Source organism: Jaculus jaculus, chromosome 5, assembly GCF_020740685.1.
Source record: "Jaculus jaculus isolate mJacJac1 chromosome 5, mJacJac1.mat.Y.cur, whole genome shotgun sequence".
Classification (NCBI taxonomy): Eukaryota; Metazoa; Chordata; class Mammalia; order Rodentia; family Dipodidae; genus Jaculus; species Jaculus jaculus.
Window position 1 is genome coordinate 35,526,177 of NC_059106.1, and position 576,716 is coordinate 36,102,892.

Sequence of the window (576,716 nt, forward strand, 5' to 3'; positions counted from 1 at the left end):
CTATGTTTGATTTACCAGTGTTCATATAAAATAAGATTTACAAAGTGGTGCATGCATCTGGAGCTCATTTGCAGTGGCAAGAAGCCCTATTGTGTCCATACTCATGAGCTTTCTATCTCTCAAATAAATATAATAAAAATGTTTTTAAAAATAAAAGGATATATCCTGGGTTTTGTATTCCAGGCAGGCCTCAAGCTGATAGTAATCTGCCTCAGCCTCCTGAAAGATGGGATAATAAACATTTGTCACCACACCTAGGTAACAATATTTCATTTTGTAATCGATATTCCATAACTCCATATTCCATACTTCACATTCTGTTGAAATAATATTTATAGGTAATCTAAATGTAAACTACTTCAAGAGCAATATAAAAGAAGAACAAGGACTGGAGAGATGGCTTAGCAGTTAAGGTGCTTGTATACAAAGCTGAAGGACCCAGGTTCAATTCCTCATCACTCATATGAGCCAGATGCACCACGTGGTACATGCATCTGGAGTTCACTTGAAGGGGTTGGAGGCCCTGGAGCACACATTCTCTCTCTCTCTTTTCCCCTCCTTCCCTCTTTCTCTTTCTCAAATAAATAAATAAAAATAAAATATTAAACAAGAAGAACAAGGGGAAAATTATTGACTATAACTTAGTAGCAGAGGCCAGTAAGTTAAAAAGGAGACATAAAGGGAAGAGAAAGGAAGGGAGGAGGGTACTTAATAGGTTTATATTGTATATATGTAAGTACAGTGATTGTGATGGGGAGGTAATATGATGGAGAATGGAACTTCAAAGGAGAAAGTGGGGGGGGTGAGGGAATTAACATGGGATTTTTTTATAATCATGGAAAATGCTAATAAAAATTAAAAAAAAGACTGGAGCAGTAGACAGGACAGGCAAGCCACTTGATGAGAGACCATGTATTCTATGTCTCTTCACTAAAAAAAAAAAAAAAAAAATTGAAAAGTATGGTTATGTGTTATGCTCCTGCTTTTGAGGTGATATGATATCAACACCTCGGTATAAATATAGTGTCATTACAGACAATAATTTATATAATGGTGATTTAATATACACATTTGGAATAGATTATTTTTTTATTATTTTTTTGGATAGGTATTTGCTACAGCTCAGGCTGACCTGGAATTCACTATATAGTCTCAGGGTGGCTTTCAACTCATGATGATATTCCTACATCTACCTCCTTAGTGCTAGGATTAAAGGTGTGTACCACACACACACACACAAAAAGCTATGCTTCTCAACATGTAAATGACCAGCAGGTCTGTGGTATAATGCATGAAGAAATGAACACTTGCACCTACACATAGAATCATAGTGAAACCACAGCTCTAGGGCAGCCAGGAGCCGGTATTTTGTATTGGCCACTTAACATCACAGCTTACTTCTTACTATGTGCTTTTCTCATAGAGTGGATAAGGGCTCTCTATGTTCTGGGCTTTCCCCCATCCCCTGCTTTCTCATGGTCATGAGCTCTTTATACTCTCTCCTCTTTCCTTCTCTTAATTTAATAGAATTTCTAAACCTTACCCTCTGGTCTGTGGATTTCAATTCTTTGAATTTATAAGACAGAAATTCAGGGCTGCCCTCAAATTACTGGTGTGTTGGCATACATTAGTTCATTGGCAGAGGAACCCCAATTCCTTTGAGAGAGGATTACATTCATCTTTACCTCTGGATCCAGCTTCACAGAGTACTTAAGTACTGGCTGGGGATCCCTGGGTAGCATGTGTCAGAGAAGAATGAGGAAGAATTATAAACACAGCAACCTGGCTTTTATCATGCAAAGTGAAGTCTGATCTTCGCAGGATGGGGTGCTGGGGGCACGTGGGAGAGTGCCGAGCTCAGTGGGAGGATGGAGGTGGACATGAAGAGATAAAAAGAAAGTGGAGTCTCAAAAGTGTCTTTCCAGAGCAAGAAACAAAAGGCTTATTGCTAACAGAAAAATGGATTTGATGCTCTTTTATCTTACTTCTCCAAATGCTGGGGGCTGGCACATCTGTCTGTGTGAAGACAGCATGTTTGTTTTAACAGAACACTGTACTCAAAGCCACTTGCAAGGGAAGAGTTCAGATAACTCCCATCTTCACCTGCAGCAGAAACCAAACCAGCCTCACACCTTCACTGCTGCCAAAGCATGTAGCTAATTGTGAGCGTGGAACACAAGCTAGAGCTTCTGGGGAGAGCCCAAAGTAGCAGTGAATTACAGCAGTCTGGAGAAGGGCTGATATTACAAGTCTGAATTTTGGAAAATAATGCCATTCCCCCAAAGATAAGGTGAACTGTTGGATCAGATGTGTAATGATGGCAAAGAAGAAAGCAGAATGCATTGAGAGCAGAACTCTTGTCACCACTTCCTCTGTAGTGATTTCTGGGCCTGGGAAGATGAGGTGGAATTGACCTATATCACATCTCATGGCAGACAGTTGGCTCTGTATTTATTTATTTACTTTGCTGGTGGTGTTTGTTTTTGTTTTTCAAGGTAGGGTCTCTTTCTAGTCCAGGCTGACATGGAATTCACTATGTAGTCTCAGGGTGGCCTTGAACTCACAGCAATCTTCCTACCTCTGCCTCCCAATTGCTAAGCTTAAAGGCATGCACCACCACATCCAGCACCCTCTATTTTTTTTTCTCAATTTTTATTAACATTTTCCATGATTATAAAAAATATCCCATGGTAATACCCTCCCTCCTCCCCCCACACTTTCCCTTTTGAAATTCCATTCTCCATCATATCCCTTCCCCATCTCAATCAGTCTCTTATTTTGATGTCATGATCTTTTCCTCCTCTTATGATGGTCTTGTATAGGTAGTGTCAGGCACCGTGAGGTCATGGATCTCCAGGCCATTTTATGTCTGGAGGGAGCACATTGCAAGGAGTCCTACCCTTCCTTTGGCTCTTACATTCTTTCCATCACCTCTTCTGCATTAGACCCTGAGCCTTGGAAGGTATAATTGAGATGTTACTCAGTACTCCAGTCACTTCTTTCCAGCACTATGATACCTTTTGAGTCGTCCCAAGGTCACTGCCATCTGAAAAGAGAAGATTCTCTACCCAAAGTGAGAGTAGGGTTAATATAAGGGTATGAATATTGAGAGAAGTGTTTACTGGGCAGTTTGATAAGCATAGTATATACATTTATGCAGATATCAGCAGATGTTACATGTATTGTTGAATCCAGTTCTCCCCACTATTCTCAACCATCTGTAAGACAGAACATATTTTCTAACCCAAGATGAGAGTGGTTTGAATTAAAGGGGTAAGGCTAGTTATTAGAGAAACTCATTGATGTGTACGTCCACTCTTCTTACTTAAAGAGCAGAGGAATTTCTCTCTGGAGCCTATTAGACACTGTGGTCAAACTTCATCTATGCAGAGATCCAGAGTCTACAGAGAAACAACACTAAATCAGATCCCTTTATTTTCTGCTAAGACTCATGTAATATTGCAGAAGAGGGGGCTGAAAGATCGTTCAATCCTCAGGGAGGGTGGGAATAGCCTGAGGTACTGTATGCCCTCCCCAGAGGCTGACTTCAGACCTCTTAGCCCTCACAATGAATACCAATGGCCCCACCACAAAAGACCCTCAGCCAAGTTGGGGCAGGAGTGAGGGGCCTAAGATATGAAAGGGACCTATCCAGAGAAAGACATATGTGACTCCATATTGTGAACTTACACAAGAAAGTTCAGCTTACCTGGTACCTTAGGATATGGTCTCATCTGCACTTGAACTTTATGCTTGGCTTGCTTTAACACAAGACAAGGTGTTTTTTCTCTCTATTTATGGATAAATGCAATCTTCTGTATTAACTGCTGCTCACTTGCAGTTGCAGGAGAGGGAAAATTCAGGGAGAGAGGAACACAGAAAAGTTTTTGTTGTTTTCTAAAATCAACTGAAATTAGCTCTTGGTTTTGTAAGACTATGACTACTGAACTTCTGAAGTGTAAAAGTAAACTGTAAAATCTCACGGATTTCTCTTAGAAAAGGAGCCCTAAAGTGCATCCTGGGATACATTTAGGCTCCTGAGTTGTTGATGTAGTTGCCAGCCAGCTAATAAAGATTCCTTTCCTACTCCCTGGTGTCTGTGTGGTCTTCCCTTATCTCTCAGGACACCAGGTTATTGTACTGGTGTCACACCCTGGCTATCTTAGATATCCCCTAAAAAATGCTTTTTTACTACCCCCTTCCTCACCTTTCCCCAACTGAAGAACTCTATATAATCCACTATCTGTAAGCCCAAGTTAACTGCTCCACTCTAGAGAGGCAGTCCTGGTAGCTCGTGTTTTTCTCCCGGATAAAAACTTCCATCTTTGCCTCAGAGTGGTCTCTGGGGTCTTGGTCAGCCCTGAACTAGTAACATCTAGTACTCATGACTCGGAGGAGGCTTCTGGTTGCCCTCTTGGGTGGCCAGACCTCCTTTCCCTGACCAGACCACGGAGCTGCCATTCAACCCTCTAAAGGCTTCGGACCATCTTTGTCTGACACAGGCTTTCATGCCTACCACGATTCAGCCTCACTGTTCTTCCCTTCCTCGTCTCCTCCCTCCTTCTCAGTAAGTGTCCCTCTCAGGTTGGCCTGAGCTTGGGTTTCACCCCTCCTCGTGGAAGTCATGCTGGCATACCAGGCTATACCCCAGAGCCACTAGGCACGAACCCCAAATCTCAAGAAAGACTCACTCTTGAAACCTTGTTGAGGTCTCTTGCTCTCTGATCTACCATACCCTAAGAGGGGTACCTTTTGGTTCGGTTGCACCATCTTGGGACACCCCCTCTCCCTCCTCTCCTTCTCCCTCCTGAGTTCTCACCTTCCACTATGAGCCACTTTCATCTTCCACAGCCAGCTGCTTTGGCCATGGGGAGCACAGTCGCCCTCCTTGCCCACTAACAGGCTAAAAATCCTACAGTTGCAAACTGTATGGCCTGCCCATGTGGGAGGTGCAGGCCCCGTTCACCCCAACAGGACAGGGGGTCATATTGGTGTTCTGTGTAAACCCAGCTTAAGCTCTGGTTTATTTTTCTCTCATCCTTGTTTTGCTTTTTCCCTATCTCCTTAAGAACTTTAAGCCTCTATGACTCTTGGATGACATCTAATCTTTCTGTGCAACTTTGCTTGGCCACATCCATAAGCTTGAAAATGATACTTTTGATTTCCAAATTCTCACTGATTTAAGAAAATCCTGCCAATGTATAGGCAAATGGTCTGAAATACTGTATTTTTCACTCTGCAGGGAAAGCCACCTCACCCCAACAGCTCCTCTGGTTCATCCAGCTCCCTCAGCCTCTCCTGATGTCCTGCCTGGTAACAAGGTTTGATTTTAATCTCCAGAGTCGTAAATAGAATAGAAATTTAAAATGGGAATGCATAACTTCTGAATGAAGGGGAAATGGTTGTCCAGAATCTATATGAAAAGTGCACTTGAAATAAATGTGTGTATGTATGTACATGTTTCACAGCCCTAAGGAGCAGAATGATTTCTGTTCTGAGCAGCGCCATTTCATTGTGGGGATGTTTTCCACCAAGCCCACTGTAAGAGATGACGAAGCCAATTTTTACTGTTGAGTGTCCCCAAGAAGGAACACTAAAAGTAGTTAAGATCATAGAAAAAATGCAAGATTCTTCTGCTCTTAAAGAGTTGTAAAATGTCAGGATGAAAAAGCACCCTATAACCCTGAGAGAATGCTCCCTGGAATTTGAGGGTGGGGGAAGGCTCTTTCTTAGCTTCCCTGCCTTGAAGAGCCAGGGGCTGCAATCACACTGATTCTCAGAATCCTGGCCCAAACATGATGATGACTTCTTATATAAAAAAAATTGTAACTGTTTTACATTTACTTTATCTTTCTATGCTTCTATGAAACTACTAACAAACAATAGCCTCAAGATTTATGTTTAAATTTAGAAGTACTAGATAATGAATTTGTAAAAAAAAATTCTAAAATTTCTAATAATGTTTAAATCTGCTTTCATATTTTCTTAAAAAAATGTGTTTCAGAGAAGTTATAAGAAACAAAGTTTTAAAATCTATATGTTTATTCTGGGTAAATCACATAAGTCAAACCTGATCTACTGTTTCTTTTAAAATGTTATTTCAAAAGGCCTTTTGAGGGAAAAAGTAGTCATATTAAAAATGTTATGGGGGCTGGAGAGATGGGTTAGCGGTTAAGTGCTTGCCTGTGAGGCCTAAGGACCCTGGTTCGAGGCTTGATTCCCCAGGACCCATGTTAGCCAGATGCATAATGGGGCGCATGCATCTGGGGTTTGTTTGCAGTGGCTGGAGGCCCTGGTGAGCCCATTCTTTCTCTCTATCTGCCTCTTCCTCTCTCTGGCTGTCACTCTCAAATAAATAAATAATAAAAAAAATTAAAAAAGGTTATGGTAAGAACAATAAAAGTTTTTGTTGGTAGTTATGACTGAAAAGGATGAACTGGAGAGAAAACTTTATATATTAGGTGTTAAATATTTGATATAAAAGATTGTTACAGAGTGGTTACATGGATTGTAAGGTAAAAGTATGAAGATGAAGGTATGAGTAATCTTAAAGAGGTTAAAGACAAAGTACTTAATCTGATTACGGACTTCTTGAGATATAAAATGACTATTAGCCTAGAATTTACATCAGACTAAAAAGGATGGCCCTGGCTGGTAGCAGGTTGCTATGGTATTCACGTTGTAAACTCAACTTTAACCCATTGATGTTAATCTGGTCATAATAATGGTTATAAAAGACTGAATTGTAGAGAAGTTTAGAATTTTAGACTGAAGTTTAGAGAACCCAGCCAAGTTAACTAAGTTCCTCTATTTGTCAAACTTTTAAGTAAAATTGACTCATTAATATTCTCTCCTAAGGTATCCAAAATCCTGCCTCAAAAAAAAATCTCACAACAGAACTATTTACTCTTTTTCATCCTATTTTATAAGGTAAATAGACCACATTTGAAACATTAAACAGTATTTATCTGCCACAAACTTGAAAGTTATGTTGTGAGTTAAGATGTAATTCCTCAATTCCTCTAACAATAAGTTTAATACTTTGACTTTAACTTATGTTATTACTGAACAAGTTTACTGAAGTACCACAGACAGAATTATAGTTTGGTAAGGTTTGAATAGTTATAGATTGTGTCACAAAATGTTGTGTATGTTTGGATGGATATCTTCTTTAGCTTTCAAAAGTGCTAAATCTTCTCATAAAAATATATACTATAGGGCTGGAGAGATGGCTTAGCAGGTAAGCGCTTGCCTGTGAAGCCTAAGGACCCCAGTTCGAGGCTCGGTTCCCCAGGTCCCATGTTAGCCAGATGCACAAGGGGGCGCACGCGTCTGGAGTTCATTTGCAGAGGCTGGAAGCCCTGGCGCGCCCATTCTCTCTCTCTCCCTCTATCTGTCTTTCTCTCTGTGTCTGTCGCTCTCAAATAAATAAAAAATTTAAAAAATATATTAAAAAAATTTAAAAAATATATATATACTATATAAGGGTATTCCACCTCTGATGAACATTAAAAATTATAAAATTTTGCTCTGTCACTCTCAAATAAACAAATAAATAATTATAAATTTTTATGGCTTCATATTTAAACAAAATGCTACTACATAAAATAGATTTCTTATTTATTATAAATTCTGTCAGATCTTTTGTTCATAGTTTACTCTCTGTAGCCTTAAATATGTAAACTCTACTTTTTGTTAATAACAGACTTTTCCCAGGTATCAGAATATTGTAATTTTGTTTGTACAAAGTCCATGATGTTTGATTAGCAATAAGCATGCATCATCATGCCTGGCTAAAACTCTGTAATTTTAAGATAGTTTTTGTTTTGTTCATCCTGGTTATAATCTAAGTCTTATAAAAAGTGACTTATGATTTTGTTATTAGAAAAACTGAAAATGCTCCCCATGTCTTAAGAAGATCCACTATATGCAAACAATGTTAATATAGTTTGTCTAAGCTTCATGTCACAGAAATATTTCTTTAGTTAAGCCTTAAAATTGTTCAATGGTAAAAGGTACTTATTTAAGAAAATTTTTGCCTGTCATATTATCTCTAATGCGTGTTAAAATCAGGCTTGCTTAGCTCAACAATGACCAAGTTTTATTTTATTCTTAAGCTATGTATAATCAGTCTCACTCAAAGTTTCACTTAATTAATTGACTCATTTCTGGCATCTTAAGTTCCTTGCTTATAGAAATATTGATACTTAAGACATGTTTCGTGTCCTAAAAAATAATCTTTTAAATTGCTTTTCTACTTCCAGTTTGGGGGTAATTGGTACTTACATTGGTATACAGACTAGCCAAAGTTGTTTTCAAACAGAGATGCTAAGTTTTTATACTGTCTTTTCTTTTACAAACATACAATTTCTAGATTAAATCAATTTCCTTGAAGTTATTGATAAAATATTGTTTTCAGGCCTACTAAAATATTCTGCCTGTACTTATAACTGAAAGATACTTAAAAGATAGAATGTGTATGCTTTCTATGTCCCAGATATAGCTTACACTGTCACCTGACAACTAAACTTAAATATTAATCATAATAATTTTAAACTATTGTGTCATTCTCAAACCAGATCTACTTTGCTAACCAGATACTATTCTATTTTGCTAATAAGATATGTACAGTCCCTTTGAGTGAGCAATAACCATATGTGTAAGCTAAAAAAAATTGGAAACATTGGAGTCAAATTGATAACCAATATTTTGGTTCCTGCTCCCGGGTCAAAAGGACACAGGAGATGATGGGACACTGGAACTTCTAACCTCTGGCAATTTAACTGTCTTCTTGATTGGACAGGATGTAGAGATCCATAAAAAAGTTTCAAGTCAGCGTAGTATCTGCAACAGGAGGGTCACATCGGAGGAAAATAATTCCTCCAGGCTTCCCAAAAGAGGGAGGGCCACTAGGTCAGCACTGCCTTGACTCATCCTAGCAGATGGCAATGCTGAGAGTCATAGAACTCCTCACAGGTCCCTAAAAGTCTTTCCTACATGTAGTGCCATTATTGACCTCCAAAGTATACAGTTAATTCTGGCAGCCTACATGGCCTTAATCACCCAATGAGAAAAATATAACTACAATATAAACAATGATTCAGACTAATAGGCTCCCCTGTCTGATGCTGACCAAGTCTTCTGCCTCTGCCTGTCCCGGAATGACTTCACCTACCCTGACTCCAGCTCCTCCCACTTGCCTTAGTCATAATCAGAACTATTCCTCAGACCTCCTCCTTCCTTAGCCCTTACCCTATCTCATTCAAGGATAAGTACACTGCCACCCCAATGGACACTCTCAAACTTAAACTCTCTGTGTTCCTACTCTTCCCTGATCCTAAAATGCCCCTCTGCCTCCTCTTGCCCCAAGCCCTTGATCTCTCACCTGTGAATGCTCATCCTCCCTTTACACCTGGTGTTTTGATGTTATAGCTGTTGACAAGAATAACAAGCTCCTTTATTCTCCCTTCTGTCTTCTCATGGAGTGCACAGAGCCCATCTCCCTCACCTCTTCTATAACAGGTGTCTGCCAGTGACTGCCCTAAAGCCAGCTCAATACAGGGATGGTATGAAAGAAGTTTCTGTTTCATTCAGCACCAAGTCATAACAACATGCTACACTGGTGCTATTGACCTCACCATTCTGCCACCTCTAGCCACCATGAAACTGCCTCCTCATCACCTACTCTGAAGAGACACCCATCGACCACATTATTCATCCCTACCCCCCAATAAGTACTCATTGCCCTTATGGTTAGCATGAAAAATTAACCATCTCTTATCATTAACAAAAGGCTGGAATGTTAGGTCAGGGCAAAATGGAGCCACTGAGGACAGCAGGAGGGCAACAGAGACACAAGAAAGTGGGTCATCCACATTCCTCAAGGAACCACCCAGCCATTATCCCTTCCTTGCCTGACAATGCCCCAGGTCTAGGTGTCCTGCCCCCTTATCTCTCAGGACACCAGGTTACTGGTCTGGTGTCACACCCTGGCTATCTTAGATCTCCCCCAAAGAAAACTTTACTTTCCCCTTCCTCACCTTTGCCCAACTGAAGAACGCTATATAGCCCACTATCTGTAAGCTCAAAGTTGACTACTCCACTCTTGAGAGTCAGTCCTGGTGGCTCAGGTTTCTCCCAAATAAAAGCTTCCATTTTGCCCCAGAGTTGTCTCTGTGGTCTTCGTCACTCCTGAACTTTACAAAGGCAGGTCAAGAAAGAGGGGAAAATAACATTTTAACTCCTACCTGTAGCTCAATTGTTTGCTAAATCTGCCATTTTTAACATGAGTAATTGTGTATATGTGCATGTAGGCACACAATCGTGTTTGCACACATGTATGTGGAGGAAGAAGGTTAGCGTCAAGTGTCTTATTCAACAGCTCTCTATCCTAACTTTTTGAGACATGGTCTCTCATTGAACCCAGAGCTCACTGGTTCAGACAGACAGGTTAACCAGCATGCCCCAGAGTTCCCAGTGTCTTTTCCTTCCAGTGTTGGGATTGCAGTTGTGCACTACCATACCCAGCTTTTATGTGGGTTCTAGGGATCTGAACTTAACTCCTCATACTTGCACGGAAAGCACTTTTAACAAATGAAAGGAACATTTCCCCATCCAGTGAACAGGTCTTCTTAATCAACTCAGTAGCTCTCAAATTCTTAGGCTCCACACACACTTGGTGCCAGAATTTCTGGAGGTGGAGCCCAGTAATATGCATGTTAACAGATAGATTTTCAGGAGATTCAGATGTTCTCCTAAAGCTGACAGCCTCAATGTGAACTAATACTATCTTCATAAGTAAGTTGACAGTGTTGAACTTGACTTTTCAGGCAATGAAAGAAGTAGTCCAATGAAATTAGGGAACATGTAAGAGTGAAACCATAACCAAGAACATTAGTAGTAATGGGCCTGGGTTAGCAGGGGAAACTGGACCTGCAGTGCAGTCTATAACAATGAGTTGAAGAAGAAAATCCAGAGCCAAAGAACCCAAGAGGCCCAGGGAGAGTAGCTGGAGGTGGATCAGAAAGCTTCCTTTTCTCCCATCTCTTCATTTTGATTGGTCAATGCAAATTACTTAGCCAAGAGTAATATATTAACTGCATCAAGGCAGTTAGTGGTGTTGTAATTTTGTACTGAATATGATTTTGTAAGCTCATTAATTCATGTATTTAATAGAGCTTGAAATTACATTGAGTTACCTCCAGCTCCTGGTAGGAAATGTCTCCTGGCAAAGGAAAAATAGCAGCCACTGTGGTCAGTCCACACCCATGCCCCCCATCTAGTCTGCAATGGAAACAGAAGTTCTGAGGTCATCATCATTTTTGACAATCGTACTTGCAGCTCAAGGTTTGTAATGATCACTTGTCAGTTTTTGAGTTTGTTTTGCTAGTGAGTGAGGTTTCACTTAGGAAAAGGACCATGTCTGCTGGCTTAGCTTGCTACCAAGAAAAGTAAGTTTAAAACTCCATCTGGGGGCTGAAGAGATGGCTTAGCGGTTCAGCACTTGCCTGTGAAGCCTAAGGACCCCGGTTCTAGGCTCGGTTCCCCAGGTCCCACGTTAGCCAGATGCACAAGGGGGCGCACGCGTCTGGAGTTCATTTGCAGAGGCTGGAAGCCCTGGCGCGCCCATTCTCTCTCTCTTTCTGTCTTTCTCTCTGTGTCTGTCACTCTCAAATAAATAAATAAAAAATTAAAAAAAATATTTACAAAAACTCCATCTGGAACTCTGTCTCTACTCAGATGCCATGACCCCTGAATCCTGTTCCTTGGAAGTGAAAAGTCAGGCAGTTTAGCAGAAGTTACATGAGCCTTTAGCTCATACATACTCTGCTTTCCCTGAGAGAAGTTTATTAATTCCATGGAGACTCTCTGTTGTCATATTAAAATTAAACCCAATGCCATACTTGGTTCTGGTAGTTATACCTGGTCATGAATATGAAAGAACTTGACTTTATGAAGAGTTCATGTTTATGAAGCACCCACTCTGCCCTGGATGTCTACTTCACTCAAGTCTTTTTGAAGCTTCACAAGCATACTGTCATCACTTTAAAAATATGAGGAGACAAACAACAGCCAGGACCCAGGTGAAGCCACAGAAGAATTGGCAAGTGAGCAAGAATGCTGCTTCCACAGTGAGCCTGACAACCTGTGCCAGGTTTATGGAGACAGACACTGAGGATACTCAGCACATACAAACGCAGAAACCCAGAAGGTACTGAAAACTCAACACTTAAGTAGACTTAAAACACACCCACCATGGTTCAGGGAATGTTGCGTTTTTTTGGCAGAATGGGTGGGAAGCCAGTAAGAGCTGCAGGGTGAGAAGGAATATTAAAGGCATCGACCCCGCACTCCACCGCAATGACTGACAGATGTTATCACAACTAAAACTCTACAACCCCTTGGTGAATACCAGCCATCCCACTGAGGGCCCTCTGCAAAATGAGGGCAGGGGGGAGGGAGATGATGGTAACAACATATGTTGTGCCCATCCTAAGTTTCTACTTAGTAAAAAAAGAATGTAGGGGCTGGAGGGATGGCTTAGCAGTTAAGGCATTTGCCTGCAAAGCCAAATGACCCAGGTTCTATTACCCAGGACCCGTATAAGCCAGATGCACAAGGGGGTGCATGCATCTGGAGTTCATTTGCAGTGGCTGGAGGCCCCGGAGTGCCCATTCTCTCTTTCTCTCTCTGTCTCTCTCTCTCCCACTTTCTCTAGCAAATGAATAAATAAAGAAATATAAAATATTTAAAAGAGTGTAAAATAAGGATAAAAATATGAGGAGATGATCAGCGGTCCCCCAAATATCTCACATGGGCAGAATTCAATGTGGCCTTTAACACTCTATTTATATGAAGCTATGTTAAATTTAAGTGAATTATAAGTGAGTCTTGGGCATAATTTTGTTTGTTTTTATTTTAAAATACGTTACTTGACTTATTTTAAGTAAGTAATACATACTTACTTTATAAAGCTTTACCCTATGGCTTCAATAATAATGCAAGAGTCAAATGTCTATCTCTTCAAGTTTCCTTTGCTTAGTATGTACAATACTCACAATGGCCTCATAGAGCAGGATCTTCCACTGTACAGCTAAAGAGATGAGTGAAAGCCAGTGAAACTCTCCAAGGACATACTTTTGAAAACAGTCAGGATTTGAACCCAGGCAGTCCACAAACATCCCTAGATCTTATTTTACCTCTTGTTGAAAGTTTTATTTCCTGTTGATTTCTCTCATCTTTTATATGCGTTCATTTCTAATTTGACTTCCAAAGTGCTTTATAAAAACATTCCATGTTTTCTATTCTGTTTAATTTCATCTAAGATATCCCCACTTGGCAATGAATTACTAATAAGTAAACCATTAGGGTAATGTGATTACATCTATAATTGAAGATTCACTGGAATCTATTCCTGAATCCACAATAAATAACTTGATAAGTAATTAATAGCACAATTGAGCACCAGGCTACACACTTCCACATAAAGATATCAATAAATATTTTTTTTTCAATTATTAAAGCTTGCAAGCTAAAAACATTAAAAAATTGTGTTAGAAAATCTTCCATATAGAATTCTGATGGTAACTGTTATCATTCCAATATGTACATGCCATCTTTTTCTCTTTCTTTCTATTGAGACATGATCTCTATATGTATCCAGAGCTGTCCTAGAACTCACAGTTCTCCTGCACCTGTTTCCTGAACACTGGGATTACATGCTCGCACCACCATGATCAGATGTTGTACAAATATGCATTGCTAAAATGACTTTCCAGGGTACCTTAAATCCTTGAGCTTAATTCAGTTTGTTCATTGACTCCACCTTTATTTACTCCATAAAGATCTATAGGTTTGCAAAGTTAAAGACTCCATGACAGTGCTAGACAATATAAAGGGACTCAAACACAGAATGATAATATAATGACATACCTGGATGTGATGTCACTGTCTATCTTTATAATCATTCAATCTAGTTAGTGGAATAAGTACAATTTTGGGGTGGGATTGGAAGTTTTAGCAAATAAAACTATGCAACACTCAGTTGCATTTTAATATTACATAAATAATGCTATTTTTTAGTGTAAGAATTATACTTATTTAGGTGACAGGAAATTGGAATATGTGTGTCAAAGGATACAAAATCACAGATACATATAATGAACATATTTAGAGGTTTAACATGAGACTTGAACATGATGTCAATAAAGTTGTATTAGGGGATTTTGTTAAATAAAGTTGATTTTGGCTGTTCTTATTAAAGTAAGAGTATAATTATGTATGGTGTCTAATTATGCATGGTGCATAATAATGCATAGGCGTGAAATCTGCTTTGCCATAGCAACCATTTTATTATCATTGTGTATCTATAATTGAAGATTCACTGGAGTCTATTCCTGAATTCACAACAAATAACTTGGGAAATAATTAATAGCACAATCTAGCACCAGGATACACATTGCCACATAAAGATCGTCAATAAATATTTTTTGAATTAATAAAAGTTTGCAATCTAAAAACATTAACAAATTTGAAATCTCAAATATGCACAATGACCTTTGTATCTAAGATGAGAAATACATATATTCATGATGTACAGTACTGGCATAAAGGTTTGTTTGTAGTTTACCTGCAGTTCAAATATAAATTGATGTCCTATATTTTATCTGGCAACCTTAGTTTGGGATGTTTACCATCTCATTCCCTCTTCCAGTTTGGCAAAGATACAGAATAAAATGTACATCTGCTGAGGTTTCTACCCCAGGATCTACACATCAGAGTCTCAATCACCTTAGACAAAATTAATGAAATTTTGAGATCTTTATAGGAAAGACATTTTTTTTTTTCCTACAGGAAAATTGAGTACCCTTTCAGACTTATTTCATACTTAGAGAGCAATGGTTTTTCTCACTTATGTCTGCCTGTCAGAGAAAATCTTGAGTACAGTGATATTTTTAAGATCATATTTCACTCAAGGATTTCAGAGTTCTTTATAAATAATTACATTATTAATGCTTTTGTGATGCCTGTGAAGTTGCAAGGGGCCATGCTTTATTTATAAGCACATTATGGAGGGAGAATAGTGATTTGATTAAGGTCATGGAATGAATCACTAGTGATATGGAGGAGAAAACTCAGACTCAGGTAGCCAACAGTGTAGGATATATAGACGGCCAGGGCTTCCAAATGAAATTTAGTCCTGCTTATCAAACGAGGGCAACCATATTGACATTAAACTGCTTTAGTCTTTGACATTTCTCTTTTTGCATCTGCTATTCTGCTTTGCCCCACACTCAATAAGGCGAGTCTCTTGGAAACACATGGGAGTAAGAGATGATGCTGTTTGGGTATAGTCCCAAGACAAGCTGGGTGATTTCAGGATAGGCTACATGAGAGTCCTAGAACCCGTGTTTGTTTAAATGCCACCTTTGTCATTTTTCAAGATGTGTGCTACTGAGAAAGCCTCCTAGTTTCCCAGCTTCAGGGTCCATTGTCAGCACATTCAAATTAATCTTGCTTGCTATGCTATTGTAAATATGTTTCACCAATTTGGTAGCAATCTTGAGTTCATATTTTGACCAACTAAATTATGATTAATGTTTCTTATAATTTCTTCTTGTCTCTGGTTTGAGCTTTCATAAGCACATCATATAATGGAATTAGGGATAGAAGATTTCAGAGGTTTTTGTCTCAGAGCCTTTGGAACAATATGATTTAGTAGACTGGAAGTGTTCTAAAACAGCACTAAGGGAGGGTCTTTTGAAAACCTGTCCAGGTTTATGAGCTGCTCTTAAATGAGCTTCAACCACACGAGTGGCTTCTTCGGGTACAATGCTGCTTCTCTGGACTGCCCATGCACAGTGTGCAGGTAACATGCTTATGCAAGGACATTCAAGCTACTCTAGTTAAGTCACAAGATTTTCTCTCTCTCAAAAATGTCTCATGCCATGGCATTTGTATTCAAGCTATTTCTATAAAAAGCTGGTTCCTCTCTGCCTCAGATCACCTTTGTGCATGGTGGATGACAGACAGCAACTCTGGACTTTTGAGTCACTCACCCATTTGATTTTGCCCTGGGGCAGCTTCTTTAACTTTTCTTCATGTTAATCACATCACATGAAGAGTATACATGATAAGAGCTAACTTATAAGCTTGTTATATGAATTAAATGGCAAAGTTCTAGTGTCATTTCCACTCTAGTAGTTTTCCAAGTTGAGGCTAGAAAAACTCAACCACTGTGTGTCTATTTCTGAGCATGTTTTCAAAAGGAACTACATAATCAAAGAAATATAGAAATTCATTTCTAAGAGTCATTGAAACATTCACTAGAATAGTCATATTTACAAATGTGGTTGTCTATTCTTATAAAGGAGACTATTTTGCTTAGATTTACTGGAATGTTTTATTCACTTCCTATCAATTTAGCCTGTGGAAACACATGATAATTAGGTAGAATCTCTTTTTATCTTTCTGTTTCTTTATGATCAGTCCATTAATTAATCTTTCTTCCACAATCTGAAATATTTTCTCAACTTATAGCATTATGCAAAATGAGAAAAATATACACAAAGATGTGGCAAGTTCAAATGCCCAATTCAAATGAAAACCTTGCTGTTAAACATTACTCACTCTTATGGAAATTGCTTACTAATTACTAAAAAAATGACTCATCCATCAAAAGACACAAGTTAACATGAGATTTTAATTATTACTATGAAATAATTTTTGATCTTTTCTCAATTACTTAAAAATGTTCTTTTTCCCACTTGAGGGTCCTACAAAAACAGATGAGAAGCAATTTGATTCCAAAGATATGCTTGCTGATCACTATTTTAGAAAACTGCTGCAAATGGTTGAGGGCTAGAGACCCAGTCTTATTTTGAGGGGATTTGCTCCAGATTGGGCCCCATGGAATAATTTTATGACCTTGAATGCCTTTGAGGGAGTTTAGGAGACTTTTTCAGTGTCATGTCTCTGCAGAAGATAGGAAACTGCTTAAAGATTTTATACAGGGTTACAGACTTTGCCTTTCAGACAGTAAGAAGGTTCTTGAACCACAAAGTAGATAAGGGTCAAGAGGTTATAGGGAGTGATGGAACATGTCCTTCATTAAACTATCCTTTTCTAAAAAAGAAAAAAAAACAAATATCTATTTCACTGTTTGAAATATGAATCTAAATTTAATTGTGTTGTGGATTTGTTCTAAACTCACTGCTTTCTTCTAATGTCCTTTACAAATGTTCTGTATCTCCCATGCAGAGATATAAGGGACAACTATAGTATGGCCTTATGTATCTGGAGCCTGTTTAGTGCAGAGAGGGATGCTCTGCAATGTTTTGACCCAGAACACTACCCATATGTTTCCTTTGGGAGCCCATATCTCAGTCCATAAGGTGGTTCCAAATGAATATTGGAGACTCTTTTACTCAAGGCAGCTACATCAGTTGCAATGATGATGAACAATCTCACAGCCAGCCCTGCTGAGCAAAGAGAGAAAATACACAGAAACAATTTTTTATCTGAGTGAGATGAATCCAAATTTCGCATGTAAGATTAAAATCAACTGAAGGAGATGCCATGGGATATTGACCTTTGTTCCCATAGTATGCACTGTAAGAGCATGGCTGGGGCTGGGAACTGAGTTCCAAAAGGCCTCTTCTGTGGACTCAGCCAAGCCACTCAGATTGTCCCTGGGTAATTCCCTCTGTGTGAAGTAAGGACTCTGATGCACGCTTGATTTTATTAAGATGAAGAGTAGTCATTTGCATGTGTTGGATCTGGAACATGGTATACTGAACTCAATAATGTACGTAAGAGTATTATTTTAGGAAGAGTATCTGTTGTGGTTTGAATGTAAAATTTACATCACAGATGTGAACACTTGATATGACATACATAATAAGTTAATCTATATTGACATAGTGCTGTTTTTTTCAAGTTTTATAAGAGGTAATCATTTACATGTTAGTTAGTTTCTCCAGCCTTTTCTTCCAATGACTAGAGAATTTCAGCAGCCCAACTTTGTCTGATGGAAGCAGAGAAGGGCCCATCAGATGAAACAGTAGGAAGAAGTCACAAGGCAAGTACTCATGAGGGACAACAGGTTGTGTTGAGTCAATGCACACAAGAGACCTACTCATTTGACAAGAGGAAAATGTAACGTCAATATGAGCATGTGCAGCTCAGCTTCTCATGTACATTCACCAGGACTCTTGGTTATTTAATAAAACCTATGGGACCAATCATACAACTGTCTTAAAATTATCTAAAAAAGAAAAAACTAATAAAAGAAAGGATAAATGATTCATTTCACTCTCCACAGTTAGTAAGGTAAGAACAATTAAAAATCATGCAGCATGGTGCCATGTCCTTTAGGACAATAATAAACATCTTACTATTGGAAGCTTCATAATTTGTCCTTCAGAATAGGAATGCATAAAGTAGTATGTCTCTGTGTCATTTTTTAAATTTTTTATTTATTTATTTATTTGAGAGTGACAGACAGAGAGAAAGACAGATAGAGGGAGAGAGAGAGAATGGGCGCGCCAGGGCTTCCAGCCTCTGCAAACGAACTCCAGATGCGTGCGCCCCCTTATGCATCTGGCTAACGTGGGTCCTGGGGAACCAAGCCTCGAACCGGGGTCCTTAGGCTTCACAGGCAAGCGCTTAACCGCTAAGCCATCTCTCCAGCCCTCTCTGTGTCTTAATATTCAAAACATAGTTAACACTTCCTGCTTTGGACATAGAAGCTAGAGAATAAGGGACCACCAAATTTCTTTCTTGAGACTGACAGTATTCACTAATACAACAAATCTCTGAGAGACCTGCAGTTTAAAGAAACCACTAAAATTTACCAGTTAAGAAAATAAAACTTCTTCATAAACCCTACTACTTTATTTTCCTTCAAACATATATCAAGAGCTCTTGATATGGGATCCCTTAATTCTACCTCAGTAACTGTTAGTGACAGGGTCATTCTCAAATTAAGACCTAGAGATGATTCTGGCAAAGTTCCTTCTCCAGAAAGACTGAGCACACTAATTAGTTTTGTGGCATCTGGTCATGCCTTCATTAACTTCAGTTCTTTCTTGGCACAGTCTCCAACATAGTTCTAATGCAGATGTCATCTTTCCCTTCATATTAATCTACCTAAGAAACTTTAATAAGTAGGCTTATGTTATCATTGTAAAATAATTCCTGTCACACAAACACTGTCCCAAGCACTTCTTATATGAAGCTGTAAGAAGTGGTTACCTGCAATATTTCATATTTGGCATGTTTAAAAACATCCCAATTGACACTTCTGAACAAAGAAAAGCAGGGTTCCATGTAAGTCTTCACCTCTCCAAGTCTCAGGGAACATCATGGAAAGAAGGACAGAATAATTAAAGAAGTAGAGGAAGGCGTGCAGTGTTGTAGACAGCAGGGCTCACAGCAGCTATGCTTACCTATGTAATACCTTCACAAGAGTCTATCTACCAACATGTTTCATGGAAAGGGGAGGAGTTCATGGTGCCCTGCCTTTCTTTGAGTATTTACTTATAGGCAGGGGAAGAGGAGACATTTTCTTCAGTAATGCAGCTTCTGATAAGTCACTCATGTTCCTGTAATGAACCCCAATGAAATCTGTACACACACACACACACACACACACACACACCAGAAATAGAGGCTTAGCTGGGTAAAGGAAGGGGATCAGAGGGGAAAGGAGATGATTAAAATAGTGTAACAGGGGCAAGCGAATATGACCAAAGTGTGTATACATATGTGAAAATGTCATGTTGAAATCCATGATTATGTGGAATTAATATATGCTACTAACAAAACCTAAAAGGAAATCCTAGGTCGGCTTGTTCTGTAACTACAAAGCACTGCCTTTGCAGAGGTGCTAAACTAAGTCAGCAGTCCCCTCTGCAGCTTCATCTCTTCATGACAGCAGCAGCACGTCAGACCCAGAGTGTGGCCCGTGACTCTACCCTACTGTGCATTCTGACCTTCCCTCACCTCACCTACATGCAGACTGACAGGTCAGACCTCCTGTGCCCCCTGGGCATTCATACAAACAAGAACCATCTGTCCTGCCATTACCTACATGGACAATATTTATAAGCTTTACTAGAATCAGTTTCCAGGACTGTGCTTACCAGAGACTGGGCAGGAGAGAGAACAAGGAGGTGAAGAGAGCTATTTGGTGGGTGCAAAGCTACAGTTAGATAGCCAGAATAGTTTCTGATAATTTATTACATGGTAGGTATTAATTACACAGGCAATAATAATGTCATATATCTTTCATGGTGAGGGTAGAGGGAAATTCTCAAGGTCTTACCACAAAGAAATGGTGGGTTTGAGCCAGGCATGGCTGGTGCATGCCTTTAATTCCAGCACTTGGGAGGCAGAGGTAGGAGAATCACCATGAATTTGAGGCCACCCTGAGACTACATAGTGAAGACATAGTGAATCCCAGGTCAGCCTGGGCCAGAGCAAAAACCTACTACCTCGAAAAACCAAAAAAAAAAAAAAAAAAAAAAAAAAAAAAAAGAAAAGAAAAAAGAAACGGTAGGTTTGAGGTGATGGATGTGCTACTTACTCAGATTTTTCCACTGCATAATATATGTGTTTCATAGGAGTACTTTGTTTCCCATAAGTGTATGTAATTATTGTGACTTGATTAAAATTTTAAAAAGTATCTAATGACAGGCCATATAACATGCATATATGTATATATATATGTATGTAAGAAGAGAAAAATCCCACAAGGAAACATAGATAATCATTCACAGCAATGGTTTCAGAATACTGACTTGGGTCTTGGACAGATCTTCATAGCTCAGTGCCCCAAGTTATTCATCTGTAAAATGGACTTTGACATCTGATTGTACTTTGAGCCTTATTGATTGTGCTAGAAAACTTCTTATCAACAACTATAGCCACTTTTGGCCAAAGACTTGAAGGCAATTTAACAATAATGGTGGTAATTAATAGAAACTATGCTTCAATAATCAAAGAAGGAAGACAAAATAGGGAGATAAAACCATAGGTGGAGGTAGCTCAAGGAAGTAGACATGTGAGCCAAAGACTTCTGTAATTTTTAGAGACAGGCTTTTAATGTGGTTCAGAGCAACTCCTCTGTGATGCTTGGATGCAAAAGGTGCTTGTGGTGGGATGTGGAGAACGTTCCTCATGTAAGCTTGACCTATGAGACTGCACATGTACCCACCACAGGGATGTGATCAGCGGGACACCCCATCTGTGTGCAGGGCTCTCCCAAACTCTGTTCTTTGTAACCATATCAATAAACATGGGCATCCTTCTTCATGGCATGTATACAATTGATAGGCAAGAAACAAGAAATTTTAAGAAAGTCCCCTGTAGTGACTCCCAGCCAATAGAAGTCATGGATATTTTTAGTCATAACTATTATTCAGAGTATGGATCACTTACTTTGGTACTCTGCCTCCAAAATCATTATTATGTGCTTATGGTTCAGGCAACTGTATAAAGGGCAATCCCTGGCTTCCCAGTGGCTCGACTTGACCATATAGTGGTTAGTACTCTGCCTTGTGAAAGGGCAGTTCCTACCAACAAAAAGGTTCTGATCTGCATAAAACCAAATTGTTTGTTTTGAAACACTATCATCCATGGTATAGATGTTACATTTGGGTGGATTTCACAGCCTTGGATATTCATTATTAACCAGGCTCTGAATGATCTGTACTTCCCTGCTCCTTCTCACAGTAGGGTAGGAACAGTGGAAAGTACATTCTACCAACTGGATGTTTGCTCTGTTACCTGCCTATTCTCAGTATGCTCATCAATAAGAAGAAAAAAAAAAAACAACCAGCAATTTCTAACTTGTATACACAGTGACAGGTAAAATGGAGTCCGTTTTATTCATTGACAGAATATTTATTGGGTATCTACTATTTCAAGAACAAAGCTACATATCAAATCAGAAATGGAACATTACCGTTATTATATAGTGTTAAACATACAAGAAATCTTCAGAAGTTTTAAGCAGCTTAATTGCTGTTAGTGCTCAGAGAAAATGCATATTTTTTAACTGAAAAGGAAAGAAACATGGAGCTGGGGAGGTGGCTCAGTGGATATTGTGCCTGTCATGTAAGCACATGGAACTGAGTTCAGATCTTCAGCTATCATGTACGTGCCAGCATTTGGGAGGCTGAGGTAGGAGGATCACTGTGAGTTTGAGGCCAGCCTGAAACTAAAGCCAGGTCAAAAATCTCAAAATAGTAGTAGTAGTAGTAGTAGTAGTAGTAGTAGTAGTAGTGGTAGTGGTAATGAGGAGAGCAACTAAGGAAGAAAACTGGCATCAACCAACTTCTGGCCTTCACAGGCATGCACACTCACACACATGTGTGCCCCCCACATAAACATGCATCTATATGCATGCATACCAGACATGCCCTTGCAAATGGAAAGAAATAATAAGGGATGTTAGATTTAAGCATAGAGGAAAGGTTAAATTGATAGTTCAGACTAATATTTCTCACCTGCTTACAAAAAATAGAAGGTTGTGTGACAAAGTATACATAGATATAATTTGATTGAACTATGAGAATCTGCAAGTGGGAAGCTTTCATGATTTCATTTCATAGGATGAGATATCTGAATGCACATGTATTCTTTAAAGGAGTTCAGGTAGCATTGTTCTATCTTATCTGATATGTACAAAAATCATATCATCTAACAACTATCTAAGTTTGTTAGAAATGATATAAGCTCTTGAAATGTCAATTATGAAATATAAATTTTTAAATTTATTTTGAGAGACAGAAAGAGAGAGTGGGAGAGAGAGAGAATGGGTGCGCCAGGGCTTTCAGCCACTATGAACCAACTCCAGCTGTATGCACTCCCTTGTGTGCATCTGCAACATTGTGTACTTGTCTTTCTGTGTGTCTGGCTGTGAGGAACCTGGAGATTTGAACATGAGTTCTTAGGCTTCATAGACAAGTGCCCTAACCACTGAGACATCTCTCTAGCCCTAGAATTTTTAGTTTATAGAAAATGTAGTATCAAGTACCAAAGGATTTTTCTCTCTGAGTCACTATAATTGCCCAGTGATTTCCTCTGTGCATAAAAACTTTAAAGAAATTTCCTGTCTTCCTTTTGTGAGAATCAGCCTGGTACCAGGCAGGCAGTTTGTGGAGATGTTATATAGTGAGATGAGCCACACTCACCATGTTGGGTGCACAGCTTGTGTAGGCCTCAAATCACATCAGAGTGTGTGTGTCCCTGAGGGGTATCACTAGAATCCATACCAATGTAGTCTATGTGTGAGATTAATTAGACAATTAGCAAGGCAGAATTTTCCTAGTTAAACAAGGGAAGCTATCACTAAGACTTTTTTCAGAGATAAGGACAATTACATTTTGAAGGCTAGGTGAAACCAGCATAGAGGAAAGGCACCATGGGAATGTTGTCCATGAAGAGGCCAAGGTAGAATGAACAATCCTGTGATGGTGGGAGGAGGTACTTGTACAAACAGCTGGTTAAAGCAGCTGACTGAATCTGATGTTCTGCAAGTGAGGACTCAGATGTGAGGCTGGCAAAGCAATGGGTGCCTGCCCTCACAGGACTGTGGATATTAGAGTGAGAAATGTAAGCTCTCTCCTTCAGGCAACTGAAAACCATTGAAGAATTTTGAGAAAATTATTGGAATAATCAGAAAGAATAATTTTCGAAAGGATTAGTAGTACAGTGCAAGGACTTTTTTTCCATTAAAGTAGAAATCAGTAATATATGGCTATTACTGATTAAAGTAAAATTTCAGATAAAGTAAATGAAATCACCTCTAATTAAACTACACACAGGCAGTGAATACTAATGCTCTGCTGTGCTTCAGTCTAATTCATCCCATTCATCTAGAGTGAATGTATTATAAAACACAATTACATTCACTATAAATACAATTTAAAAAAAATATTTTCTATTTAGAGCATATGGACTCTCAGTTAATGAACAGGTTTAAAGATTATCATGCATCTTTGGTTTTAACTCCATAGAGATTTTACACGTGCAGACATGCACGCACACACACACAAACACACACATAGACACGTACAACATGATTTTAATTATACAATATAAATATAAACAGTATAAATAAAAGCTTTCATTTCTACACAATTTACAATAAAATAATAAAAGCAAAGAGAAGGTGTGTGATGCAATAAATACATTCAGAATCATCAGTATTGGCTAAAGATGAAGGGAAAGAAACTCAAATAATATTTATTTTGAAAAGTGAAAATATTTAAGCCATAATTGAAATGTAGAAAATACAGCACATAAAAATAGATGTAAACAAGAGTTTCTATCAACTTGGAAAGTGTAATAAGTGACAAAAGCTCAAAATTTACATATTTCTAAAGATATTAGAGACCACAAAATAAAGTTCAAGAGTGTTTTACAAACAAGTATCATCAAAATTCAAGGGAGGATTGATTCCTGAACCTAAGAATTATTTTCACAAAAAAGTGATTAGTAAACAGCTTCTCTTTAAAGTAAGTTCAACAGACTGGGTATTTTTTCATAAGAGAGAGGGAAGAATTGGTGCACCAGGGCCTCCAGCCACTGTAACTGAACACCAGACACATGCGCCATCTTGTGCGCACGTGTGACCTTGTGAGCTTGTGTCACCTTCCGCATCTGGCTAATGTGGAACCTGGAGAGTCAAACCTGGGTCCTTAGGCTTCACAGGCAAGTGTCTTAACAGCTAAGCCATCCCTCCATCCCAACCAACCTTTTTAATTGACAAAAGGAAATATGTAACAAAATTAATGAAAGTAAATTTCATTGAAACCAAATAGAATAAGAGGACAAAAACATAAACCTAAGATTAAGTTTTTCTTTTTTTTTGAGCAAAAAGTATATTGTTGAGAATAGTGAGCTAGGCTAATAGAAAGTACTTTTCGCCCTTCATTTATGCAAGCGTGTTTAATCCTTAAGTGCTGATGTGAGTGAGGTCTCACTACAAGTGCACAGCAAGGATCCCTCAGCCACAAGGAGATTAGACAGCAGTGCTCATATATCCACCTACTCACAAAAGGACCAGACTGCGAATTCCCTGGTCTGCTCAAAGCACTCTGTCTTCAAATACTCTCCACCTTGTGCTTTTTTCATCTCCATGTTGAGTAAAATGTGACAAATAAAGCAATAGGTTTTAAAGGAACACAGTCCAGGCTCAAATAAGATTTATCATAGGTATATAATGCATTCGAATGCAAGATAATCTATTTATGAAATATATATTATTAAGAGGTCATAGGAGAAAATATAGTCACTACATAGAGATATGCTAGTTGATGAACCTGACGGCTGGCATCATACTTACTGGTGAAAGATGAAACGTTTCCCCCCTTAAAGTTCAGAACAACTCTAGGATAGGCCCTGATGCTACTTCTATTTTACTATTTATAAAAGTATGTAGCCATGGAAATTATGCAAATAAATACATAACACCGAAATTAAAATTGGGTTTAAAAAACCCTCTCTTTTTCTGACTTGTTATTACACATAATCAGTCCTGAAATAGGAACAAGAAACAATTCAGAGCTAAAAATGAGTTCAGAAAAGATTCAGTGTATGTATGTAAATATATAATGTACAAAATATACAAAACTAAGTTGCCATTCTGTATACCAGTCTTGAAATATTTGAATGCAAGCAATAAATAAATGAATATGAATGGGATACATTTGTAGCATGGAATATTTAACCAGTCAGGAACTGAACCATTGACATGTGCTATGATATAGCTTGAACAGTATGCTAAATGAAATAAGTCAGACATGAGAAGCCACATGTAATTCCCATTCTATGAATGCTACTCGTATGACTTGTACCAAATAGGGAGATAGGAGATTCAGAAATTAGTTCCATGGGTGTCCTATGTAGGAGAAGAGTAAAATGAGGAAGAACTTGTTAGTGGCTTTGATTTTCTCTCCAGCTAGTTGAAGCTTCTCCGGTACTGGTGTTGATGGTTACACAGCCTTACACATGAACTTAAATCAATATTGCAAATTTAAGGGGTGAATCATGTAACATGAGTAGTGCATCAGTTATGAGGCCATCAAGTCAAACTGTGAAAGGAAGGTGTGATGTTGGATTGGATGCCAGAGAAAGAAAGCTACTCTAGAGGACATTGTTGTGGAAACAGGCAAACTGCAGGAAAATCTGTAAATTACACTGTAAAATTATGTCAATGTGATTGACACTTTGGAGATGGCACATTGAAATATTTACTGGGGAGTTATTCAGTCTTTCCTCCTTATTCTAAGAGAGTAAGGTAAATGTGGGAAGCTCAGCTAGTGCTGAATATAGAAGAAGGATATTAAAGCAAGTTTTGAAATTCTTGTCAATTTTATATTAAAAACAAAGCCCTCTCTATGGGGCGGAATACATTCCTGGTACTGAAAACATAATAAGAAGCCTATGGCAGGGGAGGTCATGAGCCTTAGGGGTTTAAAGCCTGCTCTTGTCTGGATAAATGCATATGTTATTCTCACCAAATTTCCCTGAAAGCACTTAACTTATGTTCATATTCATGTATTAATGCTATTCTCACTTCTGGTTAGAGAAGCTTCTCTTTTCAGATGGTGATGACCCAAAAGGCAACATAGTGCTGAGAAGGGATGGAGGAGCGTCCATCACTAAAACATCCCACACCCTCCAAGGCTTAGGATTCATTGCGGAAGGAGTGGCAGAAAGGAGCCAAAGGAAGGGTACCACTCCTTACAATGCAACTGTCCAGACAGTAAATTCATCTTGATATCCAAGACTTCACAGTGCCGGGTAATATGTACACAAGACCCTCATAATAGGCGAAAAAGATGATGACATCAAATTAAAAGAGAGACTAATGGAGAGAGGGAGGGGATATGACAGAGAGCAGAGTTATGAAGGGGAAAGAATGGGAAGGGAGGGAAATATCATGATTTGTTGTCTGCAAGTATAGATGTTGTAAATATATATATATATATATATATATTTGTATTTTTATATATATTTGTATTTATATATATATTTATATATTTATTTATTTATATAATATATATATATATATATATATATAAAAACATACTTGCAAAGTAGAAGCAATTACCATACAGCATAGAAACAGATACAGAAATAATCCAGAAGAAAGGAACCAAAGAAACAGGAGAAAGAGAGTGAGAGAATACAAAATTCACTCTAATATCAGGGTGTGACTTATTTCATTATATCAGTACAGTTTAAAATACAGATGTTGATTCTGTGATTCTAGGGTGCTGGAATGAGAATTTGATGTCAGCGATAAAAATTATTAAATGATAAAATACCATAATTAAATATTGATGCTGAGAGTATGTCTACATTTCCAGGCATTCCTTCATTTTACCTATTAATAGTGGTCATTTCTGAATCAACAAACATTAATATTCTATAAGAGAGAATTAAATGGAAATTATAGAACTGGAAAACATAGCATCTCAGATTGAAAAGGAAGACATCAATGGATACTGATATGATGAAGTCGAAATGATAGAGTCTAGAGCCAGTGAAGTAGTGGCAAAAACAGAGTGCTAAATGAATTAACAGGCTCTCATAAACCTGGGGTAGAATTAAATAAATAAAAATAAGTAAGTGGCCAATATACATACTTTATATGCACACAAATTAAAAGATAGAGCTTGGAAGTGGATTCAATTTGATTAATTGATCTAATGTATACTAGGAATTCACTTCAAATGAAGAATGTAGGTAGGTCAAAAATTTTTGATAAAAATAAAATAGCAAACATTCATTTTTAAACATGAAAGAGTGCTACATATTGATGTTAGGTAAAATATACTTCTAAGCAAAGAAAATTACTGCTATCGACAAAGAAAGGTACACATAGTGAGAAAAGTGTCAACACAGATACAAATCCTCAACTTATCTCAAAATCACATTATACCCCCACAAACACACTCAGAAAGATTTGAAAGAAGAGCCACACGCATAGTGATGCTGGAGACTTCCTGAACACCACACTCAGAACCTGATAGTCTAGGAGGCAGAAAACCACGGAAGCTCTAGAAAGGATCTAGAGACCTACAGAGAGCTTCTCCCCCCTAGCAGTGGGGCCTCATGGGACATTAAATAGACCTTAGCCTGAGCCATAAAACCACATATTTCAGTTAACCGAAAATGCAGATTTTTTTTTTACCAGAATGTTATTACACTCAAAGTAAGAGAGAGAGGGAAAACAAAAAAATCACTAAATATATGGAAATTATAGAAGATATTTATGAATTCCCAGCTATCAAAATAGAAATTTCAAAGCAAATAACATAGAAATAAATAGATAGAATTAAAATACTGCATATGAAATATGAGGAAAATTTAGAATATATGGGATTACTATGTATAACTGAAGATGAATTAGATCGTAACAAGTGATAAATTACCATTGCATAGTCTTGCTATGATAAGATTACTATTGCTACCACAATAAGATAGCAAAAAGAAAAAAGATGAAAAGAAGTCAAAGCAATCATTAGTCGAGAAATAAATAAGAGCAAAATATCAATTAAATTGAAAATGAACATAATAGACAAAAATAAATCAAACTGAACAAAAGATATATCTTAAAAATGAAATTGATAAAATTTTAGATATGCAAATGAAAATGAAAGAGAAAAAAACAAAGCAAAAATATCAGTTATAAAAGATCATTAGCACAAATTCTACAGCCATGCTCATTACTTCAACAACTTCAGAAATAAACCAGTTTCTCAAAAGGTTACTCAAAGTGCAATACAGCAGGAAGATGGACTGTACCCCCACCCTTATAATGTAAATATTCCATCAAAACCATTAGGTCCAGATAGATTCTTCATATAATTTTACCAACTGTTTAGAGGAATAACACAAAGTTTGTACAGTATCATTTAGAAATAAAAGGGGAGTAACAAATTCCAAGTCATTTTATGAAGTTGTTATGATATGTCAATGAAACAATATGGTTTTCTTCTCCTTCAAATAAATGAATGAGCATGAGAGCAATAGTTAAAACCTACTACATTGGAGAGGTCATAAGTCCTACTACTGTTATCTGGATAAAAGATACATTATGCCCACCAAACTATGCTCCAAATATTTATGTTTATGCCCATATATTAATGTTACTCTCACTTTTGGTATAGAAGCTTCTCTTTTCAGATGGCAGTGAACACTGGGGTGACTCAAAAGTCACCAAAGTGAGAAGTGACTGCAGAGTATTCAACCCTAAATGAGACAACTCTATCACACCCTCAAAAACTGTGAGGCCAATGCACAAGAGATGATGCAAAAAAAATGTAATAGCCAAAGGAACTGTAGGAGTAATTACAATACTGTCTTCAAGATATAAAGTGGCCATGGTAATGATGACCTCACAGTGACTGACTCTACCCACAAAGACCTGCATCATAGGAGGGAAAAACTGATGAATCACAATAGAAGAGAGACTAGTTAGAAAGAAGGTATTTCATGGAGGGGGTTCATAAAGGGCTGTGGGAGAGGATTATGACCATGTTATATTGCTGTACTTTGGAAGTTGTCAATAAAAAGTTATGAAAAAATTGAACAAATCAATAGTCCTCATAGGTTTGGAAATCCTCATCAAAATATTAATAAATATTGGACTGGAGAGATTACTCAGTGGTTAAAGGCACTTGTTTGCCAACCCTGACTGCCCAAGTTCAATTCCCCAATACCCATGTAAAGGTAGATGTGCCACATACATCTGGAGTTGATTTGCAGTGACACGAGGCCCTGTTTTTCCCATCCCCCCCCACGCTCGCAAATAAATAATAAATAAGAAATAGTTAAAATACTAATGAATCTAGTAGTGTATAAAAATTATACACCATGGCTTTGTGGGCTTCATTCTGCTTGTCAAGGATAACTTACCATTTGAATACTTATTACTGTATCCCAATGTGTGAGTGAGCTAAAGAGAAATGTTGTAATGGTACTGATTATTGCAGGTTATTTTACACAATACAAAACCTTGTCATATAAAAACTCTGAGTAAAATGAGCCACAAAGGGAATACTGTTAACTTAGTTTAAAAAAAAAAACCTACCCTAATTCTTATGTTGTATTAAATTATATTGAACCTGAGTGATTTTTCTCAGCGATTGAGAACGGGAAAAGGACACTGTTATCACTCATACTCAACAAAGCATGATGTTCCAGGGGAAACAAAAGAAGTAGGGTTTGGTCAGAAATAAGTAAAACTATACATATTTACCAATCACATTGTTATTGCTCTCGTAGAAATGTAAATGCATCTAATAGCAGCAGAAGAAACCTCGCTGGAAGTAATGAATAAGTTCTGTGAGGTCAATGATGTCATTTTCCGTCACTCCAAAGTAAACTAAGTATAAACTGACACATCACACAGGAGCAGTCTGTGGATCCTGCCATTAGGTCTACGGATAAGAAGGCGCCTGGGACAGCTCGGGTGGTAACAAAACTCATGCATGTCTGTAGCTAGGGCTACCTCACTGCAGTTTTACAGAATGTCACTCACCATTGGGAAAACCTGAAATTTAGGCTGGCTAGGGAGCCATAACTAAATTCTATATTCTTTTTTTTAAAAAATTTTTTTATTTATTTATTTGAGAGCGACAGACAGAGAGAAAGACAGATAGAGGGAGAGAGAGAGAATGGGCGCGCCAGGGCTTCCAGCCTCTGCAAACGAACTCCAGACGCGTGCGCCCCCTTGTGCATCTGGCTAACGTGGGACCTGGGGAACCGAGCCTCGAACCGGGGTCCTTAGGCTTCACAGGCAAGCGCTTAACCGCTAAGCCATCTCTCCAGCCCCTAAATTCTATATTCTGAGAGGCTTCAGCAATTTGAGTTCTCATTTTCTGGACACTAAGAGACCAAGGTCAAGGAGTTGGAAGGGGTGGTCCTGAAGCCTCTTTCTGTGAGTTGCAAATGGCTGCTTTATCCCTCTGTCTTCTCATGGTCTTTCTTCCTTTGCTCTGTTAACCTCTACTTGTAATGACATGAGTCAGATTGGATTCAGGTCAAGACAAATGGCCTCATTAAGCCTTAACTACCTCTTTGAAGGCCTTCTATCTAAGCACACTCACACTCTGGGGCTCTGAGGGCTAGATTTCAATGTATGAATCATGGAAGTAAAATTCATCTTATTAACACTACATGAGGAATATATGCATTGATGCTGAGTTGAAGGAACAAGTTTCATACTACATAAATTCAAGAATATGAAGCATAAGCATAAACAAGGTAAGAATGTGGAGAAATATTTTAGTAGTGAACAACAGTTAAGGTAGGGGGAGGGATAAGACAGCCAATAAGAGATGGACCATGTTTTAGCATTTTTGGAGATAGTTATTCAAATATAGATTTATGGTAGAACTCAAGGTATGAACAGCATGAACCAGGGGCTCTGGAGAACTGCAAAGTCAACCAGCCAGGCAATTATTACACACCTGTGTAATAATGGACACATGCTATGGGGGTAATCAACTTCTCTCTGACTGGTCTTGAGGCATACTCTGTGGGACAGAATTCATATCTCCTACTGAGAACCAAGTCAGAAGTCTATGGTTTGGAATGTTAAAGACCCAGGATGGAAGCTCCCACTGCTCTTTGGCTAACATGAAGAAGGATGCCCATCAAAACATCTTCTAAATGTATATGCTTATCCCTCTTTGATCCATGCTACTCTCATTTTTGGTTAGAGTCTGATTTTTCTAGATGGAAGTGACCACTGGGGAGATCCATGGTCTATGAGTATGACAAGAAAAGAAAGCAACAGGAAGAATGTAGTCTCTTTTTGAAAGGGCCTGGATGCTCAAGGAGAGTCTTGTTCTTCAAAGTCTGCTTTATTCTAACCCCCTGGATTATGGAATATAATAAATGCAGGAAAGAGAGAGGGTCTGAATTTGAAACATGGTCTTGTGTTTTGGAAATGGCCATGGGCAGTGTGAAGCAGGTTTGCTGGATGCCTGCATGGATACCCAATGGAGCCGTGAGGATGAACCGTGGGCTGCAGTGGAGACCCAGTGAAAATGCCGGGACCACAAGATGGTTGCTAAAGAGAGCTGCCTGCCCTGGATGAAGTTTTACAGGACTGTGAGTAGCCTAGTGGGAGAGGCAGAATTAGAACTCCAGAGACTGTTGCTGGTTAGAATTATCATACTTGGAGACGTTTCACTGTTAGAGCCGTTGGACTTGGAGTTGCAGAGTTTGATGTTTTCTATTTAAATCTTGTATTGGTTGAATATTTCTTTGCTATGCCAAGTATGGGTTTTTGGTGGGTTGGTATTATGACTCAGTTAAAAGACCTTGGATTATGGGGACGTTTGAACATCATTAGGATTGATTTAAAAAATGGTGACTTTTAAAGTTGGACAGAATGCATCGTATTTCACATCATGGATTTTTTTTTGGGGGGGGAGTTTCAAGGTAGGGTCTCACTCTGGTCTAGGCTGACCTGGAATTCACTCTGTAGTCTCAGGGTGGCCTTGAACTCAGGGCGATCCTCCTACCTCTGCCTCCCGAGTGCTGGGATTAAAGGCGTGCGCCACCATGCCCGGCTTCATGGATGTTTTATGGGGGTCAGGAGCAGAATGTGGTAGTTTGATTTAGGTGTCCCTGATAAACTTAGGTGTTCTGAATGCTAGGTCCCAAGCTGGTGGATATTTGTGAATTCATGCCTCCTGGAGGCAGCATATTTTGGGGGATGGATGTATGAGTATTATAGCCAGTTTTACCTTGCCAGTGTTTGGAACACTCTCCTGTTGCTTTTGTCCACCCGATGTTGGCAGGGAGGTGATGTCCACTCTCTGATCATGCCATCATTTTCCCCTGACCTCTTGGAGCTTCCCCTTGAGTCCATAAGCCAAACTAAACCTTCTTTTGCCCATAAGCTGCTCTTGGTCAGGTGATTTCTGCCAGCAATGTGAACTTGACTGCAACATTTGTTTTTTTTATTTTATTTTTCCTTTTTTTGCTCTCCATCTCTCTCTCTCATAGAAAGCAAACCCACTGGTCTGAAAGGCCTGCCTGCACATCATTACAGATCTGCTACAGTCACAGATGCTATCACAGAACTGCATGCTGTGTTTCTCTTCTTGGCATGCCAGCCAGTCTTTCCCACTTGAATGCTGGTCCTCTGTTTAGCACGCTGCTCTCAGGCTTAGTACAAAGCAATACTGATAGTTGTACACTGATTAAACAGGTAAGCTTTATTCAGTAGCCTGAGTTGTTCTAGTCATGGGACAAATGAGAGTTCTTTGGGAAGTCCTGGGAGGAAAGAGTTCCACTACTGTTCTTCTCAACACTCTGGCTCATCATACTGATGGCAAGTATGACTTTGAATCTGTATTTTGAAATACTAACAGTCACTGATTTCCAATGGTTCCATGCATATTTTTTAAACTTTAAAAGAATCCCAAAATAATACATATTCACACATTCAATAGAAATCATATTGTGGATTTGTGTGCATGCGCGTGTACCTGTGCGTGGTGTATGTGCATGCATGCAAACCCAATCTGTTAAATGTAACCTATGCAAAATTATTTCTATGAAGAAAAATGAGAGCATGCATACAATAGCTTAGAATATCACCCTTGACCCCTTGTTATTGTTTAAGATTAGTGATGAGCATTTTCATTATTACCCTGTTTGCTTCTTACCCCGTGGGATTAATCATTGGAGATAGTCCTATATAAATGCATGCTCTCAGCTCCCATCTGTCTCTAGTTCTTATTAGAATCAGGGTTCTCAGCATGACCCAGATCATAAAGAGAACCCTAGGGATATCTTTTTGTTTTACTACTGATAGTAAGAACTGGTCAGCAGCCTTCTGAGCCACCTGCTCTCGGCAGTCTCTTACTTTCACCCAATCCTGAATTTTGTTCACATGAAATAAAGTAGAATCCACACTAGCAAAAAAAAAAAAAGAAAGACAAAACCTTTCCCCTTGTCCACTTTACTTTCTAAAAATGAATAGACATACTAATTCCATGGTGACATGTTGTTCTCCAGGTCTCCATGTTTATTGAATCTTTATTGATTGAAGGTAAGTGAGTAAGTGTGTTCCTTGCTAAGTCAGCAAGCATTTGTGAAAAACAAACTTTGTGGAAACCACCATTTGAGGCATTAAAAAAATAACTGAGGAACAGAAAAATAAAAGTAAAATTGTCACTCATATTAAGGCAGAAGACATAGGTTTCTCAAAATGTTCCACAAATGATTAAACAATTACAAATGTCTTACGTTCTCCAAAATTGTAAAAATGTTCAGAATAAAAAAAATTGAAGTGGAACATGTGAAAAAGTTCCATTAGTTCCATTAGTAAAATTAAAATGACAACAAATTGCTACATTCAGAGATAGGAAGTGTGTAAAAAGACTCTACGAAGGAGGACATAGCCTTCAAAACAGCAATGCACAAAAGGTATAAGGAGTGTAATGAAAAGATGCTGAACCATAAAAGGTCATTTGAATTGAAGTTTTCATGATGGCAATGGAAAATAACTTTCAAGTGTTTACTAGGCTGAATGGGAGTTCAAAGTTGTGTTTTTAGTAGATGGCTATAGCTGCTGTGTGGTGGCACGATTGACAAAGTTACCAGTGAGTCTATTTTAGAGGCTTATTACATACAACATGCTGAGTTAGACCAATAGGTGTGATACAAGATGTAAAGAAGTGGGTATTCTCTGCACACATAAAGTAATTACTACTGGTGGGATGTGAAGTGTTAAGTACAGTGGGGGGTATTCTGGATTTGCAAACTCAGTAGAGAAGATCAGTTGCTTCTGGATGGAGGCAACACTGTATAGTCCTTGGAATGTGCTGCCTGTTGTTTTTCTACAGCCTCCAGGGGGAAGATCAGAAAGGACAGTAAGCATGGGGTTGGATCCTGGGGAGGAGTCTTGGCTGCAGACATAATTTTCATCATTAAAACTATGGGAATTAAGAATTTACCTAGAGAAACTATATGGTAAGAATAAAACAACCTAAAATTGAGCTCTGTGAAAATCTACATCTAAAGACTCCATACCTGAAAAGGAACTCTGGGAAAGAGGCTGTTGGCAAAGAACAGGAGAATGAACAGCTTCTTGAAGCCAGGAGGGAAGAATGCAGTTTAAAAAAGGAACAGAGAGAGTGAGTGAGAGAGATAGAGAAAGAAAGAGAATTGTGAAGTATCTAATATTTATAGGTATATGAGAACCACAGACATTGAGCTCACAGTAGACATGGTTATAGGGATTTTGATGGTTTGCCATTAATTGGAATATAAATGCAAAGTAAAGGAATACAAACATGAAATATGAGTATAATCATCTATTCTTTTATGTGAGAGAGGGTAATGAGCATAGATTTTAATGGGGAATTGTAGTCAAGATAATATATGATTATAGATATAAATAATGGATTTTATTTAAATTCTGAAAGTGAGGAGGTACTAAGAAAATCAAAGGTGAATTTACATCACAAATTTCTGAGAAAGTGAAATCAACCAAAGGAGTGGATTTTAAATTGAGGTGAAACATATCCTTTTACCCACCATTTGCCAGAAGAGGAGAATTTAGGGATATAGGAAATTGTCCTAAAGTTTTTAGTCTGGTGTGATGGCTCATGCCTTTAATCCCAGCCTAGAACTATAGAATGAGGATTTTAATATTTTTTTTACTAAGGACATACCTAGTATGGATACATCATGTATTGTTACTATCTTTTCCCTCTTTCCTGCCCCCATTTTGCTGGAAGTCCTCCTCAGTGGAGTTGCTGGTATTCCCCATGGGGTTGTGGGTTACATGTTATGAGAGGAGATGTCAGTTATTATAGGTGGGGAGCAATGCCTCTGAGTATGATGACCCAACATGTAACTGTTACTACAATCTTTCTACCCCTCTTTTCCACAAAATTCCCTGAGCTTTGGTAGTTATGTTTTAAGTCTACTTTAGTGATGAGCTTTTTAGATGCTCTGGATTACTGCTCTGATATGTGTTGAGTATCCTCAGGATCTGTCTGCTTCACCATGGAAGCAGCACTCTTGCTTATCTCCCTCGTTCCTTAGCAGTCTCATCTGGATCTTGGCTGAAGTGAAAGGGGGGCACTTTGTCTCATTGGGTTTAGTGAGACCCTTCTGAAAAAGAAAATCGGATTATCCAATGGAGAGTGAAGTCAACATAGTTTAAATGGGATAAGCATTATTAATTTAGGGAGAATTTGATAGATGTAGCCCCACTTTTAGCCAAAGACTAGTGGGATCTTGACATTGGAGAGCATAATCTTTGTTTCCATAGGATTCTGATCTGGTTCCCAATTCTAGATATAGACTCCTTTCCACTGAGTGGATCTCTTATCCAATCAGAAAGCTATTGGTTACCCACCAAAGCTGTGTGCCACCATTTCACTGGTATGTGCATCTTGTCAGGATGGCTGGTTCTGAGTAGCTTAGACCCCTGGTTGGTCACTTTCCCACAGTAGCTCTTATAGTGCTTTCCAGCACTAGATGGGCTATTTGGGGACTGGCTACTGGATTCCAGCCAGGTCTCTTTGTGTTCTGTGTCAGCAACATACGGTGTCTTCAGCAACAGGGTCTTACCTTTTACCTCAGGTACTCTGATCAATAGCTCAATGTGAGTAGAAACCTATTTCTGGTTCTGAGAGTTATAGGCCACAGGTGGGGAAAAAATTAAGGCTAGGCTTTATCCCACTCTCTTTAGGGCAGTCCTTATTAGGTGCTCCCCCATATTCCAGTTGAGAGTAAAATCTTTTAGTCTACCTTAAAGTATAAAGGTTTATATGGTACCAGTTCATTTTGGATTTAGTTTTGTATATATTTCCCTCAACCTCCCTTTCCCTTCGCTGCAAGCCCTTCCATCCCTGTTATCTGGACCTCAAGTTGCCTATCAGGTATGCTAGCAATTCAAGCTGATCCAGAGTAAGAACAGCAGATGAGTGGGAGCATGCAGCATTTGTCTTTATGTGATTGTGTTCACTGGGTATGACCTGTTCTTAGTCCATCCATCTTCCCACATATTGCATTGTGTCGTATTTTCTTACTGCTGAGTAGAATTCCACTGTGTGAATATACCATAACTTTATTATCCATTCATCCAATATTGGGCATCTGGGTTGAATCCAGTTCTTAGTTATTATGAATTGAGCACTTATAAACATGTTTGAGCAAATATCTCTATTTCTAACATTACACCACAATTTGAAGATTTTAACAATGGATGTCTTTCAGGGTTCTCATTATAGCAAATTCTGGGATTGAAGGGCAACTAATGTCTTTCTTTGACAATTAGCATAGCTTAAGCACCAACTATGTATTTAGCATTTTAGCTGTTATTATTTTTAAGAACACTTACAGATATATTATTAATTCAAGGACATATTCAAAACATATGGAAAAGATATTCTTATTGACATCAAATGTTTGAGGTCAAAGCCATGCAAGTAAATTTGATGAGACTTTTGGTCATTCTGGAAACCCTTGGGTTTCTCCTTTCTACTCTCCCCCATTGGGCAATGACTGCATGATGACTCCAACTTCAAGCACTTGCCAACAGATTTACCTTCCTACAGCCTTTGGAAAGGCCCAAAGCATCCAGTTGTTAAAATTATTTTATTATTATTTCTATCTTTGTCAAACTCATCCATTATGATGGGTCCTATTAAAGCCTTTAGAATTTTGCCTAGGGCCATACTGATGCTGAACATTGCTAAAAGTTCAGGTAACCCTTCAAAGTATCTAGCCAATTCCTTCATTTTAAGGGAATAACAACAATAAAAGATAATGTCAGATTTATGATTTCTAGAAAGTGACTCATGTTCATCATGATAGTTAACCCAAGGTGCATGTGAAGGAGGCTAAGAAAAAGCCAACAGTGTACCCAGCACATCATAGGAAGCCAGTCACATGAGCTGAGCATCCCCAATTTTATTCATCCATAGTCTGTCTTTCTTGGACACATGTTGTGAGAATCTTTACATGCAATGAAACCTCATGTCCTCTTCTTAGTTTTCAAAAGAAGTGATTTAATTTGTGAATTGGTTTTATGCTGCTAACCATACATAATTAGATTAAGTATATGTGTATGAATTAGCAGTGTGATAGTTCAGATTGATGCGATTATGTCACTGGAGACTGAATGAGACAGAGATGGCACCAGAGGTAAAGTGAAGAATCAGAAAATGTATTCATGTCATCATGGGCTCAGAAGAATAACTTCCAAAGCCTGAGTGCTGAGTTCTGATAGCTTAGAGGTTTTATAGATAGTATGGCAGGCAGTCTGACATCAACTTCAATTCTTTATACTATTGGTGGCTTACAAGTTTCTAAGATTATATGATTATGAGGAACAAATAGAAAATCTCTTAGAAATAAAGCAATGATAAGAAGATACAACCATAGAACAGAAAGCTTTTTGTCCAGCGTATGTGTCTATGGTGGCCTAACCAGATAACACACAAGCATGATACAGCTGCAAAGGTAAGGAGGAGGCTCAGCGTCAGAGTCTCCCTAGTAAAGTTTGTTCAGTAGAAACTATGTTTTAGTGTATCATCTGGATCTGGTTTCTTTGTTAAGTTTCTTCTAGTACACTTGGATTCAATTCAGTTAGATTTTGGGGATCAATGTATGAATGAATAAAGCATGCACCCAATTTCATCTTAATTAGACTTTTCATGTGGTAGATTTTAATCATTTCAGCTCATTCACTTTGATTTCTTGGCAAGGCTTGTTGATCAGCTCTGAATTCACCCCACCTCAGTCTCACTGAGTTTCAGGAGGGCAGTGTCTCTTTCTTCCTTCTCCAATTTCTTTAGTTCCTTTCTCATTTAGTGTAAAATTAGTTGTTTTGATTTCTACCAAGTCATCCACATCTAGAGACAACTTAAGATCAGGTAGTATTTCTGATCAAACACTTAGCCAGTGTGAGTGTTGAAACTCCAGATTGAGGTTTTTCCTATCCATACACAGGTCAAACTTCAGAGCAAATGGTTAATAACTGAATTAGTAATGGGGTTCTCAGGACCCTGTAAAGCATCATGAATATCAGTGGGTATGGGGGATAATGAATGGAATACTTTTACTTATGTCTCCATTGTCTACCACTGTGCAAAATTAACACATTCAGAGAAAAAAGTACATAATCTGCTGCCTTGCTTCCAAGTCTTCATGATACTAACCAACTTTATTTCTGTCTCAAAGTAGGGAAACATATTTTTGTAGTTAATCCAAACTTCTTTCTTACATTACTGTTATGTTACCATCTTCTTCACTGGTCTCAAACCCACTTTGTCTGGGCTTCTATTTTTCTATTTAACAGCAGAATATATATTAGTAAGAATTTATGCAAATAGTTCAATGAAGCAACCAAAATTCTCCATATGAAAAGAGGAATTGAGATTGAACTGGATTCAGGCATTATTCATATATATCCATTCCTCCCAAATCTAATTGAATTAATCTTATGAATCTGAAAGGTACGCTTAGAGTTGATAGGTTTATACTTAATCTAACTCTCATTTTCACCCAAAGAAAACTGCTGGGAAACCAAGAAATGGATTTGAAAACCCATTAATCACAATTTCTGACAAAGAAATGAAAATACTATTTTGTTTAGAATTTCATGAGTATGGCAAAACATTCCAAGAACTCTATTGACATTTTCCCCTAGATTTAGCATTGCAATAGATGAATATTTCCCAGACTTCTAAAAGTGAGATGACCATCTTCAAAGCTAGAAATTATACCAAAGAGGATGAGTTCAGCACATATTGAAAATGTTATTTTTTCAAGTTACAATACAAAAAAAATCATAAAACCTCATATTTTAAGTAAGTTTCTGATTTTATGTAGAGATACATTCATGGCTATCCTAGGCCACATGTGGTCCCTGTGCCACAAATTGGGCATGCTTTGATGTAGAAAGGACTGAGAAAGAACCAATGCAATAAAAAAAAAAATGTAACTCACATGATCTAGGCCTCATCCAATTTATCTCTGGACCTTCATGTCATCTCGTACATTGCCCCAGCTTATTTCTCCTTGTCATAGCTTCTCTAGCACTTTGCATTCCTTTACCTGGTGCATGCTCAGGGGAACCTGGAGAAGGCGAAAGTGTTTACAGCCCAGGCACACCCAACCAGTGGCCCTTGGGACTCATGCAGCTGAAAAGAGCTAAGAATGATAACATTATGATGTGTGTGTGTATGTGTGTGAAATTTATGAAAATCTGTGTGTTACATTTTCACACATGTATATAATGTATTTTGATCCTATTTACCCTTATTACTCTCTTTTATCCCTCTCCTATTAACATCCTTCTTCTTCTCCATTAATCTCTGGAGATGGAATTTTTAAAGGAATATTTATAATGTCTGATATATTTACTAACAAACTTGAATTCTGACACATACAATTCTGATCATTCCTAATCCTAATTATTTGGATAAAGATCACAGCTACACCCAGTTGCTGTCTTTTTTCATAAATATACTTGTTTTCTATTTTTCTCCTTACCATTCTTAAGGTAAGTCTTATGTCTTTTCTTTTCAACTCTTTTGAAAAGAAATTCTCTTTGAGAATGAGCAGTTGTCATTGTAGTTCTTTAGAAAGCAAGTTATTGTCCACACAAACACACCACCAGCAGAGCATCATATATTTATATTACCCACTTCTAAAAAAAGATCTTATGTTACCAATGGCTATGTCTGCTTTTGACAATGGCCATGACCTTTATAACCCTGTGAAGTGTTGCTGGATAAAAGGGGATGAACAGAAGCTGGGCATAGTGGCACACACCTTTAATCCCAGCACTCAGGAGGCAGAAGTAGGAGGATCACTATGAGTTCAAGGCCACCCTTAGACTGCATAGTGAATTCCAGGTCAGTCAGAGCCAAAGTGAGACCATACCTTGAAAAATAAAAATAAATAAATAAAAATTAATAAAAATGTGTAATGAACAGTTCCAACCCAAGTAATAAACTATGAGTGGCAGTGAGCAATTTCCCAGAACATTAAGCAAATATGCTACATTGCATTCACCTCACTTCTGACTGTCACAATGCTTTTGATTTGGAGTCATGCCACATTAAAGATAAAATTAAGTAATTTTATCTATATTATATACCTAAAGTGAGGTGGATATTTATTGACTACCCAAAGTTTCAGACATTGAACCTTAAATTCCTATGCTATATATTTTTCAGTAAAGTGCTAGAAATAAACGGTATGTGAACATGTGTTGAATAGAGAAGCTGTATCCACATAGCTGCTAATACTTTTATGTTACCACAGTCCCTGGCCATAAAACCTTGCTCTGGGTTCATGCACTTGTTTTATTAATAGAAAATATAATATTATAGAGAAAAGTGAAAAAAGAGTTTTTTTTTTAAATTGAACAAAACTGAGGAGAGAGAAATTCTTAATCAATTTCCATATTGTCTGTAACAGTGCCATAACTTATAGAAATGATGAAACAGAAGCCATGAAATATACAGATGGTAGACTCTTTCTTCTCACCTTAGGACTCATGCCAATGACACATTTTAAATTCTGAAATTCTAACTCTTACGTGCTCCCCTGTGGTTCATACATGTGAGGAAATGACCAAATAACTAAAATGTGAAATTACTAGTCATGCCTCTCAACAAAAACCTTAAATACATTTTCTTTCTCATAGATATCATTTACAAATTTTTATAAACTATAGAGTAAGAAATGTCTATGTGATCCTAGCATCTAATATGCTAGTGTCAAATTTATAATAAAATGACTAGCACAGAAGTCTGTGTGAATTGAATCAAAATACATTCCATTTAAATAAATTCACAACACTAACTTATCATAAATTTCCCATTTTAACTTTCTCAGGGACAACTGCACCTTGATCTTCACAAGGAATCCCATCCAGAATATCTCCGTGGATATGAAAAGTTGGAGATGCTCCAAATCTTTTACATGAGATGGTACAGCCTTCACATATATCATTGCCTATTCTCTTGAATACTTTGAGTCATCTGTAGATTAGTTACAATGTCCAAAACTGTGCAATATAATATAAATAGTTATACTTTGTGGTTTAGAAAATAATGACTAGAAAAATTTGCACACACTCTGTAATGATGTATTATTATGAATTTTTAAATATTTTACTTATCTATTTATTTGACAGACACAAAGAGGGAGAGAGAGACAGAGAGAAAGAGAGAGAGAGAATGGGCACATCAGGGCCTCCAGCCACTGCAAATGAACTCCAGATGCATGTGACCCCTAGTGCATTTGGCTTACTTAGGTCCTGGAGAACGGAACCAGTATCCCTTGGCTTTGCAGGCAAATGCCTTAACCACTAAACAATCTCTTCAGCCTGAATATTTTTGATTTGTGAGGCTGATTGGATTTTCAGATGTGGTACCCACAGTTACTGAAAGCTGACTGCATTTATGTTATAGCACATTTTCTGGTATCTGACACATTTGGCTTAGTACTGTGCCATGACTTCCTCAAAGTCACAGAGTGAACCTACTTAACCTACTATTTGAAATGTCTCTTGAAGGGATAACAGAGATTGATTTAATAAGTTAAAATGACTTAGGAAGAACATAGAAACATATGATAGCTGGAGAGTTGGCTTAGCAGTTAAGGTGTTTGCTTGAAAAACCAAAGGACCCAGCTTCAATTCCCCAGTACCCATGTAGAGCCAGAAGCACAAGGTGGTGCATGGATCTGGAGTGCCATTGTAGTAGCTAGAGGCTCTGGCATGCCCATTTGTTCTCTCTTTCTCTGTATCTGCCTCTTTCTCTCTCTCTCCTTACAAACAAATTTTAAAAAATAAAGTCATATAAGCTTTCAAGAAAATATGGAGTCAAAATACTATACTATTAACCATGGAAATTATCTAAATTGGGTAGTTTTTTTTTTATTTTTGAGAGAGAGAAAGAGCTCACAAGCGAGCATGCCAGGGCCTTTCAGCACCTGTGAACAAACTCCACATGCGTGCTCCTCCTTATGTGCATGTGCGACATTGCATGCTTGCATCACTGCTTTTGGCTATGTGGGACCTGGAGATTCAAACATGCATTCTTGGGCTTTGCAGACAAGCACCTCAACCACTAAGCCCTCTCTCTAGCCCTAAATTGTATAGCTTTAAATGATTAAAACAATCTATTTTTTTAGTTAGATGGGTCATGTGATGTGTGTGTGTGTGTGTGTGTGTGTGTGTGTGTGTTTATGAACTTAGTGAATGATGTTTACTCTGTTGACTTACAATCAACTATATTAATCTAGGCCTTATGCAATTACTTCATAGGCATAAAATTTGAGATGATAGAAGTCAAAATTTTAAAATAAGTCAACCACAGATTTTTTTGTTTTGATATCTTTTTCTGTTATGTTTTCTACTCCTTCTCCCAAATGAACAATAATGCAGCAATCTCCAAAGTGTATTACTTGGTGGAAGCTGCAAATCTTTTTGGATTTTTCCCATTCCTGCCAGTCAACACACCCCCTGCTGACTCTCTAGTCTAACATTCATTCCATCTTAATAATGTCAATAAAAGCACAGTATCAATGTTTTCACTGCATTTTCTATGCTAATTTAGATGCAAAAGTTATGAGAACATAAACTCTAGGAATTGGATTGCAAAATGAAACAAGCATTTGTAACTAGCTCTTTGCCCTTCCACATATTTATTTCCCGAAGAACATGCCTTTGGAAAACATTAAAAGTTTTCATACAAGAGTTTGCCACAGAGAGATTCAGATATGGTCTGCCTTACTTAAGATCAGGCATGTACCGCAGATAGAATGTATGCCTACTGCTCCTAATTAACTTCTCCAAACTTAATTGTGACATACTGGCTACTCTTTGATGTTCCCTGAGAGGCAGAAGCACTACAGAAACCCTAAGGAATATTTTATAAAGTAAAAAAAAAATAGTTATATTTAAGCTTTTATAAGGAAACAAAGTGCACAAACATTTTATTAGGATTCTTTCCTTTCCTTTAGATAGCATATGGAGATTTAGGTATCATTATTCATTCTGACACTTTCAAGTGTAATTTTTTCTGTTGGTTTCTATTTTACATCCTATCCCTAGCCCCTCTCCCAATCTAGTCACTTCCCCACTTCTGTTTTCTTCGCTAACCCCTCTTTTAATATATCTCTTTATACTCACTTTTGATTATGATCCTCACTTTAAAATTTTAAGGCATATTTGACTCCATATAGTAGATACATTCTTATAGATTATAGATTATAAGTCTAGATACCCACTGACAGATGGATAGATAATGAAAATGTGATAATATTCACAATAGAATTTTAATCAACAATACATAAAATGAAATTATGAATTTTGCAGGAGATTGGAAGGACCTGGAAAGAATCATATTAAGTGAACTGACCCACAGTCAGGAAGAACAAATTTTTTAACAGGTTTCAGCATTTGTGGCACTAAGCAATGACATGGCATGCCAAGATTCTGGACTCAAAAAGAATAAGTCTGAATCCATGCAGTTCTATTTATTTACTCCATGCTTTGAAAAGGGCCAGAAGGAGTTCAGGATTCTCAACGGCCTATAAATCAAATGTAGTTAATTGCAGTAACGTCAGAATTTTGTCATATATGCTTAAAGAGGAAGCCAAGTCAGATGTCTATTTTATGTTGATATTTAATAATAATTATTCTACTTTCTTCTAGGGAACTTAGCAGCAGTGGCTTATGCATTACAGACATTTGGGTTCTATAGTAGAATTAACTCAGTATTGTGAATAAAGCTCAAGATGCTGTCTATATGCTTTTTACTATGTCATTGTCCCAGATACCTCTTGATACTACTAAATGGACTAATACTGTAACACCCTCACATACTCATGAGATACTGTCCAGGATGTGCCGAAAATCCAAGAACAATCAGATTTTCATTCATATTCCTTTCCCTTTTGCACAAGAAAAAACATCACCCTCTCTCGTGTTCTATTTGTCAGACTCAGGCCACACATCAAGCACTAACTTATCACTGTTAAAGGAGAATGGAGAGATAGCTGTGCCAGGCTTACTCACTGCATGAGTCCTTCCACAGTCTGCTAAGCAGTCACAGAATTTTGTTCTGGTCAGTAAACCATCTGTGAATGAACTAGAACCTTGAAGACAGGACCAAATAATTCATGGCCTCTAATCAGAAGATGTAGTACAAGCCTAGGCATACTCGTGTTACTCACTAGGTTAATGCTGCTTAGCTGAATTATTTTGATGTCTTAGCTAAGGAATAATGCATATTTCTCTCTAATTATTAAGTGTGTTAAGTAAATATGTGCAATTATTTTTACTCCAGGCATGAATTGCCAAACCAGATGTATGATCTGAATACATTGTGTTCTTTGGGCTAGATTTTGGTATCGAAAACTTTAGTTTGTATAAGAAATCTATCATTTTACATAAGATTCTATTAAATATAAGCAAATACCAAAGACATGAAGTACAGATGTTCACAATTACAGGTATGGAAACTGGATCTCAAAGGGACCCAGCTCCAAAAAGAAGACCTCAAGCTATAAAGCTTCAATGCCATGGCTTGGGCTTGGAGTTTAAACATATCTTATAAAACTTATCAGTTTCTCTTCATTAAGAATTATTTGGGCCTTTATTGTGTTAAGAAATTCACCAACTATGCCAAATCTCTCCAATGTTTTGATCATGAAGTGATGTTGTATATTGTCAAAGGCCTTCTCTGCATCTATCAAAATGGTCATGTGGTTTTTATGTTTAACTTTGTTTATGTGGTGTATTACATTGACAGATTTCTGTATGTTGAACCACCCCTGTGTTCCTGGGATGAATCCCACTTGGTCAAGTTGGATAATGCTTTTGATGTGTTGTTGGATTTGGTTTGCGAAGATTTTGTTCAGGATCTTTGCATCTAAGTTCATCAGGGAAATAGGCCGGTAGTTTTCTTTTCTTGAGGCATCTCTGCCTGGTTTTGGAATTAGGGTGATACTAGCTTCATAAAAGGAGTTGGGTAACTTTCCCTGTTCTCCAATTGTGTGGCACAGTTTGAGGAAGATTGGTTTGAGTTCTTCCATGAAGGTTTGATAGAATTCAGCTGAGAAGCCATCTGGTCCTGGACTCTTCTTTTGTGGGAGGTTTTTAATTATTTTTTCAATCTCCATGAGTGTGATGGGTTCATTGAGGTGATTAATCTCCTCTGAGTTTAGCTTTGATAGATGGTATACATCCAGGAATTTATCCATCTCCTCCACAATATCCAGTTTTGTGGAGTAGAGGTTTTTGAAATAAGTCCTGATGATTCTCCCAATTTTACTTATGACTGTTGTGATCTGTCCTTTGATCAGGATTTCTTTGGAAAAGTAAATTATATCACAAAGGACTTGATGAGTTTAGGCAAGAGTTTCTTCTAAAGAGAGAAATTAGTGAAAAAGATAGCCTCTCATATCTGCTTCTGCATGTAGCATGTCTGGGTCAGTACAGATATAATTGTACACTTGCCTGAGAAGGATTCCCCTTGAAGATAAATCCAGCGCAGGCTGTGGTGGTGCATTAGAAGAATCCCCTCAGCCTGTGGATGAAGTCCATAGGTATTAATGTGATTATCCACTCCTCTGAAAAAGTAGAATTCTGCCTTCATTGTCTTAGACTTGACTTTCCTGTTAAGGCAAATATACCTGACTTGGCCTGACCTGAATAACAAGCTTCATGGCTCAGGGTGAAGCAAGCCCCTTTACCACAAAGAGATGAGAAATATGATTCAGTGCCTTCTCAGAGGAAGCAAACTTTGTCAACCTCAAAACTCCAGTAGCACTATTCATACAAGGCACTGGGCATTGAGTCACCTGCTAATCTGTATTGCTACCTTAACTTTGGAATGTGTTTAATGGCAGCAATTTTCTTCCCTATGTAATACACCCTATTATTTGCACATAATATAAAGGAGGACAAAGAAAAGTAAAGTAAGAAAATGGAGTTATAAAGAAAAGGAGTTGATAGAAAAAATAAACCAACTGACATGCCAATATCTTTTTCTAAAGATATAGGTGGTAACAGAAAGTACATTTCAATCATTGAAACAGACTGTCATGTGAAAAGTCAAAATTATCCAAAAAGATTGATGTTTAAAACAGAAAAAGCAAATTGCCAATTGTGATCATATATGGATATATCACAGTTACTTGAACCAACACAATTTCAAAAGTAAAGGAAATATGGTGGGGAGTTTTTGTATGCAGTCTTGAATTCAGTAATTCTTTGTTACATTCAACATATCAGTATCTGTTTCCTCTTGGGAGTTCTTCAATAATTTAGAGATTACCAAACATCACTCCCAGGTATGCATCTCCAAAATATTGTAAAACTATAAGACAGGCCACTTGTTAAGTATCTGAATATTATATTCTACCTGATGAAAAACTTTTCTCCCTTTGCTCTATTAGAACAAAGATTTGGAGATGTTGAGGAGAAAATACAAGCAACCGTGGAGTTAAAATATAACCAATTCTTTCTTTCTTTCCTTCTCTTAAGAATTTGGATAGAGTTTCAGTTTAGGAAGTTGTCTATAATTATTGTTTTAAAATAAAAACAGGTTAGGATTTCAGTGATCTGTTTCCATGTTTCCCATTAGTAGTTTTGCTAACTGTTCATAAGTTGTGAGCCTCTTCAAAATATGATCTGCCAAAGATATGAATTATTTTATATGAACAGCATGGGAAGAAAGGGAAGATTATTTAGCCTCTCTTACCATATGACAGCTGCACCTACCAGACTAAAAAGCTTTATAGTAAAATTCCAATAGCTAAATAGCAATCTGGCTGAAACAGTTTTAATAGTGATTAATATTCTACTGTGGATACAAAGCCTGCTGCGAAAATCCCCCAGAAGATGGCATTGTTTGTAGTACAGTCTGGAAGGAACAGCTGTTTACCCCTTGCTACACTCAGGGGCACAGTATGCTTACTGAAATGCTAACAAATTTTAGACAAATGTCTGGTGGTTAAGGCTCAACACTACTCTAAGGGCAGATGTGTTTGAGAGACAAAACAAGGGATACAACTGTAAGTAGAGCTGTAATTAGGAGTAGTTTATACACTATGGGCTGTGTCCACATATGGACATCTACATACATAGTACCAATATTTACTAATGGCTTGAAGATAATTCACAGATATCATCAGTTAGATGGCACTTTCCCTTATACCTTCTAACATACTACAAGTACATCTTACTGGTAAAAATGACCCATTTTCCATTATTCTAACAGAAAATGAAGCCATCATCTCTGATAATTTTCAATGTTTTATTTAATAAAAGTGTGTTTTGAGATGTGTAAGAGCTGTAGAATGATGACTCGTGTTATCTAGGCATCAATTTTCTCTTTACAAAAAGCTACTCTTGAAATGATGGTAAAGATTTTGCCCTCTGGAGAAGTTCATGCACTTTTAGTGGAGGATGGAAAGGTATGAATTAGTATCACTATGTTACAGGATAACTGAAAATATCTTAAAAAGCTAGGTGAAATGTCTTACTATCCATAAAGTTTACTTTTAAATGAGAGATGAAATAAGAGATGGTTATAAGATTGTGTAGTTTACATTGGGGAGAGGGCTGGAGATAATTTAGCAATTATAAACAGACCATTAATGAAGGGATGCTGACACATTTAAAAATAAAACACAATAAATGCTATAAATAAAATGAAAGAAGTAGGAATTGGCCTATATGAATGCTCAATATCAATGATAAAATTGAATAAATTGCAACAGGCACTTGCCTGTGAAAATTAAGGACTCGGGTTCAATTCCCCAGAACCAGATCCACAAGGTGGCGCATTTGTCTGGAGTTTGTTTGCAGTGGATGTAGATCCTGGCATGCCCATTCTCTCTCTCTCTCTCTCTCTCAGTCTTAAATAAATAAATAAAAATTACAACAATAAAATGAAACACTTTGATACAATTTCTATATTGATTAAAGATAATCAAAGGAAGACTACATGTTGCTTAGGGATATAGGGCCATTGGTCTAATTATAATTGCACTTTCCTTCAGCATTCCAGGGATGCCAGACAGCCTCTCCCAAACAGCAAGACAAACCTCAGGATGAACGCGGAAGCTGTCTGACACTCAGCTCGGTCTTCATCTTTAGTATTTGTCGATCGGACAGCTGAAGACTAAAGGTTGTAAAGAGCCTATAGTCTGTATACTGGCCACTGGGGACGAGTCTACCAACGTTATCTCGATTGAAAACTTTGCTTGCTATTACTGTATTGATTAATGCGAAGACAGCATTGCTGTTGTTAATGTATGTCAGCTTTCAGTGGAGACAAAACGAGTTGTGTTAGAGCAAGACAGTCCTCAGATACAGACTAGAAACCAAAGAAAAGACCAGGATTTATAATTGGGGGTCTCTAGGAAGAAATCAAAGCTAACCCACCCTGACCCTCATCATCTCCACACCCATTTGTCTCGTCCTTTTTCTATTTATCGCTGGCGAAACACCTAGTCTCGGGAACCCACCGAGCACCTAGCACCCGATAGCATTTGCCAAAGAATCAAAGCTCCACCCGTCACCACGGTGACGCAGACACGGAAGATGAACCCCAGCAACAGGCCTCGGGGTGGGGGGAGCAGCCGAGGAGGACAAACTTCGAAACCGCTGAACTGGAAAGCTCGTCGTGATCAATAGCCACCCTTCCGCCTGCAATGCTGGGGAACGCTGGGGAAGCCAAATCCCGCACACCCCGCTCCCCTTGCTGCCCCCACGCGAAGGGAGGAAAGGGTGTGTGTGTAGGTCACTGCAAGCTCTCCATGGGAAGCTCTTTCCTAGCGCGCCCGTTTACTTTTAGTGTTCCTTAGGCAGCGTGCTTCCAAAACCTGACTTCAATTTCAGGTCCCTGGGATGTTGGGAAGATAAGAAGTATGTAGTATGTAGGTGAGGATGGAGGGATGGGTGGAGAAGGGAAGGCAAAAAAGATTCTTCTTCTTTTCTTCCACGTCCCGCTCTCCCCCTTACCTCTCTCCCTCAGTTAGCCCGAGCGCAGAGCAGTAGCCGGGCCGCTGGGGACCCACGCGTGGGCCGCGGACCCGCCCAGGTGGCTCCGGGGGACCGCGCAGCGCGGGGCGGGGCGGGGCTGGCCGGGGGCGGGGCCGCGCGCTCGGCCAGCCAATGAGGAGCAGCGGAGCTGTCCGCCACCTCGGTGCTGATTCCAGCTCCCGCGCAGGGCGAGGTGCATTTGACCGTCCGCAGAGCTGGCTGGGCATCTGGAATCTGCCCTGGAGTTTGAATTCGCACTTTAAAAAAAAAAAAGAAAGAAAGAAAAAGATAAAAGGAGGGGTGGGGGGTGGTTCCAGGAGGAAGAGACGGGCGAGGACTGAAAGCATCGGTTACGCGGACTGACGGTAGCATCAGCTTCAGCCTCTGACGAGCCCCCGCCTCAAATTCAGCGCAGCAACTCAACTGGGCAAAGGGGCAAAAGGATGAAGTGAAAGAGAGAGCTCCTCTCCACGGGTGCTGGAAGGGTTCAGGCGGCGTGGAGGAGAGAAGGAGAGAGAGAGAGAGAGAGAGGGAGAAAGAGAATCCGCGGTTGGCACCTTCGACTCTGGGATTCCATTGGGAGGGACGGCTCTCTCGGAAAATGGATTCTGTACCACGGCTGACCAGCGTTTTGACTTTGGTGTTCGCCAGTTTGTGGCACTTAGGATTAACAGCGACAAACTGTGAGTACCATGTGCTGGGAGCGGGAAGATGAGATGGGATGTGAGATAAGTCAGAAAGGTAACCCACAGTCCCTGTGTACTTAGTTGCTTCTGCTCTGGGCAGAGGAGAAAGGAATAAAAAATGTTATTCAGTGTGCTTCCAGCACTCCACCATCCCAAAGTTAGCGCTCTTGTAGCCAGCCCTGCTGGATCCCCTGCCCTTCTTTGGATTCACCAAGTTCCCTGAGCCTCCTGCTGGCTCCGCATTCTTAAACTCAACAAGGGCTTCTCTAAGAACCGATCCCTCCCCTCCCTGTCGCCAGCATCTTCACACAGGACAGAGATGCTCCCAGCCACTGCTGCCCTACGTGGATTGTCTATGACTGTCTCAGGCTCTCAGGAAGGGTTTTGATGCACACCCCACTCCCAAAAATCTTGCTGCGAACGTAACACAATAAGTGTGCACTAAGTACGAACTCTGTCACAGAGGTTCTGACCTAGCCAAGTGGAGAGCATTGAATTTGATAGGCAGTAAGTCTGAACACTGGGCAGCTACCACCTGCAGTATGCATTTGAAGAGTCAGTTAATCTCTAGCACGATCAGAGGTTCAAGCTCCATTTCTTGATGCTTCTCTAGACAGAAGAAGGGAAGTTTCTCCAACTCTGGCAACTCCTAAATGTGAATGAAATTAAGCCATCTGTGTTGCTTGTGAAGGTGGCTTATCAAGGTGCCTCACTTGTCTGGACTTGCTCACCTATCTGCTATGGCTACCAAGAACCTCAGAAATAGAATCCAGGTTGAAGCACTTTTATTTTATTTTATTTTATTTTATTTTGTAATATGGACTATAAATATCTGGAAAGGTCTACCTCTTTCCTCATCCCTTTGTTCCAGGAAGACTGAGAGAATCTTGTCTTAGTGTTACTTCCTCAGGGAATTCAATCCAGAAGATGTATAAAGAAGAGTTGGTACTTCTATAACAAGACAATTTGGAAGCCCACGAACTATATTTATGTATGTTGTATGAAAGGTTTGAGGAAATTAGCTAGGAAATTATTTCATAGAACATTTAGAGCCAAGAAAGAGACTACATTTTTCTCTTCTGCTATTTATACTTTCTCCTTTTTCCCTTCCCTCCTCTAAACACTTCTTCTTTTCCTCTTCTGTGAAATTATTCCCATGACGTGTAAAAAAAAAAAAAATCTAAGTGGTTTACTTAGTGAGAGGATGTTGGGTGTGCTACAGGAACCATCTGGAACACTAGGGGCCAGTGTTCTCCAAATGAAGCAAAAGTGAGATTATAAATCTCTTCCCCCTTGGCACATTCATCTACCTGGAGAGAGTGAAAACTCTGAAGGTTCAAAAAGGTGGAAGTGAGAAGTATACATAAAATAGATTGAATATCTTCCATCTGAAGATGGTTTGGGCTTCCTCAAGAAGCACTTTTCCTTAAATGTCAGGAATCCATGAAATGGCATTTTCTGTGAACTAATTGAATCATGGTTATTATTTTTTAAGAGTGTTACAAAACATATATGGACAGGATTTGACTCAAGCTTATCATCACTGAGGCAGCTAGAAAGCCATTTCTGAATGTTTAAAAAAAAAACTTTGTCATAATGAGGTTTAGTATTTTATTACTCACACTGATTTCCCACTTCCAATCACTATTGCAATTTTGAAGCAAGTGTTCTTAAGGAAAGATACTACATGTTTTTATACTATAGAGTTCTGTTAATTCAGTGAACAGATAGCAGCTATACTTCTTAACATGCTCATGGCTTTCAGAACAACTGAGACAAAATCTTGGACAGAAAATATTAGAAATCCATAATTCAGGCTGGAGAGGTGACTTAGCACTTAAAGCACTTGTCTGTGAAGCCTAAGAGCCCAGGTTCAATTTCCCAGTACCCACATGGTAATGCACATATCTGGAATTCATTTGCAGTGGCCAGAGGCCCTCGTGTGCCCATTTGCTCTCTCTCTCTCAAATAAATAAAAAAAAAACATTAAAAATAGAATTCTGCTACACTTTTACTGTTTACACTTTTCATTCATTAAAGACTGATGTTGAATTCACTATCTGTATGCAATGCGCTGCCATTTATATGCATGCTTTGAAAACTCATAGTTTTCTTTTAAAAAGTCTCATTTGAAGTTGATTTGAAGAAATGAGTTTTGAAGATTATTCTAACATTTGGAAGAGTGTATATCATGTCATTTGTGACAACAGCATTAAAATATTCCATTTTCCCAAGTTGCTTCATATTACATAGTTATAGGTGGGGACTTTGTTGAAGTAAAAATAACTACTGTTTTCCTGCTTTTCATAATGTTTTCATAATTGTTGTAGAATGTGTGTGTGCATGCATGCATGTGTGTGTGTGTGTTTATTTCATTTTCTCATAATCTGACCACAACTTGGCCACTTACCTCCATGGGAGAAAAGCAGATGCCTAGTCAATTATAAATTTTATAGGTTGATAATTAAACAAAATGAAAAAAAAGTCAGGTTCAAAGTGCCAGCTACAATTTACTTATTAGAAATATATGCTGAGAGCATAATTACCTTCCCATGACAAAATGTGAAATTTCTCCCATTACAAATTCCCACTATATTAAACAACAGCTGTATTCTTTTTGGTTTATGGGCTTAATTTTAATATAGACATAATAGGCAATCTAACTGGAAAAAAATTTCATATATAATTTTAACTCTTTTGACACAAAAACACTGGTATGACTTGACAGTTTGTTTCAAGGAAACCAGAAATTAGAAAGTCTAAAAGTTGGACTTCAAATAATGCATCAGTTAAGGGGTTATATACACATTAGGTTATCCAATCTTCCAAGGGACATAGGTTGAACAAGTTAAAAAAATAGCAATTGAGTTATGTATCTTTTTTTTTTTTTTTAATGTAGGGTCTCACTGTAAGCTCAGGCTGACCTGGAAGTCATTATGTAGTCTCAGGGTGGCCTTGAACTCTCCATGATCCTTCTACCTCTGCCTCCCGAGTGCTGGGATTAAAGGCATGCACCACCACTCTAGGCCAGATGGCCAGATATGTATCTTTTCCAACCATAACAACAGCAAAAGAATGTCTCAATAAAGACATTCTTCCAGTATTGGGCATGTTGAAAGACTTTAGCAATGGGGATAGTTGCACACAGAAAATAGTAAGAGTGCACAGAATACTAGCAGGGCTACAATTCTTTTTTTGTGTGTGGTTTACCCAATATCTATTTTTTAATTAAGAGCACACTTTGTTTGGCTACATCATGTATTGGCGTGCTCTTTTCCCTCCATTCTGCCCCATTCCACAGAGGGCCCTTCTCGGTGGAGTTGTTGATGTTCCCCATGGAGTTGTGGTTTATGAGTTGTGACAGCGGCAGTTAGTAATTGTGTGGGGGGAATACCATCCCAACTCTTGGCTCGTACAATCTTTCTGCCCCCTCTTCCACAAAATTTTCTGAGCCATGATGGGTGTGTTTTAACTCTATTTCTCAGGATCCTTTAGATTTCTGCTTTGGTATGTGTTGTCATCTGTCTCCTTCACCCTGGCACTGATTAAACCTGTTGCATAATTACCAACAGCTTTAGTTTGGACCAATATACATTGAATTGACCACAAGCACCTTACATGTTTCTTGCTGCATATGAGAGGCTCAAAGGTATGCCTTTGAGAAAGAAATAAAATTTTCTCTATGCTTTTCATCACATGAAGAATGTCTTTTGAGGTCTATAAGGAAGCCAAACACATTCAGAAGGATTTGCATGGAGAGGTGTGTTGTGCTCTGAATTATTGGAATACTACTGACAAGCCCACTCAATGAGTCATGCAAGCAGACTGTGCCGCTCTGGCTCCACAGGCTAACAGACGTGTGTGATGCTTTCTGTAGCATTTACATCTGTCAGAACTAAGGGAGCTCTGGAGTGCTCATTTGGAAGTGTCCTTAAGCTTTGCCATTGTTAAATTGGCTCAACTTTGATTGTGGGTGGTCTGTAAGAAACATTATACCATTCTCTAGAGGTCTCCAAACCAAATATAAACTGTAAATTAAACACTAGACTAGTAATTGTTCAACAGGGAACCAGACTTGTATATAACAAAAAAAAGTAGTTCCTGTTTGACTGCCCTAAGCCCCTCACCCTGTACTTTTTTTTTTGGGGGGGGGGGGCTTAGCACATACTTTTTTTAATTAACAACTTCCATGATTATAAACAATGTCCCATAGTAATTCCCTCCCTCCCCCAACTTTCCCCTTCGAAACTCCATTCTCCATCATATCCCTTCCCCCTCTCAATCAGCCTCTTTTTTATTTTGATGTCATGATTTTTTCCTCCTATTATGATGGTCTTGTATAGGTAGTATCAGGCACTGTGAGGTCATGGATATCCAGGCCATTTTGTGTCTGGGAGAAGCACATTGTAAGGAATCCTACCCTCCCTTTGGCTTTTACATTCTTTTTGCCACCTCTTCTTCAATAGACCCTAAACCTTGGAAGGTGTGATAGAGCTATTGCAATGTTGAACACTCCTGTCACTTCTTTCCAGCACCATGATGCCTTCTGAGTCATCCCAAGGTCACTGCCATCTGAAAAGAGAAGGTTCTCTACCAAAAGTGAGAGTAGCATTAATATATGGGTATGAACATTAAGAAAAGTGTTTACTGGGAAGTTTGATAAGCATAGTATATACATTTAGCCAGACAGCAGCAGACGTTACACCCCTAGGGCTCATGATTACACCTGTTTTAAGTTTTCAGTATCAGGGATGTATTCCCTCCCATGGAACAGGCCTCCAGTCCAGTTAAATGGCAGTTGGTTTCTACCATGACAGATGTGCCACTATTGCACCCATTGGCTCATTTAGCCTGGCTGGCAACATTTAAGACTTGCAGTGTCTACTGTTGAGTATCTTCACTGGTGATTTCTCTCTCTGCCATTGAACTTCATGCAGAATGGCTTATTCCAGCTTTCTGTCAGCTGGTCTACATGGAGTAGGTTATCAGATCAATTCCAGCAGGATTTCTAAGTGGCCTTGTAGCCCAAGTATGTGGAGTCTTCAGCAATAGGGTCTTACCATCTATTCCTGGTGGGAAACCAAGGGCCTTGACAATGGCCTATAATGTTTTGGGGGCCTCAGGGGCCTCCCTGGCCAACAACTCACTGGAAGGTATCCCATTCCTGGCACTGAAAAATTTCTAGCAACAATCACCCTGTTATTCTAACGAGTGGCTATTTTCTAAACTGCACTTTGCTTCCTTCTGCTCCTCTTCCAATTTTCATTCGGTGAATCACTTAATTTTGCAATGCCCACTTGTTACAGTGTGATTTCAAATGTCTGTAAATATTTTAGTTGGTGATGCAAAATTTTCAGTTTACAACACATACTCTGCTGAAATATATCCACTATATGCTCATTGTGGAGAAGGGGGGTCCAGATACCTGATAGTCCAGAAGAAAATAAAAATTTACTTAATGAAGTTTTATTGGGAAGTTGCACTGTACTAATTTGGAACCAGATACTGGCATTGTTAGTCCCCAAAAGAAGTCTCATTCATCAAAACTCTGCCACCTTTTGCCTGATGATACAATCACTTACTCATCCTAATAATTTTCATGTACTAAATAAGGAATATGGATCAAGTCATTGATAGTACACTTATTTCTAATGGGTTTTTATCTTTAACTCTGATGAAACCTACTAGTCATTTCCCTTGTGTTCTTTTGGGGTGATTATACTCCAAAATTATAAAGGAACTCTAATTAGAACAAGTGCATAATATAATTTAATTGCTGCCAGCTGCTCTGCACTGGATATCTCTCACTAACCACAAATACATTTGTTAGTTTTCTCAGCTATATATACTTTAATAGATCAAGTTTACAGATGAGTAATATTTTGTTTATAGTGCTAAACCATTTTCATCTAAAATCACAAAGCTGAACAACGAACAAATCTGGAACCATATATATCTTCAAATACTAAACTTTTGTACAGGAAAGATGTGTCTTCATTGAGTTTGGTTAGGTACTATGAGTACCTATGGGAATTAGACACAGATTCCTGAAGATAAATCCCTATAACTTATCCACAGTGCAGAAAGTATAGCCTGGGAGTTTTCCTCAAAGCCAATTCCAAGTTTTACCTTAAGAAAGAAGACAAAAAACACACCATTGTGATATAGATTTGACACAAAATAAAACACATCAATTTGTTAAAAGACAATAAGTCACAGTCCTGGATTTCCATCTAAGAATTAGTTTTCTTTCATAATTTCTGATTAAAAGTTTGATAAGAAAAGGATAAAAGCTTGACAAAGACTTAATAATGCACTGCCATGTACACATAAACATGTGATAATACTATGAAGGGAATGTCTATTGGCATCCTGTTCAGTAAGACTTTCAATGCCAAACCAAAGTGTTTTACTGAAGTAGTCCTTTTGAACACCATGATATGGCATCTGGTTCTGATGCTCTCAACCTCATCTTCAGCATCTCTCCAACATTCCTCCTTCACCTTGAACTTATTTGCATAAAATGTTCATTTAGCCTGTGGTATCTTTTGTTTTTTTTTTTTTTTTCATTTTCAATCATCTCTCATTTTTGGCTAACTTTTCTCTCCCTCTCTGAAATTGTAAACGCATACTACCACATATCATATTTTTACAAAGCTTCTGGAAATCTAACTCAGGTTATGGTTTTAAGGGAGCACTTTGCAGACTGAGCAATCTCGCTAGCCTATATTTTTGTTACATTTCAAAAAACATTTTATTGTCAATTTTAGGCATATATAAAATTAATTTTGATCATAATTCCCTCACATTACCTTCTATTGTTTCCTTTCCCCATCACCTTCTACTGAACTCCTTCTTTCTTGCCAACTTAACCATCTGTTTTTGATGTTGCACATTCGTGTGTGTGTGTGTGTGTGTGTGTGTGTGTGTGTGTGTGTCTCAATAAGTTTAATTAGGGTTGCTTGCATCACCATATATGAGGGACTGCTTACCAGAACAAGTACAACTTACTAGTGTCTATATCACTGATGAGAAATGTTTCCCACTCTCCCAAAAACCATTACCTGCCAATAATTCTTCAGGAAGGAGTGGGGGCCTTATGCTCTCCTTCATCATCCAAGGTGGAGTGTTGAGGAGCCCCATCATTGCAGGTCTTATATGGCTAGTTATAAGGTCATGTTATTATGTATAGGAGACAGCATTACACAGCACCCCTCCACATCTGTATTATTATTCTATATAGTTTTACTGGAGGATTTTATACATTTAATTGACATAATCATATTTTGTTTGAAAATATTGAATGAAATAGAACAAAACTGTTGGCAGCGAAACTAGCTGAGATGCTTACAACAATTCAGGTGTCAATTAGTAAGGATCTAAAGAAGTATGCTTGTGACTGCAGTTGACACAGATTGGAGAAATAGTAAAACCAAGCAAATTCCAGACCAGGGGTGTGTGTGCTAGTAAATATACAAAAGCACAGATTTGTGGTTAAAATACATTCTATAGTTTCTTTCATGTTTGTGAAAAATGAGAGCTGTAGATGCTAGGCATTCTGTCCTCTGAAATGAAGTTCTTTCCTGAGAATACTAAATGAGTATGTTCTCTGTGCAGAGCATTTCATATTTGCATGATAACATCTAGCACATCATGTCTGTTATTTGTAAACATCATCCCACCACATCATCTAGTCTGTAAATTGTGCTGGTGTGTTTCAGCAGAGTGAGAACTAGTCATTAAGGTATGTTAGTTAAACCTCTCAATCCTGGCTCTCATTCCCATTCTGACAGCAAGAACCAGGTATCATGAGCACTATTAGTGGCTGCTCTGAAGAAAGACAAAAAGGGAAGTTGGGTGGCCATGTTGATTTGTAATTGATCTGCCAGCATAAATTCCACACCTCTACATTTCTGGCTGCCTTTATGCATTATTCTTGGAGATTTAAAATTGTCATCTGTTTCTTGGATCAGCTGTATTGATTGAGCTTTAATGGGTGACCATAGTAATGTTGAAGACAGAAAAAAAAAAGAGCGAAGGGACATGCCAACACACTTCCTGTTATGTATCTTATATTTAAATACCTGCCACAGGAAACACAAACATCCATCTGAACACGGACCAAAGCAAATAGAAGACTGAAGAAAGTTGCAAAGTGGACAAGTGTATCATAGGTCTTACAGTCTAGACAACCACTGGCTGTCTTCCTGTCTAAAGTATGATGCACCTGTTGTACTTATCTTCATGTTGCTTGGAAAAACCACCTGACCACTGTGCAGGCATGTGTGTACATGCATAAACACACAAATGTGCAACAATTTTTAGCTACCAGTATCATTAATGAAAGCTTTCCATCACCTCTCCATGGCCAGGCTCTATCCTCTTGTAATAGAATTGTCAGTTCTCTGATTAATACCCATTGTTGCTGCTGATGTCCCAGGTTTGTATTTAGTAGAGACCCTCCTCACTAACTGCAGAATGTTCAGCACTATGTGGTATGCTAGGCTTTGTAAATTCTTCACTCTTACATATGCAGCACTAGTCACAACCATTATTACACAGAACAGCCTAGGCATTTATCAGCAGATGAATGAAGAATGGTGAAATATTTATGTATGTTTACATAATGGAATGTAATTCAATCTTGAAAACAAAGGGATCCTAGGAGATGTTATATAAAGTGAAATAAGCTTGGTGCAGAAAAAAATATAGTAATATTTTATTTATAAGGGCACCTAAAACTAGAAATCAGGCAAGGTGAAAGTAGGATGTTGTGGTTAGGGCCTAGTTGCATATGGAGGACTGAAAAGAGTTTGGTCAAAGGGCAAAGTCACTTACACAGGGGAAATCTGCTTTGGAGATCTCTTGTCTAGTATGGTGACTATAGTTTCAACATTGACTTAGGTATCAACTTTATGGATATTTACCTCTCTAAGTAAGTTGAAATGGGCATTTGGATGGAAATTAATGTCTAATTATTTCCTGAAATTGATTATGATTGCCTGGGATGATGAGAAGACTCTAAGCATGTTCTACTGCAGCTACTCTGTTTTAGTGGTGGCAACAGGAGGATTGCAAAAGTATATCTTGCATTTAGGTCTTATTTTTACAGTTCGTTGGCTAACAGAATATGAAATTAATGCATATTTAGCTTGAAATTAGCTCAAGTTCATTTACAGTAAATACAGGTTGGATCAATAAGAACTTTGATCTTCATGTTTATTTATGCCAATATATTATTATTTAAGAAACACAAAAAATTCTGACACAATTAGTTGATGAATACAAGGAATGTATTAATATATTCTTTTCATTAGCATATTGTATTATTTTCACATAGCCTTGCAATATGTGTTTTAGAAATATACATATGTTCCTTATATGTATTTGTAACAACTCTCACGTCTTTGCTTTGAGAAAGCAAAAACTTTGAGAAAGTAAATACTCATATTGACTACTTTTCTTCTTCTTGTGGTCTAATACCTGACAAAAGGTAACTTAAAGGAAGAAGGATTTGTATTGGCTCACAGTCTGACTCCACAAACTTGATCTTGGACAAGAGTAGAGATGAAGATATGGTGGCAAATTCATTGTGGTAGGCATGTGTGTCTATGAATCCCACCTCTTCACATCTTGAGAAAACAGAAAACAGAACAGATAGGACATGGGGACAGATTATGAAACTTCAAAGCCTGGCTCCTAGTGACTCACTTTCTCCAGCCAGGTTCCACTTCCTAAAGTGGTGCCATAGACTGCCAAAGCAGTGCCATCAGCTGGAGACCAGTTCAAACACATGAATCTATAGAGGACATTTCACATTTAACCAAGACTATGCTACATGGTTGTTTATTTTTTTTATCTTTCATAGATATCTTTTAATATAGCAAACACAGTTAAAAGTCCTTTAAAGCCAGGCTTGGATGTGTACACTTTTAATACCAGCACTTGTGAGGCAGGGCCAGGAGGATCACCATTAATTCGAAGTCAGTCTGAGACTACATATTGAATTCCAGATCAGCTTGGACTACAGTGAGGCCATACATCAAAATATAAACAAACAAGGGCTGGAGAAATGGCTTACTGCTTAAGCACTTGCCTGTGAAGCCTAAGGACCTGGGTTAGAGGCTCGATTTTCTAGGACCCATATTAGGCAGATGCATAAGGAGGCTCACATGTCTGGAGTTCATTTTCAGTGGTTGGAGGCACTGGCGTGCCCATTCTCTCTATCAACGTTTCTCTTTCTCTCTGTCTGTCACTCTCAAATAAATAAAAATTAAAAAATGTATAAACAAACAAAATCCTTTCAATAGAAATAGAAGATTTCAGTAGAAATCTTCCATCTTACTCATCATCATCACTACAGGATTAGTTCTGGGTGCTGAATCACAATATGTGTTCTGACTCATGTTCGAACTTAAAGATGGAGAAAGTGAGAGAATGGTCACTCCAGGGCCTCTAGCCACTGCAAGTGAAATCTGAATGCATGTGCCAGCTTGTGCTCTTGGCTTATGTGGGTTCTGGGGAATCACACCTGAGTCTTTTGGCTTTGTGGGCACCTTAACTATTAAGCAATCTCTCCTGCCTTTCACTTTTTTAAATTAATTATGAACTTTACTGAGTAAACAAGTCATGTGATTGTCACATTTCCCTTAGGTTATCCTCTTCTACCTCCTCCCCCACTACCCCATTCCACTGAGTTCCCTCCTTTATGGGGTTATTAATATTCATTGTGTGGTTTTTGTCAATGCTATATCTGAAATCTGAGGTCCAGAAGGAGACCATTTTAAACTCTCCTTTCTTCCATACACTCACATAATTTTCCTTCCTTTAATACAAATAGGCTTCCACATTTTGATCCCAGACAAACTGTACAAGGCTGTGACCTGTAATCTAACTTCTGTTGGTTCAGGTCTTTCCCACATACCACTTCTAGCCCTTTCTTCTCTAGCCTCAATGAACATTGCTTTCATCTAAAAGTGGTAAAGTCTGTACAATGTATCACATCTTAAGTCATTAATTATACATTATCATTTGTTAGCCTTTTTGTCTATTTCATTAGGAATCTGGCCAATGCAAAAAAATGCACTTGATATTAGATGAAGGCAATAATCTAAAGTTCACATGCTCTATCCAGCAATCTGATGCAGGCCCCCTTCCTGATGGATGCCTGGAGACTAGATGAGATGCTGTCACTGACTTATCCCAGGTGGTTCAGGCCAATGAGATTCTGTCTCAAAAAACAAAATTTAAAAATGAGCTTGGCACCAGAGAGCAATGACACATCCAGTGTCCTCTTGTTTCCATATGCATGTGCACATATATGCATGGGAACCTGAACCTAAATATATACATAAACACACACACACACACACACACACACACACACACACACACACACACACACGTACAGCCCTATTCAGATCTTTCTGCACATCCAACTTTTCTTTTCTTTTTTTTTTAATTGGCCAGGCCTGGTGGCACACGCCTATATTTTATTTTTTTGTTTATTTTTATTTATTTATTTGAGAGTGACAGAGAGAGAGAGAGAGAGAGAGAGACAGAGACAGAGAGACAGAGACAGAGAGAAAGAGAGAGAATGGGCGCACCAGGGCTTCCAGCCACTGCAAACGAACTCCAGACACGTGTGCCCCCTTGTGCATCTGGCTAATGTGGTCCTGGGGAATGCGGCCTCGAACCAGGGTTCGAATTAGGCTTCACAGGCAAGTGTTAACTGCTAAGCCAACTCTCCAGCCCCCAACTTTTCTTTTTGAATTCAAGCACATGTTTTAACCCCAGCTTTCTCAGTTTCACATGTCTTCATCTCATGTTGTGTCTCTTTGCTTTCTGAGACAACGTTTTAGAAAGAATCATTGATGTGGGTATGTAGGCACGTGTGGATATGGATATCCTTATGGCTATGCATAGATGATATGGCCTTTATTTTATCTCTTCTGACTCACTCTTACACTGACTGGATATGAGTGCTGAACGTCTTTCACTCAAGTTTCCAGAAAGGCAATCTGTGATCTAGGAAGAGGCAAAGGCTTCCAGCTTGGGTAGAAGTCATCCTGAAATCGCGTGAACACTGGGAAACATCACGCATCGGTTTTATGCTTCAGCACACTGTAAAGCTAGAGTAATGGTTCCTGCGGTGTAGTGAAGGTGAGAATGTAAAATAACAAACGTGTGGAACATAAAGTTTAATTTATCACTTTGGGTGTTTATAAATCTGCCATCTCAAAGAATATTCACACTAAAGGCATGTCATCTGGCTAGGAATTCACTTTATTTTCAGGGATACCTCACTCTGCTGATTTCCTCCTGCCACCCCCACTTTTGCTATTGTTATCATTTATTAATTATTTTCAGGCTCACATTTTTGACCAGAACTATGTTTTCAAAAATTCTGTTGCCTTTGTTTTTATTTATTTATTTTTATTTTTATTTTTGGGCATTCTTATCTAGACTTGGTATTAGCTAATAGTAGTTGAATGATCATTTACTAATTCTCTTTTTTGTTTATTTATTGATTTAATTTTTAAAATATTTTTTGTTTTTGTTTTTATTTATTTATTGGCAACTTCCATAATTGTAGACAATAACCCATGGTTATTCCCTTCCTCCCCCACTTTCCCCTTTGAAACTCCACTCTCCATCCAGTCCTGTTATCCAGAGCTTCATTCCTACATTTGATATCACAGTGTGATATCAGAGAAAGTCCATCTGAGCTCATTGTTCTGGATTAATTTACTGCATAGCAATGCCACCTTCCAGAAGCCATCCTTTATTCTTTCCAGGTCCTTGTTCCTATGTTTAATAGATTACAAAATGGTCATAATTCTTTTTAAAAAACTGATCCTATTTGTTTAAAATCTAAGGTAGTCTTCATTTGACAGTGTAATATCTGGAGATTAGGGCTTGCATATTTAATCTAAGGATGTTTCTCCACATCTTACCACTGTTATTAAAGTAAGCATGTCTTGTTTGATTTATGGCACCCAAGCATTATTACTGTGCTCTGGCAATTCCCCAAGGAGGCATATCGGCTATCAGTGTTCACAGATCACTTCTATGTGGCATTTTCACGTCCTGAATGTGCTTCTAACTGGAATAGATCCCAGGCAATTTTTTTACAAAATACATTTTTATTGTTATTTTATTATTAAAAATTCAAGATGCTGGAAAACAAAATTAAATGAAGACTAAATTAATATCATCAACCTAGGAACTTAGGAAAAACTCTAGATAATGTTTTAGACCATGTACTATCTCCCTGATAGCTTTCACACTGCAAAAATTACTTAAAATGCAGTTAAGTTTCTCATATATCTGTACATGTGAATTTATTTCTCTCGCTGTGTTTACTTACCACTTTGTGTGTGTGTGTATGTGTGTGTGTGTGTTTCATGCACATTTGTCTGCCTTAGTGTTTAGAGGCCATAAATTAACTTTGGGTATCTCTCAATTATTCTTATTCTTATTTTTTCAATTTTTTTGTTTTCCTTTGTTTTCTTTCTTTCTTTCTTTCTTTTTTTTTTTTTTTTTGGTTTTCAAGGTGGGGTCTCACTCTAGCCCAGACTGACCTGAAATTCACTATGTAGTCTCAGGGTGGCCTTGAACTCATGGCAATCTTTCTACCTCTGCCTCCCGAGTGCTGAGATTGAAGCCATGCTATTTTTAAAATACTTTTAATTTTTATTTATTTATTGTTAGAGAGAGAGAGAGAATGGTCATGCAAGGGTCTCTAGCCACTGCAAATGAACTCCAGGCACACACACCACTATGTGCATCTGGCTTACCTGGGATCTGGAGAATTGAACCTGGATCCTTACTTCAGTTTGTCCATCTTACTTTTTTAATTTTAAAATATTTTATTTTTATTTATTTGTCAGAGAAAGAGGAAGAGAGGGGGGGTGTGGAGAGCACCAGGGCCTCCAGCCACTGCAAACCAACTCCAGACATAAGCACCCCCTTGAGCTAACATGGGGCCTGGGAAATCGAACCTAGGTCCTTTGGCTCTTCAGTCAAATGCCTTAATTGCTAAGCCACTCCTCCAGCCTCCATCTTATTTTTTGAGACAGAGTCAGACCCTGAACCTATAGCTCACCAATTTGACTAGACAAACTATCCAGCACTCCCTGCAGATCCCTTATCTCTATCTCCTCAGCACATGGAATACAGAGGCGTACTGCTATTACTAGGTTTTAGGTGGGTGCTAGGGATCTGAACTGATGTCCTCTTGCTTGCTCAGCAACCATTTTACCCTATGAGCCATCTTACCAGTCCCAAGGAAAATTTAGTTTTATTATCAGGGATTGGATTAGTGAGATGATACAAATAAACCAATTTTATTCATTTGTGTGCTTGTTTACAACAATTATAAATATTTGGTTGTTTCATAATGTCTATGCTCCAAACACTGTCAATAATGCCACATCCCAACTTACTAACTGCAACCTGGGTGACATGCTTCTAAATAGGCCCTCCATTTCACAGGTATAGCCAAATATGTCATCAGAAGTATAACCTTGCTTGGGAAAAGATCATTAGCAGCAAGTTGTCCTTCTAAGCTAAGCTACTTGATAAACCCAGTGTAATTCCTCAATTCCAAACATCCTCTCCAATTTTCTTACATTTGTGTTGTCATAAGTAACTGAGAGGTCATTGTAATGGTCATTAAAAACTCCTAATGTATGTGTGGTTCTATGCAGGGTATGATGAACTAGGGACAGAGGCATGGATATAGGTAAGTTCTTGCTTCCATCAATGTTCACTACCAAAACCCAAACCTTCTGCTACCTACAGTAAGACCTCGGAGCCCTTCTCCTTGTTTCTTGAGCTCTGTGCCTGGGTTTATTTCTGTCCACGCTATCCTGCCTTGGGTTGGGACCGATTGGCTCTCCTGATGTTCTGCCTCCAGCTAAACAGATGGGTGAATGAGATTTATTTCCCTGATATCAGTGTTACAGAAAGTAAGAATTCTTTACTTTCTGTTTGTAGAGTAGATTCTCAGTTTGTAGCACAGCCTGGCTTCTGAGCTTTGGGATGTTAGAGTTTGATCTGGGTCTTTAGCGAGCTACTCCTTTGGGGAGCACTGCTGTGACCACTATAGTGCACAATAACATTTGGACATGGTCCTTCATTTGTTTACACAGCTTACCAAAGCTTGCAATGTAGGCTGAAGGAGCACTGATCATGGTGTCAAGTGCCCATATTTGTTGAGTTAAATTAAGCAATAGATTGTGACTCTGAAAACAAAATATTACAAGATACAAAAAATAGTAATGAAGTAAATTTCAAACAGTATCTTGATTTCTATCTTTACAACTGATTTTACTATTCATATTGCAGCATAGAAACATCAGATTCCACTTTTTTTGGAGAAAAAGAAAGAAAGAAAAAGGGAGAGAGAAAGAAAGAGAGAATGGGAGCACCAGGGCAATTAGCCACTGTGAATGAACTCCAGATGCATGCACTACTTTGTACATCTGTCTTACATGGGTCCTGAAGAACTGAACCTGGGTCTTTTGGCTTTGCAGACAACTGCCTTAACTGCTAAGCCATTTCTCCAGCCCCAGATTGTGCTTTTTATCATTATATATATATTTATTTATGTATATTTTATTTTTTACAAATATGACAGTAATTCACTCACTGAATGACAGCCTGTGGTTTACATTTAGAAATCTCTTTTGAATATTCCTCTATATCTATCAAACATTAATATGATTCTAACTATTAGTTGCATGTAGATATTTTGCATTCTTTTTTTAATTTTTTTGTTCATTTTTATTTATTGAGAGTGACACTGAGAGAGAGAGAGAGAGAAGGAAAGAGAGAGAGAGAGAGGTAGATAGGTAGAGAGAGAGAGAGAGAGAATGTGCACGCCAGGGCCTCTAGCCACTGCAAACGAACTCCAGATGTGTGTGCTTCCTTGTGCATCTGGCTAACGTGGGTCCTGGGGAACTGAGCCTCGAACCGGGGTCCTTAGGCTTCACAGGCAAGTGCTTAACTGCTAAGCCATCTCTCCAGCCCAATTTTGCAATCTTTAGTATACATCTTTAATTATACCTGCCAGATAAAATTTTAGGGAAAACATTGTTAAAGTTAATGAAAATAATTTTAGCTTACACATGTCTATGTACTTACTTATGCATTTGAATCTAATATCTCCACTTATTAATACTAGGATATTAAAGCATAAATCATAATTATGTTTTGGTGCAAGCACATTGATTTTAATTTCCCAAAGTTCATTATTGCACTGTGATAGAATTATCACAGTATGGTAATTATGTGTGTGAAGCAGTAGGTATCAGACAATGTTTACTTTTGTCACTGAATACTTTAAAATTCAGAGATGGAGATTTTCTTCAAGTGACACTGAGGTCAAAGAATAAGAAGATATGTTCAGGTATATTGTTAGAATGGCCCAGGATGCTAGGGAAGTATGAGTAGATGAGGAAAATTCACTAGTAATGCCAATGATTCTGAAGCAGCAGTGACTCGATGGTGTGGGTCTTCTGAGAAAGGCAGAGCACTCTCTCCTGATTTATCTGCTCAATGACACAAAGCTAGGGATAAGCTGACTGGTTTGAAATTGACCCTTTGTTCAGTATTTCTTATGGACATTTGTATGCATCCAACAGTTCCAAGAACTTCAAAATGTCACAGTGCTGAACACAGAAATGAAGTAGCATTTGTGTGATTCTGGTCTTAAACACAAGGACTTACTGCAAAGGTGGTGGAAATGGCAAAGAAGACAGGGTGTGAGATGTAGCCACTGGCAGGCCCACGCTTCAAACTCCGATCTCCTTTCACCAACCCATCTGCTCTTCCATCACATAATGCTGCCTCCAGGAAAACACCAGCATTCTGCTTGCAGGGGAACTCCTGGCCTGTGCTTTCCTCCACAGCTGCTAGCAGCATGGCTTTTCCTGTTCTGTACTACCCAGAATCTTATCTTAGGGGGTGCACAGAGCCTTTTCTTTTTGCATACTGAAATTTTTCTAACTCTTAATTTCTAAAGTGACAAAACAGTATGCTTATGATCTGTTTAAAATAGTGAGTTAGGGGCTAGAGAGATGGCTTAGCAGTTAAGCACTTGCCTGTGAAGCCTAAGGACCCCAGTTTGAGGCTTCGTTCCCCCAGGACCCATGTTAGCCAGATGCACAAGAGGGAGCACGCATCTGGAGTTCGTTTACAGTGGCTGGAGGCCCTGGTGCACCCATTCTTTCTCTACCTATCTATCTGCCTTTCTCTCTCTCTCTCTATTGCTCTCAAAAAATAAAAATAAAAAATGAACAAAAAAAATAGTGAGTTGGAATATATCAGTGAGTTACACAATCAGTTTAACTACTATTGACTGTGTATTAGTGTGGGTGTGTTCTCTCTATGGAAATAGGAGCAGGCATCTTTTAATTGTCTGTGCAGCAGACTCTCTTGCATGAACTTTGAACCTTATTTTCAATCCCACTTGCTACTAGCTAAGAAGCAACAACAGTGCTCCAAATTTACTTGGTGAATAAAACTACTAGAAATAGACAATGGATCCAGAGACCAGTGATTTTGGACTATAATTTACTGTTTATCTCAACTTGAAACAATGCAGTTGTGATTGCTATAGTCCATCTGCAGCAGTGATACAATCATTGATTTCCACTTCTCCTCCAGAAACAACCTAAAAAACAAGATTCTTAAATGGCAGGAAAAGGGTTGGAAGGATGGCTTAGTGATTAAAGCATTTGCCTGCAAAGCCAAAGTACCAAGGTTAGAATCCCCAGGACCTATATTAGCCAGATACACAAGGTATTGCATGCATCTGGAGTTAGTTTGCAGTGGCTGGAGGCCTTGGTGCACCCATTCTCTCCTCTCTCTCTCTCTGTCTTTCTCTTTCTCTGTCAAATAAGTAAATAAAATTTAAAAAAATAAATGACAGGGAAAGAGCTAAGGGAAGACTTTTTCCTGACTCCCAACCATGCTGGAATTCGTGGTTCAGGGTCACTGACAGATGTTGCTAGACCTCATTCAGGAATTCTGGTGATAAGCAACAATTTGTTTCCACTTGCCAATCCATAGTCAAGTTCATAAGCATAAATACTTCTGAAAATTATTAAAATGACACACCTATACTCTTATTTACATTTTTCTTTCTAAAATAATCTTTCCTCTTAAAAGTTGGATATATTTTAATGAAAATGTATAAAACATACTATGAATAACAATTATGTATTACAAGATATACTAGTTTTATTTTTTATAAATATACATTTACATGATAAAATTATAATTAACATGATTGCATCGGTTCTTAAATTACCTGACAGTGTCTATTAAAGCATCTCTTGGGAAATACTCTGCATCTATAGTTGGAAATAAACTTTCTATTTATGTCAGATAACAGGTGGGTGCTAACATTTTTCCTTTCCAAGCTACATAGTTACAAGTTCCTTAACCATTTCCTATGGGAGATGACTTCATGATTGTTCTTCCTAACAATCTTCTTTTAAATGTTCTCTTGTTTGTAAAAGTAGCTTGTAGAAAAGTGGAAGAAAGCTTTTCTAAGGTGTTAATGTCTTACTTGTTCCCATAAAATGTAAGCTACCAACTACCACTTCTTTTCCTAATCCATAGTCCAAGGGATAAGACAGTGCCTTTTGTACAGTAGAAATCAATCAACTGTAGGATGGGACATTTTTTATACCACAAAATTTTCTCTTTGTGTTTATTTGACACTGGACTTGTTAGTGGATATTGACCTTTGTATAAAGACATTGGACAAAATGTTACATGGATGAACATGGATGACTATGGATGAATCAAATATCTCACACATCACCCATTTAAATATAAAGATTGTATATCATTTGCTGTCATGCAAATAATTACTAAGTCTAAATATAAGCCATAGAGATTTAGTTCTCCCTGAGTTAATGCACATGTGTAACCACCACACTCTTCAGATTCCCAGATATTTTATATCATAGATATTATTTTTAAATGAATATTTAAAGACAAAGGAGCCATGTACTGGTGTGGTGGTGCATGCCTTTAATCCCAGCACTCAAAAGGCTAAAGTAAGAGGATTTCTGTAAAATGGAAGCCAGCTTGGGCTTCAACTGCAAATATTTTACAGACTGGGACATCTCCCTACTTATACATTCATGTTATGATGAAATCATGCAATTAAGAATTTCTCAGGGCTGGAGAGATGGCTGGGTGGTTAAAGTGCTGCCTGTGAAGCCTAAAGACCCAGGTTTGATTCCCCAAGACCCACATAAGCCAGATGCACAAGATGGTGCATACATCTGGAGTTTGCAGTGGCTGGAGGCCCTGGCTTGCCCATTCTCTTCCTCTATCTGCATCTCCCCACCCTATATAATAGATAAATCTTCTCTGATGCTAAAGATTCCCAACCGGTTTTAAAAGCAGAAGAGAAGAAAATCACATTTTGTTTGGCTACCATACACTGGGAATTGTCTAGTATCACCTCATTTCTTATTGTTACTATCTTCTGGCTTTTTAAAGGAGGCATAACAGCTCAGAAAGGTGCAAGAAATTGTCTCAGGTCACATTGAGGGAACCTGAAGAAATTGGTGTTTTCTATATACATGCTACTAACTTTCCAGCCACCTTATTCTTGACACTTTCCTTCAGTGCTCCTTCATATTTTCAGAGTAGAGACAGACTTCCAACATAATGTTGAAAATAGCTTCAGAGTGTTAGGCAAACTGCATCCAACTAATCAGAGTGGAGATTTATAAAATCAAGCTATAGAAATTGAGAATAAAATCAGAACATTATTTTTTTTTCATTTAAAAAAATTGTCTCAAGAACCTCCACACTGCTTTCCACAATGGCTGTACCAGATTATATCACCACCAACAGTATAGAAGGGCTCCTCTTTTACTGCATCCTCACCAACATTTATTTTCATTTGTTTTATTGGTGGTAGCCATTCTGACAGGAGAGAGATGTAATCTCATGGTAGTTTTAATTTGCATTTCCCTGATGGCTAAGGATGTAGAACACTTATTTAGATGTTTATATGGCATCTGTATTTCTTCTCATGAGAAGTCTCTATTTAGTTCCATAGCCCATTTTTTTATTTGGGTTGTTTGATTTTTTATTGTTCTGCTTTTTGAGTTCTTTGTATATTCTGGATATTAATCCACTGTCAGATGTATAGCTGGCAAAGATTTTCTCACATTTTATAGGTTTTATCTTTGCTTAATTCATAGTGTCTTTGCTGTATATAATCTTTGTAATTTCATGAGATCCCAGTGGTTGATTAGTGGTTTTATTTTCTGAGCAATTGGGGTTATATTCAGAAAGTCATAACCTACTGCCCTTGTAGAAAGCAGTGTGGAGTTTCTTGGGATTACCTACACAAGACCCTCACAATAGGAGAAAAAGATGATGACATCAAATTAAAAGAGACTAATGGAGAGAGGGAGGGGATATGATGGAAAGCAGAGTTTTGAAGGGGAAATCAGGGGAAAGGGAGTAAGTATAGAAGTTGTCAATAATATATATATATAAACATATATATATTTGAAAAGAGAGAATATTAAATAAAAATATCTATTATATATATTTATAGTATATAAATATATAATTTATATATATAATATAAATATATATATATATATTTAAAAAGAGAGAATATAAAATAAAAATAAAGCTTTGTAAAAAATTTTAATTGACAACTTCCATAATTATAGACAATAAACCATGGTAATTCCCTCCCCCCATTTTCCCCTTCACAATTACCCTCTCCATCATATCCCCTCCCCCTTCAACCAGTCTTTCTTTTATTTTGATGTCATCATCTTTTCCTCCTGTTATGAGGGTTTGCATAGGTGGTGTCAGGCACTGCGAGGTCATGGTTATCCAGACCATTTTGTGTCTGGAGAAGTGCATCATAATAAGTCATATCCTTCCTTTTTCTTTTAGCCACCTCTTCTGCAATGGACATTATTTGATCGACTGAGAATGTTGATGATTTGGACTCAAAAATAGAAGTTTTCAGCATAGTTTAAATGTGATAAACATTATTAATTTAGGGATAATTTGATGCATGTAACCCCTCTTTTAGCCAAAGACTAGTGAGTGCTTGACAATAGACAACATAATTTTTGTTTCCATAGGATTCTGATCTGGTTTCCAATTCCAGATATGGGTTCCCTTACACTGAGTGGATCTTTTAGCCAATCAGAAAACTATTGGTTACTCACTGAGGCTGTGTGCCACTATTGCACTAGCTTGTACATCCTGTCAACGTGTTTGATTCTTAGTAGCTTAGACCTCTGGTTGTTCATTAGCCACTTTCCCCCAGTAGCTCATGTTCCAGCACTAGACAGGCTAACTGTCTGGCTTTCTTCTAAATTCCAGCCAGAACTGTCTATGTTCTGTGTCAGCAGCATATTGTTCCTTCAGCCCAGCATGTCCCTACCTGGCCAATTCTAGCTTCAGAGAAGCTTCTGGCACCCACCACAGCTACAAAAGACAACCATGACTTCCCTATAAGCTAAGTTTCTCCCAAACTGTTATCCTCCAGACCCCTCCATAGCCCCTGAGTCAGAATTAACAGTGACAAAACAAAAAAATATTTAGTGTGTACAGGGAAAGTATGACGTATGAGTTTTCATTTGCAACTATTAAGTACACTGCTCAGGCTTTGGAACTAATCCAAGTCCCCGAGGCTACTTTTCAAAAACATTTTAAAAAGTAAATAAACCAATACATGAACTAGATGAAGAAACTGCCAGCAAAAATTGCTGAATGATACAGTAAAGAAATGTGAACCACCCTCAGGGATGATTACCTTCCAGACTCAAGCTGACTCTGCAGATAAAAGGAAAACAGAGTTAGAAGCTAAGTGGCTTGTTTACATCCCAACTCTGCCATTCACTGGCTTTCTATTCTCACCCCCAGGCAAACAGCGCAATGTTTTTGAGACTCCATTTCCTCTTTTGTACAGAGAACTAACACCAACAGATGTTGTGGAAAGTCAAGAAAGCAATGAGAAAGCTATATCCTGTCTGCTTTTCACCCCATCCTCAGCGTGTAGTTCAGACAGGAACCTGGCCTATGTTCCTACTTCAAGAATAGAGCCCCTGTTTCTGAGGACAGCTGGTCTCCACACTAATGGCCTGTCAACCCCCCACTTCTGGGAGGATCTAGCCTGAGAACCTTGCTCATTTTTCTGTTTATACTTCCAGGAATTTAGACTAAACACATTACCACCCTGCAAGGCTGTTTTCACATAAATTAGTCAAGTCAGGAAATAGTCGGAGCTAAATGGTACCTTCAAATATATTATAAATATTAAGTCTTAGTATTTTTGTTTCTTATTTCTCCACATATATGGGATTTTTAGATATCTGTTTTAACCTTTTATTTACTTATCTGGAGAGAAAGAGACAGACTGACAGAGAATGGGTATATCATGTCTAATTGCTACTGTAAATAAACTCTAGATGCATGTGCTACTCTGTGCATCTGGCTTTACATGGGTACTGGCAATCAATCCCATGCTGGCAGGCCTTACAAGGAAGCATCTTTAATGACTGAGCCATCTCCCCAGACCTCCTGGTGTCTGTCTTTTTAAGTATGTGTGTGTGTATATATATATATAAAATTTAAGTATATATATATAATGCACACATTATATATAATTTAACAATAGTAGATGTTGAAATATATTTAGTCATAATAATAAATATATATTATATTTAATATGAAGTCATATATAAAAAATGCATACATAAGAACATACATTCACAATATATATGTATATGTATGTATATATATATATATATATATATATATATATATATATATATAAATATATATAAAATATTATCCAGATGAGTAGATAGATTATAGATCTGGCTAGCAATTTATTTCTCAGATTTCCACTAATTCACATTTACTGACTAAATATCCAACATTTATGGTCTTTTTGTCATTGTTAAAGAACCATAAAAATATAATAGTGAGCTCTGTGTATCTATCACACAGCTTCAACTACCTAATCAACTTTCTTTCTTCTACATTATTTTGAAACAAGTTACTGGTATTATAAAATTTGTTCACAAATAAAATCAGTGAAATATATATTGTTTAATATTTTATTTTTATTTATTTGAGAGAATGAAGGAGAGAGGGAGAGAGAGACAGAAGGAAAATAGGTGCATCAAGGCCTCCAGCCTCTGTAAACAAACTCCAGATAGATGCACCATCTTGTGCTTCTGGTTTATGAGGGTCCTGGGAATGGGATCTGGGTCTTTTGACTTTATACAGAAGTACTTTAACTGTTAAGCCATCTCTCCAGCCCTGAATTTTATTTTTGTCTTTCATTTTTGAATTTTCATTCCTCTTTAGCATGGAAGCATGTGCCCATTCTAGGCAGAGAAGTGTTGGAGAGATTGATGGTTCACTCTTAGTTCTCTGGGAATTATCTTATGACTTCCCTACTTAGGACTGTGGTTTAACTGTACCATATTCTATTATACTTGTTCCCATGTTATTATTTTGTTTTCTGTTAATATTGCCAGATGCCTTCAACATTGTCGAATCCAATGAACACTTTTCATTGCAATTATATTTGATTTTCTTAATTTTTATACATACTTTGAGACAGATCTAAATTTACAAGTGTCCAATTTTGCTATTTTTGTTGATCTTCACTTAGTTAATTGTTTGAAAGAACAGTTCTTATGTTCAGCACATATCAAAATGCTTAGCAGTAGTTAACTGTAGAAATGAGAATGAGGAGATTGATTCTTTTGTAACACTTATAAAATAATGTCTTGCAGAGGTTAACTATGGAATGAGAATCTGGAGAAAATTGTTTTCTATTAGATCATATGACATGATGTCTGTCAGTGGTTAATTATATATGTATGAAAAGAATGGTTATCTTGTACAGTGTACAACATAATGTCTGGTAGTTATTAACTATAGGAGTGAGAATTAGTGTTACTAGCATCATTTGGTTTCCCACTTGGCTTCTATAAATTCTTGTCTTGTTCACTTCCAACCTGTTTAAACCTAGTTTTTTTCTTTATCTATTTATGAGAGAGAGAGAGAGAGAGAGAGAGAGAGAGAGAATGGGTATGCCAGGGCCACTAGCCACTGCAAATGAACTGCAGATATATGTGCCACCATGTGCATCTGGCTTATCGAACCTAGGTCCTTAGTCTCTGTAGGGAAGCATCTTAACTGATAAGACATCTCTGTAGCCCTGAACCTAGCTTTTTTATTTTGTACTTGTCTTCTCAGTCATATATGGAGTGCATCCAGTTCTAGAAGTAATATGGATGTCAGACAGTTTAACTAATTTAACTATTGAGGTATAACTTCATGAAGTTGTAATAAGTTCATAAAAGGTTTATCAGAAGTAATTACCAGTCATCTAAATGTGCTAAGGGCATAAACAATAAATTTCCATTGTTTACTTGCTTCAGTGAGTCCACACATTAATGTAACCATTCTCTAGGTTTTCACCCTGACTGTCAGGTCACTAGAAGGACCTGTGCACCTGTCTGTGTAGTCATCCCATTCAACCCTGTGTACATAGGTGAGCACTGTATCCTTTGTACTGAGCATGGGGATTCCAACTTAGGCAGGAAGGAGTATAAACAGAGAAAATTAAAGCACTGCAGGAAGACTAAGACTCCTGCTTCAAGCTTATGCATGTGAAGGTACTGGCCTCATATGAATAGTTTGACTCTGTGTTTGGCCTGGGAGAGCAGGTGAAATACTAAGGCAGATCTGGTATTCAAGAGCATAGAATAGAATTGGCAGCCAGATCATATTCACATAAAGAGAAGATAAGTACAATAATATTCATGATGACAGACAAATGCCCAACAGAAACAAAGAACCTTAGGAAAGAGATTCCCGAGAACCTGTCATAGGGAAGGCATGGTGCTAGCAATTTGAATGCGTGATTCATTGTCTTTTTTCCACCCATCTAGACAGTGGCAATGAAACTGAGGCTGTGAGAGCTTGGGTTGTTCTTGAGGTCACTCAACTACTTTGGCATTTACAAAATAGGTCGATGAGTCCCTCCCCCCCAAAAAAAGTATTCTACTCTAAGACTGTCTGCCAAGATAAATGTCTCTGTTTGTTTCATGTATTCATCATTCAAAAAACTTCTATACCTTCTACTTCATTTGCTCTTCAGAAAGGCTCTTGATAGAGAGCTCACCACCAGGAAGGGCAGCAGAGGACAGGAGCACACAGAGTGTGTGAAGAGCTCCAGTTCATTATGGATTCAAAAGTGTGGTTCCTCTGATCTCCTATGGTCTGGTCAATGAATGGACTGGAAAATGACTGTGTAATCAAAGTATGATTTGTCCATAGTGGCACCATATGAATAATGTATGCAGCATAAACTGCTGGAGGGGGCAGTGAGACAAATCTGAATCAATGCCTCTTATCTGGCTGGCAGGTGATCAAAAACAAAGAAAAACTGGGAAAATTCTATCACTTTTTGGAAAGGCCACAGAGAGTAAAGAAGGAGCACAAAAGAAGGAGAGAATCCTTTAGAGTTTAGAATGAACTTGGCTTCCTAAGACATCTGGACACCCATAATGAAAAGAGGTTTCCGTATGGGTATATATCTTAGAGTAACACTGCATGTAATAGCTGTGACTACAGAGAAGTGTGAGCCTCCCTTCTGGTTGGGTTAAGGTTGGGCAGGTATAGTTATGTTAGGATACAGTTGCAGTTACCTTCTTGTTGTTGTGACATCTAACCAGAAGCTGCATATGGAAGGAAGGAGTGTATACCAGGCTCGCAGATTCATCATACTTCCATAGCAGAGAGACAACAACCAGCACCAGCAAGCTTGAACTGATCTGAGCACGTTAGGGTTGGGTTCAAGACCCACCTCCAGGGACACACCTCCTCTAGCAGGGATCTGCCTGCAGGAGACTAAGCTTAACAAAAAATATTTGAGGTGATGGGGAAATTTATATCCAAACCATCACTGAGAAGTATAGTAAGTGGATTAAGATAGGGTAAGTATAATTAGATTAGAACACGGTAGTTATAATAGATGAGTTAGATAGGGTAGATATTGTTAGGTTAAGATAGGGTAGGTATAGCAGATACTTTTTTTTTTTCCTCTCATGACAGACTCTGCTGCTGATAATGGACAAAATATCACTTAAACCCTGGTAGCTGGTACATATGAGCTTGTAGGAGTATTTGACAACACAGGGAATATAACATTATTGCTGTCTCCAGGAACCTCTAAATCCTTGTACTCTCATCTCAGGCTCTATGATTGATGTGCATAGCTTAAAACAGACAACATAAAAAAAGACTATGACTAACGCAAAAACAGAGGGTCAGCTGCCACAAGAAATACCACAAGCTCAGCACTCTAAGGCCAATGACATAAACATTTCCATAACAACAGCATGTGTTCCCAAACCACCCAGCTCATGGTCCAGCTAGAATTGGCATTTCTTTATAGCCACAAGCAACCCTGTTTCAAAGACTGGAAGGTTAGCACAGATTCAGAGGTTTCCTCTGCATGCCTTCCTGCCTCAGCACGCATGTGTGCACACTCTTAATTAAATTCAAACAGATGCTCCTCGCCACTCTTCTAATTCAGCAGTGTTTTCTCTATAACACCTTGTACATTGTTTACAAAGTCGTCACATATTTTCTTGCCTTCTAGAAGTCTTATGTTTCACTTGCTATGTTTATATCTATAATCCTTCTGGAATTTATTTTAAGCATGATGTAATATTATAAGGTCACATTTTATTTTGATTTATTCCAATATCTCTGGACCATCAGAAAGTTCATTTTTCTGACTGCTGTTCATTATCAAATTTTATATAAGCCAAATGTTTCTATCTAGGTTGTTTTATGGGTTTCCTGTTCTATTCCATGGTGCTATCTGTTTAAAGTTAGCCTAGAATAATGTGGACCTAGTTATTATAGCATGACGATTTCTTGTAGATTAAAGAACAACTTTATCCTTCAGGAGCATCACTATTTTTACCATACAAGTTTCAAAGTAAACTTTTTTTGTAATCTAAAACAAAACCCAATTGGTATTAATGAGATTGATGTGAATTGATAGCTCAGTTTGAGACTAATGGATAACTTTATAACTGTCATGAATCAACAAGACTGCTCTAGCATCCAATATTTGTGCCTTCTGGTATATTTTAATTAATGTCTTAGAATTTTCTGTAGAAGACTAAACTAAGAAGTAATTTAATTTTAGTAACTTGACGTCAACTTCAATCTTCTAGCCTTGCTGATCTTATGAATACTTACAAGTAACAGCAGTTCCCACATAAAGAAAATAGTCACTGGCCGGCGTGGTGGCGCATGTCTTTAATCCCAGCCCTCAGGAGGCAGAGGTAGGAGGATCGCCATGAGTTCAAGGCCACCCTGAGACTACATAGTGAATTCCAGGTCAGCCTGGGCTAGAGTGAGACCCTACCTAGAAAAAAAAATAAATAAAGAAAATAGTCAGATACAACTCAGGCAGTAGTCCTCCCTCCCTATTGAGTACACATGTACTTGAGTCAGCACCAGATGGGAAATCATCAAAGGGGAGCAAGCAGAGCCGCCTATAAGGATATGAGTCTTGGTACCACAGTCTCTGGAATGAATAGATAGTCTGTTACTTTCCTTGGAAAGGGAAGAAGGACATAGCATAATGATCTTTCCTACCCATTCATTGGCCAAAGGAAAGAAAGAGAAGGAAGGGATGTCAAAGGCAAGGCCACCCATGTCATCCATCACATAGTGTTATTTCATGTTATACCTGCTTGTGGTTGTTTGAATCAGATGTCAATTCTCCCCACCAGCTTGTGGCAAATGGGGGAAGGAGGCTTGCTCTAGGGATGGTATGTTTCTGGGATTGGCTTAAAAGGTATTTTAGCTAGGTCCTCCTTTCCAGACATCAACTCACTCTCCTGTTGTTTGCCACCTGCTGTGGCAGAGGTGATGTCTAGCCACTGTTCATACCATGTTTTCCTCTGCGATCATGGAGCTTCCCCTCAAGGCTGTCACCCAGAATAAATTCTTTCTTCCCATCAGCTGCTTTTGGTTGAGTGTTTTGTCCCAGCAACAGGAAGATAATGAGAGAGAGATGAGGAGAGAGAGAGAGAGGGAAGAAGGGAGGGAGGGAGGGAAAGAGGGAGGGAGAGAGAGAGAGAGAGAGGAGAGAGCGAGAGCATGTCAGGGCCTCCAGCCACTGCAAACTAACTCCAGATGCATGCGCCCCCTTGTGCATCTGGCTTACGTGGGTCCTGGAGAGTCGAACTGGGATCCTCTGACTTTGCAGACAAGCGCCTTAACTGCTAAGCCACCTTGCCAGCCCTAGACAAATGTTCTTGAGGGATTAAAGACATACACTCAATTTTAAATGATGGATAATACTGGAAAACCTTAGAGCAAGGAAGAGTAAATCATAGAGAAAACTAATTGTACAAAGTTTAAAGAGCAAGAGAATCACAAATTCAAGGCCTTTCTAGGCACACAGTGAAGCTCTGTCTGAAAAATAGAGACAGAGAGGGGGAAGGAGAGGTAGGAAGGTGAAAAGTTTAGGGCTATATGGCCTAATGAGCTAGTTTTATAAATGAACAAATTGCTATTTGAATTGTTATTATTCTTTCTAAACAATCAACCAAATCTTCTCAAAGATAGAACCCAGACTGTTATGTAAGCCTAGAGGCTCCACGCAAGTTTCAAACCTTGGTAATACTATTGGTGGAAGCAACCTTAATATGAGCAAGAGGATTGTAGTATATTGTAAGGGAGTCATGACATTAATGTGGCATAAGCGAAACAGAGACAATAACTGAAGGGAGACACATGCTCCATCTATTCAATGACCTCAAGGAGGCCCTTGGACAGGTCATTTCCATATTGCAGCATGAGGTTCCCTTAGGAGGTCCATTGGACCTATTGCCCTTAGTGCTATGTGTTGATGGCATTTGGAGTGTAAAAGCTGTGGGTAGGGATGACAGGGATGTGCACTTGTTCCTCAGGGTCAAGGAAGCCCCTCACACATGAAGTTCAGCGTGGTCCCAACTTTGCTCACCTTCATCTCTCTGTCTGCAACTCTGTGTCTTGGCAGCATAGAAGCTTCTAGTATTTGTCCAACATCCCTACCACCCACCACCCACCCCCTCCCACACACACATTGATGCCATTTACTTTCAATTAGGTTAAAAATCTCAATAATCCTCCTCTGAGTATCTCAATTGTCTCAGGAGCCACAGACTAAACCTTAAACAATGCTTTGTCAACGCGAATCATTGACTAGGAAAGACCAAACCTTCCTCCCAGCTCGTCTACCAGCACACATGTGTACATCTTTCTCCTTGCTTTCCACACTCCTTTTCCTCCTGAAATGCTTCAGAAGCCTCCTCCTTTGCTGTGTTTTGGTTTCATCAAAGTCAGCACAGCCAGGACAATAGAGCTGCAAGAAAGCCTGCTGCGTGACTGCTGTGTCTGCACAGCCAACACAATTACTACTTATGTCTGGCTTCCAGGACGTTCATCATCATTGAGGAGATTTGAAAACCAGAAACACATGTCTTCATGGTCAAATGCTGAATTCGATTTAAAAGAAGTGTACAGATGGGACCATTATGAAGTATTTTGATTCTTGAGCTGAGCCATAGGAAGCGAGATAAGGAACTAGTTGTCTGTCCCCTTGCTTGAGCTTTCCCTGAACTATCCAACTTTCACAACCTCCTCAGATACTGATGTCTCTCCCTCCACTGAACTCTTGTTGATCTTTCTCTTATATGGACATGAACTGAGTGTTGTGGTGTATACTAAATAATTCAACACTTAACATGAATTAGATGGGGTTAAATCAAAGCACTTTTACAGAACGCCTGGCTATGAACTGTACAAGACAGATGTACAGGCCTTCTACTGTCATTCATTAGGTTAACTGGCTTTTGTGTGTTTATTTTTCCTCCTGGGCTCTATTGCAAGCTTTGACTGGAGATTCCCTGTCAGCCAAATCACTACAGAAGAGGGGATGTAAACAGCAGTGGGTTTATTAACATGAAATTACTAAGCTGCACTGAATCATGACAGACAGTCATGTTTCTTCCTGACACCATTTGCTCCTTGAAAATTTGCACTTGTCTTTGCAAAGGGAGCAATGCCAGAACTCTATCTGGCTGTATTTAGACAGCTGAGAAAAAATAATTATGTCATGATTGATAACCTTAAGTTCAAGGAAATGATATTAGGTATTGGAATGTTTGGCATGTTGTCAAGCACAGATATATATACATATACATGTATATGTATACATATATACTACATACATATACATATATATATCACACACACACACACACATATATATATATATATATATATATATATATATATATATATATATATGGTATATACATGTATATAATGATTACTTTCCTTGGCAGCCCTGGGTCAGTGGAAGCCAACAGCATTTTGCATAGAGGGCACTTGAATATTGACATCTATGCACCTTCCACAAGACTGATTTCGCTTCTTCTGAAATCCATGTCTGCATATCTATACAAATTCCTCAGTCCAATGACAAAGAAAAACTGAATAACTAGAGCAGATGAAGCTGAGTGTTTTTCAGAGGATACATTCATGAGTTAAGTCATTTTAAGGGGTAAATCTCTAAACCCACTGAAGAGTGAAGAGAATTATGGGCTTAGTGTTAAACTGATTTATGAGACATGGACAGAGGTTATAAAAACTGACCACAAGGGCTAAAGAGATAGCTTAATGGTTAAGGCATTTGCCTGCAAAGTGGATCTGAGATCCCACTTAAACCAGATGCACAAAGGTGAGGCAAGCACAAGGATGCACATGCTCACTCAGTGGAGCAAGCATTTGGAGTTTGATTGCAGAGTCCATGGCCCTGAAGCACCAATGTTTTTTCTCTCTCTCTCTTTCTCTCTCTCTCACTCACTCACTCTCACTCCCTCTTTTAAAAAAATGACCACAGGCATCTCATCTCTAGGTATTCTCTAAATTCTTGATTTGCAGTGGAACAGTGATGCACATTGTTGTTTGAAGGTTTCGTGTTGTGATTTTTGGTGATTTACAAGAAGACAAAGGGAAGGGAGGCACCACAGTAGAGCCTTTCAACAATTCCAAAATTGTACTCTCTATTAGACTATAGATGTGGTCACTTTAAGACCGGCTACTGCATGGGACCAGGGCCATGTAGAAAAACCACCCAGGCTTCGTATTGCCAGGGAAACCTAAGGCTAAATGAGTTGTAGCCTTGAGTCTTATGTATGAGCAGAGCAGCAATGCAGAACCCCTTCCTCAGAGATCTTGAAGGGTCAGAGACCTTCTCTATCTCCCACTCTCCATTGTCTCCATGGCTTCCAGCATCTACACTGAGTCACTTTCCCCTTCCTCCCAGAGAACTATACAATAAAGTGATGTGATCCCCTTTGTCCCTTGGAGTTCCAGACTCATTCTCTCCACTTCCCCTTCTTTGTCTTCAGACACTACAGAGCTGCTGCCTGTGGCATAGTGCTATGACTCTCCTAATAGAGTTTCAGTTCTACCAGGGTATTTCATTTAGTGCTGCTCTTGGGGCCATCTAGCTCTCCCTCTCTTTTATCCATCACTCACTCAAGGGTTTGTTTGTTTTCTTTATAAATAGAACCTTAATTTTACTAGATTGTACAAATTTTGGCAAGCATACTTTGCACATCTTAACTCTTCACAAATGCTAGACAACTAAATCTTGGTTGAAGATGAATGGCCAGATAATCATGTTCGATACTGTTAAAGAATCCTTAATCAAAGCCACAAAAGATATTAAAGGCTTAATGTCTCTTTATCTGTGGGCTATAGAGATTGCTCTGTGGCTAAAGGTGCTTGCTTGCAAAGCCTGATGGCATGGGTTCAATTCCCTAGTTCCCTCATTAAGCCAGACACACAAAGCTAATGGGTCTGGAGTTTATTGGCAGAGATAGGAGGCTCTGGCATGCCCATACTTACTTTCTCTCTTTCCCTTTCTCTCTTTCTCTTAAAAAAATAAATGAAATATTAGAAAATAAAATAAAATCCCTTTGTCTGAGTTTATTATTCTCCCATCTGATCTTGGAGGGAGGGTGCTCCAGCTGAACTACCTTGCATGCTAAAGGCTTTCTTTGTCTCTATTTCAATTGAGTAACCTGATACTGAAAACAACCATCCAAGTATAGTAAATTGTATACACAGAGGAACAGGAAGGTCCTTGCCATTAAATCCCAGCCTGGGACCTCATGTCCATTCTGTGTGGACTGCCCACTTGTCAAGTACAAAGCCACGAGCTATTGCTATAAGTACAGTTTAACCCACCCAGTTTTCCTCCTGATTTCTTTTCTTCTTTCTTTTTTTCTTTCTATTGACAGGGATTTGGGACTTGGAACTATAAATTGCAAATGTGTTGTCAGTCTCTATCAGGTTATTTTTCAGCTCAACCCTAAGATATGACAAGATACTTTTTTATTTTTAGTATTGAATTTGCGAGACCTAAAGTATTAATCCAAAAATGAGTGACTAAGAGGAAAAAGAAGAAACCAGACTTGTTTGTCCTTTGGCAGCCCTGATCTTCCCAAGTGCAACACTGGACAGAGCAGCACAGCTGCCCTTCCTGAGGTCAGCGACAATGGCCTGAGAAGTGTGTGTGCGACCAGCAGTCAGGCCTGACAAAGAGAAACGTGCACTCTATCTGGGGAGGGACTATGGACTGACCCTCAAGGACCATTTGCTTATCCTGAAAATCGTCATCATTTGGTTCTTACTGGACAAGAATGAAGATTTGAGCACAGCCCATCACTTACCAGTGACATAAAAGCACACCGAGCTGCCAATATTTCTCCTGATTGTGGGTGTGCTTGGCCAGTATCAACAGACACTTGTGTTGTCTTCATCACATGCAGAGCTAATGACCTGCACTGCTGTAATGAGATACTTGGGTGATGGAACTATGCTGAACTACTAGAGCTAGAATTTTCTTGTACAAATAAATAATTCTCCCATGAAATTTGCTTTAATCAATCCATATCACATAAAATACTTCCAAATGGCTCATCCAAGCTCACCATGATTCTTTGAGGCAAATAGAGCCAGTGTTATAACCCCATCTTCTAGATAAGCAAAATGGTTAATAAGGGATAATTATTACAGTTGCTTCTGGGGCTAACCAACTATCAAGCTATATTAACATTAATGATCACAATGCAATATTGCTTGTGCTAATATATTATATTACACAAAACTAAGATTTGATGAGCTTTCTTTATGTGCTAGGCACCCAGCTAAGAAACATTTCAATATTCTTACCCATGAATTGGAGATATAATTCCTTCTAACCCTTTGCATGGGGCTCTAGGATCAAGTAGAATAATGAGTCAGAGAGTGCCTTTGGCATGTTAGGTACTATTCATAGAAAGTGTGCATTTGCAACCCCCTTAGCTATGTGAAAGGATTTCTTTCCAGAGCACAGTGAATTCCCCAACCCTGACACTCAAGTGGGTTCTACTTTTCAGATAGCTCTCTACTTATATTTCTATCATTTTTATTTCTTAATAACAATGTCAATTACAGCAATAGTAATACCCATGATAGTAAAAGAATGTTTTTTCACACTTTCAAAGCCTGCTACATCCTGTAGGGGTTAAAGCAGCTGCCTCTCCCATAGGACCTTAATCACTGTGCTTTCCTGCAACTTGACCAGTATAATGTGCTAATTCTTCTTTCATCACCCAAACACATCTTGAAAATGTATGTGGCACTCAATTTTGGTTTCACTCATTTGTAGAGGCCAAAGTTGAAACATTTTCAATGTCGCACCCTGTTGCTCACTAGTGTAAACTTCTCAGGGGTCCATTCCACAGACCATTAGTGGCATAATACTGCCCTCATTCTCTTCCTGCAATGAAAGGAAGACCAAAGGGTCACAGGGATCACTGGATTATGTCCATGAAATTGAGAGGAAGTGGGCATGACTGCCGTATGTTCTACAGGCTAACCAGGTTGTAGAAATGAATAATAGTAAAATCTAGCTTACTGCTAGCCTGAATGAACTTAGGCTCCGAATGGAAACTATGAAGTCTATTAATAAAAAAGAGTTTGGAAACAACATTCATTGTACTTGGTTTTGTCGCATGAAAATGTCTTCTTCAGAAAGTCTATAAAATGGTAAAGTATGCTTGGCAGGAGATCTGGCACAATGTCATTTCCATCACATGAAATTCATGCAGTCTCCTTCCACTCAATATTACACACCATTTAATAAAAGCCCAAGTGTGCAACTGTGCATGATCTTGGCATCCTGGTATCATGTGGGTAATTGACAGGAAAAACAAAAATACCAATAATTGGCTATACTCACTAGCCCAAATTACCACTCCTCTGCTTATCAGATACATTGGCCATTACAAGCACTCTTACATAGTCTCAGAAAATACTATTCCTCAATAATCAGCTGGTCCCATCCTCCCATACACTGTATCCCCCAAAAAGCAATGTGAGACTCTATAAAGACACTGAACTTTATAAGCAAATAAATTAGGCTTCCTAATGTGATCTTTTCTATTCTTGGCATATGATCTAAGATTTTATGTCAGCCTGTTGCTTTCCTCCTTTGTATAATTAGGATAAAAATGTCTACTATACAGATTTCATGTAAAATTAAATTATCAAATTGAAAGGACAGAAGATCCATCATGGGTACTCATACTGTACTAATTCCCATTCCTTTTCCCATTAGTGAGGCCATTAGTACAAAGGAAAGGATAAGACAGCCTGAAATTCCAAAAACATTTATAATGGGTCTTTGTATAAGCTAATAATTGTCCATGGATTTTGGTTTATGTGAAATCCTATAGTCTGTGATGGTTTTGAGAATTCATGTCTGCTAAAACAAGCTTGGTTCCTAAGGCAGGTCTAGGTGAGACCTGGTGTGCATGCAGAAGTCTATGCAAGCTTTCTCCTCAGTCCTGGCCATCTCATAGCCCTTCATGCCTCACTTTCTTGCCTGTGCAGAAGGAGTTAGCTTGATTCCTTCATCTCGTCCTTGTTTCTAATTATATGCACCTGCACTGGATTAGTGAGAATAGGCTTGAAGAAAGATGTAAAAATGTGAACAAGCAACTCATGTACTCATGAGAATAATGCATGAAGGTATGTCTGTTTGTCTCTGTAACTGCTATCACTGTTTCTCTGTGGAGATGACGATATTGCCTCTCCTACTTTTTTTCTCCTTGGCAACATGAACTATACCTCTGCCTTCATCCACACCCACCATATCATTTTTCCTTTCACCTAACTGAGGGGTGGAGACACAGGTTTTATTTTTATTTTTGAGGTAGGGTCTCACTGTAGCCCAGACAGACCTGGAATTCACTATGTAGTCTCAGGGTGGCCTTGAATGGCAATCCTCCTACCTCTGCCGCCCAAGTGCTGAGATTAAATGTGTGCGCCACCACACCCAGGTTGTTCTCTCTTTTGATTTTATTTGATTTTTAGTATGATTGATTAAATTGTGAAACTTTTTGTTTACTATTTTGCGCCACTTGTCACATAAATAACATGAAGTCATTGCCTTCACCAAAGCTACGATAAGCACTTCTAAAAATAATTTTAATGAGTAGAATGGTTATCAAGGCATTGCCTTCATTTAACTAGTGTACAATATTATGGATTTCTTTGTGACCTTTTCTGCATACATACTTTGCCTATATTCATTTCCTTATTACCATCTTTTCCCCTTTCTCAGCCTGGTTCCTTTTCTCTCCCTACTTCATGTTGTATACATAGTTAAATAGATGATAGATAAATACATAGATAGATATTAATAGTGCATAAAGAAGTAGATACATATATAGATGGATGATTGATGAAGATAAATAGACAGATAGATAGATAGAAGATAGATTGATCAAGCATGTGTTAAATGATGTGATATTTATCTTTTTGATTTTTGGCTTATATAATTTAACATGATAACCTCAAGTTTCATTTAGTTTCATATAAATGATGTAATTTTGTTCTTCCTTCTATGAAATCATATTGATAGCCTTGATATTCATTTATCTTAAATTACTCTGAACTTCTGAACAATGTATTACTGTGGTGACAAATAACCTTAAATCTCCATGAAGTACAACTGTAGATTAAGAATGTAGAATTTATGCCTTTATGCCAAACAGATTATGTAGAACATGTGATTTTCACCCCTAAAGACAGTGAAATCCAGCTTTTAATTATAGCTTCCCATTTTTCCTCTGAGGATGTGACCTTGTCATATAATCGGGTGACTCTACCAAGATAGGAGCCATGTCTTTTTCAGATATAAGGTCCTGAGCTGAACCAGAGAGAGCTGAACTGAAAAGTGGCTCCAGCCCTCATGTGTTGTTACAGCCATCAGCTATATGAAGTTTGGAAATGTGAGTGACAAAAGGGGGAAAGAGTGAGAGACAGTTTATGTTATCAAGACTAAAAAAATGTATGACCAACTGTGTGTGTGTGTGTGTGTGTGTGTGTGTGTGTGTGTGTGTGTGTATTTGCATGTGTGTGAGATATAAAATTTATACTGGAAGTGACTGGCTGAAAGCAGTAGTCTTCTTCTCTATCTGTGGCTTAGATTAATTGTTACGTAAACTAGGAAGTATCTCTTCATCAGGAAAGGTCTTTCCATTACAAACACTGCGTTCTTTAATGTAATTGAAAAACTGTATTTCTACACTAGAGTACTATAGACAATATAACTTATAATGAGAAGAACTGTATGGACTTGTGGTTATGGTGACTAGAAACATCTGGTATGGGCCATGGCACAACATCATCTCAGGGCAGAAGCTGGAAGGACAATTGGAGGGTGGGATGGAAAGCAAGAAGGGAGAATTTTTTTAAAGGTAACCCATTGTAATGACAATGACTTTCTAGGATTGTGGGTAATTTTAGCAGGAACAATGCTCTGCTTCCTCCTGCCTTCTCTACACACACTGTGTTGGAAAATTATCCTTTCTTGTCTAATACTGCGTGCTATGTATTTCATCTTGAAAGTAGAATAAGTTCTTTCCACTATGTTCATGCTTTATTTTATCCTGCAAATAGACTTGGATAGTAATTATCCACTATTTGGCTCATCTATTTTAATTTGATTTTGTTTTCCTTTTGAGTCTGTGAGCCATTCAAAGGCAAAGATGGTGATACTTTACCTTGAACCATGAAAACGTAATATAACATTTTTGAGCCAGAGATTCACGTGGTGCAGACTAGTCTCAAGTTCACTATGTAACCAAACACGATTTTGTACCTCTGACCCTCCTGCTTCCACCTTTCAAGTGCTGGGTGTATAGGTGTGCAATCCCATGTTCTGTTTATGAGGTACTGGGGGTCAGACCCAGGGCTTCGTGTATGCTAGACCATCATTCTGCCAGCTGCTACATCCCCAGTCCTCCAAGTATGCCTTTGACAAAATAAATGAAATAGAAAAAGTGATAAATATAAATTCCCACGGACACCAACACACACATGCACGTGCACGTACACACACACATAGACACACAGAAAGAGAGAGAGAGAGAAAGATCCAAGACCCATAAGTACTTTCCAGGGACCATCTGGTTACCTTTCTGCCAATGAGCAGAGAGCCATCCTCATGAAAGCAGCTCTTACAGCGGGAAGCACAGTAGGCGTGTGCCCTGCCCTCCTGTGCTGGTGTCAGCCTCCTCAGGTAGAGAAACTGGAAGTCTCAGTGAAACACTCACAGGCAAGACACTTGACAAGTAAGACGGACTTTGGTGTTTCCCCATCCCATATTCTCCCAAGGGTGACCCAGAAGATCCTGTTGTAATAATCTACTCTTTTTGGTCTCTCATTAGTACCTGATGTACCTGAATCAAGTTTATTTTCAAGAATTCTGTATCCAGTCATTGCTATCAATCATTGATATAGAAGGTTTGATGTTTTGAATATTCAATGAGATTTTGAGCTTTGAATTTTATGATGGATTAAAATTTGATGCATGGCACATAGCTCGGGAACAGTTCCAGTGTTGGAGGGTTGAATGAATACCACAAGCAGTTGTACAGTGAGCTTTACATTGAGTGGTCTTTAGTGAGCCTATTCATTTTCTTCACAGAGAAACTCACCAAAAGCAGGCAGGGCAGAGTATCAGACCTGGCAACAGAACAAATGAGAAACAGAGTTACAGCAGACAGATACTTGAAACCAGAACTGGGTGCCTACAGTCTCGACAGTAGACAGGTCTGCTTTCTGCTGCAAGCTTCCATCTCAAGCTTCCATCTCAATTTGAAACCAAGATGTTAAATGCCCAGATACTTAAATGTGCCAAAATTCACTCATCATTGTGTAAAATTATTAAAATATAGATTTTTATGTTTTTTTTGTTTATTTTTATTTATTTGACAGCAACAGACAGAGAGAGAGAGAGAGAGAGAGAGAGAAGAGGATGCATGCCAGGACCTCTGGCCACTGCAAACGAACTCCAGATGTGTGCGCCCTCTTGTGCATCTGGATAATGTGGGTCTTGGAGAGTTGAGCCTCGAACCGGGGTCCTTAGGCTTCACAGGCAAGCGCTTAACCACTAAGCCATCTCTCCAGCCCAAATATAGATTTTTAAAGCCAGGTTTGTTAGAGAGATGATGAAACAGATTGTTGTTTAAGAGAGAGGGAGAAATTTGCCATAGGATGTTTAGATTTTCCAAGGCATGCTCAGTACTTTTCAATTCTAAAGAGTTTATCACCTCAGATATTTCAGTCAGGAAACCCATCTATCATCTATCATGAATTAGAAATGAAGTAGAAATGTGCACCCAGTTATTATGAATAGAGATGTTAATTTCTATAAAAAGAAATGCTTCAAAATTAACTGCCCAATATTTTGATGGTTCAAACAATTTATATTGTATCCAAATTTTAGAAGCCTTTATATATATTATAAAATCATATATAGAAAGAATGTTTCATAAAGTGATAGTGGCTTTGGCTTTAGACTTAAGTTTTTTTTTTTTTAGTTTTATTTATTTATTTGAGAGCGACAGACAGAGGGAAAGCAGGACAGAGAGAGAGAGAGAGAGAGAGAGAGAGAGAGAGAGAGAGAGAGAAAGGGAGAGGGAGAGGGAGAGGGAGAGGGAGAGAATGGGCGCATCAGGGCCTCCAGCCACTGCAAACACGCTCCAGAAGCATGTGCCACCTTGTGCATCTGGCTTACGTGGGTACTGGGGAATCGAGCCTCAAACCAGGGTCTTTAGGCTTCACAGGCAAGTGCTTAACCACTAAGCAATCTCTCCAGCCCCAAGTTTTTTTTTTAAATATGTTATTTTCATTCATTTATTTTTTAAGAGAGAGAGAGAGAATGGGCATGCCAAGCAATCCAGCCACTGCAAACAAACTCCAGACACATATGCCACCTTGTGCATCTGGCTTATGTGGGTCCTTAAAAATTGAACCTGGGTCCTTTGGCTTTGCCAGCAAGTGCCTTAACTGTTAAGCCATCTTTCTAGCTCTGGTCTTAGTTTTAAACAAAGGATAAATACTTCAAAATTGAATGGTGGAGAAGGGGCTTACAAGGTCCCACTCTTCCTTGATCTATTGACAGCTAATGGTTACTGGCAGAGGAAAGACATTTTCTTCAGTAGTATAACCACTAGCCAGTTGCCAATGCTGTTTTAAATAATCTCCACTCATGCTTATGCAAGCAACCTTAGTGAAACTCAGTGTGTTATAAAAACATAAGAAGGAGATTAAACTGGAAGTGGGATGGGTTGGGAAGATGAAAGAGTTCAGCAGGAGTGGAAGTGGGTATTGAGAAAGTTTCAAAATTGGCAAAAATAAATAAAACTTTAACAAGAAAAAAATTCAACAGTTAGAAATAAGTGGATTATATTGTTTTCTTTACAGAATTTAAAAATGAATGTACTTACTGATGAGGAAAGAAAAATTAAATTGCACTTAAAAATGACACTCTGTATTAACACTCATTGTGATGTATTGATGTCCTCATTTGGAAATACTAGCCTTGTGTATTGGATACATCCAGTCTTCACCTTGAACATCACTATGGGGTTGTGTAGGCAGGGACATGGGGCACTAGGCATGGAGAAACTATAAACATACTGAACAAGTAACATGTGTACTTCTTAATTTAACAAAAGTTTAGAAATTTCCTCCAGACTAGATGCTGTTTAAATAACTAGGGGGTGACATGACAGAGGAAAATCATTGGACAGGGTACAGAGCTTGGAGTAGGGGGCCCTGCATTTTTTTGTTGTTTATTTTGGTTTGTTTCCTTGTTTGTTTTTTGACAGTGTCTCATGCAGCCCAGGCTGGCTTAGAACTCTCTGTGTAGCTGAGACTGTGCTGAGTTATTAATTATCTTGCTTCTACCTTCCAAGTGCTGGTATTACAGGCATGCACCACTGTGTTTTAACACTTTAGGAATGTTGTGGTCCCTCTAGACATAGTCTCTTTAGTGGTTTTGCTTAAAAATTATTTTTTGAATAATTTTTTCCATTCAGAGTTGAGATTAAGAGACATGGATATAGAGTCTGGAGATAATTCACAAAAGGTAGAGGTGAAGTAGGATATATTTTAAAGCAAGGAAGCATCACAAATAAGGTTACTAAAAAAGAACATGACAGATTTTTCAGGACCATAAAAGAACAGTTAAGCCGTAATCTCAATTTCAGTTGCTAAGAACAGAGCTTTGCAAGTGTCACTCTGTTCCATAATGATAATTCTCTAGTTTCCTATTAAAGAAAAGAAAGTCATGACCCATAAACATGGAAAGAAAAATTAACCTCACCAGGCATGGTGGCACATGCCTTTAATCCCATCACTTGGGAGGCAGAGGTAGAAGGATCGCCAAGAGTTCAAGGCCACCCTGAGACTACATAGTTAATTCAGGGTCAGCCTGGACCAGAGCGAGACCCTACCTAAAAAAAAAAAAAAAAAAAAAAAAAAAGAATGAAAGAAAAATTAGCCTCACTCATCAATGTTGGTTGTGATGGAAATTACTCATGAGACTCTATACAAATTCTGGAGAGGAGTTATGCAGACTATCCCTAGGGTTAGTGTTGCTCATGGTATTCTGTGAGTGTTTAACCCAACTAAAACTACTCTTAGGCTTAAGGTTCAAAAGTCACAATTACTGGCAGTGTACTATTCTTACAAGAAATACTCCTCCAAGCAATAATCCAATCACACATGCATTTTCTGGAAAAGGGAGGAATTATATAGTGGGTTTCACAGAAAAAGTAAAGGAATGATTGAAAACTGGAAAAGAAAACAGAGATAAAATGTGGGCAGGACATGTACAGTAAAAGAAACATCAGGTATACTAAATGATGATCTAGCAGCCAGAGGAAATAAGTCCTGCTTAGAGCCTGGCTCCTGGACAGTCCAAGGGAGAAAAAGCCCTGCTTAACGCATCACTTCTGGAAGCAAACCCCACATCCTGATGTGGCTACATGAGAACTAAGTGCAGTGGGACAGGGTCTTGGTCAGCCCAGTTTCCACAGGGAATAACATAGACCCTGTGATTTTGAGAACACACGTTTACCTCTCGTAGTTCTACAGGTTGAAAATGCCTTTGCAGACTTGCCCAGAGGTATGCCTAAGAGTTGATTCCACATTGAATTAAGTTGGTCACCAAAATTAACCATATCTTTCATGTTTTGGCTCCATTGCAGACCCTAGGGTGAGGCTTCAGGATTTATATAAGCTTACCTGGTGACTTCACTGTGCATCCAAGACCAAGAGAATCAAAGTTTATGTTTAATGAATTCTGTCGACAGTGTCCTTGACAGATGGCTGTACAAGTTTCTTTGAAATTCTTCATGGGAGGGCCTCTTCAATTCTCAGAAGCAAAGCACTCCTTTTCCTGAGTACTAATTGTTCCAGTTTTTGTTTTACATTGAGCCTCCTGCCTCTGCACCTCCCATCAGTCATCGGAGCTCTGCACTTTGGAATAACGCAGATTGAGTTTATTCCATTTTCTACACGACTGCCCTTTAGCTATTCAAAGGCAGCAACAATGTCGCAACTCGACCTTCATTTTTAAACTCTAAATATTACCAGTTCCTTCAGCAACTGCAGTTCAATCTCTTCTAAACATATGTGAATTTGTCAATGACACTTTTGGTCTGTAGCATTCTCAACCATAAACAAGAGCCTGCATTTTGAAATATACAGAATACCATGTGCTAAATGAGCAGTGTGTGTGTGGGTGGGTGTGGGGGGGGTGCATTCATGCATGCATGTGATATAAGGGCTCACTTAAATTATATCTGCTTCAATGGCTTAATAAGAAAAATCAGACTGTTTATTCTTATCTCTTTTTTCAAGACAGGGTCTCATGTAGTTCAGTCTGGTTTCACTCTTACTATATAATTAAGGATGACCTTGACCTTTTGATCGTCCTGCTTCCTCTTACTGAGTGCTATTACAGAATATGCCACCATCCCTGATTTAGAATTTATCCTTTTAGCTGGGCATGGTGGAACATGCCTTTAATCCCAGCACTTGGGAAGCAGAGGTAGGAGGATAGCTGTGAATTCAAGGCCACCCTGAGACTACATAGTGAATTCCAGGTCATCCTGGGCTAGAGTGAGACCCTACTTGGGCGGGGGCGCGGGGGAGCTAGAATTTCTCTTTTGAAAACCACATTTGTCTTTCTCTGTTAGTTAATTTGTTGGAACAGCAGAACTGTCACTTTGTTCTGAAAAGCAATGCTGATATATTTTTAACGAACATAACAAGGAGGGAGAGTGGGGGAGGCCAGCACTATGGTTTGTCAACCATGCTTTTCAGAAGTGCTGAGACATAATATTCAGAAACTGAAAGTGAAACAAAATGAAAATTGACTCAATCAATTGACTCTTGAGAGAAAGGGAGTTTGACTATGTTAATTCAAGGAGAACAGGTTTTATCTCAATGACCATGTCCTCTGTAAGTACAGAGGGGAGCAGCTGGGTCTCATCTGGATGGTGGGTTGAAGAAGCATGCTCCTTTGGAGATGGTGAGCATAACTAACTGCCCCACCCTACAGAGAGCAGAACACCAGCTGCTCTGAGAAGTGATACTGAAAGAGGGCTCGTGGAGGAAGTAGTTCCATACCAGCTTTTTTGTAATGATCGCAGAAAACACAGGGTTGGTCAGTGCCTTGATCTATAATATTCCTCTTGATATTAGATGAAGATGATGAAGCTCTTGTGGTTGAATTTGAAAGAACTGTAAGGAGATAGCATGGTATTCTGGCAGAGTTGAGGCTGAAGTCACAGAGGAGAAGTAAGGACAACCTGGAATCAAGAGAGGAGGCTGGAGTCACTGTAAGTCCAGTTCTGGCCATCAGGTTGGTTCTGGAAAGGGGCTTCATGCACAGCCTTACTTCTGCCCCATGAATGAAGAAGCCATCATCACCAATTCAAAGACAAGTCTGCTATGTGGATGACATGTGTCTGTGCTGGGCTTACATGAAGACCCTAGTAAACATGGAACCTATGCCTACTTATTAAAAGTTCATGGAGGTCATGCTGGGGAGATGACTCAGCGGATAATATGCTTGCTGTATAAGCATAAGGACTTGAGTTCCATTCTGAGAACCCACATAAATTGTTGTCCATAGTTGATATGCACTGGTAATTCCAGAGCTGTGGATGCACTGACAGAATATCCCTTAAGCTCACTGGTTGGAAAGTTTAGATTAATTGGTAAACTATAGATTTAGGAAGACTGCATATCAAAAAAATAAGATAGAAGATAAGGAAGACACCTGATGTTGACCTCTGACTTCCATATGCATTTACACTCTTATACATATGAATATACACCTGCATGTGCACGTGTGCACACACACACACACACGAAAAAGAGCCCATTGATGTGGAAGTAAATCAAAGCCACATGAGTACAGAGTCATTTATCATCCATATTTACAACTTTTCTGAGGATAAAACTCAGGACCACATGTTTGTCTTTACTTCATTGACTGAGGCATTTCTCTAATCATCTCTTTACTATTTTGACATATCTAAATTTCACTGGTAATCATGAAAACACGTGTGTCAAGTACTTTCTTATTACTGGGACAAAATGCTTAAGGAGAAACAACTTAGGAGAAAAAAGGTTTATTTCAGCCTACAGTTACAAAAGGTAGTGAGCATCATAAAGAGAATACCATGGCAGGAGCAGGAAGCTGGTGTCACATCCTCACATCAGCAGGAAGGAGAGAGAGAGAGAGAGAGAGAGATTGAGAGAGAGAGAGAGAGAGAGAGAGAGAGAGAGAGAGAGAGAGAGAGAGAGAGAGAACCAAGCAGGAATGAACTATAACACCTCAAGTTCCCCTGCCCCCACTTAACACGCTTCCTCCAGCGAGGTTCCACCTCTTAAAAGTTCCACAACCTTCCCAAAACAGCACCACCAACTGGGAATTGCATATTCAAACACGTGAGTCTATGGGTATATTTTACATTCAGACCACTACAACACCCTCTTTCACACAGAACTTACTTGATATGGACCCAAACCCATTCTAACACCAGCAACAGTCTGGATCCATCATGAAAATCTTATAGCTCTGCCAAGAACAACCTCTGGATGAAATTCTGAGAAAATGAAAATTCTTTTCCTCTAAGAGGAGGTACTTGGGAATAAATAGGTCACTTTCTTCTATGAGATGGTGTTATAACATGAATTTTGGCAACTTAGAAACTAATGACATAGTGAAATAGTTACCAGGAAACAACACGGATTATTTGGTCATGTTGATGAGCCACTGAATCAAACAGTCCTGCACTCATTGACCCTTTCATTGCTGCATAAAGTTTTGTATTTCTTTTTCTGTTTAAATAGTAGTTTGGCCTTCCCTGTTTCCTATGTACTCTTCAGACAGCATTATGCATACCATGGGCATTAAACTCACAGTGATCCTCCTACCTCTCTGCCTCTCAAATGAAGGGATTAAAGGAGTTCACCACCACACTGGGCTTAGAGATATTTCTACTTCACTGATTTCATCACTTTGTCTTTCTAGTCATGTCCCGTAACAGAAATAACTGTCTTTAACACTGTCGATGTATTTGGGAGATCATGTGTCTCTTGAGATGTAAAACTCACAGTGCATAAATCTCAGAAGTAGTTTGTTGCTGGTTGATTTCATTCACTCCATGAAAGAAGAGTTGTTGCTGCATTATATCATGATTTGGAGTTTTGAAAAACATTCTTTCTTTCTGAACAGTGGTCTGCAAACTTTCTGCAAAGGGGCAAGATAGAAAGTCTATTTGGCTTTGCAGAACATACACTCTCTGTCACAACTACTTATCTCTTCTGTTAAATCAACAAATCCAGACAATATATAACTGCATGAGATCATGACTGTCCCAGTAACACTCTACTTACAAACACAGGTTCAGGCCACATTTGAACTGTGGGTCAAATTTTGCCAGCCCCAGACCTTTCTCAGTAGAAAGATCAACTTGAACTTTGTCTCAGTTCCCTCACTAACCAACTGCATGGACACTAATTAAGTTATTTATCCTTGCTGGTCCCAGTTTTTCTACTATAGAAAACAAAAGCACTGGGAAGAATGACCCTAAGTTTCTTTCTACAGTAAAGATGAGACACTCTATAATTTCCATATGGCTCTTCAGGGACCTAATATCAAAGAAAGTAAAGATGATATTTTGGATGCAAAGACTTATTTTAATTACATTGTTGAATAGTAACAAAGTGTACGCACAAATGTAGGAAAGGATTAGGAATTCTCAAGGCAGAAACTGTTTATCTAGGTTTTGAAGAATTCATGGGATAAATGCATCTGAAAGAGGAAGATAAGATGGTCTTCTGCAAAATAAAGCCTTTAAAAGAATAAACTATCCAACTATTCTGTACAGATATTGTTTATCCTTATAAGAAGTAGGGAGGATAGAGAGATAGAGAGGGAGACAGAGAGAAATAGAGAGAGGGAGTACAAGAAAGGAAAAGATAGAAAGATTGTGAACAATGAACTCACATAATTACAGAGGCTGAGAAGTCCTTATCTCTATAGACATCAGGCTAGAAATGCCAGGGAACCGATGGTACCATTTTAGGCTAGGTCATTTGAATGTGAATTAACTATTAACCAGACACTGATTAATTTTGGAAATATTTTGAAAATCCAACCATAGATTCAATTGATAATTTGGGATGATTATAAAATGTCTTATTTTATAAGCTGGAGAGATGTCTCTCTCAGAGTTTAAAATTGCTTGCTTGCAAAGCCTGATGGTCTGGCTTCGATTCCACAATAGTACCCAGATACACAAGATGGGTCATGTGTCTGGAGTTCATTTGAAGTGGCAGAAGATCCTAGAGTGCCTGCCCACTTTCTTTCCCCCCCCCCTCTCTCTCTCTCTCTCTCTTTCTCTCTCTCTCCCTCTCCCTTCCCCCATCTGACTCAAACAAGGGGGAAAGAGTGAGACTAATACTCAAAGTTGTCCTCTGATGTCTAAATGTGTGCCATGAAACTTGTATGCCTGCACTCATTCACATAAACCCATGAACGCACGCACATGTACACACACACACACACACACACACACACACACACACACACGCACTTCACATGCTCTCAAATGACGCCTGCCTGCTCCCCTTTGATACCTCATCATTATGTGCAAGATCAAGAGTATAGAAACTTGAAAGAAGATGATTAAGATGTGGCGCTCTCCAAAATCCCAGTCCCACAATATATTTTTTTCTGGTTAAATCATGAATATCAATTATCCAGACCCAGAAAATAAAGTCAAAACAGCCAGTTGTTTGGCCTGTGATGTGCCCACTTTGTTTCATCATTCCTTGTTCCTAGGGCTGGATCTATAAACAGAACACGGACTGAATTCACAGACTAATGTTTTGTTTAAATGGATGTGTCATAATCCTGATTAAAGCATATGTGGGAGATTTTATTATAATAATTACATGCAGTTCTCATTAGAGCCAGGGAGAGCCTCAATAACAGTTAACAGTCTAAAGTTTGGAGTTCTTTACACTTTCATGCATGAGGCTTTAAGGACAGGGAACCCAGGCATGAGGAGGCATGTGTGCTGCCTTCCACCTTAAGGAGGGCTTTCACAGCAGATGGTCTGAGACTGTGGGTGGCCAAGTCTGCCCTGACAGATCATTTAGGTAGTGATTTCCAGTTCCTCCCTTAGCTTGTGTCCTTACTGACTTCCATTGCACTTATGCTATGGGGCTCGGTCAGCTCCACTCTTGTGCCAATAATTCAAGCTAATAAACAAAAGCCACCGAAGTACAGAGCTTCTACCATCTCCAGTATCTGCTAACTCCTTCCTGCAATGACACACTGTCCAAATTTACAATCTGATTATTTGTATGGGAGAAGATGGTAGTGTCCCTGGGAGAGATTGCAGGTTTACAAAACCCAAATGTCTAGGATGCAGATTCAGCACACGGCTATTCTTTCACAAAATGTCCTTAAATCCCTCTCTCAACTTTTCTGAGATTGAACCTGAGGTCAAGTCCCACTGGGCTCCTGTTTGCTACTCTGCTGAGTATCCTTTTCATTTGAAAGCCAAGGCAATGGAGGAAGTCTACAACTGAGGCAATAGAGTATGGCCCTGGCCATCTCAGTTCTGTCTGCTCCACTGGCGGAACACCCACAGACTTTACCTGTTAACATGTCGGTGGTGTTTGTGAGCTTAGAAAACTTTGTTCTGTAAAGTTGGCCTCACCTCTCTATCTTTTGCAACATAGGTAATCTTAAATCAACACTAAGGATACTGGCCTTGTTGCTGGCTTTTGCTATCTCCTAAAGCTTTTATTGTAAAGTTCTAATGCTCATGAAACAATTCAATTAAAATGTTTTTGATTCTGAAGTTGAAAGGGTACTATCTGTTTATTATATTCTCACATGTATATACTCTTAAACCAGAATATATTAAACACATGGGTTTACTTGTGTGTGTGGTGGAATAGAACCCATAGCCTCGTGCCTGCTGGATAAGACTTATACCATTGAATCACACTCTTCTCCTCCATAAGTTTCTTTTTTAATGTTTTATTTATACATTTATTTGAGAGAGAGAGAGAGAGAGAAAGAATGGGCATACTAGTGCCTCCAGCTGCTAAAATGAACTCCAAACACATATACTATCTTGTGCATCTGGCTTACATGGGTCTTGGGAAATCAAACCTTTGTCTTTAAACTTTGTATGCAACCTCCTTAACCACTAAGAAATCTCTCCAGTCCTCCAAAATTCTTTTATGGTCCAGTGTAGTTTTGCTTGGTGATTTTTTTTTTTTTAATGAAAGAGAGAGTAAGAGTGACAGAACAAGAGGGAGAGAGAGAGAGAGGGAGAGAATTGGTGTGATAGGGCCTCCAGCCATACAATTGAACTCCAGATGCACACACCATCTTGTGCACACATGTGACCTTGTGCACTTGTGACACCTTGTGTGTCTGATTTATGCAGGACCTAGAGAGTTGAACATGGGTCTTTAGGCTTTGCAGGCAAGCACCTTAACTGCTAAGCCATCTCTCCCGCCCTACTCAGTGATTGTTAACGTTGCTTATCACTGGACGTTTACAAGTACAAAAATATTTAAAATAGATTCTCACTTTTTTCAACACTATATAAATACTCCTGAAACAAAAATATTTTTCTCACTTTTTTAAAAGAAGTTTAAACAGAATATAGCAGGTTTTATGTGGAGAAAATGTTTTTATTACCATATCTACTCTCTAGGCTGCTAAAAATAACTGAGGGACATTGGAGAGCAGACTATGTCTTTGTCTCTAAAGCTAGGTTGTTCCCTGGAAACCTGTCTAGATGGAGCCTCAGGGATGGATGGAAGAGTTGTGTCCCTGAAGGGTAAAATTTCTCTACCATGCCAAAGGACCAGCTCAGTAAGGTTCCAAGAAGCACAATGTAGTTTGATTGGTTAATTTGGCATGATTTTGTATCTGAGTTACATTTCCAAAAATCATACCGATTTATTAGCATCATGTGCAGACACTTCTCAAATGAGTGGTACCCTGGGACAGCAGCAAAGTTGGTACCATTAAACAATATAGCCCCATGTGAAAGGCAGGTAAAGATGTGATGCTCAGGATGTCCATCTCTAGTAGACTGTGGGGCCTTTTTATAGGAGTATATAGGGTGAACCATCCTCTTAGTAAGGTACTCTGGACTGAGAGCATGAGAGAAACGGTGTGGGGTCAGCCAGGATAGTGGTACTGAATCACAATGAATTACATCACCCTCTCCTTCAGCCTGTAGCTGGTTTCCTGCCTTGATAGTGAAAGGTATCTGAGTCATAGAGGACTGTGATGATTTCTCTAAACGAATTAGAGAAAAGAATAGGACATACTCAAATAGATAGTCTATTGCAGAGTAAAAAGACCAGTTGTAAGTCCCCACTCACAGAGGTCTGTGTCATGTCCCTTCCAGCTCTATGACCTTATATCAATTGCCCTGACTTCCTTGAGCCTTGGCCTCATCACTATTAAATAGGATGCCTGTTGCGATTTGAATCTGAAATGTCCCTGATGTATCTGAACACCTTGTTCCCAGCTGGTGGAACCTTATTGAAGGAAGTGCATCACTGAGAGTGGGCCTTGAGGTTTTGTACCCTATTTTGCTTGCTGTTCACATTCTCTGCTTCCTGGCTGTGGATGCAATGTGACCAGCTGCCTCATCTGCCTGCCACCACTCCTTCCCTGCCATCATTGACTTCTGAAACTGTAAACCCAAAATAAACTCTTTCTTCCTTAAGCTCCTTTTTTTTTTTTTTTTTTTTTTTTTTTTTTTTTTTTTTTTTTTTGGTCACAGCGATGAGAAAAGTAACCAATACAGAGTTTCCCAAGAGGTGATTGTGACTATGGTACAGAATCACAATGAATTACATCACCCTCTCCTTCAGCCTGTAGCTGGTTTCCTGCCTTGATAGTGAAGGGTATCTGAGTCATAGAGGACTGTGATGATTTCTCTAAAAGGATTAGAGAAAAGAATAGGACATACGCAAATAGATAGTCTATTGCAGAGTAAAAAGACCAGTTGTAAGTCCCCACTCACAGAGGTCTGTGTCATGTCCCTTCTGAACGATTGGCCATTCAAGAAAAGCCTTGGTCTCCACTGCCACCTCCTTAGACCCACTATGGTGGTTGATTTTTATTTCCAAGTTGCTGAGAACTATAGTAAGAATCCCCCAAGTCTGTCCTGTAACTCATATGGAAAGATGAGTATTGCTTTTTTCAAAAATAGGATAGAATTATAACAGAGCCTAAGGACCCCGGTTTGAGTCCCCAGGACCCACGTAAGACAGATGCATGAGGGAGTGCATGCATCTGGAGTTCATTTGCAGTGACCCTGGAATGCCCATTATCTCTTTCTGTCTGCTTCTCTCTCTCAAATAAATAAATAAATAAATTACTTTAAAAAAGAAAGAAAGTAAGGTTTGGCACGTGAGGGCTGATTCTGAATCACTATCAGGATTCACAGGGAAATGATGGCTCATATCACAAACAAAATATGTGAAGGGCAGCTGCAGTGGTTAGAGAACTACAACATGTTACACAGAAAGATGACATTTTTATTACTTTTGAATACATTTTGTAAGTATTATATTCATACAATATTTTTCGTGTTATAAAAGTAACACACTCACTTTAGAAGATTATAAACTACAAAAAAGTAGAAAATGTAAATCACCTGAATTTAAATTAAATTTTAGAATTTCTAATATTAATATTTTCCATATCATCATTCTATTGTTGGTTTAAACCCATGCTCTCAAGGACAGGCACACACACATACCACCCTCTACACACACACACATACACACACGTGCACACACAATCTCATGGCAAGTGGTTCCTTGAAGATATAAAGTCTCTCCAGTGAGGAGAGTATTCTCTTCCTACTTCTGGGTTTTCTGTTCTGTTTTGTTTATCGTATACATGTTTCTTCTTGTGAGTGCTCTTCAGCATCCTTTCCTGTCACCACCTCAGCTGCTGTAGATGCTCAGCAACTACCTTGTCTTACTGCTATTTTTCTTTGCACTAAACTCAGTGTTTGTGTACAAATTGACACCATCATCCAATTCAGACAGCTGCTAGGTTATACGATCAATTATTGTGTTAGGATTTCCTGCCAGCATCCTAATCCTTTCACAATGAGTGTTGCTTTCTACTAAACCTTGTTCATACCCTCGACATCAGTGTGTTGCTAGGGCTGTGAGCTGGACTGTGCACTGTAATGATGCCCTGGCTGATCTGACCAAAAGTTGGGAGGGATTGCCAGTTCCCACTTGCTGACATCTGCCACAGTAAGTTCAATGCCTTTTTAGTATTACAATCTTAGCATGTTCTGGGAAGCTACAGTTTTGACTGTGTTCCACTAGGACTGCCACATTCTCTCTGGTCTCACTTCCTCAAAAACAGTACTCATTCTCCACCACGGATTTGACCTTTTAGACGTTCGTGGTAGTCACTGACTCATTGACTGAATGTAGGGTGCTTTTATGTTTTGTTTTGGGTGTAACACATAAGCAGGCCAATTTTTAAGGTTACAACATTTCTCCTGTTAGAACTATAGCAGTTTACTTATAATCACAGGATTGCTTCCTGTGCATAACTATCCAAAATAGTAGTTGTATAAGAAAATCCTTGTGTGAAAGTTCTCTAGATATCAGAGCTCTTCAGAGAATGAAGATCGGAACAACCCTTGTGCCTGCCTCAATCCCCACAATGAGGCCACTCCTCCTGGCTCTCATCTTGAACACAGGTCCAGCCTCTAACTTTACACAGAGACAGATGGTTTACAGCACAAGATCTGTGTTACTTGCCAGAATAAGTGATAAGTCGTCTTTTTTTTCTGCTTAAAAATGGCAAAACAATGAAGGTAAAACATTTCTTAGAGTACTGACATAAATGTCGAGCCCCACAAAGCCAAGAGTGATGTCATTCAAGATGAAACTGCTACCTTTATTAACAAGAAATGCTATTCTTGAGCTACAAGTAGAAGGTGGGTATTCCAATTCAACCAAAGACAAATGTGTTTCCAATTTCCAACTATTAACTTCCAAGTCCTACAGTGTCAGCAGCAATAATAGGATTTTGATGCCTTATAAATTGGACTGACTCTTAGATCCCCAAAGCTGGTTTCATGCTGTGTGTCATGCTATCGTCTGCTAGTTTCTGCTACAGGAAGACAGAGCAATTTCAGAATGTACATTCTAAATTACCATAAAATATTTGGAGGGCTGGTTTAAAAATTCAACCTATGATCCTCTTTCTTCTTTGTCTGCCAATGTGACTTGGGTGAGTCTACAGTGAATATATGAGGTGAAAAGATCAAGTTTGGAAACATCAGGGCTATACATATGAGGGAAACATGTTTGGCTTCAGGTCGCTTATCTAGCAATTATTTTCATCAAAGAGTATACTGGTAGCTTACCAACATTGCTAAAAAATTCACAGTAGCCTTTGACAGAACTTCAAAGAAGCTACAGGACTGAGATGATTTCCAATACAGAAAACCAATTACCTGTTGCTGGGAAAGAAGCAAAGATTTTAGCCCAATGTCAGATAGGATTCTGGAGGATCCATTTTCTGCTTGACTTTTGGAAGCCTTGCTGGAATTTTGAAATAGATACTTTTTCAATCACTTAATTTCTTAATTTTCTGTCATCATCATCATCATCTAACTATAAGAGTTAATATTTTGCATATATGTTTAGATATACGTTTAGATCCAATTTTGTTCCAACAATGTAAGTTGGCAGAAACTGACATTTAAGCCTATACAAATTGAAAATACAATAATTATGTTACATGGAAATTCAAGTTGAATCTTATTATGACTCATAATAGCTGTTTCCAACAATTGATAGAAATGGTATGGAAATGTCTTATGGGAAACTTTGTAGTTATAAATGTATCAATAACTTTGGTTCCAGATTTCAGGAAATGAATGTCACCCCTCCACTGATGTCTCAACCCCCCTCTATGTGAGTCACAGGAAACCTCTCCAGGGCTAGCTCATTTCTCTCATTGTTCATATTGAATGATACCCCTTCTACTTACATGAAGCCCTGGTTTAAAAAAAAAAAAAAAACTGCCACAGGAAAAGAGCTGTTACTCATAGGTGCTATTCATTTGCACTAACAGAAGACAACTTTTCCCCCTATTTTGTGTGCTCATCTGAATATGTGAGGTGGTCCATGCATATGGATACACATGCACTATATCTGTATTCATGCTTGTGGAGGGCAGAGAACAGCCTTGGGTATTATTCTTCAGGTACCATCCACTTTTTGTGAGAGTCTTTCGTTGGCCTGGAGCTTGCCCATTAGGCTAGAGTGGCTGGCAGCAAGTCCCAGGGATTGGCTAGACTCTACGTCCCAAAGCTGGGATCACCATAGTTACCTGGCTTTTAAAATATGGATTCTGGGCTGGAGAGATGGCTTAGCGGTTAAGCGCTTGCCTGTGAAGCCTAAGGGTCCCAGTTCAAGGCTCGATTCCCCAGGACCCACCGTTAGCCAGATGCACAAGGGGGCGTACGTGTCTGGAGTTCGTTTGCAGTGGCTGGAGGCCCTGGCATGCCCATTCTCTCTCTTTCTTTCTCTCTCTCTGCCTCTTTCTCTCTGCTGCTCGTAAATAAATAAATAAAATAAACAAAAAATAATATAAAATATGGATTCTGTGGTAATTAGGTGACCCCTATAAACTCATGTGTTCTGAATGCTATGTTCCCAGATGATGGCAATCTGGGAACTCAAGCCTTGCTCCAGGAGGTGTGTAGCTAGGGTGGGCTAATGGGTCTTATAGCCAGTTTTCCCTTGCCAGTGGTTGGCACACTTTCTTACTGCTGTTGCTCACCTGATATTTGCCAGGAGATGATATCTAGCCTCTGCTCATGCCACATGAACAGCCTCTTTCATTCTCCATTCATATTAATAAAGACATTCAGTCAGCCACCCTTGACTCTTTCTCACTGAAGATGGGTAAAATGCATCCAATGCATTTAATTTAAACCACCACATTATTCTTTTCTAAAGTTTGCTTTGAAAAACAAAATACATATATTGACTTGATTATTTGTATATTCATTCAAAATCTATTTGTTAAGTAGATTTTGCCACTGCTTTTGGCCCACCTGGGTTTTTTTTTGTCTCCCTCAGCCACCATCTAGAGTCTCTGTTGTGCTGGACAGGGGAGTATGAGCAAGATGCCTCTACCAAGGAGTTTATTCTACCAGTTGCTTAATCTTCCCTTAATTAGTAGGCTGACACTCTACTTTTATGAAGGTGATCACATATTCATCCTATTTGGTATCATTGTGCATATGTGTATATTCCTGTAAATAAAATATGTGCAAAGTCCATTTGCTACGTGTTAGCCTGGACAGTCATTCTCCTATGAATCATGACAGTGTGTAAATTGGAATTCCTTGGAAGACGTGTTGAAACACAACTTGCTGAGCCTCAGGGTTTCTGACCCAGATGCTCCTGGTGAGCCTGAGAACGTGCAGGTTTAATGAGTTCCCAGGTGATGCTCATCATGCTGTTGTAGAACCCAGCCGAGACACCAGTCAGTACAGGATGTGTATTTTATATTCATCTGTACATGTTTTTGGAACACTAGTTAAATTCATGTGCATGCATTCTATCCTTATGTTCACAAGCACATTAGTGTAATATATTTTGTCCATATAGCTACTCATACATATATAAAATATAAAAAATGAGATATTAATTAATGTATGCATTGAAATAAATGTTCATTAAAGATTATCAGCCTCAATATATAATTGTATGTTTCCACAAATACACAGAAGCATGCTTCACATGGCAGTAAAGGCACATATGCTGCATATGTGTGTATTTCATCAATCTACATTTCCCTGCTATAAAAAAATGCTATTTGTCTATCAGCAAATTCCATATTTTATGTCATAGAAATTGGTGCTTCAGTGCTCCAAGCTGGGAGCAGAGATGTCTTTGTGCCACTGTGCTAAGCTTTTTTAGTGAGACTATCATTTCAATTTCCCTGGAATATCTATAAAATTTCCATATTTTCCATCTGAAAGTGGAAACTTCAGTTAGGTCCATGTACTTTTACATCTACCAGGATCCTTCAGTGAAGTCAACTTTTCATTACTTCACCTTCTTCTCTGACTCTTTAAGCTGTAGAGCAATTCTTCTGGCCCTTAAGTAGGAAAACTGATGAGAATTTGGCACAAATCCAGTGTGTGCTGCACTCCATAGGTCCTGTCTCCTCCCTCTGCTGGAAGTGTCTGTTTGCTTCAAAGGTCAACTTTGTCTTTAGGGGAAGAGGAGGACACCTGCGAGATGAGTTAGGGGCTGCACACTTGGGAATTCCAGATGTCACTGGACAGACCTTAGCTTCCTTCCACCACAACTTCCCCTTACTTGAAAGCTCTTTGGGGAAAAATGGGAGAAAGGGGAATCACGAGAGAAGAAAGGAAACATCAAGAAAAGAGATTGCTGTGTGCTCCTGGCCACTTTCCTTCACAGATGTGACCATGGGCTCTTTCTACCTCGTGCTTCTGATTTGCTGTGAATGTTATCTTGAGGGACAGCTGTCTAAGCTGCAGGATCCAGTCTCTCAGCAACACGCTCAACAGGTGTTTATTGAAGAGCCAGAATATCTGTAAAAACCTGTCAAATTCCAAAACATATACCCAGAAAGTTAGATCAGCGCTTTCCTTTTAGGGATGGAGAGTATCAGGAAGAGAATTACTTCAACATTACCTATTAAGGAACAGTAGAATAATAAATTAGAATCCCTGAACTGAGGCCTGGCGAGATAGCTCAGCAGTCAGAGCATACTATTGGTGAGCTTGTGGGCCTGAATTAGATCCCCAGCACCCATATAAAAAGCCAACCATGGTTGATGTGCCTGAAATCCCAGAGATGAGGAAGCCAGAGACAAGAGGATTGCTTGGGCTCTCTGGTTAGACAGTGTAAATGAAAAACAGGGAGCTCCAGGTTTAGTGAGAGAATCTCAGGAAAATAAGGTGGAAGATAGAGAGATAAAGGAAAACACCTGACATCTTTCTCAAGCCTCTGCACAAGTGCACATATCTGCACACCCATGTGGATATACCACACAAACCACACATACTACCAACATCAAGCACGTCAGAAAGAAAAGATTACTAAGTAGGAAAGAGTTTGTCTTACAAGCATGAAGACCTGAGTTCAATACTCAGGACCCATGTAAAAATGCTGGGTATGGTGGCTGTGCATGCCTTTAATCCGAGTGCTGATGAGGCAGAAACAAAACACGTGGGGCTTGTTGGTCTACCTACTTGGCAAGCTCAAGGCCAGCAAAGGTCCTAGACTCAAAAAAAAGGTGGATAGATCCTGAAAGGAACAACACCTGAGGTTGTCCTCCTGCCTCTAAACACACGTGCCACACATGTGCATGTGTACCTCCACACATGCACACCCACACACCCACACACACACATCCATGAGAATTCAGCAGAATACAAAGGTACCAGTAGGGACAATAAAAGCTGCCAGAGGTGGCCTATTGAGAAACTTAGGATTTGAAAGACAATGGGATATAGATAGATAGATAGATAGAGATATAGATATATAGATGTAGATATAGATAGATATGTATGTATGTGTGTATGTATGTATGTATACAATCAGGAACTTCCTTGGTGTAAAGTCTGAAGTTAATGCACATTTATTTATGCCCATACATTTTATCATGAATTTTGACCTTTGGTAAATTCACAGCTGACATTCTGGGAAATAATTGCCCAATTAGTGTCTCTGCTATAAGTTTGCCTTCTGTTTCAAGTTCTCTCATGATTAAAATTGTTTCAACAAGGGTAAGATTTTAATCAAACTGTGAGATAAGGTTAAATGCAAATAATGCAGATAGCAAGGAAATGCATTGACTCAGCAAGTAGAAGTATAAATGATCCAGGGTAGAGCAACTTTTGTGATTACGGCTTATTAGGGAGCTGGATAAGGTCACTGACATTCAGTTGGTGAGTGGCAATGAGTTCAGAAATGAGAGAACTGAGTGGACTCAGGCAAAATGAGCTGACTTTACCAGTTCTTGGGCATTTGGTGTTTTTGGTAAATTTCCATTAGAGAGAGAATGAGAAGCGAATATTAAAATGCGGACCCTTGGGCTTGAAGAATGGCTCAGCAGTTAAGCCACTTGCCTGCAAACCTAAAGATCTGGGTTCAATTCCCCAGTACCCACATAAAGTCAGATGCATTAGATGGTGCATACATCTGGCGTTCCTTTGTGGTGGCTAGAGGCTCTGGTGTGCCTACTGTCTCTGTGTATATCTGCCTGTCTCTCTTTCTCTCTCTCTCTCTCTCTCTCTCTCTGCCTCTGTCAAATAAAAATATATAAATAAATAAATTAAACAAATAGTGACCCTTGCACAAAAGCCTGACTAACTTCTCAGTTACACTAATCTATGAATTGGTTATGTGGACAGAAAGGGTCTGATGGTCTCTGGGTAGAAAATGGCAGATCCCAAAGGTCAGAGCAGCAACAGCAAAGCTTATCTATTCTAATGAATAGACCTTGGGCAGTCTGGAAATCAAAGCTTTTAACAAAAACCAGAGTGTCTCTTAGAGTTAGGCAAGTTAATTGAAGGTGTATTTATAAAAGAAAGAAAAGTGAGAAAGAAAGAATGGGAGAAAGAGCGATGAGGGAACTACAAAGATGAGAGTGAGATAGAAGTATTTCAAAACTAACCACAATTTCTGATTGCCAACTCTAGCCATGCTACACTAACCCAAGACCATGGACAATAGCATTTCAGGTAGTTTAAGACTGAGCCTTTAATTAATTCTTCTTCTTTTGTTTTTCTGAAGTAGCTAAACTGAAACTAACCAAAACACTGGGGTTGGGTGTAGTCTTAGCGTGGGCATCCTGCAGATAATTTGAAATCATAATTTTTAGTTTTAATTTTTATTGTTCAGACAGTAAATATTTGACCACTGTGAAGATATCCTTGTTAATGTTAGAGATACAGTAGGGAAAAAAGCCCCAAAGTCCTGGGACCTATAGAGTTAATATTCTAGTGGACAGTGTTAAAAAATACCTGTATGTGACATACTTCTAGGCCTTATTAGTTGAATGACTAAAGGAGCCAATGCTTATTGAATTGATTGAGGACAGAAGACCAGATGACCATATAGTGTGAGTGGTCCTCAGTCTCCTCCAAAATTCACCAGTCCTTCTTCCTTCTAACCCTCAACTTTGGTAACTCCAATATTGTGACTATCAGATTTATCTTAGAAGTTGTTGGGAGTTTTTAATGCATTTTTCTATCATCTATCAATCTGTTTTTTCATCTGTCTGTTTGTCTATCATTTATCTATTTATTTATTTACTTACTTATGCCCATTTTATAATTTAGGAAGAATCTACCAAAACAAACTTTGAGCTTTTAGTCATCCCATGATTTTTCTAAGTACCTCATGTTATCAGCATGGGCTATGATACCTAATGTCATAGGTGGTTGATGTGGAGTTTGGAGCTGCACTCTACATTTGTGACTGGTAACATTACATTACCATGGACAGCAGGCAATGTCTACACTACTGGCTTTCTCTTTTCTCTCATGCCCACTTGGTCTGTCTAGCAGCTATTCCATATTATCCTGCACCATTGAAGATGTGATGCAAAAGGTGAATTTGCCTATGTTCTAATGAAACATCACTTTCAAATACAAGGCAGAATGATGATAAGGAGTCTAATAATATGAAATATCATTAACTTATGATTCTAAACCTATATCCAATGGCACAAAAGACATGTTTTTGTATTATAGACTTAGGTTTTCTCTGTCAGTTATTTATACCTGATCAAAAGCAAGTTAAGGAAAGAAAAGGTTTACTTTTGGCCTACAGTTTTGAGGGAAAGTCTTTTGAGGCAGCGAAAGCATGGTAAGTCCTCATCAGGGAGGAACTAGAGCAAGAAGGACAAGCCAGGTCTGGGCTGTTACATATTTAGGTCTATCCCTAGAGACTCATTTCTTCCAGCAAGATTTCACCTCCTAAAGGTTCCACAGAAACCTTCCAGAGTAAGGATTCATTAATCAAACTTGAAGCTATGAGGCTTATATCGATTATTTCACATTCAAACATCATATAGTTATTCATACTTCTAAGAACTGGGTTTCTTTGCAGATTGCCACCAACTTGGCTACTGTGTTGGGTTATATCTTATGAAACATGGGCCTTGGTTTGATAATGTGTCTAGAATGTTTATACCTTGGACAGTCTTTGAGTATCCCATGCTTTTAGACAAATAGCAACATTCTTTCTTCCAGATCTCTGTGTCAGCAAGTAGGGGGTGGTGCCATGAAGTAGTAAGACAGAAAAAATGCTGAACAGTAGAGCCACCAATGTCCTAAGTACTTGTGGATTGAAATGGGTTCCTGAACCAGCTGCATCAGAGGCACTGAGGAGCTTGATACCAAATTATAATCAGCATAATACCATGTTAATTCATGCTCACATTACAACCTGAGAAGTTCTGCACCAGGGCTAGAACATTAAAGGCAAGTGTCAGGGCCAATAATCAATGACAGAAGCCAGTTAGATGTGGAACATAGTGAAGTGAGAAAAAAGTAGAGAGATGACTGTAAAAGCAGTTCTACTGATTAAAACATCTTTTGAAGACATAAGATATTACCATTAGAGAGAAAAAAGCATTAGTCCAAATATGAATAGATATCAAATATGATCACATGACTGATTTGTATAATGGTTTAGTGTTCATATAGATTAACTTTTTATGGAAAATGCATTTTGTGTAAATAGCAGGCATCCCTGTCATCCCAATACATACTATGCATCTCTAAATTATAATTGTATTTAAAGACACTTAACCCTGTCCTCAGCACAGACTGCAGTTCTAAGGAAGTCTACAGTGTGACTCAGGCCCATGCACTTGGAGGAGTCTATCTAGAACTCTCAGGCCAACACAATACATTTCACATTTCACGAGGTTTTCTGTTTTCTTTTCCAAGGCTTGACTCTCTAACCCCTTGAGATAGAACTAGAGCTGACAAAGAAGGTGAAAATCTGTTCTCCTTTTCCAAATGAAATGCTTGGCAGAAGATTTCTAGGATATATTGTCACCAGAGCTTAACTTTCCCTTGTTTAGAGGAAGAAAAGATAACATTAACTTGTCAGGACCATTCATCTGGCAAAGTAGAATGATGCAGGACTGGCAAATGGAGGAAAGAGTAGAGGCAATTGCATTTCCATTTGAAGTTATTGTGACTTGGAATGATGACTTCCTGTATGTTGCTATGGATTCAAGTTAGATGTATTTCTTCCTGGCCACTTTACATTCCCTTCACCTCCATTAATCTTTGGTCACAGTTTTGAAATATACCCCTCTGTCTTCAGCAATAAAATGAAAAATTCCCATGGTTTTAATTGCTTTCCAGTGTGTCTTTTTCTCATGTCATTTGATTGCTATGGATTTTTTTTTCCAAAAAGAAAGATATTTAGTAAACACAATGTAGTGTATTTTCTACTAGTTTTTACCTGCTCACATATAATTTGAAAGGCTGGTGAGGGAAAAACATAAAAATTAAATTCAGCTGGCCTTGATAGAGTCATAGTACAGGGGAACTCACGACACAAAGACCCTAAAAGAAGGAAGGGGCTGTCTTTCTTGGGCAGACCACGGCATATCACAGGTGTATTTGTATTCAGTGCCATGCATATGAGTGGATAATGGGAGGAGAAGTGGGACCTTCAGGACAGAATCTAATATGGAGACACAGGTGTTCCTGCCAAACTGCCACTGAACCAGCATATCTGAGAAACAATGAACATAAGGAGAAAAAAATCATCAAGAGTCTGACCATGTGGCATGAAACGTTTATCCCTGAAGAGAAGTGAACATATGACTATTCACCCTGGAAAGGACTCGGGTGACAGACCAAAGTACTGTTGCACCAGGGATATAAGCGTCACTTGTAGAACACGGGTCTCTCAAAGGCAACTCCAATGCGGCAAAGCTCATGGAAGCTGCATCATCTAGTCACAATTATTTTTACCTTTCCACATCCTTATACAGTGTAGCATCTCCCAAGATCAAGTGTAGCATGGGTGGGGAGGGCAGAAGGGAAGGAGATCAGAGAGAACAGGTGAGGGTCTTGTGACCCTCCCCTCGTCCATCTTCTAGAGAGTGTCAATAGCTCCATTACTATGATCATGATCCTGGCTAGTACTGTGTTGTTCTACTCTGCAGTTGTCATAGCTACCAGGCCAAATGATTCTTTAAGATGGCATCATGTTGTACCCAGAAGAAAGACGGCATATGACAGAGCATGAAGATATATATCCGAACAAGAACTAGAATTTTATTTCCAAGGCATAGGGAACCCACCACCTCAGGTCAATATTATTATTTTTTCTCAATGTGAGGTTCACTGTTGTCTGCATTTGGGCAATTATGAATATATCACCTGATAACATCACATGGCTTGCTACTGGAGCATATATAGAAACATACAGATATATACATTTCAGTTACATTACACTATATTTTTTAATCTATCCACAAGTAGGTGATGTGATTTATGATTTGGGAGTCATTGAAATACATGGCCATTTATCTCTTCTGTTTTGCTTGATTTAAAAACATTTTCATTATAAATACTGATTAAGTAGCTTCCCCATTCTGCAGAATAACAAAACAGTAAAGTAATGTAGAAACCTTGAAGTAATTCTTTATCTTTTTTTCCCTTTCAGTCTATTAGGGCATCATGATTCAGATACAGCATGGATGAGTTTCCTATAGTCTTCTCATCCCAGTTGTTTTACTTCAGACTTTTACTGTTTCTTAGGTACTATTGTTACAGGAGAAAGCTAGACTGGCTGGCAGTGACAGGCCAGATGCACTCAGAGGAACAGAAAGAAAACTGTTTTTTGAGCACCTGATGCTGGCCCAGTGAGGCCATCTCCAAAGGCTGAGCTGTGAGTGTAGTGGAACATTGCCTTATATCCACTGCAGTCCCTTTGTGTTCCACGTAGGATGGTTATTCTACACTGCTGGTTTACTATGTGCACATTCCACGCTTGGTGCACATTTTAATTATATGGCGGCTAGTGTGAACATACAGGACACATTCCAGACTGTGCTGACTCAGTGTACTTCGAACAGACCTGTAGTTGTCACATTTCAAAATATATTGCTAAGTACACACATCTGTGGCTGTTCTCCCTTTGTTCTGGGAGGGTTCTGGTCATAGTGGCTCAAGTTGGAAAAGTGGAGCTTTGTGGCTGTGTCATGTAGGCCACGTAGGCAGTTTGGTGCTGTTAGGGTTTAGCAAGATTACTTAATGTTAGGAACATGAAGGGCAGGGGAAGGTCCTGGTCTCAATAATATGGCCATTTGCTGCTGCAATAGCCAGACTGGACTGCAGGAGTTAGAAGCAAAGAGGGATGCATATAATCTCAGTTATCTGGCTGGCTTTCCTTCTCACTATTTCTGTGTCCCCTGCTTAGGCTATCTTGCTTTTAACCTTTGACTCTTTCAGGCACACATGGACATGCATGCATGCTACATTCTGCATGCTGAAATCAGAACAAACTTTCTACACTACAGGCTGGTGGGTTTCCCTTATCCACAGCAGTGTTTCTCTGCTCTTAAACTTAGTGTCTAAAATACAAATATTCCAGATGCTATTATAATTTCTACATTTTAAAATAATTCATGCATAACTACCATAAATAGATGTTACCCTTTTTGCAGCCTGTTGTACCACTCTGTCTCTTCTTTTCTAATATTAAGTGCAACCATGCTTCCACTTCTCAAGATTCACCAGGCTGTGTGGCACATCGCACGAGGACTGGAGCACTGTGCTGCAACAGTGTGTGATGGACACAGCACGGAGACCCTATGAAGTGCACTCTGTTAGTAGTATTGCGTAAGTGACACACGGGAAGCCATTTCTTGGTGAAGAAGGGTACTGTGGATCCTGTGACTCCTGAGCAGATGAGGAATTGCTAAACCATATGGATGATTCTAAAAGACATAGTAGAATAGTTACAAAATATGGCTTTCTGATGGCAATATCTAAAATTAGAGTGGTAAGAGACAGCTCTCTTTTTTAGAAATAAATATTTTATTTTTCTTTATTTATTTGAGAGAGGGAAAGATGTAAAGAGTAAGGGGGGCGGAGAGAATGGGCATTCCAGAACCTCCTGCCACTTCCAATGAACTCCAGATGCATGTGCCACATTGTGCATCTGGCTTATGTGGGTGCTAGGGAATCCAACTAAGGTCCTGTGTCTTTTCAGACAAGCACCTTAACTGCTAAGCCATGTCTCCAGCCTGAGACAGCTCTTTTTATCTAAAGAAGAGAAAAGAATTAAAAAGTAAAGGGAAAGCATGTGTATCCAATTAAATACCAGTTACCAGGTGCAATGGCTTGAATTAGATACCTCCCATCAACTCATGTTTTCTGAATGCTTGGTCCCTCCCAGATAATGGCAATTTGGGAGGTGGACTTTTGTTAGGGGTATGTTGCTGGGGGCAGTCTTAGGATTGTTGCAGTCAGATCCCTCTTGCTAGAGTTCAGCTCGCTTTCCTGCTACTGTTTGTCACCTGCTGTGGCATAAGTGATGTACAGCCTCCACTCATGCCATACTTTGCTCTGCCACCATGAATGAACCTTCCCCTTGCGGGCGCAATATGTTTGCCCACCCACTCATGAGGTGTGTTTAACCATCCATCATGAGATATACTTTATCCACTCATGAATGTGCTTATCTATGCACTCACCAGACGTGTTTATCCATCCATTCATTCATGAGTGGCTGGCATTGACCACACTGGCTTAAGGTTGGCATTCCCAGGGTGTCTCTAGGTAGTAAACACCAGGAGAGGAGGGTTCTTTAAAGAAAGCTGAGCAAAGCCTGGTATAAATAACTGATGCCATTGCAAGCCTGAGTGGAATCAAACTGTGAGACAGAAAGAGAAGTGAGAGTAACCAGGCATGGTAGCAGATGCCTTTAATCCCAGCACTTAGGAGGCAGAGGTAGGAGGATCTCCATGAGTTTGAGGCCACTCTGAGACTACATAGTGAATTCCAGGTCAGCCTGAGCTAGAGTGAAACCCTACCATAAAACCTGCCCACCTCCCCAAAAAAGAAAGTAAGAGTAAATTTGAGAGTTTTTTCTAAATAACAAGAAATTCATAAGCATGATAGACCTATGTCCTTTGTCCTTTCATTTAAAAAACATTTACTGAACATAAGTAAGTTCTCAGATAAGTCCTGGGATATACATGCATAGTTGAGCACCTGTGTTTTCATTCATTACATTATTGACACATGGTCTGGTTTATGTACTAGGGACAGAAGAAATATTTCTGAATTTTATTTAGTTTTGGTTTGTTTAGGTATTTTATTTTGGTGTTTGTTTCAAGTTTTAGATCTTTTAATAATAACTTTAGTGGTTAGTGTACAATATAATGGGTTTATTATGACATTTTCATGTATATATAGTATTATACTTTATTCACATATGGTTCCCTTATCCTATTAACCCTATACCCTCTTTTAAAATATTTTATTTATTTTCAAAAGACAAAGAGAGAGAGAGAGAGAGAGAGAGAGAGAGAGAGAGAGAGAGAGAGAGAGAGAGAGGGTTTGCCAGGCACTCTGTCACTGCAAACAAACTCCAGATGCATGTGCCACTTTTGTGCATCTGGCTTTAAGTATCAAACCCAGGCCATCAGGCTTTACAAATGCCTCAAACACTGAGCCATCTCTCCAGCCCATCCTACCTCCTCCTTATGGCTCCTGTGCTCTTCCAGAGACTCCCTTCAATTATTCTGCATGAGAGTCATGTGATACTTGTCATTCTTCTCCCATCTGCCCCCTGCCAGGGGTGAGGAAGAGAGGGGACTGTTTACAGGGGAGGATAGGAGATATGTAAGTAGAAGGGGTGGAATATTGTAAGAGGAGTTGGGTAAGAGGATGAAGGAGAGGAAGAGGTGGGGCACACAAATCTAAAGAAGTTGTGAAAAAGCCATGTGGAAATGAATTTCTTTGTTAGCTCACTAAAAATACAACTAAAAAAAATAGTTCAGGCAAAGGTATCCTGTAAGGGTAGAGAATGCTATGTCCAAGAGCCATAGGTTGTATTGTTTTTAATTATTATTTATTTGTATGTATGAAGGTATGGGCTCACTAGGGTATCTTGCCACTGCAAATAAATGCATTTATGGCTTTATATTGGTGTAATGGGAATTTAACTTGGGCTAACAGGCTTTGTAAGCAAGTGCCTTTAACTGCTAAGCAATCTGTTCACCTGTTATTAGTTATTACAGGAAAATGCCATTGGTGAGGGTTGAGTACCTCTTGTGTATGTTTTCATTATCCACTTCATATCTTTGTTATCCACTCATCAGATGATGGGCAGATAGACTTATTCAATTTCTTAGCAATTGTGAATAGAGCAGCAATAAACCTGGCAGAGAAATTATCTTTCTAGAAAAGTATATGCTACTTTGGGTACCTGTCCATTAGTGGTATAGTTGGGTCATATGATAGAGGTACTTTTAGCTATTTGAGATCTCCATGCTGGTTTCCATAGTGGCTACACCAGTTTACACTCCCACCACTAATGAATAAGGGTCCCTCGTTATCCACATCCACACAACATTTGTTGTCATTTGATTTTTTGATGACAGCCATTCTAACCTGGCTCACCCAGTATATTTAATTTGCATTTCCCCAGTGGATAAAGATATTGACTATTTTTTAAATATTTACTTGATATTTTTATTGTCTACTCAATTCCATGTTGCTTTTTTTTTTTTTTTGACTGGGTACCAGTGAATCTTTCAACTTCCAGATTTGCATATGAAGACAATTTACTCTGGCCATCAGGCCATGGTATAGTGCCATCTATAACTCTATTGTAGTTAAATAATAATAAAAAATCTATGCTGGCAGCCAAAAAGCTTACTTAAAGAAGAATCATCATAATGGTCAATAATAACTTCTAAGAATCTGTGTAAATTTCATATTTATGCAGAATTATTTTCTTGTACCATTGCCATTTAATTAACATAAAAGAGGATCTTTATGATTTAACTATCTAAACATGTTAACAAACAAATTATTTCCATTTCTGTAGGTAGAAAATATCAAAGTTCTTGGGTTTCCATGCAAATATTTAATCAACAAATACATTACTTTTTAAAAATTTTCTCTCATGACTTTTTATTGATCTTTCCTTTTTACTTATTTATCTTTGGGAGGAAGGTTTAGGGAATGCTTTGGAGGAAGAAAAAGTAAACCAGTGAGTAAAACACTTTTAGCTAAAATACATTTATAAAAATAATCTACTAAATATCCTGTGACAAAAACTATAAATAATGGTCAGCTGCTTTATGCAGATTTTTAAATAACTGTCCTAGAGGACACCAGCATAAGGTGACTAAACCTGAATTTTGGTACAGGCTGGCTCATGAATTGGCTGAATAATCCTGAAATTTTCTAGGCTCTGATTCTCCTCATCTATGCAGTGAAGGGATTGGGTTGAGTTCAGATGTTCCTCCAGCCTTGCAGTCCCTTAGCCTAAGTGAGAATAAGGTATTTGCTGGCAAATTTGTAAACAGCTACTGAGCAGACCTGCTGTGGGTCCCACTCCCAGGATGGACAACAGCCGGTACTTTTTTTGGAAATTACAAAGGGAAACATGGAAGCTGACCACAGATATTTGCAAATGAAACAAATGCTGAATTGTATTTGAATTGAGTTTGTACCTGAGAGCTTAGAAAAGTACTGTGCTGCTGCACACGCGCCATGGACACACACACACACACAAACACACCACGCAGTAGGAGGGAGCCAAAGTTAGAATTCATTCTCTGTAGGCACCCTGCTGTGTGCTGTGCTTCCAGGAGGCCTGCAGGAGCTGCTCAAGCAGACGGCATTTCTTCTCTTTCCTTCCTAATGTGCTGTGTGTGATGTCAAACCAACCGTCGCCAAGTCTGCCTTCCTGTGAGAAAACACGCCTTGCCCTCTCCTCCGTGCACATATGTATTTGTGCCTTCACTGTGTCCTCTTCACCTTCCCATCATTACCTGGCCCACTGTGAGCCTGTCATGACGAAGAGTTGCCCTTGACCACAATGTTGCAGTGACTTTCATGGCACAGAAATGAGATTTTTCAACTAAAGCTGTTATGATGGTTCTCAAACACAGCAGTCCTCACCTGGGTGCACAAACTTCTTCCTGGTCTCCTTCTGAGCTTCATACTTAAAAAGAAAAACCTCTCCCACCCATATGTTCTTATTCCATATTTAAACTGGTTCCATGACTGGATGGATGCAGCAGAGTTAGCTCTTTTACTTTGTAGACAACAGAAACACATCTTGTTCTCTTAAAAGGGTGATCTGTGGCACTGGGACAAGAGAAGACATCAAACTAGACCCAGAATACTCCTACTCTTCTAAGCTGCCTCAAATCATGCCACAAATGAAACAAATGCAGCTACGGTTCCCATGCGTGCAGGACCACTTCCTCTCTGCTTGGAGAAGAGGAAACATGTCCAAAAACAAATGCACTATTTGATATAGTATGCTCATATGGCCAACCTGTAACTCCTAGGGGAAGGGCAGCTTAAGAGGCCTGGTCTAGCCTGTACTCAGAGGATATTGTCAGGATACTCACACAACGGGCTCTGAAAGCTCATTGTTTTTCTTTTTTTCTAAAAGCTGGCTCCTCAGGAAGGAGAGATTGGCTGGAGAATACAGCAAAGATTGTGGACTGGAGGTGTGCAGAATGAAGTACCATTTTGATGAACTGGGCTGTGACCTTAGTGAAAAGTGCCTGTGCTTACACCATCAGTATATGATTTCTACTTTTATGTTTCATTGGTTTGTGAGCAACTTGAGATGTTCAACACACTTTTGTTCAAATCAATCCCCAGTGCCTCTCTGAGGAAAATCACAAACATGACCTTATACATATTTGGAGTGAATTAAATTAAATGGCTAGGTCATTTCAGTTTCAGCTACATCTGACACAATCTAGCAATTTACATATTTAACTAAGGACTACTATGCTAAGGAAAAAAAATAGGTCCTACAGTTATTTCCTGAGTGTCATATGACTTGTGGCAACATGGATTTTTTACAGGAACATATTTAAATCTGCTATCATACAAGAGACATGCTTGTGGAAATAAAAGTTTAGTTATTCAATAAAACCTTATAAGAAAGTGCTTAGGGGAAAATTAAGGTTAAAAGTTTAAGTATTCAAAAATGCCATCAATAACAGAAAGACTAAAAACTTAATAAGGACAACAGCACGTTGTATATGTTGAATACAGTCTTTTCCCTTGAGAAGTTTGCTTGTGCCTTTGGATGTCAGAAGGGTTGTGAGTTGTTATGATTGCTGCAAAGGGGGATGAGAAGTGGGAGGATGATTGTAATTATAGATGTGGAGGAGTGAGGCCTATAACGCAGCAGAGAATGTACGTGCCATGCCGATGTTGATGTTCACCCACTCTGCCTGGGAACACACTTGGAATATTCCTGAAGGGCTCACTCTCCTATACCCTATGCATATCTGATGTTTCATAAGCAAATTCAAGGTCTGCCTTTATGTTCCAATTGTCTCCTGACATGTGTGTGGGGGCAGTGTGTATTCACACTAGTTCTCTGAGGTGTGTGTGCAGTTCAGCTCTGTGTTTTCCTCTTGAAGTGACCACAGCCCCGGTGCCACCAAGCTTCCATGGCTGTGATTTTGATAGCCTCCCTCTCTGGTGAGGATCTGTGTCTCGTTTCTCATTGCCAAACATCTTGAGATCGTTCTCAAACATTTGTGTTTGTGAGAAAATTAAAATGCAATTTTTTAGTTGATTTTTAAACACATTTAACAAACAAGGATTTTATGCTTCTAATTTATTTTCCTGTGACTAGCTGAAATACAAACAAGCATGGAACTAAATAAATGTGTTTTTAAGTGTGTCAAACTAGTTCCTCCTGAGAGCCTCACTTCCATGAAGCTCACCTTCCAACTGACTGACAGATTTCAAATTTGTTTTAAATGGGGGTCTAGATTTCATGAAGTCATTTTTTAACGTCCACAAAATCAATTGTGTACAAACTAGAAGAAACATAGGAAAGGAATGTTGGTTCTGTGAGGTTGAGTAATTGGTTGAGTGATTGGTCCCTTCTTGTGCCTTTCTTCCTTCATAGCTCTCCAGCCCACTCTTTCAACACACCTTTGCTCAAAGACAGTTAGGTACCACTTTCCTTTGCTATGGGTGTGCAAAAGTGCTCCACTTAGTGGAAGATAGGAAGAAAGGCATTATTGTTCAGCTATTAGAGAATAAGTTTACCTAGCTGGCCTTGTATTGTTGTAACAGAATATTTGTGACAAGATCACTTTTAATAAGCAAACATTTCTTGACTCAGATTTATGGAGGGCAGGAAGTACAAAGTCAAGGTTCTAGCATCTAGCAAACCCAACTTGCTCAGTCGTCATATGACAGAAGGCAAGAGAGTAAGGAACTATAGTCCTGAAATCCAACAATAAACACAGTCATTATAGATTACTCACTTTTTAAATGTCCCACTTCTTAGTGCTGTTGCAATGTTTATTAAATTTTAGCAAAGTTGCTAATCTCAATTTCTCTCTGTTGCAGTCAGGTTTGCATTGCTGGTAGAAATCACCCAACCAAGAGCAGCTTGTGGGGGAAAAGAGGTTTATTTTGGCTTACAGGCTAGAAGGGAAGCTCCATGATGGCAGGGGGAAACGATGACATGAGCAGTGGGTGGGTATCACCCCCTGGCCAACATAAGGTGGACCATAGCAACAGGAGAGTGTGCCAAACCTTGGCTTGGAGAAACTGGCTATAACACCCATAAGCCCGCCGCCAACAATGCACTGCCTCCAGGAGGCATTAATTCCCAAATCTCCATCAGCTGGGAACCTAGCATTCAGAACACCTACGTTTATGAGGGACACCTGAATCAAACCACCACACTCTCTTTGTATAATATTTCTTGTCAATAAAAATCTGACCTCTCCCTCTTTCCCTATCATTTCAGACAACTGTAATGATCCACTAGCCTCCTTCCTCTCTCCGATGGCTTTCTCCAGCTCCTCTGACTCCATGAGTACCCCCAGCCCAGCTCAACTGAACTGGAGAATGGGTAAGAAGAGTGCTCACTTCCTGCAACCAGATGTTAGATAGGGCACACAGCACCAGAGAGAGAGGCATTCCCTGTGCTAGGGCTATATCAAAGACAGAGTCCAGAATATCTGGGAGAGTTAAAATATACTCTACAGATGTGTCCCTCACATAGTGGGTGGTCAGTGTATGCTGATTCATCTTCCTTCAATGCACAAAGTCATAGAATTCTGATTTTAAAATTTAATTTAATGTATTGGCCAGGAGTGAAGGCACATGGGACTCATGCATGTTAGCCAGACCTCTCCCACTGATCCATATCCCAATTCTGTGATCTCCAATTTAAAAAAAATAACATTTGCTTTATTTTCATATTCATTTATCACATACAAATAGCTACCAAAGCATATTATTATGATGCAGTTAAAGTGTTCATTAAAACATTTTAATAAATTTAATTTCATTAAAATTTAATATTGTTACTATTTTTTAAAATATATAAAATGATGTTAATTAAAAAGTAATCTTACCAGCTAGAGATTATTAAGTGTAAGTGCCCAGTATGCATCTTTACTACGTGGGTTGAAATAAGTGGATATTCTTGATGAGTCTTTAATGTAAAAGGATATTCACAATATTTTGTTGCATATCTAGAAGGATATTTTATATACTTTAGACATATTTGGTGTTAAGTTTTATAATGTATATATAGATATATAGACATAGTAACAGAGATTTGAATTCACTCTATTTTAAAGATGTCAAATAACTTCTAAAATTCAGATATCTGATTAGCATTATGCATTTTTTTCATGGTTGAAAAATGGGCATGCAATTTCAAAAGATCCACTGACCTTTCATAGATTACACTAACTTCTCACAATGCACCCCATTGATATGTTACACAAACTACATTAGTACATTTTTACATGTTGGCTCATGTTTGCATTCTGATGTTTTAGTTGAATGTTGTGCTAATATTTTTTTAGCTTGCAGATAACTAAATTTAACACTTATTTAACAGGGTTTTTTTGTTTATAAATTTATTGTTTATTTTGCGATACATCTTATGGGCTTTCTGTTGTGATGGATTTAATAACTTAAATGTCAGGAAGAATGGCCAACTGCTTCAGATCTCACTGCTGCAGACAGCTGCTTTTTATTTTTATTTTCACATCTCAAGAAAATTTTTCTTACTTGCCCTTCAAAAAAGTTAATGTTGGTGGGAGTCATGCTGCTGAGAGCTAGACTTCAAGAAGACATTTAAAAAAATCTTTTATTTATTTGAGAAAGAGAAAGGAGGAGAGAAAGAAAAAGTGAGAGTGGGCACACCAGGACCTACAGCAACTGCAAACAAACTCCAGATGATTGAGCCACCTTGTGTGTCTATCTGGCTTTATGTGGGCACTGGGGAATTGAGCCTGGGTCCTTTGGTTTTACAGGCAAGCACCTTAACCACTGAGGCATCTCTCCAGCCCTATTTTTGGATTTTTTTTTGCCTATACTTTTGGTGTCATGTCTAAAGTAAATCATTTAATTTACAAATTAATGAACAGTCATTGTGAGTGTACTAGGTGTCTCCCCACTCTGCTGTTTTCAACATCCATACCCTTACCTCCTTGTATTCTGTCTCAACCCCTTCAATTCCTAATTTGTTCTTTCCCCTAACTGAACACAATTTCACAGGGCTGCTTTACTTAGCCTTATCTTTTTCTCTCCTATGAGAGGATACTACGAATCTGATCCTTTCAGTGCTACCTCCAAACACCAAACCCATCTAAATATTCAAGTATCAAAGCAGCAAGCCATACACACACACATACACAGATGTACACTCTTGAAGACCAGGAATCAAGATAGGCATTCACCATTTTCCTCATTGAAGAATGAATAGCTTGAAACACTGCAGCAATAACTACATGTTAACATATGTTGTTCACTATGTTAAAATCATAGTTCACATATAAATACAAATATGCATATCAAAAATATTCTACTCTGTCTATTCATCTTCAGTTCTGTCTCAAATAAATAAACTAATTAAGAAAAGAAACAGGGAAGGTGGAAAAAGAAGCATTTTGAAGAACAGAGGGGAAAGGAAAGAATGTTAAATGAACAAGATACATACAAAACTATGTAAAGCCTGTGGTAGTCAGGATTCTCCAGAGAAAATAAACTAATAATGCGTGTGTGTGTGTGTGTGTGTGTGTGTGTGTGTGTGTGTGTGTGTGTGTTATGTATTGAGACTGAGTGAGTGAGAGAAAGAGATCACAGACATGGAGATTTATTATGGAAAACAATTCACATGGTCATGGAGGCCCAGAAAGCTCACAATATGCTTTCTTAAAAAAAAAAACAAAAAAAAAAAAACAAAAAAAAAAACATGAGCAGGAGAGACAGTTTCATAGTTAAGCACTTGCCTGTGAAGCCTAAGGACCCTGGTTCAAGGCTAGATTCCCCAGGACCCATGTTAGCCAGGTGCACAAGGGGGCACATGCGTCTGGGGTTCGTTTGCAGCCCTGGCGCGCCCATTCTCTCTCTCTCTTTCTCTGCCTCTTTCTCTCTCTGTCACTGTCAACTAAATGAATAAAAATGAACAAAAAATTTAAAAATAATTAGCACACTCAGGAGGTAGAGGTAGCAGGATTGCTGTAGTTCAAGGCCACCCTGGGAGTATATACTGAATTCTAGATTAGCCTGGGCTAGAGCAAGACCCTACTTCAAAAAACAAAAAAAACAAAAAAGGAAAAAGGAAAAGAAAAACCACTATTTGTATTTATTTGCACTTCTGTGAGGTGTGGGGGAACTTTTGTTCCAGGGTCTTACTGCTGAAAAAACAGATGCCACTTTTGTGTTTGTTACATGAGTAATAGAGAATTGAACCCGCTAGCAAATTTTTCAAGGAAGTGCCTTTAAGCACTGAACACCCTCCCAGTCCCACAATATATGTTCTATTAGCTAGAGAACCAGGAGAACCATTGTTTCAGATGGAACCCAGACCTCAAGAAAGGAGGAGAGTGATGGAGTAACTCATTCTGCGGACTGAGAATGGGGTCTGCCTAGGCAAAGCCCAGAGCCCAGAAGCTTTTAAGCCTGGGATCCTGACATCTAAGATCAAGAGAACTTACTTGTCTCAGCTCCAGAAGAGAGAACAAGCTCACCTCTGCTTTGCCTCCTTATGCTATCTGGTCTTTCAAGGAGTTGCATGGGTTACCACTCAGTTCACTAACTAAAATGTCAGTCTTTTCTGAAAACAACCTCAAAGACAGAACCAGAAATGATGCTCCTAGGTATCTAGCTGTCCTTTAACTCAGTCAGGTTGAGACTTAAAACTAATCATCCCCATGTCATGTATGAGGATAAAACTCAAAAGTTACTCTCTGTAGGACAAATATTGATAAATTACCATGTAACCTCACAGTTTCTGAGATCTAACCAGTTAGCAGGTGGTAACACTCACTATTTACATATGGCAGGGGTATTCTTATAAAACAGCCTTTCATAAAGCATATTTGTTACAAAGCCATCCAGGATGACACTGAAAAGATGTACTGTACATTCTTAGGATTTCCAAGGTTTTGTTATTAACATATTCTATTCATTCATTTGTACTCCTGTCGCAGTAATTAATAAATTCCTCCTGCATTATGGCATTGAATGTTCCAAATACTTGTCAGAGAATGTTCTTATTTTCTTGAAGACAATATTCAGGTTATAAAGCCTCTTGTTTCTATTATATTAAATCATCATCTCTAGAATTACATGTGCCCAATGGTATGTTTGCAGCTCATTGCTACTGAACTATTTCACACAGAGGAACTTTCCTGTAAGCCTGGGGGCACATTGGGTACTGGCACACACTGAAAGTAGATAGGTAGGGACATTTCACCTCCAGTGTGTTCAAGGAAGTCAAATAGACATGAGTCTGCCTGCATTAAGGAGAAAGTGAGCACCACTGGCAAATGAGCCTGGCAGACACAACGATTCTTCCAAAGTTAGAGGATAGTTTAGGAAGGCTGGGCTGGGGCAGGATGTCTGATGTGTTTTCCTGTGAGTCACAAGCTAATCTCTCTGACAAAAACAAGTACCACACTTAGAAACAGCTGCTGAGCTTCTTTTCTGTGCCAGTCAAAACCTAGGCAACCCACTGGTAGTGGAGGGAATTTACAAAATGGAACTTTTTTTCTTAATCCCATAAACCTTTCAACCTCCATCTCATCTCACACAAATGATATAAAAAGCAATAAAGTGAACTAATCACTTGAAAAATCCCAACAAGGTACATTAACCTCAGGGTCAGATGGCCGTTGACTTGCGTGGCCAAGTCATTTTATATAATCATAGATTATAATAGATCTATCTTTGTCAGACGTGACTTGTTGTGGTGAAAAAATTATGAATCTGGGCAGTTAATCAGTTAGGCTTATATATACACACTCCACAGGAAAAGCAGAGCTGGTGCTCAGCAGGAAGCCACCCAGCTCTGAGCTAGACCTTGACAATAAGGGGAAAGATTTAAGTTACTTTGATGAAAAAGTAAATAGACAGATGTCTTAGGTCCCATAAGAAAAAAAGGTTATCATTACCATCTTTTCTGCTTCTGCAAACACAGATGGAAATAATTGTATTTAACATAGGTTCCCTTGAAATTTTCATCCTTCTCCCTCACTTGAATATATCTTTTGAATGGCTTACCTATACAAGTTGAAATGGCCTGTTTCTGTCATGACAATTCTGTTACCATGGCAAATTTCCTTATGTCAAGGTATTTTTAGCTTCCTGGGCTTGTGGATGCATGAAGAGGTTGAGAGCTCTTGCCTCATGTCATCACCATGCCTGCTTAGCAACAGCATTAGGTTCCCATGTGGATTAGTTGAAACTAGGATGACCTGGGTCTGACATGATGTGTTTCAAGGGAGGGGAGGGGGATCAGGGCTGTGGATGCAGCTCAGGTATCAGATAATTTGATTAAGCATGGATTTGATCCTTAGCATCTCATAAACTGGGCCTGGTGCACACCTGTAATTCCAGCACTTGGGAGGCAGAGGGAGGTGGATCAGAAGTTCTAGGTCATCCTCAGCTACAAAGGGACTTTGAGCCCATCATGAGCTACATAAGACCCTATACCAAACCCAAACAAAACGGATCCAAGTGTGTGATATGAGAAACCAGTCGAAAGATCCCTTTAAGGTAGCCTTTTCCCTTCTTTTGTCCTGCCTTAATGTTGCTGAAGAACTTTCTTAGTGCGCTTGGAGCTCTCCAAAGAACCTGCTGAGCCACCAACCCAGTATTGAATTCTTGTATATTATTAACAAAGAACTGAAAAATGTAGACACACAGAGAAGGGTAACATAGAAACGCGCTATTATGGGAGAGAAAGTGTAGAAATAAGGGGGAAGAAAAGCAAGAAAACCAGGGAAGTTTCACATGTAGATAAGCCACGGTTCAAGTTGTTTGATAAATTAGGCATAAAATTAGGATGAGTTTCATCACCAAGTTCAAATGCAAGTGAAGAATCTTTATTGCTTTCTGGGCCTAAGAGAAGTGCTGTCACAGGAAGGGCCTACTCATGGGTGGAGAGGCCCAGAAGGGTTCAAAAAGAACTTGGAAGCTGCTTTTTATCACTATCTTGGATCAGAATGAATCAGAGTGGGATTCTAGACTCACCAGGGCAAGGTGGCGCCTATATTCTTTTGAGTCTGTGTCCTTAGCTGTGTACCACATGAAAGAAGGCTACCTGCTCCTAATGCATGTCACTAGTTGTCCCAGTGTGGCAGATAAGCAGGTCTATTTCTCTGAGGCTTCATGGTCACCCCAAACTGGAAGGTTTATTTTTTTTTCTTTCAGTTTTTCGAGGTTGGGTCTCAGTCTAGCCGAGGCTGATCTGGAATTCACTATGTAGTCTCAGGCTGGCCTCTAACTCATGGTGATCCACCTACTTCTGCTTCCTGAGTGCTGGGATTTAAGGCGTGCAGCACCATGCCCAGCTAAATAAACTGGATGTAGGAACATGTGTGTCTCTAGGAGCTTCTCAGAATAGCAAGCTCTTACTTTCTAAGCAGTACTGCTAGAATGGAGCCAATGCTTTCACACTGAGTTTTGCAAACAACACTATTTGAGAGTGTGCTTGACTCTTCTGTCCCTTCAGTGCTGACCTCCAAGTTTCCTGTGGATTTGTGTGAGGAAGTGGCTTGGGAAGATGCTAAAGTTAAAAGATTACTATGGAGGAGAAGAAGCATTAGAAACTCCAGCCTGTCTTTTTATCAATACATCCAGTATTCTAAAATACTCTCATTTAATTATGCATGTGCCACCTTTGCATCTGGTTTAAGTGGGTCCTGGGGAACTGAAACTGGGTCCTTTGGCTTTGCAGGCAAGCACCTTAATTGCTAAAACATCTCTCCAGCCCTAAAATACTCTCATTTTAAAGATGAGGAGATAGCTGGGCATGGTGGTTCATGCCTGTAATCCCAGCACTCAGGAGGCAGAGGTAGGAGGATCGCCGTGAGTTCGAAGCCACCCTGAGACTACATAGTTACTTCCAGATTCACCTGGACCAGAGTAACAGCCTACCTTAAAAAAACCAAAAACCAAAAACCAAAAACAAACAAACAAAAAAAGAGACAGACTCAGACTCAGAGGGGTTAAATCACCAGCCTGCAGACATATAGCTCATTTGGGTCATGGTTGGCTTTGAATCTAAGCCTTGCTGCCATACACTAACTAGCATCATTATTCAGTTGATCTTAAATCCTTTTAAATATATCTAAAACATTTTATTGATAATTTTCATATATATATACATTATGTATATTGATCATAATCCTCTCCACTAGCTTTCTTTTGACCCTATCCACTAAGACTGAATTCCCAAGTTCCTCTTCTAATTTGGTGTCTTTTTTTTCTGCCCTCCTTCATCATCCATGACAATATCTTGACAGGCTCAATATAATATAATCATGTCTTGTGCAGGTAACAATAGCTGCTGTAAATTCATGCATGTAATAGCCACTTCATATCCAGAAGACAGTGTTTGAAAGCACTCCTTCCTATCGTCTGGATCTTACATTTTTGTGCCCCTTTTTCCATGATGGTCCCTGAGCCTTAGAGAGGATGACAAGAGATATCTCACAACTTGTGAGCACTCTACTGTCACTTCTTCCCAGAACTTTGATGAGTTTTGTGTCTCCAAAGTAGTTGATCTGATCTGAATATTTGTGTTTTTTTTAACTTAATTTATTAGTTTTCTTTTCAGCAAATACAGGCAGTTTGGTACCATTGTTTAGGCTCATCCATGATCTACCCCCTCCCATTGGACCCTCCTTGTTGATGTAAATGGGTCGTGCATTGTGGAGTTAGCCCACAGTTATTGGAACGATAAATGTCTCTGCATATCATGACCCAACATGTGACTCTGACATTTTTTCCGCCCCCTCTTCCACAAAATTTCCCTGAGCCATGTTGGGTTCATTTTCGGTCTGCTTCAGTGCTGAGGTGTTGGGGTTCTCTGAGGCTCTGGAACTCTGATTTGGTAGGAGTTGATTTTTCTCTGTGTTGATCTCCTTCCCCTTTGTGCTGGTATCCAGTTCATCAGGAAAACATCACCCTTGCTTGTTTCACCAATTGTCCTTAGTTTCTGTCAAGCCCATTTTGAGGTATGTTGGGGCAGCTCTCTCCTTAGGATCTGCATCTATCTGAAAAAGAGAAGCAGATTCTCCAATGGAGAGCAAGTTAGCACCCGGAAAATTGAGATAACACTTACTTTTTTGATAGACAGTTTGATAGGTGTAGGCCCTCTTGTACCCCATGATTGATGGTAGCTTGATATTGGAGAGTGGGCTTATGTTTGGGTATGGTTCTGACTTGTTTCCCAGCTCCAGCTATGGGTCCTGTACCACTGAGGGGATAAGTTAGCCAAATCAAGAGCAGTTAGTTCCCCACCATGGCTGTGTGCCACTATTGCACTTATGTGGGCATTGCATCAGGTTATTTGTTGCTAATTAGGTTAGACAATGAGTTGCTTGGACAGATATTGGTCATTTCCCCCAGTCGCCCATGTAGCACCTTCTGGCACTAGACATGCTGACTGTCTGGGGACTGACTCTCTCCTGGCTTCCAGCCATGCCATTCCATTTTATGTGACAGCTGCGTATGATCTGAATATTTGTATTCTAGATATAATTGACATCTCTTTCAGAGAATTTTGATATTACATAGTCTGGCTAGTATTTTAATCCCTAAAAGACAAAATTTCTAAGAAATCCAACAAGAAGTAGATTTGTATGTGTGTACTTCTTGAAGGGCCCAACGTTTAGACTTTTGACTTCTGTGCCTGTGGGAAAAATTACCTTCCACCCAATTAAGTAAAGAAATGCTAGAAACCTCTGTGTACATGAGGACAAGCACAGATCATTGAGAAGTGAGGGGGAATTCTTCAGTTATGTAAAGGAGCATAGGCTGTGGCAGAAGGAGAGAGATCCAATGTGACAATCCCTATTTGGCAAAGTCAATTGCAAAAGAAAATGAGGAGGAGGAGAAGAGTCCCATGGACATGTGCTCATTAGGAATGATGTGTGTCACAGATTTTAGTGCATAATTTGTCATCATGGAACAGGGGAGGAAACCAGTGGCCTTCCTGATACCTAATGACCCATCATTTCCTCTGAAGACCATGTAGAAATGATCACTTTTTTCTCCCTTCCTTATTTTCTTTCTTCATCTTTTTGAGATGGGGATTGACTCTTTATCTCAGAGTAGCCTGAAACTCACTGTATAAATATGGGTTAGTTTTTAACTAGTGGTAATCCTTCTGCCTCAGTATCCTGAGTGTTGGGATTACAAGCATGAGCCACCATATCTTTATCATGTTTTCTAGAACTCCAAAGAATGGGAACTAAGTGAACAAATACCCTGAGGTCTCCACTGCTTTGCAGAGAGGAGCAAGCTTCTGCATTTCACCAGTTGGGAGCATTTAACTGAAAACATTGCTACATAAACCACAATAATGAAGAATAATAGGATTATTAAGACTTATATTTATCTACTAATTTGTAGATTATGATGGTGTTTGAAACCTGGGTCCCTATCAAAGGGATTCTATTCTGATATAGAATCACAAGAGGGAAGGATTATCTTGATTAGTTTAATTAAGGTGGGAAGACCCACCTTAATGGTAGTGGCAAAATTCCATGGGCTGGGGTCCTGACTATATATAAAGGAAAGAGTTGGCTGAGTACCAGCATTCATTATTCATTACTTCCTTGCTGTGAAATAAACTGGAACAGGTGCCTCAAGCTCCTACCACCATGTTTTCTCCACATGATGAGCTTTAATCTTAAATTGAAATCCTCTAAAACCTGTTCATCCCTTAAACAGCTTAAACAGCTATTTTGTCCATGCAATGAGAAAATAACTAATACATACAAAATACCATTCCTCACTGCCATGAAAACCCAGTGAGTTATTGAAAATAATGCAGAGTGTGAGTTGTGGCTCTGGTGAGAACTTACACAGACATAGTGGCATGATGAGTATGATAGCCAACTGTCAGTGCTCTTGAAGGGCACCCCCTTTTTGACCTTGGGTACTTTTTTCTGAAGTAGGGTCTCACTCTAGCCCAGAGTGAACTGGAACTAATTCTGTAGTCCCAGGCCTGGCCTGGATGGAGCTCACAGCTCTCCTCTGACCTCTGATTCCCAGAGTGCTAGGATTAAAGTCCTGTGTCCTCTTGTTCCCCACAACCTTATTTTTATTTTTATTTATCATGGCCATACTTAGTATTGACCCATCATGTGCTGATACCATCCTCTCCCTCATCCCTGCCCCCATTTGACTAGGGGCCCTCCTCAGTGGAGTTGTAGGTATTTCCCATGGGTTTGTACATTATGTGTTATGGGAACAGTGGTCAGTTGTTGGGGGAAGGCAATGCCTCTGGGCATGATGTCCCAACCTATTGCACTTATATACTTTCTGTCTCTCTTCCACAAAATTTTCTGAGCTGTGTTGGGTGTGTTTTAAGTACACTTCAGTGATGAGTTCTTAGGAGCCTCTGGATCTCTGCTATGGTATGTGTTGAGTGTCCTCATCGTCTGTCTCCTTCACCCTGGTGCTGATTGTTAGGCTCATCAAAGAAGCTGCATTCTTGCTCATCTCCCTAATTCCTCTGTGTTTTCGGATGGGGCTTGGCTAAAGTGCGGGGGTGGAGGGCAAGGAAGGGGATAGTTTATCTTCTGGGGTCTCGATACCTTCTGAAAAAAGAAAAACAGTTTCTCCAGCAGAGAGTGAAGTCAGAACAGGTTAAATGGGATAAACATAATTAATTTAGGGAGAATTTGATGAATGTAGCCCATCTTTTAGACAAAGACTAGTGGGGGCTTGACATTGGAGAACATAATCTTTGTCTCCATAGGATTCTGGTCTAGTTCCCAATTCCAGATATGTGTTCTATGCCACTGAGCAGATCACTTAGCCAATCAGATAGTTTTTGGTTACTCACCAAGGCTGTATGCCACTATTACATTTGTATGCACATCTTGTCAGGGTATTTGCTTCTGAGTAGCTTCGAACCTGGTTGGTTGGACCACTGTTGGCCATTTTCCCCAAGTAGCTCATGTAGTGCTTTCCAGCACTGGATAGGCTAACTGTCTGAGGTCTGACTCTCTTCTGGATTCTCTGTGCCAGGTCTCTCTATGCTCTGTGCCAGCAGCATATACCTCAGGCAGGCAATCAAATGCTTTGACAGAAGACTATCTTGTTTCAGGGACCTCATAGGTCTCTCCAATCAATAGCTCATTGTGGGTAGCAACTGCTTCCTGGTAGTGGGAGGTATAAGCCAGAGCTAAAACAATTTTAAAGTTAGGCTTCATCCCATAATCTCCAGGGCCTGAAGGGCCCTTTGTAACAGAGTAAAGAGCTTCAGTGGTATATCCACATTACCTGTATCAAAATCCCTTCTTAGCCATATATGGGCTGTATGAGCTTGGACAAGTTGCCCTGCTGTCCTTTTACATGCACAAGCACATTTAGAGTGGCTTCATCTAACCTAACTTTGTAGGAGTAGGCCTGTCCCATGATTCAGGTCTCCAGAGTATTGCTTCAGCATTTCCTCAGCCCATACTTGCCCTAGCAGGTAATACTTCAGTGCATAGTCAGGGTTCTTTAGAGGAATACACCTTACTGAATAGAGATGTATAACAAAGGGGATTATTAGATTGGCTGACATAATGTGGGATGTATACTCCAACAATAGCTGTCTGCATAGGGAAGAGGCTGTGAACCTTGTAGCTGTTCAGTCCACTAGTCTGGATTCCTCAGCAGCCCCACTCTGAAACTGAAGGCTTAGGGAATTCCTGGGGAGTCAATGATCTTCAGTCCACATTGGAAGGCTGAAGAAACTGGTTTCTGATGTCCACAAAGGATGACAGTAGCTTGGTAGATGCATGAATTGTCAAGAAGGGAAGTAGGCAGGCAATGGCAGCAGTTCTTTTCTCTCATATCTTCTTCTGCCTGGACTGTGGCCTGAAGGTACCACTCTCTCTTGAACAGGGTCTTTTTTACAGTTAATCATCTAGGAAATGGTGTCACAGACAACCCAGAGTCTGGTCTCTTGATTCCTGATCCACTCATCTTGACAATAGAAATTAATGAAACCATCCCATGTAGTACTTTCCAGCACCATGAGGGTTAGACACTGGGGAGCTGGCTTCCTTTTAAGTTTCAGCATGACCTCTCAATGTCCTAGGTTGTCAATTTGTGGTGTCTTCAGCAATAGGGTCTTACCTTTTGGCTCTGGTGGGTAATCAAGTGCTTTTTGACAGAAATGTGCCTTGTTTGTTTGGGACCTCGTAGGTCTCTCTGATGCAAACAGAAAGTTATATAGCAGGCCTAGAAGATCAAGCTATAGGAACTTTTCATATCAAAAATAGTGATGATCACTTGAAAGAATAAGATTTGGTATTGTTCCTCCCACTCCTAAGCTTCTATGTTTCCTTGATGTTTTATTTTCTTGCATGTATTTTATAAGATTCTCAGTTTATAGAAGAAAATGTTCCATACAAAAACACCATAAAAGATCATTCATCTGTCTTTTAATCCCTCAGAAAGAGCAACATTACACCTTTATTTTCTATCATGTTGCCATGTGATTGGGATGATGCAGGTTAGATCACTTTATTTTCTCCTATCAAGAAGAGTTAAGTTTCTGAAATGGGCAGCAGAGACTGGGTAGACAAGAAGAACCGCTTGGATTCATTGGAATGTAAAATATTGGGCTGGAGAGATGGATTTGTGGCTAAGGCACTTGCCTGCAAAGCCAAAGGACCTAGGTTTGATTCCCTAGGACCCAGATTAACAAAGGGGCACATGTGTCTAGAGTTCATTTGCAGCATCTGAAGACCCTGGCATGTCTATTTTATCTTCCTCTGATTCTCTGATAAATTAAAAATATTTTAAAAAGAAATATAAAATCTCCACCTCTGTCAGTTTGAAGACACTAGGATAAGGTCAGGGAGACTGGACCATTTGAACATATTGGGGAAGATGAGAAAGATGTGTCAATTCTGGAACTGACGGACTCAAATGCTATATCCCAGTGACTTTTACCCTTTCTTTTCCTTTTTCTTTCTTTTTTTTTTTTTTTAATTTTTTGAATGTTGGAAACTTTTTTTTTTTTCTATTACAGAGTAATCTCAAATAGCTTTATTTCCCTTAACTATGTTTGAATCTGTGCTCCCAATTGTTATAAACTTGCTGTACCTATTTCTTCAACTATGCTGGGGTCAGCACTGTGTATTGCTTACTATACTGTGCATGTTCTGCAATAGGCTCATCTATAGTACCAAAAAAAATTCACGGTGGAATGGCTTAAGCATAATGGCTGCCCAGTTCTTACTTGCACTGTGAGTTAGGGCAGCTGTTCAGAGCACAGGCCCTTCTGCCTTTGTGATGAGGCAGGGATCCAGGATCCTTCTTGGCTGGGGCTCAAATATCATCTAGAACCTTATTGTCAATTATCAGGAAGATGAGATAGGAATCGAAGAAGAAAGATGTGATGATTAATCTTGTTGTCAACCTGAAAAGATTTAGAAACACCATGGAAACAAATCTCTGGGTATATACTAGATAATGTTAATTGAGGTGGCACTACCTACCCTAAATGTGGGCAACCCTATTCTATCTGCTGGTGTCTTGGACTGCATGAAAAGCAGAAATTAAGCTAAACATCAGAATTCATCTTGATCTTATTTTTCATAGAGGACTGAATGTGACCAGCTGCCTCAAACTCTTGTAATTTGCTTTTCTAGTCATGGTAGACCATAACTTCCAACTGTAAAGCTGGGATAAACTCTTCCTTAAGTTGTCGGGCATTTGTTGCAATAATCAGAAAAATGACTAATACAGAAGGAAGGAGATTACATGAACACAGCATTTGAAAAGGGCCTTAACCTATGTGTCACAGGATAAAAAAATAATAAAGAAAATAGCAGGAGGCATGGAAGTATGAGGCATATTTCAAGGTAAAGTTTTCTTAGTCACATACTGTTTTGTTGTTCTATGAAATGATTCCAAATCCTGTTCCATTGTGTTCCAGGAACTGGTGGTTGGACCCCAGCAGATTCCAGTGCCCAACAGTGGCTCCAGGTGGACCTGGGGAACAGAGTGGAGATTACAGCAGTGGCCACGCAAGGAAGATATGGAAGCTCTGACTGGGTGACAAGTTACAGCCTGATGTTCAGCGACACAGGGCACAACTGGAAACAATACAAGCAAGAAGACAGTGTCTGGGTAGGGCAAAATAAATGAAATTGAGATGTGTTTATGTTAATAGAGAGTGTTTCTGTCACTTTCCTATGCCCAGATTGTGGGTGGCTTAATAACTATTGAGTTCCCATTCAGAAATAGATTATTCCAAGGTGATCAGGTTATGTGCAGTAGAGTTCAATGTGTTTCTTTATCTCAGACAACATAGATAATTGTTTGACTCGGACTCAGTTATATCATGTATAAAAGCAGAGAAGGAAAGTCTGATTGTTAGCCAGCTTGTGCTGCTCGACTAAGGATAGAGCTGCCCACTTACCTGCATGTGTATTACATGCCAGGCACTTTTAGCATCTTGAAGAAGCAACGGCTGCTCCTCAGTTACATCACTGGCCAAAGTCCCCCATTTGGGGATTTTGGCAGAGGAATCTATAGTCTTATCTGACTAAAGCCACAGTTCTGAAGAGCCTGCATCCAATGTTTGATGACATTTGAAAAGGTTAAGTATATAAATCCAGTGACAAAGTTGACCATGTTCCTGTCATTGTAAGCAATCTCCAGCTTGGAGAGATAAGGGTTTTGCTTTATGTTGTAAAACTAACAACTCTTTTTCCCTACTTCAACTCCCAAATTCTTGACCTCAGTGTGAGTAAATGGTTGTCAGACAGTTGCTAAGTAAGGAAAGGAAGGGGAGAGGCACATGGCAAAAGATATTCAAAGATGTCCTTAGAAACTCATGCTTTGGATGAAAAAATTTGTAAGCTTATGCTAGTTTTAATTGAGAAGAAAAAAATGCCCTTTTCTTCAAAATGTACATTAAAAAATGATGATTTGCCTGTGGGTAACACATTTTTCTTCTCAGAATCCCCTTGGTTGTTTCTCTTGCTGTGAATGATTATTTCTGTGTTAACCCAACATTCTTGAAAATGTTAACTGCCTCCCCATCATTTGGAATTCTGAGTGAAAACCATAGTAAAGTTAAGGTTGGTTCCAGCTGCTGAATATTGAGAACACTGTTGTTATCTACTCTGAGTAACCTGTAGTTTTAGGTTTTAATAGTCTCAGAGGGCATGGGTTTCCTATGTTGTAAAACTAATCTTGGAAAGCTATTCTACTTTGCCTCAATAATTAAGTCATTAATTTATAGGTATGCTTTGCTTTGTTTTCAGTTTGTAATTAAAAAAAAATATAGGCACACCGTTCATTCTGAGGGAACAATTTTAAAGCTTTATGGTAATTTTAGAGGGAAGTAGACTTAGTATTATTTATTTTCTCTGGCATTTACAATGAGATCTGGTTGTTTTCAGGTAGAGTTACAGTTCTGAGTTACTTCATTGGCATTTCAAAAACCTCACTCCAAGTTTCATTTTCCTCAGAACTAAATACCCATCTTTCAGCCTTCTTCTGGAAAAGGATGCATTTCAATGGACTTGGGAACAACTGGCAAAATGACCCTTCAACCCAGATGCTCCTGTAGGGTACTTGTGTTTCAAAATAATTCCAAGGTCCTTCAAGGAAGGAGTCACCCTTTAAAATATCTAGGCAGAATGGGAGCCTAATTTTCTCCCATGTATGGGACTAATCTTTAAATGGTGATTGAAAGAACTATAGAATTACCAAGGCTTTTAGAACTAGGCAGATGTGAGTAGATTGTGCCCAACCACTACCCCATTATTCCAAGCAGTCATGATATTGAGGGAGCACCATAATGCAAAACTTAATAAGATTTATTTCTAAATTTATTTAATGGAAAAACTATACTTTCTGTTTCCTCCTTTATTACCTTTGTTTCTTTCAATATTTCATATTTGTTTTACTTTCCTCATCTGAAATGTTAACTTTGTCAGACCTACTTAGCAATAATAATATTAAATCCTACTGTTCAATTTTTACATTGCTAAATATTAAAGGTAGAAATTACCTATGGCACATAATGTGAATGTGTATGTGACAAATGGTGCCTAAAATCTGACAGTATCTAGGAACAACTGTCAAATCAAGACTCACAATATTTTACAAATATGTCATAAAGTTATATGAAATCATCTTTTTAATAATCTTCATTAGTGCCTGTATCAGACTACATCGTTGAAATAAATGAATTTTTATTTTTGATTTCAAATTAAGAGTGAGACCAAGGATTCATCAGAGCAAAGCCCTACAAGCAGAGGGAAGAAAACATACAAAAGGAAATTGGACAGAGCTGTCTGCATTATTCCATTAACTTTTCAGGAAATTCCAGTAATTGAGCATATCAGTATCCCGTACTGGCTTCACTAAGGATGATGTGTGAAGAAAATAGAGAATTTCTTAAGCACATATGTATTTTCCTTTGGTCTTTTGTGGAGTTTCAATTTTTACATGTGGTGCAGTTTTCAATGCTTTCTAAAACTGATTATCAAACATAGAATATTATGCAGCTATGGCATCAATTTATCAGTACCCAAAATATTGTTTTATTTCACAAGATTGACTTGCGGACAACAACCTTAAAAAGTTACCTTTCTGATATATAAAAGCAAATCTCCATGTCTAAAATACCCTGTTGTCCTACATTTCAGATATCCTAAATATCTGAAAAATTTTTATGTGACAGTGACTGGGATGTTCATGCCTGAGGCCACTGAGCAGCTGCTCAGTGACACATCATGATTTATGAAGAAGCCACAGTTCCCCACTTCACTGACTAGTCAAGCATGATGGTGTCACAGAGACAGACTGGACAACAATTCTGAGAACCTTAGCAGAACCAAAGTCTCTTTCTTGGTCACATATGTATGACAAATACTTGAAGATAATAAAATTCTAACCCTGAGCAGCAGTGTTTAGTAAGTATAAGCTTCTTTGGAGCAAAGGAAAGTAATTAAACCCACTCAGACCAGGTTATCACTTTTTAATCACTCACTTAGAAAGATATGCCACAAGAAACACTTACTGCCCCTATTATATCCAAAGATATAACAAAGAACCCTTGTGTTCTTTGTTCTGTCTGTGCAGGTAAGTGTCCAAACATTTTACCAATCCCTGTTTGCAACCTATACGTGGAGACTTGCTTCAAAAATACAATATCCTCTATGCGCTTTGGTACTTTCCAATATTTGTCAGTCTTGCCTTTCAAAGATAACACCCATGTTTGTGGTCTCTTATTTTTTGTAATATTTTTATTTATTTATAAGAGGTTGGGGGCAACAGGGCTATCAAGAAACTCCTAATGCACAGGCACATTTGTGCATCTTAATTTATAGGGGTACTTGGGGCATCAAACATGGGCCAGTAGGCTTTGTAAGCAAATGACTTTAACCACCAAGCTATCTCCCTAACTTTGCCTCTTGTTTTTTTTGTTGTTGTTGTTATTATTTTTGTTTATTTATTTGAGAGAGACAGAGAAGGACAGAAAGAGGCAGATAGAGAGAGGGAGAGAGAATGGGCATGCCAGGGCCTCCAGCCACTGCAAACAAACTCCAGATGCATGTGCCCCCTTGTGCATCTGGCTAACGTGGGTCCTGGGGAGTCGAGCCTCAAACCGGGGGTCCTTAGGCTTCACAGGCAAGCACTTAACTGCTAAGCAATCTCTCCAGCCCTGTCTCTTGTTTTTGAATCAGCCACAATTACTATGATTGCATCAAAGTCCATTGGGATCTCTTGTCCTCTTTTCATGCCAGACTGAAGTATCTCCATTTTTTCAATCTACTATAATATTCTTGGGCAATGATAGTTGTCATGCTTTGAAGCCTTTCCTCCTTAGATTTCTGGAAAAAATAGCTGTGCCAAGAATATAGATGGGAGCCAGGCATTGCGGCACACGCCTTTAATCCCAGCACTTGGGAGGCAGAGGTAGGAGGATCGCCATGAGTTCAAGGCCACTCTGAGACTACATAGTGAATTCTAGATCATCCTGGACCAGAATGAGACCCTACCTTGAAAAACTATATACATACTGAGGACACAAAAGGGCTTTCACAAATACTCAATGGCACATATACTTTATGTACAAAATCATCCCCAGTGGTCATCACAATTCTATTTGCTACAGATTGACTTATTACTTCCCATCATCAAACCAATTGCCATTAAGTAAGTTCTTATCATATCAAGGCAAGAACAGTTAAATGGACTTGATGGCTTTCAATTCACAAAATGGACTCCATGACCAGATGTCAGAAGGGTTAACACTGATTGTCATGGCTCCCAACATTGTCACCTCTTACTGCTTTCTTGAACATGAAAGATGATGAAAACCATAGCTCTCTGTAATCTGTTTCAACACAAAAATGCACAATGTGAAAATAACACAGAGAAGTCGAGCTTAGTGATATTTATTGAGGCTTAATAAATAATGCCAGCAGATTTAAATGTATCACAATGTTCACAAAGGGACTGTGGGGATAGTTTAGTTGATAAAGTGTTTGCTACACAAGCATGAAAGCCTAAATTCAGGTCCATAGTGCCCATGCACAAAGACATATATCTGTAATCCCAGTGTCGAGGAGGCAGAGTCAGGAGGATCCCTGGAGCTTGTTGGCTAGCTGGTGTAGCCAAATCAGTGAGCTACAGGTTCAGTGGGAGACTCTTTCTCAGGAAAAGCAGTTGAGGAAGGAACCTGACATTGACTCTGGCCTCCATATTCAGAGACACACGTACGTTCACACTAGCACATGCATACATATATGTAGACACACTTATGCTACACTACATACACACACACACACACACACACACGCACACACACACACACACACACACACGCACACACACACACACACACACAATTACACAAACTGTTACTGTAACCCAAACCAAAGTCTTTCCTACTTGGAGACATCAACATCAAAATGTTAGATACCATCTGTGTCTGTCTAAAAGCTGTCTTTATGCTGTCAATAATAAAGTGCATCTACTTTATAAGATAACATGTTATTTGGTTATATCTTATAAATATTATCAAACAAACCTCTTTCAGGCACAGATTTTAAGCCAACATTCGTTACCAGCAGACTCTTCATGAAGATGCTAGCTTGTTTCGCTGACATGTTCATTGGCAGCTTTTTCAACATCATTCAATTTGTCACTTATAAGCATCCTTCACTGACACAGGTTACCTGCTCCCTATTGGTACAGTTTCAATCATCTCTTACTCACAACTTCCTAACTTCCATTCAGTTCATCACTTCCAATCTTTCTCCACAGATACAGATAAGATACTCCAAGATAGCACAGTTTTAATCATCCCTGGGTGAGAGCATGGAGACTGTCCTGTAGATGTGAATACCATAGTGATATGGGCCACCGGGGAAGAGTCATGCCCATTGGACAAACAAGGACGCTTGCAAGCTCACACCTGGCAAAGTAATGATGATAGCTCAAAAGATGGCATCCCAAAGTTGGATGAACTGGCTTGCTTCATTTGAGTGTCTGTGTCCCAGGATGCTCGATGTTGTGATGCAGCATCTTGTTTCCTGGCATCATACACAAATGGGAACACTGCTGTTTAGGAAGGATATCCATTAATTTTACCTCCGTGGAATCCAAGTGTCAAGGAACCTGGCCCATATAAAATACATAGTAAAATGATGGGGCTGGTTTACAAGCCTGATTCTGCCTATCCACCAAGGCTAAACACATGAGGCGCTGGATAATAACCATGGCCAGTGTTGAAGGCATGGCAGCAGAGAGCTGCTAAGCTCTGAAGGGACTAGAACAGATTGTAACAAGATTCAGAACATGTCTGCTCCAGTAGAGAAGTAACCTGCTGAGCTAAACCAATGAGAAAGTCAGGTCCCTTTGGACTAATCCAATAAAAGAAGCCATGTGTAAAGATGTGGTTGGCATGGAGATACGGCCTGTCTCAAATGTGGCCCATCCAGCCAACTACTTTCACAGCCCCACCCCACCCATTTGGTGACTCTGCATCTGCTGGTATGGTCAGGATTGTTTCTGAACTGGGTGACAGTTGTTCTGATATAAGGTGTGTTGTGATGATTCTATAAATCAGATCATGAGGACTAGATTTGAGAGAGATGAATACACGTAAAGCTACAAATCTCTTTCTCCTTCCTATGTGTGCACATGAACTCCCACTGTTTATTCATGTAACACCAACTTGCACATGCCCACCTCCCCTCCGACAGATGGGATTTGGATTGTCTTTAGTGCAAGTGCTTTCGTATGTGGTTGTGTCCACGGGTATGTCTGTACAGGTATGTATGGGTGCACATGTTTTTTTTTTTTAATTTTTTTTTTATTTATTTGAGAGCGACAGAGAGAGAGAGAGAGAGAGAGGCAGAGAGAGAGAGAGAGAGAGAGAGAGAGAGAGAGAGAATGGGTGCGCCAGGGCCTCCAGCCACTGCAAACGAACTCCAGATGCGTGCACCCCCTTGTGCATCTGGCTAACGTGGGTCCTGGGGAATCAAGCCTCGAACCATAGTCCTTAGGCTTCACAGGCAAGCGCTTAACCGCTAAGCCATCTCTCCAGCCCGCACATGTTTTTTTGCATGCATGTGAAGGCCAAATGACAACCTCATGTGCCATTCCTCCTCAGAAACACTGTTTCTTTTCATTTCTTTCTTTCTTTCTTTCTTTCTTTCTTTCTTTCTTTCTTTCTTTCTTTCTTTTTTTTTTTTGAGATAGGGTCTTTCTTGGCCTGGAGCTCACCAATTATGCCTGCCTGGTGGTCCAGTGAGCCCGAGGATCTGCCTATTACCAAACTCCCAGTGGTGGGATGATAAGCATGCACCACCATGCGTGGCATTTTTCCATGGATTCTGGAGATTAAACGTGGATTCTCATGCTTGCAAGGCAAGCACTTCACTGCCTGAGCTTCTTAGCCAGCCCCCTCATTTGGAACTTTTTGCAACAGCTATAGTTGCTGACCTCTTGTCTTCATAGAATTTCCATACTGCCGAGATGCAAGATATAAGTCCCAAAGAAATGAAGCAAGAGAACCAAGGGAAGTCTAAAGAGTAAAAGATTTAGGAGCTAGAGAATAAGAACAAAAGTTCAAGGCCGGCTTGGTGGCTCAGGCCTTTAATCCCAACACTCAGGAGATAGAGGTAGAAGGATTGCTGTGAGTTCAAGGCCAGCCTGGGACATCATAGTAAATTCTAGGTCAGCCTGGGCTAGATCAAGACCCTATCTTGAAAAATAAAATATAAAATTAAATTTAAAAAAGGAATGAAAGTTCAAGAATATTCTTAGAAGTATTAAACCCTCCCGCCCCCCAATTTGGAGTATTCCTCTCTGATGAGACCCTAGATAATCTTTCAAGAGAGATGCAAAGAGCGATTACATAGGATTTGAAATGGGAGATCAATGCCCAGTGCTGACCATTTTCCTTATTGTTGTTTGCATATCCAAAGGTGATTGGAGTGTATCTTATTCAAATGTACCGAGTCCAAGCACATAGGAGTTACTCAGTAAATACAGGCTTTAAATAACTATATGATATATCATTCTCAACAAATAACAGATAAGTAGGTATTATGACAAGCTACAAGGTTAACTGGTAAAAATAATTATATATAATTATTAATATATACATATAATTAATATAATATATTAACTTTAGAGATTACTAAGCATGTATATATATGTGTGTGTGTTTGTGTGTATCTATGTTTGATTATGTACATGTGCAAGTAGAGGCCAGAGGACAACTCAGTGTCATCCTCAGCAGTGCTACCCTTTATTTTTGAGAAAGCATTTCTCACTGGCCTGGAGCTCACCAGGTAGGCTGCATCGGCCATGCAGTGAGCTCCAGGTATATCTGTCTCTGCACCCCCGGTGCTGAGATTTGTAAGTGCCTACCACTATGCTTGGCTGTTTTACATGGGTTTGGTGGATCAAATCCATCTTGAACTTTGTCAAAATTTGCACATTACACCAGATGAAAGTGATATCTTAGGACGAAACTTCACTTGTAAAGTGTCACTGATGATGCTTGTGGACTATAGGAATTTGCATAACATTAGGGCAAAGAAGTCATAAGCATGGAGAGCCACATTTCCAAGGAATTCCCACAGGAATCTTGTGAAGATGAGAAGGCAGAGACCTTTGCTTTACATTAAGGAAGCATCAGCTTATTTGAGGAAAATGTGCCCTAGAAAGCCTGAATCATCAAGTGACAGAAGGACATACCCAGGTCAAAGATAGAGAGGCACTAAGTGATTCTTCTACTCAATGACAGTGTAGGTGGAAACTACAAAAGTAAAGCTTCTCCTTTTGCTCATTTATCAACTTGTGCACAAATAATATTGCCATGAGCTGAACAGTGTCCCTGCAGAATCATGTGCATCCAGAACCCCAAGATGTGTCCTATTTGGGAAGTGAGTATTTTTGATGTAAGTAGTTAATCTTGAGGTTTAGTTACACTGGCATTAGAGCTCTATATTGGATGTCTTTCTCAAAAGAGGACAAAAAGACATGATGTGAGGGTCATATAAAGAACAAGGCAGAGAAGGGAATAATGCACACACAAGGATCCCCACCTCAGCCAGGAGCCATGAGAACTAAACGGGAAGCAGGATTGTTACTTAAATAGAACTTTTGGAGAGCATGCAGCCCTCAACTGCCTTCATTTTGAATTGCTGACCTCTAGAATTAGAGAGGCTTTTGTTGTTGTTCAGAAGATCTGGTTAGTAGAAATTTGCTATGCCTGCCCCAGGAGTATAGTACACTTGTATTTGTCCTGTGTTATGACTCTCCCATGACTTGGAGTGCCTCTGTGAAAATAAAATCACTGTACATTGGTCTTAGCAGCCCAATATGAGGACATGCCAAGGTGTATGTGTGTGATTTCACTGCGGCTGCAAAGCACCAATCCTGGCGATGTGTGTTCAGGCTTCTCCATCCTTGAGCTCTCACTAATGGTAACATCACTCGAATTCTGTCATACTACCCACATACCCTTCTACCCTCACACCTCCGCATCAGGAAATTCTCCTGTTTTCAGAGTCAGTTCAAATGCAGTTTCAGAGCATCAACCATCTTTCTCCTTATTCAATTATTTCAAGTAGAATAGACCTCATGCACATGTGTGCTCTGTCTCTAATTCTTGGGTCATCTCTTAGCATATGAAAGGCCATGTGAGCTGCTCTTATTCATGAAACTGAGCAGGTTGATTTTAGAAAGAAAACGTCCCAGCCTGATTTGCTTCCATCTCTCTATTGCAAATTATACAAAGCAGATCCTCAACAGTAATTTGCTGAACATTTTCCCTGTCTCATTCCAAACTAATAAAACTGAAATATTCTCTGAACTGACTATGGCATCATCATAAATTTGACTTGAAAGATGAGCCGACTGGTAGATTTACCGGGGGTCATCTTTTACCCATAGTTCATTAAGACTCTCTTTATCTACCACAAACATAGGCAAGAGCAACAAAGAGAAGTACCCATGTGTATGGCCTGGCATGGAGGAAATACAACAATCTAGGTCATGTGATGGCTCTGTTGGCTGGCTACACATCTGGAGTGTGACAATGAATGAGCCACAGTGGAGAAGGCAGCCTCTAGTTGCCAAAGTAAAGAAGATTTCACAGTCCTTCATTAATTTGTTTCCAGCAAACAATTTTTAAGGATTAGCCACATAATGTTGTCACTGGAATACGCTCTTTGTAAATAACCAGAGATGATTATATGGGAACTTCAAAGCAGTCGTTCTTTCAGTGAATGCAATCAGGTCAGGAGTATGTGATATAGCAGTTTATGTAGTTACACTTAGACAAAAGTGCTTCACAAATACAAGAAGGCCATATATCATACCACTGGTTATCTTAGACAAAGGATATCTCTCACCTTTCAACATTGAGAGACCATGAAGTAATACTCCTTGTTTAAAATCATACATTCACACTGGAGCAACAGTGCACTGTGTTATAGGTAGATGCCGGCACTCTGGTTAGTCTGAAATACTGCAGGACAATGTAAGATGGTGACTGTGTTCTCATCATGAACACATCAAAGGAAGCCCTAAAATAATGACCTTCTAAGATTCACACATACACTCCTACAATAAGGAAAATATTCACCAGTGGTCATTGATACCAGTAATGTTCTCAACCAACATAGTTTATTGCACTTTAGGAAAGAAAATAGGTTGAATGAGACAGGTAAATGCTTTACTTTAGAAAAAAAAATGAAAAATGTTAGCTCATTTGCCAATAAAGCAAAAGCTAGAAACTGAAATTAAAACACTATCCAATGTGAAACACATGAAGGCTGTCACCTGAGGATCTGACCGTAGGTAAACAGAATGCATATGATTGGCAAGAGGGCCTTGAGAGGAGGCCAGAACTGTGTGCTGTGATGCTTAGAAGTATTGGCCACAGCAATACTTTCACTTCCCCATGCCAATGCTCCACACTCTTATTCACTCATTGCATTCCCCCTGCCTGCTATAGGGAATGCCTTTGTCACTAGGCTACTCTGTACTGGGGACCTACAGGCTGAATGCTGTCTCATTGTTACATTTCCCTGTCATAGCTGTTAAAAAAAAAAGGCTGCTTGGGTTCCAGTAGTACTCATGAATGAAGAGATGATGTTGGCTATGTTGGAGAACTGAAGTGTCTACACAATCAGGCACTGCAGACTGAAAGAGGCAGGAAAGCATGAGCAAACAGAGCTCTCGCATGCGCTGTCAACAGCCTCAATTTAGAAGGGAACAAGATGCTTACATTAAGACCTACAGAATAATGAGGGGATGGATATGATCACAATATGTTATATACATGTGTGTGAAGGCCGTAATGAAACCCACTGTATAAAATAAACAAATGAGGTAATAGTAGGAAAATGAAATAACTGAAAATAAAATGATACAGCATGTGAATAATATACTAAATTGATTGGATACACAGAAGGCTACTTGGCCATATCATCTTTGCTAACATTGTTATTGCATAAGAACTGCCTGAATTGCTCTGAAAACTAAACACATGATGCTAGAAATACTAGCAACTTATTTCTAGTGTCCCTTTATTTATAAGTTCTAGTCAGATTTCCAAACCTGCTAGGTGCTTTGCATTTCACTGAAAAGAGAGCTGGTTTTTATTTATTATTTATTTATTTATTTATTTATTTATTTATTTATTTATTTTTTCCTGTAGCATGATGTTCTTCCCAAGGACATTCAGGGAGGAGAGGTGACTATCATTCAGCAAATAGCCTAGAATGCTCATAGCAGGAGGAATTAGGAGAAAGTGTGTGGAGGAAAATCATTAGATGTATGGGGGAGAAGTGCTGCTTCCAAAGATTCTGAGTGGATAGAAGTTCTTGTTTTAAATAATTAGAGAATTAACTATGTCTTTATTTTAATCACTTTTACTACTAAAAGAACATAAGTGGTTTCGTGACCAAATTGGCTTGTTGATGCTGAAGGCCGTAAAACACGGAGAGGTCCACTGATCTCCGCCGGCATTGCTCACGTACATACAGTGTGTATGAGGGCCCCTGAGGGGACGCGGTAGTGCCAGGAAGGGCGTAAAGCACACATCCCTGGCTCTGCATCCCTCCCCATCAACATGGGCTTCCCTGTGCATTGACCTGCCTGTCATGGTTTTTCCTGCCAAATTTTCTTTTCCATGAGATGTAAAGGACAGTGTCTCCAGGATTATTAACAGATTTGAGGTAGAGCACATAAAATACTTGTAACTTAATATTTGATAAACAAATCCTGGACATTTTATTAACCATTCTGCCTTATATTAACATACCTTTACCACACACACACTTTTTTTAAAATTTCTTCATGCCAAAGTAATGCAAATTCAGGAACCATCTAAATATTCAAATTCTGGCTATTGATAAAAACATTCATGAGTACATTAATAAAATGACTTCATTTGAGCCACATGATATATGGGCCTATTCTTGGCTAGTGCTTTTGAGACAAATGTTTACTTGAACACTTTTATTTTTAAGTCAGTATTTTGCTAGCTTGAAATCTTCCTGCCTCAGCCTCCAGATCACACAGATTATAGGTATGTGTTACCACACCTATCTTAATCTACTCTTATAAATAGCAAAAAAAACAATTAGCCTCTTCTTATAAAACAACACAAAATGAATCCTTTAGCTAAAAAGGATTTGAGAAAGTGAAGAAAAACTCAAATCTATGTGGTCACATCTATCACCAGGGCCATTATCAGTACCTGGTTCCAAGACCCCAGGATGAGTATGGATATTGAGCTAACTGGCAATAGGTTAATCTTTGCATAGGCTAATCCTTGGGACATGGAAAACTGTGTACCTTGGATGAAGCTCCTAGAAAATAAAGACTCTTGCACTTGTGTGGGCATTACACCAGGTTATTTGTTGCTAATTAGGTTAGACCATGAGTTACTTGGACAGATATTGGTCATTTCCCCCAGTCGCCCATGTATCACCTTATGGCACTAGACACGTTGACTGTCTGGGGACTGACTCTCTCCTGGCTTCCAGCCATGCCATTCCATTTTACGTGTCAGCTGTGTGTGGAGTCTTCAGCAATAGGGTCTTACCACTGACCTTTGGTGGGTCATCAAGTGCTCTGAGAGAAGTCTATCATTGTTTTAGAAAACCTTTTAGGATTCTCTGATCAAAAGCTCTTTGTGGATGATAGCCCCATGCTGGTAGTGGGGGTTACAGGTCAGTGCCCACTAAGAAAATGAAGAAAAACATAACTAATATCCAAGAGTTAGAGAGGAGAGAGGGGAAGAGGGGGAGAGGGAGGGAGGGAAGATGTAGAAGATTTAGGTTAGTCTTGATCCTACCCTCTCCAGTGTCTTGTGGTTCAGGTGTTTCCTGTAAGGGTCTAGTGAAGGTTCAGCCATTTGGTCTGCCTTTTAGGAAGTAGAATTTTATGGTACCATTGCTGTTTGGGTCCAGATTAGTGTTTCCCACCCTTTCGTTGCTCTCCCCTCCCTCCCCATCCATCCTAGTGTCTAGTCCATGAGATGCTTGCTGGGTATGTAAGGTATCTTGGGTAGATTCAGGTTAGGTGTTGTAGATGAGTGAGACTATGTGTCAATTTTTTTTTCTGTGATTGGGTAAGTTCACTGAGAATGATCTGTTCCAGGTTCAACCATTTTTCCTTAAATTTCTTTGTGTCATTTTTTCCTACTGCTGTATACAATTCCATTGTGTAGATATACCACATCTTAGTTATCCATTCTTCTAGTGATGGACATCTAGGTTGATTCCAGCTTTTAAGTATTACGAATTGAGCCGCTACAAACATGGTTGAGAAAATCTCTCTGGCCTGTGGTTTGAAGACTTATCAGCTTCTCTAGTGATTTCCTGATAAACAAACAAACAACTTATGATCTGAGCTTATGTGAACTCATCTATCTTGTGCTCAGACTCACCATAGCTCTGCCTGCCTGAAAATACATAACAGCTGCCAGTATAGTCAGTTGGGGAAGCACGCTAGTACTTAGTCTGATCAAGGTGCAGTCCTGTCCATCACCATTGTCTGGGCTGTAGTTGGTCCTGCAAGGAGGTCTGACAAGCTGTCAGAATTGTGGGAAATCTCTTTATAGGAGACTAGCACCCTCTTTGGATGGCATCAGGCTCTTAGCTTTTTCCTCCTCCCAGATTTACCCATGAAAACTCCACTTATTGGGATGCATTGTCTCAATAATCTGGTAGCCAAAGGAAGAAGTTTAGGTATCTCTTTAGAATATCTACATTCCTGCCAGGACCATTATATCAGATGAGTGGTCTAACACATATGCGGTAGAGCTAGAAGGAGGGTGTGGTGGTTTGATTCAGGTGTCCCCCATCAACATATGTGTTCTGAGTGCTAGGTCCCCAGCTGGTGGAAATTTAGGAATTGGAACCTCCTGGAAGACAGTATATTATTCAGGGTGGGCTTGTGGGTGTTATAGATAGCTTCTTCTTGCCAGTGTTTGGCACACTCTCCTGATGTTGTTGTCCATCTGATGTTGGCCAAATGATGTCCACCCTCTGTTCGCATCATTGTTTTCCTCTGTCATTGTAGAGCTTCCAATGGAGTTGGTAAGTCAAAATGAACCCTTTTCTCCCCAAAGCTGCTCTTGGTTGGGTGTTTTCTGCCAGCATTGTAAAGGAGTGGGGTCATTACTGCTAGAAACCTGAGTCTGTGGCTTTTGGACTCTTGATCTGAATTGTGGAAGGAATGCAGATGTATTTGAAATATTGGCTTAAGAGACTCCTTATGATGCTGGAAGTACAGCTTCATGGACTTTTCTGGTCAGATGTGAAAGAAATGAATGCAGTATGAGCTACAGACTGACTGTGAAGTTTGGCTTATAAGGGTAAGAAAGGCTTTGTTGGTTCTGGTCTACAAGCAGTTTATGTGGGAGACTTGCTGCATTCTGCCTATTTGTGTCCTGAGAACTTGAACTGGGTTGCATTGCATAGGAATGGACTGGTGTGAGCAGATAGATAAGGCACAGAAAGAAATGAAATATTTGGGCTGCAACTGCTTCCAGTTCAGCTGCAATTGTATGAGAGATTATAGCCATTGATTGAGCCAGTAGATCTGTGTTGGGACAACAGGAAGAGTGCAGACTCTTTTGAAGGGGCCTGCATTCTGAAGAAGTGTTCTGTTCTTCAAAGTCTGCTTTATTCGCCCCAGGCTTAACAAGTTTATAAATGCAAGAAAGAGAGAGTCATTGAATTTGCAACTCCATTTTATATTATAGAAATAGCCATGAACAGTGTGAGGCAGTCTTGTTGGATTGCCTGAGGACTGATGGAGCCATGGGGATTAACCATGGGTTACAGTGGAGACCCAATGGAGATCCCAGGACCTTGGGATGTCTGCCAAGGAGAGCTTCTGCCACTGGGTGACGTTTTCACAGACTGTGGGTAGCTTAGCTAGAGGGGTGGAATCTGAAGTCCAGAGACTTGTCACTGGTTGGAATTTTCAGACTTGGAGACATGTCACTAGCTAGAGTTGTGAAAATTGACGCTAGTATTTTATGTTTTCCCTGTTTATTTTAAATCTTGTATTGGTTGTAATTTTCCTTGCTGTGCCCAGTGCCATCTTTTACAGTGTAAATGTTAAGTCTGTATCTTTTTTTGTTTGTTTGTTTTGCTTTTTTGGTATTATTGCTCAGTGAAAAGACCTTGGACTATGGGAACATTTGAACATTATTGGGATTAATAAAAACTATAGGGACTTTTAAACTTAGATTAAATGCATTGCATTTTACATCATAATTGGTATCTGTTTATGGGGATGCGGTTGGAATATGGTACTGATAATTTGATTCAGGTGTTCCCTATAAATGTATGTGTTCTGAATGCTAGATCCCCAGCTGGTGGAAATTTGGGAATTGGATCCTCCTGGAGGTGGTGTATTGTTGGGTGCAGGCTCATGGGTGTTATAGCCAGCAACCCCTTGCCAGTGTTCAACACAATCTCTTGCTGCTGTTGTCTATCTGATGTTACCCAGGAGGTGATGTCCACCCTCTGTTCAGACATCATTTTTTCCTGCTATTGTGAAGCTTCTCCTGGAGTCTATAAGCCAAAATAAACCCTCTTCTCCCAGAAGCCACTATTGGCTGGGTATTTCCTGCCAGCAACACAAAGTACACTGCAACAGTGGACTTCTTTCTCCCCTAAAATATTTCACTTACGCCGGGCATGGTGGCACACACTTTTAATCCCAGCACTCGGGAGGCAGAGGTAGGAGGATCGCTGTGAGTTTGAGGCCACCCTGAGACTCCGTAGTGAATTCCAGGTCAGCCTGGGCTAGAGTGAGACCTTACTTCGAAAAACAAAACAAAACAAACAAACAAACAAACAAAATATTTCACTTGGGAGCATGCAAATTCACATGTTTCCAGGGTACATATCCCCACTTGAATATTCTCATTTGTGCCCCCTCAATTGATCACTGCCATCCTAAGAATACAAGAAATTAGGTTGAAAAGGGAATCTTTGTGTCTGGAATGAGGGTACAAATGAAAACATGTCTGAAGTGGATTATACCAAGTTGGCAGAAGGAGGTCCTCAGACAAGGTTTTTGATACAACCAATGTAACTAATTCACAAGTGAAGTCTGCTGACATGAAATTATAACTCTGATACTGTGTGTGTGTGTGTGTGTGTGTGTGTGTGTGTGTGTGTGTGTGTGTACATCCCAGAATTTCACTCTGGTTTTCTATGTGACAGAGGGCCAGTCTGGGATATGGTGATCTATCTTCCATCCAGCAGCCTCAGCTGGACAGCACAAAGTTAATGGGGCTTTGCATTCCATTATAGCATGGTGACAGTACAAGTAATGGTGGCTGTCATTGAAGTTTTGGATCAATGCAAAGTCAAACATGCAAGTGGGTGATCCAGCAACCACAGTGAGACAACCCACAAAGTCCCAAAGTCGTGTCAGGTGGACAGATTTGTGTGCATTTCCACCCCACAGCTGATGTTTATGAGTACTGCCTGCGGGCTTCACGATCAAGTTCCAGTCACGGCCAGCTGTGTGTGGTGGTTTAAATGTGAATGCATGTCCCCCATAGACTCAGGTGTTTTATCATACTTGTTACTTGAGCCTCCAGCTACCTGATTGGTGCAGGTGTCACTGGAGGAGGACCCTGTGGTCCACCCAAAAGGTGTGTTTGGGTGCAGATCTGATTTCCAGCCCAAAGGAGTAGAGAGCAGTTTTTTGCTCTGGTCTTTTTTTTTGGTGTTGACCAGTTGTGTTGGTGGCTTGTTTGCTGAGCTTTCTTTCTCTGCTTAGATCTATGGAAGTAAATAGCTTCTTCCACCATTGATGGAACTTCCTCTGGATCTGTAAGCTTGAAATATATCCCTTCCTACCATAAACTATGTCTGGTTTGGATGTTCATCCTAGCAACATGCAACTGGCTACAACACTGTGTATCTTTGAACAATTTGTTGAATCTTGCCAAAGTTTGCTGAGGACCTGCATAGAGAAACAAATAAAATAACTGACCCAATAGAATTGGAATGGAGTTGGGCTGGGCATGGTGGTGCACACCTTTAATACTAGCACTTGGGAGGCAGAGGTAGGAGGATTGTTGTGAGTTTGAGACCAGTCTGAGACTACATAGTCAATTCCAGGTTAGCCTGGGCTAGAACAAAACCCTACTTTGAAAAAAATTATTTTAATTGAAATGGAAAGCCTTTTGCCTGAACTTCATAGTTAGGATGCTATTTTTATTCAATCATATATAATTTAATGGAAGTTTGAGGTACTTTCAGCAACAACCCAGCAATAGCGTGCCTACTAACCACTTGATATCCATAGAAATATAACTAGAAATGAACAATTTTAAAATAAAAATTGCTGGTGGGGGAGGTAGCTCAATGATTAAGTTCTTGCCTCACAAGCACAGCAACCTGACTTCAGTTCCCAGAACACACAGGAAAATACAGGATGTGACTGTACACTTTTGTAATACCAAACTGGGGGAGGTGGAGGCAGAGGATCACAGGGCTCACTGGCCAGCCAGTGTACCCTTCAGGTCAAAGAGAGACCCTGTCACAACCAAAACGTTTGTCTTTTGACTTGCAACACATCTATGCCCACACATGGGCACAAATATACACACACGCATACATACATGCAAACAACAATAAAATGACTTGGCTTTGCATTAAACTGTATGGATTAAATAAACCAGCTCATACTTATGGACACAGTATCAGTTTCTTTGAAGACTTTAGAGATAGACTTATCTCCAAAAGAAAGTTAAGTTTCATTCAGAAAAATTTGGGGGTAGACCTCAGGATGATTTATGAACAGCACTCTGATGCATAAAATCTCATTTTCTTTACTCATCTGTCAACAGATTTTCCAATGTTTGCCTTGTGTAGGACTAGGCTGTTGTATCTCCTCAGACCCTTTGGTGGGAGGGAGGAGAATTTTTACTGAAACTTTTTTCTTGGCAGATCTTGGGAGCAGTCACATTAAAGGGATTTGTGAGTCCTCCTTTAACTCTGGCACCATGCATGTGATACCCCGTCTTACCTCCCTGCACCTGGACACCTGGACCTTAATGCCGGGAACAAGAAGCTATAAACTCAAACCCATCGACCAGTTAGGATTCATGTGACAAGTGACAATGTTTTCTGTGCTAACTTGGGAATGGTTAAAAGATTTGTTTGTCTTTCCAAAAGTATACTCCCATAGAAGTTACTTATGCTTTTACGGGCTTAAGTAGAACATGGCTTTAACGCATGGTGAAGACCTATGAGGGATATTTAACGTGCCTTGGAGCTTGTGGGTTAGTCACAGTGCTCCTTGTCCATGGGATGCAGGCATCATTCTGTTCTGCCACCCCAGCTTTTCTTGGTGGAACTCCATCATTTTTAAACATCCCTTCTCCTGCAGGAAAGATGTGTGTGGCATGGGGAGGAAGGAGGCTGGTGTTAGTTCAGTTGCAATCTCAAAAACAAACCTGGAAAGTTGCAAAATGTTTTCCAACAGGACAGAAAAATCTAATCCTGGGCTGGAGAGATGGTTTAGTGGTTAAGGCACTTGCCTGCAAAGCCAAAAGACCCAGGTTCAATTCCCCAGAATCCACATAAGCCAGATGCACAAAGGAGTACACATGCCTGGAGTTAGTTTGCAGTAGCTGAAGGCCTCAGCATACCCATTCTCTCCCCCCCCTCCCACTTTCTCTCCAATAAATAAATAAAAATAGGATAGGGAAAAAAAAAGTGAGAATCAAATCCTGAACAAAATAAGAACTGGAAGGAAGAATGTTGGGAAAGAAATAATGGCTGAATTTGTGCAGTGTGAACATTTAAAGCAAAAAAATAAATAAATCCTTGACTTTGGGGTCATGGTGATCTATTTCCATTCCAAACAGAACAACCCTTTTAAGCAAGAAGGCCAGTAAACATTCGCCAGTGACCAACAACCACTGGGCAATTGGCACCTGTCAGGATTTTTTTCAGACGTTGCACATCTTCCTGCATGCGCTTTAACTGTGAGGGTTAAATGTGCATGGGGCACATCAGGAAGACTATATTATTGGCCTTTAAGGTTTCTCCTCCTGATTCTGTACCCTTTTATCAATTTTGATTAAATTAGGGGAGAGAATTTTGAAACAAAAACATAAAATCCATGTAGATTTTGAGGAGAAAGACTTATGGTTTACATGTTTAGGGAGGAATATATATTTTCCTGAGACATATCTTTGGGCTATATGAAATAGTCTGTATATAAAATTATGCTTCATGTTGGGATAATGTGGGGAAAATATTCCTTACATTCAAGAAGAAACAGTTAAGAGACTGGAAACAAAGGAATAATAACACAACTTCTTATTTCTAAGTTCTTTCTTGTTTTTTTAAAGATGAAGCATTTCATCTTTCTTTAAATGTTATTTTTATTTATTTGACAGAGAAGGAGGAAGAGAGAGAGAGATAGAGAGAGAGAACAGGCGTGCCAGGGCTTCCAGACACTGCAAATGAACTCCAGACACGTGTGCCCCCTTATGCATCTGGCTAATGTGGGTCCTGGGGAATTAAACCTGGGTCCTTTGGCTTTGCAGGCAAATGTCTTAACTGCTAAGCCATCCCTCAAACCTGAGGGTTCCTAAGTTTTGGAGGAGGGGAATGAGAACGTCTGTTGGACACATGATTGGGAAACTTTAAGCTTATGAATTCACTAACTTAGGTTTTTTTTTTTTTTGTTTGTTTTTGCATACACTGTATTAATTAATTAATTAAACCATGCACTCACCTGGCCAGTCTTGAACTCAAGGTAATTTTGTTTTCAGCCTGATGGGTTCGTGTCACCACACCTGGCTGAGTTCATTTGTTTTAAATCCCATGAACAGATACTTCCTTAGAAACCAACGAACACACAAATAAAAGGAGGATATGTGGAAAGAAAGCGGCACCCGCTCTCTCTCTTTCTATCTCTCTCACTCACTCTCTCTCTCCCCACCTCTTTGGAAGAAACAAATAAATATTTTTAACAAGACACCAAAGTGATTCAGAATATATATGAGAGGGTGTACACATGTGTAGGTATTTATGCACATGTGGAGACTGGTGGTCATTAACAGGAGTCTCCTTCAGTCACTATGCACCTTATTCTTTTTGTGAAAAGGTCTCCATCTGAACTTGAAGCTCACTGATCCTAATAGATTAGCAGTGAGCCCATGAATTTCCTGTCTGCTTCCTCAGTGCTGGGATTACAGGCATGCATGACCATACCTGACTTTAACATAGGTACTGGAGGTTCAAACTCAAGTCCTCACGTTTACATGTCAAGCACTTTAACCACTGAATGAACCATCAGCCATAATTTTATGTTTTCTCATTTGAAAATAGATTTCTGGGTTGGAAAGATGGCTTAGCAGTTAAAACACTTGCCTGAAAAGCCAAAGGATCCAGGTTTGATTTCCCAGGACCCATGTAAGCCAGATGCACAAGGGGGCACATGCATCTGGAGTTCATTTGCAGTGGCTGGAGGCCCTGGCATGCCCAATCTCTCTCTCTCTCTCTCCCTGCCTATTTCTCTCCCTATCTCTCTCTCTCAAATAAATAAAATTAAATTAAAAATTAAAAAAAAATAGTTTTCTACTTGAGAAAATCCTCTCAGCTTTGTGTTTAGCTTTTTACTGAGTGTGCCTGTGACATAGACTTACTTCTATTGTCCTTTACCTTCCGGACTTTGCTGTCGATAGCAGTCATCAAACATTAAGCTGAGAAGAAGCTTATCAGAGATATTTTTAGTTTCCCAGGTCCTCATTTGGACTTTCAGTTTCCGTTTATTTTCTTTTTGTCATATAAGATGGATTGCTATGGTTTAGGAAGTAAGTACTTTTTTTCTGGAACCAAACTTTACTTTTCACTATGTTATGCGAGTATATTGGAATGATCTGTTATAGGAACTAGCTAAAGCATTTACAACCCCAGATGTTTGACCCAGAATAAGCTCACAGAGCAGGAACTGCAGAAACCATCTGCTCTCTTATCTTCCTTTCAAGAGGAGGGCAGAAAGAAAGAGAGTAGGCTGAATTCTAGAACTTTAGAATCAGAATGATATAACTCTGGCTTCATCACTGCACAAAAAGGAGTCAGTGAATTAAATAAAATTAAATACAGCTGCTAGGCCAGTCACTGACTGCATTTCAATCAAATTGCTTCATGTCTCTGAGCCTATTTCCTTGTTTGTGAAATTAGATAGTGGCATGTACTTTAAAGGAATGTTGGAATAATTAAATTATGCACCATATGGCAAACTGTGGCCAGGAAGTAACATTGAGTAAATCATGCCTATATGCTATTCTGTTATTGTAAAATGAAATGGAGCATTATGGTGAAGATTATTGGGTTCTGGTTGAGGAAAGAAGGAGATTCAATACATAAATCTGATAAAGCAAAACAAACAACTCTCCACCAAAAAAAAAAAAAATACAAACAAAAACAAATCTCATTAAGTTTTTAATGAACAAATGCTAGATCCTGTTGTCCATTTACTCATGAATCTTGGCCCTGTCCATCAATGGGACATACTAATATACAGAAAGAAAGCTAGTTGCTTTGGTTATGATAAAAACTTAACCATGTACTTTAAGAAAGCCATTTAAATTCCTGGCTACAGATCCTTGAGAATTAAATATGGCACAAGTCTCACAGTGCCCAGATCAAGGCCTCTCACATATTAAGTGCTCAGTAAATAGTGATTCTTTATTCTTTATTCTGACTCGTAATGTAACTAGACTCGATTACTGTTGCAGTCAAGTTCGCATTGCTGGCAGAAAACACCTGACCAAGAGCAGCTTGTGGAAAAATATAGGGTTATTTTGGCTTACAGACTTGAGTGGAAGCTCCATGATGGCAGGGAAAAATAATGCATGAGTAGAGAGTGGACATCACCTCCTGCCCAATACCAGGTGGACAAGAGCAATGGGAGTATGCCTAACACTGGCAAGAGGAAGCTAGTTATAACACTCATTCAATACACTGCTTCAGGAGATGTTAATTTCCAAATTGCCATCAGGTTGGGACCGAACATTCAGAACATGTAAGGTTATGGGGACACTGGAATCAAACCACCAAAGCTGCTTTACAGAGTGATTTTATGTTCAAAGGTTCCTGTGAATGATACAGCAGAAACATTATAAGTGTGAGAGGAAGTTAAAAACAAGTAGCAGAGATGACCAGTTTGATTTCAGAACACTGGGTGAGCAGTAGAGATTGCATAGTTGGGGTGAAAGAAGTACCTCCATTAAGCTTGCACTGTTTCCTAGTGCTGTGCTGACTCGGGCCTGAGATCCGAGCTCCTTTCAGCTGTTCTTTCCTGGCCATTGTAATCACTAAAGAGAACAGTTGGATCGGAAGAGAACAGGTATAAGATGTGCTTCCAGGTTGGCTTCTGTGCTCAGTTAGAGGCCCCAGAAAAGAACACAGGACAGAGAAGGCATTGCCCTTTCCTCCTCTTACTTGTGTGGGAATGAAGGTCATCTCAGTGCTCTGGTCTCCCCAGCAAAGCCCAAAGGCACAGAATGATTTGCTTGCAAAATGGTGTCTGGTCTGTCAAAGGGGATGGTTTGTGTGTCACTGATGCTTTTCTTGTCTTAATTTTCTGTGCTACAAAATTTCTCAGAGGAAAACCCAGAACCCTTATTCAGAAAACTTTATACTCAGTGCTCCCAGAAAATATTGTAAGAGCCACAAAACCCAAAAGTATATGGAACTTCTTAAATAAAAACATCTATGACCCTTTAAAATGACTGAGTGTAAGACAGACTACAGTTCTGAACTTAACAACTACAAAGAGTCTAGGGAATAAGAAAGGCAGCAAATATTCTGTGCCTGAGGCTATTCAGTTATTTCTGTGGCATGGAATGATTTAAAAACAAGAGACTATAGCAGATAACATTTTAACTCTGATTTTACCTTAAAAGAAGTATTGATAGATCAGTGAAAAATGAAGTCAAACAAAATAGTGAGTCAGCCCATATCCCAGCTGACATTTGTACAAATATCTTTCTTGATTTATTAAACTTATGCCTGCAACAAAGGCAGAAGTACCCTTCTGCAGTCTGTACATATTCAGACAATAGGCCTCATTCAAAGAGAAGACATTTGACTCTAGACTTCCAGTATTTCAAGAGAAAACTCTTTTGCCATGTGCAGAGTTTAACTAAGTCTAAAGTTGTTGGTTTGTCATTGGTGTTGGTTTTGTTGGGGGTGATGGTGGTGGTGAGGGTGGTGGTGTTGAGACAATGTCTAATTTTGGCCAAGTTGGCTTCACTATTTAGTGGAAGATGACATTGCTCTTTATATATATATATGTCATATATATATATATATATATATATATATATATATATATATATATATGGTATAAGAACATACTTAGTATGTAAACAACACATATTGGTACCATCCTTTCCCTCATCCCTTCCCCTTTTCTAGTGAGGCCATCCTCCTTGGGGATGCAGGTCAACCCTGTGGGGATTGTGGGTCATACATTATGCAGGCAGCAGGCAGTTATGGGGGAGAAGCAATGCCTCTGGGAATAGTGTCCCAGCTTGTGGCTCTAACAATCTTTCCACACCCTCTTCCGCAAAATTTCCCAAGCCATATTGGGTACATTTTAAGTCTACTTCAGTGCTGGGCTCTTAGGAGCCTCTGGGTCTGTGCTTTGGTAGATGTTGAGTGTCCTCAGTGTCTATCTCCTTCACCCTTGTGCTGATATCAGGTTCACCGAGAAAGCAGCATTCTTGCTCATTTCCCCAGTTCCTCTGTGATTTCAGCTGGGGCCAGGGTGAAGTATGCTGGGTCATTGTTTATCTCCTCAGGTTCCACTCCCATCTGAAAAAGAGAAGCAGAATTGTACTCTGCCGAGTTGCCCTACCTCTACCTCCCAATTTCTGGGGTTACATGTGTGTATCACTACGTCTGAGTTTAAGTGGTCCTGGTGCTTAAATCCAAGGTTTTGCACATGCCAAGCCAGCACTCTGCCCGCCAGGCAATATTCTCAGATTCTAATGCTCATAATCTTATGGAAAACTATTCTTCCACATGAAAGGTTTAATCAACTCTAAATTTGATAGTAAACATGTGGTAAATATTTGCCCATCACTGTCATTCTTCTCTGAGATAGTCAGGAAATATCTGAATTTAGGAGGTTACAGTTGGATATACACATTTAAAGAGACATGCAAACAAATGACTGCAGGCAGGAGAAAGGTGGTGGGGGAAAAAAGTAAAAACAAGTTCGGGGGGAAAGAGTGGACAATGTTACAGGCTTCCGGGGCCAAAGGCTGTTCTGGTGAGAGTGAGAGAGTTGCAGTATGGGTCCCATGACAGGAACACAAAGCGGCAGGACGGGGGACTCGGACAACACAGTGGGCTGGACCACATCCTACAGGAGGAGGTGCCGATGTCACATGGGCGAAGTTGGGCTTAGCGGCCTCCAGCGACCCTCCAGCCTTGAGAGTTAATTACTAACTATTCCTTTCTCACAACACAGGCAAAATGTAAGTGCTGCTTCATGAAACATAGCCAAGGGTTGTCAAAAAGGGAGAAAAAAAAAACAACTGTTAGCTAGTAAAGAGTTTGCATTTTGACTTGGGTCTTGCTTTCCATAAATAATCAACAAGGTACATTGCCTTGCAAGGTGGGCTAGGCCTCAGTAAAAAGGATGGAAATAACATTGGTCTTTGGCAAGAAAGCATTTATTGGTTACACTTGTTATGAGAAATCTTTAGCTAAAAGAGAGAGACCAGAGGGAGCCTGTAAATTGAAACTTCTGGCATTGAACTTGCTGTATTTTCACAGTGCAAACAGCAAACAAGAGCTCTTTAAGAATCCTAAACAATCTGTATACTTATTTATGGTTCCATGAAACCTTCCTGTTTCTTTCATTTTTATATGTGTACATGCATGCTTGTATGTATGCAGGTGCATATATGTGTAGATGCCAGAGGAAAACCCAAAATGTCTTTTTAAATTTTTATTTATTTGAGAGTCAGATTGAGAGAGAGAGAGAGAGAGAGAGAGAGAATGGGCATGACAGGGCCTCCAGCCACTGCAAACAAACTCCAGACTCATGTGGCATCTTGTGCATCTGGCTTTACATGAGTCCTGGGAATTGAACTAGGGTCCTTGGGCTTTGCAGGCAAACGCCCTAACTGGTAAGCCATCCCTCCAGCCCCCAACATTTCTTGATGTGAATGAAACTCATGGGCTTAACCTTGTGAGGCAAATACTTTACTGATTTATAATAGCATGTGAATATTAAAATAAATATTTAGCCACTCAGCCTTTGGCATTATTGTAATAATTACCATTATTAACAATGTTCCCAGCTCATTAGTTATGCTTGTCTGCTAACAAGAGCAGTTCTGATGGAAAGGGACAGTTGTTCACCTTTTGTAGGCAGAGACTCAGGCAATTTAGGCCCAGGTGAGCAAATGTGAAACAATTGGTCAGTATAAGAACTGAATTTGCAGTCAGGCATGTTGGCGCACACCTTTAATCCCAGCACTTGGGAGGCAGAGGTAGGAGGATTACCATGAGTTCAAGGCCATCCTGAGACTCCATAGTGAATTCCAGGTCAGCCTGAGCTAGAGTGAGACCTTACCTTGAAAAACAAAGCAAAACAAAACAAGAAAGAAGCTGAAGGGAGTTTTAGGGTTAAGACAGCAGATTTCACACACACACACAAAGCCAATCTTTAAGTAAGATGAGATAAGATCAGCAAAGTTACTCCAAATGTTCATAGCCATCAGGTCCAATAGATCCAATGCTACATTTAAGGGGAGTACATGAAAAGTAAAAGTTCACCATAAGGAATAAAAAAAATCTACTCATTCTATTAATTCCCATCAAGGGAATAACAAGTTATTATTAAAATGAAAAATGCTATTTTAAATGTGATTAATTCATTCAACGAAAAGCTAAGCATGTACTTCTAATTTAAACATATTTATAAAACATTTACCTTTCCTAATTATTCATTATAGCCAACTTCACATGGAATGACAGAATCTTAATTCCCCATATGGCATGCAGTTCATGTAGTAATGTGTCTGTCCATAATAAAAACAAAGCCCTTGACAATCAGCAGTTTTCATATTTTCTGTTAATTGGTAGAAATTTTAAATAGACATGCCTAACACAAGAAATGGATTCTTTTGATGAATGATCAATAATTTAACACGATATAGAATGATTGCATCAGAACTAATGATTGACTCAGAACTGTGACTTCTGCCTGAAGAATGAATGGCCTTAAACAACTGTCCACGGCTGTGGAGATGTCTGTAGCTCTTCTAATCTGCTAGTTTCTTCTTCTTCCTTTTCCAAAGTTTGGCGTGAATCCTCACCCCCATTCCTCTTTTATCTAATTCTCTTACTCTTTCCCCATTTTCCTTTTCAATGGTGTTTTAAGTTCAGAATGAGGGTGCACATGCCTCTTTAAAGTACTCTAATGTAATTTACTATTGGATTAGTTGATGTTTCAGTTTTTAATGCTATATGCAATTTGAGTCTATTCATTCCTTCATTGTTATGTTTAGTACTTACTGAGAACTTGTTTGGTTTTTAATAGCTTGGCACCATTCTCTGAGAAGAACTGTAAACACAGGTGCGGGAGGTGCCATTGTTTGATTTCTACTCCTCAGACAGCAGAAGTGCTATGATTACCCCATATCCAGGGTTATTCCAGCAATCAGTGGTTTTGATCAACTATTTTTGTCAACTTTCTCACTTTCTGAAGTAGGAAGGCAGGGTCAGACATGCAGGACTTTGAAGCACAAGAAGCTTAACTACAGGATCTATAAGTCAAAAAAGATCACCCCTTAGGTTGCCCTAGACCACTCAAGGATTGTTGCAAACCCCCTCCAACAAACTGGAAAACCATAATCATAATTGGGAAATAAAACCCATTAGGGGATTCTTTAGAAACCCACTTGTTTATTGAGAAAATTATTGCCTCATGGTAACCTTTGGGATGTCATAAACCACTTTAGGATACTGCATATGGACTAAATTGTATGCATATAACAGCAGGGAGGATCATTGGGGGCACAAGCCATGAACACTAAAAACAATGTTACATAACCGAGAAATGTCTATCACCTTCATTAGTCAGAGTAAGTCCCATCCCGTCAATGAATCTCTTCTTTCCCTCTTGTAATTAAAAACTGCAGGAGGGCTGGAGAGATGGCTTAGTGGTTAAGGCATTTACCTGCGAAGCCTAAGGACCCAGGTCCTCTCCAGATCCCACATTAGACAGACGCACAAAGGTGAGGACAGTGCAAGGGCACACATTACCACTAGGTAGTACAAGCGTCTGGAGTTCAATTGCAGCGGTTGAGGCCCTGGCATGCCAAGTCTCTCTCTCTCTCCTTTCTCTCTCTGCCTCTTATATCAAAAATAAAAATAAAAATAAATATTTTTTAAAAAATTGCTAGACCTGGAAACCTGGGGGCTCTTAAGCCATGAACTTTTTGTGAGGAGCTTTTACCTTCATGATTTCTTTAATGAATCTATGTCACTGATTTGCTATGTCTTATTCTCTTCCTAGAGGCAAAAAAACATAGACATTACATCACAGAAGAACCCCTGTGGACACCTATAGTGACACTCCCCATGTTCCACTTTGGAAGACAAGTTATACTGTTCTCAATGGCAGTAGAGAGCAAGGAAAAGCCAATTTCAGCTTTTAGCACTACAGTGAAATATATTGGATTAATCGCTAAGAATATGTCTAATGAACACCTGCAATATTTAGCACTGTGGGGAGATTATGGGCTAGGTGATAATATAATAATGTAATAATTGCATTCTCAAGGACCTTTCAAGTAAGTTGAAATGGAAAAAAATGTTGCCAACAGATGATAGAAAGAAAAAAATTAAAGTGGCCCTACCTTTCTTCCACATCCCATTCTCCTTTCTTTTTGGAGGCAATGGGTTTGAAGGGCAAAATAAAAAAGGTCATGAGAATAAATATGTTTACCTTAACTAAATCAATTCAAACTATTTCTGAGCTTACTTATTTTCCAAACCTGAATCCCTTGAGCTACTTGTAGAATTCAGTGATTTTGCTAGAAGATCACTTTCCATTACCACCCTATGAAATATGTCATTGAACATGGCCTGAGTAAGAACACAGACTGATACATGATACCATGAAAAGTTGAAGGATTTTTTTTATCAAGATATATTTTTGATTTGCTTTTGCACATGGAGCTACTTAAAAGATTCTCATTGCTGCAAGGCTAGTGTTGTGTGTCAGTCAACCCCAATAAAGGGGCAGCTATTTGAGGATGCTTAAAAATGTAGACTCTCCTGAGACCAATTAGGTAAGAACAGGAGAAATATTCTTTGGCTTTATTCTTGTATGGAGGCTTCACAAAGCATCTTCAGAGTTGCTGTTCACCAAGTACAGAATGCAGATGCAACCTTTTAAGCAAGAAAGGAAAAGAAATCAAAAGCATCTCTCATGGCCCTGCTTCCCCCGGCTTAGACAAAACAGTGAGCTATTTCTCTACCGAACCCCAGCCTGCCACATATCCACAGAGCATGACGTTTGTCTGCAGGCATGGATACCTCTCCCTCCTCCAGAAATCACCATCTCTACCCTCTCCTCATTTTCCAGGGTATATCCACAATTCCTCATGCTGTAACTACAAACATCTGAGGGTGTGTGGGTTTTAAGCTTTAGGACAGAGCTCCCTGAATGCCTAGATGAATCACATGGGCAAAGGATTCTCACACACCTCTGCTCACCCTCAGGGCAAAACATATTACTAATAGCAACACAGGAGACTGTGAAACCAGATGCACTCACGTGTGAATGACAGCTCTGTGGTATAGTAGCCATGGGCTTTGTATGTTTTGTTGAACTGTGTAAAACCTTCATGTACTTATATCTAAAATGAGAATCACAGTGGCTTCCAAGTGCTCAGCATGCACTGGCCATGAGGTTGAAGATGATGGATCTACCCAGAGCTATTCAGCCTTCACTCATCTTTGGAATCCACAGTCCCGGATACTTCTCTACATCACAAGAATGTTCCAGGCAGCCTTCTCTGGCCCATGCAAATCTCTCCAGCATGTCCAGTCATAGCACCAAGCACCTCCAGAAATGCTGGCAGATAAAATTTTCTATTTATTCACGCTTGTAGTGAAAATATTTCCTAACAGCCTGTAAATACCTGCTGGGCAGGACATAACTTTTAAATGATTATTTGTCCATTCATGTGCATGTGAGTACAGTGTATGGAAATGTGTATAAACATGTCAGTATGCATGTGGATGTACATGTATAAGTAGGTACAGATGTATGCATGTGCATATGTAGAGGCCAGAGGTCAATGTCTTCCTCAGTTTCTCTCCATATTATTTTTCCTCTTTTACTAAGAATTTTATTTTATGACCATACTGCATATTGGTTATATTCCCATCAGGTTATACTCCTGTGTTCTTGCTCCCCCAATACAGGGTTTTTCATGGATTCTGCAGTTCACCAATGCAGCTAGACTCACTTGCCAGGATTTTCCTGACTCTGCTTCCCCAGCATTGGGACTTTAGGTGTGCCCTACTGTGCTCTGCTTTATGTATGTCCTAAGTTCTCCAGAAATTAAACGTTCCAGACAGTGTGGCTTTTCTGTACATGTTGCTTTTTAAATATATTACTTGTGAAGGAGTGCATATCCAATGATGTGGCTATGCTATTGCTTCCATCAGGGACTCTGAATAGTAACTTTAGGTTTAAGTCCTAGGCTGCCTTCTCTATTAAGATATGTTATATTATATTAAGATATATCCAGGTACATTTGTAATACCAATGTCAGTGCAGTTTTTCGACAGTTCCAGGATCATTTCATAAGCTAAGGCGAATGTGTCAGCTTTCCCCTGAGAATTTCTGGGATGTGAGGTGAGCCCTTGGTTCATAGAGTTATCTTAAGAAATGAATCCACCTCTTCCCTCCTATGTAATGCATACATTAAAGAGTAAGAGATGATATACACTGTGAGCCAGCTTTCACCCTGCTGACATGAATATATGACTACCTGTCTGCTCCTGTTATGCTTTATCTGCTGTAATGAAACTACCCTTGAAACAAAAAGCTGGAAATAAGTCCTTTCATTCCATAAATTGCTCCTTGGCAGGTCAGGTGTGTATTACAGCAACAAGACAGTAACTGGTACCGTAAGTGACTTGATTACTCAACAATAAAGGAGACGCCCATATCAATTCCTACAAAGCTCAGAGAACACTACGGAAGTGGAGAGCCAGAGGATGGGGAGGAGTGCAATGGAAAGCTTGCTATGTTCCAAGAATGATATGGACATTGCATTAATGAGTTCACTGTCATTAAACATAAATCACTTTGAGTGTTGTCAATCTTGTTTTTTTTTTTCTGTTGGTAGATATAGAGGAGCTATGCATGCACATATTCATTATTGAAAAACTGATAAAGAGAATATGGGAATGGGAATCCATGAGTGTGTAACATCACTATCTATGGCTACTGTTAACATGTTATGTTCTTTTCCTTCCAATTTATTAACTCTTTAAATAGAATACACATGCACACACACACACACACACACACATATATATATATTCTTTTTATCCCTTTTGGCTAGTAACATATAGGTAACTTATTCTTGCTAGTATATGCTATTATAGATATTGGTAATTATAAATCTTTTAAAAATAAGTAATTATACAAATATTTAAACCTGTCAAAAGTAATTATTCCATTTGGAAGCTACAGAGAATAAATTTAAACATTATAAATACTGGTGATTTCATAGGCCAGAGACACCTACTTGTAGTATTTTAAGATATTTCTCTCAGATATATTTTGCATGTAATTATGGCTCAATATATTTAAGTCCTAACTCCTTTCTTCTTATGAAAGAAAAGAATATTTTGTCAAATAAATACTAATCACAGGGTTTCTTACTACTTAGTATTTCATTTTGTATATCTTCAAATGACTCATAGAGGTCTAACATTTAATAGCAGCATCATTTGTGTGTGTGTGTTATTGTGTAGTACAGACTTGCACATTACAAGTGGAGGGCAAAGGTCAACCTCAGGTGTCCTATGTCAGGCTCCATCCACCTGCTTTGAGACAAGTTCTATTATTGGCTTGGAAGTCATAGAGGTCACATGATTGAGGGACCAGCAATCCCCAAGGATACACATATCTCTGCCTCCTCAGAACTGGGATTGAAAGTGTTTACTGTCATTCCTGGCTTTTTATTTATTTATTTTCCTTTCATTCATTTTTTTTTTTGAGAGAGACAGAGAAAGAGGGGGATAGAAAGGGAGAGAGAGAGAGAGAGAGCGAGCAAAAGAGGGATAGAGAGAAAGAATGGATGCACCAAGGCTTCTAGCTACAGCAAATGATCTCCAGATTGGAGATGCATGCACCATGTTATATATTTGGTTTATGTGGATTATAGGTAATCAAACCTGGCTTCTTTGCAAGCAAACCCCTTAACCACTAAGCTGTCTCTCCAGCTTATTAATTCCTGGCTTTTTAAATGCATGTTTTTATTTATTTAGCTATTTATGAAAGAGACAGAGAGAAAGAGGAAGGGAAAGAGAGAGACAGAGAGAGGGAGGGAGAGGGAGAGAGCATGGGTACACCAGGGCCTCCAGCCACTGCAAATGAACTCTTGATGCTTGTGCCACCATGTGCATCTGGTTTATATGTGTTCTAGGGAGTTGAACTTTGGTCCTTAGGCTTCACAGGCAAGTGCCTTAACCACTAAGACATCTGTCCAGCCCCAACCCTGGCTTTTTAAACATAGGTTTTAGGAACTGATCTCAAGCACTTTACCCTCTGAGCCATCTTCCACACCCCACAATATCATTCTCAAGATTCATTAAAAAAGAATAGATGCAAAATCAACTGGGTAAGGAATTTCTAAAACGTATTGAGATTCTGTTTCAGGGACCCCTTCTGCATATCCACGTGAATATGCCATGACAGTGTCATCCTGGAGCTGCTGATCTTCCAGATAAGCAGTGCTTTTTCAATAATGAATCAGAACATGCTATTCTAAAACCATTTAAATAGCAAACACACCACCAGTGTAACAAGCAAGGCACATACACCATACAGTGGTGAAGATGGGCCAGTACTGCACAAGCCTCATAGCTCTCATGTGGCCTCGCAGAGAAACATGGCAGCCAGCAGTAAGTTACCAAGCTACAGACCTCTGCCAGGCACAAGACAGTATGAAAAATATGTACAGGCTAAGCTAATGAAAAGAAATCACATTTTACATGTTTTCTCTTAGGGTGTTTTAAATCTGTTTTCCTGTTTTATATTCAATTGGGAATATTTTCTAGCAGCTTTAAAACTCTTCAAAGAATTGCTAGGTATTCAACAAATGACGACCCAAAAAAGCCTTCATTTTTTATACTTTTAGAAAATGATAATTATTGAAAAACAGGCTTATGAAAAGGAACATACTGAAAATTATCCTAACAAAAGCAAGGGAGTAGCTGAACAAATGAAACACTGAATGTATAAATAAGTACAAATTTAATTTTAAAACTCTGTGATTGTGTGCTGGATCCTCTTGACTTCTGGAAAGAGTATTTTGGTGCAGCTCATATTTTTAATTAGATAAATTCATATTCTGAATCAGAAAGGAATGAAACTGAGAAAGCCTATGATTTTATAATAAGTTTAAATCTGCCAACCTTCCAAACAAATAATAGGGGTAGTTTATCTGACAACTTTTATTGAGTGAAAATATTAATCAGGAAGAGAGGGGAATGTGAAAAGAGATAGAATAATTCATATGTAAAATAGTTTGGATTAATATTTTAAATATCCTATACAATAATTGATGATTAAGTCTCTCTTTTACTTTGTGATGTGACTGGTGATCTCAGGGTGGTTCCAGGTTCTTGGTATATAACTCAAAGAACTGAAGAAAGGTGCACACAAGTAGTTGAGCAGCAAAGAAACTTTACTAAGAAGAAAGCGATAGTAAAGATTTCAATACTCTTCAAAGGGGCAGCAGGCCACTCCAGTGCAGAGTACTGAAGGGAAACAGGAAGTGACTGTAGATTTACTTTATAGGATTTGGGGGGAACATGGATAGGCTACTACAGGCATAGTTTGGATGGTCCTGTGGTTTGATTGGCAGGTTTGATTTATAAAATGTTTTCTGTACTGCACGCATGTTCTGTCACATAATGCACTGTGTTTCTAATCATCTGTATTTCCAGTTATGCATAGAAATAAGAAGCTAAATAGTGCCTTTTTCCTGAAAGTTCATACAAAGGATACCTTGCTTGCATGCACCCAAAACCAGACTAGGCTGGGTGGTCCCCTGCTGTTCAGATCCAAGATCTATCTAAATCTGGGGGTACTTATCATAGAGAATGGTCATTGAGGGGAGCTAACAACCAGTCCATTGTGTAGAGTAGGATATAAGTGCAGCTTGGTGCAGGTGGGGGCCCCAAGTTCCCAACAGGCTGCCAGATGCATTGTTGATGAAAAGGATGTGTTGACTGATCAAACTAAGTACTGTCCTAGGTGGCTAAACTATTAACTGTGCTTTCTTGCCTCATTAAGTTTTGTCTGAATGGGCTGGAAATATAGGGCCTTTCAGAAGTATTTCATAAATTAATCAAATGCCTAAGCCAACAACTTTTAACCTACTAATTATAAAACGTGTAATTCAATTTTATGACATAATAAGGCAAGACTGAAAAGAATGATATTTTTCAGAAAAAAATGTAGTGGTGAGGTATTACAGACATAGGGAAAGCACTGACTAATGAATAATCAACAAGTATAGTTTCACTTGTTTTATTTTGGATGCTCAATCCATACATATCAAGACCTTGAAAAAATTGTTTCAATGTGATGCCTGTGATGGCTTGAATGTGAGATATTCCTCATAGGACATTGTGATGAGTACTCATTGACTAATTGTGATGCTTCTACTGTGAAATGTCACTCACAGGCTCACATATTGAATGCTTGATAACTAATTGTGATGGTTTGAAATGGACGCTGTCCCTTACAGGCTCATGTGTTGAATGCGCCGCTCCTAACTGGTTGTGTCATTTTTAGAGGTGATGACCACTTAAGAGGTTAGGTTCAGATAGAGGAAATAGATCCATTCCTTTTACCCCATCCTGTTTGCCTTGAGATGAATACAAATTCCTCTTGCTGTGGTACTCAACCTAGCTTCAGGCCCAGGAAATGCAGCTAGCTATCCATAGCTGGAAGCCTCTGAAACTGTGAGTGAAAAATAAGTATTTTTCACACTTTTAGATGTTCTTTCAAAGGGATGTGGTGGCACATGCCTTTAATCCAAGCATGTGGGAGGCAGAGGTAGGAGGATTGCTATGAGTTTGAGACTACCTTGAGACTACATAGTGAATTTCAGGTCACCCTCTGTTAGAGCAAGGCCCTAACTCAAAAAATCAATAATAATAATAGTAATAATGTTCTTTTGGGCATTTTAGTCACAGCTACAGGAAACTAACATTCTAAATATAGCTTTCATTTCTTAGAACTAATCTTATTAATAAAATTGGTATCATTTCTTTTCCGAAGGCCACCAACAAAATAAAATCATTTTGTCTATAAATATTTCAAAATATGGCTGGATTATCATGCCTGTAATCCCAAAATTCAGGATGCTAGACGGGATGATCACAAATTTGAGACCAGAATGGGTTTTGTAGTGAGACCCTGTCTAAAATTCATTTTTTAATTCTTTATGCCTGGGTATATAACCTTTCCCCACACAGAACATTTAGGTTGTTGCTCATGTCATCTCCTGTACTCATCGCTTGATAGATTCCCATCTGCAATCATGATCTATTTTAAGGTGATCCATGTACTAGAACTTACAAGTCATGTAAAAAGAATCTAAATTAAATTGCATTGAGATCTTTTGAAAGGTATCTTCTGACTATAAGGGGGTAATAAGTAAGAACAACTTAGTGTATAATTTAGAAAAATTAATTGTCTTTAGGATAGAAGCAATATTTACTTTGTAGGAAGATAGTATTCAGCAAGTTATGTGAATGGTACTTGTGAAAATTATTTAAGAATAATTCTACTTTTGTTCAATTATACTTCAAATGAAAGGCAGTTCTTGGGTTTTGCCATGCTTGAGGCTTTTTTGCATGTTATATCTTTCAAAGTATGGAGAATACAGCTATAGGATGTCACTGTGGTGAGGTACCTAGGGTAATTATAAGCCCCTGGATTTGTTCCCAGGGAGCTCCTAAGGACCGTGAATGCTGAAGCAGGCTGCAACACTCAGACATGGATCGGTGTCATAAAGCACAGTCAGTAGAGCTTTGACAAGGAGGAAAGTGTAATGGTTTGAATGCAAAACGACCCTCCTAGGCTCATGTATTTTAATGTTGAACCCCCAGCTTGTGGTGCGGCTTTAGAACACTTTGGAAACTTTACTAAGCGGAGCCTTGCTGGAAAGTCAGTCACTGTGGGTGGGCCCTGAGATTTTATAGCTTGGGTCCGCTTCCTGTTTTCTTTCATTTCCTTCCTGAGGCTGCATTGTGATCAGCACCCCATGATCCTGCTCCATACCTTCTTTGCCAAGATGGACTGTATCTGCTCAAAACTGTAAGCCAGAATGAACCCTTTCCTTCCTCCCCTTCCTTTTGCTTTAGTTGGGTACTTGGTCACAAATAATAAAGCAGATAAAAATTGATACCAAGAAGCTGGGACCATTGCTGTGATCAACCTGATCATGTGGTTCGTTGGTCTTCAGAATTTATTTGCTAAAAGAATATGGAAGAGTTTGGACGATAGCACACATAATGCTGTAAGCAGAGCTCAGAGAGCCATTGTGGTGGAAGTATGTAAGATCATAATACTGAGAAAACCATGGACAGTAGAGGCCTGGCTTAGGAGATTTGAGAATGGAATGCACACTCTACACAAAACTGAGCTAGAGGCAGTTTGTGTGATATTTGGGCAAAGAATCTGGCTTGCATCCTGCTCATGTCCTGAGAATTTGAATTAAATTGAATTTACATTTAAAGGTAATAGACTAATTCATCTAGTAGAGGAAATTTTAAGATGACTGAAGCATCGAGTTGAGTCATAGTTACTCCTCACTGCTCTGACCTGGATCTACAGAGCAAAATAAAGGAATATGAAAACTGCCATTGGACAAGAAAAGCAGCAAGTGTGCAATCTCCCACAATCAGCATGTTGCTACTGAGGATAAAGCTGTAATTATTAAAAGATTAACATGACTGGAGAGAAACCTACCATTTTACACTGGGATAATAGGAAAGGCACCGTGAGGATGAGACTCTGTCCACTTAAGTTTCTTACTTGTGAGACTACAAATTCTTTTGAAAGGAGAAAGCCTAAAGAAAGAATGCTGCCTATATGGTTCCCTGCTCAAAAACAACTGCATAAGAAAGGATTTTCATAAATTCAGCAAACAAGGTACAGGGAGACCTCTGCAGATTAGGGTCAGTGCAGCAGGCTTCCTCCTAAGCTGGCAACAGAAACTGGCAGCATCATCCACATGGTCCTGATTTGAAAGATAAAGATTCAAGGCATCATGAAACCTTCCATCATGCTGGGTGTGGTGGTGCACACTTTTAATCCCAGTATTTGGGAGGCAGACATAAGAGGATTGCTGTAAGTCCAAGGCCACCCTGAGGTTATATAGTGAACTCCAGGTCAGCCTGGGCTACGGAAAGACCCTAGGTTGGAAAGAAAAAAAAAAAAAAAAAAAAAAAAAAAAAGAAATCTTCCATCAAGGTTCCAGAGGGCTGCTGAGGCCAGGCAATGTGTGGCAGGGTCACAGTCCCTGCAAGTAGGCCCCAAAAGTGAATCTGGGAAGATGAAGCCTAAATTACAATGGAAACCTCAGGATGTTAGAGATACCAGGACCATAGGATGTCTGCCAAATAAAATGGCAGACTCAAAGTGTAGGTAGCCCAAGATATAGGCTATGTGTGTTACAGGCAGCAGAGCTGGAGAGGTGGGGCTACCTGAGCATTTTGAAGCCCAGAGGATTCTACTACACACTCAGAGAGCAGACCTGGAGGTTTTGATATTTGTACTGTTATGGTTTGCTCTTGCTTTGATCTGTTCTTTCCTTGCTATGCCCTCATTCCATCCCTTTGGGGATGGAAGTATTTACTATCTCATTATATATTAAAAATATATAATTTCCCTTTTGATTTTATAGGAGATCACAATTAAGAGATACTTTGAGTCTCAGAAGAGACTTTGGACTTTTGAACAGTGTTGTGACAGTTACAGATTTGAGAATTTTTGAAGTCGAACTAAATGCAGTCTTCATCATGAGATGGTCATGATCATATGAGAGACAAGGGCAGAATATTGTAGTTTCAATAAAAAATGACCCCCAGGCTCATATGTCTGAACATTGGACCCCAGCTGGCATCACTACTTGGGGTGGTTGTAGAACATTTGGAGGTGAGGCCTTCCTAGAGGAAGTAGCTCACTGGGATTTGACCTTGAGGGGTAATATCCTTGCCCTACTTTCTGTTTGCTCTTGTTTTCTCCAATGTGATCACTGGTCTCCTGCTTCTGCTCCATGCCACCCTCATCATGATGCATTGCATCCCCTCAAAATTGTAAGCCAAAATAAATCCTTTCCTTCTTTAAATTTGTTTTTGTAAGATATTTGGTCACAAAGATAAGTAAAGTAATTAAGATGGCAGGGTAGCTTGACAGCAGAGACAAGAAAAAGTGTAAATATATAGGAACAATATAACCTTGATATTTATGTGAGGAAAGCATGGGATATTTGAGAGGTGGTATAAGAGTTGTGATGTTTATCATAGAATGCAGAAAGCTAGAGGAGGTGATGGAGTTACCAGAGTTGTTAAGGTCAGAGCCTGGGCCCTAGCTACCCTAGAAAGCCCAGTTAAAGCAACAAATTAATAGTGAAAAGCAAAAAAAGGACATTTAGTCAAGATAGTAACAGTGAGAAGAAGAATAAAAAGTCCAATGATTGCCTCCCAAATCCATCTTGGGATCCTAATATGAGACTTGGATTAAATAGTTTAGTTTTAAATAGAAGACAAAAAGCATGTATTACCACACAGCCCTGGTCAAGGTGCCCATCATTTTCATGGTTCCCACCTCCCCATCAAGATGGTCTGAAAACTTGTCAGAACTGTGTGAGTCTCTGTTTCAGGAGACAAGCTCCCTTCTGGTTGGCACTAGACTCCCAGCCTTTTCCTTCTCCCAGCATGAAATTCCCGGATAAATTCCAATTCCTCAAGGTTCTTTGTCACAACAGTCTGATAGCTAAAGGGAGACAAAATTATTTTTGTTCTTGCCAGGATGGTCACTATGTGACAGAATGGACTGAGTGAGATTAAGCTGGGATTCAGCATATTTGTCTTGCTATTGACCAACTCATTAAATTAATTCATTTGCACTCCTGTAGGCAAGGAAGGCAATTTGTCATTATTTCACAAGGTAGATTCCCTCAATAAATATTTAGTGGTATCTTACTATCTATGTTTGGACACTAGGCTGATCCCCAGAAACAAGGTTTGGACACAACTGATAAGCATTTCATTGTAATGAAAATAAACCCAACTGTGTATTGATTTAAAGACTGCTGGGGTTGTTGTTAGATGTATATGAAGAGGTTAGGAAAGGTCTCTGAAAACATGAGGAACAGCATCTTAATTCTGAGGATATCTCAGCTACCCTAAGTAGCAGAGGAAACTATTTCAGGATGCACAATGGCACAATGGCAAGTGACTATATCCTGGAATAGCATCAAGCTTGCCACTTTTTTGAAGAACTAGATGAAAATCTGGTCCTTATGTGTGGGAGGAGAACCAGAAAGAAAAAGGTTCAAGATGAAGGTGCAGAAATAGAGGCCAAAATTCCAAGTAAGTCTTACAGAGTTGGGTTAGAATTTTATGTAAAGTGCTATTGGAAGTTTCTACAGTGAACTGGAATGATTCACACAGCCTGGTTTATTTTCTTACAATGAGAACTAAGTTAATTCATCCCATCAGTCCAGTGGTGAAGGTCATATAGGCCACATGCATTTGTAGCACAAGTGTATAGCCCCTGATTGTAATATTTGGAAATACTGTAAAACTTTTCATCAAATTTGTGAGCAGAGTCTAACATGATTCTCAGGTCCTTGTACCCTCATTCCTACCCTCCTTCTTTCCCTTTGAGTAGCTGCACATATTATCTTGGGTTACTTTTAAATTAAGAAAGATATATTCTCAGTCAGATAGGCAATAATGGGTTGAGTCATGTGTGTGGTGGACTATGACATGTGCCTGGTGTGGCAGTGCATGAGCCCCTGGGCCAGGACTCAGTTCTATTCTTGTGAGCCTGACTATATAACAGAGCCACATTAGGATCTTAGAAGTGAGTTAATTTTCCCTCTGACTTTCAGTTAAACCTCATGATTTTGGTGTATAACTGCTACAGTCACAAACTCTTTAGCTGTGATGATGAAAAATATCATACTTGCTATTGATAGTCTGAGAATCTTAATTTTCTTTGCTGAGGTAGTATGTTATCTCCAGACATAAGACATCCATACTTGCTAAATATACTATTGACCCACCCTTAATCTGTCATGCCCTTTACAGTTTGTGATCTGAAAGTACACTATTTGTCTTGTGCTTTCCTGTCACACATTCATTCTCTCATTATAACAGAAGGAAAATCACTAATGAAGTTTTTATGCCTGATATGGAATTATTGGCTACCCATTCATTTTTCATATTATTTTGAAGGATTATTTTTGATTTTTTAAAACATATTTAATTTATTAATTTGTTTATTTAAGAGAGATAAACAGGTAGATACATAGATGGGGTGGGGGAAGAAACAGAAAGAATGGGCAGGCCAGGATCTGCAGCTGCTCAAAAGAACTCCAGACACATGTAACATCTTGTGTATCTGGCTTACGTGGGTCCTGTGGAATTGAACCTGGTTCCTTTAGCTTTGCAAGCAAGTACCTTAACCACTAAGCAATCTCTCCAACCCCATTACCACCACCCCCCCACTTTTTTTACACATCTTATAAGAATATGCTGCTTTGTGATATGATTCTATACATAAGGGATCTGTGGTACTTTGAATAGATGGCCCCCAATATATTCAGCCTTTTATTAGTTTGTAGTTTAGATCTACAACAACCTAGCTGGAAGCAGTGTTACTGGGTGGATCTCAGGATCCAGCCCTAAGGTATGGTGATGGGTTTGATGAGATTCCAATCTAAAGATATGTGAAGTGCTTAGAATTCCTGAAGTGTTCTATGTGGCTTTTGGCTTATGCTTCTCTCTCTGCTTGGACCTGTGAAGGAAGGCAAGCTTCTTTTGCCATTATGTAACTTCCCTGGATCTGTAGTCATCAATAAATCTCTCTTCCTCCATAACTGTGACTGGTCTGGAAGTTCATCTCAGCAAACCTAAAGCTGTCTGTCTGCTACACGATCTACAAACTGTATTAGAAAACTGCTAGACCTGGCAAACACTTTTAGCAAAGTGGTAGGATACAATATTAATGTACAATACTTAGTAAATTTCTTCTAAACCAATGACAAACATATAGAAAAAGAAACTAGGGAAACAATCCCATTCACAGTACTCTCAAAAAATAAAAATAGAAATAAAATAGTTTGGAATAAATACAACCAAAGAAGTAAAAGACACCTAGAATTTTAAAACACTGAAGAAACAAATTGAAAAGACACTACAGGAGAGAAACATGTTTATAGATCAGAAGAATTAATATTGGGAAAACTGCCATCCTAACCAAAGAAGCCTACAAATTCAACGCAAACCCAATCAAAATTCAAACCCATTTTTTCACAGAAAGGGGGAAAAAATCCTTCCTGGACACATACCACCTACCAAAGCTAAACTCAGAGCAGATTAACCTCCTAATCAAGCCTATTACATCCATCAAGATTGAAAAGGTAATTAAAAAGCTCCCCTAAAAAGAGAGTTCAGGACCAGACAGCTTCTCAACTGAATTCTATGAAACCTTCATGGAGGAACTGAATCCATTTTTTCTCAAACTGTGCCACATAATTGGAGAAACTGGAAATCTCCCCAACAACTTTTGTGAAACTAGTATCACCCTAATATCAAAACCAGGCAGAGATGCCACAAGAAAAGAAAACTATAGGCCTATTTCCCTGATGAACATAGATGCAAAGATCCTGAACAAAATCCTCAAAAACCAAATTCAACAATAAATTAAAAGCATTATCCACCTTGATCAAGTAGGCTTCATCCCAGGAATGCAGGGTTGATTCAACATACAAAAATCTGTCAATGTAATACACCACATAAATAAGCTTAAGCACAAAAAGCACATGATCATTTCAATAAATGCAGAAAAGGCCTTCTACAAAATACAACATCACTTCACGATCAAACCACTGGAGAGAATAGGCATGGATGGTTTATATCTCAACATAATAAAGGCTATATATAAAGATCCTAAAGCCCAAATAATACTTAATGAGGAGAGACTGAAGGAATTCCCGTTGAGATCAGGAACAAGACAGGGTTGTCCACTTGCACCTCTGCTCTTCAACATAGTACTGGAAGTTGTAGCTGAAGCAATAAGACAGGAGAAAGAAATAAAAGGGATACAAATTGGAAAAGTGTGAGAGAGACATCTTACTTCATGACAGAATGTTAGTGGGACCAATATTGTGCAGGTCTTATTGAAGTAACTATAATTCATGTGAGATCATTAATGCAATGATCTTCTTATGTCTAGAAGATTCCACAGCATTCCTACCCATCCTCATCCTCTGGCTTTTGCATTCTTTCCACCTCCTCTTCCACAATATTCTGAGCCTTGGAAGGGTTGATATGGATGTCAAGACTTAATTATCTATGTATAAATAAGCACATTTATCTTATTAAAAGGAAACTAAAGTAGATTGTACCTGTAAGTGAAACTCAGCATATGTCTTGCAAAGTTGCGAAGGCATTAACAACCATTGAAGACACCATCACTCTGATAATACAAGGCCATGTCAAGTGTAGTTTCTTCCAACAGTCCTTTCAGATGTGCATCTCTTTTCTTTATTCTCTGATTTCACCTTTGTTTTTCTTGGCTCTATCATACAAATTTTACTTTTTTCAGCACCTGCATGAATCAGCTTGGGCAAGCATAGCAAGTACCACTGCCTGTGGGTTATGTCATAGCTTTGTGTTGGTATTTTTATCACAGTCTGGACAGGAAGTCCAAGATCAGGGTGTTAGCAGTTTCAGCTCCTGGGGAGGGCTGCTTCTGGGTTTTTTGATGACAGGATCCTTGCTTACTGTTTCCTCACCTGGCCTTTTCTGATTGCCTTTTGAATGCACAAAAAAGGAGACACAGAGACAGAAATAGGAGAAAGCACTCGAGCAGTTTTGGAATATTATCAGTACAGATATGGAGAGGAAAGGAAGGCAAGGAACAGCCTCATGCAAAGAAGAGACACAGGAAACTTAGGGACAATTTGGAGGCTCTAGAAACTGGGTGGGAAGTAGTTATCACAGTGTGATATCAAGTCAGCATTTGGCCATGAGCTAGAATGTAGAGGACCTTCAATTCTTGCTAAATAGCAAGCTCTTTGTCCTTGAACACATCAAATATATTTTAACCTCAAAGTACAATGTTTGAAAGAATTGGGTTGGACATATATGAGATGGGGGCAAAAATAAGGTTTTTAAGTAAGGAAGGATTTAGTACTGTGAGTCCTCATGATAAATCTTTTCAAGGTCACTCAGGGCTCTACATGGGTTGGGAAGTTTCACATGTGTGTCACAGTGCACAGTGTGCATTCTCATTGTTTTCCAGTTAACCCTGTGTCATGATCAATGTGTAGTAGTCATGCATGCTTGCTCATTGAATTCATATCACAACCAGTCCATGGGGTGAGTCGGGAACAATTGGAGAAAAATATTCCTTTCAGTTAATTACTAGGTGGAAGCTCATTAAATATATTTTGATAGTAAAGACAGAAGTTCTAGAATCTTCCTTACTGTGATAGAACTTCCTCAATGCATAATTTATACATTGTAAGATTATTTCTCAGCACACACAGGCACATGTGCATGCCTGCACACACACACAAAGCAGCAGCAATAACAGCAGAAGTAGCAAAGGCAAGCCTCTATAGATGATGTTTCTATTTCTAGAACTGCTCCAAATCCAATACTCAGCATCTGCTCTCATGTATTTCTTTCCTTCCTTTAGATGTATTTCTATAATTCTGTTGACCCCATAAAAGTACAAGAAAGTTTTTATTCTGTTATTGTATCCTTTGGATCCATGTCATAGAAGAGTTTCACTTGGGCTATTGTCTAGAGGATTCCATTTGTTTCCATGGTACTTAATCACAGTTACTGCACACACCAGAGAGTCATTTAAAATCCAGCAAAGCTGTGGGCCAGGCAGAAGTTGTGGTGATGGCTAGAGGGACACTGGCAACTCAAATCTAGACCCTTCCTTCTCTCCATTAAACTATTTATGATTTGTCTTGCCAAGGACACCAAAGTTGTATCTGCAGATGAACTCAGCCATTTACTCCTTAATGCCATCTGAAGAGTGTAGTAGACTTTAATAGCCTTTCTTTTTATTACAGCTTTGAAAGCATAACACCAATAGATCTTTTCAAACACACTACATGTGGGTGACTTGTTAAGAAAGCTAAGACAAAGATTTTCTAAGTGCTGGCATCACAAGGAGTGCTGTGATAATGTGCTTGCATGTGCAGGCCTTTGGCTGGCAACACGTGCTCTCTTATAACTTCCTCTGAAAACCTGGAAAGTGGGATTTCGGTCTAAATCCTGTGTCTAACTTTCTCGTTTATAAACGTAAAGTTTCCTGGTCCTGAGGTGTAAAAGAAACACAGCTCATATCAGAAAGGGCTTTGCCAAAGCTGGGAAGAAAAACCATTTCTCCTTGATTTTCCGAGATTGGTTTCATCCTCTGTCTGAGAGACCTGCACTTTGTCATTGGTTGTGAGTATGAAACTGAGTTGACTCAAGGCATTAGCTCAGGGGATACACAGAGACACCCATTGTGTGAATTATTTTTACATGGAGAATATACTTATGGGTCTTTACTTGACTGTGTCTTGCACTCGGTATACTTGACCAATTTGAGGCTAAGTTCTGATTTGGGTTTTGTAACTTGATATATTTTAATTATTTATTTATTTACAAGGAGAGAGAGAGAGAGAGAGAGAGAGAGAGGGAGGGAGGCATACCACGGCCTCTAGTCACTGCAAACGAACTCTAGATGCATTTGCCTCTTTGTGTATCTGTATTTGTGTGGGTAACAGGGAATTGAATCTGGGTCATTAGGTTTTGCAGATAAGTACCTTAACAGCTGAGCCATCTCTCCAGACACTGTGTTACTATTTTTGTTTATAAGTGATATGTGCTCACTTTCTACAAGACTTATAAGGCAATATAAAAATCTCCCATTGGGCCCAAGTTTGTCTGCAGTGGCTCAAGGTCATAGCACACCCATTATCTCTCTCTCTCTCTCTCTCTCTCTCTCTCTCTCCATAAATAAGGCAATAAATAAATAAATAAAAATAAAGATTTCAGGATGGGGGTGGGGGTGTGGAAAGTTGTGGGGAAAGACTGCAGAACAGAAAACTTCCCTCGTCTGCAGTCTTTCACCAGAGAATTCTAGACAGAACAACAACAACAACAACAAAGTATTTGAAGCATGGCACCATTGCATCCTGTTGGGTCACCAGATTAGAGACAAAATTAGAAAAGCTAAAGATTAGTAATTTATTTTTCTCATATTAATTTACTAAGATGGAAAATAAATAGCTGTCTATGTTGCTATGGAGGCTTTAAAATACATCCATATATTCCTTGGCAACTTTCCTTGTAGACAAAAACAGATGTGTTTGAGCTGGATGTCTGAATTCATTTTCACCATATAGAACAGTGCCTCAGTGTTAACACAGTCACTATAGTTCCTGAGGGCAACTCAGCTTCCTCGTGTATGCTTCTCTGCATCACAGATTCTAAGGTAAACCTGCTGATGTGTCCTGAAGGTACTTAAGCATCTTTCATGGGGACATTTCTCTGTGAATGTGCACATGGCAAGGAACTGAGGCTTCCTACCAAGTTCCCTAAGTGTCGTTGGAGGTGGAAGTGGGTCTTCAAGCCTTATATAACCACAGCCCTGACCAACAGTTTGAGAGCCTCCTGGCTTGTAGTGTTGAGTAAGAGTCACACATCCAAGCCTTTTCCAAATTTCTGACTTAGTAAAACTATGATGTCATAAACATTTATTGTTTTAAGTTGATGAGGTATAATTTCTTATACACAAGTGCAAAATAAACATGGCTTACTATATTTGGAAAAAAAAATAAAGATTTCACCAAGCATGGTGGTGCATGCCTTTGATCCCAGCACTCAGGAGGCAGAGGTAGTAGGATCACCATGAATTTGATATCACCCTGAAATTACATAGTGAATTCCAGGTCAGCCTGGAATAGAGTGAAACTGTACCTCAAAAAAAAAAAAAAATCTCCTACCTACATATGCATTTATATAACCATACATTCATGCCTATAAAGCCTATGTGTTTAAGAATGTATATGATGGTTGTGAAGATGGCTCAGTGATTAAAGGAGTTTGATTTCAAAGCCTGCCCACTTGGGTTCAATTTCCTAGTGTTGACATGAAGCCATATGCACAAAGTGGTGCATATGTTGGGAGTTTGTTTGTAGCAACAAGAGACCCTGGTATGCCCATTAATTCTCTCTCATAAATAAATATTATATTTTTAAAATAATGTCTTTAAGGCAGTTTACTTTATATTATAAAATGTTCCCAGTTAATGTAATAATTAAATATACATTACAGAATCTATGGCAGTTTATGTTTTTTAATATTGGGGAAAATGATTGGAATATATCTGTGTATACAAATGGCATGCAAAACATAACAGTAAAGAGATTTTTTTTTTCCTGTTTGTTTCTACTTTGCCTGAAGAAAACTTTGTATATAATATTATAGTTTGGGGTTGAAAATGAGCTCAGAGATCACCCAGCCTTGTGATTTCCAAATTTCTAGGATTCCCATTTAATTCCAACTTAATATTGTAGGAATAGAAGCATTCTTCCTCCCCTATCATAGGAGTCAAGAAGATTAGCATGAAAACTGCATAATACATTTATTTAATCACAGATTTATACATGTGAGTCTTCAGAAGTGAAGACCCAAAGACCCAGAGGAAGCAGCTTACTTTTATGCTTGTCCTTCCATGAAGAATTGACAGCCACATAGTAGTGTGAAAGAGTATTACCTAATAGCAGTGGAGAAGGGAGAGCTCACACAGTGTGGTGGTTTACATTGCAGAGTCTCAGGGTGGCATTCCTCTCTCCCACAGGTGGGGCAGGACCTGTCTCCAGTGAGGGTTCTCATGAGAAAGCAAATATGCTTGCCTTTCGCTTGGGTTCTAGTGTTAGGATACTCCATGTGGAAAAGGCTTGTGTGGTGCATGTGTTCACTTCAGAGGCAAGGGGGTGGGGGTGGCAAGAATGTGGGAGAAGGTCAGAAGGACTTGGCTCTGAGGCCTTTTTTAATTTTCTCAGTTCAAAGCGTTCATCACAGCGTACCAAGGTACTCTAATCTGGGGAATTGTGTTCTGAGCTCTAACAATCCCTGAACTTTAAATAATGTTCAGGTGGAAACTGCTTTAAATATATCACCAATTCAAGCTGAAAGGACGGATAACTCACAGAACCCATAATTACTCAGAGTATGGCTGAGTCTGTCTCAGATTCCAGGGACAATGCAAAGACTTGTGACCAGGACATAATGAGATAGTGAAATTTCTTTACGCTCCACAGCCAGGCGTAATCATTTTTAAAGGATATCTAAAATTCTATAAAGTTTAATTGCTGAAGCTATTAATGAACCAAGATAAGAGTTTGAGAAACAGCCTTGTAGTTTTACCTCAGTGAGTCAGATCCTGTCTGACAGTAGAGAACAGAATTTCATCAGATGCTGACGCAGAATCATATGAGGGTTATTGCATTATTAGTCACGGGTTATTCAGTCTGACACCTAAGAGTCCACCATGCTCTTCCCTCACCCCTCACTTCTGACCAATCTGTCCATTCTGAGTCTTCAATAACCTCCCTGTCCATTTCTCTGTAACCCCACTCTCATCACTGTAATTTCAAAATGCACTTGCCCCTTTTTATTTCGCCTTCCCATAAACCTCTCAAGTGATGGCCCCTCTTCCTGGGTGCAGTGGATCCTTCCTGTTTGCGGGTCCACACCTATGTCCTCTGCCTTATAGGGAGGGCTCCAGTTTCCTCAGTTTCCTCTGTCTTCCACCCCAGCAGCAGACTCAGTTCTTGTGATCTCAAAGGAGAATAATTTCCACAAGCCACAGTCTAGAAAAAAGTCAGGAGTGGAATCAGAGCAAATAAAGAAGTAGGGACATACTCTGTCGAAAAAGAAATGACCAAGATGGACACAAATGGCACTGTCTCTGCAGGCATAAGGCTGATGGTCCTCTTTTCTTTTTAATTTATTTGTTTATTTATTGACAACTTTATTGATATTGTGAACAATATCCTGTGGTAATTCTCTCCCCCCCCACCCACTTTCCCTTTTGGAACTCCACTGTGCCCCCATCCATGCTTCCCTCAGGATGGGCACTTCCAGGAAAGGAGAGTGTTCTTATCATAAACTCGTTTCATACAGAATCTAGTTTACATAGACGTAGAAGATGAAAATGCATATAGGGTCTTAAGTACCCCTAGAACTGGAATTTCTATAGGGGACTGGGTAAAAGTACACTGAGCATGCTCTCTGGCAAGAAAGTGCTTGGAGTGAGTTTGAACTGACCTGGCTGGAGTGTGCACCACCACCCGTTGTCCTTTATGTCCTGTTTTGAGGTCTGAGTGGCCAATCCTCCCACAGCTAACTCCCTCACTAATGCCGAGACAGTTTTGCCATACTTTAGATAGCATGTTTCTCCTTCCTCCAGGACTATGCACGGCTTGCCTGTTGAGAAGAGACATAGTGCTATTTTCACTTTTTCTCTGTACCTTTGGCATTGGGCACGCTGCCGAACATAGTTGATTCGTTGAACACATGGCATCACCTCCAATGGTTTCCTTGGTTGGATACTAGATCCTTTAAATTTTCAGTAATTTCTCCTGTTAATGAAGATACTGCTCAATTAGTCCAAAGTAGATGGAGGTCTTTGGTATGGGAATTTCTAGCATATTGAAATGCCAACAAAATATCTACAATCAATTAGTTTTCCACATAATAGAAAATGAAGTGTCCTGATCCCTATAGAAAACTTTCCTTCAAGGACTCCTCATTTGTGGTAGTGTGAAGATAGAGGGTTCCCCCAGAGCTTCATGTATTTTGAATGCTTTGTCCCCGATGAGTGGATGAGTGGTAATTTGAGGTATGGAGCCTTGCTGTAGGAGGTGTGTCTCTGGGGACAGACCTTGGGGCTGACTATCCCAGTTCTAAGCCTAGAACGGAGATGACTTCCACTCACATAGGTGACAGCTTTCTACTGTGCCATGCTTTTCTCTGTCATGATGACACTTCCTCTCAAAACTGGAAGCCTGAAATAAACCCCTTCCATGGCAAGAAGCTGCTTTTGGTCAGATATTTTGTCCCTGAAAGGAGGAGGTAACTGCTACATCACTTCATCTGTGTGAAAGAAAAACTCAGATCTAGAGGAGTAGGCATGTGATTTTTTTTTCTTCTTTTTGGAGGCTATCCCAATAGACTGGCCTTTTTATTTTTATGCAAGAGAGAGAGAGAGAGAGAGAGAGAGAGAGAGAGAGAGAGAGAGAGAGAATTGGTGTGCCAGGGCATCCAGCCACTTTAATAAAACTACAGACACAAGTGCCACCTTGTGTGCATGGGTAACCTTGCATCACCTTGTGCATCTGCCTAACGTGGGACCTGGAGAGTTGAACATGGGTCCTTAGGCTTTGCAGGCAAGTACCTAAACTGTTAAGCCATTTCTCCAGTCCTAGGTATTTAGCTTGCCTCGTGAAAGTATAACAAATGCTTCCTAGACCAAGGTTATTTGCTTCAGGTTTGCTTATTTGGGGAGTGTGTGTGTGTGTGTGTGTGTGTGTGTGTGTGTGTGTGTTGTGTGTGTGTGTTTGTGCCATATTGCTTTTTAAAAATTGGTTTCTCATTTTTTTCTTTTTTTGCCTTATGCACATCTCTTTAATACATGGATCCTTTGTGTCTCTTTTTTATCTGTATATTCTGGAGGTCAAGATGTTATATATAAGCAAGCTGCAAGACTTGTTGTGGGGTCTGTGGTATGTGGTAGGATGAACACTAATCCTCACCTCTACCCAGCGCATGCTGCCAGCTCTTCCTTCCCAGGTCTTATTAATGAACAGTGTCTCCTTCCACATCAATATCCCTGGGAGGAGGTTGAAAAATCACCCTCAGTGAAATGAACTTATGTCAAAATCTAATGCCAGGGCCTTAGAGATAGCTTTCATAGTTCATTTTCCAATCCAATGAGTATGCATTAGAAAACACACACACAGGGATTATAGTTATTATTTATCTCATCAGATGAGATCTTTCTTGCATCAGTTACCTTCTCATTTTCGGAACAAAATACTTTATAAACATCAATTTAGAGGAGGATTTGTGTGCCTTAGCCTCATTTGCACCAAGACCTTATTTATATTATAATACTAGGTATTGATTTGAGTATATGGAATTCTTACTTGAGGGCATCTTCATAGCTTTAGAAGTGACTTAGGAGGTCAGGAACACTGAATTGATCTCTGAGGTCACAGTTTTTTGCATATCTCTTTCTTTCATGAGAACTCTGGTCTTCAGATGAAGTGCCGTCTCTGGGAGGGGTCTATGACCCACTTGGCTATATGTTATTTCCCTCCCCTGTGCCTTGCACATTGACTTCTTCAATCACATAGAGGAGTCTGGGTACATACACGCATACTTCTCACAGCATCTCTCCCACCAACTAGGTTATCTAAGAAGACCAAGAACAATAAAGGACTCAGGGCTATGATTTCATGTACAGGAAGAGATGTGGACTCAGACCTTGGGAGGTGGAGCACTCAGCCTGTGGTGGAGACTTAGGTCTCATCAGTACATTGACCACATATACCTTCCACAGGCCTGTCAGACCTCAAGTAAAGGACAAGTATGTTTACTAGTTAGCCTGCTGAATTGATCCTGCCAATCCTCACCTCCTGGGGAGGTGTAAGAGTTAACTGGAGGATGATACTTATCAGGACCTTGAGGCTGAGGCAAGAAAGGATGATTTCATGCTTGCATTGGTTTATAGGGTATTCTACCCACACTTACTCCAGTGGAAAGGTAAATGAAACATTTGTGACCTGTGTAAGTGTGTTTATGTGTGCGTGTAAATATGTGATTATGTTTATGTGCTTTTGATTAAAGGGGACAAGAAAGAAGAGCTTTCAAGGGCAGAGAGAGAAAAACAGAAGCATTTGGATTAGGACCTGGATGTACAATTTCAGGAAAGATTGAATAACAAGAAAAAGATGGCAACAAAAGGGATATGTTTATTATATCGGTAGCCTTGTTTTTTGTGTAATTGATCATCTAATATGCATTTATCACTCTGATAGACAGCTAGCACATGACGTGAACCAGACAGAATTGGTCCAATTCTATGGCACACTTGATCTTCCTGACACCACTGGTCAGTTAGACTCACAGTGGCTGCTAGTCTAGCAGCAGCTCTACACTGGTCTGAAGACCCAATCCTGCCTCTTGGACAGACTGGGAGCCTAGAACACTAACACAGAGTGAACCAGGGCCAGAGTGGATAGAGGCTAGGCTGACACTGAATATCAGTAGGAATCCAGTTCTATGCTCATAGAGGTCACACCTGAATCAGGTGAGGAGAGGTTAAAAACAAGGTCAGAGCAAGGCAGCCTAAAGGGAATATAATGAAAGAGCACTTAGATTTGCAGGAAATGGAAGGAGTAACTCAGGAGGATTGACTGCAGTGTTTAAGCCTAGTGGAGGGTAATGGGGACCCTGGAGTTAGGGTATATGGGCAAAAGGTAGTGTGGTAGTTTGAATGGATATTCCCCCAATCAGTTTAGGAGTTTTATTCAAGCTATTCAAGCTTGTAACTTGGTGTAACTGTGGGCAGGTCCTACAGTCCAGCCCTAAGATGTGGGAGTGGACCCAGAATTCCAATCTAAGATATGGAAAGTACCTGCGTTCTACTTAGTGTTTCTAAAGTGTTCTTGCTTGTGTTGGTGGCAGTGGCTTTTGGTTTCTCTCTCTGCATGGACCTGTGAAAGTGAGCCAGGTTCTTCTGCCATTATGGAATTCCCCCTCTATCTGTAAACTTCAGTAAATCCCTCCATAACTGTGCCTGGTTTGAAAGTTTATCCCAGCAACTGAAGCTGACTATGGCAGGTGATTGGGTATTTAGATCTGTGCTGCTAACCGCGGGATGCTCTGTTCCATTGTGAATGAGTTTCTCTGCTCCAGGAGCTCACCAGTCTTCTGTCTAGACAACGCTGCAATAATGCAGCTGTCACAATGAAGACATAAACCTGAGAGCAGCACATCATCCCAACCAGACTGCAGATAGCCCGAATAGCTTCTAGGCAAGCACAAGGAGGAGGGGGTGTTTGTAGAACAAGCTTCTATTCCTATCAGTGATTTTGCATGCTCCTAAAGAGATAGTGATTGAAATTAAAATCTTTCAGTGAGAAAGAAATTTAGAATGGGTATGGTGGTGCATGCCTTTAATCCCAACACTTTGGAGGCAGTGGTAGGAAGATTGCCATGAGTTTGAGGCTTCCCTGATACTACATAGTGAATTCCAGGTCAGCCTAAACTGGTGTGAGACCCTATCTCAAAAAACAAAAACAACAACAACCAAAAAAAAGGGTGGTGGTGGGGGAATACACAGTGACTGAGAGCAGGACAGGTTGAAATGAATGCTAACAGGATTCATTTAGTAACAGAGTGACCTCAATACTTTTGTCACCCCTAATTGTGGTATATCGGAAGGTAGATCTTTGGGAGAGGCTGATTCCGTGAGGGAGGATCCCTTGGGAAACAGATCCATGGCCTTATCAAATGGAGATATGAGAGCTGTCTCATCATTTTTACAAGGTGAAGACACCAGGAGATGCTAACTACCAACCAGCAAGTGAAAACTCACAACACAGTGAATCCAAGGATACCTTGCACTTAGACTTCTCAGACTACAGAACTGGGAGGAAGAAATATGTGTTACTTAGATGCTGTTTCCTTTAATAATGTTTTGTTATAGCTATTAGAATGGACTCACCAAGGTGGTGGCTACTAATATGTAAAATCACTAACCAGTTCACAACCAAAGTATGAAACCCTACAAAAACTGTATTTCAGCAGTGATGTGTCAGTAACAGTGTCTTCATGAAATGATTTTTTTTTTTTTTTGGTATGGTGAAATTGGTTAAAATGCATTCAGTTAAATAAAAGAAGAAGAAGCATTTCTTCTGTAAAGTCTAACTTGGTTCTTTTGGCCTCTGCCATTTTAAAGAGATAGTGGTCAATTTGTCCCCAGAGAATACAAAGCCCTTTGCTAGGTTTTTAATCTCACAGACAAAAAGAATTTAAAAATGGATTTATAAGGAGAATCAGTGGCAAATTTTTAGAGTTTTAGAATCAAATCAATAGGTTAAACAATCTGGAGGTCTTAGCAGTTGCTGGGAAGAGAGAAGGTTATGTTTTCTGACTTGGTCAAGAAAGCAGGCGAGCTCAGCAATGGAAGTCTATGAGTAACTTCATGGTGCAGAAGGGTATATATCTAGAGAGACAGAACCAATATAATGTATATATGTTTTTAAAAAAAGAGGTTTGTGGATAGCCAGCTAAATCAGGAAGATGTGGACATCAAGCTGATTCACAGCTGGGTAATCTTTGCACAAGTTAAGCCTGAGCACAGGGAAGGCTGTGGACCTTGGGTGGAATATGTTGAAGGCAGGAGCTCACAGCTTCTCCGAAGATTTCCTGATAAAATGATCCTAAACCAAACCACTTGTAAATGTGGTCCGAGCTGATAAATACAAGTCAAGAAACTCATGTTCTATGAGGATATACATGAGTCAATGAATTTGTGATTTGTCATATGTTGGAAATTACATTCTTTCAATTCCTCTATAGCTTCCCATGGTTTTCTATTGATGGATTCTAAATAAAACTTCTGAATACAGTCAGTACAGGAACCCCCTGACACTCCTTTAAATCACATTTTAGGAGTTATGTGGTCAGTTCACGTTAATCCAAACACCACTGGAGTGTGTAGACAGAAGTTTACTGGAATGCTTTACCTCTCATGGGGGCTGGGTAGTCCAACACTGGCTGTTCTCCTGTGGGAGCAGTCTCAGTGTGGTCCTGAAGGCCTGGAAGATTCTGGGAGAGTCACTGATCTTAATTCCATATTGGAAGGCTGAAGAGCTTGAGTCTGATATCAGCAGTGGCATCAACAGAGACAGATACACCAGCAAGAACTAGCAGCAAGTGAGTAATGCTGATTTCCCCTCAGACTTCTGTATACCTGGATACCCATGGAAAGAATCCTCCACTCGGTCAGTTCTTCTTAGAAATGCCCACACAGACCCAACTACAGGGTGTATGGGATTGCTAATCAAGATTCATCACCATATTGGGCTGGGGTAATCATCAGAAATAGTGAAAATGCCTAGAGAGTTAAGGGAAAGCCAACGTGGGTTTTAGTCAGTGTCAAAAAACAGGAAGCTAGAAAGAAAAAGTTATGCTTTCTGAATAAGAACTCAGAAAACTTGCAGGTTTAACAATGATATATTGTGAATAAGTGCATGAAGGAAGGGGCTTCTGGAATAAATAAGTACTTACCTCATTAGGGGGATGGGTATTCCTCCCATTTTCTGAATAGGTCTTCAGACATATCATATTTCTTTTCACTTTTTACAGTCAAGCTGTTCTCTTGAGGTTGTTAAACAGGACTTCTTTATCTCAGGAGGTCGTTGGCTTTGCCTAGAAAAGGAAAGTTCCTGTGGGGTTTATCAGAATATTATTAATTGCTGACAAAACCATTTGTGAAGGGAGTTGCGGATGACTAACCATGACACATCAAATTTTATAAAGTGACAACTGTGACACTTCTCTATTCCTCAAGATTAGTGGGTTAGCAAGTACAGAGTAGAGGAGAGGAAGGAGGGGAGGGAGGAAAAGATTTGCAAAATATCTGTAAGGAGAATAAATGTAGATAACAAACAAGGAATGAAGAAATATAAGTGTTTTCAGGCTGTCCCATCATGGAGAGCAGTACTGGGAGACAGCCAAGGGAACATCAGTTTGGACACAGGAGAACAGATGTGACCAGTCTTTGATGAAGAATCTTCATGAGCTAATAAACTGGGCATGGTCAGCACACAGCACTGTTCATGGTCTTACCACTCTGAATGAGCAGCATGCATGGCCAGCCAGTACAGAAGGCCCTTGCTTCTGAAAGTTGTTATTAATTATAAAGTCTCTCTGGGCGTGGTGGCACACCCCTTTAATCCCAGCACTTGTGAGGCAGAGGTAGGAGGATCACCATGAGTTCGAGACTAGTGAATTCCAGGTCAGCCTGAGCTAGAGTGAGACCCTACCTCGAAACCACCCCCCCCAAAATTATAAAGTTTCCAAAGGACCCTTAAAGCATTAAGCTTGACTTTTTTCATTGTCTAGTGGTGTCTATTCATGTGCTAATGCAGATGTGTGGCAATCACAAGCAGAACCTCCTAACACATAGCAGAACCTTTTCTCACAGGTGGCCCTGGCCATGAAAACATAACCTGTACCTGACAGACAAGAGGCTGAATCATTAAAATTAGTTCATATGAGTGGTTGGTGAGATGGCTAAGTGGTTAAAGGTGTTTGTTTGCAAAGCCTGATAGCCGTTGTTTGATTCCTAAATAAAGCCATGTACACAAAGTGACACATGTATCTGGAGATTATTTACATCTGCAGGAGGCCATGACACATGCTTCCTCCCTTCTCTCTCAGGTAAATAAATTAATATTTTGGGAAATATTTTTATTAAAGGAAGATTACTAATGTATTTCAAAACTGAAGCTATTGGGACTGCTAATGTGGCTAGTGGGTAGTGTTCACCTATTATGATAAAGTCTTGGGTGCTATGTCCAGTACTGGGCATGGTAATGCACACATGTAATCTTAGCACTCAGTCAGTAGAGTCAGGAGAATCAAAATGTAAAGGTCCTCCCGGGCTAAATGGAAAGTTTGAGGCCAGCCAAAGTACATAAGACGCTGTCTCAAAAAATGAAATAAGGGGTTGGGGAGATGGCTCTGTGGTAATCACCGAGTTTGCTTGCTCCAAATACATGTGCCACTTGGTGCATCAGCTTTACATGGTTACTGGGGGACCAAAAGTGCTTGCTTGTAATGTCTAATGGCCTGGGTTTGATTCCCTATTTCACACAGAAAGTCAGATTCATAAAATAGTGCATACATCTGGATTTTGTTTGTAGGGCAAAAGGACCTGGAGAGCCCATTATTTCTCTCTTTCTGTCTCCCCTTGCAAATAAATATATTTATTTATATTTTTTTATCACAATTCTTTAAAACTATTCAATTCTTATTCTTACTCCATGGTTCCATCAAAAATCATTCTCCTCTCTCTCCCTCTCTCTCTCTCTCTCTAAATTAGTGCCTCTTCCCTCCTCACACTCAGGACAGTTATTAAAATTTTCTTCTTTCTATCACTACTTCTAAATGCTTATGAACATTGGCCCCTAGCAGGGCCTTTCCTCAAAGAAATTCCAATTGATCAGCCAACTCTGGACTCCCTATGGAGGAGAAAGAAAAGAAGGATTTATAAAGTGTCTCTAGGAGAATAAGGCTCCAGCTGAGAGGTTCTCATAGCTGAAGCAAGTATTTCTGCAATACAAGGGGGAAATTCTAGGGATGTCTAAAGTGGGAGAATTTATCTGGATCAGGTTAGAAGAAAATCCTTACAAAGAGTTGTGGTACACATCTGACTGATGCAGGGCCTTGAATTTGAGGGCCAGTCTGGGCCATGTAGTAAGATTCTGTATAGTGGTTACTCATCTGAGAATCAGTGTGACCAGTTGTCTGTGTGTGGGAGATGGAGAAGAACTTCTGGGTGGGAAACACACAAAGGGAAAGGTTAGAACTGGTACCTATATATGTTGTATTCAGAGCAATCTCCCTGTTTGAGATCTGCTTTGTTGTTTTGTTTTGGATTTGTTCTGAGACAAGGTTTTATATGTAGCTTAAACTAGTCTCAGACTTGAAATCTTCCTGCCTCAGTTTTCCAAATGCTAGTATTAATAGTCTCTTTGAGGGCAACAGAGCCTTATCTCAGGTCTTAGGTGGAGGCTTTGCTCAGGAAACTAGGTTGCCAGATTTTCAGTGGTTGTCAAAGCTCTATTGAGTCAGTGTTTTCTGATTCTTTGTCTTGAGGACTTGAAAGATGCACCTCATGGGCAATGAAGGACGAGTTTAAAAGGAGAATCTGTTCGAGAAAGCAAATTTAGAGAAAAAGCTTATTCAAACAGGAAGGAAACTTTATTGTATAGAAAAAGTGGGGAGAAGAATGCAGGCAGAGCTCTTGTATAATAGCAGACTCAAAGACAGTTTACTACCAAGTAGCTTTGTCTCAGAGTTTAAAAAGTCTTCACTGAGATAACTGTGAGATAGATGAATAATTTGAAGGTATACAGGAGGTCCTGACTGGTCCCAAGGAGACCCTACCAGTCTGAATAGAGCCCTCAAGTAGGTCTGCGGCCTTTTTCTTCCCCTTATCCCCTTTAAGTGAGCTTTGTTGACTATAATAATTGTGTTCCTAAGTTTTCTTATGGGGGCTGGCAGTTGGTGCCCCCAGGATTTTCTTCTCAGACACTTGCAGTTGGGATCCCCAGGCTTTGGACTTGACTACAGAATATTCCCACTCCCAGGAGACTCTACTGGTATTTGTCAGAACTTGTAGATATATTTTTGTTCACTTGGTCCTGTAGTCCTGCCTAATTATAGGCAAAGTAGGGGCTGCCTTGCTCCTAATTCTGTCACTGGGATTATAGATTGCACCATTATATTCAGTTTGGGGGCTTATGAAAACTATAAAGGGACAGATTTAAATGGACCAAGGAAAATAAGGAAAGGTCTTATCGGTTATGCTTGGAAGCGCAAGCCTAAAGTGTGGGTATAAAAGTATTTTCCAGGCAAGAATGGATATAAAAGTTTAAATTGAAAAAATAGGTAGTGTGAACAGAAGCACAGGAGGTGAACTCTCAGAGAGAAAAGCTTCTCCTAGAAAGGGGAAAGGAGTTCTTTTGTAGCAGTTAAGAAAAGTTACCTGGCCTTATTTCTTGGGTCATTTGAGTGGGTTTTTATTTTAATTGATAAGAGGTGGGCAGCTGACTACCTGAAGGTAGTAAATTTTATAATACCATATGTCCTCCTTGATACTGACTATTGGGAGTGAGGCACCAGGGCTCATTAGGAGTGAACCTCTAATTGTTTTTATATACTTTATTTTTTATTGACAATTTTATATAGGTATATAATGTGCTTTGTCATAGTCTTCTCCACTGCCTTCTCCTGTCTCCTTTTCCTCATCCATGTATTTTCCCTTGTGTACTTGTGTAACTTAATGAGTTTACTTAGGGTTGCCTGCATGATCAGGGGCATGGGGGGTTATTTATCAGAGCATGCATTACTTTCCAGTGGCTACAGCACTGCAGAAAATGTCTATTACTTCCCAAGCAACCAATAACTGCCAATAACTCTTCAGGGAGTGATGGGGGCCCTCGTGTCCTTCTCCATCATCCATGACAGAATGTCAACAGGCCCAATATTGTACAGTCCTTGTGCAGGCAAATACTGTTATTGTGAGGTCATGAATGCAAAGACCATGTCAGGTATAGAAGATAGCATTCCACATCACTTCTCCACATCTTTTGGCTCTTGTGTTTATTCTGTCCTCTCTTCCATAGTGTTTCTGAACCTTGTAGGGGTGATACAGGGCTCTAAATGTTTGTATAAGACATCAGAAGTCACTGAGTCAGGCTCCAGATAATTATAGTCTGGCTGTCAAGAAGTAGGTGATTTGGGGCTGGAGAGATGGCTTAACAGTTAAGTGCTTGCCTGTGAAGCCTAAGGACCCTGGTTCGAGGCTCAATTCCCCAGGACCCACGTTAGCCAGATGCACAAGGAGGAACATGCATCTGGAGTTAGTTTGCAGTGGCTGGAAGCCCTGGCATGCCCATTCTCTCTCTCTCTCTCCCTCTTTCTCTCTCTTTGTCTGTTGCTCTCAAATAAATAAATTAAATAAACACAAAAAATTTAAAAAAAAGAAGTAGGTGATTTTGCCTTTTGTTTTTGTCCTTTATCATGGGCATTAGGCCACATGTTTGTGTGCATGTGTGTGTGTGTGCGTGTGTGGGGGGGTCAGAGGTCAAAATTAGGAGTCTCCCTCAACCACTTTCCACCATTTTTTTAGATGAGTTCCCCCACTGGACCCAGGACTAAGTGATTGGGCTAGGAGAGCAATGAGTCTCAGAGATTCTCCTGTCCCTGTCTCGCCAATACTGAGATTATAGGCATGCCACCCACATAAGCCAGATGCACATGTGTCTGGAGTTCCTTTGCAGTGGCTAAAGGCCCTGCCATACCCATTCTCTTTTTCTATCTACCTCTCTCTCCCTCTCAAACAAATAAAATATTTTTTAAAAAGATGATTTTTAGTTCGAACTTTGACTTGAGATTGTCTGGGATGCTGTCTTCATGAAAGACTTTAGTGTGACTGACTGGTCTGGAGTGAGCTCTGTTCTCTACCCTCTGGAGAGTGAAGACCCTCTCCAGCCTCTGGAGTATATTTTCATTTGAGATTGTCTGAGAAGCTGGTCTAAAGTGAGGTCCTCTCCCCACCCTCTAAAGCTCCCTTGTTAAATCTAATGTTTAATCACAGTTGAGAACCATGAGATTAGATGATTTAACTAAAACCACATATAGGCTGCTTTCAATTAGATCTGGTGTCTCCTGATTGCTACCCCAAGTGCCTTTCCATTAGGCCCTGAGGCTCCAGGTTTTCCTATGCAAACATATAAAGGGATTTAAAGACTCTATAATTTAAAGTCCCTTGCTTTTCTAACATAATCAGATGGTGGATATAGCTTTCTTCTTTGCTTTCCTCAAGAATTATCTCTCTAGCACTCTGGAATACTCCAGCCAGACCCAACCACTCGGGTTCATGTAGATAGTGGCCCACCAAAGTCTTCCAGCCCATTGATTCTCCTTCTCTTTTCTAATTAAAGTATCTTTTCTTAACATTTCCACTTACTAAATCACTTTAAAAAGCACTGTTTATTTTAAATGGATAATATTACACCAGTGAAAATTACAAATGAAGAAATGGGTATTAAGGAAAGATCTACTTCTCAGTCGTGAGCCCCAGCTATGCAGCTTCTTGTCCAAGAAATAATATCATTTTCTTATGTATCTTTTCAGAATTATTTTGTCCATATGAATAATTGTGTATGTATTTCCATTTTTTGTAAAGACAATCTCTTATTTTATTCACTTATTTAAGAGAGAGAGAAAGATAGAGAGAGAGAATGGGTGTATTGAGGCCTCTAGCCACTGCAAACAAACTCCAGACACATGCATCAGTCTGTGCATCTGACTTAGATGGGTACTGAGGAATCAAATCTGGGTTGTTAGGCTTCTCAGGAAAATGCCTTAACCACTAAGCCATATATCCAGCCCTGCATTTCTATTTTTTAAACAAATAATTGCATACTTCACACCCTGGTATTTTCACTAATTAACATGTTTCAGATGCCAATCTATACACAGTCTACTTACTCATTTGTCTCTTATATTACTGTGTACTCATTCTATTCTTCTAATAAAAAATGTTGGGTTTTTTTCAAATCTTTTGTTATCAGAGAGGAGCCCCTAAGCTAATTCATTCCGTAAGTTTTCCCATAGGAAGTATGTTTCTAACAGCGTTTCTCTGAATGTGTGGGTCAGAGTGTATTTGTAAGTAATATCTATTGCTGAATTGACCTCTGCTTACCATATCTGAGGGTGCGGTTCTTTTCACATCCTTATCGACATCATACTTTATAGAATGATTTCATCAGCAGTCAGTCAGATTATTGGAAATGACTTTCACATAAAGTTTTATTTTTGTATGTCTCTCATTACAACCAGGTATTAGAAGCTAATCTTTAAAGCCATATAGTACTGCATGAATCAAACCTATCTTCTATTGCTATTCTTATTTCAATAAAGGTAGATCTAGGCAAGCCTGGGTCTATACAGCTCTTGCAGCACTGTTCATATAGGGGTAAGTCACATGCCAACCATACAACCAAATCATAAATAAAAGTTTGAAACACACATGGTTCTCTATGTGTGTCGTGTGTGTGTACATTTGGTCACACATGTATGCAGGTGCACATGCATATGTACCTGTGTGTTCAAAAGCTAGAAGGTGATTCCAGTTGTCTTCCTCAGTTGCTTTCTGCCTTATTCTTGGAGACAGGCTTTCTCATGGAGCCTGGAGTTCACTGATTCAGCTAGATTGGCAGACTGCAAGCCTCAGGGCTCCACCTCTCTGGTGCTGGGCTTATAGGCACAAGCACCCTGCCCGGCTTTTTACATGGGTGGTGAGGATCCAAACTCACACCTTCATGTTTGTATGGCAAGCTCTTTACTGACTGAGCCATCTCTCCAACCCAGTGCAGCCAAACTCTAAATACAAGTTAGAAACTCCTATAGTTGTAAAATTCTGTGCTCTCTGTGTCCTTGCCAGTGTGGAGGTACATATTTACTGTCAAATTGATCAGACCCAGAATTGAGATTACTTAGATAAGGTTAGTCTCTGGACATGATTTTGAAGGATTATCTTGATCTCAGCATCCATTGAAAGTTTAAATAAGACCGTGGCTCCTCAGTGCCAGCAGTGGCACCCTAGAGAATAGCTAGAGGCAAAGGATAGAGGTCTGGTGGCCTGCAGAGTTGTACACAACACATTCAATTTGCAAAGACCCCTAAGATCTCATCTCTTACAGCTTATATTAGTTCTCTTCTCATTGTTGGGACAAAATAACTGACCAAAATGAGTTCCAGGAATGAAGGGCTTATTTCAGCCTACAGCTTGGGTTCATCCTGGCAGGGAAGTCAGAGCAGCAGAAACTTGAGGCAGCTGGTGGCATTCAGCCCACAGCAAGGACACATAGAGTGATGAATGCTGCTGCTCAGCCAGTTCTCTCCTTTTTGTGCAGTCCAGGACCTCAGCCCATGGAGTGGTGAGTAGTCTCACCTCGATTAAAGTAATCAAGATAATTCTTCACAGGCATGCCCAGAAGGTATCCTGTTTGGATATGTGCATTTAGGAATATGAGAAAAGATGATGTCAACTCAGGAGTCACTATCAACCTCTTATTTTCTGCTTTGATGAATTTGTGTCTCCTCAGTGTCTACCACCAGGCATCTCCCTGGGTGAGGTTCTCCTGCTAGCAGTAAGAGCAGCCGGCATATTTCATCTGCTACTTCCTCAGTCATGCCTCCTGGGCCTGGGTAGGGATTATAGAGATGACTCATCTCTTGCTAGACAGTTTCTTTTCATGTCTCCCTGGCGTTCACGGTCAACGGTCATCTGTAAACCAGAAGATTCTCTAACCAAGAGTGAGAGCAGCAGGATTCAAAGGGGATAAAAATACTAACTGCAGCTTTGATGCAGGCCTGGGACATGACAGATTTGTAGGTTTCCATGTCAAATGCTCATTGCATTCTGACTCAAAGACATAGTACTAATTGGCAGCCTGGCTCCTCCATTGCAATATGTGCCTCATCCTATCACAACCGGAGTCACCTAGACTTAGAAACTCTGCTAAGTGTGGCCATGTCAGCACGGAGGCCCGCCAGGCATTCTGCATGGCTTCCAACCTCTCTGTTCAATATCTGAGCTTTCATATCATTCTTCAAGTCTGCCTCACCTTCACTGAGGCTTTGAAGCCCTAATAATTTACTGATCCTTCCTGTAAAACCAACCACCTTTACTTCAGGATTTATGGGCTTAATAACTGTATGGCAAAGATGTATAATTGTAAGAATAGGTCAATTCTGAGATTTGCAGCTCTCTGTTATCCTTCTGGTTTTACTCAAACTCATGGACAACACATCTTTATATTCCTCTTTGCCTCATGAGAAGAACAATCTTACCTACACTCAGGCCCTGGAGTCCAAACTTGTATCATAAAACCTGTTTATCACATTATACCTTTCATAGCAGGTGAAAATAAATAAGTAAATATTTTCTATTCTTCTATGTTCATAGCAACTTTGGTCAGTGTCCCTGCTTCAGAGACCAGAAGGCAGAAACTTGTAAAGATCTCATGGCTTCTTAAACTCCCACCACTGCTCAGTGGCAGCTGTCCATACTTCAATGTTTTGGGAAGTTCTGCATCCAAATCAACATTTCTGCTTCTGGGCAACATAGTAACCATCACAGATGTCCTCAGCATGTTACATTTGCATCTCTAATATGATGCTTAACCCCTATGAATCCCAGTTCCCTCTGTAGAAATGGTTGTGATGCTCATCAGGAGAATAGGTTTGTCATTGAGACTCCCTAGGGGAAGGTGATGCTGTAAATACCTCCTGGGGATTCCCTTCCTTCCCTCTTGGTAAGTCTTCCTTCAACATGGGGACCACCGTACATCTTCCTGTGTCATAGACATTTGATCTTCACAACAATCGTTTCAAATGCATTTCATGAAATAGGGAGTAGAGATTGCTGTTGTAGACAATTATCATATTGTACACACCAATGGTAAAGTGCCCTTGCATATTCTAGGAATTTTCTTTAAAGGGAAAGCCACCTTCCATGACTAAAGCTCAGATATCACCTATTCTTGGAGTTCTTTCCCTCATCTGAAACATAAGTCTACTGTCTTTACTTTGAGTTTCTTCCCTAGTTCTATCACTGGAATTAATATGTTAAGCAATTTGACTTTGAATGTCTCTGTGTGAATATAAACTCTTGGAAGTGATTTCCTACTGTTTTCACCTCAATAGTATAAATATAAATTAAATTGTATGGAATATAACAATTATTTCATTCTGCCTTGTGGCACTGGCCTGAAATCTAAGCGAATATGTATGTTGGATAGGAAGATCACAAGTTCAAGGTCTGCTTAAGTAACATTAGAAACCCTGTCTCAAAATAAAAAGCGAAAAGAAGGCAAGGGATAGAGTTAGTTCATACATATATGCGCATATGGACATACATGCATGTCATACACCTGTATACATGCAAACATAAAATAGTATTCAAAAATCATGAAGTAGGAAATTTTCTGCAGAGAAAATAGAAAACAAGAGCTGCACGTGTTAAGACCATGTTTTGTGGAGATCACATCTAGATCCTCTGCAGAAGGTGCTCTATGTACTCTGTGCAGGTGAGGGCACGTGCAAGAATAAGAGAAAGGATTTTGATAGCTAGAATTAAGGTGAGGGAATCATGGTGAGTTGTGTGAAGTCCTGAGGAAAGGGCTCTTCAATGCTTGCATGATCCAGTTGCCTCCACATGCAACCTCAGATTTTCAGATGCATGAACTGTGAAGCTACTCCCCTAGTCATAAACAGGAGGGGGGGGAGAGCGTGAGAGAGAGAGAGGGAGAGAGAGAGAGAGAGAGAGGGAGAGGGAGAGAAAGAGGGAGAGAGAGATGGGTGGGTGGGGAACCTGGGCAGCATCTGTGGAGTCCATGTGGTTACTGAGGGAAAGAGGAGCTCTGGAGATTCAGTTACTTATATCTTCTGCCTCCTCCTCCAGGGAGAGGGAGAGGGAAATCAAGTTGTATATGGAGTGGACTCTGCTAGTTATATGGATTTGGTATTCCATGTCACAACTGAGTCTCCCAGAACCATGGCTCCCCACAAGCCTTTGCTCTTAGCTGTAAGTGGAATGTGCCTTGTGGGACCTGTGAGGAGAAAAGCATCTTTTCCTCCATCCCTCTTGTGCCTATAGCTAAAACCTCTGTAGTAAGAGAGAGGATGCAGTATTACAGCCATTCAATATAACTTTTATGTGGCATAAAGTCCTCTATATAAATCTGAATACCTGATGAAGTTGTCAGCCCTGGGGCCTTTGTTTGGTCTTAGTGATGCCGAGGAGTGATTATCAGGTAAGATATGACTATAGCTAATAAACTAATCTGTTCTTCTATCCCTCTATCCTAGGGAGGACATATGAGAGTTGGAAAATCCTCAGTAGGTTTTAAAAATCTGCTTTAGAAATAAGGATGAGGGTAAGGTGAGAAAGATCTTCCTGTTTATTCTCATTTCTCAAGCTCCTGCACGTGACAACTATTCTGGGATAGCAGGTCCCGACTCTTACCAGCCAAGGGAAGTATACATGGAGTCTGACATCAGCAGTCTTGACAGAAGTGTCTCAGTTTCCCAAAAGATCAAATGGCATATGGTATTTTTGATTCAATAGCCATCACTTTCACTCCATTAGCTTTTCACAAAGCTTTGAACATGTTCTTGCCAAAGTATTCAAAAAACCACTATTCAACATGATAGTTTTATGACCCAGTCGGATGGGAAAGGGGGATACTCAATATGCAATTGATACTTTTACTTTCAACCACAGGACTTCTATATGTGAGCATATTAATATGCATCATGTGTCACATCACAGAAGACACATTAAGTGACATTTCTTATCTTTGTACAACTCTTATAACTGACATACCCTGCAAAACTTGTGGTAGATGGTAAGAATACAATTGAGTAAAAGTGAACATAGAGGTGGATTGTTAAAAGAGATAGCCAATCACACATATGATAGTATTGTGGCAAATCTCACCAGGAAGTAATATTTACACCTACCCCGTTACAGTGACAAAGATAACAGTGCAGCTCTGTCACATCAACAAAAGCCACAGAACCCAAACTTTCAAATCAGATTAAAAAGCAAATTTCTATTTATTTTTGAAGGTGTTTAATTTTCACTTCCTTAATTAAATCTAAGAATCAAGTTACCTTGTAGCTATAAGCAATCTGTTTATAATGTTGAAGTGAACCACCCTTATCAGGAAGCTAGAACGACAGACATTAGAAAGAATAGTTGTCAAGACGTTATGTGTCCAAAGATACAACTACTCCCAAGAAACTTCTAAGCTTTTCTTTTTTGTGAACTTACAAATGTGTGAAGTATAAAATTCCCTTTTATTCATGTCATTATGGTTGGAGCTTCTGTAACTGAAGATAAAGCTAAGCAATGTAACACATTCATCAAGAACTAATAATAGGATATTTATTAATAGTATGGAAAATCAGCTATGTACAATGAATTATAATCTTAATAGAAGAAATAAAGGGCATTAGAATGCATGTGAGGATGTGTCCCCTGAAGTTCTGTACATTTTATGCTTTAAGGGTAGTTTGGAAATCTGACAAGACATAGGTATTGCCCCCTTGAGGGAACAGTCACCATTCAGGTTGAGAAAAAGATGTGACAAGGCAGACAGGCCAGCAACTCAGGCACAGACGAAAGTCATCACTTGACAAAGGAGTAGCAGCGTCTGTGGTGTTATCTGGGTTTCAACCGAAAGAGAAATTATTTGGTAAATTTTTGATTTGCTAAATTTTGATTTTCTAGGCAACATCAAACCCTTTTTTGGGTTCTGAGAAGGAGAGAAAGAAGAGAGAGAATGGGCATGCTAGGGCCTCTATCCACTGCAAATGAACACCAGACATTTGCACTACCTTATGCATCTGGATTACATAGGTTCTGGGAAGTTGAACCTGGGTTCTTAGGTTTAGTAGACAAGCACCTTAACCACTAAGCAATCTCTCTAGCCCTCGACTTCAAACTCTTGATAGACATAGAAAAGGATGAAGAGGGCTATTATATCTTATCGACAATGAGTTGTTTTGTTTTGTTTTGTTTTTTATAAACTAGGAACAGCACAAGATCCATGAAAGGCTTGAGCTCCAACCATTGTAAGAATTCTAGCCCATTCAATTAAAGTGGTCACAATTCCCACAATGGATAAAAAAAGAAAAGGATATATCAAGAAACTGGGAAACGACCCAAAATAAAATTATGATTTAAAACATGATCAGACAAAACCATGAGAAATTAATCACAGGAAGGAACTAAATTATCTGAGGTGATGGCCTCAATCATGGGCTCACTGGCTCACATTTTAACCAGACATCTACAACTTGTGTAGATAAGGGATTACACAATGCAATCAAGAAATTCTTAATAATTAAGTTTTCAAAATAGCACAAAGAAAAGCAAAACTAAACATTTTCACTTAAATAGTTTTTCAGTTATATTAGTAGTAATGTTAGTTTAATTTGAAGATTCTTTATGATAAATTTGAACAACACTTTTGTAAAGTTGCTTATTATAGTAGAGTATACTTAAAGCTAAGATCCTATGATAAATAATTGGTTTGCAAAGCTCTAATGACCAGAACTATCTTACATGATATTGCTAAATATTATGTTTGTGGATAATTTATAACAACAACAATAATAACTGCATGTAAAATTATTCCCAAGATATCATGTTAGGTTAAAAAAACAGGATACATTAATACTCACGGGATGTTATCTCAATTTTGAGTTTATGCATTGTGTGCAGGTGTGTGTGCATGAATGTGTGCCAAACAGGAATGTTATTTTGGAGTTTTTTAAGTCTATTGTGATTATAAATTAAAATAATTCATCTTGGGATGGAGAGATGGCTTAGTAATAAAGGCATTTGCCTGAAAAGTCCAAGGACCCTAGTCTGATTTCCCAGTGCCCACATAAAGCCAGCTGCGCAAGGTAGCTGGAGGCCCTGGCATGCCTATTATCTTACACTCTATCTGCCTCTCTTTCTCTCTCTCTCTCTCATTCAATGTCTCTCAAATAAATAAAGTATTTTTAAAAGAATTTATCTTTACTTTAAGTAATTTATACTGTTAACCTAAAATGAACTCAAAATTAAATATTTTAGAAAATAATTATAAGAGTGCTATAATTATTTTTCTATTAGTTAATTCAGTCATGATGTTTTATATGTGCACATTATCACAACATAAAGAGGAAGAATGTATTCTCAGGACAATCGACCACAAAGTCAAGATTCCATAGATTTTTGCATGCATGTGGGTGGTGTGTTTGCAGGTGTGTTTGTGTGTTTTCATGTGTGTGAGTATGTGTGTATGGAGGTGCTTGCTTCATAAGCAAGAGGACCTGAGTTTGATCCCAGAACCTAGGTAAAAATGCAGGGCATGGTGGCATATTCCTGAAATCCCAGCACTGGGAAAATAGAGACAAGAGGATTCCAGGAACTCACCAGCTAGCCAGGTGAATATAATTGATGAACTCCAGACCTGTGAGAGACCCTGTCTCAAAAAGGGATGTTCCTTGGATGACATTGAGGGTTGTCTTCTGTCTACCGCATGCACGTGTGCACACACACCAATTCACATATGAGCATTCACACATACACAGCACTCACATATCGCATGCAAAAATTTATAAGATATTTAATAGCTCACACCAGCATAATTTCCTGGTTTGGATCCTTGGGATATGGTTATGCCAGTTGTTAGCATTAGGGAAATCTGGTGAGTGGTCTATAGGCTCTCCCTGTGCTATTCAAAGTTGTTAAAGATTATTATAAAATACATCAATTATTTTCTCATTGTTGTGACTACATTCCTGACCAGAATCTACTTATGGAAGGAGAGGGTTTAGTCCAGGTTACAGCTCCAGAGGGTAGAGTCCATCACGGCAAGGAAGGTTCGTCAGGCTGAAGTGGGAACCTGGCGTCACACTGCAGCACAGGATAACGTGGGACCTGGAGAACCGAGCCTCGAACCGGGGTCCTTAGGCTTCACAGGCAAGCGGTTAACCACTAAGCCATCTCTCCAGCCCCAGTTGGGCCCCTTTTGAGGTATGTTGGGGCAGCTCTCTCCTTCTATCTGAAAATAGAAGCAGATTCTCCAATAGAGAGTAAGTTAGCACCTGGATAATTGAGATAACATTTACTTTTTTGATAGAGAGTTTGATAGGTGTAGGCCCTCTTGTACCCCATGATTGATGGTAGCTTGATATTGGATAGTGGGCTTATGTTTGGGTATGGTTCTGACTTGTTTCCCAGCTCCAGCTATGGGTCTCGTACCACTGAGGGGATCAGTTAGCCAAATCAAGAGCAGTTGGTTCCCCACCATGTCTGTGTGCCACTACTGCACTTGTGTGGGCATCACTTCAGGTTATTTGTTGCTAATTAGGTTAGACAATGAGTTGCTTGGACAGATATTGGTCATTTCCCCCACTCGCCCATGTAGCACTTTCTGGCACTAGACACGCTGACTGTCTGGGGACCGACTCTCTCCTGGCTTCCAGCCATGCCATTCCACGTGTCAGCTGTGTATGGAGTCTTCAGCATTAGGGTCTTACCACTGGCCTTTGGTGGGTCATCAAGTACTCTGACAGAAGTCTGTCATTGTTTTGGGAAACCTTGTAGGTTTCTCTGATCAAAAGCTCATTGTGGATGGTAGCCCCAAGCTGGAAGTGGGGGTTACAGGTCAGTGTCCACTAAGAAATTGAAGAAAAACATAACTAATATGCAAGAGTTAGAGAGGAGAGAGAGAGGGGGGAGAGGGGAAGAGGGAGGGAGGGAAGATGTAGAAGATTTAGGTTAGTCTTGATCCCACACTCTCCAGTGTCTTGTGATTCAGGTGTTTCCTATAAGGGTCTAGTGAAGGTTCAGCCATTTGGTCTGTCTTTTAGGAAGTAGAATTTTATGGTACCATTGCCGTTTGGGTCCAGATTACTGTTTTCCACCCTTCGATGCCCTCCCCGCCCTCCCCATCCATCCTATTGTCTAGTCCATGAGGTGCTTACTGGGTATGTAAGGTATCTTGGGTAGATTCAGGTTAGGTGTTGTAGATGAGTGAGACTATGTGTGGGTTTTTTTTCTGTGATTGGGTAAGTTCACTGAGAATGATCTGTTTCAGGTTCAACCATTTTTCCTCAAATTTCTTTGTGTCGTTTTTTTCTTACTGCTGTATAGAATTCCATTGTGTAGATATACCACATCTTTGTTATCCATTCTTCTAATGATGGACATCTGGGTTGATTCCAGCTTTCAGCTATTATGAATTGAGCCACTACAAACATGGTTGAGCAAATCTCTCTGGCCTGTTGTTTGAAGGTTTTAGGGTAGATGCCCAGTAAGGGTATAACTGGGTCTGTTGGTATTTCTATAGTCAGCTTTTTCAACAGTCTTTTTTTTCATATTCTTCTACGGGCAGAAGTGGGAACAGAAGTTGAATTACTGGAAAGAGAGTGTTGGCTTAGAATAAAGATCTTCTTTGCAATAGCAATTTATGAAGCCCTGAGTCCCAGGTAAATGGAAGAAGTTGTGGTGGTTTGAAGTAACTGTCCCCCATACAATCATGAGTTCTGAATGCTTGGTCTTCAACTGATGGCAGTTGGGGAAGTGGAGCCTTTCTGGAACAGGTGGCTTGTTGGAGGCCACTTTAAGGTGTTAGAGCCAGCTCCTCCCTTGCTATAGTTGGACTCACTCTCCTGTTGCTGTTTTCCAACTGTTGTGGCAGAATTGATGTCCAGCCTCTGCTCATATCACATTTTCTCCTACCCCCAGGAAATTTTCCCATGAAGGCATAAGCCAAAGTAAAAACCTTTCCTCCCATCAGCTGCCTGTGGTTGGGTGCTTGGTCCCAGCAATGAGGTGAACACAACAGAAGTCTACGAAAAAGGAAACAATAAAGTTACTCTGTGCTTGGTAAGAATATCTTAGCATCTCCACAAGTGCATCTAACTTAAAATACAGGTATGTGGTGACCTCAGACTGTGCACTGTGTGTGTGCCCATGATTGTGCACATCACAAAAGGCAGGATGTGTTAGCAATGTGACTGCTATGCAAGTCAGCATTTGAGAGGGGAAGTTTATGGTTGAATAAGTTCTTTTTACCAGCATGCCATTCCATTTTAACATCCAAATTCTCCTTTATTTTTTTTTAAAAAAACTCTGGTACAAGCATCCACAAAGAGCCCAGATGGTCCACCCTGACTCTCTTAAGCATTAATGAGAATGTTTTAGAGGCCTCCACAAGTCCAGATTTATGCCTCCTGAGGACCTATGGGGAAGGGACCATTGATATATTTCTCTCAACTAATTTCTTATATTTAAATAGAAATATTCACATCTATAAACAAAGCTTTTCTAAGATTTCAGGGATGGGAGGCTGTGCTTTGTATTTAAATTAAAGTAAGATTTAGATTCTGAAGCATTAAGGTGAGACTTTTGAAGGAGCAAAAGGAAAGTCCCCTAGTGGAAAAAAGTAAGAAAATCTTTGTTAATAGCCCAACAGCTGCCTCAGAGCAGCAATGCCAAGGCTTTGGGAATAATATGAAAGAAAGGCTCCATCTTAGCACAGAGATAAATAAGAAACTAGCCATTCATATCATGGACACCTCCGTTTCTTCCAGAAGTGGAGATTTGCATCTATGAAAGAACTTAGCTTTAAAAAGTTTCCTCCTCGGTACTTATAGGTTAATGTGGGAATCACTTCATACTGAAGAGAAAGAATAGGACGTATAACAGGTGAAGAAACTGAAAAACTGTAAAGAGTAAATAATGAGGGGAGGTGGCTCAGTTGGTAAAGTGCTTGCTGCACAGGCCTGAGGACTTGAATTCAGCTCCTTAGCACTTGTGTAAGTACTAATCCAATGTTGTGACCTGCCTATAATCCTAGCACTCAGGAGAGGGAGACAGGGCATCACTGGGGCAAACTAGCTAGTGGAGGAGCTGAATCAATGAACTCTGGTTCAAGCAAGAGAAACTGTTGCAACATATAAGGTGGAAAGTGATCAAGAAAGACACCTAAATCTCACCTCTGTATGCTTCCAATCCGGTTCATTATTAATAAAACTGCTATAGATGCATATGGGGCATATTTCTGTGCATACACCAATCAGCAAGTGGCTCATTAATAATTTGTTATTAAGTGATATGTAGTCTAACCTGTGAGGTCAGGCAACACCTGGGTGCTACCATATTTATTTTTCTTATGTTTATTGTATTGTTCTTATTTAAAATGTTATGTTCTGGGCTGGGAGATAGCCCAATTAGTAAAGTGCTTGCCTTGAAAGCATGAGACTCTGAGTTCAAGCCCCGGTACTCATATATAAGAAAAGTCAAGTGCTATGGCACATGTCCTTGTAATCCCACAGTGCTGGGGTGCTGTGGGCAAGTGGATCTCTTGGGCTCACTGGCCAGCCAGTACTTGGTGAGTGCTAGGCCAGTGAAAGAACCTGTCTCAGCAAGTGTCCAGAATTCCTCAGTAAGGCGCTGGAGGTTGTCTTTTTCCTCCAAACACATGTGTACAGTTGCATGCATACCCACATACATACATGCACCAAAACCCTCACACCTATGTATGCACAAACAGCATTTTGTCATTCTCTATACAGTTTGGTTGCTTTGTAGATCCAGAACTCTTTTCTTATTGCTGACTTAATCTTTGTATTAATAAAAATGCTATAAACATTTTGTGAAGATCTCCTTATTTATGTTAGTAAGTACAGTAAGTTAGTGAGTTTCTCAACAGTAGCCATGTGGTAAGGACTGTACTTTACATACCGTCTCATGCAATCTTAGAGCAACTGTGTGTTGCATGAATGTTGCGTGTCTGAGAAGTGAGGGTAACCATCAGAGCTGGCACACAGCTGGGCTTGGGTTCACAGTCTAGCTTCTCTCCCCACAGTGCATGTCATGCTCTTCAGAATTTGCACGTGAGGAAAATGTGAGTATAATTCCTTTATATTATGGTAGAGAGAGAAAAACAGATAATTGTTATAACTCTGTGGTAATCCTATGTTCCCAGACTGACTTTATTTTGATTTCAAACAAATAAGCATATTACTCACAACACTTACCAGTTTTTTGTTCCATGGTTATGTATCATCTCCTTCCAATTTTGTAATAAATGTGGAATTAAACAGAGCTCCTAACTCTGCTCCCTTTTAAACCTCTCTTTGAGGCAAGAGGCAGCCAATCAATAGTCTCTGTTGATGCACTGGGTCCGAGCTGGTGCTCTAGTCTCTGAGGGGAGGGCAGCCATCACTTCCCAGCTTGTGTCTACAAGACACTCATGCTCTGCTGGAAAGAAAAGTAGGAAACAAGTCCTCCAAATGAGCAAATAATCTCAGGTAATGATACACGTCATACACACAGGCAACTGCTGCTCCGTGTAATGCAAATGGGGGTAACATTACCCTGGGGAAGTCGGGGAAAGGGGCTGGGATCTCTCAAAGGTGCCACATGACTGCTCAGAACAGAGAGCACTGAGTAAAGAGGGGTCTACCCGGAAGAGTACAGATATTGATGTGGAAAGCAGCTGTTTGTGTGCAGTGACAGAATAGTCCGGTGAAGCTGGGTGGCAGGAGGGGAGCACACATGGAAGTGAAAATGGCAGAGAATAAGGCAGCGTTATCTTGGAGATATCTTGTGGGAACGGGGATGAGTACTGGCTTTGAACTTCATTCAGACATAAGCAGGCGGCTCACATAATGTTGTGAATAGTGGACAAGTGTGATTCACGTTGTCTGTTACAAACACACCAGCTTTTGGGGAAGGGACAACAGGCTGAACGAGAATGGAAGAAGTGAAAATAGGAAGTCATAAGAGACAGATTTTTTCATAAGCTTGGAGCTTTTCAGGTAGGCAGTCTGGTCAGCAAACTCCAGGGATCTGCATATCTGACTTTCCAGTGCTGGCATTACAAGTACATGCTACCATAGCCAGCATTTGTTGTTGCTGTTGTTAATGTGGGTTCTGGGAAATGAGTTCAGATCCTCATGTTTTCAAGAGAAGCACTTTACCACCCAAGCCATCTCTCTAGGGCCTGATTTTCTTTCCTCAGTAATAAAATCCTATAGTTTCTGCATCCTATAGTAATATCACATTGTAGGAACAAAATTCTTAGATTTGACTTACCTCACTCACATTCATGCTTTCCTCCTTTCTAAAAAGAAAAATTATCAAGTTTCATGTTTCTCTCCACAATGGCCAATTTACATATTTTCAGCCCCACATATTTAACTCTTTCATCCGTTGTTGCCTCTTTATTATTGAGTCTCCAGATGTATAATTTTAATTTATATGTCATGATTCATATGTTATTGAATACATATGGTCAGTAGTCAAATATGCATATACATGTATCATACATATATATATATATATATATATATGGAGAGAGAGAGAGAGAAGTAGATTGGTTTCTTTTGTAGTATTATATATTCAAAGTGCACTGGACAATAGGTGTCCCAGCCACAACTAATTTAGATGGTCAAATTACATAAAATGTACCCGTGTGGCTGGAGAGGTTGCTCAGTCATTAAGGCACTTACCAACACAGTTTAATTTAATTTAATTTAGTTTGATTCCCTAGTACCCACATAAAGCCAGATGCGCAAGACACATGCATCTGGAGTTTGTTTTCAGTGGCCAGAGGCCCATTCCCTCTCTCTCTCTCTCTCTCTCTGTGTGTGTGTGTGTGTGTGTGTGTGTATGTGTGTGTCTCTGTCTTTATTTATCATCTATCTGCCTACACCTCATAAATAAAATATTTTTAAATAAAAATGACCTGTGGGCAAAAGTCACCACTTTATCTCTCTTCTCTTTCATATATAGGAAAATATATATAAAAACATGTGTGTGTGTGTGTGTGTGTGTGTGTGTGTGTGTGTGTTTTGTGGTCTGAGAAATTGATCTGAGTTGTTTTAAAGGGGTTTATTTTGATGTCCAATGTAGATAGGTACAGAAACAATATGTATACTTTGGTCAGTGTGGAAGATGCTCATCAAGTATCTACTATATATATCCTCCACATATGTTGTGTTTTAATCACTACCTGGAACAGATACAGTATTTTCAGTGCAAACACAAGGAAACCGAGAATTAGCAAAGGTAAGTAAATGTCTTTAATCCATAAGTGTATGTGATTGCAATGCTTGGATTTTAATCTAAATGTATCTAAGACTAACACATATATTCTTTATATCCTTCCTCTGATTATATAGGAAAGTAAATAAGTAGGAACATGCAAAATGAACTGTGAGCTTCTGCTTCCTCATGGTTTTTCTTCCTTTGCTATTTAACTTCTTTAGCCATGTAACCCAACCAATAACCCAGATGGGGATAATGCAGTGGCAGGTTCTTCTGTGTTCCCACCACTCCCCTGCCTTGCACACCTGTACTCCATGCCTGGACAGGTGATCTGTGGACAAGATGAAGGATCCAGAAGAGGACAGACATGCCATATGGACTCAAGGATGGGGCATGTGCCATGTATACATACATACATACATACATACATACATACATACATACATACATATATATATATATATATATATATATATATATGATTTGCAGGCTTGCCTGAATACCTCCAATGTTGTGGTAAATAAATGTACACTTCCTTCTTTAGGAAGAACAGTCATAGTCATGCAGATCTCTCAACACCAAAATAAGGGTTGCCATTCTCAAGAAGTACTTTCTGAGGACACCTGCTCAGGTGGGGCAGACTGCTTGCCCATCTCCGTTTTTTCATTGTTCTTGGTGCTAGTGTGTTCTTTTCATGCCTTTGCACATTTGGATCTCACATTCCTACCGTGCTCATCATCCAGTGCGCATCTCTGTAGTGTCAAGCATCTTGGAAGCACTGAGATTTAATGAATGACTGAGTGGTTGCATAACTCAGCTGCCTGGGGAGAGTGCACTGAGAGATATGTACTCAGTCAACCTTACACATTGGATTGTGTCTCTTGTGGAGTGATGGTAGGGCACCATCCTCTCTCACATGTTGTTCTGGAGCCAAAGTTCTGCATTCATGTGATGTCCTTTAGAATCACCTAGGGCTTGTAAACTGTCATTCTCTCCTATTGTGTGGAGGCCTTTGGAAGTAAACAAAGGAGATCTATGCCCTTCAGAGGCTTGCAAAACAGGTCTTCTCTACATGAGGCAATACCCTTGTTTGGAATTCAAAAATTAAATGCTCTTCAAATTAGATAGCCTTGGCAATCATCCAGCCCAGTTATCACCTTTCTTTTGCTCTTGTATAACTGCCCTGAAAAGACTTGAAAGTATTCCAGTGTGGTGACACTTTTCACACAATTCTCAGTATCATAGTTTATGCTTCTTGCTTTTGAAACTACATTTTTGATTTTGTGTTTTCTGTAGTAGGTCCTGTTTAAGTTTTGCTCAGAGGGAAGTCATACATGTATATTTAACAAGTGACTTACTTATTCACAAAATGGGGAATCAGACTCAGTTGCTTTTAGACAAGACACAAAACATTCCTGTCTTCTCCAAGTAGTCAAGATGTCACTACAAAGAACTTGCCTACACTTAGTTTCTTGAAAGAAAAGTAATGTAAAAAGCAGCAATCCACAAAAATGTTTTGATTATTTACAGAGAACAAGGTCAGGCTATGGTTTCTTCCAGCAAAAAGGCCATAGGCACAAATGTTCAATAAATCCCACTTTCTAGTGACAAACCACACATGAATCCCTCACCTGACCCCAGAGAGCATAGCTGCAGAGTCCAACATCTGCCTCTGCTTTTCCCTGACCATTCACTCATGACTGTGGCTTTCTCCTGCTTCCTTTGATTTCTTCTCACCTACCTGTCTGCCAAGTAGTTTGATAGATCATTCTGAAAGTTGAATGCCAACTCTCCACACAGGGTTATTTCTCTTCTTACAATGCAGGAAGGGTAACCATCTGGTACAGCATCCTCTGCTAAAAAGTTCCAATAAGGGCTGAAGACATGGACCAGTGCTTAAAGGCACTTACTTGCAGAGCACAATGCCCCAGTACCCACATAAAGCTAGATGCACAAAGTGACACACATGTCTGGAATTCATCCACAGAAGAAGGAGGCCCAAACATGTTTATACCAATTGTGTGTGCGTGTTTCCATTAAATAGACAGATGATAGATACAATGATCTATCAAACTCTACATACAGCACTGCAAGGGATCTCTTAGATACAAGGTTTCAAATCCTTCTACATTCTTCCTGAAAATAAGTTAGGTAGGTAAAAACCACAGGCAGGTTTCTAATAGTAATGACCCTAGTCCTTGTACCAACTTTCTGTTATAATTACCATGTCTTTTCTAGGACAAAAATCTTGACCAAAGAGCAGCTGATGGGAGGAATTTTTTTTTTTTTTTTATTTTGTCTTATAGTCTTGAGGTGACGCTTCATGAGGGAAGAGGAAATCATGGCATGAGCAGAGGCTAGACATCACCACTACCACAGCAAGTGGAAAACAACAGCAAGAGAGTGAGCTGAACTCAGGCAGAGTGAGCTGATTAAAGCACCCCTAACCTTGGCAATACACCTCCTCCAGCAAGGCTCTACCTCCAAACTGTCATCAGCTCGGGACCTAGCACACAAAACACTAAGTTTGGGGACATCTGAATCAAACCACTACAATCCCCAATAATTGTAAGGATGCATAGAATAAGATTCTTGGGATATTTTAGGTTTCAAGGTATTATTAACCTCCTATGTTAGTTCAATTTGCAAATATAAAATGGAAAGGAGACAGCTTGTTCATCTTTGGAATTGATGGTCATGTGAGTGAGTTCATGTGTTGTCCTCTTTACCCCATTTTTCACCCAGGTAAGCAGGCCATGCAGGCAGGAAAGGAGCTTCCTTCGCTTGCCCTCAGCAGATGGCTTCTGAACCCATAGGCGGTCAGCTGCTAGCTAGCTCACTGTCTGGCTTCTTTTCCCAATCTCATTTCTCTTGCTTGTCCTAACTCTTGTGGAGAACACTCATACAGTACAGTGGCTGCCTACATAGTCCATTCAGAGCATTCTTATTCCTATCAGAAGAGGATCTGGAAAATAGGAGCTTGGGATGACAAGTAAAAAGACCAGACATAATCATATGTCACTAAGACCATGAAAGGAGCAAGAGGAGCTTGCATACTGATGAAAGGCAGGGCAAAGTGATGTCTCCAAGCTCTGCTTTGTGTCCAGAGAATTTAAATTGAGACATAAAGATGTTTATCATGGGAACCTTTAAAAGAGCCCGTTAGCATTAGTGGTGCACTAGGATTGCTTACTGTGAAGAAATGTTAGCAGGAGAGAAGAACCATAAAAGCTGACAAGGAAAAGGTCAAAGAATCTAAAATGGTTCACCCTCAACAATTACCCCTGGTGATGGAAATAAGAGCTCTTTGCCGGCCTTTAGAAAGAAAACAGTTAAAAAAGGGCTAGACCTTTAAAGCAGTTGTCATTACAAATACCCAGAATAGGTTAGTTAAATGAAGTCTCTAGATAACTTAGTATAAAAGTTCAAACAACCAACATCACTTTAATGCAGACAGAGCTCTAATGCATTCTGACAGCCTCTCTTGAAATTAAGACTGAGGTTCTATCAAAAATGAAGGAAAGCCACAGTGAAATCTATTTATACAACCCTGTCATTGCTCAGAATCCCTACTTCCTGAATAATTTGTTTGGTGGTTTTGTGCTACGAGTGGCATTTGAATAAATCTGACTGGAGATGTGCTTTTTGCCAAAATATCATAATGAAAGAAAGGAAGGAGAGAAGGTGGGAGGGATAAGAGAAAGAAAGGAGGGAGAGAGAGGGAAGAATAAAAGAAAAGAGGAAGAGAGGGAGGGAAGGGTAGGAGAACTAAAACCGAACCCTGCTTCAGTGGTTTGTTTGTCAGTGTGGGTCTGACATGTGGTAGTCAGAATGTGAAATGTCTTTCCTCAAGCATTGGTGATTAAGTGCCTTACTTAGTCCCTGCTGCTGGAGCCTTCAGGAGATGGAGCTTTGCTAGAGGTGTGTTTCTGCTTATGGGTGTTAGGGTTGGTTAATTTAACCTACTGGGTGTTCAGAGCCAGCTTTCTGTGACATCTCTCCCTCCCTCTCTCTCTCTCTCCCTTTCTCTCTCTCTCTTGATGATATATGATATGGGTCAGCTGCCATGATAGTCTCTGCCTGGATGCAATTTCCCTTAGAAACCAGAAGTAAACCTTTCCTCCTATAAGCTGCTTCTGGTCTGATTGGGTGATTTGTTCCAGCAACAAGAAAGTAACTACTGGATGGAATAACCTGGGAATTATAAGGAAATACTTCGGGCTTAATGCCCTTAAACTTTAAATTTTTTCCTGGCTTGTGCCAGCAATTGCATCTATAAGCTGTGAATCCCAAGACACTCCTAAAAGTTGTCTAGCTGGTAAATTTGCTGTGTGAACACTTTTCACATAGTTCATCTTTCATTGCTTTTGTAATATAGAAACATTTTTGTCAGTTCCCTAATCTGAAAGCAAGCAAGGAAGAACGCTGTTAAGTAGCATGAATTTTGCTGGATTTGACTCTTTGCCAATTTACTGTTGTTTATTGTTGAGTAAGAAATATGTAGCAGCTCCACATAATGGAGTTGGTGGGATCTGTGGAGGTCACACTCCCTTTAATCTTCAAATGATGATCATCCAAGTTCTATTTCCCACTACTGTTTTACTCTTCCAGGTTCCCAAAGGAAAGACAGTCTCATAATAATCCTCAAAATGAGATAGCTGTATTTGTAGGGTGTGAAAGTGAGAATACTTGGGAATGAAGAGAAAAAAAAATTGCAGCATAGAGACATGGCATGGTGATTATTACATGCTGATTATAACATAGACATGACATGATGATTATTATATAGTAATGATCCCTGTGTAGTCCATAAGCTCCTGCCAGGCTACCTTGCCCCTCTGTCTCACCTACAGCATGACACTTGACCCACCTGACTGCCCCTACATGGTGTCTGAGAGCAGATCTGCTTATTCTGGAAGCTGGTATGGTGCTGGTGGTGGTGGGAGCAATTCCTCATCTCAGGCTCACTGCTCTGGGTGTAGCCTGTAGAGCCAGGCAGATGCATATCCCTTTGTTCCAGGTTTCATTTCATGTAGACAGGTCCCGGGCTTTGTTTTGAAAAAGAGCAATGGTCTCACTGAAGAATGGCATTTTATTTTCCACCAAACAACTTAGTGTTGATGCATTCATCATACCATTACCCTCCCAGCAGCAACATCAACACTAACAATGATAATAACATAACACATTTTGTTTTGAAGTCCATGTTGTTGACATTTTGCTCCAGGTCATGTGGACTCTAGGCAAGCCCTAAGAAAGAGGAGTCAAGAATTCTGCTCATAACTCAAAAAGCTTAAGGAACATCAATTATATCTAAGTTACTGAAGGAAGGGTTAAGATTATGTTCAAGGAATCATACTGATTTATAAAAGTACGTGGGTGACATGAATTCAGGACACACATAGATCTAACCACCATCATGAGGAGAATAGGGTCCTGATGCTCCGAGGACATGGGGTCCTGCATGGACAAGAAGAATGCCCTCAATACTGGTCTCTCCATTGGTGCTGCAGTTGACATGGCACTTGGTTAAACCATTATCTATAATCTTTGTAAGTGGTGTTTTCTGGTAAGCCCTATAGAATCTCATCATAGGGAGTAAAAAAAAAAAATGTGTGTCAGGTGAGGATGGAGTTCTAGCAGTGTATCTGGAGAACTGATATCTGATGAAGTTTGCATCAGAATTAATGTTCAAACAGGTAAATTAATAACAAGTCTGAAGACTTAACTTTGGATTACATTTTATGTAATGTCTGGGAGGATGACTGGCAGCTAAGGTCAGGATGCAAAGTCAAGGAGCAAAGTGCCCACTTGGCCATGAGCTGGCCAAGAAAGTATAGGTCATAAAGGCTATGAATGGGCCGGATGGCCTCAAGGAAGCATCAGTGTCCACTAGAAAGGCATATGCTGCTGAGACCTGGGAGTCAACAGATGTTCCTCAGGACCCATCATACCATGCGGACAGTCAGAGCAAGAGGTTCAGGCTTTTAAGGGAAAGGAATGGGCATGAGTGATTTTTGCGTGGCTCACCTGTGTGGGCCACATAAACCCATGTCTCATTTGGGGCAACATTGGGTCAACCTTTAAGTTGTTTTGTGTAGTTGTGTATACTTACTTGTGTGCATGTGTGTCTACAAGTCTACATGTGTACGCATACTCATGTATATGCTTGTGCATCTTTGTGTGTGGGAGATGTTTATTTATGTGTGCATGGAAGCCAGAGGACAACTGGTGTCATTCTTCAGGTGTCATCCACACTGTGTGTGTATCATGAGTATGTATGGCCATGGGTGCCATGGTGCACATGTGGAGGTCACAGGACCAGAGGACACCACTTTATGAGACTGAATATTTCACTAACATGACGTTTAGCAATTAGTCATCTCTGGTATTACAAACATGCACCACGCTACCATTTCTATGGAATTTACTGGGATCAAACTCAGATCCTGATGTTTGGAAAACACGTACTCTAACAACAGTTTTAATCTACAGATCTTCCTTGATTTTCTAGTCTCACAACAATACTATTAGTTAAAAAAAAAAAAAAAAAGCACTGAATCTGTCAGCTAGCTCAGCGGGAAAGTGTCAGCTGTTCAACTTGGTGCCCGGGCGAGAATAGCTCATGGACACTGCTCATCACCCCAGGAAACAGTGCATTTTGCCCATCACTGGAAGAATTATTTGTAGTAAATCAATATGGTGTCTTCTCCATGTACAAGTTGAAATACCCTGGATTTGAGCAAGTGCTACCAATGTGTTGCAGTCAGGTTCACATTGATGGTAGAAATCACCCAATCAAGAACAGCTTGTGGGAAAAAAGGTTTATTTTGGCTTATAGTTTTGAGGGGGAAGCTCCATGATAGCAAGGAAAACAAAGGCATGAGCAGAGGGTGGACATCACCTCCTGGCCAACATAAGGTGGGCCATAGCAACAGGAGAACTGCCAAACACTGGCATGGGGAAACTGGCTATAACACCCATAAACCTGCCCCCAACAATACACTGCCTCCAGGAGGAGTTAACAAATCTCCATCAGCTGGGAATCTAGCCCTCAGAACACCAAAGTTTATGGGGGCCACCTGAATCCAACACCACATTCTACCCCTGGCCCCCATAAATTAATATCCATGATGTAAAATACAATGCATTTAGTCCAACTTTTAAAAGTCCCTATACATTTTTTTCAATCCTAATGATGTTCAAACATCTCCATAGTCTAAAATCTTTTAACTGAGCCATAATACCAAAAAAGTCCCCCCCAAAACCCATAATAGCACAGAATAAACATTCACACTGCAAAAGATGGCATTGGACATAGCAAATAAATATTCAGCCAATATAAGATTTAAAACAACCAAGGCAAACATCAGACTCTGAAGCTTCAAGTCCAACAACTCCAGCCAGTGACAAATCTCCAAGTCCAATAACTCTAACCAGCAACAAGCCTGTGGAGTTCCAACTCTACCCCTCTATCCAGTCTACCCACATTCCTAGAAATCTTCATCTGGGGCAGCAGCTTTTCTTAGCAGCCATCTCATGGTCCCAGCATCTCCACTGTTTCTCCACTGCAATCCACAGTTCATCCTCATGGCTCCATCTGGTCTCCATGCAGGCAATCCTGCTTCACACTGCCCATGGCCATTTCCAAAACTTAAGACTGTGTTGCAAACTCAATGATCCTCTCTTTCCTGCATTTCTTATACTCCACAATACCAAGTAGGGTGCCAATTTGTTGATCCATGGGGAAATAAAGCAGACTGAAGAACAGGACACTCCTTGAGCATTCAGGCCCCTTCAAAAGAGTCAACATTCTTTCTGTTGCCCCGGTGCAGGTCAGCTGGCACAATCTCAAAGGTTGTAATCTCTCAATTGCAGCTGAATGGGGAGTAATTCACCCAAAATTTCTTCTTTTTGTGCCATATCCCTCTGCTCAACACCCATTTATTTCTATGTAAAGCAACCCTGCACAACTTCTCAGCACACAGGCATACCAGCAAACTTTTCACACAAACTGCCTCTAGTCCAGTCCAAATAAAGCTCTTTCTCACCCTTCATAAGCCAGACTTCACAGTCCATAGTTCTTACTGCATTCTGAAGAGGATTCATTTCCACCAATTTAGGCAAACAACAGTCCATCAGACTGTACTTACAGCACTGCAAGGCATCTCTATGGGCTAAGGTTTCAAATCCTTCCACATTCCTCTTGAAAGTAAGCTCCAAAAGGCCAACACCACACAGTCAGTTTTCTAGCAGCAACCCCACCCCTCGGTTCCACTTTACTGTTTCAGTCAGGTTCTCATTGCTGGCAGAAATCACTCAACCAAGAGCAGCTTATGGGAGGGGGGTGTATTTTGGCTTACAGGCTCAAGGGGAAGCCCCATGATGGGAGATAAAACAATGGCATGAGCAAAGGTTGTATATCAACCCCTGGCCAACATCAGGTGGACAACAGCAACAAGAGAGCATGCCAAACACTGGCAAGGGGAAATGGGCTATAACATCCATAAGCCTGCCCCTAACAATATGCTGCCTCTAGAAGGCTATAATTCCCAAATTTCTATCATTTGGGAACCTAGTAATTCTTGCATCTTCCTGTACTCTAGATGCTGTAAACCAGACAAAGGAAGCAGAGTGCCATGGGGAGATGAGCAACAGGGAACATTGCTGGGGCCCCTTTTGCCATCCATAAAGGTGCAACAAATTTTCTGTTTGTCTGTCACATTATGAGTTATCTTCCAGCCCAATTCATTAACCATCTCTTTGAGATGGTAGATACACTCTATATGGACCATATGCTGCTCACTGTTAGTGTGGAAGACTAGGACACAGACAAAAATGCAAGGTCTTAATTTTCTTTTTTAAAGTTATTTTTTATTAACAACTTCCATGATTATTATTCCATGGTAATGCCCCCCCCACTTTCCCCTTTGAAACTCCATTCTCCATCATATCCCCTCCCCCTCTCAATCAGTCTCTCTTATTTTGATGTCATGATCTTTTCCTCCTATTATGATGGTCTTGTGTAGGTAGTGTCAGGCACTGTGAGGTCATGGATATCCAGGCCATTTTGTGTCTGGAGAGATAAAGGGAAGAGAAATTAAGGGAGGGGGGGTATTTAGTTTTCTTTTTAATCTCCTAAAATCTGCTGTTTTAAGATCCTGCCCATTCACCACTCAGAAGTGGCTAGTGAATTGCATTTAACTTCTTCATTTTCTGTTCTTTAAGTGACTGTCGAAATTCCATTTCTGCACATTCCCCCAAAGGGCAGTTTGGAACATGGAAGCTTGAGTGATTTATTAACTTCAGCTTTAATTCTGCAGTTTCAATGTTCATTACCTTTTGCCTTATTAAGTGTACCTTGTAAAATAAAAGAAAATGCCTTTAGAATTAGCTCTGGGCTTCCTTAGCTTTAGTTTGTACTCCTCCCCTAGCCCTGGCCTCAGGAAGACAGTCCTTTGAATGCCATTTAGAAAATTTAACTGTTAATTTGCAAATGCCCTATGTGGGGCTACAGAGAACTAACCACTTCTTCAGACCACACTATCATGCAAAGATATTTTTCTCAACTATGCTGTCTTCTCTCTCTCTCCCTTCCTCCATTCCTCCCTCCCTCCCCTTCTCCATTTCCTCCATCTCCTTCTAGTCATTCTTCTACCTGCTGAAAAGCAGATACATTCCTCCACTATCTCCAGTAACTCCTTCCACATGCATTTTCTCTTTATCATATTTTCACTACACATGTGGAGAGTTCCCTGAGGGGGGAATCCTGGAAGCTGATCTTCTCTTCAAAGGAAAATTTTCTGCTGTGTCTGCCTGTGACCATCACAAGGAACTTGGCATTTCTTGGCCTCAAGTTCAATAACTGTTAGAAAAGAGCCAGGCATGTTGGCACATGCCTTTAATCCCAGAATTTTGGAGACAGAGGTAGGAAGATCACCATGAGTTTGAGTCTACCCTGAGACTACATAGTGAATTCCATGTCAGCCTGGGCTAGAGTAAGACCCTACCTCAAAAAAAAAAAAAAAAAAAAAACAAGAAAGAAAAAAGAAAAGCTCCTGCCCTGTGTTCCTGCACAGTGTCGAAAAAATTACATGAGTAGAGCTGGGATTAACTCAGTATTAGAATGTTTGAATAGCACAAGAGACTGACTCTGGGTGTAATACCAAACATTGGGTGATGGGGTGGGGGACAAGGAAGCAAATTAATAGTGTAAAAATCCTCAATAAACAAGTTTGTTAAGAACCACTTGCAAGATATATAATAGCAATACCAATTAGTAATACCAGTGTGTGTAGGTCAGAACAGAACCATGAGGTATTGGACCTTTCCTTTCATCTTGTATGAGTAAGAGTCTTTGGGATTCTTCTAATTTATCTCCCATTGCCATAGACATGCTGGGATCACTGATATATGTGCCCCTTTGTGTCTGGTTTTATGTGGATGCTGGGTATCCAAACTCTGGTTATTAGACTTGAGGAATAATGAGGAATAACTACCTTAACCCAATGATCTATCTTCCCAGCCACATAGTAATTATTTTAATCTCATTAAAATTGTATATGGGGGCTTGAGAGATTGCTCAGCAGTTAAGGCACTTGCCTGCAGAGCCTAACAACCTGAGTTTGATTCCCCAGGACCCACATAAAGCCAGATACACAAAGTCCCACGTGCATCTGGAGTCTGTTTACAGCAGCTGGAGACTGGTGCAACTGTTCTCTCTGTCTCTTTTCTATATCTCTTCTACAGATAAATAAATATTTTTTTAATCCCAGCACTTGGGAGGCAGAGGTAGGAGGATAGCCATGAGTTAGAGGCCACCCTGAGATTACATAGTGAATTCCAGGTCAGCCTGGCCTATAGTGGAAAAAGAAAAAGAAAAAAATAGGTATGAAGCCAAGGACACTTATAAAGAAGCAGACTCCATAGGAAGGTGTTCTTTGCCAGTTACTAAGGTTCCTACTTGTGTAGAGAAAACATGGCCAGAACTTTGACAAATTTGTAGAATGAAATATTGGAATTTAAAGTCAAGTCTTTTCCACCAACATCTTTTTTCTCACACAATGGTGAGCCACAGTAAACTAGGAAGGAAGCTTCATCCTGTTCTATGACCCAACTCATGGTACATCAGGGCCACTATCTAGATGGCATAGAATAAAAGCTAATAGGTGTCTTTGGATAGTGGACATATCAGAGATTGTTCAAGATACCCTGGATTTGAGGTGTTATGAAAATACAATCAGGCTTGATATTGGGTCTTTGAAGATGGAGCCCATTAATTAGACAGAATCCTCTAACTTTGAGTTCACTTTGTCCACTTGAGAAGCAAAAGATCTATTCAATATTTAGTGGTGACTGAACATGAACAAGCTCTATCTGTGAATTTTGTGTTTGTGTGTGTGCATATGTTGTGTACATATGTGCATATATGTTTGTATGTGAGCATGTGCACACATGCACCTGAGCATGTGGAAGCCAGAAGACAACCTTGAGGGTCATCCTCAGAAAGAACACCCGCCTATTCTTGAGAGAGGGTCTCTCATTGGCCTGGAATCCACCAATTCGGCTAGACTAACTAGCTTGCAAGTGACAGGGATCCTCCTCTCTCCGTCTCCTTAGCTCTAGAATTACAGCTGTGCATTACCATGCCTAGGGTTGTATAAGGATCCTGAGAGTTGCACTCAAGTCCTCATTGTTTGTAAGGAAGGTACTTTACTCGCTTATCTATCTTCCCCACCAATGTTTATAGATTCTTGAGGCTGAGAAGAAGGTAGATCATGACGTATAGCAGAACATGCACCTTCTCATGCTTGCTAATATCCTACCTTAAAAATCAGGAATTAGGACGGATGAGAAGGCAAAGTAGATAAAGCACATGCCTTGCAAGTGTGAGTACCTGAGTGCAGATCCCTAAAATCATACAAAGCCAGATGCTGTTGAAAGTGTGTATACCTGTAACAAAAAGGGAATCAGAGATAGAAAAGTCTCTGGGAACTCAGGTGCCAGATCTCCTGATTAATGGACTTTTTGAAAATGAGAAACCCTACCTCAAACTAAGGGGAAGGCAAAGACTAATACCTGAGGCTTCCTTTGGACTTCCACACACATGTTGTGTGCACTCCATACACACACACACACACACACAGCCCCTGCAAAGTCATGAAATGAAGAATCAATGAGATGACAAAAACAATCTGGGGGTCTTCTGTCATAATAACTGTATAATAGCAATGTGCTTAATGCAGTTGTATTATATATTTTAAATGATGTGTGAATTTTGTTCTACATATTTTGCTCTATTTTTAAAGATGATATTTAGGCATTTAAGTTCCATATGTAAAAATATCAATTCTTCTAAAATAATCATATAAATGAAAACTGTGAGTCATAATATAAATGACCAAATAGGTTATTTGTGCTGTTCTCTTGTGCATGTATTTCATTTAAACATCACAAAGAAATGGAAAAATGAACTGTATGCATATCTAATTGCAATTTTTCCCCCTGTAAAAATTAACAGTGAAATGGTTGGAGACCCAGGCAGGGATGCAAAACAAAAAAAGCAGGAGATTTGGAATAAGACAACTTTAAAATTGAACCTTAGGCCAATTTCTAACTAATTTGATCATTGGAAGGTTTCTTTTCCTTCCCCATTTCTCCATCTACACTCCTATGTTTTATCATTAAAATTATGATAACATTAAAAATATGGAAAGTGCTTACTTAGTGACTGGCCTCAAATCATGATGACAATATTTCAATGAAAGCCTTTACTTTTAAGAGGAGATGGTCAGTTATCTCCTCATCTTCAGTGGTTGTGAATGTTTTGACTACTGCAACTTCATTGTTACTATCTTTATGAAGCCTCAGGTATTATGTCTTCTGCTTGGCTCAGACTGCCTTATTCATAAAATTTAGCCAAGTATGCCTGATGGGGAGCAGAACTCCTTAAAGAATAATGTTTAGTATTTCTGAGAAATACAACACCAGACAGAGGTTTGTCAGGTCAATGTCTTTCCAGCAGCCTGGGTGGAAAGAATTTGACCACTTCTGCTGAGAGTACTTAGGCTCACCAGGTCTCCATTTCCCTACAGACATTTGTAGGAAACAGAAACACAGACAGCGTGGTGCATCACAAGCTGCTGCACTCTGTGAGAGCTCGCTTTGTTCGCTTCGTGCCACTGGAGTGGAACCCTAGAGGAAACATTGGCATGAGAGTGGAGATCTATGGATGCTCCTACAGTAAGTACCACGCATACTGTGCCACAGCGTTGTGTGTGGGTGAGCCATGCTGTCCACAGATGGATATACATTGACAATGACACTCATCTCATCCTAGTTATTCCTATATTTTAAGTAACTTACATACACATATTTGAAAATGTGAATGTCAACCTTGAAATAGAAAAATTCCACTTTTCTGTAGGGGTGAGGCAACCATGTGAGAAAACATCAATGAAGTTCAAAGATGAGAGCTCTTGCGGTTTGAGCGTCCACTTGTCCTAGAAATCAGAAATGGTTAAATTCGGGATTTTTTTTTCCAATAAGTGTGGGGATTTATTATGGAGATCTCTTACCCCACAACCACAAGAGGGAGAAATATGGCTCCCGTGGGCTGGGGAGATGGCTTAGAGGTTAAAGTACTTTCCTGTGAAGCCTAAGGACTCATGTTCAACTCTCCAGTTCTCACCTAAGCTAGACACACAAAATGACACAGGTGTGCAAGGTCATACATGTGCACAAGGGGGTACACATGTCTGGAGTTCGATTGAAGTATCTGGGGACCCTGGCACACCATTTTTTTCTCTCCCTTGCTCTTTCATATTAAAAAAAAAAATGGCCAGTCTGTGGGCTTGCCTAAAAAAGAAACAAACAAAAAAAAGCTGTCCTATTTATTCCAGAAGAGTAGGGACATTGCCATTGCCATCCAGTGTGACTCACCCATTGCACTTCGCCAGCAAATACCAAATCCATCTATGAGACTGGTAGTAGTTGATGCTGAATTTGAGAGTAGGGCTTCATCTTGCATATATCTGAGGCTATGAACATGGATAGAGCTGAAGATGGCTGGAACAGGTGAATGTTATGGATGGAAGGTTTCCATTCCTATGACTCTCCCTTGCAGTCATACAAAACGCTTCAGTCTGCATCACCATAGATTGATTTTCTGCCTTAAGCAATGACTTTTTCCTTTATGTTTTAACACCAAATGATTGGTGATTAGTGACCTCCTTCGGTGGGCACATTTTTATTTAACGTGGCTTAGTAGATTTCCGGTTAGGGACACAGGAGGGAGGCGTATGACACACTTGTCTTATGAATCATAATAACATCGAAGTAGCACTTACCTTCAGCTCACTTGAGGTGAGCTGTACAATGCATTTTCTAGTCTCGTGTCATGCACTCTGAACTGAGATTGCTGGGAATGAGGACACAAAAAAGCAAATGTTAACTGTTCTTTAGATAAGCTGTGGGCCCGGATATATCTTTTAGAGGAGACTTACTGGTACAATGACTGTAATTATCTTGAACAAGTGATAGACACTGAAATCAAGATAGTTTTCTTTTGTAAGTGGTCAGTGAGGGGTACCATCCTAAGGGAACATAGATGCCAACCTGCCCTATAAGATAAAAGTGGGGATGACAGAAGTTGTCATCCCTTAACCCTTCTATACCTCACTGCAGCCTGAAGAAACTAGATTGAGTTGCTACCCATCTCCTAAGTGATTGTACAGTCTTAATTCTGAAGGGACCATTAAACTTAGTGGTCATTGAAGGAAAAACCCTACCTCCTATATTCCTGGTAACATTAGAAAAGAAAGAGATATTTCCTCCTGACCACAGGAACAAAGTACTCTGCTCCTGGGAGTCTGTCAATCACTCACCTGGTCAAGAGACCATCTACTGATGTTGAGGGGACCTTCCTTATCTCAGAAACATTTCTGTGAACTAGACATATGGGAAAGAGACTCAGCAGTCAGGGGTGATCCACTGATCTTTCTTTCCTTCTCTTTATGCCCAGAATCAGATGTTGCTGACTTCGATGGCAGGAGCTCTCTGCTCTACAGGTTCAACCAGAAGCTCATGAGCACTCTCAAAGACATGGTCTCTCTCAAATTCAAGAGCGTGCAAGGAGATGGGGTCCTGTTCCATGGAGAAGGGCAGCGTGGGGACCGCATCATGCTGGAGCTGCAGCAGGGCAGGCTGGCTCTGTACCTCAGCTTGGGTAGGTCGGGCTCTGTCTGTGATCCTCCGTGGTGCACAGTAGAGAGCTGCTATATGGTTGGTCACATTCATGGTGGGGGGATGCTTCCAGTGAGCCAGATATGCACTGAAGTGCTGTGTGATACATTTCCTTTACCTGCACGGGAGAGAAAAAAGCAGCACTGTGTTGTCAAATTCTTATACCGGAGACGTAACTCTATAGAAGACAATATTGCTATATAGGGAGAGTTATTAGCTAATTTGTAGGTGATGATTTGTTATATATTTATCTGTTTTTTAAAGCAATTCAAGCTCTAAAGTAACTTTAAAAAGCTTAAATGCACACTTACTATAATAAGCTAGATCATAATTGAGTCTCTTGGGAATATTTATGAAAAGTGTAAAAATAAATGGATGAGAAAACATTTCATTTTTTTTTTCATTCTTAGTAGAAGAATGTGAATGGTAAAGAAGAAAGTTTAGAGGACTTTCTTTTCTCTTGTGAAATGAAACCTTGCTTTTTTGTAAAAGTGGCTTGGCTATGCCAGGGTGAGTCCCAAACTTGTAAAATGCCAGTAATTTAGATTAGAACATCTTCCTGTTTCCCTGTTGTTAGGATTTTGGTGTCCTCCTGTGAGTGGGTTTCTATCTTGGCTTGCCTCAGTGCAGGAAAAGGTATATTCATCTATTTAACTGCTTATACTAGGAACAAAGGGAGAGTGTCTCATATGTCTTTAAATGGAAGGAAGGAAGGAAGGAAGGAAGGAAGGAAGGAAGGAAGGAAGGAAGGAAGGAAGGAAGAAAGGAAGAAAGGAAGGGAAGGAAAGGAAAAAAGGTCGGAAGAATAAAAGGGAGGACGAGTAGGTTACAAAAGTCAGGGACAGAGTTCCTAAAGATGCAGAGAAAACCAAACAAGCTGTTCTATAGAGAAAAAGAAAAAAGAAAAAAAAGTAAGTAAGTAGCAGATTTATAAGAGAATATCACCCTGCTTTCTAATTAATATTTATTAATCTTAAGAGAGGGAAGAAGTTTATTTTTTAGTATTTACTATCAGATAGAAAGAAGGAAAGACATAGTAGAATGTAAGTCAAAACCTCAAATACATAGGAGAATAAATGCAATCAGAGAGGAGTATATTTTGCAATCTAGAGGAAAGAAATATCAGTCAAAATGTCTGCAGACTCACCCTGTGGTGGTTTGAATATGAAATGTCCCTTGCAGCCCCATGAATTTGTGATTAAGCCTCAAATCAATCCCTAGGTGGAGCCTTTGGGTGGTGGAGCATTGCTGGAGGGGATGTATTGCTGGGGGTGGGCCTGGGGGCTGTTTAGTTCAGCCCTGCTTGGCGTTATATAGCCAGTTCATTCAGACTACATTCACCGTGTGCTCTCTCTCGTGCTGTACTTTCCCTGCCACAATGAAGCTTTCCCTCAAAACTTTAGGCTTGAAATAAAATCCTTTTCTCCTTTACTCTGCTTCTGGTTGGGTGTTTTGTTTCAGCCACAAGAAGGTATCTGCAGCCCATCCCAGAGGGAGCAGTGTGATGCTTTATTCTGTGTCAATCCCAAGGATCTTCTTGGCCTCCATGATGACTATGGGGAAGAATGATTGAATGGATCTATTGAATCCAAGTTGAACTCATGTAACTCACATGTAACACATTAGATGGGTAAAAACTGCTTGTAGACATGTGCAGTGCTCTGTTGGTTTTTCCAAGTGATGCTGTGGTGAGTTTCTAATTGACATCTGCGTAGGTACCTATTCTATAATCATTGAGGAATTAACAGTTCTATAGTGAAATTTATCAGCAGATGCCCTTGGCTAACTTCTCAAAATAGAACATGATTTTCTGGAGAGGAGGGATCTATCACATTGTTGAAAGCTCCCAGAATGCTATTTGTATTTCTAGGAAATGTATGTGTGTAGCCCAAGCTAAGTAGAATCCCAGATTGCTAAACTATCCTTATGCTTTTCTGTCTCAAGATGCTAATGAACAAAATTGGAGGAATTCTTCTGTGCTCTTAGAAGAAACCTTAACTTGTATACTATAATAGAAACCTGTGATCATTAAAGGAGATTTTCAACACAACAATATACTGAGTAGTAAATAACAGAAATAAAACACAAAAGCATCAGAACAAAGAAGAACAAAAACATGTCAAAATTTGGACTGGAGAGATGGCTTAGTGGTTAAGGCATTTACCTGTGAAGCCTAAGGACCCAAGTTTGACTCCCCAGGTCCTATGTAAGTCAGATGCACAGGGTGGCACATGCATCTGGAGTTCGTTTGCAATGGCCAGAGGCCCTAATGTGCCCATTCTCTCCCCCACCCTCTCTCTCTCTCTGTCTCTAATAAATAAAAATAAAAACTTTAAGAAAAGATGTCACAACTCATATACAGATAATATCCTAAATACAAATTGGTTGAAAAATAAGTAAATAAAGATATAATAGCTTGAAAAATAAATAAAAATGAAGAGATCTCCAACTCCAGACATATTAAGAGATTCATGTGTTTAAATGACTCAACTGTAAATTTTATCTATCAAGCTGTGGGAAAGTAACACATGAATTACTAGCAGTCAGCCTTCATGAGGATAATTGGTCAGTGAAAATCATGTTCTTACACAGTTGTCAAAGCAGCACATCTTCAGTGTAAATCTGAACTCATCATTTCTGATTTATCAGTTCACCCATTCCTCCCATTCCTTAAACACATGGTATTAACACAGTAACCTCACACAGAGGGAGACACTTTTTTTTTTTTACATTTTGCTAAGATTGAGACAAATCCTGTGGGGTAGTAGAGATTATCTTTTTAGTGGCAAGACATGGTACCATAGGCACTCAACGGTGGCAGCTGGAAAGGTATATACTGCTATTCCCCTTTTCCTTTGCACAAACAAACTCAATGTGACCACTGTCTCTTCTTGACTGATTCCAGTTTTTTACTTCCTGCCCCATCAGCTCATGATATGCTTTATCCACTAATGACACCTCTAGAACATGTACTGTTTCTAATTATGAGCTCCTGTCTTTTCAATCTTATTCCTGTGGCCTAAGTAATAGAGTTCCTGTCATGGTTGAACTGCCTGTTTTCTGAAATCATTCCCTTAAATGCCTGGGTGTGTGCATCATTTAAGCTAGAATCTCACTCTGGAATCTGTGGCCAAAGCCTGTGTGTTACTCCTTCACAATTCCCACTTTGCTATGGGCTATGGAAGCCAGGCATGCATTACCTTTAGAAGAGCAGGCTGGCCTTGCTAGCAAACCTTATGGTACTCTAAGCTGTTCTTGGGCAGGATTCCAAGGTGTCCTTGGCTCAGACATCGTCCTATCTTCCTCCCCTTCACAGATGATGGCAAAGCTCGGCCTAGCAACAACCCACCCTTGGCCACTCTGGGCAGCCTCCTGGATGACCAGCACTGGCATTCAGTCCTTATTGAGCGGGCTGGCAAGCAGGTGAACTTTACGGTGGACAGACACATGTACCACTTCCGGACCAAGGGTGAAGCAGACACCTTGGACATCGACTATGAGGTGAGTCCACTCTCTCTTCAGGGCCTCAGGAGCAGTAAGGACATCTGTAGCAAAGCCTGAGACAGAAGGCATAGGCACAAAGGAGCTCTCACTGTGGCTAATCTCTCGCCATTTATGCTGGCTGGTCTATCAGAGGAGGAATCTCAGAAGGAACTGAGCAGTGAGGTGACGAATACCATTACCACAGGCTGGGTGACCCATGATGAATCAGTTGTAAATATTAAAATCAACAGTTCTCCCTTTGGCTGTGTGTGTGTCTATTTGTGTATGAATGAATGTATATATATATGTGTATATATACATATATATATATATATATGCATATATATATATATATACATATATATATATATATGCCTATGTGTATTTTTGTATATATGTGGACATATATTTGTTTATGTGTGTATGTGCATGTTTGCATGTGAGTGCTTCTGTGAATACATGTGTGCATGTAGACATGTATTTGTGTGTAAGTGTGTATACACAGGAATGTATGAGTGTATAAGTGCATGCATATGAGATATGTGCATGTATGAGTATGCACTTATAGATATATGTATGCATTTATACTGCATGTGTGTATTTATTTATGTGTGTGTTTGCATTATTGTGTTACGTGCTTGTATGTTTTAGCATTTGTGTACATATGTGCATGTGTGTGTGCAGGTATGCAGTGTGTATGTGCATGAATGTGTACATGCTGGTAGTTTCCTTGTGTTGTCATGTCTCTTATCTTATCTATATATAGTTATTATATATATATATATATATATGGCTTCTTTAAAAGACCCTGCAGTTAGCTGGGGTAATAAAAATATAGAGAGAATTAACAAAATTTCCAAAATTCTATGTTGAGTGTCTTACCTTCATGTCCATGCAGACTTTGGCTGATAGGCTAGGTGTGTTCTTCTTCCCTGTGCCCTCATGGAAGGGGCACTGTGGGATGCCTGTCTTCACAATACAAAGGAAGGTGCTCAGAGCTCTGCACACTGGCATCCAGAAGCCAGGCCTCTTCACTAGCTCAGCTGGTGAAGTATACAGCATGCCACTGCTGACCTCAGGCTTCTCTGGGGGCTGAGGAAGGATACAGAAAGAATATCCTACAAAGAAAATGGAGAAAGTCTTCTGCAAGGAGCCCCAGCTATGTGTGGAAAGAGGAACAGAATTAGCCTAATTGGCACTTCATGCCAAAGAGTATTATTTGTGGAGTTTAAAACAATATCACCATTATATGAAAGTTCTTTCAGTTCCAGGTGCCTTCCTGGTAAACATGCCAATTATGAAAAGTCAAGTTACATAAACTTTATTGAATAAGTTAACTATTACTTGAGATAGTTTAGAGGTATAAACACATGAATTTTTAATTATTTCACTGTATAACTACCCATTACCTGTCTAAGTGCACTTCTGGAGATTTACTCCCCTTCTGTTGGTGAGAGGAGGTACCCAGCACTGGGCTGGGGTAGCATATCTTTCCCCAAGGCCGTCTTCAGTGATACCTAGAAATGCCTAGGAAGAAGTATTTATACCTAAGATGATGACACTTGCAATAAGTCAAGGTTTTATTATTATTCTGTGGATTCTCTAGACCAAGGGTGAGCTATATCTAGTTTGAAGCACATTTTCCTATGTATTACTGTGTGAGATTAGTCTTTTCATTCTTGTGTGTGTGTGTGTGTGTATTCTACTACCAGAGCTTTTCACATGGTATGCAGACAGTCTATGAGTAAATTAGATCCCTAATCCTTTATTCAGTTGCTTTATTTTATTTTAACTTTTTATTTTTATGTCTTTTTGACTCAAGATCTATGTAGCCCAGTCTTTGGCTTCAAGCTGCTGGGCCTAGATGACATTGAACTTTCTATCTTCCTGTCTCTGCCTCCAGAATGATGGGATCACAGGCATGCACTGCCATGCTTGGTTTATGTAGTAGTAGAGATTGAACCAAACTATGGGCTTTCCACATGTAAGGCAAGCCTTCTACCAAATGAACCACATTCCAGCCCCCATTCTTTTGTGACTTTTTTTTTTTTTAAATTTTGGGGCAAAGCCTGCTAAATTACCCAGGCAGGCTTTGAACGTGAGATCCTCCTAGGCAACCAGATCTGGCTAATTTTTATATTCTTAAAAGTTTGAAAAACAGGGCTGGAGGGATGGCGTAGCAGTTAAGGCACTTGCCTGCAAAGCTAAAGAACCCAGATTCCATTCCCAGGACCCACATTAGCCAGATGCACAAGGGGGTGCACATGTCTGGAGTTCATTTGCAGTGGTTGGAGGCCCTGGCATGTCCATTCTCTCTTTCTCTCTCTCTCTCCCTCTTTCTCTATCAAATAAATAACTAATTTTTTAAAGTTTGGAAAATAATAAAGAAATGAAAAAAATGCATGACCGAGAACTTGATTACAGTTAAAAGTATATAAAAAAATCATCAGGGGCTAGAGAGATAGATTTCTCAGTGGTTAAAGAACTTGCCTACAAAGCCTAATGACCTGAGTACAATTCCCCAATATCCATGTAAATCCAGATACACACAGTGGCATGCATCTGCAGTTTACTTGCAGTGGCTGCAGTCTCCTAACATGCCTATTTTCTGTCTGTCCCACGTCTCTCTATCTCTCTGTCTGCTTGGAAAGAAATAAGAAAACAGAAAGAAAAAAAAAAGAAAGGGAGGGAAGGAGAGCAGAGAGAAAGAAAAAGAGAAGAGAAAAAGAGAGGGGGGAGGGAGGAAGGAAGGAATCAAAATAGAAGAGGGACTACTTAGAAAGAAGGTATTCGGAGGGGATCAGATTACTTCATGTTCATGTATGAAAACCACAGAAACGTTTAGAAAAAAATCCCAAAACTTCCAAAGCATCCTATATGACATGAATCAATGGACCATACCAGAATATAGAACAATGGTTATAGTGTATTTCGTCATTAGTAAATTATGTGTTTCTCATTATTTAAACAGAAGAAATATTGTGTATGTGACGCACACATGCCCCAGCACTGATATGTATGTCTGCATATGATTGTGTGTGTGTGATTGTGTGTATGTGTCCCATAAGACAGCAAGGTTGTAAACCATCAGCAGCACATACCTGAGAGTCAGAGATGAGCCTCTACAGAAACTTTAAATAACGGGATCACAGAACTGAGTAGTTATTTTCAGGATACTACTATGACAAGTTTTATGTTTTCAGGCGAGCAAGTCTAAATACTTGGTTCAGAACTCTGCCCTAGTTAGCAATCCTGGAAGCTTGTTAAGCAAAAACTATTCAGACCTCACCCAGATTCACTGAACTAGAAACTCTGGGAGGCAGTCCAGCATTCCAGACCTTGAAGCCCTCCAGACAATTCTAATGTCCCCTAATACCCAAGGAACACTGTCTCAGCTGTGGCTCTGTGGTGTGTTAGCCCAGCCTCTTATTATTTGCTTTTGATCAGATATTTTATGCCATAAATGCAAAGGAACTTCAATACCTCTCTATAGTCTCTTGTGTAAAGAAGCTGTATGAAATCTGTGTTGTTGAAATGAATGTCAGCCTTTGGGAAAATTAAACTCAATGATGTCACTCAATTTATAAAGTTGGAGCCAGTTTCTTTTTATTGAGAATATGTTTTGTATGGGCACGTCATGTGTTAGTATCATCATTTACTTTCCTCCCTGCTATCACTCCACTGAAGGCCCACCTCAGTGGGGTTGCTATTTATTCCCCATGAGATTGTGGGTTATGCATTGTGAAAGCAGAAGCCAGTCATTGAGGTGGGGGATGCCTCTGGGTAGTCCCTCCTGACCTGTGGGAGCCAGTTTCTTCATAGTATGTACAGGAGTCTTGGTGCCTTATTTAAAAAAATGCTCCTTAGGAAAGAAATACCGTGAAATATTTTATAACATTATAACATTAGCTTTAGGAGGCTCAAGATTTTTAAAGATTGTGTGACCAGGTTGCTCTGGTGTTCATTAAGAATAACACATTGAGGAACAGTGGTAAATTATACTGTAGTATACTTCACTTTAAGATGATTTATGTCTCAGGAGGAAGTTCTAGTCTTGAAGATTCACCTCAAAAAGGATGGTACAAGGTACCCGGGTGGGGGGTGAAAGTCTGTGTTCTAGTTGCTTCCCTCTCCCACTAACTTGCTACATAAAGTTGAAAGACTGAAATGCTCAATTTCACTCAGCCAAAACACAATCACGACAGCTGTTGGAACAAGGCATCTGTATCTAAGGTGCGCTCCATCTGGTCTGCCAGCAGGAAGGAGGACTGAGATCCCATCCTTGGCTCTCATGATTGGCGATCATAGCATTCTTTGCTGCTTTAAAGTCGTCTAGCAGCACTTTTTTTTTTTGTATCAAAGATTATTATCTTTGTGTGTGTTGTGTTTGTACCACGTGTTCATGTGTGAAGGCTGACATGGGCATGTATATGTGGAGGCCAGAGGACAACTACAGGTGATTTTAGGAATGCCATCTACTTGTTTTAAGACAGGGTATCTCACTGTCCTGGAGCTTACCAGTTTAGACTGTGGTACTAGGCAAGTTCTATGGATCTGTCTGTCTCCTTTCCCCCAGAGCAGGGGTTAAAGGTGCATCCCCCGTACACCCTACATTTACCTAGGTCTTGGAGATTGGCCTTAGATCCTCTTACTAACTGAGCTATCTCTCCAGCCCCTGCCAGAGCTAATTTTGCTATGTAGCCCTCTGTTCATTTATAGATTTCACCAATTTACCAATGGTTTGGCCCCAATATGTGATATCTGTTATTCCTGATCTTAGATAACTTTAAACATATTAATCAAGCAAGATGATGACTTTCTCTGAAGCAACTAGAATGATATTTGCTCCTCTAAAAAGTCTGTAGCTGCCTGCTTCTCTTCCACTCAAGGATGAGAAAGTAGGCCAGGTTTCACAGAGTCCTGTCAAAGAAATAAGAAGCAAGAAGAACACACTCCCCTAGGAATATCTCTCCAGCTCATGCCATGTAGCCCATGCTACTTCTCCAACTGCTAGAGAAAGATAACAGCAGTTTATTTTCCTTCCAACCAGGAGCAGGAAGATCATTAGAAAAGATGCTGGAGGGCATCAGTCCTTAGACATCATAATCCAAGATGTCCTTGAGCTTCGGAAAAGTCCACGGACATCCTCGTAATACAAGAAGTCATTTCTTTTACGTCCTTATGTCATAACTTCCCAACTCATTAAAAATTTTGCAAAATCCTGTGTGACCACTCCATACATGCCAGAAACACATTTTAGAAAGTAAAACAATATATATTTAAATTTTTTTCTTAATTTAGCCAGGCGTGGTGGTGCACACCTTTAATCCCAGAATTTGGGAGGCAGAGGTAGGAGGATTGCCATAAGTTCAAGACCACCATGAGAATACAGAGTGAACTCCAGGTCAGCCTGGACTAGAGTGAGACCCTACCGTGAAAACTCAAAAAACAAACAAACAAACAAACAAAAAAAAAACTTAGTTAAAAAAAAACCAAACAAACAAAGTCTCACAAGATTAAATTAAAATCTCCAGGCATGTAAAAACACAAGAGTTATTAATAATACTTTATGGAAGTTTTGATAATTATGAGATAATAGTTTTGTAAGTTGTAATGTAGGTTTTTCTAATGATGACAGATTACAAATGGCTGAAAATTTTTCATAAAATTTTATTCCTATAAAGTTAAATAAAAACTTCCATAAAACATATTTTATACATCAAAGTTCACCAGATAACTTCTAAACTACTTTAAAATATAATTTCCTTAACCTCCTACAAATGGATTTTTGACAAAAATGGTAACCTAAACCTAAGAAAATAACACAGATATATTTAAAAATATAGAAGATGAGCTAGGGAGATTGTTCAATGGTTAAAGGTACTTGCTTGCAAAGTCTACCAGCCTGGGCTTAATTCCCTAGCACCTACATAAAACCAGATGAACAAAATGGCATATGTGTCTGGAGTTCATTTGTAGCAGCAAGAGGCACCCATACTCACTAACACCCTCTCTCTCTCTGTCTCAAATAACTAAATTAACATTTTTAAAAATATATAAAACATTTACACACACACACACACACACACACACACACACACACATATATCTGTTCAAAGATTTTCACTACCAAGCATTTCAAAAGAAATAAAATTTAAATTCCAATGGCACATTTAACTCAAGTTTCAAGTACCAACACTGGTAAAATACGATATTGTCATGGGCACAAAGAAACCTCAAGTATATAGTATATTGTTAGCAATGTAATCTGCACAACACTGAAGAAAGGAAAAATATCACTCAAGATGGAGTCAAATGGTCTTGTACCTCCAAATTGTGTTTCTAGGAATTTATATTTGTTTATGAACAAATCTCTGTGACAGGGTATATACTAAGAATGGTAAAATATAGAAAATTTCCCATAACCCAGTGGATTTTATTATTACAACTTCTGATCACTCACAGGTTTATTGTGGCAATGACCCCACTCCTGTTGCCAATCTTCTGTGTCTGTTTCCCTCTTGTTGCTGGAATAAAACACCAACCAAAAGCAATGTTATTTCAGCTTACAGTCATATGGGGAAACATCATGTCAGCACACAGCATAAACAGGAAGCAGGGAAAGGAAGTAGTCCAAGTGAGTGAGGTAGGACCAAAAAGCTGGCTAATAAACCTCAAGTTTCGCCCTCAGTGCTACCCTCCTCCCTCCTTTCCCCTCCCTCCTTCCCCCTCCCTCCTTCCTTCTTTCTTTCCTTCCCTCCTTCCATTATTGGATATTCAACCTAGGACTACATACACGTAAGACAAGTATTCTACTACTCAGTTTAAGCCCCCACCAACCCCACCCCAACATTCCTATTTGATTCTATTTTTGAAACAGAATATTGCTAAATTAACTAGGTTGGCTCTGAACTCATTGTATACCTAGGCAAGTATGGAACTTTTAATCCTTCTGTCTCACCCTCCCAAGTATCTGGAGTGAAAGGACTACAGCCACAGTCCTGGGATAGCTGGTTTTATTAACATGAACTAAACATGAGAACACATTTTCTTTTTTCACATAAGTTTCCACTAGAAGGTTAATAGCATGGTTTAATTACCTACCGCTGCCAGTGGAAGGGGCTAATAAGACATTTGGACACGGGCTAAATTACTATAGCCATCAATAAAATAATAGAAAATGGGCCAGGCATGAAGCCCAAGGCAAGAGTACAGATGGAGAACCACCTGCCACAATCTAAATATTTAAAAAGTAGCAAATAAAGATAAGGATTTATTGAATAAAATGTATCCCAGTCATTAGTGTAATATGGTTCACAGCCACATTGTCCAGGTCCAAGTCCTGCCCACACTGCAAACGGCTCCCCTTGGCCACAGAAGGGCAGATGGAGGAGGATGGGGAAGAGCTGTGCAGACTTTATCTGTGGAGTCCTACAGTCCTGGGTGCTGTGGGGAAGGACATCATCTGGAATGGTGGTTGTAGTCACAGTGTCAAGTCTGGGCTCTTGGGTGCTTTGGCGAAGTTCATGGTCTGGAAGAGTGGTGGCAGCTCTACGGCCATCTTTCCTTGTCCACAAGAACTTCCCTCTGTGAGAGTGTACTGGGAGTAGACTCAGGGTCCCAGAGGAGCCCTAGTCCCTGGGTGCATGTGGGACACACTGAAGTTTGTACATGGAGGATACTGAAGTTGGGACTGACATGCAGCTCCATGTGAGATATTGCACCATCAGGACCTGACGAGTGACCAAAGAACCTGGGGGGGGGGGAACAACTTTAAATTCATTGAGACAAAACACAAAATATGTGTGAAATCAATTGGGTACCTAATACCTGTGGATTTGTGAAAAGACACTAATTTAGCTGAAGGAACCACAGTTCTGATGGGTGATTTGATTTGGACCAGAACAAACAATGAAAATCATGGTAAAAACAAACAAACAAACAAAAACTAGTCAGTAGACCAGGAAGTGTGGAACATGTTTGCAATCACAACACTTCGTGGGTGGAGGCAGAAGGATCAAGAGTTCAAGGGCATCCCAGGCTGGTCCTACAGACAACCTGACAGATATAGTACCTTGTTTCAAAACCGAAAACAAAACAAAACCAACAACATCAAAAACCAAAACAAAACAAAAACGAAAGCCAAGGATAATATGGAAACATCCTTGGCCTGTGGGAAGCTGGAAGAACCATTGTTGGCATCTGCTGCTCTTTGCCTGACCTCCATGTTTCCTTGAGGCTTGCAGCATCCTCTGAAAGAGTATGGCTTGTTCACTGGCTGTACCTGAGACAATTCCAGGCTGATAGGGTTCTGGGGCTGAGATGGGACTCTGCACTGAAGGACATGTAATTCCTGCTCTCTACTTTGTGGCTGTGAGACTTCAGTCGGGCTGCTGATCCTCTGTATGCCTTTGATGTTTTCAGCTGTGAAATGGAGCAAGTAATAGCATGCAACTTAAAGGCTGGAGAATGAACAGTGAATGTAAACTTTAATCATGGGAACTATGCCAAGATCAGTGAATCAATGAATGCTGCTGTTGCTATTACTAAAGTGAAATCTTGTTAAAGGGAGAATGCTGAGGGCTGAACTAGAGAGGACAAATCCAGGTTAGATGTGAGGGACTGGCATCAGAAGCCAGAGTCAGAGAGTGGGGAGGAATGTGAAAAATAGGACACAAATGGGGGAGGGATGAAAGTTAGACAAGAGCATCCTAGTACTCTGTAGAAAGGACAGCTATTCAGACCAGTGCCTCCTTGTTTCTGGGTCACATGTCACCCATTCTCTATCCCTAGCCAAAAGGAGAAGAAAATTCTTGTATAGTCATTCAGGAGAATGGGAATGTAGCGCAGTCAGAAGAATGCTTGCCTAGCATGCACAAAGCACTGGGTTCAATCCCCAACACCCCATAAACTGAGCATGGTGGTACATGCCTACAGTACTTGCTGTTGGAAAATAGAAACAGGAGGATCAGAAATTTAGTAATATCCTTAGCTATATAGCAACTTCAAGGCCAGACTGGGATAGATAAGACCCTATTTCAAACAAATTAAAATAAATAAATACTAAATAAATGTAAAGGACACTGAGTTAGAGAAGCAGTGTTGAAAACAAAGCTAATTATGCCCTTCAGTTTATGATTCCAAAGTCAGAACAAAAATTATGACATTCTTACCAGTGGTCTATGGGAGTTTCCAGGTTCTTGGTATTTTGCTCAAAGATATGAAGACAGGTACACAAACATACAGAAAGACACGTTATTAAGAATAAAAGCAGGGCTGGAGAGATGGCTTAGCGGTTAAGCGCTTGCCTGTGAAGCCTAAGAACCCTGGTTCGAGGCTCGGTTCCCCAGGTCCCACGTTACCCAGATGCACAAGGGGGCGCACGCGTCTGGAGTTCGTTTGCAGTGGCTGGAAGCCCTGGGGTGCCCATTCTCTCTCTCTCCCTCTATCTGTCTTTCTCTCTATGTCTGCCGCTTTCAAATAAATAAATAAAAAATGAACAAGAATAAGAGCAAAGTTGGGCTGGAGAGATGGCTTAGTGGTTAAGTGCTTGCCTGTGGAGCCTAAGGACCCCGGTTGGAGGCTCAATTCCCCAGGACCCACGTTAGCCAAATGCACAAGGAGGCGCATACATCTGGAATTTGTCTGCAGGGGCTGGAAGCCTTAGCGTGCCTATTCTCTCTCTCTCTCTGCCTCTTTCTCTGTCTGTTGCTCTCAAATACATAAATATAAATAAATTAACAAAAAAGAATAAGAGCAAAGCAAAAGTAAATATTTGAATACACTGCAAAATTGGCAGTGGAGGTCACTAGAGACCAGTGCATCAGGACATCAAGGTCATCAGGACATCAGGTCAGCAGAGCATCATGACATTAGGAAGTGTCTAAGACCTCTTTATAAGAATTTTAGAGGAGGGGCTGGCTTAGTGGTAAAACATTTGCCTGCAAAGCCTAAGGACCCAAGTTCACTTCCCCAGGACCCACACAAGCCAGATGCACAAGGTGGCATAAGCATCTGGAGTTCATTTGCAGTGACTAGAGGCCCTGGTGCACCCATTTTCTCTCTCTCAAATGCATGAAGAAAAATAATTTTTTCAAATGGGAAAGTGTGGGGGTGGGGAGGGAGGGAATTACCATGGGATATATTCTGTAAACATGGAAAATGTTAATAAAAATTTAAAAAAAAAAGATTTTTAGGCATCACTTCAAGACATAGTTTGTGGTGTTCTGATTTGACAGATTTAGGTTATATGGTTTCTCTACTGTACATGTTCCTTCCCACAACGCATCTGATTTTAGCCATATGTGCATCCAGTTACACATAGGCATAAGATGATAAAGAGTTTTTTCTCCTAAATTTCACTTAGAGGACACAGTTTACCTTAGTACCCAAAACTAGTTCAGACTGGTTGGCCCTTGCTGTTCTGATTCCCACAGCTCCCTTAGAATATATTTGAATAGGAGCTGATCTTGAATAACGGTCGCTAAAGGGAGGAAGACACTAGTTCATTGCCAGGTGCAGGGGGTTTGTGCAGCGTGGGACATACAGGTGTGGCTCACAGGTTCCCCGTGAGCTGCACTGTTTAGAAGGGTGTGTTTACTGCTCAAGACTAGCAGTATCCTGGGTGTCTACAAACTACTTCCCTATGCTTGCCTGCCTTAACATCAGGTGCACCAAAAGCATACTAAAACTGTAGTGCTAGAAAGCTCCAAAGAACATAAAGATGGAGTCACGGCCCGAGTCAGACCGTGGAGGTTATGAGTCTTTGGACTGTCTGTGAAAGATCTGGACTGCCTTCATTCTCCTCATTTGACCTATATGCTATTTCCCCCTCTTTATGAAAAAGTTCATTTAAGTCGAATCAATATTTTAAAATAAATTTCATTAAAAACTTGAGATTTCTAGCCTCATTTTAAAATTAATTTTATTTATTTTCTGGAGTACTAGAGTGTGGGAGTGGGAAGAAAGATGACTTCTTATCATTGCAAATGATGCATACACCACGTTGTGTGTCTGGCTTTACGTGGGTGCTAGAAAATTGGATTCAGGCAGGCAGCCTGCAGGCTGTGCAAGCAAAAAGACTTTAACCTTTGAACTGTTTTCCCAGCCCATCTGGCCTTATTTTTGATGGCAGAAATTCACCTACCTGGACCTCATTCCAAAGGCGCAGGTTGTACTGCCATTTCTGAAGGTCTGTGAAGTTTCTATGTGGTTCTTTACCACCTCATAGGTGTGCATTTCAGAGGTAGAACAAGGTAGTTGCCTGGGTCCTGTGCTGTGGCCCTTCCAAGACAGAATGGATTGTCAGAGAAAAATCAAGACACAGTCACATAGTTAGAGGAATTTCAAAAGTGTAAGAGTAAGGGCTGGAGAGTTGGCTGAGTAGTTAAGCACTTGTCTGTAAGCCTAAGGACCCTAGTTTGAGGCTCGATTCCCCAGGACTCTTGTTAGCCAGATGCACAAGGAGGCGCACATATCTGGAGTTCATTTGCAGTGGCTGGAGGCCCTGGCATGCCCATTCTCTCCCTCTCTCTCTCCCTCTCTCTCTTTCTCTTCCTCTTTCTGTCTCTGTTGATTTCAAATAAATAAAAATAAACAAAAAATAATTTTAAAGTGTCAGAGTAAGTCAGAAAGTGGAATCACCAGCATAAATATAGACAAAAAGTCAATAATGAAGGAATGAACGCTCCATCACCATCATCCAAGTAACACCAAAGATCAGAAGACACAAAGGCAGACGTGAGACAAAATGAGATTTAACAGTTACCTTCTCATTGCTGGGAAAACCACCCAACCAGAAGGAGCTTATGCAAGGGAAGGGTTTATTTCTGGCTTATAGTTAAGAAGGCAAGCTTTATCATGGTGGAGAAAGCATGTCATTTGGCTTACAACTTTAGAAATCCATAGAAGAGAGAGGGAGGGAGAGAGAGAGAGAGAGAGAGAGAGAGAGAGAGGAGGCAGCAAGTATAAGCTGGCTCTGAACACCCGGCAGGCTAGATTAAACAACCCCAAGGTCTATTCTCAGAAACAAATCTTTTCTAGCAAGACTCCGTCTCCCAAAGGCTCTCCAGCTGGGGACTAAGTAGACAACACCAGTCATTTAGGGGACATGTTACATTTTTGAACTAAGCTCCCTGTGCCTCCATCTCTCCATCTCTACCTCTACTTCCTCTTTATTACTGCTGCATGCCAGGCTCTCTTGCTTTTCTTTTAATTTATTATTTCTCATTGATATTCTTTTTCTTTTTGGTTTCCTTTCACTGGTGTGACTCCTTACAGCCCCTCAGGATGAGACAGTGTGCTTTGTTCATTGTTGTATTATTAATACAAAATCAGTGTCTGGAAAATGCCATTTGAGTCAAAGGCTCAAAGTAGAAACTGTTTTTGTTGTTTGTTTTTCAATGTAGGGCCCCACTCTAGCCTAGGCGGAGCTGGAATTAGTCTCAGGCTGGCTTCGAACTCACAGTGATCCTCCTACCTCACCCTTCCAAGTGTTGGAATTAAAGGTATGTGCCAACATGCCCAGCCTCAAAGTAGAAACTTTAAATCATGTTTCTTGATGACACATAAATAAAACTTTACAACAGCTGAACCTATGGATGTGTTTTTCTTTTCTTTCCATCTAGGGAAACAGAACTATTTTTTTTTATATTTTTGTTCATTTTTTATTTATTTATTTGAGAGTGACAGAGAGAGAGAAAAAAAGATAGAGGGAAAGAGAGAGAATGGGTGAGCCAGAGCTTCCAGCCTCTGCAAACGAACTCCAGACGCGTGTGCCCCCTTGTACATCTGGCTAACGTGGGACCTGGGGAACAGAGCCTCGAACCGGGGTCCATAGGCTTCACAGGCAAGCGCTTAACCGCTAAGCCATCTCTCCAGCCCAGGGAAACAGAACTATTTTTAAACAATACACTCAGTAAAATAATGTGCTAATTTATTAGAGCTAAAAATATTAAAGAAAACTACCATTCCATAGCCTTACTAGCGTATCCACCACATATATATAGCTCACTGTACTTTCTTCCAGCCTACAGTATATACACAATTTTAATACTAAAACCATATTTCCCAACCAATTATAATGTCTATACTTCTCACTCAACATTATACTCACTTCCCCTTTACCACAGGTCATATTCATAGCTAAGATTCCATTATGCAGTTTCTTTTTTTTTTTTTAATTTAATTTATTAGTTTTCTTTTCAGTAAATACAGGCAGTTTGGTACCATTATTTAGGCTCATCTGTGTCTACGCCCTCCCATTAAACCCTCCTTGTTAATGAAAATGGGTCGTGCATTGTGGAGTTAGCTCCCAGTTATTGGTATGATAAATGTCTCTGCATATCATGACACAACATGTGACTCTGATATTCTTTTCGCCCTCTCTTCTGCAAAATTTCCCTGAGCCATGTTGGGTTCATTTTTGGTCTGCTTCAGTGCTGAGGTGTTGGGGGCCTCTGAGGCTCTGGCTCTCTGATTTGGTAGGAGTTGATTTTTCTCTGCGTTGATCTCCTTCCCCTTTGTGCTGGTATCCGGTTCACAGGAAAACATTACCCTTGCTTATTTCGCCAGTTGTCCTTAGTTTCAGTCTGGCCCCTTTTGAGGTATGTTGGGGCAGCTCTCTTCTTAGGATCTGCATCTATCTGGAAAAGAGAAACAGATTCTCCAACGGAGAGTAAGTTAGCACCCGGAAAATTGAGATAACACTTACTTTTTTGATAGACAGTATGGTAGGTTTAGGCCCTCTTATATCCCGTGATTGATGGTAGCTTGATATTGTAGAGTGGGCTTGTGTTTGGGTATGGTTCTGACTTGTTTCCCAGTTCCAGCTCTGGGTCTAGTACCACTGAGTGGATCAGTTAGCCAAATCAAGAGCAATTGATTCCTCACCATGGCTGTGTACCACTATTGCACTTGTGTGAGCATCACATCCGGTTATTTGTTTCTAATTAGGTAAAACAATGTGTTGCTTGGACAGATCTTGGTCATTTCCCCCAGTCGCCCATGTAGCGCCTTCTGGCACTAGACACACTGACTGTCTGGGGACTGACTCTCTCCTGGCTTCCAGCCATGTCATTCCATTTTACGCGTCAGCTGCATATGGAGTCTTCAGCAATAGGGTCTTACCACTGGCATTTGGTGGGTCATCAAGTACTCTGACAGAAGTCTGTCATTGTTTTGGGAAACCTTGTAGGTTTCTCTGATCAAAAGCTCATTATGGATGGTAGGCCCAAGCTGGAAGTGGGGGTTACAGGTCAGTGTCCACTAAGAAATTGAGGAAAAAGATAACTAATATACAAGAGTTAGAGAGGAGAGAGATAAAGGGGAGAGGGCGAGAGGAAGGGAGGGAAGATGTAGGAGATTTAGGTCAGTTTTGATCCTACCCTCTCCAGTGTCTTGTGGTTCAGGTGTTTCCTGTAAGGGTCTAGTGAAGGTTCAGCCATTTGGTCTGTCTTTTATGAAGTAGAATTTTATGGTACCATTGTCATTTGGGTCCGGATTACTGTTTTCCACCCTTCGATGCCCTCCCCGCCCTCCCATCCATCTTATTGTCTAGTCCATGAGGTGCTTGCTGGGTATGTAAGGCATCTTGGGCAGATTCAGGTTAGGTGTTGCAGATGAGTGAGACTATGTGTCGATTTTTTTTCTGTGATTGGGTAAGTTCGCTGCGAATGATCTGTTCCAGGTTCAACCATTTTTCCTCAAATTTCTTTGTCGTTTTTTCTTACTGCTGTATAGAATTCCATTGTGTAGATATACCACATCTTTGTTATCCATTCTTCTAATGATGGACATCATTAACTACAGAGAGACAGACAGACAGAAGCAGAAAGAGAGAGAGTAAATAAGGGTATGCTAGGGCCTCCTGCCACTGCAAAAGAATGAATGTGCTTGTCCTCTTTACTTTCCTACTTCTTTGAGATTACAACTAAAGTTGACTTTTACTTTCCCACCATAAAGCTTAGCTTTGGAGGAATTCCAGTACCAGGCAAACCTGGGACCTTTTTGAAGAAAAACTTCCATGGATGTATGGAGAACCTTTATTATAATGGAGTGAACATAATTGACCTGGCTAAAAGACGAAAACATCAGATCTACACTGTGGTGAGTCCACTCATCTCCTTTATTTTGATGTTTTCTCATTGTGGGTAAATCCGGCTTTCAGTCCTCTACCAATGCACCTCTTCACACTATGTTCATCTTAAATTCTTAGACTTCTTGTCAGCATACCACCTAGCTACAGAGAGGAAGGGAGCTGACAGGAGGTGAGGCACTCTGATGTGGGTTGCTCTCCTGAGAAATGGGAATATTTAGAAACAGTCAAAAAATACCACCTTAAGGCTGTAGGTATAATTTGAAGTCTATATGGAATAATGTGGATTTCTTTATCATTTCTGGAATAAAATCAACACAGATTCAAGTAAATTATATAGCTTGAGAATTATATGTTAAATATACAAATTATATATTTTATATATAATATATTGTATAATATATATCAAATTATATAGCTTTGGAGTTATACATGTACTTACTTAATATTATTATTAATATAGGTCATTCCAAACAAGAGAGATTGTACTTTTAGGATTCCCTTAATATCATGTATAATCATGGTGAATTAAATGCCTAATTTACATTTATCTTTCCTAATAAACCCTGACTGTAATGAGTGTCTCTGTTATTATCACTGCAGTTTCAATGCCTATGAGAGCACACTGAACATGCTTAATGCTAAAAAAGATGATGATATTTCCAGCTATAAGTAAAAATTTATACATTTCTCTTTCTGTTTCTTGAACTTTGTGCTTCATGTATTTCCAGCTCTGTTTAGCACCACTATCTGTTGATAGTTAATTGGCTCTTTAGTCATTATATAATGGTACATCTTTTTTATCCTCTGGTGATTACCATTGTTCTAAAGTCTATTGTATATAATATCAACATTGCCATATGTGCTTCCCCCCACCCCCGGTGCTTGCATGCTATACTTTCTCCAGTTGTCTGAACCACTATATTTGAAGTAAGTTTCTTGCTGACAGTAAAGAGTTTGGTTATTTTTAGTCACTCTTTCAAAGTTTTGTTTGGGATTCTTGGGCAATTTACATTTATTGTAACTAATGGTATGTTCAGCTTAAATACCTATTTATATCTTGTCTTCTGTTGTTTTTTCAACTCCTCTCTTTATCCTCACATATTATGTAGTTCTTTAGCCTAATGTTCTCCCAACTGAGCTTTCTCAGTGCTTTTATATTATGGATTTCATGAATGAGTGTTAGAATTTCACTGGAATCATCAAACATTTGAGACTAACTATATTTAGCTTGTTTGTGGCTCCTTAGGTATTATATGGTATGTATAAAACTCAAAACTTACTGGTTTTAACATTTTATCAATGCAAGTGAAATGTAGAACTATTATCTCATTTTAATCTATTTATCTTTCCCTTATTTTTATATACATGTCTTAGTTATTGCTTTATTTTTCTGTATTTGGAACTATGTCAGATGATTTTAGTTTTGCTTTAACAGTTAAATTTAATTTGGAAAACTCAAGAGAAGAGTTCATTGTATTTAGCCACATTTTGTTTATTATTGTGTTTTATGTCTTCTTGATTTTTTAAAAACAAACTCTTCTCATTTCCTATGTGAATAATTTTTTTTAGCCATTCTTTTAGTGCACAAAAGAATATGATGGATTCTCTTAATTTACTTTATCTGATAATGCTTTGATATCTCCTTCACTTTAAAATACGTTTTCTTTAGATACGAGATCATACAATGATAGTTCTTTAGCACTTGAAAACTTTAGGTTAGTTCCCTTTGCTCTTAGTGACAGATCCACTGTCATCACAGTTGTTTTCCTTCTACAGGTAATGTGTCATTTCTCTCAGTGATATCACTGTTTTTAATCTTTAATTTTAGAAGTTTGGCTGTGATATGACATGGTATGAAAGGCATCAAGATTACTCTTTTCTGTGTGTTTTTTTTACACTGTTTCTTAAAGTTTGGACTTAGTATTTCACCATATTGTGGAAATTTAATCATTTTACCCCCACCTTTCTTATCTTCTTCCTGAATTCTCTCCCTAGATCTTTTGCTACCATCTGTGAAGTCATTCTGACATATGTTACACATTGTCCAAATTAAGTGACATCAATTGTTACATATTCAGTTCACCATTGCTCTTCTTCAGCCTTCTCATGGTTAGTGTACCTGCCTATTATTTTTTTTTTTGCCCATTCATTTTTAATTTCAATGTATTTTTCAGTTCTAAAGTTTTCAATTGGCTTTCCTCCTATCTCTTATTTCTTTGTTAAGATTTTGAATTTGTCATTGAGACATTCTACTATGTCACTCATCTCTTCTTACATTTAATTGTTTTTGAGGCATCTTTATTATAAAGCCTGCCTTAATTGTCAGCTAATTCCAATCTCTCATATCCATGTTGAAATTATTGGTTGTCCCTTTTGAATTCAGTTTGAGGCTTGTTCCTGGTTATACAACAGGAGATACTTCTAAGGAAAACCTGAAATTTTAGGTATTATAATGACTTTGAATCATCTACTTTGAACTGTTTCCTCTTCCTAAGCCTGGATGGAGAGGCTTTGTATCAGTGATACTGGGTTGAGATGAAATCCAGATTATTCTGTAGCCTCCATCAACACTGGAGAGTAGAAAAGCTACTTGTTACTACTAAGCATAAGAGAGTTCCATCTTCCCTCTATGGTTTTGCTTATACCTGCCTGGCAAGGATGGGAATGACAGCCTCATAGTGCTCCCCCTTTGTGACCAGCAGTGACATTGCAGCAGGAGGCTCTTGGCTGACCTTGCTTTCATTGGGCTTTGATGTGAGTCCTGACTCTCCAGGAAGCCACCTTGACTCCGCAGGGATAGCTGTGACCTTCATTACCACTTCATGGTATAGAAGTCCAGGCTCTTCATGAGGTTCACATTGTTCCCACAGGAAAAGTCCTGGTATTCTCTGAAAAGGATTAAATCCTATATTCTTAGAATTTGTCTTCTACATCTCAGACATACCTGATTGTGCTGTTGATACCATGCTAACCAAGGTTTGGGACATTGTGACAGTCAAAGTGAATGAAAGTGGTACCATAGTTATCCTTCTGTATTTGGATTAGTTAGTAAAGCCAGTTACTGTCTTGACATATTTTTTGTTTAATTATGCTATCTCTTTCCTCAACCTTTGGCTGGAAATGAAAGTTTCATAACTTTTTAATGTATTTTCTTCATGATATTAGTCTTTTCACATGAAGAAGAAATATGATTAAAAAGAAAACTCATACAACTCTCTATCATATTAACCCTTGGGTCTTTAGGTATTTGCACTTGCTTTCAGCATCTTTTCTGGTCTTAGGTTTGTTTTATATGCTATTTCCCTTGTACTTAAGTTTCATTTTGTGGGATAATTAGGAAAACTACATTGATTAATAAAATCTGAACTAGGGACTGGCTTTATTTTCAAACTATGGTAAGAGTGAGCCATCTTATCATTGATAAACTAAACACAAGTCTCCTTTCAATCTAATTTTCAACTATCTTAACAAACTATCATATTTAAATGACCTTATGCTTTATTGATTTGCTAAGCACAACCTATCTTGGTTATTTTATGTTGTGGTGTTCAAAATTAATTCATTTTTAAAAATAAATTACTATTATATTTTTTTAATAATTTTTTAATTTTTTCTTTATTTTTAGTTTTTATTTATTTGAGAGCAACAGATACAGGGAGAAAGACAGATAGAGGGAGAGAGAGAGAGAATGGGTGCACCCGGGCTTCCAGCCTCTGCAAACGAACTCCAGACACGTGCACCTCCTTGTGCATCTGGCTAACATGGGACCTGGGGAACCGAGCCTTGAACCGGGGTCCTTAGGCTTCACAGGCAGGCGCTTAACCGCTAAGCCATCTTTCCAGCCCACTATTAGATTTTGATCAGGCTTGCTAGAGGAAAATCATACTTAATTTATGGTGGTTAATATTTTCAAAGGTATTCAGCAAATTCCTGACTCCACTAGTTTGGAGCATTTAGAATGGTATTAAGGAGGAACTAGTTCCCTGACTGCTTCTGAGATACTGAGCAATGTTATTTCTCTATCTTTGGTCCATGTATGAGACTCCTGACAGTTCTCCTGCCTACTCATGTGGACTTGAGTTAGTGACCCATATCCTAATTTCCCAAGCTCTGTCTTGCTAATGATATTTTATTAAGTAGTACCTTAAATCCTTGAACTTATTCCAACCCCACCCACAATTATTTCCAAGAATTCTCTTATAGCATACCAGTGTCTTTGTTTTCATTTCTACTAACACAGGACACAGGTTTATAACCTTTGAGGATTTCACTCTTGATGAATGTCACAAGCATCAAGAGTAGCATGACTAGCCATCATGCTTGTCATCTGCAGAAACAGCTGAAATACAACTTGGCTCACTTCCACTCTTCATACTGGAGCTTAAAGTGCGAGCCTATCTTTGCCTTAGGTAGACATGGCTGAGATCCCTAAGTCATAACTTTAGAGGACACCTCCACACATTATGTCTAAAAGTATCTTTAATGCTGAGATACATTAAATTCACTGTGGTGATCTAAATGTAAAATGCACCCTCATAGACTCATGTGTTTGAATACACAATTCCCAGTTGGTTCTGCTGTTTAGGAAAGTTGTGGAACCTGTAGGAGGTAGAGTATTGCTAGAGCAATTGTGTCACTGGAGGTGACGAAGTTGAATATTCCATATTTAAAATATATTTATTTATATATTAGCTTATTTATGAGAGATAAAGAGGGAGAGAGAGAGAGAATGGGTGTGCCTGGGCCTCCAGCCAGCAAATGAACTCCAGATTCATGTACCCCCTTGTGCATCTGGCTTATGTGGGTCATGGAGAATTGAATTGGGATCCTTTGGCTTTGCAGGCAAATGCCTTAACACTAAGCCATCTCTCCAACTCTGAATAGTCCATCTTTATTTGATGTTTTCTCTCTCTGTTTCCTCTCTGCTGGTGTGATGATGTGACACTGGTGTTCTGCTCCTGCTGTGCTTTCTCCACTATGAGCATTACTACCCTTTAGAACCTTAAGCCAAACTAAACTCTTTACTTCTCTAAGCCACTTCTGTTTGGGTAGTCTGTCCGAGCAAGGAGAAAATAACTGCTATGCTGACCAAGCAGAGTAAATGAAATGTGAAATAAGGTAAAACAAGACAAGAAAGCATGAGTTTATGAATATTGGGAACATCAATCTTCTTTCAGAGAACCAGTCATAATTTAAAAAATATTTTATGATTTTTATACTATCATAGTATCTATCAAGTGGCAGTGTACTCCAGTGTACTTTATGCTTCAGAGTCTAATTGGCAGAGATGTAATCTGTAGAACAGAGAATTTAGCCCTAATGCACTCGAGGAAACCATCCCAAGAAAACAGTTTTTCTATGTGGTTAGACACTCTTACTTTTCACTTACACTGTCACAAAGTAGAAACAAAAGAAGCATATGTTAGTTTGTCTTTTAAATTGCTCCAATTTCCTTGCTTAAGTGTGAATTCAGACATATTACTATACACGCACACACACACACACACTCCTGGACTGTTCTTTGGAATTCCTTTGGAATGGAATGGTTTGCATTTTTAAATACAAAAGCACAAATTCTTTCATTTCTTTCATCAAGCTTAAAGCTTCCCCAAAGACACCCCATAAGTTATAAAAACAGCTTTGGCTGAAGTTGTTAAGTCACTGTGAAGTTGCCTAACAGTTTTTGGAAGGAACAAAGTGGAGTTTTTGTTCCTTTCCATAGTTCCCATACTGTTCCACAGCACTGATCCTTGCAAAGTTCAGTGTTTATGTGGAGGTTCAAGGAATCAACATATAAAGCAGCAAGAATTAGGCAGTGCCTGTGAATTCCAAGCTGTGATTCAAGGCTGCAGGAATTATAGGCCTGTCCTGTGTAGAACAAACCTCTCCATAGGTTGTGTACAGGCAACGTCCTGTTGCAATCTGTCATTCCCTTCTTATGGCACCTGAGACTCCCTGGAGATTCAACAGCCATTCCATGGGGATAATTCAATTTAGTGTTTATAGCAGAGTTTCACTACAGGGCAATCCTTCACACTCTGAAATGCAGTAAATCTAACAGCATAGCATAGTCATAAAAATACCTTACTATTCTCTCCCAAATCTGCCATCCTATGCTAATACCACACAGTACAATAAATAATCAAAGTAAATGACCCATTGAAGTATAGTAGGCATAATGTGGATTATTATATGCACATTAAAAGAAGCACATGGTCCTGTTAGGTTTCTGAACTTGATTAATTTCCAGCGCTACATTCCATAAGAAATGTTGCTTTCTTTGCAGCTATCATTTTCTTAAGAGTTGTTTTCTTTCTTGACTATTTTATTCATGTATACAAAGTAGTCTGATAACCCCCCCCCATTATCTTTCTTGATTATTACAGTAATTCTTTGAGACACAAGCGGATTTTCAGCCAGTTGACTGAAGTTTCACTCACCTTGTGGTAGGTTTTCACATGATTTCTTTTTTTTTTTTCTCTCAATGAAGACTCCAAGGAAGTATTATTATTTCTTTACTTGGTCTTTACTAGAAGGGAGAAAAGTACCAAATGACCAGTAAGACAAAAGTTACAGAACTGGCTTTGGCTCTAAATGCCCATGTCAAATCAGTCCTGTGTTGTTGTATTCACATAACTAAAATCCATGCATTGGATGGGCAGAGGTCAACACTAAATATATATATATATATATATATATTAGATAGATAGATAATCCCACTCCTGTGGCTGAGAATGCAAGTTAATCACCAAGTGCCTTTCCACGAGTTCTAGATGAAGCCAGATAGTCTGTGCAGTCTGGAATTCCCAGCAGCGGCAGTTCTAACACAGTGGCAGGAGTCTGAGGGCCTTCTCCCATGACTTATCCAGTTACATGGCCTCCAGAACATGACTAACAATTAGGAAACTCTTGTAACAAATAGGAAAATTACAGCACCTCCTTCAAAGTGTTTTTGTGATGATTGATCAAATCTGCTTGTAGCGTTTTTAGAACAACTTATGGTCTACAATATAGACCTACTATGCTAAGTGTAAAGTTCAGGAGTGACCCAAACCACAGAGACCACTCTGAGGCAAAGGTGGAAGCATTTATTCTGGGAAAAACCGGAGGTGCCAACACTAACTTTCAAGAGAGGAGCAGTCAGCTTTGAGATTACAGATAGTGCACTATATAGAGCTCTTCAGTTGGGAGAAGGTGTGAGGAAGGAACTCCTTTGTTCTTTACATTAGCCATAGGGTGTGAGACCAGAAGTGAACAGGTGGGAGATAAGGAGGGCAGGAAATCTGGGGCCTTGTGAGGCTAGTTCCTTGAGGAATGTGGATGACCCACTTCCTTATCTCTGTCCCTGCTTTCCTGTTGTAACTCATTTTGTCCTGACCTAACACTAAGACTATTAAGTAATACAACAATATGGAGATGATGGTGCATGCACTTCAGAGGTGGAGGCATGAGAATCAGGAGTTCAAGATCAGTTTGTGACATATTACATTTGAAGCCAGCATGGGCTATAAGAGACTCTTTCAAAAGTGAAAGAAGGGCATGGGCAATGGAACAGTCAGTAAACTGTTGCCATGCAAGCATGATCTGAGTTCAGATCCTCCACACCCGCCTAAAATGCCATGTACAGTAGTGTTGCTTGTAATCTTCTAGTCTTAGGGCTAGGGTTGTTGTAGATAGGAGGATCCCTAAGACTTGCTAGCTAGCTAGTTTAGCTAAATTTGTAAACTCTGGGATTAGCAAAAGACACTGTCTCTATATATGTTATGGATAGAGATTGAAAACTATACCTGACATCAACCTCTGGCTGCCACATACACACACACACACACACACACACACACGTGTGTGTACCTGCACATACATGTGCAGGTACACACATATGAACATGAATATTCACACTCACAACATGCACAATAAATAAATGAATAAGTATATGAATAAAAAAGAGAGAAAAGGAAGAGTAGAGATAATGAGAGGTGAAATCAACTTGGTGCTTTTCATCTGTGCAGCAGTTCCCACTACTAAGATGAGCCTATTCCTTTTTTATTTTACCCCAGTAACTGCAGCAGTGAGAGCCCCTTCCTTTGATGTGTTTCAGAGAGCTACCTTATAGGAAAGGTGCCACAGGCCTTGACTGCCAAAGGAGGGCGAACAGAAGGATGACTGATGGAGCTGGGATCAGATTAGTTTCTCGGTCCCTGGTGTATCTGTGTGAGGCAGGCATGGGGGCAGCCGTCATCATCCAAGCTTCATCTGAAAGGTACTTTATAGTCAGGGCTGAGGACAGCCAGTGATGTGCAGACAGAGGCTGTGTCACCCACGGTCTTCTGGAAAGCATGCCACAGTCAGCTTTTATTCATTTTAATTACACATCTCTTTACCTTCAGGGTCCTGAATGACTTTCACATCCAAGTACAAAAGAAAAAAAAAATAAAGAACAGCACACTTGAATACATACAAGGCTGAGCAGATCTGTGAACAGCATTGCTCACCTGGGATTTAAAAATCAATGAGGCATTTCAGAAAATGCCTTTGTCATTAGCTAAGTACTGAAGAAATCTCTCCTGGGTGTCTCGTGCGATGAAAGAGCATGAGGCAGAATCTTTGCCTCTGGCAAGATAAAGTAAGGCGGCAGTAAGTGGGGGGCTTTAGTCCCCCCTCGTCTTTCTTGGCATCTCCAGGCTCTGGCATCTGATTTCCAAGCTCTTCCTCCTGGCTGTGTGTCCTTTCTATGATTTTCCAGAAATCAAGTCCTCTGCTTCCAGTAACCCTTGCAAGCCTCCTAGGTGAATTGAAGTTTTAGTGCAAGGATGTTTTGGAATTGTTCTAATCCACTCTTAGAATATATAGAAGTTTGCTTCCCAGGTTTTTACAGGGGCCCCTTCTTTTCTAGCCATACTGCTCTCCGACTCTGACATCTAGTCCACTCACATCCACCTCTGAGCTTTTTCCTGGGTGAATCTTCCATACCCAATGAACTGCCTTTCTTTTTTATTATTATATTTATTTTTTATTAGTTGTAGACATATTCAATATGTAAATAGCACATGTTGGCACCATCCTTTCCCTCATCCATGCCCCCCATCCAAAGGGACCCTCCTCACTGGCAATGCAAGTCATCCCCATGAGGACTGTGGGTTGTACATTGTGGGGGCTGAACAGAGGCAATGTCTCTGTGCATAATGTCCCAACTTGTGGCTCTAACACTTTTCCTTCTTCCTCTTCTATGAAATTACCTGAGCCATGTTGGGTGTGTTTTAAGTCTACTTCAGTGATGGGCTCTTAGGAGCCTCTGGATCTCTGCTATGGTAGGAGTTAAGTGTCCTCAGTGTCTATCTTCTTCACCCATGTTCTGATATCAGGTTTGCCAAGAAAGCAGCACTCTTGCTCATTTCCTTAATTTCTCTATGGTTTCAGATGGGGCCCTGGTGAAGTGTGATGGGTCATTTTTCTACTCAAGTCTCACTTCTGTCTGATAAAGAGAAGCAGATTCTCAACAGAGAGTGAAGTCAGCACAAATTAAATGGGATAACCATTGTTAGTTTAGAGAGAATTTAATGGGTGTATACCCTCTTGTAGCTCTTGAATTCAGAAGCAAACAACCTGATGTGATGCTCACACACACAGGCATATTGGTGGCACAGAGTTATGGTGAGTAACCAGCTGCTCTTGGATTGGATAACAGGTGCATTCAGTGGAAAGGAACCCATATCTGGAATTAGGGAACAAGCCAGAATCATATCCAGATAATGAGTTTGCTTCCCAATATCAAGCTCCCACTAATCTTGGGCTAAGAGAGGGTCTACACCCATTAAATTCTCTCTGAACTGCCTTTCTTTATCATCTCTATCCTGAACCAGCCCCCCTCCCCCCGCCAAAAAAAAAAAAACCTAGAGCAGGCTGGGTGGCTCATACCTGTAATCTCATAGTCAGAAGGGGGAGGAATGAGAAAGTCCAAGAGTCTGAGCCCAACTTGGACAACATGCTGAGTTGCAGTTCAGTCTGGACTGTAATTGTGAGACTTTATCTCACAAAACAAAGGAGAGAAAAAATCCAATAAGGCCATAAACATACTCTTTTACCATCACTCATTGAGGATGTTCTTTGTGGCTACTTGTTTGCAACAGAGATGTGGTTAAAAATGGCAACAGAGGGCTGGAGAGATGGCGTAGCGGTTAAGCGCTTGCCTGTGAAGCCTAAGGACCCCAGTTCGAGGCTCGATTCCCCAGGTCCCACGTTAGCCAGATGCACAAGGGGGCGCACGCGTCTGGAGTTCATTTGCAGAGGCTGGAAGCCCTGGCGCGCCCATTCTCTCTCTCTCCCTCTACCTGTCTTTCTCTCTGTGTCTGTCGCTAAAAAAAAAAAAAAAAAAAATGGCAACAGAGCAAGCAAACAACTATGCAGAAGACATCGGGCAAATAGGAGTCACTGTGTTTCTGTCCATCTGCTCATCTCTACCTGAACATGCTGACATCATCTCTCCTGGAACAATCTCTACTGACTGGTTAATAGCAGCTTCTAATCTTGCTAACTTTTTTATTGACAACCTGCAAACAAACATATACAACATGAACCCAGAGCCCAGTCCTTTCCCACCACTGTTCTTTATCTCCTTCCCATATGCCCCTCACTAAATCCTTTCTTCTTTGCAATTAGTCCTTCTTCTATTTTGATGTCACAATGTTTTGCCCTCATATTATGTAGATCTTTTGAGGTGTTATCAGCCACTATGAGGTCATGAATGCAATGGCAACTTTACGATGCACTCAGACCTATCCTTTGTCTTTTAAATTGTTTCCACCACCTCTTCTGGGATGGTCCCTGAGCATTACATGATATGAAAGAAATGTCTTAGTTAGTGCTGAAGGCTGTGCTGTCACTTCTCAATGTGTTGACGAGTTTTGAGACTCCCAGTAGTCTCAACTACCTTAAAAGAAAAACTGGTCTAACCAGAAGTGATAGTAGCATTAACATATGGGCACATACGTAAACATTTTAGCCAGCAATTTGGTGGGCCCCACCCTGTTTATGCAAACAGTAGTAGTAGTAGCTTTCTCGCTAGGGCTTATGACCACCCCAGCCATAGGATTTTAGTTAACTTTTCAGATCCAGGCATGTATTCTCTCCTGTGGAACAGGTCTCAAATTCAGTAAGAGAACAGTTGATCCCCTTCCACACAATCCCCACTATGACAGACATGGCACCATCGCACCAGTTGTTATCATTTGCCTGGCTGACCAGCTGTGTAGTGTACATGGTCCACTGCTGGTTATGTCTGTTGATGATTTTTCTTCTCCAGCAGACTACATGTCACTTTCCATCACCATGAAAGCTAGTCAACAGGGAGGAGGCTCTACGTCAGCTGACGTTTGATTTCTCAGTGTCCTGTAACCAAATCATGTGATGTCTTCAACACCAGTACCATACCATCTAGCCCTGGTGGGCAACCAAGGCCCTTGCAATTACTTGTAATACTTTGGGGGTATCTAGGATTCCTTGACTAATACTTCACTATGGGATTTCCCACCCTTGGCATTGAAATTTTTCTGTAATAATCCAGGCTTTCAAGGTGCAGCATTAAATATCTTTTGCCCACCCTCATTTTCTGAACACATAATTTTTAGCTAGCAAAGAAGGAGATTTTCATATGGTTGATCCATAACATATTTTTTTTAAATTTTTTTCTTTTTACTTATTTATTTGAAAGCAATAGACAGAGAGAAAGAAGCAGAGAGATAGAATGGGCGCGCCAGGGCTTCCAGCCACTGCAAACGAACTCCAGACGCGTGCGCCCCCTTGTGCATCTGGCTAACGTGGGACCTGGGGAACCGAGCCTCGAACCAGGGTCCTTAGGCTTCACAGGCAAGCGCTTAACCACTAAGCCATCTCTCCAGCCCCATAACATATTTTAATAAAAGCTTTCAAGTGAATTATATTTGGAAAACTCTAAAACTATTCTTATAAACTTTAGTCTTCTTTGAATTAAATGTAAGGGAAATATAAAACTACAGATGAAAATTGCCATCATTCTGCTACTCAGAGAAAGCCACTGTTAAGCAAATTAATCTGTGTTGTATATCCACTTCTTGACAGAAGTGTATGTTATCTGACTCATAAGAAGTTCTAGTCACTCCATTTAGTTTGACATTAGATGTTAAGCAATGCCCATGCTTAGCATAAACATCACTAGAGGTGGCAAAATAGCCTGTCTTATGTATGTACTATAATTTAGTTAACTATTCTGGCATTTTTAGACTTTATTATTATTATTAATTACTATATTATAAGTAATAATGTCCTTTGTAGCAGTTTTAGTTCAATTTCAGATTACTTCCTGGGAATTTGTTTATATATATATTTTTAATTCTGTTAGTCATATTACCAAATAGCTTTACATCACTTGGTAACAATACTGAAAAAGTGCTCAGGTATTTTTTTTTTTTTTTAATCTTCTAACTTAAGGCTGAGATGTTTTAAATTTAGTCATAGGTCCATTTTATTTTCTCTCTTCCAGTGCCCCACCCTCCAAATCCCAAAGTCTCCCTTTAGGTTTTATCTGAATGTGAACTTTAACACTATTGGCAAAAGCCAAAATTTAGGGCAGGAATTATTTTCTTCAGTGCCCTTGGAGTAATCACAAAATATAAAGCAAGAAACTAACACTAATGGGGGGGGGGGGGTGAAATGAAACCTAAAGTCACAGAGCTGAAAGCAAGAACTAGGAGATTTAGGAGAGTCAAGAAGAAGCAAATTCAAAAGTAAATGTGAGGCCAGTGAACTTGTGGCCTGAACGAGGAGTCTTTGCTTACAGATGCATGTGGGTAGCAACTGTCCAATGGCCTGCAGCAAGGGCCATGGGGGAGTCCATCTTCTGGCCTTTCGTGCATATTAACACATCGGTGGAATTTTCCCTCTGCATTCGTTACTTCCTTGTTGCTAACACAAAGTCTTGGAGAAGAAACAAATTAAGGAAGGATTTATTTCAGGTCATAGTTTGAAGGGATACAGTCCACCATTGCAAGGAAGGCTTGGTGACAAGATCATGGGACAACTGGGCACAATGAGTCTACAGTCAGGAAATACAGAAATTAATGCTAATACTTAGCTTGCTCTTTCCTCTTTATTACCTGTAGGATCCAAGCCCATGGGATGGCAACCCCCACTGTTAAATTGGGTCTTCCCATCTGAGTGTTCTAGAACCTCCCTCATAGACATGCCCAGAAGTTTGTCTCATAGTTGATTCTAGATCCTGTAAATTTGACAATAAATATTAACCACTACACCCTCTAGTACCAGAGATGCTTTTTCCTGAATGTCCCCTGAGTGAGTCCCTGAGTGACATGTATGTTTAGCCAAATCAAACTATTGACTGTTTTTATAATGTCAAAGCTTCTGTCTCAAAGGCAATTTATAGTATGTATGAAGGTATCATATGTCTAAAGTTACTTTATATTTCTGAAGGAAGGTATACCTTTCTGATACTTGTCTTTCCTTTGCTTCTCTTTTCACCCAAATCCCAATGTCAGCTCTGCTCCTTCTTATTTGTCCTGTGAAATTCAGATTATGAAGCTGTCACAGATCTTCATACTGTCGAGTTCTTTCCAGGCTCTCTCTCTCTCTTTCTATCCATACCCATAAAAAATAGCCACAGGGACAACAAGGCATTTGTAAGATTTACTGAGAAAAAGGTGGAAAAGTCCCCATCAGATTAAACATGCCTGGGATTTTGACCAGCATCTAAAGAGGAGTAACAAAGGAAAAATCACATTTTCTGAGTTAGAAAAGTGGGCAGGATCCAGGGAGGTCTGTAAGCAACTTCAGTGAGGGAGGGGCTTCTGAAGGTTTAAGTACACTGTCTCATTGAGGGGATAACTATTCCTCTCACCTCTTTATCATGACTATAGGTGAATGGTGGGCTCTTGATCAGGTGAGTGATTAACAAGCTTCACCCTGGACTGGAGAGTTTTGTTCCTCTGCTCACTGCTATGGCCCAGTGTTTAAGATGTTTCCCTTTAGAATGTTACCAAGGAAATGAGAGGTGGGGGTCCATCCTTCAATAACCCCAGGCCTAATGTCTGCCTACATACTAGCAAGAGGCATGTCTTTCTTCAATCATAGCTTCGATGGCATGTTCTTTGAACTTCATTCTCTTGCTAGGCAAACTTTGGAAGTGCAGTTAAAGATTGGCTTCCTCTGGATTTCTATTAGGTATGAAAATTGGGCCAGACCTGTGTGAGCTAATTATTAATATATGTTGAATAAATAAATGAAAATGTGAAGGAGTCTATCTTCCCTAAGATGTGAAAATGAAGCCCTGCCCTCCCTGAATTTGTGAAGCAGGAAACACACAGGGCAGTCTTCCCCCACATTTGCTGATAGCATGCCAGTCAGCCCAGGTAGTTTTCAGATACATCCAATGACAAATAGTTATCTTCATCTAGGAAATCAAGAAGAGGCTTTGAAATCTTTCCCAGGTTAGCTAGAAAGATTGTTTTCCTCAGTTTATAAATGCTTGATTGGCTTTGTTTGATGCCTCATGATTGAAGTTTAGCCCTGCACAGCTGGCTTTATTTTTTTACTCACCAGGGTGTTGTCATGTCTGGATGATGATTAAAAACAAAACAAACACCCACAATAAAACTTCTTCGTAAATAACAGCTCAGCATAGTTACACAACCTCTGGAAATAGCACCTTTGGCAAACTGAAATCAGTCAAGGTAAGCAGAGCTTCAAGCTTGGTCTGTTGTATTCTTTTAGGGTCTTAAACATCGGGACTAGCCGCTTCTGACTTCTCACCTTGGCTCAGGGTCTGAGACAGGGTGTATCAGCACTTTTCTGTGACTACATTTGAAGGGCCCCAAAAGGAGGGAAGTATTCACCCATCTTCCATGTCTCCATCCCTTCCAAGTAGCTGGACTCATGCTTATTCCAAATTTATCTTGATCTGTGACCTTGGGCCATTCGAAAACACTGAAGGGGATGTGGCTCCTTCTGCTTTGTTGCTAAGTGCCTTTAGGTCTGCCCAGACAAACAGGTGAGCAATGTTTGTGGGGTCAAATGTAATCCTGAAGGAAAAGTCTGGTGTGTGATTGCAAGTGACTAAATGCCACGGATTTGCCTGGTCTTCATGTGGCTCTAGTTTATGGCTTTTTATGCCCACACTACTACTTAAAGCAGAGAAGATGCCAATTTTCTATCATCTTTCTCAAATGCGTAATGATATCAGTAATGATAGGTCTTTGAGTAGTGATGAGTCCAGTAGGAATTCACTTGCAACTCCAAATAGAAAGTCAAAATTTGGCTGGATAATCTACCAGGGATGCCTTATTTTAGACACAATCCATGATTAATGATGTCAATAAAAGTTGGCAAATGAGTAAAATTTGACCAGAGGCTAGATGTCTAATAGAGATGGGTCAAGGCAGCACCTACATGGGAAGTTCAGGCAGTTGTCTTTCACAGCTAAAGGTTAAGTTTATCACTTATCATGCATATTGGTTAGCCTAACTAAAATAAATATAAGGCTACGTCTAATTGTATCTGTGAAATGGGTCCATAGAACCTGTTCATTATGAATGTCTCTGAGGAGCCACAGTTCTACTCACTCCTTCTTCTGGCCTCATATGTCATGGCATTTCTGTCATGTGCTGAGACCTGAAGTGGCTGGTCATCAGTGAACCCTTGCTGCATGCTGAGCATGTTCTATAAACACAGTGTTATTTCCTAATCCACTAATCCACTGTGTCTGTTGACACAGCAGCATCTCATGAAGTTGACCATGCTGTGTAAAAGAACAGTGTCAATATGCTTGATTTGTTCTGGGGTCACATGACAGGAACTTAAAAGGTACAGAGTTTTCCCTGTCAGTAGTTCTCAGGACAGACAGCTGCTGTCATGACACTGCCATGCATTTGTCCTGAGGAGATCACTATAATAATATTATTATTGCAAGGTCACTTCTTGGATGAGCCCCTCTGTCACAGATGAAGGCTTTTAGTTGGATGAGTTTTATTGGCTTTCAGTCAGCATTTGACACACTTCGGATGGCTTGGCAGAATGGCCTGCATACGTTTGGAAGGATGCTGTTCAGAATGTGTTCTCTTCTTTCCTGCTTTCCTCTGACTTGCGCTGTATAGCCTCTGGACCAGCTTGCAGCTAAGCACTTTCATATATTTCTTCCATTTTATCATCTCCATTAAAGTCAAGCACCCTAATTCCTCATCCAATTCAGTATTAGCTTAGCATTCTTTTTGTGAAACATTTAGTATAAGGAGAGAGAGGAAAAGAAAGAATAGTGACTCAATTAGTTTTCATACCCTGCTGAAGGTGTTGAAAATGTCTGGCTTCTGGAGTTTTCTACATTATCTTCTGCTAATTTGCATATATATATTTAATTATCATCTGTGGTGATTCATAGATGTTTTCTATAATGAGACAGGAATTTGATTTAAGGAAGAGCCTAGCTTTCTTTCTTTAAGCTCAGAATCTTTCAAAGAAAATGTCTTTTAAGATTCAAATACTTGAGGCTGAGAAGATGGCTTAGTTGGTACAGTGCTTGCCTCAAAAGCATAAGGAGTTTGATGTGAAACTGCCAAGTATCATGGTTTTCACTCATAATGTATATTGGGAGGCAGAGACAGGAGGACCCCTCGAGCTTATTGCCCAGCTAGTCTAGCCTAACTGGTAAGCTCCAGACAGTGAGATACCATCTCAAAATAGGTGGACATCATTCCTGAGGATGTCAACTCAAGGTTGTCCTATGGTCTTCACATGCATGTGCACCTGCACAAAGATGTTCTCCTGCGTACACATGTGCTCTCACCTATGAATAGTCATACACACATGCATATTTATATGTGCATTAAAAGATAGGTAATGGCAAAAGAGATGGCTTAGCAGCTAAAGCACTGTCTACAAAGCCTAATGGCCTGGGTTGGATGTCCCACATAAAGCTTACTGCATAAAGTAGTGTATGCAACTGGAGTTTGTTTGTGGTGGCTAGAGGCCCTGGCTCACCCTTTCTCATTCTCTCTCTCTCTCTCTCACTCGCTCTTTCTATCCTCTCTTCTCTTTGTGTGTAAATAAATAAAATATTTCATAAAAGAGAGCGGTAAATACTTTATTGCATTTCTCATGCCAACGATAAGATGATTCAGTTGATGCCAACTCCTTCTCCACAGAGCAGACAGATGATGAGGATGTATGGTTTGATGAAAAGTAGAACATTGCCAGGCATGGTGGTGCATGCCTTTAATCTCAGCACTGAGGGGGCAGAGGTAGGAGGATCTCCATGAGTGTGAGGGCACCCTGAGAGTCCATAGTGAATTCCAGGTCAGTCTGGGCTAGAGTGAGACCCTACCTCAAAAAACCAAAAAAAAAAAAAAATAGTAGAACATAGAAGCTGACTAGGGAGTTGAGGGCAGGAGGGCTCCAAAAGTGAACACTATTTTTTCTCTTAATTTAAAGCAGGAAATGTCCTTGGGCCTGCAAGATGGAATATGGTCTTTTCCTTGTTTTTCCATAAAGGACTTGTCTCAACCTCTGCCTTGCTGGAGGCAAGAAATGTCAGAAGGGTCTGATCTTATCTTTTTTTGCCTAAAGGAATTTCTCTTCTCTAGAAAGCAAGCATAAGGCTATGAGTAAGACTACCAGGATACCTAGCAACATAGCATGGGAACTGGACTGACCAGTTCTCTCCTCCCTCCTCTTCAGTAAAGTCTTATCACTACAAGAAACCCCCATCTGAGTCACAATGTTGATTGCCTGCTTGGGACTCCTCCTGCTATGCAGGAGCTCTACTTGCTTTCCTTCTCTTAAGCTCTATAATAAAATATTTCTAACCCTCACCAAGAGCTGTGGAGTCTTTCTTCAAATACACAAGAACCTGGAGACCACTGACTCAGTGGAAGTTTTGTGTGATCATGAGCACCTGGCACCCTAAAGCCCAACCGAGAGCCAATGATGGCTCCCTCATTCTAAAGACACCCCAATTTCCTCTATCAAGTTTAGTTCCCCAGAACACATGAACCTGAGAGAATCCTAGAACTACCCAGTCCAACAACCTTGTTGCAGAAAACTGATGTCGTACAAGTGAGTCACCTCTGACCATCCAGAATAGTATGGGACCTCAGAAAATAGACAGACCAGACAGAACTAATGTCTGTCCTTTCTACCTACATTAAACCATCTGCTATCATTCTCCTGGAGTAGGAAACAATGAGAACAGAAAGATGTGGGGTTCCAGGAAGTATTTATGACCAGAATCCAGTTTTGCCTAAATTTAACACATCCCCTTTCTTTTCAAAATCCCAAGCAAGATGCTCTATGCCCCCTTAAGTAAGGCTTGTATAGGTGACAAAAAGTTGCTGTTACATGATACTATAAAAAATACAACAATTTTCTGTAAGTAGCATATATCATTGGAAAGCCCCTAAAGACAAGCACCATGAGGAAAGTAGGAAAACCTTATGGTCAAGGAGTTTTCCCTCGGGGTAACAGGGAGACCAAGTATAAGATAATGACTGTGGACTCAGGAAAGGTCAGTGGAGGGAGAGAGGCATCGAATGTGTTTCATAGTCATGTTAACATAGAAATAATACTAAATGAAGGGCTGAAAAAGCTTTATTTGCTGTTAGGGTGTCCTCACACTCTAGTATAGGTGATGTGATGACCAGGACACATCAACTTGGGCAGATGATAGTCTGTTAGCAATTAGGAACCATCTGTTCTGTCCTTTTTTACATGCAGTTTTCAAGCAGAGGAGACTAGGAGCCAAGTTCTACCTTCTCACCCTAAGTGTTCCTGAAAGTGTCTTACAAATAAGCTTACTTTTGTTACCCTTCCCATCTCCAGAGAAACCCAACCAAGTCAGACACACCCACACCCACACCCACACCCACACGATAGACAGAATAGGCAAACAGGTACTGAACTTTATTATGAGTAACTGGTTCACTGGATTTTGGAGGCTGGAAAGTTTCATGATTCCATGTGTAAACTAGACACCCCAGAAAAATAACCAAATGAAGAAATAAAAACAATGGTGTAATTGAATCTAAGTTGGAAGGCTTGAGCATTAGGAGAATTTAGTTGGTGATCTAAATCCAATCCTGTGGACAGCAGAAAGTTCAGATGCCCCATGTAAAAAAATAAGGCAGGAAATAGAATAAAATATGACTTTCTCCTTTCTCTGCTTTTATGTCCCTGGGGCCCTCATTAGATTGAGTAGCATTCATCCACACTGGGGAAGTCATCTGCTTGACACTAGTCTCTGATTCAAATGCCAATATTATCTGGAAACATCCTTGCAAAACCAGACATAATAATTCATCAGCATACCCTATAGGTAGTGGACACACACAACTAACTCTTTTAGGCTTTTGGTTTGAACCATCAACAAACTCTGAAATTCAATTCCACACATGAAAGGAAAGCTTCCAGAAGAGTTACCCGTGTCTACACTCTTCTCACACAGCACAGTCCATGTCCTAATTATCCCCTGATGAATTTGGTGAAGCACACGTATGAATGCTCAGCTCTGTTGCTATAGGGTTCCTATAAGATTTCAAGAGACTTACCTTCCATTCTCTCCCTATGCCCAGACTATGTCTGGAACCTGGGAATCTCTACCTAATGTGCTTAAGAAAGAATGCTTTCTCCCAAAGGACTTCTCCACAAAAGCTCAACAATGGCTCCAAAAAGCCTAATCATGTAGTCTTGAGCCAATCATCTCTCCTACCTTGCCCCATCCATCCCATGCAGCTCAATACAAGATTTCCCCATTCCCCTCCATTTCCATTTCTAGGCCATTCTATGCCCCTTTTCCCTAGCCCTGAACTGCACCATTCTCTTGCCTTGTGTTTAAATCTTTGGTCTTAAAAAACCATATGCCTTCCAAATCTTCCATTCTTGAATGAGAAGTTACAATTTTCTCTTCAATCTTTCCCATTTCCACTTCCTATAATATCAAACTTCCAACATGATCTAAAGGCTGATGTGATTGGTTCTCTGTCTCCTTTTTCCACAACCCAACCGCAGTCACCTCTCTGGGTCCTGGAATATTCCTCTTCCCTGGCTGTAGCCTGTGCAAAGGCTTTCCTCCTGTGTTCACATCACTCATATTTCTCCTTGTGAATTGATTCCTGTCATTCCCAAAGCATTTCGTGGTCCTCCAGTATGATTTAGGTTTGATTTTAGTGTGTCCTCCAAAGAATCATTTGCTGAAAGTTTGTTTCCCAATGTGGTGGTGTTGAAAGTGGTGAGTCCTTAAAAGGAGGGGCTTCGTGACAGATCATTAGGCTATCAGGGCTGTGCTATAGACAGCTTCATGTTGCTGGGATGAACATCCAAACCAGATGCAGTTTATGGGAGGAAGGGGTTTATTTCATGCTTACAGATCCAGGGGTAACTCCATCAGTGGCTGCAGAAGTCACTTACTTCCATAGATCCAAGCACTGGGAAATAACCACTCAGAAAGCAAAATCAGAAAAGCAATAAGCACAAACTGGAAGCAAGCAGGACTCCCAGAGCTCAAACTTCTCTCTTATAGTTTTGGGCTGTAATTCAGATCCCCTTCCAGTGACACCTTGGGGCTGGACTCCAGGATCTGCCCCCAGTGGCACCTCCTCCAGACAGGCAGCTGGAGATCCAAGTTACAAGTTTTAACACGTGTGTCAATGGGGTACATACATTCAAACTACCATATGCCGCCAACTCTCAGAAGGGATTGGTGTTGGTTTCATGAAGAGCCAGATTTTTGGGGAGTCGGTTACTATAAAGCAAGGCCAGCACAAGTGTCTTCCTCCTTCTGCATCACCCAGTTCTCTTTCTGTGTCTCTGCTGTGTTGGGACCCGGCTAAGGGACCCTACCTAGTCAGATGTCAAACACTTGAGTGCACCCGACTGTTCACTTTCAAACACCCACACTTGTAAGCTACATAAACCTCTTTTTGTGGCTTTGACTTAACAGCATAAAGAAAACTAGGAAAGGCGCATCCAAGGATTGAAGCACAGAGTGCTGCCATTTTGGAAACAGAGGAGGCCTCTGTGAAGAGGACCGGGGATCTATGGCAGTGGCTGCTCTGGGAGGCTTTACCATAGTCCTGAGCAGTGACCTCAGTTGTGCTGAAGGTTGTCAGTCCTTCAGGAGCTAGTGTGTAGAGTGAGAAAATGGGAAAATGGTCCTTAGAGCTGTTTTTGCTAAAATCTGCTGACTCCTCAGTTGAGCCCACAAGATAACTGAAACCAGGGTGAAAACGTGACCCTTTTGTCTGCACACTGACTTAAGGCACAGAGGTAAGTTACATCCTAAACCTTTCTTCCTGAGTCTGCTTGGAATTGCAGGAATAGCAAAACTTTCACAGGACAGTCCATTGCCCCAGGTGAGGACAATTGTCAGTAATTAATAGATTAACAACATGGCAATTATTCAAACTATCTCGTAGGATGTGAGCCAGGAAGATGAATGGATCAATGAAGGGGAGGGTCCACACTTTGAACAGGACTGCTTAGCTGTCCATACCTCTTGCCCTCTATTACAACCAGAGCATCATGTCCAGACGCAAAACTTGGACTTGGTCACTGTGCCCTTTATTGATTCCTTTTCCCAACATGGCCACACTGAATAGACCTCCTTTTTTTCACTTTTGAACAATAGTTGTGTCTTTAATTGTCATATGTGGGATGGGTAGCTAACTCGTGTCTACTGTGATAGCCAGCTAGGCCAGAGGCATTCATCTTAAATGAAGGTGTTCAGAGACTAGGGTTTAGTTCTTCCAGTGTAGTACGAGGATGTGTGTTTTGGACAGTGAGAACCCTACAGGTCTTATGAACAGTGGAAAGGGAAGAAAGATCCATACCTGTCCCCTTGCTTCCCTTAGTGAGGCCTCCACAGGGCAGCCATTGCTGTGGGTTACTGGTCCTCTTAGCAGGACAATCCCCTATCCCAGAATGATGGTTCTCTATGCTTTCATTCTCAACTACAAGGCCAGTACAGGTTGCTTCCTCATGGAATTCACAATGTGCCTTCTCTTATCATAGTCCTATGTGAACCAATTACAGTCACAGTACATATGTAATGATTGCAGATTGCAATTAATGTTACATTTATACAGGCAGCTCACGAACCCCTATACTTAGCACACTGTATTTCAGTGCTTGACAAATATTGACTCCAAGGAATAGATTTCCCTTTGTGGGGATGGGAAGGTTGATATTTGAAAAAAAAAAATAGATGAAAGTGGTGTATCAGGTAGAATATACCTGCTGGCCATGCACTATGTCTTTTTGAACACAGTCATAAAACAAGTTACCTCCATGTGTAGAGAGGGCATGTGTGTGTGCATGTTATTTTTATTTATTTCTTTGAGAGAGAAAGAGGCAGAGAGACATAGAAAGAGAGAATGGGTACACCAGGGCCTTTAGCCACTGCAAATGAACTCCAAATGCATGCCCGTCTTGTGTATCTGGTTTACGTGGGTCCTGGGGAATTGAACCTGGGTACTTTGGCCTTGCAGGCAAGGACATTAACCACTAAGCAATCTCTCTAGCCCACGTGTGTGCTTTTATGTGGGGGTATACATATGTGTGGGTGCAGGTTTACATGTGTTCACTTGCATGTGAGAGGCAGAGGACAACCTCACTGGCTATTTTCAGGAACATCATCCATGTCCATTGAGACAGTCTTGGTCTGGAGGTCACCAATTTTACTAGACTGTCTGTCCAGAAAGGTTCAGGAATCTGCTTGTATGCCCCTCCCCAGTGCTGGAATTAAAAGTGCACACTATCACAGCTGACATTTTCACCTATATACTAGGGATTAAACTCAGGTCCTCATGCTTGCGAGGCAAGCTCTTTAACTTACTGAAATACCCATCCCCCCCCCGTCCTACAAATTCTTTCTTTGCATTCTATTTTAAAATAATTGGTGGAGACTGTCAAATGCTACGCAGAGAAGGATCCTGTTGTAGTCAATTGTACTATTGAAAATGATCAAATAATCCACATTGATTTCAAAAGCAGCATTTTTCTTTAGCGAACTTTTCTTTTCTCAACTCTGCTGGGGGAATGTAAGTATTGTTGCTTTGAAATACTGCGTGGCATGTCTTTTAGCACTAGGCAAGCTGGGATGAGCTGATAAGCAGAAGCACCATGCTGCCAGTGAGGGGCCACAGAGCTGGAAACATAGGCCCCTGAAGCATGGACTCAGGCTTGGTAGAAGGAATTTACCATCCTCCTATTTCTCCTTTCTCCTACTTGCCCTATGAGTTACCACTACAGAACTTACCCGCAGAATGCTCTAACAACACTGAAGTCTGAGATAGCTCCAGGGGGCTATTTTGGGGTCAGGAAACTGAAGGGAATGGAGAGGTAGAGGAAGCAGCACAGGAGGGCAGGGAAACCAGATGGCCTCACACAGAGAACATACCTGTGAACTTCAGAGTTCTACCCACTGCAGAAGGAGTACTAGTCACTGCTCATGGCTCTACCTGAAGGAGTTAGAATCCCAGAAAGCATTCATTTGAAGCCCTTACTGCAGGGATCCAGTCCAGGGATATCTTTAATTCTGGGCTCCCCTCACAGTCCCTTAAATAATTGAGGTCCTTACAAACTGGGATGTAAGGGGAAAGAAAAGGTGCTACTGGGTCTTTATCAGATAGGAGTGAACTGATCCCTCACTGTCCTCAGGCCAGCCTTCCTTGGCTGTCACTCAGAGAAGCCAAAATCTGGATGAAACTGAACTTTTTTTTTTTTTTTTTTTTTTTTTTTTTTGGTTTTTTGAGGTAGGGTCTCACTGCTGACCTGGAATTCACTCTGTAGTCTCAGGGTGGCCTCAAACTCACGACGATCCTCCTACCTCTGCCTCCTGAGTGCTGGGATTAAAGGTGTGCCCCACCATGCCCAGCTTGAACTTTGTTTTCTTTAAGTCTACAATTCAGTGGGAGCACTTGAGCAAGCCCATATGCTTTTCTCTTGAACTATCTTGTGATCTCTGAATTACAAAGCATCCAGCTTTGGCGCTGTATGAAATTTCCCTGGGGAGACACACACACACATGTCCATGCACTTGAAACAGGATTCAGGTGAGAGACCAAAACATAGTTGCACCAAAATCTAATTTTGATGAGCCAGTGAGTTTATCGGGATCACTTCCAGTGCATGGATGAGGGATGACTTATGAGATGAGGAGAGTATGGGTGACTCAAAGGAAGCTGTGTCACCAGCAAACCCACCTCAGCATAAGTGATGACTCACGGAGCTTCATCTCTGGTCTTGTGTTCACTGCCTATGGCCTGCAGGGAGCCATGTGGTAGGAGAGTCTCTCCCCTTCTTGTCCTGCTTACCTCCTTGTGTCCACCAGACCTTCATGACCCACAAGGTATAACCCTACAGTAACGCCATCTTCCTACTTTTTAAAGATTTCATACACAATCTGCATTTTTGCTATAAGTGCTAGGCAAATTAACACACATGGCTCTCCTTTTATATGCTACTTCCATGCCATTATCTGCTTATAAATCTAGTTATTTTTTTGCTTCCAGGCTCCTTTAGGGGCCTGTGTCTATCATCCTTTCAGCACATTGCACATTATAACAAAGATGTTTCATGTGTGTCACTTTTAAAGTTACTACCCCATGCTTGGTACATGGTTGGCTGGCCATACGGATTTATTCAGTAAGTTAATATAATTATACTTATACCTTTATTTTCCCCCAAAATGTTGTGCTTCTACCCCTTCCTTCATAAAATCTCAGATGGCCCTCTTTATGGATAGTAATATGAGAACTGGGGGTGTCTTTGAGATTGATGGAACCATTTTCAAAACGTGTTTGCAATTTAATCAAGGCATTAGGGTGCCAGACAGTCATGGCCAAACAAAACTCCAGTGAGCCAATGGACTCTGGGTTTTTATGAGTTTGAATAATGAACTCCACAGACTATAGAAAATAAAGTTTAGAAAGATTTTACTATAAAGCTTAACAAATGGAAAATAACATGAAGGGGGTCTCCAAAATTGGGAAAACCACCTCATAACTCTGATGTTGGTCTTTGATGAGAATTTATAGGATGGAACCTAGGTTTACCAGTACAGTTACCATGCCAGGTATTTAGGAATCTTAAAAAAAAAAAAAAATTTGAGGTAGGGTCTTGCTCTAGCCCAAGCTGATCTAGAATTTACTATGTAGTCTTAGGGTGGCCTTGGACTTATGGTAATCCTTCTACCTGTGCCTCCTAAATGCTGGGATTAAAGAAATGGCCCACCATGCTTGGCAGGGCCTCTTCATTTTATTCACATTTTCAGTAGCATTTCTAGGTAAGGGGAACTCCTTTAGAGAAAAATAGATAAGGAAAACCCAGACCTCATGCTATGTATCTAGGAGCCTGGTAATCTTATGCACATTCTCATGTCAGGCTTCTAGAGAAGACAGACTCCTTTAGGGAAAAAGAGATTTCAAAGAAAAAACAGATTGCCCCTTACAGGCTCAAGGCCATTTCCTACTTAAAAATAAATAAACAGAAAACACTGTTCACTGTTCACTTTGGGGAGAGGGATCCTATTACCCTTAGCTACCCTCTTCTTCATCCCACCCTCTGAAGACACAGCCATAACTGCCTCTATAGTAACATGATCTTTAAAGCATGGACAGAAAATAGATTCACAAGTGTATCTGAACAAATCTGATGTGTGTCTCCCTGCAAGATCTTGCAGCTGAGTCTGAAATGAAGGCAGCTCCTGGTGATGTGTGTGTGTGTGCGTGTGTGTGTGTGTGTGTGTGTGTGTGTGTACATACATACATACACTGGCTGTCAAATTGCAGAATAGAAAAACGTGGATTTTATATGCTTGATCTTTATTGTTTTCTAGGGCAACATCACTTTTTCTTGCTCGGAACCACAAATTGTTCCCATCACATTTGTCAACTCCAGGAGCAGTTATCTGCTGCTGCCCGGCACCCCTCAAATTGACGGGCTCTCAGTGAGTTTCCAGTTTCGAACATGGAACAAGGATGGTCTGCTTCTGTCCACAGAGCTGTCTGAAGGCTCAGGGACATTGCAGCTGAGCCTGGTGGGAGGAACGCTGAGGCTTCTGATTCAGAAAGCCTCGGGACCTGGAGCTGAAATCCTGTCCGGTAGGCTGGGTTTCTTTAGCTCTTTGTTTCTGCATGCACTCGTATGATTTCTTATTCTGCCAAGGGAAATAAAGTCAGGTTTTTGACAAAAACATACAAGATCTAACTTTCAGGGATGCAGAGTAGCACAGTTTTTACAAATGAACTCTAAGTATGAAAGGGCAATGTCCACTGCCTGCTGATTAGTTAAAACCAAAACCAAGAAAGTCAGAATCAATAGCTTATACTTGAGAAATCACCTAAACACCATTGCTTCTTAGTAGGGTCATTAGAGAAGTAAGGGTTGGAAATGCCATGCAGGAGTACATAGCAAAACATGAACCAGCTGTTGGTACTATGGTAGATCCTACACGGAGACTACACATGCCATGACATGAACCATCCATAGAGTGCTCAGCAAGGCCAGCCAGCATCATCGATACATGGCCAACATCTAGATAAGAGGACATATATTCGTGCAGATTTTTAAAACCTATTTATTTTTTCAGGGTAGGGTCTCATGTATCCCGGGCTGCCCTGGCCTGCCTCCACCTTCCCACCTCTGGTTGTACCACCATGTCTGGTGCATACAGTTCGTGGTATCAAACCCGGGCCTCCTGACACTTTACAGATAAGAAAATAAAGAGTCATGAAAACAACTTCCATAGTCACATGTTCCAAAGAGATATAGCTGGGATTTCATTTAGAATTTGTCTGACTTCCATCTCTATGTTCTTTTTTCCTTAAATCACAATATTGTGTGATGTTTTACAACCCCGCAATTCAACTTCACATTGAAATTAGAAAGTTTTGACATAGGTTTTCTTTTATTTTGTCGTTAAAATTTTCTTTATTTATCTGTGTGTGTGTGTGTGTGTGTGTGTGTGTGTGTGTGCGCACGCGCGCGTGCTTGTAACTCCATCTCCCATCTCGCTGTCAGTGTCAGAGGCCCATGCCTGTAGAAGTTTACCATGGCGCCCACATTTTTACATAGCATCTAGGGATCCAATTTGGTTCCTCCAGCTTGAGCAGTTAGTGGATTTTTTTTTTCTGCTTGCTTTTTTTTCCCCACTGACAAATCTCCCTAGCGTACAATAGGTTTCCTTAAAAGTATTTTAAAGCTTTTGAGTATGTCACGCTAGACATGACAAATGGGCATGGCAAACATTTTTTTGAATGACCCAAAGATGGCTGAAGTCTGGGACACACTGAGTTTCACTGCAATAGACACTAGATATATTACAGCTTCATACCCACCTGTAATATATTTTGAATATGTTCCACTTCCCATTGCCCAGTCTCATCCCCTCCTAATCTGCTGAGTCTCTTTGTCATCCTAGCTAGTCCCTCCCCTAGATTCATCTCTTTTCTACTGACCCACTACGTTTAATTGGGAGTGTTCACATGAGCAAGGGTTGGGGGACATTATTTACCAGAGGCAACTTGCCAGTAGCTACACCACTGAAGAAATTATCTCCTGGGAATTATTAACTGTCAAAAGTCTCTCAGGGATAAGTGGGGCTTCAAAAACCACTATCCCACCCACAATACAATTTTTATGGGCCAAATCTTATTCAGGTAACCACCACTGCTATGAGTTTATGAGTGTAATTGCCATATCATGCCCTGATGATTGCATTCCACACATTCCACATAATTACTTCCTATCCCCAGATCTTGCATTCTTTCTGCCCTACTTTTCCATGATGTTCCCTGAAGCTTGGAGGGGTGATATAGATGTCCCCTTTAGGACTGATTGTCTTTTTTTTTTTTTTTTTTTGCATTTTGACACTTTCATACACATATATAATGCATGTTTTATCCCACCCCCTCCCATTACTCCTTCTCATTCCCCTTCCTTTCACTGTTGGGTCGTGAATGCAGCAGTCAGCTTATGTGGGGGGTAGTGTCTCGGGATTACACTTCCCACTTACACTAGTACTGGAATCAAACCCAGGTTCTAATGTATGTATATTAAGCATGTTACTGACTGGGATAGCTCCACAGCTCCTTTGCAACATTAACATGATTTTTGTAACTGAGATGCTAGCATGTCCAAGTAAGATCATATAATGCCTTTCAGTGTTCTGTGGAGAATTATGAGCTATTTAACTAATTCTGATTTTTTTTTTTTTACCCTGAGATGGCAACTCTAAAAAGAAAATAGTCCTTTTTGTTCATGGTGCCCCAGGTCTTAGTCACTGGCTCTTTTGCTTTCACAGCCTATGATGAAGTGATAGAAAATGTGGAAAGGGCACATGGTGAAGCAGTGTGGAGCTTATCACTTCCTGGTTACTAGGGAACACAGCAAGAGATTGAGAGAGAAAAAGAGAGAGACAGACAGATAGGCAAAAGGGTCAGAATCTCAATACCCTTCTAAGGACATGCTTCCAGTAACTCAAACTTCATGAAGCTCACTTCTTAAAGGTTCTGTCACGTCATAATAACATGATCAGTTTTTCCTTTGGCACATAGGTTTTAGGTGAGCATTCATGGTTCAAATATAGCAACTTCTTTAAATCTAGCAACTTCTTTAAATCTTACTTCATAATAGCATGGTGTGTGTGTGTGTGTGTGTGTGTGTGTGTGTGTTGTGGATTTATAGAACATGTAGGATCTTCAAACTGTGTTAATACAGAACAGTTGTAGATGTTGAAGCTATCTCACTCATATAGACAGAAAACAAGGTTAGGGTTTTGAAGATGGGACAGCCTTCCTTATACCACTGCAGAAAGGACAGGAAGTAGTAAGGCCAATGGCATAGGGATCCCTTTGGGTGTGTCACTAGAAAACTTCCCCACCCCTTACAGTAAGCATCATAGTGTAAAGACAGTTTGGGTGTTTCATCAGAAACCATCCCCTCAAAACACACACACACGTACATGATTTCCTAGTTGCAGCTCAGGACCTCACTGTCATCTGAGGTAGCAAAACTGTATTTTTCAGGCTTAAAAGATGAAACACATTAAAGACATGGTTTCAGCATATTTAAGTGAAATCCAGAAGAAGGAAAAGGACACCGCCACACTGAGATGACTCATTCTTGTATTTTGGCTTGACTAGCTTGAGCACTGAAAAGACCAAGGAGGAAGCCACTCACCTGTACAAACAGAATCCTTAAACACAAGGCACCATGACGGCAAAGAGACCTGAGTCCACCAGAGGCTATAGACAAGAGCTCTTGTTTGAAACAAATTGTGGGAAGGGCTTAATCAGCTCTACTTCTTTAATTCCTAAGAGAAGTCATTAGTGTTTATACACTTCCCAAAGAAGCTAATATGTTATCTTTAACTCCTTAATTCCTGGCTTGAGAAAAGGCATGCCAAAAGCCCAGCTAAGCCATCCTTCCTGTCATCCATTGATTAATTTTCTTTTTGGTGGACTCCAGTGACTGTCTTGTTCCTTCTGTAGCTCACAATAGTATGTGGAGGTTCTAGTAGTCTAACTTTGGGCCAGCAGCCATTGTGGATGCTTATTTGATGGCTAAGCAATGTTAACTAAGTTAAAAAAGCCATGCTATAGTACTATAGTAGTGGTCGATAACATCTCATTCTCAAGAAGCTTTGACAAAGCAGTTAAAGTGCATTCTGTAGTTTTCTGGTTATTGGTCTTCATGGGATTTACCCTGATATATATATATATATATGTGTGTGTGTGTGTGTGTGTGTGTGTGTGTGTGTATGTTAGTGCTTCCATAAGAGATACCATAGACTAGGTATCAGGCATATATTTTATAATTATCTTTCTTGGTTTTGTTGGCGTTCAACAATTGGACCTTTCATTTGTTAGGCAAGTGCTCAACTGCTCAGCCACATCTTCAACCACATAAATTTATTTTGTCACTTTTCTGCATGTTAGAAGTCTGAGTTCAAGACATTTTGCCCCATATATGGTCACCCTGTCTCCCTGTGGCCTCACAAGGTTAACTTTTCTGTGAGTCTATGTCCTAGTATCCTCTTCTCTTAAGTATGCTGGATATATTCAGCTCCATTTTACTCTCAGGACTTTTAAAAATTGGTCTATCTCTATGTATAGCCATATTTTAGGTGGTGGATATGAGTCTTCATCCAATGAACTTTGTAGGGACAGAATTCAGCTAAGAACAATGTATATTACTTATAGGTGCGTGTAGCTGATTTGTAATGATCTGTGGGAGTGATAATATTAGCTGCCTTATTATCTCCACTATCTTAAAACACCTTGCTTAGCCTGTCTTCAGTACCTGTTTGCCACGTGTCTGAATGGTTGCTAAATAAATAATCTAATAGAGTTGAACCTAGAAGAATTTTTGAAAGATATAACTTAAGAAGCCAGGTGTGGTTGCACACGCCTTTAATCACTGACCCCAGGAGGCAGAGTTAGGTGGATCGCCGTGAGTTCGAGGCCACCCTGAGACTACATAGTGAATTCCAGGACAGCCTGAGCTCAAGTGAAACCCTACCTTGAGAAAAAAAAAAGAAAAGAAAAAGAAAGAAAGAAATATATAACTTAATAATGAAAAACAATTGGTACTTATTTTAACAAACATTTAGGTTAGAATAATTACACACTGAAAAATATATCAAACCTGAGAATATACTCAGTGAAAGTATTAATTAAATGTAGGCCATGGAGAGTAGAGGTGAGGAGATGGTATGCAGAACTCCATCACATAGAATGGAGGTGCTCAGCCTGATTAATACCAGTGCCAAGATGCTTGCAGGGTGTAATCTTGCAAGCAAGAGCTGCTCCCCCAAATACTGCCTCTTTTCACACAATTCCTGGGAGTAGCCACTGTTTGCACATTTAGTGGATACAATGCAACTGTGAACATCAACCCCTGCTTTAATTAGGCATTTATTAATGTGCCTGTGTTGTGACACAGTTGAGTAGTTTATGATCAGAAGACTGCAACATGAAAAGACATTCCAGTTTGAGGAGCTGAGAAAGGCCATGGCCCGACCTCCAGGATGTCATGCCCAGATTGAAGTTTTATCTCTCAAATCTTATTTCCCCAACTGTTAATAAGAGAGGAACCCAGGTGATGCAGTCCGGTTCACATTGCTGGTAGAAATCACCCAACCAAGAGCAGCTTCTGGGAAAAAGAGGTTTATTCTGGCTTACAGGCTCAAGGGGAAGCTCCACAATGGCAGGGGAAAACAATGGCATGAGCAGAGGGTGGACATCACCCCCTGGCCAACATAAAGTGGACCACAGCAACAGGAGGGTGTGCCAAAAACTGGCATGGGGAAACTGGCTATAAAACCCTTAAGCCCGTCCCCAATAATTCACTCATTCCAGGAGGCATTAATTCCCAAATATCCATCAGCTGGGGAGCTACCATTCACAACACCAAAGTTTATGGGGGACACCTGTATCAAACCAACACATTCCTCCCCAGCCCCCATAAACTGATAAACATACATGATGTAAAATGCAATGCATTCTTCTAACTTTAAAAGTCCCATAGTTTTTTTTATCAATTCCAATGATGTTCATACATCCCATAGATCTTTTAACTGAGCCATAATACCAAAAAATAACCTAAAAAAAAACCCCATAATGGCACAGAATAAGTATTCACACTGCAAAAGATGGCATTGGGCATAGCAAACATTTAACCAATACAAGATTTAAAATAACCAGGGCAAACATCAAACTCTGTAGCTTCAAGTCCAGCAACTCTAGCCAGTGACAAATCTTCAAGTTCGATAATTCTAACCAGCAACAAGTCTCTGGCATTCCATGGCATTCCAATTCTGCCCCTCCAGCTAGGCTACTCACAGTCCTGGGAAACTTCACTGGGGCCGGCAGCTCCTCAGCAGCCATCTCATGGTCCCGGCATCTCCACTGGGTCTCCACTGCAAGCCAAGGTTCATCCTCATGGCCCCATGGGGTCTCTATGCAGGCAACCAGCAAACCTGCTTCACACTGCCCATGGCCATTTTCAAAACACAAGACCGTGTTACAAACTCAATGACCCTCTTTCCAGAATTTCTTATACTCCATGATACCAGGTAGGGTGTCAATTTGTTAATCCAGGGGGTAATAAAGCAGACTTTGAAGAACAGGACACCCCTTGAGCACTCAGGCCCCTTCCAAAGAGTATACATTCTTCTTATTGCTTCAGCACAGGTCAGCTAGCCCAGTCTCAAAGGTGTAATCTCTCAGTTGCAGCTGAACGGGCAACAGTTCACCCAAAGATTTTTCTTTCTGTGCCTTATCCCTCTGCTAACACTAGCTCATTTCTACTCAAAGCAACCCTGCACAACTTCTCAGGACATGGACATAAGAGCAAGCTTCTCACACAAACTGCTAGCCCTGTTCAGGCAAAGCTCTTTCTCACCTTCATAAACCAAATCTCACAGTCCATAGTTCTTACTGCCTTCAGGTCTTTCAGCTCTGACCAGAATAGTCCATCAAGCTGTACTTAGAGCACTGCAAGGCATCTCTTAGGCCAAGGTTTCAACTCCTTCCATATTCCTCTTGAAAATTAGCTCCAAAAGGCCGAAGCCACAGTCAGGTGTCTAGCAGCAACCCCACTCCTGGTACCACTTTACTGTTGCAGTCCGGTTTGCACTGCTGGTAGAAATCACCCAGCCAAGAGCAGCTTCTAGGAAAAAGAGGTTTATTTTGGCTTACAGGCTCGAGGGGAAGCTCCACGATGGCAGGGGAAAACGATGGCATGAGCAGAGGGTGGACATCACCCTGGCCAACATAAGGTGGACCACAGCAACAGGAGGGTGTGCCAAACACTGGCATGGGGAAACTGGCTATAAAACCCATAAGCCTGCCCCCAACACCAGGGAACTATATTTTTATTATTACAGCAGCAGCATCTGGCAGCTCTACCTGCTACCACTTCCTTTTTTTTTTTTTTTTAGTTACATTTTGCTAAATATGGCATTCAATTGGATATGCTTCTGTTTAATTCAGGGAACATTTTTCTTAGTTTCTTCTGCATATGCAGGTTTGTGTAGTGTGCGAGTGTGTGTATGTAGGTTCTTGTGTGTGAATTCACACACATGGACATGCATGTGGAGGCCCAAGGCTGACCTCAGGTTCCTCTTGGGTCACTCTCTACCTTATTTACTTTACGTGAACCCCAAGCTTATCAGTTGAGCTAGTCCAACTAGCCACCCTGGCTTAAAGGCAAAGGATGGTATCTTATTTATTTCACATGCATGTGCATGTGGTAAACAAGCTTATATATGTGTGTGTATGTGTGTATTTGCATGTGTTCATGCATGTCTACTCATACATATGGAGGCCAGAGGTCAACATCAGATATCTTCCTCAAAAACTATCTACCATGTTCATTGAGGAGGGTCTCTCACTGAACCCAGAGATCACCAAATCGAGTAGCCTCACTGACCAGCAAGCCTTGAGGATCTTCATGTATCTGCCTCCTGAGGCCAGGATGACACATGCATACTGCCATGTCTGACATTCACATGGGTCCTGGGAATCTGAACTCAGACCTTCAGTTAGTATTCCAAATGCTGTTTTGACGAAACTATCTTTCTGGCCCCAAAGGATGGTATTTGAATCATTTCTCCTATGTTTCTGCCACTCACCTGTAGCCCACTCCACCTGTGGAGATATGAGACATTCATGTCCAGGTTTTCAGAAGCCTGACAGTGTTTCATACTCAAAGTTGTGTCCATTGGTGTTAGTAACTGATCTGAACTGTTTGCATGCACATGATAGTAGCAGCTGCAATCCTCACAGCCCTCTCTAATGACAGTCAATAAAGCCCCCTTGGGAAGATGAAGAAACTGAGACAATGAGAAGAAAGGCAGCTCAAAATATATCCAGGCAATGGTCTATTGACAAATGGACCAGAATCTAATATTTAGAGTTTCCTTCAGAGAGTGTCTACTGAAGGACAAATGGTTGCATGTTCTTGTCACCTACCAGTCTTTGTGACCAGATCAGTCAACTTAATGGTTCTCTTCAGTGAGTGTCTACTTAACGATGAATGTGTGTTCTTGTCACTGACCAGTTTCTGTGATGGGTCAATGTGACTTTCCTTCTGTGAGCCGATTGTACCAGCTGGAGTACTGGTAGATGAAAGACTTTTTAAAGAATAACTGCAACCCTTATAACTAGTACCTTATAAAGTTTCCTCAGTAAGGTAGGTTATCATTGCAGTGTGTACCAAAGATATCTGGGGCAAAGGAACAGATGACAAAAACAAACAAACAAACAAAAAACTAAATAAACAGCCTTTTCTCTTCAGTGCTCTGAGACTTTTCCTTCTGATCTCATCTGATCCCTTCAATAATGATTCATACTGTACACATGCATGCACCTGAAAAAACTATGGAACAGAGAAAAAAGTGTTTGCCACACAAGTATGAAGTCCTGAGCTCAATTCCCAGAATGCACCTTAAATGCCTTGAGTGGTGAGACCTATGATCTGCACTGGGGAAAGACTAGAAAGGAGGATCTCTGGGGGTCCCTGGCCAGCCAGTCTGAACAAGTCAGTTATCTATAGGCGAATGGAAATCTATCTCAAAAATTATGCTTCTGAGGAGGATACATGAGGCTGTCCTCTGGCCTTCACACACACAGAAACTCATATATGCCCACACATGCATGATACATATATATGGAAAAAATTACCAGGCTCTATATGACTTAACAGTAAGTAGATCACTGGCCTAGGATACATGAGGTCCTGATTTCAATTCCCAGCATTACTTAATACACACAACCACACACACACACACACACACACACACACACAAAACACACACAATATAAGCTGTCTTCAGAAAAATGTGAGAACTAAAAATCACTTATAGCACCCTCCATAAGGTAACAGACTAAATTACTGGATTTTTGAGTGTTTAAAAACATTAAAAATTTTTTTTTTGTTTATTGTTAATTATTTACTTGAGAAGGACAGACATAGAGAGAAAGAGGCAGATAGAGAGAGAGAATGGGCATGCCAGGGCCTCCAGCCACTGCAAACGAACTCCAGATGTATGCTCCCCCTTGTGTATCTGGCTAACGTGGGTCCTGGAGAATTGAGCCTCAAACCAGGGTCCTTAGGCTTCACAGGTAAGCGCTTAACCACTAAGGAATCTTTCCAGCCCTAAAACCATTTTTTTTCAGTTTTTTTTTCTTTTGCAGTTATTCATCAATAGACCAATAAATATATGGCATACCTTCGATTTGGATAGCTGTCCAGTGTGTTCTGGGGTTTTTCCCTTTTTGTAATGTGCATGATTGTGTAGAATGTGTATGTGTGTGTGTGCGGGCATATGTGGATATGTCAGTGCACATGTACATATGTATGGATACGTGTGAAAGTGATAGGCCCAAGTCAGATGTCTTCCTCTATCATCCTCCATCTTATTTTTAAGCCTCAGTAATGCTGCTAGCCAGCTGGCCCTGGGGATCCTCCTGTGTCTGCTTCCCCAGTGCTGGGATCACAGAAGCATACCATCACACCTAGCTTTTATGTGAATGCACAGGATCTGAACTCACTACTGGCACTTTACCAACTGAGCCACCTGTTTTTTTTTTTAATTATTTATTTATTTATTTGAGAGTGACAGACACAGAGAGAAAGACAGATAGAGGGAGAGAGAGAATGGGCAGGCCAGGGCCTCCAGCCTCTGCAAACAAACTCCAGACGCGTGGGCCCTGTTGTGCATCTGGCTAATGTGGGACCTGGGGAACCGAGCCTCGAACCAGGGTCCTTAGGCTTCACAGGCAAGTGCTTAACCGCTAAGCCATCTCTCCAGCCCTGAGCCACCTGTTTTTAAGCCAAGCATCAGAAATAGTGTGGCCACTTTAAAAGAGGACAAGCAAGAAGAGGAGGTAGATTTAGGCGGCAAAGCAGAGGGGAAAGATGACCCAGGTGAAGCCACTGAGTGTCCGCTCTGAGGATCTACAGAGGGCACAGCAGAGCAGGGAATGACCGCCCCTGCCTCCTGACCTCTCCAGATTGATCACACCTGCTCTTGCTTCCCCTTCCTGTTTCTTTTGCAGGCAGCAGCTTGAATGATGGCTTGTGGCATTCTGTTAGCATCAATGCCAGAAGGAACCGCATCACTCTCACCCTGGATAACGACGCAGCTTCCCCAGCTGCAGACACCTCCCAGATGCAGATTTATTCAGGAAATAGCTACTACTTTGGAGGTAAATTCTCCAGCTGTTGAGATTGCACATAAAGGGACTGGAGGCATGGATGAATGTTTTACCATGTGTTTTGTCAGTTAGACAATCTTCCCAACACAACACATATGTGCCCATAAACATTCAAGCTCAGAATAATGAGAGGCAAAATCTTCCATGGATATGCAAATAAGTAAATGATCTAGGGCAGTGCTGAGGAACTTGAACTACAAGACTTGATGTTATATAACACAACCAAAGGAGATTCTTGTGGCCATGCCAGCTCGACGATCACTCTGGATAGGGGAAATTCAGCTGGAAACTTGGAATAAGGAGCCAAGAGTCAACAGTACATGCAGGAGGGAAGGATTCAGGAGAGGAGGCAGCTTCAGTTTAGTCATTGAGGACACTCCTGCTACTTTAATGTGATTCTCATCTTCCCTTCCTCTCTGGAGAACATCCCTGCTCATGAGGTTGGACAGCCATAAATGGAAAGGAGTTCAGCCAGAAAAATTCTGCTCAGCTGCTTCTTCAAATGTTTGGAGGGGGGTAGGAACACTTCTTGTTACAAAATCCTCAGGGCAACCCAGTGAAGATGATAGAATGATGAAAATATGTATATGTGTTGAGTTTTTAAACAGCATTCCCTTTATTCAAGAGGTAGTGTCTACTTTTGTAGTCAGTTGTTTCTATTATAGAAACCATCTGTTCAGGGAACTTAGTCTCAATCACTATCTGAACTTGAGTACCTGAATTGCCTCCTGTGGTATGTGCAGAAATAAGCTCACTTTCAGAATTTCTAAAAGACTTAAGGAAGGGTAATTTTTAAGTGTACAGAACGTAGGCTGAGTAGGTTGTGTGCATACAAACACACACCTACACACACACACACACACACACACACACACACACAGTATAACAGAATGACACCTGCTGGATGGTAGCTACAGACAAACTGGCTTCAGATCTTATAGATGTGGGCATGGTCTGAGGCATGAGAAATTGAAGATAAGAATATGTACCGCAGTCTCTTTGTGGTTTTTGCTTTTGTGGTGTTGGGGATGGAACTAAGCATCGCGCAGGCTAAGCATATGCTCAACACTGAGCTATGCCCTAGTGCCTGCAGGCTGTTAGGTCCAAATTCAGACTCTAAAAATCATTTCTCTTCTCCCCAAAAAAGTGTGGTGAAAGCGATGAGACATTGAAAGGATGTTGTACAGGCTCAGTACCCATATTCAGGACCTCCAGGAGGAAGATAGTATGAAGAAACATCAGCGAGAATTGATTTTAACCTGAAAAGTGCTCAGTCCTTCTTCACTCAGGATCTCCACCATATGTATAAGGATAACACATTCCTTTAAGTACACACTTCTACTTTGTGTCTTACCTAATTGGATTTGTGGAGAAACTGTTTGAGGTACATGTTAATGTTCCAGTTTAACAGATAATAAGACTGGCTTGTTGAAATAAAATTATCACAGAGAGGCCATAGAACCAGGAAGTGGTAGAGCAGATTCATCACGTTCTTGGTTCACTGAAGCCTTCTAGTGCAAGCCAACAGATGCAAATAAATGTAAAGCAAAGGTCTGAACCTCACATTGTAGTTCAGCATCTCTCTCACACACACACTATTTTAGCAACAGGGAAAGAAGGATGATCTTGGATTTATTCCTAGGGTAAGTGCATTTGAATAATTATGCTACAACTATCATTTCCTTAGTGTGCCTGTGAGCTGTGAGCCAGCAGCAACTGACTATTAGAGATAGCTGGATTAATTCCCAATTATTTATGGGTTTTGCATGTTTTCAAGCTTGCATTCCCATATGTTCTGAGCCTATTAAAATCCCACAGAGCTGGAGTTAGTTCACAAGAGCATAGACAAACATACCTTCCTTGCTTCTCACCTGTCTTGATGAGAAGTCAGTATGGCCCTGTGGTAGGCTATGCTACATCAGTGTAATGCATTTTTTAAAAGAATTCTCTATAGAATGGTATGATGCAAACCCTTCCTGTATGCTGTTGCATACCTCTAACTATGCACATTTAAGCCCTTAGTTCTATTAAAACTCGATTTTTTTGTATGGACCATCACAATTCCTGCTACACCTCTGTGTGTACTTTCTCTGGAAAGTTGATGCACATGAGTAACTAGACAGTTGCTTGACCATCATCCTCACTCAACACAAATGTCCATTGAACGTGTAATTCAGAATTTAACTGTGCTCTTAGACATGTTCAAGACGTAACCAAGATTCCAACCTACTTATACTTCCTTAATATGAGTGAAGGATGCCAAGAAAAACAATAACAGATAGTTTCCCACTTGGAAAATTTATATATATGAAAAAGATAAATGTTATAATGATGCTATTCTCTTTAACATACCTTTCAGTCATAAAGGGACTGAGTATTCCATTTTGTACCATTTCTGACCCCTTTCCACTTGAGGATACTGAGATTTACAACAAAAATGTGTGCACCAGAACGGGGATGGCTTACTGGGTAAAGTGCTTCTTGTGCAAGTGTGCAGACTGGAGTTGACATTCCCAGCACTCATGTTAATTCTGGGGGTGGGGGAAACATGATGAGATGACCTGCCACTAATCCAACACTGGGGAGGTAAAAACAGGAGGGAGGATCTCTGGGATTTTCAGGCTGGCTAGTCTGATAAATAAGGTAGAACATGATAAAGGGAGAAACCCCATGTCAACCACTGCCCTGCACATACACACATACAAATATACATGCATAGGCATGTGTACACACATGTGTACATTCATACACATATGAACATGCACAAAAACGTGTGTGTGCGGCTGTAACTGAAAAAGAACAATATAATTAGATCTAAAAACCTTTTACCAAGGAGTCTCCAAAGTGATGACTGGTTATTTCAGCATTCTTTCCCATCTTTTTTTCTCTGTCCCACAGGGTGTCCTGACAATTCCTCTGATTCCCAATGTTTCAACCCCATTAAGGTTTTCCAAGGCTGCATGAGGCTCATCTTTATTGATCACCAGCCCAAGGACCTCATTTCAGTTCAGCAAGGTTCCCTGGGGAATTTTAGTGATTTGCACATTGATCTGTGTAGCATCAAAGACAGGTAATTATGATCTCTTCTCCTTTGTTCTCTCAACCCTTCCCATCTCAGTTTTCTAAATATGAATTTCTTGAAGCAAAATTCTAGTCCACCAACATTTATCTCATTAGACATAAATGAGTTGTATAATGGGAAATATTTCTGAAAGGACTTCAGGCTCAGAGGAAAATGGTTTGAATTAGTTACGTCTTCATGAGCTTGGGATTAAGTTGGATATGAAAATTAAATCAAACTACAAATTTGTGAAAAGATTACAATTTTATGCCTAAGCAACATTTGATTACTTTGAAGTGGAAAGTAAAAGAGTCAGTGGAAGCGTACTTCTCTCCTAAGCCATTCCATTCTTCCCCACAGTGGCGTCCCTTCTGTATAAGCACACACGGCTTCAGACCCAGGAACTCTGTGTCACAGTATTTGGCTGTGCCCAACAGTGTGCGTTCTGACATGGGGGTGGCTGTTCTTTGCTCTCACCAACTCCCACCCACTGGTTTCTGTGGCCAAGAGGAAACCAAGATCCTCTATTGTAAGAACTGGAACTTTTAGCCTCTAACCCTCAGACAAAGCAAAACTCACTTTCTATCTTCAGTTCTCCTAGGATCTGACCCTTTTCTGTTGCTGTTGTTGGTGGATTTTTCTGCATTTAGAGGCACAGTACTGAAAGGAAATGGATTCTGAATTTTTAGCAAGGTTTTCCGTGCTCCTTCTGTAGCACCTACCTCTTTTCTTCTAACTCAGCTCACCCCAATTAAACTAGCACTGATCCAGTGACTGAGGACTATCTGTTAAGTGCTCGCCTGAGTGTTGGGGCTCCTGTCTCCCTTCACATTTCATTAGGGAATTAAGTAGTCATTACCATAAAGTGAGAAAAAAAGACCATGAAATTCACCTTAGTTTGTGGGAAATCTTGCTAGCAAGTGGATACTACCCTGAGAATGAGGTGGAGAAGGTTCTGAGAGGTGACTGTGTTGGCTGTTAAAGGAAGAGGCAGGGTCCGGCTTGGCCAAGGTGAGAGTGGAGGAGAGCTGGTAGAACATGACATGGAAGAAAAGCATGGAAAGAGAAGAGAGCATGGCTCACGAGTGTTGCATCAATTCAAAAGGGTTATTTCTGTGCACTTAAAATCTGTTTTTGCACCGCATGTAGCGTGCATGTGTACGTCTGTTGGTGCTCGTGTATGGGGGCACATGGACCCACATGTACACATGTGTATGGAGACCAGAGGGAAAACTTCAGGTGCTAGTGTTAGAAGTGCCATCCTCTTATTTTTTTTTTAATTTTTTATTTATTTATTTGAGAGCGACAGACACAGAGAGAAAGACAGATAGAGGGAGAGAGAGAGAATGGACGCGCCAAGGCTTCCAGCCTCTGCAGTCGAACTCCAGATGTGTGCGCCCCTTTGTACATCTGGCTAACGTGGGACCTGGCGAACCGAGCCTCGAACCGGGGTCCTTAGGCTTCACAGGCAAGCGCTTAACCACTAAGCCATCTCTCCAGCCCTCTTATTTTTTTAATGCAAGGTCCTTAATTGGCCTAGAGTCACTGATTAGAGCAGACTAGTTGGCCAGCAGGTTCCTGTCTCCGTCTCTGCACTGACATGAACAGATGTGTGCCACCACACCCAGTATTTTAACACGGGTATTGGAAATCAATATTAGACCTTTGTGCTTATAAGGAAAGCACTTTGCTCATGCAGCTATCTCCTCAGCCCCTAAAATATCTATTACTGGCAAGCATTTTATAATTGATGGCAGGTGATAGTTTCATTAGGAACATTTATTTTCTGAGCACTGTGCAACTAGTGGTCTTATAACCTATTGTGTCCTTGTTTGAACAAGTGCATCTTAATAGGGCAGGTAGGGCAATGTGGGTGAAATACTTGGTTTCATCAAATTATGGATATGGGTCAGTATTAATCATTTAGGACTTTGTGTATCTTCCTGCTCTATACAAGAATCCGAGGGCTGGAGAGATGTCTTAGTGGTTAAGGCATTTGACTGCAAAGCCAAAGGACTCAGATTCAGTTATCCAGGACCCACAAAAGCCAGACAAGGTGGCACTTTCATCTGGAGTTCATTTACAGTGACTGATGGCCCTGGTATGCCCATTCTCTCTATCTGCATCTTTCTCAAATAAATTAAAAATTAAAAAAAGAAAAAGAATCTGGAAAGTAGGTGGTCATATTTGGCTAGTGGGAGTATTCGGGAACAAGTGAGTAAGATGGACTAGGAGATAAGGATTTCAGAGTTAGGGAGGTGAGTGCCCCAATTCAATTCAGGTCAACAATGGAGATAAGTGCCTTTTCTCGAGAGAATAGAAAATCATCCACCCAGAACATGGTCTCTGCTGGTGTGAGAATAGCCGCTGTGACTTGGTGAACTTTACGCACGTGTTGCTCTGTGAATGCCACTCATAGAGGATCAACACCGCACAGATTTCCCAATTTTGTTTTTGTTTGTTTTGACTTTTTCCATCTTCTGTTTCTATTTGAGCAGTAATGTATTTCGTTAAAATGTGCTAGGATATAGAATTCATGTTCATCACCCGTAGTCTTTAGTAATTGTGGGGAATAAGCTTCCATCTTCATCAGCCACTGCAACCTTCTGTGTGGTGCGGATCAATACAGGAGCATTTATCCACCGAGGAGGCCTCCGTGACACCTCTATTTCTAATCAAAGAAGCTCTCATTATTTTTGATTACATGAAGTCATTGCTATCTATTCCACATCATTACTTTTGTGTAATTGTAGTCTTGTGCAATTACATTACAAACAGTTTTGTGTTTTGGTTAATTGTATAATAAGGGATTGTCTTTAATCTAATGTTCAAATGGTATGTTTTTCTTGATTTGCGAAGCACTTTCTCTAAAAGGAGGAAAATATGTGGTAAAAGCTTTTCCTGGTTCCTTATTAAATGAATTTGTATTTATTAAACAGTTGTTGGAAGGGTCAGGGTTAGAAGAGCTGGCATTTTCTGAGTCTTGTGTTTTACTTTTAATGTGTTAATCCACATGAGCTACAGAGAAGAATAAGTGTAAAGACTTTGCCTTGGAGGAGCTTGCTTGCTAGGGAGAGGCCCCAGTCCCTTCATCCACGTGGCAGACAGACACCCAGGCCTCCTCCTTCCTTGCCTTCCCCTGCTTCTCCTCCTCCTCCTTCACCACAAAATGAAATCCTGCTCTCTCGGCTTCTTTCTTGCTGGTCCCAACTGTGCATCTTACAGAGAGTGCTAGTGTAGGTAGGTCATTGTCAGGGACATCCAGACAGACATTCATGTAGGAGCTATACATTCCCTAGAATATTTTTAATACTTTAAATTATTTTACTAATTCAATTTTTTGAGATGATGTCTTACAATGTTGTCCACTCTGGACATGTGAATTCTTGGGACCAAACAATTCTCCTTTCTTCACCTCCCCAGTAGCTGGGACTACAGATTTGTGCCACCATGCCAAATTATGTTTCTTTTAATTAATTTACTGGCTCTTTGACAATTCCAAGCATTATATAATGACTTTTGATCATATTTACCTCCCATTACCCTTTCTTATCCCCTTCATACTTCCACTGAAACCCTACCTCTTCCTATCAATTCCCCTTCTTACTTTCATGTCTGTGTGGTGGTGGTGTGTGTGTATGGGGGAGTGGGGAGAAGAGAGAAGATTTAGACCCACTGAGTAAGTAGGGTTACATGAGCATGGGCGGGGTTTATTTACAGAAGCACGAGCAACTTAGCAGTGACTACACTTCCTGAGAAAATGTCTTCTTCCCTAGAATGATTAATAACCAATAACTTCATAGGGACAGGAAAGGCCTCACAAACTCCTCTCCAATCTAGAGGGAATGCTGGTGGGGCCAGTCAACTTTGGCTTTTTATGCAGGTAACCACAGCTGCTATGAGTTCATGACTGCAGTGGTCATGACTGATCTCCCTCTTCTAGAATCTTAAGTAGCTTTTAAGTGGGGGGTTTCAGACAGCTACAGTATGGTGTCTGTAGCCTCTGGTAAAGTGTACCTCGTTTGGGTTGTTTAAAATCAGTGTTTGAGACATCATTTTGAATAAAAGATCAGAGGATACTTCCTTGGGGATTTAGCAATTTGCATGTCAATAATGGGAAAAGAGATGAGAAGGATGAGAGGAGGTAGAATCAATGGCTAGATCAAAAGCTCTGACAACATGGCAGGTGTTAGCTTTCAGCAGCTCCTGAGCATGACAGTCCAAAGACAAGATGGGAGAATAAGGCATCAAGGTCAGCATGAGTGTTCTCTCCTTTCCCTCCCCCATGCTTTTCACCCATCTGACCTCTGGAGTCCAATGTACAGCTGCTGTCCCTATTCTGTTAACCAGCCTCATGGTCTCTGTATCACAATCCCATGTTCATCCCCTGGTGAACTAGATAGACATGATATTCTAAGCTGTCATAGAGAAAAGTTACCTGCAGTAAATGCTTCATTTTGGAAGCTACATGTCATTCTCTCTGCAGTTTAATTGCACAAATAGGCATTGAGTGAATGAGTAAATCTGGTGTATGTGTGTGTGTGTGTGTGTGTGTGTGTGTTCACAAGGGCCAGGGGACAATCTTGGCTTTCACCTCCTTTGATACAGGGCACCACCATACCTGGCATTTTGCATGTATACTAGAGTTAGAACTTTGGTCTTCATACTTATGGTGGATGCACTCTACACTCTGAGCCATCACCCAGCCCATTATATGCATTTATAACAAATTCTTGTTGTCTGATGCTATTGCTGGTTGTGGCTCAGTGACTAAATTTTGAGGTCCACTATTAAAGACCCTAATTCTGGCGAATGTAAAATTGCCTAATCCCTACAAAGTGATGCCTGTGTGGACAATACAATGCTTCCTGCATGTACTGAAACCCCAAGTTGCTTTTCTCCTGATCAAAATCTCACAGGTCTCCCAAAAGTTCCAGGAGACCTATGTCACTGTGTGTGCACGTGAGTATGTATGCGTGCGTGTTCATGGACATGCGTGTGAGTGACCCACAGAGCTTAATTAGGGTTGAGCACAACAAGCCATTTAACCTCTTTTTAGTCAGCTCTATCAATTTTAATGGAGCAATGTTATATTTTGTGATTAGAAGGTGTTAAAACAAAACCCAGATGATATAATTCCCTCTTCCATAGTAAAGATTTGAGGAGGGTGGGTTGAGAGTAGAAAGATAAATGTTTTCAAGTTCAAAGCAAGTGAGACAAAAATGGATGGTGCTCCATAGATATCATTAGGGCAGATTTTAGAAAACCCACTCATGAGTAAGGAAAGATGGCACTTATTTGAATAATTTACCCACATATACAACCTACTTTATCCTCTGGAAAAGTGATTAATGTTTTGGTTTGAGTCGAGTTACAGATGTGAACTTTTCCCTAGAGGCTTACCTTCCTTAAAATATCTGCTGCACTTGATTTACTGGGCCTGCCACAATGCTTCTCTCCAAGCGTTGGGATATCCAGAGACAAAGTGGAAGGTGCCTGAATACTTGAGAAATGCAGGGAAAATAAACAGATTGAAAACATGGTCACTGGGAGAATGAAATTATGTTGACTCTGACTTTCCAAACAGTAGTCTCTAAACTCGTGTGATGTGTAGCACTTCCAGAGCTCTGTGAAGTTTATAATGACAAGTTGTTAGATCACCTTGATACCTGCTCTTATGAATGCAGAAAAATATGTTTTTGACTAACGTAGTTAGGGAGGGACTATCCATCTCTTAATTATCATAATAGTTTTGAGTGAAGTTTTTACATAATTCTTGGCTGATAGATTTGACCTTATTATTAATGTTGTTAATAATATCAGGAGCGGGGAAAATGACCCAGTTATTGAAGTCCTAATTTAGCTCCCCAGAACCCATGTAAAATAACCAGGCATGTTTATGTATGCTTGTAATCTCAGGGGGAAGAGGCAGAGACAGGCCCCTGGGACTCACTGTCCAGTCAGTCAGACCAAATGAGTAAGTGCCAGGCCAAAAAGAGACCCTGCCTCAAGAATAAGGTAGATTGTATTCCTGAGAAATGACATTCACATTTTACATGCATGTGCACACATGTTCATGTATACCCAACCCCCCAAAAAGCATTATAGAGCCTCAAACATTAGCATTTGTGTGTTCATGTACATGTGACATATGCACACACAATGTAACACTCTCCATTGGGTCCTGATACATCTCTGGCTACCACTTGCTTGATGAATGCCAAGTCTTTGCTTATTTTCCTGTGTGACTCAGTCATTCATTCATAAGATCATTTCTTACTACCTGATACTTTTTCAGCTACGTTTCTTTGCCCTGGGATGCTGGAGTGAACAAGTTAGAGCATCTTTGATCTTACAGAGCACACCTGAAGCCTGCTGTGCTCTGGTTCTCCTGTGTACTTGGATTGATTGGGATCTGATTTTCCCACAGTGGATCATCCATCATGCATCTCTAATGGCTGACATGTCTCAGCTGGGCTCCTAGTAATAGCTGAGAAGATAACTGAGTGCCAAACACAGTTAGTGATCCCTGACTTCTGAAAGCTTTATCAAAGTACACAGACTCTTCCTTTCAAACAAGGTCTCATTCTGTAGCTCAGGCTGGCCTGGAACTCACTAAGCAGCCCAGCGCAGCCTTGAACTAACAGAAATCTTTTGGTCTCAGTATTTGAAGTTATGAGGTTACAGGTATGAGTCACCCTTCCTGGCTAGGACACAGATTTTGACCACATAATCATGATGATAACCATATGTTCTCAAATAGTACAAGTGGTACTCTTAGTGCACTTAGACTACACTTGTACTACAAACAGTACACTTAGGCAATTAGAAGTGAACATGCAGGCTAAAGAGTCAGTCAAGTGCTAGCTTTGCAAGCATGAGAACCTGAATTAAGTCCCCAGAACCCAGTAGCTGCTCAGTCCAGACTCTGGATACAGGCTGAGGATTCTAATAACCCTGTAGCTACTCAGTCCACAAGGCAGGATGCCTCAGAAGTCCCAGTCTGGCACTGAAGATCTGGAGAATTCCCGAAGAGCCACTGATTTTCAGTCCAAGTCACAAAGCTGAGAAAATTAGTTCCAGTGTCCGAGAAGGATAGCTGAAACAGTATAGATGCACACAGGAGTGAGTAGAAAGGACAACCCGACAAAGACACACCAGCCAATAGCAAGGAGAGCCAGGTGAAAGGCTCTGTGTTCTCTCATAGCTTTTTGTTTAGACTTTATTTTTATTTTTAAAACTTATTTGAGAGAGAGAGAAAGAAACAGAGAGAGGGAGAGAGAGAATGGGCATGCCAGGGCCTCCAGCCACTGCAAATGAACTCCAGATGCATGCACCCACTTGCACATTTGACTTATGTGGGTCCTGGGGAATCAAACCAGTGTACTTTGGCATTGCAGACAAATACCTTAACCATTAAGCAATCTCCTCAGCCCTCTCATAGATTTTTTTTTTTATGCATATAGTGTGCCACCAGAAGGGCTGATGACTCTGGGAGAATGACTTCCTCTCTCCTGGAAATTCCCTCCCAAGCCCACCCATGAGACCTATCACTTGCTTGACTTCTAATCTTAATTTTTAATCTTAAGTGATTTCAAATTGTCAGCAGAAGTTAGCTATCACACCTCTCCTGGATTGTCTTTCTGTAAGGATGAAACTTCCTCTTGAAACTGTAAGCCAAAAATAAACGCTTTTCTTCTATAAGTTGCTTCTAGTTATGTGTTTATCTACAACAATGAGCAGGTATTTGAGACAATAATGGTAGAGGATGGGATTGTGCCTTCCTGTGTTAAAAGTCTTGACTAGGATATGTCCCTTAGAAGCATCTATATATTGTCTGTCTAGGGCCTCTGAAGATGCATCTTTGCTACTCTCACAGAATTCTCTGAAAGGTTTATATATTTTTAATTATTATTTTTTTTTGAGAGACAAAGGAAGAGAAAGAGGTAGGCAGTGTCCTCAAAAATAGTATCTCACTATCTAGATCTGTTGGGTAACCAAGAGCATTGACAATATCATGCATTGTTTTGAGGGCTTCCGTGATGAACAGCTCACTGTGGCAATGTGACCCATCCATAACAGTGGGATTTGGCAGCAACAAACTATGGATTCAGGAAAATGCTTTCTCAACCCCAGTGGGTACTTCAATGTGTTTTCTCTCTCTTTCCTCTTTTAAAATAAAATCACTTAATGAAGAATTACATTTCTATTTTACTTATTTACAACGTGTAGACATCCCATCTCAAACCCTTCCTCCCCACCCTTTTACCTTGCCCCTAAGACCATCCCACCCTCTGTGTTTTGTCCATTTAATTGTGTGTGTACTATTCCCTCTAGTAATCCTTCCCTGTTCCCTGCTTCTCCTTCCTCCAAGCCTTATTCCAGCTTCTGGACCTCTACTTCTGACTATTGTTGCATTTTACAAACAAATCTAAATATCCAAAGTTAGGATCTGCATATTAAAGAGAACATGCAACACTTTTGTCTTTCTGAACATAAGCTTTAGTATAATTCTTAGTATAATTTTTCCAGATCCATCCATTTTTCTGTGAATTTCATAATTTAATTATTCTTTATAGCTGAATAAAACTCCATTGTGTATATGTACCACATCCTCATTACCCATTCACCAGCTGATGGACATCTAGGCTTATTCTATCCCCCAGCTATGCACATGACTGAGCAAGCATCTTTCTCTCTAGAAGAAAATGTAGAATTGTTAGGCCATATGCCCAGGAATGATATAGCTCAGTCTTATGGTAAATCTAATTTTAGGTGTTTTTTTGTGAATACTGCACACTATTTTGCATAATGGCTGTAACAGTTTACATGTGCAACAGAAGTCAGGAAGGGATCCTCTTTCTCTATACCCCACCAACATTTGTTGTCACTTAATCTTTCTATTTTTTTTGTTGTTTGTTTGTTTTGAGAGAGAGCAAGAGAGAGAGAGAGAGGGAGAGAAAGAGAGAGAGAGAATTGTGACAACAGGGACTCAGCCATTGAAATCAAACTCCAGATGCTTTCACCACCTGGTAGGCATGTGCAACCTTGAACTTGCTTCACCTTTGTGCATCTGGTTTATATGGAGAGAGATAGAAATGGGCTTTAGGCTTTATAAGCAAGTGCCTTAACCGCTAAGCCATCTCTCCAGCCCAATTATTTAATATTTTAATGACAGACATCCATTTAAACCAAGACCAAGTGAAATAGAACCTCAAATTAGTTTTAATTTGCATGCCCTGTCCTGGAATTCACTATGTAGTCTCAGGGTGGCCTTTAACTTAATCACTTAATTTTTTAAAATTAGTTTTGTACTCAGTGAATACAGTCAAGTTGGTACCATTGTTAGCCTCCTCCCTGTCCTCCCTCCTCTACTTGGACCCACCTTGTTGGGGTATATGGTTCCTGCATTGTGGAGTTAGCCATCAGTTATGGGTAGGAAGACATGTCTTTATGTATCATGACCCAACGTGTAGCTCTGACATTCTTTCTTCCCCCTCTTCCACAAATTTTCTTGAGCCATGTTGGGTTCATTTTAGGTCTGCTTTAGAGATAATGGCCTCTGTGTCTCTGGATATCTGATTTGGTAGGAGTTGATTGTTCTCTGTGTCTATCTCCTTCACCCTTGTGCAGGTACCAGGTTTGCCAAGAAAACAGCATACTTGCTTGTTTCACCAATTATTCCTAGTTTCAGCTGGGGCCGTTTGAGGTATGATGGGGTGGTTCTGTCCTTAGTATCTGCATCTATTTGAAGAAAAAAAAAAGAGCAGATTCTCTGATGGAGAGCAAAGTTAGCACCAGAAAAATTGGATAACCATTATTTTTTTTAGAGGGCCTACACCTATTAAATTCTCTCACTTAATATTTTTATTGGCAATTTTTTTCTTCCTTTGAGAACTCTGTTCAGTTCCCTGCTCTATTTTTTATTGATTAATTGATTTTGTTAAAGCTTAGTTTTTTTTTTTTTTGCATTCTTCATAAAGTTGAGAAATGCATCTTCTGTCAGATAGGTAGCAAAGACTTTCTCCTATTCTGTAAATTGTCTGTGGACTCAGTTTGTTTAGCCATACAATAGCTTTTTAGTTTCATGAGATCCCAATGGTTGAATGTTTCTCTTAGTCCCTGGACTACTGAAGTCCTATTCAGAAAGTCATTCCCTCTGCCTATATCTCAGAATGTTCTCTGTACATTTTTCTCCAGTTATTTTAGGGCTTCAAGCCTTATTTTAAGGTTTTGCATTCATTGGAGTTTAATTTTGTACAGAGTAAAAAATAATGGTCTAGACTCCTTCTTTCATATGAAGTTACCCAGTTTTCCAAGCATCATTTGTAGATAATGCTATCTGTTCTCTAGTGTGCATTTTGGCGTCTTTGTCAAAGATCAAGTGGCTATAGCTACAACCTTTATCTTACATTTTATTCCATTGATCTATGTGTCTATTTTATGTCAGTATGATGCTGTGGTTCTCTTATCATCACTTGGTAGTATGACTAGAAACTAGGCTACAACACGCCAAAGCCTGCCTCCAACAAGACACTTTCTCCAGTAAGGGTCTGCCTCCTAAATTGCCATCAGCTAGGGACAAAACATTTAAAACACCCTAGTTTATGGGGGACACCTGATGCTAGCTACCACAATATTATCTCATTATTGTGAAGGTGAGGAATAGATTTATTTGCTCCTTTGTATTTGCTTTAATTTTTATTGTTTGTGTGTATGGCATGCATGCATATGTATATCTATGCATGTTTGCATGAGGGTGAGCATCTGTAAGTGGGTGCACGTTCATTTGTGTGTGCATACATGTAGAGACCTGAGTACATTCTTGAGTATCATTTTCAATTACACCATCTCTCATAGTCAGTTCCATATTTCAGGGATGAACATCCAAGTCACACATAGTTTATGGGAGGAATGGGTTTATTTCAGCTTACAAATCCAGGGGAAGGGCCATAAGTGGCGGAAGTGGCTTTCTTCTACACATCCAAGCAAAAGTAAAACTGCAGCAAGCAAAAACAAGCAGCACCAGCAGACATAAACCCCCAAATATCAGACAGTTTTGTACACCTTTGGTCTGGAATCAGATCTATCCCCCAAACACACCTTTGGACTGTATTCCAGGATCTGCCCCTAGTGACACTTCCTTCAGCCAAGAGGCTGGAGACCCAAGTTACAAGAATAGCAAAACATTGGAATCTATGGGAAACATACATTTCAAACCACTGCACCACCCATTTGGTTTTTGAGACAGGGTCATATTGGCTTGGTGCTCACTAAATGGCCAGTGAACTTCAGGGATGTGCCAATCAGAGCTTGGATTACAGGCATACATCATCTTGTGCGTCATTTATATGGGTGCTGGAGATCCTCATGCTCACACAGCAAACACTTCCCTATTGAGCTGTCTTCTCAGCCCCTAAATTTGCTTTTCTTATTAATGATTTTGGATGTTGGAACAAATCATGCTGATAAGTTCTTGATTTTGGAGGTTCTCTGCTTTAAAGAACTGGCCTTTCATAATAAGCCCTAAGTGCTACACTGATTATAAATTTAGGTTTTCAGTGGAGTGGAGGGAGATCATTGCTGTTTACCATTCAGTGGCCAATAGCCAGTACAGGTGCAGTTTCTTGCTTAGTCTGAGGCCCCTCCTTGAGCCCCAGTATTGTCTTTTCTGGCACTGTTCTCTGGGCTGTCATCCCCAGTGCTGCTCTCCCAGAATGGTCTTCCCTAGCACTGTCTTCCATGGAACTGTTCCTACGCCTCTTGAGCACTGCAAGTTTGCTAGCCTACCCTTGTGTGTTGATTATAAAACAATCCTTACTGGACTCTCTGACGTGAGCCAGACCCTGAAGAATTTAGTGATCTGACTTCTGACACTTCTTTTAATTCACTTAATGCTTTAATATCTGCATCTGCTATGATTACAACACATTCATAATAATTCATATTCAATTCAATTCAATTACAATGAAGATCCAGCTGTGGGAGCAAAATGGGATTATGGCAATTGTTAGAATTGAGAGAATAGAATTAGGTTTCAAAAGCTTTCAGAAAAGCTATCTGACTAAAGCAAAATCAATGTAGGTGGCTGCTAATTAGAGCAAGCAGACAAAGGAAGGCAACTTGACTGGTTTTTAATCAATAAGCTTCATTGACTAGCAGAGATAAATTTTGAGGACAATTGAAATTTTTTTGATCTCTAAAGAATGCAAAAACTGAAACTGACCTTTAACTGCATAGAGAAAAGATCAGAATTCTTAAAAAGGGAAGGAAAAATCACAAATATATCCAGATTCACTCATAAAATATCATTTATCTGAACATATGGGAAATAAACAGGTCTGTCAATGGAGGTTCGGATATTTCAGTCTTATGGGAAGTGGACAAGAAAGAGATTTAATAATAAGAAAAAAAAATCTATTATTTTTATATAAGTGCAATAAATATATTTTGATTTATTCATTAACAGAAGACTGCCTAGATATGTTCAAATTAAGGATTTTTGGAGGGGTTAGCTGGACAACTAACAGTTCATCTATCTAAATAATTTCAATAGGAGCACAGAAACTTGGGCACATACAGTTAACCATTGTGCTTATTCACTTAGACGGAGGATTCTTTTCTTTTAATTTTTACAAATGGCTTTTAAAATTTACACAGATCAATAGAGGACAATAGTGAATAGATCATTAGAACTGTATTCCAAATGGGGTTTGTTGCAGAGGATCAGTGGCCTCACCTATTCAGTTTTGCTCCCATCAGCTAGTCAGGTAGATAGAGTGAGCCTGAGTGTGTTTTCTGCTTATATGTGAGAACTCACCAGGCCTTGGGAGTTATAAACAGGGGAACCTTCCTATATGAACTCTGGTCATGAGGGGAATGGAGCCCTGGCAAAACCCTCTATGGTTCTTTGAATGCAAAATGTTCCCACACAGACTCATGTGTTTGAGTGCCTAGTGATACAGCTGTGTTCTGTGGGCACCAGGATTCATTCCAACCTGACAGCAGAACTTGGCAGTATTGTCCACATGGTGCCAGGTTTAAAGCACGCAAAATGCCAGAAATAGATGACTGCCAGTGGTACCATTGTTTCAGAGACCAGCTGAGACTAAAAGGTATGAGGCAGGATCAGAATATCTGCAAGGAGGTCCTATAAGGCCACTGCATGAAGCTGTGAAAGTGAGCCATCAGATATAATGGAGAACCCAGGATTTTGGAGATGTTGGGACTATGGGATGGCTTCCAGGGAAAGCTACAGGCTTTGAGTACATTTTGCTGAGAGAGAGGTTACAGAGTGGTTCAGTTGGAGTACAAAGCTACCCAAGCCTTTTGGAGTCCAGAGGATTTTATTATGGGACTTAGATTCTGGACACAGATTTGCAGTATTTGATTTTTGCCCTGTCAAGTTTTTGGTCTTCCATTGATCTGATCATTCCTTGCTATGATTTCATTCCACTTTTGAATGTGCTTAATCCGCCATTATATGTTGGAAGTATGTTATTTGTTTTGATTTCACAAAGCTCAAAATTGCTATCGTTTCAGATGAGACTTTGAAGTATTTAAACTGTCTTGGGACTTATTAAGACTATGGGGACTTTTAATGTCAGACTGAGTACAGTTTATATTATGAAATGGGCATGATTCTATGGAATGTAGCAGCAGAATTTAGTGGTTTGAATGTAGAATGCCCATCCTCCTTAGATATGTGTGTTTGAATACTTAATCCATAATTAGTGGTATTATTTGGGAAAATAGTGGAAACTAGGAGGTGGAGCCTTGCTGGAGGAATTATGTTATTGGATGCACACCTTTAGGTGTTACAGGCCAGCTCATCTCCATCTCTCTCCTTCCTTCCTGCTTATATGAAGACATTTGTCTGCTCCTGCCATGTTTTCCCCATATGGTAGACTTCCTTTGACACTGTAAGCCAAAAATAAATCATTTCCTTCCTTAAGCTGCTTTTGGTCGGGTATTTTGTCCCAGAAAAAAAGAAAGTAACTGATACACCTCCACAGCTGGTATGTGCCAGGTCTATTACCAATGCTTGCTGTCATGTAATTTTAGTGCTGGCTTTCTTGTCTTTGCCTTTTTATTTTTTTTTAAGAAAAGGTCTCACACTAGTCTTTACTAACCTTGAGCTCACTCTGTAGTCTCAGGCTTGCCTTGAACTCACAGCAGTTCTCCTACCTCTGCCTCCTGAGTGCTGGTATTAAAGGCATAAGCCACCACACTTGGGTCCTCTTCACTCATCTTTGGTTCAGCTGGTCCCATTACCAGGCATAGAATGTATCTTAGGATAGCTGAACTCTCTAGAACTCATGTCTTACATGGGTTGCATTTCTCTACCTCACATGCTGTATAATATTTCAGTCAATAAGTTAGTATCTGTGCAATGGTGGTCTTTCACCAACATATCACCAGTGACACTGTAGCAGTCTAATGATTATATGTAGAAACTGTCCTTCTGTCTTACACAATTCCAACTGAGGAGAGAGAGTTCTGTTTCCAGGATGGTTGCTAGAATGCCTGAAGAAAATCTCAAGTTCCAGTACTCAGGAATTTGTGCTTGCAGTCTTCTAGGCTGCTCCATCCATCTCTCTCCTCTGCTCACTTTGAGGAACTCTTTTTGGTTCACTCTCTTGCTGTACATCAGCTTTAAAGAGGATCATTTTGCTGCCTCACCTCTCTGTGCATGCCAAAAACACAACTCAACACAATAATCAAAACATCATGCCATCAGAACCAACACCCAAGAAGTTGGATTATGATCATTAACTGGTATCTGAATCACTTCAGATGACTCTGCCCACTTCATTTACTATCAGGATTGTCCATGACTATACTTAGGAATTTTTTTTTTCTCTTTAAAAGAATTTTGAGTTTGAAGAAATATTCTAAAATAAGACATTTTCTCAGGCAGGTGCAGTGGCACATACTTGTAATTCCAGAGCTGGGAAGGCACAGACAGGCAGATCCCTGGAGCAAGTTTTCATTCGTTGAGCCTAATTAGGTAAATTACAAGACATTGAGAAACACTGTTTCATAAAACTAGTGATGGCTGTAACTCCTTCAGACATGTATACCTACATATATGCCCTTGTGCACATATTCACACAGAGATAGCCTACTTCAGACATCATTGTGTTTTCTTCTCCTTCCTCTTCTCCCTTACTCTCCTCTTTTTTTTTTTTTTTGACTCTTATGTTGCCTCCATTAGACGATTGTGCATGCTGATTTTATGCAGAGGCAATACAGGTGGCAACATGTCTTTAATCAGAAATATGTCATTGGTTCATTTAGCGACTATATAAAAATTAATTTGTGGCCCATATATTCAGTGGTAAACTGAGTTTATTAATGCTGTGATACAAAGTCCATGGTTTTATCAAAGATGTCTTCAAAGTGCATCATATTTCTGATAGCTTCTCTATACTTTGTCTCCCTATATTCCCAACTGGATTTGGAAATGCATCTTAAAGACATGTTTTGTATGCTATAAAATGCATTTCAATTTTTTATTATAGTAGGATGCTATCTTACAAAAAGTAAAGATTCTATTAGTTCAAAATAACAGAATTCCCACTCCAGTCAACACAACAGAAGTTCTTAGTTTAGGGCTGGTGAGATGGATGGGGATCAAAGGCACTTTCTTGCAAAGACTGAAAATTCAAATTTCTCTTTCTCTCTCTTTGCCAATAATAAATTTAAAAAATTGTTAAAAGAATTATAAGCTTATCTCATAGAACTCAGTACAGATTAGAATATACCTCAGCAGGTCTGGGGCTCTTGGCAAGTCTGGGGATATGAGCAGAATTTGAATGCAGGAACAGGGTACATAAACATACTCAGGACTCTCTCCTTCATTCACTCCTTATGCTTCATGCTACAGTTCACCATTTTATCCCCTTCTTCTTTCATCAATAATAAATGTTTTCTCACACCTGAAAACATGGCCCTAATAGATTTTCTTTAAAAAATTGTATTTATTGTATAATGTCAGCCACCAAAAATTATTGTCCTGAATCTTCTTAGATTCACAACTAAGACAAATAACAATGGTTGTTGTAGGATTGGAACAATCATCCCATCATTGGGAAAAAATGGAATCAGTATGGGAGTAGATGGGAAGGGGTGAAAGGGGGTATTGAGCATGCCCAGAAGAGTCTCTGAAAGAGGAGATGTCAGAAATGGTAAGTTCAGGAAAGTGGTGTTCAGAAGCAAGGCAATGCCAGGTATAAAAGAAGTATGTAGGCAGAGGACACTCAAAACAACGCAAGCACAACAGGCTGGCCTGCAGGACAAGCTTGGGGGTTGGCTCCTTACTTGGATTATATTAAGAGGATGCAATGATCAAGTGCATGCAAATTCATCTCAGCACAGAAGTGACAGGGCAGGGATTCTAGCTCACAATGAAAGCCAGTTTCTTTTTTTTTGTTTATCTCCACAATGGTCAGGAGTGTGGGTGGGAATCAAGAGGAAGGAAGAATTCAGGGCAGTGTTGCTTGGTTGTTTTTTTGGTGAGCACATTCCAGCAACCTTCCCAGTTTGCTCTCTGTCATGTCTTAAAGTCTCTTCTGTAATCTGTAGCCAGGGACCACATCATCAACAGCTTTCTAGAAACAGACCCAACCAGCACTATTGTATATTTGCTGTGCTGGACAGAAAGTTTCTCAGACTGCTTCATAACATATGCAGGAATATTGCTTTCTGTGCTTTGAAGCAGTCCTTGCTGGAGGGTTTCCTACCTACTGAGGACATTATAGTCAATCTTTTGTGTTTTGCTGGCCCCCAATTCTCAGTCGCTCCTAAATGAACCCATTCATTTATTACACCTTTTCTGTTACTGCATTACTTACATCCTCTGCCTTTGTAAGCCTTTAGCATTTTTTTTTCTTCATGGTCTCTTAGACTCACTTAAAAATATTTTCTTCAGAAATTTACTGCTTTTAATTCTCTCTCCTCTACTTATGGAGTATTTGCCATGTTCTGCCTCAGTGGCAACACTGCAGAGATTTTAAACCATGTACGCACAGTGATATGCTATGAATAGTGAGCTGGATGTGAACACAGGATGGTTTGTCCCTACAATTCACAATTACAACAGCATTGACTACCATTGGCCAGTGACTTCAAATATATTTTCTTCCCATCATTTCTGAAGTTTATAGCATTTGAGTTTGTTGTAAGATTCTTTGTATACTGAATTTTTAACTTACTTTATGCCCAGTCTGTCATGGTCTTATGGGTCCACATTATTTGCAGTAGTTATATTAGCTTGTAATACTCTTTACATGTTTGCTCACAGTACTCTAACATTGGACACTAACCGCAATTCGTCATCATGAATAACATCATCAGGAATTAGAGGCATTGGTATCCATAGTTTTCATTTTTTGGAACAGTGTCCTAAAGATAAAGCCATCTAACTATGATTGCTGGTTGGAGATTTGACTATGTTTTGAGAATATATCTTGTATGTGATGAAAGTGATTTTCATAATAGACATTGTCTGGGCCATAATTAGTAAAAATTCTTATTTTCAGATGGCATTGATACTTGTAAAAACAAATTTCTTTGCATGTGAAGTGAGTGGGTATCATTTTCTCAAATTTCACATTTAAGTTAAAGTATTTTTCTAGCCAATTCCACAAGAGAATCATGTAGAAAATATTCCTATTGTCTGACACTATTTCTCTTTTCCAGTAAAAATATAAAAGGAAATTTTCAAATATAAAATTATAACCTTTGTACTTTTTCTATTTACAAATTAAATACTTTATGGATTTTGGCCACTTTAACTTTACATGCAATAAAATGGGCCCCAATGTTGGAATCCCTTATTCAAGTGCCTGATACAGCTCTAAGAAGCTCATTCCAAAAGGCTAGGACACCTTTCCTTTGGTCATTGTTAATGAATTAATAAAATAACAATATAGCTGTATTATTTTCATCACCCTTAAGTCTGACAGGTCTAGGAGGCAAGCAGATTGGTGTCACAGAGCTATGTATACAATGAAATACATGACATCTTTGCTCTCCTCTCTATATCAGCTGATTTGGTGTATTTTCTTTGTTTTCATGTGCTATTCCCCATCAGGTGTTTGTCAAATTACTGTGAACATGGAGGCAACTGCTCCCAGTCCTGGACTTCCTTCTACTGTGACTGCACTGGCACAGGTTACACGGGTGCCACCTGCCATGACTGTGAGTGTCTGTGCTGGGATGGGTATAACTCCAGGGACGCAGCATTAGGGTGATGCCATGACTGTGAGTAGATGGATGCACAACGTGCCCATGGTGGTTTGGACAGAAATCCAAAGCAGCTTTGTTAGCATTGATGCCATGACTGTGAATGGTTGCACAACTTCCTCACAGTAGCATACGTAGAAATACAGAGATGTAGTATTAGATGTCATGACTGTGCACGGAGTGGCCACTTTCCTGTAGCAGGATAGATAGAACTGCAGAGACGTAGTGTTAGATGCCATGACTTTGATGTGCAGCTTTCCTATGGTGGGATGAGTGGAGCTCCAGGGATACAGTGACAGGATTGACACTGTTCTGTGATTGAATATGCAGCTCACCTGCAGTGAGATGGAGCAGAACTCCAGGTGGACGCTTTTTCCTCATTCAACATGTGTTTTTATGAGATATTGTTCTATGCCTAACATGGAGGTTGGCAGGGAAAACATACAGATGTGAGATATACTCTTCTGTAGGTGATGGAAATGAGATAAGAAATGAAATTGGATCAAGGATAATGTGGCAGAAAAAGCAGGTGCTGGATACACACAGAGGGAATTATGAAATCATTTACATTGTCTCAATGAGCTAAATCATACTGCTGTAATAAGCTATGCCACAAGTCCCTCACATACAATCTTCATTGTGGCAGAGTTCCCAGCATCGGAATGTTGCTATAGCAGAGAGAAGAGTTTCATGTGGGGGAAGCACAAAAAAAGCCTGCTGTGGTTCTTATAGGCTTCTACTGGAAAATGGCTAACTTTACCACTACTCACATTCCACTGGCTAGATAATGTCATGGCATCACTCCCAACAGAGGCTGAAGTGTGTTCTGGCCCTGAGGTGTGGGACAACAGAATAAGAGCATTGCTGATGAGTACCGGTGAATACTTGTTAACCCTGGGCATTTTGGAGGTCTCATGATGAAGCCTAGGCTGATCCTGGCCTAGATATAACAGGAACATGGGAAGGAAAGAGTTCTCAGAGCAAAGGAGCAGATGGAGGCATGACACACAATAGTCTTCTACAAAACATCTCACTCTGTAAGTAATTCCGGGTGGACAGAGATGCCGTAGTGAAGCCGATGGCGAGGCAGGGAGGGGGGTGGGCTGGAGTGCCAGAAAATAAGCAGTGCATTATGTCTATTTTCCACAAATGGCAGAACTTCATTCTTCTTCATGACTGAAAACATTCCATTGTAAACACACACCAAATTTTCTGTATCTACTCCTCTGCTGGTGGATGCATAGGCTGGCTTCACAACTTAACTGCTGTGAAGAGTGCTGGGATAAAGATGGATGTGCAAATATGTCTGTAATCATTTGGCTTGGAGACCTCTAAGCAAATATCTGATGGGTATTATAGTATGTCTATTTTTTAGTTTTTTAATGTATATTTGCAGGTCCTAGAATTTACATAGAGACAAAAATCACATAAATACAAATTACTTGGAACTAGAAGCAAACAATTTAGAGTTATGAAAGGGGAACATGAGAGGAGGAGAGTAGTGAGGTACATTTTATACTTGCATGGAATTTGACTTTGGTAACCGAGCATAACAAGAAAAGAACAGAAGAGAAAAAGAAAAAGAATAGAAAAAGACAAGAAAAGGAGTGCAGAATAAAAGATAGCTGATGGAATCTAAGTCTTGATTTCTATAATTTGTCTCATGGCAACCACCATGTAGAGACAGGTTTCCATTTATAGATCCCATGCCAAATTCCATGATACACTGGAAGAGAATGTTCTAACCAAAGTGCTCACTGTAATTGTGGGAGACCTCTTGGAAAACAGGCAACTTTAAATTGGTTTAGAAGGTGAATGGGTGGGGGGGATAGAGAGATTGCTTAGTGGTTAAGGTGCTAGCTTGAAAAGCCTAACCACCTGGATACCACATGGATCCATGCATCTGGAGCTCATTTTCAGTGGATAGAGGCCCTAGCATGCCCATTCTCTTTCCCTGTGTATCTCAATCTCTCTCTCTCATTGAAAATAAATAAAAGTATCTTTAAAGCTTTTTTTTAAAAGGAAGAAGGGGCTAGAGATATGGCTTATCAGTTAAGGCACTTGCCTGCAAAGCCAAAGGTCCCAGGTTTGATTCTCCAGGACCCACGTAAGCCAGATGCACATGGTGACACGTGTGTCTAGAGTTCGTTTGCAGTAGTAGCAGGTCCTAGAGCACCCACCCATTCTTTCTCTCACTCTCTCTCTCTCTCAGCCTATTCCCCCCACCCTGGTCAAATAAATAAAAATAAATTTTAAAAAAAGAAGAAGCTAGGGCTGGACAGATGCCTTAATGGTTAAGGTGCTTGCTTGCAGAGCTAAAGGACACAGTATTGATGTCCCAGTACCCATATTAGCCAGATGCACGAGGTGACACATGTGTCTGGAATTCCTTTACAGTAGCTGGAGGCTCTGGTGCATCCATCCTCTCTCTATCTGCCTCTCTCTCTCTCTTAAATAAATAAAAAATAGAAATAAAAAATAGAAAGCAGAGGGTTTGGGAAAGGGAACTTCTAGAAAAATACACAAACCAGATGAAGGGTGGAGCCATTCTGAGGAGGACAGTGAGACCATCTTGGATTTTCCAGTTTTTGTTCCTGTTAGCTGATATCAGGAATACAGAAAGGGAATAGTATATGCTTCCTTGGCTGGAATGAGACTGGTCAAGCCATTCCTTGGTCTTTATTCTTCCTTGGTATGTGGCATTTACCACTGTTGTCTAAGGGAGAATCTAGCCTAGTCAGAGAAGAGCTAACTCAGCTGTCATCGTGGGATGATGTTGTTTACATGGGTATCAGTTACACAAGGAAATGAAAACAACATTGTCTAGTAGGGCTCATGTCTCAGTCAGAAAAGTGCCTGCCCTCCAAGCATGAAGGCCAGAGTTCCACCCTAGAGACCATGTACAAATTGTCAGGTGTTGACATATCAACTTTTCCTTCCAAGTGTGGGAAATTTTCTGCTGTGACTTCATTAAATAATTCTTCAATTATGTCAGATATTAACTCCTTATTCCACCCTATGGATTCTAATGTTTTGTCTCTTAAATGTAACTCAGACTTCATGGGAATATTTTTCATGTTCTTTGAATGCTATTTTTTTCTTTGTAAAGTATTTTGATTTATTTATTTATTTATTTATTTTTTGTCTGAGGGAGGGTGGGCACAGCAGGGTCTCCTGCCTCTGCAAATGAATGCTAGATACATATCCCACTTTCACCACATTGTGCATTTGGCTTTATGAGACTATTAGAGAATCAAACCAGCTTCCAGACTTTGTAAGCAAGAACCCTTAAGTGCTGAGCCATCTTCCCAGGTTGATTTTTTTCTTTCTATTTTATCTGTGTGTATCTTCTCAACTTTGTTCTATGTCTCTGAAATTCATTTTCTGCATGGTCCCATATGTTGGTGATGCTTTTGGTTGTGATTTGTATTTAAGAAATTGCTCCTTTTCTTTCCAGAATTCCAGTTTGGATATCTTTTCAGTGTTTGGATTTCTTTGATGAATGTGTCCTCCTTGTTTTGGACTTTCTCCTCCGATTTCCTCACAGTTTCAATCATTTAGAAAATTGTCTTGTATAGATCTCCTTAGCTCATTCATCTGCAACCTTATCCAGCAACTTGTATATAAAGGATATCTTTCTAGGCAATGACTGTACCCCAAACTGAGTGAATAGAAACATCTGCTAATTCTCTTCCTCAACCTATTCAAATTGTAGCTAACATCAAATGGGGATTTCACATGTGTCAGGCACCATGCCAAATACTTTGTGGAGGCTGTATTATTTAATCTTAATATTTACATGAGTGATTACCATTATAAGTTACCTATCCTAGATAAATTAAAGTCACATAGGGCTCACACTGCTTGCCCTCCATTGTACATCTCATAAGCTACATCATCTGAATTTGGTAGTAGGCTGTCACCACAAGACTTACCAATCACAACATTCTTTACCCCTGATCTCTTACCAGGTAGGAAAAAAAAAAGCCAAATGTCATTCTTTCATCTATTGTGATCAATTAATCTTCAAATTAGCTCAAACCAATTTTAGATATGCATTTCCCAATGTGTCTCTTCTTTCTAGCTAATTCTCATTCTCACCATTTGCTGCCTGTGAAGTGGCACATAACATATGGCATCTTACCAGCTCACGCAAGTCTCCAATTTCAGTGTGATGAATGCCATCAGTTATATCTCCCAAAACAAGTGTGTAGTAAAGCAAACAACAGTAAACAAGTGTCATCAAATCAGCTCACAGCACTACAATAGAAGCCATAACTTACTGCAGGATTGCAGTTGTCTTGCAGATCTACAAGCTTCGGAATTTGTCACCTGTTTTAATTTGCCTGCACTTCCTGATTGAGTGGCTCATGACTGAGTTCCTTACAGCTATGAAAGCTGAGCCAATTACTTGTCAGTAAATCAGGTTATGCTTTTCTTGTATGTGTCGCCAACTTCTAGCATCAGGTTTGGAAATGGCTTCTATAAAATAAATACTGAGAGAATGCAGTTTTGGTTTCAATTAGGTGGACTTTCTTCCTATGCTGTTTCCGTTGATGTATCACACGATATCCCACACATCCCATGGAATCTCTAGGCTTCCTCTTCAGCTACCACATAGAGAAATTTCCCACTTTTAGTTGGATGAAATGAATGCATCTCAAGCTTTTCATTTCAAATTTTAATTTTGCATGTATGAGTGTGATGTGTGTGCATGTGTGTGGCTCCACATATTTTTACATATGCATGCACGTGTGTGAGTGTTTGTGAAAGCCAGAGGATAATTTTGGGTGTCATCTTCAGAAATTGTGTGGACTGCCTTTTGAGGCAGTTTCTCATTTTCTTGGAGCTCGCCTATTAGGCTAGACTAGTTGGCCAGCAAACTCCAGAAATTCTATCTCTACTCTCTCAGTGCTGAGGCTAGTTATATACCACCATGTTTGGCATTTTATATGGATTCTCGCGTTTGAACTCTGGTCCTCATGCTTGCAAAGCAGGTGCTTTAATGACTGAACCATTTCCCTGGCCCCTCCAGCTTTTTATTCAAGACATATTTCTTAAAAAAATGTTTTATTTATTTATTTGTAAGTAAAGCGAGTGAGTGAGAGCGTGAGTGAGCAAGAAAGAAAGAAAATGGCACACCAGGGCCTCTTGCCACTGCAAATAAACTCCATATACACGTGCTGCTCTGTCCTCCTGGCTTTATGTGAGAAGTGGGTAATCAAACCCAGGCCCAAGGCTTTGCAAGAAAATACCTTTAACAATTGAGCCATCTCTCCAGCCCTCAAACTTTTTTTTTTTTTAAATTTTGGTTTTTCAAGGTAGGGTTTCACTTTAGCCCAGGCTGATCTGGAATTCACTATAGAGTCTGAGGGTAGCCTCAAACTCACAATGATCCTCCTACCTCTGCCTCCTAAATCACTGGGATTACAGGCATGCGCTGCCACGCCCGGCTTCAAACATATTTTTTTAAAGATCCCTGCATCAATTCCCCATGAATTCTCAAAGGGCCTTATAAATTATCCTTCAGTCAGTATAACTGTCATGCAGTCTTAGGATACTAACAGAAATAGGACATTTGGATAAGTTAATATACAAAGAACACATGAAGTGGAAATAAAACGTCTGCTGTCATAGCAGGACACGTAACTGAGTTGATTAGTCTGTCAACAGAGGCAGAGTTGTCAGAGTCAGTTTGCAGTAGCACAGACTTCTTGCCAGCAGCTAATGTGGCAAACGTTCCCTTGCTCCTGCCTCCCTGATGCCACTGTCATTATGGCTGGAATAAGAAGTGAAAGTTTTTGTCTGCTAACAGCTGATGTCATACTGCCTGCTTTCTAGATAGGCCATCAGTGGAGTCATGGTCATGTAACATATGCAGGTGAGGGATGCCCCAAGCTCACAGGTCCTCTGACGAAGGACTCACGGTCTCTGGTGTCTACTGCATAGGACTGTTCTGTTAATGACGTCATTAGGGGATGCTCCAAAGATGCAGAAAATGAACATGTTCTGTTTTGGTATTTGTAAGAGTGCAGCATAAAAAGTGAATTGTGTTCGAAAATTATGCTGCTATGGGTTCAGTTACAGGCTCAAGTATCAAAGTAATTGAGTGACAGGAAAAGTTATTCTACTTTGAACCTTGGCATTCCCACCCCAGATATGGGAATAAAGATACATAAGTCTCAAGATTCTTTTGTAGTTAAATAGTAGATCACACTTAGGACACTGATCTTGTATTTATGCAGCAGATGCTCAACTGAGTTTACTTACTTCTTTTCATCAGTCCCTAGACTTCTACATTTCTGGTCTTTCCTGGGTAATGCCTGCATTAGGAAGAAATGCTTACTTCTGTGTTTGGAAGGGGCCTGTGGTTGTGTTTCCTTGTATCCTTCCTTAAGCCAGTGTTCTGGAAATAGACTGGCTAGTACTTTATCTCTTTGGATTTTTCCAGGAAGTAGAAGATTTTTTTGTTCTCTTAGAAAGAAAATCTACCCCTAGAATTCTAATTGGGTCTTGAGTAATTCTCCCAAGGAGAACCTGTCACGTAAGCCTTCTTTACAAAGTTGTAAGGAGTCTACCAAAGTAGAGAACTCACCATCATGTTTTTCGCACTGATATCACATCTCTTTCTCTGAAATGAAGGAGTATGTTGGTGTGATGGTTTGTTTCTAAAATTGCTTTATCCATAAAGTACTTGGGGGAGGGGAGGCTAGAGAGTTGGCTCAGTGTGTGCAGTATTTTATACACAAGAAGAGGACCTGTGTTTGGATCCCCAGCACCAAAGTATATATTGGATGTAGTATCACATGGCGGTAATCCCAGTGCTAGGGATGTAGAGATGGAATCCCCTGGGAATGCTGAGTAGTAAGTCTGGCCAATCAGTGAGCTCCAGGTTCAGTGAGAGACTATTTCAAAATTAGGGTGTAAAAGTGTGGGGAGATTTCTCAGCACTTAAAAGTGCTTGCTTTTATTTTTATTTCTTATGAAGAAATATTTTATTCATGAAGTAAAAATACATCTATAGAAGAATTTGAATTAGTTAGAAAACAACTGTACATATATGTATGTATGTATGTATGTATATATGTATCTATCTATCTATCTATCTATCTATCTATCTATCTATCTATCTATGTATTTACCTACCTACCCATCTACCTATCTATCTATCTAAGAATACTGAAGACTTTAAGTGGGATAATTATATAAAAATTTAAAATGTGGGCTCGAGAGATGGCTTAGTGGTTAAGCGTTTCCTGTGAAGTCTAGGGACCCCAGTTCAAGGCTCAATTCCCCAGGACCCACGTTAGCCAGATGCACAAGGGGGTGCATGTGCCTGGAGTTTGTTTGCAGTGGCTGGAGGCCCTGGTGTGCCCATTCTCTCTCTCTCTCTCTCTCTCTCTCTCTCTCTCTCTCTCTCTCTATCTATCTGCCTCTTTCTCTCTCTGTCTGTTGCTCTCAAATAAATAAATAAAAATGAACAAAGCTAGAAAACAATGCCATGCTTCTAAGACTTTAGTTTAAAAAGTTTTTTAAACATTACTTTTTTTTTAACACTCAAGTGATTTTTTTTTTTCCCAAGGTAGGGTCTCTCTCATGCTAGCCCAGGCTTACCTGGAATTCACTCTTTAGTCCCAGGGTAGCCTTGAACTCACAGTGATCCTCCTACCTCTGCCTTCCAAGTCAAGTGATTTTTAAAAATTTATTATTTTTTTAATTAATTAGTTTTGTACTCAGTGAATACAGTCAAGTTGGTACCATTGTTAGGCTCATCCATGTACTACCCCCTCCCCCTAGCCCCTCCTTGTTGAGGTACATGGGTCATGCATTGTGGAATTAGCCCACAGTTATGGGTAGGAGAAATGTCTCTGCATATCATGACCCAACATGTGGCTGTGACATTCTTTCTGCCTCCTCTTCTGCAAAATTTCCATGAGCCATGTTGGGTTCATTCTTGGTCTGCTTCAGTGATGAGGTTTGGGGGCCTCTGGGTCTCTGGATATCTGATATGGTAGGAGTTGATTGTTCTCTGTGTCGATCTCCTTCACCTTTGTGCTGGTACTTGGGTTCACCAAGAGAACAGCATGCTTGCTTGTTTTGCCAGTTGTTCTTAGTTTCAGCTGGTGGGGGGGGGCCCTTTTGAGGTATGATGGGATGGTTCTTTCCTTAGGATTTATGTCGATCTGAAAAAGAGAAGCAGATTCTCCAATGGAGAGTAAAGTTAGCACCAGAAAAATGGGATAATCCTTATTTTTTTATAGAGAATTTAATAGGTGTAGGCCCTCTTGTAGCCCATGATTGGTGGTAGCTTGATAATGGAGTGCTTGCTTTTATAGCCTGCTGGCCTGGGTTTGATTCCCCACTGCCCACATACAGCCAGAAGACACAAAAGTTACACATATGTCTGGAGTTTATTGGTTCCTGGTGTGCCAATTCTCTCTCTCTCTCTAATAAATAAATAACATTTAAACAAATAAGATGAAGAACGATTTTGGAGAAACTCAATGTCAACCTCTGGCCTCCACATACATGTGCAGACACATGTACCCATGCAAACAAAAACACATACACCACACACATTAAAAAGAGAATGTAAGGTTAGAGAGTTGGCTTAGTGGTTAAGGCATTTGCTTGCAAAGCTTAACCTGGGTTAGATTCCCCAGTGCCCATCTACAGCCACATGCACAAAGTGATGCATGCATCTGGAATTCATTTGCAGTGGCTGGAGTGCCTGGTGTGCCCATTCTATCTCTCTGTCTGTCTCTCTTCTGTCTATCCCTTTCTGCTTGCAAATAAATAAATATTTTTCTTTAAAAAAAGGAGAATATATTTAGTATTTATCAAAAGGAAAAATTTTTTTATTTATATGAATTAGTGCAAAGGCTGCTTATCAGAATCTATTATGACCATGCAATCCATCTTCAAATCAGTGAACACAGCTATGCCTACAGAACAACACACAGCAACTGTCTGCTCATTGTTTTGTCTGCTGCTACATTAGGTTCTTATAGTGACTGATTTGCATTCAGCACTGTTCCTATATTTATCTGCTTTTTTCAGGTTGCTCATATATGGGACATACCTTTGTATATGATGTGTATGAGTAAGTATATATCCTGGGCCCAAAATGACCAAGATATAATTGGTGACATTCAAGCAATTGAAGATCCCATTTCTAAAGGTCAAAGACTTAGAAAGGGGAAGGAGTACTAAAGTATAAACTGAAAATAGCTTAAGTTTGAACATGTTCATATGTAAGCAGAATGCAAGGAACAGTCAAAATATAGATATTAAACACAGGAAGGACTGAGCCAGGAAGGAAATGCGATTTAGAAGGAATGTGATTTAGAAGTTGAGCTAAATCCTATGGCCAAAGTGTGACCTGCACATGCAGAAAAGATGAGTCAGAATCGAGGATCCAGGCAGCATTAATTTGGTTGTAACTGGGCAAGTAAGGGGACTGGCTTGGAGAGACTGAGAGCTCTATTACTGAAGATAAATGGTGCTGATTAATGCATAGCAGTCAGATTTCAGCCAAAAGAAAGAACCAATAATAAAATATATCAAGGGATGTATTGCAATAGAGTGACTTATGGTGGTGTGGGAGCTGGTTAGTTAGGTAATTCTGGATTGCTAAAAAGCTCATAGACAAAAGGGCAGGCTGTAAGTCCAGGGCATGATCTTAAGCCATCACCTACCTTGCCACTTTCAGTGACTTGAAGCCAGCCCACCCAAAGTAAAGTCAGGTGGCTGGATTTTAATTTCACCTGCAGATTCGTCTTTCATTGGATAACTTTAGTCTATCCAAGTTGATGCATAAAACTCACCACCACAGTCTATCTACACTCCTACAACCACATTTAGATATACCACTTCCCAGTACACCGTACCTCAGCTTACCATGACTGATTCTCTTGTTTGACAACTGATCGAGCCTCATCCAGCGCTGTGGTGATAAAACTAGTCATAGTGTAATCTCACATTTAGTAAGATTTAGTAAGATGGTAATGATTTGTCAACTGTCTGTTCTCTAAGATATATCTGGTAGGAACAATTTCCTCCTGCATCTAGATATAATCTTAGAGAAAAATTGGGGCTTTCCTTTTTTACTCTTGGGGCAATACACATTCCCATGATTCCTTTGTCACAAAACACAATCTCAGTGTAAGCATTTAATGGTATTGGCACTTGTTTGGACCTTGAATTGTCCCCCAGAGAACAACATGGTAAAGGCAAGGCCCCCAATGTAGCATTATTGGTCTGATAAAGAGAATTTGTGCATCAAAACTGTGTTTTCCCTTCTGATTCCAAGGCCCCCAAATACATCACTGTCTGCTTTGCCTATCCTCATGTTCTCCTTGGTTACCCCTTAAATGACTTCAGGAAAGTAGGAGAGAAAGAACCTCTGCCATCTTTTCTGAACTATATTTGTTTTTATGTATATTAAGGATCCATTTTGATCTGTATTAAGATATGACATGATTTTTTTCTTCAGTGATAAAAACAAAAATCCAGGACTCTGTATATGCTAGGCATATGTGCTACCATTGAACTAGCTCTCCACCTTGGTTTAGATTTTCAAAAGAATGCTTGGGATTTATTGATTTAATTGAGGATAAAGTCTTGCTATATTTTTCACTCTGACCTTGAACTCAAGAACAGAAGTAATTCTCTTTCCTTACCTTCCTCAGTAGTTAGGGCTACAAACACAATCCATAGTACCTGCACACTGTGTGTGTGTGTGTGTGTGTGTGTGTGTGTGTGTGTGTGTGTGTGTGTGTGTATACATGTGTGCGTATGCATAGAAACCAAAACACAACTTCAGGTGTTGTTTTTCTCAGACACTATCCACCTTCTATGAGATAGGGTCTAAACATGGCCTTGAACTCTCCAAGTAGTCTAAACTGGCTGGTCAGCAAGCTCTGGGGGTCTTCCAGTGTCACCATTTCCAGCACTGGCATTACAGGGTCATTCCTGTACACCCAAATTGCCACACCATCACCTTACAAACTGAACCATTTTCCTAGTCATGTACTTTGTTTTGAAATATAAATTTTGAATAGATATGTTCAGAGGGACCACAGATCAAAACATACAATGAAGACACATATTTCTTTCCCTGTAGTTCCTCTACTTACTTTCGTCCATTAGCAGGTCACGTGCACCTTTGACTTGAGTTTCTGTGTAGGTGTACAAACAACCACAAGTACCTATTACACATACTGCTCTGTACTCTGTTATTACTTAGCAGTCTGTCCCTGAAGGTGTTTCACATTAGCATATAAAGAGGTTAATGACTCATTTACCAGTAAACTCAGTTGTAAATTTTAGCATAATTCACTTTATAAGCCCTAATAGATAGGGTTTTCAAAGGTTTTTAGGGGTGGGGTGAGGAGTAGCTCACACAAATGAAACCACAATGGGTAAATCTGAACATAAAACATTTAATTTATTTGTAAGCATAGTTGTAGGTTAAATTCTTATAAGAATAATTTCTGTGTAAAAAGTTATATGTGATTTTGGTACAAACTGCTAAATTCAGGTCAGGAGGCAAGAGCCAGTTTCCCTCCCATTAATAACACAGGTATTCCAGTTTTCCATAGACTCATAGTGTTGGGTTTTGGCCTATATTATAATTTTTCTAGAGAAAATAAAAAGCAATTAAAGGCCAGTGATGTTCAGCAAATGATGTGAAGTTATAGTGTTTGTATTCTCGATGCTTAATAGTAACATGTGGTCATGATGCTAGATAAGTGCAATCTGTCTCTCTCTCCTCTCCTGTGTCTATGTGTCTGTACGTATAAGTCTACATCTGCAGATAGGTATAATCATATTTCTATACATATACTCATATACTCATTAATTTTTTAATGATAAGTGTACATCCTGATAATCAAATTATTAGGTCATTTTGTCGTTATGTAGACACCATACATGGTTCTTACCCAAACCTAGAAGGTATAGGCTACTATACTCCCACTACATTACAACTGCAATCAGTGGAAATGCCTGGCTATTGACATAGACTAGTGTGCCAAGGGCCAAAGTTGCAAACCTGTACAGCATTTTTTTTTAAAAAGTTTTTTGGTTCATTTTTTATTTATTTATTTGAGAGCAACAGACACAGAGAGAAAGACACATAGAGGGAAAGAGAGAGAATGGGCGCGCCAGGGCTTCCAGCCACTGCAAACGAACTCCAGACGCGTGCGCCCGCTTGTGCATCTGGCTAACGTGGGACCTGGGGAACTGAGCCTCGAACCGGGGTCCTTAGGCTTCACAGGCAAGTGCTTAACCGCTAAGCCATCTCTCCAGCCCCCTGTACAGCATTTTACTGTACCAAATACTGCAGGCAACTTTAACATAAGGATAAGTATTTATATATCAAAGTGTATAAAGGTTCTGTAAAAATACTATGATACAGGGATTGCTTTAGCTGCATTGTAATCGTTCATACCTGCCATCATATGCACAGTCTACTGCTGACTAAAATGTTATCCATTGCACAACTGTGTGTATACTTGTGTTTATAACCTAAGGGACAAGACTGATGAGTTCAGAACAGTGTGGGGCATCCTGACATCAGACAGAGCTAGTCCAAGCAAATCCTCATAGAATGCAGGTGTTTGCTAAGGTGAGGAAGTATATTGGTGACAAATTAATGTAATCACTGGGGGAACTGGCTCTTTACAGATGTTTATGAAGGATCATGGAAGGGTAGGTGCTTTGGAGGTGGCATAGTTAGTAAAACCCTTGTGGTGCAGGCCTGAGGACTTGCATTTGTATCCCCAGCACTCACATAAATGCCAATGTGGAGATGCACTGCTATAACCCCAGTGCTTGGGAGATGAAGACAAGGGGATTCCAGGGCAAGCTGGCTAGCTATATTAGAATGAGAAGGATTTTATTTAGTTACACATTTTGCAATACACTTTCATGGCTTGGAGAAACTGGGGATATCCCTTTTGAGTTTCATAAACTAGAGAGAAAACTTAGAAGAGTTTCTTTACAAAGTTTGCCTTCCCCATGTTTGTGTGGCAGGAGGAAGCATGTGTTGTTGCTGGATAATGTACATGTGCAGTAAAACATATAAAAAAAATGATGCCTAAATCCCAACAGCTAGTGGCAATAACTACACATGACTACACAAGCGAAGGGCTACAGAGACATGGTCAGCTCCACTCAAGCCATACAGGGGAGAGGACTGGAGCCTATGATCTGGAGTGAGCCATGGGAACATGAGGCTGATAGGCTCCTCTCTGTATTCCACACCTAGAGACAGTGGTTGGGATCTTCTCACCCTCCCAGCCCAACATCCTGGTGATTGTAATACCAGAGCCTTGGGTCACTGAGTGAGCTCTGCTGTCTTCCCTCTAGAGGATTTTTCTTTTTTTCTTTCTTTTTTAAATATTTATCTGCAAGCAGGGAGAGATGGAGAGAGAGAAAATGAGAGAGAGGAATGGAGATAATGAATGGGCAAGCAGGGCATCTAGCCACTGTAAATGAACTCCAGATTCATGGGACATGTACATCTGGCTTTTATTAAGGTACTAGGGAAATAATCTCTGGTCATTAGGCTTTGCAGGCAAGTGCCTTAGCTGCTGAGCCATTTATCCAGCTCTAGAGGGTTTTTCATGTTGCATTCCTCAATGAGCACTTTCTACAATCTGTCCTGCATCCAAGCACTTTACATGAAGGAGGCTTAGTTCCCCCTAAGATGACAGAGTGACATGACTAAGGGTGGCTGAGCTGAGAGAGAGGCCAGCTTAGCCACAGTCAAGCCATCCAGAAGCAGATACCAGCCTGAATGAAGATCATAGGAGTATCTCTCTAAGCCACATGGTTGGCTGATTTTAACATTTTTTTTTTAATTGTATAAAATGGAAAGATCATTAGTTCCTTGCTGGTTAGTACATGATGTGGCTTAGATAAGTCTTGGCCTTGATTCTAGCCTCCCTCTAATTTATTTAATTAAAAAGTTGAGGTTGCATATAGCTGAAGGAGGTTAGTGATGCTTTATATAATGTGCTTAGACTGGACCTGATCTAAAGCAGACACTGGTGTGAATGGGAGTGGCTATAGGAAGAGGTAACTACAGTGCTACCAGCCAGTCTCTAACTCCATGCAGTATATGCCAGTTGTCCACCCCATTACTATCTCATTTTATGCAGAGTTCTCTCTCTCATTTAAGTGACTCTGGTTAAATAGTGGACTTGCTTATATAATACCTTTGTATCATTCTACATGAATATTTACATGAGAATGATAGAGGCATTTAAGGCCTCAATGTTACTATAAAACTGACTCAACTTATAAGAAAGGAATGGCACTTCCTATTTTTTTTTGTCCTTGATATCTGATTTATTCATTATGAGATGCCCAAATATAGAGTCCTTGATGAACTGTAGAAGTGATCTTTGAATTATAACATGCACAAATGTCCCTGCATCAAGTTCAGGCCTCATTTTGTAAAATATTTTTTATTTTTATTTATTTATTTGGGAGAAAAGGAAAGAAAGAGGGAGAGGGAGAGAGAGAGATTGAGAAAGAAGCAGAGAGAGAGAGGGAGAGATGGAGAGAGAAAAAAATATGCTGGGACAGCGAGCTGTTACAAATTAACTCCAAAAGCATGTGGCACATTGGGCATCTGGCTTATGTGGGTCCTGTGGAATCAAACCTAGGTCTTTTGTCTTTGCAGGCAAGCACCTTAATTGCTAAGCCATCTCTATAGCCCCTGGCATCATTTTAAATCTTTATTGTATTAAAAAGGATACAAGTATATTTCTCCAGTTGGCCAGAATTCATGGGCACAAGCAAGTCTCCAGCCTCAGGTTTCTGAGTAGCCAGGACTGACTACAGGTACACACTGGTTTTATTCTTCCTCAGGGAAGAATATTGCAATGACCATTCTTATCTTCCTAATACTGAAGAAGGATAATAACTTTTTAAGCAACTTCTTACGTTCATAAGATGGACAGTCATCTGTAACAAATTAGTAAGAGAAAAGCAAACGCCTTCATCTACACATGCCCTGCACGTCACACTATGGCAAAACCTCAATGAAAGGTAGAACAGTGACCGAGAACTCTGCCTTGTGTGGTGTCTTCGCCAAATAAAAATAGAGTTAACTGGAGAAAACAACAAAAGCTTGTTTCTATAGGATTCCCAAACTTGGAAACCCCAGAAAAATGAAAATATGGGAAGAAATTCATGGTGTAAGGCTGGTGGGTTTCTTGGTTGCCATATCTGAGTTGAAAGGAGGGGTCCTCCAAGATTTAGTTCTGCCTTCCTGATGTGGATGAAGGATGGCGATGACACCTTTTCAAATGTATGCCCTGATCAGAGACAAGTCAGGGGAGGGAGGCAGCTTTGTGGCACTTTTTAAAGATTAATTACTGTCAGCTCAGAAACAGCATCAAAGAGGCATATTTTAAGATGGTATATTCTGGTTTCCTTTGCTTCCCTGTCAAAAACCAAATATTCATAAGCTATTCTTGATGTTGAACTCTGAGCTGTCAGCCTCCAAAGGTCACTTATACATCAGATGGCAAAAATGATTAGCCAGCTTAAAGGACCTTGTCTGAGATAAGGAACCATTTTCCTTTGTGTTTGTGCATGTCTATGTGAATCACAGTTGTTATCCACCTCATATTTTCATTTACTTATTTATTTATTTACTAGAGAAAGAGAGAGGGAGTGAGAGAGTGTGAATGGGCGTGCCTGGGCCTCTAGCCACTGCAAACGAACTCCAGATGCATGTGCCACCATGTGCATCTGGGACCTGAATAATCAAACTGGGGTCCTTGGCTTCGCAGGCATGCGCTTTAACCGCTAAGCCATCTCTCCAGCCTTTTGAGGCAGAGTGTATCATTGACATCAAGCTCATGGCATAGAGCAAGTGGGCTGGCCAGCAAACTCCAGTGGTCAACCTATCTCCATCTCCCCTGTGCACAGATTATAAGTGCAACCTCCCTAACCTGAATTTTTTTCCTCTTTCTTTCTATTTTTTTTCTTTTTCTTTTTCTTTCCTTCCTTCTGTCTTTCCTCCTGTCTTTTCTTTTTTGGTAGAGTTTTGCTCTTGCCCAGCTGACCTGGAATTCACTGTACAGTCTCAAGCTGTCCTCCAACTCACAGATATCCTCCTACCTCTGCCTCCTGAGTGCTGGGATTAAAGGTGTGTGCCACCATGCCTGGGTGGATTTTTATGTGGGTTCCAGAGATTAAATTAAGGTCTTCATGCTTATAAGGCAAGTGCTTTACCATTTCCCCAGCCCAGGAACATTATTTTAGTTTGTCTATTTTCTGAACTTTTCATGCATCCAAGTAATGCTAAGAATTATTTTAATTTTGTCATTTTAAATTTAAGTATCTTAATTGACAATTTTTATACATGTGTATAATTCATTTTGAGCATAACCCTCTCCCATAACCTTCTTTCATACCCCCCTTCATCTTCCTTACACTGAGCCCTTCTTACTTCCAACTAGTCCCTCTTCTCCTTTGATGCTCTGTAAACATGAGGACCTGAATTCAGTCCCCACAAATCATGGGGAGATACTGGATGTGTGGTGCACAACTATAGCAGTGCTAGGTGGGTGGGAGCACCAGAGAACCCCTGGGGCTCCCTGGATGGCCTAATTGATGAGCTGCAGATCAAAATTATTGGTGAACTGTGCCAAAAACAAAGAAAATAATTGGATGGAATTCCCAAGGAACACTCAATATTATATGTTGTATTCTGGCTTCCACATGCATACAAACACATGCACACACACACACAAAACCTGATTGCATACACAAAAATTTTCTGTTTGCAGAGTTTACTGTTTATACTTTAATACTTCCTGTGAGTTTCATATATTGATTTTCTGGATTGATTTACAGGCTATTTTATAAGGTAACAAGCATACCAGGCATAATGCTGTCCACCTGACTTTTGTTACCTTTAGTGGACCACGCTGTGGTTCCACAGAGACAGTCAAGTGCAGAAATACACTCACATAGAGATGAAAATGGAGGCAGACACAATTCTTGGCCTTTCTCATTGGCTGGAAGTCACATGGCGGGCATGTTGTCCTTAGTTAGACACTGGACACAATGCAATAGTTACCAGGGCTCTGATGAAGTCTGTTGTTGGAGCCCAAAACACCATCTGAGACCCATCCTGTGACCTCATATCATACATTGTGACATTTGTGAAGGGTTACTGAGATATATTTTATATAGCATATTTCACCTGTTGGAAGTGGTTTTCAGTACACTCACCCGGCTGTACAGCCATGCACATTTTCTTACTTTAGGACATTTCAAAGTGACCCCAAGAGAAGCTCCATATACATTAGTCATTAGCAACATCCATTATTCCTCATGCCTAACCCTCACTCTCACCTCCAGCCACTCATTGATTTTATGTCTCAATGGGTTTGCTTAATTTGACATGTTATATCAATGAAACCAAACATTATATGACCTTTTTCACATGATGTGTTTCAGGTTGAGCCACAGTGTCATATGGTTCATTAGTTTATTCCTTTCCATTTTTTAATAATATTCTATAATGTTGATGTACTCCCTTTTGTGTAAATGTTTAATATTTAAAATTTTATTTAGATGTAAGTTATGATTGGTTGTACTAGTCTATAATAAATTTCAATCAAACAAAGCTCTGGGAGGCCCCATGCCCTTTTACCTACTTTCTCCAATAATAAAATTTTACTTATCTGTGGAAACACCATCTCTCTAGAAAAAAAAAATTGGCATTGGTACAACACACAGAGCTTAATCTGCTGTTTTTATGAATACTCATAGAGTGTTTAGTTCCTTACTGTCTTATCCTTTGTGTAGATTTGTGTAACCACAATATCAGCATAGGATCTCCATTTTAACACAGACACCCTTCCTTGTCCCCTATTCTTACTCCCTAGTATAGTTCCTAGTATGGTTCCTTTCTCCCTAACCTTTTCAGTAATGAAAATGTTACAGAACCAGGTCTGTTTGCACCCTGAGCCAGTTATACTAGCCTGTGATATTAAAAGTTCTTCTTTTTCTAATGTGATCTCATGTCACATTTTTTGAACTAGTTTCAGAAATCCTCTTTGTTTTAACTCCCCCCCCCTTTAATTCACTGAAACAAGGCCAAGGCAAACCTACCATATCAGGGGTTTGATGAACTTAGTGAAATAAGTGGCTGCTGAATGCAAATTGCTTCACAAGCATGCACTTACTTACTGGAACTAATCTGATCTTGTTTATGTAACTTACCCGCAAAAGTGGTAAATGTTGTATTTCTCAGGACACCAGGGGTAGGGCAAGAAAAAAAAATGGCATTGAAACAGTTTTAAGACTTGAATGCTATACCTGTTTCCTTCCTGTTTCTGGAGTTTTACATTTGGAATAAAAAATGGTGGAGCAGAAAACCCAGAGCTCTGACCTTGGTACTTGAAAAGGTGAGGTCTAAGTAAAACTATTTTGCTGTCTGAATAGCATCATTGTGTTTAATGAGACTGGGCAGCATAAGGACATTTCAAAATGCACCTTAGGCAATAAATTAGCTGCCAAAAGTATGTCCAGGCCATTTCCCTCCGATATGAACATACTGACCCATCTGCTCTGACCAGCTACATCATGCATCTGCTTCTGTTCATGTAGGAATCTAGTCTAGGGAGTCATACTGTAACTCCCATTGTCCTTGTTTGAAAGCACATTGCTTTTCAGATGATGCTAGTACTAGAACTTCAAGTGAAACCTGAGTTTGCTGGATGACTATTTGTGTATGTTTGTGTGTGTGCACGTGCATGCATATGAAGCCAGAAGATACCCTTGGGTATTGTTCTTCCAGGTGCCATACACATTTTAATTTTTTTTATTTGAGAGAGAGAGAGAGGCTGATAGATGATAGATAGATAGATAGATAGATAGATAGATAGATAGATAGATAGATAGATAGATGAGAGAGAGAGAGAGAGAGAGAGAGAGAGAGAGAGAGAGAGAGAGAGAATGCGTGTGCCAGGGTCTCCAGCTGCTGAACATGAACTCCAGAAGCATGGGTCCTGGGGAATTGTGTGTTGAATGCATGTATGTATGTATAACTGTTTATTGGTGTATAGGTACCTATGTGTAAGTGAACATACATGTGTGTACACATGCCCTAAAAAGGGAGTCTTGAGAGTAGATATGAGTTTAGAAGAGTGAATGGTTTATGATTAACAAAGGGCACAACTATGATGTCCTGAGCATTGGGTTGTAAAAGCTCTTAAGAATAAAGTTGAGGCTACAGAGCAAGGGAAGCAAAGAAACGTGTGAAGGAACGAAGTTCTAACATCTGCATGGAAATATGCAGTGCTCAAAAATGCTTCCCCATATTGTATCTTTTCAGCCATTTATGAGCAGTCCTGCGAGGGGTACAAGCATCGAGGTCACACAGCTGGGTTCTTCTACGTAGACTCTGATGGCAGCGGGCCGCTGGCAGCTCTCCAAGTGTACTGCAACGTCACTGGTAAGAGCCCACATTCCCACCCATGCTTACCCTGGCCTCTTTTTCGTGTGAAGCAAAGGGTAGTCACTGGAAGGGAAAACGTGTGTGAATAAAATCTTGAAGCCATCAACTTCTCAGGTTAAAAAAAATAAGTATCCTTGCAAATGATGGAAATTAAATACATTCTTTTTAGAAGAGAGGGAGGCTGAAAGTTGTTAATGGTCTTTATACCCTTTCACTGATACAAGAATTGATTTCTAAGTGCTTTCTGTAAGGCTTGCCAAGGACATTTTCTCTGCTAAATGTCAACAACAGAAATGCCAGAAAAACAAATAAGAAACAAAGCATGAGTTGCTGGGAAGCCCTGGTTCAGTAAGTAGCGCTCCATTGATATCTGGCTCTGAGAACTGTGTCTCTGGGTGAGTTTTAATTTCCTCTGGTTCTTTCTGAGCTCCAGTGCTCACCTGTGAACTGGGTGTAAGCATTTCCATTTGTACAAGATTGTGAGAGAGAGAGAGAGAGAGAGAGAGAGGAGAATGAATAACTAGCTTGCTTCTGGCAAGCTTCTGATAGCATGCAGCTTCTTTCTAAAGCACAGAAATAGAGGCAGTTACTACATGGGTTAGAAACTGCATCTGATCACAAATTTACTGTTAAATACAACTTCATAGTGACAGTCCTTGATATAATAGGTGTTTGAACATTTAACTATGTGAGTACTGCTACCATTGAGAGTATTGTTAATTGGCATATATACATTATTATTTGTTGGTTTGAAGTCCCCCCAGTCTTCCAGGATTTCAGCTACAGCAAGTGTTGAAGCAGGAAAGTCAGGACCTCTTGAGTCTCACTGAGTTCTGGGGCCCCAGGCGGTCTGTAGCAAGTCAGTCACATTTATGGAACTCTTCCCAGCCAGACACTGTTCTGGACTGCGAGGATTTACAGTGACATAAAACACAGGCTGTTGTGATGAGGCAGTGTAGCCAGGAAGAGGGCCATCAGTGTGGCTGGCAGAAGTGCCTTCAGACCACTGAAAGAGATGGTGGTGGTAAGTAAGTAGCAATGTGCTCAACAGAATAGAATGGGCCAGATGTTTTCTGCAGAAAATGCTGGTTATATGGAATAAAATATGTTTTCCTTATATTTTCATAGTACTTCATCTGTCTAAAATAGGTGTATGCTAGGTCTTTTTAACAGTCCTGTTACTTAATCAGAAAGTGTTCTCTACATTTTTTTCATAGTTATTATAACCTAATCATGTTCAACAGCTTGTGAAGGATTGGGCTTCTTAATGGATCTTAGCACTTTCAAAATGTAAGGAAAATATGGATTCTGTAGAAATACAGACTTTGCAGCCAGCATCAGAAATTCTAAATCAGAATATTTATGCGTCCCAAGCTTTCTAAGTTGTTTAGATGCAAATTGTCCTTGGGTCATACTTTACCAAAAAGTGGAGTCAGTATTTTGGCTGGAGAATAAGGCAAAGGGGAGAAATGCTTGTTGCTGAGTGACCAATTGGGACATATAATAAATAATAGGAGAGGAGATGTGATGGCTGTCAATTACTGAGCAGTTCCTTTAGGGACTGAATTGGAATTAGAAATACCATCTCTTACCTCTCCTAATAAAAATATATTTTTCTCATAACAAAAACATGGGCTGGAGAGGTAGCTTAGCACTTAAGGAGCTTGCCTGCAAAGCCTAAGGATACAAGTTTGATTCCCTTATACCCACATAAGCCAGATGTACAAGGTGGCATAAGTGTCTGGAGCTCATTTGCACTGGCTATAGAGGCCCTGGCATGCCCATTTGGCCTCTCTCCCTATCCCTCTCTCCCCCTACCTGTTTTTTCTCTCTCTCAAATAAATAAAGTATTTTAAAAATATGAAAGCACACACATACATACATACAAATATCTTCACTCATGTGGAAGGAGACAGAATATTAGAATTCTATGACTTGGTGAAAGGAGTAAATCCTGCCACTGACAGTGAATTCTTAGGACCCAACAGAGCCCTGTGACCTTGTCATTATCCAGCTGGACACTGTGTTGTATATATTTTTGCTCTAAACAGTGTTAATTGCTTTTATTATTAAAGAAATAAATGCACATTGTAGAAAATTTCAGGAAAGCTGGAAAATATGAAAAGGATGTTAAAAACTAATCATAACCCACAATCCAGAGTTAGTTATAATCTCAAACCGATGGAGTGATTATTGTCTATAAAAGGTATATTCCTATGAGTACCTATATTTAAATTGTGAATTCACTGTACTCATCTGGGATTTAACCTATTATAGCGAAATACATTTTCAAATTAAAATACGTACATTCAAATAGGTTAAGTCATTTAAACCCTCCAGAACAACTTCAGTACAAGGACTGGAAGGCCTCATTCCCATGGAACTCTCTGATTCTGACCTCAGTAGACTGCTCCTGGACTCCCTGTGTGATGGTTTGTCCAATCATGGCTGAAGAAGGAAATGTATTCATACTAAAAGCTGTTTTAGTGGTTTGATTCTGGAACTTGGGGGCTGAGTCTTGATTGATGGTTTTAATATGCATTTAGACACTTAATTTGAATATCTTTGTTTTAGCCACAGGCATCTGGAAAATGGTAGGGTTTCTTTTTTTAACTTTACCTAAGATATGTATAGCAATGCAAGCAAATGTGCATGTACAATGAATTAACAATTAACTTCTCTAGTGGGTCAATGGTTTTCTAATACATTAAGTGTAATGATGATCAAGTCTTTGGAAATCTTAACTCTTCCATGTTCTTAAATATGTGTGACTTATAACACTATGAAAAGTTAAGGAAGTGATCCAGAAAACAGTGAGGGAGATGAGAAGAGAAGGACGGAAAGAGACGAAAATGAAAGAGAAATGGCTTTCCTTAGCTCTGGCTTCTGAAAACACATGGTGGATCTTTACCTTGCAGTGGCAAGTTTAGTAATTAATGTCACTGACCCAGGCCCATCTTACCACTGTGAAGGAAGTATGCCACACACCGAAACTATGCTTTTCAAAAGAGAATTTATTCATAAGATTCCCCCTGTGTAACTGAAATAACAAGTCTCAAATCCATCTCTTGCAGGGAAGGGTTTGCAAGGGTTTATGGGTAAAGAAGGGTGTGCTAAGCTGTGGAAGGTGATGGAGGGAAGGGAAGGTGAAGCACTTGGCAAATAGCATTGGTCTCCATGAAACATGTGCTGAGGACGCTGTGGTGCCTTAGTGCTCTGAGGGTAGAGTTTCTGCTTTCAGGAGTCAGTGAGCCATCCATAGACACCTGTGTGTCTTCTCTACATCCAGGAGTGAAACAAGTCCTTCTGTTCCTCCTCACTTCCTTCTACCTCTGTTATCAGTGCTCAGCCTCTCCCAGTGCTTTTTCATCTTCAATCATCTGAAGTTACGTCTTGGAGTCACGCTGCAGTTCAAATAAAAATGCTGCACATCTGATGGTATGGCCTCAGACACTTAAGTTAATCTTTTGTGATCTTGGTTTTCTTATCAGTAAAATGGAAATGAGAAAAATTGCTACCTTTTAATCTGAAAGAGAAAACATGAGTGTGTGTGTGTGTGTGTGTGTGTGTGTATTTGTAGCAAAGTTCTTGGACTCCAAAAGTATGTAGTCATGAAGCAGTGTAATACAGTGTTATGGTGTTGTTACTGACTACTGACTGTACCTTCATTCTCTCTCACAGTTGTTTTATGTGGCTGATAGCTATGAAAGACTTCCAGCCGTAGAAGGCAAGATAGCAACAATCTTTTCTAACAATAAATCCTTTGGCCTTATAAAGTGTCATGGGATTCCAGAGGCTCTATAGGTCTGGATAGAGGCTTTCTGGGGGGAGGGGGTTGAAGCTTCTAGTATGGATGAAGCAGAGTTATAACTGTAAAGACATTTGACCAGATTTCTCTTAGAGAACTGGGGGATTGGTCAGTAGTTAAAAGCACTTGCTTGCAAAACTTGCCAGCCTGAGTTCAACTCCCCAGCCACCTATGTAAAGCCAATGGCATGTGTCTGGCATTCATTCATATGTCTGGCCAATGGCATGTGGTACGTGTGTCTGGCATTCATTTGCAAAGTGTATACACACACACATACAGAGAGAAAGAGAGAGAGAGAGAGGGAGGGAGGGAGAGAGAGAGGGAAAATTCTTAAAAGATGTCCCTTAACACTCATCACTTAAACTCATTCTAGTCAGTTACATTTTACCCTTTTAAATGTTTACCGAATACCTTGCCATATGTTCAAATGTATTTTCCAGCCATTCATTATTTTTATGCTGTTCAGAAAAATACATATTATGTGAAAAATTATTAACATGGTAAGACTAATAAAATGCATCACATGAGTTCACATGGTCAGACCCAAGTTGTTAGCCTTCCTGTGATGGCAGATACAATAGCAGTTTCCCATATGTAAACCTGTAGGGCAATTGTTAAACATCATAAGGAATGTGCAAAGAACAGTTTGGAACAAAAAAGCAGGGTTCTCAAACAGCTCCAAATCAATTCACAAACCTCTTAATGAGTCTCTATCTCTTCTCACCCTGGCTACTATGTTGCTCCAATTCTCTCCACTCTGGCAGAAGCCACTGTTTTTATTAAAACCCATGAAAGCATGTAGAATGGAGCAGGGAGTGGAAGCTTCAATTGAGGTCTCTCTGACATTCCTAGACACATTTTTACAGTGCAATTGCAGGTAATAGATTATAATTCCAGCTATTGGTAGCAAGAATGAAATGAGTTCACATGGTCAGGCCTAAGTTGTTAGCCTTGCTTCCCAGTGCTCAAGCAATGCTGGGGATTCACCCCTGGGCTCCACACCAGTCTGTCAACATAGGGAGGACATGAGAAGGCACTCAGTGAGGGGGTGTTTATTTCTCCCCATAATTCATATGTATTTGGAATAGTTCTGTGCTGGCATCTTCCTGCTGATTTCTACTTACAACACTCCACTTCTGAAAACACGTACACACCAAAAAGTTTACAGCTTCTATTCTTCTGCCAGAGGCTAACACAATAAATAACAAGGTGGCCTCAAGCTCATGAGTTTTGTTGTGGTTTTACACTTATATGGGCATGCATGTTCATATGTATGCAGGTGCATGTATACGTATGCATGTGGAGATCAGAGGGCAACCTCAGGTGTCATCCTTAGGAATGTTATCCATCTTCTTTTTGGTAAAAGTTCTCTCATTGGCCTAAAGCTCACCACTTTATATCCAACTCCAGCAAGTCCCAGGAAAGTTCTTGGCTTACCTTACACAGTGCTGGGAATACAGACACATGCCATCATGCTGGACATTAAGGTTTGTTTTTTTGTTATAAGGTGGGTAATCATCACTCCAGAGATACTGTTAAAAGGTGTCAACAGGAAAAAGGCTCTAGGTAAAGGGTCTGCTCTCCCACTTCTAGCTGCTTCAGAGCCTGTCAGATGGCATGAATGGAACAGGTGCAAGAGAAGTCATGTGGCAAGAGTTTAAAAAGAAAGAGAGCCAAGGAAGCCAAATTGGCCATGGAACAGCCCTGTAAGAAGGAGACTTTGCTCTGGTGGAGAAAGGCATTATTTTTGTTCAAGCCTACTCACCTATCTTAAATTCATCACCTCTTGAAGGCCTGTCCTACCTCCCTATACTGTCATATTGAAGAACAAAATCTCTAACACCTGAACCTTTAGGGGATAAACTATATACAAGTCCAAGCATGGTCATGGCACAGGTGCCCAGCCAGTCCTGAATTCTTAACATGCACTGTTTAAATGTTAGATTTATATCTGCTTCTGAAAAAAAAAAAAAACCCACCTGTTCAGAGATGTTGAGTAATTACTGTCAATTATGTTTTGAGTGCTAAATTACCCTCACAGGAACACAGGACCCCAGCTGGTGGCACTTTTAGGTAGGCTATGGATAGATTCATTAGGAGGTACGACTGGGCTGGAGGAAGTGGATAAAGGGAGAGGAAGGGTCAGGCAGGTCTTAGGGATGGTAGTATGGTCTGCTTCTGGTCATCTTTCTCTTCTCCTCTCTCTTTCTCTCTATCTCCTTCCTTTCTATTGATTCCTTTCTATTGATGGACTGTACCCTCAAATTGTGAGCCAAAATAAGATTCTTCTCCTTTAAGTTACCTCTTTTCTGTCAGTTTTTCATAGAAATAAGAAAATTAACTCACACAGGATCATTTCTATTGGCCAATTCCCAGGTGGATTTTCCTGTGCTAGCTCTGAAGATTTTGTGCCACACTCATCTCACATCTGGTTTTGCTGTACAAGAATGGCTTTTATCCCACCATATTCTCTTCTCCTGTGAAGTAACTTTGATCAGCACAACTTTCTGGCCTCTTGTTGAATTCATGTAACCAAGTAACTTCTACTGTTTCCAAGTTACTGGTCAAGAGTATGGGTTTAGACTGAATCCCAGACTTGACAGTTCCTAATTTCATCAAGCCATATTTGAGTTAGGAGATCTACTCAGTCTTTCTCTTTCTCATTGTCTTACTCTAATATTATTTATTTATTTGCCACACACATATATGAGCATTCACATGTGTGTGTGTTCACATGTGTGTGGGTGGTTTTGCATATATGGGTACATGTGCACCCAGAGACCAGTGCTTGACATCAGGTGTGTTCCCCAGGCACATTACCATGGAGACAGGGCATGTTGCTAAACCTGGAGCTCACTGATTTGGCTGCACAAGGTAACTAATAATCACCAGAACCCTCCTATGTCCATGATCTAAGTGCTGGGGTATCAGATACATGGCTTTTACATGAGTGCTGGAGATCCAAACTTGGGTCCTTATGTTTGCAGAAAAAGCACTTTACTCAGCCACAACTCAACCCTACTGTTATTATTAATAACCTATGTTTAAGTTTGTTTTAGAATTTATATAGCATTATTCATGCAAATCACAAGAAATATATCCAACATTATATTCTAATATGGGGTACCTAATATCTTCATATTTACATTCAAGTTTAAAACAGTGCTTGTATTTTTATTTAATGTTCATGTCACATTAGTTTCTTTCAATAAATAATTTTCTAACTTAACCCTTTCTCTTATTTTTTAAAATTGTTTGTTTTCCTTGTTACTTTTTTTTTTAGTTGACTTTTCATCACTGTGAAGAAATCAATTTATTTTAGATCACAGTTTCAGATGTTTCAGTCTATCATGGTGGGGAGGATGTGTTGAGCAGAGCTGCTCACACCATGACACCTGGGAAGCAAAAAGGGAGAAGGAGAAGCTATCTGGCTTTGTATTCACCCTTTTCATTGCATCTGAGTCCCCAGTCTAGGGGATAGTGATAAACCCATTCTGGGTAGGTCTTGCCCTCTTTACTAATCTCTTGTTTGCTTCTCAATCCAATGAAGATGTTGATCAAATTTAACCTTCACACTTGGCTTCCATAGCATAGATCTTTTTATAGAGTATGAACAAGCTGCTATGTGAAATGTGGATTTCTTGCTTTTACCTACTCTGAGGATTCTCTGGCAGAAAACCTCCTGATTAAAGTCTTTCCTCTCAGTGCCTCCTGTCAGTAAATACTCAATTTCAGTCTACTCTATTCCCAGGGATGTATCATCTCATTGAAGTAGTCTGTCAGATATTTGAGCTGTGAAAGTGATTTAGCATGGGTAAGTTGTCTGTGCTAGTTTACGTGGACACTGATGGATAGTTTAGATATCCTGTTTCCCAGGATTTCATTCCAACCTTGATTTGCCATGATTCATAAGTTATTACACTGAAATTCAGAAAGTATTTCTTTTCTTTTTTTTTCATTAATTTTCTTGAGACAGGATCTTCCTGGGCTTCCTGCCTCAGCCTTCTGAGGGTGGGGAAAATAGACATGCTCCATCATACCCAATCTATTTTTTTTCCTAATTCTACAGTTCCTTCTATATTTCTAGCCATCACTCTGTATTCTTTCCTACAGAAGAACCTTTTCTTTCTTGTCCTGTTTCTATCTCTATGCCTGACACCATGGATTTGCAAGTTACTATAAAGCATTTTTATCATTCCTATCCTCACTTATTTTGATGATATGCCATTTTCTAGTGCAGCTAATGGTGTGTCACTGTAATTATTTGCTTGTGTCATTTTCTCATGTTCCTTGGAGCATCTCTCCATATTCACTCACAATGAAATATTCCAAGATGTCATTTTGAACTTTCAATGCTCTAGCCTTAGAATCAAATATATTCTTAAAGAAGCCTGTTTTCTTCTGTAGGGAATGTTATTTGTCGCTCATAAACCAGGTTCTAGATTTGCTTGGTGTACATAGGCCCCTTTGATGAGCACAGTTACAAAGTACATGGGTATGTGTTACCAGCAAGTCAAACCTAGTACCAACACATTTCCCATGATTACTGCTGATTCTGTACATATCTCTCCTTTGTGCCCCAGTGATAATCACATAGCTGCTCCTTTGTTCAATCCTACAACATGCACAAATTAGTTTCAGAACCATATCTTTAATAACAGGAAGGTAAAATTTAAGATTTCTCTAAGATTTAATTAATGTTTGTTCTTAGATTATATTCTTTCAAGAATTTGCTCTCAGAAAGAATACTGTCTTTAAAATTTACTTGAATTTTTAATTTTCTGTGGTTATTTTATCATTTTAATATAGACTTAATTTTTTCCCTATTTAATATTAAATTTTAAGGTTTGTTGTTTCTTCATTTGTGAGATTTTTACCAGCCACAGTCAGAATCCCCTCTTAGTTAATTCTCTCTCTGGAAACATTCTCAAGACACCCCCAGAGGTATGCCTCGCTAATATCTTCTGTGTTTCTCAATCCAAGCAAGACAGAATCAGCTACCACACACCACAGCTGATCAGAAACGCTTTGAACTCATATTGGCCTTCAGCTCATCCTTACTGGCATCATCTAGACAGCCTTTCAGGTTGGCCTATCCTCAGTGCCTCCTCATGTCCTTCTTTCTTCCTGCACAGGGAGCAGCACACTTTCCTGCCGTCAGTACTTTTACTCGGTCACCTGAATAAATGCAACATAAATGGGTCTGGATCAGTTTAAATGTATGCATTATCTACTGTTTTAGCACTGTACCTTGCTATGTTGGTTTAACTGTAGTTCATTCAGTTTGAAAGCCACTGATGGACATTTAACTTTTTTTAAATATATTGCCGTTTGTGACAGGTAATCTGAGGACTGCAGAATTTCAAGGTCATATATAAACATTATTTCTATCATGTATAACATCCTTGCTAATTTTAAGAGTGAAATCAGAAAACATTCCCGTAGTCTGTTCAGTTCAGAAGAAATGAAACCAGCCCACGGTGGGCCAGGTATGAGGCAAAGGTTTATAAGAAAGTCTTGTCATTTGTGCCGTGTGTAGGGAGCCCGATGGAGTACAAAGGTTGTAGTGGGGCATAAATGATTTCTAGGAGACTTAGGATAGGATCACCTCCTGGGAGCCCATTGAGCCCTAGAAATGTCACATTCATCATGACAAGTTCAAAAGTGTGGGTGTCATCTGAAACATGAGTAATTCCATTCATCCTTGAAATTTTTCCTTTGGATTATTTTCCCCAGAATCAGTGTATAACCTCCAAGTAAGTGGAGTAGGTATAAGCACCCTTAACTTGGAAACACTGATCGAGCAGGTATAAGCACTCTTAACTTAGAAGCATCTGTCTCCTTTTCTGATCTTGGAAAAGCAAATATAAATGTTGCCCTTAGCTACCTTTCTCAAGACTAAGAAATCCACGTGCATCTGCAATCTCAGGAAGTTCTGTGAGTCCAATACTGCCCCTTTTAATCTCTCTATTCTTTACTTGTTTCCCAGGTTCTGGATCATAGATCCTGAGAGCTTATTTTCTTTAATCCACATGAGGCAGTGTGAGGGAGGGATCATTTGTTATTTGTATCTGGAGAAAACAGAGGCTGTGAAAGGTTGAGGTGGATGACCATCATCACTTAGCTGGTAAAAGTAACACATTTCAGAATGGAAACTAGATCTTTGTGATTCCCCAGTTTTATTTTCCTAATACACCAGAACAACAGGATCCAGCACAGAAATATTTGTTAATGATCCAAAAATCTTACACTGATCCAAGCCTCCCCTGTGGTCTCACATGCCGCTTCCCAGTAAGGCTGCGATCTAGCATCAAGGCTCCTTTTTCCCGCCTGCGTGTCAACAGAGAGACCAAGCGGTCAGTGGCCTCGCCTCTCCGGCCTCCATGGATGCTGCTTCAAGTACATACCACCCTGAGAAAGCAACACAAAATGTTCTTCGCCCTCCAGCCAGCTGAAAATTCATGGGCTCGGGGTCCGTAGTGTTAATTTAGCCTGTACCCCTCAAGCCACTGTCTGCCTGAGCTGCTAGAAGCACTCTGAAAACCCAAGACATTCACCATGTTTTTATTAAACTACGGAATCACAGATATAATGCAGTGTGCTGGACTCCACATTCCCAGACCATGAGCCATTTCCCAGGTGCCTTTCATCATGCCAATTACTTTAAAGCATGGGAAAAACAAAAGTAATGTCCCCAAAGGGTATATAAAAAGTAAAGGCTAGAGCAAAGCACAAGGATTCATCACCATCAAGGGCACTGTCTGGGGCTAGTAAATGTGTCAAGCACAGGAAGGTGAATCAGCAATGATGGATGTGGTTGAGTTTCCTGTCATCTGCTGCGGTGACTGTTCTCCTGACTCCCAGAGCAGCATGTAAATGGGGGTGTGCTTCCAAATGCAGAGGCCAACTCTAAAAGCAGCAGCAGCAGTGTCTGTGGTGAGTTCTGCCGGACAGGGATGAGTTCTCTGAGGTAGGGCTGCTACTCCTGCAAGGTTAACAGCTCCTGTAGGAATTCTAAGCCTTTTATGGGAGGTGGAAATCACTTAACACCAATTGTTTCCCTTCACTACAAAGGTTGAGGGAAAGGTGGAATTGGTCTCACCGCACAGGTTCCTAGATGTGTTTCTAATAATGAAGTGACTCTTAGATCATATTGACACACCTAGAGAGCATCCTGGCCTCTGTGTGCTGGGGTCAGGTGCTGATGCTGGAGGTCAAGGAGACATCTCTGCTCAGACCTATTTCCAGTAACTGCTCACACCCAGGCATAGTAGATTCTGCCCAGTGCTAGACCAGGAAACAGAGACTTCCTAGGAAGTCACATCTGACCATGGCAAAACCCACATGGGTCCTTTAACACATCTGTCTCTTAATTGTGGAATCTGGTCTAAGCTGATATTGACTTAGCTGCCAGTACCTTTGATTGAAACTGGGAAATAAGTTGCAAACATACAAAAAAATTCAATAACTATGCAAAGCAGCAGAAGATATTGAAAGACCATACATGAGCACTTGGCCAATGAATGACATAAATATTACTTCAAGGATTATTTAAGCCACCTTTACTGTTGTCATAAAAATTCATTTTGTCAACACAGATCACTGTACCAGTGTGGCCTCAGCAATCCAAATATGGACCCATTTTATTACAATAGGAATATAAGTGAATTGGCACACTGTTAAAAGAAATATAAGGAAGTACCACAGTGATTTCAGTTCAGTTAAGCTGGGCATTGATCATCCATAATCTATTCTCCCTTCCAATCATGATAGAGAAACTACAGAGTTGTTTTTTTTTTTTTTCTGGATTTTCAGAAACACATATTTGTGCAAAATGACATCTTATTAATCAGACTTTTTTTTTCCTGTCATGTTTTACACTCTCTTTTTGTTTGTTCTTCTTCTGAATAGCAATCCCCATGGCAACAGATGGAACAGGGTACAGCCTGTATAATTACTACTATTAATAACAATATCATAATGCCAATCAGACATAGTGGGAGAAATATGAAAGAAGATTAAAGGATGCATCTGTATGCAAACAGTTGGCAGCTTCTGAAATGAGAGCCAGAGGAACCAGGCAGTGCACATAGACATCTAGGATGGAAGAGAGATTTCCTTGGGTAATGAAAAAGGAAGATTTCACCACAAATGAGGGTAGAGAATGTTCTAGAATATCCTGCCGTGACTAGCTGTGTGATCTCTTTCTCCTCTTGCTAGCTTTGTTCACATGTGTATATTATAACTTGAAACCCTGCTTCTTCTTTGAGACCATCGCCTAAGACATTTTTTAAAGCTGATTTGGAAATGCATAGATCAAGTGGCCATGATAAATTAATCTCTTCATGTAACAGAAACTGTTACAGTCCCCTTCTCATTGCTGGAACAAAGCGTCTGTCCAAAAACAGCCAATAGAAGGAAAGATTTTATTTTGGCATACAATCTCAAGGGAAAGCTTCCTGGTGGGAAGGGAAAGCATGGCATGAGCAGAGGCTGCGTATATCAACTCTGCCACAGAGGATGGTAAAACAGCAGAAGGAGAGTGAACTGAGTTCTGACAAGGGGAAGCAGGCTATATCACCCCAAATACTGCCCCCCAAAACACACCTCCTACAGCAAGGCTCCACCTACGAAATTGGAACCAGTTATGGACCAAGCATTCAAAACATATGAGTTATGGGGAACATCTGGATGGTTCTCAGTGGAAGCCTAGGCTCTTGTACACATAGATGAAAATTCCCTCTTCATGAGTCAGCACTTGCGGAAAACAGTTCAGTCTCTGCTGGGCATGCTTTTCTAGCGCCCCATCACAAGTGCTGCCAGCCCTGCCCCAGGCAGCTATCTGATAATTCCCCTCATAGTTGCAACCTTCAGGGGACTTCTAATAGGCAGAGAGATTTGTCCTTATTGTATTCACAGATTTCTCCACAAATGGTGACAGGCTTTTGGAAGAGTTAGAGAATACTTTTTGACCCCTTTGTTCCTGGGTATGCAGCAACTGAGTGTACACCTGAACACAATAATACACGGCACATAATGTGTCTTGGAATATCACACTGCTCAATGAGTAAATATAATTGAAATCTAAAAGTCACCATTTAGTTTGATGAATGCTTTCCTGGCTTACATTAAACTATATGTTATGTCAAAACAGTGTTTCATGCATATTATTGGATGTTCTGTACCTTGTAACTCCTTTAGACATCAGAATGACAGTGTGGATGGTATAGAACTTGGTCTCAAATCTTACCCACTCATGCTCAGCTTGTTGAGTTGAATAGTTCCTCCTTTAGTCAGTTCCACATTTCTGGGACAAACATCCAAGGCAGACACAGTTTATTACAAAAAGGGACTTATTTCAAGTTTACAGATCCAAGGGAAGTACCATCAAATACCAGAAGAAACCAGCTTCCCTACATAAATCCAAGAAGAGAGACATCACCAAACAGCCAGCACACAAGCAAGCACAAACCTCTCTACATACCTTCAGACTGGACAGATCTACCTCCAGTGGCACACACCCCTGTAATAGACGTCTGCTTGCTGGGGCCTGAAACTACAAACACAATTTTGATAAGACACCTGAGTCCATGGGGACAAATATTCAAGCTACCACAGTACCTTATGATGCAAATATTTTAACTATATAATATGTTTTTTTCTTTTTTAAAAAACACTTTTCTTTTGAGGCAGGGTCTCACTCTGGCCAAGACTGACCTGGAATTCACTATATTGTCTCAAGCTGGCCTTGCACTCACAATGATCCTTCTACCTCTGCCTTCCAAGTGCTGGGATTAAAGGTGTGCATCACCATGCCCAGCTGTATATATTAACTATTTACTTTCTAATTTTTTTTGAACTAAGGTTTCTCACTAAGACCCAGAGCTCACAGATTGGGCTAGACTTCCTGACCAGCAAGCCCCAGGGATCTGCTGCCTCTGCCTTCCCAATACTGGGATTACAGGCATGCACCACACACCTGGCATTTGATGTAGGTGCTGGAAGTCTGAACTCAGATCCTTACACTTCTGTGGCTAGAGTCTTACCTACTCAGCCATCATCCTGCCCAATCACTGTTAGTTTGTGTGTGTGTGTGTTTGTGTGCATAGTATGTGTGGTATGGTAGTGTGTGTGTATGTGGTATATGCACATTTGTGTGCAGGTGCACATGCCCTGTGCACATGTACATGGATACCAAAGTAGAATGTGCAAGTGTCCTCTTCTATCCTTCACATCCCTGTGTCCTTGAAACAGTTTACTCACTGAACCTAGAGCTCCCATTTTAGGCCAGTCTGGATGACTATCGATCCCCAGTAATTCTGTGGTCTGCAGGACAGGGATTATAGGCAGGTGTGGCCACACATAGCTGCTTATGTAGGTGCTGTGTTAGGTTTCTCTAGAGAAACAGAACCTAGAGAATGAAATGTATTCAAAAGGGGATTGGATTAGTCCAACAATAGCTGTCTGCAGGTTTGAGAGTCCAGGAACCTGGTAGCTGCTTAGACCACACAGCTGGATGCCTCAGCAGTCCCGATCCCGTACTGAAGATCTGGAGGATTCCCCGAGAGCCCCTGCTCTTCTGTCCATGCTGGAAGCAGAGCCCAACAGAAGAGATGCAAAGATGGGTGAATAGTGGAGGGTTGGGGACAGCCAGGTAAAAGACACTCAGCAGTGAGTAGCACAGGCTGTTATATCCCTAAAATGCATTTGTCCAGGTTCCCTAGACAATAGCCAATAGAATATATATATATATATATTTAGAGGGGTGATTTGGTAAATCAGTTCACAATATACAGGTTGGGTGGTCAAACCTATATACTGATTCATCAAATCACAGCTGCACACACAGTGAAAAATTGAAAAACCCAGAAGCTGCTCAATCCTCAAGGCTGGATGAAGATTAACAAATTGTAGGACCAGCAGCCGTTTAGTCCATGAGGCCAAATGAACGGACAAACATGAACAAGGAAGCAGCAGGGGCAGCCAGGAGCAAAGCCTACACCAGTGAGTAACATAGGCAGAGGGACAAAAGAAGAAACAGTCCTGAATGCTTTACTGGAGCCTCTTTATATACCCAGTTCTCCAGGGGAAGGGCTGCCTGTTTTGGAGGAAGGACTTCCTTGCTCAGTTAATCTTGCCTGAAATGCCCTCACAGACCTGCCCAAGGTCTCTGACTTCATTCCTAATCTGGTCAAGTTGGCAATAAACTTAATCATCCATCACAAGTCCACTCCATGCTCAGTGCCAATTTTCTTTTATAGCTTTTTTTTTTTTCTTATTGCTGATTTCAAAGTGGGCTTTCCCATTTCCAGGTTGCTTTTTATATGAACTAGCCAAAGGGTTGCAGATTTTAAGCACTAACCTCTCCTTTGATCCTTCACACTGTTTGAAGCTGGGATGATGATGCCTATGTAATGAGAGCACACATATGTGAAATGTTCTCACACAGAGTAGAAGAGGCACAGCATCTATTAGAACAAGTTAGACATGGCTTCCCTTTTCCTCTTATAATTATCCTGGCCACTTCAAAACTTCCATATTTATTTCTATTTCTAAAGCATTTCACTGTTGAATAATAACTGTCTCTTTTTTTCATCATACTTCTTCATATTGGTATAAACAACATTTTTGAAGTTTCAGATGAATATTCTCATAATACTAGCATTTTGGACAAAATAAGTCATGTCCTATATTTTCATTTTCAGAGTGAATATGCAATACCATTGGTTTTGTATTTTTTATACTTTATAGAAAAATTTAAGCTCACCACAAAGAAACAAAGGACAAGATTTGTGTGGAAAATGAGAGTGGGATATATGGTTTATCAATGGCCTGATGAGGAGAGCAGGATGAGTCAGTCAGTGCTTTATTATAGCTTAATTGTTTGGTTCAAAGAGCATTTACCCTTTTTTTCAAGTTGAACAATTCTTTGGCGATAGTTAAAAATCATATCACCTCTTTCTTCTTCCTTCTTGTAATATGCTGATATTTAGGTGCAGAGAGGTGTAACTTTTTCCAGTTCATTGACAAAAATGAGGATAGAATTAACATAGGACAAACCAGCAATCTATTCCTTTCTAAACAGCTAAATCATGCCAACAACTCTGATCATGATTTTTGTAGTGCTAAATAATTGTGATTGGTTTCATTGCATTTGTTCACCCTTACGGTCAAACAGAAATGCCTTCAGTTATTTCTTTTCTTTATGGACCTTGGTTTCCTTGTGTATAAATGTAGGATTGTGGAAAAAAGAAGAAATCACATAATTTTTATAAGAGATTATTTGCTAGCTCTGAGAATCTATGAAGAATAATGATGCAATTATGAGGGCAAGATTCTTGGATGACTAAAGCTTTTCATGTCTTCCTGTTTCCTTCCCCACTTTCTTTACAAGGTTTTTCAAAATTCAACTGCATTTCCAATTGTGGTAAATCTTTTCACCACAGGTGTCATTACAGAGTGCCTGACTTGCCCTGTATGGTGATTTGCAATTTCCAGTCTTGCCTGTGGTTTCATCCCAGCAACCTTACTGCTGGCATTGAAGTCCTGGTTTTGCTGCTGTAACACTGAGCTTCAGAAAAGTGCTCATCCCAGTGTTACTGTGGGTAGACATACATTTCAAGCGTGTCTCTCTCTAAGTCTAAAGCTCAAATTTTTCTCCCCTATCCTTTTCCACTTGTACTGGTCTTTTCATTTTGGTACTACTAAATAGGACATTTCTGTGGATTTCTTTATTATAAAACTTCCTAAATATTTTTAGCCAATATGAATAATACTGAGAATAGGTCATTTAAAATGCAGTTAACTTCTTCACTGCATACAGAGTATATATGATATAATTTCAACCTTGTTAGTGATGGCATGTTTTTAGGGATGCTTTTCATTGATAGTTCTTATTTCCAGCATGACACTTACTGTTCTCTAAGAAACTGTACTAATTTTTCTCTTGTGAAGAATGTGTGCAATAGCTAGAAATAGAAGTTCTGGTGTTAGAAACCCTCCATTTACATTTTGCTAAGTTACTTGCTAGGTAATCTTGGGTACACTGAATTAATCTCATCATTCACATTCTGCTAATTTTTAGCATAGCAGTATTGGCTCTGGTCCAATTTAGAGACAAACAGCTCTTTGCCAGTGTATCCACATCCAAGGAGTCACCCAACATACCTTCAAAAGTATATGCAAAAAGATTTTTTTTAAACACTTTTTTTTAAAATTTATTTGAGAGCGAAAGACACAGAGAGAAAGACAGGTAGAGGGAGAGAGAGAGAATGGGCACACCAGGGCTTACAGCCTCTGCAAACGAACTCCAGATGCATGCGCCCCCTTGTGCATCTGGCTAACGTGGGACCTGGGGAACCGAGCCTCGAACCAGGGTCCTTAGGCTTCACAGGCAAGCGCTTAATCACTAAGCCATCTCTCCAGCCCCAAAATATTTTTTTTTTATTTGTGCTAAATTTGTACAGATATTTTTCTGACCATCATTTCCTAGACAATATGGCATAGCAACTTTATATGTAGCATTTTTTATTTGATATTAAATGTAATATAGAGATAATTGAAAGTATATAGGAAGTTGTGTGTTGGTAATATGCAAATATTATGCACTTAACGTAAGGGACTTGAGTACCTTTAGATCTTGGTATTCCTGGGTTGACCCTGGAACAATCCTCCATGGATATAGAGGATGACTATTGTCATTTTTAAATTACACAATACCCAGGTATTAAATGTGTGGTACAATGCCTGTAGAGTCATAATTCCATAAATGTAGCATGTAACAATATTTTTCTCTAGGTGGAACCAAGTTCTCTGGTCCTTCATAGAAGGCACAGAATTCACCACTCCCATTTTTCATAAACAGAATATTCTGGGTGACTCATTGTTGTACTTTGAGTGACTCATCATAATGTGTGCATGCACTTCTTTTGCCTTCCCTCTAATGTCTCTTGCTTTTCACTATTGTCTTGGCAGAGGACAAGATCTGGTTGTCAGTGCAGCACAATGTCACACAGCTGACCCATGTGCAGGGTTCCAGCCTTAAGAATCCCTATTCCATGACCTTGTATTATGGTGGCAATATGGAGCAGCTGGAGGCCCTGATTGATGGCTCAGAGCACTGTGAACAGGAGGTGGTCTATCATTGCAGGAGATCCCGCCTATTTAATACACCAGGTAAGTCTCAAAAACACTGTCCATTTTCATGGGCCCCTCAGGCCCAGAGTCCCAAGGAAAGGAGTACTTGACAAGAAGGGGGCTGTAGTGCATATACTAAGTATGTGGAAAAGATGTGACGAGAAGACAGATTGGGTATGAGTCTTGGCTTTAATACCCAGGCTATGATCCTGGTGAATTGTACAGCTTCTCACAGTTTTCTCCTGATCTTCAGAAAGACATGTTGACCATATCCAGCATCAACAGTTTGAAAGAAGAGCAGGGTCCTAAAGAGAAATGGCACTTGAAGACAAGGAGCATCTGAGAGCTGGGCTAGAGGACTGAAGTGCTTGTTACAAGAGAGGGAACAGAGTAGGAACTGGAGCCAGAGATTTCAGCATTTCCATGCAGTGGTGGTGAGCTAAGTCAGGAACAAAGGATGTAAAAAGAGACAATAGCAGGCAAATAACCAGCAAGACAGCCAGGGACTACTCTGTTGATCACAGCATTTATGTTACCTAAAGAACCTTAATGGAAATGGCTGTTTGAAAAACAGTTTTGTTTTAGAAAAGACAAGACAACCCTGTTTTTTATTTTCTTCTTGGTTCTAGTTTTAAAATTCAATTTAATCTGTTTATTTGAGAGAGAGAGAGAGAGAAAGACAGAGAGAGAGAGAGAGGGAGAGAGAGAGAGAGAGAGCATATCAGGGCCTCTAACCACTACAAAAGAAATCCAACTGCATGTGCCACCTTGTGCATCTGGCTAATATGTGTACTGGTGAATAGAACCTGAATCCTTAGATTTTGCAGGTAAGCCCCTTAACCACTAAGCAATCTTTCCAATCCTTGTTGCTAGTTTTTAAGTGAATGTTTGATTTAGTTATTAACATATTTATTAGTTACTTTTATCATCACTTTGACCAAATACCTGTGTAAGCAACATAAGGGAGGAAGGATTTACTTTGGAACAGTGTACAGTCCATCACAGCAGGAAAGACATGGTAGCTGAGCAGCTTGGCTGGAGATGGTGGGGCAGAGCAGGAGCTACTTGCTCACGTCTTGGAGAACCAAGAAGTAGAGAGGAGGAAGCTAGTGTTTGGTTAGCTTTCTTTGTTTTCCTTTTTTATCCCATCCAAGACTCAAAGTCAAGGCAGGTATCTGTGTAATTGTCCTCATAGGTATATTCCTAGGTGTCTCTCACTAAGGTCAAAACTAAGCACCACAAGCTAGAGAGATGGTTTAGTCAGTACAGTGTTTGCCTTACAAGTATGAAAATTTGAGGCCATTCCCCAGAAAGGAGAATGAGAAGAAGGAGGAAGAAGAGGAGGAAGGAGGATGAAGAGGAAGAGGAGGAGGAGGGTATGGGGCCTCACACTTATAATCTCAGTATTGGGGAGGCAGAAATAGGCTGACCCTGGAGCTCACTAGCCAGCAAGTCTTGCTTAAAAGCAGGTGAGTTCCAAGGCAATGAGAGATCCTATTTGTAAAACAGTGGATGGCACCCACAAGAACAATACCCAAGGCTGCCTTCTGTCTTTCACTTCCAAGTGCATCCACATATGCGCATGTACACACTCGGACAAGCTCTCCATCAAAATCAAGTTCCAAAACAGAAAAAAAATAGAAATAACTAATTTAAAGGTAAAAGAAAAAAATGTTATAGGACTACTTATTAAATCCCAGAAGATGCAGGAGGGTTCTGACAGTCATTTCTGTGGCTGTCACATCATCCTGTGCTTTCCGGCAGAAAATGGGCATCAGCCACTCAAGAAAAGGTGGCACAGTCTCAAGTCTACAGAGTTTTAGAAGCTTGGAAGATAGGGGTTTTGAAAAGCTGAGAACCAAGCTCAACAAAGGAGGACATCTAACCAAGTACAATGTACTGTCTGATGGATTTATAATCTTCAGGGGAACATTTTGTTCTACATAGTGAAGTTTCCAGATAACTGTCACTTATCCTTTTAAGCATCCCCCCAAAAAAAACCTTTCCAAAGAGACTAACTATTTGAAATAAAACTTTTTCTCAAATGGATGATGCTTCCCTGCCTTCTTAAGCACAGAATTCAGAACATGAAACATTACTTTTTCTTGATCACACAGGACCATCACTGTGAAATCAATTCCAGAACTCCCCTAGGATTCAGCCATCCTGCTGAGCTGATTAGATCAGAGCTCCCTGCTGGGTACCTTTGCTCTGTGAGGTTCTGTGTTTCTCAGGTTTCTCTCCCCTAAAGATTAACCCTTCTCTGCTACCCTCACTAGAATGTTTGTATTAACTATGCAGTAACAGAATTGATAGTCATTACTTCTCGCGAAGAAAGAACAGTGTGTGCTGTGTAAACCACAAAGATCTGAGAGCCAGCACCAAAGGCTGGTAAGCACCATCAGGAATGATTCTTTGTCCACTGTTAGTACAAAGCATGCTCGTTTCTGTGGGTAGTAACTCATACACTGACATAGCCTTTCACATAGTTGACGTAACATTCTGCTATGAACCATTCCAGATGTTTGGCCACATGTACATTCAGGAGTCTTAATACAAACTCACTGTCATAATGCTTAACTGGAACATTATCATTCATCTCCTCACCCCACCTGCTCCCCCAATGGATTCTGAACCAGAGGAGCTTTATGAAGGAGGTCATGGACATGTGATATCTGGTATACACTTCCCCCAGGGAGTTAACTTGCAGAATGCAATATGGACCCACTGGCCTCTCAGATTCCATCTCCTGAGTAATGACTCTATATGGATGATGGGGGGATGCAGTGAATTCATCCAGGCAGCCCCAGAGAGGTGGCTCCACTCTTAATCTGTGTCAGGAGAGAGGTAACCTGGACCCAGTACAACACACTGGTGCTGTTGAAATGGAAAGAACAATGTGGACTCTGTAGATGACATACAGGTCTGAGAGCCAGTACCGAGTGTAAGCACTACCAGTGATGACTCCTTGCCCTCTGTTAATGCTCAGTAGTCTCTTCTCCATGGGAAAGACCAAGGACAGAGGTAGCAATGGAATAGGCATCTCTCTCCACTACCTACCTAAAAGTCTGGTAAGTCACTCCTTTCTCAGCTCAGTCCCGTGTAGATTCAAGAAAAAGATGCCTGACTCTGGGATGCTATTTATAGCTTGTGTATAAGAAGTGAACAGTTGGGTGTGGTGGTGCATGCTTTTAATCCCAGCACTTGAGAGGCAGAGGTAGGAGGATCACTGTGAGTTTGAGACAAGCCTGAGACTACATGGTGAATTCCAGGTCAACATAGGCTAGAGCAAGACCATACCTCAAAAAAAGAAAGAAAGAAAAACAAATAAATGGATAAATACCTTCTCATATCCATAAATAATAGTTCAGACCATACTTATATTAACAATAGAGTATTTCCTCATAGAGATGTGTTCCAAATAACAAGTCTCTCTGCATGTGCAGATTGTTTCTCATTTTCATTGATGCATATAAGGCCGAAGGAAGATTTTGCATTTAAATCTTTGTGAACATACGTGAATTTATCCTCAGGATAATTCCCATGACTTATCATTCCTAGAGCAGAAAGTGTGCACATTGTCAAGGATTTTATTCCACATTGACTTCTGCAATGTACCAAGGTGGCGCCCTTTTATACTTTGAACAATACAGTGGACTAATGCCTATTTTGTAGGAATGGATGATTAGTATTGTCATTTTACCTCAATATTGTCATTCTTAGAAGTGTTAAAGGGTACCAAAGGCAATTACAAATAACACTTATTGGTGCTAGTAGTGTTAAAATACATAGTTGGATGGATGGATAGGTAGATAAATGGATAGATAGGTAGATGACACATAGATAGATGACAGATAGAGAATCAAAACTTATGGGTTACTGCTAATAGGGTAAGTAGAAGCTATGAAATATTGTCTGCAGGTGGATTTAAATTAAATTAATAAATACAGGTTGTGTGGGCTGGAGAGATGGCCCAGCAGTTAAGACACTTGCCTGCAAAGCCTAAAGACCCAGGTTTGATTCCCCATTACTCACATAAAGCTATCTGGAGTTCATTTGCAGCGGCTAGAAGCACTGGTGTGTGTGTGTGTGTGTGTGTGTGTGTGTGTGTTCAAATAAATAAACCTTTTTTACAAAGAGGATGTTGGGCTGGAGAGATGGTTAAGTGGTTAAGCACTTGCCTGTGAAGCCTAAGGACCCCAGTTCAAGGCTCGATTCTCCCGAGCCCACTTTAGCCAGATGCACCAGGGGGCACTCATGTCTGGAGTTCGTTTGCAATGGCTGGCAGCCCTGGCGTGCCCATTCTCTCTCTCTCTCTCTGCCTCTTTCTCTCTCTGTCACTCTCAAATAAATAAATAAAAATGAACAAAAAAAAATTTAAAATAAAAAAAGAGGATGTTGAGGATGCCCTCTTCAATAGATTGTTCTCATACTATGCACAACAAATGATGAAGAAAAGAAATGAAATAGACAAGATGAAAGTCCAAGGGGCTACTGATGACAGATGTTTTTAGTGTCTGTGTATGGCTATATATAGCGCAGTGGACAAACGTTTTATTTAACTGAAGAGACAGATCTTCACATTAGAATTGATTATCACCACCTGGTATATCAGAAGATAGAACCTGATTGGGGGGAAGGGGCTGCTTGATTAGAGCCATAAAGCTAAAGAAAGACCCATCTAGTTCTTGCATACAGCTTGCCTGAAATCAATTTTCATATACCATGCTAAGCCCCAAGGAGCCAAGGGGTATAAGGAAATGGACTAATTAAAAAGACCTTATATTTATACAAATTTCTTTATTATGTAGTAAAATAAAGATGGAGAGAGATGGGTAGTCAGAGACTTCTCTGCCAAGGCCACCTACTTGTCACATGTCCTGAATTATGCAAATTACTGGGTAATGCCAAAGGGTTTGCATCAACCTTGCTCAGATGTAGCAACTTCCAGAACCCAGAACTCATCTACTCTTCATAGTCAGCTGTGGTTCCCCACTGCTCATCCTCAGCTCTCTCTCTCTCTCTCTCTCTCTCTCTCTCATACACACACACCTCTGGTTCACTTCATCCAGCAGAAGTAAGAGAGCAGAGGGAAGACAGGCAGGAGAAGATCATACATGTTTTCCCACTGTGGCTTTTTCATTTGGTTTGTGACAGAACTATGATACTCACTTTCTGGCTGCTTCCTCTGATATTCTTCCCCAGACCTACTGGCAAGTACAGCTGATGTGATGTATCATCTCTTTTACCAAAGCTTTGTGCTAGAAACTGTCAGAAGAAATGGAATCCCAAGACATAGAAGTCCACAAGAAACCTATTTTGGTATTTCTGCGCAACTTTTCAGTTACCCCCATTGTCCTGTGACTTCCCCACTCCAAGCTTTGTGCAGGCTCTAAGACCTTGGGCGACAGAGAGCGTCTTCACTCAGGCACAGGAAATACCTTGTCACTACAAGAGCAGCCATGGATCTCATCATCTGTGACTTTTCTCACTTGTCAGCACCTGCCCAGGAATTTTTTCCTGAGTCTGGGCCCCTGAAGGCAGCACATGATGAGTGTATGAAATCAAACAGGACTCAGCTCAGGCAACATTTACACACAAAAGACAGAAGGATAAATATTGAGACTATCATTCTTATGACACTTTAATCACAAGGTTGGTCAGCTCTGTGTATTGCTCCCGTTTCTCACTGATGCAACAAAAGTACCTGACAGAAGCAGCTCGATGGAACAGTGGTTTACTTTGGCTCAGAGATAAGGGGACACAGTTCAACATGGCAAGACAGAATCACCCGCTGAAACAGATTAGTCAGTGGTAAAGGAGCTTGAAACTGGTTAGGTTAGAGGAACATATAGGAAACAGAGAGCTTGAGCCAGAAGCAGGATCTAGCTACACAAAACTCAAGGCCTTCTTCCCCCTGCCCATTGATATCTTTCTCCAGCTAGGCTTAAAGGTTTCACAGACTCCCTAAACAGTGTTGTCATCTGGAAACCATGTATTCACACACATAAGCCTGTGGAGAACATTTCATATTCACACAATAAAACTTCGCATCCTTCCTCTAGAAGGAAGACAAGACTGACTATGCCACAGAAGGCATAGGCATTGAATGTCCTGCCTACCCCCAGTATTCTCCATGGTGCCAAGGATACCCTAAGTAGAGTCTCATAAAGGCTATATACAACTTCTGATTTATATGCTGTATCAATTTCTTATTGTTGGGATAAAAATACCTGACCATAAGCAACTGGGGGAAGTAAAGGGTTTATTTACACTTACATTTCTAAGGGATGTATTTTACCCTGACAAGGAAGGCATGGTGACATTAATAGGAAGCCAACTTGTAACATTTCACACAAGAAGCAGAGGATGAAGAGTGAGTCCAAGGTATAATACCACAAGCCCTGACTCCAGTGAACCACTTCCCGCAGCAAGACTCTACCTCCTAAAGGTGACACATCCTTCCATGAAAAAGTGAACAAGTGTTTAAACACAAAAGCCTATGGGGGTCATTTCACATTCAAACAGCAATACACATACTGCTGAATCTATAACTCTTTTGAAAACCTCATTTGGGAAACCCTTTCCAAAGTTTTAGATTCTGTGTGACATTGGTAAGACTATAGGATTGAAATGTGCACTATGGAGACTGGGCAATAATTCAGTTGGTAAGTGCTTCCCTTGCAAGTATGAGAACCTGAGTTTGATCTTTAGAGCCCATGTAAAAAAGCTAGATGTAGTGGCACACATGTAATCCCAGTGCTGGAAAGAAGGAGATAGGAGTATCCTTGAGGCTACCTAGCCAGACAGCCAAGCCTATTTAGTGAGTTCTCAACCCAGTGAGAAATCATACCTCAAAAAGAAAAAGTCGATGGAGTTCCTGAGGAAAAATAACCAAGGCCATCATTAGGCTTCCACATGTATGCACATATGCATACATACAAGCATGTGCACTGGTGCACAGACACACACACACACAGAGATAGATGCACATATATACACAAAGATCTGTTATACACAAAGAAATATGTTTTTTTAAATATTTTACTTCTTTATTTATTTGAGAGAGAAAGAGAGAGGAAGAGGCAGAGAGAATAGGCATGCCAGGCAAACAAACTCCAGACACATGTGCCCCCTGTGCATCTGGCTTACATGGGTCCTGGGGAATTGAACCAGGGTCCTTAGGCTTTTCAGGCAAATGCCTTAATTACTAAGCCATTTCCCCAACTCAAGAAATATGGTTTTGAGGTTGAATGTCTGCCTCAGGCCCATGTGTTAAAGTCATGATCTCCCATTTGGAGCTCCTGTAACCCTTAAGAGTTTTACCTCATGAGAGCTCCTCAGTCACTGCATTACCTTTGGTTTCTTTTTCCACTTTTTGGCCAGAAGGTGAACAGATTTTTTCCTCCACGTGCTTCTATCACACACTGGGACCAACTAACAATTCATTGAAACCCCCAAAAGATGTACCTGCCATTAAACCTTTTTTTCCTTAGCAGATGATGACTCATGAAGGAAAGCCTATAATACAATGAACATGAAGCCATGGTAGACCCAGATTCAGTGACTTTGAAACCCAATAGCAGCAAGAAAGCCTGAGCTGGAGTCTACTTCGGTTTTCTCCAAACAGAAAACATCTGCAGAGCAAACCCACCACCACAACAAGACTGCTCCGAGGGCTATTGGGCATCCTTAGGAGAGCAAAGGATCCAGTGCCCTCAGCACTGCAGAGCCGCCACTGACCCGCCTGGGAATGGCAAGCCAGTTACTCTTCTGTGTTCATTCCTGCAGGCCTGCAGTGGCTTCCACCTGTAGCAAATTGCTTACCTGGGCACATCGCAGAGGAGTTCAAAGGGTCAAAAATCTTGCCTCTATGAAAGCATTCAAAATTCCCTATTGTGATATTTCTCTTAATCATTTATACTTTAGTGGCAATACAGCTAGGTAACTATAATGCAGTATGTAATATGTTATTTAGACTAAATATAAATTATAGATACATGTATAACATAGACAGTATTTTATTATAAACCATATCTTTGGGCTGTGTATCCTTTGATTTAACCAACTGAACTTTGTAAAACATTTGATAAAAGCTGCCTTCACATTGAACATATAAAAACTTTTCTGTTTGATATTATTTCCTTAAAAAAAATACCTTATAAGGCTGGAGAGATGGCCTAACAGTTAAGGCCCTTGCCTGTTAAGCAAGAGGACATAGGTTCAATTTCCCAGTACCCACATAAGCCAGATGCACAAGGTGGTGCAAGCATCTAGAGTTTGTTTGCAATGGCTGGAGGCCCTAGCATATCTATTCCCTCTGTCCCCTTTTCTCCCTCTCTTAAAATAAATAAAAAATAAAATAATTTAAAAATGTTTTCTAAAATCCCTTATACTAGCTGTTTATATAACATTTACACTGGGTCATGTGCTATTAGTAATCTAGTAGTGATTTAAGGTATACATGAGTGTGTGTATAGAATATTTGAAAATAGTGTAATATTTTATATTAGGAGCTTGAGCATCTAAGGGTTTTGGGGTCGGATAGAGGTTTTGGAACAAAATTCCACAATGATGCTGAGGGGTGATACATACTACTTACATAGTATTTGGTATGTCATATATAATATATAATTATATTATATAATTAGAATTTATTCTTCCTATATCCAAATAAATGTGCATAGTCACTTGTATGTATACCTATTCATATTCTTTAACAATATTCACCTTCCCAAATAAAAAATAAAGTAGCTTTAGAAATCTAAATAAGGAATTGTAATACAGAAATTACTAACTATAGGAAAGAAATATCTAAACTCTTGAATTTAGCAAACTAAAAACTCTTTATTTCCAGTATTTGTGCCAAACAAGATTAAGTAACAGAATTTTAATATTTCCTTTAAAGTACTGGGCATTTAATGGTTATTCATTGGATGTAAGGCACTATTCTGAGTAGTGGGAATTACACACACACACACACACACACACACACACACAGAGAGAGAGAGAGAGAGAGAGAGAGAGAGAGAGAGAGAGAGAGAGACCCTCCTCAGTGTCAGCTCAAGGGAAGTGTGAGGCATGAAAGTGGTGAAGAGGAAGGGACTGATGAGAGAGTTGATTCAGATGGAGTTGTGGGAAAGGCGTCTTGTATCTACGGAGCTCTGCAACAGACACCTACACAATGGAATGCACGTGGCAAGTACGTAGCTAAGATATAAGGCTGAGAAATGACATGACTTGAGTGAGCTGGAACAGAGAGAGTAGGAGATGGGGAAGGCAGGAAATTAAGGTTGTGGGATATCAGTGTACTATTCTAGGTCTAAGACTGTGTTTGATTTTTCTGAGTACCTGGTAAAGTGACTGGAACACTTTAAGAATGAAATTATTATATTTGCTTATTTTAAACCCAAAAGCTCCTGCCTATTTATGCAGATTGGACTAAAATAAGCACCCACAATTGGTGAGTACATGGATATTTTGGGTTACTCTCTGTGTCTGGTGAAGTAGAAATTGTACTGAGCTTCCTGGAGGCAGAAATGTGGTGTTCACCACCCTGTCTATCCAAGGTCTAATTCAGAGATTTTGTGGTAGACTTAGAAGCAGCCAAGGGTCATCTCTGAATCTTGGAAGGACCCCTCTACTTCCTCATCTAATTAAACAGTGTTGTTTGCTATGATCTCTCTACTCAGTGTTTTCTACTGCCAACCCAATCTCAGGCCTTTGTAGCCCATGTCATATAGAAAAACCTTGTGTCTAGCCAGATTTCATATAGTTTTACTTCCTCCATCCTTTTCATCTTTCTTTCTTTCCTAAAGACCTCCCTCCTTCCACAGGTACACACATACAATCTATGTACTAGAAATGACCCAAATCCTTCATGTTTTCACTATACTACTGAGCCGTAGAAACTAAAAGCAAAACATAAACCTGGGCATATGCTTCAGAAGATGCGCAAATGACCAATCTATATTCACAACATCATTCAATTTCCATAGCCATGAGGGAAATGCAAATCAAAATCTCATTAAGATTCCATCATATCCCAGTCAATATGACTATCTGGAAAACAACAAATGCTGGTGAGGACGTAAGAGAAATTTGGGGAAGGAACTCTTATAAACCAATGTTATCATACAAATTAGGGAAGTTGTTATTATGTTATTATGGAGTTTTTTTTTCAAAAAAACAACTAAAAATTAGGGCTGAAGAGATGACTTAGCAGTTAAGGCATTTGCCTACAAAGCCTAACACCCATGTTCAACATTATAGATCCAACGCAAGCCAGATGCACAAGTTAACACAAGCAAACATGGTTGTACATGCACACAAGGTGGTGTTTGATTACAGTGGCTAGAGGCCCTGGCATATAATTATTTCTCTCTCTCTTTCTTGCTCTCACTCTAGGTCTCACTCTCTTGCATAAAAAGGCCAGTCTGTTGGGCTTGCCTCAAGAAAAACCTGAAAAAATGGAACCACCATAATCTAAGTCCGTATACCACAAGATACCTGCATATCCATGATTACTGCTATACATTTATTGTAGCCAAACATGGGATTATGCTAGGTATCCATTAACAGATGAAAAGATAAAGGAAAAGTACCATATATGCACAATGGAGTTTTACTCAGCTGTAAAAAAAAAAAAAAAAAAGAACCAAATAATGTCATTCTCAGGAAAATGGGTAGGACCAGAGGTCATCATGTTACATAACATAAGTCAGACTCAGAAAGGTAAATATTGCATGTTTTCTTTCATGTTTAAGACCTAGATTACCAGTATGCTTCACTATTATCAGGGTTGACAATGATATTGGCTCTCAAGAACTGATAGCCTAGCCCTTCCTTGCATTTTAAACATAGTACTTCATTTTTCCCTCTTAGCAATCTTATGAACTTTTGATCATTATTCATATCCCACTGATGTAATGGGAGACTGTGAGAATTTCAATGGTTGCTAGAAGCTCATACAGCTGCTAAGTGCGAGAGAACACTTTCATTCATGTAAACGACTCTGTTTTCCATCTGCATTTCCCATTCCAAGAGACGAAAGAAACAAAAAAAGAATGAGCCATTAATTCATGAGTTTTAACTCAACTTCATCCTCCATATTTCCTTTTAGAGACTTGTTTCACTGAATAGAATGTGTCAAAAGTCTTAAAACATAGAGACTGCCACATGAATCAAGCCAATGCATTTCACTGTGCACAAGAGCCATCTCTCATAATGTCCTAACAATTCACTTCTGGTGTCTTACTCAGGACATAAAGTCAAGATAGAAGTAGGAAGATTTCATGGGAAGGCATCCACCTCCATAAAGCCAAAGATATGGATGCTTATCTCAGGAAAAATAAAAATTATTCTACACAAACTTTACAGATAGTAATCCAAATGTTAGTAAGTTTCTATTTGAATCACAAATTGTGTAAATTACTTATGAGTTTTACCCAAGAACACCTAGACCTTAATGCATACTGTTCTTGCTACTTTGTTAAAAACCATATCCACCTAAAGCGTATAGTCCTGAGCCATGGTGTCTCTGAGGTTTAATGCAAATGTTGTGCCTTGCACATCGTGGATAGCCAAGGAAAATTGGTTCTTTTGTCCAGTATCTTTCCTCATTACCCAGTGAATGAGGACAACAGGAAGTCTTGTAATACCCTCAGAACTCGACCAAGTCCTGGGAAAGACTTCAGTTTTGGAGATTAACATTTATTGGCTCATGGAATACTTTCTTTCTAAAGTTTGGTTTACTTATTTGTAAACTTGACATTTATGTAACACTATAAATACTGCAGAGCATATTAGAAGCAAAAGGAGGTTCACTCTGGACTCATGCTAGCCATCCAGTTCACTCACAGGAGCAAATGGTGTGCTCATTTGCTAAGCTTCTTAAAGCCCAAACCTAGTACTCCTTCCTGCCTCTTTATCACCATTCTCCATTTAATATATCACCAATTGCTTAACGTCACAAGTCTCTAATTTTGCTGCTACAGCCTGCCTTGAAAACTTCCCTTCTCTACAACTCCATATATTAGTGAAATGCAGTAGACTTGCCTTCCTCTCTTATATCAACTGGTGCCCCATGTCCTATACTTCAGTCAATGTCATGATATTTTCAAAATTATATAATTGAGTTTCAGACGTTTATCCCCCAAATCGAAGGTAGATTCATTGCTGTGGCTTGCTGAGTTCCCATCATGAACCCACTACACTTGGCTGCAGTTCTGGCTCTCTCCCTTGCTGAGCTTCCCCATCTCTCAGACCTGATGCATCAAGTGCTAACAAATCCATTTCTCTTTCTGTGTTTAGTTCTCTCTGGTTACATTTCCCTCATCTTATATATATAATATAATTATATATATAATTAAGAATGCATTCCATCATGCTTCATGGCTTTGCCCTCATACTATATTCTATGTAGAGATTATTACTACCTAAAATTTTCTTCCTGTGTGTTTGTACACATGCTATCTTCCATGGTCAATAGAATATAAACTCCAGGAAAAAGGAAGCTGTTGTTATATTCTAACTCTCCAAATGCCTAGAATAGCACCTGGTACATAAAAAAAGTTTTAATGAGTAGTTGTTGGATGAATACAAGGTCCACTAATAAATATCAATTATTTCACATCCATTTTATGTCAGACATCTAGTGGTAGAACCGATGCAGTTGGCCAGGAGCAAAATCATAGGGTGGGACCTTTTTCTCACTCTTCATTCTGGTATTGATGCTTTGGACATTGGCTGAGTTATTTATATTTAATGGGTCTCAAGCATCTCTTATTTAATACTAAAAATTGTATTGTTGTTTTTCTATGTCCTATACACCCTAGGACTTCATGTCTCTCTACTAACAAACCAAAGTGAGCAAAAACATATGCCAGATTTTTTAAACTTTCTTTTCACAATAAGGAATGAGAAGTGTTGATCAAATAGAGCAAAAATGCAAGTTCTTTGCATGACTCTTCAATCAATGACATGTGGTAAAGTGTCCCCGCAGGACATACTTTCTATATGGTATTGTTGATTGATCAGAAAGGTATCCTATTGGTGCAGGAATAAGTGAAGGTTAGTGAGATAAGCAGGGCTGGAGTGTACTTAGTGACAGAATCTTTGCTTAGCTGGCATAAATCCCTAAGGCTCAATACCCAGCACTGCCAACAACAACAATAATAACAGCAACAGCAGGGAAATAATTTCCTATGGTTAGTAATTTTTACCATCCCTGAACTTAAAAAAAAAAAAAAAGAAGCAGCAGCTTAGGAGAGGAAAGGTTGGTTGTTGTCTCTGTTAGAGGGGGAAGGAATGGCAATGGAAGTAGAACCTTTGGCTGTTTATAACTCAACAGATCTGGAAGTACAAAAAAGGGAATGCCAGCACTCAGCTGGATTTCTCCCATATCCCTTTTTATTCAGTTCACGATGCCAGTTCATGGAATGGTGAGCAAAATGCACTGGAGACTGTCTTTGTTCCATAAGATATTATATCATGTGCAAGAGCCAGGAGTGGTATGACATGACTGTAATCCCAGCACTTGGGAGGAAGAACAGGAGCTCAAGTTCAGCCTGAGCTATGTGAGACCCTGCCTCAATAACAAAGAAACCAACAAAAATACATCCTATAATATTCCACTTTAATTTTTTTTATATATGCCTTTTCTGAGTATGTAGTGTGAATTTATGGAGGGCAGGTGGACACATAGAAGCCTATGGCAGAAAAAGCTGGGAGATAAGTCATATCCCAAAGACTTGCCAGTGGCCGCAAGGGTAGAAAAAGGGTCATCTTTGACCTTACACCTGATCGGCAAGGGGAAGGAGGCTCCCATGTGAGAATGAGCTGAGGACATGTCTCTGACAATAGACTTTCTGAATATATCTGAGTCTACACACATTCATTCATCCATTCAAGTCCAGGGCTTGGGAAATGAACTAAAAATCTGTAGGCAAATGATCAGGAAACCATTGAAGGCCTGGAGAAGTGGCTCAGCTATTAAAGGCACTTACTTGTAAAACTTCATGACCTGAGTTCAGTTCCTCAGTACCCACATAAAGCCAGTTGTACAAAGTGGTGTGTTCACCTTGAGTTCATTTGCAGTGGCAAAAGGACCTGATGCACCCATATTCTCTCTCTTCTTCCTTCCTTCCTTCCTTCCTTCCTTCCTTCCTTCCTCTCTCTCTCTCTCTCTCTCTCTCTCTCTCTCTCTCTCTCTCTCTCTCTCTCTGTCTGTCTCACTTCCTCTCAAATAAATATAAATATACAGTTTAGAAAACATTGATATATTTGAGTGTATGTGCGTGTACAAGCATGCATGCACATATGCTTATTTATTGTGATGGAGGTCTTGCCTTATTTCTCATGATGGTCTCAAACCCATGGCAGCAGAGATAGTACTTCCCCAGCCTCCTGAATAGGTAAGACTATAGACATATGCAATAATATCCAGCTTTGTTTACTCACTTTTTGTTTGTTTGTTTTTTTGTCTGTTTGCTTATTTGTTTTCAAATAGCATCACACTCTTACCCAGGCTGACCTGGAATTTACTGTGTAGTCTCAGGCTAGCCTTAAATGCAAACTCATAAAGATCCTCGGTGCTGGAATTAAAGGCGTCTCCCACCATGCCCAGCTCATTTGGGTTTTTGACAAAACCTGTCATTGCTACCTCAAACTGACCATCTATTCACAATCATCTTGCATCCAAACTATGGTGGATGGGAGTGTGCCACCATGGTTAAAGATTTTGTAAAATATAAACTAACTATATATTAGCGGAGTTTAGCATTCTGTATTGCTATATATAAACAGCATGTATTATTTAAATCTAAACTTCCTTTCTCTCCTTTCCAAACCTGCCACAACCTTGCAAATTTCTGTTAAGATTCTATATCCAAGACATTTTTATTTTCATACTTGAGATAAATATGCAGTACCTGTTTTTTATTAGTTATAGACATACTTAGTATGTAAACAGCACATGTTGGTACCATCCTTTCCCTCATTCCTACCCCTCCCAAAATGACCCTCCATGTTGGGTGTATTGTGGGGGCAGAATGCATAGAGATGCCTTATAATCAAGTGAGTACGCTTGTTTCCATATACCCAAAAGGAAAAGCAAAGAGATAGACACTGCATACCATGCTTGTCATAGTATGAATCAAATTTACTAAGCTGTGGAGAGAGTAAAATCATCTATAGAACACTGGACATTTAAAATGTAGAAGAGAAGCTATAGGATAAAACTGCTTTTGGAATTTGCATGTTGCCTACAACAAAACCTAACATGCTTTTAATTATCTCCTGACAACTTGGGGTGGAGAGATCTTTAAAGGTCTTGTAAGGCAATGCTGCCATAACATCATAGAATATTGTTATTATTGTGTGAGACTCTATAATCAGTCAGAGATATTTATTGACTGTTTTTGCTCTCTGCTGCATTAGAATATGTTTCATATGTAATTTAATATATGTTGTTGAAAGTTTTTCAAACATCAATTATGTTCTTCTGAACTGGAGCACTGTGTGATAGCATAGTAGTTAAGGACACAGATCTTTGAAGAGAGTGATTATAATCAAGCCTTCATTCTGTAATACTGCTCTAGGACCTAGGGGAAGTGATTTTACCCATCTTGGCCTCAGTTTATTTATTGGTAAAATCATAACTACCCTGTAAGGTTGTGATGGTTAAGTGACCTGCTAATGTATGTGAGGCATGTCAGAATGCTGCTCACAACCTACAACACACTAAGCAATGTTTCCTAATGTCATTTTTTTTTAATTTTTATTAACATTTTCCATGATTATAAAATATATTCCATGGTAATTCCCTCCTTCCCCACCCCCACACTTTCCCGTTTGAAATTCCATTCTCCATCATATTACCTCCCCATTACAAGCATTGTAATTACATATATACAATATCAATCTATTAAGTATCCTCCTCCCTTCCTTTCTCCACCCTTTATGTCTCCTTTTCAACTTACTGGCCTCTGCTACTAAGTATTTTCATTCTCACGCAGACGCCCAGTCATCTGTAGCTAGGATCCACATATGAGAGAGAACATGTGGCGCTTGGCTTTCTGGGCCTGGGTTACCTCACTTAGTATAATACTTTCCAGGTCCATCCATTTTTCTGCAAATTTCATAACTTCATTTTTCTTTACCGCTGAGTAGAACTCCATTGTATAAATGTACCACATCTTCATTATCCACTCATCTGTTGAGGGACATCTAGGCTGGTTCCATTTCCCAGCTATTATAAATTGAGCAACAATAAACATGGTTGAGGGCTGGAGAGATGGCTTAGCAGTTAAGCGCTTGCCTGTGAAGCCTAAGGACCCCGGTTCAAGGCTCGGTTCCCCAGGTCCCACGTTAGCCAGATGCACAAGGGGGCGCACGCGTCTGGAGTTCGTTTGCAGTGGCTGGAAGCCCTGGTGTGCCCATTCTCTCTCTCTCCCTCTATCTGTCTTTCTCTCCGTGTCTGTCGCTCTCAAATAAATAAATAAATAATGAACAAAAAAAAATTAAAAAAAAAACATGGTTGAGCATGTACTTCTAAGGAAATGAGATGAGTCCTTTGGATATATGCCTAGGAGCGCTATAGCTGGGTCATATGGTAGATCAATCTCTAGCTGCTTTAGGAACCTCCACACTGTTTTCCACAATGGCTAGACCAGATTGCATTCCCACCAGCAGTGCAGAAGGGTTCCTTTTTTCCACATCCCCGCGAACATTTATGATCATTTGTTTTCATGATGGTGGCCAATATGACAGGAGTGAGATGGAATCTCAATGTAGTTTTAATCTGCATTTCCCTGGTGACTAGTTACATAGAACATGTTTTTAGATTCTTATATGCCATTCATATTTCTTCCTTTGAGAACTCTCTATTTAGCTCCATAGCCCATTTTTTGATTGGCTTGTTTGATTCCTTATTATTTAACTTTGTGAGTTCTTTGTATATCCTAGATATTAATCCTCTATCAGATATATAGCTGGCGAAGATTTTTTCCCATTCTGTAGGTTGCCTCTTTGCTTTTTTCACTGTGTCCTTTGCGGTGCAAAATCTTTGTAATTTCATTAGGTCCCAGTGGTTAATCTGTGGTTTTATTGCCTGAGCAATTGGGGTTGTATTCAGAAAGTCTTTGCCAAGACCAATATGTTGAAGGGTTTCCCCTACTTTTTCCTCTAGCAGTTTCAAAGTTTCCGGTCTGATGTTAAGGTCTTTAATCCATTTGGACTTAATTCTTGTGCATGGCAAGAGAGAAGAATCTATTTTCATCCTTCTGCAGATATTTATCCAGTTTTCAAGACACCATTTGCTGAAGAGGCTGTCTCTTCTCCAATGAGTATTTTTGGCATTTAGTAATATGTTGGCTGTAGGCTTGTCATAAATAGCCTTTATTATATTGAGATATGTTCCTTCTATTCCCAGTCTCTGCAGAACTTTTATCATGAAGGGATGTTGGATTTTGTCAAATGCTTTCTCTGCATCTAATGAGATGATCATGTGATTTTTGTCCTTCAACCCGTTTATGTAATGTATTACATTTATAGATTTGCGTATGTTGAACCATCCCTGCATCTCTGGGATAAAGCCTACTTGGTCAGGGTGAATGATCTTTTTGATATACTCTTGTATTTTGTTTGCCAATATTTTGTTGAGAATTTTTGCATCTATGTTCATGAGGGAGATTGGTCTGTAATTTTTTTTTTTTTGTTCTATCTTTGCCTGGTTTTGGTATCAGGGTGATGCTGGCCTCATAGAAGGAGTTTGGTAGAATTCCTTCTTTTTCTATTTCCTGGAAAAGCTTAAGAAGCAATGGTGTTAGCTCTTCCTTAAAAGTCTGGTAAAATTCAGCAGTGAATCCATCCGGGCCTGGGCTTTTTTTAGTTGGGAGATTATTGATAACTGTTCGGATCTCCATGTTTGTTATAGGTCTATTTAAGTGATTAATCTCATTTTGATTTAATTTAGGTAGGTCATATAGATCAAGGAAATCATCCATTTCTTTCAGATTTTCATACTTTGTGGAGTATATGCTTTTATAGTATGTCCCTATGATTTTTTGAATTTCTCTGGAATCTGTTGTGATGTTACCTTGTTCATCTCTGATTTTATTAATTTGTGTCTCTTCTCTCTTTCTTTTGGTCAGATTTGCTAAGGGTTTATCAATCTTGTTTATCCTTTCAAAGAACCAACTCTTTGTTTCATTAATTCTTTGGATTGTTCTTTTTGTTTCTATTTCATTAATTTCTGCCCTAATCTTTATTATTTCTTCCCGTCTACTAATTTTTGGTTTGCCTTGTTCTTCTTTTTCCAAGGCTTTAAGGCGAAGCATTAGGTCGTTTACTTGCGACCTTTCTAATTTCTTAATATAGGCACTTAAGGCTATAAATTTACCTCTTAGAACTGCCTTCATTGTGTCCCAGAGATTTTGGTATGTTGTGTTCTCATTATCATTTGACTCTATAAATTTTTTGGTTTCCTTTTTGATTTCTTCATTGACCCACTCATCATTTAGTAGTGTATTGTTTAGTTTCCATGATTTTGTGTATGCTCTATAGCCTTTCTTGTTACTGATTTGTAGTTTAATTCCATTGTGGTCAGATAGAATGCAAGGAATTATTTCAATTTTCCTGAATTTGTTAAGATTTGCTTTGTGTCCTAATATATGATCTATTTTAGAGAATGTTCCATGTGCTGCTGAAAAGAATGTATATTCTGCAGCCTTTGGATGAAATGTCCTGTATATATCTGTTAGGTCCATTCCTTCTATGACCTCATTTAGTCCAGATGCCTCTCTGTTTATTCTTTCCCTGGATGACCTGTCAATTGATGAGAGTGGGGTGTTAAAGTCACCCACCACCACTGTGTTTGGTGTTATCTGTGACCTTAGTTCTAGTAGTGTTTGTTTGACGAATTTGGGAGCCCCCATGTTAGGTGCATATATGTTTAGGATTGTAATGTCCTCCTGTTGGAGTGTGCCCTTAATCAATATAAAGTGACCTTCCTTATCTTTCTTGACTAACGTCGGACTAAAGTCTACCCTGTCTGATATTAGGATAGCAACCCCTGCTTGTTTTCTAGGCCCATTTGCTTGAAACACCGTCTTCCAACCTTTCACCCTAAGATAATGTCTATCCTTTGTAGAAAGGTGAGTTTCTTGGAGACAACAAATTGTAGGATCCTGCTTTTTAAGCCAGTCTGCAAATCTATGTCTTTTCGTTGGGGCATTGAGACTGTTGATATTAAGAGATATTATTGAAAGGTGTGTATTTATGTTTGCCATTTTTGTGTGTGTGTGTGTGTTACTGGTTCTACCTGTGCTCTCTTCTGTTAACTGGTATTGAGTATAGCTTGTTTTTTCTAGGTTCCTTATATGTGTGCTTTTCCTTTTGTTCAGCATGGAGGATTCTATCAAGTATTTTCTGTAGAGCTGGTTTTGTCTTCAAATACTCCTTTAACCTGCTTTTGTCATGGAATGTCTTTATTTCTCCATCTATTTGAATGGATAACTTTGCAGGATAAAGTAACCTTGGTTGACAGTTGTTATCTTTCAGAACTTGGAATATATCACTCCAAGCCCTTCTGGCTTTAAAAGTTTGTGTTGAATAATCTGCTGTAATCCTGATGGGCTTGCTTTTGTAGGTAACTTGATTTTTCTCTCTAACTGCTTTCAATATTTTTTCTTTGGTGTGTGTGTTTGGAAGTTTGATTATAATATGGTGAGGAGAGTTTCTTTCCAGGTTTTGTCTGGCTGGGGTTCTAAAGACTTCCTGTATCTGCATTGGCACCTCGTTCCCAATTTGGGAGAAATTTTCTCCTATGATTTTGTTGAAGACGCCGACTATGCCTTTGGAGTGGAATTCTTCTCCTTCTACTATGCCCTGAATTCTTATAATGGATCTTCTCATAGTGTCCCGAATATCTTGAAATTCCCACTCATACTTTTCTATAAGTTTGTTTTTCTCTTAGTTGGCCTGTATTAAATCTGCCACCTGGTCTTCTAGCTTAGATGTTCTGTCCTCTCCCTCATCCATCCTACTGGTGAAATTTTCTACAGAGTTTTTTATTTCATTAACTGTGTTCTTCATTGCTAGTAATTCTGACTGGTTTTTCTTTATTATTTCTATTTCCCTATTTATGTCTTGTATTGCCTTCTTTATTTCATTAAGTTGGTGTCCTGCCTCTTCTTTGATTCCTTTGATTTCCTGTTTGATTTCCTCTTTGATTTCTTCTTTGATTGTTTTCATGTGTTCTTTGACCTCTTTGAACATATTTATAATTATTCTTTTGAACTCTTTCTCAGGCATTTCCTCTAACTCTTTCTCACTGGAGGACATTTCTGATGCATTAATACTTTTAGGTGGATTTATATCGTCTTGCTTTTTAGTGTTTCTTGTGTTATAATGTATATATTTTTGCATCTTGGATTAAGTTAATGCTTGGATTTTCTAGCTAGCTGTGTATTCTTAGCTGTATCAATTGATTTGATGTAATATATTTTCAGGGTAGGACCTTAAGGTATTAGGTGTGGCTCTTAAGACTCTCAGAGTATCTACAAAGATGTTCTTAGGGGTTGAGTTTCCCTGCTATAGGAGTATTCAAGCAGGCTGAGTGGAATAAAATACAGGTAGATTCTAAAATTTAACTAAACACTGTATACATTCAATCAAAAACAGCCCTGAGTATGTATGCAAGAGTAGTTATTATAATGACCAGATCCTCTATCAACAAAGAGGTTTAGATTTCTGGTCTGTTGAGGGATCCAAGTCAGCTTGTGACCAAGTGAGACCCTTCCCTGGTGTAATCCCAGTTACCTTGGGTGATTTTGGTCTCAGTCAAGTTGCTGCCTGGGTCCTTGGGCTGCTGTTCTGATTTCTGGAGCTGGGCACTTGCTTTTCCTACGGGGCAAACCGAGCCACTGCTGCTGCCTCTGCTGCTGCCGTAGCTGCCACCACTGGAGCCACCACCGCTGCTGAAGCTGCCGCTGCCGTGTCCACCACCACTGCTCCCCCTGAAGCCGCTGCTGCGGGATCTGCCGCCGCTGCCGCTCCTGGGTCCGCTGCTGCTGGGGCCGATGGTACCAGTGCTGGAGCCGCTGAAGTTGCTGCCGAACTCTGCTCCTGCTTGGGTCCCGCTGTCAGCCCAAGTTGGCGCGGCCCGGTCCTGGGACGCTGCTGTGTTCGCTGGAGCTGGGTTCAGGCGATGGGGGAGGGGAGGGAGCCGCGGCCGCTCTGGTTGTCTCGCTGCTCCACGTGTTCTTCTACCTCGCGGTCTTCTCCTCCGCTGCTCGCTGCCGCTCTCCCCTCACGTTTCCCGAGTTGCGGAGAGCGCAGTGTGAGGGGAAAATCCCGCACCTGGCTTTTCCTGCGGCTTGAGCCGAGAGTCTGGCGGCTTTCTGTTGCGCCACGGCCGAGCTGCTGGAGCCGCTTTTCCTGCCTGTGCAGGCTCTGGATGCTCTGTAACTCTTCTACTTCTCCGCTGCTGCCTCAATTTCCTATACACCTCACTTTTTAGTAAAAGTGTGTATTTTGCTGAGTTTTTTTGGTATTTTTCCCCCCTAGGCTGCTTTGGCGTGGTACCTACGCCGCCATCTTAACCGGAAGTCCCTAATGTCATTTTTAAAAGCCTTGTGGTAAATAATGTCATTATTTTTCCCCAAATCTATAAGCTTCAAATCTCATGACTTCTCTTTAAAATATACCATAAGGTCATAGTGACCCCAATTTTGTCATGACAAAGAAATCAGAAGGTAGGTCAGGACCCTGTCACTTGAGCTTACCTTCTCTGTTTCACCGTGTCTTCACCATCTTCTCCACTCTCCACCAAAAACTAGGACATTATTAGGCTAGTCATGGGTCTGGAACTGTTGGTATTTAAAAAAATAATAATTTATTTACTTATTTGAGAGAAAGAGAGAGGGAGGGAGAGAGAGAATTGGGCATATCATGACCTCTACCCACTGGAAATGAACTCCAGATGCATGTATCATCTTGTGCGTATGGCTTACATGGGTCCTGGGAAATTGAATCTGGGTCCTTAGGCTTCTCAGGCAAACACATTAACCACTATGCCATCTCTCCAGCCCTGGAACTGTTGTTTTAGTCTTAGGTACTTTTAAAAGCAAACAAATTGTGTGTGTGTGTGTGTGTGTGTGTGTGTGTGTGTGTGTGTGTGTGATAGATGATAGATAGATAGATGATAGATAGATAGATAGATAGATAGATAGATAGATAGATAGATAGATGATACATACACACATATATACATATATATTTTGGGTTGTATAAAAGGTGGTCCAATTGATTCAGTTATAAAACATATCTAATCTGATGAGAATTTGAGTTTGTACCTTTACCTGTGAACATCCTCATTGATCAGAATCCAATCCTGAAAATGTTTCATGAAAATATTTTATACATGCATATCTGTATTATGTGCATAAGTATATATACTTAAATATAGATATGGGAGTGAGAGAATAGTAGAGACAAAGAAAGGAAGAGAAAATGAAACCTAGAAAGCAAGCAAGTAAAAGGAAAGAAGGGGAAGAAAATTTTAAAAAGCATAGCAGAAAAGAAAAGAGGGAGTATAAGAGAATGGATGAGATTGAAGGATATGGAAAGAAAGGAAGGAGGAAGAAAATATAAGAAAGAAAATAAACAGAGAGTGAAAACAGACAGATGAAGCTGAGTAATACTGGAGAAAGGGAGAAAGAAAGGAAGGGAGGAAGACAGGCAGGAAGGAAGGTAAGAAGAAAAGAATTTTCCTTTCCTTGAGGTGCTCTGTGTTGGTTGAGATTTTTCCTCCTGCTCTGTGTAATATATCTTATCTTGCAGATGGACCCCCATTTACTTGGTGGATTGGGAGGTCCAATGAGCAGCACCTTTACTGGGGAAGTTCTATTCCTGGGGTCCAGCAATGTGAGTGTGCTCTGGATGAGAGCTGCCTGGACATTCGCCATTTCTGCAATTGTGATGCTGACAAAAATGAATGGTAAGTTGAATGCACTTGTCTGCATGTGGGGAATAATACATGCAATTCCCGCAGGGAGATGGATATGGATAACATGAATATAATCTGCATTACACTGAAAAAAGCCAATTCTTGTAGGTGGTGGGGGAGTAGCTATTAATGAGGTTTTTATCAACACTTTCTTATATTCTGAACACTCTGTCTAAAATTAAGGAGTGGAATATAATCTTGAGTTTTGAAATTTAGTCTGTTTTCCTACAGTGGGTACAGCACAGGTATTAGGGAAGGGCCTGACCGAGATAGGGGTGTGAGACTAAATAGTTTTCTTTCCTTTCACTGATGTTTCAGGACCCTTTGAAAGTATTAAAGATATAGCAAAGGAAATTTATAGGTATTGATCATCTAACTAATCCTCAAGATAATTTTTACATCCCATGATTTTCTCATCTTTGCATCTGTACAACATTGGTTGACATTTCTTTAATAGATCTAATGAACAGGTTCAGAGTTTAAGATCTGAGGCCAGAATTAAGTTTTGTTTGTTTGTCTGTTTGTTTGTGGTAGGGTTTCACTCTAGCTCAAACTTACCTGGAATTCATTATGCAGTCTCAGAATGGCCTTGATCCACCTACCTCTGCCTCTTGAGTGCTTGGATTAAAGCTGTGGTATACCACCAAGCCCAACTGAGGCCAGAATTTCTAATACCCACCCATACCAGCTTATTGCTGTGAACCAAATAAATTTAATTCCAAGTTTTCATGTCCATTACATTTCCTCTGTCCTCCAGCTGAACTCTTTGTTCCTCACTGTACTGATTATGAAAACATGCACACATCTCCACACATCTTTGGTTTTTGACTAAGTTCAAAGAAATTATTGGTTTTGGCTTATATAAGTTGCTTGACTCATCAAATGTTGTCAAGTATAATTAAGAATTTATAGGAGGACTGGAGAGATGGCTTAGTGGTTAACTGCTTGCCTGTAAAGCCTAAGGACACTGGTTTGAGGCTCAGTTCCCCAGGACCCACATTAGCCAGATGCACAAGGGGGCACATGCATCTGGAGTTCGTTTGCAGTGGCTGGAAGCCCTGGCACACCTATTCTTTCTCTCTCTCTCTGGCTCTTTCCCTCTGTCTGTCACTCTCAAATAGTAAATAAAAATAAACAAAATTTTTAAAAAAGAATTTACAGGAGAGCTGGAGAGATGGTTCAGCAGTTAAGGTGCCTGCCTGAAAAAACTAATGACCCAGTTTCAACTCTCCAGTACCCATGTAAAGCCAGATGCACAGTGGCACATGCATCTGGGGTTCATTTGCAGTGGCTGAAGGCCCTGGAGAGACCATTCATTCATATTCTATCTCTTTCTCTTTCTCATTGCCAATAAATTTTTTTAAGTAAAAAAAAAAAATTACAGGAGATGAAAGAGTGGAGGATGTTTGTATCAGATCACAGGAGTTGATACATGGAAAATATCATGAGTTAGCTTTGTTGTTACAAGCATTGTGAGCACAATATATATTTAGCCGTGGGTCCAGGTAAAACCTGTGGAAATGTGTCCTTTACTTATCTATCTGGCTCTAGCATTCACTGCAGAAAAGAAAGCATACAAGCCGACACAGTAGTGGGATAGCTAATCAGGTTCAACCTTGACACCTCATTTTCGGCCAACATTTGTCCAACCTGGCTTCTCACATCATTCAGATAGTTTTGTTTGCTTTTCGCAGATCACCATGTCCCTTCTAGTTTCCTTACTGTTCTGAATAAACATAACAAATTTCAAATGCGTTTATCATGTAATATACCCTCCAGTTCTGCTCTCAGGTAAAGTTAATGAGGAAACTGACTTGGGCTGAGTTAGACTTGAATATATTGCAAACAGATGGCACTGTCAATTAAGTGGTATATGTCAAAGCATTCTTAGTGTCTTATATTCTGTATCTGAAATTGACATCCCCGAAAAACCTTTACTTGGAGTTATTTTTATTATCTCCTTTTCCCTGAAAAAAGAAACTGAGAATCTAAGATAATGAATGATGCCACTTGACTGAGAAGACCGAGTTGCTATATCAGCTGGATTCGACGAGCCTCCTGCATCAAAGGGGCTGCTAAAGTGATTGTGAATGGTGGCGGGTGGTGAGGCGGTCAGAGGCAAGTCTTCCAGAACTTCTGAAATCCCATCAGAGTAGGATCCTTCAGACTTCCGGCTAAGTCAATGGATGTTTGTTTCTACCATCTAACACCCATCCCAAAGTGTGCCAAGATTCAAGTAATCTTACCTAAAATGATACAGTATGTGGACTTAACCTAGGCAAGCCTCCTTAAAATCATTGCCAGATTACATGTATTGCCTAGCCATTTAAAATTATTGCACTGCAATTTGTAGGGAGTAATTATGTTTAAAACATTATTTACATGTTCATTACAAACTCATTTTATTTTAATATTTTCTATCCACAGTGGATCAAATCTGAGGATACAGAACATGTGGGTGGGGAGGAATGACTATATGGTAGCACACATTTCTCAAAGCAGGACTGACTGTGTTAGGGGACACATTTCTCAAAGGTTTCTATCTCAGACAAAATCTAAATAGCAAGGAGAGAAACACAAGGAAGATGAAAATGAAGAAACCTGTAATGAATTGCCATCTCATAGCTAGTGATTATCTGTGAAGAACCTTTTCCTCTACTCCTTCTGCTTGGTGATGCTCCACTGAGGAGCTCTCTGAAGCAGCTCCTTTTGCCTTTGTACTGTCAAGAACAAGAAAGAAAACTCAGGGGACAGTTTCATTCTGCTTAGCTGCACAATGAATGGGGCATGGTCATCAGAGGAGAAGATTGAGGAAGGTGACTCAGTGGAATGTTAGAGAAGACAAGAGGTCTTGCAGTGTCTGTCTGCAGGTGATATCCAACTGCCTAAATCAGAAGCTTTTTCATTCAATTGAAGGATGGACAAACGTGAAGCTCTCATTCTCATGCTAGAACTGTCTTTTACTTATTGCAGAAGAAAGCACAGATATTTACTTTTGATTTTTTTTTTAATTTTTGTGTTTCTATTCTTTGTCTTTTGATACATCAGGTTACCCTTTCATCTGATGATCTAAAAATAGAAACCTATTACTCCTTTTCTTAAACAACAAAATATTTTAGGGGATTATTTTTTTCAGAATACTGAAGCTTCAAGCTACTATTTAGCCCATGATGAAGTTATGACTGAATGATGGGCAAATGAGTTTTGTGAGAAGTATTTTGCCTCTGTCTTTGGCAGTTGAAGGCATGGCTATGTCAGAACTCATGTTGACTTCACAATTGGAAATCACTCCTCCCACATTGTTACAAGAAGTGCTCACTAACTTTATTATAAGACATTTTTGGTATGAATTAATTCTCTCCTGGCTTCTAAAAGGAGTTTTTATCTCTCTGTGCCCAGGGTTATTTCATTTAACACCAGAACACACATAGCATGATTGCCTTATTGGCCACTTAGGTTGTTGTCATGTGAGATACTAGATATTCACTGGCATCATGTAGCCATTTTTCAGTGTATACATATATCAAAGCATCATGTTGCACACAATGAACATATAAAGTTTTGCCAGCTAAAAAATGAGTAAAATTTTTAATAGTTACAAACAACCATCTAGCTCTAAAGTTTGCCTTTTTCATATATTTGCCTTTTAAACAATCCATTCTCTTTTTAAATCCATGTCAAACCCAGTCCCCAGGGCTTTGGCTTCCATAAGGGCCCTTCATTCCCTTCCCATGGGACTTAATGACATAACATTGGTTGCATTGAAGGGTTTAGACTGCACAGTGTTCTATAGTCTGATTCAATTGTTATTTGTTTTCCATTTCTTTTTAATATTTTCTTATTTATTTTTTTAAGAGAGATAGGATGAAAATGAATGTGCCAGGGCCTCTAGCCTCTGCAAATGAACTCCAGATGCATGTGCTTTTTTGTGCGTCTGTCTTTATGTGCTTTCTGGGAAATCAAACCTGGGTCACCAGGTTTTGCAAGTAAGTGCCTTAACCACTGAGCAATCTCTCCAGACCCTATTTTTCCATTTCTTTGTGACAAACATTGGATTGTGACTATTTGATATTATAAACAGTGATGCAATGAAAAAATCTTGAGTTGTGATTTATACTGTTTTCTGCTTTTCACATTATTATAGTAGATAGAATTCAAACTTTGAATTCTTAGACAAAGAATCTTTTGATTATGACAGATCAGTTCAAATGGCTGAAGGGACAAATGTTATTTCACAGATCTCAACAGCATCATTTCTTAAGTCTGTGTGGGAAGCCTGCCCTCTCCCAGAGGGAGTACCATTACCACAAGTTGTAGGGGTTAGTGAGGGCTCACAGAAGTCAGATACAGCCATACAGGGAGAGATTTATTGAAACCTATTATTGTTCAGAACTTCATGAATCCTTGTCCAGCTATGGCTCCAGGGACAATGCCGACAGGAGGAGGGACAGGGACAGTTCACTCCTCCTCCTTCTCAGTTCCTTCTATCTGTCATTTCTGCTCTGCTTCCATGGCTCACAGAAACACATATGGCAGAATTAAATTAATCTCACTTTCCTTGCTTATTATCAAAGTGTACAGTCTTCACTATTTTCAAGGAGAAGAAATAATTCTACTTCCTTTGCAGCTGTACCATATAGATATGTTTGTGAAAATGTCATGAACTAATCACATAACATGCGTAGAGCACATAGTAGTAACTATTTTTTGTTGGTAGTCCTGACATATTCTGGATGTACAAAGTAATAAATTCCTAAGCAATATTTAATTGTAGAGTAAAATGACCATATCCCAGATGTGTTACTTCTTAACTGTAAAATCAAAATCATTGAGCCTCTTGGAATTTCTTTGGGTCCCAATTTTATTAAAAAGAAAAGGGAAAGGAGGTTGAGTGTCTATGGAAAGTGTTGGCTATATTACTAATTATCTATGCATCTATTAGATATGGCAGGTAGTTCTGAAAAAGTATTTAGTCATTTTGTTTTTAATGTCTAAATAGCATTTGTTTGTAGATACTAAACTGCTTATGAAAGATTATATACATACATACATGCAATAAAAGTGGTAGGTAACATAAAAGAAACAGGCACAATAAGAAGCCAAAACAGGGTTCCTTCAACTATCAAATTTGGGTAGACCACAGTCCCCTAAAAAGGTTTGTGGTTTAAAATGCTATGCACCGTATGAATCTGCCAAGCAGAAATGAAACAGGAACACCATTCACATGTAACTGAGGAGTCTGGGGCCTCCTTCGATCCTGCTAAAGTGACCCAGGTATAACCTCCAGGAGTACAAGCTGGAAAATGATCACAAATTATCACACTAAAACCCAACCAAACTATGCCAAACTATGTGTGGAGAGAGCCTTATGAACAGAGAGGGGTGGTCAGCCCAAGATCTTCTGAGGACAGTTCAGGACTCAGAACCTAATGTTCTCATGCAACACTGTCCAGAGGGGGTATAGTCCACGTGGGGACACACAAGTTTCTGCCAAGGAGAACCCGCTCTCTGCATGAGAGAGCATGGTGCTCACCCACAAACGTTTGGGCGTTCTTCGTTAGGTTTGCATTGTAGCCTCTCCATTCTGCTTCATGAATCTGAAAGTTTGTCTCCCAAACCTAAGTTTCTTCCCTTGTGTGGTCACTGTAAAATCATCAGCAGGTGTGTGAGACATTATTGCACAGTTATTAGAACACCATCAGCAAGTTACTGTCAGTGAGGCAGTTTAGGGGTAACAGGGTACCAAAAATAAAAGCTAGGAATTTCCTTGAGCCTGTGAGGGAGAATTTTTTTTTTCTTTCATTATTTTTTTATACACTAAAGCCTCACCAGAGGAGGTGAATCAGTGCTTCTGCTCTTATCTCCTTTGTTAGAAGAGAAATAGCTATGAAAGGATTCCTCCTTTTCTTGGGAGACTGGCAGCATCTAGATGCCTGTCATTAAGACTGGACTAGCCAGCTCAGCCCCATTCCAAAAATTCCCACAAAAGACTTCCATCTTGTCTCTAGGAGGGCTTTCCCTTCTCCTGGGACCCCATTTGTGCCTACTGCCAGGGCAGGTACCCTGTACTCTTTGCTCATCTTGATAGCTATAAGCTCTGTCTCTATAAACTCCACAACACCTTTCAGAACTTTACTCTCCTGGCTGTGGATCTTACTTGTTGAAATTCATAAGACAAGGACCCAGAGGCCAATAATTCAGTGGAAGCTTTGTGTGACCATGAGTGCCTGGCATCCTAGCTCTTAGCTTTTGCCCACTCAAGAACTAAGAAAGACCCCCACCACTCTGATAAGCACTCCCAATTCCCATATCATATCAATTAAATAGGACTATGGATGAGATTTTATTGTACAGTCATTATAACATAGTCACTAGGTTGCTTTCAACATTAAATGGGATTGTGTGTGAAACTTTTATTTCAATGTTCCAATAACCTGAGAAAGAAGTAGCTGTCACACTCAGTTCCATGGATGTAAAGTGCTCAGCTGAACTCCCAAGCAATCAGTATAATGTCACATACAGCTGCAAAGACTAGAAATGCCTCTGAGGTACAGATCATTTGTTTCATAAAGAGATCCTTTTAATAAAAGGCAATTGCCTGTAAGGCCAAAGGACCCACTTTCAATTCCCCAAGACCCACGTAAGCCAGATGCACATGGTGGCACATATAGCTGCTGCAAACAAACTTCAGATGCATGTACCACTTTGTGCATCTGGCTTTATGTGAGTACTGGGGAATTGAACCTGTGTCATTAGGCTTTGCTGGTAAGTACCTTAGCCACTTAGCCATCTCTCCAGCCACTTAACTGATGATTTTTATAAATTCATATGAAGTATTTGACCATAACACTCTTCTACTATGTTATCTTTCCATTACTATGCATCTTCCTTCCACTGAGCCCATCCCAAATTTTCTCTCTTCTACTGTGAAGTGATATTTGAGAGGGATTTGTGATGTCTATTTCAAGTTAGTTACTAAGATAGCTAATCAGTTTTATGGGAAAATGAAGGGTTATGTGACTTCACATTAGCACTGCGTCGCATACGTGGTGTCCTCTTGGCAACAGTCATTGGCATAGATACCATGGATTATCCACATTTTGTCCTCTTTTGTCTTAAATTTATGTTTTGCAGGACAAATGACACTGGCTTGCTTTCCTTCAAAGATCACTTGCCTGTCACTCAGATAGTTATCACAGATACCAACAGATCAAACTCAGAAGCTGCTTGGAGAATTGGTCCCTTGCGTTGCTATGGCGACCGTGAGTACTAAACAGAAAGAATTTTTCTCTCTCCTTTCACTCTCTGTCCTTTTCTCCTCCCCACCCCCAACATTACATGAGCATGAGGTGGTCTTATTCCCTTATTCTGTTTCTCTGTAGCTGCTCCTAGTCTTGAAAATATCCACCTGCCCACTGTATCTCTATCCTCCCATTGAAAGCAATGAACCACGCTAAGGGATTTTCTCCTCTGCAGGATATTTCTGGAATGCTGTCTCATTTTATACTGAAGCTTCCTTTATCCACTTTCCTACCTTCCACATGGAATTCAGTGCTGATATTTCCTTCTTCTTCAAAACCACCGCTTTATCTGGAGTTTTCTTAGAAAGCCTTGGCATTAGAGACTTCATCCGACTTGAGATAAGCTGTAAGTGCCCTCATTCATGAATTTGATGTCATCAGTCAACAGAGCAGGGTTTGTTTTACCTTTGCCACCAATGCTTATGCACATTTTTACTGTCAAGCTAACATCACAGGACACCAGTAACACTGGTACTGATGATGGCTACTTCCTCCCAATGCTTTGATTTGTTTTCTTCTCAGTATTTATCAGCTGTCTTGTCAAAATAGGTACATTCCAAAAATTCCCATGCATATGTTACAGGGCCCATTTTCTGAGACATGCTTTTTCTTAAATATGACTTTAAGCTTCCACATCACAGGACTACATTTGCTATGAAAGCAAAAATTATTGTTTTGCCTCCTGTTCATATGTAGGTTCTAATTTGTTGTTGGACCTATGTTACTCGATTTTTGTAACCACTCTATTTGCTTTATAAGGCTCTAATCAGAAATGATCAGGAGGTTGAACTGAAAATAATAGAAGTAGGAAAGGTTCTGATGTTCAACATTTTACATGTAAACATGCTAATAAAGCATATATAAGTACAAAAGTAAAACAAAATACAGTGTTAATGAATTTATCTCCATGAAAATGCAAAGTATCTGCATATTTAGTAATAATAACTTTAAATGTACTGTTCATAAGTCAGTATTTTTGGAAAATTTGTCAAATATTTCCCCCAAAGCGAATTTTATACATATTCATGGTCAAAACAGTATAAATCACATTCACCCATCTTCCTTCTTTTTACTGATAGAGCATAATTTGTATTCATTATAAATTTGATTGGTTTTCCACATAAACTCACAGATATGCAAAGGATTTAGAAAGATTTTAGACATAAGGCTATGGGAAGTAGAATAATCAAAGCCAGCCTGAGAAAAAAGTGAGGGCCAAGTCAGCCTGAGCTGGAGTGAGGCTCTGTATTAAAAAAAAAAAAAAAAGTTTAACATACATGTAGAGGATGAAAGCAAGCCACAGTGCAGCAGAAAAAGGGAACAGAGAGCTCTGAGTGCACACGAGGACTGCTCTATAACTGCATGGTGGCTATAGGCATCAGCTCTCTAGTCTGTCCAGTGACTGCCCAGGAGCCAGCCAGCCACCCTCAAAGCTGAAAACCAGCCTCAGAGTTCAAGCCCCACCTACATAGTGAGTTCAAAGCTAGCCTGTGCTACTTGACACTTACAAAATATTAAATATGTTTTTGAAATATAAAAAGTTAAAAAGGGAGAGAACTTGAGATACAGATACAGTTTGGTAGAGTGCTTGCCTAGCATGCATGAAGCCTTAGGTTTGACCTCAAGCACTTCGTAAGTGTAATATGAGGGTGCAACCTGGAATGCCAGAAATTTTTAAAAACCTTTTTCAGCAAAATGTAATGGGTCTTTTCTTTTATGTACACTGTGTGTGTACAGCCCTGTTGGTGCTACTGTTAGCCTCCTTCCTGCCCTCACCCCTCTGAGAGGATCCTCCTCATTGGGGATTGTGGATCATGCACTGTGGGGCTAGCCATCAGTTATGGGAGAAGGCAGTGTCTCTGTGAATAACATCCCAACATGTGGCTCTAACAATCTTTCCAACCCCCTTTCTGTGAATATTCCTGACCCACATTGGGTTCATTTTAGGTTTACTTCAGTGATAGGTCTTGTGAGACTCTGTGTCTCTGGATATCTGGTTTGGTAGGAGTTGAGTGTTCTCTGTGTCTATCTCCTTCACCCTTGTGCTGATACCAGGTTCACAAAGAAAATAGCACTCTTGCTCATTTCCCCAGTTACTCGTGGTTTCAGTAGGGGCCCTGGTGAGATAAGATAGGCTGATTCTTTCCTCAGGATCAGTGTCCATCTGAAAAAGAGAAGCAAGTTCTCCAATGGAGAGTGATGTCAGCACCAGATAAATGGGATAACCATTATTATTATTTATTTATTTATTTATTTATTTATTTATTTATTTATTTATTTATTTATTTGAGAGTGACAGACACAGAGAGAAAGACAGATAGAGGGAGAGAGAGAGAATGGGCGTGCCAGGGCTTCCAGCTTCTGCAAACAAACTCCAGACGCATGCGCCCCCTTGTACATCTGGCTAACATGGGACCTGGAACCGAGCCTCGAACCGGGGTCCTTAGGCTTCACAGGCAAGCGCTTAACCATTAAGCCATCTCTCCAGCCCAACCATTATTATTTTAAAGAGAATGTAATAGGTGTAGGACCTCTTGAGGGGTCTTTTCTTTAAAATGCCAAAAGTTATTAAAGTGCACAGGGGTAAAGGTGAATGATGGTAATTCCAGCATTTGGGAAGTGGTGGCAGGAGGATCAGGAGTTAACAGTTATCCTCAGCTTTATAGTGAGATCTTGCCTCAAATCAAAACAAAAATGTCTAAGCCTACAGATGTGGCTCAGTGGTAGAGAACTTGCCTAGCCACAGGTTCACTTCTCTGGATGCTTCAAAAAATAAAATCAGCAACAAAAAGAAGACAAAGGACATGTTTTATAAAATGTATAAAAATCTATTTTATAATAAACTACAAATATTACAACACTGTCCATGTACTGTTTTTAGGATCAAATCTATTGGCTTCCAAATATCTCTGTAATCAACATAATTCCACAGAAAATTCATCGTAGATTTCTCTTTGATTGGGTACAAAACAAACAAGATTATTAATGGTCTGAAATTGTTTAAGCTCTTTTGATTTGTGTCCCCATCACCTGTGATATTATGTATTTATTTATTAGATTTACAGTAGACAATGACAGTGCAAAAATTATATAGATGAAACATCAAAAGCTGAGTCCTTTCTCTTGAAATTAATACATAAATTTTAGTCTGCATGTTCAGGAGCCAGTAGTTTATCTGGAATTTTTACTATTAACTTCCCTCCAGCCTATTATAACATTTACTATTTGGTAACAAAATGTAGTGATTTGAGGATTACATATGTATTGTTAAAAATTAGAAGTAGCTTTATCACTTTATCATGTACTAAATGTAGGTAATATATATAGGTGATAGATAAATGATAGATGATGTATAGATAGATAGATAGATGATAGAAGATAGATGATAGAGATAAATAGATTAGATGATAGATGGGTTAGATGATTAATAGATGATAGATAGATAGATAGATAGATAGATAGATAGATAGATTAAATGATAGATAGATATTTGATGCAGAATGATTATATCACAGATATTGCTTACAATTACAGGTGAGTAGTGATTATAAAAATCATATTGCTTGCTGCTTTTTTTTTTTTAGGGCCTCTGTGCTTTAGGCTTGTAAAGAAAGTGGGCTGACTGTATGTATCTCTGCCTTGTTCTTACTCTCATGGAAGTGATGACTTGAGCTTGTCTTTGAGTGCCCCATCTGTTCTTGGCTAGGTGGATAATTTTCAGCAGCTTGAGTAATAATTTAACTGCATAAAATAGAGTTGAAAATGTAAGCAATGTCTTAACAACAGAAACTGAAAATTTGAGGACTTCCCCAAAAGGGAACAAATATGGTATTGGGAGGAGATGGAAGAGAGAATTCCCCAGCAGTCAAATGAGCAGCTAAGTGTTTCTTTCGCAGCTGCTGCACAGTACAGACCAGGAAAAAGTTCATCTTCATTGCAGCTCTTACTCCTCCTCTTTTAAGGTGTCCACTACAAAAGAGAGGACACTCTTGTGGCTTTGTTTTAAAATACAAGTCCTCATCCCTAACACTGCCAGGCTCTGGAATGAGGGGTTGGATGACAACCAATTCATAATGTGGGTAAAATAATTTCTATGTAAATTTAATTAAAAAATTAGGCCCTACAGTATTTTCATAGCATAAAAGCCACAGCAAATGTCATGATATATTATCACAGGATAATAAGAGATTGAATGTTAATTAAATATCAGCATGCAATACCTTTATACTTTGCAGTCCCACATTTTGCCCGTTAGGTTGTACAAAAGAATGTTATTTATTTATTTATTTATTTATTTATTTATTTATTTATTTGAGAGCAACAGACACAGAGAGAAAGACAGATAGAGGGAGAGAGAGAGAGAATGGGCGCGCCAGGGCGTCCAGCCTCTGCAAACGAACTCCAGACACGTGCGCCCCCTTGTGCATCTGGCCAACGTGGGACCTGGGGAACTGAGCCTCGAACCGGGGTCCTTAGGCTTCACAGGCAAGCGCTTAACCGCTAAGCCATCTCTCCAGCCCCAAAAGAATGTTTTTAATGTAAGTTGGTATTCAATGTACAAAAATTGATAATAAATATACAAAAAATGATTGAGGTATACTCTACCATCAGATTGGTGAATAGTACCTTTTAAACCATGAATATTTTGAATTAAAGGGATTTTAAAATACAAGGTTTCTGGCTGGGCATATAATTCAGTAGTAGAGTACATGTCTAACACGCACAAGTTTAATCCTCAGTGCTTCAAAATAAATAAATACAAATAAAATAAGCAAAACACAAGAACCCATATTTCCCAAATGCATTACTGCTGCTGCTGCTGCTACTACTACTACTGTTTACAAGAGGAAAAGCTCAAGTGAGTGATACACTCACACTATGCATGCTAGGCAGATGGAACTTTAAAGTGTTTGTAGCAATAAAGCACTGGAGACCAGCTATGTGGAAATAAAAGTACATTAAACAGATGGTATGGCTCTGAATAGATTTCGCTCCCATTCCCAAGGAGTGTTCCTATGTAGCTATCTGAACAGTATCTCTCAAGGTTAATCTATTCAGATTGTTGAACAGGATAAGGCAGCTTTCTGTGAAAATTTTGATCCATTTCCTTCTGGGTCACTTCCAACTAAAATATTTGAGTTTTGTCATTGTGGGGTTAGTCTATGGTATGTGAAAAGGAAGATACCACAGTATGTCCTCAAGTGTGAGTGAAGTATTTCAATGGGATCTGGGAAAAAATGGTTAATTTTGACAATGATCTCACATTGCCTGTGAAAAGAGAAATAGATGCCCTGGCTTGGATAAGAGCAGCAAGAAAGGGCATTTGAGGACCAGAAAGATGGATCAGTGGTTAAGCATGCTTCCTGCACAAGCATGAAGGCCTGAAAGGGGCTGTGACTACCAGCATTCCAATCTCCTGACCAGATCCTAGGTAAATACCTGCATGTGTCCATATGTTCCTGTAATCCCTGTCCTAAGGAGAACAGAACCCTGAGAATCCTCTGAGCCCTGCAAGCTGCAGGATCAGTAAAAAGGCTCCAGCTCAAAACAAGATCAGAAAGAAGAGTGATGGAGTGTAACACCCATTGTTTCCTGCTCTAGCCACTATAGGCAAGTATATTGGGCACCATACCACACTACACCACACCACACCATACCACACACCCACACACCAACACACACTTATACACACACACAAAACTATACACCCCCCCTCCACACACAAGCAAAAAAGAAAAGAGAGACAAGAAAGTAAGAGGTGCATTTAAGGGTCAGTAGGATACTATAGAAGCAGCCTAAATTCTAAAACATAAAGTGGGTCCTAATTTTTACTCCTCTAAGTACATTCCTATGCTAGCTTACAGTTCTTTAACCTGTTTAATCCTTATTGTTGCAACACAGTGTAATAATAGGTGTATTTGGCTATAATCAACATGAACTTCAACCTGAGCTGGCAGACAGAGGAGGGGAACTCATTGGTATTAGGATTCATGACTAAGCACAAGGGGGCATGGGAATAAGTTTACTGTATTCTGTACTTTAACATTTAAAAAAAATAATCATTTTATTTATAATTTACTTATTTACAAGCAAGGAGAGAAAGAAAGGGAGAAAATGGGCATGCCAGTGCCTCCATTCACTTACACGAACTCCAGATTTTGTCCATCTGGCTTTACATGGGTACTGGGGAATTGAACCCTGGTTCTTAGGCTGTGCAGGGAAGTACCCTAACCACTAAGCCATCTCTCCAGCCTGCACTTTAACAAATTTATCTATGTGTATGCCTCTCTATACTCTGACTTTTGAATATCTCCTTCAATCTAAGTCTAGGCATTGCTCATGAGACAGCTGTATTCTCTCTAGAATAGAATCCCTTCTTTTCCTGCTATCTCAGTGACTCTCCTGTTACATAACTTGTCTGACTTCCTGTGCACTAGTGACTATTGTTATGGAAGAAAAATCACATCCTTTCTACCAATGCACCCCTATACCAGAGGGTGATGCCTCTTCTCCTGGACTCAGAGACATTGTGAAAAGTGGCATTTGCCCAGCCAAACTCTGAGTCTTATCAGAAAAGGGAAGATGGTGGAGAATCAATTTAAATCTTCTAAGGTGCCTATCAGTATTGCAATGTATAATTTATATTAAAATTCCCAACTATTTATTTGTAGACATGGAAAAATTATTAACTTGGTAGCAGTTGTAACCCTGGTGCTCTTTGTAATCAAATACAAGTGAATATCTAATCCTTGCATTTTTGATTCTAAAGCACAGGCTACTCTGTGTCACATCTCAGTGTGAACTAACTAGAAACAATACCAAAATGAGTTTCTCAGTGGAAAAAGTCATATATGTGTATATCTCATGTATGTATGTGTGTATGTATATATATATATATATATATATATACATATATATATGGAGAGAGATAGTGAGCAAGCTGAGATATTTACATAAGGTGTTTCAAAGATAACATACTAAAATATTGTCGTATGTGAAATTAATTTGAAAGTAATATTGTCAGAACTTGAGAGGGCATAGTAAAAGTTAATGTTCTGACTAAACGTTTTTCTAAATTCCTTATATAATTCACTTTCTTTTCAAACAACTCTATCACTGATCATCCCTGAACTGTACTTGATATCCACTTCTCAGCTCATAGTCAAATGTGCAGAGGAGGAAGCTGGGCCTAGGGCTGATGAAGTGGCTGGGGGCAGGGGGGTCCTGACATAGAACCTAACTCCATGCCTCTGCTCCTTCCAGCATCACCTTCCTCTGATTTACAAAACTGCCTTAGAAATCCAACATGTTAGGTATGAAGATAAGATATAATTATTTTCCTTCAGTTCTGATATTTAGAACATTCAGGAAGTTCCTTCAAAGTATCTCAAGAGGTTTATTATTATTATTAATCATTATTATTTTGGGCTTTTCAAGGTAAGGTTTTGCTCTAGCCCAGGCTGACCTGGAATTCACTATGTAGTCTCAGGGTGGCCTCAAACTCACGGTGGTCCTCTTACCTCTGCCTCCTGAGTGCTTAGATTAAAAGCATGTGCCACCACACCAGGCTCAAGGTTAATGATTTTTCATTTATTACATGTTTCTCATTTGATGAGTGAGTACATGGAAGGTCAGAGAGGTTAACTGGCTACATTAAAGATCTTCAGCCTCTTTATACCTTAAATTGTCCCTAAAACATCCCTCATACTTTCTCTGGAACTGGTGCTGAGGACACGGGCAGACACCTTGCTCCATCTTCATGAAGCTTAGCACTGAATAATGAGGAACAGGACTGGACTTTTATGACAATGGTTCGTTCTTGCTGCTGAGATGGGGATGGATATCACTGGAGTTGGTTTTAGAAGACTCATTTTCCTTTCCTTATGACATTTGACAGTCTATTCTAGTATTTAAAGTACCTTCCTTTATTAATCTCAAAAGCAAACCCTCAACTAGCTCATCTTGTTTCTCTCATTTCTGAATTCCCTACACCTCACATGGTGCCTGCCCTGATGAAAACCCATGTGAAGGCTCTTAAGCTTTATCTTAATCCATGAAAGATCAGGTTGGGAGAAAATGTACCTGTCAGACACTGCTGAATAGGAGAAACCAGAAGGGAAGTTCAGGATAGAGCTGATGCTGAGACAGGGCCACTACTTCCTATCCAGGGCCAAGGGGCTATGGCTTCCCCTCCAGCTATATTTGCTAGCTTGCAGTTGCCTCAGCACCCTGCCATTAAATATATAGCCTGTTTGGGTTGATATAGCATTCCCTAATTCACATTTTATATATTCAAATGTTTCCTTGCATCTTTATTATGTATTTTAGATGTGACTCCCCTCAAAATCATACCCACTTTGATGTTGCAGACTTCAACATAGGCAGAATGGGTTGAAATATTAGCTCTACAGACAAATTACAAGGATTAAGGATCAAATCCTGGTTCTACCCCTCCCTAATTCTTAGCTACCTATACCTCAGTGCCCTTGCTGGTACACTGTACCTGCCTCACAGGTTTGTAGTAAGACTTGAATGAATTAATTAATGAAAAATACTTTAGTAAGGTGCCTGGTTTATGTGAGGCACTCAGTAAATACTAGCTGTTACGACTACTATCATTTCACTGATTCACCTTCATGTCTAAGAGGAATGGCTTAAACCCAGTAGGTGTTTAAGAGTTACTTTAGAAAAGAAAAAATAATCCCATAAAAGATTTTACAAGCAACTTAATGCCCAGGTATGAAACTAAACACCAACTGGGGAGAATGGAAAACACTGTATTTCATATTTGCAGTGTAACAATGGAGTCATGCAGACAACTTTCAGTTGAAGGGAGCTTCTTGTGTACAAGCCCGGTGCTAGGTATTGGACCTGTAATACAGAAGTGCCCACCTACTGTGTGTAGACGAGCTGTGAAGACAGTAAACAGATTCTTACACAACAGGGCCAAGTGCAGGCAGGAAGTGCAATGGGAAGACACAGCTGTCTACAATGTCAGAGAAGCTGAGTATTCTCAAGACTGGTCATGAAGGAAGGTGTTTTTGTTTTTGGTTTGTTTGTTTTTATCTTACATGAATGCAATTTATTGACAGGAAATAATTTGAGAAGTCCTGTTCACAGATGGTGACCACGGTGACCCCCCCCTTCCTGCGGGTGGTGTCAGAAGGGGATGGGGGGGGTGACATCCTCAATCCACCTGATCTCTGTGCCTGAGCGAGCAAGAGCTCTGAGGGATGACTGGGCACCGGGTCCAGGGGTCTTAGTCCCGTTTCCTCCTGTGGCCCTGAGTTTGATGTGTAGGGCAGTGATCCTCTTGCACCCCTGGGCCACATCCTGGGCAGCTAGCATGGCAGCACAGGGGAAGATTCGTCTCAATCAGCCTTCACCTTCATTCCACCAGGCAGATGGTTTCCTCGCCAGAAAGATCAGTGACGTGGACGAAGGTATCACTGAAGGATGCAAAGATGCGCAGACACCAGATACATTTCCTCCTTCAGCTGCATGCGGCCCAAGGCTGATGACCTGTTCTTCCTTCTTTTCCTTCCCTTTGAGAGGTGCCCTTTCTGAGCGTCTTCTTCAGACTCCACCACCTGAAAGAGAGAGTGAAAGGGGTGGGGCCTGAAGGAAGTTTTTTTTTTTTTTTTTTTAACCAAACTCTTTAATATCTAGTCCCTCAAATTCTCACCAACCTTTACCCTGCATCCTATGGAGAGATCCACCTGTTGACTAGGTGTGTTTTTATTCTCTTTTCATAGATGAGAAACTGGAGGCATGCTTAGGAAAGAGTGGCTTTAGAGTATATGCTCTTAAGCCACATTTTCCCCAGCATTCAACTTAAGCTTATCTTTAAGGTCAGGACTTACCCGATAGTGTAGCAGTTCAAGTCCCTATTATTGAAATTCTGCATTACTGGCACTTACACTAAGGAAAGTTTTCTGCCAAAGTTTAAATGCTGGGTAGAGAGCAGTCCTAGGTGATATTTAAACTTCTGGATCTCTGACAATTTTGATGTGGCAGTCAAGGATGTGATCAAATAAATGCTCATTTCCTGGGCTAGGAACATGGAGGAGAGGAAACTATAATGTGCTTAGAGGGAGAAGAAGGCTGGAATGTGATAGCTTCTGTTACTCAGGAGACTACCTTCTCATAAGATTCATAAAATCCCTTTGCAACACAATGGAAAAGCAAGATAACATACTCAACAAGTAAATGTAAGGGAACCTGCCTTTGTGGTCAGACTTTACTATTTGAGACATACTTTACTGAGCTTTTATTCTCACTCATAAGTGGAAATATTCATCCTCTTCTCATAAGATTGTTTTAAGAACTACTATGGGAAAAATCTATCACCCATGCTTTGCATAATGCCTGACTACAATAGTGCCATTTACAGCTGTCTTTCTTAATCACTATGATGATACTCCATCACTACCAGCACCACCACCACTTCCTTTCTCATTATCATCCCCCACACCATTACCACAATTACTGTGATCTTCATCTACCACCACCTCTATCACCATCATCACTACCACCATCATTCCATCGTCATCATAATCATTATTATTACCATAATGCTAATAGATAAAATGAATTCATGTACGCTATCCAGCGTGGAAGTTGGAGTCATGGGTTCAATTTATGGCACTTCCATTTGCACTGATGTCCCCTTGGACAAAGCATGAGTACAGATTTCAAAATGACATCTAGGAGTAGCATGAATGCTCATATCACATACGTTGATTAATGATCATGGAGGAGGACACTGAGACTCTTAAGATGTGGGTCTTCCCTCTGTAGGAATAAGACTGATTACCTAGCCCCACATATGCAGAAGAAAACCAGAAGACACAGCTAATACCAGGATAGATTAATGAAGCCCAGAGCACCAACATAAATCCAATGCCCCAGGTCCCTATTTCCTGAGCTTACACAGTCAAGAACAGCTGAGGCAGGAGAACTCACACCATGTATATTTTTGATATTTGATAGTTGATATTGTTAATTTTGTGCTCCAGATGTTTCAAAGAATGTCTTGTCTGTGTTGATGGTGGCTTATAACACTTTCTTCCATTCATTCAGGACATGCTTGTGCCCTGAACATCCTGATGTCTCCCTTCATCCTTCTTCCTGCTTTCCTGGTTTCAGCTCCTTCTGAGATCACATTTTCCATTGATGTTGGGCATGGTCCTGTAGGGCTTGTTGTCCAGGGTCCTTCTTCTCTGAATGACAACCAATGGCATTATGTCCGGGCTGAGAGGAACCTCAAGGAGACCTCACTCCAAGTGGACAATCTTCCAAGGAGCACCAAGGAGACCTCGGAGGAAGGCCATTTTCGACTGCAGTTGAGCAACCAGTTGTTTGTAGGTAGGAGACATCATAAGCTATTTTATGCTAAACACACACAAGATGACTTTGTGACATGGCCCAAGGAAAAGACATTATGAGGTACTCTTTATGTTAAATACCCACAAGATTACTGTGACGCTATCTAAGGAAAATTACTATTTCTTTATAAGTGGGAAGGGATTAAAATATGCTATTATTCTTAATCACAAATTGAATCATGCAAATTATTCTGTCATCATTAGCCATAACAATAAAGGTTATACTACCCCATAGCAAATTTTCTCCTTATATAGATTATCTTCAGATTTTTTTTTATTTATTATAAATCTATCCAGTATGTGTGATCAAATAGTTAAGCTATGCTTAGGAATTTATTTCCTCAGTGGTATAGTTATATGAGGTGCTACTAATTATCAAATTAGGCCTTTTTTTTTTTTTTGGTATTGCAAAACACCACACCACCAAGGTGTCTAACATAGAAAACCAGTCTGTCCCTAAGCAAACCTCCCCAGTTGTTCATTGCCTCTATGAGACTCAGTTTCATTTGAAAGAGCAACCACTGAAAGAGGTGGGAATGGGAGGAAAGCTGACATGTTTCCCTGAGCCAGATTTCCCTCCCTCCCGCTTTCCCACCTTGCTTTCCTCCCTTCATCCATAGACATCTAATTCTAGTCAGCCACCTCTATCAAATAGTGGGAACTGAAAGACGAGCTAAAAAATTGGCTACTTTTCAAGAAGCTTCATATTCATGTGTGTGTGTGTGTGTGTGTGTGAGAGAGAGAGAGAGAGAGAGAGAGAGAGGAAAGAGAACTTCACATAAGTATAGATAATACTCTAGACTTAAGCCTAGTCATTTGGGGGTTGTTAAAAAAGATATTTTGAAAAATACATTAAGGAAGATTAAAGTCAAGCTGTAAAAGACAAAAGAGAGCATTTATGTTAGAGATGCCATAGTATTGTATAAGCTACAGGTATGCTTCTAGGTCAGACTTGAAGTTCACATGCTTACCACAGGTACATAAATAAATGACATTCACCATTCCATCCAGGCTTAACTTTTTCTCCTTGGGTTGATGTGTTTATTTTATTTTTAGCCATGCCCAACTTGCATACCTTTCCTGTTAGCAATGGAATTTTGTCTCCATTCAATGGGTGTTTATTGCTTGCTTCCTTTAAATTTTGGATCATTCAACTTTTAAATCTGAGGTTATCAGTAAGCATACATCAGCTTCAAAAAAGAGGCATTGTGAGGATATCATTTTTTTTTCATTTTACATTAACCATACTTATGTCTTCACCAGTCATATTTTCTATATCTAGGAGAAACTAAGATATAACTGATTTAAAATAGTTCTATGATTTCTGGTCATTTGCTTAATTAATAATCCATGTAGGTAATATGACTTATAATTTAAATATTTTTAACTTAATGATGCTGTTTTAGTTGTAGTGAAACATTACATTTGATTTCCACAGGAAGTTTTCTACTCATCAGGATTTAATATTTCTTGAATGGAATCAGTTCAAATATTATATAATTTCATGTATTATACTTGATGTAAAATCTAACTTGTCTTTAGGCAAGTACTTTGAATATTTCTGATAGAAAGGGAAAATTTACAGATAGAATTTTTTTAATTTATTTATTTGAGAGCGACAGACAGAGAAAGAGGCAAAGAGAGAGAGAGAGAGGGAGGGAGAGAATAGGTGTGCCAGGGCCTCCAGCCACTGCAGATGAACCCCAGACACATGCACCCCCTTGTGCATCTGGCTAACATGGGTCCTGAGGACTCGAGCCTCGAACCGGGGTTCTTAGGCTTCACAGGCAAGTGCTTAACCACTGTGCCATCTCTCCAGCCCTGAATTTTTATCTTTTCATGCAAATTTCACATGGCTATCAAATTGTCATACATATAGAACATGAGGTAAATGAGCAGGTCAGAAGGGAGGAGAGACAGCTGTGTTTTGGTGGTGAGCTTTATCTTCAGACATTTAGTTAAAGATTCACTGAATTGTGCAATCCTGCCCAGGGGTCTGGAAGAAATGTCCTGCTGGTTCCAGAGCCAAGGATAGCCATGGCAAAAGCACCTGCTGCTACTATGTTTCTCTGCAATAAATTCCTTCTCTGATGTTACTTTGCTAGGTTGAACTAGTCTTAATGCACTATAGAGAAGAAAAAAACATGCTGGTAGAAGTCATGTTAGTCTGTTGGCTTATATTCCACTGTTTAACATTCAATGAAATTACAGGTGGTCAAAAGAATGAAGTTCCAACATTTCCATTTTGTGAAGTTTAATTATTTAGTAAATGAATAAATAAAAAAAATCTTAGTCATACAAACCCAAATTAAGAAATGCACTATCATCATTCAGAAATGTAGAGGCATTTGGATATTTACGTTTGGTAGGCAAAAAAGGATATCATTGCTGTAGTATACATCTTGACTAGACTAGATTGAATGTGACATTGCTTAAATATCAATATAAGTGTGTCTGCCTAGATACCTCTGGCCCACTGGAGGTCATGAGTGCTTCCTGTGTAACAGCATTGGCTACATTTTATAAAATAAGATGCCCCACTCTGCATTATCCTTGTTATTGAGGTGTGACATGTTGATGTGCAGATGCATGCTGGATTCCCAAAGCTAATATTGTAACTCCATGCTATTTCATCATTGTGATATTTAGGGAAGTTGTATTTGCTTAGCAGAGTTTGAGAAGCTTCCTAACATACAGCACTTAAAATGCATGCTGCAGGGGTTGGGGAAATTAAAAGTGGTTACTTGTTTCTAAAGTCTGATGGTCTGGGTGGGTTTGATTCCATTATTCCCATGTAAAGTCAGATGCACTAAATGGTGCATGTGTCTAGAGTTCAGTTGCAGAGGTAAAAGGCCCTGAAAAACCCATACTTACCCTCTCTATCTCTATCTGCCTTTATGTCAAATAAATAAAAAATAATATTTAAAATACATGCTATAGGCAAAGGCCAATCTATCCATTGTAATGGTTGAAGCTGACATTTCTGCTATATTATTTCCTACTTATGTATTCATCACTATGGGGATGAGGAAAGTCAAATCCAAGAAGCCATGACCCATTACTGAAGGTGAAACAAAGTAGACCCAAGTCATGCCTAGATGGGACACTGATTAAAAAGTGACAACTGGCGTGAGTAGAACGTGGTCTTTAGCTACAGAAGGAAAGTGAAGTCTAGCAACTGATCTCCCAAGCCTTGAAGATTTGCTTCCTCCATGTCTAGATAATAGACATGGCAACCATACTTGCCCTCATGCCTGTCTGTGAGCAGCAGCAGGGAATATGCATCATTGTCTCCAAATTGGGTATGATATCTTTCCAAATATTCTGCAGTAACACTGTGAAAATTTTGTGAAAATGTAGATCTATGGGTCTCATTGTATAACATTTATGTATTCATTATCTTTCTTTGGTGAATCCAATTTATCTTCAGCTCAACTGCTCTATTTTTATCAAAATGAACTGAACTTGCAGTCCCTGAGAAAAATAGTATATGAACTTGCTTAATCATAAAATTTGAGGAAATTCCCCTTGGTGCTGCCCCCATTTCTGGGCCTATAGACAATGACCACTGCTACATACCCTACATTCTGGGGAAGCATGTCATCCTGAGGTCCATGGTGAAGCCAGATGGGCTCATAGTTTCATGTTCAGTTATTTCCTAAGTGATTATCTGTATGATGAGGGGACCCTGTAGACGAGCTCCATGCAATGACTCTCCTCAATGTTATGATTTAGGTAAGGTTTCTCTGGAAGTGTGCCATTCTCGGAAAGGTAGATAGAGGAGCCAGCCAGGTGCTGGGCATAGCGTGCTCAGGCTTTGTGGAAGGGCTGGTATCCAGCACAATGTGACCGCAGATGAGCTCCTGGTCCCCCTGCAACTGAGACTTAGGTTTGTTCTTGAGAGCAACTCAAAGAAAGGCTGTCCCAGTGCAGACTAGTTGAGATTTTATTTGAAAAGATACAATGTATCTCAGAGTATAGGAAGAGGTTCATTGTCTTTCACATTAAAAAATGATTGGAAAATCATCTTTATCATATTTAGTACATAAAGCTATGGAGAGTGATACTTCTCATTATGCCAATGAGAAGTGAAGCAAAAAAAGAAATATTTTTCTTTTCAAAATTTTATGAAGTTCTGATTATTACATACATTTGGTCAATAAACTTTAATTTTCAGCCAAATATTATGTCAAGTATTCTTGAATAATTTTTCTTCTAAAAGGAATTTAAGATATGATGCTAAAAATAATAATTAAATGAAGAAAGATGTGTTTAGCTTAGAAAGTTGGTGAGATGTCTCTGATCCTTAGTGGGGAAGACCTCTGACAGTCTTGTTTAACTGTCACATAGCCAACACTGAGAAGCAGACACAACACAGCTCAGTCTGCTTCTTTTTTTGTTGTCTTTATTATTATTAATATTAGTTATGTACACAGTGTATATACAGCCATGTTTATACCATCCTTAGCTTCTTCTCTATCCTCCCCCTCCACAGGGACCCTCCTAATTGGGGAATCTGTGTCCTGAATTATGGGGCTAGCCATTAGTTATGGAGAAGAGGCAATGTCTCTGTGCATAATGTCCCAACATGTGGCTCTAGCAATCTTTCCACGCCCTCTTCTGTGAATTTCCCTGGGCCATCACAAGGGTGAAGGAGAGAGACACAGTGAACACTCAACTCCTACCAAACCAGGCATCCCGAGACACAGAGGCTCCCAAGACCTCATCACTGAAAAGAATCCAACATGGCTCAGTCTGTTTCTTCACACACAGTATGAAAACTAAACAGACCTCACAGACTTATAGAATACAGCACTTCACTAGAGGCTGGGAAGAGCAGTGGAGTGAGCACAACAGAAAGAGTCTGTTTAATAAGTACAGAATTACTGTTACAGGAACATTCTAGTAGTGATCCCTAGCGCAGTAGGGGACTGTTGATAAAAATAACGTAGTGATGGAAGCTGGGAAGATGATCAGTGAATAAGTGTTTGCAGTGCAAATGTTTGTACCTGAGGTCAAATTCCCATATCCTACATGAAAGCTGGATGTGGTGGCAGCCATCCGTAATCCCTGATGAGTCTAGGCAGAGGAGGAATACAGAGAAAGCAGAAACTCCAGGCAAACTAGCGTGGTGATCACAACATGGTCAGCAGTGAGAGACTTTGCCTCAAGTAAGGTGGGAGGCAAAGACCAACACCCAAAATTGTCCTCTGGGCTTCACACATGCATGTTGCACATTCATGCAGTACTCATATACATATATACACACACAGAAAAAATGTAATGTTTATTTCAAAAGGACGAGAAAAGAGAATTTTAAATGTTACTAACCAAAAGAAATAGTGTCTAAGGTGATGAAAATATCCATTCCCTGATCACTACACATGGTCTATGTGCATCAAAGAGTCACACTGCTCCCCACAAGTGTGTACAGCATCACATTTCTATTAACATGCTTCCAAACTCTTTCTTCAGTTAAAAATGACAAATCACTCCCTAGTTCCTTGTCAGTTGTTCTTCTCCAAATCACTGAGCCACAACATCAGATTATTGTTGTTCAAAAATGTCTTGGTGTTTATTTTCATGTTTATGAAAGTAAGTGATTAAATCACTTTTCCAGTAAAAATGCATTTCTTCGTAAGAAAGTTGGAGGAGATATTAACCATAAGTTAATAGCCCATTCTCAGCTCCCGAGTATTCACGAAATATGCTTGAACTACGTGTCTGCTGTAATTGAAGCTCATCTCATTATACATACCAGTCTCCAATGGATTGGTAATTATCAGTTGGAGCAGCATGGAACATTTCCTTGTTTGGTTTGATTTTTTTTTTTATTGTTGGAAATACAAATCAGGAATTGTACTTCCTGTTTTAAAAAAGAGTATGCTCTGGCCTTTTTTTTTTTTTTTTTTAATTCAGCACAAGAAGAGACTGAAATTGATGCCCCAAAGATTCAGTGTTAGACGTGATACAGATTTTCCTGGCGCTTCCAGTTGTCAACATTTATAAATCAGTAAATTAATCAAGATAATATAATTTATGTAGAGTTTGGATTCCAACTTTAAAGTGAACCTCAATGCAGAATTTTTTTTTCTGAAAAATAAAACAGCATTTCCTCTACATTCAAAGATTTATCTGAGAAGCAATAGAAATATGAGAAGTCACTTGTGCTTTTCTAAAAGATAAGCTGTAATGGAGCTAATGTGTTAGGGACATAGCTCACAGCCAACAGGTAGAGGTAAAGAGCAAACACAGCCAACCGTATTGATACTATGAAGATTCCTGAAGCTTAAGGAGCCTGCTTTCAGGTCTTCAAGGCCATGGATGGTATCTCAGGGACAAGAGCAGGGAAGCTCTTGAGCAGAGCAGTAGGTTGGAAGAGGAAGTCAAACCTCTACAGAAAGTGTTGTTGGCATTTATTTTGTTTGCATTGTTATTAAGGGTCTTCTGATCCTTGGAGAGACTGAGATTCAAAGCTACTGTAGGGAAGGCAGTTTTGTAGAAGGTAAGAAGAGCCATGCCTTCAGTTTCTGACATCATGCCCTCATTTCCCATTAAGGGAACTGTATCATGTTATATATATGTATATATGTATGTATGTATGTGTGTGTGTGTGTATATATATATATATATATATATATATATATATATATGTATGTATATATGTATGTATATATGTATGTATGTATGTGTGTGTGCATATATATATATATATATACACATACATATATATATGTATATATATGTGTGTATGTGTGTGTATGTGTGTGTGTGTATATACACACACACACACACACACACACACACACACACACACACACATATATATGTTGGTTTTTTGAGGCAGAGTCTCGCTGTAGCTCATGCTGACCTGGAATTCAACATGTAGTCTCAGGATGGCCTCGAACTCATGGCGATCCTCCTACCTCTGCCTCCCAAGTGCTGGGTTTAAAGGCATACACCACCATGCCCGGCTTTGGCACAATATTTTAAAGGGTGAGGTTTTATCATTTTTTTTTTTCATTACCTTCTGAAGAACTCATCCTTCAAACTGCAATTGACCTATACCTACCTCCATTCACAATGTACCTGGAAGACTCCTCTTCATTAATGGTACAAATGTTTGATGATTCAGATCAACTTTTTTCTCAAAGGTGAGCCTGTTCTGGCATCCTCATTTTCTCACATCTATGAGCATGCCCATCATCCCTTATTGTAGTGATCATCACCTCCATCCCCTCTACAGGTTTATTGACAGGCAAAGCTCATGTCTAAGTGTCTGGCTCGGTTTATGCCCAGTGATATATTCTTGTCCAATGTGTATCAAATGAAATAGCAATGGTACTGAGTACTGAGTTCACATTATAACTATTCCAACTGCAGTCTATGGCCATAGGTAAGTCACCTTCTTTGAGGGTAGGCTATTCTACCTACCCATTGGGCTTGATCACTACTAGTACCCCATTGAATGCAGTATGGGCATTTACCTTTCACATTTGGAAGCTCCTATTAAGGCACATTTAAATAGTGCAAGCACAAAACCACTTCAAATGAGTAATGATTTGTATCTCTACCTTGTGCCAGCTCAAGGAAGTAGGAAATTGGGCATTTTTTTTTAAATGTTCTACATAAGTCACTTTTCTTGTTCCTGTGACAAAATAGCTAACAAAAGAAACTTAAGAAAGGAAGGAATTGTTTGGCCTGACAGTTCATGGGAAGTCTATCATAGTGGGAAAGGCATGGCAGCATTGGTCACATTTCAGCGACAGTCAGGAAGCAGAAAGCAGCAGATGCTAGGGTCAGATCACCTTCCTTTTATTCAGTCTAGTGTACGAGCCCATGGGATGTTCCACTACAGTTGGAGTGGGTATTCCTACTTCTGTCTGGAGACTCCCTCATAGACATGTTTCTGTGCTTGCCTCAGTATTAAAATAATAAATACATAACGGAGCAGCTCATGCTGCTATCATTATGAACCTAATGCACAGAGGCTGAAATTAAGTCTGTAAACTGCTCATTCATTCTCTTGCCCCTCCTCTCTAAATAAATAAATATTTTTTTTTAATGCTACCATGATAGTAAGGAAGATTTTTTTTTAATTGACTAACAGGACCTTTTACTTCATCCATTTATTTTGTTGAGCTTTTGTGTTGTAAGCATTGGGGAGGTTCTGTTCTGAGGTGGACATGGTTCTATCAGGAGGAGAGAACACATAAAAGAAAACTGATAAAGCATTGCTTTCTTCAAGTATGTGTTAAATATGCTACCCATGATACAACTTGAAATTAAGGTGGTAAGATTCAGGCTACATCATATCTTTAGGAAAACCAGTTTGCATAGAAAAAAAAATTGCTTGGTAAGTAGGGAAATTGCTCAATTAAGAAAATAAAGTGCTTGGATTACTGTTCAAGCATAAGGATCTGAGTTTGATCCTCAGAGTCTAGGTAAAGCTAGGCAGGGTAGTGTATACTAGTCTCAATGCTGGGGAAATAGAAGGGCCCCTGGGGCTTCTTGTCCAGTCAGTCTATACTACATGGCAAACTTCAGGCCACAGAGGGACCTTGTCTCTTAAAATGGTGAACAGTATGTGAGGCATGACACACAAGTTTGTCTTCTGGTCTCCACATACAAGAAAAGAAAAATTAGTCTTAACTAATTGTTGTGAAACAAGAATCCAGTTTACCCACCCAGCGCTCTCAGCAAAGGAGCTTAAGAGTAAGACACACAGATTGGCCACCATCATGAAAACAAATGATCATAAATGTTGGCGGGGATGTGGAAAAAAAGGAACCCTTCTGCACTGCTGGTGGGAATGCAATCTGGTCCAGCCATTGTGGAAAACAGTGTGGAGGTTCCTAAAACAGCTAGAGATTGATCTACATATGACCCAGCTATAGCACTCCTAGGCATATATCCAAAGGACTCATCTCATTTCCTTAGAAGTACATGCTCAACCATGTTTATTGCTGCTCAATTTATAATAGCTGGGAAATGGAACCAGCCTAGATGTCCCTCAACAGATGAGTGGATAATGAAGATGTGGCACATTTATACAATGGAGTTCTACTCAGCGGTAAAGAAAAATGAAGTTATGAAATTTGCAGAAAAATGGATGGACCTGGAAAGTATTATACTAAGTCAGGTAACCCAGGCCCAGAAAGCCAAGCGCCACATGTTCTCTCTCATATGTGGATCCTAGCTACAGATGACTGGGCTTCTGCGTGAGAATGAAAATACTTAGTAGCAGAGGCCAGTAAATTGAAAAGGAGACATAAAGGGTGGAGAAAGGAAGGGAGGAGGATACTTAATAGGTTGATATTGTATATATGTAATTACAATGATTGTAATGGGGAGGTAATATGATGGAGAATGGAATTTCAAATGGGAAAGTGTGGGGGTGGGGAGGGAGGGAATTACCATGGGATATATTTTATAATCATGGAAAATGTTAATAAAAATTTAAAAAAAAAAAGAGTAAGACACAAAGAAGGCAAACCCGGTGCTTGTGCTCAGGGTGGACACAGGTAGGGAGGAAGATGTGTCTCTGAAGGCAGTGAACATTTGTCAAGCTGACACATGGAGGTTTTTCAGGACAGGAGTAGAATAGCGACAGCAATCTTTTTAGGAGTTGGTTCATACCCAAAGCTAGGAAACACTATCCTAATGAACCCACCTGATACCGAAGCCAGCTGAGGAATTTCGTCCCAAATTGCTTCCCGCTAGACCATCCAAGTGGTTGCCTACTTTATCAATAAGAGTGATGTGAGAAGCAAGAGGATAAATGCATGTGTGTATACAATTTAGGAGAAGAAAGCATGTGAGAGTGTTGAGGAAAGAGAAAGATTCTCTTTGATGCAGAATCACAGTTCAGTACTTCCTGGTTTGGTGTCTCTTAGCACTTATGTTCTGATGTCAGGGAAAATCCTGTATTTTTCTGTGAGAACAAAACACTGAGAAAGTTTGAATCTGCTTGATAATTGAGTAATTTGTAAAGAGTGTATTGAACTTGGAAAACCTCATGATGTTTACAGCTCTAAAAATCAGGTTGCAGTCCTATTTTGTATTTTAGTGAAGAACTCTTGTCTTCCAAATAGTATCTTGAGGATAAGCCCCAGGATTTCAATTAGCAAATATATATTAAGCACCTACTCTTTGTAGACAGTGGGTGAGAACACAGAAGAAGGGACAAAGGTACAACAATGACTTAGCACATTCATCCTTTGTATTCTGTGACCTTCACTCTGCCTTTCTGAAAATACTGGACATAGATGGAGTGGCTGAGAATTCGGCCATTCAGTAACTGACATGGCTAACCAATGAGTAGCATGGATGTGAACTTGACTTCTCTCTGACCTTGAACCCACCCTTTTCCAGTGCATAGAGCTGAGCTACATCCACATTACAGAGTGTGCTGCATTTTTTTTTATATGGTGCATGCATTTATCAGCTCATTTCCAAATTTCCCACAGAGCCAAAGCTCACTCTAAGCCTTCTATTTTACATAAAAGACATTCAGGCTGTTTAAAAGCCCTTCGGATGGCTGGAGAGATGGCTTAGCAGTTAAGGCAATTGCCTACAAGCCAAAGACCTGAGATCGAGTCTCAAGTACCCATGTAAAGCCAGATTCACAAAGTGGTGCATGCATCTGGTGTTCATTTGCAGCTGGAGGCCCTGGCATGCTCATTCTCTCTGTCTCTCTTTTGTCTATCTCTCTCTGCTTGCAGATAAATAAATAAATACATAAATGCCCTTGTTAAATTATTTACAGGAAAAATGGTCATCTGAAGTTTCATTCTTAACAATTTAGAAGAGTTTCATCAAGAACTATTTCTCTCTCTCTCTCTTTCTCTTCTTTCCTTTCTCCCTTCCGCTCTCATGTGTACACATGTGCCTGGGTTATGTTGTGTGAGTGTGTGTATGCATTCACATGCACACATGTTTGTATTTTTCTCAGCCTAGATAAAAGTCTGGGTTATTTAAATTCAAGTAACAGAACTCTAGCATGACTGAACAACATCACAATAGATCACTATTCACATAAAGATGATAAACGTAAAAGAATGGAGTGCTTTGGCTCCTTGTTTGTCTTTCCTCTTATTTTTCACCCTCAGGGGGGACGTCGTCCAGACAGAAAGGCTTTATTGGATGCATCCGCTCCTTACACTTGAACGGGCAAAAGCTGGACCTGGAGGAGAAGGCAAAAGGCTTGTCAGGAGTCAAGCCAGGCTGCCCAGGCCACTGCAGCAGCTATGGCAGCAACTGTCACCACGGAGGCACGTGTGTGGAGCAGCACAGTGGCTACTCCTGCGACTGTACCAGGTCACCATATGAAGGACCCTTTTGCCAGAAAGGTAGGCAAGACGCTCACATTTCTCCACTGTGTGGTGCTCTGGCACCCCAATACCATGCCTCCATGCTGGTAGACAGTACATACTGTGTATTCTCAGTTCCCCTGCTTAGACTCTGCCTAGCTCCTCCCACGGTCATATGAGCACACTATTCTTGTGTGAATACTGGCCATGTAGATGAGTTGGTTATAGCTGTGAATGGCACACAGTGCAGGCCAGCAGAAGACTGGATGTAGACTTCTATACCTGTTCTGAGAACTGGATTGTTAGTGACACACTGATATTTCCTGTTCTAATACCTCAGTCAGTAAATGTAATCAAGAGTCTTGGAACTGAGCACTGGAGGAGCTGTGCAGACACTCAAGCTAGCTTAAATGTTTTAAAGCAGGGAGTAATTAATGAAAATAGTGTTGTGCAGCTAGTGAAATCTGACAGCTATGAGTGAGAGCCTGAGGTTTTCAGAGCCTGGCTAGGGGTTCATATTCTGTTTCTCTGAGCTTGTAATGCAGAGTTATAATTCCTGTCCCAGGGTTCTTTCCACACTACATTTCTGGCTTTGTGAATTTAGTTCATTGATGAAAAGTAACCATAAAATATATACACTTTGAACCAAGTGTGGTGGCACATGCCTTTAATCCCAGCACTCGGGAGGCAGAGGTAGGAGGATCACCATGAGTTCAAGGCTACCCTGAGACTACAGAGTGAATTCCAGGTCAGCCTGGCCTGGAGCAGGACCTTACCTCAAAAAACAAACAAAAAATTACACCACGCACACACACACACTTTGGAGATGGAATAATGTTCATGGAGTGAATATTCAAGATGAATTCTAGAAACTGAAGAATCTCATGATCCAGAATAAATACTCATGGGTGGAAGATGGATCAGTAGGCAAAGTACGTGTGTTCAGATTCCCAGACTCCACATAAATGCAGGATATGGACCTAAAATCTCAAGGCTGGGGATATAGAGACAGGAGAATATCTGAAGCTGGCTGGATAGCTAGTCTAGCCCATTTCATTGACTCTTGGTTCAGCAAGATACCTTCTCAAAAACTAAGGTGGAGTGCAAATGATGAAGACACCCGATGTTGTCCACTGGCCTTCGTTCCATATGTATGAGGACACACACACATGCACTCACACACACACAAACTCCACACACAAACTAGGGTAATAACATAACATTTTTCTACATGTATAGTTTATTCTTGGATATTTTGTGTGGATTTTCTTGTTATTGAGATGAATAAAATTCACATATCATGAAATCTTTTAAGGTGTATGGTTCAGTGATGTTAATTATTGTTGCAGTTGGACATTATCCTTCCTTTGTAATTTCAGTATCACCATACACGCTCAAGCACATGCACATATACAAGCCAAATCCTTTGCCCACTCACAGCCACTTCCCATTTCCTCTCATGCCACCTCTGAAACCCACTCGTCTCTTTTCTGTCTCTGGATTTGCCCTTGCTGGGCCTCTCACTTACACAGAACCCCACAGCTTTGGCTTCTTTCTCTCTACTTCCTGCTCTGTAGCGTGATGCTGTTGAGCTTCATCCATGAGGTACCATTATGCATCAGCTTATTTCTTCCTATGGCCAATGTGTATTGTGGATACACGCCATTTTATTTACCCACCTGTCAGTTGATGGACACGAAGATGCCTTCATTTCTTTGGCTGTTATGAATGACACTGTTATTGACATTTATGTGCATGCTGGTGTATAAAATGTGCTTCTCGTTTCCAAGCACATACCCAGAAGTTAGGTTGCTGGTTCACTGTGTGTCTGTGTTTTATCTCTTGAGGAGCTGCCCACTTGTTTTTGAAAGTGGTTTCTGCATTTTCCATCCCCACCAGCAGTGTATGTGGAATCTAGTTTTCTCACATACTTGTATGTACTTGTTATTGTGTTACTTTTCATAACAGACACCCTACTACATGTGAAATGATATCCTACTGTGTTTCTGACTTGCACTGACTTGATGATTATTGAGACCAAACAGCATTTCCTGTCCTGATTATTCACTTGTGTTTCTTACTTTGGGGAGATATGCTTTCAAACCTGCAGATTTTTATTCCTTATGCTACTCTGTGGCAAATTATATGTATATGTATATGAATATATATATATGTGGGGGGGGGGTATTTCAAGGCTGGGTCTCACTCAAGCCCAGGCCAACCTGGAATTCACTCTATATTCTTAGGCTGGCCTGGAACTCATGGAAATCCTCCTACCTTTTACTCCCTAGTGCTGGGATTAAAGACGTGAATCACCATGCCTGGCTTACTTTTCTATTTTCTGAATACATATCCCTTACCAAACATTATTTGCAAATATTTCTTCTCATTTTGCAGAATTTCATCTCACTTTTGTACTATCTTTTTAAACACTGTTAGTAATGTCTATGAAATCTGACTTATCTATTTTTCTTTTATTGTTTGTAACTTTAATGACACATATGAGAAGTAATTGCTTAATCCGAGGACATGAGAATTTGAACTTATAATTTCTTCTTTGATTTCAATAGTTGTAGCCCTTACATTTAGTACTTCAGTTGATTTTGAGTTAAATATTGTATTAGTTTGGGTGAGTCCCACATGATTCTGTTGCTGGTTAATATCCACTTGCCTCAGCACCACTTATTGGTGTCCTTTTGTCTTGACCCTACTCTGATTGACTAATCACAGTGACTGTCATGATGCATTCACTGACATATTATTTCTAATTAAAATATTAGATAATAAACTTGGAAATTTCTTTCTAAATCTGGAAAAGTTGAGGCCCAATTGAATTCCACAGAGTCAGTCATTAAAATTAGCATTTACATTTAATGTAGCAAAGGCCACGCCACCCATTTTATTCATGTTGTAGGTATTCATTATTTCATTCCACAACCATTCATCAGTTAGGCATAAGTATTTGTAGGATGATGCCTACAACCTTTAACCTCTGTGCTACTTCCCATGTGATGCAATGGCCTCCCCTTCTTTCGTCCATTCTATCTCCAGACCACTGTAATCACACGAGGGGCTTGCAAGAGACCTGCCTTGTTTATCACTGACCATATGAGGCTGGAGTCAGAAGCTCAGGTTCAAACTTCCTTGATCTGCTTAATGTAAACTATGGGAAATGCAGGTCTTTCCCCAGGGGGTCATATTTAGCATTCAGCACAGCGCTTGAGATATACCCATCCCCTCCTCCACATATAAAGTTTTACTAAATGCTTGCTTTCCTAATTGTTTGGGAATTTTAGATCATCCCAGATTTAGTTTGTAAATAACCATATTTGTGCAGGACTTTGGGCCAGGGAAGCATTGAATTAGACTCCATAAAGCTGCAGGTCATCACATCTTTGGGTCCTTGTTTAAGTTAACAAAAAGTTGAAAACACAGACTCAAAGAAGGGTAAGTTATGAATTATGAGGTTTATTTTAAGTAGAGTTAGAATCCAGAGGGAACACTAGCTCTGAATTGCATATATATTTAAACATTTAATCATAAACATTTAAATACAATCATTTAACATTTGTTTCTACATTAATATATTTTTAATGTATCAGAATACATTAAACATTTAAATATATACACAAACATAAAATAAAACCACTTATTCAAGGAAAATGCAGGTAACAAGAAGATTATTAACCAAAATTTTCACTACTACACGTGTCTGCTGCATTTTTAATAACTGGCAATGCTAATATTGTAATGTGTGTGATGAATGTGCAGCATTTTCTCTGAGCCTTTGGAACAAATGTTCTAGTATACCCTGTCTGATAGCCAACATGCATAAATATTTGACATTAATTTGGGCACTATTTCAGGCTATTAGAGAATTCTACAATTGAATTAGGGAGTAAATCCAGGTTTGATTATGTTCTTAGTGCCACAGACTCAATCATAGACTGGAGGGGGATGGCACATTGCACATATCAGTAATATGAAGAGAGATTCACCATGACAATATGAATTCATGTTTACTGCACTGCTTTTATGGAAGAGAGGTGTTGTCAGCGCTGAGTTGAGTTGATACACAAAGGAGTCTTTCCTTAACCTACATGTAAGAAAGAGATAAAATTTAAACTTCATCCAAGAGTAGCCTTGATCCAGAATAAATATGTGAGTGCTGTTTTGAATGTAAAAGATGTAAAATCAGTAAAGATATATATTTCATGAAGACTGCTGGGGTGGACTAACATGAAATTGTCTTCTAATAGAGGATCTATGAGTCCGCACAATGCTGGGCAGTGTTCATCAATACTTCATACAGATTATCTCATTTTAGCAGATGGAAACTGAGGAAGCAGATGATAGGATTTCACTTACAGGGTAGGAAAGCAGTCTCTAAAGAGTTCCCTGTACCCAGGAAGCAACCATACAGAGCCTGTGTGGAATCAAATAAGACTTCATATCTACTGCTAATCCTTTCTAAGATAATTTGCTTAAATATAGATGTTTATAGGTCAACTGTTTAGCAGGTTTTGCTGTTAACTTTTGCCTCTTTCGAGATGGCATGATTCTCAGTGGTGGTGGCAGAGCTCTGCACAGTGTGCTGTGCTTTGGTGATCTTTTGCCTCAGCCATTAGGGGCTGAGTACAAAACACTGAGATGTACGCAGGTTTGTGTGCGCATGCATGCTGAAACCAGATGTCAACGTTAGTTGTTTCCCTTAGTCACTGGATAAATCATTTCTATGAGGCAGGGTCTCTCACAGAATGCAGAGCTCACCAATTCTGTTAGAGTGCCTACCCAGCCAGTAAACCCCAAGGATCATATGTCTCTGCTGTCCCAGTGCTAGAATCAAAGGTGCAAACTGCCAGGTGCAGGGTTTATGCTGTTCTGAGAATCTGAACTCACTTCCTCATACTTGCATGGCTACTGTTTTACTGAGTAAGCTATCTCCCAAGCCCATACATCCCTTTGTTTTCCCACAAACTACCTCCATACTGGCTTACTGATCCTCCAGCACAGGAAAAGACTGCCTGCCACCCTCCTTGTGTCATACCCTAGTAATCCATACCTCACTTACACCCCAAAACATTAGATCAACCCAATCTAGAACTATTAATATCTTACTTTTGACTGTAAGATTGTGCCATGCATTGTTATGAAGGTAAAGACACTGGATTTGATGCTGCCGAAATCACCCTGGCACAGGACAGCCACTCTGCAAGTTGACATAGAACTGGACCTGAGTTGCAGGAGGCAAACCCAAGCTCTCTTAGCTCTGCAACCTTTTTCAAAGGATTTAACCTCTCTGAGCTACAGGTTTTTGTTTGTGACTAAGAATAATGGACTTTGAGGAATTCAGAATTACTATGGAAGTGCATGATCTGATTAATGTACAACCACTCACACAGTGTGTGGCGCAAGCGGTTATGGCTAGCTCTCCTGAGTAATTGACTACATGTCTTAAAGCATGCACTCCTCTCTTCTCCTTTGCAGAGGTCTCGGCTGTTTTCGAGGCTGGCACATCAGTTACATTTATGTTCCAGGATCCCTACTCTGTGACCAAGAATGCAAACCTCTCATCTTCAGCTCTCTACACAGAGGCAATTCCATCCCAGGAGACCATTTTACTGAGCTTCATGACAGCTCAAGCACCCAGCCTCTTACTCTTCCTCAATTCTTCTGATCAGGACTTCCTGGCTGTTCTGCTCTGCAAGAATGGTGAGTGCTGATGGCACAAGGCCACGTGGAGTGCCAACCTGGCCTGGAGGGAAAGAGTGTCCTACAACACTCTAGTTGATCCCAGCTGGGCAGCTTATTTACAGACCTGCAGCCAAGCCTTTCATGACACTTCAACTTTATGAGCCACTATTGGCATTCAGGACAATTCATCACAGAGGTTTTATTTATCCTGCACTACAATCTGTTAAGTGTAAAGCATAGCTGAGTTTCAGAAGGACACTTCCCATGTAAAAAGGACACTTGCCTATCATTTTGGCTACAGTCCTGCTTACTGAGAGCCATTACAGCATCAATATGGTTTGTATTGATAGATGCAGATTATCTAGGTCTTAGTGAGAATTACAGTATGAAGCCATAACTATGTGGCATGCAGGCTTCCTCCTGACAGTCAGCTTTCTTCTTGGAGGCTCAAGGTTTTTATATAACGGCAGACTGAAAACTGATTATTGCTATTCTAAAATGGCAGTATTTAGGATGTCTTAGTAGACAAGACTATTGTTGTTTAATAAGTTAAGTTTTGTTATTTCATTTATTTTTTATTGTTAGTATAGCTAGATATGATCCTCATAAATAAAGGCATTTTCCACTGATACCAAGAACACACATGCACTCAATTATCCTTTGAAGGCTACAGTAAGTTATTATTTCTGCTTCTAGACCAGAGGTAATGTACAACTTGAAGAAAAGATGTCTCTACTCAGTATTTAATGTGTCTATAATGTCCATTATTAAGATAAAGTTTAGAATCAGATTCTTGGTATATGAGAAAATCAGAGTAAGGACAGAACTTATTTCATATAAGAAACAGTGGAGGTAACCAAACATGGTAGCTGTTAGAAGTCAGGCTGTCTTACCACATGACTTTTCATCTTTTAATGCATGCAATATGGAGAAATAACTCTTGATATAGCCATGGCCCAGTCCATTATGAAATCAGAATCTCTCAAATGGCTGTAGGGATAAGTAGGCAAACATACACATCCTTGTTGAGGGACCTCACACCATACTATGATCAAGGACATGTCTTTCCTTCTCTTGTAATCTTCTGGTACTAGATGTGATCAGGGATTCCTAAAAATTTGTCCTAACCACAGAGCTAAGCTTTGGGTGAACTCCAGTGGGCCACAGCAGAAAGGGGACTGAGAAAGGCAGTATCCATGGAACCCTCTCAACACCTCAGGAGGAAACTAAATAATTCTCTTGCTCTGCTAGTTCTTGAGTTTATTCTTTATTTCATCATCCTTTCTATGTATCATTTGTGATTTTGGAAGTAAAGATTAGTATATTTGGTCCTAAATGTAGGATCAAAATTAGAAGTGTTTGGGTTGATCAGCCCTAACAATAAAAGTAATAATGGAAAGACCATGAGATGGAACAGTTCATCTCATTCATTCTGAGATTAACATGGAGGGAAAAAATAGATGCAGGATAGACAGGGAGAAAAAGAGGGAGGGATGTTCCTTGTGTTCTGTGGTTGGAACCTGTGTTCTGTGGTTATGGCTAATTCACAGCATTTTCTCTGAAGTATTTTTTGGGTGTGCCTCCACAGACACATTTATTCTTCCCATCAGGCTGTGCCTTGGAAATACAACTGTCATGATCATGAACACAGCATCTATATTCAGTTATTCTAATGAATGTGTGCTTCACTTTATTCTCATAACAGCCTCATATAGTTGTTTGTATTCATGTACAATACTATGCCAGCTTTTCACAGGCATGGAGTCTGAAGCACACAGACATTAAACAATTTGTTCATAATCTCATAGCAACTAAGAGACAGAGCTGAATTTCAAATGCCCTGCCCTCATCCAAAGATATTTTTTAAAACTGGCTCTCAATATGTAGTTCAGGCTGGCCTAGAGCTCATGATTCTCTAGTCTCTGCCTCTGAGTGTTGAATATAGGTTTTGATTGTGCCACTATGCCCCATTCTTTTTTTTTCTTAATTACAAAGGCTAAACTCATAGTGTTCCTCTTTTTATCCTTTGAAATACATAATTATTTAAAATAAATTAAATTTACTTATTAGGGAAAGCCCTCTTAAACCTTGCTCTGCCCTATTTTCATATACCATGAAGTCTCCCTTTAGAAGATTTTCCTGACCTTATAGATTTGCATTTTTTTCTTTTTCTTTTTTTTCTTTTCTTTCTTTTTTTTTGGGGGGGGGGTTTGAGGTAGGGTCTCACTCTAGCTCAGGCTGACCTGGAATTTGCATTTTTTTTCAAGCCCTCACTAAATTCAAGAAGTAGGAAGATGGAAAGATGTTTGCGCTGTAACTGTTAAGCCTAGGTCTCAGAATAGGAAGAAAATCTGTATTGTGTGTAGTAGGAGTGGGTGCCATGATTTGGAATCTTCCACCTCCTTATACCACAGACACACAAGCTACACCTCTGCCCATTCATCCATTCTTTACTTAACTCTCCTGCTAAATGCTAGTCTGACTACACATTATGGAAGACAAGCAAAGATAAGGCCAACTTTAATGGTGTCTGCAGACCATAAGGGAAAAAAAAGATGCAGAAATTGCCTAAGATGCATTTTAAATACATCTTACATAGAGGGAAATTGCAGTTCCCAGATATCTATTGCAAGATATGGACTACCTTTCAGGAAAATCTAAAATAAGTACCTTCAGAGGAAGAGAATCCCTTATAATAAGGGGTCTTCAGCTAATAATAAAATGAGCAGATACAAGACAAATACTGATTCTTAATCTTGGAGTTTGTGATTCTTTGTTCTCTGTTCTCCTCTTGTGTAGTCTTACATATTTCTGCTAAGACTTCCCTTGATGACTTTTGAAAAGTTGCTGTGAAAAACAGACATTACTATCTTTTTTAAAAAAATATATTATTTATTTAGTTATTTGAGAGAGAAAGAGACAGGGAGAGGAAAAGGGAGAGAATGGGCATGCCAGGGCCTCCAGCCACTGCAAACGAACTCCAGATGCATGCACCCTCTTGTACATCTGGCTTATGTGGGTCTTGGAGAATCGAACTAGGATCCTTTGGCTTTCCAGACAAATGACTTAACTGGTAAGCCGTCTCTCTAGCCCCTGACATTGCTATCTTTACAAGTTTTTCTGAGTATATTCATTGTATTGTCACTGACTTAACTTACTTTTCAACCATACATCTGTGTGGTGGAGCACTGCAATATCAAGTACTTAAAATGTTTTAATGAAACTTTGATGCACTGCAATGAAAACCAGACCTCTGAACATGCTGTCAGATGTTAGGAATACTAACAGGTGGAAAATAAGCAGAGTTAAGAGAGTAAAAGTTTAACAGAGAAATGTGTCTATCTCTGAAATCTTTTGTAATTGTTTGTCACACCTCTTCAGAATAGAATAAACTCAAAAGTCTTGTGTTAGCACTGGCTTTTCACCTTGGTTTAATTTAAGACACCTTTGGGAATCTAATGGAAATATTTGTGAGGTAGGCAACTTAAAAAGAATCCTGTTTGCTCTCCTAGGAGGAAGTAAACTCTAATTCCAGCCCTGTGGGTCAAAAAGCCAGGGGATTAAGTAGATAAATCACGTACACAAGGAGTAAAATTCTCAGCATGAAAATTCATTTAATATAGTTGACCAGGCCAGAGTAGAGATCAGTGTGACTCAAGGTCATGCAGGGAAGTCTCTCCCTGGCAGAAGTTTGATTTGGTGGGACTGGAGTTCTTCTTTTTCCTTTACTATTACTCTCTTCCCCATAAACTTTCCCTTCAAACTTGTCACTTGACAAATATTCCCGGAGCTCCTTCCACATGATGGGTATAGTTTAGTTTTACTGTACCAGAATCCCCTCTTACTGGGAAGGTAAATTTTTTTTTTATGAAGATGACCTATTCATCATAAAATATAAGTATCACCTGGGCAGATATAAATGTAATAAAATGTTTTTGATCTTAATTTGACAATTTTATTCTTATTTCAGATTATATATATAGATATGTGTATATATGCTCCCAATTCAATTTTTTATAATGAATCCTGCTCCATGATCATAGAAATACACAAGTGAAAATAGAAGATATGCTAGCTCAAAGGCTATTAGTTTATGGTAAAATTCTTTGGGAACAAAATCCAAATGGGACTCACAGGTTACCATCCCCTGCCTCTGAAAGAATGGTTTACTTACCTTGCAGTATTTCTTCTTTATCAATATTTTTGAGCATATGTTTTCATAAAGTTTACTACCTGCATTTCCAATGGCACAAGCCTTGGTGGAAATAGTGATGGCCCAAGACATTTTATCTTTCCAATAGACTGACAAAAGGGAATGAAGGAGTATTTTCAAAACTCAACAACTTTCAGTCAAAGTCACATTGACCTTAGGATATCCTCACTATTCCTACTTTCTCATGGAAACCCTTCAGGGCTATCTCCTGCCTCCACCAGCACAAGCTTGTCCCTCTGGGAAGAAGGAAATCTGATAAATATATTTGGTAAAGCATGCCTCAAAATTCGTTTCCTTGGCCTTCCTAAGCTCTGATGACTTCATTCTCTGGGGTTGCAGCCTGTTGTGATGGCCACTTTGAATTTAAATTTTCCCCCAATCCATTAGTAGTTCCAAGCTTTGGTCTACATTTATGGGCTTCAAATAATTTCTCCCTACCTTTTCATCGTTCATTCCATCTACTAGAGGAAGTGCAAAAGATAATGTCAGGAGCAGATGTCATGTCCAATGTCACACAGTTTATCTGCAGTGTTAAGAAGTGGATTTGAGTGGAGTGGAATTGAATCTGAGAGTAAATACTTTTTGTTTCTCTCTTTTTTATTATAATGGATAACTTCATTTTTCAGTATTCTCATAATTTCTTGGAGATTACTATAGAAACTATAGGTTTTTCTCCAACATTTCAGCCCACATGTTGAGTTCCACACCCTGTGTGGCTATATTTGGAGTAAGGGAGTAAGTCATCAAATAAGGTGATTCAAGTTGGAGCCTTGACCAAGAGGATTAATAGTGTTCTACCAAGTGATACCAGAGTATTCTCTCTCTCTCTTTTTTCTTGATGGCATCCATCAAAGAACAGAGTTGAGAAGACAGCCTCTACAAGTAAGGATGAGAGCCTTTTCTGGGAGAGCCAGATCAGCTATGATCTTGGACTGCCATTTCAGCATATGGTGTTTTGCTTTAGCCAACTGAACAGAACACAAAATAAAACAAAATGATGCAATGCATATTTCTTTTCTTGTTGATAATAATGTCAATTTGAATTATATGATACTTAAACACAAAGTCCAAGATTAGACCATTTGGGATTAGAATTGAATTAGATTAAGAATTGGAAATTTCAGAGCATGTAGAGGCTGAGCATGTCAAGGGCAGGATATTGCCCTGCTGGAGAAGAAAGATAAGGCTGCGGGAGCTCACTCCGCACCAAAGCCTGCTGTCACTGCCGAGGATGTGACTCCATGTGAACGTGAAAGCAATGAAGTTTAAGAACAAACTTTGTCAAATGCTGCCTAGTGCAGACCTCTGGGAAACTTTTATGATGTTTGTGAAGAAAGGGAGGGGGTAAGCAGGAAGGAAGGGAGATGGAAGACAGAGAGAGAGAGTGGGAGACAGAGCGAGTGAAAAAGAGAATTTTTTTGTCTTATTTTCTTTCAAAGATAGTAATCCTATATTACCAGGGCACTATCCTTATAACCTCATTTAACCTTCATTACTTCCTTAGAGACTCCATCTCCAAATGCAGTCACATATTCACTCAGTGATAACACCTGCAAAGCACTAGGTACTGATCTGCTACTTGTGATAAAAAAAACTCATTATAGTGTCATTGACTTTAGGAAGTTTCTTAAGAACCATGTTTTATTCATCTCAATAATGTCCCATTGATCAGAGCACCTTTGCACAGAGTGTTGTTGGATTGAGACATATATTTTGAATTTAATAGGAGAAGGGAACATGTATGTAGCACATGTGGGAAGCCCAAAAAGCCATGAGTAGATTTTGTCACTTAATATGATGGGTTTGCCTAGCAATCCTTCTAGAGCCAATAGAAAAACCAAAAGATGAAAGAGCATAGAAAGATGTATTTTTCTTTTGCATTAATTCTCAAGTCTAAAGAAAGCAGAGGGACTCTTTGGGGGATGATTATGCAAAGTCATAAAGGAAAAAGCTGGCTCATAGGGAGGCTACACACGCTGTGCATGCTCAGTTCGTGGCCAGAACCACACTGTGAAAAAGCTGGCAGCTAGGAACACTCAGGTACAGAGAATTTTGTGTTAGAATGAACAAAGCTTGCTTAGTCTCAAAATCACTCAGCAATTTCGACTGGCTCCTTGAGAGTTTCTCTGGAGAGTCATATCAGAAACGGCATCAGTCTGAGGCAATAAGCAGTCATTTAAAGCGACAGCAACTTTGTCTCTCACAATTTTAACAGTCTGCTCCTAAAAAGATGGATAGCCCAGTGGGTAACGATATCATAGGATTGCTGTAGAGCCATACTGGGGAGTGAGGACGACCGTTTAAGGGCATCACGAAAGACTCAGAGTGACCATGAACAGGGGCTGAAGTTGCACTGCTTGTCAGTGTTCTTTACTGCTAACCTTTCTGAGGATCCCAGCTGCCAGAATGATAAGAACTCATTGAGGTCACTCAGTATATGCTATTTCGCTTTAACCAGCTGAGCAAAGACAAAATACAATGATGCAAATGGATTCTATATACTGGAGACTGTAACTTACAAAGCATTTTTTTTTATTGATAACAGTATGCATTATCAGCATGCTTGTGTTATTAGAGCTTGAATACAAAGATAGAGCACAGAAGCAATGTTGTTTAAAGAGACTCTGTGAAGCCAATTTCTGTGGCTTTGTTGTCCAAGGCACTTCTAGGTCTTCTCGCTTTGTACTTGCCCAGTTTAAACAAATCTCAAGCAATTCTCTGAGGACAGCACAACCGTCTGTTTTTCCAAAGAGGCTGGTAGCTTACCACTGTCATGTGAAAATCTCACGATAATTATTATCTGGAAATGCTTTGTTATTTGAAAGAGGTGAAATGGTGCTAGAGGTACTATGGTTTCTTCCTCTGCAATGTAGGATAATTGTGTTGGTCAAGGGTCTCCCAGCAAGCTATGGGGGTCAGTGAGATCCTGTTTGTAAAGGGTCTGGGGAAATCAGATGGAAGACGTGGGATACATAGAAAACAAGGTTATTACAGAACACACCAGAGAGTGGATGCTTGCTAAACCACCTGGAGCTTTCTTAAAAGCTGGGGTAGAGAGATTGGGGCTCTGAATGTTTAAATTTTAGACTAGAACTCTAATTAGAGGTTTAAGGATTAAGGGAACAGTTGCAGTTTGTGTGAAGAATGATTTTTTTTTCCTCAGAGAAAAGGCACATTTTAATTCTCTGTAGGGCACTTGACCTATAAATCCTTAATCTTAAGATGTGAGAAACATTCAGGTGAACATCCTAAGGCAGGGCTCCCTCACCACTCAGTGTAGTTAATTTATTTTTTCAGCAAGAAAGTCTCCAATGATAATTATTTCCCCTAATTCAAAGTTATTAAAGACATGTTTCCTCTTTAACAAGCCACTTGACTTCTGATGGTTTAGAAACAAGAGATCTGTCAAACAGGTCTGAGATTCTAAAGCTGCAGGTTAAGATTGATGGTGAATAGGTTTCAGCCATAAGTCCATTTCTAGTTCCTGATACCACTCTCAGTTGACCTTTGATTTCTGAGCTAGACAATGCCTCAGGTTTCATAAGTCATGCACAACGTAAAAGCATACAGAATATATATTGATTCCATCAAATGATGGTGGAGCTGAAAAATCCTTTCTCCTAGTCAGCCAAATTGGACAGCCACTATCAGTTGCAATATTGATGTGAAAGAACACAGGGGATTGCCATTTCTAGGAACAGGTAGTTTTAAGAGTTAATTTATATAGTTTAGCAGAATTGTCTTTTCCATTGTCCAAACTACATGCAAAGATGCATGCTCTTGTTCAAACATTAACAGGGAAGGTACAAATGTATCAGCTCTCCCACTTTTACCTCCAAAATGACATAAAGCCATTTAAAAAATTTTTAATGTTGAAATACAAAAGAACAAAGAAAATAGAAGAGAGCTTAGGATGGGTGAGAAATGTCAATGCAGTGTTGAAATTTCTGAAGAGCAGAAGGAGGAGAGCTTCCTGCTCCCCAGGTTGTGCTGAAAGTGAGCTGACAGGATCATGTTCTGCAGGTGCACAGTGCCCTTGCTCGCTACACACTAGAGGCTGGGCTGGGACATAAAGTGGGGAGAATTTGGGTGGTGTCCACATAGGGACACTTCTAATGCTAGTCTCATTTTCTTTGCCCTGGTAGATAAGCAGGCCTTTTCTACCTCCACTTTAGACCAATCCTCTAGCATACAGAAATCAAACCAAAGATTGTCCGGAGCTGAAGGGCTCAGTGTCCACGCAGGCCTAAAGACATGAATGGAGTGGACTCTGCACATTAAGCTGTGAATTCATACCTTGCTTTCCTGACTCTCCTACCTCCATGCAGGTGGGGATAGTGTTCTTCAGTATTAAGTTCTTCAGAACTAAACAGTCCATGGAAACTAAATATGATTCTAAAACCTTAGCAATGTCTCCACTGAAACAATTTCCCCACAAGGTCACCTAACAATGAAGCACAATGCTGATGAGCGTAGCCCCTGCATTCAGAAACTTCAGTCTGATGTGTACTCCCAGTCATCAGGAAGAACAGGGAACAAGGGCTGCTATTTCCTTAAACCCTCCCAGATGAAAACTAAAATCAAAGCAAGCCAACAAGCCAAGGTTCAGCGAAAGAGGGATAAGATGGGAAACAAAAATATCATTAAATACATACATTTGTGACAGTACAGGATTAGTTAATTCAATCTGAAAATTGTCACAGCAAGTTGGAGAGAAATGCAAGGATATGGACAACATGGAAACACAAAAAAAATGAAATCAAGAGATCAAAATAAAATGTCTGATATCTAAAGGAACTTTCACAAAGGCAAAATGTGGAAGCGAATATTAGGAAAGATATCACTGAAATGCATTATAGAATGAAAGCAATGAAGTGAATTTATTCCCTTCCCTAGCAGAGTGAGCAGAGAAAAGATAGCTAAAATCCTAAATCTCTTAAAATCAGAGACTTTGATGTCAGACCAGCATAGAACTTCTAACAGAAACTGGAAATTGGGCTGGAGGGATGGCTTAGCACTTAAGGCGTTTGCCTGCAAAGCCAAAGGACCCAGGTTCGATTCCCCAGGACCTACATAAGCCAAATGCACAAGAGGGCACATACATTTGGAGTTCGTTTGCAGTGGCTAGAGGCCCTGGCACACCCATTCTCTTTCTTTCCCTCTCTCTCTCTCTCCCTCTTTCTCCATCAAACAAATAAATAAAAATAAATTTAAAAAAATTAAAAAAGAAACACTGGAAATTTTTGTTCATCACTACAGTCACAAAACAAATGATTTTCAAGCTGAAATTCTGTGCTATGTGTAATGTCATTGCTTAAGCCTTCCAGCTGCCTATTATGTGTGTTATTTAACCTAATGCTGCATTAAAAAATGAATGTTAAAAATATCACCTGGTTAGAATAAAAACTGAGTTTTAAAAGACACATATACAGATGGGGAGAAGTATTTTCACACTGTGGCAATACTCTGACTCCAAGATTCGAATGGCCAGAGGAAAGATAGCCAGAGTGGGACTATAAAGAACTGAATGAAGACAGAGACTGAGGGAATACTTGTTACGGTACAAGACTAGTAAACTCAATAAAATTTGGTGAGCGATGAGCTGTGGGATCATAGGAAATGGAGATGATTTATGCCTGCTTCTGATTTGGACACCTGAGAAAGGAAAAATTCCCACAGGGCAGTATGTCCCCCTCCCCCAGGAAGGGACTATAGCAGAGGTTCTGGCCATATGGGAGCATGTTGCGTTCAGGTCTATGTGATAGCCAAGTGAGTCATCCCCTGTCCCCAAGCAACTGGCACACTGTCTTAAAGCCAAATGCACCTACTTGTCCAAGTGTTTAGACTGATAACAAACATCACGGAGATGGACAAGCTAGCTGAGGAATGGTATGACTTTCCTCCAGAAATGCTAGAACTTCCCTCAAAGAAAGTCCATCATTAAAGTGCAAGTTCAGGACAAAGAATATAAACCACTCAAAAAAAATCTCACATTTTGGTATGGGGATGGTGTGCTCTGGGAAGCTCATGAAAATTAGGTCCCCACATGGATCAGGTGAGGAAGGTTGGCCTCTGCTTGAACTGCTTAAATGAAATGTGCTTAACTTGTACCCACCATGAGGATATACACTGCGGTACCCAGAATAGCCAGGGCTCAGTGTCCATGTGGGGCAAATCTAGCACCATTATAACAACTTTTCCTACTGAGATTGCTTAAAAGTCTCATTCAACCTCAGGAGTGTTTTTTTCTCTCAAGTAAAAGATTCTTCTTACAGGCAAGCCTAATGTTCCATTTTTATGAGAGTGTGCCATCATATCTCTGTGTAACACCAGGAATAAAGGAGAGAAAATTAAATGACAACCTAACATGAATCTCATGAAAGAAAAACCTTCAGAAAGTTATGGATAATAAAAAGGGGTGGATTATTGTTTCCTCTTATTGCTAATTTTGGTGAGGATTGGTTCTCTCAATGTGTTTAAGATCCAATGGAGGGGCTGTGGAAATTGTTCAAAGGTTAAAGGTATATAACTTCAAAGCCTGGGCTCAATTTCTCAGCCACCCACCCAAGTGTCTGGTTTGCAGCAGGAGGAGGTGCTGCATGCCCTCCCTCTCCCACACACATGCAAATAAATATTTTTTTAAAGACCCGGGAGAAAAAAATGTCTTAAAAGAGAAGCAATTTAAAGTAGATTAAATGTTACAGTAAAAAATATATATATAATAAAGGAAAGGAGGTGACCAAATTACGAGCTCCATAATAGCAGCTCAATTAGGTTTTACATGTTTGCATTACCGTCCTCAGGCATGACCTTTAAAAAGCAAATGAAATTAAACTAAATGATACATGTCAATTGTTCATTCAAATGAAAGCACAACAATAAAAATCAAAGAAAAGAACACATGATTCTCCTTCCAAAGGTCCTGACTCCCACTGTCTTAGCAATAACTAAGCAAGTCTGAGATCCTGTTATATGGGCCACTGAAATTTGTCGTTCTACAATAAACTGACATTGAAAAAAAGACTAAATCCATGTAAGGTGGGAGATAAATTAGCACACAGCCAAAGGCACTGGAGAAAGAGGTAATGGTTTCATAGCTGAAATTCTTTTTCATAAAGTAAAATTCCCCTATAATCTCCCTCTAGTTTTTAATAACAACTCATCCTTCTGCTAGCAGTTTAATTTTCTTAGTTTCTCTTGTCCTACAAACATATTTAGCAGAGTCTAAATATCATTTCACGCTAAAAACTGAAGCCTTTGTCCTACTGAAATGGAGCAGAGGCAACAGATCAAGGAGAGAGTGAAAAGGAACAGGAGGCGAGCTATTGAAAACTTATTTCCCCAGAGCAGGCCAGCTTTCTTCTTATACCATCAGGGGTTTTGTTCAGGCTTGTCTTCCTGCTAAATGCCCATGCTGTAAGGATACTGATGTACAACCACACTACAGCCCAGCTGGCACTGCTTTAAGGGCCCCAAGATTTAGCTATGGGAAACACATGCTAAAAATAGCATTAGGAAAACACACAAGCCCACCTTTCCTTTGTGTATACTCCTTGAGGATGGGCTGCAGCTATTGAGCTTCAGCTCCTTTGACCATTTTTCCACTTTGTGTCTGAGAAATTAACCAATGACTTTATAAAGGTAAGGGAGTCACTGTGAATTAAAAATAAAGAACCAAGGCTCATGATTGGTGTGTAGGGTACTTTCCTATTGCTGTGACCAAGTACCTGGAAAGAATCAACTTAAAGGAGTTTCTTTACTTGAGCTCAGTTCAGGGAATACTGTGGTGTTTTAGAATGTAATATCCCCATGGCCTCAAGCATTAGCGATTAAGTTTCCTACTTTGTTCCCACCTGGTAGAGCACTTGGGAGGTGAAGCCCTATGGAAGAAATGTGTCACTAGGGGCAGACCTCGGCTGAGTCTAGCTCTGTGTGTGTTCAGTCAGCCTGGGCTTGCTGGTGCTGGGTATTGTCTCTCTGCTGTGGATGTGTGGTGAAGTGAGCCAGCCAGCTTCTTCCCCCATGAAGCTTCCTCTGGAACGTGTAAGTCTAAAATGAACGCTTTCCTTCTGTAAGCTGCTCCTGGTTTGGTGTTTGTCCCAGCAACAACAAGGAAACTGCAACAGATATAGGCCAGCGTGGCAGGGAAAGCATGGCTACAGAAGCATGAAGCAGCTGATCTCACTCCACCTGCAGTCCAGACGCAGAGGGAAGTGAGTGCTGTCAGCTGTCAGCTAGCTCTCACCTTTCATTCAGGCTGGCACCCCAGCCCTTGGGACGGTGCTGTCTAGAATCTGGGTGGTGTCTTCCCACCTCAGTCGAGCTAATCTAGAAACTCCCTCACAGACATATCCAGAGCTCTGTTTTCTAGTAATTATACATCCAATCTAGTTGACCACAGAGATTAATTATCACAATTGTCATGATCTGTTTGCCAAATTTGCTTTTAATGAGAATGGATTACTTAGGAAAAAATGTTGAGTTGTCTGTAAAATATTTGTTTGACCTTTAACTCCACAGATCAATGAAACTACTATGCTAGAAAACCAGAGCTGACCTTCAGGAGTTCAGGTTTTACTGAATAGTGATACTTTTCCATAAATAGGATGGCTTCCCACACTTGGTGTTTTAAGTATATTGTACCTGAGTTCTCTGTATCTCATAAACTAAAATCAAGGTATCCATTGGCCTGTGTTCCCAGGTGAGCCTCCACTGAGAAAGTTCTTTCCAAGATTCCTTAGGTTACTGGAAAATCTCAGGTCTTCATCTTAAAGCCAGTTTGTATGGACCAAGATTACATGCTACCTATCATTCAGGCTCTGCTGTCTGCATCTGGAGGCCACCAAAGTTCCTGTCCCTGAGGCATGTCCATTGGTCCCTGCATCTTCTTTCCTCAAGCCAGAGGGAAAGAGCCAGCATATGTGTGGATGTAACTGCAAGAGAGACATCCCACCACTACAACCTGGAGTGCTGTCCTGATCTTTTCCATGTTCTGCTTGTTAAGACCAGGTCATAAGACTCAGCTCCACTCAGGAGTAGATACACAGTGTGTGGGCAGGAAGGTCTGCCTCAGATCTTCCCTCCATACTGCTTGATCTTCTTGGTCATTAGCACTAGGCACTCTTATGTAGTCCCTTTAAGCATAAGTGACTTATGCTTGCATTAGACAGACTCACAGATCTCAAAACTTAATGTTGAAGTGAAATACATGTGCATCACATTGGCCATGACCCAATCTTCATAAGTTTCAAACCACGCTAATTCTATCTCAGCTGTTTGGAATCAAAATGGCAGTTAACCTTGCAGACTAGTCATGATAAGGAGATGAGAGAGGAATTTAGGGTGCTGGAAATGTTCTATCTCCTCAACTAGATGCAAAACAAATGTGTGGTGTGTTATACTCAGGATATCATATGATTATATAATATATGTTACATTATCTTATATTTTATGCTTCAGTGAAGGGCAAAACCACATAAAATAGAGTGAAAACACTGGGTGGCTGGTGTAGGCTACAGATTTACTTTCTGTGAGACTCAGGTTGGCCTTGATACTTTTAAAAGACTTTCTACCAGAGATAGTTGTGTAAAGTCTTGAGAGGCAGTAAAGATCGTTGAGTATCAAATGCATAGAACCATGTTGAGCTCAGATAAGGCTTACTGAGGAAAATTATCCTTTATTCTACATATACTTCCTGACACAGGTGGAGGGGTGGGCTCACACAACCACTGGAGGCCCCTACTTCCTACTAGTAAAATTTCTCTAAATAATAACATGGCAGGGTGAGTCTGACTTCAATTTGTTGGGAATTCTAAACATCTGCTGCCAAAGTTTCATGATCATTTTCTTAAAAATAGAAAGAAAGAAAGAAAGAAAGAAAGAAAGAAAGAAAGAAAGAAAGAAAGAAAGAAAAGAAAGAAAGAAAAGAAAAGAAAAGAAAAGAAAAGAAAAGAAAAGAAAAGAAAAGAAAAGAAAAGAAAAGAAAAGAAAAGAAAAAATCATGACTTCTGCTGATGGTTGAGCATTTACGTAAAATTGACATTTAGCTTTCTGGGAAATAAATCATTTGAGAGCTAGGAAGCAGTACCGAAAGGGCTACAATTTGCTCAAACAATTTCATTCAATTTCAAGGTTGAATTTAATAAACAGACAATACAGAATTAACAGAGAGAAACAAGATCAGAATGGGAAGGAGTCACAGGAAATCAGAAAAAGTGAAACTTAAGAAAAACATTATATTAATAGAGAAATAGGACAGCAAGAGCAGAAAGAGAAAATATGTGAGTATGTGAGGCACCCACACTGTAAATCTCACCCTTTTTGTCTACAGTGATGCTAACATTGTGACACACTCACCATCTGTCTCTTTCCTGAAATATAGATAGGCTCTGCTGTTCTTCTTAGTCCTCTTATTGGAGAGCTTTAGCCTGGTAGGTTCAATTACACGTTAGAATTTCCCTCACCTTGTAGAGCACTTAGCATCTGTGACTACTCAGTCGTTTAATTTGACTCTTACATCCAAGTATTAGCTTGACGTTCAGTTCAGGCTTTATTTCTGGATGGTCCCCGATCTGTGTACTGCAGCCTTCAGACTCACCACTGATTAAGTCTGTCTGAAGAACCTCAGCCAGATTCACCTTTCGAAACCTCTCCTCTGCTAGGCTGCTATGAGGAGGCTTTAGTAGGGAGACCCTGAATTAAAAGTCTGGTGGCTTAAATGTAAAATGTCCCCCATAGGTTTATGTGTTTGGACTCTTGGATGCAAGATAGTCACACTGTTTTGAGGAGTTGTGAAATTGTTAAAGGATTGGCCTAGTGCATGGAGTAGGATGCTGAAGAGGCCAGCCTTGAGGGTGAGCACAGCCCTGTTATAAGTCCTGGTCTCTGTGCAGACTGGATTGCAAGCAGGTGAGCACGCAGCTACACACTCATGCTGACATTGAGCTCTTCACCCCCACGATGGACTTTATTTCCTCAAACCCTGAGACAAAATATCAAGATATCTTTCTTTACTTAAGCTGCTTTTTATCAGGTATTTGGCCACAGCAATGAGAAAATGAACCAAGGCAATCCGCTCCTCTCTCCTCTTCTCATTATTTTTGTTTAGGTATTAAGAGTCATCACTTTCCTTTATTATTGTAACATTGTCCTATTTAACTCTTTTCTTTCTCCTTTGAGACTTAGACTATGGGTGGTTTAAACCAGTGTATTACACAAATAATCACAGTGATACCGTTGTGTGTTTATTTGTATTTACAACAGGCAAATGATCAGCTCACTGACTCCCACTGCCTGCTTTGTTCTTAGGAAATCATGATGCAAATAGCATTCTCCTTCCAGCCAGGCTGAACATTATCATTTTGGAAAACAATTTCTGCATGCAGAAGTTATTTTCTTTCCTGAGATTCAGAAAGAAAGAAAGAAAGAGAGATGGGGGGGGGAGAAAGAAAGAAAGAAAGAGGGAAAGAGAGAAAGAGAAAGAGGAAGAAAAAAAGAAAAGGAGGAAGGAAGAGAGGAAAAGAAAAAGGCTGAAGACAGTGAAACGAGAAAGAGAAATATTCCAATGATTTCTGGGCGAACTTCAAGTCACATCACTCACAGCTGTGATGTTTGTGTGGCAAATGTTCTGTTAACCACTGCGGAGCACTCACTAAACGTCTTGACTTGTGTGGGGAACTTTTGTATGATGTTATGTTTGTGTTATTTTGCCAGCTGAAAGATTTTTTTTAATTTTTTGGTTTATTTATATTTATTTATTTGAGAGTGACAGAGAGAGAAAGAGGCAGATAGATAACAGAGATAGAGAGAGAACAGGTGTGCCAGGGCTTCCAGCCACTGCAAAGGAATTCCAGACGTGTGCACCCCCTTGTGCATCTGGCTAACGTGGGTCCTGGGGAATCAAGCCTCAAACCGGGGTCCTTAGGCTTCACAGGCAAGGGCTTAACTGTTAAGCCATCTCTCCAGCCCTGAAAGAAATTTTAAGATCTTACACAGAAACGGAGGTAGTAGAATCTCAGTGAAAAGCAAGACGTTTAGAAATAAGATTTACTGAACTCTAACTGCACCTGTATGAGTCCAACACAGTGATGAAACTTTGGGATAGAAACCATATGAATCATATTGCCTATGATTCACATAAAGCACATGTTCTGGACAAAGTATAAAAGAGAACAAAGGTAACATAATAATTTGTAATGTATCTATCCATTGGCGTTTGTGCATGAATTTGGAGGCCATAGGACAAGCTCCAGTGTCACCACACAGGAGCACTGTCCACCTCTTTTGAGACAGGGTGGCTCATTGGCCAGGAGCTCGCAGGTAGGCTAGACTGGTGAACCAGGAATCTGGGCATGGTGGTGCCCACCTTAATCCCAGAACTCAGGAGGCTGAGGTAGGAGGATCACCATGAGTTTGAGGCCACCCTGAGGGTACACAGTGAATTTCAGGTCAGCCTGAGCTACAGTGAGACCCTACCTGGAAAAAACAAACAAACAACAACAAAAAAAACAAAACAAAACAGAAAACTGACTGTACTGTTTCACGTCACCAGCTGTACTCTCTCTAATCCATTGAGCACAAATCCCCAGGGAGAAACAACTAAGTAAAGTGCAGGTTTCCTTGCCAGCTGTTTCACACAGACAGAAATAGTTTGTGCCTAAATATTCAGGCCAAAATTGGGAATGTAGTAGAAACTCATGCAGGCTGCTAGAAAATGTAGAAGGGGCCAGCACTACACCATCTGTAAGTAACGGGACAGCAGCTGCTGTATATGCCAACTGTGGGACCATGGCCACAGATTCAAGAGCATCAGAGACTTCCCCATGTGTCAGGTGTACCCCAACATCTCGCTCCACTGCACTTGCCTTAGAGATCATCAACATAACCCACAGGTGACACATAGTGAGGGAAAGAGACAAGTAAGTACCTTACACAAGAAGAAATATCCCAGCATCCTCAATCACATCACTAAGACAGATAATTTAAGACTTTTCTTTTAGATCTATAATCATACCTCTGCATTTCTTTATTAGCAGAGTTGAGCTAGGACCATATTTCTTCCATGTGTTTATTAACCCTAGGTCATAAAACCCTCTGATCCTTGTTTGCTCCATTTATAAAGTAGAAATTATAACGCCTTCTATCAATGTTACTGCAGGGATCACATAAGATAACACCCCAGTGCTGACACAGAAGTCACAATTAATGGTGACATATTTCTGTCTATCCATCTATCTACTTACCTACATATCTATGGGTGGTTAAATGCTAACATGATCCAATTACATGCGCTATCTTGGAATTATTTTTATTAGAATGTGATGGCTATATTATTCTCTCTGTGTGTTTTCTATACCAAAAACTACCTTAGATTGCATAGTTTCTTTAAATTTTCTTCTTATTGAACATTATAACATTTTGCCATTATTTTAAATGTTATTATTAATTATTGCTGACATTTCAAAGACCTTAATTATCACTCTAAGTAAATGTTTGGATGTAAAATTGTTATGTCTAAGTGTGTTTGCTATTTTATGCTCTGAGATATGCATTTACAATCTGCCAAAGCCATCAAAGAACCTGGAAAGGCCTGCACAGGACTCCTTTGCTGAGTTCCTGCAAAAGAGCATCCTTCAGGGAATAAGTCACCTCCAGAGTGCTCATGTCCAGATCCATGCCAGAAAGACACTGCTGTCAAGAACTGAGATACAAATCTAGCCCGGCACTGCCTTTAGCACTATCTTACCTCTAGGCTTGATCCTGGAGTCAGCCTTTTATTTGCCAAAATCACTGCCGAATACCTGTGATATACTGCACTAGGCTGAAACCTCACCTTGTGTTGTTCAAAGTATAATACAGTCTGTGTGAAGCAGATATGAATGTCCTCATTTTGCATCGAGGAATGAAGAGGCTGGGTGGTTTGTCAGAATTCACATGGTAGAGACACTTAACACTTTGTCTGCTGACCGAGCCAGCAAAAATACGGAAGGGACTTATAGCTCTTGGCCCTGAGCATACTTATTCCATCAGCGGGGAAAACACTAAAGCCATGACCAACATATAGCTGCTCCCGGTAAATTACCAAGGTTATACGAGACAAAGAAAAGGAGCTGGGACTTAGGTTGGTATCCTGTGGTAAGGAACTACACCTGGGGCTCGGGTTGCGGCCTACTTGATAGGGCGCTTGGCTAGCATGCGTGAAGTTCTCGGCATGGTGCTGATTGCCAATGATCCCAGCACCCATGAAGTGGAGGCAGGAGGATCATAAATTTAAGTCACCCTTGAGTACATAATGAATTTGAGGACAGCCTGGGGTACATGGGACCTTGTCTCAACAAACAAATATCAAAATTCAAACTACACCTTTATTTTGTAGTTGGTGGTGAAACTAAGCAGGATTTAAACTCAGTGAAGATAAAGAAAAGAAAGAGGAGGTCCTGGAAGAAAGATAGTATTTTTCAAATGACTATAGAAAAACATGGCTAAAAACAGATTCACCTTAGAACTCTCATGGGAGAACTGAGTGTGGTGGTGCATACCTTTAATCCAGCACTCAGGAGGCACAGGTAAGAGGATCCTCGTGAGTTTGAGGCCAGCCTGGGACTACAGGGTGACAGGGTGAGTTCCAGGAATGAGACCCTAAAAAAAACTCCTATGGGCGGTTCTGGAGTCAAAGAGTGATATGCTGTGTGAAGCCCTGATAAATGCAACTGTATAATGAGTGTTAGTCAGAACTTAGTATGTGAGTGCAGATATTGAAAACCAGTGCCATCTGAAAATAAGATCAGCCTCTTAAATAGAATTAACCTTGCCATGGACAGCTCACCTGCTCATAGGTTTTTTTTTTTAATTGTATTTAACCTTGTTTTTTGTTGTTTTTTGTTTGTTTGTTTGTTTTTAGGTAGGGTTTCACTCTAACCCAGGCTCAGGGTGGCCCCAAACTCATGGCGATTATCCTAGCTCTGCCTCCCAAGTGTCAGGACTGAAGGCACGTGCCACCATGCCTGGCACCAGCTTTGTTTTTTAATAGAGGGAAGAATTAGAAATGGTCAGTTGGTTTTCTGTTTTACTTCATGGTTGAGGAGGATATCTGGTATGGCCAGTCGTATTGAAGGCAGGGCTCTTTCCTGCCTGTGGTCAAGTAAGCCCCATAGAGTCACCTCCCTGCCCAGTGCGCAGGAGTGCCATTGGGCTCCTTGAAAACATGTGCTGTGGACTGTGGGCCTGGGAATGGGTTGCTAGGGTTACCTTGACCTATGTTCTCAGGCATGTATAAATTAATGTTCCCTGCTACACGAAGAATGTGCCCTGTGCTGTTTTGAAATCATTTAAGCAGCTTCTGTGTATTAATATATAAATATACTCATATCCCAAGAGGCTGTAATCCCCACAGTAGGGCCATTAATGATGCACATACTTTTGTTTGTATTCCAGCTTTCCTCAGGAAGCTCAAAGTGCCTTGCAAATATAAATTACAAACTCTAAATAATGCCTTTGATTTCTAAGACACTAAGGACTTAAGTTTATGCTTTTTTTCAACATACTAACAGCAACAAAGCCATGACCACCCAAGGACAAGAGTAAGCACATCTAGTCTCCTCGTGGAAAGGGAGATTGTGGACTATTCACAGGTTCTTTTTAACGAAAGCAGATCCTGTATATGTGAGGGGATGGTTGCATATCTGGGTTTTCAAGGCCAGATAGGAGATAATAAGTGGCTTTTAGAATGAAAAGTTTGGCTCTGTAGTAACTTTCAACCATGACAAAGTTTCATTAACCACAAATAAAGATGAATGGGGAGGGGCTATTGAAAACAAGGACTACTATTCTGCAATTGGAAGCTAATTACTTGGTTTTAAAATGATTACTGACTAATTCCCAATTTTGGCCAAGATTATTTCTTTTCTAGTGCTGGCCATTATCTAGATAAAATACATACCAAACAGATTCCCTCATGTGACAGCTTGCTTTAGTCCCTTCCTCACCTAGCAAAAGAGCTGGAGGAGTTATTTGGGCCACTCTTTGGTCAATATACAATCCAACTCTAATTGAATTGGGATTTACCAAATGTAATATGTCATCCATAATTTTATGTATAAAATATAAATAAAGTAGAACCTCTAGTGACTTTCTATATCAACCTGCCACTGTCACTACTTCATGTGCATCAAAGATTCCTTCTCCAGGCATAGACGTTTGTACTTGAGATAAGGATAAGGTTTTTGAGAATTCTTCTGGGCTGTTACCAACCCAGTAAATTGTGTTTATATAGTTCATGTCAGTGGTCTTGAGACCTGCTCGTGAAGTTGCTGTCTGGGTGCTCAGCACCACATACACTTGATTCTTTTTTGATTTCCCATGTTGCAAATGGAACCCTTAAATACACCATAGCACTAACAGATCTCTTTTTAGAAGCATTTTAGTGATTCAAACATTATGACACAGAGAAACAATCCCAAGATCTGTTGTGATAGTGGTGGTGATGGTGAAGATGATGATAGCAATTATGCTGAGTGATGTAATGATGATGGTGATGAGGGTGATGTGATGATTATAGTGGTGATGATGGTGAGGAAAATGATGGTGATGATGATGGCTGGCGATGGGAGCAACGATGGAAGAGGAGCATAATGGCAATGAAGATGGTGATGAGGATCATGATTACGGTGATGATGGTGGTGAAGGTGGTGATTATGATGATGTTAATGATGGTAATGATGATGCACTGCTTTCTCTTACTCTCTGTGGAATTCCTTCAAACATAGTTTCAGAGAGGACAAAGGATAATTGAAAGTATGACTGTATTGTCAGAAATATTTAACAGTGTTATTTTCAAATTGTTCTTAAAATACTCAATGTAGCTTCCAGCCTCACAATTTTATAAAGTGGGTACCAGAATCATATCCATTTCACATGAAGGAGCTTGCATAGTCCAGCTGGGACTTCCCGTGTGATATCTTGACAGGCTGGGATGTGACCCAGACAGGTTAGTTGAAGCCACTACTCCTCCATCCTTCTCAGGATGGGCATAGAGGCTCAAGATGTGAGTAGTGTCACTGTGACATGGAACTCAACTGTGATTCTGTCACTCGAGGGATGTGTTGTCTTACACAGAACATGTTTTGTGCTTGCATATGGAATAGAGGACCAGGGAAGTATTAATCTGAGGGTGGCATTGAAGCAGTGCCCTAATGCAGTGTGGTACTGTCAGGTGGCTGTCTGCGACTTGAGCAGATCAGACCCTGTTTACACAGATTGCTTGCTCATGATACTTGGTGTCATACTTGGTCTCGACTTCTGTCCAAAGTTCCAATCTCACATTGCTAGCTGTTTGTCTATTTTAACTAATAATATTCTGTGTATTTTTCCTCCTTGTTTTTACTTCTGTTATTAAAACTTCCCTTTTCACTTCTGTATTGTCATACTTAAAGCTTTCTATTGACTCCTTGCATTATTTACCAGGTTTATTCATTACTATGTGCCAGACACCTTTCAAAAGCACTTAAGATACAGAGACAATTAACTAGCCATAATCTCACACTATCATGCCCGACATTTTGTGTGGATGCTGGGGATCTGGAATCAGGTCCTAATGTTTATATGGCAAGTCATCTCCCAATGCCACCCATCCCAAAGTATTTATTGTTTTCTTCTATTTGCAAACCTACCATCCATCCAAACAGATATGCATTCTGACCTTTCATCCATCTTCTTGTCTTTGGCATGTCCTTCCAGCTAATAACACCTGGTTTTATCTTATTTTCATATCTCAGCATAGTATGATCTTCTACACTCCTGTTCAGAGTTTATCTATGGTTTCCTAGATACATTTCCATCTAAACTTTCTCCCAACATGTCTTTTGATTTCCTTGCAAAGTCTATTTGTTGTTCTATGTTGCTCTGTGAGCTGTACATGTCTTGGGAGAAAGCCCAAGTGGGTCTTACTTCCAGCTGGTACTCCTAACACTGGATATGCATTAGATATTCTCATCCAGTCTGGCTACAGTGTATCCTGGCTGATCCCAGTAAGGGGTAAATAGACATGAAGCAAAATGGGAAAATGGGTGTGAGTTCCCTGTGAGAGAAGTAGTAACTCTCAGCAGGATTTCAGCAACCAGGAAACAGGCCACATATCTGTGACCTACTGTTTCCATCAATTTGCATTACTTTATATACTCAGTATCTGTAGCCATTGAAAGTTTACAAGAATGTTCATTTACATGTTTAACATTCATTCCAAATATTTTAAAGATTTTTTTTCAATATGTATGTGTTCATGTGTACCTTCCATAATCCAAGTGTGGAAGTGAAGGACAACCTCAGATCTTGGTTCTGGCCTTCTATTTCTAGAGGCCAGGTCTGGTCTGTAAGCTTCCAAGGAGATTCTTCTGTTTCCATCTCCCATCTCATAGTAGGCATGCAGTTATTACATTTGACCACTATGGCATCAGGCTTCTTATGTGGGCTCTGGAGATCCAAAATCAGGTCCTTATGCAAGTCAAACACTTTATCCACTCAGATATCTCCCCAGACCTAGTTTCAGGTTATAACTGTCATAATGAAAACATCCATATTCAAACCCAATTTGGTCATAGAAGTGCACAGAAATGTTACAAAGCTTCCTCATTCTAACTGTTTTAAAGGCTACCACATTGAATCCTAATGACTATTGCCTTCAAACCCCATAAATCATACACAAATAAGAAAAAAAAATTGGTTTTTCAAATGGAACTGAATTATAATTGAGTCTCTGAAGAAAGAAATAAATAGGGCTAGTGGCCCAGTATAATTGCTAAGCATTTAATATATCACAAATTTTCCCATGGGCCTCCTCAACTTGCTGTGAGGACCAGTTTGAGAGCATGGGCCTAAAGTGAAGATGTTGCATAGATTTGCTCAATGTGTTATCTGGAAAGGAAAAATTAAGAAAATCCTAATTTCATAATTCATTGTTCTATGGTGGAAGAAAGGCTTCCATGGGAAGTGGGTCAGAACACCAAGGGAAGTGGTGGTTGTTCTGTATTCAGTCACAGCACTGGGACTCTCTGCAAATGCCCCTGAAGTAAAGGTAAGGCAGGTTGTGGAGGATTCTGTGTTACTGCCAACAGAAGCACTGAAATAGAAGGTAAATGTTCCTAATCAGTGTTTAGACTAGGGCTGAAGCAAACCACCAGATAAGATGGAGGATTCAGTTTATTTTTCCCTCTGAGAGTTTTGAAGAGTGTCTTTGAATAAGAAAAGAATTAAGCCTGAGAGAACCGTCATAGCTGAGTGGGTCTAGGAATGAATACTCAGAGTCTTTAACATTCCTGATTCATGAGAACCTGAAGGAACTAAGAACATATTCTTTACGTTGCTCATACTTTCCTTCTGGTCTGTCTTTGCCTGGCCCAAAATAGAAAACCTCAGTGCTTATTTGTGCTGGGAAAGGGCTTCCACAGGCTTTGCAATTTTACAAAGGAACTTTTCACCAACATCACCTCAGTATCCCCACCCGAGGCCCTGTTAATCACCATTCTTCCTGATTCTGTGAGTTCTCCATGATCAGGTTTTACATATAAGTGAGGAGCTATAGTATTTGTCTTTCTGTGTCTACATTTTTCTTTTCAGTGTACTCTCTCCTAGGGTCATCCATGTTGTTACAAATGGATGGGTTCATTTTCCACAATTCATTGATATTCCACCGTACACATACATTATATTTTCCTTATCCATACCTCAATGGACACCTAGGTTTTGTTTTTTTTTCCTTAGTTGGCCAATACATATCATATATAAAGGAATGTGTGAGTGTAGTTATCTGAGATACCAATTTTATTTCTGCTTGATATTTATCTAGAGGTAAGATTACTAGATTATATGGTAGTTCCCTTTTTAATGCCTTTCCAAGCATCCACCCTGATTTCTGTGAATGGTGTCTACATTTCCAAGGACTAAGTACAAGAATTACCTGTTTTTCCCTCAAGACTTCCAAAATTTGTTACATCTTCTCTTTCTCATAATACTTATCCCAACTACTATAAAGTGATACTCCCATGCTTTTCACTTGCATTTCTTTTATAAATAGTGATGTTGGGCACTGTGTCAAGTATTCTTTGAACAATGTCCATTCATGTTCTTTGTCTATGGTTTTGAAAATGTTTTATTTATTTATTTGAGAAAGTGAGAAAAAAGGCCTGAGTGAGAGACAAAGACACACACACACACAGAGAATGGGTATAGCAGAGCTTCCAGTAATTGCATATGAATTCTAGACATATGTGCCCCCTTTTACATCTGGCTTTATATGGGTACTGGAGAATCAATCCTGGGTCCTTTGGCTTTGCAGGCAAGTGCCTTACCTGCTGAGCCATCTTTCCAGTCCTTTTGTCTATGTTTTATCAAGATTGCTTCTTATTATAGCTATTGAGTCATATTTTGTATACTTTGGATGAGTCATATTTTGTATACTTTGGACATTAACTGCATATCAGATGTATGATTTATAAGTAATTTTCCCATTGTGTAGGACACCTTTTCGTTATCTTTTTCACTTCCCATGTTCTGTACCTTCCTTCTCTCCCATTTCTTCTTTCACTTCTTTCTGATTGTCCTCCATGGGTGGACTCTGGGAATGCAAGGATGGTGAACATATATGCCTTGATCTCCACGGAGTGCACAGATATATAGACAACACAGCACAGTGCGTGTTAGGGTAAAGGTGACCATAAGAGCTGTGGAAGCAGAGAAGGGGAGCTTGGTGAAGGCCGGGCAAAGCTTCCTGACAGAAGTAACATCATGCTGAATTTTGAAAGATGATGTTCTTTGGAATTAGTTACTAAATTTCTGAATTTGTAACTTAGTAACTAAACAAAAAATTATTAATTTTCCTCAGCCTTTCTCTCTCTATTTTGTTATTTCTGTCCCTCTCTCTCTCTCTCTCTCTCTCTCTCTCCCCCTCCCTCCCTCCCTCCCTCCCTCTTTATTTATTACTTCCTATTCTTTATTTTTCTTCTTGTTGCCATTTGAGACAGGCCTCACTGTGTAGCTGAGGCTGGCTTGGAAACTTCAATCCTCCTGCCTCAGCCTCAAGAATTCTGGAATTCTAAGTATATACTACCACACCCAGCTCAAAATGGCATTTTACTTTTTGATAACACCACACATGCACTTTAATTTTGCAGCTATGTTTAGGATTTTCTATCTGGACCCTGACATTGAACACATGTAATATATTTTAAAAATTGAATGATGACTGGCTGAGCAAGGGAAATGAATGTTGCACAACCTAACCCCATCTTTGCATTTTGAGCCTACAATTCTTAATTCTAATCCCTAACTTTGTTTTCTTTCAAGGAAGTTTACAAGTTCGTTACCAGCTAGGCAAGGAAGAAAATCATGTTTTCACCATCGGCGTAGAGAACTTGGCCAACAGAAGGATGCACCACTTGAAGATTAGCCGGGAGAGCCGAGAGCTTTTCATCCAGGTACCTCCACTCATCCAGTCTGCTAAGACTCCTTAATCCAATCAAACCTTCCTGAGCTTCTGACCCAACCCATGTGCGGAATCATGTGCTGAGTGTAGGTTCGTATCACGCTTATCTTACCCTTGGACCCGTTAAGAAAAGAGGCTTCAAAGGAATACTCTCTCACCTGCCACCAGCATCACTACCACCTGAGACACTGTTAGGAACACAAACTCTCAAGTCTCTACTAAGATCTACTCAGTGATAAATTGTTGGAGAGGAGGAAGTATCAGGTGATTGTAATGTGGGCTCAAGTTTGATGACCCTTAACTGAATAAGGGGAATTCATAATACAATGCAGCAAATGCTATTGGGGAAATGGGCACAGATATTGTATGAGCCCTGTGGAGGACAGCATTTAATTATTGTAGAAATTCAGGAATGAACTGGGCTTTCGTGATGATTAGGAACTGTCTGGTGGAAAAGGGAAACAAAACAGCTTAGGAAAATTCATGTAACCTCAGGTAGACCTGTAGGAAAGCACACTATACGGTACAGTCTGCATGAAATCATAACGGCTCTGGATAAAGAGCACACGGCAGATGAAGGCAGATCACAGTGGAGTATAGGTAGAGTCTAGACTGCCCTCTTTTGATCATAACCTTGAGAGAGACCTTAAATTGGCCTCACTATCATCATGTTGCTCAAATCCATTCTTCTTGTTTGCTCCAATCCTGCTATCATTAACTCCCTTTCTTTTATGTCACCATCAGCAGCAGTGACATCTGCTCTTTGAGAGCACGACTTTGCTTTCTTCTTTTGTGAAAAAATATAGTTGTTAAAGGAGATAATGCCCCTCTCAGCAGCACGCCTCTACTTCCCTGGCCTGTGACCTTGTACTCTCTTTCTTCTCCTTATGGCTGAGCTGAATAACTCAGAGTGCTGAGGCCAGATCAACCACCAATGAGTCAGATCTCATGCCCTTTTTATTATTTCTGTAGCTCTGCTTGTTAGTTCTCTAAATCTCAAGTGCATACACACACACACACACACACACACAGAGAGAGAGAGAGAGAGAGAGAGAGAGAGAGAGAGAGAGAGAGAGAAATATTAAATACATCGAAAGCAAGCAAACAGGATGGAGAGATGGCTCAGCAATTAATGGAACTTGCTTACAAAGCCTAATGGCCCTGGTTTGATTCACCAGTATCTTTGTAAAGCCAGATGTACAAAATGGTACATATATCTCAAGTTCATTTGCAATGGCAGGAGACCCTAGCATACCTATTCTCTCTCTCTCTCTCTCTCTCTCTCTCTCTCTCTCTCTCTCTCTCTCTCTGTGTGTGTGTGTGTGTGTGTGTGTGTGTGTGCCTCTTTCTCTTTTCTCAAATATTTTTTTAAAGCAAGAAAACAAACACAGATCTTCCTGACTCAGGGGAAGAAACCTTTCTCCTACCAAACTATCCCACTCTTATATTTTATTGTTGAAATCCTTAGAAATGTGAATATTTACTTTGTTTCCAAAGTTCACCTTCCTGTCCCTTAACCCCACACTTAACAAGGCTTTCTCCTTATGCTGCATCAAACTTGTTCTGCTCCTCAATATATGAAAGAGGTTACTCTACAGAAACCAGTGATCTTCCTTAAGTCTCATTGTCTGAGTGACAATGGATGTAGAGATTGCTCTCTCTTCTCCTGCCTGCCCAAAGTTATGATACAATCTCACTCTAGCGCAGGCTGACCTGGGATTCACTGTTGTTTCAGGGTGGCCTCAAACTCTCAGGGATCCTCCTACTTCTGCCTCCCAAGTACTGGGATTAAAGGTGTGTGCCACCATGCCAGGCTTGCTCTCTCCTCTTGACACTTGATTACTACTGTCTTGCTGACAGAGTACCACTCTTGCCTGCAGTTACTTCTGCCTCTGTTATTTGATCAGCCTTGTTTCTTCGTGCATCTTCCCTCAACTCTCCAAATTTTACCTACTGAGGCACACCAGCACTGTAGAAGATTCCTTCTGTTTTATAGCTACACTCTGTGGCTCATCTCATTAAATCTTGTATTTTGAGAGTCATGCACATATTGAAGAACCAATTCAAGATGCATATTTATGTCCAGTCATCTCCCGAAAGATTGCAACCTGTCCCTTTCTGTCTATACAATGCTATCCATTATCCTTAACCTGATTCTCACTCTCTTTTTGTACTCTGTGTGTGTGTGTGTGTGTGTGTGTGTGTGTGTGTGTGTGTGTGTGTGTGTAGATGTGAATACATGAACGGACATTGACTGCCCTTTGTCATTGCTCTGCCTCTTCCTTGCAGCAGAGTTTCTCTCTGTACCTGGATTTACACCATTTTTTCAGTTTCAGTGGCTGACCAGTGAGGTCCAAAAGCATTTCAATCTCATCCCTTTCACCTCTGGGGTTACAGATGTGCATGGTTATGCCAAGCTTTTTATGTAGGTGCTAGGGATTGAACTTAAGTCCTCAGACTTGTACAACAAGGGCCCTTACCCAGTGAGCCATCTCCCCCAGTCTCTATTTTCCTTTAGTATGTAATGCTATGTAACACACCGCAGAAGTTACTCATTGACTTGCTGTCCTATAGCCCTCCTTTAAAATGTGTGATGAGATCATACATGTTTCCTGCTTTCATTATTATGAAGCCCCCACTTGGCCAAGCAGTGCCTATATCAGATAGGTACTCAATAAATATTTGTGAACTAAGTAAATAAATTCAACAGAGATGATGGTACTGTGTGAAGAAGATTGAAATGACCTTTGGAGAAGATATAAAACAATAGTTTTTAGGTTTGGGGATAGCATGGCTAGAATCTCACTTTCACAAGCTTGCTATATCACAAGTTAGAAAAGCATTCAGAAGTAATATGGGACAAGGCAAGGCTAGCCAGGAAGAGGTCATGGGGCCTTGAACAGTGCCATATGGGGAAGCATAGAGGGAAGGTTTTAAAAGGTAGCATGGGAATTGAATCTGTAGAGTCAAGGAACACTTGGGAGGTAGGATATGGCAGAAGTTAAGAGTGGGTATTAGTTATCCATATTAGATAGACATTAAATAATATTTCTCAAATACATGATGCAGAGTATTCCCAAGTTATCAGAATTTAATGATCTGCCTGTTTCATTGACTCCTTAAGTAAGTAGGTTGGGACCTTTTTGAGCTTGCTCTGTGTGGAGCAATGCTGAGTAATGGAAGGCATGGGAGTGGTGTCTTTTTGTCTATCTGTAGACTGAGTTCTTAATGGAAAAGCTGGGCTGTGCTTGGGTATACATTGCACACATAACTGACTGTCTCTCCATCTTTTTATTTCCTCACCCCTCCATAAATAAGAGTGATGAATAGGACACTGAGAGAGCCATTAGATGTATGTCTTCCTCTTCTCCTGCTAAATAATTTCCACCAATCAATTTACAGTCAATAGTAAGAACCTACTGGATGAAAACTTAAAAGTGCTGAAGAAAGCAGGAAAAAGCTAGAGGCAGATAGTTTTTGCTTTTTAGGCTTAAATAAATTTGTTGACACAGGAAGACAGCACAATTGCCTCTCTGACACTCCTGCCCCCTCACCTAATATACTTCTCACCCTCTTCCTCCTCCTCTTCTTCTTCTTTTGTCTCCCTTTTAGAACATCTATTGAGTACAAGCAGAAGAAAAAAAAACTGGTCACTTCTATACCCCCTGTCCACCCTGGCTCTGTGGAGATTATCTCAGGCACAACTCACACCTACTAGAGAGAAGAGAAAGAGTTTTCACTGCACTGAGCCAGCCCAAGCATGATCCCAAAGGCTCTGAGTTTCCCCATAACCCTGCACCCCAACTTGCTCTTTCCCCTTCTATGTGCTCTTTGTGACCATAGGAAGGATTCTTTGGGACCTGGGCCATCAGGAGCAGGAAATCTTAGCAATGATTTGGGAAAGTTGAAATCAACAAGTAATTTTTAAAAGGCTCAGATTTTGCACACTTCAAATGATCTATGATGAACTTCAGTGTTGTTATAAAAAATACATTGAAGGATAGAGAGCTGGCTTAGTCATTAAGGAGCTTGCCTGCAAAGACAAAGGACCCAGGTTAGACTCCCCAGGACCCACATAAGCCAGATGCACAAAGGAGCACATGCATCTGGCGTTCATTTTCAGTGGCTGGAGGCCCTGGCATGCCCATTCTCTCTCTCTCTCTCTCCCTTCCTCTCTCTCTCTATCTTATTATAAAACTAGGTTAACCCAATGCCCACAAAACACTAAGCTATAAAGCTATGACCAGACATTTCCTGGAAACCAATTGGTTAATTTCGTCTTTGAAAGATAAAGAAGCTGAGCCTGAGTGAAGCATCTAGAAAAATGCAACTTGGATGTGAAGGCATATGATGTCACTTATACCATGAAATCATAGGCAAGTTACTCATATTTCTAATTTTTGATTTCTTATTTTTGATTTCTTTATATATCTATACCCATCTGTCTATAGAAATATATAGGAAGATAAATGTAAGTAGGCTAAGAGTTCTGGCAAATACTAGAAGAAAGACAAAACACAAACTAATCATCTGGTACAGGCTCAAAAATATTGGTTGTTTTTATTATTTTTCACCATTCTCCCTCATTCCATCCAGTTAACAATACAATACAGTTACAGAGTATTCTAGGTTCTAAGACTGGCTGACTTTCTTTGAACCACACCGCAAAATTTTAGATACACTGAAGGCTCAAAAGTTTATGATGGTTGTAATTCTTATAGCCTCATCAATTATAATTAAAGGGGAAGATAATTCTAAATGTTAAAACATGTAGAAGAGGAACACACACACACACACACACACACACACACACACACACACAATGCATTTCCTACTAGCCACCCCAATACTTGCATAGCCCATATCAGTGACAATGAAGTCTTATAAAGCAAATGTTTGAGATGTTCTCTCCTTTATTTTGCTTTTGTCTTATGTATTTGTTTAATTGTTCAAGGAGGATATGAAGCACTTGATCCTATCCTACTGTACAGGTGACCACTTATTATCAGAGCCTATTGGGGTCAGAGCCTAGACCCTGGCAGCCTTTCTTCAATAGGACAACTAAACAGACAATAGTGAAAAGTAGAAGAAGGGCTGGAGAGATGGCTTAGCGGTTAAGCGCTTGCCTGTGAAGCCTAAGGACCCTGGTTGGAGGCTCGGTTCCCCAGGTCCCACGTTAGCCAGATGCACAAGGGGGTGCACACTTCTGGAGTTCGTTTGCAGAGGCTGGAAGCCCTGGCGCGCCCATTCTCTGTCTCTCCCTCTATCTGTCTTTCTCTCTGTGTCTGTCGCTCTCAAATAAATAAATAAAAATTTTAAAAAAAAAGTAGAGGAATAAGATTTATCCAATGTGCCCACATTGGGTAGAGGCTCAGTGACCCCCTAAGTTCATAGTTTGGGTCTTCACATAAAGTTTACATTGAAATCAAAAGCAAAAGATATGTATAACTAGGAATTTCTGTTCCAGGTGCAGTTCCTCCTGTCATTGGCCCATCTTCATCTTGGTTCCAATCTCTCCTACATGGCTATATCTGTTACATTCCTGTTTCTTAGACAAAATACCTTTTAAAAACTAGTTTAAGGGAGGAAGGGTTTAATTCAGTTTACTGTTCCTCATTACAGATTTTGGCTTAAATAAATTTAAGAAGAGCAGCCAGTCTGTGGAGGTGCAATGTCTCATAGTACTCCTTCCCACCCTGTGGCTCTGGCAGTCTTCTATAGTTTTCCCTAAGTTTTGGTGGGTGTGTTATGTGGCTACTTTAGGAGGAAGCTTTCTGCGATCTCTGAATTTCTGCTTTGAGGCATTTAAGCTGTACAATGCTTTGAAGCATTTTAGTGTCCTCATCTCCCTGGAGCTGGTTCTAAGGATAGCAGTGAGGGAAGCACTCATTTTTAGATTATTAGTTCCTCTGTCTTGTGGGTTCTGCAGGTGTGAAGGGGGTGGGTCATCTCCTGCTAAGCAGCCAACTATCTTTGCTTGTCATATTGATGAATCTTGGTTCTCCCCAGCTTTCACTGCATTCTGTAAAATGATGCAGATTCTCCAGCCAAGAGTGAGAACAGCATGGATTAAAGGGGATAAACCTACAAGAGACTTTTGACTGGGTATAGCCGCTCCTCTTGGTCAGAGGCCAGTAGAAACTTCTCTCTGGAATGTATGACCTTCTTATCCATGGTATTCTGACTTGGTTCTAAGTAGCAGGAATGAGTTCTCTCCCACCTAGCAGGCCTCATATCTACTCAGAGAACTGTTGATTACTACCTTAGGCTGAGTGCCACTATTGCACAAGTGTGGACATTTTGTCAGCTGGTCAATTTCATAGTTTGCAGGATCCTGTGCTTATTCATGATATTGGTAGCAATTATCCCCCAGCAGCTCACATAGCATTTTACAGCACTGTGAGCCTGAGCCAACAGGGAACTGGCTTGTTTTTAGGTTCCAGTGTGATCTCTTGACATCCTGTGCCAAGGTTAGTATAGAAAAAGTTATGATGAGATTGGAGAGAAGATTCCGCTAGCCTACCTATAGAAGCCTTCTGGAGTGAAAGACTCATAGAGCCCTGGAAGAGTATCTTCCCCCTATCAGATACTCAGATGTGTGTTGAGTATTTACTCTGGGTATTTGTAAATGGAAACATAAAGTGTTATTTACAAGTTACTGAAATATCTACTGAGGTATGACAGGTAATACATACATCATGCCATGTTGTGGGCAGACTACATGATAATGGAGTGCTGCTCTTATAATAATGTGTGGATAGACCAAGTTATTTATCTCTGTGGCCTCAGTCTCTCTATCTATATCACCAGGACAACTGTTGTCATAGTATTCTAGGGAGATATTGTTTTGGAAGTATGCAATAGTATCATATCACATATATAGCATTGTTCAATAGGTCATTATAGTGTGAGTTAATTCATAAAATAGTAATATAGCTTATAATCATGTACCATGGATCACAAACTATGACTATCATCATAGGAGAAACCACCACAGGACTAAGAGGTCCCTGAGGAAGGTCACCTTAAGCAGATGCATGTAGAAGGAAGTTGTGGAAGGGGCCGGGAGAAAACAATGGGTATGAGTCCAGGATTCACCTCCTCTCCTTAAGCTGTAAAAAGCCAGACACATGCCCATGGGACTGAAGTCTGCCTCTACTTCTAGCAGGTGAACTATGAGGCAATGAGAAGTCTTTCCCAGGATGGCAACATACGGATGTTCCGAGTTCAGCCAGGAAGGAGCTACTGGATCTGACCAGGGTGGCATACAGTAGGGATGTACAAAACAGTAGCCCAGGAAGGAGGAAGACAAGGGGAGTAAAAAGTGGACCTGACACTACCAGTAGATGAGACAAAAGGGGATTCCTAAATGACTGCCCCCAAAATCAAGTCCCAGCCAATACCAGCAGTGGCTTTTGCTCAGCCCTCCAAAGTGGGGTAGTCAGCCAGCCATGGCGGTGTTAAGAGTCTACCTAACCTCTCCTCAAGTGTCAACCAAACTGCAGTTCATGACTAGGAAAACCTTCGGTTCAAACCTGAGTGAAGCCAGGTCAACATTATGGAGGAAAAGTGAACATTGGTGGTCAGAAGAAGAGATCACAGCCAGCTCCCATTGAATTCTGCACAGCAAGACCTAGAGCGGGTTTCCACTATTTATATGTTTGCAGCAAAGAACTTGGTTAAAAGGAAAAAATTCTCAGTGGGGTGATTAATACCTCCCAAAGCTATGTAAGATTTCACATGGGACAAACTGCTTAAGAAAGCCCTTATTTTACAAGGAAGAAGAAACGACAATTTTTTGTACATTATGTGATGAATTAGTGTGACTTTTCTAATATCTATTGACAGAGGCTCCCAAAGAAGGGTGTACCCTGTGAAACTGCAAGCTGCTTGCAGATGGGAGAGTTGTATGCCCTCTGTCTGAGGACCTGGGCTGATGGGGTTTCTCTGCTTTTCTACAGATGAACCAGCAACTCCGGCTCAGCTATAACTTCTCCCCAGAAGTCAGGTTCAGGACTGTAAGGTCCCTCATCCTGGGCAAAGTCACAGGTCTGTTGTTCTAGTCTGTACCTTTTAAGGTGTCTTGTTGAAATGAATGAATGACTAATTTCCATGGGTGTGTGCAATGCTTCGCGACTGAAGCTATTTCCCCTGTGATGTCTACCATCTAGAGTCAAGGGCTCTGATGCAGAATACAGTAAGGCACATGGAGGCAAGGGTACAGACTGTCATGCATTTCTACTTTATTAACTGGTTAGTAACCAATGGGGAAATGTAATGTAAAATATCTCAATTTTAAAAATGAATTTTTACTTAAATTTCTCTTTGACTTATAAAATGATCAGTCTTTTTTTTTTTTTACCTAAATTGACTTAATTTTATAAACAATAGAAAGAAGACTCAAATCTCAAATTATAGTGGATTATTTTTCTTTTTATATTGGAAGGTTTATGAATTTTCAGTTTCTATTTGAGAATATTTATTAGGTGCTTAGAAGAAGAAAATTTGTTTGCCTCCTTGGTGAATTGAATATATGATCTTAAATATCTCAAAAAGAGATATAACAAATTTGCCTTGGTTCAAATTTAGCTGGTTTATCTTTTATTGTCCTTTCAATCATTTTTGGTCCTTTAGGTCTCATAGATGATCTCATGTATAGCATACAGCTAAATTTTTATTTCACACTGAGGCTGAATGCCTCTGCTTTGCACATTGGCAAGTGTAGGCCCTTTCTCATTTTCTGATTTCTAGTATACTTGGCCCAATGTCTGCTTCCTTATTTTCTACTGGCTCAACTTTTCCTGTGAGTCTATCATATTCTTTGTGACTTTGAATCACAGCCCAGTGCAGAAAACGCTGATTACTTCTGGCACTTTATAATTTTGTTTCTTTGGTTTAATATTGACTTGCCAGATGTGAATCTTATAAAGAGGCCAACTGTGTACAAATTCAAAAAGAAATTATAGTTTTCCAAATGAGCACTTCAAGCAATATACCTTTCATTTATGTGCAAAAAATTCTGCTGTTTTTCTAAGAGTGACAGCCATGACTCACCCTCTCCAAGGTGCCTGGGAGCATTCAGCATTTTCCCTCAGCAATACTATCATGCTGAGGAAGATGTTGTAGGCTTGAAGTTAAGCTAGAGGGACTGTGGAGCCCTGCTCTTTCACAAGCATAATTAGAACTACTTTCAGCTTAATGGACCAAAAGGTATCCTATTACTGTTCAATTTCCTCTTTAGCAGAGCTCCATATAAGATGAAAAGGAATTTTTCTAATGTCTAAGTGGCTTTTTAGGGCCAAGTGTATTCTGGAAGTTACAACAGCAAACAGCCCTCAGAGCAAAAGATATGTCTCAGTTGAGCCATCAAGTTGACAAGTGACTGGTCAATTCAAGCTGCATCAAAAAGCAACTCTGTCAGCAAGCTCTGAGTGTGAATCCTACCTAATGACTTAGAACGTTGTTTCTGTAGCTGAAAATCAGAATTATGATGGTTTCCCATGTTGAAGACTATTTATCTCCTAAATCTGAAGACCAGTAAGAAGCCCCTCTTGCCAAAACAATCTAATAATTCTTGAATTCAGTATTCTACTAAAATAATAGCTTTAATTTTATGATAAAGTTTAATGCACTCTTTTGGCAGAGTACAGTGAATAAAACCAGGACTAGAGAACACAAATCAGAACAACAGTCGGGCCAAGGGTGTGGCTCAATGGTACTCTAGCCGTCATGCAGAAGGCCCAGGGTTCAATCTCTAACACATAAAAAACTTTCACAAAACTACAAAGCTGTTATTTCCTTTTGAAAGCTTTGCTTGTGGAATTACAAACTCTGTTTGACTTCCCATCAATCAGAGGGACATGCCCTCATCAGAGGACAAAAATGTTTTCAGACACATATAAGTCACATTTCCTTTGATTCTGAGGAATGTCCATTTCTGCGTTCAGATGAAGTGAGTAATTTTCCAGCATCAAATAACCTTGTTAAAATGCAGATTCTCCTAAATATGTTCTCTCTCTCTTCTTATTTTTAATGTTAATTCCTCTGAATGTCACTACTTAATAAGCCCAACACAGTTCTTACAAAGTCAAGGAATATGAGTAATAATTAAACAAATACAAAATAGACTAAATAACGCTCAATTGTCAAAGTGCTTATGTCACAAGCATGACTACCTGAGTTCAAGCCACAGTACCAAATACAAATGCTGCATAAGCATGAGGACCTGAGAGTGGATCCTCAGCATGCACATAAAAACTAGGCATGGCAATGTGCACCTAGAATTCCAGTGCTGAGGAAATGGAGACAGGAAAATCCAAGGGTTTACTAGCTAGGTAGTCTAGCTCAAGCAGTGAACTTTACATTATACCAGAGACCTTGTCTCAAAAATTAAAGTAGACACCAAATGAGAACCCAAGGTTTCCAAGGATGCCTTTTTTTTTTTTTGCCTTCACAAACATGGGCATACACATATAACACACACTTATATACACACATGTGCTCATACACATATGAACACAGTCACACTTCACACACACACACTCACACATGCACACACACAACTCTAGCTGCATTCCTGGGAGAGGAGAGAGGGTCAGAAGCTACAGCAGGGCTGTTCTCACTGCTTCCCCACGACTTTATTTCTGAGGGATGCTCCTTCAGGACCATCATCTGGGTCATAAAGCGTGTTGAACTAGCATGAAGCATATGGCTGTTTGGAACATCTCACTCATTCACTTCTAAGACAGACAAGACTGGGACATGAGATTATTTTTCATTTCCATAATTATAATGTGGAGTGGTGCTCACTACAGAAGCAGGGTCTTGTGGCTAGACTGTGAAGCTCCCTGCCTTTTCCTTATTAAAGGGTCATCACTTGTTTTCTAGTGAGACAATAAATATATCAATCATCCAACCAATGAAATTTCTAGTTTGAGATTGTTTACTTTAAAGGTGCCACTGCCTGCTGTAATCAACCCAAAGATTTGCACAGATGCTTTATCTTCCCTTTTCTAACCACACTGATTTTAAAATACTGTCACAAAATATAATCATTGTATAGGGTGTGCCTCACATACAAGATCAACATGCATAAATATTGATTTTTAACAAAATTTCCCTTAGTATTATTTTTAAATAAGCCCCTCACTGAATACCCCTGAACACCTATAATATGATGGCAAGGTAGTAAGTGAATGTATAGAAAATTTAAAGAGGTATGGCCCTATGGCCTTAGTTATTGTAGTGGTTTGATTCAGGTGTCCCCCATTAACTTAGGTGTTTTGAACGCTAAGTCCCCGGCTGATGGCAATTTGGGAATTAACACCTCCTGGACACAGCGTATTGTTGGGAGTAGGCTTATGGGTATTATAGCCAGTTTTCCCTTGCCAGTGTTTGGCACATTCTCCTGTTGCTGTTATCCACCTGATCTTGGCAAAGAGGTGATGTCCACCCTCTGTTACCCTGCCATCATGAAGCTTCCCCTTGAGTCTATAAGCCAAAATAAACCTTTTTTCCCCCACAAGCTGCTCTTGGTCGGGTTATTTCTACCAGCAACGATAATCTGACTGCAATAGTTACCAAACTGACAAAATGTGTGTCTATGGAAATATGACAGTTATTACTAAGAAATGAGTAGTTCTGATAAATGCTATGCAGTCTGAGTGTGCCCATGGCTCACAAGATGGAAACCAGTTTTCTATTTTTGCTTGCTGTTGGAGTGGCAGTACATTACAGACTATGATATATAAGCAATAGACATCTAAGAGGCAATTCTAGTGTTTCATGTGAGCCTGTGATGACATTGTGACATGGGAGAAGGGGAAATGAGCATGTGCAGGATAGAAACAAGAAAACTGGACCAATCATTTCTTTTATCAAGAGAGCCCAACCCCATGACCACTCAACCACTTTTGTGATAGCATCATTAATTTACCCATGAAGCCTACTATTATTTGGATGAGGTCAGAAAACTAATGGGCCAGGCACTGGCACTAAAAGCTTGTTCTTCAGTTTGGCAGTATTAGAAGATGGAATCTGTAAGGAATGGGATCCAGTGAGGGGTCAGGGCAGTTCCTGGGTGCCCTGCTCTAGAAGGAATCTTCCTATGGATCCTGGTTACTTTGGAGAGTTGTTGAGAGCCTAGTCTATCTGCTGTCTGTCCTGTTCCTTGTTGGAGTTGTGATTGCATTCTCATATGCTCTGGCTGTTGCTACCCATCGTGACATGATGAATCTGATCATACCCTCACCAGAGTTGACACCAGCCCCAGGCTTTTGAACCTCTGAAACTAAGCTAAATAAACCTGCTTTAGTTGCTCTGAGTATGTTGTGACAGGAACAAAGATCTCACAAACACAAAGTCTAATGACATAGTCATCTATTAATAATCTTGTATCATTATTATAGTGGAAAATAAATTTCAGCATGAGTTTTGAAAGAGTCATTGAAACCATTGTAGCATTTCTAGCTGTTGTAACCAGTGAAGAAGATTAGTTTTGGCCTTGGTCTTGAAGCATAGAATTAGTCTCAATCGATGGTGGAATAATGTGAACCAAATAAGACACTAGGAAGGCAAAGACAGCGAGAGCAGAACTGTGAATATGCCATGTTCAGAGGGTCTTGAACATACAGGGGAATGGAGCGAGGCAAGGGAAACAGGAACAGTCGGATTGGGAGAGGATGCTACAGACACCACCCAGTGCTTTGCAATAGAGTCTAGACCTCCCTGTGAGGACAGAAGACATGGGAAGAAACTTTCATAGTCAGAACTACTGTTGAAAGTTTCTCTTCAATATAACTAGTAGGATGGAAGAGAGAGGATTGGTGGGGAGGAAACACACTGTGGAAGGACAATGGGCAGGCCAGGTTAAGGTCACAGGAGAGGAACCAGAAGGTTTGTGTATTTCAGTGTTAAATGGGTAGCAGGGAAAGGAGGACAGGGATGGAAGCAGCAATAGGAAGGAAAAAGAGTGCAGCAGGAGACAGCCATTGCTGCAGAGGAACAAAGTGATTCTGCACCCATGTCTTCTCACTCAGGGCATATAGTGCAATGCATTACTGAGTGGAGAAGTTGCTCTGCACCTTGAAGCCAGCTCTCCTATCCTCTTCAGCTGCTTCTAGACTCGCGAAATCTAATAACCATGAGAGAAGAGGAGGTCAGCTCTCATGCAGGGAATTCTGCCTGAAACCTTCACAGTGACGATCTGCACTTCAGTCCAGCAGTGCTGAGACCTCCTTCCTTGGTTTCTCTCAGCATTCCCTGGCCTGCCTTCCTTGTTTGCATGTGCAGCTGCTTCCCTGGTAGGACTGTGGCCTTACTGTCTGTAGTCTATATTCTTCTTATTACTCCTATCTAGAGCCCGGATCTTTTCCTCTATGTGTGTTCCATGAGCATCTTTCCATACAATTCATCTCCGACTGAATGCCTATTATCTGTGCAGAAGGGAAATGCCTGCATTCATTTCACTGGTGTTAGCGTACATATTAGGAATCCAGTCTGGTCTTCCCAGAAATCTAGATCTTGGGTCCTAAACCTGATACAGGTCTAGGCAAGCTGGAAAAGTTGAGCACCCTAACTCAGGTTTGCATTATATGTTTCATAGTTTAATGGAACTTGTATCTTTGGAAAGACATTAGCACTCAAGGATTAACTGAGTAGAATCAAGTAGGAAAAACAATCCTATTATAATATGTCCTTTAAACATTCCCACCCACCTCTTTCATAATACAAAGATATTCTCAAAGATGACTTCTGATTCTGTTCATTCATTTTTTTTTAACATTTGCCTCCCTAAAACCCTAAGCACACATACAACACACATTATATTACTGCATTAGTTACTTCTCTTGCTGTAGTCACAGATACCTAACAAACACAACTAAAGATGGAAGGTTCATTTCTTGTTACAGTTCAAGTAAATATGGTCCGTCATGGTAGGGAAGGCATGGTGGCAGAAGTATGAGGCAGCTAGTCACACTGCATCCACAGTAGCAAATAGAAAGTGAATGCTGGTGCTCTGGCTCTCATTCTCCTTTTTGCTCAGTCCCAGACCCCAGTCTATGGAATGGTATGCCCCACATTCAGGAAGGGTCTTCCCACATCAATTGACCCAATGTAGAAAATCCTCACAGACATGCCCAGAGACTTGTCTACTAGATGATTCTAGATCATGTCAAGTTGACAACATTAAGCCTCAAACCTACCAAGCCTCAAATATCAGTTAGGAAAAGAATAGTCATTTAGCATCATTCCCAGTCTCTTGCCAGTATAAGACTCACTGACATTTTATTTGTCACAAGGTTGGGGGGAAAAATACAACTACAGGCAGGAATGTTCCAGCACTCAGCTGTGTTACTGAGCAGCTGCTGAAACTCTCTTGGCTGGGAATTCATCCACTTCAAATGTCAGGTACTGCCAGGTGATCTTTGAAGTTTATTCTAGTTTTGAACATTTTGTGATACTGTGATATATGGAAATGATATGAACTTTGAAACTCCTAATGCCCAAGCAGACTTCAATTCATATTTAACAATATTTTTTAAAAAGGAATAAAAATGAGATGGCAAGACAACTTTGATGACATAAATTAATGAAATTCTGGGTTCTGAGAAATCCAGAATTTAAATTTGTAATGAAAAGGAAATTGAACTTGGTGACTCTCCCAGTTCAAATATTAGCATGTGTTTGATAATGTTATGAAAGAAACATGGGTGTTTTATGAAATTATACTTTTTATTTAGCCTATGAAGTCCCAAGCTCCCCCTAGATGTTTCACTAAGTGGAGTGAATTCCATATCTGTGTGTATACTGGCCATATCTGTGTGTATACTGGCCACACACTTTGGATTCCCATGAATGTTGTTTTGCTTGACTTTGCTCCCCACAATCACCTGTGCAGTTACTAGGCTGCTGGGGAGCTCTGACTCTCATTTGAAATATATTATCATGGCCATGTATGATATTCCTAGACTTTCCTCATTTAATCCCTTTTTGACACAGTGCAAAGAACATGGAAATTGGGGTGACATGCCAGCAGCTTATACAAGATTTGGTTCACTAGTGTTGATTACTTTGTGAATCCTTAGAACATGGGGACAGAAAGGCTTATTGCATAGTACTTTGCTGATTTAAGTTACTCAGGTTCTTAGTTTCATTTCATGGGTAGCAGGTTGAAGGAGTTTAGGATTCAAGGTATTGGCTCTGCCAAGGACTTGAAAAAGAAGAAAGATATCCAAGAGCTGCTCACAAACAGGTCTCAGAATGTCAGTTTTGTCCCTGCCTTTGGATTCTAATGGAAACAGCAGCTCATATGGTCCTGAGTCTGCCAGATAACCCATCATCAGCTCTGCTAGAGCTCTGGATGGCTGACCACAGTGTTGGGACTTTTTAGATGCATAATCATGTGAGCATATATAAATATGTTAATATGACCCACACACACATCGTTCTATTTATTCTGATTTTCAGAAGCCAGACTCTGGGTTTCTAGTGCTGAAACTTCCTGTTGACATCTGGGCATCCATCAGAAAAGCAGGTCCGCCATCTATCAATCTTTCCTTGGACTTAACTTCTAGAAGTTTTAAATTCTGAGCTTCATCTACATTATCAGTGATGTCATTTGCATTTCAACATGTCAATAACTTTGAACAACAATAAATTCAAAGCTTCAGCTGCCACTCACTGATTCTCAATGCCTTCCTTCACTAATAGATTCATGCCTTAGGTGGCTTTGACCTAGGCAAGGTCTCCTTCTGGCCAGAGCTTCTGAGGAACATGAGGGATGGCTAATGCCATCAGCCATCGCTCCCAACCCTTCAAATATTCTTTCTCTTCTATTACACCCTGCTCCATCTAGAATGAGCTGTGTTTTCATTATAACGGATAATTGAAGTACATGTGAGAGGCAAGCTCTGAAAGTTGCGTGGTATATGAAGATAGGAAAGTTCAATGGTGAGTGCATGGTTTTGGAAAGATTGGCTTAAACACAGTGGACAGAAGCCCTGATGGCAAGCTCTTCAGTTTTCATATATATAAACCAGCACTCATCATGATCACCTATGAGGATATTTTTAAATATGTATTTATTTATTATTTACTTGAGAGAGAGAAAAAAAGAGAATTGGAATAGTGGCTATCTGCCACTGCAAATGAACTCAAGCATGTGCCATTTTGTGTATCTGACTTCTTATGGGTACTGGGGAATTGAGCTTGGGCCATCAGGCATTGAAAGCAAGTGCCCTTAACCACTGAGCAAACTCTCCAGCCCTGAGGATAGTTTTGATGAAGATTCCAGTGTGTAGTGGATGGTTTTATGCACATTTCTTAGAAGTCAGTGGTTACTTTGTATTCAGAGGCTAAACTAAGACAGTTATAGATGAGGGATCTGAAAATAGATGTGGAAGAAAAAGTTTCTGGGGAATTGAGGCTGAAAAGAAAACTAGGCAGATGAGAAACTCCCATGATCTCAAGATCTCTGTCTTTTACAAGCTCTTTAATCTCTGGCACAGGAGTCTACAGATACAGTCTGTTTTGGCATATCCAAACTCCATGAAAGCATTGGAGGTTGAGTTGAGGAACAGGAAAAAATGAGAATATCCAGCTTTCAAGACATCAAGAGTGCAGCCTCACTTTACCTAAAGTGAAACACAGTCTCACTGATAGTTTAAACAGAAAGATGGAGGAATTATTAAACACAGCATTTTCCCTCTCTTTCACTGGTGGGCTCTTTTCTAAGCCACAGTTTTACATTTTGATGACAGCATGGAGTATGTTTGTAGACAGTCACTAAAGAGGTGGTTTGTGGTGTAGCTGGTGTTTACTCAGTCGAATGAAAACACGCTTCCCTGCTGTTCTTGCTAATGGTGATCACAGCTGTGGTAAAATGAGCCAGTGCATTTGGTTTGCATGATCAATGTTTACACAAGTCTTTTCCTCTTGCTTGGCATTTTATTGTGGTGTTTGAGTGCTTTAAACCAAGACAGCATTAGCTACCCTCTTATCTCTGCTGTTTCTTAGATTCTTGACCTAAATATTTTAAAGCCAGTCCTGCACATTGTTATTTTTAGCAGGATCTCTAAGTTTCAGCCAGATGTCAGCTAAGCACTGCAGCTTTTTCTCACTTTCTTCTCTGGTACATGTTGATTCTATTGGAGTGGAATAAACAGTATGCATAGAGGTAAGTGTGGTATCCCTTTATTTATTTGAGAGTGACAGAGAGAGAGAGAAAGAGAGAGAGAGAGAGAGAGAGAGAGAGAGAGAGAGGGAGAAAGGCAGATAGAGAGAGAATAGGTGTGCCTGGGCCTCCAGCCACTGCAAATGAACTCCAGATACATGCGCCCCCTTGTGCATCTGGCTAACATGGTTCCTGGGAATCAAGCCTTGAACGAGGGTCCTTAGGCTTCACAGGCAAGTGCTTAACCACTAGGCCATTTCTCCAGCTGCATTGTGTGTGTGTTGAATGTATATTTGTGTGAGGGTGTAATGGAGATTAGGATGGGGGAGGGAGTACTTATCTTTTGTAGGTAGGTATGTAGGAACACTGGCTCCAAAGAACATAGAACTCAACCTACCCTGGAAGGATAAAAGAATTCCAATCTGAGCCTAAACCTGGTTCATCAAGACAGGGACTGAAGGTAGCACTCTGTTTTACTTCCTGTTTTTTCTTCCTTCTAGAAATTTTTCTTACACTTTTTTTATTAGTTATGTATACAGTGGATATACAGCCATGTTGGTACCATTGTTAGCCTCCTCCCTGTCCCCCCCACCCCTCAGCAGGGATCCTCCTATTTGGGGAATGCATTGTGGGGTTAGCCATCAGTTATGGGGCAGAGGCAATGTCTCTGTGCATAATGTCCCTGCATGTGGCTCTAACAATCTTTCCATCCCCTCTTCCACAAATTTCCCTGAGCCATGTTGGGTTCATTTTAGGTCTACTTCAGTGAAGAGGTATTGGGAGCCTCTGTGTCTCTGGATATCTGGTTTGGTAGGAGTTTAGTGTTCTCTTTGTCTATCTCCTTCACCCTTGTGCTGGTACCAGTTCACCAAGAAAGCGGCACTCTTGCTCACTTCCCCAATTACTCTTGGTTTCAGTTGGGACCTGGTGAGATGCAATGGGCTGATTCTCTCCTCGGGAACTGAGACCATCTGAAAAAAATGAATCAAATTCTGCAATGGAGAGTGACGTCAGCACCAGTTGAATGGAATAACTATCATTATTTTAGAAATAATTTAATAGATGTGGGCCCTCTTGTAGCCCACGATTGGTGGGAGCTTGATAATGGAGAATGGGCTCTTTTATTGGATATGGATCTGACTTGTTTCCCAGCTCCAGCTATGGGTTCCATTCCACTGAGCAGATCATTTAGCCAAATCAAGAGCAGTTGGTTGGGCTAGAGAGATGGCTTAGCAGTTAAGCACTTGCCTGTGAGGCCTAAGGACCCCGGTTCAAGGCACAATTCTCCAAGACCCACATTAGCCAGATGCATAAGGGGGCGCACACGTCTGGAGTTCATTTGCAGTGGCTGGAGGCCCTAGCACACCCATTCTCTCTCTATCTGCCTTCCTCTCTCTCTCTCTCTCCCTCTCAAATAAATAAATAATTTTTTTAAAAAATTAAAACAAAGAGCAGTTGGTTACCCACCATGGCTGAGTGCCACTATTGCATTTGTGTGAGCATCACATCAGGTTGTTTGTGGCTGAGTAGCTTAGATCACAAGTTGCTTGGACAGATGTTGCTCATTTTCCCCCAGTTGCTCTTGCAGTGCCTTCTGGCACTAGACAAGCTAACTGTCTGGGGACTGACTGTCTTCCAGATTCCAGAAAGGTCACTCCATGTTCTGCACCAATAGCATATGGTTTAGACATTTTTTTTAATAATGTGCCTGCAAGCTCTTTTTGAGTCTGTGCCCTTCTCTCTGACCCACAACCTATCAACATTTCACATATGCATTTAGACTTAAACAGGAAAGCCTATCACAACTTAATGTATAATATTCATTCCCAAGGTTATATGAAAACCTGATCCAAGTCATCATGCAGATTACCTGCTCTGGACCCCACCCCCAACTCAAGAGCTTTCTGCTTCATTTTCTTCCTAAAATGTATATTTCTTGACTTGCCTTTCTGTTGAGTCTGCACTTGTCAGTTGTTTGTGAGCCATTAGGCATAAGCTCACAGGCACTGGCTTGAGAAGCTCCACTGTCCACAGCACCAGGAACAAGATTGCACATGTACATGCATGTGGACACAGAGGTCAGTGTCAGGGGTTTTCAATAGTTTCTCTCTACTTCATTTTATCTGTTAAATTTTTATTCATTTTTCCACTTGGGTATGCTCATCCATGTATATAATGTATTTTGATCTTATTCCCCCACCCACCTCTCTTATCCCCAGTGTTTGTGTGTGTAAATAGACACATGCATGCCTCAGTCACATGTGGTCATTGGGTATTGTTAGAGGGTATTAGCCTTCTCCTTCCATTTTGTTTGAGCCAGGGCCTCTCTTGGGTGCTCCAGGGGAAGGCTGAACTAACTTGCCCATGAGTAGACATATTTGGGATTGCAGATACATGTGCCTCTGTGCATATGGATTTTTATTGTTGTGCTCATACTCTGGTTAGCAGGCTTGTAGAGCGAGCACCTTTAACCACTGAGCAATCTTTCCAACTTTCTAACTTATTCTTCAGACATGTTCTCATACAGAACCTAGAATTTACCAGTTTCACTAGTTAGACAGTGAGCCCTAGGGATTTCTCAATTCTGCCTTCCCGGTGCTGGGGTTAAAGGTGTGCCTGACTTTTATGTGATTGCTAGGGATCTGATCACCTTATTCACTGGACCAGCCTCTGAATCTGAATTTTTTCACCCTGATCTGAGAGGTGAGGAACTTCAGGTTTAATGTATCTGGCTGGAGCTATATGTGGTGCATCCTAAATGTCCATATCTCCATGCCAGCTCATTCACAGAGATGAGGAAAATCAGGCTTCATGTCTGGATGTCTCTACCACCATCCCAGCTCACTCACAGCTTCCAGCTCCGGAAATTTTGCTCATGGTCTTCTTTTGTCTGGAAGCATCCTTTGCCTCTCTATAGAGCAGACCAGAAAGCCCCCAATTTTAATGTCTGCTGGGAATATCTCACAGAGATTTATATATGAGCTGGCAGGTAAATATCCTAGCTCTCTTGCCACTTTTGTGATAAGAATGGTATATGTACTCCCCTTTCAGTGATAGAGTTCTCCTGGTGAAAGGAGAGCCTCAGTGATGGCTGGTGAATTTCCTAGTGCACACACTGCATTTTTTTTTTCTTTTATAATCTCTCCACTACCTTGCCAGTCATTTTTTTTTTCATTTCTCAAGTCAACTGCTTTCACTCTAAGAATGACCTTGGGAACTTAATCTACAGCAGCCATTAACCAACTCATTAGTTGGTTGACCTAATGTGCACACACAGATTTTCCTTACTCCAAAGATCTTATGATTTCAATATATAGTCTTCAAGAAAATGTATATAAGGCATAAGTTTAATTTTACAATGTTACCAATTTTAGACAGACAACAATTTGACTATACAACCATAGGAAAGGCCAACCTCTCCTAGCTATGGAAAAGCTGAATGAAGGTAAAATCTTAACTGAAAATCTATTGCAGCAAACATAGGCTTGAGCTGCTGAATACATGAGAAGTCCTGCATTGGAGGAGCCTTCCACTTAGGCATATATGATCTTAGAATATAAGGTTTAAGTTAAACATTGAGCATTTACCTTGTACATAGCAATCAAGTGAGCTTTGTCTTTGCTATTGGATTCAATCCTCACAATAAACATATGAGGTAGAAGTCTAAGCATCTATTATAAAATCATTTAAGAGCTAAAACCTGCATCTGTTTTGCAGCACCACATCAGATTGAAGGTTGGGAGTCTGGGCGGAGCTTCCTAGGCTGCTCCTTCAGCTCTTTGTAATAAAGACTTAAGTTGCTCAGTGCTGTCTGGGTAGTATGATGATGACGAAGTCACTCAGTGCCCTCTAGGTGGCGTGATGACTAAGTCCTGCAATGCTTTCTGCATAGCAGCAAGATATGTCTATAGAGTCTAGATGGATAACTCACATGCTTGATTCCTTACAGCAGATCACCTGGAAAGCTAAGAATAAGAATCTCTTTCTAGACCATCTCAAGATCTCTACCAGGACCAGTCCCTGAGAAGGCTGGTGCTGGAACTGGCAGAGCCCCATTTCTGATGGGTTCTACCTAAGAAATCATTCAAAAGTCAGCTTAGACTCAGAAGGGAGAGAAATAGACCCTGTCTTTAAGGGACAGGCTTAAGAAAGACAAATGTTCTCTTTAATCTACTTTATCCAGGCAGTGCATTCATCTTTACTTTATAGATTTAAATAAGAGGGCAGAATTTTTCCAAGATCATAATGTCAATAGCTAGAATAATTGGATGTTGAACCCAGGCAGTATGATTTATTAATGATAAAAACTCTGCTCCCGAAGTGAAAATTACATCGGTGTTTAATTGAAAGAGGAGATGGCCAATAAAGTTTGTCAGAAGAAAGCCAGGTGTGGTGGCGCACGCCTTTCTTTAATCCCAGCACACAGGAGGATTGCTGAGAGTTAAAGGCCACCCTGAGACTACAGAGTGAATTCCAGGTCAGCCTGAGCTAGAGTGAAACCCTACCTCAAAAAACAAAAAACAAACAAACAAATAAAAAACAAAGAAAAGAAAAGGAAAAGGTTGTCAGAAGGTATTTAGCCAGACAATGTTAATGTTACCAAATCATCAAATATTCATTCTCCTCTTCCTAAGAGAACACAGAGACTGTTTTCAGATCATTAGTCATTTTCCTCTTTCTAATGGAATATAGTGGTGTTTCAGTTTCTGCTTATCATTTTATATTTAGGAAAAATCTTCCCCGGTTTAAAAAAAACAAAACAAAACACAATTCCCACACTCACTGAGGTTAGAATGAGTCTTTGACTATGTATCATTGTCCTAGCAAAGGATAAATGGCAGTCATTAGAATTTTCTAGGAGGCCTGATTTAGTAAGTATTCCCTTCCCTTTCTTCATTTGTGTTTTGTGTGGTTGGAACAGTGCTGACACCTTGATGTTCCTAAAGTCATCTTATAAAGGGGAAGCCAAAGGCTGCAGTGTATGGAGATAGGAGCATGCATCAAGAAAATGTCCACACCCAGGGTCACAAGGCCCTTGAGGCAGCATGTGCCATACACAGAACAAATCTTTCATGGTATATAGGCAAGCTGTCCTCACTTCGCAGTAATGTAAGGACATGGAACCAACTAGAATTGGGTAAAGTGACCTTAATAATTATGGGAAATATTATGGTAGGTCCATGCCCTTTAAACACTTTCACTAAAGCATTAAAATTCTCTTATTGTATAGTGAAATAAAAACTCATAAAATAATAACTAATATACTGTAACATGAAGCATTAGAAACATCAAGGAGTAATGTTCTATTTCTCTATAATAATGACTTACTTAGAACAGTTTGAGCAGGGCCTGACTTTCTCTTTACTCAAGTATCTACTAGGTTGTAATGATTTGCCATCCCCTTTTCTAAGGCTGAGTTAGCTTCTAACATTCTCTCCTTTGTGCTTTAAATGGTTTGGGGTATCTTGCAAGGTTTCTTTCATGAGAAGTATGGTGCCAGCAGCACTCTCTCTGGGACATTGTCTTGTGTTGTCAGAACCAATTCCCTCCATGATGCTGATTTTATCATTACCATTTCCTGGATATGAACACCGAGAGTCTCTCTAACAGGGTCAGGACTGGCATTTCTGTGTTCAGCTGTTTCTTTTCTCAGCATCATTTGCATTCCCAATTCACTTCCAGGGTCATCACCTTTAATTTTCACCATTGTTGGCTGATCCTTTATCCACCATCCATTTGTATAACACAGCATATATGTGGGCCACTGATAGAATAACTATTATGGTGTATTTTACTCCCTCTCTCTCTCTCTCTCTCTCTCTCTCTCTCTCTCTCTCTCTCTTTCTGTGTGTATGTGTGTGTGTGTGTGTATGTGTACCAAATAAGAATTATACAATGTCTAACCATAGTGGGGTCTTTGATCAATACTCACCTAGTATTTTTGCAGTAACTGGTTAAAGAATTAGCAGCAAAGAATTATTGTGTGCAGCTTCTCAAAGCTGATATATTATGGTAACTGGAATGTGAACTGTGTTGTTTGGGAGACCATTGCTACTTTTGTCATGACAACTAAAATCTGTAATACAGATCAAAGTTATTGAGCATATATATTTAGAAGAGAAAACTATTATTGTTGCAGGGCCACTAAAATATCAACATGTGACCAGGATTTAAAAATAGAAGCATAGAACCTCTTAATAGCATTCACAGGGTAGATTATTGTAAGCTGTGCTACAGGAATCCCTATTGGGACAAGAAGTGCCCTAGTTTTGCTAATTTCCTTTAAGAAATTAAGGAACCACAAGCATAAACCACTTTTAAACCAGGCCTGGTGGTACACACCTTTAATCCCAGCACTCAGGAAGCAGAGGTAGGAGGATTGTCTTAAATTCAAGGCCACCCTGAGACTACGTAATGAATTCCAGGTCAGCCTAGGCTAGAGCAAAACCCTACCTTAAATAACAAAAGAAACAAAAAAAAAAAAGGCTAAACCAGTTTTTGGCAGTTACTGGATTCTAATTCATGTCAAATAAATATTGAACACTCAGAAGAGAAATTCTTGTTGCCTCTTTCCATCCCACAGGAGTGGATTTCTATACCTACTTTCCAATTCCAGTGTTGGAGCCTGAAAAGTAATTTCTATATGGAAAATAAATGTAATACAGAACAAATCTTGAGAGTATTATTCCTAGAATGTTAAAAGTTAGATACATTGTTAATATCCTTCCAATTCATCAGTCATTATATTATATCCGCAGAGGTAACTTTACATAATGCATGTTGCCAAGCATCCAATTGACATGTGTTCAATTAGTTCAACTAGTGAATTGTATATAAGTTGAAATAATGAGTTCTCAAATGTTAGAATTTTTAATTATTAATTCTATTTATTGTTTGTTCCTTCTTCCCTTTGTCTTCTTATATGGTATCATAAATGTCTATCTATCATCTATCTTTCCTATCACGTATTTACTTTTCTGTCATCCATTATATATGTCTGTCTATCTACCATAATCTATATACTCATCTACCTATATATAATTTTCTATCTATTGATAACATTCTTCTATCAAGCTCTTTTCCTGTAAACATTTTAAGTTAAAGAGGGAAGAGTTTTTCAAGAGCTACTTTCTACTAGACTATGCAACAAGGAACATTTCAAACATCTAAAAATCTTTATTTAATAACATTTCTGACCAAATTATTAACTTAAGATTTAAGCAGGTGCTTTTATGCAAATTGGCATGATTTCTTCTTGAAAATTATAGACTATAACAGTACACAAAAGATTATTCAATAGTCATGCATATATACACATATATAATTTATAAAATTTTATAGCAGGCAGAAAGAAAATCATGTGAGTTAAATGTAGAGGAAGGTAACACCTTCCTGGGGAAGGAGCTCAGAGAAGTTTTGAAGACATTTGGCTAATGAAAGAAACCTGGCAGACTGCACCTGGGCAGAGATCTGCATCATTCCCTGCTTGTGAAGTGTGTGGAGTCATTATAAGCAAAACAGACACTGTGGCAAGGGGCAACGAAAGAAACATGGCCACTCAGATTCCATATACGCTTTTCATTCTGCTTTAGGTCACAGAAGGCTCAGAGCATAAAATGGTTCCCTCAGCTAATTCCTGAAGTCAATACAATCATAACCAAAAGACTGAATTAAATGGATTGGATTATGCTTTTAATAAAATACAGAGTTTAGACATTTCTGTGAAATATTACAATAACATAGAATGTCTGTTAAGGTTTATTCTTTCTATTCCTTTTACCTAACATAAAATTATTTCATTATACAGATAATAATTATTTTGAATTGTTTTGAGGGACAGCATTGCTTTAAAAAAGATGGCTCGGGCTGGAGAGATGGCTTAGCAGTTAAGCGCTTGCCTGTGAAGCCTAAGGACCCCAGTTCGAGGCTCAATTCCCCAGGACCCACATTACCCAGATGCACATGAGGGCGTGCGCGTCTGGAGTTCATTTGCAGTGGCTGGGGGCCCTGCTGCGCCCATTCTCTCTCTCTTCTCTCCCTATCTGCCTCTTTCTCTGTCTGTCACTATCAAATAAATAAAAATAAAACAAAAAAAATTTTTAAAAAAAGATGGCTCAACCCTCAACTTTGTCATATAATCTCTGGTTTGCATCTTTACCTTCTCTGAGTATCAGTTTAATCTGTACAAATTGTAGGAAAATGAATGCCTGAGGATTTTGAAATGATTGGAAAGAATACATGCTGGTAAAAATTATAATGCTTTATTATGGATACCTGGTAAGTGGCAAATTTTGAAATTTTTAAGTTTTTATTTATTTTGAGCAATTAATTATCCTTTAGTATATATCAGGTTACATTTATCATGAGAAGAAAAAATTATGTTAAATTATCATTATTTTTGCTTTACCATTAATGTGGTGATCAGATAGATCCTTACCAAGAACATCATTATCTCAAATCCTAGGCTTCTCTTTATTCCTTTTTAGAAACAACTCAAGGTCTATATCCTTTTATATATCTACAAAAAAACCCCTCTCTTCCCTAGAGATAAGACTTTATCCAATGCATTCCTTACTTAAGGAGAGAATGTCATTTTCTGATGTTTTGCCCAATTTCCCTATGTGCCTATTTTTGTACCTTTAGTGTTTATTCATAATAATCTCTATACATGTCCTTCAAAGTCCTTTGCTTAACTAGGCTTTCTTCCAAGTGAATACTGGGAATGACAGCTGGTACTTTTGACCATGGTCCTTAAGTCACAGCTCAATGCCATGTCACTCGGCTTTTTTGCATTCCTGCAGCCAAAATGTCATGCCACTTTACACTTCCATTCTCTGATCATTTGCTTTATCATCCAAACATTTATGGTATCTAATTCTTCCCTTTACTAACCGCCAACCAGTAGCTGCTGTATTTTCTACATGATGCCAGGCTACACTGATTTCTATCTCATATACCAGCTAGTTGTGAACAGTCTGCTCCAACTCTGAAAGACTATTCCATAACTATGTTTGAGAATCTTGTAAGTAATACCATATTTTGAAGATGATTATAAAAAATACACTTATGTGCTCTTTTCCTGAGTGCATACCATGATGGAAGGATATTTATTTGAATATTTAGAAGCTGGAAGTTTCCTTCTATGCCTCAGTGCTCTTTTACACTTGAGGAAGAGTGATACCACACCCATGTGGGATTTTCACTTTCACAATCTGGAAAATGTCATACTTGAGACACAATCTCGCACATGGACTCTTAGGCAGAATACTGACTCATTATGATGTCTGCATTCTAATCCCCAGAACATATGAAAAGTTATGGGGTCATGAGGACTTGAGGCTGCAGGTAGAATGAACATTTAATTATCTCTACTTAAAATGCAGATATTATTTTAGGTGGTTGGGATGGAACTGATATGCTCAGAAGGGTCCTAAGAGATGGAAGAGGGACAAAATGTAAAGAACCAGGAGGATGGAAAGATTGTTCAGTGGTTAAGGAGCTTGTCTGCAAAGCTAAATGACCATGGGTTGATTCCCCAGTACCTAGGTAAAGCTGGATGAACAATGTGGCACATGTAACTAGAGTTCATTGCAACAGCTGGAGCCTCTGGCATGCCCTGTCTTTCTCACCTCTTTCTATCTCTCTCTGCTTGCAAATAAATACATAAAATATTTTTTTAAAAAAGAAGAGAACTAAGAACTGAAGTGAGGAAAGGTACAGAGAAATGGAGTAGTGCTTGTCTTAAAACAAGGAAAAAGGCATGAAATGCAAAAGGTTACAGGATCAGGCAAGGGGGGACAATGTATCATCCACAGACACTTCAGCAGAAGCTCAGTCCCATTGACACCACAGTGAGTGCTGTGTCAGACTGTGTGTTAGAAAACGAGCAGAAATGAAAGATAACAAACTTGCATTTTAAAAGTTTAATATAAGTTGTTTAATGTTGTGTTATTGAGTGGTAGTGGCCACATAAAGTTATACACAGTTACTGTCTTCTTATACAAGGAAAGACTAATGATAAATTGGTTTACATAGAACTTCTAGGGAGGCAATAGGATGAGGCCAGGATTAGAGAAGACATTATTAAGGACTTTTAATTTATGTTCCATATCCTCTCTTTACACCTCTACCTTAGTACTTCCAGCATAATATATAATTAAACATCAGTAAACCCCTATTTGATCTTTTAGGAATTAAAATAAAATGATAATGTATGCTGGTAAGTAGGAAAATTGACACTCTTTCTCCAAAAGCTGAAAAGGTTACCATAATAAAATAACCAGTTGAATCATCCAGTTACAGTAAAACTATTATACCTTAAAAATATAGTTTGTGGAGCTAGAGAGATTGCTTAGTGGTTAAGGTGTTCATCTGCAAAGCCTAAAGACCCAGGTTCAATTTCACAGTACTGGAATAAGCCAGATGCACAAAGTGATGCATGCTTTTGGAGTTCATTTGCAGTGACTAGAAACCCTGGAATTCCCATTCTCTGCAAAGTCTAAAGACCCAGGTTACATTCCTCCAAACCCATGTAAGCCAGGTGTATATGGTTTCACACGCATCTGGAGTTCATGTACAGTGGCTAAAGCCTTTGGCGCACCCATTTCCCTCTCTCTCTCTCTCCTCCCTCTTTCTCAAATAATAAATAAAAATAAAATATAGTTTATTAGGCAGTCCAGCTTTGTGTAATTGCATCTTATCAATTTGTTAAATCCCCTCTTTTAATAGAAAGAAATGAAATATTGAATAACACTATTACTAGTCCTGAAAAACATGAATTATCTGATCTTGCTGTGAATCTGAAAAGATGGCATATTCATTTTTTAGACAGTCTTGGAAATATTATGGGAATCTGTACACTATCATAGAAAAAAAGCTACTTTACCCAATTAGTAACCACATGGACAGAAAGAAACAAACTGGTAGAAATGTTAAGTCAGTCTTCACAGCTGTAGACACACTAAACGGTATATTTTAGGGAGGACTACTTTGATCTCTAATCCTATTGTGTCCTTCTTACTAGTTTTCCATTAATATATTTTCAGTTAAATGTTCTAATGATCACTGTAATACTGGCTCTAATCACTTACCCTATGTTTAAATGATGATACTCTAGTGAAACAAATTCTATCAAACATCTAGCCCTTTCTACTTTTCATAAAACATATAAAGGAAAATTGTGAAGCATGAAACATTTTTATGCCAAAGAAGAGATTGTACTGGAAGTTTTATATGAAGTATGAAATGTAAATGTTTGCTAGACCTGTGAGGGTAGAGTTGAAGAGAGGTGGTAAAGGGACAGTTTTCCTTCTTTGGATATTTTCTGTCATTTTAGACAACACTCAAAGACGACATATGGAATACTTTGAAAAGAAGTAAGACATGTTTATTTTTAAATTGCAGAGACTCTTGGGTTGGATTCTGAAATTGCTAAGGCAAACACCTTGGGTTTTGTTGGCTGCCTTTCTTCCGTCCAGTACAACCACATAGCACCACTGAAGGCAGCCCTGCGCCACGCCACCATCGCCCCTGTGACCGTCCGAGGGACCTTGACAGAATCCAGCTGTAGCTCCATGGTGGACTCCGATGTTAATGTAGTGACCACGGTGCATTCTGCATCAGGTACATCACAGAGGATGCCTCAGGTGGCTTCCGTTATCACCACTGCTCTCAGTGTCTTAAAGAGCTTCTGGGCTGAAAGGCTGATTAATATAACTCAGTTCCTTGCTTTTTATGTTTATGTATGGTTATAAATCATGACTAACTCCTCATGATGCTATCTACATCACCTGAGATGTGCTTCTATAGTGATTTCAAATCCTTTTGAGTGGGCTTCCAGAGATTAGCCAATCACACACACTATCATCAGCTTCAAATGTGCATGCATGCATACTGTTTTAGCTTGTATAGTAGTTACTTTTCTCATTTTTGTGTCCAGATAAGGATACAACGTAAGGGATGAAGGTCTTTGTTTGACTTACGGTTTGAGGGGATACAGCCCATCATGACAGAGAAGGCACAAAGCAACTGGTTACACTTGGTCTGCAGTCAGGAAACAGAGAGATGAATATTGTTAGCCTTCATCTCCAGCCCATGGAACGTTGATGCACATAGCAGGGGTTCTGCCCACCTCAGCTAACCTAACCTATAGTCTCCTTCATAGACATACCCAAGGATTTGTCTCCTGGGTAATTCTATGTCATATCAAGTTAACGATCTTAGCCAGCACAGCACATGAAGGAGATTCCCAGTATTATTCATTTCTACAGCTAATGTTTTGTTCATTAAAACCATGCTATCAGTGTCCCCAGCCCAGAATACCTGCCCCATACCAGCCATTTTTAATTATATGTCTTTCCCATTTTACCTCTGAGCCTCTTTTGTTTTAGTTTTTCTCAAATCAATTTTCATGAATCTTAGGTAAAGACCTGATTTCACCCTAATGCACTACACCCTGTTCACTCAGTTCTAGGAAAAAAAAAATCCCAAACATCTTCCACATGCGAGATTGGCAGGTTCCATGGACTTATGGTGAAGGACTTGGTCTTCTGCTTCTGGAGCTTAATGTCTCCCTGTGTGCCTAGGATGCACAGGCATATACATGTGTGCATGTAACATCATCAGCATCTTTGTAGTGAGCAGCAAACTCAGTGATCCACAATGTGCCAGGCACCATTCTGAATCCAAGAGAGGGGGCTGAGTTGGGCTAGGGCCAGGACCTCTCTGATCTCGACGTGCTGGTGGTAGTGAGTGACTGTGACATCTGGATAGCTTGCTTGAAATTCTGAGTTACTCAATATCTTCAATCTATTTTCCTTATCAGTAAAATACAAGAATGATGATCATCTTATCGTTTATTGATAAAAATCACAATAATAATGGCAATATCTGCTTGTTAATGCCTAATATTCACCCTAACGCACACACATGTAAGTATCATTGCTCACTTTTCATATGCGTGCAAATTGCTACTTAATAATGGAGTTTGTGCCATTCTACCAGAAAAACACATGTTGAAGCAATGACTCAGGCTCAGGTCGGTGTACCTTTAAAATTGAATGCAGTGTATTTGAAATAAACATAGTGATGTATGTACAGTGAAGTTGTTCTCCCGAGGGTGCTAAATCTGCAGTGTTTTTGTACTTCTCTATCAATGGGCAGGAGCCTCCTGCAACTGAATAACACCCTCAAGCAAAGAGGCAAGCATACTTTGTGTTGTTGTTGTTTATGTTCCTTTGAAAATGACAACTCACACCTACTGGTGGGAATTTGGTAATTATACTCAGAGGTGTTTGTCACATCTTCTTTCCATACCTGTTGATTGAAGAGGGAAATTTTGTGTCTTTGGCTTTTTTAGATGCCTTTGGAAAGAAAGATGAGCAAGAACCACTTACCAATGCAGTCCAAAGTGACCCAGCAATCATTGCAGGTAATGTTGAAGGGAGGGAAGGTATATATAATCCTCTCCTTTGGAGAAACTTGTCTGAAGCCTTCCTTACCTATGACCATGTGATACCCAGACCACACAATGTCTGTCAGACTATTAGCTTTTTCATGAAGTCATGTGTGATGCATGATCAAAGGCTCTCTCCCTCAGTGACAGCATCTCTATGGCTTCATCTTCCCTCAGATTCACCAGGCAACTGAGCACTGGGTCAAAAGCTGGCACATTCCCTTGTAGTCAGGCAGTCTGAATCTTGTTCAGCGCATGTACTTGTTACCTTTCCCAAAGCACAAACAGCGGACAAATAAAATTACATATGGGGAGAATGACATTAGGGCAGACAGATGGACGAAGTTGCAATCCTTACTGAGTTTCCTCTATGAAGTGATGTGGGTTAGATAAAATGAGCAAGTGAGACCCACAGGACTATAGTTTCAAATCCAGCAGCCATCTGTTTACAGATGCAGATGGTACCTGTTCTACTATGAGACCAGCTCCCAGTGCTCTCCCTTGCTTTTCTGTTTCCTCACAGCTTCTTGGTCTCACCCCTTTTCATTCTGCCTCAGTTTGGCTGCTGCCTGCAGTCGCCTGATTTTCCAACCTGGGCCTTGAAATACAGAATGACTCCCAAGTCTTGCTTAATGAGACATGCTTGAGAAATAAAATTAATTTCCATCCAAGAGCTGCTTCTCCACTGGGTGCCCCAGCCCTGCCTTCTGGCAGCAGGGGTGAACGGATCCACACCAGATGGAGTGTTTTAACAGTCTGCAGAATCCATTCATTTAACTTCTGCTTAACGAGTCTCAGCTCCAGGTCAGGACCTGTGCTAAATACAAGGATATGGTATGGAAGATATGTGGATACTGCTCTCATAGAACCCCCAGAGTGGTTGAGGAGGAGATGGGCAAACAAACTGAAGTCCTACAGAAAGCAGAAAAGCATGTTCCGAGAAGGAAGCAGAGGGCACGCCACCACAGTAACATCCTAAGGCAGGGGAACGACGGCCTTTCCTTAGAGAAGCCCTTAAAACACCAGAGCTAAGTTCTACTCCAGGGAAGAAGGTTAGATTTGATTTTTATTTGGCATCAGGAAATGCCATAACTAATTCTATAACTTTCTCTTCCCATAACTTTTCATTTGACAAATAAACCAAAGACTTTTGTGAATACTGTCCTCCTTGCAAGCTCCTTTGAATCTCCTTAAGAGTAGGAAAATTATTGAATCTCTCCTCCTCCCCCAGAGATTTCTGGAGGCTTGGACAGCCTCCAGCTCTCTACAACCCCTTCACTGACGGCATTAGCAAACAACCTTCTCTCACGTCACAGAGTGTCAGCACATTCCTGGGAGTCCATCACTGCCGCACGGGTTAGTTATAGGTTATCACTCTAGATGACTTACTCCACCGTGTTCCAAAATATTTACAGAACATTTTGTTACACAACGATTTAGGAATACATGAAAAATATAAGCAATCTCAACTATGGTCTCAACCCTTGGCAGAAGACATGTCACCAATACCTTTAACTTTCTTATGTCTATGCTTATATAACTCATAATGAACAGTGGCAAATAACAAGTTTCAATAATAGGTACTTTCTTCAGTATTTACATGACTTAGGAAAACAAAGCATCCAAATTTGCAATTTACAAAAAGGGAAATGATTATTCATTTTCAAATTATTTTCAGTGTTTTGTCATTGTTTCTTTTGAGATAAGTTTTCACTATGTAGCCCAGACTGGCCTCAAGCTCTTTATCCTCTTTCTTCAACCTCCCAAGTAATGGTATCACAACTATGAACCACCATGCAGGCAAGACATTTTCAAGTGCTTTCATGCTGAACACCTAACTTTGAGTGACAACATATTCTCCCACTTGCACATGTTCAACATTTTCCCGGTCACAAGGACTTTTCTAGAGAAGGCGGGGATGAGCCAATGAGGACAGTTTATAAAATAGAACTTGCAGTGTCACACGCAACTGAAATAAGGGTTTGGGGTGGGAATGACAGAATAGGGCAGAAGTTTGCCATTTCAATTGGCTCTGACTACAGATAGAGATACCCTAGAGCTGAATGAATCTGTGTCTACCAGAGTACAGAGCAGTACAGGAATGCACTCAGTTGTTGGTAGACATTTCTTTCCTTGTAATTTTTTTTAACTTTTTGTTTTATTTGTTGAGAGAGAGAGAATGGGCACACTAGGGCCTTCGGCCGCTACAAACGAACTCCAGATGCATGTGCCACCTTGTGCATCTATCTTACTTGGGTCCTGGGGAATTGAACCTGGGTCCTTTGGCTTTGTAGGTAACTGTCTTAACTGCTGAACCATCTCTCCAGTCCTCCTTGTAATTTTTTTTTTTAACAAAAACAAAATATCTGTTTAATAAGCATTGATGCTGATGGGATCCAAGTGCCATTTTCTAGCATGTTCATGTAATTCTGACTTACTTTCTTGGTAGCAATGAACTATAACTATAAATAATGTTGGCATGTTTTTAAATGCATATCTAAAAAATATATTTGCATGAACTGCTTTAGTGGGTTTGGGAGATGGCTCAGTGGGTAAAATTCTTTCTGTACAAGCATTAAGACAACCAGTTTAGATCCATGGTAACCAAGGAAAGGGTTGGTTGGAGCTGTACGTACCTGTAATCCAGTGCAAGGGAGGTGACAACAGGTGATCTCTGTGGCTTACTGGCTTCCTCTTCTAGCTGAATCAATGAGCTCAGGATTCAAGAAAAGAACCTTATCCCCAAAAGCAACTTGGAGTGCATATGATGAAAAGAACCTTATCCCCAAAAGCAACTTGGAGTGCATATGATGAAGAACACTGATGTTAACCTCTGGTTTCACACATATCCCTGTGTATATGAATGGCCTCCATACATACATGCACACCACATACATATGCATGCAGGAAAGGATACAAAACACAGAAACACTTTGCTCTTTTGTAACTCCATGTTTATAAGAAGGCATTCTTTTTCTCTTTTTACTATTTTTATTTTTTTCAAGGTAGGGTCTCACTCTAACCCAGGATGACATAGAATTCACTATGTAGTCTCAGAGTGGCCTCAAACTCACGGTGACCCTCCTACCTCTGCCTCCCAAGCTCTACGATTAAAGGCATGCACCACCACTCCCAGCTAAGAGGGAATTCTTAGGCTCTCCACAAAACCTTCCAGAAATCAAACTGGCTTCCTCCCTTGGTACTCTGTAAGAAAGGATTTCATAATAATTAAAGGCCATGGCCAAGGCTTTATTTCTGTGACAGAGTTATAGCTTTGCTTTTATTTCTCTAAAGTACTTTCCTGTCTAGATTGGATTGTTTCTGTGACAATTTCTTCTCTTTTATCTCTGCACAGGAGTGGTTGCCATGGTGATATTCATCATCCTCTGCATCCTGGGCATCATGACCCGCATCCTCCACCAGCACAGACAGTCCCACCATACCAGCCAGATGAAGAAGGAATATCCTGAGAATTTGGATGGTTCCTTTAGAAATGATATTGACTTACAAAACACAGTGAGTGAGTGTAAACGAGAGTATTTCATCTGAAAGACTGCAGGCTCACCTAATCGTGTTTTATGGGTGTTTGTCAATTTTTATTTTTTCATTTCCTCTTCTGTCTTTTAACTTTGGCATTCTCTTTCTCTAATTTGCCACTCATGTACTGAAACAGAATTGATCCCTTTGACCCAGCTGAGGAGACCTGGCAGACCAGACAGACCGAGTTGCAAAGTGCTGCTAAAGACAATGATTTTTACTAGGCTAGGCAAGGAAGAGGCACATGTGTGCCCCCAAGCGTACTTGTTTTTGAGTTCCACTTTTAAAAATGCGCTCTTTGGTTTGGCAGCCATTCAGTCTTGCAAGCTTTCTTTAGTTCAGTTCTGTGACTTAGACATTTTATAGCCATTCCGACATCCCACCCCACCTCCAGTTCATTTGTGCAAGGGAACCCAGGGCAGGATGAGTTTGTTCAAAGACTGTTTGATTTGGTGGTATTTACAAGGAGCAGGAGAGATGTTTGTGGTATTGACTTCATGACCATATACAGCCCTTTACCCTGACTCAAAACCTTTCTCACAATGACACTGATTGCCTGAACATATTCACATATAGGATTTCTGATTGTAGTGATCATTTGCCTTACTCCTTGAGGCCAATATTTCAGAGCATCATATGATAAAATGGAGGAGAAACATGGAAACAACAGCTTGAAACAGAGAGGTTTCAGAAAACTGTGAGGAGCTAGATATTATGCAATTCAAAGCCATCTCCTCAACTGTGTAAGATGTTAGCTTAAGTGAAGAAAAATATAGAAATATGAGCACACATTGCACCAGTATAAAGGAATTCAAACAAAAGTCTAAGATAGTAACCGACACCATGGAATAGCCAAAGCCATCTTAGATCAACTTTTTGAAAAATAACTTCATGAAAGAAGAGAAATACCAAGCAGAATTTCCCCCTTTCCTGCACTCCTGGAAGATCTGGTAAAGAAAGCACATTCAGGTATCACACTGTAAAACAGATGTGAAGTCACTTTTGGCTGTTTTCTAAGAGGCTGAGAAGAGATGTTGTATGTGGTCTCCTATCCCCTCTACCAGAGTCACAGTTTGTTTCTTTATTCTTTCTTTCTTTCTTTTTTTCTAGGTAGGGTCTTATTCTTGTCCAAGCTGTCCTGGAATTAGTCATAGGCTGGCCTCGAATTCACAGTGACCCTCCTACCTCTGACAGCACCCTCTTCATCCCTCAGCCCCCCTAATACCACTGAGAGTGCTGGGATTAAAGGCACTCCTCGCCACACCCATGCATTTATCACATGACCAAATAAGACAGTGACCACCCCTAGCATTGGACCCATCTGGTAACCAAATATTTAACTCATCCTTTCAAGAAGGCATCTTGATACACCTGGGGGGTAGTGAGAAGACTCCTGATGATCTTGTTGTAGCAATGTGCCTAAGTCTGCCTTCTGGCCACCTTGGAGAAAAAGATAAGGGAGAAACTGTGTAAATGCTCCAGGATATTAGAAGTGCCAGTAGGATGATCCTCAAATGTGGAAAGAAGTGGCTAGTTCCCGTTGGAGAAGATTTCATTTGCAAAACAAACACCACATGTCTGCTGGCCAGCCTTGAGATTGGCCAGTACACTGCCTATCATGTTCTTCCTTAATGTCATGATTGCCCATTTGACATTCCTCCACATGATGCTCCCAATGAGTCTCCCATTAGCTTTATCCCACTTCAGACCCACAGCTTTCCTTCCACTTTCAGAGCTTGAGGTAAGGATTGAGATCATAATCCTACTCTATAACTTCAAGATGTTATTCTAGACACATTTTATCTCCTTAAAATTTTCTGTGAATTCTTACTTTATCACCTCATCATTAGAATGCCACTATTCATTTTTCTAGAAAATTTATTTCAAAGTGGTTCTAGCAGGATACCAGGATGCTTTTAAATTTTTTTTTCTAATTTTATAAAAAGAAAAATGGCCACTTAAAAATGAAAGATCTTTAAATGGTATATCCCTCTGCCTTTCCTTACCCTTTCTGCAATTTTGGCTTTGGAATTATCTGTTTCTATAAAAATATTCATAAGTCATCCTTTTGCATGGCTAGATATTCCCTTGTTACCTGAAATAAAAGTCACCCTGAAATTCAAGTTTAGCATCTCTAGTAACGAAATGGGAAAGGAGGGTGTGAATCATAGTATAGGGCCTCAAACTTATTCAAGTCCCTATGAAGCAAGGTCATAATTTGCTGACAAGATTCTAGTAGGGGAAAAAAATGGAGGACTGGTAAAAGCCACCTCAGAGGATTTGACTTCCTCATCCACATATGCACACTTACATAGAGTTATGAAATTCATCTATAACTGCCTCATGTGCTCCAGAGTCTACTGACATTCTCCCTGCATGTGCACACTCTGTAGATAAGGACACAGAACACTGCAGATTGAGGAATGCCAAGGCTGTGCAATCTGCACACCATTGTTGTGGTCTCAGGGCTAAATCAGAGTAACTTCATAACCCCAGGGAATTCTATGGCCTTTGCAAGGTAAGAAGCAAGCAAGATGCCTCCTCCCCACACACTTTGTATCTATGTAGCAGATACCTTCTTGTTGCTAGGGGAAAAAAAAAAAAAACACCCAACCAGCAGCAGCTGATATATTTCCAGCTTACAGTTTTAAGAGAGAAGCTTCATTTCGGTGGGGAAAGGATGGCAGTAACAGGAATTCTGGGTCACACCTAAACAGCAACTCAAAGGAGGCACTCTGAGTCAGCTAGCTTTGAACAACCAGTGGGCTGAACTACTGAAGTTCAAGGTCTGCCCCCAGTAATACATTTCCTCCAGCAAATTTCTACCTCCTAAAGGCCCATCAACTTTCCAAATTGTCAACAGTTGGGGACCAAGTATTCAAAACACATGCTAGTCAAAAACAGCTCTATCTGGGCATGGTGGTGCATGCCTTTAATCCCAGAACTAGGGAGGCAGAGGTAGGAGGATCACCATGAGGAACACCATGAGTTTGAGGCCACCCTGAGACTACATAGTGAATTCCAAGTCAGCCTTGACTAGAGTGAGACCCTACCTCAAAAAAAAAAAAAAAAAAAAAAAGACAGACAAAAAACAGTTCTGCCTGTTATCAAGATCCATTTGGTTTTATTTAATTAATTTTGTGTTTCAAGTGATTATGATTTAAAACAAGACTCAAAGACTACCTTTCCTCATTTTGGCATTTAGGTTTCTTGACTGCATGTTCTGGTCCCCTTGACCTCCACAATCTTCACTTCATTACCACTTAGTCTGGCTACAGGTGTTTATAAAAAAATATTTAAAACTTTTATGAATTATGGATTTTTATGATAAAACTAAAAATACCTATGTGATTTCATATTCTTGGTGACTGTTTCATTGATATTATTTATATCAAAAGAATCTATTGGTGTAAGCAATAGTATACTTGCTTACCCTAATATATTTTTAACATGGACAGCATTATTCACTCTTATGAATAAAATAGATTTCTATGGCTTCTCCAAGAATTCATCTAGAGAAATAGACATTTGTCATTTTCTAGACATACTTTCAAAAATAGCTTAACCTAGATTTATTTTAAGGATCCTGGGGCTGAAATTTTTAAACAATTTTGCTTTCTTCATTCATAATGGACGTGCCACTATCCAGACATCCACCCTGCATCATAACTACCACAAGGAAGTAGGAACAGGATTAAACAAAATGTCCTCTCTCTTCATAACATTATTCATCTAGAGTAGCCCCATTGGGAAGATTAAATTAAAACATATCCTCTATGATATCCAGGGACATAGGAATCAGGTCTGTGGAACTGTTTCTCAGGAAAAGCCTTGGCAATTTGTCTGCCAACTTCCCTCACTTCCTTTGAATTCTCACAGCTACCATCCAACAAGCCCTTGTCACAACATGAGCCTGCCAAGATGCTTTTGATACACTGATTTTTTTAAACTGAAACTATAATTTGCATATGTTTAGTCCTCAATTGTCCCACAGGTCATGTGTACACTATGTAAATAGACTGGCTTTGTTGTACTTGCAAGTGGCAAGGGAGGTTAATGGAAGATGGTACAGAGAAAACACAAAACTTGTATAATACTTTAGAATAATTGAGTGCTATTTCATATCCCCAATACAGTTTGAAAATGCTCCTCTAAAAGACACATAGTGTAATCCAACATTTTCATCCACTGATTTTAACATCTAGTTGACATCTACTGCTATGCCTCATTCACAGTCTTCCTTGAGCCTCACGGTTTGCAGATGGTGGTTGCTTCCTTCTCAGCAATGTGTTCACAGTTCCAAGTAGTTGAACCATTGAAAAAAGAAAAAGTACAACCTATACACATACATACATACATACATACATACATACATACATACATACTATATACATACATACATACACACACACACACACACACACACAATGTATAAAATAATAGGTTGTCACTCAAGTATTCTCCAGGATATTCTATACACATTTCTTTTTGGTAGGCAAAGAAACATTACTATTTGGTCTCTTGTTTTCATTAGCCTCATACTGTCCCATGTTTCCGAACCGAGCAGTCAACCTCAAAGGACTCAAAAGGGGCACAGGGTGTACAGAAAGGGCATTGTGCCACCCTGAAGCCTTGTGGAAAGGCCTCCTCACTGGTAGTCACTCCCAGTGCTGGTTTAGGAATCTGACTAGACATACTTTCACATCATCGTCCAAAAGGTGTACATGAAATATTAGCTTAGTTCTTCTCTCTGAGTACTGTATCTACCAGTATAACTTTGTCCTGCCTTAAACACTCTTGCAAAACAATACTCAACCTTGATTAAAGTAGCATAGTTGTATCCTGAGAGGGACTTTGTATTTGGTGTAATGACCATGACTGTTTTCCTGAATTTGGCAATCAACAGGCTTCCCGTTATCTTAGGTTGTCTTGAACAGACATTTGCCATTATCAACTAGCATATTGCAGGAAGGTGGACATATATAAATAAATACACAGTCACCTTTAAAGAAAACCTGATTTATAAGAACAGGTAACAATTCAGACTTGGTTCATTAAATTTCCAATACCTAAGATAAAGTCTTACCATGCCCATTTTAAATGGGAAATTAGACTCTCTGGCATGTTCAGACTCATATTTGTGAATAATGAGACAGCAGAAGAGATAATTTTTAATCAGTAAGTAAAGTACAAAGGGACCCCCACCCCTGCCTTATTCTGATAAAAGCACACAAAAGATAAAGTAGGCTATCTCCTTGGTGAATTTTCTGGTTTCTTTACGCATTTGGAACTTTTGACCTTCGTTACTATAACAGAACCTTAAGTGGTGTTGCCTCATTCCAAGTCAGTTTTGTAGACCATATAACATGTCTTAATATGCTATATGTGGAAAATAAGAGTTAGCCTTAGATTTCTGTTTTCTATGGCTATTGTTGTACAAAAAAGACTTATCTGCAAATATTGTATATTTAATAAAGAAAGAATTTTTTATCATTTTGTGTGGAAAACAAATGAGTCATACAGTGTTATTCTTGGGTTAATAAAAAGTGATGTATTAATCCCTGAGCTCCCATTCTGATTCTTTAGACCATTCACTCCCAGCCAACATGACCTGTGGAGAAACATGAAACTCCTACTCCTTGGTTTTATTGATTTCAACACAGTTGAAATGATGTCTTGGTGGTCTCTCATTGCTCAGCTCAGTGCTCCCCAACTGTACTTCTGGAATGTACTTCTGAAAGTATATAACAGCAAATTCATTGACCTGGTAAAAAATTACTTTCAGAGTTCTGGTGCTATCCTGGTTTGAGCATCCCAGAGGAAACCTTGTCACATGAAACTTTTTCCTTGAAAAGGTGAATGCATGTCCATTCACTTCATAGTGCACAGACAAGTGAGAATGTGCGATTGTACAACAGCCACTTTTGGTGAACGAAGGAGTTTATATCAGAGTTACTTACACAGCAGGGTGAGGGGTTGTTTATAGGAGCATGGATGACTCAAAGGCAGCTGCATCACTGGAAAGCCCACCCCAGGCTCTTGACTCACTGAAGCTCCATCTCTGGACTATGCTGCACAACCTGCAGGCATCTCAGTCTCTCCAGAAACAATTATTTACCCTTTTTAAAACCATAAGGAAGTCTAAAGAGATTGCATAGTGGTTAAGGAACTTGCCTGCAAAGCCAAAGGACCCAGGTTCAATCACCTAGGACCCATGTAAGTCAGATATACAAGGTGGCACATACGTCTGGAGTTCATTTGCAGTGGCTAAAGACCCTGGCATGCCCATTCTCATTCTCTCCCTCTCTCTCCCTCTCTCTCTCTCTCTCTCTCTCTCTTTCTCTCTCTCTCTCTCTCTATCTCTCCCCACCTCATCTCTCTCAAACAAATAAATAAAAACAACATTTGAAAGAAGGCAAAAAGAAAGAGCCAGTGTGACAATTCTGGAAATTGTTCATGACTAAGGTATACCTGGGAATGAGAAATGGATAGCTGTGACTCAAGAATAACAGATAAATGTTGTCATAGAAAATTCCCAGTTCCAGAGGTGGGACATCTGCCAGTGAGTTGTTGGTCAGGAAGGCCCAAAAGGCCCCTAAGACAATGCAGGCTACTGACAAGGCTCTTGGATTCCCAGACAGTAAGACCCCATTGCCGAAGATACCACATGCTTTGGTTGCAGGCCAGTGAGAAATCAATCTAGAGGTGAACTCTAAGTCTCCTCCGTTCTGACTAAGTGTCATAGTTCTGGAAAGTGTCACGTATCCTGCTGGCATAGCAGTCATCTACAGTCTTAGCCAATAGTGGTCAGTAATATGCCCACATATCACTGCTACTCTCACTTTTGGTTAGAGAAGCTTCTCTTTTCAAGTGGCAGTGACTTCTGGAGAGGCTCAAAATTCATCCAAGTGCTGAGAAGTGGTGGGTGAGTGCTCAGCACTAAATGACCATCTATATCATGCTCTCCAAAGTTCAGCGACCATTGTGGAAGAAGTGACAAAAAGAATGCAAGAGCTAAAGGGCCAGGAGGAGCGCTTTGGAATGTTATCTTCTACACAAAAAGTGGTCGTTGCTTCATGGCCTCACAGTGACTGCTGCTGCAGGTACAATACCTGCATTAAAAAAAATGTGGGAAAATGACATAGTGTGAATGGGAAATGTTATTCAAAGGCTCACATTTTGAAGCATTGATCCAAAGCTGGTAACATATTAAGGCTCTGATACTTTAAGAGGTAAGTAGCCCTGGCTGGAGGAAGCAGGTCCCTGGGGATAGGTCTAGGATTTATATTGTTCCTGGCTCCCTTGTGTGCCCTCTTCTCTGCTTCTGGCCACAATGGTGCGAATCACGCTGTTCTGTGTACACACACACACACACACACACACACACACACACACACACCTCCCATGATGAAGTGACATTTCTGAAGCAATGATCACAAAAATGCCTTCCTTAGATCACTTATGTCAGTTATTTGGTCACAGCATTGCAAAAACAGCTAATAATAATACATAGATGGTAGATAATATATTGATTGATTTGTAAATGATAGATTGATTGATATCTTGATAGATAATATATAGGTGACAAAGAAATTAAATACTCAAATCAATAAATCTATTTATTGAAATCTTAAAGTCACCGGTACTGTGCTAAACTTACCCTGTTTATTTTGATAGTACAGCCTTGAAGAGAAGGAACTTTTTCCTTCTTTGCTAATTTCCAGATGAAGCACTGTCTCAGAGAATGTAAGAAGCAAGGTCATGTAGATAGAAAAGAATAGAACTTTTGGTCAGACTTTCAATCCAAATTCCATGATCGCAGCGATATCTTACCCTTCTGCAGCCATTTGGAAAAGTCTACAGTGAGGAAGCCTGGGTGGAACCCTAGCACCATCCAGTTTCTCTCTTAATATTATGTGAGAGCATACAGCAGGCTCAAGCCCCTCAGAATATGAAGGACACACAGATGAGGCTGACAGTTCATGGAGAGATTAAATGCTCTGTTCTGGGTCAAGAACCCAGGTAAGATACCCAACTTGGCTAGAATGTGAGTCAACAATGCTTATATCTGAAACTGGGCCTATTTTCCACACTTGAGTTCAGTGACCCAGAAGCTAAGCAGTAGCTATCTCTCAAGGTAATGTAGAGGAATCATAGTTACATGAGGTAGCTGGGGCATTGCTGAATTTTTAATCATTTAGTCTAACCACTCCATCCTTTCTTTTGTTGCTATTCTTATTTTTAATGCACATGTATGTGTGTACATGTGTATGTGGGTACACGTGTGTGCAGGTACCTGTGCGTACATATGTGTGTGTTGGCCACTGGAAGCATTGTGTGTTATCCTCGGGAATGCTATCCTCCTCTTAGAGACAAGGTCTCTCATTGGCCTGGAACACACTGACTAGGGAAAATGAGCAAGTCAGCCCCAAGGATCCTCCTGTCTCTACATCCTCAGCACTGGGATTACAAACCTGTGCCACCACACCTGCCAATTTTACTTAAGTTCCCAGGGTTAAACTCAGAAAATGTGTGTCAGTGCGAGCAAAATCCTCAAGTAAAATCGATTGCCCAGGATTTCATCTGAAAAGTTTGGTGAGCGTGGAAGCACACAGGTCATGGGGCCGAGTCACAGAAACACTTTTAATATCTTCTGCCATCCAAAGGGGATCCAACCATCAGTTCCTATTTATGTATTATCTCTTTTAAAGCCTGCTGAAGTCCCACCTTCTCCATGGCACAGCTCACAGCTGCCTAACCTGTGTGGTATAAACTTCTTTGTCTGGCTATTACTTCATTGTGTCCCCCCCACCAAAAAAAAAAAAATCATTTAACTATCAAGAGTTTAACTTTTGGGTTATTTGTGTACTCCAGTGTCAGAACAGTTTCCTTGCATGTACTAAGTTCATCCTCTAGCACCACAGAAAAAGACACTTAATTTCAATTAAATTCTAGGTTTTCTTAAGAAGACAAACTGAAAAGTCTCTCATATATCTTCTACCCCCCACAGTGACAACTTATATTCTTAGGTCACAGAAGTATTTCTCAGTTAAGTGTCTATTGGGTAACTAATTTTGAGAAGTTATTTAACTTAAAATCTGCCCCTACTTTAAAAAATAGAACAATTTATGGGCTGGAGAGATGGCTTAGCAGTTAAGCGCTTGCCTGTGAAGCCTAAGGACCCCGGTTCGAGGCTCAGTTCCCCAGGTCCCACGTTAGCCAGATGCACAAGGGGGCGCACGCGTCTGGAGTTCGTTAGCAGTGGCTGGAAGCCCTGGCGCACCCATTCTCTCTCTCTCCCTCTATCTGTCTTTCTCTCTGTGTCTGTTGCTCTCAAATAAATAAATAAATAAATTAAATTAAAAAATAGAACAGTTTGATAAGATTTCTAATAAAAATAACAGGTCCTAGCCCCTCCCGTCTTTTTCCAGTCTGAACTCCCCAAAGAAAAGACTTTAACCTATTTAAGTTGTTTTCATACCAACCTCTATTTTCTAAGTAATGTGCATGCTACTAACTTTTAATTTCCAGTTTTAGGTATTCACATGGTTTCCTATAGGAAAATCAGGACTGAGCTTTTCATATGCTCTGTTCCTCCATCCAGAAGAAGGTGTCCCTGTGGATTTCCTACAGAAATCAGACCTGAGCATCCTCACACAGACTATGCCTCCATCCAGAACTACTCCCCAGCCATCTGCTACATCAGTAGCCAGTATTTGTGTCATTAAGAACACAGAAATGTTAACCATCCTAAGGTAACAATTTTACCATAACTGACTTCATTCTTTGGTAAGCCTGATATTTTCACATTTGATGGATTGTATATCCCTTGCAAGCTGCCTGAAATGGGTTCCTCCTTAGCATGCCAAAACACACCAGATATGCAGTTTCATCACTCCCTGGCTACTAGAAGCTTTTTAATCTGCTCCATTAAAGACTGTGCTCTCTTTTAGGCCTGCTCTTCTATTCTCCTCAGGCTTTCCTCCCCATCTGCCAACGTGGATGCCATACTGCATTCTGCTTCACTTTGCCTTGCCTGGAGAGCATGCCTTCCACATCTCGTTTTGGAGGAAAGTATCCTGGAATGAAAAAAAAATACTGTGTATTGACCTTTGGCCTCCACATACATGTACACACACACACCACATGCACAAGTACTTGTGCATATGTGTGTTTGCACACTTATGTTGTCAAATATATATTTATGCATGCATAAAACACATACACATGCAAAGAAAAGCAGCTCAGTTAGCACCTTGACCTTGGACTTCTACAGTCCCAGAACTATGAGACAGTACCTTTTGTTTACTACACTACCCCATCTGCAGGGCTGTTATGGCTGTTCCAGCAGAGTCATTCACTTCTAAAACAATCAAATCAAACATTTATGAACTGCTTTACATCTATTCAAGGCTGATTCCTGCAGATTCTGAAAACTGATTCCAGACGATGTGCACTTAGAAGAAAATGAAGGTCCATTCCTTGTTCCTGCTGTGAAACTTGCTCAGTTCCTGCTGATTCTTACTTAACAGAAATCCTAAAATAAGCTGGACTCCTAGTCAGAATTTCATTTCAGAAATTATACTCAGAATGAGTTATCCATCAAATAATTGCAAATTTGTACTTAATATTCTCCTCTTTTCCAAGAAAAGGTTGATACAGGCTGGGGTGCTCTGTGTGGTAAGGGTTTAGTGTTAAAGACAGTTTCATTTGGTCAGACAAGACTCTCCTGTGGTGGCTTGAATCCGATGTCCCCCATAAACTCAGGTGTCTTGAACTACTGGTCCCCAGCTGATGACAGTTTAGGAAGTGAAACCCTGTTGGTGGAGGTGTGTTGGTGGAGGCAGGCTTTGGGGTTTTATATCCTCTCTCCTTTGTCAGACTTGGCTTACTCTACTGTTACTGTTTTCCATTTCTTGTGCCAGAGGTGAGGCCCAGCCTCTGCTCAGGCCATGCTTTCCCCTGCCGTCAAGAAGCTTTCCCTTGAGACTGTAACCCAAAATAAAAACCCTTCCTCCCATCACTGCTTTTGGTCAGGCGCTTTGTCCTGGCAACAAGCAGGTAACTACAACACCTCCCAAGTACATACCCAACACCACTTCTTGAAGACAGAAGCTGTGTCTGTCAGATAATAAATTGGAAGAAATATCAGGGCTGACTCCTGCTTTCCCTTGAGGATAAGACCACATGGTGGAGCTGTTCTGGCTTTAGAAGCAAGTACCCGCTGTGGCTCCTCAGATTCAACTGAAATAAAGTCTTGATTACACAGGAAGGAAGGTGAAGAAACAACTCTTGGTTCTTCAAATTCGCTCTTCTGTTTTACTATGTAGAGCAATGGGCAAAAATCACCTTTATTTTACAAAATAGATAAATATTTCCAAAAGTATATGCAGAAATAGTTCAAATATGTTTTGTATTTATATTGGATAATCATTTTCGTTATCTTAATTGTACATACTTCTGGTGTCCAACCATTTGGCTTCTTTGGGCCACATTGAATGAAAAAGAATCATCTTGTGTCACACATTATGTATGTTGTGAGTCCATATATGCATTTATTTTATGTGACATTATGACATGATGGTGGCATCTACAAAGGACATGCTTAAAAATCATACCACTTCAAATTCTTTGTGCTGGTTCCATTATGGCTACAACCAAAGGAATAACCTCTGGCTGAAAAACCTGGCATCCAGTGTGGAGGCTATAATTTAGATTACACATGGACTCAGCACTGTGTTTTGAGACAGGCTATGTTTGCACTGAAGATAACCTTGCCAGGCTAAGTAAGCAGTCTTTTGTATTATCCTATGAAGTAGAAACTGACTCAGTCCTTCTGTTGTTAATAATCTAACTAACACTTTAATTAGTTAAGTAATACCAAAATAATTCAGAAATTTATGATGATGTAGGGCTGGGCATGGTGGCGCACACCTTTAATCCTAGCATTTGAGAGGCTGAGGCAGGAGGATTGCTGTGAGTTCAAGGCCACCCTGAGACTACATAGTGAATTCCAGGCCAGCCTGAGCTAGAGTGACAGCCTACCTCGAAAAACCAAAGAAAAAAGAGAAAAAATAAAGTTATGATAAAGGCTAGATATGAGCCCATTTTTTTCTAGTTAAAGACTCTTTCCTTAAACATATCTTGATATGGACATATCATATATAGACCATATGATATATTGGTCTTTTCTCTGTTACTACAAAAATTATTGAGACTGATTGACTTTGTAAGAAAAAAAAGTTTATTAATCTCATAGATTTATATATTGACTGTCCATGTAGTAGAGCACCATATTTAGTGTACCCCATGAAAAATGGTGGGAACATGAATGGTTAGAGGAAAATAAATTCCAAAATAGGAAGCCAGGGAACAATTCAAGGCCTACTCTTGTTCTTATAATGGCCTTTCTCATCAGTGGTTATAGGTCCCAGGACAGTTTTTTTTTTTTTTAATTTAATTTATTAGTTTTCTTTTCAGCAAATACAGGCAGTTTGGTACCATTGTTTAGGCTCATCCATGACCTACCACCTCCCAATGGCCCCTCCTTGTTGATGTAAGTGGGTCATGCATTGTGGAGTTAGCCCACAGTTATTGGTACGATAAATGTCTCTGCATATCATGACCCAACATGTGACTCTGACATTCTTTCCGCCCCCTTTTCCGCAAAAACCCTTTTGAGGGCAGCATCATCAGGGAACTAAGACATTCCTACTTGGCTCCCCCTGTGAATGCTCCCTCACCTTTCACATCACCACACTAAAGACTAACACTGTAACACACAAACCTGTGGCTGACGTAATCAAACCATAGTGTGAGGCAATGTGATGTGATAGCTCGGAGCTTCCTGATGAAAGTGGCTGTCACTGGTCACTTTTCCTTTGGCTCTGATGACTCAAGCCCTATCCCAATACACTTATGTTATTAACCTTTTTTTCTCATATATTTTAGTCTAAAGACTGAATCTTGTCATAACAGGAATAGTATAAAGCAGGGAGGTTCAAAGACAGATTTCTTCAATTTTAAACTATGCATGCTTAATTAAGTTAATTTACCTCTCTGAGCTCCCAAGTGTGTTCTGCAATGAGATAACAAAAAATAAAATAAAAATACAGTACTATTAATGAGAAAGTACACAAAATGCAAATGTATACCATATTCCCAATAAATGGTGGTAGATGAGGGAAGGGCATGGTTTGTATTTCCCATGCCCTCCCACCCAACTCAGAACACTGCAGAAATAGTCCTCACTCACTATTCCAGGCTGCCCTGGTTGGGGGTGGGTAGTGGAAGGTGGTATGGCCTCCCAGAAGCCTGCAAGAAAGGTGTGCATAAGCCTTTGTCCTCACAACCCTTGTTTCACTCAGTGGAGCCAGCCCAGCTCTGACATGTCTCAGACTGGGCATTCTCACTGCTTCTAATCTTGATTCTCTGCATTGCTCCTTCTAGGTCTTCATCATTTTAACTTTCTAACTTGCTATTGAAATCAAGTTACCAAGAACATAGATTTTAAGGAAAATTCATTCTTGATTAAACATCCCGGGATTTCAACAGCATCAAGAATGGAGCATGAATGTATCAACTCTATAGCTGTCCTTTGGTCTTCTTTTATTTTTTTCTAAGTAGTGTCTCACTCTGGCCCAGGCTGACCTGGAATTCACTATGTGGTCTCAGGGTGACCTCGAACTCACAGGGATCCTCCTACCTCTGCCTCCTGAGTGCTGGGATTAAAGGTATGCACCACCATGCCCAGCTTTGTCTTTTAGTCTTTTAAAGACCTGTGTATGGCACAAGTGAGGAAAACCCCTCTAGATTTCCCCCATCTACTATTTTTGGGGCACATGCCTATGAGTCTATTTTTGAAATATTCATGTACGTATGTGTGTAGGTATGTTGTGTGCATGTGTGTATGTATGTTAATATGTGTGTGGGTATATTGTGTGGATGCATGTGCACATGAGTGCATATGCATATGAAGGCCAGAGATTGACATGTGATGTCTTCTTCAATCACTTTTCACCTTCCTTTTTTGGACACAGGCTCTGTCACTGAATCCAGAGCTCACCACATCAGCCAGACTTTAGGTAGCCATAAAGTCTCCTCCACCTTCCCAGCACTGGAGTTACAGACATGTACCAACACACTGGCTTTTGCATGGATGCTGGGGATCAGAATTCTGGTCCTCATGCTTGCATGGCAAATATAGCAACTGAGCCATTATCTGTACCCCATAGGAACTAAAGGGTAAAGATGGTCTGCCATCATATATAAAAAATTAATTGGGAAATGAAAAGTGTTATTGTATTTTTTTAAATGTCCATGTATGTAGCTCTAACTCACACACATACACATTAGTACAATAAATTCCATTAATATTTGAGACTTTTAAATGCACTTTTCACTTGATAAAGCTTTTTAAAGCACTGGCTCATCCTGAGTTTACATCTCCAGACCTCTAGCATTAAGGATATTTTCCAGGAAAGTAGAGATGTCTAAAGGAGTAGCTTAGTTTTCAAGTTCCAGTTCTAACTCACAGCTATTCACACTAATCACTGACACTCTATACCAGTTTTTTTTCATATTTAAATATGATTACTGTGCAAGTTGTTCTCTCTCCTATTCCACCAGAGCTAACACCCCACCTTCTTTGTCCTACCCTGGCTTCTACCGAGCTAACCCACAGGTTCTGTTTCTCCAGGAAAGTCATGTTAGGACACCTCAGTATAGAAGAGGAAAGATACAGCAGAATGTTCCTAGACTCAGTCATGCCTTTGAGCCTTTGATAGTGGCTGCATTTATCTATGGTATTATCCCCAGCTGGACTTGGTACTCTTCATAGTTTGGACTTTCTTAACCTTAAACTTGTCCCTGCCTTTTGCATGTCATCCTTTATAAATCCCTTAATGGTGTTACATATACTGAGCCACTGAGCTCTTGCTCCATCCTGTCTCACCCTGACCAAAGCAACACTAATACCTTGAATGTTGTAATGTTGAGGTTATTTATACATATGCAGTGCTATATGCCAGGTGCATTTTATTGAAGGCTGAATAGATGGTAGCTATCATCAGGCTATTTGTCTAACTCAGTTAAGGAGCTACTTACAAAGATACTTTATATGCTAAGTCCTTTACATTATTATGAATACTTTTTCTTATTCTCTGATAACAAAAAACAGTGTGCAGCAATGTTCATGTTTAATTTAGAGGTTTTCTTTTTTGCAACTTTGTGGTTCTTGAAGGTTCTTTGGGTAGATAATGACTTCCATAAATGTAAGATTATTGTCAATCTTTGTACTTAATATTTAATTTTAATTTAACCCTATTCTATTTCTACCTGTTTAATGGTGTTTCTGGAACTCATACTTCCCTTCATGCCCAGCCCACAGCAGTTCATTTTTGCTTTGAAATATCAAGGTGTATGCCATCTTTTTACTGGGTCTTTAACTCCAGGAGTGCTGTAGGTAGCAAGCTGCATATGCAGATTAGGGTTGCTCAGGGCAAATGAGGAAGTTACAAGGAGATGTCAGAGAGGGAAGGAAAATAGCTGTACAGTAACAACAGCTGCCTTTTTAATTGACAGGAGCCAAGAGCAGCCACAGACCATACTAACATTCATGCCACAGCACTGTGTGAACTGTATGAACCACTGAATGCAGGCCATCCAAAGAATGGCCTGATGTGAGATTGCTGTATGTGGGAATAGAGCTCTTGAGTGTCTGGTTCTTGTGTCCACATCAACAACGAATCAAGTACACAGACTCAGAGGAGGGGAAAGTTAAGAATTCTATCTTAGGAAGGGCTGGAGAGATTGCTCTGTGGTTAAGGTAGTTGCCTGTGAAGCCTAAGCACTCTTCTGGGAAGGAGGAGGATTTTTATTTACTTATTTATTTATTTTGGCCTGGGCATTTGCCTGCTGCAATCTACATGGGTTTTGCTTTTGGACTCTTACCTGCTTTGCTGCATGTATGGCCTCACTTTGAGCTTGGAGTCATCCACTCTCTCTTATTATTCTCTGATCCCCTGTGTGAGGGAATCTTTAGAGTAGGCTCTCCTACCTTTCCTTTCATGAGTGTGTGTCTGCAGACCTTTCCTTATGTGACTGAAGCTTTTTCTGTCTCCTCTCCCCCTTTCTGGCTGGGTAGAGGGAGAATTTCCTTTGTTATGGGTTTCCCTGATAGGCTTTTCTCTGGATCCTAATTATTCCCTAAAATAAACTTAAAGTTCATGAACTACAACTATCTGTGTCCTTGTTTTCAATTCTTTGCTAACTTAGACAAAGGATCCAAAAGTTGGTGTCCATAGACATGAGATATCCTGCATCTTTGTGGAACTTAATCCCTTCCTGGACCCAAAATCCTGCATCAGAAGGAAATTTTCAACATATAAGTGAGTAGCTCTAAAAGACCAAAAATATAATGTGAGCGGTAGGAGGATCACCATGAGACTGAGGCCACCCTGAGACTACATAGTGAATTCCAGGTCAGCCTAGGCTAGAGTAAGACCCTACCTCAAAAACCAAAAATAAAATAAAAAATAAAAATCATATGAGGGCTGAGAGATAGATGGATCTCTGGGTAAGACTGCTTACTGCTCAAGCATGAAGAACTGGATTCAAGCCACAACATAAAACATCCAGGTATGGCCATACACACTGAAGAGGCAGAGACAAGAGGATTACTAGATATCACACGTTAGCCAGTCTAGCAAGCCAAAAATTCTATCCAAATACCCTGTTATTTCTAGGGTCACTGAGAGACCCTGTCTCAAGGAAATAAGGCAGGAGAGTGATATTGGAGACCACCCGACAACCTCCTCCAGCCTTCTCATGTGTGTGCATGGGGTGAGAACATCTGCACACACAAGTACACACACATGCATACACTATACATCTACAAAGACACATAATGCAAATTAGTTGTTTTGCAAGAAAAAAGAAAATACTATTTACCTTTTTTTAAAAAAATAAAGCATTTTATTGATGATATCTGTGGTGGTTTCATTCAGATGTCCCCCATAAACATAGGTGTTGTGAATGCTAGGTCCCCAGCTGATTGCAATTTGGGAATTAATGCCTCCTGGAGGCAGTGTATTGTTGGGGGTGGGCTTATGGGTGTTTCCTCTTGCCAGTGTTTGGTACACTCTCCTATTGCTATGGTCCACCTGATGTTGGCCAGGAGGTGATGTCCACACTCTGTTCATGCCATTGTTTTCCTCTGCCATCATGGAACTTTCCCTTAAGTCTGTAATCCAAAATAACCCCTTTTATTCCCACAAAATGCTCTTGGTCGGGTGTTTCCTGCTGGCAATGCAAAGCTGACTGCAACAACATCCATAAATATACACAATATACCATCTTAACCAAGGATTTCTCATTCCTAGAGGATGTCAGTCTTCCCTTGTTTACATGAGACTTTCTTTTTGTTAAGTTCAAACCAAACTTTCAAAGGCAACTGTAACATGCAAAGCACCTTGAAGAACAATAAACCCAACACATCTCACATTCGCTACCTGTTCTAGGCTAGTCCAGCTTACAGGATGAAACTTTGTAGTTGTAAACTGTCCTAGATTTCTCTTCCATTTACAGAAAATTTCCCAAAAGATGACTTTGTCACCTGACATTCATTTCCCTCAAAAGCCATTTCCATTATACCAGGGAGAGACAGTGACTAGAGCTAGATAGAATGCGAGCCTTGAGAGACCAGGGGGAAGTAACGTGCTGCATCTGGCTTTGGTGACCTCATTTAGTGGCTGGACAGTGGTGCTGCCATTTAAAATCAGACAGCCATTTTGACTCAGATGAGGAACTAGCTGACTAATGTGCTATTTTTGCTTCTGTATCCATGCTTACTTAGCTAGACCACCCCCCACCCCGATTCCTGAGAAGCCTCCACTTCAAGGACATTCCAGAGATACCCAGCCATGGAGGCTCCAGCCTCTTGCAAAAGATAAGTTCTGCAAACAGCTCTTACAATAGGTTCTGCAAACAAGTTACTATCTAAGATAAGTAGGCTGAAGTTTCCACATGCCCCCTCTCTGAAATTCCCACACACACCCTCTTACAACCAATCATTTTAAAAGTCACAATATGATGTAACCTTTCCTTTATAAACCCCTTTCCTCTGAGGGTCAGGCTCTCTCCCTCACTACCACTGTGCTGGATTGCATGAACAGAGCCCAGGCCAAGGCTCGCAATAAAGAAACCTGTTCCTTTTACATTTGAGTGCCTTGGCTTCTGTTGTGGTTCTCTAGGTGAATCCTGGGTGACCAGGGGTCTTGGCACAACATCTCGGGGGCTCGTCTGGGATCCCCAGAGGACGACCCCCCCCCCATGAACCTGAGACCCCCAAGGTTTCTTCTCTGACCAGTCGGTTAAATTTTCCACTTGAGTGCTCTCTTTTTCCTTTCACTCTGTTGGCTAGCTGCATCTGTTTTCTAATCATGTCATACGTCCTGGTGGACATGCCATTAGGACAGACCTGGAGGAGGCAGATGTCCTGCCCCCTCATCTGAGTGGGGGCTCTGTTCCAGAGAAAACCTGTTAATCTGAGGGGAGGCTCTGTCCCAGAGAGAGCAAACCTGCTAACCTGAATGGGGGCTCTGTCCTCTGGGACAGAGCAAACCTGCTAATCTGTAGCATGTGCATCTGTTTTTGGGAGCCCTGTGTGTCTGTATAATACTTGTGTGTCTTGTCATTGCCCTAATCCTATGGACATTCCTCCCCTGACTCAATAACATGGGACAGATTCCTTCCTCCCCTTTAGGACTCTGCCTTACACACTGGAAGGATGTCAAAGCAGTTGCCCATAACAATGGGGTAAACATTTAAAAAGACAGATGGATTACATTTTGTTCCTCTGAATGGCCCACCTTCAATGTAGGATGACCACCAGAGGGGGCCTTTCATCTAAATTCTATACTTGAGGTTGAAAAAAAATTGTTTTTTTTGCCCTAGGAGTGGACACCCTGATCAAATCCTTTATATTGTGACTTGGAGGAACCTGATAGAAGAGCCTCTCCCCTGGGTGAAGTCTTTCCTCCCTTCCTTTCCCCCTCCTTTACAGGTGCTGGCAGTTACATCCAAAAGAGACACCAAGCCCACTGCTGAAGCCTCAGCCCCTGGTCATCCAGGAGTCACCCAGAGAACAGCGACAGAAGCCAAGACATTCGAATGTAAAAGCAACAGCCAGATGCAGCACATTACTTCTCCTTGGTCTCTCATTTTCCCCTCTCTATGTACCATGAGGAGCCAATCTTGTATCCCAATTGAGTTAGTGAGTAGAGTCTAATGGTATATACTGTGATCTTAAAACCATAAGCTGTACTGTATTAATGTGTTCCCTAACAGAAGCAACTAATCTATTAATAATGGCTCCTGGTCAGTGGTTTTGGCACAACACCTCACCCTCCATTGCATCTAAACCTTCTGCTTATCCCTTCCACACAGAACATCTCCCTGCTGAGAAGCAGCTTTTCATGCTGCATTGAAATTCCTTCCACACACACCCCTACATTCCATTTGCTGACTAGTAACACTGTGTGAAGCAAGGCAGCTGTTTAGGCTGCTTTCAGTGGCGATATAAAGGTGTGGGGCTGGAGAGATGGCTTAGCAGTTAAGCGCTTGCCTGTGAAGCCTAAGGACCCTGGTTTGAGGCTCGATTCTCCAGAACCCACAGTGGCTGGAGGCCCTGGGGGGCCCATTCTCTCTCTCTCTCTCTCTCTCTCTCTCTCTGTCAATGTCAAATAAACAAATAAAAATAAAAATAAAAGTATGCTCTGCTGAAAAATCTAACCAGGCTCAACTATGCTTAGCTTCTGAGATCAGACAAAATGGACCTGTTCAGAGTAGTATGGCCATTGACTCTGCCATGGGATTTATTTATTTATTTTTTTAATGAGAGAATGAGAGAGAAAGAATTGGAACACAGGGCCTTAAGACACTGTACTTTAACTCTAGAGGTGTGTGCCACCTTGTGCACATGCATGACCTTGTGAACATGTATCACCTTGTACATCTGGTTTATATGGGTTCTGGGGAGTCAAACCTAGGTTTTTAGTATAAGGTTCAGGAGTGACCAAGACCATGAAAACCACTCTGAGGCAAAGATGGAAGCTTTTATTTGGGAGAAAAAACACAAGCTGCCAGGACTGACTCTCAAGAGCAGAGCAGTCAACTTTGAGATGATAGATAGTGGGCTATATAGAGCTCTTCAGTTGGGGGAAGGTGAGGAAGGGAAGGAACTCCATTGTTGTTTACATTAGCCATAGAGTATGAGACCAGAAGTGACCAGATGGGAGATAAGGAGGCAGGAAGCCTAGACCTGGGGTGTTGTTAGGCAAGGAAGGGATAATGGCTGGGCGGTTTTTTGAGGAATGTGGATGATCTACTTTCTTGTGTCTCTGTTGCCCTCTGCTGTCCTCAGTGACTCTATTTTGTCCTGACCTAACATTGCAGCTTTTTGTTAATGATAAGAGATGAAGGTTAATTTTTTCATACTGACCATAAGGGTGATGAGTTCTTATTGGAAGGCTGGATAATGTAGTCAATGGTGTCTCTTCAGGGCAGGTGATGAGGAGGCAGTTTCATGGTGGCTAGCGATGGCAGAGTGGTGAGATCAGTAGCGTCAGTGTAGCATGTGGTTATGACTTGGTCCTGAGTGAAGCAGAGACTTTTCTTGTACCTTCCCTGTATTGAACTGGCTTCAGGGCAGTCCCTGGCAGACACCTGTTATAGAGAAGGTGAGGGAGATGGGCTCTGTGCACTCTGTGAGAAGACAGAAGGGAGAATAAAGGAGCTTGTTACTCTTGTCAAAACAGCAGGTATAAGGGGAGGATGAGTATTCAGAGGTGAGTGCTAGAGGGCTTGGGACAAGAGAGGAGACAGAGGAGCATTTTAAGATCAGAGGAAGAGTAGAAACACAAGAGTTTGAGAGTGCCCGTTGGGGTGGCAGTGTACTTCTCCCTGGATGAGATAGGGTTTGGGCTGAGGAAGGAGAGGGCCCAAGGAATAGCTGTGATTCTGGCTAAGGCACAGTGGAGGAGCTGGGGTCAGGGCAGGTGAAGTTAATCAGGGACAGACAGAGGCAGAAGACTTCAGTTAATGTTAGAGTCTAATATTGTAAGTCAACATCAGACAGGGGAGGCCATTAGGCTGAATCATTGTGGACTCATCTGTAAAAGGCTGGTCATAATACCAACTGCATGGGTGGATATAAAATTATTGCATGACATGTGGTGAGTGGTGATGAGAGTGTGGGGAATAATGGTGCATGGTTAAAAGTCTGAATTGTCTCTGCAGGTAACAGTCATAGAATGAAGATAATAATAACTGTATTTAAAAGTGTTTTGCTGACTTAATGAGTTAATTAGAAATATGAGAGCAGTTACTACTATACCATAAGCATGAATACTTTGGAAGTACAAAGTACATGTTAGAGTATGAAATTTATCAAATCTCTTTAATGAATAGTAGGAACCATATACTTTCCATGCCCTTTCTTTATTGTTATTTTCATAACGACATTATGGAATGTTATATTTATAGATGTCAATACTGAGGTTTGAGTTCAGTGGAGTTCAGTTATGTTAGAAAAAGTTAGAGACACATAGGGATATCTATGATAGAGAAATTAGACTTTATTAGAGGCAAGTCTACTCATAGAGGACCACTTTTTACATCTCAGCAATGGAGACTCTGGAAATATGAGGTGCCCATGTAGCATTTGGCAAGGGGGAGGGAGGTTATATCAGGTTGAATTTCTGTTAGCATTAGGGGCAGGGGAATTATTAGCATGTGTGAAGGAAGCAAACTTCTTGGAATTTCTTTCTTCTAAGACAGCCAGCCTGCTATCTGGCTTCCCCAGGGTTTTCAAAGTAGCAGGGAGGTAGTCTCCCGACGGACTTCTTGGCATCCACCAGTAGTGTACGTACTCCTTCACTCTTTATATAACTCTCATGGGCAGATTCAACCTTTCATGTGGCAGATGTCAAAGCAGAAAATTACATAAACTAAATAAAGCCACACAACCAAGAACAAAAGCAATGGCTTCCATTTATGAAACTTTTCACAGGTCGCATATTTCATGTGACTTTCAGGTTTTTATTAATCAATAATTTACTTTGTAAACATGTCCAACATGTCTACTATGTGCCTGACACCCTCTTAAGTCCTGGCAGTGTAGTAGGCAACAAAACAAAGAACACAACTAGGACTCATGTTCTAGCTTGCAAAAGTCTAGCTTGTGAAAGTAAACATATGAATCCAATCATATTAAATAATAAAATAATTATAATAATATAGTATATAAATGCTATGCAGTGTGCTATATCAAAGGAGAACAGATAGAAGGGGAACACAGGGGACTTTCAAGATGAAATTTAACATACAGTGGAGAACCATTCTTGCAAAAAGAAGTACAGGAACAAAGTTCCACATATAACATGAGGCCACACCTTGTGTGAATCTAAAGATATCTGTCACTGCCAAGGGGGTTGGGATAAGAACTATTGTGAGGAGGAGGGTATTTGATTTCAAAGATGTATGAAATTTCCCTCCTTATTTTCAATACTCTCTGAAGAAAACTATTTACAATTCCTGCAGAATTAAAGTAAAAGATGATTTGTACTGCAATGGACTGAATGCTTATGCCCTACTGCAACTGACATGCTGAAATTTTATGTCCCCAGTGTGATGGTAAGAGGATATGATATCTTGGAGATTCATGGGTCCCAATCTCATAAATTGGATTAATGTCATATTATGTGTGTCCTCCCCACCTTCATCATGTGAGGCTACCACAACAAATCATCTGTAAATTAGGAAGGGATCTCCCGCCAGACACTGAATCTGGCTTTGTGTTGGACTTCTCAATCTTCAGAACTGTGAGAAATAAATTTTTAGTTTGTATAAATCTTTCAGTGCATGGTAATTTGGTGCAACACCTGGAAGTAACTATGACAATTCTTCCTAACATGCTGGTATGAGTTGACAAGTAGTGTGGTTGCCTTTCAAACTGTTTTTGCATGGGATATTGTCCATAAATGTTACCTGAACTTCTCCATACTTCGATCAGTTCTTTCACCACTGGCTTGATCTGGCTTATTGATAACCAATTTGTGTTTACCTGGATCACACTTCCTTAGTCATTTTCATGTCTTTGTTCCCATCTGTGTTCTCAGTAAGGCCTTACACAGACCTCATCTGAAAGTGCCTTACAAGGTAATGCTGGTCTTCTGCAGGTTTTCTTCCACCTCCCCCATTGCCCAGTATCACCATCGGTACTGGATCTCAATCTTGCATTAGGACACACATCTCAATGTCCAGCAGGAAGTAACTCCAAAGAAAACAGGGGGAAAAGAACAGCATTCACATCATAAGAAACTAGTATGAGCCAGGGGAAGATAGATAGGAATAGACAGCAAGAGGGGGTTAGAACAGAAGGGAAAGGCTGGAGAATAATTTAGATAGAAAAGGATTTGATGATCTAGGAGAAATGGCCAGAGCCTGAAGTCTAACATTCTAAAAGAGTCAGCTAGAAGCAGTCTCAATGTATTGCAATGATGCTAGTTTACAATCAGCTCAGGCAAAATGCTGGCTACCAGCAAATACTACAGAGAGGAGAAGGTAGTAGCAGACTGCTGAGGTAAGGAATTTTTAATAAGAATGAGGTGGCAAAGTGCAAATATATTTTGAATGTTAAGCCAGAAAACCATCCTTTGATTGCTCTCCAAGGTACATGGCTCTCCTTTGGCTATAATAAGGCTGAGTGTGTGATGGTATAGCCTCTGCTCTGCAGATGACCTGACAGTAGTAGATGCTGCCTTGAGCCCAAGCTGCTGAGCATCAGACCAGATGATCGAAGGATAGCAGTAATACAGATCATGGGACTCTGGGTAATTTGGAGGCCAGATGTATCATTTAGCTGTCAGAGGTGAGACGTAGTTACTAAAGTCTACCAAGGCTAGAATGGCACTGGGAGTTGCTTGTGCTCTGTAATATGAGGGGAAGACTAACAGATTATTCAATAAGGCAAGATAGGTCAACACTTGAATGTGGTATTATTTAATTTGTATAATAATTGAGGAGGGGCTGGGAAGATGGCACAATCAGTAAAGTACTTGCTTTGCAAGTATGAGGACCTGAGCTTGAAGTCCCAGTACACGTGGCAAAGATGGGCATGGAAGCATGCTTGCATAACCCCAGCACAAGGCAGGTACAGACAGAAGGACCCCAAGGACTTACTGGCTACTAAGTGAAACTGGTGAGCTCCATATTCACCAAAAACTTCAGTCTTAAAAAATAAGTTGGCAAGAGAGACTTAGGAAGATACTCAACATGAACCTGTTGCCTCCACACATAGACACACACACATACATGTACCCACACACACAAGTATATCTAAATACATGTGAACATGCATACATATATTCATGACACACATTCACACATGCAAAAAAAAAAAAGAGTTGGAAGAAAGGAAAAGAAGGTAAACAAGGAAGGGATGGAAGGAAGGAAGGAAGGAAGAAGGGAAGCAGAAAGTGCTACCCGCATAGCAGAGGACCATCCTACATGGAAAACCACAGTTCCCAGTATGAGACAGAGCATCAGCTGAATGGAAGACTCAAGAAAGGAGGCTGTAATGACACCACAAAAACATGGTTAATTTACCCATCTCATTCCTGAAGAAACCCACTGTAGTGGTTTGATTCAGGCATCCCTCATAAACTCAGGTGTTCTAAATGCTAGGTTCCCAGCTGATGGAGATTTGGGAATTAGCACCTCCTAGAGGGAGTGCAGTGTTGGGGGATGGCTTATGGGTGTTATAGCCAGTTTCCCCTTGCCAGTGTTTGGCATACTTTCCTATTGCTATTGTCCACCTTATGTTGGCCACAGGGTGATGTCCACCCTCTGCTCATGCCATTGCTTTCCCTGCCATCATGGAGCTTCCCCCTTGAGCCTGTAAACCAAAATAAACCTCTTTTATTTTCCCACAAGCTGCTCTTGGTTGGGTGATTTCTACCAGCAATGCAAACCTGACTGCAACACCCACTATAATATGGCCGTCTAAAATTGTACAAGGCAGAAACACAAAGCTCCCTCTTTTTCAGAACTATAGCCTCTGAGGGTTTTTAAGTTTCTTTCTTTTTTTTTAAATTTTTATTTATTTATTTGAGAGTAACAGACACAGAGAGAAAGACAGATAGAGGAGAGAGAGAGAATGGGTGCACCAGGGCTTCCAGTCTCTGCAAACGAACTCCAGATGCGTGCGCCCCCTTGTGCATCTGGCTAACGTGGGACCTGGGGAACCGAGCCTCGAACCGGGATCCTTAGGCTTCACAGGCAAGCGCCTAACTGCTAAGCCATCTCTCCAGCCTGTTTTTAAGTTTCTTGATAACACTTTCCTACAACGCATTTTTGCCAGGGTCCAGCCTCATTAAGGTTGTAGAACGTGTGGAATTGGCATTGTGAGGAAATGATTTGGACCAGTAGTTTGGGTGAAGCACACTGGACGCAGAGCAAAACTCTGGTTTATCATTTATATTTTGGCAATGAATTATATTTTTTTGTAAGCAAGACATAGCAACTTATTCATGTGGCTTATATTCTCTAAGAAATCTTGCACAATATTCCTCTTTTCCTTGGTTTCCCCTGTTTCTGCTTAATTCATGAACCTCTTACCTCATAGACATTCTGACATTTTAAATAAGCAAGTTAAAGACTGTAAGGTGGTTAATATCTTACCCAGGCTCATGGAAACTAGTCAAGAGCCCTGGCAGGCAGCTCTTGTGGTTATAAGGCGATAGCCATTTTTGGCCTCAAAAAGGGCTGTGTTAGCCACTCTCTACACAATATTATCTTGTGGCCTGAATAACAGTACGTTTTTCTATTTCTAATCCAGTACAGATTTAACTGTCTTTGTATGACCTTTCTTTGTTGTTCCATTTTACAGTTTGGTCCTGACCTTGCAAGTCTCTCCACAAAAGGAAGATTTTGATATTTAACTCTTTTTCCATCTTTCCAGACCATCCTTACTCCATAAGTGTATGTCCCTTTATATGGTAAAGTTTGTTTTTTAGTGATGTCTTTCCTTTAGGAACCCACCAAACTTAATTCTGAAAGTTACATATTCTGTTTTATTTCCTTGTGTGGGCCCAACCTGATTATTTTAAAGATGTTTGCTTTTGCTCCTTAGCATTTCAGGCTCCTTTTCTAGTAAGTCATCTGTAGGTTCAGCAAATGTGCCCATTAATTTCTGTAATCATCTTGACAACAAGAATTTTCTTGTAATTAATGTTTCTTGGGAACAATTGGTAAGGCATGTAGCATTGCGAGGAACATGCAAAATATACATTTGTGGTGTTGAGAACCTTTGTACATTCAAACTAGTCATAGTTTCAGGATCCATAATCTGTTTATCTGTTTAAACATTACAGCCTCAGAAATTTCTGTAGAAACATTCTTTTCCTTTTTAATCATTGGTGACTATATAAACACATCTGAATTGGATTTCCCTATTACTACTGAGAATGGGAAAAATTAAAGCAAAAATAAATAGTAATAAACTTATAATATTTCCAAAAGTTCCAAGGAAAAGATAGCAATAGTGTAAACTGTTAGGCAACAGGCACTCCAGGAGGTCGCTGAGAGACTTCTTGGCCCTGACAAAGAAAATTCTCCCATGCCGCAGTCCTGCATCAGCGTCGCACTCCAGAGCTGACTGTTGCTGCCATTTGTCACTGCCACATTTTGATCCCACTTCTCCCAATTACTTTAATATCCCCAATTACCCTTCCTCATCTGGGTCAATAACTGTGTACAGGCCTCTGGTTTCCATGCATCAAGGAGAATAGGAAACTGTGAGGGAAGCTGCATTGAGCTGAAACTACTAAATTTATCCATGTTTCAGACATCCAGGGCTGTAAGATTTGAGTGGAAAGAGGACAGCTAGCATAGCACCATGTTCCCAGTTCCAGAAGACTCGGAGGACAGCCTAATCCTTTCCCTGCTTACTCAGAAACAAGGAATCTGTGCTGTTGGCCCACTGCTACAGATGCTCCTACAAGCTAATGAATGTTTGTTTCCTCTAGTTACTGCATCGGTTGACTGTGAGAAACAAGTGCAGATCTGAGTGCAGGAAATCCAGGAAGACATGACAGATACAGTGCCTGCACGGGATGGGTTCAGTGTTCTAGAGAACTAGTTAAGCTAAGGGTGCTTGTAGTTTTACACACTTGTGTCCAGTAGTGTCACTCGGTAGCTTGAAATTGTTTGCAATATTTGATTCACAGAAATCAAGAAAGCTACAAATCTGGGTCTTGTTCACTCCGTAAGATCCACTTTATCATTACATCTCTGAATTATATCCTTATTTGGAGCACAGAGAGTTGTGTGGATAAAGAAATGAAAATACATTTGGTTCCAATTGCATGAAGCTATACAGCTTAGACTAGGATAGAGAATGAAGCATGGAATTCAGGCCTTAGCTCTCATGCAGTTCAGCTATATCACCTCACATAAACTGCTTTATCTCCCCAAGACTCCGTATCATCTGTCTTCAGACAAAGGCATTGGGTTAAATGATGTTCTAGAAATATCCAGTGCTACTACTGATTGTAACATTAGCTTAAAATACTTTCTTGACAATATCCACAAAATCACTTAATAGAAGCAAGCCTTGCTGATGTCTCTGAAGAGAATCATTATTGGACTACATTGACACAGGTACACTCCTTTTATGTAGACCAAATTATCCATACACATAAAAATATTATCTTTGTTGCTTTTCTTCCCTAGAATATTTGTTTAAGGTCTAATACTTTTCCAGTCTTTTATCTGAGTTTTTCTTAATGCCTTTGAAATCATTTTGATACCTTTTTCCATTTTTCTGCATGTCACTTCTGAGAGGGCCCAAATCAACCCAGATCTGCACTTCAGATACAAAAACAAATTATCTCATATTCTCCAGAGCTTCTCATCTCAATTTCTATTATTATTATTACCAGGCTTAATTTCCTTTTTCTATTTCCTCATTTTGAAATTCGTGTAAAGACTTTGCAAATAATGCTAAGCAATATATCCATTTATTTTGCTTAATTACTGATCTTAAGCAATGTCTTCATAGGTGTGAATGGGCAAAGGTACAGAGGACGAGAAGCATGTCTTCATTCTGTTCTCTCTTTCTCAGTTCTGCAAAGATCCATAATGAAGACAATAGACAACAGCAAATAGCCACTGCTTGCTGAGTCCTCACCATGTAAAGCCTTTGACTCGTGGCACAGGGCAATTTCTTTCAGTGTCACAGCGCCCTCTGATCTCTATGTGATCTCCCATCTAACTCCTTTTCACTCTTCCGACCCATATGGCCTATTCCTGGTCCCAGCACTCTATAGACCTGACTTCCAGTCCTTCAGTCTAGATCCTTTTTTATACCTGTAGTGTCCCAATCCTAATTGCTACTCACATACACACATACCCAAAAATCCCAGTAGACTAACACAAAAAGGATGGCAGAGCTTAAATGGGTGTAAGAGAAGTCTTTAGTCATTAGAAAAGATCAAACAAAAGGCAAACAAAAATAATACTACATGAGGGTCTCACGGAGCAAATTGGAGCCAATTAGCCCCCTGTCCCATCACACACATACCTTTCCAAGGGCAAACACCGAGTCTGAAGTATGAGACGCTCAGAGATCCACACTTGTAAAGAGGGATTTGGAATTGCAATGCAGGCCTACAAACCCACAGCCAGATGGAGCTCTCAATCGAATTGTCTCACCTTGAGTCAAAAGCAAGACCTTGAGGCCTCACCTTGGCCAGCTATCACATGTGGGCTACCCAGGAAGAGCATATCCTTCGGGGAGGTTATGCTCTGCAGCTGAAGCAGACCATGGAGGGAATGACATTTGGATGCCGCCTAAAACTCAAGAGACTTCCTCAACTAAGGCTCAGAATAATGTCTCCATGTTGAACATACTGCAAGCATTTCCACCCCATAGTTGTGATAGAAATCAAGAGAAAAGTAATTTTCTTTGACAGGTAATCAGTCCCAAAAGAATGTAGATGGCGACCTGCCCTACAACGTTAAAGTGGGGATTTCCAAAGATCTCTAGGCCACATTTCAGCCTGCAGTCTCTGCCCTTCCCCTAAATGGTAGTAAAGTCTTAGCTCTTGAGTGGGGAATCTTCTGAATAGGAAGACATTATGCTTAGAGGTCACTGAAGGAAAGACCCCACCTCCTGTTTCCCTGGCAGCATTAGAAGGGGAAGAGACACATCTAGACTAGAACAAAGTCCTCTGGTCCTTGGAGCCTATCAATCAGTCACCTGGTCAAGAGAAACACCACCCAGACATGCTAAACAGATGTTTCAGCTAGACTATCAAGGCAGTAAGTCCTAAGGATACTCCTATTTTTCCTCCCAACACTGGGAATATAGAAGCACACCATCATGGCCTGGCATTTTGCATAGGTTCTAGGGATCCAAACTCAGGTCCTCATGCCTGCATAGCAAGTGCTGTTACCCACCGAGCCATGTCCCCATCTCTATAAGATTTCTTTTTGCAACCAGAATTTTACATATACACAAGATACCATAAATCTTCAAAATAAATACACAAACTTTTGTAACAGAGACAGATAAAGTTGATATGAAAAAAAAGACAGGATTGAACCACTAAAAGGAACATTTTTAGGGACAGGAATAATTTTTTAATAGAAAAAGACTGGCTAATTTAATTAATTTTTATAGGAATTTTGAATATCCATTTAGATAAAAGTAAATTATTCTTACCTTATAGCATCTTTTATAATAAATATCAAAGTTGAATAAATATTAAGGTAAAAATATATTCAAAATTCTTGAGAAAGTATAAAAGGCTACATGCATATTTTTCAAGATTTTCACACAGAGCAAGCTAGGAATCTACAGGGAAAATATGATTTGGGGCTATATAAAATGTAAAGTTCATGAATAGTTTCAAAATGCTGTATAGAAAAAATATATATTTTTCAAAAAATTGCTATCCACATTGAAAAGTGTGTGTTATTGATTACAAAGCCAGGTCCTAAAATTTGTTAGCAAATGCAAACCACATTTAGAATTGTCAGTGTATGAGTAAGTGATATAAAGAAGAGAACCAAGCCACCAAATTCCCTGCACAGAGCTGATAAACACCTGTTTTCACAGTTTTCTGAACTACAAACCCGAAGTTAAGCAGTCAAATCTACAACATGGAAACCACATTGAAAATGAAATAAAAATAATAAAGTAAAAGGGTGGATTGGGTAAATATTATGGTTTATGTGAGCTATGCTCACAGACTCAAATATTTGAACACTTAACCTGGTGGTATTGTTTACATTAGCTTTGCTTTGTTTTCTTGTCTGCATGCAGATATCATAGGTGTGCTGTGGCGTGGTACAGTGCATATGTTATCTATGCATGTTCTCCTCTATCATTCCTCCATGTACTTCTTTGAGACACAATTTCTCTCTGAACCCAGAGCTGCCATTTTCATGAGCCCCAGTAATTCTTCAGTCTCTTCGTCCCTCGTGACAGGGCGACTAGCATGTGTGGTGCTGCATGAACTCTTTCTGAAGAGAAGCTGATGAGTGTCTGCTCCCCACGGCAGGGCACCCTTGACAGACTACAGGCCAATTCCACTAGATTTCACCCTGGGGAACAAATGAGCTTACTGGACATCTATACAGAGTATGGGTGAGTGTTACTCATAGATGTAAGAACTACAAAGTGAGCCAGGCATGGTGGTACATGCCTTTAACCCCAGCACTTGGGAGGCAGAGGTAGGAGGATCACCATGAGTTCAAGGCCACCCTGAATTCTAGGTCAGCTTGGGCTGGAGTGAGACCCTACCTTGAAAAATGAAAGAAAAAAAAAATTACAAAGTAGCTGTGGCATCAGATCTCATCCCAGCATGGTTGATGACCTTCCCATAGCTGTATAGATGGAGAACCATATAATATTTCATCCTCTACATACTATAGCCCTGGTGCCACCAAGATCTCATGCATTGATGCAAATAGCTTATGATTGTGTGGCAAGTTCTTACCCACTCAACCATCTCCCCAGCCCTGGTGTTGCTATTTTGAGAGATTACCAAAGCTTTGAAACACGTATCTTAGCTGTGTCACTGTGGAGCCAGCATTTGAGGATCCTAGCCTTCCCCTAGTCTCTTTCTCTGCATACCACCTAAGGGTCCTTCCTCCCAGGACAATTCCTCTCCTTTCCATGAAACTGTCTCCCCAGCCCTCTTTTGCCCTGTTTGGCTCTTGTGCTCCAGGTATGTGTAGCTGCCTTCTGCTCCTTCTCTATCCCTTTTTTCTATTCCTATATTTCTACCTCTCTTTCTGCCTCCTCCCTCTCCCCATTACAATAAAATGTGTGTGCAAAAAAACTCTCCCTTAGACTTCTGGCCAAGATGGCGACTGTCTGGCTGTGCTGCAAATCCTGGGGAAAGATAAGCAAGACATTAAGGTTTTTTTTGGGACTTCTTGTCAGTGATAGGGCTCAGAGGGGGGGAAACGGGGAATCATGGAACCCCTCACTGACGGGTAGAACACCCATTCCACCAAATAGCTAGGTGCCCCACTGCTGCTCCCCGATCCGTGCCCCCATCATGGCAACCTGTCCCGCATCCCATCATGGTGCCGTAGCAGGCCATCCCCCATTCTCCAGTGGCGGGGTAGGGCAGACAGTTTCCCGGACCCAGTGTTCCCAGCCAGAGTTGGGACTGCTTCAGGGCTTGGTACCTCAATCCCCCTCTAAGCTCAAACGCAGGCAGCTTTGGTGTATTACCTCTTGAAAATTCAGGCAACTTTGGCGCCCCTATGAGGCAGAAGAGAGGCAACTTTGGCAAGTGGGAGCCAAAGCCGAGGCTGCTTGGCCACTGCCCCAGGCTGCCTCAGATTCCCATTGAGCTAGAGCCCAGGCTGATCCACCCATATCCGTGCCCATACACTGTCATGGGCAGACCACAGTGCAAAAGAAGTAACATGACAAATAAAATGCAAGAAAATCCAGTTAGATCACCCAGTCCTACAATGAAAAATACGTCTAACCAAAACATAGTAGAGTCATTAGTATCAGAACATGAAATTGAACCTATGAACAATGCAATCCTGACCAACCTACTGGGAGAACTTGCAGGAAAGCAACAAAGAACCGATAATTGTGTGGATGCTACCTTCACTAAGCTAGAATAAGTTGATAAGAGATTGGAAGGACTTCAAAGACAGTTAAAAGTTTTGAGGGAGAGTGCAAAGAAAAAAAAGAGGACCTTAAAAATCAGCTGGCCATACTAAATGAAGACATAAAGAAATGCAAGGATGAATTCCAAGAATCATCAAGAAAATCAGAAAATGATGTGAAAAGGGAGATTTATAGAGCAATGGAAATGATACATAGAAAGTAGTAGAAAATGCAAACTTAATTGAACAAGTCCAAAACTCTCAAGAGGCTCTCAAGAATAGAGTCAGCGAAATGGAGAATAGAAACTGATCTGGAAGAAAGGTGGAAGAAACAGTTTGAGAGTTCATTCAGTAAGTTCAAAAGTTCCTGTGAACAGAACACAAGGGAATTGTGGGATACACATAAACACCCTAATATCAGAATCATTGGAACACCAGAAGAGAAGAACTTAAGGCCAAAGGCATGGAGAACTTATTTAACAAAATAATTGAAGAAAACTTCCCCAGTCTCTAAAAGAAAGGCCCACCAAGATGCAAGAAGCCAACAGAACTCCAAACAAACTATACCAAAGGAGAAACTCCCCAAGACATATTATCATTAAGACTCTAAACATTGACACCAAAGACAAAATACGAAAAGCAGCTAGAGAAAAACAGCACACCACTTTCAAAGGTGACCCCATCAGAATTACTTCAGATTTCTCAATGGAAACCCTGAAGCTAGAAGGGCCTGGAATGAAACACTCCAAAGACTAAGAACCTATGGCTTCCAACCTAAACTACTCTACCTGGCAAAAGTATCCCTCATAATAATTGGTGAAAGAAAAACTTCCCATGACAAAACTTAGCTTTACAATTACATGAACACAAAACCAAACCTACAGAGAGTATTTCAGGAAATTCTCCACAGAGAAGAAACAAATAACCAAACTCAAATGCCTACAAGAAGCAGATCACAATAACCAAACTCAGAGTAGGCACAAAAAAAACATCAAAGCCAATGAAAACACCAACACACATCTACCATCACAATATGGCCAGGAACAAATCAAATCTCACAGTCATTACCCTAAATATTGATGGCCTTAATTCACCCATCAAAAGACACATGCTAACAGGATGGATCAAAAAATTAGACCCCTCAGTCTGTTGCCTTCAAGAAACCCACCTCACCACTAAAGACAGAGACCTCCTCAGGGTGAAAGAGTGGAAAACAATATTCCAAGCAAATGGGAATAATAAACAAACAGGTGTAGCTATATTAATATCAGATAAAATTGACTTCAAACCAAAAATAATCAAAAAAGACAAAGAAGGCCACTTCCTATCAAGGAACGATCCATCAAGAGGATATTACAATCATAAATCTGTATGCATTAAATACAGGGACACCACAGTTCATAAAACCAAACCTACTTGAAAATAAAACAGAAATAAACATGTACACCATCATAACTTGGGACTTCAATACACCATTATCAGTAATAGACAGATCATCCAAACAGAAACTCAACTGGGAAGTAAAGAGCTCAACAAAACCATAGAGCACTTAGACCTAACGGACATCTACAGAAGTTTCCACCCCAAATCCACAGACTACACATTCTTCTCAGCAGCCCATGGAACATTCTCTAAAATAGATCATATACTGGGTCACAAAGACTGCCTCCACATATTTAGGAAAATGGACATAATTCCCTGCATGATATCAGATCACAATGCTATATTGCTAGAAATCAACAACAAAAGACCCACCAAAAATTCCAACGGCACCAGGAAACTGAACAGCACACTCTTAAACAATAAGTGGATAGTGAATGAAATAAAAAATGAAATTGCAAAATTTCTGGAATTGAATGACAATAACAACACATCATACCAAAACTTATGGGACACAATGAAGGTGGTTCTCAGGGGAAAATTCATAGCACTCAATGCCTTCATAAAAAAAAAAAACAGAAAGATCCCAAATCAATAACATAACCATCCACCTAAAGGCACTGGAAAAAGAAGAAAAATCCAACCCAAAGAACTCCAGAAGAAAATAAATAATTAAAATTAGAGCATGAATTAATGAATTGGAAACCAAGGAAAAATTTAGACAATTGACAAAACAAAGAGTTAGTTTTATGAAAAAATAAACAAGATTTCCAAGCCCTGGCCAATTTGATCAAGCAAAAAAAGGAGAGGCTTCAAATTAGCAAAATTCAAAATAAAAAAGCAGAAATCACAACAGGCATAAGTGAAATTGTAAAAATCATCAGGATTTATTTCAAAAACCTCTACTCCACAAAACTGGATAATGTGGAGGAGATGGATAAATTCCTGGACGCATAACATCTATCAAAGCTAAACTCAGAGCATATTAATCACCTCAATGATCCATCACACTCATGGAGATTGAAAAAGTAATAAAAATCCTCCCCAAAAAGAAGAGTCCAGGACCAGATGGCTTCTCAGCTAAATTCTATCAAATATTCATGGAAGAACTCAAACCAATCTTCCTTAAACTGTGCCATACAATTGAAGAACAGGGAAAGCTACCCAACTCCTATTATGAAGCTAATATCACCCTAATTCCAAAATGAGGCAAAGATGCCACAAGAAAAGAAAACTACTGGCCTATTTCCCTAATGAACTTAGATGAAAAGATCCTGAATAAAATCCTCACAAACCTAATCCAACAACACATCAAAAGAATCATCCACCTTGACCAAGTGGGATTCATCCCAGGAACATAAGGGTGGTTCAACAAATCTGTCATTGTAACGCACCACATAAACAAGGTTAAACATTAAAACCATATGATCATTTTACTAGTTGCAGAAAAGGCCTTTGACAAGATACAATATCACTTCAAGATCAAAACATTGAAGAGAATTGGCGTAGTTGGTACATATCTTAACATAATAAAGGCAATATACAAAGCTCCGAAGGCCCAAATAATACTTAATGGAGAGATAATGGAGGAATTCCCATTAAGATCAGGAACAAGACAGGGTTGTCCTCTCTCACCTCTGCTTTTCAATATAGTACTGGAAGTCCTAGCTCAAGCAATAAGACAAGAGAAGGAAATAAAAGGGATACAATTTGGAAAGGAAGAAGTTAAGTTAGCTCTATTCGCCGAAGACATGATTGTATATGTAAGAGACCCAAGAGACTCCATCCCAAAACTGCTGAAGGTGATTAACTACTATAGCAAAGTAGCAGGATACAAAATTAATGCACAAAAATCAGTAGTATTTCTATATACAAAAGACAAAGATACAGAGAAAGAAACAAGGGCCATAGTCCCATTTTCAATAGCAACAACAACAACAAAAATACATTGGAATAACGTTAACCAAGGAAGTGAAAGATCTATACAACAAAAACATAAAAATACTCAAAAAAGACATTGAGGAGGACTTGAGAAAATAGAAAGACCTTCCATGCTCCTGGATAGGCAGAATTAACATTGTGAAGATGACAATCCTACCTAAGGCAATATATAGATTTAATGCATTTCCAATTAAAATCCCTATAGTGTTCTTCACAGAGATAGAAAAAATGATCTCAAATTTCATATGGAAAGGCAGAAGGCCTCACATATCCTCATATCCAAGCATATCCTCAGCAAAAGAAATACCTCTGGTGGCATCACCATACCTGATCTAAAGCTATGCTACAAAGCCATAGTAATAAAAACAGCATGGTACTGGCATAAAAACAGGAGTATAGACCAATGGAATAGACTTGAGGACCCAGAATTTGGGTCAAGCAACTATAACTACTTGATATTCAACAAAGGCAGGAACAATATAGGCTGGAAAAAAGACAGCACCGTCAACAAATGGTGCTGGAAAAACTGGATAACCACATGCAGGAAACTGAAATTTGATCCACACATTTCACCATGCACTACACTCAAATCCAAATGGATCAAAGACATCAGTATAATTCCAGAAACTCAAATACTACTGGAAGAAAATTTAGGAAGTACTTTCCATGATATCTGAATGGAAAAAGACTTTCTGAACAAAACTCCAGTAGCTCATGATCTTAAACGGTCACTCAACCAATGGGATCACATGAAGCTGAAGAGTTTCTTCACAGACAAGCATACAATAAGCAAAGCCAATAGATTACCAACAAAATGAGAGAAAATATTTGCGGATTATCCAACTGATAGAGGCCAAATCTCTAGAATCTATAAAGAACTCAAAAATCTAAACAGTAAGAAGTCAAACACCCCACTCACAAAAAGGGGCAAAGAGGTGAACAGGCAGTTCACAGAGGAAGAAACACAAATGGCAAACACACACTTAAGAAAATGTTGAACATCCCTAATCATCAGAGAAATGCAAATTAAAACAACTATGAGATTCCACCTTACCCCAATAAGGATAGCAAATATCAAAAAAATCAAACAAAAATAAATGCTGGCAATGATGTGGAGAAGCAGGAACACTCATCCACTGTTGGTGGGAATGTAGGATGGTACAACCAGTTTGAAAAGCAATATGGAGACCCCTGAAAAAGCTGAATATAGAGATACCAACAGACCCAGTTATTCCCTTACTGGGCATCTACCCTAAAACCTTCAAACCACAGGCCAGAGAGATTTGTTCAACCATGTTTGTAACGTCTCAATTCGTAATAGCTAAGATCTGAAATCAGCCCAAATTTAGATCACTAGAAGAATGGATAACTAAGATGTGGTATATCTATACAGTAGAATTCTATACAGCAGTAAGAAAAAATGACAGAAAGAAATTTGAGGAAAAATGGTTGAACCAGGAACAGATCATTCTCAGTTAACTTACCCAATCACAGAAGAAAAAAAAAAAATCGCCACATAGTCTCACTCATCTACAGCACCTAATCTTAATATACCCAAGATACATTACATACCCAGAAAGCACGTCATGGACTAGACACTAGGAGGGATGAGGAGGGAGTGGAGGGCTTCAAAGGGGTGGAAACACTAATCTAGACCCAAATGGCAATGATACCATAAAATTCTACTTCTTAAAAAGCAGACCAAATGGCTGAACCTTCACCAGGCCCTTACAGGAAACACCTGAACCACAAGACACTGGAGAGGGTAGGATCAAGTCTAACCTAAATCCACTACATCTTCCCTCCCTCCCTCTCCCTCCCTGCCTCTCTCTCTCTCTCTTCTCCTGAACTCCTATATATTAGTTACTTTTCTTCCTCATTTTCTTAGGGGGCATTGACCTGTAACTCCCAGTACCAGCATGGGGCTATCATCCACATTGAGCTTTTGATCAGAGAAACCTACAATTTTTCCTAAAAGAATGACAGATTTCTATCAGAGTACTTGATTACCCGCCAAAGGTTAGTGGTAAGATCCTTTTGCTGAAGACACCATATGCAGCTGACACTTAAAATGGAATGGCATGGCTGGAAGCCAGGAAATAGTCAGTCCCCAGACAGTCAGCATGTCTAGTGCCAGAAGGTGCTACATGGGCAACTGGGGGAAACGACCAATATTTGTCCAAGCAACTCATGGTCCAACCTACTTAGCAGCAAACAACATGTTGTGATGCCCACACAAGTGCAATAGTGGCACACAGCCATGGTGGGGAACCAACTGTTCTTCATTTGGCTAACTGATCCCCTCATTGGTATGAGACCCATAGCTGGAGCTGGGAAACAAGTCAGAACCATATCCAAACATAAGCCCACTTTCCAATATCAAGCTACCATCAATCATGGGCTGCAAGAGGGCCTACACCTATTAAGCTCTCTATAAAAAAAAAAAAAAAATGTAAGGGCCATCTCATTTGTCCTGGTGCTAACTTACTCTCTTTTGGAGAATCTGCTTCTCTTTTTCAGATAGATGCAGATCCTAAGGAGAGAGCTACCCCATCATACATCAAAAGGGCCCTGGCTGAAACTAAGGAAAATTGGCAAAACAAGCAAGGGTGCTGTTTTCCTGACGAACTGGATACCAGCACAAGGGGAAAGGAGACGAACAAAGAGAAAAATCAACGCCTACCAAATCAGAGAGCCAGAACCCCAGAGGCTCCCAACCTCATCACTGAAGCAGACCAAAAATGAACCCAACATGGCTCAGGGAAATTTTTCAGAAGAGGGGGTGGAAAAAACGTCAGAGTCACATGTTGGGATATGCAGAGGCATTTATCGTGCCAATAACTGTGGGCTAACTCCACAATGCACGACCCATATACCTCAAGAAGGAGGGGCCCAATGGGAGGGGGTAGGTCATGGATGAGCCTAATAATGGTACCAAACTGCCTGTACTTGCAGAATAGAAAACTAATAAAAAATAAATTAAATTAAATTAAATTAAATATCCCTTTTGTTCCTTTATTGCAAACCCTAAACAACAGATAAATAAACAAACACATATTCCTCTCCATGGAATCATATGCTTCCAGGTTTGTATGAACACAGACATAAAAATAAAGGCATGCAGGTATTTTGTGCTTGTCATTAATATTAAAGATGTCAAGAGAGAATAAGCACCCTATAACTTAGTAGAAATACAAATTATAATTTTTGATGCTTTGGGGGTACACATATCTGCATGTGTATCACACTAACATGTATATTCCTCCATCCATGTGTACCTGTACACATAGAAAGAAAGAGAGACTGAGAAGAGAGAGAAAGAGCCCAGACTCAGATTGATAAATGATATGAAAGCTTTTAACCTGGACATGGCTCTAGGTCAGTAGAAGAAAAAAAAAGTCCTTCAGGAGAAAGTCTAGCTACTCACATGTAAATTTATTCAGCTCATAATCTTATGTTACACACAAAATTAATTCTACTACATTAAAGCTTTAATTTCAAAAAACAACTTCATCACTTTTCAAGTCATTCTAGTAAGATATTTTCCTAGAGGAGAGAAGAGTATCTGAAACAAGACACTGAAACTCAGATTGTAAGTGGCAAGTTTGGGATTTCAGTATTGATTAGAGAAGAGAACCTTAAGGGATTTAACGGCAGAACCCCCAAGTTATCACAAATTTACATTTATGTTTTTACGTGTCTAAATTAAAAAGAAAGGAACATACAAATGATCTATTAATAATACAAAGTGCTAACAGGCATTTTACTTGGAAGGAAATAGGAAATGCAAATGGCCCACAGATATGAAAATTTTGTTATTTGATTAATAGATAAAATGAAATTGAGATTGTAATTACATATAATAATTGCCCTTAGTGTGCTAAGAATAAAAAGTGTGGGCCAGAAAGATGGTTTAGCATTTAAGGAGCTTGCCTGTGATGCCTAAGGACTCATGTTTGACTCTCCAGGTCCCATTGTAAGTCAGACACACAGCGACTCAAGCACACAATGTTGCTCATGTGTACAAGTTTGTGCATGCACTTGGAGTTCAATTACAGTGGCTGGAGACCCTAGCACACCCATTCTCTCTCTCTCTCTCTCTCACTCTCTCTCTCTCTCTCTCTTTCTCACATAAAAAATAAAATATTCAAAGAGAACTAAACATGAAAAATGACAGTAAATAAAAACTGGCGGGCTGGAGAGATGGCTTAGCGGTTAAGCGTTTGCCTGTGAAGCCTAAGGACCCCGGTTCGAGGCTCGGTTCCCCAGGTCCCACGTTAGCCAGATGCACAAGGGGGCGCACGCGTCTGGAGTTCGTTTGCAGAGGCTGGAATCCTGGCGCGCCCATTCTCTCTCTCCCTCTATCTGTCTTTCTCTCTGTGTCGCTCTCAAATAAATAAATAAATAAAAATTAAAAAAAAAAACTGGCTAGGGAGCTGAGGAGTGACAGGACCCCAAAATGAATAGCTTTCTCTTGACTAAATGCAAATATTGTCCTTGGGCCCGTATGGGAAAATGTAGGTCATTGCACTGCAAGTCAGAAATTTCAGTAGGATGTGGCCTTTTCTTAATTCTTCCCTTTTAGGGAATAGCTTGAACTCCCTTCCTAGAATTAAGATTCCTTGGAAGATTCACCTCTCCCAGAGATCTTAACCCCAGGCTCCTGACATCAAGACTAACTGGCTGAACCAGCAGCCTATACACAGGGCTCATAAAAATCCCAATCTGAGTAATGAGGTGGGCTTCTAAAATGCCCCTCCTGCCTCCCAGAACAAGAGTTCTGCCCTGCTCCCTCCTATTACACATAGAGCTTCTCAAACCTCATCTTGCTTTCTTGGTCAAGAGCTATGTCTTCCTTCCTTCCCTTAAGTTCCCATTCTCTTAAAGCACTTCCCACTTAAAGTTCTAAGTTAGAATAAAATCTCTCTAAACCTTGTCCTCTGGTCTGTGGATTTCATTCTTCAAATCCATAAGACAGGATCCAACAACACCTCCAAATTACTGCTGCATTGGCCTATGTTGGTACATTGGCAGTCAAACCCCAATATTCCTGTATCAGGATGCCTGCCAAAATGACTAACAGGAGCTGCTCTAACTTGTTTGATTTGGTGCAATCATTTTGAAAAATGCCTAACACTTGCTTATAATATACAATTTTGTGAGTTTACATAATGTATTGGTATAATGTATATTGACCTAACACTTTCCATATTAGACTAACTCTTCTGTATTTAAAAAAAAAAAAAGATTTCTACAAGTGTGTGTGTGTGTGTGTGTGTGTGTGTGTGTGTGTGTGCGCGCGCGCACGCGCGTGTGCATGCTGTGGAACAACAAAAAATATACACTGGACTGGATAAATCAATGTAACTACCCAATGGATTGCCTCAAATATTACATACTTATTCTTTTGAGGTGGAAACACAATCAAATTTACTATCTTGGGAATTTTCATACTCATATTTTTTAAACTTATTGACAGTTTCACATATGTAAATAATATATTTTGATCACATTTACTCTCACTGCTCTCTCTTACCCTGCTTGCACTTTTACTGACTCCTTTATTCGTCCCACTTACTCCTACTTTCATGTCCTTTATTGTTCCTGTGACCCACTGCTTGCATGAGAATGTGTGTGTGGGGGGGGGTGTTTACTAGAGCATGGACAACAAATCGTAATTACACCACGGAGAAAAATGTCCTCTCCTTCCTCAGCAACCACTAACGGCCAATAGTTTCTCATAGAGGAGTGAAAAGTCATGAGCCCAACCCTGCTCCATGGTAAAATGTTGACCAGTCCAGCCTTGTATGGGTAAAAATTAGCTGTTGTGAATTCATGAGTAAACAGCCATGTCATTCCCAGAAGACACCATACTTGTTGTATTTACCCTCTCATCGTTAAGAAAAACTCCCAACCAGAAGCAGCTTGTGATGGGAAAAAGTTAATTTCAGGTTCACAGATTACAAGGGAAGCTTCATCATAGTAGAGACAGCTGGCTCAATGCATCATATACCCACAGCACAGAGACAGAAGCCAGGATCAGGTAGCAGGAGCTGACTCAAGATCCACCCAACTAAAATTTTGCATTTTTTAGATAATCCCTTCATCCTCTCTGCTTCTACCTGTTCAAGTACTTAGCGTCTACATACATGCAAGGTTGTATGGATCTTTCTTTTATTATTACTTTTAGTTAATAAAGAGTCATATTAAGAGATTCTTCAAAGTCAGTGATAGCTATCCTCCTGGAGACAGACTTTAAACACAGTGAAACTGCTCACACTTAGAAAGTCAATCTCACATGTCTTTTGCTGTCTTTTACTCTGCAAGTAAAAACCATTTGCTCTGGGGGGTCTAGTCACCACTCAAATATCCTCTTAGTTACCTTGAAAATATTGAATATACAAATATAGGGAGAGAGTAGCACAATTCACATAACACACCAAACTAACTTCATTTTAAGGGTGAATTAAATTGGAAAAACTTCATTTTCTTAAGAACACCTTGTATCTCATAAAGTCTTTATGTGCTTGGAAGGATAATGCTCCTGACCCTCAGGAGATGGTAGGCCCTAGTCCCTGGTGAGAAAAAGATAAAAAGGAAAACAAGCTTTTCCCTCCCCCCTCAACAAAATGAAAAGGTATAAACATGCTAATTATATACTTCCCTATTGTTTCTGGGTTGGTGAAGCATTCTTGCCTCCGCAAGCCCTATCTTTCCTGCTTCCCTCTTGCCTCTGTCTATGTAAATCTCAAGTATTTTTGATCATCCTAAACCCATCTCACCTCTGATGGTACTGCAGTGAAAATAGAATGCGGTAGGCCACTTCTGCAGAATTTCACAGGCACTGTAATGACCTTTCCATATGAAGTGTTAGCAAAGAAGGAAAGGATTTATATTTCCCATATTCTACAGGAAGTTGTTTGTTATATAATATGTCACTTGTAATCTGTAGTGATATTTACTAAAAGTTTAACAATGTTGTATTTTGCTACTGACTCATCCAGACTTTTCTCCAGCCATGGGATAAGGGGCTTTTTCATATATGTTCTTAGGAGATATTGTTACTTTATTTCTATAATTACTGTCTATTGCTTATATTTGCTACCGGAGAACTGAAACTATTCCTTTATCACAAACACTCAGCAACTTGAACCCAAAATTTCATGAGCTTCTGGGTTTGAAATAAAGGCTTTCGAAATAAATAAAAATTAAATTCTTTCTCAGATATTACTGGAAATAAAAGTGCTAAAAGAAAGTTTTATTCATGCCGTTTAGTATGGGATGTTGGAAAAGGTGGAATATTTGTAAGAGCACAGAGGCACTGGAATTCACTTGCATGGTGACATAACCAGTATGTTACCAATATGGTCTGTTTGTTAAGCAACAAAAGGAGATTAAAACATGAAAAAAATATTGGGGCTAATGAGAGGTGTAGCTTGGTTGATAAGGTGCTTTACCTTGCTGGCATTAGGACTTGAGTTCCATCCCTAGAACCCACATAAAAAGCCAGCCATGGTGACCTGCACTAGCCAGGCCAGTGCTGGAGAGGCAGAGTCAGGAGGTTCCCTGGATGACTGCTGGCCATCCACTCTTGCCTACTGGGAGAGTTCCAGGTCCAAAATAGACCCTGTATGCAAAAGGTGACTAAAGAAGGACACCTGAGGTTGTCCTCTAGCATCCACATGCATGTGTGCATGCACACACACACACACACACACACACACATTCAACATGCTCACATAACAAACACAAATGTGATGGAGCTAATAGAAAGATGAAATGGAAATATAATCCTTCTGACCCAGAAATGTTCCATGCATATGAGCTACTATGGGTCTGGAATTCTGGCCCCTGCAGGTCTCTTCCATGAGCTCTTATCTCATGGTGCACATCACCACCGGGAATGTCACTGTGCCCTGTGTATAATCATCATCCTCTTCATAGCCCCAGATCCTTGTGTGAATTTCATTTATCTCTGGATACCATTCCCCATATGTCATTAAAAAGAGCTTCAAACCATAAAGGATAGTACAAGTGAGAGGCTAAGGTCTCTTCTTCCATGGGATTTTAAAAAAAAATTATTAATTTACATGTGTTCCTACAAAAATATTAACATGTGTATTATGAAAGGGCTGTCCAGGTTTTTAATAGGAATATGCTGTGATAAATGAAAATGTACCATGAGAGTATTTGTGTGCCTGTCTTCAAAGTGAATTTTTCATTATTTTTAATCTTTTATTTTTATTTATTTGAGAAATAGGCAGAGATAGAAAAAGAAAGAGGAGAGAGAATGGCATACCAGGGCCTCCATCACCTACAAACAAACTCTAGGCAAAGGCACCACCTTGTGCATCTGGTTTATGTCGGTACTGGAGAATTGAATCTGGGTTCTTTGGCTTTTCAGGCAAGTGCCTTCACCACTAAGCCATATCTCCAGACCTCAAAAAGAATTTTGAAGAGGCATTTTCAAGCAAGTATCTTTTCAAAAATCATATTTATTTCATTACATGTGTGTGGATGAGCATACCAGGGCTTCTGGTTGCACATGAATATGAGATACTTGTGCCTCTTTCTGTGTCTGACTTGAATGGGAAGCTTTGGAATTGATCTCAGGACTGCAGGCTTTACAAGCAGGTACCAATGAATCATTTTCCCAGTCCTGATTTAATGCCTTCTTAGTGTGCTATTATTAGGATTTCGCTGAAGTAATACTGTGGTGATTTGTATGTGAAATGACCCTCATAGCCTCATGGGTTTGTGATGAAACCTCAAGCCCAAGCCTTCACTGGAGGAAATGTGTGTGTGGTCGGATGGAGGCTTGCTGGAGGAGGTGTGCCACTGCGGGAAGAGGCTGAAGTTCATTAGCACAGCTTGCCAGTGCTGCACCGCTTACTTGGATTAATTCCTGCCCCTGTTCTCTCTCATAAATAAAATAAAACAAATATTTTTAAAAATTCCTTAAATCTTGTTTAAGAAAAAGAAATAAACAATTATGCATTTACTTATGTGCCTAGTCTTCTTGGTATTTGAATTTATTGATTTTGCTACAAGTGACTTATTTATCTAATTTCCTTAAATCAAATTCTCCCTTTCTTACCACATGCACTGCTAGCTGTCAATGTTGTGTAAGTTGTTTTTCAAATTTTTTTGTGTGTAACTTGTTCATGTGGAAATGTTATCATTTCACAGTGCCAGATGTGTACCTTTCTACTGTGAAACTCCTCATATGCACATTATAAAGAATTCTGATTAATCTACATATGTTCCATTTTAAACGTTAATGTCTTTATAATTACATTAAAAATTTTAAATCATTGATTCAGCTGTACTTAGTTTTGTTGGAGAACAGTTTTGAATCCATCACTTTAAAAATATTATCTAAAAAATAGATTTTCTTCTAATTGCTCTACTTTTACAGACATAATTTCCAGGATTTTACTGAATGGGTGTTTTTTTTTTTTTTTTTGATATGGAGTTTTGAATAAATTTGTCAATATTCTTTTATATTTCTCTTTTTCATGTCCCATGGAATCCCTAATGTGATTTTGAAAATTATCATTTGGATAAAATTCAGTCTTTCTAGCTAATAGTACTCAATATTTCTTAACCTCATCAAAACTTTTTATTGAATATGGACTATTTCAGTATAATTTTAGATGTCCTTATCTTCCCATAAAGATGCTATCAGATAATGGATTTTGTAACTAGATGAATTAAAAATCTCAAATTCTAATAAGTTTTTGCCCAAAGCCTAGGTTCTTAAGCCTTCGTCTTCTCTGATTATTTTCAACCCCTATAGAACACACTAAAGGGCAGTGGATAACTTCCAGCAGCAGCTTTGCCCCTGAGACACAATTGCTGTGCAGCTTAGGGAGAGTGCCACTTGTGCCCTTCATGATCTCTTGTGATTTTGCAAGGATCATGTACAATCACAAGGATCATGTACACTTCTTAATGTCTTCCTGGATCTCTCTCCAGCCTGCCATTGCCTGGATAAGATACCTTCCTTGGCTCCAGATCAGTGTTTACTTAATCTTCTGGCCTAATTTCTTATCACAGAATCATTGCAATAAGGTGAATGTCCTGGTGCACTGCCTTGAGAGGAATGCCTGCACAAGATAGCCTTGATTCAAATATGAAATGTATTTCTGAGAATGATTCCTGAAAGCGCATCTTCTCACTCCTGGGAAGGGAAAGAATATAAACATTCTGTACTTCTGTCTTCTTCACTCTGTTTTGTCTTTCTGCAATATTTTCAACCTATATATTTCTCTAATTTCTTAAAATTTTTCAGTTAATGTGTTTCAATTAATATTTCTAACAGCTCCCCCAACACAATGTATAATTTCTTTGGTCATTATTGTCCAATCAACACTCAGGTGATAGATATTCACACATAATGTAAATTATTGCAAGTTGGTCTCTTTGGTGAGATAAAATATTCAAATATACTTATGTTTCATATGCCCGTAGAGGTAGAAAATTTGCACTCTGTGAATTTAGTTTGGAATATATGTTACAATAAGCAAATAATATTACAAAAAGAAAACAAAGCAATGAATTTGAAGACCTAAGAGCTTTTTAAATCCAAAACCCTCAGGATGAAAGAAATTATGCATGTATCAGTAAATTATCCTCTCTCAAGTTGCATGGGTTTATATAAACAGGACCAGGATTATAATTCAGTCATTATGTCTATAAAACAATAATACTATCTATCAAGTATTGAACAACATGGTATTCTCTATATTTATAATTTTTCATTGATAACTGATATAGAGTAACTACTATACTCAAAGATATAACCCAATTTAGGCATTTGTCCTTTACACAAACTCCCATGCAGAATCTTTCTCCATGATCATGCAGCTTCCTGATGAGAAATAATGGATCACAGAATATCCTAAGCCTGATATTCATACAATCCTTCGTATTAGTATTTTCACATGCATTATATTGTTAAGATCCCACCCTATATTCTCCCCTGAATGTTGGGGCTGATACCTCAGTTCTTACTGATAGCTACTTCCCCATACGAAGTCTATGCTGAAAGGTGTATGGTTTCAATTGTCAACTGTCCTCCACTAAGTTTGCATTTTCACCCCAACCCACATGGTAAAGCTATCTCTAGGGTGGAAAGCCTGGGGCTAGTACATTAATGAGTTGTGAGTTCATTTTTCTTGTTAGATATGGATATATTTTGTATGTAAACATCACATGTTGGTACCATCTTTTCCCTCCTCCCTGCCCATTTTCTGAAGAGGCCTTCCTCATTGGGGATGCAGGTTTACCCCATGGGGATTGTGGGTCATGCATTAAAGGGCAGCAATCAGTTATGGGGGAGAGACAGACAGTGCCTCTGTGCAAAATGTCCCAACTTGTGGCTCTAACAATCTTTCTGCCCCCTCTTCCACAAAACTCCCTGAGCCATGCTGGGAGAGCTTTAAGTCTACTTCAGTGATGAGCACTTAGGAGCATCTATGTCTGGTGGTTTGGTAGGTGTGGGGTGCCCTCAGTATATTCCTCTATCACCCTTGTGCTGATATCCACTTAATTAAGAGAGCAGCATTCTTGCTCATTTCCCCAATTCCTCTGTGGGTTCAGCTGGGGCCAGGGTGGAGTGTGCTAGCTCGTTTATCTCCTCAGGTCCAGTTCCCATTCCAGACCACATCTGTCTTCACACTGACTGCACAGGGAACTCCTCATCTTTTTTTTTATAATGTGAGAATTTATGCTTGACTACTTTTGCAAGTAGTCAAGGTATCATCTGTCATCCATTGAAGGGAATTTTTTCTTTAAATATTATTCACTCTTGGATATAAACACATTTAAGACATATCAATTCACGGAAAACATGTTATTTGGAATGCACCTTATCCTATCTCAGGAAGACGCCTTCCCACTTTTAGCAGTGGTGCATGCCCATCACCACTCCCTGAAGTACTGCCCTCTCCATCCTTGCCTGAGGGAATCAATCCTGCATTGTCTGAGGAACCAGCAATGACCTTCCCTGCAGGAGATATCAAAGGAGACCGTGCTGATGCCCCTCAGTACTAACCTGCCTCCTATAACCAGACATGAGGCTAAGCAGACCCCTAAAGGTAGAGGGCCTCAAGGCTGTCGATCACCTTTACATATTACTGAAACTTAAAGTGAGGCACTGCTTTCTCCTAGGTTTAGAGCTGAAACTAATTTAATGGAAGAAGTTGGTAGAATAAAGTTCTACTTGTCCCCACACCCAACACACAATGAAGGAGAGGCCAAGAAGTCAGACAGCGTAAGCATACTTACAACTAAGATTTTTAAGCAGTGGAAACTAAAATTCTAATATGGGCCTGAAGGGACCAAACTGAAGCCATGACAGGCTTCAGTAAAGTGCCACCCTAACTAGGCCTAAGTTTCAGTTTCTCAGAGAGGCAGGCAAGACTTCCGGGAAAGGGCAGGCTGTTAATCAACAGTGACCCTGACATGTGGCTGGAGAAGATAGCCGCCCAAGGGCTGAGTCAGTTCCTGGAGACATGTCCAACCATGTCCAGACATGCCCCTTTCGCACCTTTTGCAGCCCTTTGTGCCTTTCACCCCAACCAATCAAAGACATACAACTGTAACGGCTGCTTGCCTAGCCAATCATTTTAAAAGATTACCTAACCCCGCCTGAAATTCCCCCTAGTTGCGCTTAAAGGGGGCCTGCATGTTCCTTTCAGGGTTGCAATTTTGTATGAATGGTTGACCCCCGCATACTGGCTGATTCTGCAGAATAAACGCTCTTTGCTTTTACATACTGTTTGAGTCCAGGGTCTTTCTTCAGCAATTTTCGGACCAGTACAGACCCATGAAAAGACATTGTCATAGAGCACTAGTTAAAAATATGTGGAAAAAGTCTATCTTGTTTTCATGTTTAACACCAAATTGGTTGGTGAAAATTCCACATGTCCACATTGTGGCTCCAAAGTGAATGTGAATCAAAGAAGACTGGCCCATTCAAATGTATGTCCTGGTACTTGTTGAGACTGGATAACAGCATGCAGAAGAAAACCTAAGGACAGATTTTTTCCTTCTTTTTTCTTTCTCTGTTTTATTTTTGTTTTGTTTTTTTGAGGTAGGGTTTCACTGCAGCTCAGGCTGACCTGGAATTCACTATGCAGTCTCAGGGTGGCCTTGAACTTTCTGCAATCCTCCTTCCTCTGCCTCCTGAGACCTGGGATTAAAGGCATGTGGCACTACACCTGGAAGACTCTTTCCTTCACTCTCTCCTCCTAATGCAAGTGTCCCGAGGGTCTCAAAGCCAGGGTATCTTTTTTATTTATATTCTGTGAATGCCAAGTGAATTATCTTGTTGCATGGAAGAATATAAGTTTCATTTTCAACAAAAATTGGCTCAATCATGGCAGAACATCTGGAAAGCTAGCTACACTCAATAAACCTAAAATTGTTTTTCCCCAAGATATGCATCTCTGTGTTAATCATACTCTTCTTATGGGTTCAGCTTAGGTAATGAATGCTGGCTAGATAGCTGATGATGTATTTCAGATAAAATATTAAGATATTAATGAAATACTGAAAATGTAGATGATAGGGAAATTGAGTAACAGGCTATTTCTCCTCCTGAGTATTTCAAGCATAATTGTAAAAATTGTTCTTATTAAAACTGCTCTTTTGCTTTACAAATGTAATGAAATTGTTAAGATATGGCCAATCAGAGAAATTATTCAGACCTGAAATTATAACTATAACCTTTTTGTGTGCATGTGTACATGTAATGGCATTCATGCTTAAAGGAAGGAAAAATAACTGTTGGTTGAAAGAGTGAAGTAATGACAGGGTTATTCCTGAAGGACTGAGGCAATAAAAATATGCGTCAGTGCTTAACAGCATTGCTATTATTTTTATATATGCAAACAAGTTGACCCTGGTTTATTTGCTACCTTTTTATCAATTAATATAATCAATTGCAGAAGTGATAAATTATGTCTGACCTCATTCCAATTTAGCACTTACAACAAATCACATTTCATCAGGCATCTTGAATTTTAGTTTACCAAGATATATGCTACTGAAAGCTTAATTAATTAAAAATTTGCATACTAAAATAAGAGTGTTTATGATGAATAGGCATTAAACATTAATATGAATCTGTCAGATATGAGGATGAAGTGTGTGCTTCCTCAAATTTTATGGCCAAATATTCCCAATCTAGTGAGGTTACATTTAAGCAGTGATGTGCATGTTTTCATGTAAAATAGTGCATGACTAAACATAAAGGAATAAATTAATGATGGGAAATTTAAGATAGATATTAGGAGGAAAAATATTTTATAAGAACTAGTACATGGTGCAATAAACCCTAGGAGAAAGCTTTGAGAAAACACACTTTATGTGCATTTGCAGATGTGATAGAGAAGGTGGTTCTGGGCAGACAGACCTTTTGACAGAGCACCCTGATTTGTTCTATGGATTAAATAAATTGCCTTTTAGAGTGCCCTTGCTTTAAAGCTTATAAGAAGATTATAAAGGTGCTTTTCAAATCATCTGTGACCATTGAAAGGACTTGTTTCATTGCTTGTTTTAAATGAAGTCCCTAGTCATTGATAATCAAGAGATCACCTCTGGGTTCAACCAGAAACTCTGTCTTAAGGTAGAGAAGGCCTAAGAAAGACACCCTACATTGACCTCTAGTCTTCACATGCAGGCATGTACATACAAGCTCACTCACATATCTCCACATACACACAAACATATGTACTCATACCACTGAGTTTACTGGGGTTGATTATAGGAGCATGGAGGACTCAAAGGCAGATGCATCACTGAAAAGCCACCCAGCCTAGGTAATGACTCAGAAACTGCATCTCTACAGTACACTGCACTACAGGCATCTACTCTTGTCAGAGTCTCTTCCTAAGAAGTTGTTTTTTGTTTTATATAACCTTGAGGAAAGATCACGCAACTTTTTTCCCCAGTGTTATTTCCCCAGTCTGCTGAGCTTTCATCCTCCCAGCCCCCCAGGAGGGAATGCTGCATTGCTCCACAACAGTGGTCAAAGTCAGCCCCTCAATAGTCATTTGCCACTCCCATGACCTTAGGGTGTAGGTGTTTGAGCTTTTAAGATTTAGTTTTCCCAGACTTGATTTCCTGAGTCTCCAGGGCCTCCTCCCTTCAGGAGGTAATATTTCAATCCAAAGCAATTTGCTATTTAACAATCCTCTCTTGCCTCCTCTTGCCTCCTTGGATGAGAGTCCTCCCTTCCTTCTTCCCTTTTCCTAAATTCTACCAGTAATCTAATAAAAATATCTCTTAAACCAATAACTCTGGCATGTGGATTTCAATTCTTTGAATTCATATGAATCTAGAGGACACTGATGTACTAGAAGTTTTGTGTGCCCATTGAGTTTTCTGGCACTTTAACTCCTGATTTGCAGCCCAACCAAGAGTCAAGAAAGGCTCCAGTGTTCTCAATGATACCACAAAACTCCCATATCATATTCGTTCATTGACAAGGAATCCCAACTGCCATACCACTGTTTAACACACTGAAGTTCTGTCAGCTATAATGTGGTGTAATCTGTAGTGAGAACCAATTTAATGACACCAATACCCATGCTGCCCTTAGGAGGGTTAATTATTCAGGTTTTGTTGTTTTTTTTTCCCCCCCTCAGGAAAATCTTTCTAAAGTTAATGAAAATTACTTCTCAAATATGCCCTTTTATTTTCCTACTGAGTCACAATTTTAAGGAGGGAGAATATTAAAAATAAAAACATAAAAAAGGAAATAATAATTGGGCCAAAGATGATTAGTGGAGTTATCCATTAGATCATTTAACTGCCTGAACAAGAAGCTTTTATTGTTTGCTTGAATAACCCAAGAAACTCATGAAGACTTCACATAGTCACTGTTTCATTTATGGTTTTCAATGTACACAAAGAAAAGCATGACATGACATATTTTATTTAATATATTTTTATTTTATTTTATTTTATATTTTAATTTATTTGAGAGTGACAGACACAGAAAGACAGATAGAGGAAGAGAGAGAGAATGGGCGCGCCAGGGCTTCCAGCCTCTGCAAACGAACTCCAGATGCGTGTGCCCCCTTGTGCATCTGGCTAACGTGGGACCTGGGGAACCGAACCTCGAACCGGGGTCCTTAGGCTTCACAGGCAAGCGCTTAACCACTAAGCCATCTCTCCAGTCCGACATATTTTATTTAAACTGATTTGATTGCTGATCTTTACTTTTAACAGTTTTCCTTTATTTCTACCTTAAATTTAATTCAATATAGGACCTATTGTATCCCCTTTCTAGCAAATTGTAACCATGTTTTTATATGTTATAAAGGCTATTTTGAGCTCTACATTTACTAGAGAACAGGTGTTTTAAAACAGGTGTGTGGAATTGGTCTAGCTACCAAGCCACTTAAATTATACCATTAGCTGAAATTAATATTTCTGCTAATCATTCAGCAACTCTAAAGGATCACTATGGAGAATTCTTTTTTTGTTTTTCATCAGAGTACAGTTGGACCAAGTATTGTTTTGTTTCTTAAAAAATATGTGTGAAATAGGGCTAGAGAGATGCCTAAGTGCTTAAGGTGCTTGCCTGAGAAGCCTTAAGATCCAGACTTGATTCCCTTGTAACCATGTAAGAAATATGCACATGGTGACACATGCATCTGGAGTTTTTTTTTTTTCAGTAGCTAGAGGCCCTGGCATGCCCATTCTCTCTCTCTCTTTGTCTTTCTTTCTCCCTCTCTTTCTACCTCTTTTTATCTCTCCCTCACAAATAAATAAATATTTTAAATAATTTAAAAATATGTGTGAACTTTCTAAGTATGTATCTATCACTATGTTAATTGCCATAGAATTTGTGCATAAAAGCATGTCAAATATTTTTCTGAACGACAAAATGTGTGAACATATTTAATAATAAATAATTTAATTTAATATTAAAAAAGGATCATGAAACTGAACATAATTAATGATAAAAAAAAACTTATCATTAATAGATAAATGGCTTAGCCAGAGAGATGGCTTAGTGGTTGGGGCACTTGTCTGCAAAGCGTAAGGACCCATATTCTACTCTCCAGATCCCACAAAGGTGGGATGCACAAAGGTGAGGCAAGCGCAAGATTGAACATGTCCACTAGGTGGCAGAAGCATCTGGAGTTTGATTTCAGTGGCTGAGGTCCTGGTGCACCAATTCTCTCTCTCTTTCTCTCTCTCTCTCTCTCTAAAATAAAAAAAAAATTAGAACTAGTCTTGTTATACAAAAAGTTAGGTTAAGAAAGAAAAAAGAACTACACATAGAGTGATGAGATAAGGAGAGAGAAAATGAGGGAGAAAGAAAGGGAGGAATAGAGGGAAGAAATTATAGATAGAAGCTAACAGAGAAGTAATGAGGCTTCTGGACAGTTCTCTCAGATTTGGATTTTCAAGACACCCCTACTTGAAGCTCATTACCAATTCAATTCATTCACATTTTAATATCTGACCAAGGATCTCTATGATTCATGACACATGAGAATTCATTGGTTTTCATTGGTACTCTGTGTCATGAAGTGATTCAGTCCTTTGTTTTTTGTTTGTTTGTTTGTTTGTTTGTTTTGCATCATGGGAAAATGTATCTTTTCTGCTATCACATAATTAGTGACTGAAAATTTGGGGGTTCAAATTATCACTTGCCTTCAAAGTTTTCTCTGCAAGTCGTCTATTTCCATACAACAACTACAGTGTCCTGTATTTCTTAATGCTGTTCCTTTAGATCTAAACTCTACCACATCTGTTTACTGGTACTCTTTAGGTTGAATGATGTAGCATCATTTAAGTCTGAGTGTAGCCATATCCTAACCCTCCCCCACCAAAAAAAAACCCAAAATATGAACATGCAAGAATAATAGTGTATCACCTTTATTGAACACATGCAATCTTCCAGACCAAACAAATTAAGGTAGATATTTTTGTCCTAAATTAAGGAAACTGGCAGAGAAAGGCTGTGATTTAAAATGAATCTGTTTTTATGCCCAAACTCACTTTGTTAACCACAAATCAAGGCTCTACAAACTTTTTCATAGGTGTTTACTAATAATGGGGAACAAAATCAGCTCTCACCTCCAAGGGGATAAAAAGTAGTTTGTTCTGGAGCCACATATGAGTGAGCCTAGCTGGGAGTACAGATTCAGTTTACTCCAAATTCCACGGTCTAACCTGTTACTAATTTTCAAGCAGTTTTTAAAGGTCAGAACAAAAGAAGATCAAAACTGAGACACTATTCAAACACATTGGTGGAAATATCAGGTAGCTGGGCAACAACAAAACAAGGAAATTTCTGCTCTAGGCCTCTGATTCTATCTGATCACATTTGTGAACTAAAAGTTCCCAGAAAAGCACTGCCATCTACCGCAACGACTTCCAACAAGCCTAAATGGGTTCAGAGAACCTCTGTGACCACAGAGAGGTGAAATGCAAGACCAGAGCAGAATGACCTTGAGCTACCTTGAGCCCCCATAGCCATTTATTGCCCCGCTTGTGTGTCTGACATAATATCCTGGTGATTGTCAGTTGATCAGGTGTGATCTTTTTCTGTTATGTATGAACAGACCCCTCCCCAGCTTCTACCAACACAAGGGCTAAGAAGGTCATCAGATCGCACCTGAAGCTTATGATTAAGATTTCCCTGCCGCACTTTGCTACAACTCGCCTAACTGATGGTGAGCCAATATAGAATGTCCATATTTAGTTAAGCTTTCTTTGTTCTGTTTTTAAATTTTATTAATTTGCTTATTTGAGAAAGAGAGAAGCAGATAGAGGGAGAGAATGGGCACATCAGGGTCTCTAGCCACTTCAAAGGAATTCCAGGTGCATGTGCCACCTTGTGCATCTAGCTTATGTATGTACTGGGGAATACAACCTTAGGCTTTGTAGGCAAGTACCTTAACCACTAAGCAATCTCTGCAGCCCTTGTTTTTGGCAGAAGTTTTCTTTTAAAAGGTTGAGGGAAATGTTGAGAGTAGCTTTTTCATATTATAAGCACGAGCCTACAAAAGTGTCACTTCACCACTGTGTCTCAGGTGGAAGGAAGACCTCCAGCTTGATGGCTCCCAGTCATTCCACTTGTCATCATCCGGGGCTGAGCTCACCCTTCAGGGTCATGAATGTCTTTGTTTGCCATTGTGATGTCTGAGGACTCAGTGTAGATGGTCACCTTAAAGCAGCGGCCCAGTGTTACTGCACAGACTGACCTTCTTGTGCTCCAGAAGCCCCTCAGGGCCAAATGTCCTTCTGGTGGCCACCATTCTGCCTGCCATGTGCATCATGTCTACCCAGCCTGCCCAGAGCTTTGTCTAGGCCTGGATGGTGAGCCCTGAGGCCCAGGCTGCACAAGGCCCCTGCCAGTATCAGCCGTTGGTGGTTCAACAGGGAAGGGGTTCTCAACTGCTTCAAGGCCTGGGCCCAGTCCTGGGTCAGCAGCATCCCTTGCCCCAGGTCTACAGCCAAAGCCATGGCCTGTTCCCTGGGCCCCATTCACTATAGCCCAGGGATAGAGGTCCTGGAGAGATCAGGAACCACACTCTGCTCCATTTCTCTCTGTGTTCTCTACCAGAGCTCTAAATTGCAATTTTTTTTTTTTTTTTTTTTTTTTTGCTTTTTCGAGGTAGGGTACCAGTCTAGCCCAGGCTGACCTGGAATTCGCTATGGTGTCTCAGAGTGGCCTCAAACTCACAGTGATCCTCCTACCTCTGCCGCCCAAGTGCTGGGATTAAAGGCGTGCACCACCACGCCTGGCTAAATTGCATTTATTAACTGTTGTGAATAATGTTGTGAAACAGATATGTATAATTATAGCAAATATTAGTGAAATTAATCTTGTAGGAAAGTTCTAATTCAGAATATTCTAACTACATTCCACATCAACATAGTGTGTTCTGGTTTTAAGGTCAGGGGCAGGTTGGTTGGCTAAATTATCAATTCCATCCTCATGCAGAGTATAAATCATTACTTACTGAAGGTCCAGCTATTTAGGTGGAATGCAATACTCTTGGTGTAACTCAGAGCAAGTGTCTCTTTGAATATGGGGTTCTGGAGACACAGGAAGGGCTCTGTAGTCACAAACAGCTCAGAAGAACAACTTGCATACCATAATAAGGGGAACCCTAGTGGCAAAATACTAATTGCATTCAAAGTTCATTTATGCTCTTGAGAATATGATTTTTGTTTATTTATGTTTCTTAAATTTCTAGGAATGGAGTAGGGTACATCAATGATAAGAGGACAAAAAGTTCTAAATGAAAATAGGGCTTTTTTGGAATCATGGCAATTTGCCATGACACAAAGTGTTTGCCTCTTTCCAAAGGGCTGCACTGACTTGGGTAAGAATCATCTGGGTAGACTTTGTCCTTACATAACCATTGCCAAATCAGTGCAGTAGAAATTAACCTAATCTAATGCACTTTAAAAAATTTTTCCCCTTCTTTTTTTTTTGCTATAAGTTGTCCTATACTATGGTGAATTAACCTCAACCACAGCCCAAATATTGTCAACTATTGTGAACTGACAATCCCTTTCAGTCTGAAACTTGATATTTTAATTAATAAATTAAGGCTAGTATCAGTTGATAATTCATCGTAATTTTTCATGTTTTAAGTTTTTATTTGTTTTTTTTTTCTGAGAGAACTGAATTTCATCATTAAATATATGTCTGGCCCAAAATAAGTAATTAACTTCTTATTGTAACCCATCAATAGATGGAAATAGAAGCTGCGTAAGAGGAATACTTACAAGGCATCTGTCTGATTGGAAGCCTGGACTTGGAGTGTAGCCAGCATGTTAGCAGCTCTACAAAAGAGGGAGGAGGAAGGGTGAAAGAAGCCAAATCAGCACCATATCTGCAGAAGGAGGAGGAGCAAAGAAGGTTAAAGTAGAAGAAAGGACAGAGAAAGAGGATGAGAAAAGGGAAGAGAGATTGAAAAGGGAGGGGAGAAGGAATAGGAAGAAGAACCAACCAAATTTAAAGACGAGCAAAAGAGAGCTGGATGTGTGGCTGTTTGTGGAAGCCTTAATCATTTTGCTCAAAATATGAAACAATGCAGATGTCTTTCAGCTGTGAGTGCGTAAACAGTCTGTGGTCGAGTCATACATAAAATGCCGCTCCAATGAAAAGGAGCAAACTTCATTCACTTGGCAACATGGATGCTTGCTAAATGACTTTTGTGAAGAAGCCAGACCCAAAAGTTACTTAGACTATGATTCTAGTTATATGACAATCCTCAAGAGGCAAAACTCTAGGAGAGAAAAGCGTCCATGTTTTTCAGGGGTGAGGGAGAAGGAAAGGATCCACAGATGCACACTTACGGGTAATGTCTGGGTGATAGACGTGTTCTGTAGGGGATGGTGTTCCCAGACACACAGACGATTCACTTGTCTGAACGCCACATAGCTCCAATATGCAATTTTATCTTTACTATGTCTATATATCTTTAAAAAAGTTTTATTTATTTATTTGCATATAGAGGGTCATAGAGAGAATGAGAATGCGCATACAAAGGACTAGTGCCACTGCACATGAACTCCAGGCATATGCACTGCTTTGTGCATCTGGATTTATGCAGGTGCAAGGGAACTGAATCCAGGCCTTCAGGCTTTGAAAGTAAGTGCCTTTAACCACGGAGCAATCTCTCCAGCCCTGTCTATATATCTTCAAAGAAGCCAAGATATAGAAGTAATTGACTCCTGAGAAGATTCAGGATACTGAAAGAAAAGAACAGAACACTTGTAAGAGATTGGAGACTGAGGAGACATGATAAGTATATGCCAGGCGGGGCCCAACCTCTGACATACTTGAAGTTTCGGACTTGATTTAATGACATTATACTGAAATTAACTCCTTGGTTTATACAAATATCCATGATTGTAAGTTGTTAGCATAAGAAGTGAGGCCTGGAGAGATTAAGGCGCTTTCCTGCAAAGCATAAGGATTCATGTTTGACTCTTCGGGTCCCACATAAGTCAGATGCCCAGTGACACAAGAGCACAAGGTCACACATGCACACAAAGGCAGGCCTGTGTCTGGAGTTTTATTGCAGTGGCTGGAGGTCCTGGTGCAGCAATTCTCTCTCTCTCTCTCCCAACCTCTCTCTCTCTTTCACAAAAAAAAAAAAAAAAGGCCAATCTGTTAGGCTTGCCTCAAAAAAAAAAAAAAAAAATTAAATAAGAGAAGCTGAGGAATATATGGGGTGGGAGGGTATTACCATGGGATATTCTTTATAATCATGGAAAATGTTAATAAAAATTGAGGAAAAAAATAAGATTTAGAAATCTTTTGTCAAAATGGACCTTAATAATTTAAAAAGCAAAATATTAATAAGAATTACATCATTCTTAAACAGTTTTAACAGATTTCCTCTAGTACCAGTTTTCTCTTTTGACTTACACTTCCCTAATTTGGTATTTTTTGCGTGTGTATGTTTGTGTGTGGTATGCACTGTGCATATGTGTGTTTGTATGTGTGTGAGCACACCTGTGTTTGTGGGTGGGTTCGCATGCACATGGAGGCCAGAGATGAACTCTGAGTGATTTTCCTTCTATTGCTCTCTACTTTGTTCTTTGAGCCAGAGCCTCTTGCTGAGCCTGGAGCTCACGGTTCCAGAAGACTAGTTAGCCAGAAAGCCCTAGGGAGTCCTCCTTTTCCTTCTTCCATAGAACTAAGATCATAGGCATATGCATCACCTTTGGCTGTATGTGAGTGCTGGGCTCCTCATGTTTGTACAGCAAGTATGTCTATGCACTGAATCATCCTCCCAGCCTCCTAAACATACTTTCCATCATGTTATATCCTGTGTCAGTCTGATACTCCTCAATCAAATTAAACAAATATATTTATGTCTTAAACTTAGAACTCAGGAGTATGTTAGTTTACATTAATAAAAGGATTTTATAAGAGGAAATATATCGCCACCCAAAGTTGCCATCACAAGAGTCCCATTAAAAGGAGACAGGCGGGTCAAGCTTGGAGATATGCCTGGAATGAAATATGTGTGGTGATGAAGGTAGATACAGATCTGAAGGGTTTCTGGTGCTGGCTTTGAAGACAGAGTATAGCCACAAGACACATGGGAGCCAAAGAAGGCAGTTCTGGATGCAGGAAAAGATGGATTTGCTTAGAATGTTTGAAGGGAGCCTGCATTATGCACATTCACTTTGGCCTCTGATCCTGATTTTAGACTTAATGTTCTCCAGAACAGCAAGAAAATACTTGTATGTCACTTTCAAAAATTTTTATTTTGTATGTATGTTGTAAGGGGAGTGGGTGGCAAGCCAGAGTCTCTTATCTGTACAAAACAACAGCAGACACTTATACCACCTTTTGTATCCAGCTTACGTGGATGGTTTGGAACTGAACCCAGTCTGGCAGATTTGCAAGCAAGGGTCTCTAGCCTCTGAACCTTCTTCTCAGACACTCTGTGTGCCACCTTTAAGCTTGCAGCAATGGGCAAAAAGCAACCATGGGCAAGAAATACATATACGCAATTTCTTTTTAGTTAATATACAACTTCAGGAAATAAATGAGAATATTTACATGTATATTCATGAGGGAGATGGGTCAGTAATTTTGTGTGTGTATTGTGTGTGGGGGGTGGGGGTATCTTTTTTTATCTGGTTTTGCTATCTTAGTAATCCTGCTTCATAAAACAAGTCTGGTGGTGTCTCTTCCTTTTCTTTTTTATGGAATAGTTTGAGAAGTATTGGTATAAGTGACTCCTTGAAGAAGATCTGGTAAAATTCACCAGTGAATCCACCTGGGCACAGACTTTTTTAGTTGGAGACTTTTTTGGGTGGGGTTTATTACTTCTTTGATCTCACTGCTTGCTATAGATCTGTTTAAATGAATTGTTCTGTATTGGTTATTAGTACATCATATAAATTTAGAAATTCATTAATTCACTGTGATTTTCCAATACAACAGAACCTATGTTTTTAAGGTAGGTCCTTATGATTTCTGAACTAAAATTAGTACCTTTTGTAATGGTTCCCTTTTCAACTCTAATTTTATTAATTTGAATCTTCTCTCTTCTCTCTCTCTCCCTCCCTCCCTCTCTCTCAGTTAGTTTCACTGTTTATGTTTCATTTTTATCCTTTTAATTCCAACTCTGTTTCAATGTGACTCACTTCTTCTAGTATATTTGTTCTAGTAGATTCCATAATTGGTAGTAACATAAACATAAGCTTGTTCCTTTCTTCTTTATATTTTACATTCTTAGTTAAAAGCCACTGGTTGCTGTGATCTGAGATGGTGTCTGTCCACCATCTCAGTTTTCATGAATGTATACAGCATTGCTGTGTAACTCAGTTCCTCGGCTAGATACCTACTTGCTACACTGACCCGTCCCTGTCACCCAGATGCTACAGCTAGCTGTTTATTCTTTACCGAGGCGCTTTCAGTGTGGCTGACCACAAGGGAGAATCAACACAGCAGCTAGCTTAGATATCACTAGTGAAGAAATATTTCCAAATATATTATAAACATAAAAAAGCTAACTTCCAGCATGTTATTTCTCATTAATAAGGAGAATGTCAGTAAGGCTAAATTATGAGGACATCTTTCCTAGGCAGAAAAGAAATGTGTTCATGCCTGGGTTATTATTTTCCACTAAAATACATGATGGATATGTTATACTGGATCACCTGAAATCGAGGGTACTTTTTAAAATAAATGTTAAGGAGAGTGCCAGTTCTAATGGCACAATAAAAATTGATATGTTGAAAATAAAATGTCAGAAATATAACAAATTAAAGGGTGGGTTGCAGTTTTAACCCATTATGTGGCATATAATGTCTAAAATATGAGGGTTTTGCCCATGTAAGTATGCTAAAAATTATTCTGTGAAGTATGAAATAAATATTTTCATGCCACCACCTGTATATCTTGATAAATAGAAGTTTACATTTATATTATTTTCTTGAGGCAAGCCCAGCAGACTGGCCTTTTGTTTAATGAGAGAGAGAGAGAGAATTGGTGCTCCAGTGCCTCCAGCCATTGCAATCAAACTCCAGATGCATGGCCCCCCTTGTGTGCATGTGTGACATTGTACACTTGTGTCACTGCATCTAGCTTATGTGGGATGTTGAACAGGAGTCCTTAGGCTTTGCAGACAAACACTTTAACCCTAAGCCATCGCTCCAGCCCAGAAGTTGATATTCTTATGAAGTATTAATGGTATTTCAGTCAACATTTATGATAGAGGAAGAATGTGTAGGGCTGGAGAGATGACTTAGCAGTTCAGGCACTTCCTTTGAAGCCTAAGAACACATTCTCAACTCTCCAGATCTCATGTAAGCCACAAGCATAAGGCCATGTATGCCCACAAGGTGGCACAAGCATCTGGGGTTCAAATGCAGTGGCTGAGGCCCTCACATGCCAATTTCTCTCATACTATCTCTCTCTCTAAAATAAAAAAAAAAGAATGTGTTCTGCCACTAGAGAGACATAAACAAAAACCCAAATGTTTCTTCTTTTCTAGAGGTTTTATGTTTTTGTTTTTGTTTTTTGACTTTTCAGTATAGGGTCTTACTCTAGCCCAATCTGACCTGGAATTCACTATGTAGTTTCTGGGTGCTCCTCAAACTCATGGTAATCCTTCTACCTCTGTCTCCCAAGAGCAGGGATTAAAGGCATGCACCACCATGCCCTTTAATATGTGCATGGTAATGTCCAAGTGACATTTGTATACATGTATCCATTGTGTGTTATCAAATCAGGCAATAAGCATATTGACCATATAGCTTTTTCTGGTTGCCATTTGTGATTTTTTTAAAATCTCAAACTGTGAGAAATATTTCCATTTAGTAGAGCAAGGAAAAGACCTAGCACACTAGCAGAGACACTGTGAGCTTGGCATCAGGTACTGAAAACACGAGTTCTAGTAGGAATGATCACACAAAGAAGGCAGAAAGATCTGACACGATACTAAAGACTCAAACATGACTCTCCATTACTGCTGTTCAGAATAGCTGGAATTCTCAATAACCTATTTAACATACGTTCCTATTTCTTTTATTTATTTATTTATTTATTTATTTATTTATTTATTTATTTATAATTTTTATTAACATTTTCCATGATTATAAAAATATATCCCATGGTAATTCCCTCCCTCCCCCCCACACTTTCCATTTGAAATTCCATTCTCCATCATATTACCTCCCCATCTCAATCATTGTACTTACATATATACAATATCAACCTATTAAGTACCCTCCTCCCTTCCTTTCTCTCCCCTTTATATGTCCTTTTTAACTTACTGACCTCTGCTACTAAGTATTTTCCTTCTCATGCAGAAGCCCAATCATCTGTAGGTAGGATCCACATATGAGAGAGAACATGTGGCGCTTGGCTTTCTGGGCATGGGTTACCTCACTTAGTATAATCCTTTCCAGGTCCATCCATTTTTCTGCAAATTTTATGACTTCATTTTTCTTTACTGCTGAGTAGAACTCCATTGTATAAATGTGCCACATCTTCATTATCTACTCATCAGTTGAGGGACCTCTAGGCTGGTTCCATTTTCCAGCTATTATAAATTGAGCAGCAATAAACATGGTTGAGCACATACTTCTAAGGAAATGAGATATTTCCTTCGGATATATGCCTAGGAGTGCTATAGCTGGGTCATATGGTAGATCAATCTTTAGCTGTTTTAGGAACCTCCACACTGATTTCCACAATGGCTGGATCAGATTGCATTCCCACCAGCAGTGTAGAAGGGTTCCTCTATTTCCACATCCCTGCCAACATTTATGATCATTTGTTTTCATGATGGTGGGAATCTCAATGTAGTTTTAATCTGCATTTCCCTGATGACTAGTGACATAGAACATTTTTTTAGATGCTTATATGCCATTCGTATTTCTTCCTTTGAGAATGCTCTATTTAGCTCCATAGCCCATTTTTTGATTGGCTTATTTTATTCCTTATTACTTAACTTTTTGAGTTCTTTGTATATCCTAGATATTAATTCTCTATCAGATATATAGCTGACCAAGATTTTTTCCCATTCTGTAGGTTGCCTCTTTGCTTTTTTCACTGTGTCCTTTGTAGTGCAAAATGTTTGTAATTTCATGAGGTCCCAGTGATTAATCTGTGGTTTTATTGCCTGAGCAATTGGGGTTGTATTCAGAAAGTCTTTGCCAAGACCAATATGTTGAAGGGTTTCCCCTACTTTTTCCTCTAGCAGTTTCAGAGTTTCAGGTCTGATGTTAAGGTCTTTAATCCATATGGACTTAATTCTTGTGCATGGCAAGAAAGAAGAATCTATTTTCATCCTTCTACAGATATATATCCAGTTTTGCCAACACCATTTGCTGAAAAGGCTGTCTTTTCTCCAATGAGTATTTTTGGCATTTTTATCGAATATCAGGTGGCTATAGCTACCTAGGCTTACATCTGGGTCTTGTATTCTGTTTCACTGATCTACATGTCTGTTTTGGTGCCAGTACCATGCTATTTTTGTTGCTATAGTACTGTAGTATAGGTTAAAATCAGGTATGGTGATACCACCAGCCTTATTTTTGTTGCTCAGTATTATTTTAGAATTTGAGGTTTTATGTGATTCGAAATGAATTTTTGGATTATTTTTCTATTTCCAAAAAGAATGTCTTTGGAATTTTGATAGGGACTGCATTAAATGTATAGATTGCTTTAGGTAAGATTGCCATTTTCACAATATTGATTCTTCCAATCTAGGAACAAGGGATGTTTCTCCACTTTCTAGTGTCTTCTACAATTTCTTGCTTGAGTGTTTTAAAGTTCTCATTGTAGAGATTCTTTACTGCCTTGGTTAGGTTTATTCCAAGGTACTTTATTTATTTATTTATTTATTTTTGATGCAATTGTGAATGGGAATGATTCTCTGATTTCATCCTCGTGTGTTTGTTTTTAGCATATAGGAAGGCTACTGATTTCTGTGTATTTGTTTTGTATTCTCCTACATGGCTGTAGGTTTTTGTCAGTTCTAACAGTTTGCTAGTAGAGTCTTTAGGGTCCTTTATGTATAGAATCATGTCATCTGCAAATAATGATAACTTGATTTCTTCCTTTCCAATTTGTATCCCTTTTATGTGTGTCTCTTGCCTCTGATTTTATTAATTTGTGTCTCTTCTCTCTTTCTTTTGGTCAGATTTGCTAAGGGTTTATCAATCTTATTTATCCTTTCAAAGAACCAAATCATTTTCTCATTAATTCTTTGGATTGTTTTTTTGTTTGTTGGTTGGTTTTTGTTTCTATTTCATTAATTTCTGCCCTAATCTTTATTATTTCTTCACATCTACTGATTTTTTGTTTGCCTTGTTCTTCTTTTTCCAAGGCTTTAAGGTGAAGTATTAGGTCATTTACTTGTGACCTTTCTAATTTTTTAATATAGGAACTTAAGACTATAAATTTACCTCTGAGAACTGCCTTCATTGTGTCCCAGAGATTTTGGTATGTTTTGTTCTCAATATCATTTGACTCTATAAACTTTTTGATTTCCTCATGAACCATTCATCAGTTAGTAGTGTATTGTATACTTTCCATGATTTTGTATATGCTCTATAGTCTTTCTTGTTACTGATTTGTAGTTTAATTCCATTGTGGTCAGATAGAATGCAAGGAATTATTTCAATTTTCCTGAATTTGTTAAGATTTGCTTTGTGTCCTAATATATGGTCTATTTTAGAGAATGTTCCATGTGCTGCTGAAAAGAATGTATATTCTGCAGCCTTTGGATGAAATGTCCTGTATATATCTGTTAGGTCCATTCCTTCTATGACCTCATTTAGTCCAGATGCCTCTCTGTTGGTTTTTTCCTGGGATGACCTGTCAATTGATGAGAGTGGGGTGTTAAAGTCACCCACCACCACTGTGTGTGGTGTTATCTGCAACCTTAGTTCTAATAGTGTTTGTTTGATGAATTTGGGAGCCCCCATTTTAGGTGCATATATGTTTAGGATTGTAATGTCCTCCTGTTGGAGTGTGCCCTGAATCAATATAAAGTGACCTTCCTTATCTTTCTTGACTAACGTTGGACTGAAGTCTACCTTGTCAGATATTAGGATAGCAACCCCTGCTTGTTTTCTAGGCCCATTTGCTTGAAACACTGTCTTCCAACCTTTAACCCTAAGATAATGTCTATCCTTTGTAGAAAGGTGAGTGTCTTGGAGACAACAAATTGTAGGATCCTACTTTTTAACCCAGTCTGGAAACCCATGTCTTTTCATTGGGGCATTGAGGCCATTGATATTAAGAGATGTTATTGAAAGGTGTGTATTTATGTTTACCTTTTTTTTTTTTGTGGTTCAAGTTCTATCTGTGCTCTCTTGTGTTAACTAGTATTTGAGTATTGCTTGTTTTTTCTAGGTTCCTTATATGTGTGCTTTTCCTTTTCTTCACCATGGAGGATTCTATCATGTATTTTCTGTAGAGCTTGTTTTGTCTTCAAATACTCCTTTAATCTGCTTTTGTCATGGAATGTCCTTATTTCTCCGTCTATTTGAATGGATAGCTTTGCAGGATAAAGTAACCTTGGTTGACAGTTGTTATCTTTCAGAACTTGGAATACATCACTCCAAGCCCTTCTGGCTTTTAAAGTTTGTGTCGAATAATCTGCTGCAATCCTGATGGTCTTGCCGTTGTAGGTAACTTGATTTTTCTCTCTAACTGCTTTCAATATTTTTTTCTTTGGTTTGTGTGTTTGGAAGTTTGATTATAATATGGTGAGGAGAGGTTCTTTCCAGGTTTTGTCCGGCTGGGGTTCTAAAGGCTTCCTGTATCTGCATTGGCACCTCTTTCCCAATTTGGGGGAAATTTTCTTCTATGATTTTGTTGAAGACGCCTACTATGCCTTTGGAATGGAATTCTTCTCCTTCTACTATGCCCTGAATTCTTATATTGGATCTTTTCATAGTGTCTGAATATCTTGAAATTCCCACTCATACTTTTCTATAAGTTTGTCTTTCTCTTTGTTGGACTGTATTAGTTCTGCCACCTGGTCCTCTAGCTTAGATATTCTGTCCTCTCCCTCACCCATTCTACTGGTAAGATTTTCTACAGAGTTTTTTATTTCATTAACTGTGTTCTTTGTTGCTAGTAATTCTACTTGTATTTCTTTATTATTTCAATTTCTTTATTTATGTCTTGTATTGCCTTCTGTATTTCATTAAAGTGTTGTCCTGCATCTTCTTTGATTTTCACTTTAATTCCTTTGATTTCCTCTTTCATTTCTTCTTTGATCCCTTTAATTTGTTATTTGACCTCTTTGAACATATTTGCGATCATTCTTTTGAAATCTTTCTCAGGCATTTCCTCTAACTCGTTCTCACTGGAGGTCATTTCTGATGCATTAATACTTTTAGGTGGATTTATATCGTCTTGCTTTTTAGTGTTTCTTGTGTTGTAATGTATATATTTTTGCATCTTGGATTAAGTTAATGCTTGCATTTTCTAGCTAGCTGGGTATTCTTAGCTGTATCAATTGATTTGATGTTATATATTTTCAGGGTAGGAGCTTAAGGTGTTAGGTGTGGCTCTTAAGACTCTCAGAGTATCTATAAAAGTGTTCCTAGGGGTTGAGTTTCTCTGCTATGGGAGTATTCAAGTAGACTGAGTGGAATAAAATACAGGTAGATTCTAAAATTGAACTAAACACTGTACACATTCAATCAAAAACAGCCCCAAGTATGTATGCAAGAGTAGTGATTATAACAACAAGATCCTCTATCAACAAAGAGGTTAAGATTTCTGGTCTGTTAAGAGATCCAAGTCAGCTTGTGACAAAGTGAGACCCTTCCCTGTTGCAATCCCAGTTACCTTGGATGATTTTCGTCTCAGTCAAGTTGCTGCCTGAGTCGTCAGTCTGCTGTTCTGATTTCTGGAACTGGGCACTGGCTTTTCCTGTGGGGCAAACCGAGCCTGGCAACTGTGGCCCTGCAGATCAGCACCCCCGCTGCTGGAACTGCTGCTGCTAAAGCTGCCGCTGCTGGGTCTGTCTCTGCTGCTGCTGAAGCTGCTTCTGGGTCCACCACTGCTGCTGCCTCTGCTGCTGTTGCTGTAGGTGCCGCTGCTGTTGCTGTATGTGCCACTGCTGCCTCTGAAGCTGTTGCTGTTGGGTCTGCTGCTGCTGCCACTACTGGATCTGCTGCTGTTGGGACTGCTGTTATCAGTGCCGGAGCCACTGATGTTGCTGCTGGACTCTGCTCCTGCTTGGCTCCAGCTCAAGTTGTCGTGGCTGTCCTGGGACCGCTGCTCTGTTTGCTGGTTCTGGGCTCAGGAGGTGGGGGAGGGGAGGGAGCCATAGCTGTTCTAGTTCTCTCGCTGTTCCACATGTTCTTCTACCTCGTGGTCTTCTCCTCTGTTGCTCACTGCTCCCTTCACATTCCCTGAGTTGCGGAGAGCTCTGGGGTGAGTGGAAGCTCCCTGCACCTGGCTTTTCCTGAGGCTCCAGCCGAGCCTGGTGGCTTTCTGGTGCGTTGCTGCCGCTGAGGTCGGCAGAGCTGCCAGGGCTGCTTTTGCCGGCCTGTGCAGGCTCTGGATGCTCTAGATCTCTTCTACTTCTCCTCTGCTGCTTCAATTTCCTATACACCTCAGATTTTAGTAGAAGTGTGTATTTTGCTGAGTTTTTCTTGGTCTTTTTACCCCCTAGGCTGCTTTGGTGTGGTACCTACACCGCCATCTTAACTGGAAGTCCCTATTTCTTAATATCATTAATTCATTTTCATTAAAAACTAGTCTAATAGAATTTGAGATGTACAAAATATTGAAAATACGACAGAGGTTTAGTAATTCCTGAAATAATAATGATGGTAGAAGCCACAGGAAGATCAACAGGAATAAATTTTCCTCTCTCAAACCCCCTCTGTGTAGTGGTGATGAGAGAGAGGAACAGAGGCAGGGAGGCAATATTGATGAGCAAGATGACCAGGAAGGTTTTGTGAAGGACTGTTCATTTCTCTTCCCTGAGCTTTGTCTTCTCACCTGCATATTGGCAAGTTTTCTGCTAGTTCTCATATAGAATATGGCCTGATTATAGCACCTACCTCACACTTCGCTATGGGGTTGGAATATAAACTCTAAGGTATAAAAATCCAACTAAGAATTTCCAGATCCATTGTTCTTCTTGCTCTTATCTTTCTTCGTCTACATTTTAGTCCTGTACCAATAATCCCATCTTTCCTCTTTTTCTTTGCCTTTCTTTCTTACTCCTCCTGCCCATTCTGTTTTGTTAATTCTCATTTCCAAGGCTTCTTCTTTTCCTCCTTTCTTGGCCCTTCTTCAGAACTTATAGATCTGCATCCCCACCCAGTAATTTCTGATAATGGAAGATGATCATCCAGTTCATAGTGCTATTTTTTTCTTTGTTTGGTTTATATTTTTCTTAAAATATTTATATTCATCCTAAATCAAAACTATCCCCATATTTGGCAAAAAGTGTATTCAACTCCCCACACTATCTCCCGTTTGTGTACAGATTTTGCTTTTGGTTCATAGTTAAAGAGCCTTTCTCACTTCCATATTTAAATTTATGCTACATCCCATATTCTCAACAATAATATTCTTCTAGGTTTTGTGAACTTTTTCTTGTCACATTTATATTTGAAGCACACTTTGTTACTTTATTTATTCATGTGCCACCCCATTGCTGAAAGTTATTGAAGCAATATGAAATAAATCATAAATAATAAAGCTAATGCAAGTATAATGGATCCTTTAAATCATATATTGAAAGGGCAAAACAAATTACATCAGTAACACTATATGAATTAACTGTATGCTCCTTGACAGCAAAGTTATAAAGGGTATATGTCATTATATTTCAGTTCTTCCTGAAAGAAAAGAAACCTGTCAATTATGAGAAAGATTACTTTTTATTCTGGCAATATATGGAATAGATGTTTGTCAAATGGCAACTCATGGAGAGGTGCTTAAGATCACAGTATCATGAAAATCTACCTGCAAGTGAATATGAAACTGGTTTCCAGGTTTTGAAATTTGAATGATTTTATCATTGAAAAGAAACCAAGATTTTCTAATGATAATTCACTAATGGCATTCCTGTCAAGAGCAAAATCTATTATCCATAGTTCATAATAATTTTCTAATTTGTTTTATGCATTTAAAGGTTTACCAATATTTTATTACCCACTATTTTAAGTGAAATAATTCAATAGAAGGACCTGTCCAACCTATTCTAAAGCTTCATTCAACAGAAAAATAAATGCTGAAATGAACAGTTTTCCCTAGAAGTTGCTCTCATATTTGTACAACATGTATTCGTACTCAACTTCTGAAGTCTGTATAGACAGGTTTGAGATCCCTTTTGTGGTGAAAGATTAATTTGCTTTAGAACTCACATTTTTGCACAGACAAACATTACTTCTTATATTACTGGAATATAATTTATTACTATTATAAACTAATCAAACAAACTTAGCAGCATTATCACTAAAACCCCCTGTAATCCAAAAGTGCATGATAATCATATTTGCAACTAATCTAGATCCTTAGTGATGTTTTATTTTTCGGGTGGTCAGTATGAATAATGAAGCTTACTTCCAGAACCTCTCTATTTTAATAAATATGTAATTATATTATTTTGCTTTTGCAATTAAATATTAATACATACTTGTTTTCATTTTTTAAATGGACTTTCTGGGGACTAAAGAGATAGCTCATTCAGTAAAGTGCTTTCTAAAGTAAAGTTCACACACATAAATGCTAGCCAGGCATGATGGCATGCTTCTATAATTCCAATGCTGGGTAGTTAGAGAGAGGTGATCCCCCTGAGCTTTCTGGCTAGACTAGCCAAATTTGTGAGCTCTGGATTCAGTGAGACCCTGTCTCGAAGATAAGGCTGACTGATGCATAAAGTGATGCATGCATGTGAAGTTAATTTGCAGCAGCAAGAGGCCTTGGTAAAACCATTCTCATCCTCTATCTATGTCTCTCTCTCTTGCAAAGAAATAAATAAAATATTTTAAAAATAAGTCTGATAATAACTGATGAAGATATCTAGCATCAACCTCTGCACACACAGATGTGCACACATGTCTGCCTGCTCTCAAGCATGAATCACACATATATGAACACACATACACACATGCCTGCACAGCACACATATATACATGCTAAAAAGGACCTCCTGATATATTGAAATTCTATTTTCAAAGACCTATAACAAAAAAAGGACTTCTCCTTATTCCTCTAAATGAAACTACTGACTGCCAAGATTGTCATAGTAACAAATTTGAATAATGTGATAATACAAATATCTAAAAATATAACAAAACAGCAACACATGAGAAAGTAGTAGAATCACTGTATACCATGTGCCCAAGATTGTGCTGACACTGAGTATACTCCATTGGCTTTTGTGAACAGGCTAGATAGTAAAGGGCGTTTGAAACACTTAACATATATTTTATTTATGTATTTGACATAGGAGAGAGAGAAAGAAAGGAGGAAAGAGAAAGAGAGAGAGCATGATTATGGCCGCACTAGGTCCTCCTGTGACTACAAATGAACTGCAGATGCATGTGCCACTTTATGTGTCTGGATTTACATTGGTACTGCACCTTGAACCACTGGGCTATCTCTTCAACCCAGTAAAGGGCCTCTGAGGCTACTTAAGACATGTGTTAAGAAAGAAGCTACCACTGCTGTTTGGCTAAATAGATATTTTGTGTCTACCAAACTGCCCACTATATCTCTAGGTTGATGCATATTTGTTAATGCTGTTTTCACTTTTTATTAGATAAGTCTTAAAGTTCTTACTTTTTGTTTTCAGATGGCAGTGACCACTGTAAGACTCAAAACTCATTGAAGTGCTGAGAAGTGACAGTGGAGTGCTCACCACTGAGACATCTTTATCACACCCTTCAAGGCTCAGGGACCATGGTAGAAAAAGTGGCAAAAAGAATGTAAGAGACTAAGTAATGAGAGGAGTGCATTGTAATATTGTCTTCTAGATATTTAATGGCTTTTGCATTTTTCATTTCACAGTGGCTGACACCATCTATGCAAAACCTGCAAAATATGAAGGAAAAAATGATTACATAAAAATAAAAGAGGGACTAGTTGGAAAGAAGAAGGTTTTCACTGGTGGAGGGATGTGGGAGGGGGAAAGAAGGGTGGTAGGAGGGGATTATGGGCAGGGTTCATTGTGTATGTGATGAGATGTTGTCAATAAAAAAGATTTTAAAAAAAGAAAAAAAGATGATTGGTCAGCTGCACATAGACGTATCAAAAGATGCAAGGCTGAAAATAGAAAGACTGCTTAGAAAGAACTTCAATGCTGGTAGAGTTGTAGAGAAGTGAGTAGAATTGAAAATTAAATGGGAGGCTGAAGACAAAGGTTCTTACATGCAAATTCAATTCACAAACCATACATTGCATGTGGCTGTGTTGATACCATCACCACATAGCTTTTTGCCAAGTGGCACTTCATCATAGGTGGCAATCTTGTCTTCACAAAGATTAATTCTGGTCAAAAAGGAGCAGCATACTACTCTTAGAAAAATTCAGAACATTGTAGTTAGGGATAGTATAAATGGAATAGCAATGAACGGGGCTGGTGGAGACCAGGACAAGCCTTCGAGTACAGCACTTCCTTGAATGGCCCAGAGACGGCCAACCCAACTAGACGTTCAAGATTAGGTTTAGATAGAATGTTACTATTAATATTTTATTAACAATGACTCCTGGTATCTAGTTAAGCCTGTGTTCAGACAGAAAACAGAGTAAACTAACCTTTTTTAATTTTAAAAATATTTTTGTTTATTTGCAAGCAAAGAAAAATAGACAGGGAGATAGACACAGAAAGAAAGAGAGAATGGGAGCTCCAAGGCCTCTAGCCACTCACTGTGAGCTAATTCCAGATGCATGCACCACTTTGCACACCTGGCTTTGCATGAGTAGTAGGGATACAAGCCCAGGCCATTAGGTTTTACAGGCAAGCACCTTAACTTCTGAGTCATCTTTCCAGCCCTTGTTTTTTTTAAATTTAAATGAGACCTCATGAAAAGGTGCAGCCCAGCAGTAAATATTGACTGTATAGACATGAAGAAGAAGAAAGCAGGGGCTTACCATGGCTGGTCCTATGTCCCTTTTCCCTGCAGAATATGATGTCATATTGACCTTTTCTTCCATGCCAGTGATCTCTTCTTTCCAGCATTCTCTCTATAAAAGGCGAGCTATGCAATAATAACACTATGCTGGCATAGCAGTGTGTGCCAGTGTGTGCGTATTCTGACAGAGGCAGAATTGTTAAATTCCTTACTTTCATGGAACTACCACCATGGCAGACCTAGCTCTAATTAATGTCATGATGGACAGCAGTCATTAGAAAATAAAATCCCTGCACAAATGTCAAATTAAAGCAGAGAACTGAGCAAGCAATGCACCAGAAGAGGCATCTGGGAATGCTCTCCAACCAACCAGGAGCCAGAAAAACAAGGTTATCTGCTGCATTCCAGCAGCATTTTCATCCAGATTACTCAGACTATTAGTAGTAATGGATTCTGGGAGAGGATGTGAGGGGCCCGTCTCCCACCTTGCTCAGCAGGAACCGAGTATCTCATGACACAGAGTAAATGGAGTGTTACTGATGTCCTTTGTCTCCAATAAAGTCAACCCGGGGAGCAATTTCTTATCCTCATTCTCATGCTCAGTTGAAGTCTGGGCCAAAAGTGGATTAATACAAAACAAACAAAAATACAGAGCTCTCAAATGACTCAGTGGGTAAGGTGCTATGGAAGCATGAGGCCCTGAGTCTCATCCTCAGTACTCACATAAAATCTCAAGGATGAGGGCACATATCTGTAATCCCAATGCTAGAGAAGCAGAGATAGGAGGATCGCTGAGACTCACTGGTTAGCTAGTCTAGCTCAGTTGGTGAGCTGTAGGTTTGGTGAGAGGTGCTATCTCTGAGAGTAAGGGGGAAAGCTGCTGAGGTAGACACCCAGCATCACATCTGCTCCACATGCACACAGATGTGTAAACATACACCAGCATGAACATACACATATGTTTACACCACACAATGCAAAAATAAACAAACAAAAATAAATTTAAAAAATAAAACAGGGCTGGAGAGATGGCTTAGCAGTAAGCGCTTGCCTGTGAAGCCTAAGGACCCCGGTTCGAGGCTCGGTTCCCCAGGTCCCACAGATGCACAAGGGGGCGCACGCGTCTGGAGTTCGTTTGCAGAGGCTGGAAGCCCTGGCGCACCCATTCCCTCTCTCTCCCTCTATCTGTCTCTCTCTCTGTGTCTGTCACTCTCAAATAAATAAATAAATAATTTAAAAAAAATAAAATAAAATAAATAAAACAAATAATAATTACAATGATGAAAAGCCCCAGGCTTGCAAAAGCCAATTGATATTTCTGGATTAATGTGGCTTTAGAGGGCCTGACTGTCTTCCTGTCCACAAGCAAGGCTGGGCTGTGTTGCCTCAGCAGAGACAGCCTGTCCCTGGCAGTGTGATCTGAACATGGGCTAATGATGAGAGGACTTGCTACCAGCCAACCCCACCCTGAGCTTTGTGCTGTTGATAAGCAGGGCAAATCAGGCACAGAATGCAAACAGACTGATGGGTTCATTAACTGCACAGTGCCCACTTTTCATCAAGTTCTGGGAAGCTGAGCAATAGTAAAGACGAGAAACATAGGTGGCTCCACCAGGCAAGAGGTGTTTGCTGAGGGATGCAGATTCACTGGCAGTCACATCCCCATAGTTGCATAACACATAGTCATACATTCCTAAGCCTTCCTTCTTTCCTACTAAATCTAATTTCATTGAGAAGGTGGGAGGGGAGTTGGGATTGGCATGCTTCTGGACAAGTGGGATTCTATTCATGCTAGCTATGGCCCATGGGAATCCTGGAGAAAATATGCATTTTTATAGGATGGTTCCAAACTACTGTCATCAAAAGAAAAAGAACAAAAAAGAAGTACCCACTATCTAACGTATTTTCATGTGAAAAGTAATTGTTATATTATTTTCTCTGAGTTTGATAGACATTTCTCCTGTGATACACCTCCTGTAACTTAGATTTCTTTTTTTGCAAATGTGAATGTGTGTTTGCATGTGTGTGAGGTGTGCACATGCATATACTGTCTGTAAGACACCCTCAGATGTATTCCTTAATAATGTATGCAAGTACCACTGAGCAATCATCCCAGCCCATCCAACTCTTTTTGTAACAGAAGATCCCATTGTCCTGGAGCTTACCAGCTAGGCCAGACTATCAGACTAGTGGGCTAGCAATATCTGCCTATTCACCTCCCCAGTGCTGTGATTATAGGTGTACTACCATGCCTATCATTTTTTTTTCAATTTTAGAATCAGCTTTATTAAGAACATGGGTTCTTGGGATCAAAACACAAGTCCTCTTGTTTATGAAGCAAACACCTTACTGACTGAGCTATCTCCCCAGCTCACTGAATATATTTAACAGTATTCAGAACACTCACATTCCCTGCCTCATATTACATTAAAAATATTACCATAAGAGGACATTTTCATGATACATGAAATAGATATATAATATGCTTGGTGTAGTAGGAAGGAGTGATGGCAGAGGAAAGAATTTGAAGTACTTATATATAAAGTAGAAATATCCATTTATTTTGAAAAGTCTAGAAATTCACAGCTAGCATGTAGAAATCCAGTCTTACTAAGATCACTTGTTAAAATGAACCATCTTTCCCAATGAGTGGTTACTGCCCTATTGAAAAGCAATTGAACTTAACATACTTTGAAATATTGATCGCTAAGGAATGGTGTAAGGAGTGAGAAGGGGTGAGCTGAACTCCTCATCTGCCCACAGTTAACACAGGATGCCCTTCTCTCCTGAGCTGCGGAATAAGCAGTGTATGAACTGAACACCTCACCTGACCACATTAATGTAGGACACCCTTCTTTCATGCCATGAGGGTGACATATATCTCATGCCCTGGCTAATTGAATTTTCCAGATTAACATGTATACCATTCCTTTCAAACTGATGATATACTTATCTCTCCATTAACTAATTTCTTCCTTTAATACTTTATGTTTGCTTTCAGGAAAATTTCCATTTTACAATGTTTACATCTAGAACACATCTGTGAGTGAATGAAACATGATATATGACTAAAATATTGCTAAGGAGTAGATAATAATTTCTCCCACTTACATACTGTGTGCACATCCTATCAGGCAGAGTATTAGATACCCAGGCAGACTGATTGAGCTGTCTAAACTTGGGCTTCTGACCACCTTTCCAGACTGGTGAATGGTCTGTGTTTCGATAAAGTTTATGATAAGATCACTCAGTAGAAAATTATGCCTGACTCAGTGTTGAAGTGCCAAACTAACAGTGCAGAGGGCAGCAATTAATGCTTACTGGAAGGAAACCAAGTAGTCTAGACATGAAAATATCACTGTTAGGACAAAATAAACATCAACTCTCAGGAACACAGTCTCATTTTTTTTTAACTTCTATATTTATCCATTGCTAATTTGCAATATTAAAGCAAACATGTTTTAAACAAACAGGATAGTTTCCTAGATCTGCCAGTAGATTGCTCAGGAGAAATAAAAATGTATCTCACAAAAAAAAGAGGAGGCTGAATAAATGTGAGCGACACCATATCCTCAAAAATCACAGTGAGTAATAGCATTTAAATTCAGAGGTGATTTAACACCAAGAAGAAAAAGAAAATGGAAATGTGGAGAATCCTCACCCAACCTTCTCTGAGTTTTGAAGATTAAAAGTGACTTAATAGCTTATTGCAATCACTCAACTGGGCTGAGAGCCAAATTTGATTAAACACAGAGACAATGGCAAGAGATCTATAGGAGCAGCAGTTAAAAGTGGAAACTCAGAAAATACAGAGGGTACAAGACTAAAGAAGACCTCTAACGTGCCTGCCAGAGCTTAGGGAACACTGAAGAAGCAGTGGGACTTGGGGGGAGGGGTAATAAGAGTGACATGAGTGACAAGGTAGGAAGGAGTATCCTGAGGCATTGCCCTCCTCCAGTCCCCACAGAGCCTGATGCATTCATGACCCCAATGTAAATACGAATAACCCCACTGCAGAGGGCTTTCAGTGGGTGGGGGCGGGGACTGGGAGAAAGGGATATAAGAGTATAGCCTGATGGGTATATGACCAATATGCAGTATGACCATAAAGAAAAGTTCACAATTAATTAAAAAACAAAACTGTGATTGTCCCACTCAACTTGAACTTTACTGGTCATTTCATCCCATGAAGTACTTAGATAATTTAGACAGCTGAATGGAAAGAAAACTTAATTTTTATATTATTAATTTATTTTAATTATGTTAATGTAATAGTGGAAGAGGCATGAGATTCTAGATAAAGCAAAACAAACATCTGTGCTGTGCGAGAGCAACATTTTGAATGTGTATACTCTATACTTATTCCTGAAAGAGACTATACTAGCATAGGACTTTAAATTCAGCTATATTCAGCAGAAGATATTCTGGCTCAGTGGGTTTAAACCACTTGTTTTAAAAGCACGAGGACCTTATTTCAAACTCTCAGAATTCATGCAAATATGGAGAGTGGCAGGGCATACCTGTATTTCCACAGCTAGGGAGTTGGAGACAAGAGAAGCCCTGGGGCAAGCTGACTAGCCAGATTGGTGAACTCTGGGTTCAGTGACAGACCCTGTCTCAGTTAATTGGATGGAGAGTGACTGAGGAAGACATCAACCTCTGAGCTGCACACATAGATGCCTGCACAAACATGTGGGCTCACACACATAGATACAAATGTGCATATACTACTCACACACACGCAAAACTTAAGCGTGATTAATCCCTTATCTTTGAACTCTTTCCACCTCTTTTCATTGAATATCTTTCAGGTTGATTTTCCTGAAAGCACACTATGAAATGGCTTTAGGAATCATCACCTATGGGCCAGTAACAGAGACAGGATAATAGAAGGTAGGCTGCACTGAGTTTGTAGTGAATGCTCCAGGTGGCCCACCATGACTTCTGAAACCAGGGTGCTATTCAAACTTATCCTCTTGTTGAGTTAGAGTTGAGCATTTATCCTCTGCACTAGAGCTGTTGTTTATGGCAGTCTTGCATGGCTTAGGCCTGCCTCTGGGTGAGGCACCTTTCTGCAGCTGAGCATAGACACAAGCAAGTACCACATTCATGGAGGGGCATTTGGAAGAGGCAACCAAGGTCGCCTCCCCTCACCAACAAAGAGGATGTTTCTTCTGAGACCCAGACTGAAACTCCATGGTATCCATACCATCAGGGCATTGTCACTACCCAGCACTGGCCAATGAGGTCCTGGGCTCTGGACTGAGTGTCAGAGTGTGCCCACCTCCTGAGGAAGAGAGAACAAACAAAGGGAGGCAGAGAGTTGTAGCAGTGAGCTTCGCTCTAGCTTCCTTCTCTTGGATGTTTGTCAACATACCAAACTTTCTGTGGTGATCATTCACCCTTCTGAAAATTTCCGTGACTAGGGAAAGTAAGCATACCAGTATACACCCTGTGCTATTTGTTAACAAAATTAAGCTGTGTTTGAGATTTCTTTCCTATACATTCACATTATAGAGTATATTTCACCTGATATTTTGGCTAAATTCCTTTATTGGTATTCTACTTTGGAGATAAAAACACCCTAATTAATATGGACTTTAAAAAAGTTGAAGGATCTGTAATGTCATTAATGTTTAATGTTGCTCTTCCCTCTCCTTTATAACACACAAATCATTTTTATCAGATCCAACTGTGTAAAATCATTAAAAGCTGGTTGCTTCATAAAGTCGAATTTTCTAATAAAAGGAGTGTGGGAGGAGGGGCAAGCAAAACCAAGTATGTGTGAAAATGGCATGAGAAAACCTGCTACTCTGCTCACTAGTATAAAAAAGAAAAAATTAAAACTACATTTTTCATGTCTTTTGTGAACTTCAGGGCTGGAGAGATGGCTTAGCAGTTAAGGCGCTTGCCTGTAAAGCCTAAGGAGCCATGTTCAACTTTCCAGATCCCATGTAACTCAGACACACAAAAGTGAGGCGAGCACAAGGTCACACATGCCCACTAGGTGGCACAAGTATCTGGGGTTCAATTTCAGTGGTGAGGCACTTGTACACCAATTCTCTATCTCTCTCTCTCTCTCTCTCTCTCTCTCCCCCAAATTAAAAAAAAAAAAATAACATGACCACCATACAGAACATCTCAAATGGTTAAAATTAAAACAACGTGAAAATATTAAAACCTGAAAGAATTCTTCATGCCACAAGTGTTTGCACTTGGATGACGTATCTTTGACTTAATTTGGGATACTTTCTGAAGAATATTTTGTGCTTGTGATAATCTTTGACAAGATTAAAAATAAAATTTATGTGTAATTTAAAAATAAAAGGAAATTGCTGAGATTAGTAATAAGACATTTGCCTAGCATGTGTGAAACCCTGGGTTTAATCCCCAAAACCCCAAAAGGAAAAAGAAAATGGAATATGTAGACAGGAGAGAAGAGGAGAGGATGGAAAAGAAGGAGGATGGAACAGGTTAAAAGAACAGAGAAGAGGGCTGGAGAGATGGCTTAGCGGTTAAGCGCTTGCCTGTGAAGCCTAAGGACCCCGGTTCAAGGCTCGGTTCCCCAGGTCCCACGTTAGCCAGATGCACAAGGGGGCGCTCGCGTCTGGAGTTCGTTTGCAGAGGCTGGAAGCCCTGGAGTGCCCATTCTCTCTCTCCCTCTATCTGTCTTTCTCTCTGTGCCTGTCGCTCTCAAATAAATAAATAAATAAAAATTAAAAAAAATTTTAAAAAAAAAGAACAGAGAAGAAAAGAAAACTGAGGTCAATGTTCTCTCTACCAAAAAAACAACTGTGTTAAAAATAACATTATTATTCACAAATATATTGTATAATGTTTCACTATATGGAAAATTTATGTAAATAGGATATATATATATATATGTGTATATATATATATATATATATATATATATATATATATATATATATATACATATATATATATATACATACACACACACACACACACACACACACACACACATATATATATGTATATGTATATGTATATGTATATGTATATGTATATGTATATGTATATGTATATGTATATGTATATGTATATGTAGAGAGAGTTAGTAAGAGAGTTAATTGAGCTGATTCTGGGCCTAATGACCTAAGCACTCAACAGCTACATTGCTCTGCTTAGGATCCTTATTATGGTTTCAGAACTCTGCTTGGGATTCTTGTACTCTGCTTCTGCACATTGCCAAGGCTTGTAAAAGTCAGTGAATGATCACATCAACATAAATGCTTTCCATGAATCCCTGATGCTTTTTTTTGGCCCATTTATTTTATTAGTAGCCTGCTTCTAATGTTTGTCCATTCCAAATATAAGTTCCTCAGATTCAAAGTTTCACAATGCTTGGAATATAATTTAATATATTTTTTATCTTATGTTATTTATAATTTCTTGAATAATAATAGCAGTAATGTCAATAATAAATATATGTAAAATTTTATTTCTTTACGTAACATTCATACCCATATATTAATGCTACTCTCACTTTTGGTTAGAGAAGCTTCTCTTTTAAGATGGCAGTAACCTTGGGATGACTCAGAAGGCACCATGGTGCTGAGAGTAAGTGACAGAGGAGTGCTCAGCACTGAAATATCCCTATCACACCTTCCAAGGCTCAGGGTCCATGGCAGAAGAGGTGGCAGAAAGAATGTAAGAGCCAAAGAAAGGGGAGGACTCCTTACAACGTGCTCCTCCAGACACAAAATGGCCTGGATATCCATGACCACACAGTGCCTGACACTATCTACACAAGACCATCATAATAGGAGGAAAAGATCATGACATCAAAATAAAAGAGAGACTGATTTAGAAGGGGAGGGGTTATGATGGAGAATGGAGTTTCAAATGGGAAAATGGGGGGAAGGAGCAATACCATGGGATATTGTTTACAATAATGGAAGTTGTCAATTTAAAAAAAATGAAGAATAAAAAAAATAGAACTACACACATACACACATATGCAAAAAGCCAGAGAGGATGCTAAGTGTATTTAGTTACTTTTCTCATTGCTATGATACCTGACAAAACAGATTAAGGAAGGAAAGGTTTATCTTGTCCCATAGGTTGATAGTTTACTCCCTCATGAACAGAAAGAAAAAGAAAGGCTGACAGGAGCCTGAGGCAAGTGGTCATGTTGAGTCCTCAGTCAGGAAGCAGAGAGTGGTGAATGTTGGTGCTTAGCTCACTTTCCCTTTTTCATTTAGTCTGGAACCTTAGACCATGGAATGGCGCTGCTCACCTTCAGGTCTTTCCTGATCAATTAAATATTTATGTAAATACCATTATAGGTACAAGTAGAAGCATGTTCCCATGGTTATGGCATATCTCATCAAGTTAACAAGAACGATTAATATCTAAGAATACAATCTCACTGCCATTTAGGACATAAGAAATAATCAAGTCAATAAAGCCAAAATTCAATTCAGACTTTTAATGGCAAAAATAAAATACACATGAATAAGTCATCTACGCACATTCATTGCTAGAATAGAGTGGCAAATGTGTAAAAATAATTTTTTGCTCCCTCAATTCTCCTGCCCCCATTCTCTTCCATCCCTTCCTGAGCTCACTCTCCATGGTGATATTGCTTTTCCCTCTTTCTCCTCTTCCCACTTTCTTTCTCTTCCCTCTTGCCTGTAGGGGCTGACAGAGCTCTTTATGGATTCAACATTTCCAACTTCTCCCTGTCTTCTTTTGATAATTCCCCCACAATCCTCAAGCCAGTCACCTCCTTGTAGCTACAAAGAACCTCTGATGTTCTAATTTTTGCTTCAGAGCAAATAAAAATTAGCCAACCATCTATTCCTTTGCCTTCTTCATTTCATTCACTCTTCTCAGACATATGTCACATTCAGGACTCTGCTCTCTTTGGCTTGGTAATATACCACCATTCTCCACTCTCTTTTTTATATTTTTATGTATTTATATATTTATTTATTTGAGGGAGACAGAGAAAAAGGGAGAGAGAGAGAGAATGGGCACACCAGGGCCTCCAGCCACTGCAAACAAACTCCAGATGCATGGGTCACCTTGTGCATCTGGCTTTATGTAGGTACTAGGGAATCCAGCCTCGAATTGGTGTCCTTGGGCTTCACAGGCAAGCACTTAACTGGTAAGCCATCTCTTCAGCCCAATTTTCCACTCTCTTCAGGAGGAAAACTTAAATCAATTTAATGGCTTAGAATTTGAAACTGTCAAGCAACGATGAGAAAACCCAAACAGTTATTTCCTAGCAAATGATTGTGGGAGGGACTGTTTATATGTATTTAAGAGACAAAAAAAAAAATACAATTAATGAAGTTTTGCTGTGAATTCTTGCTTCAAACCCCACATGGTACTTGAAGCAAACACTAAGTGCTTATAATTTAAAAACTGACGGGCTGGAGAGATGGCTTAGCGGTTAAGCGCTTGCCTGTGAAGCCTAAGGACCCCAGTTCGAGGCTCGGTTCCCCAGGTCCCACGTTAGCCAGATGCACAAGGGGGCGCACGCATCTGGAGTTCGTTTGCAGAGGCTGGAAGCCCTGGCACGCCCATTCTCTCTCTCTCCCTCTATCTGTCTTTCTCTCTGTGTCTGTCACTCTCAAATAAATAAATAAAAATTAAAAAAAAAAAAACTGAGACTGCTGAGTCTTTAGAAAGTATTGTCTCCCATATTAAAATATCCATTTTCCTGTATTTAATATTTGTCTATGTAGAAAGACTAATTATACCTAATTAGAGTGACCACAAGAGTACCAAGTCCTAATGAGCACCTTTTGGATATATTTTAAATGATGTACAAAATGAGATGCTCTGTATCTATTTTCTCTGAAGTCAAGGACAGATAAACAGGAAAAGATGCAAGATCCAAGGTCAAAACCAAAATGGATCAAATGAGATTTTTGAAAGGAAATTCTCTCTAGGGAACATGGTGGGTTAGCACAGAACATTGCCAATGTCTTCCAATTAGTAAAGCCACTAGGCTTCATCACAATGCACATGAGCTATTTAAATAAGCCACTGGAATTTGATTGAAGTCCTAAATGAAGTAAGGTTAGGATATTAGCATGGCAGCAGAGAAGTGAGAGGCATGGTTTTAAAATAACTCTCAGCACTACCCAGAGGCTGCCACATGGTTTCATAATTTTTCCTGGAGCAGGAGGAAAGGCACTAGACCTGGGAAGGAGGACAGTCTTGTCACCGGTGAAGCACCTGGATCTGGAAACAGTAGGACCTTTGGGTAAAAACACTACTGCACATATCTCTGTTGACTGAGGATAAAGCTGCATTATAAGACTCTCACAAGGCTCAGCACACAGTGGTGCTGCATGCACAAGACCCTCACAAGGCTCAGCACACAGTGGTTGCTGCCTCACAAGACCCTCACATGGCTCAGCACACAGTGGGTGCTGCATACACAAGACCTTCACAAGGCTCAGCACACAGTGGATGCTGCCTCACAAGACCTTCACAAGGCTCAGCACACAGTGGTTGCTGCATGCACAAGACCTTCACAAGGCTCAGCACACAGTGGTTGCTGCATGCACAAGACCTTCTTAAGGCTCAGCACACAGTGGGTGCTGCCTCACAAGACCCTCACATGGCTCAGCACACAGTGGGTGCTGCATGCACAAGACCTTCACAAGGCTCAGCACACAGTGGTTGCTGCATGCACAAGACCTTCTCAAGGCTCAGCACACAGTGGTGCTGCACGCACAAGACCCTCACATGGCTCAGCACACAGTGGATGCTGCATACACAAGACCTTCACAAGGCTCAGCACACAGTGGGTGCTGCGTACACAAGACCTTCACAAGGCTCAGCACACAGTGGTGCTGCATACACAAGACCCTCACAAGGCTCAGCACACAGTGGATGCTGCATACACAAGACCCTCACATGGCTCAGCACACAGTGGGTGCTGCATACACAAGACCTTCACAAGGCTCAGTACACAGTGGTTGCTGCACGCACAAGACCCTCACAAGGCTCAGCACACAGTAGGTGCTGCATATTCTGGCTGCTTCTCTTCCCCATTCATTCAGAGTTGACTTCTTGAAAGTTAGATTATCAATATAGTTTACAGAGAATCTCCAATTAAAATGAAAAATTTGTCTTTGTTGCTTTGCTATAATTTTATTTGAAATGCAGAAGAAACTTTTGTCACCTAGGGCTGTGTTAGGCAGAAAATCTAGGACTGGCCTTGGCACATATAGGAAGAGAAAATGACAGCCCTGCATTTCTGTCTCAGTTGCATCCAGAGAACACAGTGGGGTTTACTTGAACCCTTGAACTTGAAGCAAATATCTAACTGGGAAAATTAAAGAAGTCCTAAGGAGCTGCTAGCTATACCAAGTGAAACTACCAATATGGGTAATATGATAATTGTATATTTTGCTAACGTTAATTCATAATTATACATTTGCTTAAAAATTGAAAAAAATAAAATTTCTTGTTGAAAATGAGACCCTTTACCCAACTCCTCATTCCATGGTTCCCCGTAACAAAGGTAACAATATCTAAAAGAAAATTCTATTTTTAAGCAACTCTTCTTGTGTAGCTATAAAGCTGTTTGGTGGAGAATATTTCTTAGTTTATCAGTACTAGACATCACTTCACATAGGAGAGGATTAATCTCTGTTACTAAGACATCTCTGCATTCTCTCTCCTAGCATTGCTCCATGTCAACATTTTCATGAACTAATCACTTTATAGCTTTATATATAGTTTATATATCATCTAGGGCTTAGCCAAGATGTCTTTCAATAAACCTTTTTCCTTACATATCTACCTAAATGGGTTTATTAGCATTCAATAAATATACCTTACTAAAATTTTATTTAGTAGCTCTATCACTACTGCCCATTTTTTTCTTGCAAATCTGCAGTCCATCTTTCAAATTCTATATATGTTTTTCCAGATTCTGTAGCCCATTGTAATCCAGCAGTTCCATTGACTAGTTTTGAGGCAACTTTTATGCAACAACTCACTGTTAGCTGCTATCAGGAGCCAACTGCTGCCTGGACAGTGTAAGCTGTCAGCATTCGTGGCTGACTTTCCTTTGTCTCCTCACATTGGAGCATCTTTCATTCCTCAACCTCATCATTTCCATTTTCAAAACTTTATTTCAGGGCTGGAGAGATGGCTTAGCGGTTAAGGTGCTTGCCTGTGAAGCCAAAGGACCCAGGCTCAAATCCCCAGTACCCACATAAGCCAAATGCACAAAGGGGTGCATGCATCTGGAGTTCATCTGCAGTGGCTAGAGGACCTGGCACACCCATTCTCCCTCTGTCGTTCTCCTCTCTATTTCTCTCTCTCTCTCTCTCTTTCTGCTTGCAAATAAAATAAAATAAATATTAAAAAATGTATTTCAGTGTTACACTGATATATGATTTCTGGTGGCTCTTCAACATAGCCTGATGGTGTGGGAGAATATCTTTCCTTCCCATCTTCATGAGATCACTGCTGAAATTAGTATACCAAGAATATTAACAAAAGGAAAACAATTTTAATAGTGTTTTGTCTTGTTTTGTTTTGTTTTGTGGAGGAAGAGGCACAGGAATCAACATAGGAAAATTTAGACCCAGAGAAATGGGTTTATTCATCAATTAGATGAGTAGTGGATAGTTATAGAGAAATGATCAGATGAGAACATCATAGTAAACAGGAAGCTTGGCAAGACCAGTGTGTTCACAACCTTCTGTGGTCTGTGTGTTGGTTAAACCTTGTTGTCAACTTGACAGGGTTCAGAATCACTATGGAGACAAATCTCTGGGCAGGTCGATGAGGGATTTTCAAAATTAAGTTAATTGAGATGTGAGGATCTACCCTAAGTGTGGGTGGTAACATTTTATGGATTGGGGCCTTGGGCTGCATAAAAAGCAAAATTGCTTCTCTACTTCCCTACTGCTGACTGAATGTGATCATCTGCTTCATAATTCTGCTAACACACCTCCCCCACCATGACAGACTGTAACCAAAACTGTAAGCAGAAATAAACCCTTCCTCTTCAAGTTTCTGTTGACAGGGTTTTTGTCACAGCCATGAAGAGGGTAGCTAACACAACCTGTGTCTTTGATCATGTCTTCCTTGTATGCAAAGGGCACCTCAGGGGTGAGTTTCCTATGACTTGAATCAGGGGAGAGGGTCTTGGGGAACAGCAGAGAGCTGTGTAGTTTCCTGAAGTGAGAGAGCCTCAGGTTTTGAAGGAACATGCTTGAAATACCATCTGTATGAATCATTTCTAAAAGCTTGTGAATTTTGAAATGTATCTAATCTGTATTCTAGATCAATAATTACACCAAGAACATAGTCAACCTTCACAATAACTTTTCCTTGAATATTAAAAATGTTGCTTCTTTCAAACCCCGAGTCACTGCTGAAGAATATAGTGATGCCTAACTTCCAAATGTTTACTGATAGATGATACTTACTTGAGGAACCCTTGTACTTTTGGGACACCCAAGTTCATCACTGAACAAAATTTGTCTATAATATTCACAAAGAGGACCTTTGGAGCAATGTTGCATGAGAGATTTGAAGATGTCTGGCGTGAGCAGCATTTCAGAGGCAGTATACTGGGACACGTTTAGACTCTGTCTTCAGAGGAGTATCATGGGGGTCGTCAGCATTACACGTGCTATGTATTCTTGCCTCCACAAGCTACTCACTCAATGATCTTAAAAAGAGAATCCTGTCTAAATGTGAGTGCCATCATCTGAAAAATTAAGATAGTATTCACATTTCAGAATATATTTTTCTGTTTTTTATTTTTATTTACTTATTTATTTGATTATGAGAGAAAGAGAGAGAGAGAAAGTTGGTGGACCGGGGCCTCCAGCCACTGTAAACAAAATCCAGATACATGTGCCACCTTGTGCATCTGGCTTAAGTGGGTACTGGGGAATTGAACCTGGATCCTTAGGCTTCGCAGGCAATGGCCTTAATGGATAACTCATCTATCTTGCCCCAGAATATTTTTTTTAAAACTTAGTAGGAACTGAACAATCAGTTTATTTCCATTTCAGGTGAGCTTGATCCATTTTTTAAATAGAAAAGCTAATGTATTTTTCTACTTGACTTCTGAAAGACTTAATTTGCTGTCAAAAATGCTTTATGCCACTAATTGCATGAAAAAATCAATGGTAATAAGACACATTTATTAAAAACACAGTATTTCAACCAAGTCAGCTGCCCAAAACTGTCTGCCAGCATATCTGCTGGCTAAATGCAGCTTGAAGTGGAAAATAAAAGTAACGCTGAAGAAAAATAATTCAAAGCAAAATAGGGGTGGGCTCATTTTCCTTATTAAAATCAGAGAAATGATAAATGTCATTCTCCTTTCTAAGTATGGGTAGGAAAACAAACAGTAATGCATCAAATTCCAATCTCAGAGGGAGAAATAGAACACAAAGTTGCACATTATACAAGCCAGGTTTTCTTTCTAACTTTATTCTTTTAATATTTTTATTTACAGGGAGTAGGAGAAAAAAAGAGCAAGACAGAGCCTCCTGCCACTGCAAACAAACTCGAAATACATGCACTACTTTGGGAATCTGGCTTTGCATGGGTACTAGGAAATTGAACTCTGGCTAGAAGGCTTTGCAAGCAAGTGCCTTTAACTACTTAGATGTCTCTACAGCCCCAGAACAGTAATTCTCATCAGAAAACCAACATGGCTAGCAGTCTGCTTCAAGTATGCAAACATGCATATGCTTAAACCTATTTTCCCAGTTAGCAATCTAACACTTCAGGCCTTTCCTCTGCCCCTGCCCCCTCTTTCTTTTTGGTAATTTAAGACTACCTAGTGTATTTCTTGCATATTTGTCACACTTTATCAACAAAAATTAAAGACTTAGCTGGTAATCCCATTATCTTGCATGATAAAAATAAATATATTTTTAGTCACTGCCCGTAGAACACAAGAGATTTACCCTGGGTTAGTAAGAAATCCAATTAATTCTTTGCTTTTTTAGCAGTTCTGTGGAACTTTGTTTATTCACTTGAATTCATATATTTACTACTGTTTTGCCAGATTTTTTAGAGTTTGAAGAAAATTGACTTAGATCTAATCAACATGTAAACTGTGAAGTAAATGTCTGGAAGGAAATGTGTTTACAGTGAAAATTTCTCATGGGGAATAAAAAACTGTTGTCATTCATTTTAATCTAATGGACAATTGAATTCCTGCTCTATTTGAGAAATGTTCATTAGAGATCTGGGATATGGGAGTGTGTGTTCTTCAAATGTTTGGACAGGGCTGGAGAGAGGAGAGTTAAGGTGCTTGCCTGCACAGCCTAAGGGGCCAGGTTGGGTTCCCCAGTGCCCATGTAAGCCAGATGCACATGGTGATGCAGGTGTCTAGAGTTTGTTCACAGAGTAGCTAGAAGCCCTGGTGCAGCCATTCTCTCTCTCTCTCTCTTTCACTCTGTCTCTCTCTCTCTCTCTCTCTCTCTCTCTCTCTCTCTCTCTCTCTTTCTGTATACACACATATATCTACCTCTTTCTCTTTCTCTCCCTCCTCTCCTTCTTTCAAATAATAAAAAAGTCTGAACATTCTCTTCACCCTTCCTAATCACAAAACCCCTTAAAGACACACACACACACACACACACACACACACACACACACCTACCCATAGGCACACATGGGGGCAGGGATATTCAGGTAATAATTTAGATCTAGCTTTCTTTGTCAAAACCATGGTGCTATTTTGGAATGCAAGCTGGTGCAGCCATTATGGAAAGCACTGTGTAGGTTTCTCAGTAAGCTAAAAATAGAACTAGCTTATGACCCAGCCATACCACTCCTGAGCATATACCCTCTGTATACTCTCTAGAGATACCCGCCCATCTGATCTTTTTCTTTTTCTGTGAGACAGTGTCGTTTACTGAAGCTGGAGCTCATCTGCTGTGAGTAGACTAGCTAGTCAACTAGCCATGGAGATCCCTCTGTCTTCACCTCCCCAGAGGTGGGATGATGTACACGGCCACCACACCTGGCAGTTTTACGTGGGTTCAGTAGGCTCAGTGCAGGCCTCCATCACCCTCACCCAGGTTGTCAGGCTCACCTTGAGAGCAGCACTCTTGCTCCTTTCATCAGTTCCTCTCTGGTTTCACCTGGGCCCTGGCTGCTGTGTGAGGGGTGGATCACCTCCTGCCAGGGAGTCAGCTTCCTTGTCTTGATAGATTTTTGGTCGTCCTCAGTTCTCACTGCTTTAATGTCCTGTGGTCCTGCTCCCAGTCTCTTGGGCCAACCTTGCTATCCCAGGAAGCCGCCCAGGGATAACTCTACCCTTGGGGCATGACCCCCAGCTCAGCCCGAACTCCCAATCCCCATTAATTCTTATTTTACTTTCATGCCTTTTTTTTTAACCCATTGAGTTAATTTGGATTGTTCAAATGACCAAAGCCCTAGTTTCAAGATTGGTGGTTGAGATTGTACATCAAGAACTCGTGCCCCAGTTCTAAAGATCATTGGGAAAGGCTAATTGGATGCACTGCTATATGTTAGGGGATGGCTTTCCTAAATTCTCGACCACTGATAGTGAAACTAGCACTTTGTCATTATTGTTCTCTTATCTGCATTCTCTTTTACACATACACAATTGTGCATTAACACACATGCACATACAGTACATGGATTACATACATGAATACACACATATTCTAGGAATTAGCACTATGTGATGATGATAATGGTAATACAGTAACAACATACTTAATTACTCCTAATTTAAGACATCTAATGTACTAATGGAGTCATATTTCCATTAAAATATGAATGTGAGATATCCTTCGAGATTTTAATAAAAGAAAAAGTAGGACAGGAGAGATTGTTTAGTGGTTAAGGTGCTTGCCAGCAAAGCCGAAAGACTCAGGTTTGATTCCCCAGTACCCATGAAAAGCTGGATACACAAGGTGGTCCATGTGTCTGGAGTTTATTTGCAGTGGTTAGAGGCCCTGGTATACCCATTCTCTCTTTATCTGGTCCTCTTACCCTCTCAAATAAATAAACTATTTTTAAAAAAGAAAAATTTTGATATATAGGATGATTATAATAAAATTTTACCTAGATATTCATCTGGCAGAAACATTTTCTAATTATAAAAAAGTATACTAAGCATGTGGAGTTTTTTTGGTTTTTTTTTTTTGTTTGTTTTGGTTTTTCAAGGTAGGGTCTCACTCTAGGCCAGGCTGACCTGGAATTCACTATATAGTCTCAGGGTGGTCTCAAACTCACAGTGATCCTCCTACCTCTGCCTCCCGAGTGCTGGGGTTAAAGGCATGTGCCACCAAGCCTGGCTCTAAGCATGTGTTTTAAGCCAAGTTCTGAGAAATAAAAGGGAAATTTCCAAAGTCCACATTCAAATCATAAATTATAGAAGTCATAAATAACTGAAACTTATTATTCCTGCAGTAGACATACAGCCTTACATAGTTGAGCTGATTTTCTGCAGTTAATTTGGTGGTATACACTTAATATGATTGAAAGATTCAATGTGATTTTTCCACTTACATTATCAAAATTTATTTCCAAGGAAAAGGTCAAAGCATTAGCTTTGTGTGGTATAAAAGTGACACTACTCAAATAAACAATCAATGAACACAGTATTAAAAATTCTCACTTTGTAAATTCTATCTGGTTTAATATCTATTTTCACAAGGTTGGACTTTTAAATCCTAATTCCCACCTCATGGCTTACTAACTTTGCAACATGGGGCTATTTACTTTGCCCTGTGAGTTCTGTGTTGCCCTTCAACTGAAAATTCAATATAAAAATGCCTATTTCAGGGCGGGAGATGTGGCTTCATGGTTAAAGCACTTGCCTGTGAAACTGAAGGACCCAGGTTCAATTCTCCAGAACCCATATAAGCCAGATGCACATCGCACATACATCTGGAGTTTGTTTGCAGTGGCTAGAGGCCCTGGCACACCCATTCTTCCTCCACCCTTCCTTAAGTAAATAAATAAAAATAAAATGTTTTTTTTTTAAATGCCTATCTCACAGGGCTTTTGGCAGGAAGAAATTAAGTGATATATGCAAAAGTGTTTCATAAGATCTCATGTACTCCAAATAGCATGCAAATTTTATATCATTAATTTACTGATAATTTTTTTGACATTACTTACTAGTTGAGTGTGTGAGAGGGAGAAAGAGAGGGAGAGAAATCTGTGAGGATCCTTTGTAGTTTTTTCTGTCATTGCAAAGAACATAATAAGATGGATATTTTTCTAGGTAAATATCCGCATGATAAGAGGAAAGAAACACACTGTTTTCAATAACAGCATTAATAATATTCCTGACAACTATTAAAAATGTGCCATTTGGTGAATACATAAATCAATCTTATCCCCTACTCTGGGACTTTCCCCAGTATTCTCATGAATTAGACTTCTCGACATGTAGTGTAGCTATCTGCCCTAATCAGAAAGGCCATAGGCTTACCAGCAAGTACAGCGTTCATGTGAGGAAGAATTTCTGCACAAGCCTGGCATTCTACAGGTCCTCTGGGCAGGAGCGCCACTTGTGCATTCAGCTGTCATCCATACACCACTACCATGTGTAGCCACCCATCATTGCTAAGCAAGTTCAGACTCAGGATTTCTAATCTGCATGGGTACAAAAGCCTTCTAAAATGTCTATGTTATAAAATATGGGTCACAGACCCACACAACCCAATACTGTCTTTTGTACCACATGTTGTTCTTTGTGACTTAAACTGCAATCATAGAATAAATCACCTAAACATGAGATTTGGGAATTAATGCCTCCTGGAGGGAGTATATTGTTGGGGGCGGGCTTATGGGCTTTATAGCCAGTTTCCCCTTGCCAGTGTTTGGCACACCCTCCTGTTGCTGTGGTCCACCTTATGTTGGCCAGGGGGTGATGTCCACCCTCTGCTCATGCCATCGTTTTCCCCTGCCATCGTGGAGGTTCCCCTCGAACCTGTAAGCCAAAATAAAGCTCTTTTTCCCAAAAGCTGCTCTTGGTTAGGTGATTTCTACCAGCAACGTGAACCGGACTGCAACAGTAAAGTGGTACCAGGAGTGCGGTTGCTGATAGACACCTGACTGTGTGGCTTTGGCCTTTTGGAGCTGAGTTTCAAGAGGACTGTGGGAGGATTTGAAACCTTGGCCTAAGAGATGCTTTGCAGTGCTGTAAGTACAGCTTGATGGTCTATCCTGGTCAGAGCTGAAAGACCTGAAGGCAGTAAGAACTATGGACTGTGAGGTTTGGCTTATGAGGGCAAGAAAGAGCTTTGCTTGGACTGGGCTAGCAGTTTGTGTGAGAAGCTTGCTCTTGTGTCCATGTCCTGAGAAGTTGTGCAGGGTTGCTTTGCGTAGAAATGAACTGGTGTGTGCAAAGGGATATGGCACAGAAAGAAAAATCTGGATGAACTCTTGCCCATTCAGCTGCAACTAAGAGATTACAACTTTTGAGACTGGGCTAGCTGGCCTGCGCTGGGGCAACAGGAAGAATGTAGACTCTTTAGAAGGGGCTTAGTGCTCAAGGAGTGTCCTGTTCTTCGAAGTCTGCTTTATTCCCCCCTGGATTAACAAATTGGCACCCTACCTGGTATCGTGGAGTATAAGAAATGCTGGAAAGAGGGTCATTGAGTTTGCAACACGGTCTTGTGTTTTGGAAATGGCCATGGGCAGTGTGAAGCGGGTTTGCTGGTTGCCTGCATAGAGACCCCATGGGGCCATGAGGATGAACCATGGCTTGCAGTGGAGACCCAGTGGAGATGCCGGGACCATGAGATGGCTGCCAAGGAGATGCCAGCCCCGATGAAGTTTTCCAGGACTGTGAGTAGCATAGCTGGAGGGGTGGAATTGGAATGCCAGAGACTTGTTGCTGGTTAGAATTAATGGACTTGAAGATTTGTCACTGGCTAGAGTTGCTGGACTTAAAGCTACAGAGTTTGATATTTGCCCTGGTTGTTTTAAATCTTGTATTGGTTGAATGTTTCTTTGCTATGCCCAATGCCATCTTCTGCAGTGTGAATATTTATTCTGTGCCATTATGGGTTTTTTGAGGTTATTTTTTGGTATTATGGCTCAGTTAAAAGATCTTGGACTATGGGGATGTATGAACATCATTGGAATTGATAAAAAACTATGGGGACTTTTAAAGTCAGACTGAATGCATTGTATTTTACATCATGTACAGATATCAGTTTACGGGGTCCAGGGGCGGAATGTGGTGGTTTGATGCAGGTGTCCCCCATAAACTTAGGTGTTCTGAATGCTAGGTTCCCAGCTGATGGAGATTTGGGAATTAATGCCTCCTGGAGGGAGTATATTGTTGGGGGCGGGCTTATGGGCTTTATAGCCAGTTTCCCCATGCCAGTGTTTGACACATTCTCCTGTTGCTGTGGTCCACCTTATGTTGGCCAGGGGGTGATGTCCACCCTCTGCTCATGCCATCATTTTCCCCTGCCATCGTGGAGGTTCCCCTCGAACCTGTAAGCCAAAATAAAGCTCTTTTTCCCAAAGGCTGCTCTTGGTTAGGTGATTTCTACCAGCAACATGAACCGGACTGCAACACAGACCCACACAACCCAATACTGTCTTTTGTACCACATGTTGTTCTTTGTGACTTAAACTGCAATCATAGAATAAATCACCTAAACATGCATAATTTCACAATAAAAAGCAATAATCTCTTCTATCTTTATTAGAACAAATTGTGTGTGTGTGTGTGTGTGTGTGTGTGTGTGTGTGTGTGTGTGTAAATATGAATGGCAAAGCAATACCACAGCATATAATCCAATGGTCAAATGCCAGGATTCCTTTACCTTGTGTGGGTCACTCAGAAAATTGTAATAAGTGAGATTTCCTGAAGTGGTCAAATTTCCCTGTAAAGTATTTACTACAAAATTGCATTTGTCCCTTTTATTTATTTTTTGGTACTTTGAGATAAGGTCTCATTCTAGCCCAGGCTGACCTGGAATTCACTCTATAGTCTCAGGCTGTCCTCAAGCAAATAGCAATCCTCCTGCCTCTGCCTCCCGAGTGCTGGGATTAAAGACATACACAACCGCCAGGCATAATGATACACCCCTTTAATCCCAGCGCTCAGGAGGCAGAGGCAAGAGGATCACCATGAGTTCAAGGCCACTCTGAGAATACAGAGTGAATTCCACGTCAGCCTGTGCTAGAGTAAGACCCTATCTCAAAAAAAAAAAAAAAAAAAAAAAAAGCATGTACTACCAGGCCAGGCATCATCTCAATTTATCAAATATGCGATCTTCAGAAAACTAAGCCAAGAATAAAAAGCATATGAGGGCACTTATGCAAAACAAAGATAGGTTCTAATTTCAAATCATTATAAATATTTTTCACTAATTTCTATCAGTTACAAAAGTTATGTGTGGGCTGGAGGAATGGCTTAGCAGTTAAGGCATTTGCCTGCAAAGCCAAAAGACCCAGGTTGAATTCCCCAGGACCCACGTTAGCCAAATGTACAGGGAGCACAAGCATATGGAGTTCATTTGCAGTGGCTGGAGGCTCTGGTGCTCCCATTCTCCCCCCCCCCCCCCTCTCTCTCTCTCTCCCTCTTTCCTTGTCAAATAAATAAATAAATTTTTTTTAAATTTATAAGTGTGTATGTGTTTGTCTAAAGATTACTGCTACAAAAAATAAAATAAATAAATAAAAAATTACTTCTTAGGCTGCATAGATAGTTGGCTTAGCAGTTAAGACACTTGCCTGCAAAACCTAACAACCTGGATTTGGCTCCCCAGTACCCACATAAAACTAGATGAACAAAGTGACACAGGCATGTGGAGTTTGTTTGCAGTGGCTAGATACCATTCTCTCTTTTTCTTCTCTCTCTTTCTCTCCCTCCTTCCCTCTCTATCTCTTTCTCTCCCCTTGTAAAATAAATTCAATATTTTTTCAATCACTTCATTTCTGGGCAAATAGCCAGTCCCTTTCCCAGCCTTCTTTGCAGTCTAGCTACAGAAAAGTGGTGCCTCATCTCTAAGCAAGCTATTAAGAAGCCTTGTTCTGCCTTTGCTCAAATGGAGTAACCAAAGAAAAGTAAAATGATGTGACTGTACATAGGGGGCGGGATGTAAGTGTTATGCTAGTCATCAACCATAGGACTGCCTCTGCGTACAGAAACTTAACCACTTTAAGAGGAAAATACTAAAAATATGTAAAAGTTGAAAACTGAAGTTGCTTCACAGTTTCAGCAAAACTGGGGAGAGATAAATTATCAACCTGCTTCCACCTTGCCCAAAGTCATGTCACAACTTAAAGATAAAACATAAGCCAGGAAGCATGTGTGTGTAGTTTTATCTGCGTGCCTGCACATTCCAAAACTGAAAGGTACTTTTTTCTGAGACCAAGTGCTCTTTTGTAGAGCCAGTTTTACTCCCAGTATGGCATCTCCTGGAGGGATCTCTTTCCTAGGGGACTATTACATCAGGAAGATAGGGCTTTTTTTCCTGCTGCTCCCTGCTCTATGTTATTATATCAACACATAGCAAACCACAGATAGTGAAAACATACCTGGACAATGAGTAAAATATGAATTTGTGTTGTTACTTTGAACATTCCAGCCAAAACTGGAATGTTTGTTCACTAGCAATATTTCCAGGGCGTATGAAAGGATTATAGACATTCTATTTTCTGTGCTACAGCTTTTTAAACTCATGCACTGCTCTAAGCAACCTTAGGATTGTATGTACTCTTCATGGCAATGAAAGAATATTTCTTCACATGTTAGCAAATTAACACTTAGTTTTTCTAAAAGATAATATATGTTAAAGAAGTACAATCTCACAGAGCAATACAGGATAGGTTTGAAACTTAATTAAATAAAGTAGGGTTTATCCAAACAATACTTGGGGATAGAGAGATTGCTCAGTAGTTAAGGTGTTTGCATGAGAGGCCTGACAACCTGGATTTGATTCTCCAGTACCCACAAAAAGCCAGATGCACAGGGTGGTGAATGTATCTGGAGCACATTGACAGTGGCTAAACATCCTGGTGCAACCATCTTTTCTCTCTCTCTCTCTCTCTTTCTCCTGTCACTCTGCTGATAAATAAATAAAAGAATAAAATATTTTTAAAAATACTTGCCTGAACGAAATTCCTCTTTACTGACTGTCATCATTCTGAGTGTGAATTTATGAATTCGCAAAAGACTAATGTGTTTGGTGGAAGTGGTTGGTTATAGTGTTTACCATGCCAATCAAATCATCAAGGTACAAAGATGTGGCTTGATTGGTTTGTTATTGAAAATTAATATGTATAGATATAGTGTGTCCATGATGGATTGGGCATTGGTCTAGAATAAACAAAGTCACCAACACTGACACATCTATGAAAAATAACCAAAGCAAAAACAGAACCATCTTGACCACCAGTCTTTTGTCCATGTGTTTTGTATGGCAAACATACTATTTTGTATTTTCTGGTAAAGAAAGGAGCATAGGTTTATACCTTTTATGTCAGATTTTATAAAATGACTAAACTAGTGCCCACTTTCAGTCAGAATGCAAGCAGCTAGTAGCTGAACACACTATTACTTTAAACAAAAACAGTGATAGATTAAAAATAACAATCTATTGAATGTATTATTACAAACAGACTGGACTGTGCCAGGCCTTTAATGTGGATAATTTAATTTATTGTCATAGTAACTGCATGAGATGTGTCATCTTACTTTCCTGAGAAGACTAAAGTGTTGAGATCTTAGATTCCTTGCTTAGTCTTAGAGAAAGATCCACATTTCAGATCCAGGTTCTTTTGAAACCAGTTATGATGCTCACATTTCTGAAGGTTTCAGGTGTTTATTCTCTCTCCATATTGCCACCATACATCCCTCAGTCTTACAGAGATTAGGCGGTTTCTTAATAAACCAGCAATGATGCTCACATTACTGAAGGCGCCAGGAGTCTATGCTGTCTCCATAACATCATCTTGTCCCGCCTGTCAACATAAGCATGAGGATGCTTGGCCTGACTGTAACATTCCTTTTAGATCTTATTTCCAATGCCTCCAGGACTCAAGGGGCTAAAAGACAGAGTGGATTTATCAAGACACTTTAAATGAGATCAAGGATCTGGAGTTGGTAAGGTACATGAGAAAAGACCAGATGACTTAGCTGCTGAGAATAAAATACGACAGTAAGAAAGTGATGTCCTCAGGCAAGTAGGACTGTTCATATTTATATTTTTTAAAAATTCTGCCAGGAGTGTTGGGTTGGCTAAGTTTCTAAAGTTCTTTTTGTTTTGATAGGATACTCATGCACATTTATAAAATATCAACATCTGAGAAATGTTTGTTCACTGGTTATTAAGTCATAGTGTAATTAAACAAAATAAATTAAAATTTCAAAGTAGCATTTACAAATTAGTATTAGAAATAGTCCAAAGTGTATAGATTGCTTTTCATTTTAGAAAAATTTTAAAACAAGGTGACCAGAAATCAAATAATAAAAACTCATGGAGAAAGACATCAGACATGCTTCAGATTTTGAGCATGGAGATTTATGATCTTGATTGTCATTATGATTTATTAAATAATATAAAAAAATTTCTCAGACATTTTTAGGAGTTACAAAGCCCACTTCTAAATCCTAAATCTTAGGCAATTCTATGGATGCATTAAAAGAATATATCCAGGGCTGGAGAGATGGCTTAGCAGTTAAGGTGCTTGTCTGTGAAGCCTAAGGACTCATGTTTGACTCTCCAGGTTCCATGTAAGCCAGACACAGTGACGTAAGCATGCAGTGTTGCACATGCACACAAGGGGGCACACACATCTGGGAGTCTGATTGCAGTAGCTGGAATCCCTGACACCCCAATTCTTGCTCTCCCCCCTCCCTTGCATGAAAAAAGATGTCTGTTGGGCTTGCCTTAAAAAAAAAAAAAAAGAATATGTCCAACATAATTTTCCTAAATATGACAGATACAAAATAAAGGAAGGATACATCTTAGTATATGAGCATTTGAAATTTACATGGACAGGCAATCCACAGATATTAAACACCCATAATAATACACTAAAGAACTTTGACATTTTCAATTCACTTTAGGAGTGTGTTGTCAAAAGTTCTTCTGGATGCAAGCTTAGGAAGTGGTAAAACAAGTGCTTAGATCCCCACCATCATTTTTGCCAGTTCTGGAAATAGAACTCAGGGACTTGCTCTGGTTAGTCCTACCATCAAACTACATTTAAGTCCCCCAATAAAATGATAATAATAAGACAAAATAAAATAAATCAGTACCTTCCAGCAATATATTTCATCTTTGCTCTGACATAAATGAATATTTTATAATTTATCTCTAACAGAAAGAACAATGAATATGACATAGCAAAGATCAATCTCATTAATTTTTTTCTGTTCTAAAATTATTTAAGTAAAACTAGCCTTTAAGATTACCTTCAGTGTATAAATAATTTATTCAAATCAAGCCTGGATTTTGTTTCCCTTGTATTTGGAAGCAAATCTTTTAATAAAATTATTTTCTTGAAAGGCCTCTGAAACTCATTGGTGCTGTTATTTTTAACTCCCAAAAATATGAAGAAAAAGGCTGGAGGGACAGCTTAGCGGTGAAGGCATTTGCCTGCAAAGCCAAAGGACCCAGTTTCGACTCCCCAGGACCCACATTAGCCAGATGCACAAGGGGGCACAAGCATCTGGAGTTCTTTGCAGTGGCTGGAGGCCGTGGCATGCCCATTTTCTCTCTCTCAATCTCTCTCTCTCTCTCTCTCTAATAAATAAATAAATAATAATAATAGGGCTGGAGAAATGACTTAGAGGTTAAGGTGCTTATTTATAAAGTCTAAGGACCCAGGGTTGATTCACTAGTACCCACATAAGCTAGGTGCACAAGGTGGTGCATGTGGCTGGAGTTCATTTGTAGTGGCTGGAGGCCCTGGTAAGCCCATTCTCTCCACTTTTCTCTCTTCTACCTGTCTTCTTGCAAATGAATAAATAAAGTGCTTAATAAGCATGAAGAACAAACCAAGATTTCTCACATCTATGCTTTAGATCATTTTTTTCTTTCCCACTAGTCTCTCTTCTATGTTGGTTTTCTTCATGTATGTACATGTGTGTGTGTCCCACTGAGTTTAAACAGGATTGATTGCATGAGCATGGATTTGGAGTTATTCACCATAGCACAAGCACCCTGTGACTACACCACTGAAGACAATATCTCCTTCTCCCCAGAAACTATTACTAGTCAATAATGCCTGAGGAAGACATGGTGGAGCCTCATGCCCTCCTTCACCATCCATGATGGAATTGATGTACCCGAAATTGTGCAGGTAAAACAGTTGCTGTGAGGTCATGAATGCAATGGCTATGACATGTCTGGAAGACAGAGTTCCACAGCACTCCCCCAGTCAATCTCACATTCCTTCTGCACCCTGTCTGCACTGTTCCCCTGTGTATTGGAGAGAGTAATATGCATGTCACTTTTAGCGATAAGCACAGAAAAGTCATGCTCAGCAGTCGTTCCAATAATCACTGCCAACTGCAAAAAGAAGACTCTCTGACCAAAGCCAAGAGCAGCATCAATCTATGGGCATAAACATAAATATTTAGAGAGCTTAAAATTGTATTTGTAAAAGCTGTAGCTAACAATAGCTTGAGAGTTTTAGATACTAATAGTTGAATAGATACATGAACCCACATCTAGCTGTGACTTTAACATGAACATATCATAGAATCATTGCACCAGCCTCAAATGGGCAGGATTTAGCTGGATCCGAACAGGGATGTCTCATTGCCCTTTAGAGTTTTTGAAACAGAGTTGGATTTGTTCTCCTAGGAAAAACTACCATATAAAGCATTTGAACTGGTTTGCTGGCATGATGACAAGATACAGTGGAATCTTCACAGGTGGATGAGAAACTAGTATGGGGAGTTGAGTGTTTTGAAGCAGAAGATGAAGTTTAGCAGTAAAGAAAAAAAAAGAAAGAAAGAAAAGATGATGCCAGGCATGGTGTTGTACACCTTTAAGCCCACTACATGGGATGCAGAGGTAAGAGGATCACCATGAGTTTGAGGCCACCCTGAAAGTACATAGTGAATTCCAGGTCAGCCTGAATTAAAGTGAAACCCTACCCTAAAAAAAATAAAACAACCCCCCCCCAAAAAAAGATGGAATATTCAGTGGTAATAAGAGTCTTGTTGGCTAATGGGGAAATGAAATGGCTAAGTTAAAGCCTCCTGGAGCACCAGAAGATTGAGGATCAGAAACCAAACCAGAAGTCTATATTATAAGGAAAGCAAGTACACACACACACATACACACACACACACACACACACACACACACACACACACACACACACTCACACTTCTCCATAGCCACATTCAGAGAAAAAGTGATTCAATATTGACCTTGTGTTTTGTGAGGGAATGCAGTCTTTGACATGCATGTGTACATCTGCCTTGATTTGAAATTACCATTGAATCTAAGTGCCATGTCTTGAACAAGGGATTCAGTACCAAAAATAACTTGGTTGTAGGGTACAAGATTTCATTAATTTGATTCAAATGCATTTTTTAAAATAATTGATGTCTACTATTTATTCATCATTGAATTGGAAGTTCATATTAAAGTTAAGCAAGCTTCCTGAATGACAATTTCTATTCTTGTGACAGCTGAAGATACTTGGAAAATCACAAGAGCTTTTGAACTACTAATTATCATAAAATAACCAAACTCTGCTTGATACTCAAAGAATATTGCATTAAAATGGAAATGCAGCAATGACATCCAAATTAGCATAGCAACGAATATGAAGCAATCCTGTGTTCAGTTGGGTTACAGCAGATGGCAGAGAAACTGACTTGGAGTTAAGCCTAAATAAGAATATTGGAGCTCAAATACTCAAAGTTTTCAGCAACTACCTTCTTTGAATGACTGCAGAATTTCTGGGAGCTCTAAGAAGGTGCACATCCTTTATCATTTGCTGTGAACGTGATCTAAACTGGTATCTAAACTCAAGCCTGTTGAATGAGCTCAAAAGTTATAGAAATTTCATTCTGCTTTCACTGTTTACTATTTGAACACTAAGGTTTAAGAACAATCACCCTTGTATTCTTTTCTCTGGAAGTATTTGATGATGCCACCCACTATGTTCCTCATGAATTAAGCAAAAGCTACAACTTTTTTTGAGATACTTGATTATAGTAGATAAAAGGGTAGACTCTGGAAATAGCATGCTCAGGAACAAATTCTGGTCTTCTATCAATTCATTGAATGACTTGGCAAATGCCATTTAACTTTACTTCTATTGTTTGCAGATGATAGTTATGTCCATGCTAGGGGGAATGGGTACTATCTGTGTTGCACACACACAAGCTTCTCTGGTCCATACTAGAGGGCCTGGGTACTATCCATTATGCACACACCGGGAAAGAGCTGAGAATATAGTATTCTTATCATTTGGGATGTATTTTAGTTTTTGCTAAAGTTACATATAAACATTTTACACACCAAGACCTTTTTGTTCCCTAGCTCATTGTCTCTACTTTTTCAGCAATAGATAAATTCCTACCTCCTAATTCTAATAACAAATGAAAAGAAAAGGTGGTGAATTTCAAGAATATAAAGAGAGACAGCTAGGCTCATACAAATAGCTTCTGCAAATCACACCCTGATGTATTCTGATTATTGAAGCAAGTAAAGAGTGGATGAAGGCTAAAGATTTAACTAGAGAGGGGAATACTTTCCCTGAATACATGAAACCCTGTTTCAATCCCCAGCAGCACATAAAAGTAAGATTGAGCTGGGCGTGGTGGCAAACGCTTTTAATCCCAGCAATTGGGAGGCAGAGGTAATAGGATTGCTGTGAATTCAAGGCCACCCCTGAGACTACAGAGTGAATCTCAGATCAACCTGGGCTAGAGTGAAGCCCTACCTCAGAAAAAAAAATTTTAAAGTAAGCTTGATGGTCGGTGCCTGTCATCCCAGTATGCTGGGATGAAAAGTCCAAGGCCATCTCTGTCTATTAAGTAAGCCTGAAGCCAGGTTGGGATACAAGAAGTCCTGTTAAAAACAGAAAATAAAAGAAAATGAGAGGATAAGAAGCAAAAGAAAAGAAGAAAGGAAGATAGTAAGGAAAGAAAAAACAAAGAGAGCAGGAAGAAAAATGGAAAGCAAGCAAGCAGGCAGGCAGGAAAGCTCTATTTCCTCATGTGCCGTATTTGGCTATTCCTTAAAAACTTTTTCTAAATGTGTGTATGAGTGTGTGTGTGCACATGCACATATCACAAGAAAGGAAAAAAAGGAGAAATATAAGAAGATGAAGAGAAGAAAGGGAAAAGGAAGATAATTCATTGCTGCGATTATTAGGGAATCACTCCACATATGAAAGTAATGTGGTATGATACATCACATTAGAACAAAGAGTAAAAATCACATGACCATTTCCATCAATTCAGGAAATTCTTCTGACAAAAATTCACCACCCTTTCATGATAAAAAGTAAAACTTCTTAAACTATAGATGTAAATACCTCAGCATAATAAAGGCCATATGTGAAAAGTCCACAAGGAACAAAATATTCAATTATGTAAAACTCAAGGCTTTTCTCTTTAAGATGAAAGTAAGGCAAGTAAGCCACTCCCACAAATTACATTTTTACTTGATGACCCACCAAAGGTTAGTGATAAGACCCTACTGAAGATACTGTATGTGGTAGACAGGTAAAATGGAATGGCATGGCTGGAAGCCAGGAGAGAGTCAATCCCCAGACAGTCAGTGCTTCTAGTGCCAGAAGGTGCTACATGGGTGACTGGGGGAAAATGACCAATATCTGTTCAAGCATCTAACCTACTTAGCAGCAAATAACCTGTTGTGATGCCCACACAAGGGCAAAAGTGGCACACAGCCATGGTGGGGAACCAACTGCTCTTGATTAGGCTAACTGATCCCCTCAGTGGTATGAGATCCATAGCTGGAGCTGGGAAACAAGTCAGAACCATATCCAAACATAAGCCCACTCTCCAATATCAAGCTACCATCAATTATGGGCTACAAGAGGGCCTACAATTATTAAATTCTCTATGAAAAAAGTAAGTGTTATCTCACTTGTCCTGGTGCTAACTTACTCAGAGAAATCTGCTTCTATTTTTCAGATAGATGTAGATCCTAAGAAGAGAGCCACCCCATCATACCTCAAAAGGGCACCAGCTGAAACTAAGAAAAATTGGAGAAACAAGCAAGGGTGCTGTTTTTCTGGTGAACCAGATACCAGCACAAGGGGGAAGGAGACCAACACAGAGAAGAATCAATGCCTACCAAATCAGAGAGCCAGAGCCTCAGAGGCCCCCAACACCTCATCACTGAAGCAGACCAAAAATGAACCCAACATGGCTCAGGGAAATTTTGTGGAAGAGGGGGCGGAAAGAATGTCACAGCCACATGTTGGATCATGATATGCAGAGACATTTATCCTACCCATAACTGAGAGCTAACTCCACAATGCATGACCCATATGCTTCAACAAAGAGGGACCAAGGGGAGGGGTAAGTCACGGATGAGCCTAATAATGGTACCAAACTGATTGTATTTGCTGAATACAAAACTAATTAATAAAAAACTAATTAATAAAAAAAGAAAAAGTAAAAGAAAACCATCATGTCTATAACATATCTTTAGAAAAAAATATTTATTTATTCACCATATCTCAATAAAGTTGGTTAAAAAAGATAAAAATAAAGTAAAATCTGGACTAGAAAAAAAGATACATATGTATATACATAAAGCATCATCCCTAATCATCAGAGAAATGCAAATTAAAACAACTATGAGATTCCACGTTAACCCAATTAGGATAGCCAACATCAAAAAATCAAATGAAAATAAATGCTGGCAAGGATGTGGAGAAGCAGGAACACTCATTCACTGTTGGTAGGAATGTAGGATGGTACAACCACTTTGGAAAGCAATATGGAGACTCCTGAAAAAAGCTGACTGTAGAGATACCAACAGATCCAGTTATACCCTTACTGGGCATCTACCCTAAAACCTTTAAACCATAGGCCAGAGAGATTTGCTCAACCATTTTTGTAGTGGCTCAATTCGTAATAGCTAAAAGCTGGAAACAACCCAGATGTCCATCACTAGAAGAATGGATAACTAAGATGTGGTATATCTACACAATGGAATGCTACACAGCAGTCAGAAAAAACGGCACAAAGAAATTTGAGGAAAAATGGTTGAACCTGGAACAGATCATTTTCAGTGAACTTACCCAATCAAAGAAAAAAAATCGACACATAGTCTCACTCATCTACAACACCTAACCTGAATCTACCCAAGATACCTTACATACCCAGCAAGCACTTCATGGACTAGACACTAGATGAACTAGATGAATGGGGAGGGAGGGGAGGGCATCGAAGGGGTGTGAAACAATAATCTGGACCCAAACAGCAATGGTACCATAAAATTCTACTTCCTAAAAGGCAGACCAAATGGCTGAACCTTCACTAGACCCTTACAGGAAACACCTGAACCACAAGACACTGGAGAGGGTAGGATCAAGACTAACCTAAGTCTTCGACATCTTCCCTCCCTCCCTCTTCCCCTCCCCCCTCTCTCCTCTCTAACTCTTGTATATTAGTTATGTTTTTCCTCATTATATTAGTGGGCACTGACCTATAACCCCCACTACCAGCATGGGGCTATCATCCACAATGAGCTTTTGATCATAGAAACCTACAAGGTTTCCTAAAACAATGACAGACTTCTGTCAGAGTACTTGATGACCCACCAAAGTCAGTGGTAAGACCCTATTGCTGAAGACTCCATACGCAACTGACACATAAAATCAAATGGCATGGCTGGAAGCCAGGAGAGAGTCAGTCCCCAGACAGTTAGCATGTCTAGTGCCAGAAGGTGCTACATGGGAGACTGGAGGAAATGACCAATATCTGTCCAAGCAACTCATGGTCTAACCTAATCAGCAACAAATAACCTGTTGTGATACCCACACAAGTGCAGTAGTGGCACACAGCCATGGTGGGGAACCAACTGCTCTTGATTTGGCTAACTGATTCTCTCAGTGGTACGAGACCCATAGCTGGAGCTGGGAAACAAGTCAGAACCATATCCATACATAATCCCTCTCTCCAATATCAAGCTAGCATCAATCATGAGGTACAAGAGGGCCTACACCTATTAAACTCTCTATCAAAAAAGTGTTTCTCAATTTACTCTCCGTTGGAGAATCTGCTTCTCTTTTTCAGATAGATGCAGATCCTAAGGAGAGAGCCACCCCATCATACCTCAAAAGGGGCCCGACTGAAGCTAAGGAAAATTGAAGAAACAAGTAAGGGCACAAAGGGGAAGGAGACCAACACAGAGAAAAATCAACTCCTACCAAATCAGAGAGCCAGAGCCTCAGAGGCCCCCAACACCTCAGCACTGAAGCAGACCAAAAATGAACCCAACATGGCTCAGGGAAATTTTGCGGAAGAGGGGGCTTAAAGAATGTCAGAGCCACATGTTGGGTCATGATATGTAGAGACATTTATCATACCAATAACTGTGAGCTAACTCCACAATGCATGACCTATTTACATCAACAAGGAGGGGCCATTGGGAGGTGGTAGGTCATGGATGAGCCTAAACTATGGTACCAAACTGCCTGTAGTTGCTGATAAGAAAACTAATAAATTAATTTTTTTTAAAAAGCATACATAAAAATAGTCAATAAAACATTTCTAAATTTTCTTTAAAACTAAAAAATAGAGACAGAAGGAGTCAAAAAAGAAAGAAGGAAGGAAGGAAAAAGGAAAGAAAGAAAAGAGAGAGATGAAGGAAGGGGGAAAGGAAAGGAAAGAAAAAGAGATAAGAGGGAAGAGAAATAGAGATAGAAATCAGCCAAATTGTGTATATTTGCAGTTGACAGGATCTTACACAAGGAAAACACTAAAATTTTCATGTAAAGCAAAATAACTGAGCAGGTTGTGATAGACCATGTCAGTCCCTATCATTCCAGAACTGGGTTGGCAAAGACAGGATGATTATGAGTTCAAGGGAAGCCTAGATACAAAGAAAGACCTTAGCCCAGAAAACCAAGGGTCAGGGTTTTGCCTCACATGCATAAGGTCCTTGATTTAACCCCATCTCCAAAGGAAGGAGGAAAAGGAAAGAAGGAAGGGAGGGGAAAAGGAAAGGAGGGGGTAGATAAAGAATTTTGTTATAACTATATAAATTTACAGGATATGAAATCAAAATGTAAAAGTCAGCTGTTTTTACATACTCAAATGAACTGAATAATCAAAGAAAAAAAGTCCTCAATAATCAAACTATTTGTTACTAGCATGAAGACATCAACAACTTATCTTTGACAAGAGGACCAGTAAATGAAAAGCAGAAAGACAAACTTCAGCAAATGGGCTAGTGGAAAACCAATCATGTGTCAAATAATGGAATTTGAGCATTTTACAATCTTACACCAAATATCTTACACCAAAAGCAACTCAAAAGTTACTAAAGATTTATATATAAGACCTTGCAAGGAATAAATAAAAAAATCACCCAGAAAAAAAAAAAGGTATGGGAAAATATTCATTACATTTTCCTAGCTCATGGATATGTCCTCTAAGACATCAAAGTAAAAATAAACACATAGAATCTCATCAACCTTACAAAGGTTCTGTGTAAAAAATAAATCAACAAAGTGAAACATGTAAAAGGAGAAAATATTTCCAACCAGTATATTCCATAATAGTATAATAACAATAATAGCCAATTACATAATGACTTGAATAAAAATTTTTGAAATGATGGACAATTATAAGATTAATAGGCATATGACAATGCTGCATGTCCCTAGTCATGTACTTCTAAGTCCCAATGAAGTATTACATCCCATCTGGGAGGATGGCAAGTATCAAAACAAAATAAAAGATAGTAAAACATAGTTTGGTGAATGTTGCAGTTTCACCTGAAATCTTATATATAGGCTCAATGTGTTTGAAAACTTAGTCATCAGCTGCTGACACTGTTATGAAAGGCTGTGGAACCTCTGGGGCACAGAGGGTTGGCCTGAAGTTGCCTTTTACAGGAAGTGTTGGGAGGAGAGGGTTCTGCAGGGGTGTATAAGTGAGGGCATTAAGTCATGAGCATACCCCATCTTTGGGGATCTGTGGTTTTGTTTGTAAGTTACCAATGGAAGAAGCAATCTTTTGGAGCAAAATGAGATGCTCACCTTTACAAGAGAACGAACTTAATCTGGTAAGAGTCTTTTCTGTAGATAGTTAGTTTCTTTGATTGCTTGCACCCCGCACTTTTAGAAAAGAAGCCAATTGAGTGAAGACAGTCACTGAGAATCCAGTTTATTCCTTGAAGAATATAGACTGCAGAATCAAGTACAATTTGATGGACTCCAGTCACACAGGGCAAGGAACTTACTCATGGATCTGAATTTGATTTTGTTCACTGGCATGAATGGGACTTGGATCCTCTTGGTAATCTTATGTACATGATGGGAGTCCATCACACATAACCTGAACATCTTTCATCTTGGCTGTGAATGAAAACAGATGTTTAACCATGAGCACTTGGTGGACAGTAAAGGCTGAAGTTTTCTTAGTGCTGCTTTGAAGTTGCTGGAGGATAGCTTTGCTTAGCAAGTAGCATGGAGCTGCAAAGCCTGGACACTGTCTGGAGGCACCAACTCATAAAACCTTTGAGACAACTGGTTCCCAGTTTCTGAAGCCCAAGGGTCTCCTTCACAAAACGGTTTCCCACGACTGGGATTCAGGGACGCCCTTCATCCCTTCTAAGTGGGCTTTCACTGCTGCTCCCATCTAACACTTTGCAGATTTCTAGATGCTCCAGTTCCAGTTGAAACAGCATTTGCTCAAGAACAGTTTCAACTTCTACATGTGATTTCTGTCAGGAAGCTTTAAGAGTTTCTTTCAGGCCACCTTTTGGTCCTAATTATAGCAAGGTGCCTGGGTGTCTGGGAGGACATTGAGCTTGGTAACCAGGCCACGGTAGTACCACATCTGGGGATGTAGAACACAGCACGTTGATCTCAAGCCTGCTTCCCACCCTGCAATTTTCTGGCAGTCTCCTGCTAGCAGTGGTGACAAAAACCACCAGGAACACAGCCTTAGCAATGGCAAAGACCTAAGAGTTGTCACTGTTTCAACTTTGTTCAAAGACTCATGTCTAGCAATAGTAAATTAGAAATGAACGAAAATAATAAATCAATGAATGGATTCATGAATAACTGAAGGAATTATCATGGTATAAATTCAATTAACCAATTGAGAGGGATTTGCTTGGGTGGGGGTGGTGACAATGTTGCAAGGATTTGTCTGAACACTGGTTCCTTGGTTACAGGAAGTGGATAGAAAGATGAAAATAATAGACATGAACCTTCAGGGGCTGTGAGTTTCATTAATTAACTACTGGGTTTCATTAACCCAAGGTCGACCCTGAACTTGTTATATAGTTAAAATGACCTTCAACTCCTGATCTTACTGCAGCCACATTCCAAGCGCTGAGATTACAGGTGTGTACCCCCACACTGGGTTTGCACAGCTCTGGACACTGTAACCCTGACTGCACACATGCTAAGTCACCACTATACTACTGAGCTACGTCGCCTGCCCTTCAATGACTTTGAAATCCAACTGGCAGAGTAAAATGCACCCATTCACAATATTCTGTAGGCAACTTCCTCTGTTTCATATTTTCTTTGCAATCTCTCTTTCACCTGGATTTGTGTGTGCACTTTTCTTTATAATTTAGATTTCTTCTTTTCAAGCTGCTTCATTAAAGTTCATGTCAAATAACATTTATTTTTCACAAGAATTATTTCTTTAAAAATACTTGAACTATTTTATTGCTGAGTCAGTGAACACAAAACATTTATTGGAGTAAAAAGTATCTCTCAACAGAACCACAAGAATAATGGTCTAACTGCAGTTTTCCTTTCAGAAAAGGTAATAACCAACTTCCCCTGTTTTCACATCTATAATAAAATTCATTGGAACTCAAGTCCCTCATCTATCACTTCATTTTTCCCATCAGCACAGGAAATGAGGGAAGCCAGGTGCCTGAAGTGGATTGTTCCAGACCAGCAAGGTGTGAGGCAGATAATCTGTCCACAGTCTAATATGCTGTCTTCCTCTGATCTCCTGAAACAATAGCTTCCTTACTTTTGTTAAATTCTAACAAGCAATGGCATGATAACTTGTTTTTCCTTTAGTTAGTCATATGGGTTCAATATTAGCTTGCCAGCATGCCATTTTAACAAAGCTTCTCATACACAAAACCATTATGCTTTGCAAAAAGTTTAAGCACTTGTGTTGTTTTAATAAGGTTAAAATTTCAGAATCTACTTTCAAAGTGCTTTCTGCATAATTAAAATAACCTAGTGTTTTCCTTATTCATTATTATTTTCCCAAATATCGATTTTATTCTAACATTTAAAAAAATATTTATTTATTTATTTGAGAGAGAGAGACACACACACACACAGAAATGGGCAGGTAGAGAGAGAGAGAATGGGTGCCCCAGGGCCTCCAGCATGTGCCCCTTGTGCATCTGGCTTACATAGATTCTGGGGAATCAAACCAAGGTACTTTGGCTTTGCAGGCAAGCATGTTAACTACTAAGCCATCTCTCCAGCCCCTATTCTAGCATATTTATAAAACATAAACACAGGATCTTTTCTCTGATTCTTAGTCTCTGAGATATATATATATATATATATATATATATATATATATATATATATATATATATATATACACAAATGAGTTTATTGGGGTTACTTACACAGCAAGGTGAGGGGTTGCTTACAGGAGCATGGATGACTCAAAGGCAGCTGCATCACTGGAAAGCCCACCCTGGCATAGGGGACCACTCACCACTCGTGGAAGCTATATCCCTGGAGCATACTGAACAGCCTTCAGGCAGCTCAGCTAGTTAGGGAATCTCTTCAGAAGCAGCTGTTTACATTTATATGTTAGAGACAGATCTTGCGAGCTAGCCCAGATTTGACCTCTTGAGTCTCCTGGGCCTCTATCCTCCCTTTAGGAAAGAATATTCCAATTTAGAGGAATTTGTTATACAACAATATTTTATGAAGTAATGCCAATCTCTTGGAAGATTTAAGAGTTCCCCATTACTACTCAATATTTTTCTGTTGCTAAGAACCTAGGTTATGGTTTCAACTGACTCTCACACTTACTGTAGACTCAGCAGCTCCAAAACTATGGTTCCCAGGAAAGTCATGATTATAAAATGTTATGAATTATTATACAAATACAGAAATCCTAATTTAGAACATTTCTGATTAGACAAATTCAGTTGTTTCTTTTCTGCTTCACTCCTGATGCTTAACCCCAATAAATAATAAGCCTTGTGAAACTGCCAGTTGCTATTCTCTGCTATGAATTCTGAGCTTTACTCACTCTCCCCTGACCATATCTACTGGCATTTATAGTTTTACAAACATCTCTGTAAAGTGGAAACAATTGTACCAAATATGCCTATGGTCTGTGATTTATCTGACATTCTAAGCTGTTCCCATATCACCCCAATGTATTTGAGTCATTGTTTTCTCTCTCCTGCTAGGTAAAGAAGAATGAAGACAGGATGAAGATCTTCCTGTCTGCAGTATTTCTTCCTTGCGGCTTTTGCCCAGTTACTTTTTCTTAATTACATCTGTCCTATTCTTCTATGTATCTTTATAACTTTGTTAAATATCTCCTTGCCTTCCAGGCCCAGAACACCACGTACCACTGCCACATAAGATTATGTAATTAGATGAAACATGACTTATCATTGAGGCTGCTTTTCATCTACAAAGGGTTTGAATCTGTGTTATGATGGAAGCACAAAAACAAGAATCAATAATTGAGTATATACATGTAATTTTAAATATTATATTTTGCAACTTTGTGAATTACTTTATTTAGAAAATATTTTGGGGGCTGGAAAGATGGCTTAGCAATTAATGTCCTTGCCTATAAAGCCTAAGAACCCAGGTTTGATTCCCCAGTTCCTATGTAAGCCAGATACACATGGTGGCACATTTGTCTGTAGTTCATTTGCCATAGCTAGAAACCTTGGCATGCCCATTCTGTCTATTGGTCTCTCATAATTAAGCAAATAAATAAATAAAACATTTTTAAACTATAAAATTTTATTATGATTTGTGATTTTGAAGGAATGTATTAATAAAAATGTGTCTACTTATTTAAGAACAAATATGAAAGATAGCCTTGGTTTGAATCATGAAATGTTATCAAATCAATTTTATTATTTTTAGTCATATGACTAGTAGACACTGTTTTAAAAAAATTCTCTAAGCAAAGGCCTCAAAAATACTGTTTCACAGCAATGGTACCATAAAATTCTACTTCCTAAAAGGCAGACCAAATGGCTGAACCTTCACCAGGACCTTACAGGAAACACCTGAACCATAAGACACTGCAGAGGGTAAGATCAAGTCTAACCTAAATCCTCTACATCTTCCCTCTCTCCCTCTCCCTCTTCCTCTCTCTCTATCTCCTCTCGAACTCCTATATATTAGTTACCTTTTTTCTTCATTTTCTTAGGGGGTACTGACCTGTAACTCCCAGTACCAGCATGGGGCTATCAACCACAATGAGCTTTTGATCAGAGAAACCTACAAGGTTTTCTAAAAGAATGACAGATTTCTGTCAGAGTACTTGATGACCTACCAAAGGCTAGTGGTAAGACCCTTTTGCTGAAGACACCATATGCAGCTGACACGTAAAATGGAATGGCAGGGCTGGAAGCCAGGAGAGAGTCAGTCCCCAGACAGTCAGCATGTCTAGTGCCAGAAGGTGCTACATGGGTGCCTGGGGGAACGACCAATATTTGTCCAAACAACTCATGGTCCAACCTACTTAGCAGCAAATAACCTGTTGTGATGCACACACAAGTGCAATAGTGGCACACAGCCATGGTGGGGAACCAACTGCTCTTGATTCAGCTAACTGATCCCCTCAGTGGTACAAGACCCATAGCTGGAGCTGGGAACCATATCCAAACATAAGCCCGCTCTCCAATATCAAGCTACCATCAGTCATGGGCTACAAGAGGGCCTACACTTATTAAATTCTCTATTAAAATAAGTAAGGGTTATCTCATTTGTCCTGGTGCTAACTCACTCTCCGTTGGAGGATCTGCTTCTCTTTTTCAGATAGATGCAGATCCTAAGGAGAGAGCTACCCCATCATACCTCAAAAAGGCCCCAACTGAAACTAAGGAAAAGTGGAGAAACAAGCAAGCATGCTGTTTTCCTGATGAACAAGATACCAGCACAAGGGGGAAGGAGACCAACCCAGAGAAAAATCAAATCCTACCAAATCAGAGAGCCAGATCCCCAGAGGCCCCCACTCCTCATCACTGAAGCAGACCAAAAATGAACCCAACATGGCTCAGGGAATTTTGTGGAAGAGGGGGTGGAAAGAATGTCAGAGCCACGTGTTGGGTCATGATATGCAGAGACATTTATCGTACCAATAACTGTGGGCTAACTCTACAATGCACAACCCATATACCTCAACAAGGAGGAGCCATTGGGAAGGAGGGTAGGTCATGGATGAGCCTAATTATGGTACCAACCTGCCTGCACTTGCAGAACAGAAAAGTAAAAAAAAAAAAAAAAAAAAAAATACTGTTTCAGACTTCCGGGTAAGATGGCAGCTTAGGAGCCATACCAAACTAGCCTAGGGAGGGATTTAAGCAAAACCCCAGCAAAATACACTCCTCTTCTGGAAAGTGAAGGAGTTTTTCTTAAACACAGCAGAGAAGCCAGAGAAACCACAACCCACCAGAAAGGAGGAAAATGGCCAGGGTCCTGCTGAGGCCATCACCCTATGGCACAGTCCTGCCAGGTGCGCCAGGTGGCGGCAGCCACAGCAGAGACCAAGCAACAGATTTTGCAGCCCCACCCACCTTCTTGCAAAGTTAAGAATTCTGAAGGAAAGACAGCTGAGATCAACTAAAGAGCTACTGAAAGTGTGAGCAACTCCAGAAGTCTGAACTCTCCCATCCCCCACCATCAGCACAGAGAACCTCCAGCATTCAGCCGCCAGTGGCAGCGCAGCCAGCAGAGCTACAGCTGCACAGCACAACACGGAGGGAGCAAGGCAGGTACTGAGCATTGGAGAGATTGGAAGCCACCCCAAAAGGTAAGGAGGCTGACTGACCAAAATAAATAAATAAATAAATAAATAAAACAGGTACACAGTCCTGCAAGAGCTAATCTCTGTTTTTTTGTTAGGGCAGGTTATGGGGTACAGATTCCTGGTTGGCTTTACCATTTTCAAATAAACTGTATTTGGGGGTTGAATTTTATTGCCTTTGGTGTTTTTATATATGTAGGGCATTTGTTTTTTGCTTCTGTCATTATTAGGGCAGGGTCTGATCCAGATCCAGGTTGACCTGGAACCCAATTCAGAACAGTAATCTCTACCTCCAAACTGACAAGATTAAGAGTATAGAACAACACACACCCTTAGGGATTTTGGCTTTATATGGCTATCTATTTGTTTTAATTCCCATAATTGCATACTTTGTGCTGGTTTTTATTGATTGTGTATGTTACTCGGTTGAATTTGGAATTTGCCAGTAAATTATTCCACCCAGTCCACTAGAATACTTCCTTAGCAAGTGAACTCAACACCTAGGATTACTTCTGTGGCTTTATTGGGGTACAAGAGCTACACCTAACACCTTGAACTCATATCCTGAGGTGGATTGCCACATCTGGGAACACTGTAGATAAGCAGAAAACCCAAGCATCAAATCAATTCAGGATGAAAAATTCACTACAATATAATACAAGAAACTCAAAGAATCAAGACAATACAGTCCCGCCAAAAACTAGAAATACATCAGAAAAGATCACCAATGAGACTGTTTTAGATGAAATGCCTGACAAACATTTCAAGGAAAAGATGGTATCTATGCTCAAAGAAATCAGAGAAGAAATGAAGGAAATCAAAGAAGAAAACAAACTTCTGAAAGAGAACACAGGAAACCAGCTTAATGAAATAAAGATGTCATTATAATCTATATTGTTTGGGCCTTTGTCGAATATCAAGTAGCTATAGTTGCTTGGCCCAAAATCCGGGTCCTCAAGTCTATTGCATTGGTCTATACTCCTGTTTTTATGCCAGTACCATGCTGTTTTTATTACTATGTCTTTGTAGTATAATTTTATATCGGGTATGGTGATGCCACCAGAGTTATTTCTTTTGCTGAGGAAATGTTTGGATATGCGAGGCCTTCTGCCTTTCCATATGAAATTTGAGATCATTTTTTCTATGTTTGTGAAGACCACTGTAAGGATTTTAATTGGAATTGTGTTAAATCTATATATTGCCTTTGGTAGGATTGTCATCTTCACAATGTTAATTCTGCCTATCCAGGAGCATGGGAGGTCTTTCCATCGTTTCAAGTCCTCCTCAATTTCTTTTTTTGAGAGTTTTTATATTTTCGTTGTATAGATCTTTTACTTCCTTGGTTAACGTTATTCCAAGGTATTTTATTTTTTTTGTTGCTATTGAAAATGGGACTATGTCCTTTATTTCTTTTTCTGTGTCTTTCACATTTGCATACAGAAATGCTTCTGATTTTTGTGCATTGATTTGTATCCTGCTACTTTGCTATAGGAGTTAATCACCTTCAGGAGTTTTGGGATGGAGTCTCTCGGGTCTCTTACATATACAATCATGTCATCAGCGAATAGAGCTAACTTAACTTCTTCCTTTCCAAATTGTATCCCTTTTATTTCCTTCTCCTGCCTTATTGCTTGGGCTAGGACTTCCAGAACTATATTGAAAAGCAGAGGTGAGAGAGGACATCCCTGTCTTGTTCCTGATCTCAATGGGGATTCCTCCAGTCTCTCTCCATTAAGTATTATTTGGGCCTTTGGATCTTTGTATATTGCCTTTATTATATTAAGATGTGAACCGGCCATACTCCTACCAAATCAGAGAGCCAAAGCCTCAGAGGCCCCCAACACCTCAGCACTGAAGCAGACCAAAAATGAACCCAACATGGCTCAGGGAAATCTTGCGGAAGAGGGGGCGGAAAGAATGTCAGAGTTACATGTTGGGTCATGATTTGCAGAGACATTTATCATACTAATAACTGGGGGCTAACTCCACAATGCACGACCCATTTTCATTAACAAGGAGGGTCTAATGGGAGGGGGTAGATCACAGATGAGCCTAAATAATGGTACCAAACTCCCTGTATTTACTGAAAAGAAAACTAATAAATTAAATTAAAAAAAAAGATGTCATTATAAGATATGAGTAAGCAAATAGAAATACTGAAGAAAAACCAGGCTGAAATCCTGGCTTTGAAGAATACAGTCAATGAAACAAAAAATTCTGTGGAAAGTCTCTCCAGTAGAATGGTTGAAAAACAGAACAGAATATCTAAACTAGAAGACCAGGTAGCAGATCTAATACAGTCCAACAGAGAGAAAGACAAGCTAATAGGAAGGTACAAATGGGAATACATCCAGGACACTATTAAAAGACCAAACATAAGAATTCAGGATATAATGGAAGGAGAAGAATTTCAATCCAGAGGCTTAGTAGGTGTTTTCAACAAAATCAAAGAAGAAAATTTTCCTCAAATTGGAAAAAAAAAATGCCAATGCAGATACAAGAAGCTTTTAGAACATCAAGCAGACAGAATTTGGAAAGAACCTCTTCTCGCCATGTTATAATTAAACTACTAAACACACAAACGAAAGAAAATATATTGAAAGCAGTTAGAGAGAAGAAGCAAGTCACCTATAAAGGCAAGCCCATCAGAACATCTGTAGATTACTCAACACAAACTTTAAAAGCCAGAAGGGCGTGGAATGATATATTCCAAGTTCTGAAAGATAACAACTGTCAATCAAGATTACTTTATCCTGCAAAGCTGTCTATCCAAACTGATGGAGAAATAAGGACATTCCACAACAAAAACAGGCTAAAGGAACTTATGACAACTAAACCAGCTCTACAGAAAATACTTGAAGGAATTCTTAATGCCAAAGAGAAAGCAAAACACACAGGAAGAAATAGGAAAAAATAAACCACACTCAAATAACAGTTAAAACAAATGAGTAAAGGGAAAACAGGAAACACTACAAAATAAGAATAGTGAGAATAAATGCATACCTTTCAATAATAACTCTTAATATAAATGGCTTCAATGCACCATCCAAAAGACACAGGCTTGCAGACTGGAATAAAAGGCAGGATTCTGCCATTTGTTTCCTCTATGAAACAATCTCTCAATTAAAGATAGACACTGCCTTAGGGTGAAAGGATGGAAAATGGCATTTCAATCAAATGGGCCTAGGAAACAAGCAGGGTTTGCTATCCTAATATCTGACAGGATAAACTTCAAACCAACATTAGTGAGGAAAGATAAAGAAGGTCATTTTATACTGATTAAAGGAACTCTCCAGCAGGAGGACATTGCAATCCTAAACATATATGCACCTAACATGGAGTCTCCCAGTTTCATCAAACAAACAGTATTAGACTTAAGGTCACAGATAACATCAAATGCAATTGTTGTGGGAGACTTCAATGCCCCGCTTTTATCAATTGACAGGTCATCCTGGCAAAAAATAAACAGAGAGACATCTGAATTAAATGATGTCATGGAACAAATGGACCTAACAGATATCTACAGATCATTCCATTCAAGAGCTGCACATGGAATATTCTATAAAATAGACCATATATTAGGACACAAAGCAAATCTCCACAAATATAGGAAATTTAAATAATCCCTTGTACTCTATCTGACCACAATGGGATTAAACTGCAAACCACCAACAAGAAAAGCTACAGAGCATACAGAAATTCATGGAGACTAAACAGTACATTATTGAATAATCAGTGGGTCATTGGAAAAATCAAAAAGGAAATCAATAAATTCATAGAATCAAATGATGATAATACAACATACCAAAACCTTTGGGTCACAATGTAGGCAGACTTAAGAGAGAAATTTATAGCTCTAAGTGCCTATATTAAGAAATTAGAGAGTTCACCAATAAACAATTCAATGCTCCACCTTAAGGCCTTGGAAAAAGAAGAACAAGGCAAACCAAAAAGCAGTAGATGAGAAGAAATCATAAAGATTAGGTCAGAAATTAATGAAATAGAAACAAATAAACAAAAAAAAATTAAAAGAATCAACTAAACAAAGAGTTGGTTGTTTGAAAGGATAAAAAAGATTGATAAACCCTTAGCAAATTTGACCAGAAGAAAAAAGAGAAGAGACAAAAATTAATACAATTAAAGATGAAAAAGGCACCATTACAACAGATAACAAAGAAATTCAGACAATTGTAAGGACATACTTTTAAGAATGTATATGCATCTAAGTGTGAACACCTGAAAGAACTGGATGATTTCTTTTATTCATATGACCTACCAAAATTAAACCAAGATGAGATAAACCATTTAAATAGATCTATAAGAAGTAGAGATCCAAGCAGTCATAAAAAGTCTCCCAACTGAAAAAGGCCCAGACCCAGATGCATTCACTGGTGAATTTTACCAGACCTTCATAGAAGAACTAACACCAATGCTTCCCAAACTTTCCCATAAAATAGAAAAGGAAGGAATTCTACCAAACTCCTTCTATGAATCCAGTATCACTCATATACCAAAACCAGGCAAAGACAGAACAAGAAAAGAAAATTACAGACCAATCTCCCTCAAGAACATAGGTACAAAAATTCTGAACAAAATATTGGGAAACAAAATACAATAATACATCAAAAAGATTATTCATCCTGATCAAGCTAGCTTTATCCCAGGAGGCAAGGATGGTTCAACATATGCAAATCAATAAATGTAATACATCATATAAATGGTCTGAAGGACAAAAATCACATGACCATCTCAATAGATACAGAAAAGGCATTTGACCAAATCCAACATCCTTTCATGGTAAAAGTATTACAGAAACTGGGTCTAGAAGGAACATATTTCAATATAATAAAAACTATTTATGACAAATGTACAGCAAATATACTAAATGGTGAAAAAGTAGAAGCTTCTCCACTAATTTCAGGAACAAAACAAGGGTGTCCATTATCCCCACTTTTATTTAATATAGTACTGGATGTCTTACCTATAACAATAAGGCAAGAGACACTCATAAAAGGGATAAAAATTGGAAAGAAAGACATCAAATTATCACTATTTTCAGATGAGAGATTCTATACATAAAAGACTAAAAATTCCACCAGCAAACGGTTAAAGCTGATAAACATCTTTAGCAACATAGAAGAATACAAAACAAATACACAGAAATCAGTAGCCTTCCTGTATACTAACAAAAAATATGTGGAGAATGAAATCAAGGAATCTCTCCCATTCACAATTGCCTCAAAAAAATAATAAAGTACCTTGGAATAAATTTAACTAAGGAAGTGAAAGAGCTCTACAATGAGAACTTTAAAACACTCAAGGAAGAAATTGCAGAAGACACAAGGAAATGGAAAGACATCCCATGTTCTTGGATTGGAAGAATCAATATTGTGAAAATGTCAACCTTACCAAAAGCAATCTACATGTTTAATGCAATCCCCATTAAACTTCCAATGGCATTCTTCACAGGAATGAAAAGAAAATCCTAAATTTCATTTGGAAGCAGAAAAAAACCTCAAATAGCCAAAATGATTTTGAGCAACAAAAATAAGGATGGTGGTATCACCATACCCAATTTTATGCTATATTACAAAGCCACAGTAACAAAAAAAGCATGGTATTGGCACAAAGACAGACATGTAGATCAGTGGAACAGAATAGAGGACCCAGATGTTAATCCAGGCAGCTACAGCCATCTGATTTTTTTATTAAAATGCCAAAAATATTCATTGGAGAAGAGATAGCCTCTTCAACAAGTGGTGCTGGGACAACTGGATACCTATATGTAGAAAGATGAAAATAGATCCTTGTCTTTCTCTATGCACAAGAATCAAATCCAAGAGGATCAGGGACCTTAATATCATACCTGAAACTCTGAAATTGCTAGAGGAAAAGGTAGGGGAAACCCTTCAACATATTGGCATAGGTAATGACTTTCTGAATATAACCCCAGTTGCTCAGCAAATAAAACCACTAATCAACCACTGGGATCTCATGAAATTCAAAGCTTTTGTACAGTAAATGACACCTTGAAGAGAGCAAAGAGACAATCTACAGAATGGGAGAAAATCTTTGTCAGTTACTCATCTGATAGAAGATTAATATCCAGAAGATACAAAGAACTCAAAAAACAGAACAATAAGAAATCAAACAACCCAATCAAAAAATGTGCTATGGAACTAAATAGAGAGTTCTCACCAGAAGAAATAAAGATGGCATATAAAGATCTAAAAAAGTATTCTACATCATTAGCCATCAGGGAAATGAAAATTAAAACTACCTTGAGATTCCATCTCTCTCCCATAAGAATAGCTACCATCAAGAAAACAAATGACAATAAATGTTGGCAAGGATGTGGTAAAAGGGGAACCCTTCTGCACTGTTGGTGGGAATGTAATTTGGCCATTGTGAAAATCAGTGTGGAGGTACTTGAGATATCTAAAAATAGATTTGCCATGTGATCCAGCTATAGCACTCAAGCACATATCCTAATGACTCTTCTCACTACCTTAGAGACACGTGCACAACCATGTTTATTGCAGCTCTATTCACAATAGCTAGGAAATGGAACCAGCGTAGATGTTCATCCACAGATGAATGAATAATAAAGATGTGGTACATCTATACACAATGGAATTCTATTCAGTGGTAACAAAAAATGAAATTATTAAATTTGCAAGGAAATTGATGGATCTGAAAAGGATTATATTAAGTGAGGTAACCCAGGCCCAGAAAGTCAAATGTTGCATGTTCTCTCTTATATGTAGATCCTAGCCACAAATGTATAAACTTGTGGGTTATCTGGAACTAAAAATCAGTAGTAGAGGCAGAATTTGGCCTCGATATCCAAGACCTCACAGTGCCTAGAAATACCCACACAATACCCTTATAATAGGAGAAAAAGATGATGACATCAAATTAAAGGAGAGACTAATGGAGAAGGGGAGGGGATATGACAGACAGCAGAGTTAGGAAGGAGAAGTGGGGGAGAGGAGGGGAAGGGAAATACCATGGTTTGTTGTCTGTACATATAGAAGTTCTCTCTCTCTCTCTCTCTCTCTCTCTCTCTCTCTCTCTCTCCATATATATATATATATATATATATATATATATATATATATATATATATGTATGTATGTATATATATATATAAAACACTATTTCACTGAATAATGTATTTTTTAATTAGCATAAATTCATATACAAACTGTTTTCAAGTTGTGTTATAATTTTAATTTGCTTTCCTAGGATGAATAAATACATCTTAACTGTCCTCCTTACTGTATTTACTTGCTTGATAAGCTGTTTTGTATATTAAATGATAAAATTAAACCCCTGTTTGCACTAAAGCTCAATATATTCTAATCCTTGGAAGCAGAACATTTGTTTGTGTTATGTATAATATAAAAGGTAATTAAGTTTGTCAGAAATGGTGTTTGGACATATAAGAACATATTCCTCAAATCGAATACAGTAATTGGGAAAAATAATCATTTCTAATTACATGAACTGGTTTTATAAGAAATTTAAAGAAAACATACAAATACACTGAATTTATCCTGGATTTCTATGAGTACTCCATATGCAAGCAGAGGTCTCAAAATTATTTCTTTGTCAGTGTTTGTTAATACCTAGGAACAAGAGTTTACCACACTATACACTGATATATTGGAGAAAAGTCTGCTAAGGTAGCTAAGCTTTTGACACAGAGCAAGCATTGAACATACATGAGCTAAATTTAAACCTATGTACTCTGAAGCTATTTTAAACTCCCTTCCCTGTCTCCTCTCTACTCTCCCCTCTCTCTTTCTCTTCTGTCTCTTGTTAGTCTCTTGCTCTCTCTATTGCTAGCATGCTTTCTCTTATTCTGTACATGTTTATAAACACAGAGACCTATGTGCATAGATACATATCCATCTTACATATATACTGTTCTGTGACTATACATAACACGCTATTAAACATCTATTTTTTTCAATGAAAATAAGGTGTGATGGGTGCAAGAAAGTTTGAGGAATAACAAAATTTTAAAAATTCACAACAAAAATTCTTAAACATTTCTGAGTTCCAGTATCAAAATTTCTCACTAGAAAACACTCTCTATATATTAAATTTCTTGGAAGACTTTTTATGAGTGAAAAAATAAGTTTTATTTATTTATTTATTAATTTTTTATTTATTTGAGAGCAACAGACACAGAGAGAAAGACAGATAGAGGGAGAGAGAGAGAATGGGTGCGCCAGGGCTTCCAGCCTCTGCAAACGAACTCCAGACTCGTGCGCCCCCTTGTGCATCTGGCTAACGTGGGACCTGGGGAACCGAGCCTCGAACTGGGGTCCTTAGGCTTCACAGGCAAGCGCTTAACGGCTAAGCCATCTCTCCAGCCCAAGTTTTATTTTTGTTTGGGGAGTCAGCCAGCGGCCAGTCTCAGAACTTCTGGAACTGCTTCTTGGTGCCAGCAGCCTTGGTGACTTTGAGCCCATTGAGCAAAGTCATGCTCAGGGCCCAGCACTCACCCACTCTCACCATGTCACCAATTGGCATATCCCTGAAGCAAGGGGACAAGGGCACACACATGATCTGATCTTGTGGCACTTCTCAAAACAATTAGACTTGCAGATATGATGGAGATGGTCCCAGCCGATGATAATGGTCCTCTGCAACTTCATCTTGGTGACCACACCAGACAGGATTTGCCCTCAGATGGAAACATTACAGGTGAAGGAGCCACTGGTCAGTTTTGTCAAGTGATATGCACATAACTTTGTTTCTAGTGACTTTCTGTTTCAAGTCAGTTTAAACAAAATTGCAGTA

General features: G+C 39.8%; 1 protein-coding gene and 1 pseudogene across 2 annotated transcripts; one reads left to right on the forward strand and one right to left on the reverse strand.

Annotated features, from left to right (window-relative positions):
• The first annotated feature begins 50,361 nt into the window (after nt 1-50,361).
• Nucleotides 50,362-458,740, forward strand: LOC101613057 (contactin-associated protein-like 5). Of its 2 annotated transcripts, XM_045151145.1 has the most exons (24): nt 50,362-50,760; nt 120,919-121,023; nt 134,590-134,783; nt 221,840-221,987; nt 223,768-223,971; nt 227,305-227,489; nt 242,433-242,576; nt 268,433-268,697; nt 278,661-278,810; nt 281,718-281,889; nt 299,978-300,084; nt 319,502-319,621; nt 337,407-337,607; nt 360,411-360,567; nt 367,711-367,838; nt 368,053-368,223; nt 379,026-379,244; nt 390,376-390,615; nt 396,064-396,288; nt 421,817-421,947; nt 429,917-430,004; nt 450,532-450,750; nt 452,486-452,557; nt 455,937-458,740. In XM_045151145.1, exons 1-24 carry the CDS (start codon nt 50,679-50,681, stop codon nt 456,128-456,130), a joined length of 3,921 nt encoding a protein of 1,306 aa, XP_045007080.1. In that variant the 5' UTR covers nt 50,362-50,678; the 3' UTR covers nt 456,131-458,740. The 2 variants fall into 2 exon arrangements, with proteins under 2 accessions (XP_045007080.1, XP_045007081.1); XM_045151146.1 differs by lacking the exon at nt 120,919-121,023 and having other exon boundaries at nt 50,667-50,760.
• On the reverse strand, nt 376,940-377,784 carry LOC123460901 (annotated as a pseudogene).
• Nucleotides 458,741-576,716: the final 117,976 nt, after the last annotated feature.

What these genes read in the sequence shown, in the direction of transcription:
- LOC101613057 (XM_045151145.1), top strand. Translation starts at nt 50,679, where the DNA reads ATGGATTCTGTACCACGGCTGACCAGCGTTTTGACTTTGGTGTTCGCC. An exon ending in AAATAGCTACTACTTTGGAG is followed by an intron (nt 278,811 to 281,717) that starts GTAAATTCTCCA and finishes TCTGTCCCACAG; the next exon opens with GGTGTCCTGACAATTCCTCT. An exon ending in GCCGAGAGCTTTTCATCCAG is followed by an intron (nt 421,948 to 429,916) that starts GTACCTCCACTC and finishes GCTTTTCTACAG; the next exon opens with ATGAACCAGCAACTCCGGCT.